Here is a 576,716-nt window from a genome sequence, read left to right on the forward strand (position 1 = left end):
ATAGCCAGATAATCCTGCCGTCAGAGTGCCAATGCCTGAGATGATGGGGCGTCCAGGGTTTCCGGGTTTATGGATCTTGGGTAGCAGATAGAATACCCCTGGTCGGGGTTCTGGGGGTGTGTCCATGTAGATTTGTTCCCGTACTGTAGCTGGGAGTTTCTTGAGCAGATGGTGTAGTTTCTTTTGGTATTCCTCAGTGGGATCAGAGGATAGTGGCCTGTAGAATGTGGTCTTGGAGAGTTGCCTGGCAGCCTCCTGTTCATAATCTGACCTGTTCATTATGACTACAGCACCTCCTTTGTCAGCCCCTTTGATGATAATGTCAGAGTTGTTTCTGAGGCTGTGGATGGCATTGCGTTCTGTACGGCTGAGGTTATGGGACAAGTGATGTTGTTTGTCCACAATTTCAGCCTGTGCACGTCTGCGGAAACACTCTATGTAGAGGTCCAGTCTGTCATTTCGACCGTCAGGAGGAGTCCACGCAGAATTCTTCTTTTTGTAGTGTTGGTAGGAGGGTTCCTGTGGGTCAGTGCACTGTTCAGTGGTGCATTGAAAATATTCCTTGAGTCGGAGACGAGGAAAGTAGGCTTCCAGATCACCGCAGAACTGTATCATGTTCGTGGGGACGGTGGGACAGAAAGAGAGTCCCCGAGATAGGACAGACTCTTCTGCTGGGCTAAGCGTGTGGTTGGAAAGATTGACAATGTTGTTAGATGAGTTGAGGGTACCATTGTTATAGCCCCTAGTGGCAGGTATTAGTTTAGATAACTTACAGTCCTTTTTCCTCTGTAGAGAAGTGAAGTGTGCATTGTAAATGGCTTGTCTCATTTTTGTAAAGTCCAGCCACGTGGAAGTTTGTGTAGAAGGCTGGTATTGTATGAGAGTCTCCAGTTCTGAGAGCTCATTCTTGATCTTCTCCTGTCTGCTGTACAGGATGCTGATCAGGTGGTTCCTCAGTTTCTTTGAGAGAGTGTGTGGCACAATCTCTCACCATACTCAGTGTAGTATGTTGATTGCAATGGATTTTTTACCTTCCGTCCTTTTGGTATGATGTCCATCTGTTTGCATTTGGAGAGGAAGATGATGTCTGTCTGTATCTGTGCAAGTTTTTTGTTGAGGTTGATGGATTTCCACTCCATACGGCTAAATTTAGTGCCTTGCATGGTGTCAAGTATCAGGGGGTAGCCATGTTAGTCTGTATCTACAAAAACAACAAGGAGTCTGGTGGCACCTTAAAGACTAACAGATTTATTTGGGCATAAGCTTTCGTGAGTAAAAACCTCACTTCTTCGGATGCATAGAGTGAAAGTTACAGATGCAGGCATTATATACTGACACATGGAGAGCAGGGAGTTACTTCACAAGTGGAGAACCAGTGTTGACAGGGCCAATTCAAAAATCAGGGTGGATGTAGTCCACTCCCAATAATAGATGAGGAGGTGTCAATTCCAGGAGAGGAAAAGCTGCTTCTGTAGTGAGCCAGCCACTCCCAGTCCCTATTCAAGCCCAGATTAATGGTGTTGAATTTGCAAATGAATTTTAGTTCTGCTGTTTCTCTTTGAAGTCTGTTTCTGAAGTTTTTTTTGTTCAATGATAGTGACTTTTAAATCTGTAATAGAATGACCAGGGAGATTGAAGTGTTCACATACTGGCTTATGTATGTTACCATTCCTGATGTCCGACATGGGGACATTAGGGTTTGTCCTTTTCCTTTTACCTTTTCCTCCATCCCTCCTTCCTTTCTCTTCATCTCTTACTTCTTTTGTCCTTTCTCCTGTTCCCGTTTCACCACCAGGAGTGGTGTGTGTGTGTGTGTGTGTGTGTGTTTGTGTGTGTGTTGCTGGGGGTGCTCTTCACCTCCCCTTGTGGGGAGTTCATCCAAAACTGTATGGTTGAAATAGTGCTTGGACTCCACTGACACTAGATGCTGCCATCCTGTGGCTTAGCATTAGTGTCTGGGATGACTTGGGGCAAGATCTCAACCTCCCCTCAACCCACTTCACTTCTGGCAGAATCCCTCCTGCCCCCCCCGCTAGAGCCGCCTCGATGCCCAACCTGGTTGGGGGTGCAGAAGAGGGTTCTGATAACTTGAGGTTTGGTTTGGAGGTGGAACAGCTGTGAAGAACACTGAGGGGGAGGTAGCAGGAGCTAATCCTACAAGGAGGGGGGTTGGCACTGGAGGATACTAGAAAGGACAAGAAGACTCCATTCTGGGGTTCAGGAGGTGAATTCATCCCTCAGCAGTGGGCAGGTGGTGGGTGGAAATACTGCTGGTTCCAGGTGCCCTTAATTCCCCCTGATTCCTCGGGACCTTTGAGTCTCTGACAGGTTCTCGTTCCCTTGCAGCAGGAGGACGTCACGGCCAAAGTGATGCACCAGCTCCGCATCATCCGGCACTTGCGCCAGGTGCCTGAGACACTGCAGGGGCTGTTCCTCTGAGGCCTTCAGCAACTCCCGCTCCCTGCTGCAGGTACTGCTCTGGCTCACTGTAAATGGGGAGCTAGTGGAAGGGGAAATGGAGCCCCCTGGCCCTCACTAAAAGGGAAAGTGGTGGATTCTCCATCTCTTGATATCATTGAATGAAGACTAGATGCCTTTCTGGAATGTGTGTGCCCAAAGAGTAACTATTGTACTATACAGGAAGCCTATGATATGCAGCGGGTTAGATTAGATGCTCTAAAGGTCTCTTCTGACCATAAAGTCTACTAATTTTGGAAACACTGAGTGTAGCATTGGGAGCAGCCTCTGATGTTTTACTGTCTAGCCCGCTTGCTTCCTAGAATGAGGATGCATTGAGTGGGGTGATCCACAGAGAGTAGCTCAAACCTTCAAAGTGTCAGGCCAGTTGCAGGACATTAGCACTTTAGGGTTTGGTTGGGTGTGGCAGTGATATCACAAAGGCCTTATCCTGGACCTCAGCCTATGGGTCAAAGGTGTTAAGGAGGTGGTTACCTGAGAGAGAGATGCTGACATCAGCCAGGCAGGACAGGAGCACAGGGCCAGGGAAACCTCAGAGACCCCTGTGGCTTTGCTTCAGCAAGTCTCCTTCTCGAGGTCTCTCTTTGAGGACTGAGAGAGTGTTAGGGTTGACGTATGTGAGTGTGAGCAGGAGCCTCTTTCGAGTTTTCTCCTTTCCTTTTGACGGATTTTACTAGAAAACAGACGTCCCTATTTAGAAGGTAAGAGCCTCCAAGAGGTTTTGGAACCTGCTCAGTCTGATCCATCTGGTGCCAGCTGAATTCTAGGCATGGAAAACAGTAGTTTAAGATGGCAGAATTTTATTCCCTCCCTGGGATTTTGTCTGGTAGAATCACTGGGGACATTAGGGTTTGTCCTTTTCGTTTTACCTTTTCCTCCATCCCTCTTTCCTTTCTCTTCATCTCTTACTTCTTTTGTCCTTTCTCCTGTTCCCCTTTCACCACCAGGAGTGGTGTGTGTGTGTGTGTGTTTGTGTGTGTGTTGCTGGGGGTGCTCTTCACCTGCCCTTGTGGGGAGTTCATCCAAAACTGTATGGTTGAAATAGTGCTTGGACTCCACTACACTAGATGCTGCCATCGTGTGGCTTAGCATTAGTGTCTGGGATGACTTGGGGCAAGATCTCAACCTCCCCTCAACCCACTTCACTTCTGGCAGAATCCCTCCTGCCCCCCCGCTAGAGCCGCCTGGATGCCCAACCTGGTTGGGGGTGCAGAAGAGGGTTCTGATAACTTGAGGTTTGGTTTGGAGGTGGAACAGCTGTGAAGAACACTGAGGGGGAGGTAGCAGGAGCTAATCCTACAAGGAGGGGGGTTGGCACTGGAGGATACTAGAAAGGACAAGAAGACTCCATTCTGGGGTTCAGGAGGTGAATTCATCCCTCAGCGGTGGGCAGGTGGTGGGTGGAAATACTGCTGGTTCCAGGTGCCCTTAATTCCCCCTGATTCCTCGGGACCTTTGAGTCTCTGACAGGTTCTCGTTCCCTTGCAGCAGGAGGACGTCACGGCCAAAGTGATGCACCAGCTCCGCATCATCCGGCACTTGCGCCAGGTGCCTGAGACACTGCAGGGGCTGTTCCTCTGAGGCCTTCAGCAACTCCCGCTCCCTGCTGCAGGTACTGCTCTGGCTCACTGTAAATGGGGAGCTAGTGGAAGGGGAAATGGAGCCCCCTGGCCCTCACTAAAAGGGAAAGTGGTGGATTCTCCATCTCTTGATATCATTGAATGAAGACTAGATGCCTTTCTGGAATGTGTGTGCCCAAAGAGTAACTATTGTACTATACAGTAAGCCTATGATATGCAGCGGGTTAGATTAGATGCTCTAAAGGTCTCTTCTGACCATAAAGTCTACTAATTTTGGAAACACTGAGTGTAGCATTGGGAGCAGCCTCTGATGTTTTACTGTCTAGCCCGCTTGCTTCCTAGAATGAGGATGCATTGAGTGGGGTGATCCACAGAGAGTAGCTCAAACCTTCAAAGTGTCAGGCCAGTAGCAGGACATTAGCACTTTAGGGTTTGGTTGGGTGTGGCAGTGATATCACAAAGGCCTTATCCTGGACCTCAGCCTATGGGTCAAAGGTGTTAAGGAGGTGGTTACCTGAGAGAGAGATGCTGACATCAGCCAGGCAGGACAGGAGCACAGGGCCAGGGAAACCTCAGAGACCCCTGTGGCTTTGCTTCAGCAAGTCTCCTTCTCGAGGTCTCTCTTTGAGGACTGAGAGAGTGTTAGGGTTGACGTATGTGAGTGTGAGCAGGAGCCTCTTTCGAGTTTTCTCCTTTCCTTTTGACGGATTTTACTAGAAAACAGACGTCCCTATTTAGAAGGTAAGAGCCTCCAAGAGGTTTTGGAACCTGCTCAGTCTGATCCATCTGGTGCCAGCTGAATTCTAGGCATGGAAAACAGTAGTTTAAGATGGCAGAATTTTATTCCCTCCCTGGGATTTTGTCCCGTAGAATCACTGGGGACATTAGGGTTTGTCCTTTTCGTTTTACCTTTTCCTCCATCCCTCCTTCCTTTCTCTTCATCTCTTACTTCTTTTGTCCTTTCTCCTGTTCCCCTTTCACCACCAGGAGTGGTGTGTGTGTGTGTGTTTGTGTGTGTGTTGCTGGGGGTGCTCTTCACCTGCCCTTGTGGGGAGTTCATCCAAAACTGTATGGTTGATATAGTGCTTGGACTCCACTGACACTAGATGCTGCCATCCTGTGGCTTAGCATTAGTGTCTGGGATGACTTGGGGCAAGATCTCAACCTCCCCTCAACCCACTTCACTTCTGGCAGAATCCCTCCTGCCCCCGCCCCGCTAGAGCCGCCTCGATGCTCAACCTGGTTGGGGGTGCAGAAGAGGGTTCTGATAACTTGAGGTTTGGTTTGGAGGTGGAACAGCTGTGAAGAACACTGAGGGGAAGGTAGCAGGAGCTAATCCTACAAGGACGGGGGTTGGCACTGGAGGATACTAGAAAGGACAAGAAGACTCCATTCTGGGGTTCAGGAGGTGAATTCATCCCTCAGTGGTGGGCAGGTGCTGGGTGTAAATACTGCTGGTTCCAGGTGTCCTTAATTGCCCCTGATTCCTCGGGGCATTTGAGTCTCTGACAGGTTCTCGTTCCCTTGCAGGAGGAGGACGTCACGGCCAAAGGGATGCACCAGCTCCGCATCATCCGGCACTTACGCCATGTGCCTGAGACACTGCAGGGGCTGTTCCTCTGAGGCCTTAGCAACTCCCTCTCCCTGCTGCAGGTACTGCTCTGTCTCACTGTAAATGGGGAGCTAGTGGAAGGGGAAATGGAGCCCCCTGGCACTCACTAAAAGGGAAAGTGGTGGATTCTCCAACTCTTGATGTCATTGATTGAAGACTAGATGCCTTTCTGGAATGTGTGTGCCCAAAAAGTAACTATTGTACTATACTGGAAGCCTATGATATGGAGGGGGTTAGATGAGATGCTGTAAAGGTCTCTTCTGGCCAGAAAGTCTCCTACTTTTGGAAACACTGAGTGTAGTATTGGGAGCAGCCTCTGATGTTTTACTGTCTAGCTAGCTTTCTTCCTAGAATGAAGACGAATTTTGTGGTGTGATCCACAGAGCGTAGCTCAAACCTTCAAAGTGTCAGGCCAGCAGCAGGACATGAGCACTTTAGGGTTTGGTTGGGTGTGGCAGTGATATCACAAAGGCTTTTTCAAGGACCTCAGCGTACTGGTCAAAGGTGTTAGGGAGGTGGTGACCTGAGAGAGAGATGCTGACATCAGCCAGGCAGGACAGGAGCACAGGGCCAGGGAAACCTCAGAGACCCCTGTGGCTTTGCTTCAGCAAGTCTCCTTCTCGAGGTCTCTCTTTGAGGACTGAGAGAGTGTTAGGGTTGACGTATGTGAGTGTGAGCAGGAGCCTCTTTCGAGTTTTCTCCTTTCCTTTTGACGGATTTTACTAGAAAACAGACGTCCCTATTTAGAAGGTAAGAGCCTCCAAGAGGTTTTGGAACCTGCTCAGTCTGATCCATCTGGTGCCAGCTGAATTCTAGGCATGGAAAACAGTAGTTTAAGATGGCAGAATTTTATTCCCTCCCTGGGATTTTGTCCCGTAGAATCACTGGGGACATTAGGGTTTGTCCTTTTCGTTTTACCTTTTCCTCCATCCCTCCTTCCTTTCTCTTCATCTCTTACTTCTTTTGTCCTTTCTCCTGTTCCCCTTTCACCACCAGGAGTGGTGTGTGTGTGTGTGTTTGTGTGTGTGTTGCTGGGGGTGCTCTTCACCTGCCCTTGTGGGGAGTTCATCCAAAACTGTATGGTTGATATAGTGCTTGGACTCCACTGACACTAGATGCTGCCATCCTGTGGCTTAGCATTAGTGTCTGGGATGACTTGGGGCAAGATCTCAACCTCCCCTCAACCCACTTCACTTCTGGCAGAATCCCTCCTGCCCCCGCCCCGCTAGAGCCGCCTCGATGCTCAACCTGGTTGGGGGTGCAGAAGAGGGTTCTGATAACTTGAGGTTTGGTTTGGAGGTGGAACAGCTGTGAAGAACACTGAGGGGGAGGTAGCAGGAGCTAATCCTACAAGGACGGGGGTTGGCACTGGAGGATACTAGAAAGGACAAGAAGACTCCATTCTGGGGTTCAGGAGGTGAATTCATCCCTCAGTGGTGGGCAGGTGCTGGGTGTAAATACTGCTGGTTCCAGGTGTCCTTAATTGCCCCTGATTCCTCGGGGCATTTGAGTCTCTGACAGGTTCTCGTTCCCTTGCAGGAGGAGGACGTCACGGCCAAAGGGATGCACCAGCTCCGCATCATCCGGCACTTACGCCATGTGCCTGAGACACTGCAGGGGCTGTTCCTCTGAGGCCTTAGCAACTCCCTCTCCCTGCTGCAGGTACTGCTCTGTCTCACTGTAAATGGGGAGCTAGTGGAAGGGGAAATGGAGCCCCCTGGCACTCACTAAAAGGGAAAGTGGTGGATTCTCCATCTCTTGATGTCATTGAATGAAGACTAGATGCCTTTCTGGAATGTGTGTGCCCAAAAAGTAACTATTGTACTATACTGGAAGCCTATGATATGGAGGGGGTTAGATGAGATGCTGTAAAGGTCTCTTCTGGCCAGAAAGTCTCCTACTTTTGGAAACACTGAGTGTAGTATTGGGAGCAGCCTCTGATGTTTTACTGTCTAGCTAGCTTGCTTCCTAGAATGAAGACGAATTTTGTGGTGTGATCCACAGAGCGTAGCTCAAACCTTCAAAGTGTCAGGCCAGCAGCAGGACATGAGCACTTTAGGGTTTGGTTGGGTGTGGCAGTGATATCACAAAGGCTTTTTCAAGGACCTCAGCGTACTGGTCAAAGGTGTTAGGGAGGTGGTGACCTCAGAGAGAGATGCTGTCTTCAGCCAGGGAGGACAGGGGCTTACGACCAGGGAAACCTCAGAGACCCCTGTGGCTTTGCTTCAGCAAGTCTCCTTCTCGAGGTTTCTTTTTGAGGACTGAGAGAGTGTTAGGGTTGACGTATGTGAGTGCGAGCAGGAGCCTCTTTCGAGTTTTCTCCTTTCCTTTTACTGATTTTACTTGAAAATTAGAAGGTAAGAGCCTCCAAGAGGTTTTGGAACCTGCTCAGTCTGATCCATCTGGTGCCAGCTGAATTCTCGGCATGGAAAACAGTAGTTTAAGGTGGCAGAATTTTCTTCCCTCCCTGGAATTTTGTCCCGTGGAATCACTGGGGACACTAGGGTTTGTCCTTTTCGTTTTACCTTTTCCTCCATCCCTCCTTCCTTTCTCTTCATCTCTTACTTCTTTTGTCCTTTCTCTTGTTCCCCTCCCACCTCCAGGAGTGGTGTGTGTGTTGCTGGGGGTGCTCTTCACCTCCCCTTGTGGGAAGTTGATCCAAAACTGTCGGGTTCAAATAGTGCTTGGACTCCACTGACACTAGATGCTGCCATCCTGTGGCTTAGCATTAGTGTCTGGGACAACTTGGGGCAAGATCTCAACTTCCCCGCAACCCACTTCACTGCTGGCAGAATCCCTCCTGCCCCCCCTGCTAGGGCCGCCTCCCTGCGCAACCTGGGTTGGGGTGGAGAAGAGGGTTCTGATAACTTGAGCTGTGGTTTGGAGGTAGAACAGCTGTCAAGGGTACTGAGGGGGAGGTAGCAGGAGCTCACCCTACAAGGTGGTGGGTTGGCACTGGAGGTTACTAGAAAGGACAAGAAGACTCCATTCTGGGGTTCAGGAGGTGAATTCATCCCTCAGTGGTGGGCAGGTAGTCAGTTTAAATACTGCTGGTTCCAGGTGCCCTTAATTCCCCCTGATTCCTCGGGGCGTTTGAGTCTCTGACAGGTTCTCGTTCCCTTGCAGGAGGAGGACGTCACGGCCAAAAGTGATGCACCAGCTCCGCATCATCCGGCACTTGCGCCAGATTCCTGAGACACTGCAGGGGCTGTGCCTCTGAGGCCATCAGCAACTGGTGGAAGCAGCTTCCAGTATAGTACAATAGTTACTTTTTGGGCACACACATTCCAGAAAGGCATCTAGTCTTCAATCAATGACATCAAGAGTTGGAGAATCCACCACTTTCCCTTTTAGTGAGTGCCAGGGGGCTCCATTTCCCCTTCCACTAGCTCCCCATTTACAGTGAGACAGAGCAGTACCTGCAGCCGGGAGAGGGAGTTGCTAAGGCCTCAGAGGAACAGCCCCTGCAGTGTCTCAGGCACATGGCGTAAGTGCCGGATGATGCGGAGCTGGTGCATCCCTTTGGCCGTGACGTCCTCCTCCTGCAAGGGAACGAGAACCTGTCAGAGACTCAAATGCCCCAAGGAATCAGGGGCAATTAAGGACACCTGGAACCAGCAGTATTTACACCCAGCACCTGCCCACCACTGAGGGATGAATTCACCTCCTGAACCCCAGAATGGAGTCGTCTTCTCCTTTCTAGTAATCTCCAGTGCCAACCCCCGTCCTTGTAGGGTGAGCTCCTGCTACCTCCCCCTCAGTGCCCTTGACAGCTGTTCCACCTCCAAACCACAGCTCAAGTTATCAGAACCCTCTTCTCCACCCCCACCCAGGTTGGGCAGGGAGGCGGCTCTAGCAGGGGGGGCAGGTGGGATTCTGGCAGCAGTGAAGTGGGTTGCGGGGAGGTTGAGATCTTGCCCCAAGTCATCCCAGACACTAATGCTAAACCACACGATGGCAGCATCTAGTGTCAGTGGAGTCCAAGCACTATTTCAACCATACAGTTTTGGATCAACTCCCAACAAGGGGAGGTGAAGAGCACCCCCAGCAACACACACACACACACACACACACACACACACACACACACACACACACACACACACACACACACGCCACTCCTGGTGGTGGGAGGGGAACAAGAGAAAGGACAAAAGAAGTAAGAGATAAAGAGAAAGGAAGGAGGGATGGAGGAAAAGGTAAAACGAAAAGGACAAACCCTAATGTCCCCAGTGATTCTACCAGACAAAATTACAGGGAGGGATTAAAATTCTGCCACCTTGAACTAGTGTTTTCCATGCCTAGAATTCAGCTGGCACCAGATGGATCAGACTGAGCAGGTTCCAAAACCTCTTGGAGGCTCTTACTTTCTAAACAGAGTCTCTGACAGGTTCTCATTCCCTTGCAGCAGGAGGACGTCACGGCCAAAGTGATGCACCAGCTCCGCATCATCCGGCACTTGCGCCAGGTGCCTGAGACACTGCAGGGGCTGTTCCTCCGAGGCCTTCAGCAACTCCCGCTCCCTGCTGCAGGTACTGCTCTGGCTCACTGTAAATGGGGAGCTAGTGGAAGGGGAAATGGAGCCCCCTGGCCCTCACTAAAAGGGAAAGTGGTGGATTCTCCATCTCTTGATGTCATTGAATGAAGACTAGATGCCTTTCTGGAATGTGTGTGCCCAAAAAGTAACTATTGTACTATACAGTAAGCCTATGATATGCAGCGGGTTAGATTAGATGCTCTAAAGGTCTCTTCTGACCATAAAGTCCACTAATTTTGGAAACACTGAGTGTAGCATTGGGAGCAGCCTCTGATGTTTTACTGTCTAGCCCGCTTGCGTCCTAGAATGAGGATGCATTGAGTGGGGTGATCCACAGAGAGTAGCTCAAACCTTCAAAGTGTCAGGCCAGTAGCAGGACATTAGCACTTTAGGGTTTGGTTGGGTGTGGCAGTGATATCACAAAGGCCTTATCCTGGACCTCAGCCTATGGGTCAAAGGTGTTAGGGAGGTGGTTACCTGAGAGAGAGATGCTGCCATCAGCCAGGCAGGACAGGAGCGCAGGGCCAGGGAAACCTCAGAGACCCCTTTGGCTTTGCTTTAGCAAGTCTCCTTCTCGAGGTCTCCCTTTTTAGGACTCAGAGAGTATTAGGGTTCAAGTATGTGAGTGCGAGGAGGAACCTCTTTCGAGTTTCTCCTTTTATTGATTTTACTAGAAAACAGACGTGCCTGTTGAGAAGGTAAGAACCTTGGAGAGGTTTTTAACCTGCTCAGTCTGCAGTCTGATCCATCTGGTGCCAGCTGAATTCTAGGCATGGAAAACACTAGTTCAAGGTGGCAGAATTTTATAGCCCACCTGGGATTTTGTGCCGTAGAATCACTGGGGACATTAGGGTTTGTCCTTTTCGTTTTACCTTTTCCTCCATCCCTCCTTGCTTTCTCTTGTTCCCCTCCCACCACCAGGAGTGGTGTGTGTGTGTGTGTGTTGCTGGGGGTGCTCTTCACCTCCCCTTGTGGGAAGTTGACACTGCAAGGGCTGTGCCTCTGTGGACATCAGCAACTCCCATTCCCTGCTGCAGGTACTGCTCTGGCTCACTGTAAATGGGGTGCTAGTGGAAGGGGAAATGGAACCCCCTGGCCCTCACTAAAAGGGAAAGTGGTGGATTCTCCATCTCTTGATGTCATTGAATGAAGACTAGATGCCTTTCTGGAATGTGTGTGCCCAAAGAGTAACTATTGTACTATACAGGAAGCCTATGATATGCAGGGGCTTAGATTAGATGCTCTAAAGGTCCCTTGTGGCCATAAAGTCTACTAATTTTGGAAACACTGAGTGTAGCATTGGGAGCAGCCTCTGATGTTTTACTGTCTAGCCCACTTGCTTCCTAGAATGAAGACGCATTGAGTGGGGTGATCCACAGAGAGTAGCTCAAACCTTCATAGTGTCAGGCCAGCAGCAGGACATTAGCACTTAAGGGTTTGATTGTTGGCAGTGATATCACAAAGGTCTTTTGCAGGACCTCAGCATATTGGTCAAAGGTGTTAGGGAGGTGGTAACCTCAGAGAGAGATGCTGCCATCAGCGAGGCAGGACAGGGGCGCATGGCCAGGGAAACCTCAGAGACCCCTGTGGCTTTGCTTCAGCAAGTCTCCTTCTCGAGGTTTCTCTTGAGGACTGAGAGAGTATTAGGATTCACGTATTTGAGTGAGAGCAGGAGCCTCTTTTGAGTTGTCTCTTTTCCTTTTACTGATTTTACTAGAAAACAGACATCCCTGTTTAGAAAGTAAGAGCCTCCAAGAGGTTTTGGAACCTGCTCAGTCTGATCCATCTGGTGCCAGCTGAATTCTAGGCATGGAAAACACTAGTTCAAGGTGGCAGAATTTTAATCCCTCCCTGTAATTTTGTCTGGTAGAATCACTGGGGACATTAGGGTTTGTCCTTTTCGTTTTACCTTTTCCTCCATCCCTCCTTCCTTTCTCTTTATCTCTTACTTCTTTTGTCCTTTCTCTTGTTCCCCTCCCACCACCAGGAGTGGTATATATGTGTGTGTGTGTGTGTGTGTGTGTGTGTGTGTGTTGCTGGGGGTGCTCTTCACCTCCCCTTGTTGGGAGTTGATCCAAAACTGTATGGTTGAAATAGTGCTTGGACTCCACTGACACTAGATGCTGCCATCGTGTGGTTTAGCATTAGTGTCTGGGATGACTTGGGGCAAGATCTCAACCTCCCCGCAACCCACTTCACTGCTGCCAGAATCCCACCTGCCCCCCCTGCTAGAGCCGCCTCCCTGCCCAACCTGGGTGGGGGTGGAGAAGAGGGTTCTGATAACTTGAGCTGTGGTTTGGAGGTGGAACAGCTGTCAAGGGCACTGAGGGGGAGGTAGCAGGAGCTCACCCTACAAGGACGGGGGTTGGCACTGGAGATTACTAGAAAGGAGAAGACGACTCCATTCTGGGGTTCAGGAGGTGAATTCATCCCTCAGTGGTGGGCAGGTGCTGGGTGTAAATACTGCTGGTTCCAGGTGTCCTTAATTGCCCCTGATTCCTCGGGGCATTTGAGTCTCTGACAGGTTCTCGTTCCCTTGCAGGAGGAGGACGTCATGGCCAAAGGGATGCACCAGCTCCGCATCATCCGGCACTTACGCCATGTGCCTGAGACACTGCAGGGGCTGTTCCTCTGAGGCCTTAGCAACTCCCTCTCCCGGCTGCAGGTACTGCTCTGTCTCACTGTAAATGGGGAGCTAGTGGAAGGGGAAATGGAGCCCCCTGGCACTCACTAAAAGGGAAAGTGGTGGATTCTCCAACTCTTGATGTCATTGATTGAAGACTAGATGCCTTTCTGGAATGTGTGTGCCCAAAAAGTAACTATTGTACTATACTGGAAGCCTATGATATGGAGGGGGTTAGATGAGATGCTGTAAAGGTCTCTTCTGGCCAGAAAGTCTCCTACTTTTGGAAACACTGAGTGTAGTATTGGGAGCAGCCTCTGATGTTTTACTGTCTAGCTAGCTTGCTTCCTAGAATGAAGACGAATTTTGTGGTGTGATCCACAGAGCGTAGCTCAAACCTTCAAAGTGTCAGGCCAGCAGCAGGACATGAGCACTTTAGGGTTTGGTTGGGTGTGGCAGTGATATCACAAAGGCTTTTTCAAGGACCTCAGCGTACTGGTCAAAGGTGTTAGGGAGGTGGTGACCTCAGAGAGAGATGCTGTCTTCAGCCAGGGAGGACAGGGGCTTACGACCAGGGAAACCTCAGAGACCCCTGTGGCTTTGCTTCAGCAAGTCTCCTTCTCGAGGTTTCTTTTTGAGGACTGAGAGAGTGTTAGGGTTGACGTATGTGAGTGCGAGCAGGAGCCTCTTTCGAGTTTTCTCCTTTCCTTTTACTGATTTTACTTGAAAATTAGAAGGTAAGAGCCTCCAAGAGGTTTTGGAACCTGCTCAGTCTGATCCATCTGGTGCCAGCTGAATTCTCGGCATGGAAAACAGTAGTTTAAGGTGGCAGAATTTTCTTCCCTCCCTGGAATTTTGTCCCGTGGAATCACTGGGGACACTAGGGTTTGTCCTTTTCGTTTTACCTTTTCCTCCATCCCTCCTTCCTTTCTCTTCATCTCTTACTTCTTTTGTCCTTTCTCTTGTTCCCCTCCCACCTCCAGGAGTGGTGTGTGTGTTGCTGGGGGTGCTCTTCACCTCCCCTTGTGGGAAGTTGATCCAAAACTGTCGGGTTCAAATAGTGCTTGGACTCCACTGACACTAGATGCTGCCATCCTGTGGCTTAGCATTAGTGTCTGGGACAACTTGGGGCAAGATCTCAACTTCCCCGCAACCCACTTCACTGCTGGCAGAATCCCTCCTGCCCCCCCTGCTAGGGCCGCCTCCCTGCGCAACCTGGGTTGGGGTGGAGAAGAGGGTTCTGATAACTTGAGCTGTGGTTTGGAGGTAGAACAGCTGTCAAGGGTACTGAGGGGGAGATAGCAGGAGCTCACCCTACAAGGTGGTGGGTTGGCACTGGAGGTTACTAGAAAGGACAAGAAGACTCCATTCTGGGGTTCAGGAGGTGAATTCATCCCTCAGTGGTGGGCAGGTAGTCAGTTTAAATACTGCTGGTTCCAGGTGCCCTTAATTCCCCCTGATTCCTCGGGGCGTTTGAGTCTCTGACAGGTTCTCGTTCCCTTGCAGGAGGAGGACGTCACGGCCAAAGTGATGCACCCGCATCATCCGCCACTTGCGCCAGGTGCCTGAGACACTGCAGGGGCTGCGCCTCTGAGGCCTTCAGCAACTCCCGCTCCCTGCTGCAGGTACTGCCCTGTCTCCCTGTAAATGGGGAGCTAGTGGAAGGGGAAATGGAGCCCCCTGGCACTCACTAAAAGGGAAAGTGGTGGATTCTCCATCTCTTGATGTCATTGAATGAGGACTAGATGCCTTTCTGGAATGTGTGTGCCCAAAAAGTAACTATTGTACTATACAGGAGGCCTATGATATGGAGGAGATTAGATGAGATGCTCTAAAGGTCTCTTGTGGCCAGAAAGTCTCCTACTTTTGGAAACACTGAGTGTAGTATTGGGAGCAGCCTGTGATGTTTTACTGTCTAGCCGGCTTGCTTCCTAGAATGAAGACGCATTGAGTGGGGTGATCCACAGAGAGTACCTGTGTCAAGGCTGTATCCCCACTTTGAAGTTTAGGGTACAAATGTAGGGGCCTGCATGAAAACCTCTAAGCTTAACCACCATCCCAAGGCTAATTTCCTCCCCTGGGTAGCCTTGAGAAACCTTTCACCAATTCCCTGGTGAATACAGATCCAAACCCTTGGATCTTAAAACAAGGAGAAATAAACCATCCCCCCTCCTTCCTCCCACCAACTTCTGGTGAATACAGATCCAACCCCCTTGGATCTAAAAGAAGGAGAAATTAACCATTCCCCTCCTTCCTCCCACCAACTCCTGGTGAATCAAGATTCAAACTCCTTGGATCTTAAAACAAGGAAAAATCAATCAGGTTCTTAAAAATAAGGCTTTTAATTAAAGAAAAAGGTAAAAATCATCTCTGTAAAATCAGTATGGAAATTAACCTTACAGGGTAATCAAACTTAAAGAGCTCAGAGGACTCCCCTCTAGTCTTAGGTTCAAAGTACAGTATCAAACGCTTTACTGAAATCCAGGTATATTAGGTCCACCGCATTTCCCTTATCTAATAAGTCCGTTACATGGTCCTGCCATGCGGGCAGGGGACTGGACTCGATGACCTCTCGAGGTCCCTTCCAGTCCTAGAATCTATGAACGTATGAAAAAAACACTGTTCTCCACCCCCACCCAGGTTGGCCAGGGAGGCGGCTCTAGCAGGGGGGGCAGGAGGGATTCTGGCAGCAGTGAAGTGGGTTGCGGGGAAGTTGAGATCTTGCCCCAAGTCATCCCAGACACTAATGCTAAGCCACAGGATGGCAGCATCTAGTGTTAGTGGAGTCCAAACACTATTTCAACCCCACAGTTTTCGAGGAACTTCCCACAAGGAGAGGTGATGAGCACCCCCAGCAACACACACACACACACACACACACACACACCACTCCTGGTGGTGGGAGGGGAACAGGAGAAAGGACAAAAGAAGTAAGAGATGAAGAGAAAGGAAGGAGGGATGGAGGAAAAGGTAAAACGAAAAGGACAAACCCTAATGTCCCCAGTGATTCTATGGCACAAAATCCAAGGGATGGAATAAAATTCTGCCATCTTAAACTACTGTTTTCCATGCCTAGAATTCAGCTGGCACCACGTGGATCAGACTGAGCAGCTGCCAAAACCTCTTGGAGGCTCTTACCTTCTAAACAGGGACGCCTGTTTTCTAGTAAAATCAGTAAAAGGAAAGGAGAAAACTCGAAAGAGGCTCCTGCACGCACTCACGTACGTGAACCCTAATACTCTCTCAGTCCTCAAAGAAAGACCCCGAGAAGGAGACTTGCTGAAGCAAAGCCACCGGGTCTCTGAGGTTTCCCTGGCCCTGTGCTCCTGTCCTGCCAGGCTGATGTCAGCATCTCTCTCTGAGGTCACCACCTCCCTAACACCTTTGACCAATAAGCTGACATCCTGCAAAAGGCCTTTGTGATGTCACTGCCACACCCAACCAAACCCTGAAGTGCTAATGTCCTGCTGCTGGCCTGACACTTTGAAGGTTTGAGGTTGTCATAACTATAAAGGGAAGGGTAACAGCTGTCCTGTGTACAGTACTATAAAATCCTCCTGGCCAGAGACTCCAAAATCCTTTTCCCTCTAAAGGGTTAAGAAGGCCCCGAGGAATTAGGGGGAATTAAGGGCACCTGGAACCAGCAGTATTTCCACCCACCACCTGCCCACCGCTGAGGGATGAATTCACCTCCTGAACCCCAGAATGGAGTCTTCTTGTCCTTCCTAGTATCCTCCAGTGCCAACCCCCCTCCTTGTAGGATTAGCTCCTGCTACCTCCCCCTCAGTGTTCTTCACAGCTGTTCCACCTCCAAACCAAACCTCAAGTTATCAGAACCCTCTTCTGCACCCCCAACCAGGTTGGGCATCGAGGCGGCTCTAGCGGGGGGGCAGGAGGGATTCTGCCAGAAGTGAAGTGGGTTGAGGGGAGGTTGAGATCTTGCCCCAAGTCATCCCAGACACTAATGCTAAGCCACAGGATGGCAGCATCTAGTGTCAGTGGAGTCCAAGCACTATTTCAACCATACAGTTTTGGATGAACTCCCGACAAGGGGAGGTGAAGAGCACCCCCAGCAACACACACACAAACACACACACACACGCACACCACTCCTGGTGGTGAAAGGGGAACAGGAGAAAGACAAAAGAAGTAAGAGATGAAGAGAAAGGAAGGGGGGATGGAGGAAAAGGTAAAACGAAAAGGACAAACCCTAATGTCCCCTGTGATTCTACGGGACAAAATCCCAGGGAGGGAATAAAATTCTGCCATCTTAAACTACTGTTTTCCATGCCTAGAATTCAGCTGGCACCAGATGGATCAGACTGAGCAGGTTCCAAAACCTCTTGGAGGCTCTTACCTTCTAAATAGGGACGTCTGTTTTCTAGTAAAATCCGTCAAAGGAAAGGAGAAAACTCGAAAGAGGCTCCTGCTCACACTCACATACGTCAACCCTAACACTCTCTCAGTCCTCAAAGAGAGACCTCGAGAAGGAGACTTGCTGAAGCAAAGCCACAGGGGTCTCTGAGGTTTCCCTGGCCCTGTGCTCCTGTCCTGCCAGGCTGATGTCAGCATCTCTCTCGGAGGTCACCACCTCCCTAACACCTTTGACCAATAGGCTGACGTCCTGAAAAAGGCCTTTGTGATATCACTGCCACACCCACCCTTCCCCGGAAGTGCTAATGTCCTGCTGCTGGCCTGACACTTTGAAGGTTTCAGCTACTCTCTGTGGATCACCCCACTCAATGCCTGTTCATTCTAGGAAGCAAGCCGGCTAGACGGTAAAACATCAGAGGCTGCTCCCAATGCTACACTCAGTGTTTCCAAAATTAGGGGACTTTATGGCCAGAAGAGACCTTTAGAGCATCTCATCTAACCCCTTGCATACCATAGGCTTGCTGTATAGTACAATAGTTACTTTTTGGGCACACACATTGCAGAAAGGCATCTAGTCTTCCTTCAATGACATCAAGAGATGGAGAATCCACCACTTTCCCTTTTAGTGAGTGCCAGGGGGCTCCATTTTCCCTTCCACTAGCTCCCCATTTACAGTGAGCCAGAGCAGTATCTGCAGCAGGGAGCGGGAGTTGCTGATGGCCTCAGAGGCACAGCCCCTGCAGTGTCTCAGGAATCTGGCGCAAGTGCCGGATGATGCGGAGCTGGTGCATCACTTTTGGCCGTGACGTCCTCCTGCTGCAAGGGAACGAGAACCTGTCAGAGACTCAAACGCCCCGAGGAATCAGCGGGAATTAAGGGCACCTGGAACCAGCACTACTTCCACCCATCACCTGCCCACCACTGAGGGATAAATTCACCTCCTGAACCCCAGAATGGAGTCTTCTTGTCCTTTCTAGTAACCTCCAGTGACAACCCCCCTCCTTGAAGGATGAGCTCCTGCTATCTCCCCCTCAGTGCCCTTGACAGCTGTTCCACCTCCAAACCACAGCTCAAGTTATTAGTACCTTTGGACACAGACTGGCTAACCTAGTGAGGAGGGCTTTAAACTAGGTTCGACGGGGACAGGTGAGCAAAGCCCACAGGTAAGTGGGGAACATGGAGACCGGGGAGATGGGTCAAAAACGAGAGGGAGTGTGGGCTATATTGTCAGAGGGAAAGGAGGGTCAGGACAAAACTGGGAGGAAAGATCAAACCAGTATCTTAGATGTCTCTATACAAATGCGAGAAGTATGGGGAATAAGCAGGAAGAACTGGAAGTGCTAATAAATAAATACAACTATGACATTGTTGGCATCACTGAAACTTGGTGGGATAATACACATGATTGGAATGTTGGTGTGGATGGGTACAGCTTGCTCAGGAAGGATAGACAGGGGAAAAAGGGAGGAGGTGTTGCCTTGTATATTAAAAATGTACACACTTGGACTGAGGTAGAGATGGACATAGGAGACGGAAGTGTTGAGAGTCTCTGGGTTAGGCTAAAAGGGGTAAAAAACAAGGGAGATGTCATGCTAGGAGTCTACTACAGGCCACCTAACCAGGTGGAAGAGGTGGATGAGGCTTTTTTTAAGCAACTAACAAAATCATCCAAAACCCAAGATTTGGTGGTGATGGGGGACTTCAACTATCCGGCTATATGTTGGGAAAATAACACAGCGGGGCACAGACTATCCAACAAATTCCTGGACTGCATTGAAGACAACTTTTTATTTCAGAAGGTTGAAAAAGCTACTGGGGGGAAGCTGTTCTAGACTTGATTTTAACAAATAGGGAGGAACTCGATGAGAATTTGAAAGTAGAAGGCAGCCTGGGTGAAAGTGATCATGAAATCATAGAGTTTGCAATTCTAAGGAAGGGTAGAAGGGAGAACAGCAAAATAGAGACAATGGATTTCAGGAAGGCAGATTTTGGTAAGCTCAGAGAGCTGATAGGTAAGGTCCCATGGGAATCAAGACTGAGGGGAAAAACAACTGAGGAGAGTTGGCAGTTTTTCAAAGGGACACTATTAAGGGCCCAAAAGCAAGCTGTTCCGCTGGTTAGGAAAGATAGAAAATGTGGCAAAAGACCACCTTGGCTTAACCATGAGATCTTGCATGATCTAAAAAATAAAAAGGAGTCATATAAAAAATGGAAACTGGGACAGATTACAAAGGATGAATATAGGCAAACAACACAGGAATGCAGGGGCAAGATTAGAAAGGCAAAGGCACAAAATGAGCTCAAACTAGCTACGGGAATAAAGGGAAACAAGAAGACTTTTTATCAATACATTAGAAGCAAGAGGAAGACCAAAGACAGGGTAGGCCCACTGCTTAGTGAAGAGGGAGAAACAGTAACAGGAAACTTGGAAATGGCGGAGATGCTTAACGACTTCTTTGTTTCGGTCTTCACCGAGAAGTCTGAAGGCATGCCTAACATAGTGAATGCTAATGGGAAGGGGGTAGGTTTAGCAGATAAAATAAAAAAAGAACAAGTTAAAAATCACTTAGAAAAGTTAGATGCCTGCAAGTCACCCGGGCCTGATGAAATGCATCCTAGAATACTCAAGGAGCTAATAGAGGAGGTATCTGAGCCTCTAGCTATTATCTTTGGAAAATCATGGGAGACGGGAGAGATTCCAGAAGACTGGAAAAGGGCAAATATAGTGCCCGTCTATAAAAAGGGAAATAAAAACAACCCAGGAAACTACAGACCCCAGTGAGTTTAACTTCTGTGCCAGGGAAGATAATGGAGCAAGTAATTAAGGAAATCATCTGCAAACACTTGGAAGGTGGTAAGGTGATAGGGAACAGCCAGCATGGATTTGTGAAGAACAAATCATGTCAAACCAATCTGATAGCTTTCTTTGATAGGATAACGAGCCTTGTGGATAAGGGTGAGGCTGTGGATGTGGTATACCTAGACTTTAGTAAGGCATGTGATACGGTCTCGCATGATATTCTTATTGATAAACTAGGCAAATACAATTTAGATGGGGCTACTATAAGGTGGGTGCATAACTGGCTGGATAACCGTACTCAGAGAGTTGTTATTAATAGTTCCCAATCCTGCTGGAAAGCCATAACGAGTGGGGTATCGCAGGGGTCTGTTTTGGGACCGGCGCTGTTCAATATCTTCATCAACGACTTAGATATTGGCATAGAAAGTACGCTTATTAAGTTTGCGGATGATACCAAACTGGGAGGGATTGCAACTGCTTTGGAGGACAGGGTCATAAATCAAAATGATCTGGACAAATTGGAGAAATGGTCTGAGTTAAACAGGATGAAGTTTAACAAAGACAAATGCAAAGTGCTCCACTTAGGAAGGAACAATCAGTTTCACACATACAGAATGGGAAGAGACTGTCTAGGAAGGAGTACGGCAGAAAGGGATCTAGGGGTTATAGTGGACCACAAGCTAAATATGAGTCAACAGTGTGATGCTGTTGCAAAAAAAGCAAACCTGATTCTGGGATGTATTAACAGGTGTGTTGTGAGCAAGACACGAGAAGTCATTCTTCCGCTCTACTCTGCTCTGGTTAGGCCTCAGCTGGAGTATTGTGTCCAGTTCTGGGCACCGCATTTTAAAAAAGATGTGGAGAAATTGGAAAGGGTCCAGAGAAGAGCAACAAGAATGATTAAAGGTCTTGAGAACATGACCTATGAAGGAAGGCTGAAAGAATTGGCTTTGTTTAGTTTGGAAAAGAGAAGACTGAGAGGAGACATGATAGCAGTTTTCAGGTATTTAAAAGGGTGTCATAAGGAGGAGGGAGAAAACTTGTTCACCTTAGCCTCTAAGGATAGAACCAGAAGCAATGGGTTTAAAGTGCAGCAAGGGAGGTCTAGGTTGGACATTAGGAAAAAGTTCCTAACTGTCAGGGTGGTTAAACACCGGAATAAATTGCCGAGGGAGGTTGTGGAATCTCCATCTCTTGAGATATTTAAGAGTAGGTTAGATAAATGTCTATCAGGGATGGTCTAGATGGTATTTGGTCCTGCCACGCGGGCAGGGGACTGGACTCGATGACCTCTCGAGGTCCCTTCCAGTCCGATAATCTATGAATGTATGAAAAAAACACTGTTCTCCACCCCCACCCAGGTTGGCCAGGGAGGCGGCTCTAGCAGGGGGGGCAGGAGGGATTCTGGCAGCAGTGAAGTGGGTTGCGGGGAAGTTGAGATCTTGCCCCAAGTCATCCCAGACACTAATGCTAAGCCACAGGATGGCAGCATCTAGTGTTAGTGGAGTCCAAACACTATTTCAACCCCACAGTTTTCGAGGAACAGGAGAAAGGACAAAAGAAGTAAGAGATGAAGAGAAAGGAAGGAGGGATGGAGGAAAAGGTAAAACAAAAAGGACAAACCCTAATGTCCCCAGTGATTCTATGGCACAAAATCCAAGGGATGGAATAAAATTCTGCCATCTTAAACTACTGTTTTCCATGCCTAGAATTCAGCTGGCACCACGTGGATCAGACTGAGCAGCTGCCAGAACCTCTTGGAGGCTCTTACCTTCTAAACAGGGACGCCTGTTTTCTAGTAAAATCAGTAAAAGGAAAGGAGAAAACTCGAAAGAGGCTCCTGCACGCACTCACGTACGTGAACCCTAATACTCTCTCAGTCCTCAAAGAAAGACCCCGAGAAGGAGACTTGCTGAAGCAAAGCCACAGGGTCTCTGAGGTTTCCCTGGCCCTGTGCTCCTGTCCTGCCAGGCTGATGTCAGCATCTCTCTCTGAGGTCACCACCTCCCTAACACATTTGACCAATAAGCTGACATCCTGCAAAAGGCCTTTGTGATGTCACTGACACACCCAAGCAAACCCTGAAGTGCTAATGTCCTGCTGCTGGCCTGACACTTTGAAGGTTTGAGGTTGTCATAACTATAAAGGGAAGGGTAACAGCTGTCCTGTGTACAGTACTATAAAATCCTCCTAGCCAGAGACTCCAAAATCCTTTTCCCTCTAAAGGGTTAAGAAGCTCAGGTAACCTGGCTGGCATCTGACCTAAAGGACCAATAAGGGGACAAGATACTTTCAAATCTTGGGGAGGGGAAGGCTTTTGTTTGTGTTCTTTGTTTGTGTGGGTGTTCGCCCTCGGGACTGAGAGGGAGCAGACATCAATCCAGGTTCTCCACATCTTTCTAAACAAGTCTCTCCTATTTCAAACAAGGCGTGTTAGTTTTCCTTTGTTTTCTCAACTTGTAAATGTACCTTTTACTAGAGTGTTTATCTTTGTTTGCTGTACTTTGAACCTAAGACTAGAGGGGAGTCCTCTGAGCTCTTTAAGTTTGATTACCCTGTAAGGTAAATTTCCATACTGATTTTACAGAGATGATTTTTACCTTTTTCTTTAATTAAAAGCCTTATTTTTAAGAACCTGATTGATTTTTCCTTGTTTTAAGATCCAAGGAGTTTGGATCTTGATTCACCAGGAGTTGGTGGGAGGAAGGAGGGGAATGGTTAATTTCTCCTTCTTTTAGATCCAAGGGGGTTGGATCTGTATTCACCAGAAGTTGGTGGGAGGAAGGAGGGGGGATGGTTTATTTCTCCTTGTTTTAAGATCCAAGGGGTTTGGATCTGTATTCACCAGGGAATTGGTGAAAGGTTTCTCAAGGCTACCCAGGGGAGGAAATTAGCCTTGGGATGGTGGTTAAGCTTACAAGTTTTCATGCAGGCCCCTACATTTGTACCCTAAACTTCAAAGTGGGGATACAGCCTTGACACAGGTACTCTCTGTGGATCACCCCACTCAATGCGTCTTCATTCTAGGAAGCAAGCCGGCTAGACAGTAAAACATCACAGGCTGCTCCCAATACTACACTCAGTGTTTCCAAAATGTGTAGACTTTATGGCCACAAGAGACCTTTAGAGCATCTCATCTAAGCCCCTGCATATCATAGGCCTCCTGTATAGTACAATAGTTACTTTTTGGGCACACACATTCCAGAAAGGCATCTAGTCTTCATTCAATGACATCAAGAGATGGAGAATCCACCACTTTCCCTTTTAGTGAGTGCCAGTGGGCTCCATTTCCCCTTCCACTAGTTCCCCATTTACAGTGAGACAGAGCAGTACCTGCAGCAGGGAGCGGGAGTTGCTGAAAGACTCAGAGGAACAGCCCATGCAGTGTCTCAGGCACCTGGCGCAAGTGGCGGATGCTGCGGGTGCATCACTTTGGCCGTGACGTCCTCCTGCTGCAAGGGAACGAGAACCTGTCAGAGACTCAAACGCCCCGAGGAATCAGGGGGAATTAAGGACACCGGGAACCAGCAGTATTTCCACTCAGCACCTGCCCACCACTGAGGGATGAATTCACCTCCTGAACCCCAGAATGGAGTCTTCTTGTCCTTTCTAGTAACCTCCAGTGCCAAATCCCCTCCTTGAAGGGTGAGCTGCTGCTACCTCCCTCTCAGTGCCCTTGACAGATGTTCCACCACCAAACCACAGCTCAAGTTATCAGAACCCTCTTCTCCACCCCCACCCAGGTTGGCCAGGGAGGCGGCTCTAGCAGGGGTGGCAGGAGGGATTCTGCCAGCAGTGAAGTGGGTTCCGGGGAGGTTGAGATCTTGCCCCAAGTCATCCCAGACACCAATGCTAATCCACACGATGGCAGCATCTAGTGTCAGTGGAGTCCAAGCACTATTTCAACCACACAGGTTTGGATGAACTCCCCACAAAGGGAGGTGAAGAGCACCCCCAGCAACACACAAACACACACACACACACAAACCACTCCCAGTGGTGGGAGGGGAACGGGAGAAAGGACAAAAGAAGTAAGAGATGAAGAGAAAGGAAGGAGGGAGGGAGGAAAAGGTAAAACGAAAAGGACAAACACTAATGTCCCCAGTGATTCTACGGGACAAAATCACAGGGAGGGAATAAAATTCTGCCAGCTTGAACTAGTGTTTTCCATGCCTAGAATTCAGCTGGCACCAGGTGGATCAGACTGAACAGGATACAAACCTCTCCGAGGCACTTACTTTCCTCAAAGAGAGACCTCAAGGAGGAGACTTGCTGAAGCAAAGCCAGAGGGGTCTCTGAGGTTTCCCTGGCCCTCATGTCAGCATCTCTCTCTGATGTCAGCATCTCTCTCTGAGGTCACCACCTCCCTAACACATTTGACCAATAAGCTGACGTCCTGCAAAAGGCCTTTGTGATGTCACTGCCACACCCAACCAAACCCTGAAGTGCTAATGTCCTCCTGCTGGCCTGACACTTTGAAGGTTTGAGCTACTCTGTGTGAATCACCCCACTCAATGGGTCTTCATTCTAGGAAGCAAGCCGGCTAGACAATAAAACATCAGAGGCTGCTCCCAATGCTACACTCCGTGTTTCCAAAATTACTACACTTTATGGCCAGAAGAGACCTTTAGAGCATCTAATCTAAGCCCCTGCATATCATGGGCTTCCTGTATAGTACAATAGTTACTTTTTGGGTACAAACATTCCAGAAAGGTATCTAGTCTAAATTAAATGACATTAAGAGATGGAGAATCCATCACTTTCCCTTTTAGTGAGTGCCAGGGGGCTCCATTTCCCCTTCCACTAGCTCGCCATTTACAGTGAGCCAGAGCAGTACCTGCAGCAGGGAGCGGGAGTTCCTGAAGGCCTCAGAGGCGCAGCCCCTGCAGTGTCTCAGGCACGTAGCGTAAGTGCAGGATGATGCGGAGCTGGTGCATCATTTTGGCCGTGACGTCCTCCTGCTGCAAGGGAACGAGAACCTGTCAGAGACTCAAACGCCCCGAGGAATCAGGGGGAATTAAGGGAACCTGGAACCAGCAGTATTTCCACCCAGCACCTGCCCATCAATGAGAGATGAATTCACCTCCTGAACCCCAAAATGGAGTCTTCTTGTCCTTTCTAGAAACCTCCAGAGCCAACCCCCCTCCTTGTAGGGTGAGCTCCTGCTACCTCCTGCTCAGTGCCCTTCACAGATATTCCACCTCCAAACCACAGCTCAAGTCATCAGAACCCTCTTCTCCACCCCGACACAGGTTGGGCAGGGAGGCGGCTCTAACAGGGTGTGCAGGAGGGATTCTGACAGCAGTGAAGTGGGTTGCAGGGAGGTTGAGATCTTGACCCAAGTCATCCCAGACACTAATGCTAAGTCACACAATGGCAGCATCTACTGTCAGTGGGGTCCAAGCACTATTTCAACCCCACAGTTTTGGATCAACTCCCCACAAGGGGAGGAGAAGAGAACCATCAGCACCACACACACACACACACACACACACACACCACTCCTGGTGGTGTGAGGGGAACAAGAGAAAGGACAAAAGAAGTAAGAGATGAAGAGAAAGGAAGGAGGGATGGAGGAAAAGGGAAAAGGAAAAGGACAAACCCTAATGTCCGCATGTCGGACATCAGGAATGGTAACATACATAAGCCAGTATGTGAACACTTCAATCTCCCTGGTCATTCTATTACAGATTTAAAAGTCACTATCATTGAACAAAAAAAACTTCAGAAACAGACTTCAAAGAGAAACAGCAGAACTAAAATTCATTTGCAAATTCAACACCATTAATCTGGGCTTGAATAGGGACTGGGAGTGGCTGGCTCACTACAGAAGCAGCTTTTCCTCTCCTGGAATTGACACCTCCTCATCTATTATTGGGAGTGGACTACATCCACCCTGATTTTTGAATTGGCCCTGTCAACACTGGTTCTCCACTTGTGAAGTAACTCCCTGCTCTCCATGTGTCAGTATATAATGCCTGCATCTGTAACTTTCACTCTATGCATCCGAAGAAGTGAGGTTTTTACTCACGAAAGCTTATGCCCAAATAAATCTGTTAGTCTTTAAGGTGCCACCAGACTCCTTGTTGTTTTTGTAGATACAGACTAACATGGCTACCCCCTGATACTTGACACCATGCAAGGCACTAAATTTAGCCGTATGGAGTGGAAATCCATCAACCTCAACAAAAAACTTGCACAGATACAGACAGACATCATCTTCCTCTCCAAATGCAAACAGATGGACATCATACCAAAAGGACGGAAGGTAAAAAATCCATTGCAATCAACATACTACACTGAGTATGGTGAGAGATTGTGCCACACACTCTCTCAAAGAAACTGAGGAACCACCTGATCAGCATCCTGTACAGCAGACAGGAGAAGATCAAGAATGAGCTCTCAGAACTGGAGACTCTCATACAATACCAGCCTTCTACACAAACTTCCACGTGGCTGGACTTTACAAAAATGAGACAAGCCATTTACAATGCACACTTCACTTCTCTACAGAGGAAAAAGGACTGTAAGTTATCTAAACTAATACCTGCCACTAGGGGCTATAACAATGGTACCCTCAACTCATCTAACAACATTGTCAATCTTTCCAACCACACGCTTAGCCCAGCAGAAGAGTCTGTCCTATCTCGGGGACTCTCTTTCTGTCCCACCGTCCCCACGAACATGATACAGTTCTGCGGTGATCTGGAAGCCTACTTTCCTCGTCTCCGACTCAAGGAATATTTTCAACGCACCACTGAACAGTGCACTGACCCACAGGAACCCTCCTACCAACACTACAAAAAGAAGAACTCTGCGTGGACTCCTCCTGACGGTTGAAATGACAGACTGGACCTCTACATAGAGTGTTTCCGCAGACGTGCACAGGCTGAAATTGTGGACAAACAACATCACTTGTCCCATAACCTCAGCCGTACAGAACGCAATGCCATCCACAGCCTCAGAAACAACTCTGACATTATCATCAAAGGGGCTGACAAAGGAGGTGCTGTAGTCATAATGAACAGGTCAGATTATGAACAGGAGGCTGCCAGGCAACTCTCCAAGACCACATTCTACAGGCCACTATCCTCTGATCCCACTGAGGAATACCAAAAGAAACTACACCATCTGCTCAAGAAACTCCCAGCTACAGTACGGGAACAAATCTACATGGACACACCCCCAGAACCCCGACCAGGGGTATTCTATCTGCTACCCAAGATCCATAAACCCGGAAACCCTGGACGCCCCATCATCTCAGGCATTGGCACTCTGACGGCAGGATTATCTGGCTATTTGGCCTCTCTCCTCAGGCCCTATGCTACCAGCACTCCCAGCTATCTTCGAGACACCACCAACTTCCTGAGGAAACTACAATGCATTGATGTTCTTCCTGGAAACACCATCCTGGCCACCATGCATGTAGAAGCACTTTATACCAATATTCTACATGAGGATGGACTACAAGCTGTCAGGAACAGTATCCCTGATGAGGCCACAGCAAGCCTGGTGGCTGAGCTTTGTGACTTTGTCCTCACCCACAACCACTTCAGATTTGGGGACAACTTATACCTTCAAGTCAGTGGCACTGCTATGGGTACTTGCATGGCCCCACAGTATGCCAACATTTTTATGGCTGACTTAGAACAACGCTTCCTCAGCTCTCGTCCCCTAGTGCCCCTCCTCTACTTGCGCTACATTGACGACATCTTCATCATATGGACCCACGGAAAGGAGGCCCTTGAAGAATTCCACCTGGACTTCAACAATTTCCACCCCACCATCAACCTCAGCCTGGACCAGTCCACACAAGAGATCCACTTCCTGGACACTACAGTACAAATAAGTGATGGTCACATAAACACCACCCTATACCGGAAACCTACTGACCGCTATATGTACCTACATGCCTCCGGCTTCCATCCAAGACACATCACACGATCCATTGTCTACAGCCAAGCCCTAAGATACAACCGAATTTGCTCCAACCCCTCAGACAGAGACAAACACCTACAAGATCTTTATCAAGCATTCGTAAAACTACAATACCCACCTGGGGAAGTGAGGAAACAGATTGACAGAGCAAGACGGGTACCCAGAAATCACCTACTACAGGACAGGACCAACAAGAACAATAACAGAACACCACTGGCCATCACATACAGCCCCCAGCTAAAACCTCTCCAGCGCATTATCCACGATCTACAACCTATCCTGGAAAATGATCCCTCACTCTCACAGACCTTGGGAGGCAGGCCAGTCCTCGCTTACAGACAACCCCCCAACCTGAAGCAAATACTCACCAGCAACTACACACCACACCACAGAAACACCAACCCAGGAACCTATCCCCGTAGCAAACCTCGTTGCCTACTCTGTCCCCATATCTACTCTGGCAACAGCATCAGAGGACCCAACCACATCAGCCACACCATCAGGGACTCATTCACCTGCACATCCACTAATGTCATATATGCCATCATGTGCCAGCAATGCCCCTCTCCCTTGTACATTGGCCAAACCGGACAGTCCCTCCGCAAAAGAATAAATGGACACAAATCGGACATCAGGAGTGGTAACATACATAAGCCAGTAAGTGAACACTTCAATCTCCCTGGTCATTCTCTTACAGATTTAAAAGTCACTATCATTGAACAAAAAAACTTCAGAAACAGACTTCAAAGAGAAACAGCAGAACTAAAATTCATTTGCAAATTCAACACCATTAATCTGGGCTTGAATAGGGACTGGGAGTGGCTGGCTCACTACAGAAGCAGCTTTTCCTCTCCTGGAATTGACACCTCCTCATCTATTATTTGGAGTGGACTACATCCACCCTGATTTTTGAATTGGCCCTGTCAACACTGGTTCTCCACTTGTGAAGTAACTCCCTGCTCTCCATGTGTCAGTATATAATGCCTGCATCTGTAACTTTCACTCTATGCATCCGAAGAAGTGAGGTTTTTACTCACGAAAGCTTATGCCCAAATAAATCTGTTAGTCTTTAAGGTGCCACCAGACTCCTTGTTGTTTTCCTAATATCCCCAGTGATTCTACGGGACAAAATCCCAAGGAGGGAATAAAATTCTGCCACCTTAAACTAGTGTTTTCCATGCCTAGAATTCAAATGGCACCAGGTGGATCAGACTGAACAGGTTACAAACCTCTCCGAGGCACTTACTTTCTCAACAGGGACTTCTGTTTTCTAGTAAAATGGGTAAAAGGAAAGGAGAAAACTCGAAAGAGGCTCCTGCTCACACTCACATATGTGAACCCTAATACTCTCTCAGTCCTCAAAGAGAGCTCGAGAAGGAGACTTGCTGAAGCAAAGCCACAGGGGTCTCTGAGGTTTCCCTGGCCCTGCGCCCCTGTTTTGCCTGGCTGATGTGAGCATCTCTCTCTGAGGTCACCACCTCCCTAACAACTTTGACCAATAGGCTGAGCTCCTGCAAAAGGCCTTTGTGATGTCACTGCCACACCCACCCATCCCCTGAAGTGCTAATATCCTGCGGCTGGCCTGACACTTTGAAGGTTTGAGCTACTCTCTGTGGATCACCCCACTCAATGCGTCTTCATTCTAGGAAGCAAGCCGGTTAGACAGTAAAACATTAGAGGCTGCTCCCAATGCTACACTCAGTGTTTCCAAAATTAATACACTTTATGGCCAGAAGAGACCTTTAGAGCATCTCATCTAACCCCCTCCATATCATAGGCTTCCTGTATAGGACAATAGTTACTTTTTGGGCACAAACATTCCAGAAAGGCATCTAGTTTCATTCAATGACTTCAAGAGATGGAGAATCCACCACTTTCCCTTTCACTGAGTGCCAGGGGGCTCCATTTCCCCTTCCACTAGCTCCCCATTTACAGTGAGCCAGAGCAGTACCTGCAACAGGGAGAGGGAGTTGCTGAAGGCCTCAGAGGCACAACCCGTGCAGTGTCTCAGGCACCTGGCGCAAGTGATGGATGATGCGGAGCTGGTGCCTCACTTTGGCCGTGACGCCCTCCTGCTGCAAGGGAATGAGAACCTGTCAGACTCAAACGCCCCGAGGAATCAGGGGCAATTAAGGGCACCTGGAACCAGCAGTATTTCCACTCAGCACCTGCCCAACACTGAGGGATGAATTCACCTCCTGAATCCCAGAATGGAGTCTTCTTGTCCTTTCTAGTAACCTCCAGTGCCAATCCCCCTCCTTCTAGGGTGAGCTCCTGCTACCTCCCCCTCAGTGTCCTTGACAGCTGTTCCACCTCCAAACCACAGCTTAAGTCATCAGAAACCTCTTCTAGACCCCCACCAAGGTTGGGCTGGGAGGCGGGTCTAGCAGTGGGGGCAGGAGGGATTCTGGCAGCAGTGAAGTGGGTTGCAGGGAGGTTGAGATCTTGCCCAAGTCATCCGAGACACTAACGCTAAGCCACAGGATGGCAGCATCTAGTGTTTGTGGAGTCCAAGCACTATTTCAACCCCACAGTTTTGGATGAACTTCCCACAAGAGGAGGTGAAGATCATCCCCAGCAACACACACACACACACCACTCCTGGTGGTGGGAGGGGAACAGGAGAAAGGACAAAAGAAGTACGAGATGAAGAGAAAGGAAGGAGGGATGGTGGAAAAGGTAAAACGAAAAGGACAAACCCTAATGTCCCCAGTGATTCCACGGGACAAAATCCCGTGTGGACTACAAAATTCTGTCACCTTGAACTAGTGTTTTCCATGCCTAGAATTCAACGGGCACCAGGTGGATCAGACTGAGCAGGTTCAAAAACCTCTTGGAGGCTCTTACCTTCTAAACAGGGACGTCTGTTTTCTAGTAAAATCAGTAAAAGGGAAGGAGAAAACTCGAAAGAGGCTCCTGCTCGCACTCACATACGTGAACCCTAATACTCTCTCAGTCCTCAAAGAGAGATCTCGAGAAGGAGACTTGCTAAAGCAAAGCCACAGGGGTCTCTGAGGTTTCCCTGGCCCTGCGCCCCTGACTGATGTCAGCATCTCTCTCTGAGGTCACCACCTCCCTAACACCTTTGACCAATACGCTGAGATACTGCATGTAGCGGGGCGGCCTGGCTCCCAGGCGCCCCAGGAAGTCAAGGCCACCGCGGCCTGTCCCCACCCCCCGGAAGTCAAGGGGCGGGACAGGAAGTATAAAGGCCAAGCCACAGCGCTCAGTAGCTGGCCGGCAGCGAGAGAGGACAGACGCTGGTACCCGAGCTCCCGCGGACCTGAGCCTGCCGAGAGCCCGGTATCCTGAGGAACGGTCTGAGCTTCCCCCCGCCAAGGGCCCAGAGGGAGTGACAGACCTACCTGCTGCTCGGGGCCCGGAGGAGCCCATGATCTGCGACCCAGCACACGGAACTCAGGAGGAACAGGTACCCATGGAGGAGGAGATGGGAAGTGGCCCGGGGATAGCAGACCCCGAACCCATGTCAGTGTGTTGCGGTCAGGATCCCCACTGACTGCGCGGCAGACGGACTGCTGCGGATAGGGCCCCGGGCTGGAACACAGTGGAGTGGGTGGGCCTGTGTTCCCCCCTGCCACCCCGTGCTGGGTGGCAGTCTCTCCTCCTCCTTGTCCAAGGGGCCTGGGCCTCTGACTGACGATTGGTTTGCTGCCCCGCCCTGACCTAGGGCCTGGGCTAACCCAAACTGACCCAGCTCCTGCTACAAGGCCTGGGCCGCTGACTGACTACTGGTTTGTTCCCCGCCCTGACCCAGGGCCGGAGCTGTTGATTGTGTGCTCAGTCCCTGCATAAGGGCCTGAGCTCTGAACTGTTGATTGTGTGCTCAGTCCCTGCACAAAGGCCTGAGCGCCGAACTGCTAATTGTGTGCTCAGCCCCTACCCAAAGGTCTGGGCCCTAGACTGTTATTCGCTTTGTAGCGGGGCGGCCTGGATCCCAGGTACCCCAGGAAGGGACGAGCCCCACCCCGGAACTACTACACTGCAAAAGGCCTTTGTGATGTCACTGCCACACCCACCCATCCCCTGAAGTGCTAATGTCCTGCTGCTGGCCTGACACTTTGAAGGTTTCAGCTACTCTCTGTGGATCACCCCACTCGATGCGTCTTCATTCTAGGAAGCAAGCCGGCTAGACAGTAAAGCATCAGAGGCTGCTCCCAATGCTACACTCAGTGTTTCCAAAATTACTACACTTTATGGCCAGAAGAGACCTTTAGAACATCTCATCTAACCCCCTGCATATCATAGGCTTCCTGTATAGTACAATAGGTACTTTTTGGGCACACACATTCCAGAAAGGCATCTAGTCTTCATGAAATGACATCAAGAGATGGAGAATCCACCACTTTCCCTTTTACTGAGTGCCAGGGGGCTCCATTTCCCCTTCCACTAGCACCCCATTTACAGTGAGCCAGAGCAGTACCTGCAGCAGGGAGCGGGAGTTGCTGATGGCCTCAGAGGCACAGCCCCTGCAGTGTCTAAGGCACCTGGCACAAGTGCCGGATGATGCGGAGCTGGTGCATCACTCTGGCCATGACGTCCTCCTGCTGCAAGGGAACGAGAACCTGTCAAAGACTCAAACGCCCCGAAGAATCAGGGGGAATTAAGGGCACCTGGAACCAGCAGTATTTAAACTGACTACCTGCCCACCACTGAGGGATGAATTCACCTCCTGAACCCCAGAATGGAGTCTTCTTGTCCTTTCTAGTAACCTCCAGTGCCAACCCACCACCTTGTAGGGTGAGCTCCTGCTACCTCCCCCTCAGTACCCTTGACAGCTGTTCTACCTCCAAACCACAGCTCAAGTTATCAGAACCCTCTTCTCCACCCCCACCCAGGTTGGGCAGGGAGGCGGCTCTAGCAGGGGGGGCAGGAGGGATTCTGCCAGCAGTGAAGTGGGTTGCGGGGAGGTTGAGATCTTGCCCCAATCATCCCAGACACTAATGCTAAGCCACAGGATGGCAGCATCTAGTGTCATTGGAGTTCAAGCACTATTTCAACCCCACAGTTTTGGATCAACTTCCCACAAGGGGAGGTGAAGAGCACCCCCAGCAACACACACACACATACACACACACACACCACTCCTGTTGGTGGCAGGTGAACAGGAGAAAGGACAAAAGAAGTAAGAGATGAAGAGAAAGGAAGGAGGGATGGAGGAAAGGGTAAAACGAAAATGACAAACACTAATGTCCCCTGTGATTCTACGGGACAAAATCCCACAGAGGGAATAAAATTCTGCCACCTTAAACTAGTGTTTTCCATGCCTAGAATTCAGCTGGCACCAGATGGATCAGACTGAGCAGGTTCCAAAACCTCTTGGAGGCTCTTACCTTCTAAATAGGGACGTCTGTTTTCTAGTAAAATCCGTCAAAGGAAAGGAGAAAACTCCAAAGAGGCTCCTGCTCGCACTCACACATGTGAACACTAATACTCTCTCAGTCCTCAAAGAGAGACCTCGAGAAGGAGACTTGCTGAAGCAATAACAGACACTTGGTGGGATAACTCACATGACTGGAGTACTGTCATGGATGGATATAAACTGTTCAGGAAGGACAGGCAGGGCAGAAAAGGTGGGGGAGTTGCATTGTATGTAAGAGAGGAGTATGAGTGCTCAGAGGTCCGGTATGAAACTGTAGAAAAACCTGAGAGTCTCTGGATAAAGTTGAGAAGTGTGAGCAACAAGGGGGATGTCACGGTTGGAGTCTGGTATAGACCACCAGACCAGGGGGATGAGGTGGACGAGGCTTTCTTCTGGCAACTAGCAGAAGTTGCTAGATCGCAGGCCCTGGTTCTCATGGGAGACTTTAATCACCCTGATATCTGCTAGGAGAGCAATACAGCGGTGCACAGACAATCCAGGAAGTTTTTGGAAAGTGTAGGGCACAATTTCCTGGTGCAAGTGCTGGAGGAACCAACTAGGGGCAGAGCTTTTCTCGACCTGCTGCTCACAAACAGGGAAGAATTAGTAGGGGAAGCAAAAGTGGATGGGAACCTGGGAGGCAGTGAGCATGAGATGGTCGAGTTCAGGATCCTGACACAAGGAAGAAAGGAGAGCAGCAGAATACGGACCCTGGACTTCAGAAAAGCAGACTTTGACTCCCTCAGGGAACAGATGGGCAGCATCCCCTGGGAGAATAACATGAAGGGCAAAGGGGTCCAGGAGAGCTGGCTGTATTTTAAAGAATCCTTATTGCGGTTGCAGGAACAAACCATCCCGATGTGTAGAAAGAATAGTAAATATGGCAGGCGACCAGCTTGGCTAAACAGTGAAATCCTTGCTGATCTTAAACGCAAAAAAGAAGCTTACAAGAAGTGGAAGATTGGACAAATGACCAGGGAGGAGTATAAAAATATTGCTCAGGCATGCAGGAGTGAAATCAGGAAGGCCAAATCACACTTGGAGTTGCAGCTAGCAAGAGATGTTAAGAGTAACAAGAAGGGTTTCTTCAGGTATGTTAGCAACAAGAAGAAAGTCAAGGAAAGTGTGGGCCCCTTACTGAATGAGGGAGGCAACCTAGTGACTGAGGATGTGGAAAAAGCTAATGTACTCAATGCTTTTTTTGCCTCTGTCTTCACGAACAAGGTCAGCTCCCAGACTGCTGCACTGGGCAGCACAATATGGGGAGAAGGTGACCAGCCTTCTGTGGAGAAAGAAGTGGTTCGGGACTATTTAGAAAAACTGGACGTGCACAACTCCATGGGGCTGGATGCGCTGCATCCGAGGGTGCTAAAGGACTTGGCGGATGAGATTGCACAGCCATTAGCCATTATTTTTGAAAACTCATGGCGATCGAGGGAGGTCCCGGATGACTGGAAAAAGGCTAATGTAGTGCCCATCTTTAAAAAAGGGAAGGAGGAGGATCCGGGGAACTACAGGCCAGTCAGCCTCACCTCAGTCCCTGGAAAAATCATGGAGCAGGTCCTCAAGGAATCAATTATGAAACACTTAGAGGAGAGGAAAGTGATCAGGAACAGTCAGCATGGATTCACGAAGGGGAAGTCGTGCCTGACTAACCTAATTGCCTTCTATGATGAGATAACTGGCTCTGTGGATGAGGGGAAAGCAGTGGATGTGTTATTCCTTGACTTTAGCAAAGCTTTTGATACGCTCTCCCACAGTATTCTTGCCACCAAGTTAAAGAAGTATGGGCTGGATGAATGGACTGTAAGGTGGATAGAAAGCTGGCTGGATCGTCGGGCTCAACGGGTAGTGATCAATGGCTCCATGTCTAGTTGGCAGCCGGTTTCAAGCGGAGTAGTGCCCCAAGGGTCGGTCCTGGGGCCGGTTTTGTTTAATATCTTTATTAATGATCTGGAGGATGGTGTGGACTGCACTCTCAGCAAGTTTGCAGATGACACTAAACTAGGAGGCGTGGTAGATACGCTAGAGGGTAGGGATCGGATACAGAGGGACCTAGACAAATTAGAGGATTGGGCCAAAAAAAACCTGATGAAGTTCAACAAGGACAAGTGCAGAGTCCTGCACTTAGGACGGAAGAATCCCATGCACTGCTACAGACTAGGGACCGAATGGCTAGGTAGCAGTTCTGCAGAAAAGGACCTAGGGGTCACAGTGGACGAGAAGCTGGATATGAGTCAACAGTGTGCTCTTGTTGCCAAGAAGGCTAACGGCATTTTGGGCTGTATAAGTAGGGGCATTGCCAGCAGATCGAGGAACGTGATCGTTCCCCTTTATTCGACATTGGTGAGGCCTCATCTGGAATACTGTGTCCAGTTTTGGGCCTGTGGAAGCAGAGAAAGAGCTCACAGGAAGGGGATGCAATGCATGACAGTTCGTTAGCAAGAGTTAGGCTAACTGTAACCCTAATAACGCGAGATTTGTAGAAGCGAGGAATGTGTGAGGCGGGTGAGAAAGAACTGTGTAAGAAGTCATTATGACCTGGTATAGATAAGGTGTAGAAGACCTTGTGTAGATAAGGTATAGAAAATATTGTATGTTGGCAAGAGTCAAAACAAGTGAAGAAATGAGATATCAAGATGACCTATGTATAAACAAAACGCAGCTGTCCCTCGTTATTTCTGTAATGAAAGGTATAAATGCTTGCTGTAATTAGTTACCTGGGAGAGACCTGCTTAGCTCTCTCCCTCTGGGCAATTGTGAGAGTTAATAAAGCATCTGACTTGCTGTACCTAAACAAATAGTGAGAACTCTGTTTTTCTCCGACAGGCCCCACACTACAAGAAGGATGTGGAAAAATTGGAAAGAGTCCAGTGGAGAGCAACAAAAATGATTAGGGGTCTGGAGCACATGACTTATGAGGAGAGGCTGAGGGAACTGGGATTGTTTAGTCTCCAGAAGAGAAGAATGAGGGGGGATTTGATAGCAGCCTTCAACTACGTGAAGGGGGGTTCCAAAGAGGATGGAGCTCGGTTGTTCTCAGTGGTGGCAGATGACAGAACAAGGAGCAATGGTCTCAAGTTGCAGTGGGGGAGGTCCAGGTTGGATATTAGGAAACACTATTTCACTAGGAGGGTGGTGAAGCACTGGAATGCGTTAACTAGGGAGGTGGTGGAGTCTCCTTCCTTGGAGGTTTTTAAGGCCCGGCTTGACAAAGCCCTGGCTGGGATGATTTAGTTGGGAATTGGTCCTGCTTTGAGGACGGGGTTGGAGTAGATGACCTCTTGAGGTCCCTTCCAACCCAGATATTCTATGATTCTATGATTCTATGAAAGTCACAGGGGTCTCTGAGGTTTCCCTGGCCCTAAGCCCCTGTCCTGCCTGGCTGATGTCAGCATCTCTCTCGGAGGTCACCACCTCCCTAACACCTTTGACCAATAGGCTGAGGTCCTGAAAAGGCCTTTGTGATGTCACTGCCACACCCACCCATCCCCGGAAGTGCTAATGTCCTGCTGCTGGCCTGACACTTTGAAGGTTTGAGCTACTCTGTGTGGATCACCCCACTCAATGCGTCTTCATTCTAGGAAGCAAGCCGGCTAGACAGTAAAACATCAGAGGCTGCTCCCAATACTACACTCAGTGTTTCCAAAATTTGTAGACTTTATGGCCACAAGAGACCTTTAGAGCATCTCATCTAACCCCTTGCATACCATAGGCTTGCTGTATAGTACAATAGTTACTTTTTGGGCACACACATTCCAGAAAGGCATCTAGTCTAAATTAAATGACATTAAGAGATGGAGAATCCACCACTTTCCCTTTTAGTGAGTACCAGGGGGCTCCATTTCCCCTTCCACTAGCTCCCCATTTACAGTGAGCCAGAGCAGTACCTGCAGCAGGGAGCGGGAGTTGCTGATGGCCTCAGAGGCACAGCCCCTGCAGTGTCTCAGGAATCTGGCGCAAGTGCCGGATGATGCGGAGCTGGTGCATCACTTTTGGCCGTGACGTCCTCCTGCTGCAAGGGAACGAGAACCTGTCAGAGACTCAAACGCCCCGAGGAATCAGGGGGAATTAAGGGAACCTGGAACCAGCAGTATTTCCACCCAGCACCTGCCCATCAATGAGAGATGAATTCACCTCCTGAACCCCAAAATGGAGTCTTCTTGTCCTTTCTAGAAACCTCCAGAGCCAACCCCCCTCCTTGTAGGGTGAGCTCCTGCTACCTCCTTCTCAGTGCCCTTCACAGATATTCCACCTCCAAACCACAGCTCAAGTCATCAGAACCCTCTTCTCCACCCCGACACAGGTTGGGCTCGGAGGCGGCTCTAACAGGGTGTGCAGGAGGGATTCTGACAGCAGTGAAGTGGGTTGCAGGGAGGTTGAGATCTTGACCCAAGTCATCCCAGACACTAATGCTAAGTCACACAATGGCAGCATCTACTGTCAGTGGGGTCCAAGCACTATTTCAACCCCACAGTTTTGGATCAACTCCCCACAAGGGGAGGAGAAGAGAACCATCAGCAGCACACACACACACACACACACACACACACACACACACACACACACACACACACACACACACACCACTCCTGGTGGTGTGAGGGGAACAAGAGAAAGGACAAAAGAAGTAAGAGATGAAGAGAAAGGAAGGAGGGATGGAGGAAAAGGTAAAAGGAAAAGGACAAACCCTAATGTCCCCATGTCGGACATCAGGAATGGTAACATACATAAGCCTGTAACTTTCACTCTATGCATCCGAAGAAGTGAGGTTTTTACTCACGAAAGCTTATGCCCAAATAAATCTGTTAGTCTTTAAGGTGCCACCAGACTCCTTGTTGTTTTCCTAATATCCCCAGTGATTCTACGGGACAAAATCCCAGGGAGGGAATAAAATTCTGCCACCTTAAACTAGTGTTTTCCATGCCTAGAATTCAGATGGCACCAGGTGGATCAGACTGAACAGGTTACAAACCTCTCCGAGGCACTTACTTTCTCAACAGGGACTTCTGTTTTCTAGTAAAATGGGTAAAAGGAAAGGAGAAAACTCAAAAGAGGCTCCTGCTCACACTCACATATGTGAACCCTAATACTCTCTCAGTCCTCAAAGAGAGCTCGAGAAGGAGACTTGCTGAAGCAAAGCCACAGGGGTCTCTGAGGTTTTCCTGGCCCTGCGCCCCTGTTTTGCCTGGCTGATGTGAGCATCTCTCTCTGAGGTCACCACCTCCCTAACAACTTTGACCAATAGGCTGAGCTCCTGCAAAAGGCCTTTGTGATGTCACTGCCACACCCACCCATCCCCTGAAGTGCTAATATCCTGCTGCTGGCCTGACACTTTGAAGGTTTGAGCTACTCTCTGTGGATCACCCCACTCAATGCGTCTTCATTCTAGGAAGCAAGCCGGTTAGACAGTAAAACATTAGAGGCTGCTCCCAATGCTACACTCAGTGTTTCCAAAATTAATACACTTTATGGCCACAAGAGACCTTTAGAGCATCTCATCTAACCCCTTGCATACCATAGGCTTGCTGTATAGTACAATAGTTACTTTTTGGGCACACACATTCCAGAAAGGCATCTAGTCTTCATTCAATGACATTAAGAGATGGAGAATCCACCACTTTCCCTTTTAGTGAGTACCAGGGGGCTCCATTTCCCCTTCCACTAGTTCCCCACTTCCTCTGGCCTAACCCAGAGACTCTCAACACTTCCGTCTCCTATGTCCATCTCTACCTCAGTCCAAGTGTGTACATTTTTAATATACAAGGCAACACCTCCTCCCTTTTTCCCCTGTCTATCCTTCCTGAGCAAGCTGTACCCATCCACACCAACATTCCAATCACGTGTATTATCCCACCAAGTTTCAGTGATGCCAACAATGTCATAGTTGTATTTATTTATTAGCACTTCCAGTTCTTCCTGCTTATTCCCCATACTTCTCGCATTTGTATATAGGCATCTAAGATACTGGTTTGATCTTTCCTCCCAGTTTTGTCCCGACCCTCCTTTCTCTCTGACAATATAGCCCACACTCCCTCTCGTTTTTGACCCATCTCCCCGGTCTCCATGTTCCCCACTTACCTGTGGGCTTTGCTCACCTGTCCCCGTCGAACCTAGTTTAAAGCCCTCCTCACTAGGTTAGCCAGTCTGTGTCCAAAGGTACTAATAACTTGAGCTGTGGTTTGGAGGTGGAACAGCTGTCAAGGGCACTGAGGGGGAGATAGCAGGAGCTCATCCTTCAAGGAGTGGGGTTGGCACTGGAGGTTACTAGAAAGGACAAGAAGACTCCATTCTGGGGTTCAGGAGGTGAATTTATCCCTCAGTGGTCGGCAGGTGCTGGGTGGAAATACTGCTGGTTCCAGGTGCCCTTAATTCCTCCAGATTCCTCGTAATGTCACTGGGGACATTAGGGTTTGTCCTTTTCGTTTTACCTTTTCCTCCATCCCTCCTTCCTTTCTCTTCATCTCTTACTTCTTTTGTCCTTTCTCCTGTTCACCTGCCACCAACAGGAGTGGTGTGTGTGTGTGTGTGTGTGTGTGTTGCTGGGGGTGCTCTTCACCTCCCCTTGTGGGAAGTTGATCCAAAACTGTGGGGTTGAAATAGTGCTTGAACTCCAATGACACTAGATGCTGCCATCCTGTGGCTTAGCATTAGTGTCTGGGATGATTGGGGCAAGATCTCAACCTCCCCGCAACCCACTTCACTGCTGGCAGAATCCCTCCTGCCCCCCTGCTAGAGCCGCCTCCCTGCCCAACCTGGGTGGGGGTGGAGAAGAGGGTTCTGATAACTTGAGCTGTGGTTTGGAGGTAGAACAGCTGTCAAGGGTACTGAGGGGGAGGTAGCAGGAGCTCACCCTACAAGGTGGTGGGTTGGCACTGGAGGTTACTAGAAAGGACAAGAAGACTCCATTCTGGGTTTCAGGAGGTGAATTTATCCCTCAGTGTTGGGCAGGTGCTGAGTGGAAATACTGCTGGTTCCAGGTGCCCTTAATTCCCCCTGATTCCTCGGGGCGTTTGAGTCTGACTGGTTCTCATTCCCTTGCAGCAGGAGGGCGTCACGGCCAAAGTGAGGCACCAGCTCCGCATCATCCATCACTTGCGCCAGCTGCCAGAGACACTGCAGGGGTTGTGCCTCTGAGGCCTTCAGCAACTCCCGCTCCCTGTTGCAGGTACTGCTCTGGCTCACTGTAAATGGGGAGCTAGTGGAAGGGGAAATGGAGCCCCCTGGCACTCAGTGAAAGGGAAAGTGGTGGATTCTCCATCTCTTGATGTCATTGAATGAAGACTAGATGCCTTTCTGGAATGTTTGTGCCCAAAAAGTAACTATTGTCCTATACAGGAAGCCTATGATATGCAGGGGGTTAGATGAGATGCTCTAAAGGTCTCTTCTGGCCATAAAGTGTATTAATTTTGGAAACACTGAGTGTAGCATTGGGAGCAGCCTCTAATGTTTTACTGTCTAACCGGCTTGCTTCCTAGAATGAAGACGCATTGAGTGGGGTGATCCACAGAGAGTAGCTCAAACCTTCAAAGTGTCAGGCCAGCAGCAGGATATTAGCACTTCAGGGGATGGGTGGGTGTGGCAGTGACATCACAAAGGCCTTTTGCAGGAGCTCAGCCTATTGGTCAAAGTTGTTAGGGAGGTGGTGACCTCAGAGAGAGATGCTCACATCAGCCAGGCAAAACAGGGGCGCAGGGCCAGGAAAACCTCAGAGACCCCTGTGGCTTTGCTTCAGCAAGTCTCCTTCTCGAGCTCTCTTTGAGGACTGAGAGAGTATTAGGGTTCACATATGTGAGTGTGAGCAGGAGCCTCTTTTGAGTTTTCTCCTTTCCTTTTACCCATTTTACTAGAAAACAGAAGTCCCTGTTGAGAAAGTAAGTGCCTCGGAGAGGTTTGTAACCTGTTCAGTCTGATCCACCTGGTGCCATCTGAATTCTAGGCATGGAAAACACTAGTTTAAGGTGGCAGAATTTTATTCCCTCCCTGGGATTTTGTCCCGTAGAATCACTGGGGATATTAGGAAAACAACAAGGAGTCTGGTGGCACCTTAAAGACTAACAGATTTATTTGGGCATAAGCTTTCGTGAGTAAAAACCTCACTTCTTCGGATGCATAGAGTGAAAGTTACAGATGCAGGCATTATATACTGACACATGGAGAGCAGGGAGTTACTTCACAAGTGGAGAACCAGTGTTGACAGGGCCAATTCAAAAATCAGGGTGGATGTAGTCCACTCCAAATAATAGATGAGGAGGTGTCAATTCCAGGAGAGGAAAAGCTGCTTCTGTAGTGAGCCAGCCACTCCCAGTCCCTATTCAAGCCCAGATTAATGGTGTTGAATTTGCAAATGAATTTTAGTTCTGCTGTTTCTCTTTGAAGTCTGTTTCTGAAGTTTTTTTGTTCAATGATAGTGACTTTTAAATCTGTAATGGAATGACCAGGGAGATTGAAGTGTTCACATACTGGCTTATGTATGTTACCATTCCTGATGTCCGACATGGGGACATTAGGGTTTGTCCTTTTCCTTTTACCTTTTCCTCCATCCCTCCTTCCTTTCTCTTCATCTCTTACTTCTTTTGTCCTTTCTCTTGTTCCCCTCACACCACCAGGAGTGGTGTGTGTGTGTGTGTGTGTGTGTGTGGTGCTGATGGTTCTCTTCTCCTCCCCTTGTGGGGAGTTGATCCAAAACTGTGGGGTTGAAATAGTGCTTGGACCCCACTGACAGTAGATGCTGCCATTGTGTGACTTAGCATTAGTGTCTGGGATGACTTGGGTCAAGATCTCAACCTCCCTGCAACCCACTTCACTGCTGTCAGAATCCCTCCTGCACACCCTGTTAGAGCCGCCTCCGAGCCCAACCTGTGTCGGGGTGGAGAAGAGGGTTCTGATGACTTGAGCTGTGGTTTGGAGGTGGAATATCTGTGAAGGGCACTGAGCAGGAGGTAGCAGGAGCTCACCCTACAAGGAGGGGGGTTGGCTCTGGAGGTTTCTAGAAAGGACAAGAAGACTCCATTTTGGGGTTCAGGAGGTGAATTCATCTCTCATTGATGGGCAGGTGCTGGGTGGAAATACTGCTGGTTCCAGGTTCCCTTAATTCCCCCTGATTCCTCGAGGCGTTTGAGTCTCTGACAGGTTCTCGTTCCCTTGCAGCAGGAGGACGTCACGGCCAAAAGTGATGCACCAGCTCCGCATCATCCGGCACTTGCGCCAGATTCCTGAGACACTGCAGGGGCTGTGCCTCTGAGGCCATCAGCAACTCCCGCTCCCTGCTGCAGGTACTGCTCTGGCTCACTGTAAATGGGGAGCTAGTGGAAGGGGAAATGGAGCCCCCTGGCACTCACTAAAAGGGAAAGTGATGGATTCTCCATCTCTTAATGTCATTTAATTTAGACTAGATACCTTTCTGGAATGTTTGTGCCCAAAAAGTAACTATTGTACTATACAGGAAGCCCATGATATGCAGGGGCTTAGATGAGATGCTCTAAAGGTCTCTTCTGGCCATAAAGTGTAATAATTTTGGAAACACGGAGTGTAGCATTGGGAGCAGCCTCTGATGTTTTATTGTCTAGCCGGCTTGCTTCCTAGAATGAAGACCCATTGAGTGGGGTGATTCACACAGAGTAGCTCAAACCTTCAAAGTGTCAGGCCAGCAGGAGGACATTAGCACTTCAGGGTTTGGTTGGGTGTGGCAGTGACACCACAAAGGCCTTTTGCAGGACGTCAGCTTATTGGTCAAATGTGTTAGGGAGGTGGTGACCTCAGAGAGAGATGCTGACATCAGAGAGAGATGCTGACATGAGGGCCAGGGAAACCTCAGAGACCCCTCTGGCTTTGCTTCAGCAAGTCTCCTCCTTGAGGTCTCTCTTTGAGGAAAGTAAGTGCCTCGGAGAGGTTTGTATCCTGTTCAGTCTGATCCACCTGGTGCCAGCTGAATTCTAAGCATGGAAAACACTAGTTCAAGGTGGGAACTAGTGGAAGGGGAAATGGAGCCCCCTGGCACTCACTAAAAGGGAAAGTGGTGGATTCTCCATCTCTTGATGTCATTGAATGAAGACTAGATGCCTTCCTGGAATGTGTGTGCCCAAAAAGTAACTATTGTACTATACAGGAGGCCTATGATATGCAGGGGCTTAGATGAGATGCTCTAAAGGTCTCTTGTGGCCATAAAGTCTACAAATTTTGGAAACACTGAGTGTAGTATTGGGAGCAGCCTGTGATGTTTTACTGTCTAGCCGGCTTGCTTCCTAGAATGAAGACGCATTGAGTGGTGTGATCCACAGAGAGTACCTGTGTCAAGGCTGTATTCCCACTTTGAAGTTTAGGGTACAAATGTAGGGGCCTGCATGAAAACTTCTAAGCTTAACCACCATCCCAAGGCTAATTTCCTCCCCTGGGTAGCCTTGAGAAACCTTTCACCAATTCCCTGGTGAATACAGATCCAACCCCCTTGGATCTTAAAACAAGGAGAAATTAACCATCCCCCCTCCTTCCTCCCACCAACTCCTGGTGAATCAAGATCCAAACTCCTTGGATCTTAAAACAAGGAAAAATCAATCAGGTTCTTATAAATAAGGCTTTTAATTAAAGAAAAAGGTAAAAATCATCTCTGTAAAATCAGTATGGAAATTAACCTTACAGGGTAATCAAACTTAAAGAGCTCAGAGGACTCCCCTCTAGTCTTAGGTTCAAAGTACAGCAAACAAAGATAAACACTCTAGTAAAAGGTACATTTACAAGTTGAGAAAACAAAGGAAAACTAACACGCCTTGTTTGAAATAGGAGAGACTTGTTTAGAAAGATGTGGAGAACCTGGATTGATGTCTGGTCCCTCTCAGTCCCGAGGGCGAACACCCACACAAACAAAGAACACAAACAAAAGCCTTCCCCTCCCCAAGATTTGAAAGTATCTTGTCCCCTTATTGGTCCTTTAGGTCAGATGCCAGCTAGGTTACCTGAGCTTCTTAACCCTTTAGAGGGAAAAGGATTTTGGAGTCTCTGGCCAGGAGGATTTTATAGTACTGTACACAGGACAGCTGTTACCCTTCCCTTTATAGTTATGACAACCTCAAACCTTCAAAGTGTCAGGCCAGCAGCAGGACATTAGCACTTGAGGGTTTGGTTGGGTGTGGCAGTGACATCACAAAGGCCTTTTGCAGGATGTCAGCTTATTGGTCAAATGTGTTAGGGAGGTGGTGACCTCAGAGAGAGATGCTGACATCAGCCTGGCAGGACAGGAGCACAGGGCCAGGGAAACCTCAGAGACCCCTGTGGCTTTGCTTCAGCAAGTCTCCTTCTCGAGGTCTCTCTTTGAGGACTGAGAGAGTATTAGGGTTCACGTACGTGAGTGCGTGCAGGAGCCTCTTTCGAGTTTTCTCCTTTCCTTTTACTGATTTTACTAGAAAACAGGCGTCCCTGTTTAGAAGGTAAGAGCCTCCAAGAGGTTTTGGCAGCTGCTCAGTCTGATCCATCTGGTGCCAGCTGAATTCTAGGCATGGAAAACAGTAGTTTAAGATGGCAGAATTTTATTCCATCCCTTGGATTTTGTGCCGTAGAATCACTGGGGACATTAGGGTTTGTCCTTTTTGTTTTACCTTTTCCTCCATCCCTCCTTCCTTTCTCTTCATCTCTTACTTCTTTTGTCCTTTCTCCTGTTCCTCGAAAACTGTGGGGTTGAAATAGTGTTTGGACTCCACTAACACTAGATGCTGCCATCCTGTGGCTTAGCATTAGTGTCTGGGTTGACTTGGGTCAAGATCTCAACTTCCCCGCAACCCACTTCACTGCTGCCAGAATCCCTCCTGCCCCCCCTGCTAGAGCCGCCTCCCTGGCCAACCTGGGTGGGGGTGGAGAACAGTGTTTTTTTCATACATTCATAGATAATCGGACTGGAAGGGACCTCGAGAGGTCATCGAGTCCAGTCCCCTGCCCGCGTGGCAGGACCAAATACCATCTAGACCATCCCTGATAGACATTTATCTAACCTACTCTTAAATATCTCAAGAGATGGAGATTCCACAACCTCCCTCGGCAATTTATTCCGGTGTTTAACCACCCTGACAGTTAGGAACTTTTTCCTAATGTCCAACCTAGACCTCCCTTGCTGCACTTTAAACCCATTGCTTCTGGTTCTATCCTTAGAGGCTAAGGTGAACAAGTTTTCTCCCTCCTCCTTATGACACCCTTTTAAATACCTGAAAACTGCTATCATGTCTCCTCTCAGTCTTCTCTTTTCCAAACTAAACAAAGCCAATTCTTTCAGCCTTCCTTCATAGGTCATGTTCTCAAGACCTTTAATCATTCTTGTTGCTCTTCTCTGGACCCTTTCCAATTTCTCCACATCTTTTTTAAAATGCGGTGCCCAGAACTGGACACAATACTCCAGCTGAGGCCTAACCGGAGCAGAGTAGAGCGGAAGAATGACTTCTCGTGTCTTGCTCACAACACACCTGTTAATACATCCCAGAATCAGGTTTGCTTTTTTTGCAACAGCATCACACTGTTGACTCATATTTAGCTTGTGGTCCACTATAACCCCTAGATCCCTTTCTGCCGTACTCCTTCCTAGACAGTCTCTTCCCATTCTGTATGTGTGAAACTGATTGTTCCTTCCTAAGTGGAGCACTTTGCATTTGTCTTTGTTAAACTTCATCCTCTTTAACTCAGACCATTTCTCCAATTTGTCCAGATCATTTTGAATTATGACCCTGTCCTCCAAAGCAGTTGCAATCCCTCCCAGTTTGGTATCATCCGCAAACTTAATAAGCGTACTTTCTATGCCAATATCTAAGTCGTTGATGAAGATATTGAACAGCGCCGGTCCCAAAACAGACCCCTGCGATACCCCACTCGTTATGGCTTTCCAGCAGGATTGGGAACTATTAATAACAACTCTCTGAGTACGGTTATCCAGCCAGTTATGCACCCACCTTATAGTAGCCCCATCTAAATTGTATTTGCCTAGTTTATCAATAAGAATATCATGCGAGACCGTATCAAATGCCTTACTAAAGTCTAGGTATACCACATCCACAGCCTCACCCTTATCCACAAGGCTCGTTACCCTATCAAAGAAAGCTATCAGATTGGTTTGACATGATTTGTTCTTCACAAATCCATGCTGGCTGTTCCCTATCACCTTACCACCTTCCAAGTGTTTGCAGATGATTTCCTTAATTACTTGCTCCATTATCTTCCCTGGCACAGAAGTTAAACTCACTGGGGTCTGTAGTTTCCTGGGTTGTTTTTATTTCCCTTTTTATAGATGGGCACTATATTTGCCCTTTTCCAGTCTTCTGGAATCTCTCCCGTCTCCCATGATTTTCCAAAGATAATAGCTAGAGGCTCAGATACCTCCTCTATTAGCTCCTTGAGTATTCTAGGATGCATTTCATCAGGCCCGGGTGACTTGCAGGCATCTAACTTTTCTAAGTGATTTTTAACTTGTTCTTTTTTTATTTTATCTGCTAAACCTACCCCCTTCCCATTAGCATTCACTATGTTAGGCATTCCTTCAGACTTCTCGGTGAAGACCGAAACAAAGAAGTCATTAAGCATCTCCGCCATTTCCAAGTTTCCTGTTACTGTTTCTCCCTCTTCACTAAGCAGTGGGCCTACCCTGTCTTTGGTCTTCCTCTTGCTTCTAATGTATTGATAAAAAGTCTTCTTGTTTCCCTTTATTCTCGTAGCTAGTTTGAGCTCATTTTGTGCCTTTGCCTTTCTAATCTTGCCCCTGCATTCCTGTGTTGTTTGCCTATATTCATCCTTTGTAATCTGTCCCAGTTTCCATTTTTTATATGACTCCTTTTTATTTTTTAGATCATGCAAGATCTCATGGTTAAGCCAAGGTGGTCTTTTGCCACATTTTCTATCTTTCCTAACCAGCGGAATAGCTTGCTTTTGGGCCCTTAATAGTGTCCCTTTGAAAAACTGCCAACTCTCCTCAGTTGTTTTTCCCCTCAGTCTTGATTTCCATGGGACCTTACCTATCAGCTCTCTGAGCTTACCAAAATCTGCCTTCCTGAAATCCATTGTCTCTATTTTGCTGTTCTCCCTTCTACCCTTCCTTAGAATTGCAAACTCTATAAGCTTTTTCAACCTTCTGAAATAAAAAGTTGTCTCCAATGCAGTCCAGGAATTTGTTGGATAGTCTGTGCCCCGCTGTGTTATTTTCCCAACATATAGCCGGATAGTTGAAGTCCCCCATCACCACCAAATCTTGGGCTTTGGATGATTTTGTTAGTTGCTTAAAAAAAGCCTCATCCACCTCTTCCACCTGGTTAGGTGGCCTGTAGTAGACTCCTAGCATGACATCTCCCTTGTTTTTTACCCCTTTTAGCCTAACCCAGAGACTCTCAACACTTCCGTCTCCTATGTCCATCTCTACCTCAGTCCAAGTGTGTACATTTTTAATATACAAGGCAACACCTCCTCCCTTTTTCCCCTGTCTATCCTTCCTGAGCAAGCTGTACCCATCCACACCAACATTCCAATCATGTGTATTATCCCACCAAGTTTCAGTAATGCCAACAATGTCATAGTTGTATTTATTTATTAGCACTTCCAGTTCTTCCTGCTTATTCCCCATACTTCTCGCATTTGTATATAGACATCTAAGATACTGGTTTGATCTTTCCTCCCAGTTTTGTCCTGACCCTCCTTTCCCTCTGACAATATAGCCCACACTCCCTCTCGTTTTTGACCCATTTCCCCGGTCTCCATGTTCCCCACTTACCTGTGGGCTTTGCTCACCTGTCCCCGTCGAACCTAGTTTAAAGCCCTCCTCACTAGGTTAGCCAGTCTGTGTCCAAAGGTACTAATAACTTGAGCTGTGGTTTGGAGGTGGAACAGCTGTCAAGGGCACTGAGGGGGAGATAGCAGGAGCTCATCCTTCAAGGAGGGGGGTTGTCACTGGAGGTTACTAGAAAGGACAAGAAGACTCCATTCTGGGGTTCAGGAGGTGAATTTATCCCTCAGTGGTGGGCAGGTGATGGGTGGAAGTAGTGCTGGTTCCAGGTGCCCTTAATTCCCACTGATTCCTCGGGGCGTTTGAGTCTCTGACAGGTTCTCATTCCCTTGCAGCAGGAGGACGTCACGGCCAAAAGTGATGCACCAGCTCCGCATCATCCGGCACTTGCGCCAGATTCCTGAGACACTGCAGGGGCTGTGCCTCTGAGGCCATCAGCAACTCCCGCTCCCTGCTGCAGGTACTGCTCTGGCTCACTGTAAATGGGGAGCTAGTGGAAGGGGAAATGGAGCCCCCTGGCACTCACTAAAAGGGAAAGTGGTGGATTCTCCATCTCTTGATGTCATTGAAGGAAGACTAGATGCCTTTCTGCAATGTGTGTGCCCAAAAAGTAACTATTGTACTATACAGCAAGCCTATGGTATGCAAGGGGTTAGATGAGATGCTCTAAAGGTCTCTTCTGGCCATAAAGTCCCCTAATTTTGGAAACACTGAGTGTAGCATTGGGAGCAGCCTCTGATGTTTTACCGTCTAGCCGGCTTGCTTCCTAGAATGAACAGGCATTGAGTGGGGTGATCCACAGAGAGTAGCTGAAACCTTCAAAGTGTCAGCCCAGCAACAGGACATTAGCACTTCCGGGGAAGGGTGGGTGTGGCAGTGATATCACAAAGGCCTTTTGCAGGACGTCAGCCTATTGGTCAAAGGTGTTAGGGAGGTGGTGACATCAGCCTGGCAGGACAGGAGCACAGGGCCAGGGAAACCTCAGAGACCCCTATGGCTTTGCTTCAGCAAGTCTCCTTCTCGAGGTCTCTCTTTGAGGACTGAGAGAGTGTTATGGTTGACGTATGTGAGTGTGAGCAGGAGCCTTTTTCGAGTTTTCTCCTTTCCTTTTGACGGATTTTACTAGAAAACAGACGTCCCTATTTAGAAGGAAAGAGCCTCCAAGAGGTTTTGGAACCTGCTCAGTCTGATCCATCTGGTGCCAGCTGAATTCTAGGCATGGAAAACAGTAGTTTAAGATGGCAGAATTTTATTCCCTCCCTGGGATTTTGTCCCGTAGAATCACTGGGGACATTAGGGTTTGTCCTTTTCGTTTTACCTTTTCCTCCATCCCTCCTTCCTTTCTCTTCATCTCTTACTTCTTTTGTCCTTTCTCCTGTTCCCCTTTCACCACCAGGAGTGGTGTGTGTGTGTGTGTGTTTGTGTGTGTGTTGCTGGGGGTGCTCTTCACCTCCCCTTGTGGGGAGTTCATCCAAAACTGTATGGTTGAAATAGTGCTTGGACTCCACTGACACTAGATGCTGCCATCCTGTGGCTTAGCATTAGTGTCTGGGATGACTTGGGGCAAGATCTCAACCTCCCCTCAACCTACTTCACTTCTGGCAGAATCCCTCCTGCCCCCCCGCTAGAGCCGCCTCGATGCCCAACCTGGTTGGGGGTGCAGAAGAGGGTTCTGATAACTTGAGGTTTGGTTTGGAGGTGGAACAGCTGTGAAGAACACTGAGGGGGAGGTAGGAGGAGCTAATCCTACAAGGAGGGGGGTTGGCACTGGAGGATACTAGAAAGGACAAGAAGACTCCATTCTGGGGTTCAGGAGGTGAATTCATCCCTCAGCGGTGGGCAGGTGGTGGGTGGAAATACTGCTGGTTCCAGGTGCCCTTAATTCCCCCTGATTCCTCGGGACCTTTGAGTCTCTGACAGGTTCTCGTTCCCTTGCAGCAGGAGGACGTCACGGCCAAAGTGATGCACCAGCTCCGCATCATCCGGCACTTGCGCCAGGTGCCTGAGACACTGCAGGGGCTGTTCCTCTGAGGCCTTCAGCAACTCCCGCTCCCTGCTGCAGGTACTGCTCTGGCTCACTGTAAATGGGGAGCTAGTGGAAGGGGAAATGGAGCCCCCTGGCCCTCACTAAAAGGGAAAGTGGTGGATTCTCCATCTCTTGATGTCATTGAATGAAGACTAGATGCCTTTCTGGAATTTGTGTGCCCAAAGAGTAACTATTGTACTATACAGGAGGCCTATGATATGCAGCGGGTTAGATTAGATGCTCTAAAGGTCTCTTCTGACCATAAAGTCTACTAATTTTGGAAACACTGAGTGTAGCATTGGGTGCAGCCTCTGATGTTTTACTGTCTAGCCCGCTTGCTTCCTAGAATGAGGATGCATTGAGTGGGGTGATCCACAGAGAGTAGCTCAAACCTTCAAAGTGTCAGGCCAGTAGCAGGACATTAGCACTTTAGGGTTTGGTTGGGTGTGGCAGTGATATCACAAAGGCCTTATCCTGGACCTCAGCCTATGGGTCAAAGGTGTTAGGGAGGTGGTTATCTGAGAGAGAGATGCTGCCATCAGCCAGGCAGGACAGGAGCGCAGGGCCAGGGAAACCTCAGAGACCCCTTTGGCTTTGCTTTAGCAAGTCTCCTTCTCGAGGTCTCCCTTTTTAGGACTCAGAGAGTATTAGGGTTCAAGTATGTGAGTGCGAGGAGGAACCTCTTTCGAGTTTCTCCTTTTATTGATTTTACTAGAAAACAGACGTGCCTGTTGAGAAGGTAAGAACCTTGGAGAGGTTTTTAACCTGCTCAGTCTGCAGTCTGATCCATCTGGTGCCAGCTGAATTCTAGGCATGGAAAACACTAGTTCAAGGTGGCAGAATTTTATAGCCCACCTGGGATTTTGTGCCGTAGAATCACTGGGGACATTAGGGTTTGTCCTTTTCGTTTTACCTTTTCCTCCATCCCTCCTTGCTTTCTCTTGTTCCCCTCCCACCACCAGGAGTGGTGTGTGTGTGTGTGTGTTGCTGGGGGTGCTCTTCATCTCCCCTTGTGGGAAGTTGACACTGCAAGGGCTGTGCCTCTGTGGACATCAGCAACTCCCACTCCCTGCTGCAGGTACTGCTCTGGCTCACTGTAAATGGGGTGCTAGTGGAAGGGGAAATGGAACCCCCTGGCACTCACTAAAAGGGAAAGTGGTGGATTCTCCATCTCTTGATGTCATTGAATGAAGACTAGATGCCTTTCTGGAATGTGTGTGCCCAAAGAGTAACTATTGTACTATACAGGAAGCCTATGATATGCAGGGGCTTAGATTAGATGCTCTAAAGGTCTCTTGTGGCCATAAAGTCTACTAATTTTGGAAACACTGAGTGTAGCATTGGGAGCAGCCTCTGATGTTTTACTGTCTAGCCCACTTGCTTCCTAGAATGAAGACGCATTGAGTGGGGTGATCCATAGAGAGTAGCTCAAACCTTCATAGTGTCAGGCCAGCAGCAGGACATTAGCACTTAAGGGTTTGATTGGTGGCAGTGATATCACAAAGGTCTTTTGCAGGACCTCAGCATATTGGTCAAAGGTGTTAGGGAGGTGGTAACCTCAGAGAGAGATGCTGCCATCAGCGAGGCAGGACAGGGGCGCATGGCCAGGGAAACCTCAGAGACCCCTGTGGCTTTGCTTCAGCAAGTCTCCTTCTCGAGGTTTCTCTTGAGGACTGAGAGAGTATTAGGATTCACGTATTTGAGTGAGAGCAGGAGCCTCTTTCGAGTTGTCTCCTTTCCTTTTACTGATTTTACTAGAAAACAGACATCCCTGTTTAGAAAGTAAGAGCCTCCAAGAGGTTTTGGAACCTGCTCAGTCTGATCCATCTGGTGCCAGCTGAATTCTAGGCATGGAAAACACTAGTTCAAGGTGGCAGAATTTTAATCCCTCCCTGGGATTTTGTCTGGTAGAATCACTGGGGACATTAGGGTTTGTCCTTTTCGTTTTACCTTTTCCTCCCTCCCTCCTTCCTTTCTCTTTATCTCTTACTTCTTTTGTCCTTTCTCTTGTTCCCCTCCCACCACCGGGAGTGGTATATGTGTGTGTGTGTGTGTGTTGCTGGGGGTGCTCTTCACCTCCCCTTGTTGGGAGTTGATCCAAAACTGTATGGTTGAAATAGTGCTTGGACTCCACTGACACTAGATGCTGCCATCGTCTGGTTTAGCATTAGTGTCTGGGATGACTTGGGGCAAGATCTCAACCTCCCCGCAACCCACTTCACTGCTGCCAGAATCCCACCTGCCCCCCCTGCTAGAGCCGCCTCCCTGCCCAACCTGGGTGGGGGTGGAGAAGAGGGTTCTGATAACTTGAGCTGTGGTTTGGAGGTGGAACAGCTGTCAAGGGCACTGAGGGGGAGGTAGCAGGAGCTCACCCTACAAGGACGGGGGTTGGCACTGGAGATTCCTAGAAAGGAGAAGACGACTCCATTCTGGGGTTCAGGAGGTGAATTCATCCCTCAGTGGTGGGCAGGCGCTGGGTGTAAATACTGCTGGTTCCAGGTGTCTTTAATTGCCCCTGATTCCTCGGGGCATTTGAGTCTCTGACAGGTTCTCGTTCTCTTGCAGGAGGAGGACCTCACGGCCAAAGGGATGCACCAGCTCCGCATCATCCGGCACTTACGCCATGTGCCTGAGACACTGCAGGGGCTGTTCCTCTGAGGCCTTAGCAACTCCCTCTCCCTGCTGCAGGTACTGCTCTGGCTCACTGTAAATGGGGAGCTAGTGGAAGGGGAAATGGAGCCCCCTGGTACTCACTAAAAGGGAAAGTGGTGGATTCTCCATCTCTTGATGTCATTGAATGAAGACTAGATGCCTTTCTGGAATGTGTGTGCCCAAAGAGTAACTATTGTACTATACAGGAAGCCTATGATATGCAGGGGCTTAGATTAGATGCTCTAAAGGTCTCTTGTGGCCATAAAGTCTACTAATTTTGGAAACACTGAGTGTAGCATTGGGAGCAGCCTCTGATGTTTTACTGTCTAGCTAGCTTGCTTCCTAGAATGAAGACGAATTTTGTGGTGTGATCCACAGAGCGTAGCTCAAACCTTCAAAGTGTCAGGCCAGCAGCAGGACATGAGCACTTTAGGGTTTGGTTGGGTGTGGCAGTGATATCACAAAGGCTTTTTCAAGGACCTCAGCGTACTGGTCAAAGGTGTAGGGAGGTGGTGACCTCAGAGAGAGATGCTGTCTTCAGCCAGGGAGGACAGGGGCTTACGACCAGGGAAACCTCAGAGACCCCTGTGGCTTTGCTTCAGCAAGTCTCCTTCTCAAGGTTTCTTTTTGAGGACTGAGGGAGTGTTAGGGTTGGCGTATGTGAGTGCGAGCAGGAGCCTCTTTCGAGTTTTCTCCTTTCCTTTTACTGATTTTACTTGAAAATTAGAAGGTAAGAGCCTCCAAGAGGTTTTGGAACCTGCTCAGTCTGATCCATCTGGTGCCAGCTGAATTCTCGGCATGGAAAACAGTAGTTTAAGGTGGCAGAATTTTCTTCCCTCCCTGGAATTTTGTCCCGTGGAATCACTGGGGACACTAGGGTTTGTCCTTTTCGTTTTACCTTTTCCTCCATCCCTCCTTCCTTTCTCTTCATCTCTTACTTCTTTTGTCCTTTCTCTTGTTCCCCTCCCACCTCCAGGAGTGGTGTGTGTGTTGCTGGGGGTGCTCTTCACCTCCCCTTGTGGGAAGTTGATCCAAAACTGTCGGGTTCAAATAGTGCTTGGACTCCACTGACACTAGATGCTGCCATCCTGTGGCTTAGCATTAGTGTCTGGGACAACTTGGGGCAAGATCTCAACTTCCCCGCAACCCACTTCACTGCTGGCAGAATCCCTCCTGCCCCCCCTGCTAGGGCCGCCTCCCTGCGCAACCTGGGTTGGTGTGGAGAAGAGGGTTCTGATAACTTGAGCTGTGGTTTGGAGGTAGAACAGCTGTCAAGGGTACTGAGGGGGAGGTAGCAGGAGCTCACCCTACAAGGTGGTGGGTTGGCACTGGAGGTTACTAGAAAGGACAAGAAGACTCCATTCTGGGGTTCAGGAGGTGAATTCATCCCTCAGTGGTGGGCAGGTAGTCAGTTTAAATACTGCTGGTTCCAGGTGCCCTTAATTCCCCCTGATTCCTCGGGGCGTTTGAGTCTCTGACAGGTTCTCGTTCCCTTGCAGCAGGAGGACGTCACGGCCAAAGTGATGCACCAGCTCCGCATCATCTGGCAGTTGCGCCAGGTGCCTGAGACACTGCAGGGGCTGCGCCTCTGAGGCCTTCAGCAACTCCCGCTCCCTGCTGCAGGTACTGCTCTGTCTCCCTGTAAATGGCGAGCTAGTGGAAGGGGAAATGGAGCCCCCTGGCACTGGGGGATGGTTAGGACTGACATAGTTTACAGTCATGCTGTGTCGACCTCAGTACCTCAATCATGGCTCAATGCCACTCAGAGCAGTGGTGTTACTGCGTTGACATAACAGGGCACTTACATTGATGGGAGACACGCACGAGGTCTACACAAGGTGGCTTACGTCGCCCTAACTTTGTAGCACAGACCAGGCCTATGTGTCTGCACAGCACCGAGCACGATGGGGCCCTGATCTCAGTTGTGCCCTTTATGTGCTACTGTACCGTAAATGAGGCTGTTAACCTGACTTCAGCAAACACAACACCTGCCTATATACTCGTATAACAAAGCTATGCTGCAAGTCTCTTTGAATAGCTGATTGTATCTAGATTGTAATGTGCTTTCAACCGGGACAAAACAATATAGTGCCACTCACTGTAAAACCATATATAATACTGCAGTACCCAAAGAAATAGGGCCTCTACCCATCGGTTCAGTTCCCAGCTCTCCCACTGGCTGGGTAATTGTGGGCAAGTTACTCCCCGTGCCTCAGTTTCCCTACCCGTAAGATGGGGCTAATGACACTGACCTCCTTTGTGAAGCCCTTGGAGTTCTACAGATGGAAAGCACTAGGTCAGGGGTTCTCACAACAAATTGTTTGGTGGCCTCAGAGTGCAGCCACCAACTCTTTCTGGTGGCCGCTCTCACACTTTTTTCTAAAATACTTAATTAACTTTAGGAAAACAATAAATATGCACATAGACACGTCCAAATCAGTGTCATTTATTGATGTAGGGTTTTTTTGCAGACTCAGTAATAAAAATAATGTACAGTTGTCTCTATTCTTTACTGGACCTAAACAGAATAGAAACAATTAAGGTACTTTGCATGTTCTTGTCTTTTTTTTGTTTGTTTGTTTTTCTCTTTTTGCTGTTGTTTCTTTTGCTTTTTGGCTGCCTCTTTTTTTCCTTCTTAGATTTACTAGCTAGTAAGTCTGTTACTGTGAAAAGTGATATTTCAGTGTTTACCACTTTCCACAGCAGCAGACTTGTTAGCTAGCTGGGAGACAGTGAAAAGTGATATTAACATACAAATGTCACTTTTCACAACAGACTTACTCAGCCCTGGCAAACTGGAAGACAAATTAAGCCCTGGGTGGGGAGGTGGGGAGGAAGGCAGAGGGGCCAGGGCGATGGGTGTGTGTGTGTGTGTGTGATCCCAAGGACTGGAGCCCTGCAGCAATGCGACAGGGGCCGGAGGACGTAGTGGGGGCCAGGAGTGATGGGGGGGGGGGGTGAGCCCAGGGCTGGCACCTGCTGTCGCATGGCTAGGGCCTGAAGCCCCATGACTGGGGGCCGGAGCCCACCGCTGCACGGCTGGAGCCTGCAGCCTGCCACCTCAGGGCTAAAGCCCAAGCCCCACTGCCCCCGGGAAGGTGGGAAACTCAAACCGGCTGCCTACTCCTCTGGCATTTGTGGTTCCAGAGGCGGGCAGGTCCCAACCCCTGCTGGTGGCCCTGGGGAGGGTCAACTGTTTTGCCCCCCCACCCCCCGTCACTGCCCAGGAGGCTCTGGCCACAAGAAAAGCCCCTGGTGGTCGCATGTGGCCACAGTGGCTGCATTTGAGAAATGCTGCATTAGATAAGAGCTAGGTGTTATCATTATTGTTAATTACCTTTCCCCATATATCTACTTCTCTTTGTATGTGTGTATTGCCCTAGGCAGCTGCTGTGCCATCAGACACAGGAAAAGGCCACTTCAGCCTAAAACAACATTTATTTATGACTAAGGAAACCCCAAGGAAGATCAGCAGCATCAACCCCCCAAAATCTTGGGACTGGCTTAAAAATCACTCTGGCTATGCCAGTCCACATGTCAGCAGCTGTGCCCATGTGCTGGCAGCCATGCCCGTGTGCAGGCCCTGCAAAGTGGGCCCTGACGCTCCTCACTGATGACCCCCACTCCACCCTTCAGAGGTGATTTTCCCTTCTGCAAAGCCAGGGCAGTGGCTGGCTTACTCCCGTGGGGTAAACTCCAGCCTGCCGAGGGGCATTACAAAGGCACCTTGCATGTCGCAGGGTGAGGATGGCTGCTCCCTTCTCTTCTAGGCCATGTGGGCTCATGGCCCGAGTTCTGCTTCGTGTCTGGGGTTTGAAAGAGCTCCAGACTGCAAAGCAAGTCTCATCCCAAATGCCCTGTTTCTAGTGTTGAAACAAGGCCAAGCCATCACTTTGCAGCAATTTCAGCATGAAGGCAAAACCAGCCCAGCCTCGCCCTGAAGGCTTCCAAACCTCAGCGGGGCTTTTGGTGAGCCAGGCACTAGTCTCCAGAAACCTGAGAGGCAGCAGGTGTCACTCTGCACTGCTGTGAATGTCCCTGCAGCCCCATAGCTGGGCCTCTGGCTTCTCATTAGTCTGCCCTCTGTGATGCAGGGAAGGAGTGGAGGTTAAGAAGGGGAGGCCAGCAGGCTCAGACCCAGGCGCAGCTCCTACAGCCATCTGTCTGGGCCAGTCTCTGACAGAGCTGAGAACTCCTGGGACAAAGGCCCAAGCGAACCTTGTGGTGCCACACAGGCAGGTTCTGCCTCCAGGGGATCTGAGGCTTCCTTCTCAGGCAAAGATCCACAGGAGCTGCTGACACCCGGAGATAACTCCATGGAGATACTTTGTCAGGGCGAGGAGTCCTGACCACCTTGTCCTCCTTCCTGGTCACCCGAGAACCTCAGTGTCAGACAGAAACCAAGACCAAGGTGACTATGAACTTAGCCCTGGACAGATATGAGTGAAGCCAGTCCCTGACTAGCCCAACACAAAACCTGACGTGGCAGGCGTGATGCTCCCCAGGGTTGTAAGGCCCCTCACTACTACCTGTCCTTAGTGTACATAAGAACATGAGAATGGCCATACTGGGTCAGACCAAAGGTCCATCTAGCCCAGTATCCTGTCTTCTGACAGTAGCCAATGCCAGGTGCTTCAGAGGGAATGAACAGCTACGAGCAGCGGCACAGGAGGCAGCAAACAGGGCTGCTAACAGGGGAGTTTGAGTGGGAGTCTCATTGGAGGAGAAGGTATCTGTACTTGTGTCTGTCTTTGTAGTCCTTGTGTGTGTGTAGAGGCCTGTAGGGGCAGGGTGCTGGGAGGGACGCCGAGCCCTGAGTAGGGGGCGGGGCTTGGCTGAGTAGGGGGCCCATAAAAGCGGCTGCCCAGCCAGGCAGCGGCACAGGAGGCAGCAAACAGGGCTGCTAACAGGGGAGTTTGAGTGGGAGTTTGCAGGGGGAGGTGGAAGGGAAGGCAGGAGGGTGCGGTGCGGTGTGTTGTGTGCTCTGTGTCCCCAGGTGCTGTGGGCAGAGACCGCAGCAGCCATGAGCCAAGCAGCAGCAAACAGAATGCAGATGGCTGCATGTGGAAGCTGTGGTATGTATATAGTTCTAGCAGGTGAGCCGGAACAGAGGTATGTTTGCATGAAGTGCCGCCTAATAGCGTTACTGGAAGAAAAGATTAAGGGGTTGGAGATGCAGGTAGATACCCTGGTGGAGTTTAGACGGGGGTTCGAGCAGCTGATGGAGGGCAGGCAAGGAGGGACTGAAGGGGAATGCTCAGGGGTGCAGGTGGAAGCAGAGATAGAGGACAGTGAGGGGGGAATGTTAGGGGGAGAACAAGGGCAGTGGAAGCATGTGACCGTGAGAAGCAGGCCAAGGAAAAGGAGGGCTAGTGAGGGGGAAATAGAACTCAGGAACAGGTTTGGGTGTTTGGATAATGAGGAGGGGGGGCAGCAGGTGGTGACTGAAGGTAGGAGGGTGAGGAAGAAGAGAAGAGCAGCTAGTCCAATAGAGAGAGGGGAGGAGTTGATGGAGACAGTACCAAATCTGGGCCCCCAGAGGATTCAGGAAGGCACAAGGGGGAGTATAAGGGAAGATAGGAACAGACACAGGTTAGGACTAGAGGGATCAGAGAATAGATTAGTAGATCGCACTGTTGCCAGGCGACGGCAGGTGTATGTGATTGGGGACTCTTTACTGAGGAGATTAGACAGGCCTGTGACCAGGGCGGACCCAGAAAACAGAAGGGTGTGCTGTCTACCGGGCGCAAAGATACGCGATGTGGACCTGCGGTTGATACTAAAAGGATACTAAAAGGAGCAGGTAAGAACCCCTTGATAATCCTTCATGTAGGAACAAATGACACGGCTAGGTTCTCGTTAGAGAGAATCAAGGGAGATTATGCCAGGCTGGGTAAGACGCTCAAGGAGATAGAGGCTCAGATTATCTTTAGTGGGATTCTGCCTGTTCCTAGAGAAGGGAAGCAAAGGGCTGATAGGATTGTGAGAATAAATAGTTGGCTAAGGGAGTGGTGCTATAAGGAGGGCTTTGGAAAGTATGGCCACTGGGAGGCTTTCGGGGACAGACAGCTGTTCTCACGGGATGGACTTCACCTGAGTAGAGAAGGAAATAGACTTCTGGGAGGGAGGCTGGCTCATCTCATCAAAAGAGCTTTAAACTAGGAAGTTGGGGGGAGACGGTTGGGAGATGTACAGTTAATCTCCACGCCAGATTCCAACATTGAAAAGGCGAGTGATGAGATAAGAGGAGATATAGCCAGGGGGATGGGATTGGACATAAGAAGGAGAGGGGGGATGAACAGTAAGGGGTCTGTAACAAATTGCGTTACTAATGGGAGACAGGCTAAACGGCATACATTAGGATGTTTATACACCAATGCGAGAAGCCTAGGTAACAAAATGGAGGAATTGGAGCTCCTGGTCCGAGAATTGAAACCGGATATCGTAGGAATAACTGAAACGTGGTGGAACGGCAGTCACGACTGGAATACAGGTATGGAAGGGTATGCGCTGTTTAGGAACGACCGGAACAAAGGTAAAGGTGGGGGGGTGGCATTGTATGTCAATAATGAGATAAGCTGTAAAGAAATAATAGTTGATGGAATAGATAAGACGGAGTCCGTCTGGGCAATACTCACACTGGGTAAAAGAACTACTAGGGCCTCTCCAGGGATAGTGCTTGGGGTGTGCTATAGACCGCCGGGATCAACCCAGGATATGGATAAAGAACTACTTAATGTGTTTAGGGAAGTAAATACTAATAGGAACTGTGTAATTATGGGGGACTTTAACTTCCCGGATATAGATTGGGGAACAAACGCTAGTAGCAATAATAGGGCTCAGATGTTCCTAGAAGTGCTTGCTGATCAATTCCTTCATCAAGTGGTAGCTGAACCGATGAGGGGGGAGGCCATTTTGGATTTGGTTTTGGTGAGTAGTGAGGACCTCGTTGAGGAAGTGGTTGTAGGGGACAACTTGGGCTCCAGTGATCATGAGCTAATTCGGTTTAAACTAAATGGAAGGAGTAACAGAATTAAATCAAAGACTAGGGTTTATAATTTTAAAAAGGCTAATTTTAACAAATTAAGAGGACTGGTAAGGGAAGTGGATTGGGCAAACATATTAATGGATCTAAAGGCAGAAGAAGCCTGGGATTATTTTAAATTAAAGCTGCATGAGCTGTCGGAGGCCTGTATCCCGAAAAAGGGAAAAAGGTTAGTAAGCAAGAGATTTAGACCGAGCTGGATGAGCGACCGTCTCAAAGGGGCGATTAGGAAAAAACAGAAAGCGTACAAAGAGTGGAAGAGGGGAGGGATCAGTAAGGAAATTTACCGTAGTGAGGTCAGAGCATGTAGAGATGGAGTGAGAAAGGCCAAAAGCCGTGTAGAGTTGGACCTTGCAAGGGGAATTAAAAGCAATAGTAAGAGGTTTTACAGCCATATAAATAGGAAGAAAGCAAAGAAAGAAGAAGTGGGACCGCTGAAGACTATAGCTGGAGAGGAGATTAAGGATAATCTAGACATGGCACAATATCTAAATGAATATTTTGCATCGGTGTTCAATGAGGCCAATGAAGGGATTAGGAATATTAGCAGCGTGACAGAGGGGGATACAGAAGGGGGGATTACCGTATCCGAGGTAGAAACCAAACTTGAACACCTTAATGGGACTAAGTCGGGCGGACCGGATGATCTTCATCCGAGAATATTGAAGGAATTGGCGCGAGAAATAGCAGGCCCCTTAGCGATAATTTTTAATGAATCTGTAAACTCGGGGGTTGTTCCGTTGGACTGGAGAATAGCTAATGTGGTTCCTATTTTCAAGAGAGGGAAAAAAAGTGACCCGGGTAACTACAGGCCTGTCAGTTTAACATCTGTAGTGTGCAAGGTCCTGGAGAAAATTCTGAAGGAGAAAGTAGTTGAGGACCTTGAGGTCAATGGCAATTGCGACAAATTACAACATGGTTTTACCAAAGGCAGATCGTGCCAAACCAATCTGATCTCCTTCTTTGAGAAAGTAACGGACTTATTAGATAAGGGAAATGCGGTAGACCTAATATACCTTGATTTCAGTAAAGCGTTTGATACTGTACCGCACGAGGAATTATTGGTTAAACTGGAAAAGATGGGGATCGATATGAAAATCCAGAGGTGGATAAGGAACTGGTTAATGGGGAGACTGCAGCGGGTCGTATTGAAGGGTGAACTATCAGGTTGGAGGGAGGTCATCAGTGGAGTTCCTCAAGGTTTGGTTTTGGGACCCATTTTATTTAATCTATTTATTACTGACCTCGGAACCAATTGTAGGAGTGGGCTGATAAAGTTTGCGGATGACACAAAGCTGGGAGGTATTGCCAATTCGGAGGAGGATCGGGATATTCTGCAGGGAGACTTGAATGACCTTGTGAATTGGAGTAACAGAAATAGGATGAAATTTAATAGTGAAAAGTGTAAGGTGATGCATTTAGGGATGACTAACAACAATTTTAGTTACAAGCTGGGGACGCATCGGTTAGAAGTAACGGAGGAGGAGAAAGACCTCGGGGTCCTTGTAGACCGCAGGATGACTATGAGTCGACAATGTGACGTGGCGGTGAAAAAAGCCAATGCGGTCTTGGGATGCATTAGGCGAGGTATATCTAGTAGGGATAAGGAGGTGCTGCTTCCGTTGTACAAGGCACTGGTGAGACCTCATTTGGAGTACTGTGTGCAGTTCTGGTCTCCCATGTTTAAAAAAGATGAACTCAAACTGGAACGGGTACAGAGAAGGGCCACTAGGATGATCAGAGGAATGGAAAACCTGTCGTATGAAAGGAGACTCGAGGAGCTCGGGTTGTTTAGCCTGACCAAACGAAGGCTGAGGGGGGATATGATTGCTCTCTTTAAATATATCAGAGGGATAAATACCAGGGAGGGAGAGGAATTATTCCAGCTCAGTACTAATGTGGACACGAGAACGAATGGATATAAACTGGCCGTGGGGAAGTTTAGGCTTGAAATTAGATGAAGGTTTCTGACCGTCAGAGGGGTGAAATATTGGAACAGCCTTCCGAGGGAAACGGTGGGGGCGAAGGACCTGTCTGGTTTTAAGATTAAGCTAGATAAGTTTATGGAGGGAATGGTTTAATGGGATAACGTGATTTTAGTCAAAGGAACAGCGTGCCATCGCTGGTAAATAGTATAATGGCTAATGAGGGTCAGGCTGGAGAATCTTGCCTATGTGCTTGGGGTTTTACTGATCGCCATATTTGGGGTCGGGAAGGAATTTTCCTCCAGGGTAGATTGGCAGAGGCCCTGAAGGTTTTTCGCCTTCCTCCGCAGCATGGGGCAGGGGTCACTAGCTGGAGGATTCTCTGCTAATTGAAGTCTCTAAACCACAGGATTTGGGGACTTCAACAGCAGAGTCAAGGGAAAGGGTTGGGATGGCTTTGTGGCCTGCATCATGCGGGAGGTCAGACCAGATGATCATAATGGTCCCTTCTGACCTTAAAGTCTATGAGTCTATGAGTCTATGAGAACAGAACAAGCAATCATTGAGTGGTCCATCTCCTGTCATCCAATCCCAGCTTCTGGCAGTCAGAGGCTTAGGAACACTCAGAGCATGGGGTTGCATCCCTGACCAACTTGGCTAATGGCCATTGATGGACTGGTCCTCCAGGAACAATCTCTGTGAAACAGCTTTGTTAACGCCGGCCGGAGTTCAGCTTCCTGAAACCAGCAGCCTCTGGCCACGCATGCCCTGCCTTCCCGGCCTCCACAGACCTGGTGCTCTCTACGCAGTCTAGTGCTTGGCACATGCCAATCCCTGAGTCCCTTTAGTTCGCTTGTGGCGTCCACAGACATGAGCAGGCTAGCTACCCATAAGGGAGCAGTATACGCACACTGCTTGACGGGTCCAACTCAGGATGAGGCCCTTTGTAACATCACAGCGCTGAGATATATCTAGAGTGAAACAATCATTTGTTTATCATGGAAGATTAAGATTTAAGAGCTGCCGAGTAAGGGAGATGGAAACCTAAATAGTTAGATATAAAACAAAAGGTTTAACACGCTTCTTAGAATCTAAACTTAACTTTAACAGGCAAAAATCTTTGTCTAAAGCAGTTTCTCACCTAAAGCAACTTCCCAGTGTCTCCACCAACATGGCTGGGATCCACCGTCCACGAATGCGAAAAGTGCTGCTCTTTTTGCTTTCTCAGTGAAGGATCAACTAGCTGTCCTTTCGCCTGCCTCTTATTCTCAAAGACCATCGCTTTTGTCCCAGCATCAGGATCACCCCCGTGGCTCCAGCCCTGGGCTGCTGACTCCAAATTGTCTTTCAATGCAGACCAAGCTTCCATCGTGTTGGCTTACAAAGCGCAACCTACACATGAACCTAGGCAGACAGGTGAATCGCCATCCCGTTGTCTGGCAAAGCCTGTTTGACAGCCCAGCCTGGGACACAGACACTAAGACATATTTTCAGTACCTACACATAGGTCCTTAAATACCTTCCAGACCTACATCTCGCAAGGATTGTGAGGATCAGAATGATGTAAGCTTTCTTTGGAGACATAGCATGAAGGTGATGTGTTAGGGACAGTGAGTTTGTCAGGCCTGAGAGGAGTTGCTGTTACAGAGAAGTGATCCCTTTGCCAGTTCTTAGGGTGACCGAGGGTCCCACATTTGCTTAGGTCATTGGAAAGAGAGTTGCTGAGGGACAGCTGGGCATGAGGGCTTTTATACCCGTGACTCTAGAACAGCGGGGCAACAGAGGGTGCACGTAGTCCCTGCTAGCTCTGTAGTGGCAGTGCATGTGATCTGCCAGTGGGGCTCTGCAGAAGTAATGGCATGGAGGAGAACAGATAGCTTGTCTGATTCTCCTGCTATCCCTGTCTCCAGCTGTGTGATTAATGCCATCAGCGGGTACTTGCGACTCATACTGGGAAAATCAGAGCTCAATTTGTGAGTTACTGGCGTCAGTCGAATGCATTGGGCATCAGGTAAAGTGTTACAAAACTGATCAGGGAGCCGCTATCTTTGATCTGTCTAGAGCCCAGGCTGCTGGAGGTCAAAGCGCTAAGGAGTTGAATTAAATCTGCAGGATGAGTTGCCCAGGGGGTCATCTGCTCAGTTCTTCTCCTGGGCTGCGAGTCTCTGGTGTTGACACTGAGGGCTGGATACTCAGCTGGTCTAAACTGATGTAGCTCCATTGACTTCAGCGTGGGCTGAGAATCAAGTTAACTCTGTGTGTGTGTGTGTACACGCCTCTGGTGTGTCCATATGTGTGTGTATATAAACATGTGTATGCATGTGCATACTCCCATAGATTTGTGTGCGCCTGCATGTGTGTGTATAAACTTAAATCCCACCAGCCCAGAATTCATTCCACCTCACACTCTAAAAACTCTCTACAGATCTTACTTTACCCACTTGTGCTGGGTCTGTTATTTCTCCAGGCTGTTTGTATTAGTAAAAAAAAAAAAAAATCCTTCTAACTATCTATAAAAGCAAACTCAGACCCAGCTTTCATGTGGCTGTCAGGCAGAATATTTGCAAGCCTGTCTGAACAGGGCTAAAATCTCCTTCTTCATAAAGTACAGGATGTCTGCTGGAAAGGGGCCTGTTTTGTTGGCTTTCCAGCTGGCTTTCCGTTGGGTCCTGTCCATTTCTGGATTCCCAGAACCCAGGCAATGGGAAATGGCATCCCTCTGTGAGGCTGCACGGAGACTTTCGAACTCAGAGGCAGAGGTGGCAGTTCAAAACACTCTGCTTTGAAAGGACTATACACAGTAGATGCCACTTAATAGCAACCCGGATATTAACTTCTGGTTAATAGCAACATTTTGCCCCAAACCATTCCCGTCCCATTGACTTTATCGTTAATGGGGTTTGGATATTGGCCATAGTATGCTGCTAACTGAGGCCTTTTTTTTTGGAAGAAAAGCCTGGCTGCAGGCAGGGAAGGAAGCCCAGGGATGAGCCTTCTCTAGCTGTAGCCCTGCAAATCTGCCTGCACCCAGGGACTGCACAGGAGCTGGGTAGGGCAGCGCAGCAGTGGGGAGAGGCTGCAGCCCAGGTGCCAGGACTTTTGTCAGGGGATGCTGGGGGCCCATGGAGCTGCACCACAGCTGCCCTGCCCACCAGGAGAGGGGCTTTGCAGCTCCACAGCCCCCCGCTCCCCTGCCCAGCACCTCCCCTCCCCTGGGCATCTGGGCTGCTGCCCCCTCCCCACTGCTGCTCTGCCAGCTTTGCAGGGCTGCAGCCAGGGGGAGGCATGTCCCAGAGCAACCGCTCCCGGAGGCAGCCCTGCCCCACAAACCTGCCTTTTGCTCACTGACAATGCCAGTCAATGGCAAATTTTGCTGGCAACTGAGGGGCTGCTAATGAGCAGAATCTAGTGTATTGCTCAGTATAATGCATGGGGAAGAGGTTCATACCAGCCCTCCTTTGTGCTTCATCTGCAGCTCTCCAGGCCTAGTAAGGGCAGGCACTGGCCACCTGGCACTGCCCCGTGAGGCAGGGAAGTATCATTACTCCATTTTAAAGCTCTGCACACCAAGGAGTTGCGATATCTTGCCAAAGACCACGCCAGAGCTGGGACTAGAACCCAGGAGTCCTGGCTCCCAGCCCCCTGCTCTAACAGGACTGACAGTTATCCCATCAAATGCAGTGCAAGATCCAGAAAAACCCCAGCAAATGTTGCGTGAGGGGCAGGGGCAGAAGAAACTGTCTGTAATCATGCAGTTAAAGACTGGCCTGTGCTTCGTGCGCCCAAGGGGGCTGTATTAAGGTAGCACAGGCAACCTTAACTCGGGCATTTCCTAACTTCGGCGTGCTTGACTTTGTAATTGTAATACTCTTTTCTTTTAACGTAGTTTTGTGTGTGTGTTTATATATGAAGGACACACACACTCTAATAAATTTGTTAGTCTCTAAGGTGCCACAAGTACTCCTGTTCTTCTTTTTGCGGATACAGACTAACACGGCTGCTACTCTGAAAAATGTTCACTGGGTTTCTATTGGTGCGGGAGCTGCATTTTATAAGGGGGAGTCACGGTCAAATTGTTTTCTGCATCCCCATTTTAATTATACAATGGGGCCAGTTTGATGGGAGTTAAACTCTTTTTTCAGGTGTTCTCAGAGACATGTTAAAAATTGATGGTTTCTCTATAGCTCAGCACGGTCCCAGCCCCTTGGCTTGCGGCTCCGCTCGATGCACTGGAGGGAATGCTGCTGGCTCGCCGTCTGTGGCCCGGCTGGCCGTGGGGAGCAGTAGAAATCTGGTGAGGGAAGTTGCCCCCTTGGGAGATCTCCAGATGGAGGATGTTTGGCTCTTTCAGCTCAGCCTCCCGTCTCCTGGATGTGTGGGATCTGGACTCCCAGCTCCTTGGGCATTTGCCAGGGGGCTCACTCTAGCATGACAAGGACAGATGTCGAGGTGAGCCATTCCTTCCTGCAACAGATCAGCTGTGAGCTCATCAGCGGGCCAGTCGACCCCTCTCCCAGGAGAGGGAAGCATGTAACAGCACTGGGGGTGGGGGTCGGCGGGGGGAATGGCAAAGATTGATTCTCTCCATCTCTCCCGAGCAGGGAAGGGGGATGGATGGATTTGGCTGGCTCCCAGAAGCAAATGGGGCAGAACCATCTTACCTCATCCGAGCTGAGTGGCTCTGCTTCGCGGCTCCGACACTTTCAATCACCCACATCCATCACTAGGCCGGGACCAGCAGCTTTTCATCACTATGACAATTAGCGGCAGGCTGACAGTGTCAGTAAATCACTGCTGGGGGGCTCACTCTTCTCTGGCTCTCCCAGCACAGCCCAAACATTACAGGGGAAGGGATCACGGGGCAGCATTAGCCCTGGCAGAGCGATAAGAGGCTCCGTTTGTGCAGAGACAGATGTTGCTTTGTGGCTGGCCTGGGCAGGAGACAGCCTCACATGATGGCTTTCTTCAGCTGCCTTGCTGGAGGCAGATGCCCATGCAGAGGGTTAGTCGGGCCAAAGGCGTGCTGAGCTGGCTGGGGAATCGGGCGAGATTTCACTGGGCTAGGTCGAGGGAGTTCACAGCGCACTGGGTTCACAATGCGAGTTGCTCGTCAGTCAAGGATGACATTTATAGCACAAGAGACCCAGCCACGTTCTCCCTCCGGCACAACAGCCTGCCTGCTCTGGAACAGGGGGAGAGGTGTAGGAATGGGGCAGTAGGGTGCCCCTGTCCTGGCTTGCCTGGGATGGTCCCTTCTCTTAGGTAGGTGTCCTGGGAAACCCGTAAGTCTTCCTGGGACATTGAAAGTCCCAGGTTTTGCCAGTCACCCCGGCTGGCTTTAGCCCACAGTGACTGTAGCGAGGGGACCCGCAGGGCAGCAACACCTGTACCAGGAGGGCTCTGGCTCCAGTGTCGGGAAGCCACAGGGAAGGGGTGGCTCTGGAGCAGCAAGTGGCACAGGGGGGCAGCAGTGCCCAGTCAGCACCTGCAGGTACCTGCTGCAGGGGTCACTGCTGGGTGGGAGCAGGGTGTCCTGCTCGGCGAGGTCAGTGCCCGGGGCAGCCCTGGGAGCAGGAGCCCACTGGGGCTGGTGCCCTCTCCTGGGGGTGGGATGGGGAGGTGGATGGCCAGTTTTTTTCTGCTTCAGAGCTGGCAACCCCAGAAGCCATCGGAAAAGCAGAAGTGGCAGCACAAGAATAACTGGGGGTGGGGGTGAATCAGGACTGAGGGGCATGGGCAGGAATAGACTAGGAAGGGATTGAGTGGGTCAGAGTTAAGGGGTGTCAGTGGGGCCATGAGGGTCAGGGCTTGGGGGGAGGTCAGTGAGGGTGCCTGGGTTAGGGCTGGGGGTCGGTGGGGACATGTGGGTCAGGGCCAGGACGGGTAGTGTCGGGGGAGGGGGGGAAAGAAGGTCGACAGAGCTGTACAGGACAGCTTCCTCAGCACTCTAACTTGTTGCCGTGTTTTATTCCTCCCTCACTTTTCAGAGCATTACAATTCACAAGGGTTTGTAATGGTGTCTAGTAGTTGGGGCCTGGCTGGGATTGGCTCCCCTGGCACCTGGACTCAGGAGAGTCCCAGCAGGGTAGAGAAGCTGCCCTCAGACCGAAGGGCACAGACGGAGCTGCAGCCAATGCAGGAGTGTACGAGGTGGAACAGGTGCCCGGTGGAGAACAGGACCCGCTCCAAGCCGGAATCTGTTCCATTTCAGTGTATGAAATACTGGCCGTTGCACAAAGCAGCTGCACCCCCAGATCAAACAGCTGCTGCAGGTCTGATGCAATGAGGTTACCCAGCCCGTTAGCCGGATTTGCCCTTTACAGAACGGGAGATAATTCTGTTAGTGGTGGAAACAGCTGCTGCTTCACGTTTTGGGAATGTACCAAATTAACCTGTGGTAACTTTTTCATCTCAGCTACTGGGATGGGGGCAAAGCTCCCAGAGTGTAAGCGGAGGCTGGCTGCTCCCCTCCCCTCTGCCTCCATTCTTGGTTTCTATTATCCGTAGGTGCCAAGCTGGCAGAAGTGCCAGCCTGACAGCCCTGGACTCCACTGGCCATGCCCAGAGGAGGCACAGCATTGGCACCAGGCATGCAGGCTTCACCCCCACACCCCAGAGGCTAGACTGGTGGGAGAGCTCTGGCTCTAGGCTCTGTTTGGGACTAGGCTCTCCGATGAGAAGGATGCTGACAAGGATGCTCCTCCACGCCTCTTGTCTAGCAGGAACCGGACACAGACGCCCCAGCTCCAGTCACACAGGGCGTCCTCGCCTCCGAGGCAGCAGACTCCCTGGTGTGGTCCAGGCTCAGAAGAATGGCCCAGCCCCTCACAGGCCACTCACATGAATAGATTTATAGGCCAGAAGGGACCGCTGTGATCATCTATTCTAGTCTGACTTCCTGCGGAACCTGGGCTGCCCCGCCCCCGGCGCTAGAGCCCGGCTGCCTGAGAGGTCCCTCCAGTGAGCAGCAGCCACGGTGCAGGGGACCAGCTGGCTGCTGTGCAGGACAGAGCGAGCGATGGCATGCAACACATGGGGCTCTTAGTGCTCCCTTGGCAAACCCTTATCCACAAGGCTCGTTATCCTATCAAAGAAAGCTATCAGATTGGTTTGACATGATTTGTTCTTCACAAATCCATGTTGGCTGTTCCCTATCAACTTACCACCTTCCAAGTGTTTGCAGATGATTTCCTTAATTACTTGCTCCATTATCTTCCCTGGCACAGAAGTTAAACTAACTGGTCTGTAGTTACCTGGGTTGTTTTTATTTCCCTTTTTATAGATGGGCACTATATTTGCCCTTTTCCAGTCTTCTGGAATCTCTCCCGTCTCCCATGACTTTCCAAAGATAATAGCTAGAGGCTCAGATACCTCCTCTATTAGCTCCTTGAGTATTCTAGGATGCATTTCATCAGGCCCGGGTGACTTGCAGGCATCTAACTTTTCTAAGTGATTTTTAACTTGTTCTTTTTTTATTTTATCCACTAAACCTACCCCCTTCCCATTAGCATTCACTATGTTAGGCATTCCTTCAGACTTCTCGGTGAAGACCGAAACAAAGAAGTCATTAAGCATCTCTGCCATTTCCAAGTTTCCTGTTACTGTTTCTCCCTCTTCACTAAGCAGTGGGCCTACCCTGTCTTTGGTCTTCCTCTTGCTTCTAATGTATTGATAAAAAGTCTTCTTGTTTCCTTTTATTCCCGTAGCTAGTTTGAGCTCATTTTGTGCCTTTGCCTTTCTAATCTTGCCCCTGCATTCCTGTGTTGTTTGCCTATATTCATCCTTTGTAATCTGTCCTAGTTTCCATTTTTTATATGACTCCTTTTTATTTTTTAGATCGTGCAAGATCTCGTGGTTAAGCCAAGGTGGTCTTTTGCCACATTTTCTATCTTTCCTAACCAGCGGAATAGCTTGCTTTTGGGCCCTTAATAGTGTCCCTTTGAAAAACTGCCAACTCTCCTCAGTTGTTTTTCCCCTCAGTCTTGATTCCCATGGGACCTTACCTATCAGCTCTCTGAGCTTCCCAAAATCTGCCTTCCTGAAATCCATTGTCTCTATTTTGCTGTTCTCCCTTCTACCCTTCGTTAGAATTGCAAACTCTATGATTTCATGATCACTTTCACCCAGGCTGCCTTCTACTTTCACATTCTCAACGAGTTCCTCCCTATTTGTTAAAATCAAGTCTAGAACAGCTTCCCCCCTAGTAGCTTTTTCAACCTTCTGAAATAAAAAGTTGTCTCCAATGCAGTCCAAGAATTTGTTGGATAGTCTGTGCCCCGCTGTGTTATTTTCCCAACATATATCCGGATAGTTGAAGTCCCCCATCACCACCAAATCTTGGGCTTTGGATGATTTTGTTAGTTGCTTGAAAAAAGCCTCATCCACCTCTTCCACCTGGTTAGGTGGCCTGTAGTAGACTCCTAGCATGACATCTCCCTTGTTTTTTGCCCCTTTAAGCCTAACCCAGAGACTCTCAACACTTCCGTCTCCTATGTCCATCTCTACCTCAGTCCAAGTGTGTACATTTTTAATACATAAGGCAACACCTCCTCCCTTTTTCCCCTGTCTATCCTTCCTGAGCAAGCTGTACCCATCCACACCAACATTCCAATCATGTGTATTATCCCACCAAGTTTCAGTGATGCCAACAATGTCATAGTTGTATTTATTTATTAGCACTTCCAGTTCTTCCTGCTTATTCCCCATACTTCTCGCATTTGTATATAGGCATCTAAGATACTGGTTTGATCTTTCCTCCCAGTTTTGTCCTGACTCTCCTTTCTCTCTGCCAATATAGCCCACACTCCCTCTTGTTTCCGACCCATCTCCCCGGTCTCCATGTTCCCCACTTACCTGTGGGCTTTGCTCACCTGTCCCCGTCGAACCTAGTTTAAAGCCCTCCTCACTAGGTTAGCCAGTCTGTGTCCGAATAGGGTCTTTCCTCTCCTCGAAAGGTGAACTCCATCTCTGCCTAGCAGTCCTTCCTCAAATAGCATCCCGTGGTCTAGGAAGCCAAAGCCCTCCTGGCGACACCATCTTCGCAGCCAGGCATTCACCTCCATGATGCATCTGTCTCTGCCCGGGCCCCTACCTTTGACAGGAAGAATTGAAGAGAATACCACCTGCGCTCCAAACTCCTTCACCCGTACTCCCAGAGCCCTGTAGTCACTCTTGATCCGCTCAGTGTCACACCGCGCAGTATCATTTGTGCCCACATGGATGAGTAGCATGGGGTAGTAGTCAGAGGGCTGGATAATCCTCGACAATGCCTCCGTAACGTCTCGGATACGGGCCCCCGGCAGGCAGCATACCTCCCGAGATGAAATGTCAGGGCGACAGATGGGCGCCTCCGTCTCCCTCAGCAGAGAGTCTCTGACCACCACTACCCTACGTTTCCTATTCGCAGTGGTGGCAGCAGACTTTCCAGCCTTAGGGGTACGAGGCTTCTCCTCCTTTACTGTAGGGAGTGATTCCTTCTTTCCTGTATCAAGAAGAGCATAACGGTTACCTATAACCACGGCAGAAGGGTTCGGAGCAAGGGTGGAGCACTGCCTGCTGCCAGAAGTAACCAGCTGCCAGTGTCCACCCTGAGCCATCTCCTCCTCCACCAGTGGTGTATCAGCAGTCCTGTGTACTGGGACAGCTACCTCAGCTGTCTCCACATGGACACTGTCGAGGAATTGCTCGTGGATACGGATGCTCCTCAACCTAGCCACCTCCTCCTGTAGCTCTCCCACCTGCTGCCTGAGAGATTCCACCAGCAGGCACCTCTCACATTGGATGGTCCCCCCAGCCTGGATATCAGTAAGTGGAAATTGCAAGTTACAGTCTTTGCAAAACCACACCAGGATCTGGGTAGAGGCATCCATGCTCAGGCACTCTGTCTGGCTACAGGCACAGGTGGAGGAGACAGTAGCAGTGCTGGCACAGGTGTCGCGGGTCTTCCTAACCATCGTAAGCCTCCCTCTGTCAAACTCCCGTCTGCAGCCCCCTGTCAGCTGAAAGGGTTGTTTAAGCAAAAAGTTATGAATGTAGTTGCTTTATAGGTATTAAGGGGAATCAAGAGAAAACAGATGGAACTGGCAAGGGACCCTCGCCCCCTTCCTGCTCCCCTTCCAAACTCCCTTGCGAAACTCCCTGTTAGCAGCCCCTGGTCGCTTGTGCGCTGCTTTATAAAGCCCTGGCCTGTATGAATGCCCCGCCCACTGATGAAGGCTCAGCCACTTACCAGAGGTTTCTAGCTTTCAAACCTTCCAACTGCCAGCCACAGCACACGGTCCCCAAAAGGGTGCTGTATTGCTCCTCCTTCACCTGGAGAACTCCCTTGCGAAACTCCCTGTTAGCAGCCCCTGTTCGCAAAGCTCCCTGGTCGCTTGTGCGCCAGAGGGACCCAGGGCTGAAGCTGTGCTCGGACTCTCTGAGCTGGTTACAGAGGCAGAGTTTTCAGCTCTGGGAAATAGGAGCAAGACACGTGCTCTGGTGGGCTGGTCTAGGAGCCGTGAAGGGGCCCCTCCCTGGCTGAGGAGCATCCCTGGGGCATGAGAGGTGGAGGAAGGAACCTTGTTAGAGAGAGAGGAAAGTGCTTAGTGTTTATAGCAATGCCAGCCCCAAGGTTCCCTCATGCAGCAGCAGGCTGCCTGGATAGCCAGTATCTGGGGAATTAAGTACCCCTGCAGAGGCCCCTGCTCACTCCTCATCAGAGCAAAACCAAAGGGTTTTCCCAAGCAGCTCACAGTTACTTTGATAGATGCACTCCAGCCCCAATGAACTGCTCCCATTGTTACTTCTGAGTATTAGAGAACAATGCCGAACAGCCCCCGGAGAGCGGAGAGCTGAAGAGCTTAGGAGGAGCTCAGCCTGGAGGGCTCATGGATGGATCAGGAACCTGACCAGAGGGACGGAAGAGGAGATGGAAACTATTCCCCACTTGCTATGCTGCTGCCTCTGGGACATCTGGGTGCAACGTAGGTACCTGGAGAGTCATTGTGCCTGACTGGGAATTCAGCAGGACACCATGGGGGTGAGCGCGGGTGGAAGGGGCACACATGCATAGAAGCTGACTTCTTCTGGTGCCTCTGCCCCTGCCCCCGCCCTGACTCCACCCCTGCCCCGCCCCCATTCCAACCCCTTCCCCAAAGTCCCCGCCCCAACTCCGCCCCCTCCCTGCCTCTCTTCCAACTCCTTCTCCCAAATCCCCACCCCTGGCCCCACCTCTTCCCCACCTCCTCCCCTGAGCATGCCACATCCCCGCTCCTCCCCCCTCCCTCCCCAAGCTTGTTACAGCTGTTTGGCGGAAGCAAGCCCTGGGAGGTAGGCAGAGGAGCGGGGACACGGCACGCTCAGGGGAGGAGGCAGAGGCGGAGGAGGAGGTGAGCTGGGGTGGGGGGGCGAGGTGGGGAGCTGCCGGTGGGTGTAGAGCACCCACTAATTTTTCTCCGTGGGTGCTCCAGCCCCGGAGCTTATGCACACATGGACTCACATTCCCCTTAGGAGAGCCTGTGGGGAAAGGAACTGGGGGGAGAATTCAAGTGAAAAATAGTCTCTACACTCAGCCCCACCTCCCTTGGCTATGAGAGTGTGTGTGGGGGGGTCTCTTCTACCTCTGACACAGAACGTAAGCCTCCACTCAACATGTACCCATACACCTGGGAACAAAGTATGCAGGCTGTACTTACAGGTGGGGGACTCTCTCCTGGGGGTCATAGTGGATAGCCAGCTGAACACGAGCTCCCAGTGCTACGCTGTGGCCAAAAGGGCTAATGCCATCCTTGGGTGCATTAACGGGTAGGGCTCACTTTAGGCTGATTCCCCCGAATCGGGCCCCGCGCCTAAGAGGGCCCCGCACCCTAAAGAAGAGCGCCTAACTTAGGCACCTTTTTAATTTTTACTCACCCAGAGGCACTGCGGGTCTTCAGTGGCACTTCGGCAGCAGGTCCTTCACTCGCTCCGGGTCTTCAGCGGCATTTCGGCGGCGGGTCCTTCAGTGCCACCAAAGTCTCGGAGCGAGTGAAAGACCCGCCGCCGAAGTGCCACTGAAGACCCGGAGCGCCACGGCGTGAGTCATCCCTGCTGGGGCCCTGTTGAAACTATTCAAATCAGGCCCCGCACTTCCTAAAGCCGGCCCTGTTAACGGGGGATCTCAAGGAGGAGCAGAGAGGTTATTTCACTTCTCTATTTGGCACTGGTGCGACCACTGCTGGAATCCCATGTCCAGTTCTGGAGCCCACAGTTCAAGAAGGATGTTGATAAATTAGAGAGGGGTCAGAGAAGAGCCATGAGAATGATTAAAGGATTAGAAAACCTGCCTCATATAAACTCCAGGAGCTCAGTCTAGTTATCTTAACAAAGAGAAGTTAAGGGGTCACTATAACAGTCTACAAGTACCTACATGGGGAACAAATATTTAATAATGGGCTCTTCAATCTATCAGAGGAAGGTCTAACCTGATCCAGTGGCTGGAAGTTGAAGCCAGACAAATTCAGACTGGAAATAAGGAGTAAGTTTTTAGCAGTGAGAGTAATTGACCATTGGAACAATTTACCGAGGGTTGTGGTTGATTCTCCATCACTGGCAATTTTGAAACCCAGATTGGATTTTTTTTTTAACAGACCTGCTCTAGGAATTATTTGGGGGCAGTTCTCTGGCCTGTGTTACACAGAAGATCAGACTATATGATCACAATGGTCCCTTCCTCCCTTGGAATCTATGAAAAAGCAAGTCAAATGTTTCTGAGAAGCCCAAATGTAGTCAGATCCCCAGCTGGTGTGTATCAGCGTCACCTCACTTGAGTCAGCAGGCCAGATTGGGCTGGTGTAATAATAGTGCTTTTCATCCATAGATCTCCAAGCACCTTACAAAGGAAGTCAGGATTGTTACCTCCAATTTACAGATGAGGAAACTGAGGCATAGATGCACATCAATGATGCGACTTTCCCAGGGTCATGCAGTAGGCCAGTGGGTGAGCCAGGAACAGGACTCCCAAATCCCACTGCAGTTCTCTGTCCACTAGGCCACACTGCCTCCCTGCCAATTCACACCAGCTGAGGATCTGACCCATCATTTGGAAAGACTTGCACATATTTAAGGCCCATGAGTTTTGTCCATCCATAGTGAAAAGCTAACAAGGCAAGGACCCTCTCCTGGCCCAGCTTCACCCAGAGTGACATACACTTCATTTAACAGTGCCAGGCCCAGAAAAGGCCTTACCGTACCATGGCCCAGCAAGAAGGCTCCGTACTTCCCGACGGGCAAGCTCGTCACAGGAGCCTTGTCTCCATCGATTCCTACGTGTTGCCACCAGTTCTCTGGCTGTGCCAGAGTTACCGTGAGCCAGCTTGAGACGCTGCTAGCAACAGGCTCCTGTCTGACCTAGTTACAGTCCTTCAAAGAGCTTCCAACACATAGCGCTGTTACTTCTGACCTGAACAAGTATAATTACCCACCTCTGAGTCATCACAGCCCTGTTTGATCAATGCTCACAGATGCTCATAATCTCCCTTTGCAGTTTCCTAGCTCCTTTCAGCTAAGGACCGCTGAGTACTGATTAGCCTCACAACCCCCTGTGACAGAGATCTGCGTTATGAGCTCCATTTTCCAGAGGAAACTGAGGCACAGAGAGGGGCCATCACTTGCTCCAGGGATCACAGTGAGTCAGTGGCAGAGCTGGGAGTAGAATCAAGGAGTCCTGATTCCCAGCCACCCAACTTCTAAGAGCAGCAACAACCTTTAGGCTGAGCAATACAGCCCAAGAGCAGAGGTGAAAGTAAGCCGGTACGGTCCAGTACGGCATACTGACAAGAGCCGGTACGCCATGCTGGACCGGACCGGCTTCCCCAGGCTGGCAATTTAAAGGGCCTGGGGCTCCCGGCAGCGTCCGGAGTCCCAGGCCCTTTAAATTGCCACCAGAGCCCCTCTGCCAGAGCCCCTAGGTGGCGGAGGCGGCTCAGGCGGCAATTGAAAGGGCCCTTTAAATCACTGCCGGAGCCCCCGGCTGCCACCGCTATGCCAGGAGCTCTGGCTGCAGGGCTCGGACGGTGATTTAAAGGGTCTGGGGCTCTAAAGGCCCTGTCTCTTCCAGTTGAGGCCACATCTCTTCCGGTTGAGGCCACACCCCCTGCTCAGGACTCTGGCGTACTGGTAGGTCCTTTAAGTTACTTTCACCCCTGCTTCCACTGTAGCATACCAAGAGTTAATTTTGAGGTTGCTGCTGCCCTGACCCCTGTCTGGGCAGGGTATAGCTGGGTTCTCCAAGTAGAGGTAGAATATTCATTCCCACATCACACCATGCCCCCAGTTGTATTGCAGGGATGCCCCAGAGGAAGCCAAATGTTGGCACCTGTACAGCTGGCAAGCTCTGTTACAATCAATAGGCCAGATCCTCTGAAGGTGTCAATGGGCTCTGGCTGTCTATCTCTCATTAGCATGCGCTTGGCAGTGCCCTGAGAGACACAATCTCCTTTTTGCGAGGGTGCCAGCCCCATGAGGGTGTTGCTTTCTCAGCCCTGCCGGTGGCTGAATGAGGACTTGAATATCCAGGGCTGGCCTATGTCAGACATAGCCCCGCATAACCTCCCTGATCACAGACTCCTCCTCTCTCCTCCTGCCCCAACCAAGACTATTAGCAGCTTTGCAAGCTACAGGCAAAAATAATCCACCCTCGTGCTTCAGGGCCAAACCTGCTGGCTAATGGCCAGCAGGAGCAGAGACAAGCCGCTGCAGCTGCACCACAGGGAGCAGGGGAAGTGGGACCCAGCCATGGTTACTCTCATGTCCCAGACCCAAGTGAGGAGGGCACTACGCAGCTTCCCCCCCAGCCAGGGGAGCTTGGGAACTGCTGGGAGAATCCACCCACAGACTTGGCCTGGGATACCCCCCTCCTTCCTTCCTTCCCAGCCCAAGCCTCTGTCTGCAGCGTGGTTAGATTGTAAGCACTCACTCTGTATGTGCGGTGTCATGCACAATGGCGCCCCAATAATGGCAATGCTGGACCTAGGGAGGGTCCCCCATTCGCCTGTATTGCCCTATGGGCCAGTTTAGTTTCCACCTGCCTTGGAAGCACCAGGCAGTGACCAGCCTGGTTCAGAAAGCCCCCTGTTCCTACTGCATGAGCCTAGCTCAGACTGTCCCTTCCCTCATGGCTGTGTTCATGCTGCTCACTCACTGGGAACAGGCTGTTCAGAGCCAGAGGCAAAGGCAGCTGCAGGAAGCTGAATGAATGGGACAGAAATGCAGCTGCCACATGCTCAGCACTCAGCAAACACTGGGCCTCAGCAGTCCCCTATCTGAGTCTCAGCCATCACAGCACAAAGCTTCTGCCCAGAGTCCAGCCTGGGTCTGGCATCGCTTCGGACATTCCCTCTGCACAACGCTGCATCTGAGAGACCTTCGGTAACGCAGTGCCCAGTGGTGGGAACACAGAATTCACCAGCTGGCACAACGGAGCTGGGGCCGGGGAACACACGCATGAGAACCTGTAAACACCTGTGAACGTGTGCATGCATCTGGAAAAGGCATGTGCCATCCCCATGTACCCCCTTGTGGACAGGTGTGGTACTGTAGGTGGGCTCCACCTTAATTCCCCCCAGTGGGGCATCCATAAGTTCACTTTAAAGAATCTGGGCAAGGGGAAGCCAAGCACAAACTAACAAAATTAGCATTGGCCCTGGAGGAAGGTCTCTGAGAATAAGCAGCGGTAACAGCAGCTCATAAAGCCCTTACCCCAGAGCTCCCTAACTTAAAGTCTGCAGAACAAAGGGTGTGAGACTGGTCAGGCTGCTCTCCTGGAGCCGGAGAAAGTAAAGCAAGGCCCAGGCTACCCATTGCAGCCTATATGGCTCCTAATTCCCCTCTTCCTTGCTCCGCTTCCTGTGCCTGTTTAAATAGCCCGGGGGGGGGGGAGAGAAGGGGGAGTTCCTTTATTACACCCAGAGTGGCTGACTTGGCCATAGATGCCAGACGTTCCTCTAGAGGATGGTATTCTCCTTTACAAACACTCCTTAACACTGTCTTTGGGTGGGGATCATTGCATTGCATATCATAAAGATTCCCACCTGGCCTCTAACCAAGGACCATCCACCGTGAGCTCCTCCCCCCGTTCCCTCATTAATCCCCATAACATCTCACCTTTGTAATGCCTTCGATGTAATATCTTGATGCTCCAGATGCCTTAGTGGATACAACTATCCCTGGAGATCCAGCAGCGATACCAGTTTGTGAACAGGTGAATGTGTTACCAAGCCCTGGTGGGGAAGACAAATGCAGTCTGAGATCCTAGGAGCTTTGGGCCAGGGAAAGACCAACTGGTAAAAATGACGATGACCTTTGAAATTACATCCTAGCCCTGCCTGCCTTCTACCCCATGTCTCTCGACCCCTGGCTTCTCCAGAAACAACTCTACGTATCTTGAGCTAAAGACTCAGGACCTGAGCCTCAGGACCAGACTCTGGCAGCCAGCACCACCTCAAGGGAGGGTGGAAGGGCTACATAGGAGGCTGAAGTCCCGTTTGCAGCTCCCTGGTCCTTGGGCCGTTGGATCCAAGGAGTAATTCAGATCAGCCTCGGAGCTGAATTGGACCTACTCATCTGCATGAGCAGGGCAGAACCACCACAGGGCACCGCCATCACAGCCGGGAAAATTGGCAGCTGAGCTGAGCACTGGTCAGGCCCGGTGCCTCGCTCTGCATTTGGGAAGAGGCTTGGGTTGTCAGTCTGCCACCTTTCCTAACCAATTGCTTCACTAAAACTGAATGAACAGGATGGGTCTGAATTAAAGGACCCAGGACCTGTGTGCATGGGCCCACGGGGCAGCCTCTTCTGTCAGTTATCGTACCTAAAGCATCAGTGGTGTGGTACAAGACACAGAGATATTTCCTACCCCAAGGAATTTATAGATGATGATCAGACCAGACCACACTCAGCATCCTATGTGCTACATGTTCAATAAACAGGGCCCTAAGGAGTTAACATAAAAGACCAAAGTATTTTTACCCCTTCCTTTCCATTGAAATAGGCTCTAAATACAAAGAGTAAAATAATCCTAAATTCTGATTAGCTCTGTTTTTCCCAGCAAGGGAGGAGGCAAAAGAGGATGGGAATTTAATATCATTCGGCATAATTTTTAATCTAAATTCCATTTCTTTTCTTTCTGTAGGAAGCAAACAATCTAGGGGGTTTTGTGCTCAATTTCTTGCTTTCATAATCTAAATGAATTGTTTGCAAGTAGAAGCCAGCTGCAAAACTGACAATCCCTGATCAAATCTGCCTCCGCCCTAGTTCTCACAATCATTAATTGGCTCCTTGGCTCTGGCTAGCTAATCCCAACTGCCTGGTGGATAAGACAGTGTAAACTGCAGCTCAGTTACAACAGAGGTCTGACAGAGGGGCAATGGAAAGGTATCTGTAGACGTTTACAACTGAACAGACTAAAATGGTGTTCCTTTTTGCTGGCTTTCCAACAGGACGTCCGTTGTGCTGGCGATAAACGGCTGGGGTTGTTATTTATGGAATCCTGGCATTTTGTAAATATCAGAGGGTGACTTCCTTCCCCTGCTCCATGCAGGGTGTGCTACTTTTCTCTGCAGTTAGAAATTAATTAGCAGAGTTCTTTTTTAATCTAAGATATTTATATGGATATGGTCCCATTCCCTTAGTATATGAGCGCCTCACAATCTTTAGTGTATTTATCCTCACCCCCCTGTGAGGTAGGGAAGTGCTGTTATCATTATTGTGCAAAGGGGAAACTTAGGCACAAAGGCCCAGCCCCAGAAAGGTATTTAGGCTCCTAACTTCCACTGAAATAATGGGCTACCTGAAATCAATGGATTTAGGGGCATAAATACCTTTGAGGATCTGATCCCAAGTGAGGCTGCGTCACCTTACACAGCTGACCGGGGCCCCTTTGATTTGTCACAGTGGAGCTGTGCCCCTGTCTGCCCCTCCCCTCCCCACCCACTGTGATTGGAGTCGAAGTCGGCTCTGCCAGTTTTATGCCACTGGAGAGTCTCACCCTACCCCACCCCTGGCTCTAGCTCTCTTTGCCACTGTTTAGCATGGAGGCGGGGGGGCCTGCAGTGTAGGGCATGCATCTGCTATGCCCATTCCCACCATGGCCCCGATCTCTGCGAGACCCATGAGCAGCATAGACACGCCAGCAGGCAGCCATGAAGCATGCTCACTGAGAACAGCAATATTAAAACAATAGGCTGGCAATGCAAACACAATGGGCCACGGCTGGGACCCAGGGCCGGTGCTCAGGAGGGAATCCCTAGTGGGATCTCTAAATAATGCTTGGGCTGTTAGCTAGGCAGAGAGACGCTGAGGGGCTCTGTGCTGACCGCTCGGGTGGACGAGCTCTGCAGTGGGAGGGCTGCCTAGAAGTCTGCCTGCTGCAGCAGATGCTTTAGCTGCTATGTCTTATTCGTAAGATTCAGTCTGTCACAAGAGAAGCACTTCTGGTTTCTTTTTATAATACCGAGTTAAATGGCAGCCCCTGCAGGGAACCAGCACAGCAGCTTGCAGCGGGACAAGCTGGAGAGTCCAGAGAGAGGGGGCCACACTGCAAAGCAAGAGCAGGAAAGAGGATAGTCCAGTGAGGGTGGGAGAGCTGGAAACACAAACAGGAGCTGCCATGGCACGTGATTCATCAAGTGTTTCCTTCCACCCAGGCACAGACATTCCAGAGTGTTCTCTGCCCCTCCACCCGGGCCCAACTGTTCCAGAGGGTTCTCTGCCCCTCCACCCAGGCACAGATGTTCTAGCGCATTCCCCACCTCCTGTCTAGGTCCTGACCTTCCAGAGCCTTCCCTGCTCTTCTGTGCAGGTGTAGTTGTTTCAGGATAGGGTTACCATTCGTCCGGATTTACCCGGACATGTCCTCCTTTTGTGTGCTAAAAATAGCGTCCGGGGGGAATTTGTAAAGCACTCACAATGTCCGGGATTTCCCCCTCCCCCGGCAGAGCGAGCGGCTGGGAGGGCTGCAGGAAAGTCCCGGGCTGGACTCCGGAGCAGCTTCCTCCTCCCACCCCCCCCTCCCTGCATTCTGAGCCGGCCGGCAGCTCCTCCTCCTGCAGCCCGCTCCGGCAGCCCTGTGCAGGGCCAGGGACCGGGTTTTGTGTTGTGCAGGGGAGCTCAGCCATGTGTCCGGCTGGCACAGAGCCCAACACCCTGTTCTGAGCAGCAGGGTAAGGGGGGGCAGGAGAAGGGACAGGGAGGTTCTGGAGGGGGCAGTCAAGAAACGGGGGGGGGGCTTTTGGAGGGGAGTGGAGAAAGTTTTGGGCAGTCAGGGTACAGGTAGGGGGTAGGGTCCTGGGGGGCAGTTGGGGGGGGGTCTTAGGAGGGGGCAGTTAGGGGACAAGGAACAGGGAGTCTTAGGTAGGGGGTGGGGTTCTGGAGGGCAGTTAGGAGCAGGGGTCCCAGGAGGGGGCAGTCAGGGGACAAGGAGCGGGGGGTAGGGGGCTGGGAGTTCTGGGGGGGAGCTGTCAGGGGGCAGGAGTGGGGAGAGGGATCGGAGCAGTCAGGGGACAGGGAGCAGAGGGGTTTAGATGGGTTGGGAGTTCTGGGGGGGCTGTCAGGGGGCAGGAGTGTGGAGAGGGATTGGAGCAGTCAGGGGACAGGGAGCAGAGGGGTTTAGATGGGTTGGGAGTTCTGGGGGGGGCTGTCAGGGGGTGGGGAGTGGTTGGATGGGGCGTGGGAGTCCCAGGGGTCTGTCTGGGGGTGGGGGTGTGGATAAGGGTTGGGGCAGTCAGGGGACAAGAGGCAAGGAGGCTTAGATAGGGAGTGGAGTCCCGGGGGGCAGTTAGGGGCAGGGGTCCCAGGAGGGGGCAGTCAGGGGACAAGGAACGGGGGGAGGGTTGGGGATTCTGGGGGGGCGGGAAGTGGGAGGGGCAGGGGTGGGGCTAGGGCGGGGCTCCTCCCGTCCTCTTTTTTGCTTGTTGAAATATGGTAACCCTATTTCAGGACATTCTCTGTCCCTCCACAGATGTCCCTGAGTGTTCTCTGCCAAATCCCAGACATTCCCAGAGAGTTCTCTGCCCTTTCTCTCTAGGCGCTGTCTGCAGCTTCCTCCATAACGGTGCCCATTGACCCTGGCGAGTCCATATTGTAGGGTTACCATATTTTGTGCCTCCAAATGGAGGACACTCCACGGGGCCCCGGCCCCGCCCCCAGCCCCGCCCACGCCCCTGCCCCAACTCCGCCCCCTCCCCAAAGTCTCCGCCCCCTCCCCTGCTTCCCGCGAACATTTGATTTGCGGGAAGCCTGAAGCAGGTAAGGGGGCGTGTGGGGGGAGGAGGCGCGGCCCAGGCTGGCCCCCCGGCGGCTCCAGCCTGGGTCGGCTCGGGCCCGGGGGTGCCGGCCCCCGGCCGAGCACCCCCGGCCCGCCCAGCACTGCCGGTTCCCGGCCCGACCCGGCGCATCCCCTGGTGGCCCGGCGCACCCCCCGGCTCCCGGCTCCGCGACCCCGGCTCCCGGCCCCGGGCCCGGCCCGGCAACCCCGGCTCCCGGCCCAGCGACCCCGGCCCCGCGACCCCGGACCGGCTCCCGGCCCCGCGACCCCGGACCAGCTCCCGGCCCGGCCCCGCGACCCCGGACTGGCTCCCCGGCCCCGCGACCCCGGACCGGCGACCCCGGCTCCCGGACCGGCTCCCGGCCCCGCGGGCCCGCCCCCCCGGCTCCCGGCCCGGACCCCGGCCCGAGACCGTGCCCCCGGCTCCCCGCCCGGCCCGGCACTGCGCCCCTGGATCCCGGCCCGGCACCATGCCCCCGGCCCCGCGACCCCGGCCCGGCCCCGACCCCAGCCAAAGAGGCCCCGGCCGAGCACCACCGAGCCCTCCCTCCCTCCCTCCCTCCCTCCCGATTTTCCCGGACATGCCCGGCTTTTGGGGATTTCCCCCCGGACGGGGATTTGAGCCCCCAAAAGCCAGACATGTCCGGGAAAATCCGGACGTATGGTAACCCTACCATATTGCAATCATTAGGGCTCAGCCTCATCAGACATGGCCCGGTGGCTGCTTCACATCTCTTACCCTTGGGGGGATCCTGGTACTGAGGGGGATATTGTTGAGTGTTTGTCTCTCTCTCACACACACACACACCCATACCCCACCCTTCAGGCCCTTGCTTTATTGTAAACTGCTTTTTAGCCCAGATCTCTCCTTTTTTCAATCACATTCCCCGAGTGCCCTGGGTGCATCCCCTTAATTGTCATTTGTTTCAAAGCTGTACTGGGCTTAGGAGCATGTCAGAGATGGGCCTGTAGCACAGGAAGCCTACTTATCGGTTGCAGGAACAGACAAGGTTTTCCAAGGGAATTGGCAGTCCAGATTCTACCTCCTTTCCATGGCATATAGCTCTAGTACACTGTACCCTCCAGTCAATACACGCTCTGCTACAGGCCTCTTGGACCTTACCTCTAAGCTACATTCCACATCAGTATAAAAATCCAAATACCATCCTGCTCAGGATAGCAGCTTTGTCTAGTGGTTAGAATAGTGGGCTAGAAAGCTATGTCCTAGTTCTGACACTGAATTGCTGGGTGACTTCCCTTTTCCATGCCTCAGTTTTCCTAGTTGGAAAATGAGAATAATAATTATGGTCAGTGCTTGAAGGTGACATGTAGGGGGTGGGAAATTGGGGCCATGTCATTTTTGTTGTTGTTGTTTCTTTATGGTTTATAAAGAAGGCCTGAGAAAGTTTGAAGTTTAAAAAATATGTAAGAAAGAGGGGGATTTTGCCAGCGTTTCTCCTTAGAAATATCAAGAATATCCAGTCATCTTCCCTTTGGTTTTGTTGGGAGACTTCCTGGATGATTCAGAGATGGGGTCTGGGAGGTCGATGTAGCTGCAACTGTGTTGAATCCTTAACAAAGAGCACTAGGGTTTGATGTCAGTGGGAGTGAACAAGACCCAAAGAGCTTTCAGCAGACAAGTACAAACTGCTTCACCTTCTCAGCAAATCAGCTTTCATTTCCTTGGTTTTATGATGTCACAAACCTACCCATTCCCCAGTCACCCACAGAGTGTCTGGGGGACAGAAGATCTGAATTTCTAATGTAAAATACAAACCAAGAGAATAATTGGACAGCCTTCTGTAAACACAGTAAAGAACCAAAGAAGGCCACAAGCCCAGTTGTTTTGCCTTCTGCAGGTCACCACAACAAATAACACACCAAGTAATGAAAAGACTATCTCGCCTCTCAGGGTTATGGGGGCACTGCTCTGAGATTCCCAGAAGAGAGTTGTTATCAACGTGCAATGTGTTATTCAAGATATTTACTGTAGACACTTGGTTCCCCAGGAGAGGACCGGAAGGAGGGCAAAGTGTACGTTAATTTCAGATGCCAGCAGGCTACTTTGGGAGAAACAGCAAAATGAACAGTGTGTGTTGATCTGTGAACTAGATGAGTGAGCCAGCTAGGGGGCAGATAATACACCCACCCCATTCTCCACAGCTGGAGACCAGGATTCACTCATTTTTCCTTTTATACAGTACCACTCTTAAGGCTCCATGATGTAGGTGCCAACCCTCTGGCCATGAAGAAGTAGAAGAGAGTCTGCCATGCCAGTTGTTAAACTGTCATAGATTTCAAGGCCAGGGAAGTCCATTATGGTCACTTTAGCCTGAACTGCAAAACAGGGTCTGTAGAATTTCTCCTAGTGGTTCCTGCATCTAGCCCGTGACTTCTGGCAGAGGTAATGCTGCTGAATGGGTATTGCATTTACCCCCGTAACTCGTGGAAACATGACTGACTATGGCACTCTGACGGCTTACTTCCTGTGACTGCTACGTGGTATCTATGTGTCATTTTTATAATGTTAGATAAATACTTTGAGGTAATAAAGAAGCAAAGATAAATAGCCAGATGTATTCCACATTCTACTGGCTATCTGAAGCCAACTGTATGGAGGGAGAGGTGAACCTAAGGACACATCTTCCAACAAAGATGCACAAGGTCTTAAGGGCAGAACAATCTGCCGTTGCACCTGATTATTAGAATAGGTCTACACCCAGACTCAAACTCAGGTTCAAGCCCAAGCCCCCATTCCATCCACATAGAAATTAGTCTGATGCAGGCCAACTTCTCTTGACTCAGGGCCATTGATGCTGCTAGTGGGTGGATCAGAGCCCAAGCACTTTGTAGTGTGGATGCAGCTCAAGTCTGGGTCTCGGGGCTGGAGAATCTGACACTATCCCACAATTCCCTGGGGCTGTGCTTCCCAGCCCTTCAATTCCAAAACTTGCCACTCAGTACCCAGGAACTGGAAGCAGCCTCCTCATACAAAAACAGCTGCTCGGTATTTAACTCTTCGTTTCCACACGGAGTACTCAACTGGAATAGCAAACACAGTCAACGCTAATGTGTATTAGCTATGACCAGCAGTAAGATGCATAAGTAAGTAAGCATCAAGCACACTGCTAGCTGGCCACAGGAACACAGCTGGATTCTGGTTAACCTCTGGGGAAGGGCGAGCAAGACGTTTGACTTCAGCAAGAGCACAAGGAATGATCGTGTGTATGGAATAATATCTGAATGGCTGGCAGTGTTGGGGATTGACCGGACAGCAGATCAATGCAGAGAGCGGATCAAGCAGCTGAAGACAGACTACTGCAAAGTCAAGGATGCTAATGGCACCTCTGTGAACTCCCGTCTTCCCACCTCTTTTGTGAGGAATTTGACTGGGTAATGGGAACTTCACCAAGCACTGAGTCCCCTGTGGTGTCTGATCCTCTGCTGAGCAAGAGGGGACCTTATAACCCCCTATCACAGACATCACCGGAGGAGAGAGCCAGCTGCCAGATGAAGGGCAAGAAGTGACCCTAGAGCTGAGGCTGGTAAGTGAAGAGGCTATGCCACCAGAGCAGCCACAGGACATCCTGGGTCTACACTCAGAGGACCTTTTGGGGGATGGCTCTGGGAAGCAGCCCACTGCAGAACCAGCATCAGGACAAATGCTGGAGCTGGAAAGTTTCTGCTGCCCTGCTTCTTTTTATTAATATATGCATGGGAGGGTTTTCTGGCTTACAGGCCTATGAAGTTATTAATACACCCTGGGATTTTTGTGTGCTGTTCAGGGTGGACCCCCTGCCAGTAGATCAACAGCGCAAGCCAACAGGCAGATCAAAGGGCATTGCCAGTCACTATGAGCCAGATCACACACCAGTGAATTCAATGGGAGTTTTACCATGGACTTCAGTGGGAGCAGGAGCAGGGCCTATGTACCTTGCTTTGCTTGTAGACCAATTGTCCACATACAGCCAGAATCTGGTGTCCTTGCTAGATAGCTGCAGGAAGTGCAGTAAAACTTTACCCTCAGAAATACAAGTTGCACTAAATCCCAGCAAATAACTGTCCTCCTTTTATGTGCCATGATGCTGTGAGTTAGCACACCGGAATTGTCCTTGCTGTGTCCACAACAGGAGATTTAACCAGGTGTGTTTGTGTGCATGTGTATAAAGCTCAGGCTGACAAAGGAACACGAGGTCTCTTGGGCTGAGAAGAGAACATCTGGCAAGATTCTTCCCAAGAGGGGCTTGGGCTTGGCCAGCTGGCCCCCAGGAGACTGAGGGCCTTTGCAGAGGATGCAGGTGATAATGCAAAGAAACACATTGAAAGGACCAAGATAGTAAATGGCGAAGGAAGAGGAAACATGCTTTAGATCACAGGCTATTGGTAAAGTTGAATGAATGGCAGGGGACTGTGTATTGGGAGCTGGAACAGAGAGAGATGTTAGTGTGAGGGCTGGAACAGAGGCAAGCAGACATTAAGCTATAGGACTTTTAAACCTGCTTAATCAATAGCTTTACCCAGGCTAGCGGGGTTTTGTAGAGCACTCAGCCTGCTCCCCTTTTATTTGGCTTCCCTTTTATTTACTGTGGTTCTCTCTCCATTCTCTAGCTCCTGTGTCAAATAAACTGACTGTGATTTATCCTCATTGCAATCGGTGAATGTTATTGAGAACAATCAATGGCAGGGCGTTCCTGAGAGAAGGGAAACAGAGTCCAGGTGAATGGGACTGGAAGTACCTGCCTGAGCTCTTGGTTAAAGACAGCTGAGGATAGCAACTGATCATACTCCTCTTGGTCTAATTCTCATTGCTTTCAATGGGAGCAGGACTGCATCGTAACCCTTACCCCAAGTGACTAAAATGACCCTATGGGAATCTTCAGACATTCAGAGTAATTATGAGAGGGCCTCAAATGATTAATTTTGCTGCAGTATAAGGCTGATTCCTCCCTATTCTTGCCACAGCCCATCTCCCCTGCCTGCAGCTGACCTTCGACCCACACAGGAAAGCAGCAGGCCCTTCCACAAGGGACAAGCTGGTGATTAGCAAAAACGGAGTCTTCTCCCAGTTTCCTTTGGGGAGAAGAAGATGGGTCCCACGTACCTGTTCAAATGGCTCCCGGGGAACAGACAGAATGACAAGCACAGAGAAAGTTTTACTCTTTGCATGTGCTCTGCCTCCAAAGTGTTCTCCAGATGGAGGAATGCTCTGTAATTTGCTTTGTGCAGCACAGACAAGTTCCCTTTCAAATCATACCCCTCGAAACCATGGCTCCAGTGTTGACTGATTATTTCTCTGATCACCCCCTACTTCAACTTAGTAATGCAAATACCACACTCTGGGCTTGACATTTTAATAACAAATGGTTACAAGGCTGTTCTACCAGTGGAGTCCCGAGGGCGTGCACCCGTGCTGATACCCGTGACCGGATTTGCAGTTGGGCTGGTCAGGAGAACAGAAAATCCTGGCTAGGAATCCTGGGTTTCGATGCGGTAGAAGCTGTCGGATGTCAAGGAGTCAAAAAGGCAACAGAGGAGCTCTTCAGCCTGGGGAGAAAAGAAAGCAGGGTGGGGTAGGCTAGCTTTTACTGTCTGTGTACCAGGTAATAAGTGTATCTGGGGCTGAATCCATCCTGATGCAGAGGCGTGGATTAGCCCAGCGGAAGGGAAACACCCTCCAGTTATTATTATGACATAGACACTTTCAGGGCTCATGTTTTCAATAAAAGAGAAACAAAAATGACATGCACAAGGTGCTGAGTGGGAAATCATCTAAATACATCCCCACGGCTCCTCCTCCTCCCACCCCTTCCTTCCAACCCCAACCTGGCTCTCCTGGTCTGGCTGGCTGCCGTGTGGGTTTGTTCCTAATGCTTCCCAAAGGAATGGAGAGGGACAGGTTGGGGGCAAACAATGCAGTCAGGTCACTGACACCAGGCAAGACCTGGGGGACAAGGCCCTGCTCACCTGTATGGGGACTGGGACAGAGGGAGCCTCTCACAACCTCAGTCTCTTTGCTTGCTAGTATTTTTTCCCTTCTATTCCATGTCTGTTATAGAGTTTTTCTGATGCAGCTGAAGGGAGGGAGAAGCTAGACAGCCATCTTGGCTGCCGGCTAGCAGCAGGAAAACTCCCAGGGGGTCGGGAGCCAGGCAGAGCTGGGGGATTAGAGCTGCCACTCAGAGGAGGGAGGTTTGCACATTCACTGTACAGTTACTGACATATGTATAGTGCCCAAGCAAAGCTTCGCACTCTGACTGGCTAACAGCGGCTAGATCAGGGGGCAATGGGGCTCTTACCTGGCATACAGCTAGTAGGAAATAACTGTCCGTGGTTATGCAAATCAGATGGCCAAAACCAATCAGAGTGCACAGAAGTGCATAACCAAGGTAGAGGTCATCCCAGCCCGACAATTCAATTTCAGTGTGATATAGACATACACGTAACTATGTGCTTTGTTAAACAGAAAAGGCAGCAGAATCCTATAGGGACATAGCAGGAAGCTGGGCATGCTCTCCCTACATATTCGAGTGAGTCTCATAAAACAAAGCAGCCACCACTCTCTTTTTGGAGCAGTGCAGTACAGCTGCCTGGCCTTGGTATACGATATTAAAGGGTAACCTAATGATTCATAGTGCCTTACATAGAAGGCCCATCCACGACACTAGAGAGAATTCTTTCCCGGGTGTCTGGCTGGTGGCTCTTGCCTGCATGCTCAGGGTCTAACTGATCGCCCTAGGTGGGGTTCGGAAGGACATCGCCAGATCAGACTGGCAGAGATCCTGGGTTTTTTTCACCTTCCTCTGCAGTGTGGGACATTAGTCACTTACTGGTTTGAACTAGAGTAAATGGTGGATTTTCTGTAACTCGAAGTCTTGAGGACTTCAGTAACTCAGCCAGAGGTTATGGGCGTATTACAGGAGTGGTGGGCAAGGTTCTGTGGCCTGCACTATGCGGGAGGACAGACTGGATGATCATGATGGTCCCTTCTGTCAGTGCCAGGTTTACAATGGCGCCAGTGGCGCCATGGACCAGGATCCATGCTCAGAAGGGGCCCGGCCTGCTCCGCTTGTACTGCACCCTGAGATCCTGGCAGCCTGCTGCCCCCTCCCCCCCAACCACCCATCACTTGCTCCTCTCTGCCCCCTGGCCGACCTCAGTGCACCTCCAGCTCCAGACAGTCTCTGCTTTCCACCACGTGTGGGGGCCTGCCTGTCTCCCTGCAGCTGAGCCACATGGGACTGGTGCAGAAGCCTGGCCAATCTCGGCCAATTGGGGCAGGGGGGCAGTGTGGGGGGTTAATCCAGGCAAGTGGGTCCCAAGGGAGCCCAGATTGTGCCACTCCCGAGGGGCCGGAGTGATTCCCCGCCCTGGGACCAGCCCTGGATGCGCTGCCAGCTCAGCCTGGCAGACACAGTCACCTCCCAGCAGGGCCGGTGAGCAGGGCCACCCAGAGGATTCAGGGGGCCTGGAGCAAAGCAATTTCGGGGGCCCCTTCCATAAAAAAAGTTGCAATACTATAGAATAGTATATGCCCCCCCTCTGGGCGGCCCTGCCGGTGAATGCGGCCGGAAGGCAGGATGTGGGGGAGTGGGTCTCTGAGAGGTCTGGGGGGGGGTGCTGGGCTGTGAGGGGGCGGGGAAGATCTGTGTGTTGGGGCACTAGGGAGTGGGGGTTCTGTGTGGGGTGCTGGGCAGTTGTGGTGGGACTGTGGGCAGGGGGGCACTGGGCAGGGGTGGTGTTGTGCAGGGCACCGTGCATTTGTGGAGGGGTGTTGGGGGGGCGCTGGGCATATTGGGTCTGGGGGAGGCTCTGGCTATAGGGATTCGGGGGTGTGTGTGTTGCAGAGGTGCTGACTTTCTGATTTCCCCGGCGGTGCTTGACCCTGCTCTGCCCCAAGCCCTGCCCCCACTCCACCCTTTCCCCCAAGGTCCCATCCTGCCCCACCTCTTCCCGCCCCCCCTCCACCCATGCGTCACCTCTTCCTGCTCCATTCCAACCTTCCCCTGAGCGCCCCCCACACCTTCGCTCCACTTCTTCCTGCCCCTGCTCCTCTCCCTCCCCCCAGCGCCTCCTGCCCACCGCTGAACAGCTCATCAGCGGCAGGCGGGAGGCGCTGGGGGGAGAGGGAGGAGCTGATTGGCGGGGCTGACTGTGGGTGCTCAGCACACACTATTTTTTTTCTGGGGGTGCTCTGTGGGGTGTCAGCGCCTATGGGGTGTTGGGCATGGGGGCTGCGTGGTATGGGCCCGCCCCCAAGGGGAAGGGGCATTGCTGGCAGCATGTAAATAGAGCCCTTGCACTGTGCTGGGCAGAGCTGGGCTGCCCCTGCCATGTCATGCCCCATTGCCCCTGGGTGGCCCCTCGCTCTAGGGACTGACCTCCCCACGCCATGCTCCATTGCCTCCATAGGGGCCCACACATATGTTTGACGCCGGGCCCACAAAAGGTTAATCCAGCCCTGCCTCCTGGCCTTTAAGTCTATGAGACATGAGCTAAACTGGCAATCCCTTTTCAGTACTGTCCATGGCTTAGTTCCACGATCGAAGGCTGCAGCTCTGCTCACGTGATCTGCTGCTGCAAATCTTAGCTCCTCTTATTTAGCCCTTTGCCTGACATCATATTGTTTCTCATTAGCTCTGGCCTGGGAGGCCTGGCTGGCACTTCGTAAATTCATTAGCAAGGGACCAGAGGGTCAAACATGGTTCCCATGGACATCCTTTGAGGCACTTTAAACTAATTTTTCTAGGAGTTTGCTCCTTGGGTTTTGCTCGGTCATTTCTAAAGCTACCTGAGTAAAAGACCCCTTGACAATGGGAGACAATATTTCCCACTGTGCACCCCTATCCATCATGAAGGGGGCACTGTTTTCTGCATTGATTGCAAAATGCCGCATTTCCTCTTCTCAGGGCAAAGCTGAAGGCCTCATCGGTAAATTCCAGCAGGTCTGCTCCTGCTCCCACTGGAATCAATGGGAGTCTTATGCTTGCCTTCAGTGGAAATGAGATTGGGCCCAATATGCTGAATGGTGGAGAGGCTGGGTTGGACACATGTATAGCAATGGAACTTGTCCCGGCACAGAAAGCATCCCAAGCTTCTTCATCATGGGCTCATTGCCCATTTATTGGCACAAGGCAGAAGAGATTTTATGTCAGACAACGACAACCAACATCGTTTCCCAAGCAAATCAGAGGGCATCCCAAAAACCAGTAGGCAGCCTAGAACTGTTGTCCTGGCACATTACATGGCAACAGTCGAGCACTATTGGCAGCAGCGGGTATTATGGTGTCATACACTCGTAGCTGGCTTCTAACGATGGTCTACCTAAGAGCTGGGGTTTGCAGACCTTCCCAGGCTTTGTATCGCACTCTCAGTGCAGCATCAGGGGACCTGCACTGCCTGTCAGGGGCAACACGGAACACCTGGTGCTGGACACTACAGCTTTACAGCGCTGATTGTGGGAGCTCCCGCCTTGGCAAGAACACAGACCCAGGAGCGCCATCCCAGCTGTATCTTCTGAGGCTTAACCCTTAGGATGCTGGTGCTGAATGTTGATTTTGGGGAAAATCTGCCATCTGTTGTCAGCTCCAATGAGAGCTATGCCATGTGCCAACCCATCTGACACTCTCCCTTGCTTTCCCAGATGGGCTGATTTGCTGGCTACCACTTCTCATGAGATCCAAAATCTTTATACCCCTAACCCTCCTTGTTCAGCCAGCACCCTGCCTCCAAAGCTCTTGTCTGGTTTGGAGCTGCTTGACACAATCTCTCCCTGTTTGCAATGCGCTGTTGAGAAAACAGCCAGCCAGCCCATCGTTTAAAGGGTTAATGAGCTCACTTCCCTTCCCCCCCCTGAATCAGAGCAAGGGCTTCTAGAATTTTAATGCTGAGTGGACAATTTTCTATCAAAATTATTTTTCGATGGAAAATTAGGCTTTCAACCAAATGAAACTTTTCACGAAAAGTATTCAATTTATGTGAAAAAATGTGCTATTTTGCCCAAAGGACAAAATATTTCTATTCCAAATGGCAGCGCGGTACCGCATGGGAATTGTAGTTTGGGAGCCTTATGCTCCCATTCTCTTCCATGGGCTGAGATCTCTGGCCAGACTACATCTCCCTTGATGCACCACTGCCAGGGACTCCTATGATGCACCTCTCCTTCCCTCATCAAGAGAAAGTTTAATTTTTGTTCAAATTTTCCACCAAAAATAAAAGCTGTTTTCTGACCAGCTCTACTTAATCTACAGCCAGCAGAACAAAATGGAAAGAAAAATGGCTATTTATGTGGACCAGGGCCTCCTCCACTTGCCTGTTTCTCCGTTTGGGGATACAGAAGATGCTGCTTGCAGTCCAGCACAGCCTTCTTCTGCCAGTGGCCACTGGAGAGAGAGAAAAAACAGCAAGGGAGAAGCAAGTGTTACTCTGCTGTCTAAGCTCTCAGCGCCTGCAAATGACCTAGCTGAGGGGAGGGGTATGTTCTTTGCCAGCAGCTCAGGCCATGTGCATCTGTTGCTGAACTTTTTTTACACAGATAAATCCGGGGTTTTACAAAGCTTTGTATAAATGGATTGGGGCTCTTAAAATATAATCCCTCAGACAAACAGTAATGACCAGTGATGTAACAGAGTCTCTGGGGCAGTGGGGGGAAAAGAGAAGCCCTCCGGCCCTGGATATTTATCTCTGGTGGAAAGCAAAGATCTCACCCGGGGAAATTCTAAACGACTTAGTTTTAGTTTTTTCCCCAAATACCCAGGCCCTCTGGAGCCACTCTCAGAACCAAGAGGCCTCCACTAGTCCTCGCTCCTCCCACTCTCACACCCATCAAAGCCCGAATCAGCCAGAGGACAAGGACTAGAGGTGCTGGGTAAGAGTTTCAAAAGCACCTTGATTTAGGAGACTATGTCCCAGTGAAAATCAGTGAGGCTCCCTAAGTCACATGGGTGATTCCCAGTTCCCACAACTAGGTACTGAGCTTGGGTGACAACCTCTGACCTCCTTCATAGTTGGCCAATGTCTCCAAATGGCCTACCAATGTATTCTGAAAGATCTGATAGTTTTCCAGCATTCTTGTGTGTCCGTTCAATAAGAGCAGTATCCTGATGGTGTTATCCAAGGGGATGCCGCACAGCAGTGAGTTGGCCTGTTGTGCTGCATGATAACCCTCATGCATGGGCTCTGCCAAGTTCTTGGCACAGCAGAGCCATCAGAAGAAGCAAGGTGCATATAACTGCACATCGCATTGCAAAATATCAGCCTGTAGTGTTGAGAAACTCTGCATCCTGGGTTCAATGGGTTAATTGGTCTGATGATAATTCTGTTCCACTAATTAGTCCCCATGGGGGGTTCTGTTTGTTTTAGCACATTTATTCCTCTACCAGGCATTTGTGGTGATTTATTGAACAGGTTGAGTTTTTATTTCACTCTCTAATGTTTGTTTGAAATCAGTTTTCCGTGGTAAATGCAGAATCTACACAGATTTTCTCCTAGGAAGTTTATTGATTCAGCAGGTTTATTCTCTAAGTGAGACTTTATTTTGGAGAACTCCCTGTGTCTTTGCAAAATAAAATCTCAAAGCCATCCTTACCGCATCCTTGAGAGACCCCATCACCTGGTTGGGGTGTTTAGGATGTGTGACTTCAGAAATTAAAAGCTCTCTAACATGCTGACGCATACGACCCCCCAATATAAATAATGACAAATGCGTGGCCTTTGCGAGGTACCTCCCTTAGGAGAGGCTAAACTGGAAATGAATTACAGAGAAGACAACCCAGCCCCATGTTCCGCTCAGGAGCTCTCTGGCATGTGGCTGATGTGGTGTTGTCCTTGCTTACCTGTCCAGCAGGGAGTCAAAGCAAATAACGGCATTGTCTCGCTGTGCTGCTACCACCAGACATGCCCCATCCAACAGGGAATGCTGCAAGGGAGGGAAGAACACCAGGCTGGTACTGAGACCCACTTAAGTAACTCTGTGATCGGCTGCTGACAGCACAAGGAACAGCTTGCGCGCTGCGTGGGGGGATGAAAGAGATGGGGCAGCACGCTCTTTGAAATGCCTGCTGCACCAGAGTTCAGTTGTTATTCATTACCTCTTTCCTAGTCATTTCCCTCTGGGCGAGAGGAAAACTGAGGTCTTGAAAAGAAAGTGTGGCCTCAGGTGTGTTACTCAGACTGCACTGGCAGGGGGAGAGTGACTGCTGTAATGACTCCCTTTGGCTCAGCACGATCAGACCTGTATGGAAATATACCAGCCCTGTCTAACTCTGTTTGAAAACATTCCTCTCTGATTGGGGAAAACAATTTCTGGGCTACACTTACTGGTGCTGCTTGGCTTCCATTATACTACCCACCCTTTTGTCCTTCCTATAATAGCTGGGGATCTTCCCTGGTGCATGAGGGACTGGTATCCTTGAGATAACCAAAGGGGAATTGCTCTTCTACACAGACGTACTTTAAAGGGATAGTGTCAGTTTAAAAATCACGCTTTGAAAATATCTTACCTGCTCTTGCTACAGTAATAACTAAGATCCCTCAAGCTTAAAGGTCAGAGGCAAAAATATTTGTCGGTATTTTCTCAGCTGGGTGACTGTGTGCATTTGACAGTCCTTTGTTTATAGCCACTTCTAGGAAAATCATTTCCCCCCACTGTTTGCTTTGTACATCTGACAGCACTTTCTTGTATAGTCGCTTCTCTGCTTCACCCTAGCTGGCTCCCTCTGTCTTTCACACAGCAGCCAGGGAGGGGGTCAGATCAGGCATAAACAGGCATAGCTCCATGGACTTCAACAGCAAGCCTCACATGCGTAAGTTAAGCACGTGCTTAAGTGCTTTGTTAGAGGAGGGCTCGAGTTCTCAACCCTTTGCAGTATCGAGCTCCAAATAGCTGTGTGTGAACACACTGGACTATCCTGGAGATTACTATTGGGTACCTCAGCACCAGAAAGCTAGTGACAATCTGGAGGGAGTTCAGAGATGAGCAACTAAAATGATTTGGGGTCTGGTTTCTGAGTAAAACCTATGAAACAGTTAAATATGCTTAGATTGGCTAAGTGAAAACTAGGCGGTGGGGGATAAAATCCCCTCCCAATAAGTCAAGAGTGTAATCACTAAGAAGAGAGAGGGATTAATTAGCATAGCAAAAGGGGGATAGGGATTAATGGGGTGAAATTAACAACAGGGAAATAGAGGCTGTATATATCAGGGAAAACGTCCACCCTGAACCTGTGGCATAGACTCCCAAGAGAAATTGGGGATGCCCCTGTATTTATAACTAGCTTGAAATCAAGACTAGCAAGTGTAATAAGGAACTATTATGCACTGACAGGGGGATGTACTCGAAGGCCTAACAGGGATTTGCCATCTCAGGAGTCACAACTAAGTGAAATTAAGAACTGTATAGACTAGCAAATGGCTCTTCTTGTTTGGGGGGCAGAGGGAAGAGTAGCTCCATTGTTCCATACCATTGTCGAAACGTTGCACCTCTCAGTGCTCAGTGTCTCAGAGATGAGGTGAGCCTGTGATTTGTCCAGCACTGTGAGCCGTACCCCTGTCACTGTGAAATCTCTGCCAATCAGCTGGTCAAGCAGTCCAAGGTAAGGCGGGCGATCTGAACCCCGAAGGATTATCCCAGGAAGTATCAGGCAAGTGGTTTGGCAGAGTGTATCAAGCAATGACAGGTCTGATGGGAAAAGATCAAAACATAACAGATGGTTGTTTAATATTTTTTGTTAAAAAAAAACCCTCTAAACACCCTCCCCTCCCCCAAACAAAATAGATAACACAAGGATCAGAGATTCATGCGATGTTATGTTGTTTAGTTGCTTGCAGATGTGATTGCTCATCCCAAGCTGCTGAACTGGTGTGTGTGTGTGTGTGTGTGTGGTGTGTAGATAGACAGTAGTAATGACCCCATTTTCAGAGACATCAGACCAGGACAGTGCTTGATTTAGTACATGAGATACTATTCCATTTAATTTCTTCCAGGCAAAGAAATCTGTTAATCCATCTGGTTTTATAATCCAAACATGTAATTCTGATCAGCAGCTGTAAAGTTTGGTGTGTTTCATATTTTCCCTATGATAAATCTGTTTGTTTGTATAGGGAAAAGCTTTGTGGATTTGCTGAATAGGAGCCAAAGGGACCGGTTTCGGTGTGTGCAATAGAGCCCTCTAGTGTCCAAGATGATCTATAAAGTACTCCTGTTCTTTTTGTGGATACAGACTAACACGGCTGCTACTCTGAAACCTATAAGTGGATGTGGCATCTGACTTACTAGAAACACTTACTGTAAGTGCCTGATGGTTTAGTGGCCACATGTCCTTGCCTTTTCAGGACAGTCCCACTCTGGAGACTGTCTCAGAAGCTGACGTATGGGTGTACTGTGTCAGTCCAGTATATTTCATTACTCTTCACTCTACTTAGACACCCTCAAAGTAAAGGTGTGACATTTACGAAACAGTACCCAGGAGCTAGCAGAACAGATTCCAGGATTTGATGTCAAGACTAGGAAACAAAGTGCTGCATGCAGCTTGCAAAGTATTCCCCCGTCTCCTCGGGAGGTGTTTTACTTGCAATAACTCTTTTAAATCAAGAAACAGATCAACACTTTGGGACCTGTGCTATAAACCTGGTCCTTTCCTACTGTGCAACTACTTGGAAAAAGGTTCTGCATGGGAAAGGGTTAGAAACTACTGTCAGGAAAGGCCTGGACTGGAGAGATAGTGATGGCCTCCTCTCACGCAGCCTTGTCTGATATGCCTTCGCATTTCCCATCTGCCTGAGGTGAAATGTTAGATGGAAAATAGTCACTGATTGAACTATCCCCAGGTGGGAAGGTCAGCAAGCAGCCAGCAGATAGCGGTGCATAGGGCCATCAGTTCACCTAGCGTGCTCCCCCTTATGCACAGAGTTACCAATACCTTATTCCTGCAGTTCCTTGAGAACAATCTGGCACAAGTAGAAGTGACCTGTGGGAGTGAGTAAGGTTAAGGGCTAGGTCTAATCCTCCACACTGAGGGATAGTTAAAACCCATGCCTCTGTGCATCCTGTCCCTTACTTATTAATGTGCAAGGCAGTAAAATGGGCATGGCTGAGAAGATGTGGCCTTAAGTGTGCTCATCATGCTAATGAGGCACATAGGCCCTGATCCAAAGCCCATTGAAGTCTATGGAAAAGGCCTGGCATTCAAGGGGTTAACAGGCCTGAACTACTTTTGAGTAGTTCTTTCCAGCTCCGAACTGTCTCTGCTTTCTGAAAGGACATCAATACCGACTTTGGCTGCTACCAGATGGTTTGTTTTGCTGGCCAACTAATCAATAGCAGTTTGAGGCCTATAATGAGCAAGCTGTACATTTCCTTACCTAGACTATGCTGCTGCTCGGAGCCACGGAAATTGAGTTGCCTTCTTGTTTCATGTTTTACAATCCTGCGCCGCTTGCTGATTTCCGGTCTGACTATCGGGTCACATTTCATGTTACAAATCTGCAGGAGGGAAGGGGGAAAGGCATGTCATGTGACTGGTTTCCCACAGTATTCTTGCCAGCAAGTTAAAAAAGTATGGATTAGATGAATGGACTATAAGGTGGATAGAAAGCTGGCTAGATCGTTGGGCTCAACGGGTAGTGATCAATGGCTCGATGTCTAGCTGGCAGCCGGTATCAAGCGGAGTGCCCCAGGGGTCTGTCCTGGGGCCGGTTTTGTTCAACATCTTCATTAATGATCTGGATGATGGGATGGACTGCAACCTCAGCAAGTTTGTGGATGACACTAAGCTGGGGGGAGAGGTAGATACGCTGGAGGGTAGGGATAGGGTCCAGAGTGACCTAAATAAATTGGAGGATTGGGCCAAAAGAAATCTGATGAGTTTCAACAAGGACAAGTGCAAAGTCCTGCACTTAGGATGGAAGAATCCCATGCACTGCTAGAGGCTGGGGACTGACTGGCTAAGCGGCAGTCCTGCAGAAAAGGCCCTGGGGATTACCGTGGACGAGAAGCTGGATATGAGTCAACAGTGTGTCCTTGCTGCCAAGAAGGCTAACGGCATATTGGGCTGCATTAGTAGGAGCATTGCCAGCAGATCGAGGGAAGTGATTATTCCCCTCTATTCAGCACTTGTGAGCCCATATCTGGAGTATTGTGTCCAGTTATGGGCCCCCCACTACAGAAAGGATGTGGACAAATTGGAGAGAGTCCAGCGGAGAGCAACAAAAATGATTAGGGGGCTGGGGCACATGACTTATGAGGTGAGGCTGAGGGAACTGGTCTTATTTAGTCTGCAGAAGAGAAGAGTGAGGGGGGATTTGATAGCAGCCTTCAACTACCTGAAGGGTGGTTCCAAAGAGGATGGAGCTAAGCTGTTCTAGGTGGTGGCAGATGACAGAATAAGGAACAATGGTCTCAAGTTGCAGTGGGGGAGGTCTAGGTTGGATATTAGGAAACACTATTTCACTAGGAGGGTGGTGAAGCACGGGAATGGGTTACCTCGGAAGATGGTGGAATCTCCATCCTTAGAGGCTTTTAAGGCCCGGCTTGACAAAGCCCTGGTTGGGATGATTAGTTGGGGTTGGTCCTGCTTTGAGCAAGGGGTTGGACTAGATGACCTCCTGAGGTCTCTTCCAACCCTAATCTTCTGCGATTCTGTAATCAGGATGGGTGAAGCTTTGTGAACAGTGATTCAGTCAAGCTGTGAAGTGTTTTGTCAGGATGTTGCATACACCTGTAATTGCCAGCCTAGGAAAGGCCCTGTCATGTAGTCAGGAGCTGAAGGAGCGCTCTGCATGCATTACCCCTTCTTTGTGGTTAATTCAGGATGGCGCCCTGTTATTTTTTTTAAGATCCTACATCTAAAGTCCCTGCCCAGGCCAGACGCTCTAATCTCTAAGAATCAACCCACATATTCATGTCAAAGGCTCCTCTTCCTCTGGCATAATTGTAGCATTTCTAGCTCCCCAACTCTTTGGATGAGAGGATCATACTGGAAAATAAAATCAGAATAGCTACCAGGAAAGTAAAGGCTTCTCATTTCATTTTAGCTACAGGCAGCCTAAGTAGTTTTTCACTGGTGGATTAAGTTTCTGACAGCTTAAACCATCTAACCCTTGCAGTGCTGGTACATATGACAGGTACAAGGCCCCACTGTTTATGATGGTGCCATTATAGGAATAGCTTGCCTGGAGATATGTTGTATGTCCTAGGGATTGGTGCCATCCTTTTGCAGCTACAAGCAAAGAAAGGGTCCATCTAACACAGTCATTAAGCACTGGATTCTCCCTTCCTCCAACTTGCCTTTTCCTGCCTCTCAACCTTATGACACTGGCTAATTCCCAGGTGTGCATCACCTACAGGACTGATCTGGGGTTTGTGTGGGGCCCCCAGGATGGGGATGAGGGAGGGTTTGTGGTCATTGAGAGGCAGGTCATGTTAGGACTTTCATGAGGAGCTAATCTGGACTTTCCTAACCAATCCACTCTCTTGGTGTGACCTACCTGCCCCCAAGGCTGTGTCTGTGTGGCTCTTTCTGTCAGGCTGGGAAAGGGCAGGGCACAGGCAGGAAGTGGGAAGAGCCAGCATGGAGGCATAATGGGGATTTGGGGACAGTGGGGAAGCAGCAGGAGCTCCTGCTAGAAGAGGGGAGGGGTTGCTGATAAGTCTCTTTGTTCCCCATCACAGATTCATAGATTCCAAGGCCAGAAGGAACCATTGTGATCATCCAATCTGGCCTCCTTGTCTAGCCTATCCCTCAGTAGGCCACTAACAATGAGTTGTCTGTAATATTTTCAGGACAGATGCGTTTGGGAGGAAGTGTTTTTTATGAAAGTGAAGGCCTAGCAGCTAGTCCCAGTCCACTGCACAAGTATACCATTACACCTCCTCCTGGCCAGCAGCCCTTTGTGATCCTCTGCTTCTCAGCCCGAGCCCCCTCACAGCTCTGCCAGCACACCTCACTCCTGACTTGCAGCCCCCTGGCTATTGCAGACCTAAGATCTCACACAGCTGTGCCCGTGCATCTCAGTTTGGGCCCCAGCCCCCAGTGCTATTCTAGTGCAGGGCTTCCCACAGAGCTATTTCAGAGGCTGAAACTCTTCTGAGCGAGACTGCAGATGATTGCAGACCGCATGGTGGATCTGGATAAATGCCCACGCCGGACAGAACCATCACATTGATTTTAATTTATTTCCTAAATCCCTTTGCTCTTGAGGTGGATGATTAGTGCAACAATTCATTGTAAAACCTAACCCTTTGCTGCCTTGTTTTCCCATCTCCAAGCACTCCCCGAATAGGAAGTGTTCAAGCTAATCTCAGGGTAGGGGAGTCTCTGTCTGTGCATAGAGCTCTTGCTCTTCTATATTCCCCAAGGTACTTCTATGTCTTTCTTGAAGGTTTAGTGTCCCTCATTTCCCACTGCTTTATGTCCTTTACCCTTGAGGCCTTACATCACAACTAACATCTTCCCAGCCAGGGAGGACTGGACAGGACTCCTTTTACAGCCCATCAGTTACACTCCTTAGTTGGTAGGCAAGGTTGCTCGAGTGGCATGGTTCACTCCTTTCCCCTGGGCCTGAATATAGTCTCTGGACAGGAGCTGGCAAGGATTTCTGAGGCACCTACAACCTTTGTATATAAGAGCAAACTAAGTGCATTGCCTCTGCAACACTCCCAGCTCCTCTCAATCTCGCCAGCAAGAGGCTGGGAGCAGAAAGATAGTTCACACAGGTGTTTTATTCTAAATACTCCATAGATGGAAAGGGAAGAAGGCTCTCCCATGTCATGTACTGCATGCAATTTGAAGAAGCAGGGTTTTACCTGACTTTCAGTTGCTCCTTCCCCAATGCAAGCCTGGTTCTCCACCCATGTATTCAACATTGAATCTACTATGAAATGTAATAGGATCGGGACGACTGGGTTGCTGTTCTAGGATGAGGCTCCTTATCCCCCAGGTGTTATATATTTTAACAGGGGTCCTCCAGCAAAGTATTTCTTACCAAGTAAATTTTTACCAAGTATTTTTCTTCCCATCTGTTTTGCAAATGGGATTCTCTTGAAATTCATGTGGCTCAGGGAAAGCCCTGGGAAAAATCCTTCTTCCACATCATTCCCTGCAGCTCTCTGTGGCTCTGTGCAATTGTATGGTGATGGGGCAGGAGGATTGGGAGAATGCCAGACCAGTTCGATTAGGTTCCTCAGTATTGTGCCTCAAGAAAAGCCCTGGGGCATGATTTTCAGAAGTGCTGCACATCTCCATGTCTAACTCATGTCGATGGGAGCTGCAGATGCTTAGTGGCTTGGCAAATCAGACTCTTGTTTTCTACCCACTGAATGTTGGGCATGCTAGATTGCTGCTGTCTGTGACTCCCGTTGCCAGTGAGCCACTTCAGAAACACCCCTGTCAACTCAGTTGGGGAATCCTGGTTCTAAAGCTTCAGGCCAAATCACACTTGGAGTTGCAGCTAGCAAGAGATATTAAGAGTAACAAGAAGGGTTTCTTCAGGTATGTTAGCAACAAGAAGAAAGTCAAGGAAAGTGTGGGCCCCTTACTGAATGAGGGAGGCAACCTAGTGACAGAGGATGTGGAAAAAGCTAATGTACTCAATGCTTTTTTTGCCTCTGTCTTCACGAACAAGGTCAGCTCCCAGACTACTGCACTGGGCAGCACAGTATGGGGAGAAGGTGACCAGCCCTCTGTGGAGAAAGAAGTGGTTCAGGCCTATTTAGAAAAGCTGGACGAGCACAAGTCGTTGGGGCCAGATGCGCTGCATCCAAGGGTGCTAAAGAAGTTGGTGGATGTGATTGCAGAGCCATTGGCCATTATCTTTGAAAACTCATGGCGATCAGGGGAGGTCCCCGATGACTGGAAAAAGGCTAATGTAGTGCCCATCTTTAAAAAAAGGGAAGAAGGAGGATCCGGGGAACTACAGGCCAGTCAACCTCACCTCAGTCCCTGGAAAAATCATGGAGCAGGTCTTCAAGGAATCAATTCTGAAGTACTTAGAGGAGAGGAAAGTGATCAGGAATAGTCAGCATGGATTCACCAAGGGAAGTCATGTCTGACTAACCTAATTGCCTTCTATGACAAAATAACTGGCTCTGTGGATGAGGGGAAAGCAGTGGACATGTTATTCCTTGACTTTAGCAAAGCTTTTGATACGGTCTCCCACAGTATTCTTGCCAGCAAGTTAAAGAAGTATGGATTGGATGAATGGACTATAAGATGGATAGAAAGCTGGCTAGATCATCAGGCTCAACGGGTAGTGATCAATGGCTCCATGTCTAGTTGGCAGCCAGTATCAAGCGGAGCGCCCCAAGGGTCAGTCCTGGGGCCGGTTTTGTTCAATATCTTCATTAATGATCTGGAGGATGGCGTGGACTGCACCCTCAGCAAGTTTGCAGATGACACTAAACTGGGAGGAGTGGTAGATACGCTGGAGGGTAGAGATAGCATACAGAGGGACCTAGACAAATTAGAGGATTGGGCCAAAAGAAAACTAATGCGGTTCAACAAGGACAAGTGCAGAGTCCTGTACTTAGGATGGAAGAATCCCATGCACATCTAAAGACAAGGGACTGAATGGCTAGGAAGCAGTTCTGCAGAAAAGGACCTAAGGGGTACAGTGGATGAGAAGCTGGATATGAGTCAACAGTGTGCCCTTATTGCCAAGAAGGCTAACGGCATTTTGGGCTGTATAAGTAGGGGCATTGCAAGCAGATCGAGGGACGTGATTGTTCCCCTTTATTCGACATTGGTGAGGCCTCATCTGGAGTACTGTGTCCAGTTTTGGGCCCCACACGACAAGAAGGATGAGGAAAATTGGAAAGAGTCCAGTGGAGGGCAACAAAAATGATTAGGGGACTGGAGCACATGACTTATGAGGCGAGGCTGAGGGAACTGGGATTGTTTAGTCTGCAGAAGAGAAGAATGAGGGGGGATGTGATAGCTGCTTTCAACTACCTGAAAGTGGGGTTCCAAAGAGGATGGATCTAGACTGTTCTCAGTGGTACCAGATGACAGAACAAGGAGTAATGGTCTCAAGTTGCAGTGGGGGAGGTTCAGGTTGGATATTAGGAAAAACTTTTTCACTAGGAGGGTGGTGAAGCACTGGAATGGGTTACCTAGGGAGGTGGTGGAATCTCGTTCCTTAGAAGTTTTTAAGGTCAGGCTTGACAAAGCCCTGGCTGGGATGATTTAGTTGGGGATTGGTTCTGCTTTGAGCAGGGGGTTGTACTAGATGTCCTCCTGAGGTCCCTTCCAACCCTGATAGTCTATGATTCTATGACCAGAGTGCTTGTGTTTGCTCAGTGTAATTGGCCTCAAATCCAGTTTAGAAAAGCCAGTTAGATACTCTGGGTCAGATTATGTTAGCACTCTACGGCAGGAATTATGGAATCGGAGGACTGGAAGGGACCTCAAGAGGTCATCTAGTCCAGTCCCCTGCACTCATGACAGGACTAAGTATTATCTAGACCATCCCCGATACGTGTTTGTCTAACCTGCTCTTAAAAATCTCCAATGATGGAGATTCCACATCCTCCCTAGGCAATTTATTCCAGTGCTTAACCACCCTGACAGTTAGGGAGTTTTTCCTAATGTCCAACCAAAACCTCCCTTGCTGCAATTTAAGCCCATTGTTTCTTGTCCTATCCTCAGAGATTAAGGAGAACATTTTTTCTCCTTCATCCTTGTAACCTTTTAAGTATTTGAAAACTGGTACCATGTCCCCCCTCAGTCTTCTCTTCTCCAGACTAAACAAACCCAGTTATTTAGATCTTTCCTCATAAGTCATATTTTCTAGACCTTTAATCATTTTTGTTGTTCTCCTCTGGGCTTTCTCCAATTTGTTCACATCTTTCCTGAAATGTGGCGCCCAGAACTGGACAAAATACTCATTGAGATCTAACCAGTGCAGAGTAGAGCGGAAGAATTACTTCTTGTGTCTTGCTTACTGTTAATACATCCCAGAATGATGTTTGCTTTTTTTGCAACAGTGTTACATTATTGACTCATATTTAGCTTATGATCCAGTATGACCCCCAGATCCCTTTCTGCAGTACTCATTTCCCAGGCAGTCATTTCCCATTTTGTATGTGTGCAACTGATTGTTCCTTCCTAAATGGAGTACTTTGCATTTGTCCTTATTGAATTTCATTGTATTTACTTCAGACCAGTTCTCCAGTTTGTCCAAATCATTTTGAATTTTAATCCTATCCTCCAAAGAACTTGCAACCCCTCCCAGTTTGGTATCGTCCACAAACTTTATAAGTGTACTCTTTATGCCATTATCTAAATCATTGATGAAGATATTGAACCGAACCGGACCCAGGACCGAACCCTGCAGGACCCCACTTGTTATGCCCTTCCAGCTTCCCTGTGAACCACTGATAACTCCTCTCTGGGAACGGTTTTGCAACCAGTTATGCATCCACCTTATAGCAACTCCATCTAGGTTGTATTTCCCTAGTTTGTTTTTGAGAAGGTCATGTGAGACAGTATCAAAAGCCTTACTAAAGTCAATGCTTAGGGTAGACGGAAAAGGAACCCATAGGCAGGGGCGCCAGAACAGGGGGAGCCAGGAGACCATGGTCCCCCCCACTTTTTACTGGCTATAAGGATGAGTGACGGGGGAAGGGGCCGAGAGGAGCAAGCGGGGGGTGGAGTCTTGGGGGGAAGGGGCAGTGCAAGGGCGGGAGCTCAAGGGTAAGGGGCAGCACAAGGGCAGGAGCGAGGGCTTGGGGGAAAGGGGCGGTGTGAGGGCGGATCCTTGGTGGGAAGGGGCAGCATGAGGGCGGGAGCTGAAGGGGAAGGGCAGCGCAAGGGTGGGAGTGAGGGCTCAGGGGGGAAGGAGCGGTGCGAGGGCAGGAGCTCGAGGGGAAAAGGCGGCACAAGGGCAGGAGCGAGGGCTCAGGGGAAAGGAGTGGTGTGAGGGCAGGGCCTCGGGGAAAAGGGCAGCATGAGGGTGGGAGCTTGGGAGGAATGGGCAGTGCAAGGGCGGGAGCTTAGGGGGAAGGGGCTGTGCAAGGGCGAGGGAGGGGCGCAGGGGGAAGGGGCAGCGCAGGGGGGCAGGGACATGGTTCAGGTGCCTATGGCCACGCCACTCTTAGTGCACTTCCACTGCTCCTGCCCATAGGGAACATAAAGAGGAAGAGGCTCAGAGTTCTGGGGTAATAGGGCCACAATTATTGCTCTGATATAGGAGGACATTCTTCAGGCCAGGGCAGAATCCTACCTCTTCTTCCTTTAGCACCCGCCAATCGGCACAGCACAGCCCTTCTGGAAAAAACAACTTCGTATCTCGGACAGCAGCGTGATAGGATCTGGAGCCTGACAGACAGACACAAGGAGAGGATTCTATCAGGCCAGGAATTAAACATTCTTTAGGCTCACACTCATCTACCTGCAAGATTGATGGCGTGCAACTTACTGAAGTAATTGCTTTAAAGGGCAGCTGTTATATACAGTCACAGCAAACATTTTAAACCATTATATTTACATTTGCTTCATGGTCTTCTTGGTATTTTGATTTTGCTCTATTATTTCTCAGCTTGTTCTTCATACAAAACAAGACTCCTTTCATTTCCTAGCACGGTAATAATGGGAATCATTGGAGGTAGTCAGTGAAACAGTTTACACTGCAGTAACAATCCACTACCATGGCTCCCATGCTGTCTAGAAGATCACATCAGTCAGGTGTTATTGGATGGGAGGGAGCTACTAATGATCTCAGTAACACTGGTGGTGATAGTTTACAGTAGCATAACTGAGAACAGAATTTGGCCCTTTCTTTCCCTTTAAATATCAGCCACTCCCAGAAGGAATGAGTGTCATAGGTGTCGCCATCACAAGCACCACTACAACAGTTAGTTACTGGGAACATAGCTGAGATAGTCACTCTGTTATTGCTTTAGTGGCTCAGAATTTTCATCAATAGGCACAGCTCATACATGAGGCAAAATGTGTTGTTTAATCATGCCCCACTATACACCTCTGGTGATATCAGGATTTTGGAGAGTGGGACAATATGGGTGGGGGGTACATAAGAGGAGGAAGATGGACTTTTGGTTAAAGCACAAGCCTGGGAGGCAGGAGGTTTGGGTCCCAATCCTAGATGTACTTGTGGCACCTTAGAGACTAACAAATTTATTTGAGCATAAGCTTCTGTGGGCTACAGCCCACTTCTTTGGATGCATAGAATGGAACATATATTGAGGAGATATATATACACATACTGAGAGCATGAAAAGGTGGGAGTTGTCTTACCAATTCTGACAGGCCAATTAAGTAAGAGAAAAAAACTTTAAAAAAACTTTTGAAGTGATAATCAAGATAGCCCAGTACAGACAGTTTGATAAGAAGTGTGAGAATACTTACAAGGGGAGATAGATTCAATGTTGAATCTATCTCCTCTTGTAAGTATTCTCACACTTCTTATCAAACTGTCTGTACTGGGCTATCTTGATTATCACTTCAAAAGCTTTTTTCTCTTACTTAATTGGCCTCTCAGAGTTGGTAAGACAACTGCCACCTTTTCATGCTCTCTGTATGTGTATATATATCTCCTCAATATATGTTCCATTCTATGCATCCGAAGAAGTGGGCTGTAGCCCACGAAAGTTTATGCTCAAATAAATTTGTTAGTCTATAAGGTGCCACAAGTACTCATGTTCTTTTTGTGGATACAGACTAACACGGCTGCTACTCTGAATCCTAGATGTGACACTAACTGACTTGTGATGTGCTGGGAAAGTCATTTAACCACCACATGCCTCAGTTTCCCCTTCTGCAAAATAGGGATAATGAGATTTTCGTACAGCACAGGAGCATTGTGAGGCTGTATTTACACTGCTTGGAAGACACTAGAGAAAGAAACATTATTCCCCTGGACTGGAATTCAAGCAGATTGTCGACGTGTCAGGGCAGATCCATGCTCCTGAGATGCAACAGTTCACTGCACCAAAGCCTGCTACCCTCTGGAGAGTGCTCACCATTACAGGCTGCACACACTCAAAATATGAATATTAATTTGTGGTACAATAGCTCCCAGAGACGTCAGTCAGTACAGACATAACGTGAGAGACAGCCCTGGCCCCAGCAGTTTATAATAGAATGATCACTGGTGCATAAATCATGCTGCCAGCTGCAGAGCCCTTAGGCCAGATTCGCCATTGCCCTACACCTTGTGAAAGTCATTTAAACCTCTGCAGAGTGGGTGTAAAATGCTCCCAAACCAGAGCAGGAGACTTTTCCAGCCCCTTTGCACAAGTGTAAATGATCACACAAGATGCAGGGCCACAGGGTATCAGACACCCAGGACCTTGGTGTGGAAAAAGAAGGTCCAGAAAAGAAGGAAGCGGTACAGGCTGGTCTACTGCTAGCATTAAAAACTGCATGGCTCAGTTTGGTGCTATCAGCAGAATTCTAGCCGTGCTTTGCTTGATTTTTCTTGACTACGCTAGGGACTGCTGCTATGGGAGGAAACCCACACAATTAGTGTCTGCTCCAGTTCAGTAAGAAGACATCTGGCAGGGAGACAGAAATTTGCCTTTGTCTGGAGCAAACATAAGGGCATTTGGTGTTTTTACACATGACAAAGAAATCATCTTGGGTAATCGCCTCTTGATCACTGATCGGTCCATGCTGAATGCTGCTCTTCCTGCTCAGTGTGTCTTCAAGTGCTTTTTCCTTGCTTGGAGTAGAGGCGTGATGAACTGATGAATGCCCCATTTCCAAAGATAGACTGCTTCTTGGCACAGCAGGCTGGACCCTGCCCTGCCTTGACAAATTACAGAGTACACTGTTAACAGCTGTATTGTCTTCCCTGGAACATGTGGAAGGAGGGTGTTGAGTGCCAGCCAAATTACTCTCAGCTCCAGTACACTGATGTGTAATCTGGTTTCTGCATGCAGGGGTACACCGATTGTGGGTGTTAACTAGCCCAGCTATGTGATGGAGGCAATGGATGGGACTAGTGACTCTAAGGGAACCCTTCTGCAGACATTGTGTGGGCTGTGTGACCTCTTGAGGAACAGGCACTCTGGGGCCAAACCATCAGCTAATGTAAGTCAGCATGAACTCCAGACTTCATAGGAGATACACTGATTCACAGTGGTCCCTTCATGTCAACTCTTATTTTCTGAAATGCTTTGACCTCTTTCAACCATGCCTGGGGAGGTCTCATTCACAGAGTGTTCAGGATATGCAAATCTATCAACTTGTTAGGAACATGAGAAGTGGGGTTTTCAGGATGGGTTTGTGCCAATTAAACAGTCCTAAGTATTTCTTCAAATCCTTCAGGCAGGTAAACCCTAATCTTCAATTACTCCCATGGATGGGATCATCTGAGTGAACGTGGAGATGGATTTCTCTTGGTTTATCCATAAACCTAAGGATTGGAATAGAGAACAACTCTTGAAGGGCGAACTGCATTCCTTGTGGCATCCACACCTTCACTGACTATTTGTTGATGTAGGGGAAGATGTGGATTCTCTCTCTTTGCAAGGGAGCTGCTGTCGGAATGAGGCAGTTGGTAAATACTGTGTATGTAACAGAAAGGCCAAACAATAGAACTCTGTACTGGCACAGATCCTGTTGGATACAGAAAAGATACTGCAGAAAAGAGAGCGGCAAGCCACCCTTATGAATTTAGAAAAGCTCTGAAGGAGACTGTCATCATCCTGAAAGGTTTCAGAGTAGCAGCCGTGTTAGTCTGTATCCGCAAAAAGAAGAACAGGAGGACTTGTGGCACCTTAGAGACTAACAAATTTATTAGAGCATAAGCTTTCGTGGACTACAGCCCACTTCTTCGGATGCATATAGAATGGAACATATATTGAGGAGATATATATACACACATACAGAGAGCATAAACAGGTGGGAGTTGTCTTACCACCTCTGAGAGGCCAATTAATTAAGAGAAAAAAAAAAACTTTTGAAGTGATAATCAAGCTAGCCCAGTACAGACAGACAGTTAGATAACAAGTGTGAGAATACTTACAAGGGGAGATAGATTCAATGTTTGTAATGGCTCAGCCATTCCCAGTCCTTATTCAAACCGGAGTTGATTGTGTCTAGTTTGCATATCAATTCTAGCTCAGCAGTTTCTCGTTGGAGTCTGTTTTTGAAGTTTTTCTGTTGTAATATAGCCACCCGCAGGTCTGTCACTGAATGACCAGACAGGTTAAAGTGTTCTCCCACTGGTTTTTGAGTATTTTGATTCCTGATGTCAGATTTGTGTCCATTAATTCTTTTGCGTAGAGACTGTCTGGTTTGGCCAATGTACATGGCAGAGGGGCATTGCTGGCACATGATATATGCCATCATGTGCCAGCAATGCCCCTCTGCCATGTACATTGGCCAAACCGGACAGTCTCTACGCAAAAGAATTAATGGACACAAATCTGACATCAGGAATCAAAATACTCAAAAACCAGTGGGAGAACACTTTAACCTGTCTGGTCATTCAGTGACAGACCTGCGGGTGGCTATATTACAACAGAAAAACTTCAAAAACAGACTCCAACGAGAAACTGCTGAGCTAGAATTGATATGCAAACTAGACACAATCAACTCCGGTTTGAATAAGGACTGGGAATGGCTGAGCCATTACAAACATTGAATCTATCTCCCCTTGTAAGTATTCTCACACTTGTTATCTGTCTGTCTGTACTGGGCTAGCTTGATTATCACTTCAAAAGTTTTTTTTTTCTCTTACTTAATTGGCCTCTCAGAGGTGGTAAGACAACTCCCACCTGTTTATGCTCTCTGTATGTGTGTATATATATCTCCTCAATATATGTTCCATTCTATATGCATCCGAAGAAGTGGGCTGTAGTCCACGAAAGCTTATGCTCTAATAAATTTGTTAGTCTCTAAGGTGCCACAAGTCCTCCTGTTCTTCTTTTTGTGATCATCCTGACCTTGAACATGCAGATCAATCTGTTGAGTGCCCTCAAGTCCAGCAAAGAGGGATGGGGAAGGAGGGTGATTTGGTGACGTGGAGTGGAACTAAATAGAAAAACCTAACTAATCTAATGGTGCTGGAGAATGGTACCTATGGAACCAAAATCCATGTGCCATCTAAAGCTTACTGATTTATTTTAAAAACTACTAATTTGTCTAATAAGCTGGTTCAGCTATTTGCATGACAACCAACTCCATACAAGGGAGAAAGATGAGAAGACCACCGAGTTGAAAGTCAAGGGCTCAAAGGGAATTATGACTTACCACTTTGGTGGCTTTGGCCAGAACCAAGGCTGCAATGGGGCCATGCCTGTTTATACATCTCTACCTAGAATTCTGCACAGCCACTACACAATAGCCAAAGCTTTCTACAGGCTTCTGGGCTTTGGTGCAGTGTGGAGGAGCCTCCCAAGGGTCACTCTAGACTGGCAACGCTTGAAGAAGTAATAGCAGTGCATATTTGTTTCCCTTGGCATATGTGAGTCCCTCAAACAATTTTTCCTTAACTTGGAGACCCACCGTAAAATCCATTTTGTATTGAGCTGACACCATACTGAGCCCTCCAAAGGCATGGGTCTAGTGTTTGAGCCAGCGTAGGGTCCTCCGGCCCCAATAAATCTACCAGCTTCTTTACAGCATTCTCTCTGTGCAGGCACAACACAAGGGAGGAACCAGAGGTGAGGTAGCTGCAGTGAGCTTCTAAAATTGCAGGCTCCTGAAAAGAAAAGTGGGGAGAGAAACAAATTACACTGATTCATGTTGAGTATTAGATACACCTGGCAAACTTCCAATGGCTAACAACATCCATACCATAAGCAAACACATTGGTCAATCTTCCCTGCTTCCTGCCCTCTGTACACTATAAATGGCCATGATCTCTCTAGACTGAGCTGCTACAATATCCCCCCAAGATCACCAAACCAGCACATGTGCACATGCAGCCCACTGGAGAGTGTATGTTACAGGGCCCACTCTGCACCCAATCCTCAGAGAATCTGAGTCTGTTACAGCACCAGCTAGGGACCCTTGTCTGTTTAGCTCAAGCTGTAGCAGCTTTTGCTTTTAGCTCTGGAAGCCCCTGGTTCAATCCAACATGGCAGCTTTCACCAACAGATACATACATAGATAGGTCTAGTGGTGTTTTAAGATAAATCCTTTGGAAGAACCAAAACAAAACTCATTTCCCCCCGAGAACATTATAATATTCCACTGTGGCATATGTGGTGCATGACCGCACACATCCCCGGTTTCAGGGAATATGGATAGGGAGAGAAGGAGTTCATTCACGGTTGGTAAGGAACACAATTTGCTACAATGCAGCTTAGACATCATCCTCAACCCTTGTAAATATCTGGAGAAAACTCCCTGTCCAACTAATAGTGAGCATTCCCCAGGGGAAATGTAGTAAACAATTGTGTTGAGGCATGCGAAAGATCAGAATCCAGCTGTGTGTTGGCTCTACAGGCCTGGCAGGACTAAAAAGCAGCAAAACCTTTCCTCCCATCCCCAAAAGTCTGAATAGAGGATTCTGAATCTACACAAGGAATAGATCTAATGAGTGAAGAGGTACAATTTGTGCATACTGTAGTCATTTGAGTGCAGAGCCACACCCATTGGGTTGGGGCTAAAATCTGAAGGAGAACTTCAGCTCTGTTGATTTGGCCTTCATGTTCATTTTTAGATTAACATTACTAATGATCCTGAATCTACAGCTAAAAAGTACTATTGTAACTAATGTGATTAGAAAACCACAGCAAACATTTATATCATGTGCCATGGGCCAACAGCTACTAAGAATGAAAGGTTACTCACCTGTCCAGTAACTGGAATTCCTCAAGATGGAGGCTGCATGAGAGAATGTGCACATCTATTTAGTCAGCAGTGCCCACGGGTCTGTGCCTGCACCCTTACAGCTCTTTGTGCTTCAGTACAAGGGCCTGCCACTGCTCCATTTCCCTCTCAACCTCAAAGCCCAGCAGGACTCCAAAGCTGAGGGGAAAGGAGAGCAGGTGGTGGAGTGGACAATACATCTCAAAGAACTCCAGTCACTGTAGAAGGTAAGTAACCTCTCTTCTTTGAGTTACAGTCATGCTGGAACTGACAGATAAATCTTCGTATGAGTATGGGATAGCTGGAGGGTATGCCGGTTTTGGTGGGCACTGGTGGGAAATCCCCCGCATACTCTTCAACAGAGGGGATTAGGGCTCTTCCATAACCCAGAGATCCTCATGAGAGAGGAACCTGTATAGTACCAGAGACGATACAGATGGTTGGTCTGTATGCTTTTGATAGCTATGGGTAGAGGGAAATGGTACCAGGTGGGGTGAAGACAACTTTTTTTGAAGAGTCCTTGCCCTTTCAGGGGTCCTTCAATTTGGAGGAATCTGATCCAATGAAGCTGCACATGGGGTTGCTTGCTGGAAGGCTTCACGGCAAGCAGCTTAGTAGTAGAAGACTTTCTTGGTGGTGCCAGCATCTTGGTACCATGACAGCCTTGGCAGTACTCGCACTGGGACATGAGGTCTCCTTGCTCCCTGGTCTTAGTGGTGACTTTTCCCTCCTCTTGGTCTCTCTTAGGGGAGTAGGGTCTCTTACACTTAGAAGACTTCTGGGTGACCAAAGCTGCGCTATGGTCTCTGCTTGCCAGAGCTGAGGAAGCCACTGGAGTACTGTGAGTGACTGAGGCTGAAGTATGGAGGATGGGGAGTCAAGATACTGCTGGTCTCAGCACATCTTACACTTGGTTGGGATGTGAGACCCTCCAATGCAGCGGAGGCAGCTGGAGTGCCCATTACTGAGGGGAAGAGACCTGTGGCAAGTCTGGCAGAACTGGAATCCCAGATTATTGGGCATAACCTACCCGTAAAGACCACAGACTGGCAGGAGCCAAGAGCAGAAAGACCCTGATCGCAAAGAAAAAGGGAAAGGGCAATTCCCCCCTCCCAAAGACTGTGCTATAAAGCATACTATAAAGATAAGATAAAATAAAATTAAAAAATAAACCAGCTGTGTCAGCTAGCTAGTGGACATTGCAAACTCCATCTCAAACCAGAGTGGTTGGAAGGAACTAGTGGGGTGGTGGGTCAACCCCTTCCTATATGTCCTCATACCAGTGCCCGAGGAGGCATGGGATGCAGGCACGGAGCTGCAGGCACTGCTGACAAAACTCTTTGATCAAGAGTACACAGGTGTGCGCACCACCTCTGGTGGAGCATTCATGGGGCTGTAACTCAAAGAAGCTGTTCTATGTTAGTATTTAAGATTACAAAGTCAGAATAGTGACCATGTTGCTGTAGATATTAGTTGGCATGTGTGTAACCAATACCTTAGAAAAAGGAAGGACACACTAGTGGCTGTCATGTTACTGGGAAAAAACGCCAAAATCTGATCTGCCTTCAAATAGTATGTATATGCCAGAATAAACCTAATGTCACCTAAGGGCTTAATCCAAAACCCATAAGAGTCCTTCAGTGACTTCTGTGCACTTTGGATCAGGTCCCAAATGAGAAGGAGATGGGAGACCATGGACAGAACTTTTAGAAGGGTTCAACACTTGCAGTCAGGACCAGGTTTTCAAGTGCTCAGCTCCCATTTAGTCACCAAAATTCATGGCCAGATTTTCAAAAGAGCTCAGCACATTGGCTGCACATGCTTCCCTAGGAGCTGCGGGGCGCTCGTCAATTGAAACATTTCGCCCTTTATTGGGGCCAGACTTACAAAGGTGCCCAGCTTCCATGCAGGCATTTACAGAGGGCCAGAGCTGCAAAATAACTCAGCAGCCAGCAGCTCCCATTGTGACACTTAGCCAGATTTTCAGAAGAGTCCAGCACCCAAAATGTGCTTTTGAAAATCTACCCCTTTAATTGGGTGCCTAACTGGGAGCTGAGCTCTTGTGAAAGTCTGGCCCCAACTGTGGGTGCTGAGCCCTTGGAGATCTGACCCTGGTATCTTGTGAAAAACTGACTTCATGGCTGAAAGACTCTCCGACATTCTCTATGAATGGGAATCAGAACCTTGAACAGTATACAGTACTTCCTGCTCCCCACTGCTACAGCCAGTCTATTATCTCCACTTTCTCACCTGCTGAAATAATAAAACCCGCTTTTCCCCATGAACAAACAAACAATACTCTGTAATTTTTAAACTCATTAGTCATCGGCTCTTTAAGGGAACTAAATCAATGCTCAGCAGCTGCTCTGGAGAGCTGGAAAAATACAAGAATAAGTCAAGAAGTTCAGATGAAACAACAGCTCTCTAAAGCTTCCCACCCCCTCCATCTCTGAGAGACACTGGATCTTTTTAAATAGCTGTCCAAATACGTGTATGTTTCTGGTGGTCAAAGAAAAATCACCCCCTCTTTATTTTTTTAATCTTATGATACACTCAAATTGTGTACAGCTCTCACCACCCACTCCCAATAACCCCACATCTCCCTTAATGGTGACCTGCAAGGAGTTTTTTTGTAAAAGATGGGTTTGTGTCTTTTTTGCCTTTGTTGCGATGCAGAAATAAAGGCTAAGAGTGTTCTTTATTTTCTTTAAAGAAAAGTCCCCTCCCCCCTCCCACTTGTTTGTTACTTTAGAACAGTGGTAGTCAATATGCAGACCACGGGCCAGACACTTTTGAACAGTCAGCGAAATCTTTTAATTTACTTATTATCATCATGATTGTTATTATTTTTGTATTATTTTCTCTGGACCTTGACTATACCTTGACAAAAAATAATTGATTTCCCCTGCTTTAGAATATAGCGACAGGGCAATCTGCTGCAATATCTCGGACAAACCTTATTGAAGTAAGTTCAATCTTCCTGAATTAAGTTTAAGTATTTTAGGAGATCATTGTATTAAAAATGAAAATGTTTCTGTGTTATTGTGGGATTGGACGCAACGCCTGTGGGGGGAGACATGGCGGATGTAAATCCTGGAGGAGGTAATGAGCCTCAAAGCAAATGATTTTCCAGACAAAAATGAACTTTTAAAGTTATGTGGGTTTCTTAAAATCTCTAGGGGGAGGTGTATGCAAATCTACCCTCTTTGGCTATGCAAGAACTCAACCATTTGAAGCTTTGCCCTGAGGGTGGGACCTTTGTCTGCTGATCATCTGTTACACAGGGACAGATCAGAGGCCCAAACTGTATAAAGGAGGGACTCATAGATGCAAGGGTGTGCTTGTTCTGAGCCACGGTGGTTATGTACACATAGCCACAGAAAAAAGCTTTGGTGGGGTTTGAAGGACTGACTCCTGCCAGAGCTGTTGGAATTGGAGTGATCTCTGGTAAGCTTATTAGCATGTGTGTAGGTTGTTTTATGGTTTTTAATATATTTTCCCTATAATGCTCTCACCTTGAGAATAAATGTGCTTGCTTAGAAAGAGCTGTGTGGTACCTTATAACTGTGGCCAAGTACATTGTTTATAGCCTCTTGAGGAGAAAGCAAAGCAGGCCTGCTTGGGCAGTCTGACTTGTTGGGGAATTCACAGGATAGGCAGGGAACTGTGCAGCATGGAAACACCCCAATCAGGAGTGAGTGAGACATGTCTCCATCCAAGAGAGGGACAGCCGGGGAGCTGGAAGCCTGAGTGTGGGTGCCCTAGGTAGACCACAGAGGGGAAATACAGGTGCAGTTGCCCTGAACAGTAACAAATCTCACCTCCAGATTTTTCTGTTTTTTTGCTGGAAGTCTCTCTTGGAAGTCTCAGAGGACAAGTATTGTGAGCTCTCTCACCTTAATGGAAGGGGCAAGAGTGTTGGATCTTTAACAAAGACTTCATCTATCCAAAATGTTATTAGACGGTGATGTTAAATAGATGTTAATGAAACCAATAAAATCCAAAGATTTTTAAAATAAAAATCCCTTCAGGTCTCATTTGCTCAACTTTTACTCTCTTGGCTCTTGTTATGTCATCATTTCACTAGCTCTCCAGTCAGCACAGAGTCTTCCAGGCTAGAGAGAATCTGAAATTCTAATGTTAAAAAAAAAAAGCAAAAAAATAAATTCTCTCTTAACTGAAAAAACAGTTCAGGCCTCTTTATTATCAAGCAAAAAAGGACACAAGCCCAATTTTGTTTTACTTGCAGGTCATTTTTAAAGACTCTAGAACCTCAACAGTTGAGCTTTGATTGGAAATGTAATAGGACTCATTATGAATTAGGAAGTTTACTTAATAACTGATTCAGTTCACAGGAGGTTTCCTCCTAAATGGCATATGCATGTCACCCAAATGCTCAGAATTTTTCTTTCAGAGAAACCTGGTCTGTTTCTTTGTGCCATGTGATATAGCTCTCTTTCTATCTGACACCCAGTGCAGATTTAATTATTTTGTGGAGTCCACCTGTGATAACCATAGAGGAATCCTGGACTGGAGTTTTTGCTTTAACAGGAATGGATTCTATCAGCACAGTCTGCAGCTAGACCGTTTTAAGTGCTAGTGCAGTAGTAGATCTGTCTGTTTTTTAACAAACCTGTTTAGCTTCAGATGAGAGGAGTCCTAAGACAATGTCTGGTTTCAGGCTTATGTGTTTCATCCCAACAAGGCTGAATTTTTCTAGGTCTAGTTTTCGGAGGATTCTAGCAAGGCTACGAGCCCAGACACCAGGTTTGATCAGCAACACAGTACAAAGAAGCTGGGCTCCTGTAACAAAAAAGCATTACAGTGAAATCAAAGATGTTAGGTACTCACTCTCAGTAATTTTAAAGGCAAACAACGTAACCGTTTGCCAGCTAGGACAGGCATCTAAAGAACAAGGACTTTTAACAGCAGCTGGCATGTAGTCCACAGGACTCTACTGACAGAACCAAACAAGTACAGAATAAGGATGTGGGTATGGTTTAATATTTTAGTTTTAAAATATATCCAGCCCAGCCCAAGGCCAGAAGGGTGATTTTATCTGATACCTGAATATCTGTGAGCACTACCTTCAGTTCCAAACATTTTATACCACAAGTTTGTAGATCCAGAATCAATTCATATAAGATCTTCCTGTGGGGTGCTATTTTTGCATATGTTAAACATGATAATCGAATCCCCTTTTCCATGTAATATAAGATCAGGCCAAAGTTATCACAGGGTATATGATGCAATCCTTATGGCAACCATTGAATCCTTATCATTCTTTATTTAGATCCCATATGTTTCTGTTTCCCTACTAGGACTATGTTATTTAGAAGGGCACTGTCAAATAGCTTAGGTCTAAAGGCTCAGATTCTTAAGGGTACTTAGGCACACAACTGCCACTGATTTTGGTGGGAGTTAGATGTCTAAATATCACTGAGGATCTAGGGTGACCAGATGTCCTGATTTTATAGGGACAGTCCTGATTTTTGGGTCTTTTTCTTATATAGGATCCTATTACCCCCCTATCCCCGTCCCGATTTTTCACACTTGCTGTCTGGTCACCCTATGAGGATCTGAGCCAAAATCACTTTGCGTGTGACCCAACTTCCCTCTGCAGAGCTGAGAACTGAGCTCAGCATCACTGTGCATATGCCTGAGAGCCACAAAATGAAACTGACTAGAAATGGAAAGTGAAACGGATCAGGCTAGCTTCACTGTCCTCACTGGGTGAAATGCATAAAGCAAACAAACTGCGCAAATGTTGACATTTAAATAACTGCCATCAGTCTCCGTAATTGAAAGCACCATATTATTAGCAGCACAGTTATGATTTTTATCCTGATAACATCTTTTTAAGACTTGTTGGCAAAATGTAATGTCAGAAACAGTGAACTGGGACCATCAGCTCCTGGTGCCTAACCATGTCAGCTAGCATAAAGCATGTAATAATAAGTATTGCAGGCTGCTAATACTGTTACCATTATTATCTGTTTATGTACATCAGATGTCACTTTATGTTTTCTATGCACCATGTTACTGATTATACAGACGTCAATGCAATGAAGCATCAGTGATACTACATATAATTTGATGCATGGAGTTATTTTCAAATGGCAAGAGACATGTTATTGATTCATGACACAGAGCAATTTGGAGCCAGATAAAAAATAACAACATGCCCCCCATTCTGTATATGTCTCAGTGAGATAAATTAACCCATTTTCTTCTGGGAGCTCTTACATTATAGGATCTTATATTTTCCATACAAAATCCTTGAACAGAAAGGTAAATGCCATAGCAACAGCTTGCTATGCAGAGGCAAACCTCCCTGCTACCCACAACTACTGGTGTATAGAATGGCAATCTAAATTACATATTGTTACATAAGTAGTCATTGTCCTCAAGATGTTTTACTCACCATCTGCTGTGTTTCGGGCAAACATTCCTATTCTTTCTGGTATGTGGTTAACTATATGTGCTGCATATTTATACATATGTATATAAATTATCCACACCTGAAGGTATGCACATGTTCTTACCTTCAGATGAGCCTGAGAAACTGACATCTTCAGATTCCCCTAAGAGCCGTACACTGTCCCAGATTCAATCAGTTAACTGCCCTCATATCAATGGGAACTCGCCATGCTGATCATGTGTTTGTAACCTGTCCTTTAAATTGGCTTCTGTACCCAATGACTGGAAGTTAGCTAATGTAACGCCAATATTTAAAAAGGGCTCTAGAGGTGATCCTGGAAATTACAGATTGGTAAGTCTAACGTCGGTAGCGGGCAAATTAGTCTAAACAATAGTTAAGAATAAAAATGTCAGACACATAGAAAACCATATACTGTTGAGCAATAGTCAACATGGTTTCTGTAAAGGGAAATCGTGCCTTACTAATCTATTACAGTTCTTTGAAGGGGTCAACAAACATGTGAACAAGGGGGATCCAGTGGACATAGTGTACTTAGATTTCCAGAAAGCCTTTGACAAGGTCCCACACCAAAGGCTCTTACGTAAATTAAGTTGTCAAGGGATAAAAGGGAAGGTCCTTTCGTGGATTGAGAACTGGTTAAAAGACCGGGAACAAAGGGTAGGAATTAATGGTAAATTCTCAGAATGGAGAGGGGTAACTAGTGGTGTTCCCCAAGGGTCAGTCCTCGGACCAATCCTATTCAACTTATTTATAAATGATCTGGAGAAAGGGGTAAACAGTGAAGTGGCAAAGTTTGCAGATGATACTAAACTGCTCAAGATAGTTAAGACCAAAGCAGACTGTGATGAACTTCAAAAAGATCTCACAAAACTAAGTGACTGGGCAACAAAATGGCAAATGAAATTTAATGTGGATAAATGTAAAGTAATGCACATTGGAAAAAATAACCCCAACTATACATACAATATGATGGGGACTAATTTAGCTACAACAAGTCAGGAAAAAGATCTTGGAGTCATCGTGGACAGTTCTCTGAAGATGTCCACGCAGTGTGCAGAGGCGGTCAAAAAAGCAAACAGGATGTTAGGGATCATTAAAAACAGGATAGAGAATAAGACTGAGAATATATTATTGCCCTTATATAAATCGATGGTATGCCCACATCTCGAATACTGCGTACAGATGTGTTCTCCTCATCTAAAAAAAAGATATACTGGCACTAGAAAAGGTTCAGAAAAGGGCAACTAAAATGATTAAGGGTTTGGAACGGGTCCCATATGAGGAGAGATTAAAGAGGCTAGGACTCTTCAGCTTGGAAAAGAGGAGACTAAGGGGGGATATGATAGAGGTATATAAAATCATGAGTGATGTGGAGAAAGTGGATAAGGAAAAGTTATTTTACTTATTCCCATAACACAAGAACTAGGGGTCACCAAATGAAATTAATAGGCAGCAGGTTTAAAACAAATACAAGGAAGTTCTTCTTCACGCAGCGCACAGTCAACTTGTGGAACTCCTTACCTGAGGAGGTTGTGAAGGCTAGGACTATAACAGCGTTTAAAAGAGAACTGGATAAATTCATGGTGGTTAAGTCCATTAATGGCTATTAGCCAGGATGGGTAAGGAATGGTGTCCCTAGCCTCTGTTTGTCAGAGGATGGAGATGGATGGCAGGAGAGAGATCACTTGATCATTGCCTGTTGGTCCACTCCCTCTGGGGCACCTGGCATTGGCCACTGTCGGTAGACAGGATACTGGGCTAGATGGACCTTTGGTCTGACCCGGAACGGCCGTTCTTATGTTCTTAAGTTCTTATGTTACTATAGCCCTTAATATGTAGGCCTCTGGTCTCCCCAAAGGTCCTGGCTGATGTCCCCCATCACTATCTGACTGTTCTCTGGCCTTCCCAGGTTTTGCCAATGCTTTTCTAGCCTTTGTTACCTTTTCTGCTGTTCTGTGATACCCTCAGCTCCCATCCTGGTGGCCAAGATTTGGCCAAGTGTCTAAGTTGGTCTTGCTTTAAAGGGGGGTGAAGCCAAACTGCTGCACTGGCTTCATGTACACTCCTAAACTGGAGAAGTGTGTTTCTTTCCTTTGGGTGTGTGGGTGGTTTTAAATCAATACAGCCTCAAGAGAAGCAAATGTCAGGTTCCTGGGATGTGTAGACAAGGGTGTGTATGTCTCTGTCTGTGTTCAAGCCCAGGGAAACATCTCGTGCAATTCCAACCGTCATCCTTTTTCTTGGCCCCTGTTGGTATCTATCCAAGCTGGCTCTACAAAGGCCTTGTCAAACCCACTTTCCCCCCGGGGATATTTGCTGAATAACAACTATGTGTAAGAGAGTGAGACAGACAGAGAGAACCCTGCTCTCCTCACCTGCTTGCATGTAGGTGAACAATGACTCTGCGTGGCCTCTCCGAGTCTCTCCCCCTATAGAAGAACAGTGAATTGACTTTAATAAATGAGCATTGCTTTGGGACAGCAGTGGGAGTATTGTCATCTCTGCTGTACTATGACATATGGCAGTTACACAGAGGCTCTTCATGATGTACGCTTTGTTTTCAAATATCACATCAGGACGTACATGGTTTGATTTCAGAAGTGATGAACACCAACAAATCCCATCAAAGTCCACATACTCTGCTTACTGAATAGGGAGTATTCTCAGGGACAATTCCCACCCACTTTAGGGCCCCTTTACACTACCAGAGCAGTTTCAAGGGCCTTAGTATAACTGAGAGGCCTCCAAATGAGATCTTATGTACGAATGGTTTTCCTGTTTGACAGGGTACCTGTGATGGCCTACACTGGGCAGCTATGGGAAGCTTAAGGCATATGTGAACCAGGAGCAGCAGAAGCTCCCTAAAAGTGTGTGGGGGCCATCAGCACCCAAACCGTGGCCCCACCCCCCTGCACAGCTCCTTCCCGCTGAGGCCCCGCCCTTGCACTGCCCCTTCTTCCCACGTCCTCACCCTCGCATTGCCCCTTTCCCTGAGGCCCTACCCCCATGCAACCCCTTCTTCCTAAGCCCCCACCCTCGCACTTCCACTTCCCCCAAGGCCCCGCTCCGCCTCTTCCCCCCAAGACCCTGCCCCCTGTTTGCTCTTCTCTGCCCCTCCACCCTCTGGCTCACCCTTACAGTCGGTAAAAAGTGATGGGGCCAGCTAATTGTCCCCCTTTACTGGCATTCTCAACAGAGGGGCCAGTGGAGTGAATGGGCCAAGGAGACTGAACTCCCTTCAGGCCCCTATAGAGCATCCCTCACCGTCATTGTTGGGATACGTTGCTGGGGAAGCTTGTGCTGCTGCTGCCTGTTTAGTAAAGTATAACTTTATACTTTTGTATAAATAAAGCCCTTCAGTCTCCCGGGCTTTCAATCTGGCCGCTTTAACAAGCATTACATTCGATTTAAAAAGCAAAAGCAGGAAATTCTGTTTGTTAGCAACAGACTAAGTCATTACACTCCTTCTGAATTATAGCATGGTTTCCATTTCCCACAGCCCTTTATCTGGGAGCTGCCTACCTGCTGGATCACTTTCCATGGCTATTTTTTGTTCTGGTAGAATAAGAAGCAGGACTAAGTGACAGATCTGACCCTGAAGCTCTCTGGTAATCTCTCAGGGTATATCCACACTGCAGCTGGGAGGTGTGATTCCCAGCACGGACAGACAGTCTGGCACTAGCTCAGCTCGAGCTAGTGTGCTATAAACAACGGTGTGGACATCAGGGTATGCGGGGCGGTTCTAGCTAGGTCTGAGCTAGGTGGCTAGCCCACGCTGCTGACTATGCTACAATGTCCACACTGCTATTTTTCATGTGCTAGCTCAAGCTCTCTACCCACGCTGACAATCACATCTCCCAGCTGCAATGCAGACATACCCTTAGTGATCACATCCCCATAGCACCTTTTTTCTTTTTGAGTATTTAGGGAGCCTGACTGTTCTTCTTGGAACTGTGAGTTTTAGCCCTACATTCCTCGACAGCCCTGGATGGGACTGCCCCTCTGTCCAGGACAGGAGGAAGGATGTAAAGAGAAAGGATTATCCAGCAATTAGGGCACTAGCCGAGGGGTACGTCTATACTTACCTCTGGGTCCGGCGGTAAGCAATCGATCTTCTGGGATCGATCCTGGAAGTGCTCACTGTCGACGCCAGTACTCCTGCTCCGCGAGAGGAGTATGCGGAGTCGACGGGGGAGCCTGCCTGCCGCGTGTGGACCCGCGGTAAGTTCGAACTAAGATAGTTCAACTTCAGCTACGTGAATAACGTAGCTGAAGTTGTGTATCTTAGTTCGAAGTGGGGGGTTAGTGTGGACCAGCCCTAGGACTCGGGAGATCTGGGTTTAAATCCCTGCTCTGACACAGATTTCCTATGTGACCCTGGGCAAGTCACTTAGTTCCCCATCTGTGCAATGGGGATAATAGCACTGCCCTGCCTCACATGGAGGATGTGAGGATAAACATATTAAAGACTGTCAGGTGCTTAGATACTATGGTCTTGGGGACCGCACAATTATCAGAGCTGGACAGACAGGAGGGCTGGATGAGCTCCCACTAGAGACTGCCAGGGACCCTTCTGAACTGACTAGAGGGGCTCCTAGAGTCCAAGGTGTCCCCACCCTGTAATCAGTGAGCAAAGGACAGAGTCTGGACCTTGTGATCACCCATGTTGGTCACTTTCAGCACCATTTCATGGGTCAGCCTGAACTTGCACACAGATTGCCTTCCATGTTCTACTCCATCTGCAGAACCGATGGCTTATGCCCACTCCTGATGCTGGTCTATCAAAATGATATTGTAACAGAAATCAAGAGCAAGGATGCAAGTCACTGCCTGCCCCCCCAGTGAAAGCTAATGTGACCCAAGCTGCAGGCCCCTCATGCTGGCACCACCCAGTGAAGGGGTTGCAGTGATCAAATCACCCACACCCACACTGGGCCAGCAGCCTGAAGCCCACTAGCCCACAAAAGGGGGAGGGAAGGGTCATGGTTAAGGAGAGGGTGTCACTAGGGCACTGATTCAGCATACTCTCTGGCTGCCTCCACAGTAGGACTCCTATGGACCCTGACCTATTAATTAAAGCTGCTCCCATCATGGTACAACACCTTGCAGAGAATGACTGCGATGCTACCTGCTCCCACTCCTTCCTAAACACAGGGGATTGCAAACTGCAGACTGGGTCTAGTAATGCAGTGGTGATGGATATGACAAAAGGCTCCAGAATTATAATTTTTTCAATATTTATTTTAAGAATAGGGAATAATTTGAAAGCAAACCGAGCCCATATTTCTGGTCTTACCTTCAGCCCTGGAACCTTTGCTATATGGTGGCAGGTACTTCATAGCAGGGCGACGTTTGCAATCTGCAAAGGGAAAGAGATGTGCTTTTTATGACTAATCCTAGTGTGACAGTCACGACTGCTTGTTGAGATCAGGATTGTAACTATATGTACCATGGCAATAGGAGTGGGCTTTAACCAGCTGCAAACCACCCAAGGGAAGAATTGTTCTTCAGAATAAAGACCCCCCGATGGAGAAAACAACAGGAGGAAAGAATTCAGAGTGACCCTGTAAAAGAGTTCCTGCTGACTGCTGGAGTCATGGTTAATAGCAGTATGTGTGCTGCCTTTTTACCACTGACAATGGCCTATCTGGGCAAACTGGCATTGTAACCACCACCTTCCTGTGCAAGCTGATCTTACAGCCTTGCCTGAACCTTTCTTGCACAAGGACTTTAAGGCAGGTCAATGCCACATCAACTCACAGTGGCTTTTATACACTGTTTTGGGGAGATCTAACTTTGAGATGCTGACTTCCATTCCTTTACTGAAGACCCCCTTTTCATGCTCCTCCACTCTGAACACAGAACACCTGAACAGTTCATTTGCAGATCACCACAACAGCATGTGCCTATACTTTCTGACACCAACACAGCTCACGTCTACTATTCTATTAGGCTGCTATTCTATTAGGCTGCACTACATAAGCACTGTGCATCTGACAGGAGCATATAAACTTGAGTTGGCAGCAATGCAGATGTGCAGAAACAGGAAGAAATAGAGGTGTTTATAAGGAATTTATAATGAGTTTATGGAACTCTGACACCTTCTCCTCATTCAATTCACACAGTTCTCATGTGCCCATCTCTGGGTACCCAGAAAGTGGCATGTGATGTTACAGCATATGTGCATTATGGATTATTTACCCTTTGGTGCTGGGAGTCAGGATTTCTTAAGTGACGTGCTGATGGATTTCGTATTAGAGGTAACAGAATGAGCTCCAGGTTTTGCTACTCCAAGGCATCAAATCTGAATAACACCACAGTTTGCAGAGTGATTTGGCTTAAGCAGGTCTGGCTGCACATTCCTTTCCATGGAAGGAAACCAGCAGGTTTACTACACAGATATGTGAGTGCCAGCATGTATCATTCATGTTTGGGGAGCACAACAGCACCATCCATTTTCCATGAGCTGCTTTTCCTTTTGTTCAGAAAGAAATCCTAAACAAAGGATTCAGTGCATCACTGAGTTAGTCCCTAAGGAGTCTGTCTGTATAGGGACACCAGGCACTGGACTGTATGTCTGTTACTTGACATGTTGTCAAACCCTATAGAGGGAGTTATGGAATTGATGGCTACCACGTGTTCTGTCATGTGTCTCAAAGTGATCAATCATGATGCAGCATTTTATGAGATCACATGAATCCTTACAACTGTAGGGTGTGGTAGCTTGTCTAAGGGGTGTGGGAGTGGTCAGAACAAATGACTGGTTGTCATGATTCCTAGATTCTATTCCTGGCTTTGTTACTGTAAGCCCTTCAGCATGCCATTTAGGCTCTCTGCATCTCCATGTCTGCATATATAAACATGCAAAATGGCTATAATACTATTTACCTAGCACAACGGGTGTTGTAAGGGCTATTTAGTGCTTTGAGAACCTCAGATGAAAGGTGCAATGGGGGTACAAAGTTGTGTTAGACTATTAGGGCCAAAACCTACCTCCACGTTCACCCATATGGATCCCAGTGACTTTAGTGGAGCCCCGCACATGCACCCATGTGCAGAATTTGACCCTGAATTAATTTCATTTAATGTGTTTCTTATCCTGCTTGACTGGAACCCACAGCAAAAAGGCTCCTTTGTCTGTGCTCAGTAAGCTGCCCACGGCCTGCCTAACTGCAAAGCCTGTTAACAGGAAGAACAACTCCTACCAGGTATGAACTCTTTCTCGGTGAAGAAGAGGACTGCCTGCCTGAAGGCCATCTCTGGGGTCAAGGCCATCACTCTCTGAAGGTCACTGGTGTTAATGCCTGGCTTGTCTCCCAGCAGCGTCAGCTTCTTCAGGGTCTCAGCAAGAACCCCAAAGGCATTGACCCTCCGCAGTGCACAGATGAGAGCTGGGCTGGACATCAGCATATTGATGCTTCTTTGCCAGGAGGTATCTCCCACCTCAAAAGGGGTTACCTCTTTGGCCTGACTCCGAGTGAGATGGGGCAACCACTTGAGGCTCAGAAGCTCAAACCCTGGGTCAAGTCCTTCTGCAAGAAAAGAGAAACCTGTTCATTACAATTGGTAGCTTGTTTTTCCTAGAGGCTGTTCTCTGCTAGTGTCTTACATTCACACTGGTCTTATGATCTTCTTAGCAGACAGGAACTTCCAAACTTGTTTGGTCTCCACTCTCCCTCCCATCCAGCAGCAAGTGTGATGCAAGGTTTGGAATCACACTGGGCTAAAATTTAGTATATTCAAACAATACAACTTCTCAGAAGTTAAATGGCTAACAATTAGAGCCAGGAATGGGCTACCTAGGAAATAAAGAACCCTGTGCCACATCAACAGAGACACATGAAGATCAAGTGCCGCAGTCTGGTTAAAGAAAGGCGTTAATGTAGAGCAGGTGAAAGGGATATGTTGGGAATACAATGATATTTAAGTGCTTTGACACAGCATAGTATATAATTATAGATACTGTAACCGCTCTGATAATGCTTCATTTTAAGGGATATTAATTATAGTAATAAACTCCATTGTAACATTGACTTGTCACTAGAATAACTTAACCATTGTTATGTTTGCAAACTAGGCTTGTTTCCTGTGTAGCAAGATGTTTGGAGGTTCAATACATAATTGTATGTCGCTGAGGTTACTATGGGCTAGATTCAGGAACCCATGCACGCAGTGAGTAGTATTATCTTCTGCGAGTACTCCCATGGTTTCAAGTCTACTTTCAGAGTAGGGTGCTACTCAGATGTACTATGTTAAGGAGTACTGTTTTCTACTTCATAACAATTTCGGTGCAATTAGTGCCAGTTAATAAAATAAAATAATCATATTATTTTGCTCTTATATAGCACTTTTCAGGCATACATTTGAAAGCACTTTACAAAGGAGGTCAGTGTCATTATCTCCATTGTACCAATGGGGAAACTGAGGCACAACGCAGTGCAGTAATATGCCCATGGTCACATAGGAGGCCAGTGGCAGAGCTAGAGTAGAACTCAGATCTCCTGATTCCCCTGTTCTGTTCCCTATCCATAGAACCATCCTGCCTCCTAAATATGAGGGCTGGGCAAACTGGTTCGAATTACATATATGAGCTAGCCTGAACCTTAGCACATCCTTGAACTGATTCAAAACCCACTGCAGTCAAATGATGCCCATCCGGGGCAAGATCACTCACTAACATTCATAGACTCTTTAGGGAGATAAATAAACACATCTATCTACCTGACAGGGCCTGGGACAGAGTGTTAGGAGCTAGTAGGTGAGGCAGCACTCTGATCACTTATGCCTCAATCAGCTCCCCTGGAAAAGGCTGACTGGGAAGGTACAAGCTAATTTAGCTGCTCAGGCTGGAAGAGCTAATTAGTCCAGCAGCGGAGGCTATAAGAAGGACACAGGAAGGACATACTGGGGGAGGGAGGGAGTAACCAGGGCTAGCTGAGCCCAGTGCGTGCAGAGCTTTCAAGGAAGGGAGACTCCTGTTCCTCCCTGGCACTGTGGGAAAGAGCTAAAGGGAGAGAAGTGCTGTATATAATATTGCTGTATTAGTGTCAGTGATGGGAATGTAAATAAATCACTCAGCAGAGAGAGTCTGAGAGGTCATTGGGGCATTTAAGGATGGGGAGGAGCGGGCCCCATTAGAGGGCCCCTTTCACCACTTTTCCTAAATGAACCTGCTGAGTTGAGAATAGCTGGATATAATTTAGCTGGCCAAGGCCTACAAACCTTCCCCAAAAGCAGGAGTCACCTGGGTTTTGAGCTTGCTTCTGGAAGCCAGGGTGAAGGATTTGGCAAAGAAGATGGCCAGCACTCTTCATGGCTTCATTTCCAACCAGTGTCAGGATGACAACTTGTTCCATTTCAGGATCCAAGGCGTAGGTTCGGTGGCATAAAAGATCCAGAGGAACATTACATGAGTCTGGCACTGCACTGAGATTGCCTCCTGCTTAGGGAGAAGATCAAAACAACAAACCTAGTTATCCAGGGTAACAAACTTCCCCTTTCTCTTAACGTGGAGGGATTGACTCATCCTCCAGAGAATAACAGAGCATGGGTTCTAAGAGTAGCTTCCTCCCAGATACAAAAGTAGGACATAGGCACGTGTCTGGTGACTGAGTCTCAACCTGGTCTAAAGTGAGGGGTTATCTGTAAAACATGAGCAGGTTTTGTTTCCAACAGTGAATCATTCTCCAGCCCTCAAATCATCAGAGCTAGAAAGTCTGGATTGTGTTTTTAACTGATGTCTAGATATTTATATTTGGTTAGGTCAGTGTCTTTTCTCTCCTAAAAATATCAGTGTCTATATATTTATTTTAACTATGAGCAGAAATTAGCTGGTTCATCAGATCACAAGGGAGACAAAACTCAATTCAGAGCAATGATGAAGGCTGCAGTAAACCGACTTCTGGTTACTCAGTAGCTCTGCAGCACGGAACATGTTTCCCATGCTTCAGCTAGGCATGACGAGGACGTGGATGACAGTCGGAAATCCCTTAAAAGGAACTTTGCCGCATTCCACTCCTATCACTATTCAATTCTTAAACCCAATTGTTAAACAATTAGGACCAGTGTTGGTTTATCAGTTGCTGCTGGCACTAAGAGGCCAATTGCAGCAATTAGGGATTTCAGCCCAGATCTCAAAGCCTTTGAGTTCAATGGGAGACAGGGGCCTAATTACCTTTGAGGATCTGGCCCTTTATGTCTGCAAATTGGACTCAGAATCTCCCTTCAGAATTCTCCTGAGTGCACAATGGGTCAGTCCTGAAGCCCTTGTACTCCGGCAAAACAATTACTAAGTTCAATTGGAAGGACCAAGCAAAGATTCCGGGATCTGGCTTAAGCTTTGGTTTTGCTCACCATACCCTTCACTTTTATACCAAATCTATTATCCTCTCTAGCCTAATGCTGTTTAGAAGTGGAATCCCCAGGAAAAATGTCCATTTCTTTCTCTCCTTTATGCTACTTATTAAGATTTTACAGCCTACAATATGGCATAAATCCTGATTGATAACACACACCTATTTTTTATTAGGAGAGCTTTTTGACTCCCTAAAGCCAATGTATATGGCCTAATTTCTGATACCCAGTACAAGTAAGGGTAACACCTTACTACACTAGTTGTCCCATTGGAGTCACTAACCAGCATTAGGAAAAGGTCTCAGAGTACAGTGCTAAATATGTTGTTATTGACAATGAACAAAATCCTGAGGTTCTTGTACGGGAAAATTCCCAGTAAAGACTCTAGGATCTGGCCCTATAATAGGCAAATCCTGGGGTCTGGCCCTATAATAGGTAGACCTCAGGATCTTTCTCTGTAATCAGCAGAATCTTAGATTTTCCATCACTCTGACATACCCAGTGTCTGCAACAAGCTGTCAGTATAGGGAGCCACATGAATACACAATGCAGGTTCCAGTTCAGCACTGGGAGGCAAGTTGCTTCGTACCTCCCCAAGGAGGCCTTGTTCTGCCAGTTCATTCATCAGCCCTAGGAACAGAACAATAGATTGTGTACGAAACATCGCGCACGGCTATTTACGGTGCATTCTGTCAGAGCAAGACTCAGCGGGAATGCGCGCCATCCTGCCATCTATCCTTGGGTCGTATTTCCAGGCTTCTATTATGGAGATATTAATATGGGTCACGGTGAGTTCACCCAAGGAATATAAAACACATAGTCTTGCAGCCTTGCCAGCATGGTAAGCCACATTCATTTACAGCAGGATTAAGTAGCTGCTGGAAAAGGCTGGCTTGGCCATTACTTTTCTTAGAAAGACTCTTAGCATTGTGGCCAACATCCTACATTTTCAATCGACACCGACCTCACATTATGAAAAGAAACCACTCCAAAAAGAAAGGATGAGTCTCTGTATTCTGTTTCACCCCTGACTGTCATTTGCTGTCTTAGGCCTTGGCTACACTTACCCGGTAGTTCGGCGGCGAGCGATCGAACTTCTGGGTTCGACTTATCGCGTCTAGTCTGGACGCGATAAGTCGAACCCGGAAGTGCTCGCCGTCGACTGCGGTACTCCAGCTTGGCGAGAGGAGTACCGCGGAGTCGACGGGGGAGCCTGCCTGCCGAGTGTGGACCAAGGTAAGTTCGAACTAAGGTACTTCGAACTTCAGCTACGTTATTCACGTAGCTGAAGTTCCATACCTTAGTTCGAATTAGGGGGTTAGTGTAGACCTGGCCTTAAACTAACTAGGATATATCATCAGGCATGGATGGGTTCTAGGAGTAGGACCCTAGTTAGCATGCCTTGGAAAGGGGAATAGTATTGGAGAAGGAAAGGATTATTCCTTAGCCACACTGGACTTCTTTGTGGGGTCCTTGTAGCCACCTTGGCATTTCCTGATGGCCAAAGGAAAGCTTATTTGATAAAACTGTCAGCTTTTCCACAGATGGCTCAGGAATAAGCCACGGGTCCAGGTCAACTTAGAAGCCGAGAAGAGTAGCAGGCGTTACGTTCTGCGGAAGATGGAAGGTAGGCCCACAAGGAGGTTGACACCTCTACACAGCTACCTGGCAGCTGTGATAGACCCTGTGGAGACAAACACCACAGGAAGGACCATCTCAGAAGGCCAGACTGACAGCTTCCCTCATGGCCCCTGATTGGTCCAGGCACCCTATTTAAGCCCAAGAGAAGTTTCAGGAAGTAACGTGCAACTAGGTGGATTCCCCAGCCAGCTGTAGTTTTGGACCTATCTCTTGTCTCACTCCCAGATTCAGACCTTGACTCGGACCCCGGGCTTCTGCCCTTGAACGCCAAGTCCAATCCCAACCCCTGGCTTCGGTACTTGGACCCCTGGCTTTGGTATTTAGACTCTGAAATAGGTTTTTGACCCCTGGCTTTGGCATCTGACCCTCAATCCAGGCTCTTGGAGTCAGACACCAGCCCTGCCATAGGTCTGATCCTCCAAGCCTCGATTGTGACAGCACGGAAGAGATGTTTGCAAAGTTGGTCTAAGGATGAAAAGGATCCATTGTGATCAAATCTGGATGTTTTTCTAAAGGATCTGCTCTAGTTCAAACAGGAATTGTTTCAGGGAAGTTCTCTGGCCTGGGTTATGCAGGAGGTCAGATGAGAAAATCAGCCTTGATAGCAGCCTTCAACTACCTGAAGGAGGATTCCAAAGAGGATGGAGCTTGGCTGTTCTCAGTGGTGGCGGATGACAGAACAAGGAGCAATAGCCTCAAGTTGCAGTGAGGGAGGTCTAGGTTGGATATTAGGAAACACTATTTCACTAGGAGGGTGGTGAAGCACGGGAATGGGTTACCTAGGGAGGTGGTAGAATCTCCTTACTTAGAGGTTTTTAAGGTCAGGCTTGGCAAAGCCCTGCCTTGGATGATTTAGTTGGGGATTGGTCCTGCTTTGAGCAGGGGGTTGGACTAGATGAATTCCTGAGGTCTCTTCCAACCCTGATATTCTATGATTCTATGATCAAAATGGTCCCTTCTGAACTTTAGAATCTATGAATTTTTGAGTGGCAATCTTTTAACTTTCCTAAGTTTTCCTTTTGCCAGTTTCTGCTTTGATATATTAAAGCACTGTAAACACTGTACATATTCTCAGTGACATTCTCAAAGAGAACTATTTGCTCAAATTCTCTTAGAAAGACCAGGAACCATATTTCTTCAATGAGTAACTTTTCTAAGGAATTTAGGCAGAAAACGATTCAATGCTGTAATTAGTCTGCCATGATTAATCAGTCATGCCTGGGCATGTTTTCAGGGAGTGTGTGTGATACTCACTGGAGAAAAGGGAAAGAACCTTCTGCATTATCAAATCATTCTGAACCTCTAAATGTCTTTCCTGTTGTAACATCTGTGATTTATGATTTTCCATTTTCAAGCATTATACCATGCACTATAGAAAAGCAAAAAGAACAGGAGTACTTGTGGCACCTTAGAAACTAACAAATTTATTAGAGCATAAGCTTTCGTGGGCTACAGCCCACTTCTTCGGATGCATATAGAATGGAACATATATTGAGGAGATATATATACACACATACAGAGAGCATGAACAGGTGGGAGTTGTCTTACCAACTCTGAGAGGCCAATTAAGTAAGAGAAAAAAAACTTTTGAAGTGATAATCAAGATAGCCCAGTACAGACAGTTTGATAAGAAGTGTGAGAATACTTACAAGGGGAGATAGATTCAATGTTTGTAATGGCTCAGCCATTCCCAGTCCTTATTCAATCCTAAGTTAATTGTATCTAGTTTGCATATCAATTCCAGCTCAGCAGTCTCTCGTTGGAGTCTGTTTTTGAAGTTTTTCTGTTGTGAAATAGCCACCCGCCGGTCTGTCATTGAATGACCAGACAGGTTAAAGTGTTCTCCCACTGGTTTTTGAGTATTATGATTCCCGATGTCAGATTTGTGTCCATTAATTCTTTTGCGTAGAGACTGTCCGGTTTGGCCAATGTATATGGCAGAGGGGCATTGCTGGCACATGATGGCATATATCACATTGGTAGATGTGCAGGTGAACGAGTCCCTGATGGTATGGCTGATGTGATTAGGTCCTATGATGATGTCACTTGAATAGATATGTGGACAGAGTTGGCATCAGGCTTTGTTACAAGGATAGGTTCCTGGGTCAGTGTTTTTGTTCAGTGATGTGTGGTTGCTGGTGAGTATTTGCTTTAGGTTGGGGGGGTTGTCTGTAAGCGAGGACAGGTCTGTCTCCCAAGATCTGTGAGAGTGAGGGATCATCTTTCAGGATAGGTTGTAGATCTTTGATGATGCACTGGAGAAGTTTTAGTTGGGGGCTGAAGGTGACAGCTAGTGGTGTTCTGTTATTTTCTTTGTTGGGCCTGTCTTGTAGGAGGTGACTTCTGGGTACTCGAATGGCTCTGTCAATCTGTTTTTTTACTTCAGCAGGTGGGTATTGTAGTTTTAAGAATGCTTGATAGAGATCTTGTAGGTGCTTGTCTCTGTCTGAGGGATTGGAGCAAATGCGGTTATATCTTAGAGCTTGGCTGTAGACAATGGATCGTGTGGTGTGTCCTGGATGGAAGCTGGAGGCATGTAGGTAAATGTAGCGGTCAGTAGGTTTCCGGTATAGGGTGGTATTTATGTGACCATTGCTTATTAGCACAGTAGTGTCCAGGAAATGGACCACTTGAGTGGATTGATCTAGGCTTAGGTTGATGGTGGGATGGAAATTATTGAAATCATGGTGGAATTCCTCAAGGGCTTCTTTTCCATGGGTCCAGATGATGAAGATGCATCAATGTAGCGCAAGTAGAGTAGGGGCATTAGGGGATGAGAGGTAAGGAAGCGTTATTCTAAGTCAGCCATAAAAATGTTGGCATATGTGGGGCCATGCGGGTACCCATAGCAGTGCCGCTGACATGAAGATATATATTGTCCCCAAATGTGAAATAGTTGTGGGTGAGGACAAAGTCACTACGCAAAAGAATTAATGGACACAAACCTGACATCAGGAAGCATAATACTCAAAACCCAGTGGGAGAACACTTTAACCTGTCTGGTCATTCAATGACAGACTTGCGGGTGGCTATTTTACAGCAGAAAAACTTCAAAAATAGACTCCAACAAGAGACTGCTGAGCTGGAATTGATATGCAAACTAGATACAATCAATTTAGGATTGAATAAGGACTGGGAATGGCGGAGCCATTACAAACATTGAATCTCCCCTTGTAAGTATTCTTACACTTCTTATCAAACTGTCTGTACTGGGCTATCTTGATTATCACTTCAAAAGTTTTTTTTCTCTTACTTAATTGGCCTCTCAGAGTTGGTAAGACAACTCCCACCTGTTCATGCTCTCTGTATGTGTGTATATATATCTCCTCAATATATGTTCCATTCTATATGCATCCAAAGAAGTGGGCTGTAGCCCATGAAAGCTTATGCTCTAATAAATTTGTTAGTCTCTAAGGTGCCACAAGTACTCCTGTTCTTTTTGCGGATACAGACTAACACGGCTGCTACTCTGAAACCTGTCATAGAAAAGCAAGGCACTAATGATAGGAAGAAGAATAATTCTCAACCTGGGATAGTTAGTGAGAGGACACTGTAAAGCACCCAAACCCCAAAGAATACAAGTACAGGGTCCAATCCTGCAGCTAAAAGGGAGTTCTGCCCAAGCGTGGGCTGGATGACTAGAGGATCACTATAGTGGACTAAAGGAGCAGTGAAGAATGGATGATTTGACTGAAACACAGGACTGAGTCGGGAGAACTGGGTTCTATTTCCAGATTTATTGTATGATTGTGCCCAAGACAGTTAGCTGCTCTCTGTCTCAGTTTCCCCATTTGTTAAATAGTAAAGCTTTCCCTGAGGTTTAATTTGTGTTTGTAAAATACTTTGAGATCCTTGGGTAGATAATGCTAGAGAAGGGCACAGAGGGAAGTTATTATTTGCCACGTGGAAACTCAATTAACTGGCTTCCAGGGTCCCTGCCTGAAAAGAAATTGAAAAGCTAATAAGGATAGAGACAAGTAAAGAACTTGCTGTGCACTGGACAAAGAGCCAGTCCTGATAGCCTGACCACTCAAAAACAAAGTGCCAGCTCCTCAGCTAGTGTAAATCAGCATAGCCGCAATGAAGGCAATGGAGCTATACTGATTGACATCAGCTGAGGATCTGGCCCAAAGCATATGCCTACCACTGCATACGTACACAAAGAAATACCTATGTGCTAAAAGACACGTTTTTTTTAAAATAGGCACCTAGAGTTAGGCTATGTCTGCACTTAAACCACAATAGTGGCACAGCTGCTCTGCTTCAGTGTAGACACTCACTACAGTGACGGGAGGGGTTCTCTGTAGTCAATCTTCCCCAACGGGCAGTAGCTAGAAGAATTTGGCCAAGGATTCTCTCCCGCTCTTTGGCCATGGGGCATACATCCCTTCTATCTTTCTAGCTACTTATATGGCCCCATCACTATTCTATTCTATTCTATGTAAGTTCTTATACCACGCTCATCACTATACTACCTGAGCACCTTCAGCCATGCATTAAGCAAGATGACTAACATCTATCATGTCTGTTCCCTCAGCCTCTCCCCAGGGGGAGAAGCCTGTGCTGAGTCAGGAGAACTGGGTTTGGATTTTTTTACAGCAGATACATATTGCTCTGTGGTTATATTGGAGAAGGCAAAGGCAAAGAAATGCACTTGGAGCAGAAGGTCTGCGATGGTCCTTAGTTCGGGGGTGAGTTCATTCCACAGTCTGGGACTGGCCCCCGAGAACGCTGTCAGCAGAGTAACTGATACCCTCCCAAGGATTTAAAACTAGAAAAACAATAACAATCTCCCTCTTTCTTCTCAGCCTATAGAAGGAGCATCGGCATTGGTTTTTGCAGGTGGCCATGTGTGTGACGAGTGGGGACATGCACCTGTGCGAAGACCTTGCTGAAGGAAAGCCAAGTCAAGTTTTGCATTTTGTTTTGAATATGCTGAGGTTCCTCAGCCTCTCCCCTTGCAGGAACAAGAGCTGTTGTCCAGGCCTAGATCAAGTGCAAGTTCTAGCTCCTATTCTCCCAATTTGTCAAAAGTTTAATTGTTCCATAGCTAAATAGATGTGGAACAACATGGTCACAGGGGGAGGGGTCTCTCTCATGGAGCTAAGGCCAATCCCTTGGAGGCCTTTAAATTTCAGGATAGAGACTCTGAACTGGACTCTGTGTGCCACTGCAGAGAACCAGACCAGTATGTTCACCTGTGCTCAATCTGTGTTGCTAAACAGAAGGGCTGCTGCATTTGCAGCAGTTGGAGCTTTTTAGGACATTTGGCTTCATGAATTCACAGCTGCTTCATATGAAGACAGAGAACCTAGAGTACCGAGCATGAAAGCAATGACTCAGATGAATTTAGGGGGCAAAGTGGACAAATAGCTGAACATGAGCTTGCAGTGTGACACAGTGGCAAAAATGGCCAATGTCATCCTTGGACGTATAGACAGTTGAGTAGGAGTACGGAAGTTATTTTCCCTCTGTGTGTGGCATTGGTGAGGCCAATAGAAGAATATAGCATACAGTATTTTAGAAAGGAGGTTGGAAAATTGGAGTGGGTGCAGAGAAAAGCCACAGAACTGAGTCAAGGGTTGCAAAAGAAACCTTGCAGTGAAAGACTTAAGAAGCTCAATCGGTTTAGCTTATCAAAAAGAAAATTGAGAGGTGACTTGGTTACACTGTATCAATACCTTCAAGGGAAGAAAATACCACCTACTAATGGGCTCTGAAACTTAGTGCAGAAGACCGTAACAAGAGCCAATGGCTGGAAGTTAAAGCCAGACAAATTCAAATTAGAAACAAAGTACACATTTTTAACAGTGAGGTAATTAACCACTAGAACAAACAGCCAAGGGAAATGGTGGATTCTCCAGCTCTTGCAGTCTTCAGCTAAAGACTGGCTGCCTTCCTGGAAGAGATGCTTTAATCAAACACCAGTTATGAGGCGTAAAAACTGGGTGAAATCTTCTGCCCTGTGTTATACAGACTAGATGATTTAATAGTCTCTCCTGTCCTTAAAATATGAATTCCTAGATATAAAATAAGTTGAAATAAACAAGCCTGGGTGTCACAAATAGATGGATCACAAGGGCAGGGTCTGAATCCGATAGGAGGAGGGACTGTCTTCTGGCACAGTCGCAGATGGATACTTTTGGCCACCATGATTACCTGGGCAATGAGGAGTGTAAAGATTGAAAGCTAAAGACCAAATTACTGCATAGCTTGATTACCTGCTATACAGAATGTGGATCTAATGGAGGTGGCTGATTCATATACGAGCCTGGTGATGCATGCTACTTAGTGAAAGCTAAGGTCAGGCCCGGATATTTTGAAAGGGTTTGACTGCAACATGGTGCTGTTAAATGAAGCTTTCTGGTCTGAGTGGTGCACGCCCAAATACCAACACTCTTCACTGAGGGACCTGGGAAAGACTGGCATTACCTTTCACGAATGCAGGAACATGATGGCCAGCATTCTCCTTTCTCAGCAGTAAAATCAGACAGTGCAAGCGTGGTTCAGCAGGAAGTTCTTCTCTTGAGGATCTCCTATCAGGGGGACTTGAAGTCTTGTTAGGGCAAAATACAGCCATCTGCAATTACATAGGCCAACACTTTCAAACCTAGGAACCTAAAGCTAGACTCCTAAGTCCATATTTAGGTACCTATTTAAAAGTGATTTGATTTGCAGGGAAGCTGAGCATCCACAGAACCCATGAAGTCAAGGGGAGCTGCTGGTGCTCATCACCTCTGCAAATCAGGCCATTTGTATTTCAGTGCCGCCATGTGGATTTAGGAGCATTACTTCACAAGCATTTTGGACATAGTGTCATTTTTTTATTTGGTAAAGTGTTATGAAGAAGGAAGATGGTTCTTCTTCAGAACTGAAGAAAATCAGGTGGTAAACAAGCTCCTTGTGCAGAGTTTTCTAGGTGAACCAGGAAGTTTCCCACTCTGCAGTCTCAGCACCCCCACCCTGTGCAACACATGATTTACAAAGGGCTGTCTCCTTATGCAAGGAAAAGTCTCACTCATTTCACTGGCTGTTGTGCTGATGTGAGGAGTGCAGACCTAGGCTCATTCTTGTCTATCTCGGTTTGATTGGAAGCCCTGTTTTAATGATTATCTCGGTTTCCTTGGACTGAGATGTGGAAGGAAACAAGTCCTCACTCTGCATTTGTTAGCAACAAGTCAGAGACCGTTTATTAAGGGCAAATGCAAGGGAAGACTGCGTTCGGACAGGGGGTCCCCTGACCTTAGGCAGATCTTTCCCCTACAAGCAATATAAGATAAGTATTTATACTTTGCCGTTACATACATCAACGGCTAACGGTTATCCTTTGTTTATACAAATTCCCTCCAGATGCTACCTTATCTCAAGGTTTCTGCTTAAGTCAGCATTCCATCCTTATCAACTAAAAGCAAGGTGAGAACAGCATCTCTTACAACTCTCGTGTTGTTAGGGTTAGGGTTTCCTTTTGCTCAATCCTTAAATGGTCTAAAGACATCTACCCCCAGATCCTCCTTTTTCTCTTACTTTTCTGCTTCCAAAGAGATTTGACAATGCCAAATGCATACTCATTCAACTGTGTTGTTCATGTCCATTTCAATCGGGTGTGTGCGCGCGTGCATGCACGGCAGTTGGAAAACTTTTCCCCTAGCAGCATCCATTGGGTTGCCCTGGGCGCCCCCTGGAATCGCGCCTTCATGACACTCAATATAGAGCCCTGCCCACCCGCCACCCTCTCAGTTCTGTCTTGCCGGCTACTCTGACAGATGGGTAGAAGGATGGATATTGGAATGGACATGAACAACACATCTCAGTTTTTGGAAAGTGTAGGGGACAATTTCCTTGTGCAAGTGCTGAAGGAACCAACTAGGGGCAGAGCTCTTCTTGACCTGCTGCTCACAAACAGGGAAGAATTAGTAGGGGAAGCAAAAGTGGATGGGAACCTGGGAGGCAGTGACCATGAGATGGTCGAGTTCAGGATCCTGACACAAGGAAGAAAGGAGAGCAGCAGAATATAGACCCTGGACTTCAGAAAAGCAGACTTTGATTCCCTCAGGGAACTGATGGACAGGATCCCCTGGGAGAATAACATGAGGGGGAAAGGACTCCAGGAGAGCTGGCTGTATTTTAAAGAATCCTTATTGAGGTTGCAGGAACAAACCATCCCGATGTGTAGAAAGAATAGTAAATATGGCAGGCGACCAACTTGGCTTAACAGTGAAATCCTTGCTGATCTTAAACACAAAAAAGGAAGCTTACAAGAAGTGGAAGAGTGGACAAATGACCAGGGAGGAGTATAAAAATATTGCTCAGGCATGCAGGAGTGAAATCAGGAAGGCCAAATCACACTTGGAGTTGCAGCTAACAAGAGATGTTCAGAGTAACAAGAAGGGTTTCTTCAGGTACATTAGCAACAAGAAGAAAGTCAAGGAAAGTGTGGGCCCCTTACTGAATGAGGGAGGCAACCTAGTGACAGAGGATGTGGAAAAAGCTCATGTACTCAATGCTTTTTTTGCCTCTGTCTTCACGAACAAGGTCAGGTCCCAGACTACTACACTGGGCAACACAGCATGGGGAGGAGGTGACCAGCCCTCTGTCGAGAAAGAAGTGGTTCAGGCCTATTTAGAAAAGCTGGACGAGCACAAGTCCATGGGGCTGGATGCGCTGCATCCGAGGGTGCTAAAGGAGTTGGCAGATGTGATTGCAGAGCCATTGGCTATTATCTTTGAAAACTCATGGCGATCGGGGGAGGTCCTGGATGACTGGAAAAAAGCTAATGTAGTGCCCATCTTTAAAAAAGGGAAGAAGGAGGATCTGGGGAACTCTAGTCCAGTCAGCCTCACCTCAGTCCCTGGAAAAATCATGGAGCAGATCCTCAAGGAATCAATTCTGAAGCACTTAGAGCAGAGGAAAGCGATCAGGAACAGTCAGCATGGATTCACCAAGGGCAAGTCATGCCTGACTAACCTAATTGCTTTCTATGACGAGATAACTGGCTCTGTGGATGAGGGGAAAGCAATGGATATGTTATTCCTTGACTTTAGCAAAGCCTTTGATACGGTCTCCTACAGTATTCTTGCCGTCAAGTTAAAGAAGTATGGGCTGGATGAATGGACTATAAGGTGGATAGAAAGCTGGCTAGATCGTCGGGCTCAACGGGTAGTGATCAATGGCTCCATGTCTAGTCATGTCTGGTATCAAGCAGAGTGCCACAAGGGTCGGTCCTGGGGCCGGTTTTGTTCAATATCTTCATTAATGATCTGGAGGATGGCGTGGACTGCACCCTCAGCAAGTTTGCAGATGACACTAAACTGGGAGGAGTGGTAGATACGCCGGAGGGTAGGGATAGGATACAGAGGGACCTAGACAAATTAGAGGATTGTCCCAAAAGAAACCTGATGAGGTTCAACAAGGACAAGTGCAGAGTCCTGCACTTAGGATGGAAGAATCCCATCCACTGCTACAAACTAGGGACCGAATGGCTAGGCAGCAGTTCTGCAGAAAAGGACCTAGGGGTTACAGTGGACGAGAAACTGGATATGAGTCAACAGTGTGCCCTCGTTGCCAAGAAGGCTAATGGCATTTTGGGCTGTATATGTAGGGGCATTGCCAGCAGATCAAGGGACGTGATCATTCCCCTCTATTCGACATTGGTGAGGCCTCATCTGGAGTACTGTGTCCAGTTTTGGGCCCCACACTACAAGAAGGATGTGGAAAAATTAGAAAGAGTCCAGCGGAGGGCAACAAAAATGATTAGGGGCCTGGAGCACATGACTTATGAGGAGAGGCTGAGGGAACTGGGATTGTTTAGTCTGCAGAAGAGAAGAATGAGGGGGGATGTGGATAGCTGCTTTCAACTACCTGAAAGGGGATTCCAAAGAGGATGGATCTAGACTCTTCTCAGTGGTAGCAGATGACAGAACAAGAAGTAATGGTCTCAAGTTGCAGTGCGGGAGGTTTAGGTTGGATATTAGGAAAAACTTTTTCACTAGGAGGGTGGTGAAGCACTGGAATAGGTTACTAGGGAGGTGGTGGAATCTCCTTACTTAGAGGTTTTTAAGGTCAGGCTTGACACAGCCCTGTCTCGGATGATTTAGTTGGGGATTGGTTCTGCTTTGAGCAGGGGGTTGTACTAGATGACCTCCTGAGGTCCCTTCCAACCCTGGTATTCTATGATCTTGAAGAACAACAGTTACGAGAAGGTGAGTAACGTTTTTTTCTTCTTCGAGTGCTTGTTCATATCCATTCCAAACAGGTGACTCACAAGCCCAAGTTCAGACGGTGGGGTCGGAGTCGTCCACTGATTGGAGCACTTCTCTACCAAAGGCTGCATCGTCTCTGGCCTGCTGGGTAATTGCATAGTGTGTGGTGAAAGTGTGTATCTATGGAGGATCACGTCGCTGCTCTGCAGATTTCCTGGGTGGGAACCTGCACCAGGAATGCTGTTGAAGAGGCCTGAGCCCTGGTGGGGTGGGTAGTGATTGGGGGAGCAGGCACACCTGCCAGCTTGTAGCACTCACGGATGCAGGACATGATCCATGATGAAATCTTTTGAGAAGAGTCAGGAAGAGCCTTCATTCTGTTCACCACTGCCTCAAATAACTGGACGGACTTTCGGAATGGCTTCGTTCTCTCGACGTAGAAGGCTAGCGCTCTGCGGACATCCAATGAGTGAAGCCTTTGCTCCCTGCCACTCAAGTGCGGCTTAGGATAGGATACTGGGAGGAATATGTCCTGGTTGATGTGAAACTATGACACAACCTTCGGGAGGAAAGCCTGGTGAGGCCTGAGCTGAATACAGTGTAAGGAGATTCTGATGTTAAGGCTTTCAGCTTAGACATCCTCCTGGATGAGGTTATCACTACCAGAAACGCCACCTTGTCTGAGAGATAGAGCAGGGAACACATTGCCAAAGGTTCAAAGGGCGGACCCATGAGTCTGGAAAGGACTGGATTGAGATCCCAAGTGGGGATAGGCTGTCGGACATGTGGGAATAGCCTGTCGAGATCTTTAAGGAAGCGGCTGACCATAGAGTTAGCAAAGACAGAGCGGCCCTCTGCGCCTGGGTGGAAGAAGATGGTGGCCAAGTGGACCCTTATTGATGACATGGACAGCCCCTGCTGCTTGAGATGGAGAAGATAGTCCAGTATAAGCGGTACAGAGGTGAGCGTCGGGGACGAACGGTGCTGCGCAGACCAGATTGAAAATCTCTTCCACTTGGCAAGGTAAGTGGCCCTCGTGGAAGGTTTCCTACGGCCAAGAAGGACTTGTCTAACCGGATCCAAGCAGGAGAGCTCCCTCGGGTTCAGCCATGGAGTTTCCATGCTATAAGGTGTAGTGACTTGAGGTTTGGGTGTTGGAGATGGCCATGATCCTGTATTAGTAGATCTGGGAAGAGCGGCAAGATGACTGGAGCTTCCACAGACATTTCCAGGAGTACTGTGTACCAGTGCTGGCGGGGCCAGGCTGGAGCTATCAATATGATTGAGGCTTGCTCCCTCCGTACCTTGAGGAGCAGCTTCTGGATGAGAGGGATAGGTGGAAACACATATAGGAGATGGCCTCCCCATGGGAGGAGGAATGCGTCCACGATGGAGCCCAGGCTGTGATTCAGGAAGGAACAAAACTGCTGGCACTTCCTGTTGTGTTGCGTGGCAAACAGATCTATCTGGGGAAAACCCCACTGATGGAAGATTGAGTTTGCAACATCCAGGTGAAGGGACCACTTGTGGCCGTGGAATGACCTGCTGAGATAGTCCACCAACTCATTCTGTACTCCAGGGAGGTACGATGCTTGCAGATGTATCCAACGCTCTACATAGAAGTCCCACAGCATGAGAGCTTCCTGGCACGGGGGAGAGGAGCGCCCACCCCCGTTTGTTGATATAAAACATTGTCATGGTGTTTTCTGTCATAACCGATACACATCTCCCTGCTAAGTGAGCTCGGAAAGTCTGGCATGCAGGGCAGACTGCTCTCAACTCTCTGACATTGATGTGGACAGTGAGTTCCGCCTGAGACCAGAGGCCCTGTGTCCTGAGGTCTCCCAAATGTGCTCCCCAGCCAGAGGCTGACACATCCGTCACTAGCGAGAGAGATGGCTGAGGGCCGGGGACGGAGACCCCTGCACACACTACCTGCGGATCGAGACACCGCAGGAAGAAGTTGAGTACCGGGCGAGGCAGGGTTTACAATCTTATCCAAGCTGTCCCGGACTGGCCGATACACTAAAGCTAGCCACGACTGTAGAGGTCGAAGTCTGAGTCTGGCATGCTGTACTATGTAGATACATGTGTCCCAGGAGTTTCAGGCAATTCCTTGCTGTAGTGGTGGGGAACTGCCTGAGACTTCGTATGATGTCACTGAGGACCGAAACCTTGCTTCCGGCAGGTATGCCCTGGCTTGTGTCGAGTCTAGTACGGCCCCTATAAACTCTATCCTCTCAACAGGGGACAGAGTTGATTTCCCCTCGTTCAAAAGAAGGCCCAGTTCGTTGAACATCATTCTTATGAAGTCATCTTGTGCCTCCACTTGAGACCTGGAGCAGCCCTTGATCAGCCAGTCATCGAGGTACGGGAACACCTGTACCTGTTGCTTGCGCAGGAACGTGGCCACGACTGCCATGCACTTGGTGAACACTCAAGGTGCCACTGACAGGCCAAATGGGAGGTCTGTGAACTGATAGTGGTTGTTTTTCATCACAAACCTGAGGTATTTTCTGTGGGGGCAGAGTTACTGCTATGTGAAATTATGCGTCCTTCAAGTTGAGGGTGGCATATCAGTCTCTTGGATCTAATGAAAGGATGATGGAGGCCAAAGAGACCATGCGGAAGAAACGGTTACTCACCTTCTTGTAACGGTTGTTCTTCGAGATGTGTTGTTCATGTCCATTCCAAGCCGGTGTGTGCGCGCAGTGTGCACGCCAGCCGGAAGATTTTACCATAGCAGCGTCCGTAGGGTCGGCTCCGGCGCCCCCTGGAGTGGCGCCTTCATGGTGCTGTATATAGGAGCCAGCTGACCCCCCACCCCCTCAGTTCCTTCTTGCTGATACTCTGACAGAGGGGTAGGAGGGTGGGTATTGGAATGGACATGAACAACACATCTCGAAGAAAAGACGGTTACTCACCGTTGTAACTGTTGTTCTTCGAGATGTGTTGCTCATATCCATTCCATTAGGTGTGTGCGCGCCGCGTGCACGATCGTCGGAAGATTTTCTACCCTAGCAACACCGGCGGGTCGGCTGTGGAGCCCCCAGAGTGGCGCCTTCATGGCGCTGAATATATACCCCAGCCGACCCGGTGCCCCCTCAGTTCCTTCTTACCGCCCCTGACGATCGTTGGAACTGTGGAGCGCGGCATAGCTGTTCTCCACTCTCCCTAGCTTAGTTAGTTATTCGCAGTTATAGTTATAGTTCTAGTGTTCACTGGTGGTGGCATCAGTGAACGCAAGGGAGCGCCACGGTCAGCAGGCCGCAGCGCCCAAATCGAAGGAGGCTAAGCGCCTCGATTTGTTCGGCCGTAAAGTTTACTCAGCCGGAGGACTGCAACTTAGAGCGGCTAACCAGCAGGCGCTCTTGAGCCGCTATAACTTTAACTCCTGGAACTCTATGGGGAAGTTCAAGGAGTTGGTTTTGCTGCAGTTCCTGAGTGCGAGAAGGTGAGTAACCGTTTCTTCTTCTTCGAGTGATTGTTCATGTCCATTCCAAGCAGGTGACTCACAAGCCCAAGTCTAGGTGGTGGGGTTGGAGGTCACTGCAGACTGGAGGACTGCGCGGCCAAATCCAGCATCCTCGCTGGCTTGGTGCGTAATGGCGTAGTGAGCCGTAAAGGTGTGGATTGAGGACCAGGTGGCCGCTCTACAAATTTCCTGTGTTGGGATGTGGGCCAGGAACACAGCTGAAGAGGCCTGCGCTCTTGTGGAGTGGGCCGTGATAGGCGGGGCTGGTACATTGGCCCGACTGTAGCACTCCTTGATGCAGGTTCTGATCCAAGCCGAGATCCTCTGTGACGTAACCGGGAGCCCCTTCCTACTGTCGGCCACAGCAACAAAAAGTTGGGTCGATTTCCTGAAGGGTCTTGTCCTTTCTATATAGAACGTGAAAACCCTGCGAACATCCAGAGAATGCAGCCTGCACTCCTTAGCCGAGGAGTGCGGTTTGGGATAAAAAACAGGGAGAAAAATGTCTTGACCCATGTGAAACGGGGAAACCAACTTAGGTAGGAACGCAGGGTGCGGCCTGAGTTGGACCTTGTCCGTGTGGAAGACAGTGTATGGAGGCTCGGATGTCAGAGCTCTGAGTTCCGATACTCTCCACGTTGATGTGATAGCCACCAAGAACACAATCTTATATGAGAGGTATAACAGCGAGCATGAAGCCAGCGGCTTGAATGGGGGCACCGTGAGGACAGACAGGACCAAATTGAGGTCCCAAGCAGGGACAGGTTGATGGATATGCAGGAACAATCTGTCGAGGCCGTTGAGGAATCGTCCAACAAGTGGGTTTGCAAACACTGAGGTCCCCCCCTCTCCAGGGTGGAATGCGGAGATTGCAGCAAGGTGTACTCGAATCGATGAGAGAGTTAGTCCCAGGTGTCTCAGATGTAGCAAATAGTCCAAGATGAGAGGGATCGGGGCGAGCAAGGGGCCCTGACCGCGTTGTGTAACCCAGAGGGAGAAGCGCTTTCACTTGGCCAAATATGTAGACCTTGTCGAGGGCTTCCTGCTGCCCAACAGGACCCATCTGACCTGATGGGAGCATCGTAACTCCAGTGGGTTTAGCCATGGAGCATCCAAGCTGTAAGGTGGAGCGACTCCAGGTTCCGGTGAAGGAGGCGACCGTGATCCTGCGTGATCAAGTCCGGTAGTAGGGGCAACCTGATTGGAACCCTCGTAGACATGTGTAGGAGAGATGCGTACCAATGCTGGCATGGCCACGCAGGAACTATGAGGATGAGTCGAGCGTGATCTCTGCGGGCCTTGAGGATCACCTTGTGAATCAAGGGAATCGGGGGGAAGGCATAAAGAAGCCCGTCTGCCCAAGAGAGGAGAAGAGCATCTGATAGGGATCCCTGACTGCGTCCCATGAGGGAGCAGAATTGACGACACTTCCTGTTCTCGTTGGAAGCAACCAAGTCCACCTGGGGATGACCCCAGAGACGGAAAATTGAGAGAACTACATCCCAGCGGATAGACCACTCGTGACCCTGGAAAGAGCGGCTGAGAGTGTCCGCGAGCGCGTTGTGCGTGCCGGGGAGGTAGGATGCTATCAGGTGAATTACGTTCTGTACGCAAAAGTCCCATAATGCCTGGGCCTCCTGACAAAGGGGAGAAGAGCGAGCACCACCCTGTCTGTTGATATAAAACATCGTTGGAGTATTGTCTGTGAGGACAGAAACGCACCTGTCCGCGAGCTGGGACTTGAATGCCATGCATGCGAGGCATACCGCTCGTAATTCCCTGACATTGATGTGCAGTGAAAGATCCTCCCTCGACCAAAGACCTTGGGTCCGGAGGTGGCCCAGATGTGCATCCCTGATCCGACGCGTCCGTTACCAGGGTCAGAGAGGGCTCTGGTTCGAGGAAAGGGACCCCCGCGCAGACCACCCGTGGGTTGAGCCACCAATGGAGGGAGTCTAACACCGGACGAGGTAACGTTACCACTAAGTCTAGGGAGTCCCTGACTGACCGATAAACCCCTGCCAACCAAGATTGGAGAGGGCGCAGTCTGAGCCTGGCGTGTCTCACGACGTAGGTACATGTTGCCATGTGCCCTAGTAATTTGAGGCAGCTTCTTACTGTGGTGGTAGGGTAACTTTGGAGGCCGAGAATGATGTTGGACAAAGTTCGGAACCTGGCCTCTGGGAGATATGCTCTGGCTTGTGTCGAGTCCAGAAGTGCTCCTATGAACTCGATTCTTTGTGTTGGAGAAAGAGTGGACTTGGCCTCGTTGATTAAGAGGCCGAGGGAGCTGAAGGTGTGCCTGATGAAGACCACCTGAACCTCCACGAGTGCCTTGGTTCTGCCCTTGATGAGCCAATCGTCCAGGTAAGGGAATACCTGGATCCCTTGCCTGCGGAGGAAGGCTGCCACGACTGCCATGCACTTTGTGAAGACCCTTGGGGCTGCTGATAGGCCGAAGGGTAGAACCGTGAACTGTAGATGAACGTTGCCGGCGAGAAACCTGAGGTAACGCCTGTGGTGAGGGATTATTGCGATATGGAAGTATGCATCCTGTAAGTCGAGGGCGACATACCAGTCTCCTGGATCCAGGGAGGGAATGATGGAGGAGAGGGAGACCATGCGGAACTTGAGCTTCTTGACAAACTTGTTGAGGCGTCGCAAGTCCAGAATAGGTCTGAGGCCCCTTTTTACTTTCGGTATTAGGAAATATCGAGAATAGAAGCCCTTGCCCCGTAGTTCTCGAGGCACCTCCTCCACTGCCCCTGCTGTAAGGAGGGACTGAACTTCTTGAAGGAGAAGTTGCTCGTGAGAGGGGTCCCTGAAGAGGGATGGGGAGGGGAGCTAGTGGGGCGGGAGGGAGGAAAACTGGTTAGAATATCCCTCCTCTACCGTGCGAAGCATCCAAGCGTCTGACATGATCCGGGCCCACGCACGATAGAAGAGGGACAGACGTGATGAAAAGGTAAGGATGGGAGGATCCAGAGATCTCACCGGTAGGCCGTCCTCGACCGAGCCCTCAAAATGGTGGTCTAGGTCCCTGCGGAGGCCTTGGTTGGGTAGAAGACTGGCCGAAGGGCTGCTGTTGTTGACTCCTCCTGCCAGTCCTCGGCCTTCTGCGCAAGGCATCACCCCGATTTTGAGGTTAGTACTGACGTGGGGCCTGCAGCGGCCTAAACTGCCTACACTGAGTAACCGGGGTGTGTAGGCCTAAAGAACGGAGGGTGGTCCGCGAGTCCTTTAGGCTACGGAGCCGTTTGTCTGTCTTTTCTGAGAAAAGCGTGGGCCCTTCAAAGGGTAAGTCCTGGATAGTCTGTTGGACTTCGTGAGGAAGGCCAGAAACTTGAAGCCAGGCTCCGCGCCTCATGACCAGACCAGTAGCCAACGTGCGCGAGGCCGAATCGACTGTGTCCAAGGCTGCCTGGAGGGAAGCTTGAGTAATCAATCTGCCCTCCTCAACAAGGGCCGAGAACTCGGTTCGTGAGTCCTGCGGGAGGAGGTCCGTAAACCTAGACAAAGCCGAGCATGTGTTGTGTCCATACCGGCTCACTATGGCCTGCTGATTGGCAATACGCAACTGTAGGCCCCCTGTTGAATAGACCTTGTGTCCGAAGAAGTCCAACTTTTTCGCCTCTCTATTTTTAGGTGTGGATCCCTGAAAACCTTGTCACTCCCTCTGGTTGGCCGCATCCACCACTAGGGAGTCCGGTGGGGGGTGCGTGTAAAGATATTCATAGCCCTTGGTTGGGACAAAATACCGCCTCTCAGTCTTTTTGGCTGTAGGGGCCAATGAGGCTGGAGTTTGCCACAAGGTGTGGGTTGTGTCCGCAATGGTTTTTATGAGGGGTAGGGCTACCCTAGATGAGCCTGATGGGGTCAGGATATCAATTACGGGATTGGTGTCCACCTCGATCTGTTCCGTCTGTATCGAGAGGCTCTGGGCCGCTCGAGTAAGGAGCTGTTGGAGGAGTCTATTATCCTCTAAAGCCGGAGCAGCAGAAGTTCCCGCTACTGCCTCATCCGGAGATGAAGAGGAAGATGTCCCATGTAGCTGCCCTTCATCTACCACGTCTCCCTCTGTAAGGGCCTGCGGCACACGGTACTCAGGCTGCGTGGCCGGTGCGGGCTCAAGATGCGGCACCGCGGCTGGTACCGGGGTTGCCACCGAACGCCGAGGAGTGCTGGGCAGTGCCTGTGCTGAAGGGAGCAAAGTCCCTGTCGGTGCCGTTGTTTGAGCTGGGGGTGCCGTAATGCCTTGTGGAACACTCCTGTCAGATGGCGGTGCCGGTGGCGGTGGCATTAGCTGCGGTGCCGCAGACGCTGAGGAGACGGAAGTGGTTCGTGAGCGGGGCCCGTACGCCTGACCCACCGACTGATGGTAGGCCCATGGTGTCCAGAACGGCCACTGTGGAGGTGGTTGCCACTCCTGCTGCTGATGCCACTGTGGCGGGTACGGTTGGGCACTCCTACGCGAGGACGATCTGCTCCTCGATCTGTTAGAACGGTAGGAGTCCGCCTCTGAGTCAGAAGTCTCTGGATATGAGGACAGTGGAGGAGCGGTACCCACTGTCGCCGGCAGGGGTGCTCGCGCCGGTGCCGCTAATGTGGCGCTGCGTGGAGAGTGCGGTGAGCGCATTGCCGGTTTACCCTTAGAGTGATACTGGGGCCCGGTGGCAGCCGGAGGTTCTCTGCACCGGTGCGGCGATGCCAGCACCGGAAGGCTCAAGAGGTCTGATGCGGCCTTGAACGCCTCCAGCATCGATGGGAGGCGGACCTCCTCCATCATGTCCGGGGATCTATGCCGTTCCGGACTCGACCTTGCCCTCTCCGGGGCAGGAGTCAACGGGATGGCTGGATGGGTCTGCGGCACGGGTTGTCCCGTAACACTCGTGGACTGCGCCCGACCTTTAGAGTCCCGGTGGGGACATTGTTCGGACCGCGGCCTGTTCTTTTTAGCCGGCACCGGCGATGGAGAGCGGTGTCTTGTCGAAGACAATTTCTTATGCGCCGACTCTCTCCGGGGCCGGGGTCTTGGCCTCATGACCTATCTCCGGTGCCGGGGCACTGCGCACCGAGGATGAAGTGCTGGGTGCCGGCTCTGAAGGTCCGGGATCCGATTGTGGCCTCAGAGCCACCTCCATTAGGAGGACTTTAAGTCTCTGCTCTCTATCCTTGAGAGTCCTGGGGCGAAAAGCCCTGCAGATAGGACACCTGTCCCTTTGATGGGCCTCTCCGAGGCACCGTAAGCACGAAGAGTGCGGGTCACTTTTCGGCATAAACTTCCCGCAGTCCCGACAGAGTTTGGACCCTAGGGGCGGCGAAAAGTTGGGGAAAACTCCCCCAACTGAAACCTAACAATCTAACACTAACAACTAACTAATGAACTATTTACAAGAACTATAGAACACTGCCACGATTGCTAAAGAGCAAGAGAAGTTCCAGCTAGCCGTCACCGGCGGTAAGAAGGAACTGAGGTGGTGGGGGGTCGGCTGGCCCCTATATACAGCGCCATGAAGGCGCCACTCCAGGGGGTGCCGGAGCCGACCCTACGGACGCTGCTATGGTAAAATCTTCCGGCTGGTGTGCACGCGGCGCGCACACACCTGCTTGGAATGGACATGAACAATCACTCGAAGAAGAACTTGAGCTTCTTCACAAACTTGTTGAGTTCTCGCAGGTCTAGGATGGGTCTGAGCCCATCTTTGGCTTTTGGTATTAGGAAATACCAGGAACAAAAACCCTTGCCCTTTTGCTCTTGAGGAATCTTTTCCACTGCCCATAGCAAAAGGAGTGAGTGCACCTCCTGTATAAGGAGTTGCTCATGAGAGGGGTCCCTGTAGAGGGGAGCTGGAGCTCTCTGCCATGTTGGTCCAGAGAGTGGTGAGGGTTCGGACTCAACTGGACCCCAGAGGGGGCAGGGGTCAATGAGACCCTGGGAGGCAGAGGGGCTGAGGTGACGTGGCCGGGTTCGGGTCTCCCTGCCGAAGGCTCCTTGGGCTTGGAAGGGGGAGAGCGACCCCTCTCTGGCCTTTTCTTTTTCTGGGGCACCAGGGACTGAGACGGGTGCCTCACAGAAGATTGTCTATGGGTGGAGCTGTGGCAGTGCCGTAACTTCTTGTGGTACTTTCTTGGTACCGGCTCACGCATCGTCGGTGCCGGAGCACTGCGCACCAATGAGGAGGTGCTGGGCGTGGGTTCTGCCAACCCCGGGTCACATTGTGGCTGGAGTGCTGCCTCCATGAGAAGGATCTTGAGTCTTTGCTCCTGGTCTTTTAAGGTCCTAGAGGAAAACCCTTTGCAAATTCTGCTCCTCTCCTTCTGGTGGCTCTCCCCGAGACACCACAGACAGGAAGAGTGCGGGTCGCTCTTAGGCATAAATTTTCCATGGTCCTCGCAGAGTTTGAACCCTGGGGACCAGGGCATATCCTGGTGCCGGGGGAGCGTTGGTTGGGGGGAGGAACCCCAAAAGGAAACTTATGACCTAACTACTAATACTAAACTAACACTAGTAACTACTGAGAACTAACTATAAACACTAAGAGTGGACACTGCCCAAACGTGCTTGCAAAGCAAGAGCAACAGGTTGTTCCAGCTAGCCATCACTGGTGGCAAGAAGGAACTGAGGGGGTGGTGGGTTGGCAAGGCTCTCTATTGAGTGCCTCCAGGGGGTGCCCAGGCCGACCCGACGGATGCTGCTAAGGGAAAAGTTTTCTGGCACGCACGCACACACCTGATTGGAATGGACATGAACAAGCACCAGAAGAAGAACTATGAAGTGATGCAGTCATATATGGCAAATGAGGAGTATCTTCCGATGACACATTAATTGATTAAAAATAATCTTACAGTGATTTTTACAGTTAGGGACCGATCCAGCTCCCATTGAAATCAATGGCAAAATTCATATTTAACTTTCACAATGGCACAATCTGGCTATTAGTATTCTCTGCTGCTAGGAAGAATGGGGCTTTAATGGGATTTTCCAGCACAAAGGAAACTCAGCTCTGAAAGCAACTGGAGGTGCCACTCATAGCAAAATATCAGAGGGGTAGCCGTGTTAGTCTGAATCTGTAAAAAGCAACAGGGGGTCCTGTGGCACCTTTGAGACTAACAGAAGTACTGGGAGCATAAGCTTTCGTGGGTAAGAACCTCACTTCTTCAGATGAAGTGAGGTTCTTACCCACGAAAGCTTATGCTCCCAGTACTTCTGTTAGTCTCAAAGGTGCCACAGGACCCTCTGTTACTCATAGCAAAAGAAGATGATGTCAGAAGATGGGGAATCCTGGGTGCAGGCTAGCTGGCAAAAGGGTAACAAGCATGAGAAAACCACAAAGCAAAGTTCACCCAAGGGTGAAGCATGCTCATCGCTATAAAAAACATGACTTCCCTTAGTGAGTGCAAGCTAATCCGAGGCCCATTTGGCTTTGTGTGGACTAATAAAATGGCACAGCACATGTCTCTGTTCCGCCAGCCTGGTCCACCTCACAGAGCTGGATTCACCAGTGGCTATTTTGACCACTCTGCTGAGAAAGTCAGCATTGCTGACCATCTCTGGGATTCAGTCATGTCAAAATCAAAACCATTGGGGTTGGAATCAGCCTAACCCATTGCAGCTACATTGTAGGATTTAGCAGGAGCACTAATGGATATGCCATTCAGGATCTGGGAAAGCATTATTCTAGTGACCCTCTGTCCCATACCTGACTTGTTGTCATGCTGAGCATGATGGCTCGCTTGGGAGAAAGTCGCAGCTGCCTGATTCCCTGCAGAGTAAAGCCTCTCTGAGTACAAGTTGAAATCACATCCCCGTATGCATGAGGAGGCACAGCAGGTGACACGACCAAAATGACATCCCCTGGATCAAAGTGAAGATGAGAAGGGCATCAAGTTATTTTCGTGGAAGCTGTTCCATCTCTGCAGGAAGCCTCATGAAATTGGCCAGCCCCAATTTCCAGACCAACCCAGATGGTGACACTACATTCTGCAGTCAACATTAACCCTTATTTGGCCCATCACACCCACATATAGCTGTGGGCAGGATTCACACCATCAAAGATCTTCTTTAAAAAAACAATTATTCTAGAAAGTTTGGCTCAGGTCTATCTAGTAATCTGTGAATTCCTTCTCCATTTGCTGTACAGCTGGGTTTACTGAGGTATGGTTAGAGTGAGTCAGTGGTTCACCTTGGATTAGAATCCCAGACCTCTGTCCTCCTAGCCCTTTGCTGTAATCATGAAACAACCTGGCCTCTGTAACAGGCCAGGAGGAGGCTCTAGACAGGTTTTCTCTATATCGACCTGCTAATGTGCCCTGACTATGGAGGAATCATGGGTGAGAATGTAGTTTTGTCTTCATATCCCAGTTACTGCCTGGCTTTTCTGCTGAGATTGCCAACAAGAAATGGCAATTGTGGTTCTAGATTTTGTGACATGAACATTTCCCCCCGAGGAGCTGGACTGAGACCCAGCATTTGTTAGCCTTTGAACAGTCATCCGCTGGTATTTTAGTTCACCACTGGAGTCCACCAGATTTGCACCTGTACCTTGGAAGCAGAAGGCTCTGTATCCCATTGCGAGTCCCTTTGGTTTTCCAATAGCCTTACCAATACTGTGAATCTAAGTGTTCCAAAACAAATCAACACCAAGAGAGAAAGAAACAATAAGCTTGAAATGACAGCTGGAAGAAATGGGGTGGTTTGCAGTGCACTTTGCAAAGTCTCAGTAAGGGTTAGTTCGTAGGATCAAAGCTAGTTTGGAGCTACTGTTGGGCCTGTTGTATCTGAACTGCCAAATTTCAGGGACGTGGGCAGTCCTGATAAGCTTCTGGCCGACGTCTAGTTAAAACAGTACCCTTTTTCATAAATAACCCCTATTTTGGAATGAATATAGGACTGAAATTAACAAGCATATCTGCTATGGTTCAATATAGCCTGGACCTGAAGAAGTGATCTGTGTAGCTCGAAAGCTTGTCTCTCTCACCAATAAAAGATATTACCTCACCCACCTTGTCTCTCTCAGTTAATGTGACTGGCAGCTGCAATTGATGGTTGCACTGTCCATTCTGTATGGGGGTGTGACGGGGTGGTCTGCCCCTTAAAGGTGGTAGTACCTAGTGGTCAGCCCACTCCACCAAATGGAATGGCCCTTTAAGGGTTTAAAAGGTCCGATATAAGGATCAAAGGGGATATGGAGAGAGAAGAAGAATGAATGGTGCGAAGACCCTACAGCTGGCTAAATTACAAGGAGGGCTAGGCTTCTGCTATGTGGAGAGGGGAAGTGATTGTTTGAAGCACAACCCTGGCTCCAGGAAGAGGGCTGGGTTGTCTTTTGAATGAGGACAAAGAACTGACCAGGACTCTGCTAGGCCTCAGAGAAGGTGACCTGGGGCAACTAACAAAGTATGTCACCCGCTGTAGAAACTGTAATAAATTAGACCCTACGAAGGGGGAGCATGTTCCTGAGCAGGGATTCTTCTACCTTCCCACCACCCCAAACTCGCTCCTCACCCGAGTGGTCAACTAGTTACAGCAATGTTGCCAATTTAGTCATGTTCCAACTAGATCTAGATGTTTTAAAAAATTTCTAATTGGAAAACAATTCCATTTAGTTGTTGGTTGGAAATCTGAATTGAAATGGAAATATTACTATACACTTTAAAAGCAGATATATGATCAAATACTTGTACCTGAAAAAACATAATAGGCTTGAAAAGTCTGAGCAAAGATGAGCTTCCTCACACAGCTGTGTTTGTTCTGACAATATCGGCACGTTCATTTCGGCGATGTTGGCGATGTTAGCCAACCTAATAGTTTCAAATGATGATTTATAAACAACAATAAATCATCAGAAATTCAAATGCTGGTGTTTATTGGTGTTTTCTGATGTTAAAATGTGGGGCCAAGAGGTAGCACCGAATCACCTTGCTGATGAAAACATATAAAAATTTAGCCTTTGCCCTCACAGTCTCACCCCTCGGCCCTCAACCCCCTGTAAATTCGAACATTCCCTCTAATTTCAGCTCCTGGGGAAAGCACTGTTCCTGAGCCAGCCTAAGGCTAGTAGTGGATTGAAAGAACCAGAGGGAAGGTGTGGAGTCCAGTGGCTGAGCCTCAAGGGATGTGCTGGAGAGGATAACCCCTTGACAGGGTGTGACTAGCTTATTCCAAGGCAGGCTTCCAGAGAGCTCAGTGAGGGAGCACAGTGGCTCCTCTCTCCAATACTCCTGCATGCTGTCCCCTCCCAGAGAATATCTTCAGCTTCTCTTCCAGAAGGCATGATGCACCACCCATCCGTTTGAAGAGCAAAGGTTGGGTGCAACTTCCTGAGCCCAACAACCACAGATGGAACCACAGCGGGGGGGCAGCTCAGCAGCCCACATTGCACGTGAATCATCAGTGGCCATAAAAAAATAGGGAAACAGGAAATCTGGCTCAGTCCATCAGCAACAATCACCACCTGCCATCATCCCCACCCCCGAACGTACAGAGTGGAAGGGTGTCTGCCAGAGGAACTTGCTCAGATGCTAGCGTTAACATACATACTTACATTGAATGCATTTAAAAGGTAGGCCTCATCTTTTCTTGACTTTTATCTTCCTTCCTCTCATTCTCTCCCTCACTTTCCCTTCCTCTCTCATCTTTCTGGCTCCTGTTTCCATTCTCCCCTCCAATCCACTTTTCTTTGGCAAATTAATTTCCAATTCCTCTTTTCTATGCCAGAGCATCCTCCTCCTCCCCTGTCCTTACTGTCTTCTCACTGCTGGTTGGAGGGCTCCTATACCCCTCAGTTCCTCCCTGCAGGGCTATCCTTATTCCCAGGGAGCAGAGGTAGGTCAGCAGTGCTCTGGTAGCACAATCTCAAAACCACTCCTCCTTTGGAGAGGGCAGAAAGATTTGCTGTCCCTGACCCCACAAGAGGAGGCCACGGGGCCAATGGCTCATCTACCTCACACACTCTCCTCCTGAGCATATATTTCCCAGGAAGATGGGCTCTCTCTGTTCGCACTTCCTATATACTGTCACTCCTCTATAGGGCTGCTGGAGCAAGTTCTCAGCCAGCTCTTTAGGGGGAATACAGAAATTGGGAGCCTACACCTGCAAAGAGGAGAGGGGAACGTGGGAAGGGAGAGGAGCAATGCCAGAGCCAGTTAATAGTAGCTGCTCCCTTTGCATCTTTCCAGATGACTGTTTGACCACCTAGTCCCTGGCCCTAGAAAGGCCAGGACCATGCATGTGGGGTTGTTTGAACCATTTAACTGCACTACCTATGTGATTATACCCCAGGCTGTGAAGAGGACAGGCAGATGGTCTGTAGCTAGGTAGACATGCAATTCAAGGACACTATTAACCCCCATAGAACTGTTCCTTCACTAAGTAAGCCCCAAGAATAAAAGGTTTCCTGTTTTAGAGTCCCTCAGGCATGGTCTAGGAGACCTGTTGTGACAATTGGACCTACAAAGTGTATCCCTATGAGCTCAAATGTAAAAAGTATGTGAAAGTTCATAAGATGTTACAATAACCATGAAAAATAGATCAAGTTGTTTACAACCCTGAATGTTGTAACAAGTGCAAGAGAACCAGACAAAGAAGCTGGATTAGACTAAACCAAAAAGTCCATGTTGATATAATCCAAGGACTGTTGAAATTATGCCTTGTAAAAATAGAAGATGTGGACCCAGAAGTTAATAGACCAAAATTGGTGTAATGGATATTAGGCTTAATGGGTGGATAAAATAATGAGGGGGATGAATTATGATGCCTACTTTCCCCCTTTGTGGGTTTTTTAAAAAGTGATTTTGAAAGAAGACATGTTCACATCAGTTCAGTTCATCTCTCCCTCTCATATCCCATCCCACTTTGCATCCCAGCTCATCCCCAAAAGTGCCAGCACTTCAATTCATCTTGGCTCATCTAAAGGATTTTCTTCCTGAGAGGAAGGCCGGCTGGCCATAGTGCTGTTCAAGGAACTTTGTTTTCAAGCATGTAAGATCCTGCATTGTTTTCCCTTCCCTTGTGCTATTTTCTGCTCCCCTCCCCCTTTCTTTCCTTCTATCCTATCTCTCACTCTCTTGGCTTTTCATCAAATCCTGAAGTCAACTATGCTGTATTCTTCCAAGCCTGCCTTGTCTAAGAATAAAAGATCCGATTAGATGACATCGCTGACTACATTGTAAACCAGGATCCAAGCATCAGGTGTTGTGGTCGACTTGCCAGCCAAAACCATCCACTCGTAACTAACCAGTAGTCCAGTGTTCGTTCCAAAAACACCAACTGGAGCTATATCTCACCCATCTTTTCTATTCTGTTTCTCCTCCACCATGGGTCTGTCTGCTAGTTAAGACCAGGAAAAGTAAATGACCTGGACACCTCAGGACTGAGAGTAAAAAAAACCCTCTTGTTTTTACCAAAGAAAGGCTGTTCTGAAAATAAGAGACACTGATATTTTGCCTCCAAAAGGAGAAAGGATTTAAAGGTTTTGACTAAGTTTGTTTTGCATAATCATTCAACCAAAGTTCCAATCTAAATGCCTGTTTCGATATCTTGTTCTTTCTAATCAATCAATAATTTTTTAATTTGAATGAACACTTTTGGGTGTTTGCCAAGTAACCAAGTAAAACCAAGGCCTATGTTTAAAATAACCTGAACCTTCCTATCATTGTTTAATGTTGGACAGTGAAAGAGTTTATAAACACTTTAACTCTTTAGGCCTTGAGATCAATATCCGTACAACAGCTACTAATAGCTACTCACATGGAGCGGACAGGGAAGGCCATGACATTCTACTGTTGCTTCACATTGGGCAAGAAGCACCACATGTTTCACAAACTAATTCCTGACTCTTGTCCCCCTGGCCAGGACCCGGCATTGAGGAGTGTAATGGGAGCAGGACCACATGAACATGTGGGGCAGGAGTAAGATAACCAATAACACCCTCTGCTATAGTGAAGGAGCCTGGAACACATCTGAAACCTCAAGGTTTGCTCCTTAGAAATGACCTTTGGTGGTAGAGACCAGTGTTGCAGGAGGTCTGGACAGTGCCATGTCCTGGAGATCAGCCCTCTCTTGGTCAGCATTTGCTCTATTAGATGAAGGACTCTGAGGTCTAAGGAAAAACAACAGAAAGAGTGAAAGCTGTTAATATTAGACCCAGACGTTGGCACTTCTTAGCTTTACCCACTAACCCCAAGGAGATGGAGGCTGCTTTTGTAGAACTGCTTTACTGCCACTTCAATCCCCTGTCTGTGACATCAGAGCATGGGCCACCTTATGGGGTCTTGGGTTTGTACACAGACTGGATGTTTTTCTACATTGCAGCTTCTCTCTCCAGCTCTCTCTGTTCAATTAAAAGTGGCTAATGCAATGCGGTCAGCTTGGCACGAAAATTTAGGAACTGAGAAATGTCGGGCCATATCTCAAATGTTCTTCCCATCCTGTGATATTTCAAACCTGCTACTCACTAGTGAATATTTAATCAGACTGTAATTGGGGAGAAACACTTTGAAAGCTATTATAAACTGGGCCTGGCAGTGATGCCCAAGGGCAGTGAAATATCCAATATTCCTTCATTCCAGAAGGGAACAAATTATAGCAGGATGAACCCAAATTGTGGTTTCAAAAGCCAAGGGACTGACAAAAATGCAAACTGTAATCTGGGAATCACGTGGCCAGGCCTGCTAAGCACAGACTGCTAATGCAAGCTTGCCTGCCTACCGCCTTCCTTTGAGACGTCTTGAATCCACAGGAGGATGACAGTAAGAGCTGTTGGTTTTCTTGAGGAACTGAGCTTGGAGATGGAGTTTATACTCTTGCCAGCTAAGCCCTCCTATTGGACCAAACTCTTAGCATTGTTTCGCTATGTTACCCTAAAATAACAGAGTTCCCTATTGGTAAGGAGGCGAAGGACCCCAATAAAAAAAACAAACTTTGTCAAAGGGAATTTTTTAAAGTCTTAAAGCCAGGCAACATTAATTCATTTCAGTGTTAAAGATCATGCAGAGATAACTCTGCCAAATAACATTACGGTAGAAATTAACCCTCAAGGAGCAAGGGAATTAACTCAGAGTGGCTGCGATTTGCCTCAATGCAGAAAGGCAGCACTAGGCCCATGTGCTGTCTAATCCCCATCCTGGTGCCACAGCAATAGCTCTACTTTCACAGCTTCAGAAGGGATCTTTCAGGGTTTACATGGGACTTCTGGAATCAGGGGAATCTCAGCACAGTGTAGTTCAGCAGGGTAACATTAAAATAGGGTTACCATTCGTCCGGATTTACCCGGACATGTCCTCCTTTTTGTACTAAAAATAGCGTCCGGGGGAATTTGTAAAGCACTCACAATGTCCGGGATTTCCCCCCTCCCCCGGCAGAGCAGACCGAGCGGCTGGGAGGGCTGCAGGAAAGTCCCGGGCTGGACTCCGGAGCAGCTTCCTCCTCCCACCCCCCCCTCCCTGTGGCACACTGTTTCTACACCATCAGGATAGGTACATTGAATCTAAGGTTGAATCCCTTTTGGAGTGGCCCTATTCTCCAGGGTAGAGTTTCCAGTGGGCCTCCTCTCACAATGTTTCCATCATCTCAAATAAGTCCTGGTCCCACTATCGTGCATCTCCTCACACTAATCACCAAGGCTAAAGGCCTTCTCAGCCCCTCCGTTTTCATACACTCTTGTCAGTTGCAGAGGACGCAGCATGGTGAGAGAAGGAACAGACCAATTTTGCAAACACTAATAGTAACACATTTTAAAATGCAGAAATAGACTAGTGCTCCCAACCAGCACTGCCTCTAGCTGGGCCTCTCTGCTGAGGACTGCGCTGAAAAGACTGACAAAACTAGCTAATCTCCTGGGGACCCTTCAGTAGTGCAAGTCCTGCACTCCCCACCCCACCCCATCCCCACTCCCACCCCCACTAGAATCACAGGATCTCAGAAATGGGCAGTATGGGATTGTCACCTTGATTTGTTATATTTGCAGGCAGGATTCTGGACACCAACATGAAGCACCTCGTCACAGCATGCTCTCCCTCCGAACAAGAGGCACAGCTCCCTGTGCACCCGGCTGTCTGTGTGGGGCAGGTAGGCGAGGGGCTCAGCTTGGCTCTTGCAGTAGATGGCATTGATGGAGCCGCAGTCTGTCATGTTGGCCAGCTGTGGATCCGAGGGCCCTATGATATCTTGCAAGGCGCTACGTGCTTTTGGCCCTCTCAAGCCTAAAACCAGCACAAGTGGTGCCTTGCTAGCCTCTGGAGCGTAAGTAGAAGGCAGCTTGTCTGTGAAAGATAAACACGTGTGACTAACGCATGGAATCACCCTTTCCAGGTTCATTCATTCCACTCAAGGTCTCTTCTCAGTTCATTACTCAGCCTAGATGACTGACAGTTTATCAGTGCTGTCTCTAGCTCCCCTTCCACATTTGCCAGGCTAACCCCTGTTTCTCATTGGGTCTCCGCCCATCTCTGGAGGCTCTTGCTTTGGCACTGCTGGTTACACTGGGAGATCAGAGCTGCGATCTCTTCCCCTTCGCAGGCAGGGTCTGGGTGCCTTGCAAATAACACACGAAAGCCCAGGTTCTCCCACTGGTTGGCAGCTCAGGGAGGGAGGAGAGAGGCGAGGAATGACCTTGAAGCAGCAGAAGGAGATGGGGTCCCTCTGTGGCCTGGTCCCCACTCCTGCTGAGCCCTCCACACAAACATGCCTAATTAGGGCTGGCTCCATGCGGTTTGTGGAGCCAGGGGGCATTGCTGCAGCAGCAGGCTCCTGTCAAATCCGGAGGGCCAGATCCTCAGCTAGTGCAAATTGGAACAGCTCCATTTAAGTCACTGATAATTTTCGCCAGTTGGGGATCTGCCCTGATAATTTTCCCAATGGAAACCATCATAGTAGTTAATGCTGCTAAGTCTGCATGATCACACGCTGGAGATTCTGCACAGATATGCAAGGCTGAGTGAGTGGCTCTCACTGAAAACCATCAAGCCCAAAAGTTCACACTTCACTCAGAGAGGGTTGGTGGGGTTGGAGGGTGGGAGAGCATTTGGGCCGGGGGACCAGGTTGTTTCCTGGTCCCTTCCTTAGCAATAGAAGAGCCAATGAGGGGACCTCAACTGGGAAACGTGAAAGCTTTGCCAAAACTCCATGCAAACTGGTCAGGATCTGTGCTGCGTGGGGAAGGAATGACAAGGAATGACATTTAAAAAAATACTTGACCATCACTTCTTTCTTTCCCTGCTCTGGGTTCCCTTATTTCTTGCCACAGAGGAGGACCCACAGGAGAGCTCTCTCCTGCACTCTGTGGCAAATCCTTCTCCAAGCTCACAGTCTCACAGATGGATGGAGATCGCTAGGCGTGGGCAGGAATGAAATCCACTTTGCTTCTCCACTGAACCCACTGCTGCCATTGGGCAAGGAAGGGCTGGATACCACCTCCTCAGCACTGGGGTTTAGATGCATCTAGAGTCAATGTATGAGGCCAGAAGGGAGCACCAGATCATGTAGTCTGACCTCCTGCATGTCACCAGCCACTAAATCTCACCCAGTTACCCTGTTTTGCAGCCAATGAACTGGATTAGATTAAAGTATTATAGCCCTCTGGAGACTAAACTATTAGAATCACAGAACCATAGGATTAGAAGGGACTACAAGGGTCATCTACTCTAACTTCCTGCCAAGATGCAGGATTTGTTGTGTGCCACATGCAGAGAATAGGAGGGATCGAGGTGCACCAGTGTCCAAGGGCCCTGTCATGGCAGGGAATTGAGTTGGTGAGATATACCCAGATGAACCTAGCAAGCAACTTGTGCCCCAGGCTGCAGCGGAAGGCAAAAAACTCCAAGGTCATTGCCAATATGACCTGGGGGAAAATTCCTTCCCAACCTGAAATTCAGGATCAATTTGACCCTCAGCATGTGAACAAGACCCACCAGCCAGGCATCTAAGAAAGAGAATTCTCAGTACCATCTCAGAGCACCGGCCACTGTCCAGTGTCCCATTTCCAGCTATGGCCATCACTGATGCTGCTGAGGAAGGAAAAAAATAAAAACAAACCCAGAACACATTTTAGGGGGGAAATTCCTTCCTGACCCTTGCAGGAGACTGGCTGAAATCCTGAAGCATGAGATTTAAGACCTGATTACATGAATTCATGTAGATGAAATGGAATTGTGACCTCAGGCACTATAAAGCACGTAAATAAAGGAGGAAGTGGCTGAAAATACTTTAAACCAGAAATATATTTGTATTTTTTTCAAGGTTCAAGCAAAGTTCAGTTTTCAGACCTGTGTTGTGGATCTCAACTCAAATACATCCTCCATCCATATACAGAGCACCTCCATAGCATGCGCAGAGAGCAAAGCATTGGGGGCAGATCTGCTGTATGGATGAGAAAGCAGAACTCTGCTCATCTTCTGTTATTGATTGATGATTTTATGGCTTTCTGATTCACTTACAAAGCTCTCCATTTGCTTGTACCAACATATTACATATCTACTGCTGAGACAACTGAAACAACAATCACAATTATGAGCCAGTCTGGACCCACTGTTTTCAAATGTGACAAGGCAGCAGGGAGACTGCAGAATTTTTCTCAGTGATTGAGCAGGTCTAGACTGAATTTCCACTGAGCTGAAAAGAACACATGTTTCTCTCCCTCTCAGTCTGCCAATATCCCAGCCTGATGTTACACACAGGACTTCTAGGAGAGCTAGCCTGTACAGAGGCAATTCCAGAACTTTGCAGTTATGTGATAGCTTCCATTCTAGGATCTTGAAGAGCTTAAAATGTAATTAAGACTCGCATGCTCCCTGGGAGGTGAGTTTTATTATGCCTGATTTACTAATGGGGAAACTGAGGCACTGAGCAGCTAAGGCTGATATTTACAAACATGGGTGCCTAATGCTATGGATTTAGGGCCAGATTCTCAAAAGTATTTATGCATCAACATCCCATTGAATTCAATCAGAATTAGGCACCTAAATACCTTTCAGGATCTGGGCCCAAGTGTCTAACTGCAGGCGTCCATGTTTGGCTTTACCGTTAGTGCCTCATTTTCTCTTCAGTGCCCTCCGAAGTTAAAAGATGTGGCAGAAGCCACTTGGCAAACCATGACATTCTGGATGGTGGGTCACCCTACAGAGCAGTTGGAGAAAGGCCAGGTAAGCAGCCCCAGATTTTGCCGTTTCCTGTCTCAGAGAGAAAAGTTGGGGCTGCCTTCTACAGAGAAATAAAGGCCAGAGAGAACAGCAGTGTGGTGACATGAAGAGTATCAGGGAGTAAAAATAGAGGAAATGGCAAAAACTTGCCAAAACTTAACACCGGGGACAGATAGAAGGGGACAGGGTATAATCTGACTCCAAAGGAGAAGAGAAAAGCTTGATTGTGGTCATGCTCATATCCCCCTTGAAGTCCTCTTCCTTTTGAGCAGGGATGTGCAGGTCTGTGAGCTGCTACAGTTAAATGGGTGCAACTTTTGTATGTAGATGAGGCCTTACCTGTGCTAGCGAGCAGCATGCTGTGCTGTGGATAGAGCAGGCGGAGCCCACAGATATCCAAACCAGAGCTGAGGATCAGCTGTAACATGTGATGGACAGCCAAAGGAGTTCGGAGTAGGGTTTCAAACAGCAACACCACAGCAACCTGAACAGTCAGGTAAAGAGTGCAATGGAGGAATGGGTCAAATAGCTTCAAACGCTCTTAGTAACAATGGTGAGATTTCTCTCTCTAGAGCAGTGATACTCAGACCTCAGTGGTTCAGGAGGCAAATTAGCAATCAACATTACCCAAAAGAGCCACAGTACTGTGAATTCATTGTTTAATTTACTATAGTACTATATATTCATATTTAAACAGTATGATGGGGAAATATTTAGGGTTTTATATATATATATATATATATATATATATATATATATATATATATATATATATATATATATATATATATATATATATATATATAATTCTTATAAACTACAATTGGTTAATGACATCATAAAAGCATCCTGATTAACCAATCTAAGTTATTATCCAATAATGAAATTACACAGTGTTTTAATATCATGTGTTGCAAAGAGCTGCAGAGACACATCAAAGAGCCACTTGCAGCTTGTGAGCTTCAGTCTGAGTATCACTGCTCTAGGGAGAACCAGCCATTCACATCAATTGTACAGTGATATCTCTTCTCCTCTTCAATAATCCCCATGCCTTAGGTTATGTCCACATACTTACAGTGGAGCATAGAGTACAGGAACCTACATGTGTAGCTACACACAGCAGTGAAAGGCTCCAGCAATGGGGAAAGGCTCTGGTAGCAAGGAGCTGCTGGAGTCCTTCCCTGCTGCCTTCCCCTACCAGATCCTCTTCTTTCTGCCAGAACTTTTCACTGCAGCATGGAAAGTCTCTGGCAAGGGGGAGGCAGTGGAGAAAGGCTTTGGCAGGGGAGAGGCAGCGCTGCCCCCACTGCCTCTCCCCTGCCAGAGCCTTTCACTGCAGTGGGGAAAGGCTCCAGCAGCCAGGAAGAGGTGGGACACTAGACAGCTAAAAATACCAGTATAGATGTTGGAGGCATGTAGAGAGCCATGTAGAGTACACACCCTGGGGGTTCAGGTGGGCAAGACCTTGCCTCTACCCTACTTGCCTAAGCCGTGCTATTTATACCCACGTTAGCAGTGTCTGTACTCTACATGCTGCCGTAAGTGTAGATGGACCTTTACTTACATGGTAAAATCTTTGGGGCAGAGACTGTCTCTTTGTTCTGTATTTGTCCAGCACCTAGCACAATAGGTCCCTTTAGCATTTACATAATCAGAAATATAACTAATTAATAACATAATATTTTCTGTGATCTGAACTACTGTACTTTGTCTTGTATTAATGTAGCAGGGTGATCACCCTGCTCCGGCCCTGGAAGGGTAAAAGCAGCCCTAGAGAGTGCTGCAGCAGGGTAAGAGGGATTAAGAATGGCTGGGGAAGCTGAGTGGGTAGCTGACCACAGCTGTGGCTGGCTTAATGAGGGCCCAGCTGGCCCTTATAAGAGGGCTGTGGGCCAAAGGCTAAAAGACACTCTTTCTCTGTAGATGTTGAGAGGGATGGGCCTCTGTTGGGAGCTGAGCAGGGTACCTAAAGTGGAGCAGGGCTGGGGAAAGGCCAAAGGAGCTGGGGAGCTCTGGCCTGGAAAACCCTCAGGCTGCAGGCCTTGTTAAAGGCCAAGAAGGTACTGGGGTTGCAATGGGGCAGCCCAAGGGTAGGCAGAGGCAGCAGATCCAAACCCTACTTGCCAATGATGAATGGTAATTATACTGAAGTCTGCCCCAGTGAGTGGAGGCTAGATGGTGACTAGCAGTAGCCCAAAACTGAGGTGAGGTGGGGATAGGGGGTTGGGAGTTCCCTGGGGAGGGGAGACCCAGTGAGACTGTGGGGTGCTGCAGGGGGCAGAACCCTGAGAGAAGAGGCACTGGGGCCAGCAGCAAGCAAGACACTGGCCTGTAGAGGGTGCTCCTGAGTGGACAGAGCTAATTCCCAGGATGACCAGCAGGAGGTGCCACTGGTGAGTCATTGCCCTGTTACAATTAAGTTGTAGATTCTTTGGGGCAATGAATTAAATTTATCTAAGGCACTCTTTACCTTTTCAGTATTAAAGAAATATTTTCAAATAATATTAGACTAGATGGCTTTCTTCCTAGATTTTTAGAAATTATAAAATCCACACTAGAAGAGCATTCAAAAACAGGTACACCAGGTATCCTGTAATATATCTATATTTTAAAATCTGTTTTCTAGATTAGTCCCATTCATCCCATTTTAGATACAGAGTACTGAAAGACATCCAGCCTTGTACTGAATATACACACCTGTGTTTCTGAACAGGAAAGAAAATCATTCTGAATCCTCTTTCTTTTGTTGTTGTTGTTTGTTTTGTTCCAGTTCTGTATTCCCCTCTCCCATAAGGGGACATTTCTTGTTTCAAGGAGCACATACCTTAAATGTAAGAATCTGGGTTTTTCCTGAAATTCAGGGACATTGAAAGGTCTGGCTTGTGGCTGCATAGCATAGCTATACCAGCCTACAGTTTGTTCACGGTTCCCCTTCTGTATGGAATTCTATCCCCAAGGAGGAGCTTTATTGCTCCAGTGAATGCCAATTTAATTGATCCTTACCAGTCACTTTAAATGAAGTGTTACCAAATGCTGTTCCCTCAAACACATGGCAAAGCTTACAACATTATGACAAATGAAGTTATAAATCTAACTCAGTAATAAAAAAAAGTTGACAACTAGACAAAAGTTCTGTTTTCCCCACTGATTTTGTTATAATTCCCCTGATATTAACCCATTGCTCAGACTGGCTAATGAGTTTTCCTATAGCCTCCTGCCCTATAAAACCTCTAGCAATGACCTTGTGAGCAAGGAAGTTACTCCTTAGACTGGGTGGAAATGTGAGTAACTGAACAACTTTATGTAAAGCAGGGGAAGCTTCAAGAGTCATTCCATTTTGTCCTTTTCCCCTCTCAAGGTGTGCATCCTATTCACAGCCTCCTACCATGAAGATCTCTTTCCAGCACAAAAGCAGCTCCCTCTAGAAGCTCAACGGGCTCACTCCTGAACCAGCCACAAGAGTTGTTCTAGAGAGAGGTAAGTCAATCCCTGATCCTAAGTGCCCATTGGTGGACATCAAGCACCTTGCAGGATCAAGCCAGATGTGTGGAATCAAAATCATTCTAAGCAGCTTGTCCATCCAGCTGGAAGAAAGTCAAAATAGCAGCATCTTTAGATAAAGTTCAGGATGAAGCTTTAAAGCCTCCCCAAATGAATCAGACTTGTACAATAAAAAGTTGAATAAGTTCTAAAAGCCAGGCAAGGTCTATGGCAGATCAGTTTGCAGTCAAGCTGGTTTGGGTTTTCAAAATGTGTCTGCCACTGCAGATATGCACCTGGCTGGCAGCGATTTCTCCAGCCCAGACATTTCAGAGTTTAATCTTTTCAGGCTCGGAGCAACAGGCACAGGAAAAATGATGACACCAAAGGCTAGGCTGACATATTTAGATTTGAGTGAAAAATGTTTAAAGTTTGATTATTTGTACCCATCACATGAATTCAAACATTTCATGCCAGTTTTGATCATCCCTCAGTTACCCACTTTATTCTGCAAGTCAGAAAGGAGCTCTTACCTCAGTGTCTATATCTGCACTGGCCCCAATGTCACTACTGTTAGGAAAGTATTTTTCATCAGCCTCTACTGTCTGCCAGTAGAACCCAGCTGGCATTGCAAATGCTTTCTCCACTGCCTGAAATGCACAAAAGACTGCTCTTATTTGTGAATTATCTTGATCCTTCAAAGTCAGGAACTGAAAAAGACAGCATGGTTAATGCTAAGGCTAGAGATCAGAAAAAGTGACAAAGGATTATACTCATTAGTCCCATATCATGGCATTTTTTGTTCTATCTGTCCCATTAGGTGCAATAAAGACTATTTTAAATGACATCCAAAAGCACAGATCTGTTACAATTGTTATCTTGGGAGAATGAACATAATTAGGGACCAACCCAGCTACCATTCCATTTGCAGACCACCCACTGACTTCAATGGGTGTTACGTGCAATGGAGGATGGCAGGATCAGGCCTATATATAAGCCTGCAAGATGCTGAGCACTTCTGTGCCTTGCCTGTCACTGAGGGTTCTGAACATCTCACTGGAAAGGGCTATATGAGGAGAGGAATTTGATTAGCTGTTGAACATTGCAACCAGGTTAGGAATTGGCCAAATGTTACAAGAATGAAACCAAAGTCAGTTCATCAAAGCAACTCAAACACCCCACATTTCTGGAGGTCCTGTTATTTCAGATACAGTCACTACTCAGGCAGATGAGAGGCTGGCCTTTAGCCCCACATCGCAGCACCCTGGAGGCATTTCATTACCCAGCATAAACTACACATCTGACTTTGTACTATTACGTACACATTTTCTGTACAGCAACCAAGCAAATGGGAAGAGTGCAGTTTGAGCCTCTATGTTTAAGGACTTGCCAGCTACTTCCCAGTCATAACAATTTGTTCTGGCTTGAAGATTAGCATGCAACGATACAGCCCAACAATTAATGTATCTACAGAACACGGGGGGAACTCTTACTGGCCAAGTTTTGGTTAATGGGACAAATTCTGCTCTCAGTTACTCCAGTGAAAATCTGGAGTCACTCCAGGAATATCAGTGGAATTACTTGGGATTTACACAGAGCAGAATTTAGCCCTCTGGAAAAAAAATCAATTCTCAGCCAGACCTTCAGCTGGTATAAATCAGTGTGGCTCCATTGACTTTTGTTGAACAACTCAAGTTTACACCAGCTGTGAATTTGACCCTAGAGATTAAGATGTCTTTTGAGCTCAGATGCCACCAGAGTGTGTTCCATGGAAAAGAAATTAAATTTCACAAAGGCCTCATTAACATTTTTATTATAGATAGAGCCTGGGCTAATTACACACAAAACTGGCCATTCTGGCCTACAAAGTACATATAACACAGTTTATTTGTGTAAGCACGAGAGATTAGACAAATTAGAGGATTGGGCCAAAAAAAAACCTGATGAGGTTCAACAAGGACAAGTGCAGAGTCCTGCACTTAGGACGGAAGAATCCCATGCACTGCTACAGACTAGGAACCGAATGGCTAGGTAGCAGTTCTGCAGAAAAGGACCTAGGTGTCACAGTGGACGAGAAGCTGGATATGAGTCAACAGTGTGCTCTTGTTGCCAAGAAGGCTAACGGCATTTTGGGCTGTATAAGTAGGGGCATTGCCAGCAGATCGAGGAACTTGATCGTTCCCCTTTATTCGACATTGGTGAGGCCTCATCTGGAATACTGTGTCCAGTTTTGGGCCCCACGTTACAAGAAGGATGTGGAAAAATTGGAAAGAGTCCAGCAGAGAGCAACAAAAATGATTAGGGGTCTCGAGCACGTGACTTATGAGGCAAGGCTGAGGGAATGGGATTGTTTAGTCTCCAGAAGAGAAGAATGAGGGGGGATTTGATAGCACCCTTCAACTACCTGAAGGGGGGTTCCAAAGAGGATGGAGCTCGACTGTTCTCAGTGGTGGCAGATGACAGAACAAGGAGCAATGGTCTCAAGTTGCAGTGGGGGAGGTCCAGGTTGGATATTAGGAAACACTATTTCACTAGGAGGGTGGTGAAGCACTGGAATGCGTTACCTAGGGAGGTGGTGGAGTCTCCTTCCTTGGAGGTTTTTAAGGCCTGGCTTGACAAAGCCCTGGCTGGGATGATTTAGTTGGGAATTGGTCCTGCTTTGAGCAGGGGGTTGGACTAGATGACCTCTTGAGGTCCCTTCCAACCCTGATATTCTATGAGATATTCTGCTCTGTCAGACAAATATGGACTTTGTCTTTCTATAAATGTTTAAAAACAACAACAACCAAACGTGACACTGACACCTCCTGGCCCTGTGTTGCTGCAGCAGTTTGTTTTAATTTTATTATTATTAATTATTATTAACACTATGAGTCGTTTGCATGGAAACAATTTTGGGGTCAGCTGGTGTCAACAGGCAGAACTCCATAGGGGCAGATCCCAGCTGCTGTAAATTGGCATGGCTCTGTTAAAGTCAACGGTGCTACCTCAATTTACACCAATGGAGGATCTGTCCTGTTGTTTCTGCAGCTCACTGTGCACTAGCTTCTGCCTGTGACATCACACTCCTTTGCTGTGGAAAATATGACAGTGATGAAAACAGAAGTGAGAAATCACCAACCTAAGGTAAAAAGACAATGACTCTGGTTCCAAAGGACCCTTGTCAGTTCCTCTGTGCTACGCAGATAGCAGTGCCATGCAGGCTGGGAAACCCCAGAGACCCCGATCCTGCAAATCCCTGGCAGCTGCTCAGTGGTCACTTCACTACTCACCAACCAAATGCAGCAGCAGCAAGGACCTCTCCAGCACATTGCTGCTCCTGTTGCTTTGGCCTTTTTCCCTTGCCCGTCTCCTGCCACACCACTCCTGCTTTTTAGCTCTGACCAGCAGATGGGAAAGTCCCCGTCAGCAGCCCTTGGGCAGGGTACCCATCTGGTGGCACAGTTACAGGAATGTGTATGTGCTGCAGCACCTGTGGTAATTGTGTCTGGGTGATCATACGGCTCCCTCAATCACTTGTGAGCACTCCATAGCACATGAGCCAAGTGTCTCTCAGAGAGAGACCTAACCAGCACCTTTGTGCAACTGGAGACCCCAGCTCTCCCCCTTTGCTGTTCACGATGTGCAAACAATCCTGTTTATTGTAGAAATCCCTTCTTCTTTCCCTCCCTATTCTCACTCTACTTCCTACCGTCCTTATGCCTAAGCCCACAAGATCTATGATGGCCCCACGAGCACTCTTGGTATTATCACATATCTGAACACAAACAGAGTGTTACTTGTACACGAGCTGTGGTGTTGCATGCATGCAGGCTGACCCTGGCACAAAATCTCACCCCCAGGAATATTCAAGAAGGTGGAAGAGAGAGGGCAAAAGTGATCAAACCAAACTTGATCCAGAATGTGGCCAAATCGCCTATTCACACAGCTCTAGTTAGGACACAACCTAACATAGTTTAGGAAAGGATGACTCTCAGTTTGCCCCATTGACACTCAAACTCCTACAATCTCCATTTCCCAGTTCTTGTGTTATTTCACTACCTTTTTGTTACTTAAATCAAATGGGCCAAGCCCTGTCTCATTGACACCTCTGCAGCCTCAAGTAAGAAAGACATTGTATGGTGGTAAATAAGGGCAGAATTCAGTTGATTACCTATTTCCCACTCACTAAAAGTGACACTAATCTCAGTAACATCAGGTTTAAGCTTATTGATTTCAGTGAAGTAACTCCTGCCACTGGAATCATAATCTGGCCCAAAGACCCTCTCATTGACATGCAGGAAGGGAATGAATTACAAATTATGGGCCATCTTATATTGCAATGACTGCGACTACAAAGATACACACCTGCACATAGGCCCTAGACTCCTTAGGTTTTGAAAATCAGGCCATTTATATATTTATCAGACACAGTAAAATCCCTATTGCTAGCTAGCAAATAAAGAAGTGATGTCTAATGGACATCATGGAATCGGAGGCCTCTATAAAGTGTACCCATGATATGTCAGATTGTATTGTCTGGCAGTTATCCCAAATATGATATTCAGAGTCATAGAAAGTGGAGGTAGGAGGTCCTATTGGTTGATCTAGTCGACTCATCTCCTCAGGGGTGAGTGCACCACTGGTGCCTACAATATATTAGCTAGTGTTTAGACCAGTCTAGTTTTAAATGTCTGAGAAGAGGGGCCCTCCAGCACTTCCCTCTTTCAGCATCCATTGTATAGAAATCTAGCCACATATTCGGGAAGAATCATGTAAACGCAGATGGATAAAATCCTTGGATGAGACTTGCTTTTGGTACATAATGTACCATCCCCTGTTGGGCAGCTGAGTGATCCCACTGTTATCAGAAACTATGAATAATATCAAAATCATTCAGGGCCCAGGGAAGCCCATTTATTTCTAATCCTTTCTGCCGCTCCCTTTCAGCACGAGTCAGTGATGGCTGGCTGGATACATGTTGGCGCACAAGAGGAGTGATGTTTTCATTTCTCTTGACCCAGGCCCTGTTTCCAGGCCTCTCTGAAATAACTTGTTTCAATAGGGGAGTTCAATCTCCTGTAGTCACCTTCCGGGCTCTAAATATAAACTCTGCCTTATCCTCTATTTTCTATCCATGTCTCTGTATATATATATACACATACACACACACACACACACTCTCTCTCTCTCTCTCTCTCTCTCTCTGCCAATGATGCCTCTTTACCAGGGCTGGTTGAAAATGTTCCATCAAAACTATTTTTGATGGAAAATTGGCTTTCTGGAAAAATGATTTTTTCACAAAAAGTGGCTGCTTTCCATGGAAATTTTTTATTTTTCTTTGAAAACCAAACACACAAAAACCAAAATATTTCTATTTGGACATAATGCTGCAGTCCCACATGGGAGATGTAGTTCAGTTGACTAATATCTCCATTCTTCTCTAAGGGCTGGACTCCCTGGCTGGACTACATCTCCCCTGATGTACCCCTTCCCATCTCCAAGAGAGGAGATCATGGTGCATCATGGGAGCTCCGCGCAGCCAAGCTAAAGGTTCAAAGGACATACAGTATGTTAGGATCAAGGGTCAAACAGAAGGATGGATAAAGGGGTATAAGTGACATACACTGAGAGAGAGGCAGGAAGGAGGTGTAAGTTACATCAGCTTAGCCTCAGGACCTGATTTTCTTCTCACTTCCTCCACTAAAATGATCAGTGTTGCACCAGTGGAACAGAGGCATGAGAGCAGAATCTCGCCCAGAGGCCCCATTAAACCAGCTTACACATCATGACTAAAAGCCCCCCTTTAGGGAAAGTGGGAAAGAATCTCTGCCTATGTTCTAGCCACTTTGCACCACTCAGGGTATAAAGTGGCGGAAGCTGGCCTTCAGTGGCTGCTGAGAATTCCCCTAGTAGAAGAGCTCTCTGCTGGCACAAGGCAGCATAGTCAGCTCCTATGCCAACTGCCCCCAACACCCTGGCACATAGGGTGTGTCAGAAGTGAAACGGGACATAGTAGAACAATTGTCACTCATTGTATGGTTCCTTGGGGACTATGAGCAACTGACAGAAGTTACAGCAGCCCCAAAGCTGCTCTGACTTATGCTGGGGCTGGAACAACCTGATAGTCTCCCTGACAGCCCCCTACAAAGCAGACCTTGGCACAGGAAAAAAGCTGGGCCCAAAGTGTTATTTCCAAGAGGACTGGGGTGCCCCGTTCCTAGCTGGTGGCATCCTGTGTTTTTCTTTATAACTGACAATTCTCTTGGTTGTTGTTCAGGAGACACACTGATTTCTGTCACCTGAAGGCACTGGAGAAGATTGCTCTGTAGCATAGCTGAGACTGAAAACAAACATTACTTTTTCTTAAAGAATCATTAAAAAGCAACCTGGAGCCATTGTTTTGTTTCAGACAAGATCGCAGAGATGAAGCCAGACACAGTTAGGAGAAGGGATTTCATAGCACAACAAAAATGGGTTGCAAAATACAGAGCAGAAACAATGAAAGTAGGAAGGGGAAGCACCAGGAGCGGCGCCAGGGTTTTTGGCGCCAGGGTTTTTGGCACCCTAGGCGGGGGTCCTTCCGTGCTCCCGGTCGTCGGTGGCAATTCTGTGGCGGGGGGGGGGGGGGGGGTGTCCTTCCACACTCCCAGTCTTCGGGGCACTTCGGCGGCAGGTCCTGGAGCGAGTGAAGGACCCGCCGCAGAATTGCCGCCGAAGACCCGGAGCGCGGAAGGACCCCCCGCCGCTGAATTGCCGCCAAGGGCGGCAAAATGCCGCCCCCCCCCCCCCCCCCAAAATCCTAGGCGGTCGCCTAGGACACCTAAATGGAAGTGCCGGCCCTGGGAAGCACATTCTACAGGAGCCTGGCTACTCCAGCCGTCTCATAAGAATACAATGAGCTCTAACATTTCCCTTCTTGGAGGCAGCATATTCTCCTCAAGAGCTAAAGAAAAGGTTTGACCATCAAACTATCTCAAGAGAATCTGAAAATAATCTTTATATAGCAAATAGAATCTAGTAGCCTGAGAAATGTTTCCCAACCAAAGCAGGAAACCATATCAGGATTTGTGGGAGGGAACACTCTAGCTACTTCCTTATCTCATCCCCGGAGCCCTTGGTGCTTCCCAGCATAAGAGACGGAAAGAAAAGCTGTTCAAATCCCCCGTGAGAAAGTCATTGGCTTCTTCTCTATCTCCATAGAAGGATTGGGTGCCTCAGAGAACTCTCCTAGCTCCTTTGCATGATCCGCATTAACAGGGTGAACTGTCTCCACCAGCTCATTTGGCATCTTCAGGTTTAAGCCAAGATGAGTGGCAGGGGCATTGACAAAGGAGCCACCAACCTCACTTGTGCCAAAGCCATTGGCAGTGAGAGCATTAACAGCATTAAAGAAAGTGCCAGGGCCACAGGCACTGAAAGCTGGTGCACAGGTGCCAGTGGTGAGACATATTCAAGACCCAAGTCCGATGTTGTACAGCAGGGACTGTGTACTGAAGGGACTTCAGATTTATATGGCAAGGACCCCAGAATTAGGGACCTTTGATTTGGGGCATTGCTGCTAAATGCTCTCCCTTCTCTGCCACCATGTGGTCTAATCCCTTGTGTTATTTATTGTGATACTAAATTCCATTTGTTTTACAGAACTCCCAGAATTTTAACGTGGGGCAGATTTTAGTATTGAAAATGCATGAATGCATTGTGCAATCAGCCTGGGGCATGTGGACGTTTGGATGGCAAGGGAGAGGGCAATTAGGGTTTCTGTCACCCAGGATGGTGGGGAGGGGAGCAGTTCTGGATACTGACATACACAAGGTAGTTGAGGATTTGGTGGGATGGGGATGTACTTTGGTTTCTCTTCTTTCCACTTTAGGGCAGGGACAGAGGTTATTTTAAGTGTAGGAGGAGGTAGGATTGAATTCCACATTCCTGTCCTTCAGCAAACGTTGACAGCAACTAGATACCCTACTGCATCCTCCTCCCCCAGTATGTACCACCACATCCAGCTATGATGGATAAGAATGTCAGCTGGATGGTTCTGTTAACCAATCATCTGTGGAATAGTTAACCCTGTTCACAGTTAATTTACAATCCTTAGGCTCCAGACTGAACAAATCACTGTGATGAACTGGAGCAATTCACACCTCTCCAAGCATGTTTCAGGCAAACATCATTGTGTTAGTTTACATTTGGGTCATATTCTGAAGGTCAGCTTTTCGACCATGAGTTTGCCAATGGCAAACTCCCATTGACTTCAACGGGGTCAGGATTTCATCATGTTTTTTCACTGTAAATTGGGATTCTAGAGTGTGGTAAGGCAGCAACTCATTGTAAGTCTGCAATTAGGCATCCATTTGTACAGCCACATTATTGCTGTATAGATGGAGTCCAGGGCATCTGAGTCACTGACAGGATGGGTGAGTCAGCCCCAAGTGGACTCAGCACTGAGTGAGTGGTCTGACCAATCAGGTGAGATGTGAGGCATATATAAGCACTGCAGCCAAAGCAATGTAATGAGTTCATCAGGCTGTACAACAGGTGCAGGAATGCCTGGTAGCTGGCCTCTCAGTACCAGCTCAAGAAGGGACGGAATAGCAGGAGGCCTTGACTAATCAAGGAGTGGTGAGGTGTAGCACTCCTTGATTAGGATTTTGATCTGTGCTTTGAGAGAGGTGGTGCCTTGGCCTTGCAGTCCAGCACCATCAAGGACAGGCATCAAGCATGCCAATCTCTCAGCATCCTCAAGTGACTCCAACTGGGACAGGCCGGTCACTCTGAAGATTCCAAAGCACTGTTGTGGAGGGTCGATCCTGTCAGACGTGCATTAAGGCAGAGTCCTAATGCCCAGCTCAGATGCTTGATAATGAAGCCCTTGAAGATTTGGCATCAGGCTTAACAGGAGCTTCAGAGGAGGCCAGCACAGCCCTGAGGCACACACTGGGACCTGAGAGCTCCCAGATCTCACAGCCAGCCAAGTCATGGTGCACCCAAGGTATCTCAGGTAACTGTCATATCCACACATGAAGGACACGGTATGTCCACACCTGTGGCGTATCTTGAAGCCAGTAGACTGTTTCTCAGACTGTGTGAAAAGAAGAGAGAAAGAGATAGCACAGGCAGCAATAAAAGAATAATAAAACATCTGAAGATCTGTGAGGCGCTGAGCCCAGACCACATTACTTAATGCAATTTTTATTTATTTGTTTGACAGACAACAGTTAGAGGTAGCAGCTCTGCAGCCAAGAACCTAAAGAGAATCAGGTGAAGATGTTAGTGAAGATGATGAAATGCTGATGTGACAGTAGCAGCAATTGTGCAAGGGAGCTCCTCCATCAGCGGTGATGGTAAAAGAGCGGCTAGTAAGAGACAGGTGCTGTTCCCCCTTACCAGGGTAAGTGCATGGTGCTTGTTGGTAAGACAATATAAGGCATTAAAACTCTACAGCTATAGGATTTGTCAGTCACATGCTAAGAGCAGAGATTCAGGAGTGGGGAGATATTATAATGCATATATTTTGGAGAAGAGAATGAACATCACCAGGGCCGGCTCCAGGGTTTTGGCCACCCCAAGCAGCCAAACAAAAAACAAAACAAAAAAAGCTGCAATCGCGATCTGCGGCGGCAATTCGGCGGAAGGTCCTTCGCTCCGAGCAGGAGTGACGGACCTTCTGCTGAATTGCCGCCGAACAGCTGGACGTGCCGCCCCTCTCCGGAGTGGCCGCCCCAAGCACTTGCTTGGTAAGCTGGTGCCTGGAGCTGGCCCTGAACATCACATCTATAAGGCATTGCAAAACTCTAATGGTTCTTGTCAACTGTGTCATACAAATGCTGTTATTCAAATATCCCATTAATATATTCTCTGGGAAAGAGCTTCTTAAATTTTAATCAGAGAACAGCCCCAGGAGGTCATTCTGCTGATGCAAGATAGTTCCCCATCATACATTTTCTTGTGCTTTCTCTAGTCTAGTTTTAAATGTCCCAAGGGATGGGGGCTTTTAACCTCTTCCCTTGGGAAACTAAAGCCTAATTGATCGAATTCAGAATGTTCAGACCGAGAAATTCCCAAGTGGCTCCCCATTCTTCATGATCTTTAGAGACTATGTTCCCATAACATGAAGCACACTCTGGTATCATCCACATTGAACTGATGTATTTTGTTACAGCTAGAAGTTTATACCTATCGTTAAACCAAAATGATCACATCTTTGAAAACTCAGACTCTACTTTGGTCATTTGTATGTATGGGAGTAGATCTCTTATGAGGCAGGTTGTTCACCACAAATTCTGGAGGCAGGTTGTTTTCTAGGGGGCTGTATCCGTATATTAACAGAGTGTGGAAATATTACAGCAGTGAATTTTGTATGCCTTCAGTCTTCATATAGCCACCAAGTGCTCTTGTTACCCCATATTGTGCTGTGTTGTTATTTTTTGGACAACACTCATCCTCTGCTTCAATGGAGTTACACCCAGGAGAATTTGGACTGGGCCCAAAACTCCAATTATGGTCAATGGGAGTCTTGCCTGAGTAAAAAGTAAGGAACTCAGGGTGGGCCCATTTATTAATCAGAACTATCATATGAAAAAGGAAAACAACCCTTCACTTGTTGGTGGAAGTCAGCTGGGAACTAGTTAATTTCCAGGGCTATGGCAGAGCCACTGGAGGGACTCCACCATGGGCAAGTGAGGCAGAGCCAGTGCTTCACAGCTGAGCAAGTCCTGATCCACCTCCCCATAGCTCCCATCCTCTCTTGGCATTTGCTCCAGATATAATCCACCTCCCTGATTCTCACTGCAGGCTGGGAACTAGCACAGACTGGGAGCCCAGGGTGGCTCTGTGCAGAGTGGCCAAGAAAAAGCAGGCAGGGAGCATGAGACTGCTTGCCCACTAGTGCTCAGAGCACTCCTGGAGGTACTAAGGAGGTAAGTCTTGTTCACTTGGAACTAAGGAACAGGAGAGGGGAAGGAGGTTATCAGGACAAATACACAGCATCCCAAGGGTTAATATAAAGATGCAGTTAGTTGTATTTTATATTAAAATGAAGCAATCCCCTTTTTGCTGACATAGAACACTAATTGCTAACCTCCACAAGGATTATGTCACTCCTAACCTAACCTGGGGTTTTAATGATCCCCTTGTGAAATTGCTCTGGATATCCAAAATGAAATACCACAGATCGATATAAAGTATGTATAGCATTAATAATGGAGAATTTCAAAGTAAGGCACCAAGGGCAAAGTGATCTATTTTGGGACTCAGAATCTGCTGAGAAACTACTGGACCAACTGACTGAAAACTAAATGTTGTCTCTCTCTCTCTCTCTCTCTCTGACAAAGAATCTGTATAAAGATTAATGCTACTGACTGGTTACCCGCTGTGCACAGAGCAAGGCTGGACTAAGACATCCTATTACATTTTTTACCCCATTTTCCTCTCTCCCCACTCCTGTCCACTTGATTATTTCATCAATCTTTTTGCGACTTGTCTTTTAGACTGTAAGGTCTATGGGGCAGAGCTCTGTATTTATTAACCATGGGTCCAATGCTCTGCACTATGGGGTGCCAATCTAGTTAGGACTCTGGGCCCCACTGTGATATCAGTGATAAACAATAATGACCACTGGTGCTACACCAGAGTTTTCAAGCTGACAGGCTTGATTAAAGCTAACACTGAATTTCACATGTAAAACCGATATGATGCGAGCTTTTAGTAACTCTGGGACAGATTGTGCCCTGGTGTCAATCAGTATGACTCCAGTATAGTCAATAGTACCAGTCCCCATCAGCTGAAAATCTGGCCGATTCTAGCTTGCTTAGAGAGATCAGAATTTTAACTGAAAGCTTCACGTTTTAAAAGTAGGTTGGCCTGGTTACAGGGCCGTGATGTGATGTGGCCTTCGCATAATTAAGGGAGTGATCCCCAGGCGGTGCTGAGCACCTGAAATTGAGGGGGAAATCTGGCCTTTTATCTGATTTAATTTCTTCTAAGCAGGCAAGGCTGAGATAGATCCCTCACATAGAAAATGGGTTTGCTGCCTGGCTGTTCAATTTCTAATAATTTATAATTCCCCTAATAAGGGACAGACATAAAAGCTCTGCCTGATTTAAATGAGGCCTTATTCTATGCCTTACAAATAAGCATCAGATTTATCTTGTACAAATATATTGGGTAACTTTTCAGTGCTTGCCAGTACTTGAAGCTATGTTGGCTGCACATCAATGAGAGAGAAGCTGCCTTTTCAGTTAAGGAGGTGAAACATCATATAGGCAAAACTGTTAATGCCTACCTCTTCATTGTATTGACTGGTGATGGGTAACTATTAACCCCTGAATCTGATTAGAATTATATAAGAGGTATTGTACTACATCAGTTTCAAAGGAATCGGCTCAGTCATGAAACAACATTGCAGTGTCCACTGATTCCTGGGATTGTGTATCTGTGCTTATATTGACCTGGGAATTATGGGAAAACAACACAACTGACAGATGCTGCTGATGCTACGAGAAGGCAATGAGTGGGACACACTCAGTAGATAGGGAGTCCTTGTGGCACCTTAGGGACACTAAAATTTATATGGAACGATGCATCTGATGAAGTGGGTTTTAGCCCACGAAAGCTTATGCCCAAATAAATGTGTTAGTCTCTAAGGTGCCACAAGGACTCCTCATTGTTTTTGCTGATACAGACTAACATGACTACCACTCTGAAATCAGTATAGGGTAAACAGCCTGGGGAGCAGTGGCTAAATGCATTATATCCGGGAAGGGAAGAAGAAGGTCCTTGCTAGACCTTCAGGAAAAAGACCATTGCCGCCAATGCAACCACCTGGCTGTTTACCAATCTGTAAGCATCATGGCTTCACCTCTCCACAGCATAGCATCCTCTGTGGGCCTGAGCAGGGCTGGGAGCCCCCTGGCACTCGGGAAATGCAGGCAGCCACATTCTGACTGACTGCTGCGGGGAAATGCTAGGAGAACAAGAGACTCAGCACATCTGTCCTGTAGCAACCATAATTTGTCCCAGAGAACTGTTTCCTTGAACGCAGCTGTGAACATTCACAATTAGATAGAAGAGGCCAGTCCTATGTAATGTCCAAGGTCCCTCAAGGAACCAGACATGTCCATTAAACCAGAAACACATGAACTCTTCTAGCATTTCATTCATTTGAGTAGATATTATGGAAGACTTGTACATCCTAGCAGCAGTGAAAGGGTTAATCTTTATGTTCCCTATGGATCATTAGACATGCCCATGTTTGGAACGAGTTTAATGCCTTCCCAGGCTTAGTTTAGTCTGATACATTTCTAAGGGCTTGATCCTAAGAAGTGCTGAGCGCTCGTAATCCTCACTGGCTGAAGGATAGGTTCATCAATGGCTATTAGCCAGGATGGACAGGGACGCAAACCCATGCTCTGAAGTGTCTCTAGCCTCTGTTTGCCAGATGCTGGGAATAGGTGTGTGACAGGGTCAGTCACAGAGACCCCCTTGGGACTGTCACCTGATGTGCTGAAATTACCACTGAGCCCATTTTCCCTGCCAGCTTGGGGCTCCAGAACCCTGCCTTGTTGAGCCAGACACACTAGCCTGCTGCAACACGGACTCAGGGTCTGAGCCATGCCCCCAAAGTTGCAGACTTTAACCAAAAACAGCTCAGCAGATTACCTCTCCAGCACCCTGACACCCAGTTCCCAATGGGCTCCAAACCCTAAATAAATCAGCTTTACTCTGTATAAAGCTTATAGAGGGTAAATTCGTAAATTGTCCGCCCTCTATAACACTGATAGAGAGATGTGCATAGCTGTTTGCTCCCCCAGGTATTAATCACTTATTCTGGGCTTATTAATAAACAAAAGTGATTGTATTAAGTATAAAAAGTAGGATTTAAGTGGTTTCAAGTAATAACAGACAGAACAAAGTAAGTCACCAAGCAAAATAAAACAAAACACGCAAGTCTAAGCCTAATACATTAAGAAACTGATTACAGGTACTATCTCACCCTCAAAAATGTTCTAATAAGCTTCTTTCGCAGACTGGACTCCTTCCTAGTGTGGGCCCAATCCTTTCCCCTGGTACAGTCCTTTGTAGTTCCAGCAGACATCTCAGGTGGTAAGCAGGGGTTTTCTCATGACTGGCCTCCTTTTGTCCTGCTCCACCCCCATTATAGCTTTGGCACAAGGCGAGAATCTTTTGTCTCTCTGGGTCCCCAACCCTCCTTCTAAATGGAAAAGTACCACATTTAAGATGGATTTCATTATCAGGTGACATGGTCACATGTCACTGTAAGAATCCTAGTCTCCATTCTTTCTGGGCTGGCCCACATGTACACAGGAAGGTTTGCAAGTAAACAGAGCCATTTACAGTTCATTGATTCTGAAGCACTCTTAATGGCTTCTACTTAATATGTTTACATCAGTAATACAAGTTTATATCTTATTCTCCTAACTCCAGACATAGAATAATACATGCAAACAAATAGGATGAACACACTCAGTAGACTATAAGCTTTGTAATGATACCTTACAAGAGACCTTTTGCATAAAGCATATTCCAGTTACATCATATTCACATTCATAAGCGTATTTTCTTAAAACATATGAAGTGCAACGTCACAAGGTGACAGGGGATGGATCACTTGATGATTACCTGTTCTGTTCATTCCCTCTGAAGCACCTGGCATTGGCCACTGTCAGAAGACAGGATACTGTGCTAGATGGACCATTGGTCTGACCCAGTATGGCTGTTCTTATGTTCTTTCTGCAATGGGAGTTATGAGTACTAAGTAGGGCTTAGGATCAGGCCCTTAACCCTTACCTAGACCATGGGAAAAGATTCCTAATGGATGAAGGCCAACACCTGTTACTGGCCCTAGTCATGGTAGAACACAGAAACACACAGTTCACAGACAGTACCTTAGGGTCAGGGTTAATAGCGGTGATGCAGTTGAGCCGTACAGCGGGAATCTCCGGAAGGAGTGGGTATAGCTGGTTCTGGAGGCGACTGGTCAGTTCTTTGCTCCACCAGATAACATTTGGAAGCCATGTATGGGAGAGGTACGTAGAGATCTGCTGGTAAAAAATGGATGTTCCTCGAAGAGCTTCCTTAGCCTACAAACAGTGACATTTGATTAAAGGCCCGGCCTTCAAGTTAACAGCGCACTGCAAGAAAGCAGCACATATTCTTTACAAGCAGGGCCGGCTCCAGGGTTTTGGCCGCCCCAAGCAGCCCCCCCCCCGCCCCCCCGCAAAAAAAAAGCCGCGATCGCGATCTGCGGCAGCAATTCGGCGGGAGGTCCTTCGCTCCGAGGTGCAGTGAGGGACCATCCGCCGAATTGCCGCCAAATGCCTGGACGTGCCGCCCCCTCCGGAGCGGCTGCCCCAAGCACCTGCTTGACAAGCTGGTGCCTGGAGCCAGCCCTGTTTACAAGAAGCTTTTTATACACATGTTGCATGACTGGAGGTAAATGGGAGATGGAGGAGAGACTTTACCACAGTTCCCAATGCGCACCAGCAGTTATACGTCCAGCTTTGCCCCTGATACTAGGCTGGCTATCTTCTCCTCACCTGTCAAACCCACCAGCAGCACAACCCCTTCCCTATTTAATGATTAAACACTTGCCCAGTGTTCTCTCCAATTCAGCTTTCTACGCCCTACCCAGCCTTGCATATAAGTACAGTACGACTAAATAGGAGGCAGGCAAGTTGGGGACTAGCATGGAGGTGAGACCCTAAATTCATCATTAAGGTAGAGAGGGGGTTGCTAGCTCCAGTTGAAGGGGGATGAAAAGGGCACAGACAGGCACAGACAAGTTCTTCATCTGCTGAAGTGATATGGATGCCCAAAAGCCTGGGAGCCCTGTGTGATGGATAGTATGCCTCAGTTATTTTATACCTGGACTTTACAGCCAATTGAAGTTGTTAACGCCAATGCTGCTCTCCATAATAAAGCTTTATAGCTAAGCCAGCTAATAATTTCAGTAGTTCTGGCCAAGGGGCAATGCTATGAATCTCATCAGTGTTCTACAACCAAGGGTGACCAGTAACTTTCTTTTGGCCAGGGGGCATTCCACTTGTTCTGCAGCCCAGGGGATGACTGCATTATATAAATCTTTGTGAAGGTGCACTGCTTTTAATTATAACCAGATTCTGCCTTTCTGAAGCTTGGGGGGGGGGGGGAACTATTTTATTAAGGAGACCATAAATCAGTCTAATGCTGTATAATATTCACTTAAGAAACCTTTCATGGGGCTATTTTGCAGGTCTGAACAGTGGTATTCATTTGATTTTTTAATAAGATTTGTTATTAAAAACACTGAAATCCAATCTTCGTTCTACACTTTTGGGAAGTTACAGATCTCTTTAGTTTCCTCTCTAAACTTGTTGAGAACCAATTTGGAGGGACAACTAGGGGTGCCAGAGAGAAGACTTTTCCCAAATGGGGTCCAGCCAATAGGGTCCAGTTTGTAAATGATCAGGATTAATGGTTATGCAAAATATCTTCTCTCTAGCATCTGTTCAGGTACCTTCAAACACAAGCATAAACTGTAAAGATCTCAGACTCAATCCTCAGCTCATTCAATGACAGAAACTCCATGGAAGTTATTTTCATACACCACAAAATTGTTTAGTGTTTGCAAGCGTATAGAAAACAACCAGGTTGCTTTGTTTACTGGTAGCCTGCCTAACTGGAATCACCATTTAAATTCTTAAGAAGCATGTGTCATAAAAATCAGACATGCCTCTAAATGCATCTTGTTTATCAGGATGCAAAGGTTACAAGAGATAAATGTATAATCATTTGTTCTGACAACTCCAGGACCCTGATCCATATAAGGAATGGGTAAACTTGTCTCGTTTCAATCACTTGTTCGGAAGGGGGACAGGAACTGGCATTCCAAAAGCTACCAAAGCTGATGACAGAGGGGGATAAATTTTGAAGATTTGCTTGATTTATAGAAATAGATTTAAAAACAAAAGATGCTGTCATAGTTGAGCAATCGAAAGGTTGACCTGCCCAAGACAGCAGTTCCTTCCTTGAGGAGCCTGTTGTTATATTTTTATTAAGAAACCATTAGACCTTGGGCTAGAGAAATAAAATCTGACAACAACAAAAGACATGCAGCTGCCAATGAAATGCCCAGTAAACAGAAAGCAGAAGACTCAGGGGATTGGAATGGAGAGTGTGTCCTTTCTAGGTTGGTAGTGCCTGAAAAAAACCATTAGCATATATGTGAAATGAATAGGACAGGTCAGTCCAGTTCACAGTGGCCAAATGTCCACCTCTGCAGTCTGAGCTAACTACTATTATTATTACAAGTGTGGCAGGGCACCATCCTCAAGCACAACCCTTTGTGGCACAGTGTGGTCTTGCAGGTCCTCTGCCTGCTTGGACTCTCTCTCTTGCAGTCTTGCAATTGCAATGATTTACTGCCAGTCCGGACAACTTAAATCAAGATTCCTCCTCGGGGGGGCTGATTTATTATTTTTCATGGTATAAACTCTTTAGCCCCTCAAGTCTACCCTTCCTTTGGGAGCTGGCTGCTAAGACCAATAAGCCTCCTCACCTAAGTTCAGGAGTCCCACAGGCCTTCTCCCAGTGCCTATGTTAATAATTCAGTCCTTCCAGCCCTGCACTGAGAAAGTTCAGCAGCAGTGATCTCCCTCATGGGCCTGTGTCTCTGGGAGCACCTCTTCTTCTGAGCCTCTTCTCTCTAGGAACAACCCTCTCAACTGAGCTATGGCAGCCCATTATCAGGCCAGATGCTCATTAGTCAATTAGCTGCCAACCAGCCATCTAGGCAGTTAATTACTACAGGTTGGCCAAGATGGGCTTGTTCTCCTTAAAGAAGGCCTCCATAGTTAGATTGGGCCCTGACTCCTCTTAAAGGAGCAGCCAACTGGTGACTCAAAGACTACTGTCACCACCATAGCTGGCCTCCTTGTTGGCAGTCAAGCCAAGGCGACAAGAAATGCAAGGCCCAATGGGACTGAATGTCCTGCTCAACCAATGAGTGGTCCCACCACGTCACGGGTGGGGAATATTAGTGGGCGAGCTGAGGGAAGTTAACACTTGCTCTGTGGACTGAAATAGGTCCTCAGCTTCCGGGACCAGGAATCCACTGCCTTTCAACACTACATTCATGAAACAATATTAAAAGAAAAAAACATCACAGTCCATTATGGCTAACTTGATGTGAATCAGATACTACTGCTATGGGCTCAACAGACCGATACATAGACAGTCAGACATTTTCTCTTTGGTAACATGGGGGCACTAAGTGTATCCAATAGTTTGCACAGCCAGTCATGTGTCTGTTCGCCATACTGTTGGAAAGGCATAACAAGTGGGGTTCTGCAGGGATCTGTTTTGGGACCGGCTCTGTTCAATATCTTCATTAATGACTTAGATATTGGCATAGAAAGTACACTTATTAAGTTTGCAGATGATACCAAACTGGGAGGGATTGCAACTGCTTTGGAGGACAGGGTCATAATTCAAAATGATCTGGACAAATTGGAGAAATGGTCTGAGGTAATCAGGATGAAGTTTAATAAAGACAAATGCAAAGTGCTCCACTTAGGAAGGAAAAATCAGTTTCACACATACAGAATGGGAAGAGACTGTCTAGGAAGGAGTACGGCAGAAAGGGATCTAGGGGTTATAGTGGAACACAAGCTAAATATGAGTCAACAGTGTGATGCTGTTGCAAAAAAAGCAAATGTGCTTCTGGCATGTATTAACAGGTGTGTTGTGAGCAAGACACGAGAAGTCATTCTTCCGCTCTACTCTGCTCTGGTTAGGCCTCAACTGGAGTATTGTGTCCTATTCTGGGCACCGCATTTCAAGAAAGATGTGGAGAAATTGGAGAGGGTCCAGAGAAGAGCAACAAGAATGATTAAAAGTCTTAAGAACATGACCTATGAAGGAAGGCTGAAAGAATTGGGTTTGTTTAGTTTGAAAAAGAGAAGACTGAAAGGGGACATTATAGCAGTTTTCAGGTATCTAAAAGAGTGTCATAAGGAGGAGGGAGAAAACTTGGTCACCTTAGTCTCTAAGGATAGAACAAGAAGCAATGGGCTTAAACTGCAGCAAGGGAGGTTTAGGTTGGACATTAGGAAAAAGTTCCTAACAGTCAGGGTGGTTAAACACTGGAATAAATTGCCTAGGGAGGTTGTGGAATCTCCATCTCTGGAGATATTTAAGAGTAGGTTAGATAAATGTCTATCAGGGATGGTCTAGACAGTATTTGGTCCTGCCATGAGGGCAGGGGACTGGACTCGATGACCTCTCGAGGTCCCTTCCAGTCCTAGAATCTATGAATCTACTAATAAAAGAACTATGGATTACTCAAGCTAAGAACATTAAAATGTCGAGCTGTCCAGGTGCTAGACTTTAATTTTGACCATGACCTTGTGCATTCTTTTGCAGATGATCTAAAAAATGTAACAGCTCATATTGTCCTTGAATCTCACAACCAACAAAGTCATTTCCCTGGACAACAGAGTGACCATAAGATTTTGCACACCAAATTAAGCTAAGCCCCTGTGACTGATTGTCATTGTTTCCATAAGAAACAACTAGAACGAGGAATGTTAACTGCTGCAAGAGAGGAATATTGTTATCTCATGTTGCCAGGTAAGATGCTACACATTAGCACTGCAGCAAGAGACTAGAGCTGACAGTTTGAACAGTGAAATCTGCCAGCTTTCTCTCCAGCAATAGCTGAGGTTGATAAGGAGAACAATAAGAGAGGCAGCAGTGAGTTGCTTTTGTTTTCATTGTCTCCACTGCGGCTGACATTTAAAAAAGATTTTAGTGGTTCCCATCAGCTTACATCGCTGACAAGGGAACCAAGAGCCGCTGTACATGTGTCTGAAGAAAACAGGAATAACAAAGGCAGTGTTGTAGGGAAGGCATATGCTGGAGCCTCTGTAACAAGAGGAAACCTCTAATAAGAGGAAACATCAGTAGCACACAGGCCCAGTTTAAGGAACACCGGCCAGCTGGCTCATGTGTTCACCGCTGTGTGTATTAGCTGAACTGGGTTCCAATGGCAGTGCATGCAAGCAGGGTGGTAGGATTGGTCAGTGATTTATTTCTGTGACTGGAAGCTCTATGCAGCACATTCAGGCAATGTGAGATAAAAATCAACCCCCTTCCCTGACCTCACCAAATGTTCGAAGCAGCCTAAGCCTGGAGTTTGCAAAATACATTCAATTATATGCAGAGGTGAAAGTAAGATGGTACGGTCTGGTATGGCATACCAGCAAGAGCCTGTATGCCGTGCCGGACTGCACTGGCTTCCGCAATGGGGATTTAAAGGGCTCTGGGCTCCCCGCCAACGGGGAGCCCAGAGCCCTTTAAATCCCACCTGCAGCTTGGCGCCCGGGCTGGGGCCGGGATTTAAAGGGCTCGGAGCTCCCTGCCACTGTGGGGAGCCCAGAGCCCTTTAAATCTTGAGAGGCCATGCCTCTTCCGGATGAGTCCACGCACCCCTCAGGACTCCAGCAGTACCGGTAAGTCCTGTAAATTACTTTCACCCCGATTATATGACACCAGATGGGACTTTTGAGTTTGCTCAGTGTTAACTAATTTCAACACTCTGATCAGCTCCGTGGCTGGGGTGAACAGATAGTATCAAGGCAAGGGAATGTGGGGGGAAGGGGGAAAGTCTCTTTACCACCCATTTGTTTGTGTTTTAAAGCATTTATCTTGGATCCACTGGACCTAAGGCGGAAATCATTGTGATACCCTTAGGCAGTTTAGCAGCTGCATCTCCTCACCCACCCGGCTGCTTTTCCCCACAATGTCCAGGCATCACCAGGAGGGTTGCTTATTGTCTCTTGTGCAGTGTTTTAATCATGACATTAGTTGTCAGTGTCAATCACATATCTGTGAAGCTTTGTAGCTACAGCTGTCACATTCCAGTCTAACTTTATGATACTTCATGGGGAATTTAGTCTTCCCTGCTCACAGGCAGCCAGTTCCTCAGCTGTGGATGAGGAGCACTCACTCCATCTGAGCAGCAGAATGGCCACATTTGCACCCCCTCTCCTTTGATCCAGAGCTTGTGATGTGCCAGGCTGGATCTCCGGTGCAAGTTAGAACAGCGTGAGGGCTGCTCATGGTCATTCTGGCAGCCAGGGATTTCCAGGATCCAGCCATGGCCCCTTTTCCCTGGCTGCATCAGCAGCCACTAAGTGGGGTTGCGCAGAAGCTGTGACTGTGGCTCTGTGTCACTCAAGCACCCCCTGTGACTGAGGAATCTGCCACTGGCTAGCTACACCATCTTTATGGCTGCTTTGTGCCACCAGAGAGCCACCAGTCCTCCCCAACCAAGGGTCAGTGCCTCAGCAGTGATATACAGAATGTTCATTCAAACATGTGGCCTTCAGGAGATAGGAGACACCATGGAAACGTGTGTTTCCCAAATGTTCTTGGTACATCATTCAGTAAGAAAATGGTTAAGAGGACTAGATTACCACCTAATATTGAACTAACCAGGAACAGAAGCCAGAATTTAACAGCAAGACAATATGCCCTCTTAAGCAACATTTTCACATAGTAAAAATACAACCACAAAACCACCCTTCAAGTCAAACAAGCTTTCCCTCTTTGATTGCTGGATAAAGATTTCTACACTGGGTATTGACAGCCACTGGAGATATATTGGCCAGCTAATGTGCAGCAAACAGACAAAAGGTCATTGATGTATGGGGATGGATTCTGAGTTGCAGATTTCAAACTCGGCACAGGTGAGAAGAGCAGAGTGAGTAGAATAGAGTGGCTGTAAGTCACCTGTCTGCTCCCACAATCCTGAGCTGGCAGCCCCTTGACTGATTTAGAGCAGCCTACGGACTGTTCTAAACTACGCTGGCTCCCAGGGGTCTCAGCTAGAGTTCGGATATTCAAATCTGGCTCTTAATAAATACCAGGGCATTTCTGGATAATGGACATGTCAAAGTGTTGCCACTCACTTTATGCTTCCGGATCTTGGTGCTGTTCTGTGCCGGAGATTCGTCTGCTGGAATTAGGCAAGCGTAGAGTGCCAGCCCATCCTCTCGCCAGACCTGCTGCAGACCCAACACCTGAAATGGGGCTTTGAGCCCACCTTTCACTTTCGAGGGAGGTACCTGTAAATTCATTTGAACAGATGCTTTCACGTTACACACAGCTGCATGATGGCCTTTTCGGAAAGGGAGTGACAATAGCCCTTCATCTCACTCGGCTGCTTTTGAGTGGAGACAGCTTGTACCTAGCTTGACAAATGGAATAGCTAAGGTTTAGCCAGCAGTAACTTTATAAAGGCCAAATTAAATAGGAATAGTAGGTGGTGGTAGATCATGGGATTTATCTTCCCAGGAAGGACCCCCGTAACCTGCAAGCTCTGCACTCAGTCAGCTATGCAAGAGCAAGAGAGACGTGCTGCTTGTATTAGCTCCCTAGCCTAGCAAGAAATGAGAACAGAGAGTCCCTTACTTAGCCCACAGCAGCACTGTACGCTGCCTTTATTAATGATAATGAGATCAATACAATCTCTGCTCAAAATCAATGCTAAGTGATTATGCCATTATAAGGAGCTAGCACAAGGTTCTTTAATAAGCCTTCATATTCCCCAGTAATGATCAGTAATAGTCACAAATGCATCAGTCACTTTCCTGTTTTACTTAGAGCAAGGCTGTTTTTTTTAAACAGATTATATTTTTTGTTGCAGAGGGAAATATTCTATTTTTTAACGTACAGATTTAATCTGAAATGAGAAGGACATAAAACCAGCCTGATAATGAACACCAGGTATCAAGAATATCAGTTTATTTCCAGAGACAGAGCTCTGGATTCATAAACTCCTTATTGGCCAAGGCAAGAGTGGTAAGGCTCATAAAATCCTGCTGAAGTATGATGAATTTCAGCACATGGATTGCAGTGAGAGACCTTGCTATTCACGGTGGGAAGGAGACAAAAAGGAGCCCTGACAGGGACATAATAACATAAGAACAGCCATACTGGGTGAGACCAATGGTCTGTCTAGCCCCGTGTCCTGTCCGCTGACAATAGCCAATGCCAGGTGCTTCAGTGAATGAATAGAACAGGGGCAATTATCAAGAGATCTATCCCCTTTCACCCAGCCCCTGTTTCTGGCAGGCAGAGGTTTAGGAACACCCAGAACATGGGGTTCCATCCCTGACCATCTTGGCTAATAGCCATTGATGGACCTGTCCTCCTTGAACTTATCTAATTATTTTTTTAACCCAGTTATGCTTTTGGTCTTCACAACATCACCTGGCAATGAGTTCCACAGGTTGACTGTGCATTGTGTGAAGAAATACTTCCTTTTGTTTTAAAACTTCTGCCTATTGATTTCATTGGGTGACCCCTAGTTCTTGTGTTATGTGAAGGGGTAAATAACACTTCCTTATTCACTTTCTCCACAGCAGTCATGATTGTATAGACCTCTATCACATCCCCCCTTATTCGTCTCTTTTCCAAGCTGAACAGTCCCAGGTTTTTAATCTCTCCTTGTATGGAAGCTGTTCCATGCCCTTAATCATTTTTGTTGCCCTTCTGTGTATCTTTTCCAATTCTCATGAATCTTTTTTGAGACAGGGTGACCAGAACTGGATGCAGTATTCAAAGTGTGGGAGTACCATGGATTTATATAGAGGCATTATGATATTTACTGTCTTATTGTCTATCCCCTTCCTAATGGTTATTAACATTCTGGAAAATGGAAAACACCAGGAAAGAGAGACAGCAGCAAGAGGAGGAAGCGGCAGCAGGAGACCTGAGAGCTTGGGCGTGGGGGAGAGGAGAGAGAAGGGAGACGCAATGGGAAAAAGACAGGGAGAGCAGCCACAGAAGAGAGTGGCAGCCTGGGTAAGGCCAGAGTCACTGACTTGGATCATGTACCATATGAGATGAAAAAAACAGTCAACTTTTGAATTATGAGGCTCTAATTCCATCTCTGGGCCCTGGTGACTGCACAAGCCGCTTACTTTATGTTCCCAGGGTTTATGCCATTGCTGGGATCTCTAGATGGATTTATAGACCCTGCTGCTTATTCCATGTGTAACATAAAGCTATTCCAAGTGACAGAAATGCCTTTAAAAATACACTCTCAATACAGAGTTTGGCCACATTTCCAACCCCCTGCGTGGAGTAGTTGCATCATTGGGAATAGCACTGCCCCTGCCTCCACCAAGAGAATTTCTGTAGCAGTCAGCTACTGGGGATTTTTTAAATGTGGAGGGCCAACATTTCATTGTTCCTCCTATTTTCATTTTTGTTCCTGTTACATGCTCTTTGCAAACTCAGGGACTGATCCAGCTCCCACTGACTTCAATGGGAGTCTCTCCAATCACTTCAAGTTGAGCTGGATTGGGGCATGATTTTACCTTGTTTGGGTCAGCCATTGTCTGTGGTGTTAGAGGAAGGAGAAGTGTTAAGAGGATGATACATTTTTGCCCCCACCTTGATATTTTTCTGGTTGACAAAATGTGGGGAGCCCGATTCTGTAGCATTTCACACTGTGTAACTCACCAGGGAGAGAAGCCAGGTAACAAGAGCCTGGTAGATGCTGGCTGCTGTCAAGACAGTGTCTGGGAAGCGTCCACTGTGCTGACCACATGTGGCTACCTGTCCACAACTGGCGAGCCAAATCGTCATGAGAAGCTTCTCACCGTTAACGCTGTCTGCACTAGGCAATGTGTTAATTGCTGGCAAATAAGACGCTTCCTGTTGAAGGAGAGTGGGAACATTAAACTAATTTGTATTATGAGGCCTGAAACAGAAAACTATATTGATTTTGATCAATACAACTGGCTGAATGCTACCATCGGAGGTGGCGGTAATAAATCTATAGGGACATGCATGTTTACAGCTTCACTTTTACATTTTATCCAAGAGACAGCACCTCTAGCAACCTAACGCCTCCTGGCTCCATGCTGGGGCATTGATTCTATACTGACTCAGAGTCCCTAGTGCCATTTCCTGTAGCATGCTGGGCTTTCCTTAGAGCTCTCTCATCCATGTCTGGAGTAGGCCTAACACTGCTTAGCCTGTGGAAGCTAATGAGATCAGCCAGAGGTAGTATGACTGGAGTCATTCAGTATTCATCATCAATGTTAAGTGTTAATTACTTATCAGGGAAATGCCCTTGAATCAAGCCTGATAAGAGTGATAGAGCTTGTATTACTGTCTGCTCTGCCTAACAAATCTCACTGATCTATCATGTACATTTAAGTGAACTCTCATCTCATCGCCTTGATTGTAACTGAGCACTGGTATTTTGTCAATTAGGGGAAGAATCCCTCCCCCACCCTTTTTTTTTTCAAATGCAATTCTCACACTTTTGCATTGCCCATTACCAGTTTTCCGGTAACATGCATTCAGTATGCTCTGAAACACTGCATCACTTAATTCCTTGCGACCTAACTAAAACACACAGGTAACTTTTAAACTGTCTACACTGCAACGTGTGGTGAACTTTACAGTGCAAGCTGAGCACACAATCGCAATGGCACTGTGCATTTTCATCCCCAGCTCTCTGGGCTTTGTGTCAGAGCTGGTTATCAATCCCATCGGGCTGAAGCTTAGTGGATACAAGTTTGTTGGCCAAGATGAACAATGCATTTCCAAGAAAATGGCTCTAACTGGTAAACGATGCTGTTTGTAGATAGCTCTTGGAAAGGAGAGTTGGCCTTTTTGTAAATTTCCTTTCAACAAGTCCATATATTGGATTGGTCAAACAGCTCTTGTTGCTCTAATATTGGCAGGTCCTGTTGAGATTTTTAGATGGTTGGATGTTATTGGGGGGGGATGGGGGCAGAATGGTTCACTGGTATACAGATCTGAGACCTTTCACCCCTCAGTAGACGGCTGGACTCCACTCTGGATTGGTAACAAATGAAAGTTGATACCAACTAATGGCTGTTAGGTAAATCCAGTGTATCCAGGGGTATAACACCATGATCACTGCTGGTACTCTCAGCACAAAGCAAACTCACCTCTCGGTCCTTCTGGGGGTCTTTCCCAGTCAGGAGTGAGGCCCATTAGAGGAGGACTTTGTATAGCTGTATCTTTTATGTGGCTAAACAGAAGCTTTTGGACTCCAGGGCTCTCAATCCAGCATTAAATTCACACTAATGTTATGTAAAGATGAAGCTAAATGTCAGATCCCGTTGTGATACAGTCTTAACAGTGTTAAACAGAGTTCATAGCAGTGAGGACTAAATTAGCGTGTACTCCACATTGAAGAGGAGGAAGAGGAGGAAGGTGGCTTCCTGATTAAAGAAATGAAGATGTATCCTTTATTTGTAGGGGTTGTGGATGGAAGAGGTCTTATTCCATACTGGCTGGAGGATTCATAAAACAGTTGTTTGCAGCCAAGTCTAAATTTATCTTTCTATGTCATCCTCCCTGCAGCCTGGATCATGGGGATTTAACAGGCAATCCCTGATGAGTGGCAAATTACCGACTGCAGAAATCGTCTGCCAAATGATGCATCAGCTGTACATTTGTAAATGTGAACTGATTTCTAGGTACTTTAGCAGCCTTGGCTAATTCCTCTAATGAAGTCTCTATTCTCTCCATGTTGAAATGGCTCCAGCCTTGCATGACCCCTTACGGTATGCAGTATTCATGCGCAGAAAAAGGCAAGTGTGCAGAAGGCATTGCCATGTGTCTGTTTTCATAAGCCTGGAAACTGGATAGAGCTGTGCTTTAACCAGATAGGAAATGCAGTTGTTCCCCTTAGCAATCATGTTCATCTCTCCAATGAAATGCAGCTAACATTCTTTCATGGCTTCCTAAATTCTAGTGGTGGATGAAGACATATCAGAAATGTCAAGTGTTCGTTCTTTCCCATTCTTTGGGGAAAGGAAAAAATGATGGCAATACCATCTGTTAGTCAATTTCAAACTCCACATTAAATTGTGGAATAAATCCTGCAATCAGCCAGAGAACTGCTTTATCACTGCAGAATGGAAGCAATGGATAAGAATGAGAAATTGTCTGAATTTCCTGTATTAAACTGGCAGAACATACTGTAATTAGGATGGCAACATTTAATAACGAAAAGAATAGTAAGATTGACATTAATGGTCTGAATGGTCTTTCTGTTAATGCACTTTAGCACTAGACTCATACTCGATAACAGGAGTGGTTTTCTGAATATTAACCATGCTGAGGTTACTGAGCTGAGAAATATGACTGTGTCAGGATGGTACGGAGATTTTCTGACCTGAACCATGCTTTAGATTGTTGAAACGGATGAGGTATAAACCTCCAAAGTAGATAATTCTAAAGCATTGCCAAAATAAGACTGCAGGAATGCAAGGATCTGAGAAACAAAAGCTTTATTTTCTGCTATCGTCCCTTTTACACAGCTCTCCAATTTGGTCCAGGCATTGCATATTGTGTTAGGTTGTTTAAATTGAAAGCAGACATTTCTTTGCTAGGAATAGCTTCATTTCTCTACGATTATTCTCAGGCTCTAGCTTGAAGGAGATCATCTCTCCTGATTGGGAAGTATGATAAGATTTGGAATCTGTGGGCTGCGGGAGCCTGAGAGGGCTAATACCTGCCTGTGTCTATGCAGGTGCAGTAGAAGGGGAAAAGTCATATTGGAGTCAGCTCATTGTCAGCAATTATTGCCCTGTGAAGGTGCAGGTGGGATCTTGCTGTTGCACACAGCCATGGTCAGCACAGGACCCAGAGCAGGGGGGAATGGTTTTATACGAGCTTCATGTTCCCCAGTTATGGGGCCACGAGGGGCTGGGTCAACCCAGGTGCAATATACAGCAGCCTCCTCAGGGCTGCTATAACCCAAAGGGCTGATACACAAGCTGGGAATAGTTGGAGCATAGCAGTGCTCCATACACGTCCTTCTCCCGCTGGCCACTTCCTTGATATCCCCCCATGCTGGGGCTATGAAGGGGTGTGGTGTAGAGCCAGCTACACCGGCTCTATCCCACTTGAGGACTCATTCACCCCAGGGGAATCCTCAACTGCCCAGGCAGAGCAGTTTAATGGCTTCTTTGTGTCACCAGAGCAATGCAAAGAGACCAAGTCAGAGCCAAGGATCTGGCACAAAGTGTGCACTGGCACATATACACTGCTTGTGCCATTGGCTGTATACCTTGGCAACAGGGGTGTGGCTACAGGGTAAACGGATGTTGTTGGCCCCGAATTCAGCACACACTTCCTCTGCTATCTGCAGTAAACAAGATAGCTCCATTGCACTAAGCAATTGTTCCTGAGGACAGCAACCACATGCAGAGCCCCACTGCGTGTTACCTGGCCTGACCAGTGGTATCCTGTGCTGTCAGAAACCCTCCTTGCTGGATGCTGTTGATATGTGCCACTGCCCTTGCTGTGCTGTCTGTCTGATGTGTTGCCAGGATCTGGCTCAGCATGGGCTCTCGACACCATTTCTGGAAGCAAGAGTCCTGTTGGCCACTCCTGAGCTACTGGTTTTGAGAGACCTCTCACTCTCTGCCAGGATATGTCTAGTTGGACTCTGAGATGTTATGAATGGGTCGGAAGGACCAGCAGGGACTATTGATCAGCGAACCTCAAACAACATCTCCCAAATGTTCTGATGCTCTTCGGAATGATTTCCAAACCACGAGGATACAAAACCAGCCTGGGAAATCTCACTGTATTTCCCGCTTTCAGCTGCTCTGAGAGTCCTCACTCTGATTGTTCTTCCATGCCCGCTGATCTGACGCAAAAGGGCCTCACTTAACACATCTTATCTTGATCATCTTTAGGTGAAAATTCCCATTTTTCAGGATCTTGCGCCCAACTAACACATAACGGGGCCTGATTCTTGTCTCCCTTACATGGGAGTAAATCAGGAGGAACTCCATCAAAGTCAATGCCGTCATGATGGTATAAACCAGTAGAAGTGGGAATAGAAGCAGGCCATTTGATTTTGGTTGATTTCTAGAATACAAGATGGAGAGCTCCTTTCCTGGGATAGTTATTTATTCTTCATATTACATTAGCACTGGAGAGGCCGAGCAGGGATCACAGCCCATTGTGCTGTGTGTTACACAAATGTGAAGCAAAAAGAGAGTCCTTGCCCAAGGAGCTTACAATCTTGGTTAGTGACAAGACACAATAAGTGGCTGAAACAAACAAACAGGTCAAATGACTTTGCCAACCATAAAGACCAGCCTCACCGCTTCCTTCCCTAAGACTGACACAACTTAATGATCTTTATCTCTTTGAAAATAAACAAACATGTATGGAAGAGATTTCTCTGCCCAACACACATTCTAGTGGGTGCATTAGAGGGCTTTACTCTGGGAGAGGTGATACAGTGATCTGAGAAGAGGACTGGGAACCAGGTACTCGGGTCCTAATCCTGGCTCTAAAACTGATTCCTTCTGTACACCACTTAACCTCTCTCCCTCCATCTCTCCACCTTTAAAATGGGGATAACACTCCTGACTTAGCTACCTGAGAGGAGGATTAAATAGCTAATGTCTATAAAGCACTCTGAAGATGGACAGCACAATATTAAGGAAAAAACACTGACATTTTGTCTCTTTCCTTCCTTTATACATTCCAGAAACAGAACTATTTCAAATCCACTATCGGCTGGGCAGCCTAAATAACACCTAGCTCCTTATAGTGCTTTGCATCTGAAGTTCTCAATGCACTATTCAAGCAAGGTCAGTAGCATCATCATTCCTATTTTACAGATGGGGAAACTGAGGCACAGACTGGGGAAATGACATGCCTAAGGTCACCCAGCAGGCCAGTGGCAGAGCTTGGGATAAAACCCCTGTCTCCTGAGACCCAGTCGAGTGCCCTATTCAGTAGGCCCCACTGAAGCATATACTGAAGCATATACTGTCTTTAAATACTTCTCTTCTTCCATTTCAAACATGGCATCAGGTCAACACTATACGCAACTTGAAATACACCCTCAACCCTGGGTATATTCCAATATTTGTAGCTTTCACAATCACATTTTCCTGTTGAGTATATATATAGATCCTTCTCTTGTTGCTCTGTGAGAGACTCACACAAACGAAGGGGGAGAGTGACTGACTATACAATCTACTCACATGGCTCCCATAACTGGATACCTGAGCAGTTCACAATCTTTAATGTCTTTATCCTCGCAACACACCTGTGAGAAAGGGGAGGGCTATCCTCCCCATTGGACAGATGAGGAATTGAGGCTTGCTCAAGGTCACTCAAGGAGTCTGTGGCGGAGCAGGGTGAACCTGGCTCTCTAGAGAGGGAAACGGGGAAACTAAAGGGCTGTCAAATGCACAAAATAAACACAGGTGAAAAAAAAGAAAAGACATTTTCCCCTTGATCTCTGTAGTCATAGGACCAGCTCCTCTCATGCAGTAAGGCCATGAAGCAGGGGCACCTGCCTTTGGGAGGATCACCCTTGTGCAAAGAGTCTGAGGCTCCCACAGCACCTCCCATCCCGCTGCAGAAAGGGGGCATGGTCAAGATCCCCTGCGCTGCACTGTTTTGACCGCTTGGGCTGTTAGCAGCAATGCTGTAACTTATGCTGAAGTCCCAGCCCTGCACTCAGCCAGCTCCAGGATTGGGGAGAGCAAAGGGGAGCTGGCCCATTACCTAGTTATACGACACTTGTAGTGATGAAAGTAAAACATTTGCACAGAGGGGTCTGATTTTTAAGCTGACGGTATCCTTGCAAGAAAGACCAAGCCTGCTGTGAAGGGCGGAGCATTAAAAATGGAATGAGACGGTGTGGCCATGGTACACACAGCCCTCCCTGTACCATTCACAGAGGGCTAGCTGGGTAAATGGGCCACCTTTAAAATTATGCTCCTCCAAGACAATACAGGCTCAATTTGGAACAGTGTGGAACACTGCTGTGTGGTGTTAAGTGCCCTCAACTCCCACTGGTTTCACTGGGAGCTGAGGGCACTCAGCACTTTGCCAGAACAAGCCTTCTCTTGTTTTCAGCTGCAAGGGCCAATCTGTTGTATTGATTTTTCCAATGTGTCTTGTCTTACTTAGGCTGTAAGCTCTTCAGGGTGGGGGAACATGACTTATCTCTGCACCTGATTTATATATGAAGATACACCTATCTCATAGAACTGGAAGGGACCCTGAAAGGTCATCAAGTCCAGCCCCCTGCCTTCACAAGCAGGACCAATTATTGATTTTTGCCTCAGATCCCTAAGTGGCCCCCTCAAGGATTGAACTCACAACCCTGGGTTTAGCAGGCCAATGCTCAAACCACAGCTATCCCTCCTCCCTCTGAGCCCCAGAGGTGCTGAGCACCTGTAATCACCAGTGACTTCTGAGGGAGTTGCTGGTGCTCACCGTGCAGCCTTACACAGCTATACTTTTTTAATAATCGTAATTGCAGGATTTTTCCACTTTGAAACCTCAATTAGACCATTTGAAATTCCTACAAACAGTGTTGCTGTTGCATATAGGGCTTCTCTAGTTGAAATGATGATTTGTATTATGGTAGCACCTAGCGGTCCCAATCAAGATCACCACTGTACAAAAACCATAGCCCATACTGCTTCCCAGTATCAAAAAAGAAGTCACTGGCGAAAGATCAGCTCCCAGTTCTGAGCAGAGAATCAGGAGATCTGAGTTCTATTCTGATCTCAGTGAAGCAAGAGGTCCTTCTCAGTGGAAGGTGATAGATTTTGGCCCACAGGTAACACATACTTCTGTAGTTTGTCAAAGAGCAACTGACTTATGCAGACATAATTTCCTCCTCATCTGCCCCCTTGTAGATGGGAGATAGGGGTTATCTAATTAACGTTTTGCTTTATTGCCTGCTCTTCAAATCTATCTTGACAGTTCTGCTAATGTGAACGGAAAAGTATTTTGGGGACCTCTACTGGCAGCAAGCTCTGTGTGTATACAATTCTGGAAACTATATTCATTTCACTTATACTAACCTTTCCCTTAAGCAAAAGCAACAAATGTTTCCATCTGTCAAGATCCGCCATAAGTATATTCAATAATGGACCAAAACTCATTTTAATCACTCCCAAGATGGGCCAAGGAATATAAAGGACTAAATATTTCATATCTTTCTAAGGCCATTTCAAATTCCAATTAGAGAAAATGGGACTGAAAACAACTACAGTCCTGGAAAGACATCAGATTTCACTCACTTCATGTCATGGCCGGAAAGTGGTATAGATAAAGCCAGGGGCTCCTGCAAAGGCATTCAGCTGGGCAAGGCTCAAGATTCAGAGGGCAACCTTCCTCTCCAAACCTACCGCCTGCTGTTCTACCAGGGCACAAGGGGGAGGGCTGATCCCCATGGTGTGGGGGCCAATGGAGGATGTGTCCGGAATGGGTGGGAAGCGTTATCGCCACATAGATCTGGGTCAGCTCAAAGCAGCTTTTACCCCAAACCAAGCAGCATGGATGTATATGCAATATACATGTCACTCTCGTTTCAACCTGTTCTTGGTGGGATGGGGACCCCAGAACATGCCCCGGAGGCCGTGCCGCTGCAGCATTGTGTGAACTGGCGCAGACAAAAAGATCAGTTACAAGGAGAATCTAGGGTAAAGTTCTCTTGTGAACTGGGGACCTCTGCATTCTTTACCGTCTGCCCTTCTCTATGCTAGTGCACCCCTATAGTATTAGCATCAAGGGGCTCTTGCACCAGCGCAGGGTGGAACTGTGTACTGGTCTGATTATGTAAGCAGGGGTACACACCTTGCAAAAGAAGATTATGGAAGCCACTTGCCAGGAATCCAAAAGACAAAACTAATTTGCATAGACATCTACAACCCAGTTCAGGAGTTGGTGTCAGCACGTATTCGCCCAACGATGCATTGAAACCTGTGCCAGTGAAGACTACATCCTCTTCCTAACCTTAACACTTGGTGTCTCATTTGACTTTCGTCTCTTTTCCCTTTCTCGCCTTCCATCTGCCACGTTCTCTTTGCCCTCCTCTCTGCCTTCTCTCCCCTTCTTACTAGGCTTCCTCTCTTCTTCTAGTCCCTTCTCATTGTTCTGCCTTCTGCCCTGCCTTCCCACCTCTGCCCTTCCATTTAAACCCCTTCCCTTCTCTCTCTATTTGCCCCCTTTCACCATTCTCCTCACACCAGGGCTACGGGATGAAACATGGCATCTCTCCACAAGGGCCAGGCCAATCAGAGCCTAAGAATGCAATGGACAGAAACATGGCTCTGCTCTGTTCTCCCAGGCCTCCAGCTGGCAACTTTTCTCTTTTCACAGGCCTCACTACCCAGCAGGGAACAGACCTCACTTCTCTCCCAGCGGATCACTGGCTGGCAGGGGCAGAAAGGACTTTCCAGTAAGCGTTCTCTCACCAGCACCTTTCCCCACTCAAAGCAGCAGCCAGCTACCCTGCAGCCTTGAATGGATACAGTGATTCTGTTTTACAGAGTATGTCTTTGAATGGGTTCAAGGCTTCAAGCCCTGAACAAAGACAATCTTCAACTCAAAGCTACAGAAGCAGGGATGGCAGTGAAAAATTTCTACTTGTGAGCCACTTGCCACACCTCTGTTCGGTCATGCGCGGCTCCCGTTCCCCCTCGCTCCTTATAGCTGCTGCCCTCTGTTTCTCCTCCCCTCCCCTAATAGCTCAGTTTGAACCCTGAGGTATAACTAAGAGATGCAGGATTAAATTAATGTAAGCAGGGTCCCCGGCATCTAGATGGGAGGGGGAGAGACTTCAGGAGCAAACTGTATTTACATGAACACACCTGCTCTGCCAAAATATCCAGCAGATAGAGCTGTGTTGCTCAAAGTGATCAACTGTGGCTGGTGTTGGGTTATAAATTACTTTAGTACTGAATGCAGGGGTAGTGGAATGTTATCAACGTTGTTGTCTTGTATGAATAAACGAGAGCAGAACTGTGCTTAACCTGTCCCAAATGAGGGGGTCACGGTCAATGGACAGGACCTCGTTAAGCCAGGGGCTCGAATGCCAGACCTCTGTGGAAGTAAGGGGGGTGGGGACAGGTGTCCCAGCCAGGAGGTGTGGACTCTCCCTAAGGGTCCCCAGTCTGGTTTAACCTCTTCCTCCCCTCTGTTCAAAGATAGAGCCAAATAGGCTTCATTAGGAGCCTTTTGTTATTTTAAGTACTCAATGAGAGCTGAAATCACTTGTGGTGGGGCAGTGTTTCTGCCCAGCCTGTTGAGAGCTAAAAATCACTAAGGGCTAGTCTACACTAGCAACGTTAAAGCGCTGCCACGGAGGAGCTTTATTGTGGCTTGTGTAGTCACTGCAGAGCGCTGGGAGAGTTCTAAAAAACCCACCTCCACGAGGGGCATAGCCGCACTCCCAGCGCTGGTGCACTGTCTATACTGCCGCTTTACAGCAGTGAAACTTGCTGCACTCGGGGGCGGGGGGAGATGTTCACACCCCTGAGCGAGAAAGTTGCAGTGCTGTAAAGTGCCAGTGTAGACAAGCCCTAAGAGACTGACCTACAGAGGTCACAGCAGAGAGGCAGGTGGCAGCAGAAGGTAACTGATGGGCGGCCAGCGAAAGTGGCAAGCAGTTGGCTGGCAGGGTGGCCAGGCAACAAGGAACCACATCTGGCCAGGTAGCTAGTGGAGAGGAACCATGGCTGATGGGGTAGCCAGCCAGAGCACATGCTCAGATGGTGGAGCAAGTAAGGTTCCTTGGGTGGGAGGTGAACTCACACAGATGCACCTCTGAACCCTGGGTCCTCACTGACCAAGGACAACCACTGTGAGTGGGGTATGGGGAGGGAGAAGAGGGGGACACAGTAAAGGAGCTTTTGGTTGTAGAACTCAGGAACATAAGGCAGAATACTCTGCCCCATGCACACTGGGGTGGGTGTCCTGCTCAGTTTTATGATTATGAATCCTGCTTGTGGCATTTTCCCTAATTAATGTTGGGTGACTTCCCTCCTTTCATTAAAAGTGTATTTTCTACACTCAGGCTCTGTGCTTGCGAATGGGAAGTATTGCCTCTCAGAGGCGCCCAGGGATGGTGTATAATTTTCCCAGGTTACTGGGTGGGAATTTGAGCCGGTTCTGTGTTGTATTGTTGAAAAGGAATCCCTAGATATTAAACCTGGTTGTTGCCAGCTCCACCTGGCAGAAGGGTTATATTAAGATAAAGAAATAAAGGGCTGACAATCAGGCACAGTTTCCTAATGGTGAGAACAAGCTGACCTTGCATAGTCTCCCAAGCAGTGGGGCTCTCGCCCTTCTTTAAGTCACCTAACATAACACTGGAGAAGGTACTGTAGGGAGTACCCAGAATTGTCAGCTGTGCACATGTAACTGGCTGTTGCTTTGAATGTGGAAAACTGGAGACAGAGAAAGAATAGTGCAGTGAGTCAGGTTGCTTGTCTGGGTCTAGGGAGAACTAGATTCAGTTCCTGCTCAACTTCAGATTTCCTATACGACCGCAGAAAAGTCATTTTGTCTCTGTGCCTCAGTTTCCCATCTATGAAATGGGAATACAGAACTTCCTCACCTCGCCTGGGTGTCATGAGGGGGAATTTGTTAAAGATTGTGTAGTGCTCAAATACCATGGCAATGGGCACCATAAATGTATAGTAGATTCTGCTTAATAGCAATGTTGATATTAGCAGCTTCTGCGTAATGGCAACATATTGCTGGGAACCAATCCTGTCCCATTCACAGCAGGATTAATGGGATTTGGATATTGGCAAAAGGCATGCCACTTATTAGCAACTTCTTTTTTTGGAACAAAGGCCCCAGCTGTAGGCAGGTTTGCAAGGCTGCAGCAAGGGAAGAAAGTGCTAGGATGTACCTTCTCTGGCTGCAGCCCTGCAAACCTGCCTGTGCAAAGGGAGCACACAGGACGTAAGGGACTGTAGGCTAGGAGGCAAGGCTGTGGACCAGGCAGTAGCAGGGAAGGTGGCTGCAGCCCAGCTGTTGGATCTGCATGGTGCCTCTCCCTCCCCTTTCCGGGCTGTGTCCTGTCAGGCGACTGCATGCAGGGAAAGTAACATTGGCATGTGCCTGAGCCCAGACCCATGGAGTGCACAGGGAGAGGTACAGTGTAGCCCCTGGGGCTTCCAGCATCCCTGCTCGCCATAGAAAGCCTCAGCATCCAGGCTGCAGTCCCCGCCCCAGTAGGTTTGCAGGCTGCAGCCAAGGAAGGCATGCCCCAGCGTTTCCTTCCCCAGCTGTAGCCTCACAACCCTGCCTTCTTATTAGCAACTGCTGGATACTAGCAACTTTTTGCTGGCAACCAAAGGATTCTAATAAGTGGAATCTACTGTATCTAACATAAGAGAATCCTTCAGGGATGGATTAGCTGGCTAAACTGATCTTTTCCACCTGCAATTTCAGTGATCTCCAGCTAGGTTCAGAGTTAAATTCCCATTGAGATAAATGGAGAAGTTCAGAGGTTTCTTAGGGACTGATCCAACCCCCAATGAAATCCATGGGACTCTTTCCCTTGGCTTCGATGCACATTAGGTCAGGCCTTAAAGCTCTAGTTTCAGGCTGTTTGTTGGCAGACTCAGGAAGACAACACTGCATCAACTCCTACTTGAAAGACTCCATAGAAGGCAGAAGGGTTAGAATCCTAATTTTTTAAATAAATCAAAGCCTATATTCTATAGAAATGGAATGGACTGCCGGCAGCCTGAAAGGAACTCTCCGTCCCATGGGTCCCGGACTGTGACCAGCTAGTGTAATTCATGTATTATATTACTACCTGCACAGCACCCTACTGACAATCAATGGAATTAAGGCTCTTAAATGCCTAAGTCCCTCTTGACAATGAGATATAGGCTCCTCAATCAGTTGGGCATTGCAATGCTGAGCACAGCAACGCCTAAATACCTGTAAAAGTCTGGGCCTTAGTGTTTTGAAATGATAATTACGCGCCCTCTGGTTGAGGCAAGTGTCACCTCAGCAGTGTTTCTGCAAAACCTGGTCAAATGCCACATTAAAGCAGGACTATTGATGACTATTTTCGGCTCAGATACCATGGTGATGGGTGCGGTATAAGAACCTTTGACAGGAGTCAGTTGGATAATGAGATGTTGAAGGTCTTCTTGACTTGTGTTAATGCGTGCACTGACAGTTTACCAGTCTTCACGCTCCCGTACTTACATTACTGTATGAACCCGAAGAGGAACAGAGCTAACTCCACAGCACTCTTTGCAGCTGGTTACCTTTACGGCCAAGATTCTCTGCTTTGCCAGTTATGGCTTGCTGAATCTCAAGGGTGCAATCCTGAGCCCTGGCATAGGTTAGAGTAGCCTGGGGACTTCTCTAGTTTACTGCCCATGGTCCCTAAGGGATTATAAATCAGATGAACACAGCTGGAGCACAGCATAATAAATAATAATAAGCTGGCAAAAGGGCCAGATAGCTGGTGCAGTACCAGTGTAACATTTCCCCCACACCAAGAGAATTCGCAGCTGGCCAGATCCAGCTTGTTTCTAGACCCTTTGAACTGGCAGCACAAGAGAGAATATAGCCTTAAAGTTCTCGCACAATAGAATTAACTACATCATCTTTAATTAACTTATCTTATTTTTAAGCCATTCTGGAGTTAGAGCAGTAGTAATTAATTTATTTTTTTCATTAAATAAGACATTTTAGTCTTGTTTCAGACAATTGGCAAATATTTTATTAGACAAAAGAGAAGTATTCAGGAGCCATCTGGTGGCTGTTTGATGTATCACTGCTACATATAATCCCAGCATAACCAGAGCAAAGAAATCTGATGGGAATCTGAAGAGTATACACAGGCTAAGTTCAGCACAGGAAGCATCTCGGGCCATTTTTACATATATGTGTTTCTGAACATAATCATGATTTAAATTTAAAAACTATGTTAAAATAACATTAAGGGCTAAATTCTGCATTCAGTTACTCCAGAATCACATTGGTGTGAGTAATACATCAACAGTATAAATGAAAACAGAATTGGGCCATGAGGATCTAATTTAAACTACAAATTCTGATTTAGAGACACAGCAACTAAAAAAAAAAATCGCACTTTGGTCGGAAAATGTTTCAGCTACTATTCCTACAAGCAGTCACATCAGATAAATATAACTGGAATACAAAAGAATTATTTTGTTCTATTTTTGTTTGTTTACTTTGTGCATTTGACAGTTTTGAATATAGTCAGTTTCACCTAGGTGAAAGGCCCTATGCACTAGTTAAGTGGGGGTGAATTTTATCTTGTTGCCCTGTTTAGTCAGGTAGGGCCTGATCTGGCAAAAAGACTGTACCCAGATGAGTAGCTTACTCACACGAGTAAAGTTACTCATCTGTGAAAATCTTTGAGGGATCAGGCTCTTAGTTCATTGGAAAATATCATTCAAGAGCACTGAAGTTGGCAGGCTACTCAGGGGTAGCTGGCATAGAAAGGGAGGATGATCCAGAGGTTAGGTTGCTAGCTTGGGACTCTGGACACCTGGGTTCAATGACCTGCACTGTGACCTTGAACAAACCACTTCATCTCTGTGTGTCCCAGTCCCCCATCCCAGATGTGTTGCAAGGACAACTGCATTAAAGAGCATGATGCAGTCAGATACTATGGCAATGGGACCATATAAGTACCTTATCTAGATTGGTGAATGATCAGAAACTTCATTTTTGAAATTATCTGATTTCAGGTTGTCTTTCACTCTGTCTTTAACTCAAGTAGTTCAGTAGTTCAAGGCTTTTTGCTTATATTTCGGGCCAAACTCTACTTTCAGTCACACTGTGTAAAGCAAGAATAACTTTCACTGAATTTGGCTCATTATAGGTAATGCAATATGTTTAGTCACAAGGGCTACATTCAGCTATGGCATTATTGGCAGGTAAGTTCCAGGTCACGTGTCTGATCATGCTCTCCCTGACATCCATGACAGCTTTGCCACAGAATCCAATGGAATCAGGAGTGCAAGGGAGTCAGAAAGAGGTGCAGTAGCATGAATGGTACTGATTTGACACTAGGGGTATGTCTACACTGCATCTGGGAGCATCCCTCCCAGTCTGGGTCCACATACTCGTACTAGTGGGGCTTTCACTAGCATGCTAAAAATAGTTGTGTTGCAATGTCTAGCACTAGTCCCACTAACACAAGTCTGTGGATCCAGGCTGGGAGGCTGGCTCCCAGATGCAGGGTCAACATACCTACTAGGTCGACATAGCTAGGAGAGTATGCAAGATAAGTAACTTTAAAAGGCAGGTGCTGCTACTTTATCTTACATCTTCTTTTTAAATTGTTTTACCTGCAACCAACATACCTTCTTCACCACTGCACATAAGTTACACTTATTTTTGTCCATCTACTGAAACCAAATCTGTGAAACTTATACTATGTTATTGCTTAAACCCCACATGTACCTTACAGAACTGTTTATGTCCCCACTCAGTTAGACTTTCATGAACATTTCATCTACTTATGACAGATCCAAATCTGGCCCAACGGAACAAGGGTAACATTTTCAAAAGTGCCTACGTGACTTAGGAGCCTAAATCCCATTTTAAAAAGTGATCTAGGTATTTAGAAGTCTAAGTCTCAGTGAAAGTCAATAGGACTCAGACTCCTAAATGACAACGTCATTTTTGAAAATTGGACTTAGGGGCAGATTTTTAAAGGTATTTAGGCACCTAACAATGCAGATAGGTGCTTAGTGATATTTTCAAACATTTAGGTGCCAAACTCTCGTTGATTTCAATGGGTGTTTTGAAAATCTCACTAGGCACCTATCTGCATCTTTAGGCACCTAATTACCTTTGAAAAACTGGTCCTTACTCTCATAAGTCACTTACGCATTTTTGAAAATGTTACCCCAGATCTAATGATTCTTGTTTATGCTATTGCCACTCTGCTGAAAGCAGAAACTGTGAACAGAGTTTGACTGAATTAGGTTAAGCTAAGGCGACAGTGATGAAATTAAGTCTGCATTTTGTTGCTTTCAAGAGCTGAAATGAAACCTTTTATGTAATCATCACACAGTTTATAAAAACTTTGTATTACTTTCTAACAACTCTGTGCAGGGATTCTGAGCTTCTGTAATTATTATTCAATTCAATTACTGATGTACATTAGGATGGTCAGGAGTCCCATGTTCCAAATCTGAATGTCTATCGCTGCCCAAAAAAGTATGTAGAAAACAAATTTGATAGTGTGCTACCCTCTCAGAGACTCCAGTTTGTTATATATATATATATATATATACATATACAATTTGGTGTTAGATATTTTCATTTCCAAATCTCTGAGCAACACAGCTGCCAAATTATAGCTTCTTCAGTTTCAGATGTCAAAACAGTCTCAGTTTTTCTGCTTCTGTCTGTGCAAATAAAAAAAGAAAAGAAAGAAGAAGAAAGAAAAAACTGTTCTAATTTGAAGCCCAGAAATGCTGCTAACTGTCAAAGTGAATTTCAAATAACTCTAAGAAGGACAGTTGTCGCTGATGGATTATATTGACATATTTTTAGTTTCTCTTTTTAATTTTAATAATGGATTTTCATGAACAAGAATTGGATAGAAGCTGCCCACAGATTGCATTCAGTGTGGGCTGTTCTCTGGTTGGCTCCACCACAGTGCATCGTGAATTTAGTTATAGTTGGGAGACTGGGTAGTTTATGAAATTAGCATTGGATTAGGGAGTCTTTTACCTTTATTACATGGGTTCAAATCTAACAAAGGTTGATAGTGATCAAAATATATCGCATCCTGACAATTGTTTGGTGCAATATAAGAAATTAGTTGGCGAGACTCAATCTATTTCCAAATGAACAAGTGCCCACATCTTAACCAACACTAACAGGAGCTCATTAACAGCTTCTGACAGGCCACAAACTCAACAGGTTTGAAGACTACAGATAAGAAACCCTTACAGAAGGTCCCTCTAGAACAAGAACTAAGCCCCTTAGTGGAATGCTATGTGAGAACTGTGCACTGCATTGCTCTTGCTGGTCTTCCTCTATAGACACAAAGGACTTCAGCTGGTAGGTTTGTCAATCCAACACCTTTCATCAGTGGTAAATCCAATGTTTTAAAAATGAATATTTAAGATGAAGAAATCCAATAAAGTCACATTTGTTTACAAATGCGCAAACTTGAATGGACCATCCCCTGTCAAGTGCATTTAGACCACAAGACTTTAGCACTAAGTGAAATGTTTTCTATTGTTGCTAAGCCAAAGCGATTGCTACCAATGGACCTGGAGCAAATATAGGGGGAAATCCTGCTCCACCACCACCCTCTGCGGGGATGGAGGGCACTGCCAGCAGCAAAATCAGTGCAGTGAGAAATCAGGACTCAATATGTAGATCTCATGGAAATGAGAAATGATCCCCTTCTCTGAGCCTTGTTTTAGGCTTCAGAGAGTTCAAATGGCTTTGTGATCCCTTAAGAACACTGTTGGCAAAGATCAAACACTGCAAGGAAAGAAACTAACTAAAATCACAATCCTCCTTTCACACCTGCTGCCTATCCAGATGTGGGTGCAGTACTGAGAGCCAAGACGCTGGGGACAGGAGGCCAAATTGAAGCTAGGAACTTATTTAAAACCATAAAAATAAACTTCTTTTTTTTTAAAAAGCTACAAGAACTCTGGGTGAAATCCTGGCCCTACTAAAGTTAATGGCAAAACTCCCACTGACTTTAATGTAGCCAGGATTCCACCCCACATCCCCAGCAGTGGGAGCCCCTTTGGGAAATGCAGGTGTTCTCCACAGGCACTGGTCTGGCAGTGGAAGCAGGTGCGTAAGTAAAGGAGAATAGCTCTCAAGATTGCTCTTATGGCCAGGCATGGCAGAACCATGAAGCTAGCCCACGAAAACAGAGCCATAACACAACCTTCAAGTATTAGAATGAAAAGGTCTTTTGGACTTTGAGGTCATGTCTAGATTCGTCCCAGAATTTTCAAAAGGGGGTCAGCAGGAAGCAAGACACTCTAAAAGGAGCATTCCTACGCTGAGATACTAACCGGGTGAAACAAAACAGGAGTTTTCTCTGCCATGGGCTGCTTTCCAGTAACCGAGTGTTGAGGCTGCAATCGCTCCAGCTGCTCCTGGAGTCTCTGCCTCCTGTGCTTCTCTTTCATCTGCTTTTCCTTTAGGGACAGCTCTCTCAGGCTTTCTTCTGCCCTGCAAAATATAACAAACATACAGATCCTCTCTAGCTAACTGAACCAGACAACCTTGCACCCCTAGGTTGCAGCCAGTAATATGCTCTCTAGGTCAGTGGTTTTCAACCTGTTTTCATTTGCAAACCCCTAAAAAATTTGGAATGGAGGTGCTGACCCCTTTGGAAATCTCAGACACAATCTGCAGCCCCTCAGGGGTCCACGGACACAGGTTGAAAACCACTGCTCTAGATGGCTGCTTACAGGAATGGCATTCAGAATCACCACTGATGGCTTTACTCCAAACTCTCTAGTACCTTGGGGATTCTGCTGCTTTATTTAGAGGGGGTTCTGGAGCACTTCCTGAATGTAGTGTGTCTTCAGTCTCTTTCTGGTTTTCCCTTGAAGGATCAGCTCCATGTTTCACATGGTTTGGCAAGGCAGGACTGACCCTCTGAGAGTCTGAGTGCACCAGACACCTGGAAGTCACCTTGTTTGCTTCCCCTCTCACTCTTAGATAGCGTTTTCTCCTGATTTTCAGGGTGCCCATCTCTTCTGGGCTCTCAAGATCCTGGCTCCCTCCTTCATCTCTTAGCACCTGCTTAGAGGCCTCATTAGCAAGAGGCTGAGATGCTTCTTTACGGAAGTTACGGAGTTGCTGCAACAGCAGGCTTTTCCCGGTGCAATCCCTGAAAATTAAAAATCAAATGGATTAAACCAACGTAGAGCATTATAATTAGCAGATCCTTACTGAGGAACCTAATTTGACTGCCAGCGCAAAGCAGAGCACAGAAGACCACCTGGATAATGGTTTTTGATGTCCTAACATTAGCTCAAAAATGATAGAATATGCCACCATGAGCCCACCTGGAATTCTTTGGGCATCCAGGTGGTTCAGTTAGACATTGCTGGATCGATCTAGGGTAGTAACACTATGAACATCGACAGCACTCATGAGGCTCTGGTGACATTGTCCTTTGTGATGGGACTAATTATTTGCCTCTGCAGAAGAAGAGAGAGAGGGGATGGCCAGTTACACTCTGACTTTTTACTGCAGTGGGCTGTGATCTAGAGTGGTTTATGGTACGGACAGCTTCTGGCTCTAGAGATGGAGGGATAACATTTTCAAAGGCCCTTACATGACTCAGGAGCCTATGTCCCACTTCCAAAAGTGCCATATGCACTTTGGATTCCAAGTCTCATTGAAAGACAATGGAATTTAGGAGCCAAGTCACTTTAGAAAATGGGACATGGGGGCCTTTGAAAAGTTTACCCTGGCCCTCCGTGCAGCTGTCCTGGGATAGATATTTGACCGGCATTTCAGTCACTCTTCCTGGTTGTCAGACAGAGGAGCACAATGCCTGTCTCAGGAGCACTCAGGAAATGGACTGCTGGACTGGAAGTCAGAGTCCACAGCTCCCCCCATGGAACCCTTTTCCCATCCAGCAGTCAGTCAGGTAGGTATAAAGAGAGAGGATAAGATTCCCCCCCAATAATTCTTATCAGAGATAGAAGGGAGATGAAGGAGGCCTTCTCCCTCCCAGCACTTGAGGAAATGAGACTGTTGAATTATCAACATCACAATTCTGTGATTTCCCTGGGTCATGATGATGCAAAGTTATGGCATCACATTGCAACACAACATCAGCACACAATTGTTTTGTGGCTGCGTGTCATTTTGATGATGAAGGAACTCCCAAGCTGTTTGGTAAAGGGTGAGGGCCACCAGTTTTTGGGCTGATTGCAGTGTCAGGAAAGGAGCATCACAGATGTCACTGTTCGGTTCTGAAAGAGGCAGCTGAGAATTATCTGGACCCAGAGAAGTGGCTATGTGCTGTCTGAGTTTGATATTACAGTGTTCTGGCTCTGCAGAGTATACGCCTGCATGCTATTGTGAATTATTCATACTAACCTTGTACTTTTCAGAACACAGAGTATTCTACAGCTAGGCTTCCCACTTCTATTTTCTTAAGGGTCTCCTCTTTTCTGTCTCTTATTAGGAATCACCACTTTAACCTGTGACCTCTTCTAGAGATGACAAGACTCTCCTGGACACCTGAAACCCCTGGTTACTGTAAGAATTGGACCATTAAGGAGAATGACTAAGCAGTGTGGGTTTGCTAACACCTCCCCTGCCAGATACCGAAAATAATGAATGTGAACTGAATGACATTCTCAGCATCCATAAGGCCAGGGCCTCAGATTCTAAATCTGTTGCCAGGTAAACTGCTAATGTAAGTGCAGAGTGATGATTGTTCATTCCTGACCTTGCCTCGACTGTGCATGGATAGCAGTGGCGCCAGCAGAATGCCTTGGTATAATAGACCTTGGACAATCATGAGTCATTTGCAAGAGCAAAGAGGGTAAGTTAGCAGTAAGGATTCTACTAACACATCACCATGTCCCTGCAGTGATTCTGATCGGATACTTATCTGTCTCCAGTAGGAATAGATGTGACAATTAAAGTACTTCTGTGCTTGCTTCTCCTCCTGGGAGGCAACTAGTGGGGTAGGGTGAAGACATTGGTGACCTAATCTGACCCTGCTCCATATGGAAATTTAGTGAATGAACCAAGTGGAGTTTGCTGGCCCTGCTAGGGAGATGAGGTGGGAAATGTCAGGGGCCAGAGTACTGGTGGTGCATGAGTACAGAGATTTCTTACACGTGGCCCCGGGGATCTGCCAGGTTTGAGGGCACTTCTGTGTCTCTCTGAGGAGATCTTCAGAGATTTCTCCCTCCTGCAGGCTTTACCCTGGGAGGGGACCATCTAGATTCTAGCCCAGTGTAACTCAGGTGTAACTCCACCCAGATCAGTAGAGTGACAATAGCACAAGGCCCAAGTAAATGAGATCAGAATTCAGCCCAAGGGTTTTCTGCCTGCTCAGATGACCAGATTTCCTAACGTGGGAACAGGGAAACAGTAATATTTGTCAGGCATTTTATTTTAATTTTTGTGAGCAATTTTAAAACTAATCAAAATTGATTTGGCCAGGTTTTGCTTTATAGGACTCCAGATTTACACTGGTGTACCGCACAGTGATTTCAGTGGAGCTTCTCTGGATTGATACCAGCACAAATGAGAGCACCTAGTGTGCCTGATCGCTCCTGCTTGGTTCTGGCTTCTGACTATTCTCAGCTGCTAAATCATTCTGAGTGGTTGGGCTCTGTTCCTTGGCGAATCATTTATTCTTTCAAAACTATTTTTAAAAATAAGAGTAATTGGCTCTACCAAAAACAGAACAAAACAGCATGTTCTGCTTGTTCCTTCTACTGCTCTAATTCAGGTATAAGTGCATCATTAAGAACCAGGAAACGGCTTCTAAAGATAAAACCGAGCATACATGGGTGAAACGTTTAGGCCCTGACTCAGCAAGGTACTTAATCATATACATAACTTTAAGCATGTGAGCAGTAACTATTCATATGCTTAAAGTTACGCACATGCTTAACTACCTCGCTGAATCAGGTCCCAAGTCTGGCAATAGGGAGGTGTTGGCATCCCTGCATACAGAAGCATCTACAGTTCAGGAGTTCCTTGACTGTTCACATTATACCCAGACAAATAAGGAGATCTGAGAGTTTTTCTTCCCACACACTGCAATAATCATGCTAGATCAATGTCAATTTCTAGCTTCTGTTTGATCATTTTCCTAAAGAGGCTGGGTAGGAGTATATGCCCATAGTCTTTTAAAATGTTTGATTTGGAGTTATTTAAAAACAATTTTCTCAAGTTACTCAAAGTGGCTCCGAAAAAAAATAAGGCATTTTTCCTACTGTCTGTGTCTATTCTGCATGTGTCTTTTGAGCCATGTCTGTTTCATCTACTGACAACAACAAAAATGTTTTTTTACTCCTGATATCCCTATAGATTCCATATAGCTGCAAAAGAGCCAGGTGAATTCTATTCTGCCTTAAGCATCAACAAGTATGTTCTAACTCCAGCATCTTGATTGTGGCTGCAGCAGAAAGAACACAAGACTGGTTTGCTAGATCCAGACTGAAACATTTTGTTTTAACTATTAAACTTAGCAGATTTGCTATGAGAATCACTGCTGGATAATATTTTAATAGTGAGATCTCACTCTCAGTCTTTTTGGGGATCATTTCAATTTCATGAAAAGGGGAAGATTCATGTAGTTTGTACCGTGGTCCTTGGGAAGAATCTTGCATTCTCGCCTTTGTTTTCGGTTGGTCCTTAACTGTTGTATCCTCCTCGTCTTCAGTGGAGCTGTCATTCAAGCTATGAAGCAAAGAGATCTGATTACTGGACACCTCTGTTCATGGTCACAATATAAACAAGCAGCCTGGGGGATTTATCCATAATGTGCTGTCTTAGTCATGCCTGAGATGCAAGTTTAAAACAATGAGATGCTAAAGAAAATATATGGAGTCAGATCTGCAGTTGATATCAACTGGCACAGCTCCACGGACTTCACTAGAGCTAGGTTTATACAAGCTGAGGATTTGGCCCATGATGCAATAATAATAAAAAATAAAATAAAATAATAATAAATCTTTTATTTCTTTAAAACTGCATGGAGACAGCTCCTCAGAGGTATCTTCCCAACAGCAAATACCCAATAACTGATACACACCGTTTGATGCCCTAACAACATAACTCATCCTGGGGTCATGAAGGACAATCTTATGCTTGTTTTTACTGGAACAACTTGCTTTTAGCTAAATTTAAGCCTGTAGTAAAATTTAACCTCCCTGTGAGTTAAATTAGAACTCCTTAATGAAATACATTTAGACCCAGGGGTGTTAGGTGAGTGCATCTAAAACATTTACTTGTCTTCATTATCTACAAGGTTTCTTCAGATTGCTGTTTTCTTCAAAGCCATTTTCTAGCCAGAACCATCGCTAAGCATCTCTGGGAAAAGAGTACAGAAGTCTCTACTTAGTTGTTGATAAATATTGTCCACTCACCCCTGTGGACATGCTATGTGTCCCTGCATCTTGGGGAGGAAGCAAATAGCTTTCTCAGTCTCATTAGCTTTAGAGGAGACCCTCTGCCGGAGCTTTTGGAGTCTTTGGAAAGAGGCCAATCTCCCAGAACTCTCCTAGGCACCTCATAGTCTCACAGGAGACTGAAAAAGCAGAGCCAACAATCCCTTGGTTGCCCATCTATCCTGGATTTATAGTTTCCCTTCCAAATGCTCACTCACTCCACCAGAGGGCTACCCTTTCCAGACCAAGGGCAAGAAGAAGTGATACAGCAAAGAAAGCCTTTCATGGTACTGCTCACCACGGGCATGGGATTTGCAACAACCTTCAGGTTCGTGCCCTCGGTCCCTCGTTTTTCACTAACATCAGACCCCAGAAGTTACCTTTGATTTTCAACGGACGGTAATGCTGATTTGTGTGGTTTAACGTCCCGTAAATCAATGTACACTGTTGGGGGCTCTGCTGTACACTGCAGTTCTGGCATGTCCATACTTCGACAGCTCTGGGGAGGTGGCGGGAAGACGATTTCTCTGAGAATATAAATCATCGTTTCAAGATATTATTCATCTTCCTAGGAGAAGAGTTCCAACAGGACATACATTTGGAATGAAAATAGATCAAGAAAGGGACTGCACTCCTGACTATTACACAGGTTCCAACTCACTGTCTCTGCACATGGTAGAAGAACACTACCATAAATGCCAAGATTTAAACTTCGGAGCTGCTGAATTCAACAGACATGACATTACCTCATGACATAGAGTTCAGATCTGCATCCACAGCACCGTAGTGACACAGGTCTGGGCTAGACAGGAGTTGAAATGCTAAAGATTTACAGTCTGTCTGTTTCCAAAAAGTCGACTGTACTGCATATCTTTGAGGAATCTCTGATTTTCAACTCAAACAATGACCTTGCTCAGTTAGAGGCACAGACAGCCATATAAAATCAACCTGACCAGACCGGGCAGAAAATAGAATTTTCTGATCCCCTCCGAGGAGATGCCTACACTTGTCTGCTTAGAGACCTGATGGTGATGCTCTGATTTTTATCCCCAGCTGGAGGGAGAAAATCTTCTGACCTCTTAGGACCTCTTGTCCCAGGGTTAACTATTATTTATTTCTCAAGCACTGATGGTGAGGTTGGCACTGTAGAATATAGAAAAAGACAGTTCCTGCCCTAAAGAGCTTACAATCTCAAAGACAGGCACAGGTTTGATTACTGTAACCTCCTCCTTAGGCTTCCCGGACAGTCCTCTCTCTCACTACCATGTGCACAAAGTGCAGTCACTAAGACCACATCGTATCATTCCTGTCTTTGAACACCTCCACTGGCTACCCCATCTTCACCGCATCATGTTCACATTTCTTGTCCTCCCCTTCAATATCCCCATAACTCTGCCCTTCCCTAATAATCTGCCTTTGTCGGTTATTGATTTGCCCCTGTCCTCCCTGCTCTGCCAATGATGCCATCCTTGATACCCAGTTTGTCTGCTTCTTTCACTACCATTTCTTCCACACCACACTCTATGCATAGAACATCCTCCCGGAGTGGGTCTGAAAGGCCACTGCCTCTGTGCATTCAGATTCCTCCTCATGATCCCGTTCTATAGTGATGCCTGAAAGAAATTACACCCAGCTAATAATGGCGAGGTCAAGAGACCATTAAGAGAAAATACAAACCCCAAGCCCTCCATGGAATAATCAAAACATGGCCACTCATCACCCTGATCACTTGGCTTGTCTGCTCAATCCCATTCTCCCACACTTCATCCATTTCTCTTTTTAGATTGCAAGCTCTTTTGTGCTCTACTGGAAGACATAAGCAAAGACAAACACTCTGAGAGAGCCAGAGAAAGGAGGTTGTGTTTGTGCCCTTCCCCCTCTCCAAGAATGCTGCATGGAAAGGCACCTTACTGAAGACAGTCAAACACTACGACATGGAGCACTGACCCTTAGTTTGCTCCTCATCTTGGCAAGCCCTGCACTGCCTTGGATGTGTCTCCATCTAGAGCTGGTCATTGTGGATTGAGTCAGCAAGGGGGTTGCTCACTTAAGGCCTGAGCCAGCACCCATGGAAGTCAATGGGAATCTTGACTTCAATGGGCACCTGATTGGGACCTTGTTACCACATGGCTGCACTGGGGTAGTTGGGGCACCTGTGAGTAGATTCAGATCATTCCGCTTTGGATTTTCAAAGGACCCTAATGGAGTTAGATGCCTAAATCCCATTGAATTCAATGAGAGTTAGGTATCTAACTCTCCTAGGGTCCTTTGCCAATCCCACCCTTTGAGTGTGACAGGCTCTATGAGCCCTTCACTGTTGCACAGATTGGCTGCATGCATCACAACCTTTTTCAATGGATTGGCCTGGGTAACTCTTGTTAGCTTTTCTTTTCAACACTACCATAAACACATGCAATTCCTCACCTTAAGAAAATAAAAATACTATGCCACATTCCTACTGTGCTATTAAATTCCTGCAAGGTACAAGGCTATGGAAAGGCACCCAAGTGAAATCATTAATTCCCATACATTCTTACTACAGTCCCAACCATAATCACCCATGTGCAAAAATTAACTCCTAGAGAGCAGGACCTACTTCTGATCTCCTTGGTGTTCTTGAAAGTGAGCAAGTGTGGCCAATGGCTTCCTGTGGCGTGGAGACAATGCCTTGGACTGGTTGGCACACAACTCTTCTAGCTTTTCCATGAGTCTACTTTGGGATCTAGCAATCAAGGCCTCTATGGATCAACAGAGATGACAGAGAACTATTTACTACAGTCTTGCTGTTGTAAGAAGAGCCTCCAACTTCCCCTTTTGTGCCTTATCACTTTCTCTACAGAGTGTCACAGACACAGGAGTGGTAAGGAGTGTATTGCTAGGTAGCTGCAGTCAAAATCTGGTTCCACTTCAAAACCAGGCCAATAGTTTAATTTTTAAATAAACTTAAAAAAAACCTATGTGTAAGGTTCTAATGGTCTATCCTTCCTTTGCTCCTGACTGCCACCACTCAGCTTGTGCCACTACATTCCCTGGAAGCTGGCCTCTGGAGTGCTGATATAGCATGACAGGACAGATAAATAGGACCAGATTCAGCAGGGAATATAAAGGAACATAAACCAGTTTAATTTACACCTTCTTCTGCCTCCTTGTCAAGCCACTTACACTGACCTACAGTCCCTTAGGTCAGTGTAAAGAAATGTAACTTACACCCATTTACCCTTCCACTTGGAATTTGGGCTATGGCACCCAGTAGGAAAGGCAGGATGGACTGTTACAATATTAATTGAAAAAGACTTAGAGAGGTAAACAGCAGGGAGACAGGACAGGGAGAAGGTAAAATTGGGGAGAGGAGAACTGATGGTATTTACTTGACTCCCTGAAAATATTCCCTGTAAGGAATAACATACCCACAGTTAGGGACCCACCCTGCTTGTTTCAGAGAGTGGAGCACAGAAACCTAACATGCCATTCTTCAAATATATAAGATTTTACACAAAATCCTACATTAAAAGAACACTAAGGTTGCAAAGTCAAGCACTCAAACGTTGAAAAATTCCAAAATTATGACTGACTATGCAATTTTAATTCAGCCCCATTGTGCATATGCCTTATGAGACAGCCTTTAGTGACATGATCACGTTACTTTTTTTACAGGACCCCTGCCTCATTCAGCAATTGCAGGGAAAGTTCTATTAAGCACATGAAGTCAGGGGTTACGGCATGCTCAGTCACACTGTGGGGATGGTGCATGCGCAGTATGCAGGAGTGGTGAGGAAATGGAGCATACCTAGCAAAGTTGGAATCTTCAGAGAATTTAGCGGCCAAACTCTAACAAGTCTCTACTGAGCATATGCAAATTGAAATTTTTCAAAGGCTTAGTCAAATTTGGCTGATGTTCTCTGGGACAGCAAAAGACATCTCTAACACCAGAGCGACCCTCCCTCCAAATTTCAAGTCCTTGCTCCAAAGCATGGAAGTTCCAGTGCTTCTCAACAAAACAACTGCAAGAAATTTTTTTTAAACACAAACAAAACATATTTTCCCTAATCTCGTTCTTGGCAGCAGCTTAACCCTTTTTGATGAAATTTAAGAAAAAAAAGAAAAAAGAAATTTAGCCTGAGGCAAACACCCAGCATGGGAAATTTCAGCCCAAATGCTTAAAGTCTGACAAAATTATAAATAACTGAAAACAGGGTCTTTTAAAAGAAAACATCAGGCAACATTAACTACAGTGGCACTACCAGCTCCATCTGTATTAGTAAGTTGCAATAATCAACCCTGAATGTCACAAATACATAGATCACCAAGATGGGTCTGAGACTGACAGTATGTGGAGCAATCTTCTGGCCCAGTGGCAGATGGAAGTGTGCTGTTTTTTGTTGCCATGATTGGGTACTAATGTAACCTACTAAAACAAACACTTAGGGTATATCTACACTACACACTAAGCCTGAGAACCGGGTCCAGCAATTGTAAACCCAGCTTTACGATGCAGTGTGGACGCTCAAGCATGGGCTTGGAAACACCTAGTCCCACAAACCTGGGTTTACAATGCAGTTTAGACATACTCAATGATTCTGCATTAGCAATCCCAGGAGGGCACCTCCACAGCTATTTCCAAGTGATGTAAATAACAACTTCACTGCAGAATCTTCAAACAGAGATTTCAGCCCTGGGTTTCAAAGTGCAGTGGCCTAGCCCTGCGACTCCTCTCTTTGGATTTAGGTTTAATGATGAAGAACAGAAAGGGAATGATCCTGAGATGCAAGTGGAACTGCAACAGAAGAAACTGAATTTGTCTGAACTGCTCTCTTCATCTGTGAAGGGCAATGACACAATGAAAACTACAACTCAAAGTCTAATCAATGCACAAACCATTAGGTTGAGAGGTCTGGAGAGGGTGGAAACAGACAAGTGGGTCCCCCAAATGCTTAACCTTGAGATTTCTGCTGATTCTATTTACAGCAAGAGAGCACTGTATGTATTAAAGCAGGTGGATGCTAGCACTTACAGAACAATCATGTTTGAGGTCATGAACAATGCAGATAAGGGTCACATCTTAAATTATAGACCTATACAGTTATCCTCTTCCCATATTTTTAGTTCAGTTATTCAGGCAAAATGCTTTTTCCTCCTCCTCACCCTGAGAAGGATATCAATTTAACGTAACCAGAGCCTCCATTTTCTTTCCTACTAAGCTTTAGCTTTGCAATGGCATAAGAAGTACCTTTTCTAAGTTCCTTTTGGAGGAACAATAGTTTATGGTTCATTTGCAGACCTTAGGCCAGATCTACAAAGGTACTTAGGCATATAAAGAAGCAGATAGGTGCTTTTCTCAATCCCACTAAGCACCTACCTGAGACGGATGCCTAATTCTTATTTGCTTTCAATAGAAGTTAGGCGCCTAACTCACACAGGTGCCTAACTCACACTTAGGCACTTGTTAGACACCTAGGGAGATTATCTGCATCTTTAAACACCTAAATACCTTTGCAAATCTGCCCCCTTGCAAATGGTGCTGGACAGTACAGAAACTTAAGGGCCCACAAGAATGATTCAATCAATCTTTCAAAAAAATAAAAATAAAAAATCAGACACCTTAAAGTTTGGAATGGGGAGGGTTTTGTTTTTTAATTGTTTCTGACACTTTAAAAATTTTTTAAAATGCCCCTAAGCAGCACTGTGTGCCAGGTCACAACGCCCAGAGCAGGGAACCATGCCCAGCCCTGCAGGACAGGAGCCGCTGCTAAGCGGGGAGCGTGGGGTGAGCTTGTTTTCCAATCCCTGCCTCCCCCCACCTGTAGGCCTGCAACCCACCATTTGGGAAACACTGCTAACAAAATATTCCAGTTAAAATTCCCAGCTAAATGTAAAAACCTCAGGTAACAGAAATATTATCAGCAGGAGTGGCACCTACCACCTCCTGGTTAGTGTGGAGGGGATATATTCGCCCTAGACTCTAAAGTTATGGTAACCTGACAGTTATGTGCCGTTGTTATAATAGGCGCCTTTAGAGAAAGTGTGTCAGAGCAATTGGTGGTGTGAGTTGTCATAGCTCCATGGAAGCTGATGGAGCTATGTTGATTTACACCAGTTAAGGACCAACTGGGCCAATAGGTTTCTCTTTTAAGATAATTAACAAGCTGGTTCTAGGCTGGCATCAAGAAAACTAACCTTTCACTTGCTACTATTTTTCATGTTGCTCCAAAAGGCCATAGCTGTTAGGAGTAAGTATAAATGAGCATACAGAGTAGGGGGACACAGAGGGAGTGTGATTGTGTTCCCCCTAGGAGATAATGGACACCCTAGTCCTAAAACAATTGCTACTGTGTTGGGTATGGACTGGGGCCCTCCCCTCCGGAGGGAAAAGGAAAGGTTCCCCAAAGAAGGGGACGGAGATCCCTAGACAGAGAAGCCCTAGTCAGGAAGAGGAGCAGGGTCCTTGGAGAAGCGAACACTGAAACCCTAGACAACAAAGCCCAGATAGGGTAGAAAGAGAGGGAGGAGGTGTGTGGGAGATGGCCAGCCCAAGCCCCTTAGTGGGAGAAAAGGGGCAACTGGAGCTCCCCACAATGCAACTCCCAGGAGAGGAGATGTGGACTCCACTTGGGGTCTTGGGAGAACCCGAGGCCCAGGGTGTCCTGGAGAAGGTCGGGATGGAGCCTGACCCCCTACCAGAAGAAAAGGAGATAAAGGTGAAGGGACGCCCACAGGGGTGCGACTGATGTGCAGACCTGTGGGTGGTGGCAGAGCTATAGGGGCATCTACCCCCCACAGTGTACTTTCTGCAGGGGGGAGGAGGAGGAAGGAACCCCACAAAAAGGATGCTGGGGATCACCCAGAAGAAGGGGCGAGACTCCCTGAGCCAAATCCTACCGATAAGGGGCAGAGAGGATGAGGAAGGACGAACCTGGCAGTTCATAAGTGGGGGAGGTGTGTGCAGGGTGCTGACTAAGAAACTTTGAGCCAGGCCTCTATCACACCAGCTCCAATCAAGAAAGGGGAAATGGAGCTGGCTGAGTAAGCCAGAGTGGCGAATGAGGAACAGCTGCCGGCCACGTTAGCCAGGGGCTACATAAAAGCTAGCAGGAAAGAAGGAAAGGGAGAAGCCAGGGAGTTGGAGCTCCTCCCTGCTGGCTGCAGGAGTTAGCAGTCCCTGGGGCTATGATACTGAAGTTGTTTGTAACTAGAAGGTGATGGGAAAGTAGACTGAAATAAAGAGCATGGGTGATTGCACCAACGCAGAGGTCTCTGGCTGGTTTGTGGGTGCAGCAGGGGCAGAAACTAGAGGGACCCAGCTACCCTTGTTACATCCGCAAAGAGTTTGGATCCCTTGAACAGTAGGTCTTCAACTGTCGACTGTACTGGTTTTGGGAATCCCGACAGATGGAGCCAGGAAGCCTTCCTCATAACCACTGGGGTCGCTATTGATCTTGCTGCTGAATCTGCAGAGTCAAGAGCAGCCTGGAGTTGTTCTTCCTCTTCAGCCCCCTGTTCTGAAGTTTCAAGTAGTCCCTGTGCTGTTGATAAGGGGGACTGGCTGTGTGCTAGCTCTGGGAAGGATGGCAGATCTATGTTGTGGTGGTGGATATGCTGTCCATTGGCTCCAAAATGGCCATTGGGGTGGGAAAGACACAGGCGGCATCCATGGATGCCCATACCAGGGTTGGTTCTGAAGGTCCGCCAGGCAGATCTTGCACGGAGGGGCAGGCGTGGTGGGAACAGCCACAGGGGAGGAATGTTGTGGAGAGTGTATGACAGTATCATCTCCATCTTCATCCTTGCTCGAGAATTGTGGAGCGGAAATAGGTGGAGAGCTGGGTTGACTAGGTACTGTGAGAACTGTTGGTGCCAAGGATGGGAGATTCCGGTATAGAGGAAACGGTGAGGTCTTTTTGGTGTAGGAATTGTTGCAAAGCGGATGCCATCGGTGTAGTAGGAATCGGTACCAGATGCTGAAACCTGCCAGTCAGTGCCGATGTGTGACTGGAGTGTGCGATGTCTGTACTTGGCAGTGCCATCAGCTGTGGGGGTGCTGAGTGTTTAGTCATCTCTGGCGGTACCACAGCCTACGGTTTCATTTTCCCCTTGGTGCCTGTGTCCAAGCTCAGCTGCTTGGCAACTTTCGTTTTCTTGGTACCAATGGTGCCAGAGGGTCCTGTTGTTTCGGCCATTGGAATGGTTGATGCAGTTGGTCCTGAGAGTTTGCCGCTAGAGGAATGCCTTTTCTTAGCCAACTCCAGAGTCGGGGTACCCCGTTTTTTTTGCCGCCTCCTTGGTGGGTTGATCGGAAGCCTGGGCCGTGGAAGAAGGGCCCTTGTCAGAGGCTGTAGTCTGATCTCTGGCCAGGGGTGTGTATCTCAGGCTCAGACGCCAGACGGAGAGACTTCTCCATGAGGAGAAGTTTAAGTTGGAGATCTCTCGCCTTCTTGGTGTGGGCTTTGAGGTTGTGACAGTGAGAGCACTTCGCTGTCTCAGCGAGACACATATATCGCAGGACACACAGAGATATAGAAAGCCTGCAGGTAAGGCAGCATTTGAACCCTGGGGAGCCAGGCATGCCCCTTAGGGAACGTACTCTCCCCATAAGGGAGGTATGAATACTGTGCTACAGTGGTAAAAACAGAAACCTACTGTCCTATGAGGAAATTTTTTTTTCTTTTGAGAAAACAAAAGGACAGGGATAAAATAATAAAGATAACTAATCTAACTAGAAGAAAACCTAAAAGCTAGGGGAAACTATGCTTCTCAGAAAGCTGAGAGGTGCTGCTAGTTGCTCCAACTCGAGCCAATCGCAGTAGAGAAGGAACTGAGGGAGGGCTGGTCGCACAGCGCCAGTTAATCACCTGAAGCAGTGCAAGACGGGGACCGTGTATTTGTGACCCAACCGGACACTGCTACAATAAATCTCTGATTGCAAGCACAGGGGTGCACAAACACCTAAAGTGGAATACCCATAGGGACATCACTCGAAGAACTACTCCAATTTCCAGTGACACTAAGTGTTTAAATGGCACTTACCAATTGATTGTATTTAGCTGTATCCCATGGGCCTACTACCCACCTTTACTCCCCAAGCATAGGGCCTGGTACCTTCTCAGAGTTTAGAAACCTGATCCAATTTGGGCCTGGGTATTAAGTAAGAGGGCCTGTTTTCCATGTCTTCCAGGATGCCATAGCCCCAAGAGGGAATTCCCATCTCCCTAGGCAGCTAATGTATGGGGAACAGAAGGTGCTAGCTGGGTGCTCATGCTACTCCTTTCCAAAGGCTAAAATCTACCCAGATCTGCTGAAGTTGCACTGCAGGGGAAGTGGGAAGCTGAAGGATGACACTGCACAGTTGCTCCTAGAGACCTCCATCCTGTAGTTCTGGAGTGGGCAAGAAGGAGCAAGTCATAATTGATACACTACTTCTCCTTTAAAAAGCAGCAGGTGCCCCAGGAAATGTGTTGCACACTGTCCAGCTGCCTGAAAGGATATAACCACAACTCCTAGGCAATATGGCCCCACGTGGGATGGGCAGAAGTTAGCAGAGACATGACCCCAGTCCATAGGCTCAGTGGGACAAATTCAGCCTTGGTGTGTTTCTGTTTCAATCAATAGGCTTAGACCAGGGCTGCATCTGGCCCAGTACCTTTGACACCGAATAAGGAAGGAATTGTTCATTCTCAGAACATGGCCGGCTAAGAAGCAATGGTCTCACAGTAAAGGAAAGTTTAGGTTACAAATAAAAATTCTTAAGTGCAAGAGAAGTTAAGCAGAGGGATAGATGTTCAAGGCACCATCAATGTAGACAGGCAAGGAGAAGTTAGAGAGAATGACATAGGCGAGAAGAGATGTCAGTTCTGGTGTGCCCTACTCTGAGTGGATTGTTTTTACACAGTTTCAGCTAGTTAACATTGGTTTTGTAATGTTACTATGATCCTTTGAAGGAAGAGCAGGCTCCTCTGAGTGAGTTCTACTGTCTTTCTGCTCCTCCAGGTCCTCAAGAATCTTGTCTAGATCCCACTTCTCGATATCCTGAAAGAATAAAACCAATGGTGAGGGAAAATTCATCCCCAAGAGGTTATTACAAAGATAAAAATCACAAAGGCCTATACTCTATGGGATAAGTTCTCCTGAGTACCTTCACCATGCAGAAGTACCTGAATGCATGAACAGCATATGGACACCTGCCTTCCTGAACTCCACCAGTGTCATGTTCCTGTCATTCCCCAGAAGAAGACCCTGTACTCCACTGGACACATGGGTTCTTCAGGATGGACCTACAAAACTGGATATGGCTATCTAGAAGAGGGAAGCTACTGCCTGGTGCCTCCCATTGTCTGCATTCCACTGTGATGACTGAACAGATCTGATGTGACCAAGTGCAGCCTAAGTGCTAAGAGAGCCTAGCTGGAGAGACTGATGCTCAACATAAGAGTGGAGGAGCTTCCTGCACTATCTGAAGAAGCTGCTGAGTCTGGGATGGATGCAGTAATATGGACTGAATCAGCACCTCCTCAGGTCAGAAATACAAGACCCATCCCTCTAATATCCACATGACATCCCCCTCTGCTTACTGTCCCCCAACCTATAACTCGGTTCCAACAGCTAATCACATGCTGGAGTCCCTTCCTAACACCTGGTCCCTCCTCCCCTCTCATGTCCATCAGCAACACCAGATCCAGCCCAAGTCTCAGTGAAATGTTAACACCATGTTTCCTATTAGATAATGCATCTATCCCACTTCCCACACCCACTTCTGCAGGGGGCTCCTCCTTTCAGGATCACTGACCCCTATAAAAATAGACTAGGAAAAAATCATGACAGCGGAGAGACAGTCAGGTGGATCAGGCCATCTTTTCTTCCAAGAGAAAGGATACAGAGCCTGATCCTAAGAGGTGCTGAGCACTTGTAACTTCCATTGATTTCAAAGGGAGCTGTGGATCCTCAGCAACTTTCAGGATGAGGCATGTAGCCCCCTCCCTTGGTTTTCTCCCTGTTTTACGTTACTTAAAGGCAGATGGGTTCCTGACCTAGAAACATTATTTCTACGTCACAGCCAGCAGCAAGCTGGGTCTCAGAATTGGCTGTCCAATAAGAAAGTGGGATGACCTCAAATTATTCATCACCAAATATAATTAGCTATGTGCACTCTTCCCACAGTTCAGGTTGGAGAGGAGCTAGCTACTTGGAGCCAGAGGAGGAAGTTAGCAAAGCAGCAGGCCAGGCAGGCCACCATCCTCTTCCTCTCCTTTTCAGTGAGAAGAGAGAGTTTTCAACTGCAACCTTAGATCAAATGTGCTGGTCAACCAATGCACCCAGAAGTTGTAAGTAGAAACCTGCAGCTTGGCAAGCAAACACTGAAGCCCAAAGGTGCTAAACACCTTTGAGGATCTGGGCCGAAATATTTACATACCCCTTCTTCAAACCAGGTTTGTGTTTTCCTGGGCTGCTAGACAGTAAGTTGTTTCCCAGCATGCAAACAGCCATCCCGGGTCTGCGCTGGAATTCATGGGATATCAGTGGTTCACTGAAGTTCAACATTCACAGCTCTTTACTTTATATACTGAGGAGAAACACCATCTGGTGGCTAAATATCAGGAAATGTCAGAATTTACCGACTCCTCTCAAAGCCTTCCCTGGGCTTAAAAATGCAAATACCAAAATACCCAACCTGCCCACAATGCTCGCTTTATTATATAACTTGTCATTTACAGAGAGCTTTTCATGCAGAAAGCGTCTGTCCTGACTGTGACTTAAGGCACAACATTAATTAAAAATATACCTGCCTAAAGTAAAGACACTAGGCCTGGATCCTTCATTACGATCTACATGGGTACACCACTGCATCCATCCTATTGATATCAATGTGTGCCACTTGAGCATAATGAATTGCAGGATCCTAGACTAAATTGTATTAAAAACGAATATATAAAAGAAGCCAACAGCTGACTACTCCCTAATTATAAAACCAGGTCAGTATTTTGGAGACCCAACTTAGGTAACTATTTTTGAAAATTTAGTCCTTATACAGTTACTCATTTATGGCATAAGAACATACTAATGCCCATTCTGTGTCAGACCAATGGTCCATCTAGCCCAGTATCCTGTCTTCCGACAGTGGCCAATGCCAGGTGCTTCAGAGGGAATGAACAGAACAGGCAATCATTGAGTGATCCATCCCCCGTTATCCAGTCCCAGCTTCTGACAATCAGAGGCTAGGGACACCCAGAGCATGGGGTTATATACCTTACCATCTTGGCTAATAGCCATTGATAGACCTATCCTTCATGAACTTATCTAATTCTGTTTTGAATTCTGTTATAGTTTTGGCCTTCACAACATCCCCTGACAACGAATTCCACAGGTTGACTGTGTGTTGTATGATGTACTGTACTTCCTTTGTTTGTTTTAAACCTGCTGCCTATTAATTTAATTAGGTGACCCCTAGGTCTTGTGTAATGTGAAGGGATAAATTACACTTCCTTATTCACTTTCTCCATATCATTCATGATTTTATAGACCACTATCCGACCCTTTTCAGCATCTCTTTTCCAAGCTAAAAAGGCCCAGTCTTTTTAATCTCTCCTCATATGGAAGCTGTTCCTTACCCCTATCATTTTTATTGCCCTTCTCTGTACCTTTTCTAATACTAATCGTCTTTTTTTAGATGGGCTGACCAGAACTGCATGCAGTATTCAAGGTGTGGGCATACCATGGATTTATATAGTTACATTAGGATATTTTCTGTCATTTTATCTACCCTTTCCTAATGGTTCCTAACATTCTGTTAGCTTTTTTGACAGCCTGCACACTGTGTAGATGTTTTCAGAGAACTATCCACAATGACGCCAAGATCTCTTTCTGGAGTGGTAACAACTAATTTAAATCTTATTTTGTATGAGTAACAGGATCAGGCACTTAACAAGAAAGAACTTGCATACTGATTTTTCTCCTCCACTGAAACATTTTCAAATTTCATTTTTTAGTAAAAACATATCTGTCCAGCCCATAAAAATAATAGCATCAGGACAATGACTATTTAAAAATATTGATGTCATTTTGAAAAGGAAGTTGGCTTTCAGTTACATTGTAACTGCATTGCAATTACAACACACATACTAATTAGCTTCATTCTAATATTGCAGGTTGCTGCTAAAAGTCTGGTTAAGGACAAAAGTCTGATGATGGCTACAAACTGAAACTTTTGTCAGTGATATGAAGCTAGTCATGGCTCAGCAGCTCCTACTGAGCATTCTTGCTCTGGAAAGAGTGAGGAGCATCTCTCAAGAGGGAGTGACAGACAGACAATGGAGGTTATTATAATGAGAACTGTGTTAGATCTCAGCACTGATACAGTTTTACCAAAGGATCTCAGTGAAAGCTCTGAATTTACATATTTGCTGTAATTATGGTGTAATTGGCTACCAGCTTCTTTTTAAATGATAATGCTAAATAAATATAAACACTGATCTATCATGTACATAATTATATTGTCAGGTCAATTCCCGCTCATCCTTACTCACATGAGCAAAGACTACTATAGGGTGTCCTATAAGGCCCGGCAGCAAAGGAGCTAAGGGTTTGCAGGATTTGACTGATAATAAAAGAGATGACTTGTGAAAAAGTCAGTCTATTAGATATGCCTCTTTAAGTGAGTTACTATGGCCCCAAACCAAAGCACAGATTTAATTTTAAGCATGAGTAGTTCCATTGACTTCAATGGGGCTTCTCATGATTAAAGTGAGGCACGAACTTAACTACCTTTTAGGAGCTGGCGATTAAATAGGGACTTGTTTTCAAAACCAGGTTGTAAACAGACAGTCACCTCCTGCACACCTCCTTGTGGCCAGGGATAGCTCTGCAACAGGATGGCCCTTCCTCAATTTTCCCCTCCAGGGCCTTCTTCAATAACTCACAAATCCTTTTGCCTTTCTCAGGTTCTCATTTATTAAATTAAATACTCAGAAGAGAAGTTCTCAAGTCCATCCGTTTACCCTCTTATCAGGTCACCCCCAGGCCTTTCATACCTGTAGTCTCACATTTCTCTGGTGGAGCCTACTTGCTCACAGTCACAGCAGCCTCTGTACTCCACTCAACTTCCCCATCTCCAAGCTTCCTGCTGCTGTTTACAGAGGAATCAGTTGATCTCTGCTTAGGTGTGCCTCCTTAGTAACTAGGGTCAGCTGATCCCAGGCTTCTACCACTTAACACGCAAACCACCCTATTACACATGTGCATAAGCAGGGCTGGCTCCAACGCTTTTGTCACCCCAAGCAGCAGGGGCGGGGGGGAAAAAAAAAAAAAAAGCCGCGATCGGCACTTCTATTGCCACCGCTTCATTCTTCGGCGACAATTCGGCGGTAGGCCCCTCGGTCCCTCTTGGAGGGAAGGACCTGCCGCCGAAGAGCGGGATGTGCCGCCCCTTTCCATTGGCTGCCCTGAGCACCTGCTTGCTGCGCTGGTGCCTGGAGCCAGCCCTATGCATTAGTTGTGTATACAAGGGCCTGATTCTGCTCTCTTACACCAAGGTAAAATCCACTGAGCCTGACTCTCCTTTCACTTACGCTGGTGCAAATCAAAAGTAACTCTACTGACATCAATGGGTTGTACTGGTGTAAAATGGATACTGAACGGAGAATTAGGTCCATTGACTTGAATGGAGCTACTCCTGAGAGCCACTGGTATGGCTAAGATCAGAATTAAGCCCAAAAATGTTTGGATAAGGTCTAAGCAGGGAATTGCTGGCTCCAGCTAGGCAGCTCAGTGCACAAAAAGGCAAGTTAGTGTATACTGTGCATATGCAGTTACGGTTATGTTTTGAGAGTGCGGTTTCGATACTGATTTTTTTAAATTTGTCCTGTAAAGTTTGTGGCGTGTTGGGGAATCTGTACTTTGACCCCACTGAAGGCTCTGAACAGAAATCCAAAGGTTCTCATGGTAGTTAGCCACCAGGCAATGTATTTTAATTTATGAAATAAAGAACTGTTAATTTTCTATTGTAGCATACAGGTGGCTGTCTCATGAGTGCAACACTGATCCTGGGGAGCTGGTAGACCAGAAGAGCAGCAGCCAAGATCACGTCTCCCAGTCTGATTTCTCTCGCAGTCACCAAACAAGAAGTTTCTGTTCCACTGACATTAAAATTCCTCTCGGACAATCATATTTCATCTGCAATTCCATGACAGCAGCAGGTCACTGACCCCACTAATTGAGCTTCAAAAACTGGTACCGCAGTAAAAAAAATGGGGAAGTTCTCAACACTCTTGATGCTACTGTCTGGCCATGACAAACATACCTCTCTTTACAATGTCAGAACTTTCTGCAACCAGACAGCTAGAAAGTTCACCACACATTGCATCCACATCAGAGATTCTGTGCTCGGTGTCCTTGGATGTGCCTGTTCTGATCAATGAGATTAACTTCCAACATGGCTTACTTGGACTGTAAACTCTTTAGGGCAGAACCTGCTTTTTTGTTCTGAGTTTGTACAACATCTAGTACAATGGGGCCCTGGCCATGACTGGAGGTCCTAGGTGCTACTGCAATATAAATTCATAATGAAATGGTGTGTGCAGAATTGGACATTCATGTCCTCTTATTGTCAATGAACATTCCGCATCTAACGTGTTGTCCACCATGCTAGACACCTAAGCAATCACTGCAGAAAACTATCCATTTGCCCCACCTACCTGCAATGAAAAGAGCATCAGCCCTCGAGGGTGTTCAGCTGAAGTGGCTCCTTGCTCATTTTCTGCTTTAGTGATTCGGTCTAAATTGTCACTGATAGTCTCCAATGGTAATTTTGTTTTTAGCTCTGAATTGCCTCCATATCCAGACGGTGCCTCTAAGGTCACCTTAGAGAGTATTTTTGTTTCTATCATCTTTCGTCTATCTTCACTGTTGTTTGCGTCTACAAAATATGGCCCTTTCATAGACACTACTTTATTAGTCCAAAAGCCTTCTGTTTCCCTGTCTTTTTCATTGCCCAGTTCTTTCCCTCTGAGAGTTTGATCTGCAGGATCTGCAAGGACTGCTCTCTGTTGGCTTGAAGTTTCTTCAGTCAGGTTAGCAAAAGCATGTGTCTGATCTCTTACCAATGGTACATTTTCTCTTCCCACAGGTTGGGTAACATCCATTTCTTTCTGAAGATTTGAACTTTCTAGGTCTCCATTGCAGGTCTCTCTGGAGTGTCCCACAGATTCTAATATTTGCTACAGATACAGAAAATGCACCTCAGAAGAGACAATCATTCCCCTCACCAAAGCAATAAAGAGACATACAATAAACCAAGTAGAACTGATTGGCTGATGGAGGTTCAAATTGAGTGGGCATCTAGTAACTGCCTGGGTCAGGTCTCACCCCTGAGATTTGTTACAAAACAGAATGAGATTCATTTTGTAAAAACAGTAACTTTAGGAAGTGCTGGATGCACCTGAACCCCATTTAGCCCTGTGCCTTGTTATCCTGGGTTATTGCTTACATACAGATCCCAGATCAATAAGAAAGGTGATACAAGAAGCTGGTGTCCCAAGGCCAAAATACCGGCGCTGGCCTGCTCCCCAGATAGCTTTCTATAATCAGCCAGTTTCATCACTCCAGGTGCAAAGTAATCCCTTTATCTGTGAACAGTTCTATGCCCAGACTTTAACATCATACAATTACTTCTTGATATACCCACCCTAACTATTTCCTCTCTAGTTTCTATGTATGGAGTATGGTGATTGGAGATATTTTACACAGTGAAAGGCTTGCAAGTTAACCTGCTGCATAGCCTTACTGTTAATGCTTGGATGATATATGGCTTCACAGATCATCCTATGGGTAGGAGCTGGTCAGTGGCTGTGGAACAATTATCTATTGTAGAAAGGTTCATAGACTCAGTGTTCTACTTAACAAATCAGTGTCTCCTGCAATGCATACATCACAATTCCTGACAAGTACTCTGCTGCCTTCATCTCCACCTGTCAGCTACTACTGCCAGCATCAGCATCGAGCAGTAACTCATTCAAAACCAGGCTCATTTGATTTTGGGGATACTAAAGGGCTCCTTGGGAGAGAGCGGGACCAGGCCAGTGAGGGGAAGAAAGAGAGCCAGGTCCTTTGGGAGGGAGAGTGATGATCCACACTACAAGCAGCTAAAGAAAGGACCCACCCTCCCAACAGACAGTGGGCAGAGAGTAAGGAGATAACCAGAGGAACTGCAAGAAGGTGGGGCAAAGAAAAGGGCCCAGATCCCAAGAATAGAGAAACAAAGTGAGACTACAAAAATAGATGAGGAATAGAGAGAGAGAGAGAGAGACGCAGACCCAAGATGAGAAAAAGGGCCCAGGCACTTATATCACACAGTGCAACCTAAATCTGTACTGTAATATTAAGCAGCTGTACTGCCAACAACCACAGAAAATATGGCAGCAGTAGTACAGTCAGTAACCTGCATGTCTGGGTCTCCTGGAGAAAGATCTGTCAGTTCTTCCGACAAGTCAGGAATCAGATTGGGTAGATCTCGCTGGAAGATGAACAGCTCCCCATCTTCATCACAATCGGACTGCCATACAAAACAAAGAAATGAAAGGAAGGGCCAGCACATTTATACAGAAGTTTCATGAGGGCATAAGTCATTTTACTTCTTTATCTCATAGTTGGCTATGGTGTTGAGGAATATCCTGCTGAGTCATGTCGTCAGTGGAGCGTCAAGTACTCTAATGGAGATATCCTATCTCCTAGAACTGGAAGGGACCTTGAAAGGTCATCGAGTCCAGCCCCCTGCCTTCACCAGCAGGACCAAGTACTGATTTTGCCCCAGATCCCTAAGTGGCCCCCTCAAGAATTGAACTCACAACCCTGGGTTTAGCAGGCCAATGCGCAAACCACTGAGCTATCCCTCCCCCTCTACAGCCAAAGGGTATGAGATAAACTCTCCCTTTGGTGATTTAGCACATTAATGGGCTTCAATAATAAGAGCTAGATAAAATATTGGCTACAAACCCATGCCCGGCGAGGTTAATGGCAAAAGTCTCATTGATATCAATGGGGACAAAACTAGGCAAGTATTGCAAAGCTTGAGAGGTACTGGGTATGTGCAAATCCTAGTGACTGCATCGCCCAGTGCAATATCTAGAATGTACAAGTAGAAACCATACTTTACAGCAAATGGAAGAATCAACACCCCCACATCAGGCAGGCAGGCACAAGCTTTCACTTTGCCTTTTATACCACAGTGCATATCATCTCCAGTAACTCTTTGTGCTGGCAAATCCTGACTGCCTGGTGAGATTATTTTTCCTCCCCCTGCACTGTACCAGTTTGCTCTAATCTTACTGAAATGCACATTAGGGGTGGCCAAAGTGCCCCCACTGATTGTATAACACAATCTGCCGCTGCCCTCTTCAATACAAGAACATACCACATCAAGATTACAGGTCTCAGGTGCAATAGTGTCTCTTGTTGTGAGCAGACACGGTTCAGATCAAGATGGAGCATTGCAAGCTGTGACATGCAATCTCGGTAGGCTGCAGTTTTGTATTAAATATAAGGGGTACTGCAATCAGCTCTACTTTATGTAAATTAAGGACCATGGTCAAACTCCAGAGAACACTTCAGTAAGATGCTTGCTCCAGATGCACAGAAACAAAGAATTTAGAGAATGTTTGTGTGTGAAAGAGACCTTGGACTGCCTTACTATGAAATTAATACATGGCACCATGGTACAAAAAGATCTTTTCAGTCATACTGTTATTAGTCATTTGTTTCAATAGCACCTAGAAGCCCTGACTGAGACAGTCCCTGCTTTAACGAGCTTACGGTCTAAATAGACATGAAAGACAAAGGGTGGGAAGGAAAACAGACACAGAGAAAGAAAGTAATTTACCCAAGATCACACAGCTTTTCGGAGACAGAACCAGGAATAGAAACCAGGTTACCCAAGTCCCAGTCCAGTGCCCTATCTCCTAGACCACGTTACCTCTTATGAGTGTGATTAATGCCCAAGTTGAAAGTTCCCTCACCTGTGCTACTCACAAGATTATCTCTGTACAGGGCCGGCTCTAGAATTTTTGCCGCCCTAAGCAAAAACAATTTTGGCCGCCCCCCCCCCCCCCGTTTTTTCTTACCCCACCCCCGGCCCCTCCTCAACTCCGCCCCTTACCCAAATCCCCAGCCCTGCCTCCTCCCCCAAGGCTCTCAAGCCTAGGAGGGAGGGGGAGAAGTGGCGTGCGCGCCGCGGCCACTTGGAGTCTCCCGCTCCCTCTCAGGTTCCCAAACCTGGGAGGGAGGGGGAGCAGCGGCGCACAAATCAGCTGTTTCTCGCGCCGTGGCCGCTTGGGATCTCCCCCTCCCTCCCAGGTTTGAGAGCCTGGGAGGGAGGGGGAGCAGCGGCGCGCGAATCAGCTGTTTCGTGCGCAGTGGCCGCTTGGGATCTCCCCCTCCCTCCCAGGTTTGAGAGCCTGGGAGGGAGGGGGAGCAGCGGCGCGCGAATCAGCTGTTTCGCGTGCCATGGCGCGCGTGCGGCAGCAGCGGAGATGAGCTAGGGCAGCCAGAGCACATTTTTAGGGGCGGCATTCTGGCGCCGGCCATGCCGCCCCTAAAAATGTGCCGCCCCAAGCACCAGCTTGTTTTACTGGTGCCTAGAGCTGGCCCTGTCTCTGTATCACTAAGCCACACCCTAAATCTGAATAAATAGTTTCCTTTGATGGTAAAATTATGCTTCCTTTACTGTTAAGTATGTTTGAAAACTATTATTACTTGTGTGTTCTCTAAAAATAGAGCTCTCACCTGGACAGAATCACCAATACTTAAGCCAAGTCCTCACGGTCAAGGGATCACATCACAAAAGCCACTATAGTTCCTCCTTGCTGGTACTGTGCTGATTCAGGCCAGCTGCAGCCTTAAAGCAGCTTCTCCTAATTGGCCCCTTTGTACTTAATCCTTTCACTTGCTAGGCTGGGAGAGGTGAACAAGCAATGTTCCTTCCCCTGTTGGAGTCTTCAGTTATGAGAGAGGAGGCAGACTATATACTACCTTTCTCCCAGTTAGCTGGGAGAGAGAGGATCTTTGCCCCATCCTGCACTACAAGTCTTCTGACCCCAGGCCTTTAAAGAAACAGTATGGTTCTTGCCAAGCATTAATTATTCCCCCAGGACCAACTTCTTCTCTCCCAACTGTACCTGCCCTTCCCTAAGCTTTCATCCACTCAGAAAGTCCCAGGAACATTAGGGGACACACCATGGAACAGGGCTAGATCCACAAAAGGCTTTAGGTTCCTAACATTCATTGATTTCAATGAATGGTAGGAGCCAAAATACCTTTGAGGATCTGGGCCCTAGTCCCTATTACCCTTAAAGTAGACAGTCACCCTGTTAGAAGTACTAAAGACATGCTTGGAAAATAATAATGCCACACAGCTCTTATGCAGCACTTTTCATCTGTCAGTCTCAATGTGCTTTACTCAAAGGAAGGTAAGTATTATTATTCCCGCTTTACAGATGGGGAAACTAAGGCGCACTGGGTAGGGTGGGATGACTCTCTGACAGTCACACACCGAGTCAGTGGCAGAGCAGCAAAGAGAACCCAGATCTTCTCTCTGCCAAGGATCATATTTCCATGATCTTCAGCCACAGAGAGGCATGTTCAGAGGCTTTCTGACAGTGCTACAGTTAATACCCCAGCAGAATGAAGTAGAAAAACAAAAAAATTCCATTTAAATGTGGTCATTTGCATATTTCATGGTGTGCTTTTTGTTAGACAGATGAACAACACAGGAGGCCTCATGCTGCAAGATGGCAGTGCCCTCCATGCCCACTGACTTCAACGAGAGTTGAGGATGCTCAGCACATTGTAGACTCAGGCCTGCGTTCAGTAGTGTTTGAGATGATGAGAACACAAGGGGGAGGATGGGCGCAGCATTCTGACAATTACAGAGCTCCTGGACTAATGCCCACTACAGCATTGCTCCCAGCAGATGAGCGGCCCATTGAGAGTAATGCTGGCTACTCAAGAGCTCCTCACTAATGAGGTGATCCTCAGATTCCATTCAGCGAGCCCTTTGTGGAACATAGTGAGGAAGGATGCTGGACAGCAATGCTTACCGCGGAGGTGTCAGAATCCAGAGATGGGATTTGGTCTTTCACTGCAGAGAGGATGGCTCCCCAGTGTAAGGTTCTGTTGCCCCGGAAAGGGGTTGTAAGATCCTCAGATGGATCCTCTCTTTCCTGACCTTGTCCTTCTGATGCCATTTGAAACAGCTCCCATATAACCAACTGACAGGCCAAAGGGCTTCAGCACGTGCCACTAAAGAAAAAGAGGTAGCATCAGCACAGGGTAGGAATGGATCCCTTGTGCATTAAGCTTTAGCTTAATTCTTGGGAATCCTGTAATTCTGATTGTTATACGGTCAGCAATACCCCAGCACTGGACATGATCTGCAGTATAATGGATTATATGGAACCTGTCTTTCCACCTCAGTCCAATGAGGCTGACATCTTTGTGCCCCTGGCATAATTTAGAACAGTCTCAGAGCTGTTCTAAATTGTGCTGGCTTCTAATAGCACCCTCACACATACCTCAGCTCACCCCTTACATTAGGAGAGGGGCAGGAAGGGGTGATGTAAAGTTAGTACTGCCAGCTCTATGCCAGTCAAAGGTTCCCCCATAACAAGGGAATGCTTTAAGTATGTTTTGGATTGCAATAATAGCACAAAGGGGATCCAAAGATCTGCCCTTTGGATTTTGACTTCTCGTTTTTATGGAGAGTGGGTTCTTTCCTGGCTTCTTCCTACAGTAGATTGAGAAGGGGTATTTCACAAGGGGCAGTGGAGGCTGCCTCCTTGCTCGCTGCATAATTCATACTATTAGGGGACCTTTTCGTTTTCAATTTGTGATACAATCATTGGATTTCCACAGGAATTGAAAATGGGAGTAAATCTGTTCTAACTGGTAATAAAGGTTGGGAGGCTGCTATTGTATGGAGTTCAGTCACTGATTTAATTACGCTTATGATTATATTATACTTCTTAAATCACTTGTATTGCAGCAGGTTGACAGAGTGCTTTACATACAGAGCAAGGCTCATTCTCTGCCCAAGGAGCTTACAATTTAAGATATACAAGGTGAATAACGTGCCTGTGAATGCTTTGCATGTCATCCATCTAATGTGTCTCCTTTATCCATATCGGACAGTGTTGAGTTTGCACGGCATCTGATGCCTGACATGGGGCTGGATTTATGTGGTGAGATTAGCACAAGAATGACGTCACCTCTAGAGAATGAATGGGAACTGCGGAATGCAAGGTTACTCCCATGAGGCTGGGATGAGTTGGTTACTGGGGTTACTCCCCCGCCGGTGCCTTTTCTGATCTACAGAGGCCTGGAGTTCCCCATATGAAACCCAAGATCTCTCTCATAGGTGGAGATAGTAACAGGAAACATAGGAATAGCCTGGCTGGATCAGACCCAATGTCCATGTTGTCCACTGGCCAGCATCAGATGCTTCAGTGGAAGGTGCAACCACCCTTGCATTAGGTAGAAGTGAGATAATCTACCCTTAATTTTAGGTTTATTCCCCTCCTAGCCCCTAATATCTAGAAATTGCATTAAAACCTGAATTATGATATTTAACATCTCTTCCAAAATTTGTTAGCATTAATTATTACAATTCTGTGATAGTCTTGCTATCCTTATAAATAGCTTTTATCTAGTGCTTTTCAACAGTCAATCTCAAAGCACTTCACAAAGGCGGAGGAGGGTCAGTATCATTATCCCCCTTCTATGGTTGAGGAAACTGAGGCACAGTGCAGTGAAGTGACCATGCTCACCCAGCAGGCAGTGCACCAGGGTTCCCTCTTTCCATTACACCACACTGCCTCTGTCCAATCCATATGGACAATCTTTTGTTAATCTTACTAAATTTTTGACCTCAGTGACAATCTGTGGCAGAGTTCCATGGATTAATTATGTGTTGTGTGAAAAAGTATTTCCTTATATCAGTTTTGAGTTTGCCACCTTGCAATTCCATTGTGTCCACTTGTTTTTATGTTAAGAGACAGGGAGAACAGAAGGTCCTGATCTACCTTCTTGATACCATTCATTATTTTATAGGCTTTCATCATGTCTCCTCTTATTAGTCTCCTTTCTAAAGTAACTATCCCAGTCTTTTCAATCTTTCTTATATGAGATTTTCCATTACCCTAACCACTTTAATCACCCTTCTGTGAACCCCTTGTAATATTGCAATATCCTGTTTGAGATGCAGTTATCAGTACTGCACACAGTATACTGCCACAACACTGATTCATAATGATGGCGTTATAATATTCTCTATTATTCTCCAGCCCATTCTTTATGCCACCTAACATCTTGCTTGCTTTTTTGAAAGCAGCTGCTGAATTGAGCTGTTCACAATAATGCTCAGGCCCCTTTCCAGAACGGACACCGTTAACATGGTACCCTGCCCCGGTGCAGGAATAGTTTAAATGTTCCCTTCTGACGTGCGCCACTTTGCAGTTATCGACCCTGAATTCCATCTGCCCTGTGGTGCCCTGCCCTGGGTGGGACCCTCTGGAGGTCCGCCTGGGTCCACATGAAGCTAAACAACTTGGCGTGAGCCGCAGTCTTTGCTCCCCGCACCTTCCCCGGCTCATTCCTGACTGGGCTGAACAGCGGATCCGGGAACACGCCCCCGTCCCAGCCCTGATCTGGGACAACACGCGGCCTCTCCCGCCAGGCTGGCAGCCGCGGCCCCTCTGCCCTGGCCCCGGGCCTCTGCACAGGCCAACCACCGTCTCGGCCCCAACAGCTTCGAGCGGCCGCCGGGCTCGGCCCCAACCCCGTCCCCAGCCGCTCCCTGGCTCCGCCCCCGCGCTTCCTCCCGTTCCCATGGTAACCAGGCCAACCATCGCCAGCGCCCCTGCCCGCAAACCGTCTCCCCGACTCTGCCCCCCCTCCCAGCCCCGGTGTCCACCCCCACGGTCTCGCCACACAGCGGAGCGCTAACCCTCCTCCACCCACCCCACTCACATCACACCTCAGAGCCCCCTCGCCGCTTCCCAACCGCTTGCTCCGCCCCACTGCCGAGGTCCTGGCAGAATAAATTCTAGCTCACAAATACAAAGCAAAAAATAAAAACTTAAAAAAACAAGGAGTCCGGTGGCACGTTAAAGCCTAACAGATTTATTTGGGCATAAGCTTTCGTGGGTAAAAAAACCACTTCTTAAGATGCGTGGAGATTCCATGCACATGAGACTCCATGCATCGTAAGAAGTGGGTTTTTTACCCACGAAAGCTTATGCCCAAAGAAATCTGTTAGGCTTTAAGTGCCACCGGACTCCTCATTGTTTTTGTGGCTACAGACTAACACGGCTACCCCTCCGATACTAAACACAAAGCCCTTTCCCAGAGCAAATAGCTAATTCTAATCCATTCCTTTCTTCCTACATCTCCCCTTCCTTATCGCAGACTGCTAATTCCTGCCTTTTCCCTGCCAGGACTTCACTCAACTTCCTCTTTCTCGTATCTCGTTGGTTAATTTGAGCCCAGCCTCATGGGAGTCTCATTCTCTATTGGTTGTTTAGCAGGATTGGGGGGGTAGGCAACAAATTGCCGCGAGGTAGTGTGGGGTTTGTAGTTTCGCCACGGTTGGTCACAGGGAAAGAGCTGTAGGAGCTGCGCTCCCAGCGTTCTGGGCGCGCGAGGGACTTCCGGGAGCGGCGCTGAGCGAGGTGCCCGGCCCTGGCAGAGTGCGGCGAGGTGACGCACGGGACGAGCGGGGGTTTCCAGGCTGCGACCTTCGCCTGGGGGTGCTGGGGCGGGGACCCCGCTGGGGCCGGCCGGCTTCTGCCGCCTGGTGTCAGGCAGCCGCGCTGAGGCAGGGACCCCGCTGGGGCCGGCCGGCTCCAGCCGCCCGGTGCCAGGCAGCCGCGCTGGGGTGGGTACACCGCTGAGGCCGACCGGTTTCTGCCGCTTTGGTGCCAGGCAGCCGCGCTGAGGCGGGTCCCCGTTGGGGCCGGCTGGCTCCAGCTGCTCGGTGCCCCGGGATGAGGCAGCTGCTGGCTTGCTGTGTCTAGTAGTCTAAGAGGCAGCTGGTGGACTGCAGGGCAAGCCACTGCCTAAAAACGGGAGTGATAGAGGCACCTCCCATCCCCACCCTAGGAGCACCTTGCACGGATGTTGCTCTGCGACCGCAGAAACTGGCCACGTGTGTTTAAGGGACAGGCTGTGCCCAGGATGCTTTTGCTCCGAAGGCTCCCAACGTGTGTAATCTCTCGGGGATGGCTATATTTCCTATGGAGTACAGCCGCAAGGCTGCACAGAAGCTCCTAGACTGGTTCATGATGGGGCAGTGGTGGTTCACAGACTCAGTGTGGAGGGAGAGCTCTATGTGGTATTATTTTTGAGAGGAGGGTTTGTTCTGTTTTAATCATCATGTAGGATCCAATGTAAAAGTTCATTTCCAGATGTAATATTTAGGCTTTGTTCTGTTGTTTATGTACAAATATAATCAATGTAGCAAAAGATGCCTAAAGCAACAGATGATTACGCTAGGCTCTTCTTTAGGGGTGAATCTATTGAATAACCAGGTGTCCCATTTAGGAACAGAGGCTTTTTATATTTTTTTAAAAAAGGAGATTAAAAATGACAAACTGAATAAAAGTATTGGTTGCATTTGGTTTTTATTGCCAACCACCTGGTGTGGTTTGGTTAAGGCAGCTGCTTGAACCCATGAGTAATTTTACACACATGAATACTCATTTACTTCCATGGGACTATAGCTACCTAAGGTATTTATTTACCACTGTCCTAGTACCTGAGCACATGCCCATCTTTAATATAGTTATCCTTACAACTCCCTCCCACCATGATATAGGGCAGTGCTATTATCTCCATTTGACTGATGGAGAACTGAATCACAGAAAGACTTAAGTGACTTGACCGAGATCACACAGGAAGTCTGTGATGGAGCAGGAAGTTGAACCTTGGTCTCCCAAGTCCCAGGCTGGTGCTCTAATCAGTGGACCATTGTTCTTCCTTGTATACTGCTGTGTGTTTACTGCATCAGAAGTGAAGAGCTCTATGCTGCAAAAACATGCTGCCAGACAGTGATTACAACCTTGAGTAGTCCCATTATCTTCAGTGAGACTACTGTGGTATTATTATTTGTTGTTTGTAATACAATAGTCATAACTTCCCCTCTGTTCTGCCCTTTTGTCCTGCTCACCTTTCCATTTAGCTAATCCTCCTCCAAAAAGAGTTTTGGTATGAATGTGCCATTTATTGCCATCACATTGCTCACTCTGCTTGTGTGTTATATCCTTTTCCCCTGAACTTTGGCTGTCTTGTCTATTTAGAGTGTAAGCTCTCCAGGACAGAGACAGTCTACTTTTCTGTGTGTATGGTTCCTAGCACAATGGGGCCCTGATCTTGTTTGATCACTAGACACTACTGTAATAAAAATGATTATTAATGATAATGACAGCACAGAACTGAGGATGAAAGAAAGGAACAGTTGGGTGGGAAGCTTGAGCAGAGGGAAGGCAGTAGGAACACAACGCACAGTCAGTCTGTGGAACTCCTTGCCAGATGGTGTTGTGAAGGCCAAGACCATAACAGGGTTAAAAAAAAGAGATTATTCATGGAGGATAAGTCCATCAATGGCTATTAGCCAGGATGGGCAGAGATGGTGTCCCTAGTCTCTGTTTGCTAGAAGCTAGGAATGAGTGACAGGGGATGGATCACTTGATGATTACCTGTTCTGTTCATTCCCTCTGGGGCATCTGGCTCTGGCCACTGTTGGAAGACAGGATACTGGGCTAGATGGATCTTTGGTCTGACCCAGTAGGGCCATTCTTATGTTCTTATGTAAATGAGATGGAGGCAGAGGCACAGTTGTGGAGGGCCTTGAATGTTCTAATCTTTATTTAAATTTTAAAGGTACACTTGGAATGTCAAACTGTGGCTGCGTCTTCACTGTGTAAAAAGGTGTGTTCGTACCTCAAGGGAAAATGCTAGCAAAGACAAGGCAGTTTGTTGTTTTCACACCAGTTAGCAAGTGAAGGTAAAGACACTAAGGGAGAACCTAGTTTTTAACCTGGATTGCTCATTTGCGTGAAAATGACAGACTGCCTTGTCTTCACCAGGATTTTACCTTGAGTTAAGGATGCCACACCTCTTTTCTCCCAGTGAAGACAGACTTTTTAAGGTGTTTGTACATGGCATAGCACAGTGAGGGCCCCTTCTTGTTGGGACCTTCTGGCACTACTGTCATAGAAATAATCATACCATCATGCAAAATAAGTATCTTGGGAGTTAGCCTAATAAAGCAACCGTCATGTACCAGTACATCCTGATTATGTAGAATAGATTGAATTCCATTTTTTTTGTATTATAAAAGTGTATAGGTGTGTGGAAGAGAAGGGCTGGGTTTTGAGATAAATGAGTCTTTAATAGGTTACAAGAAAGAGAAATAATTATTGTCCCAAAACTCCAAATGATTAAGAAAATACAAATAAGACAGAAAACACTAGAGCCAGCTGTGTCAGCTGGCTTTATTAAAGAGCTGAGCAAATGTGTGATCCCATCTATAGGTGATTAACACATTCCCATCTCCCACAGTCTAGGGAAGGAAAATGGACCTTAACCTTTTAGGCAGTCATGAAATTATGCTACCTTTTGTAATTAAGTTACTGCATCCAGTCCAGTGGGCAAACTGCAAATCAACTGGCAGGTCCATTATTTATTTAAAATGTGTTTGAGCAATTTCCAAGATGCACAGAGGCAGGATTAAGCTGCTCCTGAAGTGCTGAGGAAATAAGCACTAATTTAGCAAGGTTGCTTCTGTAGGCCCTGAAGACGCATTAAAGGAGTCAGCTGCATTCAGGTGATGTTACTACTTTATTTTGAAAGGCAACTCAGCATTTGACACAGTTGTCATTACTAACATCCACCATTCAGTTTAAGCAGGGTTTTTCCTCTCTCTCTAGGGTTTTCCTACAGTTTCCCCTGTGCGTATTTTGTCTCTTTTGACTATAAACGGTTCACATGAGGAATCACTTCTCTCTTGTACAGTGCAGAGCGTGCTGTCAGCACTTAACAAACAGAATTTAATGCCTAATCTTGACAAGGGTTTTCAAATTCCATTTTAACCATATTTTGACTGGAGAGAGAATCATAGAATCGTAGGACTGGAAGGACCTCAAGAGGTCATCTAGTCCAGTCCCCTGCACTCACGGCAGGATGAAGTATTATCTGGACCATCCATGACAGGTGTTTATCTAACCTGATCTTAAAAATCTCAAATGATGGAGATTCCACAACCTCCCTAGGCAATTTATTCCAGTGCTTAACCACCCTGACAGGAAATTTTCCTAATGTCATAAGACCATAAGAATGGCCATACCGGGTCAGACCAAAGGTCCATCCACCCTGTATCCTGTCTACCGACAGTGACCAATACCAGGTGTCCCAGAGGTAACAGGTAACGATCTCCTGCCATCCATCTCCACCCTCCGAAAACAGAGGCTAGGGACACCATTCCTTACCCATCCTGGCTAATAACTATTAATGGACTTGACCTCCATGAATTTATCTAGTTCTCTTTTAAACCCTGTTATAGTCCTAGCCTTCACAACCTCCTCAGGCAAGGAGTTCCACAGGTTGACTGAGCGCTGTGTGAAGAAAAACTTCTTTTTATTTGTTTTAAACCTCCTGCCCATTAATTTCATTTGGTGGCCCCTAGTTCTTATATTATGGGAACAAGTAAATAACTTTTTCTTATTCACTTTCTCCACACCACTCATGATTTTATATACCTCTATCATATCCCCCCTTAGTCCCCTCTTTTCCAAGCTGAAAAGTCCTAGCCTCTTTAATCTCTCCTCGTATGGGACCCGTTCCAAACCCCTAATCATTTTAGTTGCCCTTCTCTGAACCTTTTCTAATGCCAGTATATCTTTTTTGAGATGAGGAGACCACATCTGTATGCAGTATTCAAGATGTGGGCGTACCATGGATTTATATAAGGGCAATAAGATAGTCTCCATCTTACTCTATTCCTTTTTTAATGATTCTTAACATCCTACTTGCTTTTTTGACTACCGCTGCACACTGTGTGGACATCTTCAGAGAGCTATCCATGATAACTCCAAGATCTCTTTCCTGATTAGTTGTAGCTAAATTAGTCCCCATCATATTGTATATATAATTGGAGATATTTTTTTCCAATGTGCATTACTTTACATTTATCCACATTAAATTTCATTTACCATTTTGTTGCCCGATCACTTAGTTTTGTGAGATAGTTCTGAAATTCTTCAGTCTGCTTTGGTCTTAACTATCTTGAGCAGTTTAGTGTCATCTGCAAACTTTGCCACCTCACTGTTTACCCCTTTCTCCAGGTCATTTATGAATAAGTTGAATAGGATTGGTCCTAGGACTGACCCTTGTGGAACACCATTAGTTTACCCCTCTCCATTCTGAAAATTTACCATTTATTCCTACCCTTTGTTCCCTGTCTTTTAACCTGTTCTCAATCCATGAAAGGATCTTCCCTCTTATCCCATGGCAACTTAATTTACGTAAGAGCCTTTGGTGAGGGACCTTGTCAAAGACTTTCTGGAAATCTAAGTACCCTATGTCCACTGGATCCCCCTTGTCCGCATGTTTGTTGACCCCTTCAAAGAACTCTAATAGATTAGTAAGATATGATTTCCCTTTACAGAAACCATGTTGACTTTGACCAACAATTTGTTCTTCTATGTGTCTGACAATTTTATTCTTTACTATTGTTTCAACTAATTTGCCCGGTACTGACTTTAGACTTACCGGTCTGTAATTGCCGGGATCACCTCTAGAGCCATTTTAAAATATTGGCGTTACATTAGCTATCTTCCAGTCATTGGGTACAGAAGCTGATTTAAAGGACAGGTTACAAACCATAGTTAATAGTTCCGCAATTTCACATTTGAATTCTTTCAGAACTCTTGGGTGAATGCCATCTGGTCCCGGTGACTTGTTACTGTTAAATTTATCAATTAATTCCAAAACCTCCTCTAGTGACACTTCAATCTGTGACAATTCCTCAGATTTGTCACCTACAAAGGATGGCTCAGGTTTGGGAATCTCCCTAACATCCTCAGCTGTGAAGACTGAAGCAAAGAATTCGTTTAGTTTCTCTGCAATGACTTTATTGTCTTTAAGTGCTCCTTTTGTATCTCCATCATCCAGGGGCCGCACTGGTTGTTTAGCAGGCTTCCTGCTTCTGATGTACTTAAAAAACATTTTATTATCTTTTGAGTTTTTGGCTAGCTGTTCTTTAAACTCCTTTTTGGCTTTTCTTATTACATTTTTACACTTAATTTGGCAGTGTTTATGCTCCTTTCTATTTACCTCACTAGGATTTGACTTCCACTTTTTATCTCTCACTGCTTCTTTTACATGGTTGTTAAGCCATGGTGGCTCTCTTTTAGTTCTTTTACTGTGTTTTTTAATTTAGGGTATACATTTAAGTTGTGCCTCTATTATGTTGTCTTTGAAAAGTGTCCATGCAGCTTGCAGGGATTTCACTCCAGTCACTGTACCTTTTAATTTCTGTTTAACTAACCTCCTCGTTTTTGCATAGTTCCCCTTTCTGAAATTAAATGCCATAGTGTTGGACTGTTGAGGTGTTCTTCCCACCACAGGAATGTTAAATGTTATTATATTATGGTTACTATTTCCAAGTGGTCCTGTTATAGTTACCTCTTGGACCAGATCCTGCACTCCACTCAGGACTAAATAGAGAATTGCCTCTCCCCTTGTGGGTTCCTGTACCAGCTGCTCCAAGAAGCAGTCATTTAAAGTATCGAGAAATTTTGCCCACCCTAAACCGTTCCATCCTAAACCGCCCTTGCTGCAATTTAAGCCCATTGCTTCTTGTCGTATCCTCAGAGGTAAGGAGAAAAGTTGTTTTTTTCCCCCCCTCCTCCTTGTAACAACCTTTTATGTACTTGAAAACTGTTATCATGTCCCCTCTCAGTCTTCTCTTCGCCACACTAAATAAACCTAAATTTTTTCAATCTTTCCTTATGTTTTCTAGACTGTTAATGATTTTTTGTTGCACTTCTCTGGATTTTCTCCAATTTGTCCACATCTTTCTTGAAATATGGTGCCCAGAACTGGATACAATACTCCAGTTGAGGCGGAGCAGAGTGCAAGGATTACTTCTTGTGTCTTGCTTACAACACTCCTGCTAATACATCCCAGAATTATGTATGTATGTATGTTTGTTTGTTTGCTTGTTTTTCCAACAGTGTTAAACTGTTGACTCATATTTAGCTTGTGATCCACTATGACCCCCAGATCTCTTTCTGCAGTACTCCTTCCTAGGCAGTCATTTCCCATTTTGTATGAGTGCAACTGATTGTTCCTTCCTAAGTGGAGTACTTTGTATTTGTCCTTATTGAATTTCATCCTATTTTCTTCAGACCATTTCTCCAGTTTGTCCAGATCATTTTGAATTTTAATCCTATCCTCCAAAGCATTTGCAACTCCTCCCAACTTGGTATCATCCGCAAACTTTATAAGTGTACCTTCTATGCCATTATCTAAATCAGGGGTCAGCAAGCTTTCAGAAGTGGTGTGCCAAGTCTTCATTTATTCACTCTAATTTAAGGTTTCTAATTTTAACGTTTTTAGAAGGTCTCTTTCTATAAGTCTATAATATATAACTAAACTATTGTTGTATGTAAAGTAAATAAGGTTTTCAAAATGTTTAAGAAGCTTCATTTAAAATTAAATTAAAATACAGAGCCCCCCGGACGGGTGGCTAGGACCCGGGCAGTGTGAGTGCCACTGAAAATCAGCTCGCGTGCCGCCTTCGGCACGCGTGCCATAGGTTGCCTACCCCTGATCTAAATCATTGATGAAGATATTGAACAGAACTGGACCCAGAACTGATCCTTGCAGGAAGGAACAAAACCATGGCTGCTAACAATCTTAAAATCAGTTTAAAAGATGATTTCTAGCATTGTTTGCTTTGTTGTTTGTAGAGTAGACAGGACCAAATGGTCTAGAACAGTGGTTCCCAAACTGGGGTTCGCGAAATGTTACAGGGGGTTCTCAGGGAAAAAAATCCCTAATGGCGGACAGAGCTGTCCCTAGGGACCCGGACCCCAGGCACCATGGGGCCAGCAGCCCGGAGCCCCTGGACTTCCAAGAGCTAAGCAGACCAAAGCAAGCATATCTATCACACTGAGGAGATTTAAACTTCAAGACTCCTTATAAGAAATGGAAAGGGAGGTGGATATTTTTTGCTGTTTTTAAAATTAAATAGGCAGCTAGTATAGTTTTTAAAATTATGATGAAGAACAAGTTTAAGCTTTGTTGTAACGTGCATTGTTTGCCTGGACTGCTCAAGACCTGAATGCTTGTGTAGGAAGAACTCTTTGAGTTGGCTTCTTAAATACCTTCATGCTGGTTTCACATCTGATTACTCCTTGATGAAACATAGCAGCCTTGTCTTATAACAGGCTTATTCAAAGTGATACAAGCTACGAAAGTGAGCTCTTGGAAGAGTGTTGCCATTTTCATAATGTAATAAAAATACTGTAATGATTAATAATAATAAATAGTGTGTAATAAGCATGGCATCAAAACAAATTTTATATTTCCAAGATCACTGCTTTTATAATTTATACTCGTGTAAAGGAGAAAATCCCTGGAAATATTCATTTTTAGGAGCGGGGTTCACGAGATTTGACATTTTAGTGAAAGGGGTTCATAGGTTGTTAAAGTTTGGGAACCACTGGTCTACAACAACAGTAAAGGGCTGTCATGGAGGATTTGCAGCAACCACTTGTTGTTTCACAGGAGAGCTTTGTTGACCAAGGAAGGGGAGAGGAGGGGTTCAGTTTATGGGTAGGAATTCAGCATAACATATCTCTAAGAAGATCACACCTTCAAAGCTGAGGATGTCTCAGCTCCACAGCCAAGTGGTCACACCACAGTACTATAAGATCCTGAAGTCGGAACTGAAAGTTCTGTTATGCTTTGGCTCTACAGGTCATGATGTCAGAGCTGAGTGATGAAGCCAGCGAATCGGAGCTCCTGAACCGCAGCCTGTCCATGTGGCATGGGGTAGGCCAGATGATCTGTCGAGAAGAGCTGGATGTTCCACTGGACCTACACACAGCGTCCTCCATTGGCCAGTATGAGGTGGTGCAGGAGTGCATTCAGCGGTAAGGAATGAGCAGAGTGTGACTAACACAGCTTTGTTGTTACTTACGCTGATTATATTTTTAAATGACAGCAGTACAGGGTCAGGCTGCACTAGGATAATGACCCTTTGCCACTGAACTTCAGTGGTATCAGATCATTTGCTCAGTGTAAAGTGATTTGTGGGCCATGTTTGGGATGGGGAAATTCACCCCCCCCCCCCCAAATTCCCACTGATTCAGCTGAACTGGAGTTAAAGCTAATGGGGAGCCACAGTGTAGCAAGGCTCCAGTGCCTGACTTGTTTTTATTTTAACTACAAAGGTAAAAAAGATGTTGTTGACTACAAGGGTCTGTGCTGCAGCTGTGACCAGCTTTAGTATTGGTTCAGCTGATTTCTTTTTACTTACCTTTTTTTGAAGTGGGGAACTGGATTTAAATAAGAGAAACTGTGGTGGCTGGACCCCGCTGATGTACGCCTCCTACATCGGGCATGATACCATCGTGCATCTGCTGCTGGAGGCGGGAGTGAATGTGAACGTCCCGACGCCGGAAGGGCAGACCCCACTCATGCTGGCCTCCAGTTGTGGCAATGAGAGCGTTGCCTACTTCCTCCTCCAGGTGGGTGTTCAGGAATGGCTAGGAAAAGCTGCTATTGCAAAATTGAAATGCCTGAGGAGTGGAATCCTCCAGCAGTTCTGACAGAGAACCGTAAGCTCAGTGTGCTGCTGTAAATTCAGCTTCCTGACAGGGATTCAAACTTTCCCAGAACCACAGCTCAGAGGGCAATGGCTAACAGACGCAGGAGAGATGCTGCAGTAAAGAACGTTCTCTGTTCTCTTGAAGCAAGGCGCAGAGCTGGAGATGAAGGACATTCATGGCTGGACTGCCCTCTTCCACTGCACCAGTGCTGGACACCAGCAGATGGTCAAATTCTTACTGGACAATGGGGCGAACGCCAACTGCAAGTAAGAGAAAAAGATCTGGTATTTCTTTTCTGTCTCAAGGATTTCCACATGATTTCCAATGCAAAAGAAGCACATTAGCATAAGAAGTGCTCAGAGCATAAAGGAAGAAAATACATTCTGTCCCCTCCTTTTCCCTTGCAGTTTAAGGATATAAAATGTAATCCACTATCCCTGTGGGCCTTGGAGTTAATGTAGTGATCATAGTGCCATGTAAACTGAGGATTGGAGTCTGCCCACGGTGCCACATTTAAACCAACATCACGTGAAATGAGGTTCTGTTTTGGCTGATCTCTGTGAAAGTGAAAGGGCATTACAGCTTGCTCCTGACCTCAGTTGCACTCTGCTGCCGACCCAGTATAACTCAGTCGGTGCTCATGCATGGTTGCTTAACACATTGGCTGGCTTCCCATGCCTATGCTTCTAAGAACCTGCCATTGGTAGCATGCACATCAAACAACCTGCTATGGTATGTGTTGGTCGTGCTGTTTCTATTTTGTTAATGTCTAATGATATTGATTTCCAAAACTGAAAACCCCAGATACTTATTGGTGGAAGTCAGTGTAGCTCTGAAATCAGTGGAGCTAAACCAGTTTATACCTGCCAAGGATCTAGCCCTGAAACTCCATTGACAATCTTACTACTTGAAGCAGAATAGCTGACTCTCCTTCCCTAGTTACGGTGGCTTTGCAGGACCCAGAGCAGTAAAATCTTTCTGATCATAACCCTGTTTCCTTAATTTTTCCATGGGAAGAAATGCTTGTTATGTAAATGCATAAAATATTTATTGCAATAAATATGTACGTTCTTGAATTTCTGGCCTATTTGCAACATCATCAGTGACTAAACTGCGTGATACACAAAGAGCCGTGTCACAGGAAAAAGATCCTTCCAGGCCCTTATATAACATAGTACTAGCTGTCTATTGGCTTTGGACAGTATATAGGGTAGGACATTAGTGTTCAGTTGAACCTCAGCTCATCTTCCTCAGAGTTCTGAAAAACTTCTTTTGCATACCAAGGATCAAGCGTAGCTTGAAGCTTATCCCCAGCAAACAAACACAGTTCAGAATTCATGTATGTAGAAAATGCATATTAAATACAGCCAAAGCAGAGAATGTGGTGTGCAAGACAGAAACGGGGATGTGTCTGGCAGGATTTGACCCCATCCTGGAATTGCCTTTCCTGCTAACTACATTGGTGAAAGAGTGGTGGGTTTCAGCTGGAGGTGCCCTGGTGGGACATGCTATAATGTTGGCCCCGTCCTGCCTGGGATAGAGGGATTAAAATAGTGGTTCTCAAACTTTTGTACTGTACCCCTTTCACATAGCAATCCTCTGAGTGAGACCCCCCCCTTATAAACAATAAACACTTTTTTATATATTTAACACCATTATAAATGCTGGAGGCAAAGTGGGGTTTGGGGTGGAGGCTGACAGCTCGGGACCTTCTATGTAATAACCTCGTTGACCCCCTGAGGGGTCCCGACCCCCAGTTTGAGAACCCCTGGATTAAAATGACATTTTAGTGGATGTGCTTTCTTGAGTAATACATGGCTTCATGAATTCATTTGGTAATGAATTCAATTTAACTTTTTGTGCTGGTTAAAGGGGCCAGTTTTCAAGCTCTGGAAATTGAGATCTTTTGCGAAGGCTTGGCAAGCTGGGGTGTGGGTTCTGCTTCAGTATTCAGTGGGCGAGATTTGCTCTTTGGTTCTTTTTCTGTATGTGACCAGCAAACCATATTATATCTTTAATTTCACCTGTCCTGAGTCCAACCTACATGAGCTTTTTCTCTCTTACCCAGGGAGCCTGTGTATGGATATACACCTCTGATGGAAGCAGCTGCCTCTGGCCATGAGATCATTGTCCAGTATCTTCTCAATCATGTAAGTGTCTGCCCAATTCTAAATAAACCCTAGAATCTTTAGGGTCCAAACTTACTGTCAGGAGAACACAGGATTTGAGAGATCAGGCCTTCCAAAGGGTTATATTTCCAGGCTGTTGCTCTCCATTACAAGTCCCCTCTGGTGGTAGGTCACAGCCTCATTGAGTTGTTTTGGGGGGTTGAATGCCTATACATCTGTTATTTAATAAAGCCGAGAGATCCCAAATCCAAACTAACCTCTCTCCACAGCATGTATCTCCCCTAACACCCCCCTGTATGTTTACAGCATAGAATCTCTGGTCTTTCCTTAAGTGTAACTGGATTTTTCCAAAGGGGATGAAATGCTCCTTTTTCTCTCCTTTCTAATACATATTTTGTTGCTAAAGAAACCCAAAATAACTTCCAAATTCCCACAGCCTATTTCTGACTCACTATGTGCCTCACCCTTTCCCTCATGGTCTAATCTATTAAAACACTAGCCCATTTCCAGGGCAAAATTTCCATCTCTGCTTTCCAGAGGTGGTCTCTGTTGTTTTTATCTCCTTGCAATAGTTGTTGCATTGGACACATCCAACAAATGTAGCCGGGGATTTTGTGGTCAGCAGCGTTGTCCTTCTGGACACCCTGCTGCTGCGGGAGTGTTAGCTAGCTGTAGCTTTTAGAAAAAAATCTTTTTTACCTGAGATTGGCTGGGAGTCGGAGCCCCAGCCCAGGGGATTGTGACCGGGCCGTGATGACTTACACTACATAAGTTCCAGGCTAGATTGCTGCACCTTGCTATGCCTAGGAATAAGCACTTCAAATTTGATAGAAGCTTCAGTTTTTCCAAAATGCAGCAGCATCCTAGCGGTCTGCTCATACACTGGTTCCCCACAGACTATCAGGTCAAGTTCAAAATCTCTGCCCTTCCTCATGCCCCCTCCATAGAATTAGCCCAAGACACTTTGAGAGCATGTAATGATGATCTCCTATCTCAGCTGTTTTGCTCAGGAACTAGAAAGCTATCATTCCAAGGATGGGGGTGGGGCAGAACTTGGGACTTTCTCAACAATATGGCTAATTAGGCTTCAATGCTTATTAACAGAGGAGACGAGACACCCCCAATCTCACTGTCTTGAGACCAAAAATCAGCAGTGAAGAAGAGCTCTCAAAATACACAGTGAGAATGGTTCTAGTAGGAGCAGTCGCAGAACCAGAGTGTGTGTAAAATAACTGTTAAATAAAATTAGCTCCTCTTGTTAGACACCATGGTGAGGAAATTCCCCCTTCCCTCTACAGTGTCGCTTGCCTTAGAAGTGAAGCCATGCTCTGTTGCACCATGCGCCAAGGGCACTGTTTGTTTTAATTGCTGGACATGCTGTGCTGTGCTGCTCTCCAGCTCACAGACTAAAGAACACAGCCTGTGCTGCCATGTTCCCATGCAAACGTCTGTCTGAATCCTCGCTCAGATAAACAATCGTGGAATGAATTGTGCCTACTCTCCTCTTTCTGTCCATCCTAGGAGAGGAGGAGCAATTTGTTCAATGACTCTCTAACCTGAGCAGGATTGTCCCGATTGTTTTGGATTTGAAACTCTGAGCCAGGCAGGACTAAGCCTGTGGGGCTACCGTCCTGACAGGCTTCTGGAATATTGATATAAGTGTTGGTAATGATATTAATGCCCCAATAGTTTGAGGGCTGGTCTACGCTACCGCTTCAGTTGATGTAACTTCCGTCGCTCAGAGGTGTGAAAGACACTCCCCTGAGCGGTGCAAGTTACAGCGACCTAAGCTCTGTCCACACTGGCACTGTCAGTGGGAGACGCTCTCGCAGAGGTGGAGTAATTATGCTGATAGGAGAGCGCTCTCCTGTCAGCATAGCACGTCTTCACCAGATATGCTACAGTGGCGCAGCTGTGCTGATGTAGCGCCATAGTGTAGACTTGTCCCTGAAATGATCTAGATACTCGGGGCAAGTCAGACTATTGAAACAGCCCTTGTTATTAGCCTTTTTGACTCAGACAAAGCGTGATGTCAGTTATACCTGATCCACCCCAGGAGATCCTATCTAGTGCTTGTAGGCATGTGTATTCTGTCTAGCAGGCATCTTCCACCTCCATGCTAATGTTTGAATATTCAGTCCTCTTGGCTTCTAACCACAGTGAGCCCCTTTATAAAATTTAAATGTAATTTGCATAGTGACTTTGTTCAGAAAGATGAAGCAATGAAGAAATAATCGGCAGCAGATCAAGCAAGATTCTGGTGGTGATGCAGAAAAGTGAGATATTGGGCTATTGTGATGAGAGAGCAGACAGCAAATCATTAGGCGCAGTAGCACGCAGTAGCATTGAGAAGAGACTCGTGGAATTTATCCACGGATCTCAAGGAGCCTTACACTTCCATTAAAAAGGCAGACAAGAAGAAGGGGATCTTGATGGAATATGAAAGTTCTTTGGTTCTCTTGAATTGTGTGAGTGGTGTCCATTCAGAACACACACGCCAGAAGTATGCATTGCCTTCCCACAGGGCGTGAAGGTGGATGTGAGAGAGAACACGGGAGCCACGGCACGGACTCTGGCCATGAAGTATGGACACATGAAGATCGTGGGTCTGATGGATCTACGTGCAGCCCCCATGCCCAAAGTCTTCTGCAGGGGCCCAGGTAACTGAGACACCTCCCTGTATGTGCACGTTAAGGGAAGGTGCTTGGGGAAGAGGCTGTTGCTGTTTTATAGTGCAGTGATTGAGTGGGAGTGATACTTCAGGTGTCTGTTGGAAATCCCTCTCCTTTAAACAGCAGTGGAGTCCTGGATGGTAGCCCTTGCTGGTGCGAGGTGTGCCTGGCAAAGCTTCTGCTCCAGTCAACCATTGTTTGCTCACCCTTTGATTTGTTTCACTGTTTTTCCCACTGCTTTTAAAGGGCCAGTAGCAAATCAAGGATGTAAGTACACCTCTACCCGATATAGCATGAATTCGGATATAACGCGGTAAAGCAGTGCTCTGGGGGGGCGGGGCTGCGCACTCTGGTGGATCAAAGCAAGTTCGATATAACGCGGTTTCACCTATAACACAGTAAGATATTTTTTTTTTTTTTTTTTTTTGGCTCCCGAGGACAGCGTTATATCGGGGTAGAGGTGTAGCTGGAGGTACTGTGCAGCTAACTGTCTGTGCTTGGGACAACAGGAAAATACTGTGAAGATCTGAGCTCCTCGGATGAATCGTGCTCCACTCCCCAGAGACAGAGACCAGTCCGTAAGACCAAGGGCCCCAGTATCCATGAGGGGCCCCAGGCTTTGGCTAAGATAACAGCTGTTGGAATTGCAGGGAAGAAGCAGTCTCGCTGTGGTGAGTGTGGGTCCGGGAATCTAACCATGAGGCTCCTTCGTGATTTCAGGGGTGCCACAGTACTGCTTTGCTGTTACTCCGGCGCCAGCACTTCCCTGCTTCTTTAGATTGGGCCTTCCTGCATGGCTCCTACAGCTGCCAGCACTGAGCAAACACCCATCATTCCAGGGGCTGAAAGCCAGCTCTAAAAACCATCTCCCAGCTGATCCATGATAGGCATGAACTTTTTACTTACCAGCTGAGAATGTCCTTCAGCATCATCTCAATCTCTGTTTGCTGTCTGGCTCTTGAGATTGGCCCCTCTTCCCTTCCCAAGATAGACTCGGGAGTCACAGAGACATTCACAAACCAGCAGGAGTGTTGGGGGATTCAAGACAGGCCAAACAGCAGGAATGATTAAACTAATCTCCCAGCTTCAGGACCAGGTGACCTGTATCTGCCTGAGCACTGGGAAACACTTTCTGTTGCAGTGGAAATTGGTGAGGTCGGCCATGTGATGGGCAGGGAGAAACATCAGCTGGGTTTAAACATTAACCCCTTGATGAATGTGATGGGCCCGCCTAAATATAGGGCGGGCATGAGCTTTGCCCTGTGTTGGATGCATGGCGCAGAGTGGTAATGACCAGTGAGTCTAGCCAGCTACCTGGTTATCTTGGATGGCCAAGAATATTGATTTGTATTGAAGGAAAAATACCAACCCTCAGATTCCCTTGAGCTTGAACTGACCTTATTTTAATGTTGTTCGGGCTAGTTAGGAAACCTGCTACTGCCTGGTACTTCGTATTGGTGTAGTCTGATGCTACTACTGGGAGGTGACTGTATTGAAATGCTCAAACCACCAGCTGCAGAACTTCACAGGGTGCTGCCTGTGTGCTGACCCAGAAACTCGGGGAAGGGAGGAAATACTCCAAGCTCAATAAGCTGGAGGTGCGTCTGCTGCAAGGCTGGTTATGTGCGATTCTCTTAGATATAGGCATCTGGCTAGAGCATGGTCTGTGACCAGCATTGATCTGGCATGCAAAAGAAACTATTAGGCTTCCACATTCCTGGTAATTTTGTTTGTCGTTCAAAGGGGAATGGAAGATGGTTATTTTACAATGTGATTTCTTCCCCTGATTGTCTTCAGATCCCTGGATGCTTGCCGTCAGCTGCTGCTCCCCATACTGCAGCCTGTCTGGTAACTTCCATTCTCATCTCTTTGCACACAGAGCAGGTCCCTCCGCAGGGCTACGTTACGTTCAGTGACAATGGCAGCTTTGAAGGGGAGGATCTCCGGTTCCGGGATGTCACCTCTCCAATCAACGAGCAAGATGTGGAAAGTAGCAGCAGCAGGGGTAGGGCATGTCTCAGAGGAGGGTCTAGCTTCCAGTGTGAGTGACCTGGGATTGAGAACTGCTTCAGAGCTTGCACGTTTCCTTTCTCATCTCCCCACCCCTTAGGTCTGAAGAGCTCCTAGGAAGGTGTTTTTCCCGAGATTCAAGCAAGAAAGGGGGCACCCCATCAGTGCACAGGCGTCCTGTGTTGGAGTGGCATAGATTCTGTCCTGCCATCCCAGAGGAGAGTGAAGTGCCATGATGGAAGGGGGAGAGAGGGGTAGAAGGAAAATGAGTGCCATCCATCTGCACTGGCCTTATGTCAAGGACATTGGGAGACCTCTCCTGGGTGCTTAAGGACAAGAACACAGATTAGCTGGTAACCCCATGCCCTAAAACATACACCTGTTACCCATTACTGCAGTCAGTGATACTAAATGGCTATAAATCTGTCCACCAATGTATTGCACTGAAACTACCTGACACCCACTGGCAGTGGTATGGGGAAGGACGGGTGCCCCTGTTCCAGACATGATACTCTCCACTCACTCCTCAGAGTAACCTCCTAATCTGAGCAGCTGCTGCACGCAGACTCAGGCTGGATGTCTACGTGAGGTGAGAAGATCAAGGAGAAGAAGCAGGAACTCATTGTTTTCCTTTCTGCTCCCCTCCAGAAGAGAATGCTTTCTTCATCAACAACTTGGACACCATCAGGAGCAGCAGCAGCAGTAGCGAGTGTCTGCCCAAAGCCCTGGGGGTCAGCAGTGAGGGCTCCCTGGAAAGCAATGAGGTGGGGCTTTTGTTTCTTCTTGGTCACTGCTGTTGGTGGAACACAGGAACTCACAAATATGCCAGCCACTGGCCATAACTTTACATCTGCCATGAGACTGTAGGATCCAGGGACAGGAGGGGAGAACCTCCAGGGTAGAAGGAAAGCTGTAAACTCTGTTTAAATGTCTTAAGGCAGTGGTTCTCAACCAGGGGTAGGTGTACCCCGGGGTATGCAGAAGTCTTCCACGGGGTACATCAACTCATCTAGATATTTGCCTAGTTTTACAACAGGCTACATAAAAAGCACTAGCGAAGTCAGTACAAACTAAAATTTCATACAAACAATGACTTGTTTGTACTGTTCTATATACTATACACTGAAATATAAGTATAATTATATTCCAATCAGTTTATTTTATAATTATATGGTAAAAATGAGAAAGTAAGACGTTTTTCAGTAATAGCGTGCTGTGACACTTGGGTATTTTTATCTGATTTTGTAAGCAAGTAGTTTTTAAGTGAGGTGAAACTTGGGGTATGCAAGACAAATCAGACTCCTGAAAGGGGTACAGTAATCTGGAAAGGTTGAGAGCCACTGTGTTAGGGGACAGGAAGTTGTCTCATTTGACATTGATCCGAGTATCTGAGCACCCTCCCTGCAGAGCGGTTTCCCGATGGAGAGTTACTGATCTACCCAATCACAGCACTTTCCCTTGTCCCAGGCATTCACTGCCCTCCCGACCAGAGAAGGCTCAGACCATGTGACCATTTGATTCAGGAGCTTTCTTGGAGCCTCTTACAAACAGCGGGGCAGTGGATACAAACAGCAAATTCTTGTCCTGAGATGAAACCCTTTCCATGATCATTTAGCCCCAGGGCAGTATAAATAGCCACTTTGTGGTCGACAGCATCCTGACAGGTGCCAGCAGGCTGGCTTGTTTTCTGAAGCAGACTCCCCTCCCTACACTATGCTGGGCTCTAGCTGGTGATGTCTGTGCCCTTCCATGGTGAGCCCTAACGTTCACCATGGTTTTAAAGTCCATTCTTTCCCCAATCCCTGATCCCTTGCTCTGCTTGCGTGTGGCCCTGTCCCTAACCCACAATCTAGAAGGGAAGTCTCCCATACCCTAGCATTTGATAACTGTTGAAGGAATTTGGCCAGATGACTGGATCAGGTCACTTGGATTTGTTGAAGTAGGATGGCACCACTGCTTCTAAGGTGATCCTGGCTTCTACAGGTTGGAATATGGGGAGGAAGTCTGGACTTGGAATCTATGTAAGTTACTCAGTGGTTCGAGTAACCATTTGCATTCTTAGACCAGGTTCTGGATTTGGTGTAGGTGTGCTGGATGGGTATGACATTGTTGGGCATTAGGAAGGCTCCCCGGTTCCCTGAACTGTTGCTCACAGGAATAACTACACGCTATCCTTCCGCTAGTCAGCGGGGTCAATGTTTCTCTGGGCTTGAAAGAATGCAGTACATGATGGCTGCTTTGTGGTGCTGGCACTCCAAGGATTAGCTCCAAAGCAAGGCCTCTCTATCGTAGTGCAGCATTCTGGAGATCCATCGAAGAGAACACTGCCCTGGACTCCAGCCTGGTCATTTGGCTTTCTCAGATAAGGAAGCAATGCTGCTCCCTCCCCCTCCCGCATTCTCCCCCAGTAGGCTTTGATGCCAAACCTCTGCAGCTCATTCTAATACTCTTAAAATGGAGAGGCTGCTTTTACAGTGAAACTCCTGCTCAGGCATCGCTATTGCTCTGATGGAACATTCCTGATCACTCCAGACCCAGTGCTTCTAACCTTGGCTCCTTAAACTTTCCTCCCAGCCCAGTGTAATTATTAGAGCAGGTTTTATTACTGTTTGTGTGGTGGTAGCACCTAGGAGCCTGCTTATGACCCTGGACCCCATTGTGCTTGGTGCTATACAAACACAGAACAAAGACAGGCTCTGCCCCAAGGACCTTACAGTCCAGATAAGAATTATAATCCTGCCTGACACATTTCCGTCCTACCTAAAACCCTCGGCGTGGTGGATTGGGGAATCCTCTCCTTTGCTTGTCTCTCTGAGATTGGAGTCCCTGCAAGTTGCTCTTTGCTCAGGACTTCACCCTGGAAGTCCTCTTTAACAAGTGATTGCTTAGTCTTTACCACCCACACTTCCGGGCCTCTGCTCCATTTAGGAAACAGTCTCCTATTGGGGAATGTGGCTAAGACAGAGTATTCTGTTCCCACCCCAGTGCCTACAATGAGCTTGCCCAGACTCAGAGCCTGGGACTGAAGTAGCTGAGAGCTTCCACATGTTCCACACCCATGCGGTTCCCTGTGGTGATTCTGGTGACTCGGCAAGTTGACCCTGTGCCATTAAACAGGCCCCTTCTGTCTCTCCAGGACTCTGACCATGCAGAAAAGCTCTCTAGTCGGAAACAGGCTAAAAGCTATGTGAAGATCAAGACCCGGTACGGCAACTGTGACAGCCAGTGGTCTCAGAGCCCAGGCAAAGCTGGGGTGTCTAGTCAGCACTGTACGCTCCCTAACCCAGAGGCCACCACCTACACAGGACCCCAGGTAAGAGCTGCAAAGGAGAACAGAAAACTCATGTCCGTGATGGGGTGAAAACGTGTGTCAGTGCAAAGCTATTGGAGATCCCTCAAAGAGAACGCTGCCCCAGGACTCCAGCCTGGTCATTTGGCTTTCTCAGATAAGGAAGCAATGCTGCCTCTCCCACCCCAACCCCCATCCCCGAGTGGACTTTGATGCTGAACCTCTGCAGCTCATTCTAATACTCTTAAAATGGAGAGGCTGCTTTTGCAGTGAAACTCCTGCTCAGGCATTGCTATTGCTCTGATGGAGCATTCCTGATCACTGCACCCCAGTGCTTCTAACCTTGGCTCCTTAAGCTGTCCGCCCAGCCCAGTGTAATTACCAAAGCAGATGCGACTTCCATGACTTCTGCAGTGGCCAGTGTGGCTGACCCTAAGGCCATTCAAGCAGCTAGCCCTGGGGACAGCCACACTAGCCACTGCTGGAGCAGCTCTGCAGCCATCCGCTCGGGCAGCCCTGCAGCCAGTTGCAGCAGCCGCTGCTGGAGCAGCCTCAGCCCTGGGGCCAGCCACACCGGCTGCAGCTCTAGAGGCCCCTGGCAGCTGGCCCTGGGGACCGCCCAAGCAGCAGCCAATGTGGCTGCCCCAGGGATCTCCTGAGAAGCGGTCCCAGGGGCAGCCAGAGCAGTTGCTGGCTCCCCGGGGCTCCTCCCTGGCTGCTGGTGCCGCAGGCTCCCCCCAGCAGCACCCCTCCTCCCCTGCCCTTAAGATTCAATCAGGGGTATTTATGGTATAAGTCATTAACACAGTATCTTTATATTTTACATAATTCAAAACTTCATCCATACCCATTTCATTAACAGTTTCCTGGCTTTCCCTATCAATCTGGTTAGCAGGACAGGCATACAATGTACCTCTGGGATATGGTGAATTTCACACAGACACTCAAAGGTAGATAGAGGAATTTCTATGTCCTCGGTATCTTTGTAAATGGGACAAATCCTTTCCCAGTTTTTGTTGTCATGAGGGGATGGATCTCCAGACTGTGGCATCTTTTTCTGCTGTTTCAAGACTTGGAGCTGAAGTCTGGCAGATTCCTGTTGCATCTGGTGAGCCTTCTCCTCAGCAGCCAGCCATTCCATAAGCCTTAAATGGGCTTCTTTTTCCATATCCGTTATCTTTTGCTTTTCCTGCAGTCGAAGATCTATCCACTTTTGTTCATGTTCTAGTTGCTGCTGGTTTCTCACTGCAAGCATTTTCACTGGGTCTGCTTCCCTATCACTGGCCATTAACAGATTTTTCAGTTCTTGTTCTGGGGCCTTTTTCTTAAAAGACAACCCCCTCTGTAAGCACAATTCTTCAAGGGTTTTTCTGTCAGGCTCTTCAAATGATCCTGGCTCACTCATTGTAACTGATTTTTAACCCTTAAACTCTCCAATATCAAAATAAATTTTTGACAAGAGTGTGGTTCTGATCCAAAAATCCAGTTAACCTGTGGTAATGTGTATCCTGCCAACTACGCCACTGTGACCGGAATCCCAGGGGAGCCAGCTGAGGTCAACTCAATTAGGATGAACTGCAAAGAATGGGACAGACAGTCCCCAAAGCTGGTGGATATTCCAATACTTAGAGTTACCAACCAAGTACACAATAGCTTCTGTATTACCTCACTGGTTGCCTAGAAGCCAACAACACATTTCCCTTAAAGTAACCCAGCCTCAGGCCTCCACCTAGATACCCAAATCAGGTATGATGAGGATTCCTGAAAATCTTATTCATCATATATAAAAGGTTCTACCAATCCCAAAGGATCAGACACATTACGTCCCAGGTTAATGAATATTCCAGACCTTTCCCAAATACATGCTTACAGCCAATTCTTACTAATTAAACTAACATTTATTAACAAAAGGAGAGAGAATTGGTTAAAAGATCAGTATACATACAGACGCGAGTCAACTTTGAGATTCAGATTCATAGCGTAGATGGTGAGCTTTGTAGATGCAGAGAGTTCTTTCAGAAATAGTCCATAGGTTATAGTCCAATATTTGTATTCAGGGTGATCCAGTCAGCACTGGGATCTCAGTCCTTATGGCTTAGGCTTCCGCTGCATGACGCCTCAAGCAGATCTGAGATGACAGGATCAGGATCCAAGCCATTTTTTATACAGTTTCAGGTCCTCTTGTGACAGCTCAGTCCCTCAGCGAACACTAAACTCATTTTCTAAGCATCGCAGATAATTATTCATACAGATTAACATAAGGCAATTGCCTGTTTTTCCACCATTCGCAGATGATTTGCTATACATTTCAAAGAGAGATGAATACAGCGATATCCTAGGTTTACAGTTCATTTAAATGTTAAGATGTTCTCTTGATCTCTGAATTAACAGAATACAGCATAGACAGGGACTGTTTAATTACATTGTTGATTTCGACCTTTAAAAAAAAAAAACCACAAACATCATCTCCCTGTATGTTTTTAAGGATTGAATTTGAGTCAGTTATCCTGCAGGATGCTTAACTCTTTCTGGTCATGTGTCACACCCCCAACGTGAGAGTGGTGTGGAAGGGAGAAACTAGAGCTCCTGGATACACCCTAAGGACCTTCCAACAATGATATGAGCGGTGTTTACATTGAATTCTTTGTAAGGCCAATTTATTGATGCATGCTTTGGGCCAAGTTAAAAACTTAGTCCATACTTTGTGAAACACTTCAGTGATTCCAGGGTTTGGTCTATGTGTTGACTTAACATGGCCATTAATGTTCTTCAGAGAGCACTTACTCTAGCATTCAGCCATGAAAGCTGTGAGGAGTTGTACCTCAGTTTCCCTTTGTGCACAGCAATTCAAGCTTGTAATGGTCTTTTTGCTGTGGAAAGTTTTAGGATTGTGTACAGACATTAGCTGTGAAACCTTAACATTATTAGGCTTTTTAATACAAAGTGTGTTCTTATTGAACAAACAGCATAATCATAAGGGTTTCTAGTATGTACCACTCTTAACATGTTCAAGATCATGCACATTGTATATTTTTACAGTTTTTGGTATCAGCAACAAGTTAGTTACAATCATTAGCAATAACATCCGTTCTATCACAAGTGTGCATTTACAATTATCCTTGCCAGGCCAAGCCTTTTGTTTAGATAAATTTATTCTTTAGGTCAGCTTGTTCAATATCCCTTTTGAGTCTTTTTAGCTTTTTCTTTACTTTAGGGTTTTCCTTAACATAGACTTTTAGTTTAACCACTTCCTTAGGGTTTTGGTATCTTAGAGATGAGTGAGGCAAGTGTTTTTTTCCCTCCAGTCAATCAGGTAATTTGCATTAACACAGACACTAGCCTGTTTACCAGTTTTCAGATTCTTAACCTTTACCAATTCCAAGGCTGGACTGTGTCTTAGAGATACCATCCATTTTCACTAGCCTGTTAGACTCAAGGTTCTTTTGTCCTTCCATTACCAACCTTTGCTTCCGCATTGAATCAGATGTCAAGTCCACTAAGACACTACAAGACATATCCAAAATATCTAGAGATGAGAGTTTAGCTGCCATCCCCTGTATTCTCAAGAGATCAACTGCACAACTGTTCTCCTTCTCTGCAGATTCAGCTATCCAGTTTTCCCTCTGAACCTGTGATACAGACTATTTATTCAAAGAATCACTGTGGAGACGTTCCTGTCCCAACAACATTGTCTCCTCAACAAGCTGGTCAGAGCTGTTCATACTCCCTAACAGTTTTTATACCATCTGAAATCTTCTCAAAGCTGTCCACAATGGGTCTTTCTAAAGCAAATTCAGCGGATTCATTTTTACTTGAAAGACTTAGGCCTTGGCTACACTGGCGCTGTACAGCGCTGCAACTTGCTGCGCTCAGGGGTGTGAAAACGCCCCTCCCTCCCCCCCCGAGCGCAGCGAGTGCAGCGCTGTAAAGCGCCAGTGTAATCAGCACCTGCAGCGCTGCACGCTCGCTCGCAGCGCTACAAGCTACTCCCCTCGGAGAGGTGGAGTACATAGAGCACTGCGAGAAAGCTCTCGCAGCGCTGGCGGCGCAACTACACTCGTGATTCACAGCGCTGCCGCGGCAGCGCTGTGAATTCCCAAGTATAGCCAAGGCTATTAGTCACCAACACACTTTTCTCAGAAGACAAACTCTTTACTACCAACAATGGCCCATTAAGAGTCAATGTAAGTAATTCCTTTTCACCCCCACTAGGTACAGCTATTGACTTCAAAGACATCACTAAGAAATTCCTTCCCTCCTGCAATATTATGAACTGCAACAGATTCTTTCCGAGCTTTATTTATGTCCAGAACCGACTTTGGCACAACAGACAAATCACCAAATTCCTTCTGAGTTTCACTGACATTCAGAATCATCTCTGGCCCATCAGGAGGGTTTTTACACTACCCCCTTTCAGACAAGCTGCTAGACTCCATAATTAAAAGATTAGAAGCATTCCCTTCCCCTTTGCAGCTCTCCTGGCTGACAACAGGCACAAGATTAGGAATCATTTCCTCCTCCTTACAAGTTTCCATACTGTCAGTGGGTAACATAGTCAAATCACGTTTATGCTTTCCTTGTGCCCTGGCTATGATATCAACCTAATTAGACAAGATTGTCATATCTTTACCCAGCAACACACTAGCAACAGGCAAAATAGAAGCACCAGAATCACCTGGTTCCTGGGACTCCGTTATGACATTAACTGGATGCAACCTGATTACAATGTCATTATCCCTAGCAGACACAAACTTAGGAACATTTCCATCCTAGGCTTCAGTTAAATCCAGAATCAGCTCTGAGAAGACTGATACATTTTCAACCATCCTAGGCTGACAGGCTTCTTCTGTCTCCTTTACGGACAGAGAAGAGCTAGATACACACTGTTCCTTAACAGGCATGCTGCCGTTGCTCAAAACAGACAAACAATTGGAGAATTTTTTTCCTTTGTCCCAGCATGCATGGCTGTTCAGGGACAATTGCTTGGAGAGTGAGACAGCTTCCTTAACAAGAAAGATGTCACTCCCAACAGACAAATTTCTGCTTTTTACAGACAGTGGCTCATACTGAGCTACTTTAAGCAAATTACTGTTACCTTGTCTAGGCTCGCTTTTACAAACTTCACTCACCAAGAATGTACCCCCTTCTTCCTCAATTAGGGCTTCAACCTGATCATCAACTTTTTAATCTGCTCTAGAGAAACATTTTCCTGATGAATGATTTTTCTCTCTGCTTTATGTAATTCCAGATTCACTTCTGAGATAGACAGATATTCAGAAACTTTATTCACATGTAACCTGCTTTTCTGTACAGACAAACAGCCATCTTCCTCAGACAAACATTTGAAGAAACCCTCCATAGGCAAATCATTGCCCCTAATAGACAGTTTAATGGTATTAACCTGTCTGCACAAAGCTTTAAAATCATTCCCTATTAAAAGATCTGAAGGAATTGTATTCTTCGCTCCCCCAACCATGGTGCCATCAAATCCCTTCCATTTAAGGTGGATTTTAGCCAAAGGCACTCTTACAAAATAGTCAGATAAGGCTACAACAGTTACACTTTCACCTGGCGAATAATCTTCCTCCCTGACACAGTTCTTTCCTACTTAACCTGCTTGCAGGGATGGTTTGGGGATAGGGTGACCAGAGAGCAAATGTGAAAAATCGGGACAGGGTGGGGGGTAATAGGAGCCTATATAAGAGAGAGACCCAAAAATCGGGACTGTCCCTATAAAATCGGGACATCTGGTCATCCTATTTGGGGAATCCTCTCCTCAGCCTAGTGCAGTGCAGGGAATCTGAAGGAAGAGCTTTACAGTGTCTGGCTGCTACTAAGTACAAGCCAGGCCCCATTACAGCTTGTGGCTTTAGAGAGTGAACAGTGCAAAGAAAGTTAGGATAGCTCCAAAGTAGCTGTTAGCCTTTCATTCAAGGAGACAGGAGGGTCCAGTTCCTCGTGTGGGTACAAACATCTTTGCTTTGGATGGGCTGCAGGATCTGGCAACATTCCTGGAGCAGATCGGATGTCTGAAGTACCTCCAGGTGTTTGAGGAGCAGGACATTGACCTCCGGATCTTCCTGACCCTCACAGAGAGTGATCTCAAGGAAATAGGCATCACGTGAGTCTCTGTGGCATAGCCCCTTTCTCGCTGGGGCATACAAAGGGATCAGGAGAGTTCAGTCCTCTCTTCCAGCCCCCGCTCCAGGTTTGCACGATTCTGCCACTACCTTTAGTCTTGCCCTCCAGCCTGGGGATCCCTCACAGATCTCTCAATGTGCCTTAATCCTGGTCTACAGCAAGCGCTGGTCTTCCAGCCATTCCCCCCCCCCCCCCCCCCTTCAGTCACTGCCTGCAACTCTCCTGCAGCTGTTAGCAGAGCCTTGGAGGAGATGGATTGTGGTTTTCTGCTGTCCCTAATTATCCTTCCTGCTCATGCCTGGGGTTTTCATGGGCCTCAGTGGAAGAAGGGGCAGGAGTCTCTGAAGCAAGGTCCTGGTGCAGTTTTGCTGCTAACTGCTTGCTGCTGTATCACCAGCCTGTTTGGGCCTAAGCGAAAGATGACCTCTGCCATTGCTCGATGGCACAGCAATGCCAGGCCTCCCAGCGATGCCCTAGAACTGGCCTATGCAGATCGGCTGGAGGCGGAAATGCAGGAGATGGCCATTCAGCTGCACAAGGTAACGAGCCTGGCTCTAACCAATCACATATTTACTATGGAACCTCCTGGAGGTGGGGAAAGGTTCTTAAGGGAGGGAGCTGAGGTAGTTTGGAAGGGATGCAAAGGGGTAGGGTAAGTTAGGTAACCCCATGTTGCAGGTTCTGCCACACTCTAACCCTTGCTCTCACATGCAGACAAGACTTCTGTGTCTTTAGTTCAAACCCAGCTGGCCGGGATGCTGGGCTGGGGATATCTGCCATCCTGGTTAGGATCTGCTCATACTGAAATGGGGAAATCCATGCAGAAATGTCTGTCAGCTTGGCAAACCCACTCTCCTGCATAGAAAGAAGGGGAATCCCTGAGATCCGAGCTGACCCTGTGTGGGAACCTTATCTAACTTCCTTCCCACCTGTATCTGGGACTCGGATGGGTTTGGTGGGTGCATACAGAGCTCTCTGCAACCGCCCAGATCGTGATAACAGGAGGCTCCAGGGATGTTTCGTGAGCAGTCAAGTGTCTGAGATTGCAACGTGCAGCACTCCCCATTTCAGTCCCTCCTCTCTCGCTCTCCCCCACTCCAGAGGTGTGAGGAAGTGGAAGTGATGAAGGGCCAGGTGTCCCAGGAGCAGGAGCTGCGGGCGGTGGTCGAGAGCTGCTTGATGGAACGGGACGTGGCTTGGAATGATGTCCAGATCCAGCTGCAGGAGGCCCAGGCTATCACCAGGGACGCTGGGGTCCTGCTAGAGCAAATGAAGTAAGTTGCTCCAGGGGAAGTGGAAAATAGGGCCGCCCCAGCGTGTCTGTTGTCTGGCTGCAGGCGGCGCCCTTCTAGTGAGCTGTCCACACACAGTCATACCACAGCATCTGAACCCCATTCTAATCCTCCCCCAAAAGAGGACATTCCAACAGGATAAGCAGATACTGAAGCACTGTGGGTAGGGGCCTGGCTTTCCAGAGCTAGAGTTCTGAATGTTCAACCCCAGGGGGAACCAGGTGCCAAGTGACTTGCCCAGTGACTTAGGGAGTCAGTGGCAGAGTTGGGAAGAAAGCTCAGGAGCCCTCCCGCCACTAAAACCTGTAGTGTAGTGCTTCTCCACTGCAAGGGCACTCAAGCCTCACATTGATCACCAGCTGCAGTCAGGATGAAATTCACAGCCTCTAAATCATAGAGTGATTGTGCCCAGTGAGATGCTCAGTGAGATACACTTCACTCTGTATTGACCTGTCCTAGATACTCTAGCTAGCAGGACAACTCTGTTTTTTCTGTTCTTCTGAAAAATCCCATATTCAGTGGTGTTTCTGCTCTGGGGGTTAAGCTGATACTTTCAGCTCATCAGTCCTGCTGTGTTGGCCAATAGATTAAAACCAGAAAATCTCTGTCCTTCACTCCAGGGGTGGAAGCAACGCTCTTGCCCCTGGAGAAAGGAGATGCAGCATCACTGAGTTCCCAAGGGACCTGTGTCCAGCCTGCCATAGCCAGAGGGGAGAGAACCCCTGCTGTAGGCCTTTGAGGACTTAGTGAAGAGAGGGAGTCCCAGAGGGGTCCCCCTGGAAAAATGAGAAAGGAGGCTGGTTTGAGATAACAGCATAGTGTTCCCAGACGGCACTTGTGTTACTTCTGCCTGCGGCAGCTGGAGTTCAGTGACTTCTCCAACAGTTGGCCACAGTGCTCACATGTATGTAGCACATACAGTAAATAAGGGGAGGAGGGGGGAAGGGGCGTGCCTGCAGAGCTCAGCTGTGCAGAGGCAGTGGTCATAGTAGAGGGCCATCCACACACTCCAGAGCAGCATGTATTGCCTAACGAACGTGGTGGAGTGTGTGACGGGTTCAGTCACAGAGACCCCCCTTGGGACTGTCCCGTGATGTGCTGAAATTACCTCTGAGCCCATTTTCCACAGCCAGTTTGGGACTCCAGAACCCTGCCTTGTTGAGCCAGACACACTAGATGCTGCAACAGGGACCCAGGTCTGAACCACGCCCCCAGAGCTGCAGGCTTTAACTGAAAACCACTCAGCAGGTTACCTATCTCCAGCACCCAGACACCCAGTTCCTAATGGGATCCAAACCCCAAATAAAATCAGTTTTACTCTGTATAAAGCTTATACAGGGTAAACTCAAATTGTCCGCCCTCTATAACACTGATAGATATGCACAGCTGTTTGCTCCCACAGGTATTAATCACTTAATCTGAGTTTGTTAATAAACAAAAGGGATTTTATTAAGTATAAAAAGTAGGATTTAAGTGGTTCCAAGTAATAACAGACAGAACAAAGTAAGTTACCAAGTAAAATCAAACAAAACACGCATGTCTAAGCCTAATACATTAAGAAACTGAATACAGGTAAATCTCACCCTCAGAGACGTTCCAATAAGCTTCTTTCACCGACTAGACTCCTTCCTAGTCTGGGCCCAGTCCTTTTCCCTGGTACGGTGCTCATTAGTTCCAGCTCAGGTGGTAACTAGAGGATTTCTCATGACTGCAGCCCCCTTTGTCCTGTTCCACCCCCTTTTATGGCTTTGGCACAAGGCAGGAATCTTTTGTCTCTGTGGTCCCCACCCCTCCTTCTAAATGGAAAAGCACCAGGTTTAAGATGGATTCCAGTACCAGGTGACATGGTCACATGTCCTGTGGGACCCCAAGCCTCCATTCTTCCTGGCCTGACTTACACAAACTCAGGAAGGCTTACAAGTAAACAGAGCCATTTACAACCAATTGTCCTGCTTAATGGGAACCATCAAGATTCCAAGCCATTATTAATGGCCCACACTTTGCATAGTTACAATAGGACTTTAGAGTAATACTTCACATTTCTACCTTCAGATACAAGAATGATACATACATACAAATAGGATGAACACATTCAGTAGATTATAAGCTTCGTAATGATACCTTACAAGAGACCTTTTGCATGAAGCATATTCCAGTTACATTATATTCACACTCATTAGCATATTTTCATAAAACAAATGGAGTGCGACATCACAGAGGTTTTACCTATTAAGTGGCTATTTCACTTTTATCTGTAACAGTAAATCATTTTCTAAGATCCTTGTATACTACTTACTGGCTGAGAAGTCAGCCCTTTCTTAAAGCAGGCACTATTTTTATGGATTAAAAAGGACATTGTCGACTTAAAAATCATTTTCAAAACGTGGGGTTATCTGTATTACTGAATAACAGGTTAGGTTATTAATATGGGGAGAATTCTTTACTCCCTCCCCCACTTCGTGCCACTTTGTTTTACACTTTGCGTTTAGGGTGGACAGTGAAAAGAGACTAGTCGATTTCGCCTCTGTAACCAAATCAACATCTAGTGAACTTCACTCCTGATACTCACTTGCTCCCACAATGCTGCCCGTTCTGGTCAATCTTCCTAAAAATATGTGTTGCTGTCCCGGAGGCAGTTCCATTGGCCAAAGGTTTTGTAGACTTGTGGCTCTGACAGCCTGTGTTCGGGGCTATATTTGTCCTGACAGTCCATGTCTCTTTATTAAAACCATGTGTCTGTGTGACATACTTCAGCTGTTTGCATGCTGTGCCATTACTGTGCCGGCTCTGCTTCTTTGAAGGTGGGTGGAGGGATCTGGGATTTGTCCCATTAATGAAGCATGGAGCTGCTGTCTGCCTAGAGGAGGGATTTCAGACTAATTTGGTGCAGGGATCCAATTGCACTTTTCATTGTGGCATATAGGTCAGAATATAGGACTCTGTGTGCCCCTCTATCCACGGCAGAACTGGTGTTGGTGGCAATGGCAGGATTGCCCAGAGATCCAGAGTAAAATCTGGCCTGTGTATGGTGACTTACAGTTTAGTTATTGCTAACTTATTAGGAACTTCATTGTCCGTAGTGTAGTTGTAGCCATGTTGGTCCCAGGATATTAGAGACAAGGTGGAGGAGGTCATATCTTTTATTGGACCAAGTTCTGTTGGGGCGGGGGGGGGGAGAAGTTTTTGAGCCCCCACAGAAGCTGACTGCAGACTCAAGAAAGCAGCAGTTCACATGTGGAAGGTTTCCTTCACAATCTCAAGGCAAGACACTTAAATTCTCTTTTTAAATGAGAGTTGAGGTTGTTCAGAGTCCAGGCTTGTCCATACACTGAAACTGCACTGGTTTAACTAAAGGTGTGATGTTAAACTGGTGCAGCTTTGTGTCTGGACCCTCTTGCTTCAGTTTAAACCTTGAAGTGCATTGATTTAGCTTGCATTTCTAAATTACAAGTGTGTAACTTTGGGTGTGGACTAGGCTTGAATGTCAGGTGGACCAGATCCAGCCTGAGGGGCATTTGTGTGAAACCCAGGCCTGGACCTTTCTCTGCCTTCTCCTTTTTCACTGACCCCTGCAGCTGTTCTGTGCACAGGGCAGGGATTGCTGTGGAAGGCACTCTGGGCTCTTGTCTCAGGCACATCTGCCTATTCCTGGGAAGGGCAGTTTATAATCCCATGAGCTGCTAGCCCCAAGAAGCATGTGATCCCTTGGCTGCCCAGGCAGGTATTTCTGGACACAGGAGGGCACTGGCAGGTGATTTCCCAGAAGTACACGTGCCTTGCTAATGGGTGTTTGGTCTCATTTGGTAGAGCCTGTCAGGCGGAGCTATGTTCCCGACTGAAGCAAGGGCACCTGACTGGCAGGATGCTGGAGACCAAGGCACGGCTGGGAGCTGGTGAGGACAGATGGCCCGAGGGAGAAGGTAAGAGCCAGGTGCTGCTGTGACTATGAATGGCCCAGGCTGCAGGGAAAAGATAAGACAACAAACAATCAGACTGAATGAATGCAGCCAAAGGGGCATGAGAGGCACCAGAGAAAAAGCAGATGCTTTAATAGATGAAGAGGGTGAAACTAATGAGGCGTCTGAAATGGCTGAGCTACCAAACAGATCCTTTAAAAACTGTCCTTAATGAGAGAGACTTAGAGTAAAGTTTTCAAAAGCATCTAATTCCATTGACTTTCAGTGGGACTTGGGCTCCTCGGTACCTTTGAAAATGGAATGTAAGTTCCTAACTCCCTTAGGTGCTTTTGAAGATTTTTACACCTGGACAAGAAGGAGGTGCTGGGGACCTTGCAGATGTCACCATTGACAAGTACTAGGCATGGGAGGGAATTTTTGGGAAAACCTCCACATGTGCAAACCAGTCAGCCTGTCTGAGTGTGTCACAGGCAATTTGCTACTGATCCGACTGCTCCACTGACAGCTGTTTATGAAGCACACTGGGGAGGTTGCAGAAATGAGAGGTCCATCTTCATTTCTTGTCTTCAAAACAGAAAATCCTGGCAATTACCATCCAGCAAGTCGAGCTCTGTTTCCTTGAGATTCTCCTCGTATTTGACCTATTGAGCATCTCTAGGGTGATGAGGTCACAAACATTAAGCCAGGTTGCTTTATAAATAGCCAACTGTGCCACGCAAGCACAAGCCCTCTTTTGCGAAATTAGCGGACAGAGGGAACTTGCTGCTTGTCACACATTTGCATTGTAGGAACTCATTTGATACAAGATCTCAGTAAATCAAAACCAACCAATTCAAGCTGCTGTGGGCATGAAGGCTGTGAGGGGGACTGAGCCCCAAGCCCTCGCTTCTCTGCTCCTGCCATGGAGAAGCTGCAATGGTTGGTGAGAATCTCTCTGCTTTTAATCTCCCAGGTCTAGAAGGAGGGTCAGTTTCCTTGAAGTCCCTGAGCCTGCCTGAGCTGTCAGCTTTCCTGGAGGAGCGTGTGGGAGATATGGGTATGGCAGAGAGGGTCTCGGGGGGGCCAAGTCACTAGGATTATCCCCAACTCCCTCTGAAATAAACCAAAGGACACTTGGTTTCTAAGACAGGTGGTAACTGGAGAGTGGGCAAAAGATACCTGCCCCATGCAAAACATAACACGTCTTACTATGGCTCTCCCACTAGAGCCAGATCAGCCCTGGATCCTTGTGTGGGGGCTTGAACCCACAGCCATCTGGCCCAGCTGTACTAGTGAGCCACGCTGACACCTGTAGGCAGCAAGAGTAATTACTCTCTTCTCCAGCTGCTCTACAGTACAAATCCTCCCTCCTGTGCACCTCAGGGTGGCTCCTTCATTAGAATGAAGGACAGGAGCAGCCTTTCTCTGCTGCAATAGAAACCGGCTGGAGCAGAGCCTGGGGAGCCCTTGTTCTCTCCGTACTCCATCCCCTGCATATCTGCCCATTGTGAGGTGTGCTGGCCTCTTGCACTGGCCTTGCTCCAGCTCTGTGGCCAAGGAGCTGCCTTTGTGTGCCTCCAGCGTTCGTGCCCCATTCTCCTGACTAGTGGAAGCTGGACCCAGTGGTAGGAAGCCAGTGAAGCAGTGGTTCAGAGGGCGGCAGGGTGTGGGGGGGGGAGAGAGACAGGAATGCAGCAACCCTACTGGCTGAGCCTTTCCCCTGCCCCTTGTCTTGTGGTGCCCTGGGCTGATAGCTAATGGGTTTTGCTTATGCCCTTAGGGAATGCCCTGCATTCTGTGACTCAGAACCTTGTGCGGCTACAGGCCTCGGAGCGAGGCAAGCAGAGCTGGCCAGAGCCCTAATGAAGCAGGATGGTGAGTGGGGAGGGGCTGGGAAATACTGACCCATGTCAATGCCCATTAAAGCAGGGGCTGGCTAGAGGCATTGTAGCCATGCAGCTTCTTCCAGCTCCCTCCCCACATAGCTCTGCCTACACACCTCTGTCCTGCCCTGCCAAACTCCCAGGGGTTGCTATCAGTGGCGGCTTTTCCACGTAGGCCCCTTGATTAGAGAGTTGCTGATGGGAGCTACAGCGAGCTGCTGTTCACAGTGACGTTCCTGCTGCCTCCAGCAAAGGGTTGATTTTCCAGTGAGCTGTGGGGGCTCTTGAACTCTGAGTGGCTCCTTCTCCCTTGCAGGAATTCTGACGTCGGGTGATGGTTCCACCCGGAAGCTGAGTGCCTGGGAGAACGAGCGCAAGGCTGGTCCGCCAGCACGGCTCCTCTGCTGAGAGCGCCGAGGAGGCAGGCGGGCGCCTGGAGAAGGGGGTCAGCCAGCTGGGGACGGCGGAGGACAAGGAGTCAAGTGGGCAGGCGGCCTCGGCTGGGCTGATCTCCGGGTTCCTGTCACAGACGGTTTGCTTTCCCTGTCCAAGGGTTAGAGTGTTAAGAGCTGAAGCATCGGGACTAATTGGCCTCTAGCTGCCCATGGAGAGACTGCCTCAGTTTCACTTAATGCTGCCTGATACTTTTACAGAGCCAACCCTTGTCTGTAGCAGTCAGATTCCCTTATGCCCCTCCCTGCCACAACCCCTCGTAACTTGTTCTCTCCGTGTGGTCTCTGCCCGTGGGCTGACCCAGCAAACGTGTGACACACAGAGCAAAGGCCAGCACAGTGGTGGCTGGTGGGGTGAGATCCAGTGCTTTAGAAATGGGAGAGTCCTGCAGTTCAGTGGGCTGGGCCTCCCCTTTGAGACAGGATCAAACAGCCCCAAGCTGCAGCCAACGTAGGATCTGGGAGATTGAATATAGCGGGCTCTGCAGCTCTAGCCTGTGGAGAGCTCCCCCTCCTGGCAGCCTGCAGCGGTTCAGCTGTTACCGGCTTCCGAGGAGGCAGGAGTTATGGGATCACTTGAGTGTCCTAACTATGCTCCTCTGTTTGGTTATGGGTGCAGACCCCCGTCGGCGCTGACTTGGCAGCTGGCCCTGATCCTTCCCGCAGTCCATGAATGCCCACATTAACCCCCCAGGGTAGCACATTTCAAAGGCCTTGCTTCTGCCGAGTCAGTGTGCTCCCAGAAGCTTCTGCCGCAGGCAGCAGCTCCTGCTGGTGCAGCACTGGCCCCTTAGGACGAGGGAGCCAGGAGCCACGTGAGAGGAGGGTGTGTGCAGCTCTTGCCTGATGTGAGTTTATACTATCCCCAAGCACTTGTGTGTGAGCTACGTGCTCTGTGTTGCATGCAGGGCTTGGCCCTGCAATTGGTGCTATAAAACCTGCCCCCAGGGTAACACCTGACCATGAGCACCACATCCCTCCCCTCAGGTCTGCCCCTATGTGAAGGCAGGCATCTAAGACCAGGAGCCTGTTCCATGGGGGATCCTCTCCCCTGGGAACCCATTAGCTGGCTCCTCAGCCCCTAGCTCCTGTTCTTGCGTCCAAGCCTCTCTCCTTCAGACTTGAGCTTGGCACCTCTGCCCCCGTGAATGGGCTTCCTGCCAGCCATTTCTAGATTCCTGCCCTTCCTGCATGGAGGCTGCTTGTCCCCAAGGCAGCGGGCAAGGCTGCCCTCTTCTCCCTGCACTCTGGGGGAGCAGGAGGGGCCTCCTGTTTTCTCCACGGGATGGGCCTTTGAAGCTGCTGCATGGGAAGGGTCGGAAGAAAGCTCGGCCCAAGGTGGCTCAGGCTGGGCATGTTTGGAAACCCTGGCTTCCATCTCTTGAGGGTTTTGTGAGGCACCCTTTCTCGTGGCATCCGTGGGCCTGAGAGGTCAAACATGCTGCCAGGCAGCTGAGTCCTGCTCTCCTCTGGGCCACGGGCAACCAGGCACTAGGCGTTGTGTTTTCCTTGTGCTTCTCCATCCTCCTTTGCCATCTCCTCCCGCTAGGAGGTCCCCTGCCGGGCTGCTCATCCCTTCATTTAGTGGACTGAAGCTTCCTGTCCTTCCTTCCCTCGAAGAACCCATACAGTTGAGAAATGTTTCCATGCAGTCCTTAGCCCCCGCATTGGCCCCACAGCATGAGAACGCTGGGCGTTGGGGTTGGACTCTTAGACACTAGTGCCATGGGCTCTTGCAGGGTAACCAGGAGGAGGGCGTGTGTGGGGCACAAGGGGAAGCTGCAGAGGCCTTTCCCCAGGCAGGCAGGCGAGGCGCTGTGGGTTGACAGCACAAGAATGAGATGGTGAATGGGGCTCCTTCCCCACTCTGAACTTTAAGGTACAGAAGTGGGGGCCTGCATGAAAACTTCTAAGCTTAACTACCAGCTTAGATCTGGTCCGCTGCCATGACTCCCAATGTGCTAATTCCCTTCCCTGGGTAGCCTTGAGAGACTCTTCACCAATTCCCTGATGAATACAGATCCAAACCCCTTGGATCTTAAAACAAGGAGAAATTAACCATCCCCACTCCTCTCTCCCACCAACTCCTGATGGATCAAGATCCAACCCCCTTGGATCTAAAAAACAGGGGAAATCAATCAGGTTCTTAAAAAGAAGGCTTTTAATTAAAGAAAAAGGTAAAAATCATCTCTGTAAAATCAGGATGGAAAATAACTTTACAGGGTAATCAAACTTAAAGAGCCCAGAGGACCCCCATCTAGCCTTAGGTTCAAAGTTACAGCAAACAGAGGTAAACACCCTAGCAAAAGGTACATTTACAAGTTGAGAAAACAAAAATAAAACTAACATGCCTTGCCTGGCTGTACTTACAAGTTTGAAATATGAAAGACTTGTTCAGAAAGATTTGGAGAGCCTGGATTGATGTCTGTCCCTCTTAGTCCCAAGAGCGAACTCCCACCAAAACAAAGAGCACCAACAAAAGCCTTCCCCCCACCAAGATTTGAAAGTATCTTGTCCCCTTATTGGTCCTTTGGGTCAGGTGTCAGCCAGGTTACCTGAGCTTCTTAACCCTTTACAGGTAAAAGGATTTTGGAGTCTCTGGCCAGGAGGGATTTTATAGTATTGTACACAGGAGGGCTGTTGCCCTTCCCTTTATAGTTATGACAGGCTCTCCAGGGAGCTGAGTAAAAGAAACACACACGCACACCCCAGCCTGCAACCTTAAATGCTGCAGGCCTCAGACACTTCCCACTTAGCTGCCGGGTGCTTTTGATGCCATTATCTGTATGTGGAAATGGGTCATCTTCAGCCTGTGTTCCTGCTCCAGCCCCCGGGAGCTGGAAATGAGAGCTCCGGTAACAGGGGCTGCTGCAGGAGACCAACTGTGGCGTGCATTGGCTCCTCACATACACTGCTCTAGCTCGTGGAGATGTCTTGGCCACTGGCTGCTCTGACCTGGTGCTGCTGCCCCTCGGAGCTCTCACAGGTAGTGTTCGCGTGGCTCAGGGTGCACTGTCCAAGTGACACGATTTCCAATTCTGTATAGTGATTTGGGGCAGCCTTAGTTCTTAGACAAAGACCGTGCCCCTGTGCTGGGGGCTATGGTGAGCTGGGGAAACTACCTTTCTCTTTGCTGGTAAAGGGGAAAAAGCTGTATTTTATTTTTAGATCTTGACCACAAACCCCAAAGTGCAATACCTGCTGTGACTCCATCCTTGGAGCCAGGATCTCCCCTCTGCTCCACTGCCCAATGCCAAAGAGACTGGGCCATGCAAATGGCCTGCAGAGTTAATCTCTGTGCTGGTGGAGCACTGAATTCGCTGTGCTTTGGTGTCTCCAAACCTTCCTGGTTCGGTTCTCAAAACAGCAAGGAGGGGGGTGAGTTTGCCACACCATACTCGGTTGCGTGGCTTTGTTTGTACTTCTGTTTTCTCTTACATGTGAGACCAAAATTAATGCACACCGTGTTTGGTGAATAAATCTGATTGGATCTGTCGGCACTAGTTTGGTCGGGTCGCCGGTTGCATGTTGAGCCGGGTGTGAGCAGGCTGTGGGGGAGGGCTTGGCGCACTGAGGTTGTCCCTCTAGCGTCTCTAACTCCTCTGCTGGAGCAGTATCTCCATCACCTGCACGGAGAAGGGAATTGCTGGAGAGAGGTGGAAAAGCAGGAAGAGGTGGTGGGAGATGCTAACACATGGGGTGTGATTTTCTTCCGCTCATGCTCAGCTTGCACTTAGGAATGGGGCGAGGGTGCAAAAGTAGCTTTTAGGCCACCAGTTGAGCCTCCTCTAAGCCAGGCTGGTCAGGGACCTGCATGGCCCTCAGAATAAGTTAGAGCCACCTCAGGGCTGCTCTGCCCTGCACTTGGCTGCCATGGCCCCCTAAGGCTAGTAGAGCATCACTGAGTTCAGCCACATTTTACACAGAGCAGCATAGAATGGAAAGACTATGGGGCTCTCTAGACATTTGTCATTGAATCCAGACCCCCTTCTCCCCATTGGCCTGGTCTTTCACATGGCAGTAGTCTGTTCACTTCACCAGACCTCTCCATTGGAGAGTAGTTGCAGGGTCAGGTCTTAGGGTTTGTCTACACAGGGATATTGACTGACTTAGCTATAGTGAAGTAATTGATTTAGCGTTAGGCTGGTCAGCGTCCCTCTGTAGACAAGCTCTTTTGCAGGTGTCTTCATCAGCATTCAGGGGTGAGAAGACGCTGCGCAGGAGGCGGTACACACGTCCCCAGCTACCCACTAGCTCTTACTGTCTTGCAAAGAAGGGGACTTTTCATTGTGATTTGTTAAACAAAATGCCAATCACTCAGCTTGATATGCAGCCCAGTGGCTAGTACCCACCCTCTGCGCTGGCTGTAGGGGCCTCTCTGGAGTATGGAGCAGCCCAATGGTGGGCCATGGAGCTGTGTTTTATAAGAGGCTGCACTGTGCAATAATCTTAGAGAGGCGAGGTGGGGGAGGTAATATCTTTTACTGGACCAGCTTCTGTTGGTGAGACAAATTTTTGAGGCACACAGAGCTCTTCCTTCCCCACTTTGTCTCTCTACTATCCTGGGGCCAGCACAGCTACAGCATCTCTGCAACCACTGTTCTTATTGTCTGTCACTTGGACTCAAATGGAAATAGCAAATCTTTGCAATTCTTCCCATAGACACACACTTCTAAGGGGCACATCTTTGGCATTGCCTGACATGCTGCATACTCGCTCTAGGCTGGTTCTGCAGCAGATATGACAGCGGCATGTGGTGTGCATTGAGATGGGCTGGGGAGCAGGGGCTGACCCAACAAGGGAACTTCTGGGCTAAATTGTGCTGCCTCCCCCTCTCAGCCTGATCACTTGGGCCATTCCCCTCAGTCTGTTTGTGTCTTTGGCCACTTCCACTGTAAAAGCTGTGGAAAGAGAGCTGAGCATGTGGCAAAGTGCATTACAAATGGGTTTAGAAATGGTTTAAGGCAGCATGGGCTTGGCCTCAGCTCTGATTGCAGGCCAGAATTTAGGCCGTGAGTCTAGCTAGTGACCATGGCCTGATTCTCATCTCCGAACGGTCCAAATCCCGTATCAGACTGTAGCGGCTTTCACAAATCGCTCGCCTCAGCCTATAGCCCATCTGTGCAGAGACGATGCCAGGGAGAGTTGGCTTAAATCATTGTCTGGTTTTTAAAGTGGCTTGAGCTTAGTCTCTCTCCAGCCCAACTAAAGCTCCATGATCAGCATGTTCAGGCCTATATGCAGATGTCCCCCACTGTGTGCTTGATAGTCGACCCTGCCTGTTCGTCTAGAGTTGGCCAGCACTGTCCATGTGCCACAGAGCTTCCTGACTACTTTTTGCCTAGCTGAGAGCAGTGGCGGATTTAGAGTTAGTGGGGTCCTGTGCGCAGCTTCATTTTTGGGTCATCCGTCTGCCCTCCCCCCCCCCCCCCCCCCCTGGAACCCAGCCAAGAAAAAGAACATTCTCTCTTATCTCCCCTGGGCAGCGCAGCTCCCAAAGTGACCAGCAGCTCCTGGGGGAGGCCTCTCTGTGCGCTGCTGTCCACAGGTGCCACCCCCCATATCTCCCATTGGTAGCAGTTCCTGGCCAATGGGAGCTGTAGAGTCGGCTCTTGGGGTGGGGGCAACACGTGAAGACAGCCCCCCCCCAGGGGCAACAGGGACATGCTGGCCACTTCCAGGAGCGGCGCAGGCAGGCAGCTACCTTTGCGCTGCTGCTGGCACATCTCTGCATGCCCTTTGTGGGGAGGAGGGCAGTGGTTCTGTGTGCGCTGCCTGGGGCGGGGACAGCGCGTAGAGCCCCGCCAGGGGCATGCAGAGACGTGCCAGCAGCCAGCCACTTCCGGGAGCAGCGTGGGGCCACCATCCACGGAATGCAGGTAGCCTGCCTGCCTGAGCCTTGCTGCGCTGCCAGCCGGCACAGGGCGGGGCAGGTTGTCAGATGAGATTTGTCTTACATTTTGAGGGGCCCCTGTCAGTGGGGGCCCTGTGCCACCGCACTGTTCGTTTCATGGTAAATCCACCTCTGGCTGGGAGGTGCTGGCTGCCCAGCCATCAGCTGATTTCAGACACTACCCAGTAGCACCCGGGCAGAGTGCTGTGGAGGCCTTACGGCCGCTGAGCCCCATACAAATGTTTCTGTGAAACTGGGAGGGAAGAGGCCACGCAATGGAAGACGTTCATCTTGCTGGCCCCTTGGAGTTGGAGAATCGTTCCATGAACTGCAGTGCGCTTTGGCTCAGGCCCGAAAGAGACACAGACGTTGCAGCATCATGCTAGCATGGAGGAGAATCTGGCCAGCCCCATGGCTCAGTGGGGTGAGAAGCTGCCTCCTCTGAGGGTGTGGGCCCAGCTGAGTGAAATACAAAGCCAAGGAAGAGCTTGTGGTGTTTTGGATTCTGTGCAGGGGGTTATTAGTCACTCCCAGGGTCTGGGGGGTTTGGTTTTCACCTGCTGCTCTGGTTAACGAGTGAACATGGTGCTCTGTGCAGATGGAGGGGGGTGGGGTGCCTGCCTGAGCCCAGGAAGAAGCCAATCAAACACTTGCCTCCTTGATTCAGGTATTCAATGCCCAGCTCATGCCCTGGAGCTGCTGCCCCTTTCCCTCTGTGCCCAGGTGGCTTTCCCCCCACTTAGCTCCCCAAAACAGCAGAGCACATTTCCTTGCTGAAAAAATAAACATTTATTTACATGTGAAAAGACAATGTGCAAAATGCTCTGGTGCTCCTTAGCAGCTGGCTAGCTGACGAGGGCTCCTGCAGATCTCCCTCCAGCCTCAAACCCAGGTGCAACTGAGCCCAGAAACAGCAAGGATGGCTCCTTACCAGCCTGTAAAAGCCCAAGAACAATCCCTCCCGCAACTCCCTGGAGGGGCTGCATTATCCAGCCCCTCCACAGAGCACTGCATTGGCTGGGACAGACACTGCTTGCAACCAAGAGGTCACATTAGCAACTTGCCAGGAGCCTGAGGGACCACCTGGATCTAAATTGCATAAAGTGAGAGACTCGGGCAGCCTGCCTCTTCCCTGGGAGCTGTGGTCTGTTCTGCTGCTGCTAGAGCATTGCGTGGGAGGAGCCATGGTCCCTACATTCTTCTGAAGGTGAGGGCAGCTTCGGGCAGCATTCTGGCTGCTGCTGACATCTGCCCCCCTGCCAGGAGTCACGTCCCTGCCCTTAGGGGAGAGGGCTCAGAACTCGAGTCAGGCAGGTGTAGCTCCAGCAGTTGGCAGCTGATGGACAGGATGCTGTTCTTTATCCACCAGGACATGGGGACGTGAAGCCCTGTAAAGAAAGGTCTGTGCATAAACTGCATGGGCCTGAGGCACTTGGGCAGCAGCGGGCGACACCACCAGCGTGATTTACAGCAGAGCCCATGGGGTCTGGGGGGCTCAGGGCTGTGAAGATGAAATGAGGCTCCCGCCACTTCTAGAGCACCAGTTGTAATCTGCCGCAGACCAGAAGCTGTGCCCAGCGGCGGGCTCTGGAGTGATCGAGGAGAAATGGCTTGCTGGTCTCAGCCCACTTCCTAGCACCCCAAGATCCACATGACAGGAAGTGATCATTGGCTTCTCCCCAGTGCCTGCAGCAAGGACACAGAGGATTGGCTGGGCCATGGAGACTACTCGCCCATAGTCCAGGGTAAGGAGGCCCCAAACTGTGGATGAGCAGCAGACTGGACTGCAGCCCTGTCAATCTGGATTCAAGGTGTCTGGAGAAGAGCATGCTCTGCACTTCCTCTGGGCATGTAGCTGACTGTACTGCCCCTGCCAGTCCATTGCCACCTGGGCTGGAAGCAGATCAGCTTGCAAATCCAACCCCTTGCTTAGCAAGCTCTGGAATCTCCCTCCCTTCCCTGTTGCCAGCGGCAGAGTTCCCGAGCACAGAGGATGGGCGAGCCTGCCGGACCGAAGCAGGCTGCCTGTTTAGCTGTACCAGCCTAGCACTTTCAGTTGCTGCAGCCATGGAAGAAAGAGGGGGTGAGCACTAGCCAAGGCAGAGAGAGGAAGGAGTGCGCAGGGGTAGGGCACTAGCCTAGGACTCGAGCAGATCTGCTCAGGCCTAATGGTAAAGCTTGACCCAACCCAGCTAGATCACAGCCGACCCGAATCTGACCTGAGAGGGGCGAGATGGTGTCATGACTGATGCAACCCGACCTCAACACTCTCATCGGGTTACCAGGGTCTAACGTAGTCGGACCACTCAGTGTTAAGAGGCTGCGTGCTCCAAGCCTGCACGTATGCTATACAGGTTACCCGCCCCGAACCCAACACTTAGAGGTGGATGCGGCTCAGAGGACCAGCGTCTACGGGCGAGAGCCAGATTCAGTGCCCAGCACTGCCCCTGACTTCCTGCCTGACCTTGGGTCACTCACGTGCATCTCTCTAGCCTCAGTTCTTCATCTGTGAAAAGTGGGGACAGCACCAGTCCTGGGAGGCAGGGCCGTGCTCAGAGGATAAATACATTAAAGAGGCTGAGGGGCTCAGAGGCTGTTGAGGGGGATCGGCTAAGATGGTTAGTTTTGCCCAGTTCAGCTGGGCAGAAGGAGGCTCTGAAGAGGACAGCAGGCTTTGGGGCTAGCTAGGAAGGGTGACGGGAGGGAGAGGAAGGCAGACGATGGATTGTTGACGTGGATCTACTATGGGCTGGGGGAAGGGGGCTGAAAGCCCAGGCCCAGTGTGCTGAAGAAGTTGAGTGATGCAAAGAAACTGGGTTTCTAAGCTCCCACCTCCCCCTGAGGCTGCCCTCACAAGGCTAGACAAGTCAGCTGAGCCGTGTTTCACCAACCACTCTGGCTTCCCTGCCACTCAGCTATGAGACATCCATGCCAGGCAGTCACAGCCAGCCTGCTGGTCCCGTATGGGCCAGTGACAGGCAGGCAACCTGCTCAAACCCACAATGGGGTTCCCTGGGGCTAAGCATACAGGCCTGTCCCAGCCCTCCAGCTTCTGAAATGTCTCCCCGGCTAACAGCGGGGGAGAGCAGCACCAGGAGAGGGAGCAGGGTGTCCCCGATTTACAGGGTGAGAGCTGCACCCCCATGGATCAGCTGTGTGAGCCTTCCAGCTCCCCGTTTGTAGGCCTGGATCAGTTGTGGCTAAGGGCTTAGTCACAGGCCTAGCTCCACTTGCAGGTACGCCCTAACTGTTGTCCCCTACCGCACAGTGATCACAGCAGCGTCTCATTGCTGCAGTCTGACCTGTCCTCGGACAGTCGTGACCCAGTCAGACTCCATCCCCGTGTGCTGAGGTTTGCGTGTCTCACTCCAGCAGGGGGTCCGGCGACAGCAGTGCTGCTGGGGATGGAGGTTTGCTGGATGCAGTGCCATCTGATGAAGGGTGCATCCTGCAGAGGTAGATTTCAGGTGCTGCACCAGAGGGTCAGGTAGCAGAGGACATTAGCAGGAGTCGGGGGGGCTGTTTCCCCACACCCTCGGTGTCCTGTTATGCAGTGCAGCATAAACAGCAGGGTCCCATCTCATGGCCTCCTGTCTCTTCTGAGGGTATCCACAGCCATGTCCCCCTTGCCCCATCGGAGCCTCAGGAGTGGCTGTTCTGCTGCAGCGTAGGCCTGCAGGATCCCAGCTTCTGCGCCTCAGGCAGTGCTTACACCAGCACCCATGGCTCTCCGATGCAGCTGTTTTGGAAACCGGTGCTTTGCCCTGCTGCAACTCCAGCTGGGCCCATTGTTCTCCATCCCTGGCCTTGCCCTCCACGGCATCTGGTGCACAGACAATCCCCAAGGCCCTCATCTGCAGAGATGCAGTACTAGGTACATCCCCTCCAGGGCTCGGGAGCATGGCAGGCCTCTTGGCCTACTTCCCCAGCCATCAAGCTGGGGGAGGCCCTTCTGCGGCTTTCCCAGGCAGGTTGCCCCCGGAGGGGCAGTGCAGCCATCACTGTGTGCAGCAGAGCGCCGGATGGTCAAGCTTCCAGAGCTGCCATTTCTTCTTCATTTCTGACTTCACCTAGGAGGGAGGAAAGGAGCTTGTGAGCTACTCTTCTCCTTCACAGCCTCTTGGGAGGTTCACAGCTGCTGCCCCAGGCCTGTGTAGGGCTTACGTTCCATTAGCCCCAGAGGTGCCTGTCAGGATCAGGGCCCCAGAGGTGTGGGCCAAACTCAGCACAGGTACAAGGCCCTGGCTTCAGTGGAGTTGCTCCAGGGAGGGATTTGGCCCATGAATAGGAAGAGGCAGTTCCTGCCCCAAAGGACTGAAAAACAGCTCCACTGTGTTCCTATGTGAGCCCCAGGGCATGCTGGCCCACGGACTATGTGGCCACAGGGCATGGTATTGCCAGTTCTGCTATGATATGAGGCAGCCCCTACCCGAGCTAGGGTGGATGCATCCAATAAAACCGGTTTGTTTTTTAGCTCGACAGGCTCTTAGTAGAATCAAAGGCTCCTAACCACCCAGGATATCCAGTGGTGCATGGTCTCTGTATTCAGGACACAGCAAATCAGCAGTAGCTTGGCAGGAGAGTACTGAAGAGAAAGCCCAAGAGAGAGACCCAGGGTTGAGCTACAGAGCACAACTCCGGGTTAGAGCCCTGACTGCAGGTGTTTCCAGGGCCAGAGAGCAACCCCCCAGCAGGGAGCAGGACAAAGTGGCACCTACCTCTTTATTGGCAAAACAGTACAACACGGCAACCAGGAAACCCTGGGAAGAGAGCACAGGGGTGAGCCAGGCAGCACAGCAACCCTCCTGCCCATTGAGAAGATAGCTGGCAGGCCCTGGCAGCTGCTGTTCAGTGCATCCCACAGGGCCAGTTTCCGGGATGCAGCTGGCTTCAGCTAGAGGGGAAAACCCTCCCGCACCGTGATGCAGCGGCAACCCCTCCCGACATGCTCACCTAAGTCACAATCCCCCCAGCCGGTCCCGCTGCAGCGTTACAACAGGACAGGGAGGGTACGGTTCCTGAGGGGCAGCCCACAGGGGACAGGCCCTTGGCCTGTGCCTGCCATGACCACGCACTGCCCAAATGGGGTTCTCCCTCCAGTGCATGCGGATGCCATTGCCAGCCCAGCATGCAGGCATGTACACCTCTCTAACAGCAGGCAGGGATGGGCCTGCTATTTCCAGGCTGCTCCAGGTGATGGGATGAGGCGGGTAGAGCCCAGGAGCACCAGGCCAGCCACGCAGGGCTGTTACATGCTGAAAGGGGCGGGCCGAGCAGACACAGTCGGAGGTGATTGGAGTGTGGCACAGCGCGACACTTCAGCTGCCAGACGCCGATTTGCACCTCATCGCTGCCGGAACAGTTTCGCAGGGGCCATCAGTCCAGGACATGGCCCAGCCTGCCTCCAGCCCAAGGAAGGCAGGTGACTGTGTGGGTCCTGGGGGCTCCTGAGCAGCAGCCCAGCTCGATGCCCCACTGCCCCACAACACCAGCAGTGGGGCCAGGGGAGGGGCTGCAGCTTGGCTAGCGGGGCTGATGGGCTAATGTGGACAGCCTGGAGAGAAAAGGGCCATGCTTTCCCCTGGGTGATGGTGGCACAAGGGAGGGGAAGAGGAGACAGGCTTTCTGCTCCTGCCTGAGGCGGGGCTGCCCCAGCGCTCCCGGCTCACCTGGAAAGAGTTGAGGAACAGCGTGAAGAAGACTTTGATGTAACGCAGGATGCCTGTGGTCTGCTCATCCGTGGCAAAGATGAAGACCACCTCGTGGATCCCAAAGAGGGGGATGAGGGTCAGTGTGGCCTTGGCCAGCCTGAAAGAGGACAAGATCCCCCTCCCAGAGTTCATATGGAAGGGTCGGGGGGGCCCTATGTTCAGAGGGGCAGGAAAGCGGGGGTGGTATGTGAGAAGAAATATGGTAACATCTGTGCTGAGGGCCAGAGGAGATAGATGGAGTACTAGTCCCAGCCTGGCCTAAGGGCCTGGGGTCTCACATAGGGGTAATCGCTGCCTGGGATTGGGGAGGATTCACAAGCTACCAGCCGTGTGGAGCTTTGGAGCTGGGAATCGTTACTGCCCAGGCTCAGCCTGAGCCCGCATGGGACAGCGGAGAGTTGGCTGTTGGCAAGCAGATGCTGCTCGGGGAGGAGCTGGGAGGCTTTGCTGGGGGGGGCTGCCCTGTGTGAAATGGGAAGAGATGTTCTTCCAGCCCCTACAGGGGTCAGTGAACCCACCCACCCAAACACCACCATTGCCCCTGCCTGCAGCCACTCCTGCCCGAGAGGGCAACAGGTCCCAGCATGCCGTGCGGTCAGGCTGCTCAGCTGAGATGGAGCATGGCAAACTGGGATCGGTGCTTGGCATGGGCAACAGTGGCCACAATGAACTCCATTTGGTACCAATGATGGAGGAGCCACGGGCCACACCTCCACATTGATAATGAGACCCTCAAGTCAGGCAAGTGGGTGGTACAGCTTTGGCATCCTAGCCTGTAGGTGTATATGGGGGGAGGGAGTGTTCAGGGCCTGTGATACACAGGTCAGACTTGATCTGTTGTGCGCATGCACACAGACATGCACACACACAGACACACACCCTGTGCTAACAGCCACTTGCTAACACAACCTGCTGTAATGGCTGACAAAACCTCAGTCCTATTTGCATGACAGTGGGTTGCGTGGCCAGACCTCCGAGGGCACGTCTACACTGCACTGTGAACCTGGGCTCGGATTCTGATTTGAGCCAAACCCCCACTATGGTCCACACACAAATCTGTCCAACTCAGACAGCAAGCACTCAAGCCCTGAGTCCCACGAGGGGGTGGGTCTGAGCCTGCATCCCACTGGGACTGGGGTCCAAGCCCTATCATTTTGCAATGTGGACGGAGCTCAAGCCATAGACCTGGCTCAGGCGGTCTGTGTAGTGCGGGATGGAGGTGCTAGCGGGTCCAGGCTTCCAATGCAGTGTGGACACAAGCGCAGGCTTGGACACACCGAGTCCACATGCGTGGGTCCCACCGACCTGGATTTACAATGCAGGGGAGCTAGATCCAGAATGGCCGGCGCAATAGGCACCCATTGGGAAGTCATTCCCAGCAGGCGCACATACAGACAGCTCACCGGAGCTTGTAGTCTGCATAGCCTTTCTGGTTGGCACGCAGCTTGGCCAGGATCACCTTCAGAATCCTCATGAAGATCAGCAGGTTGATCTGTTGGGGGAGGACGCGGAGGGTTACTTCTACATTCATCCAGGGGGCCCTGCATATTGTCTGGGCCAGCCTTGGGCAGGTGTAGGCTGAGCACCCCCCTTTATCCTTCCTGGGCTCCCTGGGTCACTCTGACAGTGACGGCCTCTGAGGGCAGGGGCAGCTGAGCATGAAAGGAAGTGGGTCACGCTCAGCACCTCTGGAGGAATGAGGGGAAGGGACGTGCAGGGAGTAACAGTGAAGTCAGGAATATCTGTGGGGCAGGGAGCACCATGAACGTCCCCAGAGACTCAACAGCGAGCCCATCGGCACGGCCTGGGGAGCCACCCAGCCTCCACTAGATTCACACAGCCCTTTCCAAGCATGCACTGGGCTCAACAGAACATGTGGGATGGCGTCTCTGGGGTCCTGACTCTGCTTGCCCCAACATCCAGGTCAGGAATCTGGAGGGGCCGGGGCCAGGACCCCGGACCCCACATATGGGTGTTTCTCTTTTAATCAGAGGGGTTCAATTGGGTTAGTTACTTGGTGGGGACAAGTCTCCTTTCTTTGTCACCCCCTAGTGGTTAGACAAGGGGACTGCAAGCCAGGAGGTGTAGGCGCTTGCTCCTGACTGGCTGAGTGTTCCCCAGAGCCTCAGTTTCCCCAGCTGTTCAGTGGGATAATGATCCTGAGCTCCCTCCCAGGGCAGGCTCGTGGGAAAGTCGCTAAGGAAGGGTGCAGTGCTGTGGATTAGGGATGGTGATTTCTACAGCAGGAGCTGCTGCTATCCTTGGGCCATGTTCAACCTCTGAGCTGAGCCAGACTATCAGTGACTGCAAGAGACTAATTGCTGTCATCTGAGAGACACCATGCCTCGTATGTGACCCCCGATCACAGACCTCTGAGATCACCTACCAGGGACGCCAGCAGGATGGGAATCCTGATGATCCACCAGTAGGCCATGTTCTCATTCAGAGCCCAGCACCTGTGGCACAAGAGAGGCATGCTGTTAAACACCGGGGAGCCAGCGGGCAGGAGAGCCGTGCTTCATCCACAGCCAGAGCGGGGCCAGGTGCACTGCCACTGTATCACTGGGACGTCCCGGCCCATTGGACAGAGGCGCTGCCCCTCAGCACCGAAGGCCCAGGAATGACTATCACCAGCTGTGCCAGCCTGCCCATTTTCCAGGGGTTGGAATCCTTTCCCATCTCACCCACGCCCGGAGCTAAACTGTCTGCTTCCAGCAGGGGCCAGGGCAGGGACTGCAGGAGCCTGGTGAGCTGTGGGCTAGTGAAAGAATCTCTTTCCCTGCCCCACACCCTGGAGGGTGCCTCAGATTCTGCCGCAGCAGGAGCTTGGAAGGTCAGGCCTGTGTTTCCCTGATGGCTGGAGCTCGCTACCCCCAGGAGTCAGCCCACAAGTCCCACCGCCAGGCTCGGGATGGGCTTTTTTTAATGTCTCCTCCTGATGGTCTTGGCTGGGCTATTGAGGCTGAGAGCTTATCCCCAATAGTTCCGTGGCTTGGAAGATGGAGCCGTTCACTCCCGGGCCCAGTTCCAGGGGCCCAGGTCAGCAGTGACCAGCCCCGTTTGGTGGCCTGTGGGAGATCAGCTGGGTGGGTCTTTGCTCTGCTCCCACTATGCAGAGACCATCCCAGAAAGCACCTCCAAGCACAGCACTCATGACTAGGGTGACCAGATGTCACAATTTTATAGGGACAGTTACTATTTTTGAATATTTTTCTTATATAGGCTCCTATTACCACCCACCCCATCCCGATTTTTCACACTTGCTGTCTGGTCACCCTACTCATGACCAGCCCTGCCCCACCAGGGGGGCCAAGCACTGACCAAACCCTGAGGCTGAGCTCTTCCCTCACCCTTAGGAGAGTCACACCAGGCCGGGGTGGGCCATGGCAGTGGAGGAATCAGATGCCTCTCTCCCCAGCAGTCAATGCACGTTGGTTTCAGTGTAAGAGCTCTCCCTGCCTTTCCCATGGCTGCTCCGTACTAGAACCCAGGTGGTGCGAAGCATGGAGCCTGGCTTGCTGGGGGAGTGGAGCGAGGAGTGTCTGCACTTACTCTGCATTCTCCTTCAGGTACTTGGCCACCAGCCACGGCACCACGAACACCACGGGGGTTCCTGCAAGTCACACAGCAAACCCTGTGAAGTCCAAGCACCTGCCTGAGCTGAGACGGCAGCTCTCACAAACTGAGGGAATGTCCTACCCCCTCTCCCCTCCCTGATCCAGGCAGGGACCTGCTCCTGCCCTCCGGGGGATTCTCATCCCTGGGGGACTGAGGACAGGCCACAACCCCAAGCCTCCACTTTCCCCACCTAGCGAGGGTTTTCTGTGTCATGCATGCGCCACTAGGGGTCACCACTCATCCATGTCACTAAGTTCTTAACCCTCCTGGTGAGGCGCTATCAGCGTTGAGCAGTGATCCTGCTTTATGGGTATGAGCTGCTGTCTGATGGGCATGTAGAACCGAATGGAAACCACTTGGGTGTCAGTCCATTGCCAAGTCGCCCAGGTGGGGAACCTGGTGGCTATTTGCCCACTTGGCCGAGTCTCTGCCCTCTTGGAGCGCCCCACATCCCCCTGTGCTCCCCGATACGTCCTCTGTAATTCTAGTACTCACTTCGGCAAACACCATACACACGTACCCCCAGACCCCTGCCCGCCCAGGCCCCCATGCCTGCCCGCACATGCTACCTGACCACACCACAGGCACACACCCAACTCACCCATGCCATATGCATCCCCACACTGCCTACCCACACCTCATGCCCACACCCTCACCATGCTGCCTCCTCATGTGCACATACACACACGCCCAGGCCACCGTTCACACTCACTCCCATTCTCCTTCTCACCCCAGCCTAGGTACAGGTAGAGCGTGTAGTAGTTCTTCTCAGAAAACACCGCTCCAATCAGAAGCTTGTACAGGTAGACGGCTTCCACCAGAAACCAGTAGTGATTGGCTAGAATGCAGTATTGCATCACGACTTGAGCCACCCGGCAGCCAACTGCAGCCTGTGGAGAGGAGCCCCAGAGAGAGAGAGAGAGAAAGTGACTGTGCAGGAAGAGGAGACTAGGATGCTCTGAGCTGGGGACCTGGGACTAGAAGTGCAGCCAGTTGGGATATGCCTAGAGCACTGTCTATTCCCACCAGGGAGTCTCCATTAACCAGCACACCCTGTGCCCCCCATGACACAAGGCATGGCCCGCCACTGGGTAGGCTAACATGGATGTGACCAGGAGTCGCAGGGAGATCCAGGCTACATCACCCCACTGGAGGGCGCTCTCCCCTGCTGCTCTGGTGATCCTGTTCACATCCAGGGCTTCATCTCCCAGAGCAAAGTGCCCAACTCTCATCCCGTCAGAGACACGGCCAGGCAGGCTATTGGGGAGAGATGGGAGAGAAGGCACAGCGGATCTTGGCCAGCAGGGGAAACATCATCACTTGGCTCAGAGATAGGGTGTGGGAAGCATTTGCAGGGGGCAGGTCGTTTGTTAATGAAATAACAACAACCAGTTCTATGGCACTTTTCTATCATGACCCCCATTTTACAGATGGGGAAACTGAGGCACAGAAAGGGGACACGATGTGCCCGAGATCACCCATTAGCAAAGCCAGGAAGAGAACCTGAGTCTCCTGAGTGCCAGGCCAGTGCTCCAGCCACTGAGCTGCCCCACCCTGAGGAAGGGGGAAGGGATCCATCAACTCAGGTTGTGGTAGGCCAGTGAAGAATTTTCCCTGCTTTGTTGGGTGGAGGTTTTTAAGCTCACATACATATTGTGGTCCTGATTTAGGATCCTCAACAGCTTTTAAAAATTCACCTGTGGGAGACTGGCAGAACCCCCCTCCGGCTGAGACAATAGATGCACCTGTCCAGAGAGTCCTTCTGAGTGCTCCCAGGTCCACCTAGTGGTTGGGGCTGGGGGTGCAATCCCTGGGTGCTGGTGGATCTGAGCGCTGACTGGCACTCAGATCCACCAGCACCCAGAGATCGCATCCCCAGCCCCAAGTCAAGCCTCCCTGCCCAGCTGTCAGGCTATGGACCTAGGCACAGCAGGTAGCCACCATGGCTAGCCAGGGAGGGGGGCGCAGGCATTGGCAGTTAGATTCCACCCCCACCCAAGGAGAATTTGGTTTCTTGGTGGGCTTGCCTCGTTGCTCAGCAGCGCTTCCCAGTCAGACACATGCAGGATTTCCATGCCCCACCGCTTCTCCAGCAGCGCATCTTTGACAATCACTGAGATGGCCCGCAGCCCAAAGGAGGCAAAGAGGTTTGCGTGTATGTAGTTGCGGGTGCAGCGGAGTTTCCTAGGCCCAGAGAGAGAGACGGCTTTCAGCGCTGGAGAGCTGAGAAAAAAGAATGTACCTTCTCCCTGCATCACGTACTGCAGGCCAGGGGGGAGAAGAACTGGCCGGGAGGAGCGCTCGGCTACTGCCATCCGACCCTCTCCAAGCAGGATTAGGGAAAGCAGCAGGAGGGCTAACTGTGCCAAACTCACAGCTCATGCACTGCCTGCTTGCCACAGCAGGAGGCACTGTAATGCCTGCAATGCTAGAGTCAGTTGCAGCAGCACTGCACAGTGCCCAGCACAGGATCATCCCACTGGAGAGCCCTGCCGCATGCCCTGCCCGTGCAGCACACACAGCACTTGTGCCCCAGGCTCAGGCCCTACCTGAAGATGGTGAGGATGAGCAGGGCGGAGACCAGCGCCAGGAGCGACAGCGAGTATCCCACCGTGTAGAGCACCTTGAAACTCACCATCAGCTGGCGGGCCCCTTCCTGGCATGGGCAAAGGGGACCCGGTGAGGCAGACAGTCAGTTCTGCCACCCCCACCCCCACCGGCCTCCCCGCACTCCGAGCGCCCACTGGGGGACACACTAGCCCTGCTGAGTCCCGTGGGATGGTGGGCTTGGGTCCCTGGCCCCAGCTCAGCCCGACCTCACACCCTCCCCACCCCAAGGAGCTGAGTTCTGAGCTCCCCAGCTGGCGAGGGCCTCTGAATGGCCTCCACAATGACCCGGGAGTGGGGCTGAGGGGCTCAGTGGGAAGCTGTGACCACCCCAGCCCCAGCCAGACAATGGGATTCATTGGGGAGAGGAGAGCAGGGAGTGCGGGTTCAGCACCCCAAGAAGGGGTAGGCAGCATGTGACTGAGCAGAGGTGGGGAGGGAGCTGTGCACTTGTGTTTACATTGAACTTTATTTCTGAATAGTCTCTCCTTCCCACCAGGCGTTATAACACATCCATCCCCACTCCCCTCCTCCTGTGCGTTATTACATCCCGCCACCACCTATCCCTCTTGTTTCAGGCTCCTGTGTCCCCCATTCTCCAACACCAACACTCCTCCCAGCCCAACCCACCCCACGCCACTGGGATGTCAGGGGGCTGGCATGGACAGAGCTGGGGGCACCCCCCATCAGGAGCAGCAGCCTCACCTCCTCCATAGTGGACTCCATCTCCTCCTCGCACTGGGAGTAGTCTCTCCATGGCTGCGTGCCATTCACCATCGCCCACTGCCCATCCGGCCCACACTTGCGGCTCACTAGCCCGTGTTTCACTGCAGACACAGAGCGCACCAGGGTCATCTTTCAGGCTGACTGCCTTCCCCTCAGACAAAAGCCTGATCCCCCAGGCTCCCCACAACTGGCAATCCTGGGGACCGTTATAATATGTATAATAAACCAGCCTCTAAGAGGAGTATGTCTGCAGTGTTGTAGCCATGTTGAGCTCAGATATTAGAGAGACAAGGTGGGTGAGATGGTATCTTTTACTGGACCAACTTCTGTTGGTGAGAGAGACAAGCTTTGAGAGAGCTCTGCTTCAGGCCTGGCAAAGAAGTCGGGGGAATAGGCAGATAGTTAACGAAGGAAATGTATGGCTGTTCTAGAGTTGTGTTGTGTGTTGTTGGCAACTGTGGAGCTATTGCCAGGATAGATATGTGTTGGCTGACTAAAGAGACCGTTAATACTCAAAGAAGTTGGAGTACATTTGGTTTAAGCCAGTGGGGATGTGCCAGCCACCCTTCCTGCAGCCCCCACTGATCTAGAGTGGCGATCCGCAGCCAGTGGGAGCTGCGATCGGCCGAACCTGCGGACGCGGCAGGTAAACAAACCGACCCGGCCCGCCAGGGGCTTTCCCTGAACAAGCGGCGGACCAGCTTTGAGAACCACTGGTTTAAGCTACAATCTATGGTGATGAGGTGGAGCCGACCCCTCAATGAAGACAAAAGGAAAGCGTGCGTTAGTATGTACGTTAGTATCCTCACAAACACCAGGGAAATGGCTGCAACCTTTGGGACCATTTTACCATTTAATCCGCAAACTTGGGCAGAATACTGCAAAATATTATCTTATTTTGTCACTGTTAATGCTATGACAGATGAAGGTAAGCAGAAAGCTATCACATTCAGCAGTGTAGGGGTCTGTTAACCCCTGAAAAGCCTGTAGATGAAACTTTTGATGAGCTAGTAAATCTGTTAAAAAACCATTTCAACCCAACAGCCAGTGAAACAGGAGAACGATTTAAGTTTAACTCTCAGTCAAGGAAATCGGGGGAGACAGTAGGAGAATTTGTGGCAGGACTGAGGAGGCTCCCTCAAGATTGCAATTATGGTGTAACTCTGACACAAATGCCGAGACAGATTAGTTTGTGGCATTAATGATGACAGAATGCAAAGGAGATTACTGTCTGGACACAGTTAACATTTGAAACAGCTCTGAAATCAGCCCAGGCTATGGAATCTGCAAAGAAAAACGTACAGGATTTACAAACACAAGTCACAGAAGCCTTCAGAAGAGCATTCAGGAAACACAAGGTGGTACTGTGCACAAAATTGCCAGGCAACCTGGGAAAGTGATCCAATCAGTAGCAGGGAGTGTTATTGTGGAGGCAAACACACCCCAAATGTCTGCAGATTTAAACATAAAAAATGTCACATTTACAGATTGACTGGGCATGTTAGAAGACTGTGTGAAAATAAAACCAAGCGAGCAGAGGCATAAAACCATGATGAAAAGCAGCCTCATAGCCACAGTACCTTTCATGTACTGAAGAAGGAAAGCAATGAAAAAGAAGAGGAGGAAGTGACTTATCCTATCTATAGTATAACTGAAACAAATATTCCTAAAGTAGATCCCATTCATATTAGACTGACTGTAAGTGGGGGGGAAATGCACGGTTTGAACTCAAATACAGGATGTAGCATGACTATTATGAGCCAAGAAGCATGTGAGACCTTGTGGAAAGATAGCAAACCATCTCCAGTGCAGAAACGTAGGATAAAATGAAACACTGGAGAAGCAATAAAGATACTGGGAGCCACCAATGCAAAGGTTTCCCACCAGAGCCAAATAAGGCATCCACCATTGCTTGTGACTGAAGGCACTGACCCAAAGTTGCTCGGTCAAGGATGGTTGGATGACCTTTCACTGGACTGGAAGGGAAAAGTGCATCACTTGAAATCAGAAAATGATCTAGTTCTGGAAACTGTTTTAAATACATATAAGGAGTATTTAAAGATGAACGGGGCACCTTAAAAGGCATGACTGCTAAAAATCTACATAAATGTCACACCTTGTTATTTCAAACCCAGATCTGTACCCTCTGTTATGAAACAAAAAGTAGAAATTTAATTAAAAAAACTAGAGGCCACTGGTATTATTGAGCCTGTTCTTCTTTCGTATGGCATTTGAAAAGCAACAGTCTGGGATTATAACTGAATCTGGCGAATCGAAAGCCATTCTAATGCTTTGAGCCCGGTGGATCCCCCTTGTGCCACCACAATAACTGGGAATGGGACAGTTGTCCATAATGTGTTGCATGGTTTGTACCTAACCACAGTTACAATTCGGTGATTCTTTGATTTTTCCAAAAGTGAAGGAGATAGACACACCTTCCGCGTGTTGTCCGCATGAGGTTGAGCACAGTCTGCTGCCAATGGGGAAGGCATTCAATCAGGTCTTTGTTTGGGACATCACAAGCATCCCAGAATTTGAACCAGTGAGTGCTGGTGTCCTTTCCATTGGCCTTTAGCATTGTGGATCCAGAAAGTTTTCTGAATGGGCTGCACCAATAGTACCAGTGTTAAAGCCAGACGGCACCGTACGCATATTTGGGGACTGTAAATTGCCTGTAAAGAGGGTCTCACAATTAGAACAGTACTCAGTTCCAAAGCCCGTTTGCAGTTTTAGCAGGAGCTATGTTAGTCACTCCCTAGAGAGGAGGGGAGTTGGCTAGGTACAAGGAGGAGTTCTAGGGGGGAGTAAGCCCTGGGATCCTGCCTTGGACTGCAGACTCAGGCAAGAAGCCGAGAGGGGTGAAGTAATCATGGGGAGTGGAGATGGGGCAGAAAATAGAGAAAAGAGTTAGGAAAGAGTCCAAGGCATGGCAACAGGTTGGAGGTTGAGCAGACTGCAGTTGCTGGGCATAGGGTCCCTGGGCTGGAACCTGGAGTAGTGGGCAGGCCTGGGTTCCCCTGCCAGCCACTAGGAAAGTGGCACAGACTTGGCAGTGGATCAGAAGACTCTGCCTGAGACAGTTGGTCCAGTGGGACTTTGATACCCTGGAAAGGGAGGACTATAGTGACCTGGCGGGGTCGAGTCATGAAGAGGGAACACCCCAAGTCCAGAGAGAGAGATTGCAGAGCTAGCAAATGAGCAATGGAAGGGGGGCACCAGACCAGATGAGAACTAACCCCCCATATGTAGCCACAAGGAGGCACCACAGCAGTGAGTGTACCCCACGGCAGGCAGTATATTTGGATGGCATACTAATGACAGATACCACTGACATAAAATAGTTACAACATTTAGCAAAAGTGCTAAACGGGCTAATGAAAGCATGTGCGTGCCTAAAAAGGGATCAGTCTTCCTTCCTGGTACATGAAGTGATATGCTTGGGATATAACGTGGATGCCCCGGGACTACACCCAGTGAGAGATAAAGTCAAAGGAATTCAGTATGCCTCTGTACTTGGCATATATCAGAGCTGCAGTCCTCAGAAGTCCCGGTCCATTATCAAGCTGCTAAAAAACCGTTCTTGACTTGTGATGCATCTCTTTATGGAATTGGAGCCGTTTTAGTTCACCAGATGGTGGATGAATCAGAGCAATCAATTGGATTTGTATCCCGGACTCTGTCTTCTGCTGAACATAATTATTCACAGCTATATTGAGAAGGATTAGCTGTTATCTTTGGGGTGCAGAAGTCTCATAAATATATATATGAGGGCATAGGTTTATAATCTGCACCGATCACAACCCCCTCCTCTCCGGGTTTAATGAGACAAAGGCTGTGCCACAAATGGAATCTCCCAGAATCCAGAGGCGGGCGCTGACATTAAGAGCCTCTGAATATTCTGTTTTGTACAAAGCTGGTAAGAAGCTGGAAATGCAGATGCTTTAACCTGTTTGCCTTTACTGGAGAGACAAAAAAGACAGAAGTGAAGAGAGGGTGTTACTAATGCATTGTCTCCATATGCCTCCAGTGATAGTATACACTATCAGGTAAAATCAGGACTGGTGAAGATCCAGTACTCACAAGAGTTGGAGAGTTTGTGCTAGAGGATGGTCCCAGACCAAAGCTGATCAGGAGCTCACACCTCATTATAAGTGACATAGTGAACGTAGTGTGCAAAATGGGTGGGTATTACAGGTCCTCATTCCAAAGCAAGGACATGATGTAAGAATGGGTGAACTCCACCAGACACCCCCAGGTATCACCAAATGAAAGGATCATACCATGCCATCCTTACTTCTGCGCTGCTGCTGGCAGCAGTTCTGCCTTCAGAGCTGAGCTCCCAGCCAGCAGCCGCCACTCTCCAGTTGCCCAGCTCTGAAGGCAGCACAGAAGTAAAGGTGGCAATATTGTGACCCCCCTAAAATAACCTTGTGACCCCCCTGCAACTCCCTTTTGGGTCAGGACCCTCAATTTGAGAAACGCTGATCTCCCTCGTAAAATCTGTATTGTCTAGGGAAAAGCAAACAAAAGACCAGATTTCACAGGTGGAAACCAGATTTCACAGTTCATGACACAATTTTCATGGCTGTGAATTTGGTAGGGCCCTACACATGAAGGAGCTGCCCTCCTCTCAGCTGCTGATGCCTGACAGAGAGCAGTGGCTTGCTTCGGGACTGGGCTCCAAGAGGTAGGTGCTACCGCCCAGGCGGACGGGAGGACTCCTGTCTGCTCCCCTCCTTCTGCCCCCCATGCCCCGATTGCTACAGGGACGAATCCCTCCCTGCCCTGGCCCCTTGCTCTGGGGACCGACCCCCGCTGTGCCCCGACTGGGCAGGTGGGCAGGCTCCATGTCAGCTCCTCCCAGCCTGACTCTGCAGGCAGCAGGTGTGTCCTGCGAGAGGAGGGACTGAGCGAAGGGGGTTGGAGAGTAAGCGGCGGAGGGAGGGGGGAGAGGAGTGAGCAGGGGCGGGGCCTCAAGGGAAGAGGCAGGGCAGGGCAAGGCTGTTCGGTTTTCAGCAATTAGAAAGTTGGCAACCCTACACTAGCGGGCATAGGTTGGGAGTGAAACAAGGAAACATGCGGTTGTTCTAAGGTTGTGTTGTGCATTGTTAGTGACTGAGGAAACGCCTGGGACCGTGAACCTTCAGTAACTCCTCGCTTAACGTTGTAGTTATGTTCCTAAAAAATGCTACTTTAAGCGAAACGATGTTAAGCGAATCCAATTTCCCCATAGGAATTAATGTAAATGGGGGGGTTAGATTCCAGGGAAATGTTTTTTGCCAGACAAAAGACTATATTTTGTGTATATATACACACATATACACAGTATAAGTTTTAAACAAACAATGTAATACTGTACACAGCAATGATGATTGTGAAGCTTGGTTGAGGTGGTGGAGTCAGAGGGTAGAAGAGGGTGGGTTATTTCCCAGGGAATGCCTTACTGCTAAATGATGAACTAGCACCCGGCTGAACCCTCAAGGGATAACACGTTGTTGTTAATGTAGCCTCACATTCTACAAGGCAGCACGAATGGAGAGAGGGGAGACAGCATGGCAGAGACATACACTGTGTGTGTGAGAGAGACACGCATTGCCCCTTTAAGTATGCTGACTGCACTCTAAGTACATTGCCCTTTTAAGTAGATCAGCAAATTGAGACAGAAGCAGATGCCAGCAAGTGCCCTCCAGCCTGAGCCCTGTCGTATTCCCCCCCCCACTCTATGTAGCTGGGGTAAGTGGGGGGCACACTTCTTCCTCCCCCCCCCCTCCTTCACAGCAAGCAGGAGGCTCCTGAGAGCAGCTCCAAGGCAGAGGGTAGGAGCAGCACACGGCAGTTGGGGGAGGGACAGCTGAACTGCCCGACAATCGATAGCTTGCTGGGCGGCTGCTGCACAGGAAACTTAGGGGAACAGGGAGCTGATAGGGGGGCTGCTGGTCCACCCTGGTTCCAAGTCCCCACCAACTAGCTCCAATGGGCTGCTCTTTCTGCAAACAGTGGACAAAGCAGGCAGCTGCCAAACAATGTTATAAGGGAGCATTGCACAACTTTAAACGAGCATGTTCTCTAATTGATCAGCAACGTAACAACGAAATAATGTTAACCAGGACGACTTTAAGTGAGGAGTTACTGTATTGCCAGGACGTGTGTGATGCCTGAATAAAAGTCTGTCGATACTCAAAGAACTATGGGTACATTTGGTTTATGCTACCACAGGGACGCCCTCTATTGGGGCCTATGGCTGGCTTAGTTTGTTGCCAACCCTCTCCAGTGATGGAGGAGCCCCAGAGGACTGACAGCACCACCGCAACATTCAGATGCTTCTCCCAGCGTGGAGTGGATGAGCACAGCCCAGCACATGGCTCTGTAAGATCAGGCCACAAGGCCAGGCTGGCCCTTGAGACCCTTGGAGTCAGGCCAGGAGCGTCCTCATGACAGTCTCTCTCACTGTGTATTGGCTGCCGCTCTGGGCTCTCACTGGCAGACGAAGAGATGCCCAAGAGTGGCAGGGGTGTGTGGTGGGGAGATGGTTACCCTGCACTGGGGGCTCAGCACAGGGCCTGTTTGCAGGGGATTCTGGCTGCAGAGGCAGGTGGATTCTCCTGTTTCCAAGCTGTTATCCCATCCCTCACAGACTCACCCTGGGTGATGAGGCTACAGGGCCTGGTGCAGGCTGTTGGGCCATCGTTTGCAGCTGTTTGGGTTGGGTGAGTGGCCCATGAAGGCAACAGAGTCATGGGGCAAGCTGACCCAGGTGAGGGGAGTGCTATAGAGAGGGGCTCCTCCTGCCTCATGGGGGGGGGGCGGTGCAGGCGATGGGCCTCCTTCCCCCTATGCAAGCACAGCAAAAAGGCACCTGTGCATGTGAGCCTGCAGCCCTGGGGCTGAGTGCCTCTTCGGAGGTGCCAGGCACCTGATTCTAACCCCTTGTGCAGTCACTCACCCGTGCACAGCGAGCATGAGACACTTCACTGTGGGAGACCTGGTCGTGTTTCACACCCACTCTGTGCAGGGGTGAGTGATGCCCTGAGGTGTGCAAAGCCCTGAGGGTTTAGGGAAAGTGAATCCCCGGGTCCTACTCACAGCCCTGCCACTGACTTGTGACCCTGAGCAAGTCAGTTCCCTGTGGTGTGCCTCAGTTTCCCCATCTCCACAGTGGAGAGGATTGTGACTCCCTGTGGAGTCAGATGCCAGACTCCAGAGCAGGGCACCGGGGCATTACCTTTCTCGAACCATGGCAGGTAGAAAGGACAGGACACGTTGATGGTGCTGCCCGGGCTCCCATCTGGCCAGCAAGCATACATGTCGAATGTCCGGTTGCAGTAGAGCCCTTCAAAAGACAAAGGCAAAGCTCAAGAGGGAAGAGGCCTGCTGTCTGCTCAGTGCCTGGTCTGCACCATTCCCATCATCTGCTTACACAGGCCTTGCAAACAGCCTGGCCTAGGGAATTGCAGGTGGTCACACCTGTTAGCTGAGAGCATTCCTCATTCCTCTCCCCTGCCGACTCGCTCTGCACAGCGGATTGGAACTCTCCACCTGCCGCCACCCAGAAGCCACTCTGCAAACAGCTCTCCAGCCATCCCAGCCAGCAGCTGCTGCTCTCAGGGAGAGCCTGATCCAATGTCCTGGGACTCACTTAGGCCCTGACTTCCCTGAGCTTCGGGTCACCTGCCCTTGTGGGGTGCTGCCAGCCTGTTGGCCACTCTCATGGTCACAGTGACCCAGGCTACTACTGGGAGCTCCTTGAATCAAAATGCTGAGCCATAGCTTTAAAACTGCGAGCTTCAGTGATTGTGTGCACACTCCCTGGGAACCTGCCCTACTTGATCTGTATATTGCTCTGTTCCATGTCTGCACAGCGCCTAGCACCATGGGACCCTGACCTCTGACTGGGGCCCCAAGGTACTACTGCAATGCAAAGGCTAGAGCCCAGCAACGCCTAGTGATAGCCAAACTCCCAGAATCCTGCCCACCCTCGCACTGACCTGGGCCTGGGACCTTGGCAGCTGTCTCATGTGCCAGTCTGAGTGCCGGCTGTCGGCCTGGACCCTGGACAGGATTTCCCAGGGAGCAGGCAGCCCAGCTGAGTTGTCTTCTGGAGCCCTGCACCATGCTTTGCTTTTTCTCAGCACCCAGAGCTCCAAGTGCCACACTCCGGGGGCCATGCCACCTGCCACCCAAGTGCCTCAGGAACTCTCTGCAAACCTCTGCCCATATGTCTGTCTCGTCTCCTCTCGGCCTTTGATGAGACAGGCTCTGAGTTCCTCACCTTGGACATGCAGCCAGTTGCCATGGTGGCATCACAATGGGTCGATGGTGGCTAACACAGTGCAAGCCGGGCAGATGCTGCCCATGGTCGCACAGATTAGGGGCCATAAATAGCTGGTCGGGGTGGGCTTTTGAGCAGGCTGGTGAGTCAGCCACAGCAGGTGGCTCTTAGCTCAGACAGCAGGCCAGGGACTGGCTGGAGAGTGAAATGGCCATGAGGCAATCAGCACTGCAGGTCGTGGTATTAATGAACCATGGAGGGGGGGGAGCCTCTGGCAGTTGTTGGGGGGGTGGGCAGAGTTGCAGGGACTGTCGTGTCCTGAAACATCCCAGCTCCTAGCCCTCATCCCCAGGAAAGGGCTGGCCTGTGGGAGTTTCTCTCCCTGCACTTGCAAAAGCGCAGGCACGCTTCGAGTGCCTCAGCTTCAGCCTGCCCATGCGCAGTCCCCCAGTCCAAGATTTCACTGTGGCCATCGCCGGTCTAAGCCGAAAGCAAGCCATACAACCCCTGCTGGGAGGGAGCTGCCCCTGCGGGAATGTGGCCATAGGCAGTAAATCCACTGTGCTTAAACATGGTCTCCAACCCCCCCAGCACTGCCCCTGCGGGCTGCCCTACCTGTGGGGAATGGCTCATTTGCCAGCTTCTTCAAGCACTCGTCCCGGTATCTCATCCACTCCTCGAAGGTCTTCTCCAGAACTTTCGCTCTGCAGTGCTGGGAGGACAGATCTCAGGTTAGAGTCTCACGCCGGCCCAGGGCTCCGGTAGCCCTGCCTGGAGCACAGGGACCGCCAGGGAAAATGCAGCCCCTTCCCACTTGCTCAGCCAGATCAGCGTGCAGCACGAGGCTAGATCTGTGGGTGGGCCCAGGGCTGGAATGGCAGTGGGTGCAGGGCTGGATTGAAGGCCATTGGCACAGCTGTGGGTGGGGTAGGGTTGCCAACTGTCTAATCACACAAACCCAAACACCCTTGCTCCCACCTGTCCTCCTGCCCCAAGCCCCAGCCTCTGCCCTGCCCCTTCTCCAAGGCCCCACCCCCCGCTCACTCCAGCCCCCCTCCCTCCATCGCTCACTTTCTCCCACCCTCACTCACTTTCACCAGGCTGGGACAGAGGGTTGGGGTGCGGGATGGGGTGTGGGCTCTGGGCTGGAGGGTAGGGTCAAGGGGTTCAGAGTGTGGGTGAGGGTTCGGGTTCAAGGAGAATGTTTGAGTGCGGGAGGGGGCTAACAGCTGTGGCAGGGGGTTGGGGTGCAGGAGGGGTTCGGCGTGCAGGCTCCAGGAGGGAGTTCGGGTGCTGGAGGGGACTGGGGCAGGGGGTTGAGGTGCGGGAAGGAGTTCGGGGTGCAGGCTTCAGCTGGGTGGCACTTAGCTCGGGTGGGTTCTGGATGTCTGGCAGCGGCTTCTAGGCTCACGGGCAGCTAGGCGGCTCTGCGCACTGACGCTGCCTGCAAACACCACCCGCGCAGCTCCCATTGGCCACGGTTCCCTGTTCCCAATGGGAGTCGGCACTCGGGGCGGGGGCAGTGTGCTGAGACCCCCTAGCTGTGCCTCTTCCTAGGACCCATTGCCAGACATGCTGGCCATTTCCGGGAACAGCATGGAGCCAAGGCAGGCAGGGAGCCAGCCTTAGCCCTGCTGTGCCGCCGGACTTTTAGCGGCCTAAAATCTCCCAGTTTGGCTTCAGTAGCCTCCGGGAGATCGAGCCCGATTCTGGGAGACTCCTGGCCAAACCAGGAGGGTTGGCAATCCTAGGGTGGGGCCCAGGGCTGGAACGGCAGAGGGTGCAGGGCTGGATTGAGGGCCGTGGAAACAGCTGTAGGTGGGGCCTGGGACTGGAACGGCAGAGGGTGCAGGGCTGGATTGAGGGCTATGGGCACAACTGTGGGGAGGCCCAGGGCTGGAACGGTAGAGGGTGCAGGGCTGGATTGAGGGCCATGGGCACAGCTGGGGCGGGGAGGCGAGGGCTGGAATGGCAGGGGGTGCAGGGCTGGATTGAGGGTCCTAGGCACAGCTGTGGGTGGGGCCCAGGGCAGGGGGTGGAGAGCAGTAGGGAACCCAATCTTGCTATAGTGGGATGTTTGGGTCAGGATTAGGGGGCACTGGCAGCTGGGGGAAGGGTGCAGCAGGTCCTATCACCCTGAGAACATTAAGGGGTATCTGACGAAATTCCAGGAAAACCCTGTCGAGCATCCGAGTTGGGTCCTGGCCCCCGACAACCCACCGCTCTCCCTACGCACTGCCAGGGCAGAGGAGATCAGCTCGGTGTTCTCGCAAACAGGCCTCATCTGCGCTGAGACTCTTTCTGAGCTCTGGCCAACCCTGGTGCTAGCCCTGGGGACAGCTGGTGCAGCCCCCGGGGCTGGATGGTGACTGCGCTGTCACCAGCAGAGTGGCACTGGGTCTCTAGAGCAATGGCAGGAGCATTCCCGACAATTCTCTGGGCAGCTGCAGCCACTGGGCCAAGTTCACCCTGGTGTAACCATTGCTCCACAGGCTTCCATGGAGTGACACTACGGATGAATTTGGCCCACAGCACCTAGATCTAGACACTGGGGGCCGGGCATTCTCAGTGGAGGGGCCTCAGCTTTGGAACGCGCTTCCAGCTCTGTGGTCAGACAGCCCCAGTCTGCTGTGCTTCAGGCCACAACCTGAGGCCTGTCTCCTGCCCCGGGCGATACTCGTGTTACACGCAACGGCTGGGCCGGAATCTCCCCTGGATTAACTAGTTGTGAGCCGGGCTAGGGGCTGTTTCTGAGATGGGCAGGGAACATCTTCCAGAACAGAACAATGACTGAGGGCAGAGTCATAGCAGAGTTATAACTTCCCAGGCCAGCTGTGACCATCTCATCTGATCTCCTGCATCACACGGGCTGTAGAACTACCCCACAATAATTCTTTTTTGACTACAGCAAATCGGTTTAAAACAATACCAATCTTGATTTAAAAGTTGCCAATGATGGAGAATCTACCAGGATCCTTGGGAAATTATTTCCCCTCCCTATTAAACATTTCCATAGGGTGGGCTGGAAAGAGGAGGGGCCTGGAATCCCCCATATGCCTCCCCAGGGTGGGCCCTGTGGGGAGGGCAGAGGCTCATGCCCAGCTTTGGGATCACCATCGGTGCTGATGAGACCTGGCAGGTGCATGCACCCTTACCTGCATGGAGGAAAGGAGGCACATCCAGGCAAGGTGAACAAGCATCCAGCTGTACAAGGAGCAGAACATGCCCCTCATGGCTATCTGCTGGAGTCTGGGGGAGAGAAACCAGTTGCTGGCCCAGATGCGAGGGTCGCTGAGCCGAGCCGGGGTCCCTGGGCGTCTGGAAGAGAGAGGGAAGGGGAGTAGAAGCGATCACTTTGCAGTGGACTCAGGAGAGCGCTAAGATTGCTGGTTGCAGCGTGGCTGCAGCTGCGCTTTGCCCCTTGGACCTTATCTCCCTATGTCACAGCTGGAGGAAAGCAGAGCCATCCTAGTGTGCATATAGGAAGGTTGACCCACTGCCAAAGAGAACTGAGACCAGCCAGAACATGGGCAGCAGCAGTGGGGCGAGGCAAACCGGTGCCCCAGCCCATGTGGGGCATTGCTCAGAGCCAGCGTCTCCCCACAACGTCACGGCAGATCACCTGAGTCCAGCTGGCAGCAGGGGCTGAGCATTTCACAAGGTTCCACAGGTGGGATGTGGATATCACCCATCTCCCAACTATCATAGAATCATAGGACTGGCAGGGACCTCGAGAGGGCATCTAGTCAGTCCCCTGCACTCATGGCAGGACTAAGTATTATCTAGACCATCCCTGACAGGTGTTTGTCCAACCTGCTCTTAAAAATCTCCAATGATGGAGATTCCACAGCCTCCCTAGGCAATTTATTCCAGTGCTTAACCACCCTGACAGTTAGGAATTTTTTTCCTAATGTCCAACCTAAACCTTCCTTGCTGCAAATTAAACCCATTGCTTCTTGTCCTATCCTCAGAGGTTAAGAAAAACAATTTTTCTCCCTCCTCCTTGTAACAATCTTTTACGTACTCGAAAACTGTTATCATGTCCCCTCTCAGTCTTCTCTTCTCCAGACTAAACAAACCCAGTTTTATCAATCTTCCCTCATAGGTCATGTTTTCTAGACCTTTAATCATTTTTGTTGCTCTTCTCTGGACTTTCTCCAATTTGTCCACATCTTGCCTGAAATGTGACACCCAGAACTGGATACATCACTGCAATTGAGGCCTAATCAGCACAGTATGTCTACACTACGAAATTAGGTTGAATTTATAGAAGCCGGTTTTATAGAAATCGGTTGTATACAGCCGATTGTGTGTGTCCCCACATAAAATGCTCTAAGTGCTCTAATCGGCGGACCGCGTCCACAGTACCGAGGCTAGCGTCGACTTCCGGAGCATTGCACTATGGGTAGCTATCCCACAGTTCCTGCAGTCTCCGCCGCCCATTGGAATTCTGGGTTGAGATCCCAATGCCTGAATGATGCAAAACAGTGTTGCGGGGGGTTCAGGGTACATGTCATCAGGCCCCTCCCCCTCCGTCAGAGCACCGGCAGACAATAGATTCGCGCCTTTTTACCTGGGTTACCTGTGCAGACAACATACCATGGCAAGCATGGAGCCCACTCAGATCAGCTCACCGTCACCATATGTCATCTGGGTGCCAGCAGACGTGGTACTGCATTGCTACACAGCAGCAGCAGCTAACTGCCTTTTGGCGGTAGATGGTGCAGCATGACTGGTAGCTGTGGGGCTGGCAGCCATAGGGCTGCATTGCACCAGCCCCTTGCCTTTTGGTAGAAGATGGTATATTATGATTGGTATCCGTCGTCATTGTACTGCAGTGGCTGTCAATCATGGACACCTGGGCAGACATGCAATTGTCTTGATGATGATGGTTATCAGTCGTAGTATGCTATTTTCTGCCAATTGCCCAGTATTTTCTGCTAAGCACCCAGAAGAGGCTAAGGGCGATCTGGGTGCTGGCAGACGTGGGGCTGGCAGACGTGGGGCTGCATTGCTACATAGCAGCAGCCCCTTGCCTCTTGGCAGAAGATGGTATATTACGACTGGTATCCGTTGTCATCGTACTGCAGTGGCTATCAGTCATGCTGCACCATCGGCTGCCAGCTTAAGATGTAAAAAATAGATTTGTTCTGTATTCATTTGCTTTCCTTCCCTCCGTGAAATCAACGGCCTGCTAAACCCAGGGTTTTGAGTTTAATCTTTGGGGGGGGGGGGCATTCTGTGTGACAGTTGTTTGTGTTTCTCCCTGATGCACAGTCACCTTTCTTGATTTTAATTCCCTGTACCTGTACGCCATGTCGTCACTTGGCCCTCCCTCCCCTGGTCCGTCAGATACTAGTTTCGCGCCTTTTTTCAGACCAGGCGCCATAGCTAGCACTGGGATCATGGAGCCCGCTCAGATCACCACGACAATTTATGAGCACTATGAACACCACGTGCATTGTCCTGGAGTATATGCAGAGCCAGGACATGCCAAAGCGAAACCCGGACCAGCCGAGGAGGCGATTGCAGCGCGGCAACGAGAGTGATGAGGAAATTGACATGGACATAGACCTCTCACAAGGCATAGGCCCCAGCAATGTGGAAATCATGGTGTTTCTGGGGCAGGTTCATGCCGTGGAATGCAGATTCTGGGCACGGGAAACAAGCACAGACTGGTGGGACCGCATCGTGCTGCAGGTGTGGGACGATTCCCAGTGGCTGCGAAACTTTCGCATGCATAAGGGCACTTTCATGGAACTTTGTGACTTGCTTTCCCCTGCCCTGAAGCGCCAGAATACCAGGATGAGAGCAGCCCTCACAGTTGAGAAGCAAGTGGCAATAGCCCTGTGGAAGCTTGCAACGCCAGACAGCTACCGGTCAGTCGGGAATCAATTTGGAGTGGGCAAATCTACTGTGGGGGCTGCTGTGATCCAAGTTGCCAGGGCAATGAAAGACCTGGTGATATCAAGGGTAGTGACTCTGGGAAACGTGCAGGCCATAGTGGATGGCTTTGCTGCAATGGGATTCCCAAACTGTGGTGGGGCCATAGATGGAACCCATATCCCTATCTTGGCACCGGAGCACCAAGCCACCGAGTACATAAACCGCAAGGGGTACTTTTCAATGCTGCTGCAAGCCCTGGTGGATCACAAGGGACGTTTCACCAACATCAACGTGGGATGGCCGGGAAAGGTACATGATGCTCGTGTCTTCAGGCACTCTGCTCTGTTTCGAAAGCTGGAGGAAGGGACTTTCTTCCCGGACCAGAAAGTAACCGTTGGGGATGTTGAAATGTCTATCGTGATCCTTGGGGACCCAGCCTACCCCTTAATGCCATGGCTCATGAAGCCGTACACAGGCAGCCTGGACAGGAGTCAGGACCTGTTCAACTACAGGCTGAGCAAGTGCCGAATGGTGGTGGAATGTGCATTTGGACGTTTAAAAGCGCGCTGGTGCAGCTTACTGACTCGCTCAGACCTCAGCGAAAAGAATAACCCCATTGTTATTGTTGCTTGCTGTGCGCTCCACAATATCTGTGAGAGTAAGGGGGAGACATTTATGGTGGGGTGGGAGGTTGACGCAAATCGCCTGGCCGCTGATTACGCGCAGCCAGACACCAGGGCGGTTAGAGGAGCACAGCAGGGCACGGTGCGCATCAGAGAAGCTTCGAAAATGAGTTTTGTGACTGGCCAGGCTACGGTGTGAAACTTCTGTTTGTTTCTCCTTGATGAACCCTCCGCCCCCCCCACACGGTTCACTCTAGTTCCCTGTAAACCAACCACCCCACCCTCCCCTCCCCACTTCGAGCACCGCTTGCAGAGGCAATAAAGTCATTGTTACTTCACATTCATGCATTCTTTATTAATTCATCACACAACTAGGGGGATAATTGCCAAGGTAGCCCGGGATGGGTGGGGGAGGAGGAAAGGAAAAGGACACACTGCATTTTAAAACTTTAACTCTTATTGAAGGCCAGCCTTCTGATGCTCGGGCAATCATCTGGGGTGAAGTGACTGGGTGGCCGGAGGCCCCCCCACTGTGTTCTTGGGCGTCTGGGTGAGGAGGCTATGGAACTTGGGGAGGAGGGCTGTTGGTTACACAGGGGCTGTAGCGGCGGTCTCTGCTCCTGCTGCCTTTCCTGCAGCTCAACCATACGCTGGAGCATATCAGTTTGATGCTCCAGCAGCCGGAGCATCGACTCTTGCCTTCTGTCTGCAAGCTGACGCCACCTATCATCTTCAGCCCGCAACTTGCTCTGTTCATCCCGCGATTCAGCCCGCCACCTCTCCTCTCGTTCATATTGTGCTTTTCTGTAGTCTGACATTGACTGCCTCCACGCATTCTGCTGTGCTCTATCAGCGTGGGAGGACATCTGCAGCTCCGTAAACATATCGTCCCGCATCCTCCGTTTTCTCTTTCTAATGTTCAGTAGCCTCTGTGAAGGAGAAACATTTGCAGCTGGTGGAGGAGAAGGGAGAGGTGGTTAAAAAAGACACATTTTAGAGAACAATGGGTACACTCTTTCACGTTAAATTTTGCTGTTCACATTACACAGCACATGTGCTTTCGTTACAAAGTCGCATTTTTCCTCTTATAGTGAGGGCCTGCCAGTTTGGTGTGAGAGATCACTCACGCAGTGCCAGGCAACAGATTTCGGCTTGCAGGCAGCCATGGTAAGCCACAGTCTTTTGGCTTTTTTAACCTTCTTAACATGTGGGAATGGTTTCAAACAGCAGCGCCCTCATTTCCCATATCAAGCATGAATTGGGTTGGCCATTTAAAATGTGTTTGCAATGTAAAAGGAGGGGCTGCGGTTTCCGGGTTAACATGCAGCACAAACCCAACTAACTCCCCTCCCCCCCCACACCCAATTCTTTGGGATGATCACTTCATCCCTCCCCCCACCGCATGGCTAACAGTGGGGAACATTTCTGTTCAGCAGAGCAGGAACGGGCACCTCTGAATGTCCCCTTAATAAAATCGCCCCATTTCAACCAGGTGACCATGAATGATATCACTCTCCTGAGGATAACAAAGAGCGATAAGGAATGGATGTTGTCTGCATGCCAGCAAACACCGGGACCATACGCTGCCATGCTTTGTTATGCAATGATTCCAGACTACGTGCTTCTGGCCTGACGTGGTAAAGTGTCCTACCATGGCGGACGGGATAAGGCAGCCCTCCCCAGAAACCTTTTGCAAAGGCTTTGGGAGTACATGAAGGAGAGCTTTCTGGAGATGTCCCTGGAGGATTTCCGCTCCATCCCCATACACCTTCACAGACTTTTCCAGTAGCTGTACTGGCCGCGATTGCCAGGGCAAATTAATCATTAATCATTAAACACGCTTGCTTTTAAACCATGTGTAATATTTACAAAGGTATACTCACCAGAGGTCCCCTGTGTGCCCTCAGGGTCTTGGGTGAGTTCAGGGGTTACTGGTTCCAGGTCCAGGGTGACAAACATATCCTGGCTGTTGGGGAAACCGGTTTCTCCGCTTCCTTGCTGCTGTGAGCTATCTACATTACCTCCATCCTCATCTTCCTCGTACCCCAAACCCTCTTCCCTGTGTGTTTCTCCAGTGAGGGAGTCATAGCACACGGTTGGGGTAGTGGTGGCTGCACCCCCTAGAATGGCATGCAGCTCCGTGTAGAAGCGGCAAGTTTGCGGCTCTGCCCCGCACCTTCCATTTGCTTCTCTGGCTTTGTGGTACGCTTGCCGTAGCTCCTTAATTTTCACGCGGCACTGCTGTGCGTCCCTGTTATGGCCTCTGTCCTTCATGGCCTTGGAGACCTTTTCTAATATTTTGCCATTTCTTTTACTGCTACGGAGTTCAGCTAGCACTGATTCATCTCCCCATATGGCGAGCAGATCCCGTACCTCCCGTTCGGTCCATGCTGGAGCTCTTTTGCGATCCTGGGACTCCATCACGGTTACCTGTGCTGATGAGCTCTGCGTGGTCACCTGTGCTCTCCACGCTGGGCAAACAGGAAATGAAATTCAAATGTTCGCGGGGCTTTTCCTGTCTACCTGGTCAGTGCATCTGAGTTGAGAGTGCTGTCCAGAGCGGTCACAATGAAGCACTGTGGGATAGCTCCCGGAGGCCAATAACGTCGAATTCCGTCCACACTACCCCAATTCCGACCCGCTAAGGCCGATTTTATCGCTAATCCCCTCGTCGGAGGTGGAGTAAAGAAACCGGTTTAAAGGGCCCCTTAAGTCAAAAGAAAGGGCTTCGTCGTGTGAACGTGTCCAGGCTTAATTCGATTTAACGCTGCTAAAGTCGACCTAAACTCGTAGTGTAGACCAGGCCAGAGTAGAGTGGAAGAATTACTTCTCATGTCTTGCTTACAACACCGCTGCTAATACATCCCAGAATGATCGTTGTTGTTTTTTGGCAACAGCAGTTGACTCATTTAGCTTGTGGTCCACTATGATCCCCAGATCCCTTTCCGCAGTACTCCTTCCTAGACAGTCATTTCCCATTTTGTATGTGTGCAACTGATTGTTCCTTCCTAAGTGCAGTACTTTGCATTTGTCCTTATTGAATTTCATCCTATTTACTTCAGACTATTTCTCCAGTTTGTCCAGATCATTTTGAATTTTAATCCTCTCCTCAAGAGCACTTGCAACCCCTCCCAGCTTGGTACCATCCGCAAACTTTTTAAGTGTGCTCTCTATGCCATTATCTAAATCAGTGGTCACTAACCTGTTGATCCTGGAGCCTCTGCCAGTCGATTGCAATCTCCGGGCCACTTAAAGTCCGGCGGCACAGGGGGTCTCAGGCAGGCTGCCTGCCTGTTATGGCCCCACGCTGCTCCTGGAAGCGGCTGGCTGCTGGCACGTCTCTGCAGCCCCTGGGGGGAGGGAGAGGGAGAGTGAGGCGGCTCCGTGTGCTGCCCCTGTCCCCAGCACCATCCCCACAGCTCCTATTGGCCAGGAACCGGCCAATGGGAGCTGCGGAGGCGGCGCTTGCAGGTGTGGGCAGCACACAGAGGCCTGCTGCCTCTCTCCCCATAGGGGCCGTAGAGACGTGCCAGCAGCCAGCTGCTTCCGGGAGCAACGTGGGGCCAGGGCAGGCAGGCAGCCTGCCTGAACCCCGCTGCGCCACTGACTGGGAGCCTCCTGTGGTAAGTGCCTCCCAGCTGGAGCCTTCACCTCACACCCCCTCCTGCACCCCAACACTCTGCCCCAGCCCGGAGCCCCCTCCTGCACTAAACTCTCTCCCAGAGCTTGCACCCCTCACTCCTGCACCCCAACCCCCTGCCCCAGGCTCAGCCAATGCACACTCCACAGTTGAGAATGTTACACTCATTTGTGACAATCCCTGAAGGATTTTGGATCTATAAACCACAAATGACACTAATAAAAAGTAAAACTCATGAAATGTCCAGTGGATTCCATGAGATTAGGTGCAGTGTGACTATGTGACCCCTGCTCCGCCCCCCCCAGCCTCTTCCCACCCCTGCTCTGCCCCAGCCCCGCCCCCACTCCATCCCTTCCCCTGAGGACTGCAACAGGGGTCCAGCCTGCACTCACCAGGTGGTGGTCAGTAGAGTGACCCGGCCCCAGCCCGCTCCGCATCACGGGCTCCCAGCTGCGCCACCAGTGAGTGCTGGGGGGCGGTTCCCCTCTGCCCCCCAAACCCCAAGGCTGTGACCCAGGGGAGCAGAGCCAAGTGGGCTGGGACCGGGTCACTCCACTTCCCACCGCCCCATGAGTGCGGGGTCGGGCCTGCCCTGCACTCACCGGGCAGCAGTAAGTGGAGCAACCCGGCCCCAACCCGCTCCGCCAGCTCGTGCTGGGGGGCAGTTTCCCCCCTGTCCTCCAAGCCTGCTCCTGCCCCACTGCGGAGGCCTGGAGCCAGCCCTCCACCCCCGCAAAGGCCTGGGGCCACACACACCTCTGTGGGGGGACTGCGTAGGGCACCAAAATGGCTAGGGATGGCCCTGTGTGTATTTATACCCGCCTACTGTATTTTCCACTCCATGCATCTGATGAAGTGGGCTGTAGCCCATGCAAGTTTATGCCCAAATAAATTTATTAGTCTCTAAGGTGCCATGAAGACTCCTTGTTTTTTCTCTGGGAATGGTTTTCCAGCCAGTTATGTGTCCATCTTATAGCAGCTCCATCTAGGTTGTATTTCCCTAGTTTGTTTATGAGGTGGTCATGTGAGACAGTATCAAAAGCCTTACTAAAGTCAAGATACACCACATTTACCGCTTCCCCTCCCCCATCCACAAAGCTTGCTATCCTGTCAAAGAAAGCTATTAGGTTTGTCAAACACAATTTGTGCTCAACAAATCCATGCTGACTATCCTTATATCCTGCAGCACAGCCTGGGATGCCCCCTCCCCACAGCCCAGCTGGGACTGCTGCTCTCCTCCTGCAGTATTGCATGGACACAGGACTGTTCCCCACCCTTTGGCACAGCCTGGGAGGATTCACTGGGCCCACCCATCCCTTCTGCCTCTGCTCTTGCTCCTGCCAGCCATGGTGCAAAATGGGGCACCCTCTCTCTGATAACTAGAGCGAGCTGAGTCACTGCTACCAGCAGGCTCAGGGAAACATCTGCACCACAGACCAAATTCTCCCCTCCCTTTTGCCAGCCCAGCTGGGGTGGAGTGGGGGAGGCAGCGTCCCAGAGGCACCAGAGTTCCTTGGGCAGCTCCATCACTCTCCCGGAGCAGGCCTAGGCTCAGCAGTGACATTACAGCAGCTGCAGCGCCTGGGTGTCTGTCTGGTGTCAGACTAGAAGGGGTTAAACGGCTCTCAGGCCATGGTTAAAGCACAAGCAGCTCCCCACTTTGATCTGAACAACAGCTGCTCTTAACCCTTGCAGTGCTAGCTCCCACTGCAGCCCCCGAGCCGTTAGGGGCAATGTCCCCTGGGATGCTGGCCCAGTGAAGGGGACATGCGTAGCATAGGGTGCAGCCGTGCAGGTGTTCCAAGAGCGCTGGGCTGCAGCCAAACAGCCAGGGGTCTGGTGAGCTAGCCAGTGAGTCTGCACTCAGCCTCCCTGCCGGAGCAAACCCCTTTGCAATCAGCAGGGCACAAAGCTATGTAACGGGGTGTCCTGCTCAGCCCAGGGGAACATAGGGAGGAGCTGGGCAGCCACCCCTTCATTTCCCTGTCAATCAGTGCTTTCCACCCCCCAGCAGGACCAGTCGGCAAAGAGCCTTTGGCCAAACCTGGCTCCAGAGACCCTGACCATTGGGGTGCTTGGAATCCGGAGCCAAATCTCCCCACCTTGAACCCACCTCTAACAGCCACCATCCTCCTGGGCACTGGGAAAGCAGCAGTGCTTCCAGCGCCCAGCTTTAATTGGAGCCCTCTCGGCCCTTAACGAGCGCAGCTGAGGGGTGAATCAGCCGTGGGTGCAGGACCCCCCCCCCCCCCGCATTAAGTCCCAGCGAGAAGCATGTCTGCTGCACTCAGCATGCAGGGCCCTCTCTGCTAGTGCATTTCACTGAGGACTGGCTGCGATTAGCAGCCTCTCCAGAGCTAAGGAAGGAAGACTCATCAGCTCACTCCAGGAAGGGCTTCTCCCTCTGTTGTTCCTTAGCTGGACAGGAGCGGATGCTGACTGGAGCCCAGCATGTGTTGGCCCACAGTCAGGGCCGGCTCCAGCATTTCTGCCGCCCTAAGCAAAAAAAAAAGCCGCGATCGGCGGCGGCAGTTCAGCGGCAGGTCCTTCGCTCCTAGAGGGAGTGAGGGACCTGCCACCCCTGAATTGCCGCAGGTGCTGCCCCTCTCCCTTGGCCACCCCAAGCACCTGCTTGTTAAGCTGGTGTCTGGAGCCAGCCCTGCCCACAGTCAGCAGGCTGAGCCTGTATGGGGGCTTGTATCACCTGTCCTGGGATTCACACAGTCTGCCAGTTGCTATTGGTGCTGTTTGGGGCCCTCAGGCACAGAGGGGGAACTGAGAAACAAAGGGACAGAGGGCAGAGAAATGAAGGGCCCCCTGATATCCAGGAGCCTGCAGGGGCCAAAGAAAGAGCCAGCGGGAGAAAGGTGAAGTAGGATGGTCTCAGGACATCAGGGAGCAGGAACCTGGGGTGGTAACACAGTGAGAGACGGTGACCCCACGACCTCAGAGCAGGAGCTCAGGGCTGGGCCAGCCAGTGGAGCTGGGGCGACTCATGGTCTAACCTACACAGGAAGCAACCGGAAGGGAGGAAGTGGCTGGTCTTGATGTGATCTCCGAGCCTGCTCCTGCTGCCGCTGCAGGCCATGGGAGCTGTGCTGTCAGCTCCGGCTCTGTCTGTGCTGGCTGAGAGAGGAAAGTAAAGCTTAGGGGTGGGAGTTTCCGCTATGCTTCATGATGGCCTAATTTGGCTCTCCCTGAAGCCAATAGGAGCAGAGTTGGAGCAATGCTGAGTGCTTGGGGCAATGCGAAGGGCAGCTCCCACAGATGCCACTGGCACCAAGGTCCGGGCCAAGCTGAGTGTCCTGGGATGCACCCAGTTCCAGCGGCACCACCTCACATCCTGCAAGCCAGGCTCACAGGACTTTGGGAGCACTCTGAAATACCCTGGGCCTGTGAAATACCACCAGGAGACCGGACAGGGACTGGTGTGTGAGTGCCCTTCAGCCAGACAACTGGGCCACAGTCCTGCAGGCTGAGGTGTGCCCTGAAGTGTGGCTCTTGCTCCCCAGCTTCTGAATCCTGGGACAGACCACGTGATCCCAGTCTTCCCACTCCCGGTGTATCCTAGAGCCCAACTTTCAAGCCTGGGCCCATTGCACAGGAGGGCACAATGTTACTGCTAGAGCAGTAGGTGTGCCATAGCTGCCAGGGTTATTGGCAGTGGTTTATACACCTCCCTATGTCTGATAGGCTGTGATGGGGGTTGCCAACCCAGAGCAGCAGACCAGTGTTCTGCCAATCCAGTACCCTCTCTCTGACAGCTGCCAGAACCAGCTACTGCAGAGGAAGCTGCACATATCCCTGCCAGTGTGAGAAGTTTCTTCCTGACCCCACCCATTAGTGATTGGGTTATGCCCTGAAGCATGAGGATTTATATCAATTGTAAACGTTTTATCCCTCCAATGTAACTGTGACATTCAGAGCAGATTATCCCACATCCACAACTGTGGGGGGGGGGTTGCACCTTCATCGGAAGCACTCGAGAGAGGGCGAGGAGCTGTGCCCACCTCCCACACTGCCCTGTGCTTTCTGCACATCCCCTAGATGTCCCATGTCCCAGTCAGCTAGTACATATGTTGGCTGTGATATGCACAGCTGGGTGAGCATGTGACTCCTGAGAGGAGCAACAAGGTGTGCTCCCCAGTGTCCCGGTACTGCCTAGCTGGCAGGATCTGAGGGGCAGTGGATACCCCTTCCATTGTCCCTGCTCCCATAAAAGCACTGGCCATGGCAAGATGTGTGTATGTATTTGTAATGGACATCCTGAAATCTTCTCAATATGTCAACATGTCCCTCTACAACACAAAAATTGCCCCGGTGTGTATTCAGTGCAGTCAATGGTGGGCATTGTCCCCTGCATTGGGAGGGCTGGATGTGGGCCTGGCACCATTTCTCTGTGGGCTACTAAGATGTCACAAATCATTAGCCAAGAACAGCCGCATACTCGCACCCTGAGCACTGGTTGAGTCACAGCTGTTATTGCACTGCCCAGTAGGCAGCCGTCGGGAGGGAGGGCGTATGAGATTGCAGCCAGAGAAGAAGAGGGATGCAAACGCGTTTCCATAACATCGAGGGATAATCCTAGCATAGGGGGTGCTGCTCTCCAGCCACACGTGTTCTGAGGAAGCAACACAAGTGCTGGAGCCGCGTCACCGAGTGCCTGGGGACATACTCTGTCTAGCAGCAGGTTGGCTGCTGCAGTCCCACTGTGGAAGTCCATACTTCCCATGCACGTGGAGCTGTCTACACACCACAGAGAAGCTAGCAAACTGGAAATCTGATTGGCTGCTGAAGGCTCTTGTGAGCAGAAAGCCCTTCCCCACCGGGCACGGTGCAGTTAAAGAACTGTGGTCAGCATCAGCCCCAACCTGCAGCACCTGGGGGGCTCGTCAGGCCAGCCGTGGGCCCTGAAAAGGGAGGCACCCAGCCCTGTTGGGCTGGCACTCGAGTAGAGCTGGATTCCCCCCAGGGCACTGGGTTACTGGCTGGAGAACAGCTGTTTTAGCCCCAGGCCTCTGCCTACACACCTCAGACCTGCACCTGCTGCTACGCTCCGAACCCGTTGACCCTGTTCCTGAGCCCCCTCCTGTACCCCACCCCAGAGCCCACACCCCCAGCTGGAGCCATCAACCCCTCCTGCACCCCAACCCCCTGAGCCAGCCCGATGAAAATGAACGAGTGAGTGAGGGTGGGAAAAGCGAGCAACAGGGGGGCGGGATGGAGTGAGCCGGGGGCGGGACCTCGGAGAAGGGGCAGGGCAAGGGTGTTCGGTTTTGTGCGAGTAGAAAGTTGGCAACCCTAACAGCCATGCTGGGGGCCTCCCCAAGCTGTGGGGCGAGCCGAGGGATGCAGCTTGGAGGGATGCAGCTCACTCCCCTGCCATGTGGCCCACCAGCTGTGCCAGCCAGGGTGTAAAGGGGCAGAGGCACATATCCAGGGGAGCAGGACTAGAGCCACCACTGGGCTCCCCTGAACACAGGTAGGCACTGGAATTCTTCCTGGCCTGGTGCACCAACTCCCTGTGCCCTCCCTGCTCTCTGTGCCCTGCCCCAGGTAAGGGTCAGGCAGAGTACTGCCCATGTGGGGCACTTGTGAGAGAGCCACCTTGCCCTGAGGCCTGGCAGAGGGGACTGCCTTCAGAGTCTCTTCCCTCATGCTCCAGACTAGGCTTGGATCTGAGCAAATCTTGCACGCCCACCTGTAGAAGCCAGGATGGGTGGAAAACAGGATCAGTGACTAGAATCATAGCAGTGAGAGACACAAGGTCCTGGTAGGTCCCAGCCACTCCATTGCCTGCTTGCTGACGGCTTTCCCTGGCTATGGCAAGGCTAGCACAGTGAGTGCTGCCAGCCTTCCAGGGCCCAGTCGATTGCATGCACAGGAGATTTTCTCTGCTACCCAGCCTGTATTCATTGTCACATTTGTAATTCCTGCACCTCCTCCAGATATCGGCAGCCTGTGATCCTGTCCCCCTGCCCCCACAGTCATCACTCAGCCACGCTGCACAGATTCATATTCTGCAGAACACTGTCATTCATTTTGCACCATTTCACGGGTAATTGGGCACTTGTGCTCAGCCCAGCATAGGAAGGGTTAACCTCAGCACAGCCTCAGCAGTGGGCCTGGTGCTGGGCCACAATGGGCTGTCAGAACTGAGCAGCACTGGACTGCACAGGCGGGACAAGCCCGGGCCCTGTTGTCCATCACTGACAGGGTCAGAAGGAATCAAAGGCGGCTCTCTTACCAGGAGAGTGCAACCAGCCAATAATCCAGGGCCCACATTCTCCGCCAAGCCCCAGTGCCCATCCAGCTCCTGCAGTCACTGCTCCAAGGGCTGCTGTTTAAAGGGCAAAGATTCGTGGAGCAGGATGGATAGCTGCCTGCAAGGGCTGAGCACTGCTGCCCAGGGGTTCAGCAATCAGCACTGCAGCAGCAACCAGATGCAAGGCCCTGGGGCACGTGGGGGGGGGACCCCAGAACAGGCACCATGCAGCTACTCCCTGTGATGGGGCCTAGATCTGGCCATAGGTGTCATATTGACACTGGGAAACGTCCTGCTGCCCAGCAGTCTAGCTGGGGGTAGAAAGGAAATAGAAGAATTAACCCAGGAGGTCTTTGCTGCCAGGCATCTTTGCTTTTCTCCTAGGTTCCATCCCGCTGTGGAAGGTAGGCACAGCTCTGGGAGTCGCCGCTGGCAGGACTGACACACCACTGAGCTGGAAGAAGACACGGGCTCCAGTCAGATAGGGGCTACTTTACCATACACATGCTCATGCCCTGCGGCGAGTCGCTTCTTCCTGTTGTGCTCCACGGTGCGAGTTACATGAGCTCACTTGCTCTGAGACCTGGAGCAAGACTCAGGCGATGTGTAAGGCCCCAGCCATCTGGCAACTTTTTACCAGGCATCCAGCTGGTTAGGGAGATAGCTGGCTAAACACAGCTTGTGTCCACGGACTCAGTGAGTGCCCATAAATGACCAAGGTGTCCTGCCACGACTGGTCTGGCACACGCATCAGTTCCTGTAACTGGGCAGGTACACGCATGTTTGGGATGTGGATAACTGCCAACAGGGCCGGCTCCAGGCACCAGCCGACCAAGCACGTGCTTGGGGCGGCACCTTATAAGGGGCGGCCAATGTTGGGGTGGCGGGGGGCGCTCGCGGTGTTTTTGTTTTTGTTCGTGGGGCGGCGCTCGAGGGTTTTGTTTTGTTTTTGTTTCGGTGGCGCGGCGCTGGGTGGGTGAGGGGTGGGGCTTTCTTATAATGCCTATACTACTTCCCAACCCAAAGGATCCCAAAGCACATTGCAAACTCTGCAGCACTAAAATGCAGCCACCTCTGGGCAGCAGCCAACTGGTACCCTGCACTGATATATGCTATAGTTCAACTACAGGAATTAATTCAGGGCCCTCCTATGTTCTGTATTATGAAGGATTTCAAACTAGATGATCACAGTGGTCCTTAAACATCTATGAATTACCCTGCCCAACAGTGGGTGGGAGGGGACATTTAGGCCAAGGACACTGGGGCAAGCCGCTAGCCTCGCAGCAAGTGGATCTTTGGTGTCTACACAGAACCAACAGGACCCCAGCCCTGAATTGATCCCGTGCGATGCACAGGTGGAGGGGATCAGCTGACAGGGCTAGATTAGCAACAGGGCTTTTCAGTGAGGCTAGACATTCAAACCGGCAAAGCCATCCCCTTCACTTGTCCTGTGCCAAGCCTTCCCTGGACTAGAACCACCCCTGGGGCACTACAACTGGGTCCCTCACCACTGTCATGTTCCTGTACCAGCTATGGACTGGCTACAGAGCTGCCTATATGCTCCAGATGTGTTCACTTTGAGATCCTTTAATGCTCTGCCAGGTCTGGCTGAGGTTAGCTTAAATAAAGTATGTCACACCCAGTGGCACCTCATGGCTGAACAGTACAATACAGTTTAGCATGCCATTACGACCACCATCCTGCAGATGCCTGGAGCTCCATTGGAAGTCACAGAACTAGCCCTCAGCCCTTCCCCACGTGGCCCGCCCAGTCAGCGCAAAGTCCTTTTGTTTGCCTTTTCCCCTCACTCCCATTCAGCATGGCCCCTGCACCTCCAGCTGACCCTCCAACCCTGCTAGCCAGCAGCACCAACACAGACTGGCATGTCACTTTCTCCCAGGGCGCTGGTTTCTTTAACATCTTTTTTCTTTCAAATGCTCTGCTCTGACCACTTTGATGGTGTAAATTTGATGGCGTATTGTTGAGCAGCTGTTAAATCCTGTCTGAGCTCATTTGGAGAACAAGGAATCCAGAACAATTTACGGGTGTCAATAATATCACACAAAGATTTCCCGGAAGGGAGAGAGAACCACACCAAGGTTCCAGGACAGAGCGAGAGGAGAGGTTTTATTTTGCAAGTTAAGAGGTTTAACACTCACATACTTGTTCATTTCATTCCTTTAAATAATTCCTTCTTAAGGCTCTGGTTGCACCCATTCCATTGCAATGAAATATGACAGTCTAGTCAATGGGGCGTCCCTTCAGATAAGTCTTTGGCTGTATCCATACATTGCACACACTGCACTTAGAAACAAGAGGATATAAATGTACAGTGTCCTTTGCCCTGGGTTACACAGAGTATCCCAGTCTATGGAAAATACCAATAGGCTAGAATACATTGTCTGGTCATAGTGTCTGTCCCTTTAAACCCTCCTCAAATAAACCTCTCAGCAAGCAGTCAAACTGATTAAAGAGTGAATTTGCAGGCGGTAAATCAAATCCGACTATCAGGACAGAATGCAATTGCAGAGAATGCTTTGTGGGAAACAAGATTATACTTAACACCAGCTTCTGGGCTTAGACTATAACTATGGACTTTAAACACATGCCGTTCTTAGTAGCTGAAGCATGAGGGCACTGAAAGATGCATTATACACCAGATGTAGTAGATTGCAGAATGATCTCCCTGCTGTACCTCCGGTTACACAGTGATGCTTAGTCCCACTGCAAAATAACTCAGGCTTTCCCAGTTTCCTGACCTTCCACAGAGTTTAACTCACAGTCACTCTCTCAAACCTGAATAACCTGTGCACCTCCTCTGACATTTCCAGCTCCCTTCCCCATCCATTATTCTGAAATGATTTTGAATTTCACTTACCTTTCCAAACCCCAGCACTCTCCTGTCTCAGCCCAGGCTGCTGGTGGAAGGCAGTCCTGGGTCTCCACAGACGACTTGGCCGGCTGCCCAAGGAGCACTCTGCTTTGGACATAAATCCCCACAGCTAAGGAGAGAACTGCAGCCTGCCCGAGAAAGGGGTAGGAGAGTCCACTTCTCCACTCCTGCTTCCAGCCCGAGAACCTGGCACCTGGGAACCACAGGATGGAGATATTGCTGGGAGGGGAGTGAAGACAAGTTAGCTGTAGCCAGAGTCTAAAGTGTACCTGCCTCCTTGGCAAACCGTGTCTCTAATTGCTAGGGCTATGTGAGCATCTGTGTGTATGAGAGAGCGAGCATGTGTGTGTGTGTCTGAGAGCTGTTACCACACCACAGACTCTTACAAGCCTGCCTCCCACTCCCCTCCCAGCCTCTCGCTGCACAGGGAGCTCCCGCTCAGACGTACATTCATTCCCGTCCAGTTCATCCTGTCCCATGGCAATTGTTCCCAACTTGAACTGACGCACTGCAGGGCACAGAGATCTGCCCTCTTTCTTGGGTGCTCGTCCTCCACACTGCTTCCAGCACTTCCTCGCAGTTTGGTCTCTCCTGAGCGAAAGGCTGCCTGCAAAGGAAAGACACAAACCAGTTTGCACCCATATTTGAGTCTTCACATGGGGTAAAGAGAGCCTGGAATGGGTTGGGGATTTTTGCCTCCTGGAGTGTGTGGTTTTTAATGTTGGGGGATGGATGGATGGACGATTATTATTAATGATATTGTCTGTCCTGTTTTCTCTGGAAGTCTCTAGGCTCCTGCTGTCGCAAACAGCAGAGCATGAAGTGTGAACTACCAAGGAGTGGCAAAGGGGCTGTTAGGCTGTTTAAAACCCGGGGGTAGTTGGTTCTTTTTGTTAGCCTCTATTTAACTCAGATGGCTGAGAGAATGTTTCAAATCTACTAAGGGTTCCCGCTCCAGTTCTCTGGTCCTCCGAGGAGTCTTGCAATGGGAGAGGGAAGGCAAGACCTGGCTGATATTCCTGAAGGTTAAAAAGATAATGAGAAAAGAAATTGTGATTTAAAACAATAAGCAAACCCAGAAAACTTTGCATCTTAAGGAAGCAAAGAAGTGGGTGAGGTGGAGGGAGAAGTCCTCTTGGCAGGGCATCAATGGGGCCCTACAACAGCAGAGCTTCACTAATAACTGGGAGGCCTCACCCATGACAAATTACTGGCATGCAGAAGTGTCAGCTCAATGCCTGCTTGGGCTCAAATGCATGTTTGCAGAAGCAGGGCCAAAATAAAAGTTTTAAAAGCAGGACTAACATGTTCAACAAGTCCTTTGCCCATTTGTTGTTACGTTCAGCTTGCCTGGTTTATCACACTGCATTAGAGCATCTTTCTCAATGTGCCATGATCTGTTCTGTGAAAGAGGCGATCTTTGCTCGTCAGCCGTTCTGGAGCAACAGCGAGAGATTGGCTGTGCAGTGTAGGAAAGTGGTTCTGCTCTGTTTAGTTGAGCAGAATGAGAAAATGTAGACGACACCTGAGAACTTTCAAAGGAACCCAAGAGGAATGTAACAGGACAGCCTGCACCTTTAAGGGCCAGGAGGCCTGAGGTCAGTCAGCCCGTCCAGCCAGCCCTGCCCTGTTACACCTGCGTCAGGTGTGGGATTTAAAAGGAACCTGAGTGGGCGCCTAATGCTCTAGCTGGGAGGAGTGGGACTGCCAGGCAGGCAGATATAGCTAGCTAGCTAGATAGATGCCAGGGAAAACTGCAGTTGATGGAAGGAAGCAGGTGAATACTGCAGGGAATAAAGGGCCGGTCTGAATTGCACCTAGCTCTGGGAAGGAGCCGTGAGGCCTTCTGTTTCACAGGACGAAAGACATTGTACTGGGATGAGGCCTGAAGGGCCAATGTGTGGAAGAACTAAATAAATTGGACCCCAGAAGGGAGAGTGTTTTAATGACCATTGGACTGTGATGCAGAGTTCTTAAGTGGCCCTGCCCAGAAGGGGAAACTGAGGCAAGGTCCAGCAGAGCCACCCCAGGCCATGAGGGAGCACTTGGGAGGTGCCCAGCCTGGTTACAAGGAAACTCCAAAGAGAAGTTATTAATTATACTACAAACAAAGCCAGGTTGTTAGCTTCATCAGCTACAGTCCAGTTACATTTTGTTTCCCTAAATTCCTCTGCTGCTCTTGAGAGCTATGCTACTTTTCTCTACTTCTTAACCCATTGCATAGTGTTGCTGTGAGTTAATAAGTAGCTGCTGCCTCCCATCTCAGAAGCAGCTGCATTTCTGTAAAGGGATCCCTGCATCTATCTTGTGCGCACAGTATGATGTCTGCAAGAGACTTTTAAGAAGCCATTTATTTCACTCAACAGACAAAACATGGCAACTTGTACATTTGTACAGGCTTTAAACAGGTAAAGCAATTCAGATCAATTAAGAGATGCATCTGTCAGAATACTGCTGGGCTGTTTATCTCAAATAAAACCCCCAATGGAGATTTTAAAAGAATTAAGCAGACCAGACCAGCCCAAAATAATGCGCTAAGAGGTAGATTCATCTCTCTTCTGGAGCACAGGATATTCCAGGTGTGCGTCATTTGGGGGCCTTGGTTTTCTGTCTGGGAAAACATTGCCCTCTGGCTTGCCCTTTTCGGCAGGATGAAGGATGGTGCTCTTGCATCTGACCTGGGATTTGTTCCTGGGTTGGGCTCTGCCCCCTAGCCTAGCTGGTGCCTCGCATGCAAGCGGATTATACAGCTTTCCCAGGGCTTGCTCGGCGCATTCGGAAAGGACGCTAAAAATAAAGCGCTTACGCAGGATTTAAAGAGCTGAGCTTCAGACAGTATCCTGAGAGATTTCAGAGGGATGCATACCTGCTCTGAGACTCCCATATCAGCCCTGGTTCTACTGGCCCATCAGAACCTCCCCTCAACCCAAATGTTCTCCATTCAAACAGCCCCGTGCCCAAAGAACTACTGAAACATCTCTCCACTTAGGATTTCTAACAGTACAAAAGCCCCTCAAGTAGAGGCCATGTGACAGATGATCTGGGACCGATTCCTTTCTAATCAGCTGAGCTGGGCTGATCAGGGCAATGCAATGCCCTGAGAGCGGAAGGGACACCTTTGTCTGCAAGAAATACACCATGGTCATCAACTAAGTCACACCCAAACTGCACCAGGGATGGAGCCCAGAACCCGCGGGACAAAGGGCTGTGGCTGAATGCTGGCTTAGCTGCAGCCGGCTTAGGACTTAGCTGCAGGCTGCGGCCATGGATTCTGGAACTAGGGGTGCTTGGGGGGTTGCCACACCCCGTGGCTTGAAGTGGTTTCCATCACCCACAGGCTTTACAGTTTGGTTCCATGGCTCTCAGCACCCCACTACACACCTTGTTTCAGCACCCCTGGCTATGGCCGATAAGAGGGCATTGCAGCTCTGTCCCAGGGCACTCTCTCCAGCAGAGGGCAGTGGTGCACACAGATGGGCCCAACCCTGCACTCCCCGAGAGCCCATTTAAACCCATAGGGGCGAGGAGGGCTGGGAAGTGGGTACAGAACTGGGGTGTGAGAATGCTTCGTGGATTTTTGTGTCCTCCTCAGAGGGACCAGGCTCTATGTGTGAACCACGTGATCCCAACAAGGAGCAGCTGAGGGCTGCGTCCTGCTAGCTGGCAGGAGTCCCTTGCAAACTCTGCCACAGCCATGCTCTCATCCATGCAAGGCTGGGTTCCCCTGTGCTCCCTGCCCTGTCTTCGGGGGTGCCTATTAATGCAACTTTCCACAGCTACCAGGGGCAGGCTCGGGATTGAAATCTGCCTAGCTTGGCTAAGCTGTGACTAAGGGGTGAGGGGCCAGGGAATGACACAATAAGGCTGCAGATATTTGCTGTCATTTCAGTTATCTTCTATCCAGATCCCATTTTCATCTGGTACAGGTACCCACTTTACAGTGGGCACTTTGCACATACAGTTCTTCCTTAGCATGTGTATTAATTGCAGTCATCCCAGGGACGCAGGGCCACGCTCAGCACTGCTCTGGAAACATGGCCTCACCCACTCTGTCATGTACTTGCAAGAGAGGGGTGGGCTTAGGTGGCATTTGTCCCCAGATGCCTGCATGGGCGAGCTGGGGTTGTTTGTCTAGTATCACATAAGTGGGAGGTGGGAGGAAAATAACTGATGCAGCTCAGATTCCCAGTGCCAACAGCACTGTTATACATGTCCCTGCCCACCCCCGTGGCACATGTCTGCTCTGCCTCATCGTTTATTTAAAAGCCATGGCAGCTCCAGGGGCACCGATCTGATGCTCATCCCAGATGCTGCTTGGAGGCCAGTTTTCCTGTTCTGGGTGGGTTTTGTGTCTTGCTATTTTGCACTGAGCATCTCCTGATTTTATTGCTGCTTCTGGTCGGGAGACATCCCAACTCCGTCAACACTTGGCCCATGGGCGCTGCTCCTAGACTGCCCACAAGGGGTTGCTCTACAGCACTAAATACAACCCTGCCCCTCTGGGGCTGAGCAAGTGGCAGGATCCCTGGTTTCTGCTCCACCACCTGCAGGGTGTTTCTTTCCAGGAGCCCAGAGCTGCCTCCAGATTTGTCCCGCTGCCCGGCCACTGCCGAGAGCAGGCGCCACATCCCCTGAGCAGAGGCAATGCCCCCACCTGCCATGCCTCAAGGCTACGGTCCTGCCTCGTGCGGGAGGTTTCACACTCAGATCTTTATGGCAGCGCTGCCCCATAATCGGCCAGAGGGGGCACTGTTATGTAGCAGGGTGGCATTCCCCTCCCAAGCCTTTTTTCTCCTCCAGACTCTTTCCAGCTCCTCCTGGCCTTGACCTTGCAATAGCTTTCTGGCTATACAGGGAAAGCCCAGCACCTGCTAGGGAAGGGTGTTGATGCTGCAATCAGGGATGTTGCCATCTGAGTTAGCACTGACTCAAAGTCACAGGGAAGCTCTAAAGCTGAGTTTCTGACCACTTGTGGCTAACAAAAATAGCAGGGCCAGAATACAGGTGTTAGCTTCAGTGCCCTGGCTGAATTTCAGCTACATATTGTCTTCTTCGGTTCCACTATTCCTTTTATAGCTGCCCTGCTTTTTTCCATTTCTTCTCCATTTCTTTATGCAATCATAGAGTTCGTGTGAACTAATAAATAGCAGCTGCCTTCCACCCCAGGAACTGCCACATTTTGGTGAAGGGCACTGCTTGTACTTCTGAAAAGCACTCTGAGATTTGCAAAATGTGCTGGGTCACTCAGTAACAATTATGAATGATAATCTCCATGTTGCAATGCAGAGCTCATCCGTGCATCTGCCAAGCCAGACAAAGTGGGCGCAATGATTCCATGCACATTGTTCCTATCTAATCTGGATTGTTTGGCCTTTCCACTGCATGGTTCTGGCTTGGGGGACAGGACCCCTCCTGGTGCTGCCCTCCCCCCACCCCCACCCCCACCCCGCCCCAGTGACTGCTTTGCCTGTCACCCTTTACTTTCCCAGTCCGAGTGCTGGAGTCTGGGGGACTGGCAGCATCAGCCTCCTGTTCTTTGATGGAACCTGGCAGTGAGATGCTGTGCAGTGAAGGATGTCATGACCATGTGTGTCATTGCAACTGGAAATCAAATAGCTTTGGGTATTTGATATTAACTGTTCTTGCTCTTATTTTCCTCTCCTGCACCTGCTTCTTTTGGCCTAGCTATACCATGTTATTAAGAGCCACAGAGCCATAAAATTACCCTTCCCTTTGTACTGTGGAAGTGGAGTTCCTCCAGCCAGTAGCAGGGCCCCTTTCATGATAAGGGGTTAGTGACTGATGTTTATTGAGTGCATTATAGTGGCTAGCTGAGAAACTCTGACACTGGGAACCTGCCTATTAAGCATGCGTGTATGTTGCTTATTTGTTAAACTGTATGAAATGTGCTTATCAAACAGTTCTAAGCTTACTGATAGAATTAAAACATGGTCATTACTTTACACGAGCATGTAGCACACTAGCTAAGCTGCCGTGTCCCCTTCTAGTGGCTTGTCTAAACAGAGGATAAGACCCTACTGCTGCTGCAAGCTAATGAAGCTGCTCCTTTCGATCAAGAGGTGGAGACTCAGGCTTTTAGTGCTGAAGGTCCTGGGTTCAAATGCCGATTATGATCCATAAAAGGGGCTGTTCTAAACACACTAAAGTGTCAGGCCAGGGGCCTTGGGCTCAGTGAAATGCTCCCACCTAAAGGGCATGGTCTGCTGCTTCAGACCAGGCCCTGAGGCTAATGCGGAGGCAAGCCTGTTTGTCATGTAACCTTCATGTTATGACTCTACTGCTAATAAGAAAAGGGAAAATGTAGGCCTGAGTCCTGTCAAAATATAGATGCACATTGAAGTACTGTGCTCACCAAAAAAAAATCAGTAAGTTATATGTTGAATAAAAATGTCTCATCTTCATCTTCCCCTAAGACAGTCCAAATGTTGTTAAACTGCTGTTGTAAATTTGTTGTAAATTTAAATTGGGATTTAAAAAGGAAAACCCGCTTGCTGGTCATGTGCTGCTGATGTATGTAACATCAAGAGTCAGTAGGCTGTAGAGAGGAAAGGGTGTCTTTGTGAGCCTGAGGCATGCATGAAATTCACCAGCCACAGGCGCTCTCAGCCCAGCAAAGGGAATGAATTCTGGAGCTGAGCATTGTGCTTCCAGCCACCTGGCTATGTCAGCTCTGATCCCTCAGCTGAGCCTTAGTGCGTAAAGCAGGCCTCCGATGATACATCTACTCTGCAGCCAGGAGGTGTGACTGCAGCTGGGGTAGGCAGACCTGAGCTAGTTTAAATCTAGCTAGTTCATGGGTCCTGGGCGGCGCTGTACTCAGGAGGTCAGCCCGTGCGTGACCCCTGCTGCCATGGCTACCCGGCCATTGTTACTCAAGCTAACTTTGATTAGATCAAAGCTAGCTCGGCCCTGGCTGCAGGAACTGCAATCTCACCTGCCTGCAAGGTAGACACATCCTGAGTCCCAAACCGCACAAGGCTTGAATGGCAGCCAGGGCCCAGCAGGCAGCCAGTACGACTATGGGATCCCAGGGGTCATGTGTTGCACTGGGTGACCAAGCAGCTTCAGTCCCACGGAGAGCATCTGGCAGTAAGCCGGCCTGGAGGTGATGTGGCTCATGTGGCCATTGAGGCTCAGATCCGTAGAGTCTTTGCCAGCTGCATGTGGAAAACGCATTCACAGCTATAGCTGCTACTACACCCTGCAGAAACAACTGTGACACCACTAGGGCCTCCAAACTGTGCATCTTGCTGGCAGACGGTATGCAAAAGCTAACACCTGCCGTCCCTTCTGGCTTTGCTACCAGCCAGCCAGTGTCACCTCTGGTCTGATGGACAGTCGGCCTCACTCCTGGTTAGACGCTGGGAGAGCTGAGCTGATGAGATGCAGAGCCCAGTGTCACCAGCAAACTTCTGGCACTGCAGCCCGCACCGTCTGCCCTTCCGTAACACACACAGGAAGGGACAACGGGACAGAACCTAATGGCTGCCCACGGGAGAGAGCCCCAAGGCCAGAAGAACATTAGTCCAGCTGTATCTTGTCGTAGATCAGAGTGCAGTCACAAGCACCATGCCAGGGCATCTGGGCCAGTGTTAGCAGAGGCAGCTGATAGGGCTAAGAGAGCCGCGTGAGCCAGTGGTGTCTGTCCAGCACTAGCGGAACATCCTCCGGCGAGGCCAGGCTCCGAAGCACACTGAAGGGCCTGGGGAAATCTGAGTGCTCCGGATCCCCAATTCATTCCATGATTCCTTAACCAGGCCATGGCAAAGGCACCCTGGTGCACTGAGAGAGCCCCATGGGCTGTGTCCCTGGGCCAGTGAGGCTGGAGAGGGAAAGCCTGTGCATGCCAGCATCTTCAGTAATGACAAGTTCCCCTTTGTGCTCCCTGCACCTAAGTCCCAGCTCTTCCCCATCCCCAGGGGTGCTGTGCTGGAGATGAGGGGCAGAGTCCCACATACAGTGACTGCAGCAACTAACCCTGGCAGCAGGGTGTTTCCATCCAGAAAAACACACCCTGCCAGACACACCTAGACACTGGGGCTCCAATCCTCAGCTGCTGTAAATCAGGGTAGGCCACTAACGTCCATGAAGCTACACTGATTGGCCGTCCCTAGCTCCCTGCCTGACCTAGCCTGTGCTGGACAGTGTCAGCACCCTGCCACGCTCTGCCCAAATCCTGGCATGGGTGAAGCTGGCATGGATAGGGTTGCTGACTGCACTGTGCAGCAGAGTGGTGCACAAAGCTGCTTTAATGCCAGGCACTACAGAGGAGGAGGCGCTTGCACCAGCCTGGAGTGCATTAGGCAGCACAGAAAGGAAGCCAGTGGAGGGAAGAGGAGGAGAGCTGAAGGAGACCTGATTCTTGAGGGCAGCTGGGAAAGCAAGGAGGGCAGTTTGGGCTCTCTGCTGAAAGGAATGGGCCCAGGGATGGAGGCTGGATGCACTTAGCTACACTTATTAAAGCTCATGGATTTGAAAATCTTTACCGTATGTATGCTCTGCAGCCTAACAGCTGTTCCCATGGAAACAGAAGCCGGACTTGGTCTCCAATAGCTGAGATTCAATTTTAGGGGCCCAGTGTAGGGGGAGTAGAGTCACCTCCACGGTAGACCCAGGGGCCCATCCCAGTCCCAGCCAGGCGCTTGTCTGGGTTCAGCAGCAATATTTGAAGCTAGGTGGCCACATCAGTGACACTCTCTGTGCTTGAGGACTACGCATGGTGAATTCCCACTACCCTGTGGCCTGTCTTCTTTATCTTCCATTAACTAGATAAGATCTAATGTCCGGTAACCAAAGGTTTGGACACTGGAAAACAAAGAATAATGTTCAGTAGTGTATGAAAAATCACACAAGACGGGAGAAATCCAACAGAATTGTAACAATCCATATTTTATATCAGCCGAGTGAAAGAAAACCCAAATTACTCCATCCATCAAAGCTCTCCGGCTGGCCACAGGCCATATAAACAATGGCAGGTCACCAGAGGTTCTCCAGCGTCGATGCAGCCGCCGAGACTTGAGGCCAGGTTTTCCAAAAGGCTCAGCACCTGCCAGCAGCTAAATCAGTGGCCAAGTTTTTCCAGTACTCAGTGCCCGCCAAGGATACATCTAAGCTGCAAAAACGAAACCCACGGCAACCCGTCTCAGAGCCCGGGTCAAGCGCCTTGCGCTCGTGAAGCTCGCGCTGCAGGGCTAAAACTAGCAGTGGAGATGTGCCGGCTCGGGCTGAAACCCAGCAACGGGAGAGTCTCAGAGCCTCAGCTCCAGCACAAGCCTGAATGTCTGTGCTGCTATTTTTCACCCTGGAGCGCGGGGCCCATAAGCCCGAGCCAGTCGACCCAGGCTCTGAGACTCACTGCTGCAGGGTTTTTTTTGCAGTGTAGATGTGCCCTTGGACACTTAAATGACACTGATGTCTCAAAGCCAGCCAGCATAGAGAGGGCGTCAGACTGGAGGGCTCAGTGTCTCTGTATTAGGGCAAAGACTGTGCGTGTGTTTGGGGCAGGGAGTAACCAAGGTTCCTGGATGCCGCGGCAGCAGGACGGCAGGATAGAGGCTGGAATCTGGCCAGGGCACTGGGGTTAAACCATCTGCTCTTGGGGAAAGTGCCATAGAATCTTTAATGACGACAAGGGCTCAGGAGCTAAGTTTGCAAACCACCTCCAACGGCCACTGGTACAGGACAGATGCAAAGGCAGCAGCACTGTTGTGATGGTAGCTACCGCAGGCTGTGGGTGCTGGACAGTCCAGTTGTTAGGTTGGAGGGACTTGGAAGACCCAGGTGTAGTTCCCTGCTCCTCCATATGCTTCCTCAGTTCCCCTCAGTACAAGGGGGACAGTGGCCCTGCCTGCCTCCCAGGAGTGTGTAAGAATCAACACATTCAGGGCTCTGAAGTGCTGGGTAATGAGGGTACTGGATTAAGCACTGCAGCAGTCTGCCCTTCACCGTGCCTGCCCCAGCTCTGTGGCACCATGAGTGATGGAACACCAGTGGAAGGGAACAATTTGGAAAACAGTGTCCCACCCTCCAGGAAAGGCCTTCAGCCAATGAGGATGTGTCTTGCTGATGTCATGAGTCTACCTTGGTGTTCCATTGGCGGAACACGCTGAGATCAGGGATGGGAGCTCCCGAAGCTCTCAGCTTGGGCTCCCGTTCAGGCCAGTCAGATCAATGCTGAGTGCTTTGAAAACCCCACTAGCTTCAGTGGAGCTTGTATGAGAGAGGCGGTTGCTTACACCTCTTGCTTTAAGCACAGCAACAGGCTCTAAGCACAGCAATGGCCTCCTACCGCTGCAGGGCCAAGTTGTGATGGAGTGACTGCTGGCCGCCCTGCCTGTTGTTACACAACTGGTACTCAAACCTCCACCAAGCTGCTCCCAGTATGTTCACGGAAACACATTCCCAGAAAAGCTTGTCGTGCAGCTGGGACCCTTGCTCTGTCATGCCAGCGGTGGTGAGCACCCAGCATGGAGGCAGCACCGCTGCAGTCCTGCAGCTAGGGAAGATGGACATTCAGCATGAAGCAGGCAGCCCATTCTTGGGTCAGAGCAATTGGTTTCTGGAGCTCCTTGGGCAGCTTAACATGCAACATTCCCTGAACAATTGGCAGGGAAGAGCTGTGAGGGCAGGAAACATGTTGGTTACCGCTAAATTACTGGCTTGCAAGCAGGAGGTGCACAATTAAGCAGCAACAGCTAACCACTGTAATAGTGCATGGGTTTTTGTTCTACCCCGGTTGGCTGAAGGTAAGAATCAGCATATATAATGGAATAGTCCCAGGAACCGTGTTTTCGGCACCTGGATTCTCATGCATACAAATTGATTCCACTTCCTCCCTCTTTGGAGGCATCATTTCATCCTATAATCAGTCGGTATCAGCTGCAGCCTCTACTCAGAGCTGGAGTTGCCATTTACCCAGAGGGCCCAGTTTATCCCTTTGCTCACCTTTGTGCCTCCTGCCGGGAACTGCTGGAGCCTTCTTTAGCCCCCAGCCTTAGGAGCCTTGACCTATGCCTGGCTCCCCATGGCTCCTGTGGGCCATCATGGCAGGTCGGAAAACCAGCATGCCCCTGACCTGGGATCTCCTGCCTGCTGAGATCTCTCACTTAAAACATGGCCTTCCTAATTACTCATTATTAATTAGAAACCAAGTATATTGAGCTGCTGGTTTCATGTGTTTGACCTTTGCTTTGGAATCAATACCAAGCTAACGCAAGAATGTTCCCGTCTGATGGGTGCCAGGTGCAATGTGCTGGCAGGACTCAGCCTGATCTTTGCTGCACATCACAAGACACCATCACCACTGAGGCCGTGCTTGGCAGCATCAGCAGAGAGCCCAACAACAGGAGGGAAACTCCACAAATATTCCCAGGTCAGGAAGCAGCTGGAATCAGGGGCGTGGCGGAGCGGCTGGTCCTTTTCCCAACAGTAAGGGTGCTGCTTTACCGCACAGATCCCAAGGTGACAAGTGCCTTAGCAATGCCTGGGCATCCTGAAAGGGGCCACAGAGACCGGACTCCCCTTTAGCCCTAAAAGGAGTCCCTGCAGGACAGAGTAAAAGCACATTGATGGGGCAATGAGGGGGCAGCTTGCCCTGCCAGTATCTGTGCTGTGCCTATTCTGTGGATAAACTGGAGGGCTGGAGGAGGAACCCACTTTGAAGAGAGGAATTTACACATGATGGAGAGTCATAGATTTTCAAGACCAGAAGGGACCATTATGATCATCTAGTACAGTGGTTCTCAACCTGCAGCCTGCGGGCCGCTTGCAGCTCAATCAGCACAGAGCTGCGGCCCATGTGACATCCTCAGGGCCATAGAGGTAGCATTGTATGCGACCCACATAACACATTGTGGGCCACATATGTGGCCCACAATGGTAGATAGGTTGAGAACCACTGATCTAGTCTGATCTCCTGCATCACACAGGCCAGAGAACTGCATCCAGTTATCCCTATCTTGAGCGCAATAACTTTGCTTTGCAACTTATGTAAAGCATATTATTGTCCTTGACCTTAGAAGCCCAAGCCATGGAGGAAGGCCCCATTTTGCTCAGCACCATACAGAGAAAGAACAAAAAGATGGTCCCTGCCCCAGAGTTTGCAATCATCCAAAAAAGCATTCAGTCTAGCCTGGGAGACATCAAGAGATGGAGGATTCCCCTCTTCCCTTGGCAGTTTGTTCCAATTGAAAGTTTAACACTCCCTGTAGCTCAGCTGTGAGTTTCTTTCCAAAAGACACCGACAGGTTAGCGTCCACACATAACACAAACTCCTCCCATCGTATCTCATCAGTCTCAAAAATGGTGGAGGGGGAACGAGAACTTTGATATCCTCTGATGACAGGTGCTAGAGAAGTGCAAAGTAGGTCATGCCTTCTACTGAGGTTCCAGTTATAAATGGTTTATAAATGATTAGCAAATGTCCCAGGCATGTTACAGACATTAACACAACAGGTTACAGGTGGCTATAAGAGCAACAGTAGACCGTACTGTAGATGGCTATAGCCATGGTTATAAAGCAATCTATTGACCCCTTGCACACTAACAATTAATTACCCATGTAGTAACAGTTTTATTAATCATTATTAGCCTTTCATAAGCTATTTATAAAGGGAACCTTACGATGAAAAGTGACTACCCAAAGCCCACTGTTACAGTCTCTGTTAGGAGGGCATTCCTGCTGGGGTGAATACTCAGCTCCATTCACTGTAGCCAACATCTCAAAGTACCTGAGCAGGGATGTCTCCCATGATGCATGAAGGCGGTGGTCCATCACGGGATACTTTGGCCATGGTGCCTCTTGGGTGATGTAGTCTCGTGTACAGAAGAGAATGGACACATGAGGTACCCAAACTACAACTTCCATGAGACACCGCAGCAGCATTTCTGAATAAAAATCTTCTGGTTTTCAGTCAAAATCTTTCAGGCCTTTTTATGAAAAATCAAAATTTTCCTTGGAAAGCAGACACTTTGAATGAAAAAATTTGTTTTCTTGAAAACCCAGTTTACCCTCAAAAACCAATTTGGACATTTTCAATGAGCCCCGCTCTGTCTGAAAATTTGAGCTGCTTTTCTTTTGGTGCCCAAATACGGATGCAAGTACCTCAGAGTTGAACAAGTCAGCCCATATATTTTGTGTCTGAATATTATTATTATAATATTTTCTTCCACCTTCCAATCCCTGTGTCCAGAAAGCCCGGTGAGGGAGGTATCTGGAGTCCCAGGGGATGAGTTTTCAGTCTAGGCTCATCTCTAGAAATGGTGAGAAAATGGAATTTCTGTTCCATGGGAAATTCCCACATTTTGAAATTGGTTTTCTGAATGAAAGGCCAAAATGTTCAGTTGAAAATGTTTCAACCAGCTCCGTTTGTCTCCCTTGCCATTTGTGATCTAATTTCTTGTTGGCAGCATTTCCTGGCCTCTTCCAGTCCAGCAGAGTCGAATGGCTCCTGCTGGAGAGCCCACTGCCATTCAGCATGGTGCATCTCTCCTTGCAGACTTGTTACAGTTACGCCTGCCACATCCTCACTTCCCTACCAGGCTAAATGGCCTCAGAAATATTGCACTGGATTCTTTGACGTTTCCTTTCCTCGGCTTTTTTTTTTTAAAGCAGAGTGTGACTCATTGGAGCCACTTGCCTCATTGTCCACGCTGATCTCCAAATGCTTGTTCCCCTCTCTCCCTGCTGTGTGGATTCACTTTCACACTGAAATCTGCAAGCTTGCTACTCTCCTATTGATCAGGTATTTGCTCAAGGTACATAACTGATCCACCAGTCTCCTCCCTCCCCTTCTCGCTCCTACCTGCCTCACCTGGGGCAGGACAAGTCAGGCTTTATCTCCTTGACAGCACATTGGCTTGTGATGCACTGGCTTTTCCCTTCACCCAAAGGACTGAGGTTTGTACGTGAGGTGAATGTAATGCTGATGAGGGGTGGAGGTTCTACCGATCAGGTAAAGCATAGGCAGGGATGGGGCATGCTTCCCTCCCACCTGACATGTGCCTCAGCCAATGCTGGAGGGAACCTGTTTGAGGACAGCTCAGTCTCCTATCAACTCTGGGCCTCTTTGCTGAGACCCACCAACCAAAAGGCCGGAAGCGGCGATGGTGGCAGTTTTTGGAACCTGGACCTTTGCCCACTGGAAACTGGGCAGTGACCCATCAACTGCATTTCACGTAAGCCATCAACCAGCCAGCAGACGACAATGACTCTCATTCGCTATTAGCTTGGGCTGAATTTGAGACAGTGACCTAGAGGCGTAAGGCTCTGTGTCCCATGATCCATCCCGCAATGTGCTCTATTGAGATCTTCCATTCTAGGAGTCTGGAACTCACCTGTGAGGTGATGGCTGTAAATTCACCAGCTTCAGTTGTGCGCCCCACCCTGCACTAGGATGTCCATGGAGAACAAACCTCTCCTGCACCTGAGTTGGGGAAGCTGCTTACACCAGTGGCTGGAGGCTACACACTATTTGGGGTGGCCTGGGAAGTGGGGGTTGTTTAGATTTGTTCATATAGTAGGTGCCTTTGGTGCCATTTAGCAAAACAGATCTTGTTTGTAAGTAGATAAATGACAGGAAATTGGAGAAAGTCTCTGTCTGTCTCTCTGGCCTGACGGTGATGCCATGTCTTCTCCTCTTTCTTTCTTCCTTTCCCAGCTGTGTTCAGCAAAGGTTTCTAGATTTCACCAGTGCTGTCTGATCTGGGGGATCCATGTGGCTCAGCAGGTTGAGAATGAGATCAGAGCCTTTCGCCACTGATTAAAATCTCTCCTGGTCACTGGCTTTTGAGAAATGAGCTGGGGATATTGGCCTAGTTTGCATCACACAACCTGCCTTCACAACATGTATCCTTGCTAGGACCCTCAGCAGAGAGGCCAAAGATTGGCTGGCGGATGCCAGAGGTCCCTTCTGATCAAGTGGCGAGCAGCAGGTGGGAGAAGCATACACTGCTGCTACCAATGCTGTAGCTGTTCTGGGGATACGGGGATTGTTAATCCAACTTCATCCACCAGCAGTAGGCCTCACACACCCGCAAAAGTCATTCTGCAAACAGGAACTGAGTGATGGGGTTTCCTTCCCAGTCCTTTCCCTGCACGCACACTGTGGTCGACCTACAATCCTCGCTCACTCTTGGCTCTAATGTACCCTCTCACGGTTGTTCCTGGATGAGGCTTCTCACCATCATGAGGCTTAATCATCTCTCCAGGATTCTGATTTAAATTCAGTCTCTTAACATTAATGACATGGGAGGAAATTAAGTGGGTCATGAATAAACTATGGGTTTCACTGGGGATTAGTTTGCTTCTGTTCCAACTGCAAAATGGAATTTAATAAACACCTAGTTGTGCATGCATAGGAGAGTTTGTGAGGTCATAAGAAAGAAAGAGGTGGCTTTTCAAGGAGGTCTTTTTTTCAATGCCCAATCAATTACCAATCATGGCTCTTTCTGCTATTTTTCACAGCCTGTTTCCATTTCTAGCCCGTTTACACTGTCTTTCTAAGATCTGGAAGCTGGGAGACTTTGGCTATTGTACTCTGAGAAATTCTAGCTGTGAATGCAATACCTGCTGCAGGTAGAGGACAGATCATTCTGGCTTGGGGGAGGCAGCCCCCCTGCCCAGCATTGCATTGTGCTCAGACCTCACCTGCAGTACTCTCCTCCCCAGGGTGGGGTCCCAGTGCTGTGCCACGTCTCTCATTGCCCAACCACTAGACTTTCATTTGTTCCCGGCTCTAGTGTAGGGCTTGGTCCCCATGTTTAAATTCATTTCTCAAGAATGGCTCCTTGCCATGGGCCAGTCCCCATAAGATTTCTGTTTTGGCCACTAAGCTAGACCACTTTAAGCCATGCCCATTCCCTCCTGTCCCACTGGGGCTGCCCCTTCTTCTTGACCACACACAGCTCTACCAACACCTCTGCTCACCTGCAGACCCCCTGTTATTCCAGCCCTGGGCTGCCGCACAGCTCTGCCAATTCCCCTCAGTTAGAACCTGCACAGTCCTGCTATTACAGTCCTGGGCTCCCTCAAAGCTCCATGGAGGTATCTACAGCGGCAGAAAAACAAGTGTGAGTGTAATTCACCACCAGTGGTAGCAACAGAGGAAGCCATAGCATAGGCAGGGCACTGAGCTTTTTTGATATCTTGCCATCTAGTCCTGGGTGTGGAGTGCAGAGCAGAATAACAAAGCAATTCAGGCAGCAGCACTGGGAATGATCGGTGGGTCCAGAACTCAAGCCATGTTTTACAAAGGCATTCTGGCAGCCTGGCAACTGGGACAGGGTTAAAGTCTGTCCTGTGGGACGGATTCATTGTGTTGGCCCCAAATATATTTGGGGATGATTTAGGGCTTGTAGAATGTGATCTAGCCCTGTCAGAACTAGGGTGACCAGATGTCCCGATTTTATTGGGACAGTCTCGATTTTTGGAGCTTTGTCTTATGTAGGTGCCTGTTACTCTCCCTCCCAGACCTGATTTTTCATACTTGCTATCTGGTCACCCTATTCAGAACAGAATCCTCCTGTTGCAGGGTAGCTGGACCCTTAAACAGAGATGGGTCCCACTCCACCCCTGACACAGCCAACTCTCCTCCCCAGGTGAGGAAAATGAAGAAGGTCATGTGATCGGTGGGCCAGGCCTATCTAGCCCAGAGGTCAGGGGAGAAAGGGGATGTGGCAGATGGCCATGGGGAACCAAGGGGAGCACAAGGCAGGCAGGGCCTCGGTGGGTCTGCTCAAGTAGGAGCAGGGAGCAGCCCAGAGGAGCCCAGAAGAGCTGAGGGGAGAGATGGAAAAGAGCTTGGGAAGGGTGAAAGCTGAGCCCAGGGGGACAGAAGAATTCAAGGTGAGAAGATAGACCCCTTGGATAGGAGGGGCGGGGCCCAGTTTGCGAGTGGTGCAGAGACTATTTGTTTTGGACTTGGCCTGAGGAGCGCTATGTCCCTGGAAGGGGTGGACTTTTGTTAAGGACTTAGCTGGAGGGCCTGTCATTGCAGCAGCCAAGCCACACAATGGAGTTTACTGAGGAGCCCTGAGAAGGAGAAACTGAGATAGGGTTGATGTAGAGCCACCCTGTGCCCCAAGGGGGAACTGTGGAGGTGGCAGCCTGGTAACATCTCCTATGCAAACTGGGACGAGGAGCCTTGATTAGGAGGGCCAAGGACTGAGTGGGCTCTGGAGACTCAGTTACTGGAGGGGGCCCCTCCTGGCCAGGGGTGGGTCTTAACCATGCTGGGCCTGGCCTGTGAACACACAGAGTCCTGCAGGGCTCTCCCAGGAGCACTGATTTCAGCTGGAAGGGACCGGTTTTGTTTACACTGTGCTTCTTCAGCCGTGGTTCCCTTGTAATGCAGCTCAGCTGGAGGGGGAAGGTCAGTGACGGAGCCCTTGCCTGCAGACTGTTTGCTCCTGCTGACTGTGTGTCCAGGTGGTGAGGGCTGCCCACATGGGGCTGGGGATAGCGGGTCCATCTGGTCAGCAAGGAGAAGCCTCTAGCCGGCCCCTTTGGATCCAGACGTGAGGAGGAGCACACAGGTGAGGTACAAACTGTTCAAATAGAGTCTCAGGCACAGGTCTCCATAGCGACCACAGCTGCTGGTGACTCGATCAGATCCTAATCAATGGAACTCTGCAAAGCGGCACATGGGGTCTGAACACGTCAAAACCAACTAGCCGCTGTCTGGGGCTCCCATCCCCACCCCCAAATCGAGGCAGGCCAAAGCACCCATTCCTTGTGTGCCCGGGAGGAGAGATTGGCACCTGCATGTTGCATTAAAGTCGTTCCTTCAGGCAACAAAGCCCAGATCCTCAAAGCTATTTAAGCACCTAACTCCCAATGGGCTCTAGTTACAACATAGGAAGAGGGTTGCTGTGGCAATCCCCTGCAACACCCACCCAGGCACACAAAGGCTTATTAGTGCAGGGCACCCACTACCATGAGGTAGGAGCCTTCATGTTGGAGGCCCCTCCCTGCAACACTGACCCACAATGCAATGGGGATAGAGCTCTTGTAACAACTGCTTCCAATCTGGGAGGGGTGTTGGTAAAGTCCTTTGAGACTGGTGGCTGGAGAAGCTCTGAGTGTGGTTGCTGTCTGGTGAACACACTAGCAGTGTGGATGGGCCCTGATGGATATTCTCCTTGTGCTATATCTGCTCTCTGTACATTAAAGCAGATGCATGTGACCCAAGGCAGCTATCTCCAACCCCTTGTGGCGAGGCATATTGACACTCCAAAATGCCAGCCCTGAATGACAGCTCCTTATTATGGACCCAGACTCTCAGAGTTTGGAGGTGATGCGAGGGTGTTCCTCTTTTGATAATTGGACATCCAGCTGGCATTGCTTGTTACAAAACTTGCCCTCACACACGTGCCTGGCTGTCTCTCTCATTTGTTATGTTTCTGTAATTCCTGGAAGACCCTGGAATACCATGTGTACCTGCCTCATCCCTTCTCTGGTGTTAGGGGTGGGTTTTCTGAACAGAGGGTCAATTCTATGCAGCATCCAGGGAAAGACAGACCCAAAGTGGATGTTGCATCTCTGCGACAGGAAAATTGTTTTCTAATCTGGATGGTGCTGCAGAGAGTAGCTTCTTTCAGAATTAACTCAAGTAACTTATGGTCCAGCTTGACTGTAGAAAGGTCACACACAGATACGCATCCTGGAGGAAGCACTCAGAGCCAAGGCAATTGCATATGATTTTATTCCTTTTGCAATGCCCCTTTATTAGGGTGAGTGACTTTGATGTGTCAGAGTGGTTGGCTTCCGTGGCGGCAGTGATGCATGCACCTGATTTGGGACTCAGCTCTTTGTTAAGCTCAGAGCAGGCAAACACTGGACCTGGTTCCTTTGTAATAAGTGCAACAGCTAGGGGACATCCCCTCTAGATTCTGGCCCAGGACTTTGGAGCAACCAAAAAGACCAGGCCCCGGAGATTCCATCCCAGCTTTTAGACTGAACCAATTTACTGCAGGAATTGCATGTCAGGACTTAGTCAGTGCTGTGTGAATATTCACCCAGGGCTGACATGATCAATAAAGTCCATAGTTACAGTCTGGATCTCACTATTAGAGATGCGCAAAGAGTGGGGAAATTGTCTGTGAATATTCATTTGCACTTAAAATAATATTTTGATGTGACAGTGTTCATGCCCCTTTCAGGCTGAATGCCACAAGCACTCAAGCTTTATTCTTCTTCTTCAGTATTTGTATTGCCTTAGTACCAAATGTTCTCCATTAGCAGTGGATTGCACCAGGTGCTGTACTAACACATACAAGGATAAGTCCCTCTCCCCACAGAGCTTGACTACATTCACTAGGGCAAATACTCCACAAAAGCACATTCTGTGTTCTCCAACATTCCCCAGCATTCCCCAAAAGTGATTATAAAATTTGCCATTCATGCTGGATTGACTCATTTACAGAAATAAATGAATCCAGGAACAGAAACAATTCCCCATGATTTTTATAGCATTAACCAGCACTTGCAAACATTCACAACAAACTGCTCGCACATGATCTGCAGACCAATTAGTGGCCAGAAAAATTAATAAATAATATTAAATATTATGAACTAATGTAAAAGTTTTGTGAACAGGGAAAAGGTGAAATTCACTGGAGAAATTAGTTGCAAATTATTTACTTATTCATAGATTCTAGGACTGGAAGGGACCTCGAGAGGTCATCGAGTCCAGTCCCCTGCCCGCATGGCAGGACCAAATACTGTCTAGACTTGGCTCTACTTACACAAAGTAATATGCGAAATACCTGGGGTAAAATTCTGGCTCACTGAAATCAATGGGAATTTTGCCATTGACTTTGATGAGGCTGAATTTCACCCCACCATCTGGAATGTGCTTTTTTCTGGGTTGATACGTGCTCCAGAGAAGGATGTGGGAGAGGCCTCTAATATCATAGTGCCTTGACTTTAAGAGTTCCCAGGAACCTCAGACACAACAAGGTCTTTTATATTCTAGAAAGAAAAGTTTCTAATATCAGTAGATGGCACTATTACAGATAGTATTACAAGTTTTCTTTTAACTGAACATGAAGGCAGTTAGATCTTGGAAAGTGCTCTGCTGTTAGTTGTAGTGTTGGTTCTTTTTAGAAGTTTTTGCATATACAAGTAAAAAGTTTATTCATTGCATGAGTCTCTCTGACCGGAATCTATGGGGTCTGCCCCCCCAAAAAACATTACATGTTAAATATCCAACTGAATTCACTGTCTTGTTTCAGAAGCTGTTGGTGCATTGATTTTTAGGCAGGTATATGCAAACTTAACATTACCTGTCCAAGAGCAGGCCTGAGCTTTGCAACCACTACCTGGTAATGACTTGTTCTTTATTTCAGTGATTTCAGGTAGATCTGATTGATCCCACCTTCTGTAAAGCAATATGCAAAATACTTGGGATGAAATTCTGGCTCACTGGAATCAATGAAAGAGTTACCATATGTCCAGCTTTTCCTGGACATTCCCTCTTTGGCTCCGCCCTCTGTCCTGTCGGATTTGTTAAATAACAGCCAATGTCTGGGATTTCTGCAGAACAGACACTGCAGCTGAAAAAGAGCCCCAAATGGTCTGCTTCCCGATTGGTCCCTCCCCGCATCCGATTGGTGCATTCACCTGCAGCCACAGCTGCTGGATCCTGCTCACCCAGACCCCAGCTCCCAGTCCTGAGGAAGAGGTCCTGCAGGGAGGAGCTGACTGATGGCTCTCATTGTGTACTGGGCTTGTGCCAGCCATCCTGCCAGTGTGACAAAGAGCAACACTGCCCCCCCCCAATGAGTACCCCTGGTGCAGGTACCCCCTCCAACTCCCCCTCCCCACTTCCAGCAGTGTCCTCTTTTTGAGAACCTGAAAATGGTAACTGTGATGGGGTGGACTAGGCCCAGAGTCCCCCTGTTGGAGGCCTCAGGGTCCTGCCACAACCATCTCAGGAAAGGAGCAGTGGAGCTAAGTCTTCCAAGCAGCCTAGAGAGTCTGTGTAGGAAGCAGCCAATCAGGAGAGGAGGCTGCAAGGAGCTATCCAATCAAAGGTTTGCAGGCTACTATAAAAGGAGCTGCAGTGCAGCAGAATCTAGCTGTTTAGAGCTGAGCAGTGAAGGTGGTGTTTCTAATGGGCTGAAGGATGGCTTCATGGACAGCTCAGTACTGGCAGGGACCCTGGAGTGAAAAAGAGCTCCTGGCTGCTGGGCCTGAACACAGAAGAACCCTGAGGTAAGGGTGAAGCATTGGTGAAGACTAGGTTTGCAGGGTAGTGGCCCAGGGAACTGAAAGCAATGTAGTTAAATGGATACAGTTGTGAGTGGCTGCTATTCTTAGGGTCTCTGGGCTGTGACCTGTAGTAATGGGTGGACCTGGGTCCCCCCAGCTGCTACTGGGAAAGTGGCCTACAACTGGACAGTGATAAACTCCCTTGAAAGGGATTTGAACTGTTAAGAGGCCAGAACAGAGTGGGTGAAGAGTCTCCAGGGAGGAAGCCCTGGGGGCATGACCCCATACCAGGGGCGTTTAACAACTTTGTTGGACTAATACCCTAGAAGGGCTCCTTTTGAGTTGTTTCATACATATGGTGTGAGACTTGGTTGGAGGGCTGAATCACTAGAGACTGCCAGAGAAACTACCAGAATAGATCACCACTGAGCAAAAAGGTGTAGACATGCCTGAACAAGGAGGTGCCCATGAGAGGTGGGTGCCACCCCATTACAGTAACCCTTCTGTTGCCGGCACAGAATGCCCAAGGACAGCAACAGCAGGGTTCGTTGCCCGGTGTGCTTCGCGCTAATAAACACATCAGGGATGGAGAAACAAACAAAGTTTATTTGGGATTCCAAAGCAGTGCAAGGAGACTGGCAAGTCTCAAATCAAGCACACTAACAGGAACAGCTTTTCTTCTTTTATACATTTTGCAGTTAAGCCTCACCCCCCCCCTTTCCCCTCTAGCCCTCCCTTTCTCCCCCCCCCCCATTCCTCCCTCTACCCCTCCCATCCCTGGTAATAGTTACTAAGCAAATAACTATTACATTTAAGCAGTTAAGTCATTCTTGGCAGCTATAAGCCTAGCTTGTTAGTAACTTCTTTAAACCGTTATCTTGTCCTTTTTCCCTTCAGCCAGAAACATGCACACCTCATTATTACCGCTTGATACCGGTGTGAGCAGGAGGTTGCACACAGATAACTGGTTGCTTACATATTCCAATTGCACCTGGCTTTTGAGGTTGATTAGAGTTTAAACATGGAAGAAGTTTGGTTCATATAGGCCTAGTGCAGGAAGTCTTCATTGACACTTTGTGGCCTTCCCCCCCTCCCGAGTTACCTAGGGTGAGGCCTAGTGATGTCAACAAATCCCTCCTTTGAGAATACTCAACAAGCCTTTGGCTGAGTTTTCTCATATTCTGTGGACAAGATATGATTGAGTGCTATGAAGCTGGGGTTTTCAATGAGAGGGTATGCCGGGATTTTTGGGGAGCGGGGGGCACAAAGCTTATGGAGGAGCATTTTAAAACAAGCAGTTAGGAGGAGGGTGACCAGGCACAGTACCACACCTGTGAGGAGGAGACACCCAAGGCCACCCCCCAGTCCTCCTAGGTCGGGCAACCAACTTCAAAGGGAATTGAAAACCGTGGGTTCCCTTTCCTGGGCCTTCCACTGCTCAAAGGCCTGTTCGGCCGACAGGACGTGCTTGTTAATGTCCTGTGAGTTTTCTGGTACATAAGTACAATATTTATTCCCAATAAGGGCACTCAACCCGCCCTGGGAGGCTAAAACATAATCTAAGGCCTGTCTGTTTTGCAGGGACAGCAACCGGAGCTGGCATAGCTTTGAGTTAAGGCTTTTTTTTATGGCTAAGGTTTTATTGGCATACTTGGTGAGAAACACAGAGAGCCTACGATAAAATTGGGTTAGCCGTTCCACCCCATAGGATGGGAGGAGGATCATACCCAACCTGTCTCCTTCCTTAATGGGCTTTGAGTTGGCATACAAAGATTTACGCTGCCTGGGGCGGCCAGGGGTTGTCCCTTAATGTATACTGGGATTCAATGGCACAGTTTTGCGACAAGGGGGTACCCGTAGTATTTCTTCCCCTACTGAACCATCCCCAGCAGATATCTGACCAATTTTGGGGAACTACCCTCCAGGGTAACCCTGCTGCGTGGTGCGGGATTTGGGAGCATACTCAGCAGTTAGAGAGGTTAAACTCTTGGGCAAAGCAAATCTTCAGGGACTCATAGGTGTTTGTTTTCAAGTTAGTAGGGATTCCTTTCCATCCCGCATGTGCCGGGAGGGGTGGGGGGGGAACGGGAGGTAACAAGAGGAGTGTCCCTATGGCAAAGAGTACCACTGTGGCAGACCCTGGACCTGAACTCATGCTGGGCAGGTGACCCTAGGGCCTAACAATTACAATTCCCCAAATACCCACAAAATAACAATTACCAATAGTAGGCAGATTAAAAACAAAAAGGACCAGGCCACCAGGTTAGGCTGGCCCTGTGAGAGTAAACACAACCAAAGCTTAGAGTTTTCACGGGGAGTGCGCTGTGACTGTCCAAAGAGACCACAGGGCATTCCCAGCAGATCTTATTGTTTTTTTTTTAATAACAGTTTAAGTCCCAGGTCGTCGCTGGTAGTCCTTTTCCGTAGGCTGGATGGTCCACCATTCAGGAGCGGGCACTGCCTTCAGACGGGAGTGATGAATCCAATTTTTGTGTCCTTCGACCTTTGCTGCTGTGTGGGAGACCAGCAGGACGGTGTGGGGTCCCTTCCACTTTTCTTGGAGAGGCTCGTCCTTCCAGGTCCAAACGAGAACGGAATCGCCTGGCTGCAAGGAGTAGACAGGGGCATCCAGCGGGAGAGGCTGCAAATCTCTGGTATACCTGTGGAGAGAACAGAGAATAGCAGACAGAGAGCACATATACTGAGATAAAAAGCCACACCCCATTTCCCACTCCCCTGCCAGAACCGGTGTACCGTTCATAGGCCATGCCCTTTCAAACATAATCTCGAAGGGACTGAGCCCTAACCTGCCCTTTGGGAGAGCGCGAATGCTGAGCAAAACAAGGGGTAAGGCATCAGGCCACTTAAGGGAAGCCTCTTGGCAGACCTTTGAGAAGTGCCGCTTAAGTGTCTGATTTGTGCGTTCCACTACTCCACTGGCCTGCGGTCGCCATGGAGTGTGGAGCTTCCAGGGGATTTGCAGGGCATCCGATATCTTCTGAACAACTTGGGATGTGAAGTGTGTTCCGTTGTCAGATTCCATCCACTGGGGGAGTCCGAAGCGGGGAATGATCTCCTTGACAAATTTCAGAGCCACCATTTTGGCAGTGTTGTTATGGCATGGGAAGGCTTCAGGCCATCTGCTGAATCGATCCACCAAGACGAAAAGGTATTTGAATCCTTGGGTCCGGGGGAACTCAGTAAAGTCTATTTGCCAAACCAGTCCTGGGCCTGGGGTAGGTTCCGGAGTGGCTGGTGGCACTGACACTCCTGGTCGAGGGTTGTTCTTTTGGCAGACTAGACATTCAGCCTGCACCTGGGAGGCCAGGGGTTTAAGTCCAGAGGTTAGAAAATATTTATTCATAAGCTGGGTAAGAGCCTCCCTGCCAGCGTATAATTCTTTGTTTCTTCACCAGGGTCAGTTCTTAATGTCTTTTGTAGTCAGGAATTCCTGGACTTTGTGGTTTCAATGAAGCAAGTGTTCCTTTTTCTCTTTTCCTAAAACAGTGTGGTTCAGCATCATACAGGGGAGAGGTTACTAGCACATCACCCTGTCTTTAAATAGGCTTATCAGTTGGAGAGTCCTCCCAAGGTGGAGGGGTCTTTTTACAGTGAGAAGCCTGGGTTCAGGTGTGCAGTCCTTGGCACTTCACAGTGGTGTTGGTGGTTAACAGGACTTGGAAAGGGCCTTTCCAGTGTGGAGCCAAAGCAGTTTTTCGTTGATGGACTTTACGTAGACTCAGTCTCCTTGTTTCAATGAATGGCAGGGCTGCTAGGGTCTTTGGTTAGCACTTCTTTTATCTGTGAGAAAAGAAACCTAACACATTTCATTAATGCCTGGCAGTGTTTTGCAGATCTCATAGTTGCTTGGGCACATTCAGGCCCCCCTTTTCTTGGTTGTAACAATGTCCTTGGATGGGGCCAGCATCTTAGCTTTGGACTGAGCTTGCTAGCTATATTTTTTTCCCCTCAGTTAACTCGTTCTGTTCTTTTTCCTGCTCTCCTTCTTGGCTTCTTTTAACTTACAAAGGAAACTTCCACTCTTCACTCATACACCTTTTCCCAACAATGAACAGATACACATTGCCATTATACACCCTTCCAATAAAATAACTTCTCGTCCTGGTTTGTTGCTCCAAAGCTCTGTATAGCACACCCACTTTTGAGGAGTCCAACAAAGTTCAGGAGGCTCACAGTGACTTTAAGGCAAGGGGTGAGACCCACAGCGGCAATTAACAAGTCATCCACATATTGCAGGAGGAAGACCCTGTCCTCATTGTCCCACTCCTCCAAGACTCTGGCCAGGGCCTGGCCAAAAAGGGTGGGGGAATTTTTAAATCCCTGGGCCAACACTGTCCAGCAAAGCTGCTTTTTAACCCTCCTTTTGTCCTCCCACTGGCTCCACTCTGAGGCTTGCATGGCTGAGGGCTCAATTGCAAGGGTCATTATCCAGGCATTCTCTGGGGGTAAGGTGAGGGTTATTTTGGCTTGGGTGAAATGCAGGGTGGCTCCTAAGCGACAAAGCAGGTCCCGTCCTAGTAGAAGTGTTGGACAATCGGGGAGGTAAACCAGTTTGTGAAATAGAGTTCTGTTTCCCAAAGCACATTCCTCTGGGGCATATACTGGGCACTTGGTTCCTTTCCCTGTGGCACCCACCACAGTGAGGGACTCTGACACAGGCAGCTGCAGGGGTTGGTTTACGGCTGTTCATGCAGCTCCAGAGTCTATTAAAAAGTCTATGTCCGAATCTCCCACCCGCATTTTTACGCAGGGTTCCGGGGGCAGGATAGTCCGCCTCCCCTAACACCCCTATTCTTGATCCTTCGCTGCCATCATAGGGGTACCTTCCCTTTCGGGGCACTCATTTTTTCAATGTTCCTCCTTCCGGCATATGGCACACTGGTTGCGACCCAGACACTTTTCCTGTGAGCCAGGGCGCCCACGCCCACGTCCTCTCATTCCCCAGCCCCTTCCACCTTCCTGGAATTTTCCCCTGCCACCGGCCTGTACTGCTGCAACCATCATTTTCGTTTGCCTCTTTTCCTTTTCTTTAGACGCAACCTGATTACGCTCCACCTCAGACAGCAGGGTCCGCATAAGGACATTACAATCATTCCAGTCAGGCTTACAGCTAGCCAGGCACCCTTCAAAGACCGAGATAAACTTGCTTGGGTTCGTAGAGAATTCCCCTGCCTGTGCCTTAAAGGCTGCTAGGTCCACCGGGTTAAAAGGCACATGGGTATAAACCTGCATAGTAGTGGCCTGATTCCTATCTGAGTCATGTCTGGACACCACGGTCTCAGTGATCAACGGATAAAATTCCACCGAGGGGGCAATCTCTGGGACCTGAGACACCTTGTCTTTATATGGTGGGGGTGTGATAGCCAAAGGGGACACCGGACCTGCCATTACAGCTGTGGGGGGGTTCTGGGGACTAACAATAGCTACTACCGAACCTGTTGGAGTCAAATTACACTTTTGCAAAATATCTGACCTATCTCTTAGCAACATAAACAACTGTACATACATATGTTCATTCCATTTACCCGTTTGCTGACAAAACAGAAGTAATTGAAGGATCGTGTTATAATTAAGTGATCCTTCCGGTGGCCACTATTCCTGGTCCTCTAGCTGATATTGAGGCCAGTCTACTGTACAGAACCTTTTTAATCTACTTTTAGTTATTGGATTTGCACCAAACACTTTCCAATTTGCTAGAATGCATTCTAAGAGTGTACACCTTGCCCTGCCTACAGTACTCTGTCCCTAACCCATAGGGAGACACTGGGCATCCCCAGGTCAAGACAGATAAAGTCCCCACTGGACCGTTCCTACCTTATCCACGGGACCGGTTCCCCACCGTCGCCCGCAGCTGCTTCTCCGCTGCTTGACCGCATTGCACGGTTGTGCCCTCCGGGGTCGACCAAACCACGTCTCCGCCGAGGCCCCCGGTAAAGTCACCAGCGCTGGGCGTCGGTCGTCACCGCAATCTGTCGACCTCCGAGAGGGGTCCGGGCAAGGCTAAATTTCAGCCTCGAGCCCACCCAAGGACACCAAGACTGTTGCTGGCACAGAATGCCCGAGGACAGCAACAGCGGGGTTCGTTGCCCGGTGTGCTTCGCGCCAATAAACACATCAGGGGTGGAGAAACAAACAAAGTTTATTTGGGATCCCAAAGCGGCGCAAGGAGACTGGCAAGTCTCAAATCAAGCACACTAACAGGAACAGCTTTTCTTCTTTTATACATTTTGCAGTTAAGCCTCACCCCCCCCTTTCCCCTCTAGCCCTCCCTTTCTACCCCCCCATTCCTCCCTCTACCCCTCCCCTCCCTGGTAATAGTTACTAAGCAAATAACGATTACATTTAAGCAGTTAAGTCATTCTTGGCAGCGATAAGTCTAGCTTGTTAGTAACTTCTTTAAACCGTTATCTTGTCCTTTTTCCCTTCAGCCAGAAACATGCACGCCTCATTATTACCGCTTGATACCGGTGTGAGCAGGAGGTTGCACACAGATAACTGTTTGCTTACATATTCCAATTGCACCTGGCTTTTGAGGTTGATTAGAGTTTAAACATGGAAGAAGTTTGGTTCATATAGGCCTAGTGCAGGAAGGCTTCATTGACACTGTGTGGCCTTCCACCCTCCCGAGTTACCTAGGGTGAGGCCTAGTGATGTCAACACTTCAATGGGAGTTTTGCAATTGACTTTGATGGGGCTGGATTTCACCCCACCTCTGGCATGTGCTTTTCTCTGGATTGATACGTGCTGCTGAGAAGGATGTGGGAGAGGTCTGTAACATTTTTTGAATGTTGTGTTTTCTAGCTGAGCTGCTTGTTGTGGTGGTGGTTGCTATATAATTATGAAGGAGTTAATTCAGGCATGAGCTGACCTGCAAATAGACAGGAATGCAAGCACTTCTAATAGTCCCTCATTTACCAATAATTAAAGGACAGCACAGAAAACTAACTGCTTGAAGCCCATATTAGGGGTGCGGGGGTCACAAATTGGTTTGAACAGGTTCAAGATATACTGGCAGACAAAGGACTTTGCACCTGGTTAAAAGGACACATGTCCTAGAGGGGACAGACAAAGAGGAGACAGTGTGTGTCTGTGATGGAGTGTATACCCCCCGCAGTATAGCAGTCAGGAAGAGGTTGATGGACAGAACTGTTACTTCCAGAGTGAGCTATGACTTAGTGACTGACTAGCAACAGTTGGGATAAAAGCCTGTAGCCCAGGCAGAGTGGGGTGGCTGCCAGAGAAACTGGGGATGTCTTGGGGTGTTTCCTCAGCAGTGGCCTGGCAAAGAGCCACTCAATGAACAGACTAGGAGGCCCGCCACAAGGAGAGCGGGTAAGACTGCTGGGCAACAGCAGAAGGGACATTTCTTTCCCTCTTGACCTGCAAGCTGGGAAAGAGAAGGCCAGACTCCTGGAAGCCCATGTTAGTCTGGTCAAGGCCTGACATTTTATAGGGTCAAGGAGTAGCCAGCGAAGGCCCAGAGAGCCAGGAGACTGGGCTCTTAAAGACAGGGTATCATAATGCCTAGAGCCTTGTGAAAACCTTATTTTGGATAATTTTTCACTTTATTTTTTGGGAATTTCATTTTTCTCTCTCCAGGGACGTGGGGGTTGGGGGCCTGCCCCTGCTTGGGGGATTGAAATGAAATTCCCTGAAGCGGGGAAGCCTGGAGGTGTGGGCTGGAAAGTGAATTCATCCCGCAGTGGTGGCTCCAGTCCTGCAGCTGGCCTCAGCTCCCTGCTCAGGGTATTGTGAGCCGATGCATGAGGTTGCAGTGCTGCTCAGGTTTGACTGGCCTGCCTCCTCCCCAATTACAACTGGGGGGTGGGTGAGCAGGCCAGACCTGAGCAGTGTTGTGATACCCTGCGCTGGGTCACAATGCCACTCATTAACATTTGACCCAACCTGAGGGGCATTTTGTTTTATCCTTTTGGTTTTTATTTTATTTCATGTTATCTTGCATTTCGAAAGCATGGGGCTCTAATAATTACCCTTTGGATAAGGATGAAGGAATGAGCACCTTCACAGTCCCCCAGAAGTCCATTACTACTTTTCCTGCCTTCAGTGGACATGGAGAACAATTGATCATCATCCTCTTTAATAGCCCTTAACATATTAGAAGATGTTGTCAGTTGTCTTTCCTCAAGAATAAACATGCCTAGTTGTTTTAACCTCACAGGTCAGGTTTTCTAAACCTCTTATCATTTTTTGTTGCTCTCCTCTGGACTCTCTCCAATTTGTCTACATTTTTTCCTAAAAAGAAGCATCTGGAATTGGACACAGTTCTCCAGCTGAGGCCTCACCAGTGCTGTGTAGAGTGGATTACCTCTAATGTCTTACATCCAACACTCCTGTTAATACAGCCCAGAATAATATTAACCTTTTTCATATCTGCATCATTGTTGGCAGGTATCCTAGGCCAGGGGAGGCTAAGCCTCCACAAATAGGCCAACCCACCGCCTTGGGAGTGCCTCCTGCACTCTGCCCAGAGGCTCCCGCTCTTCCCCAGGCTCAGCTGCCCATCGTCAGGTGGATGGGGGAGGCTCTGGGGAGGGGACCCAGGGGAAGTAGGATGGAGTGTGGGCAGAGCCTTGGGGAGGGGAGATCAAGTGGGGGTGGAGCAGTGGGCGGGGCCATAGTCCCCACACCCAACCTCCCCATATGCTGGAAGCACTTGCCGCACATGGACTCGCATACAATTTGTGATCCACTATAACCCCCAGATCCTTTTCAGCCATACTACTACCTACCCAGTTATCTTCCATTTTGTAATTGTACATTTAACTTTTCTTAAGTGTAGTACTTTATTGAATTTCATTTTGGTGATTTCAGACCAATTTTCCAATTTGTTAATTCTAATTCTGGCCCCCAAAGTGCTTGAACTCCCTCCCAGTTTGGTGTCTTCACAAATTTTAGAAGCATCCTCTCCACCCCATTATCCAAGACATTGATGAAAATATTGAACAGGATCAGCCTCAGGACTCTGACCCTTGTGGGACTTCACTAGAAACTCCCTCCAGTTTAACAGCAAACCATTGAGTACAGTCCTTCAACCAGTTGTACAGCCACCTAATAGTAACTCCATCTAGACCACATTTCCTTAGTTTGCTTATGAGAATGTCATGTGGAACTATATCAAAAGCCTTACCAGTATCAAGATATATTGCATCTACTGCTTCCTCCCTATCCACTAGGCCAGTGACCCTGTCAAAGAATGAAATTAGGTTGATCTGGTAGGATTTCTTCTTGACAAATCCATGTTGGCTATTCCTTATAATTCTATCATCCTCTAGGTGCTTACAAATTGATTGTTTAATCATTTGTTCCAGGTATCGAAGTCAGGTTGACTGGTCTATAATTACCCATGTCCTCTTTGTTCCCCTTCTTAAAGATAGGTATTGTATCTGCCTTTCTGCAGTCTTCTGGATCTTGCCCATCCTCCATGAGTTCTCTACTTCCTTAAGTACCCTAGGATGGATTTCATCAGTCCCTGCTGACTTAAATATATCTATTCATCTACGTATTTTTTAACCTGTTCTTTCACTATTTTGGCTTGTATTCCTTCCCCTTTGTTAATATTGATTATGTTGAGTATCTGGTCACCATTAACCTTTTTTTGTGAAGACTGAAGCAAGATAGGCATTAACCACCTCAGCTCTCTTGATGTCATCCATTATTAGCATTCCTTCCCTGCTAAGTAGAGGATCTACACTTCCCTTCTTAATTGTCACACTGTGTAAAGTGGCTCATGACTGTGAGTGCTTATCTCAGGGCAGATTGTCAGAAAACAGGGTGCTATGTATGCGGTGTTGTAACCATATTGATCCCAGATTGTTAGAGAGACAAGGTGGATGAGGTAATATTGGACCAACTTCTGTTGATGAGACAAACCTGTTTGAGCTTACACACAGGTGACCTGAAGAAAGGTTCTGTTTAAACTCAAAAGCTTGTTTCTCTCCAACAGAAGTTGGTCCCATAAAAGATATTCCCACACCCACCTTGTCTCTCTAAAACAGGGCAGACACCCCAAGCTGGTGGTGTGTTCTAGAATTGGATTTCACCAAGCCAGTAACAAATGTGAACTCCTGGATCATTATAAGTCTTACCATGGAGTCTCAGAGAGTCCCCTGAGACTCTCCAGTCTATCTTGCCACCCAGATAAACTGAGCTTAGTGATAAATGATCACTTAGACCAAAAATCACACCACATTCAGGTTGCTTCCAGTCCCAAGAGATCAGTCACTTACTCTAGATCAACCAGTACCCTAGATCTTACACCAAAACATAGTCCATAGGCAATACTAAAATAAACTATCCACTGGTTTATTAACTAGGAAAAAAAGTTATTTACAGGTTAAAGCAAGCAAAAAGCAAGCAAACATCTATACACAAATGAGCTACCAACTAAATCCTAAGAGTGACAGAGTTGTAGTCATCTGTCAATTGGAAGTGCCTTTCAGGGCAGACCCAGGAGGCCCCTGGGGATCTCTGGCTTCACTTTAGAGTCTCTGGCCCTTCAGAGTTCAGACAGCTAAAAAGATGGAAAACTGTCCTATGGCTTTTTTTATTTCTTTCATTTAGCTTCCACGCCCACAGGATGAGCGTCCTTGCACACAGCATTTTCCAGGTGTGATAGGGCCATTAACCAATCCTTTGTTTTGCAATGATCCTTGATAGCCCATCTGATATATATATATATATAATTTTTTTTTTATAGTCCTTCTGGTTGGGCGGTGGGGTGTGTATGTGTGAAATCTGTGCCTGATTTCACAAGTTCAGAATAACCATTTTCAAAGTCATAAAGCAAAACTTACATATTCTTATTGCAAGGAATTACAGACATTGCTGCATGCATTAATCTCACTTGTAATTTACCAGCCTTTCATAGTCTAATCACTACATACATTCTCATAAGACTCACACAATTTTGCTCAAAATTATCATACACGTGATCTGGTCTGGTCTCCAGCTATGAGATTGTCAGATGTTAGCTAATGCCTGCAGCCTGGGCATGAGCTAGCATCTGACCTGCCAGCACCACAGTTAGCGCTCCTTCCTTGCCAAGTAGAGGACCTACACTTTCCTTCCCCTTCCTCCAAGTGTATTTAAAGAACCTTTTCTTAGTGCCTTTTATGTCCCTTGCTAGGTGTAACTTATTTTGGGCCTTTTTGCCAGGCTTTGTTCCTTCTGTTGGGACTCCCTTTTGAAAGGTCAGTTCTGGCTCACTGTTCACAGCTCCAAAAGTGAAGTCTTGCAGGAGAGCCAAATCCAATCAGACCTGCTGAGCAACAAAGTGCCACAAGGACTCCTTGTTGTTTTTGCTGATGCAGACTAACACAGCTACCACTCTGAAACCAGTTAGCACACAGCATACTGCGACCTTGTCTAGAGAGCTGGAGGATTCTACTCAGCAAGAGGTGACGGTGTCTGGCACCTGAGAAGGGTGCGCTTGAAGACTAGAGGGGGACCAAAAATGCAGATGGCCCTGAACTGTGACCACTCCTTCACATGCCCTTTTGTGGAATTAGATGGGTATAAAAAGGGTTAAGGGAGCTTGTAGTTTAAGTAACATAAAGGGGTTTTAGCCAATTGAAAGGCCTGGAAAATAATATGCTCAAAAGTTAGGAAAAAATGTAACTGACAAGATAAGCTGTAAAACTGCTGAGCTCAAAATGTGGCCAAGAAGAAAAGAGAAGCCTCTTTCTGGTTCTAACTAGTTTGATCAATAAAAGATTGTGCATGTTGAGTCAGTAATGACCCCCTGACTTACCAATGTTATCTGGGACAAAGGCCTAGCTGCCATAGCTGGTTTTAGCCAAGACTGAGAAAGGGGTCAACCCCAAACTGGCCAAAACCAGTGGTAACAGTCAATGTGAAATCATTGGTTTGTTGCACTAGAGAACCAGGCTTCCTAGGGATATTGATCCAATCCTTCCTGACCATGCTGAAGCAAGTTGAGGTGAGGGTTATCCTTGGGATTGAGCCTTTCATGGATATTCTGATCAAATACAAACTATATGGGTGTATTAACTGCTTCTAAGCTGTTAGAACTGTTTAGAGCAATTGTATTAATACCATTCAACTTCTGGACTTAAGGTTAAATCAATGGTAGTATCCTGCATAAACAATTACATTAACTAACTTCCAATACCTTGTGGTGCACAACTCAAAGCTTTTCAGCCTCTTCCTTCTTTGAATGACCAAATACCAACAATGGCTTTATTGCCATTGAGTCCTTATGTCTCATCTCTGTTGCACTGGGGTTCATTGTGTGCTGAGATGAGCCTGAAAGGGAGCAGAAGGAACTTTAATTGGATGATCTGTGTTAAAGGTGTTTAAAGTGCGGATTGCTCAGTTTAGTGGTCCAGTACCATGAAACTCTGCATTGCTTTTAAATCTGCCTTAAAATTCATCCAGAGTGAGGAGTCCCCACTCCAAAGGAGTGAAACGTGGTGGGTCTGGGCCCCTCTCCTCAATACCCCCCAGTGACCAGCCTGAGAGCCCAGGATTTGTACAATGATTAATAAATCAGGCATCATTGCTACTTCTGGAGGGCATATAATGCTTGCTGTGTGTCACATTTCCATTTCCTTGACATTCTATTATCCTTAACATTCTACATCAAAGGTCACATTCATTTCATTAGTTTTCAAGCAGCTACACCATGTGCCCTCTGATAAATGATTGTTCTTAACTTATTAGGCAATTACTGAATTAAAATATTTAGTTGGAGAAACTCACTTTGAGTGCTTTTCTTGTGTGAAAGTCTTTGAATTGACCAGCCCATTGGACTGGGATCCTTAGCCAGCCAGTGTACTGGGTCCCCTCCCCATCCATTTGTTTCTCACTCAAATGGATAGGCTGAACAATACAATCAAGAATTCAACTATTGTATTTAACTGGAAAACATTTATACTCCCTGTCTGTCCTGTAGGTGGAGTCTCTGCATCCCCCTCTAGTCAAGGCAAAGGAACATCTTCTCCCATCAGAATACTCGGCAGGCTAAATAGTGTCCACTGTGTGCCATGGCTGGAATGGGGTTGTTGTGTTCTTCCATACACTTGCATGCCATGGAATCTCTGAGAGGTAGTTACATTCCACGCTCACAAAACTGAGAAATAAATAGCCTCTGGTACGGCTGCTTTGTCTTAAGTGCATTGTGAGTCCTCTCACTTGCATTTCGGATGTCTCAAGTTGGGACCTGTGCATTGATTGCTCTTTGCCATCATATGATGTAATGAGATGGAGAAATAGGGATTTTTCTCCCAGGTTTTTAATCTGCATGAATCTTTTTGCTGCTCAGTGATACATTTGGGAGGAATTCAAACCTGGGGGCCTTTACAGTCAGGCTTTGCACTGCTCCAGCATCTTTCACCTGTGGAGCTGAACAGCCTTTACAAATAGTACTAAAGCTCACACCCCACTTGTGAAGTGGATATAATTGACAACCTGTTCTAGAAGTCAGGGCACTGAGGCACAGCTTTTGTGATTTGCCTTATGTCACAGAGCAAGTGCAGCATCCGAGCCAGCAGTAATAGAACCCAGGAATCCTGGCTTCTATTCCTGTGCTCTGTCCACTAAATACAACTGCCTCCTCTTACTCCTGTATCTGCTGGAGTGTCCCAATGACTTACAGCTTTTGGAAGCTGGTAATGGCTCAGACGATGCGACAATGCTAACTGAATTACTGTATTGTGGGAATTTTGGCTATTTGGGCGATGAGAATGCTTATCCAAAGAACAGGAGTAAATTAACTCTATTACCACTCATAGTAAGAGGCAGAATTGCCACAAGGTGGAAGAAAAAGCGATCAGAAAGTAATAATACTTAGAACTCAGAGCTTTCCTTCTGCAGATCTCAAAGCACTTGGTATGTGGGGAAACTGAAGCACCAGAAAGGTTGAGACCTGGCTGAGATCACACAGCAAGTAAGTGGTAGAGCCTAGCTAGGACACAGGACACTAGACTGAGAGTCAGAGCAGCTATCAGTTGTTTAGCGCCACCTTGTGGTGAGCTCAGATCAGGGCCAGGCTGCTACTGCAAGAGTTGACCTAGATGAAGAGGACCTAGTAAAGTAAAAGGTGCACATGTATAGCCTACACTGATGTAGCTAAACCCATGCAACTAAAGCAATTGTGTCAGTTCACACGGTAGCATTTGCTCTGATTTAAGCTACGTCGCTTTTCAAGATGTCCACGCAACTGACTGACCATTTGTGGGGTCAGGAAGGAATTTTTCCCCAGATCAGATTGACGGTGACCTTGGGGGCTGAGGGTTTGCCTTCCTCTGCAACATGTGAGTGCAGGTAACTTCCCAAGATTATCTGCATATATCTCAATCATTCCCTGCCATGGTGGGGGTCTTGGGCACTGGTGCGCCTTGCTCCCATTTATTCTCTGCCTGTGGCATATACCACCCTCAAGATTGTTAATACTTTGATCTAGTCTTGGTTGTTGGGCTTAGTGTGTGGGTGTTGGGTGGTGGTGGTGGAACCATGATGTACTGGAGGTCAGACTAGATGATCTGGTGTCTCTTCTGGCTGTAAACTCTGAAATCACCATGGTGCATTGCATTGTGGGTAGGTGTCCAAGGGTACTGAGCATCCTGGCTCAATGCATTTTTTGGGAAATTCCTGCTGCGTCCCAGAATTCCTCAGCTGTCCATACCATTTCTAAATTCCCTGCCAATGTGGATGAGGCCTGGATGAATGATTTCAAAGATGCTCTGCTGATTATTTCTACCAGCCTAGGATCTGGCCCTGAGTGACTCACGTGGAGCCACTGGTGGGTCCCCATCTTGGACACTAGTAGAGCTAGCAGTCTGATCCCCTGTGGATTAGGAATCGGATGAGGAATAGTGTATGCTGTTGTCTTTTGTTGCTATGCCCTCTCCCTTGTTCTCCATTGTAATGAGGAGGTGAATTGAGAAGTGCGTTGTATCTTACCATTGTACCAGTTACCTGCTTGCTTACTCCAGTACATCATTCTGTGCTGTTAGGCTGCCCAGCTGAGAATTACTAGACACCCACTGGTAAGATTTTTACATTAGCCTGTATTATGGTGTTAACGTGAAATGATCTGCTATTTCAGATGCGCTCTCTTGTCTAGTATCAGGAGGTAGCTGTGTTAGTCTGTATCTACAAAAACAACAAGGAGTCTGGTGGCACCTTAAAGACTAACAGATTTATTTGGGCATAAGCTTTCGTGGGTAAAAACCTCACTTCTTCAGATGTATTATTTCATGGTTTTTACCCACGAAAGCTTATGCCCAAATAAATCTGTTAGTCTTTAAGGTGCCACCAGCCTCCTTGTTGCTCTTTTGTCTGTTACTCCTGGGAGACTTGTGCTTGGTGCTTAAAAGCTGCCTCAGATGAAGAGCTATTCCTCAGGGCTACAATGCAGAGTCTGGACAGTTTAGCATTTTCTGCTATTCTTTTTGTAATGGATTTTTGTGTGTGCCCAAAATCTTAATATTTTTTTAAAGCTACAAATAGGAGGGTAAAGTCCTGGTTGAAAATATCCTTCTGATTTTTATTCCTTAGCCAGAGCTGCTATCGCATAATGCTGCCTCTCACGATAGAAAGGTCAATTAATTGGTATTAAAAATCTGAGGCATCTCCACTCAGACTGTCTATGGGTTATACAGGATTCAGTTCAGATCATATGGCTTTTGTCTCTTTCAGGAGAGACAGCAGGTGTTTTAAAATGCACATGCTGACTGGATCAGAGGGGGGCAATTTAACACAACCCTTCCCTCATATATCCCTCTGCAGTCTACATTCAAGAAACCCTTGTGTCACCAGGGTGTCTAAATACACTGAAAAACAAATGCCCAAATGGAACCTGAGTGGCCATAATATCATTAACCATGGTGACAGCTGACTGTGATGAAACCAGACTTATTTCTTCAGGGTTTTTTCTTCTATCTTCATCCCTCAACAGTTTTTTTTTTCTTTTACAAATGTTTATATGAACTGTTGAAAGGAGCCAGCCTGACATCCCTGAAGACAGAAAGGGTCTAATGATTCAGAGCTCAGTCACAGCTGTCCCTGAACCTAGCCCCAGAGGAATACCTGCAAGGGGACTGCCATATCCAGGGGTCATTCATCCTTTGGCCTCCGGCTCAGATTAAAGTTGATGATCATCAGCTTTGTTTCTCCATGCACACGCAGAGCAAGCAATTACTGCCTGGATCAAAGACGTCTAAGAAATCAACGTATCTTCTATTGCTTTAAGAAGAATCTTCACGAGTGCTGTTGGAAAGGGGGGTGTCTCGGGCCTTAGAATGGATATGATGATGATAAAACCCTGGTTCACTGTTACAACAAGAAGCAGTTAAGTGTAGCCTGGGGTTCAAGGTCAATTTATTGCTGGTGACTCCTACTGTACCAACCACCATTAAAAATCTCTTTAACCTCTTATTAAAAATAGGGAAGAAGGAAAAACAGCTAAAACTTCATATTTAAAATGCATCTAGTTAGGCTTTCGTTTTTAAAATATCCCCTTTTCCCTTTAGCTGTAGTCGCTGATGCAGGAAAAATCCCTATTTTGGGGGGAAAAGAGAAGTTGTGAATTGAGATGGCCTGATGCTGTTTTCTTTAAGCCAAAGACATGCAAAAGGGGATAGATAAAAAGCTGCAACCATAGAGAATGCAGCCTCTGTCTCAGGTGCTGACTCTTACTGTAGCATAGCTGCTGGAGAAATACCGGCAGGCACATGATCTGAGTGGCCCTACCAAGACCTGGTAAACTATTACCGGCCCGGTAACTGGCCTATACAGACCGATAACATTGCTTTTAGCTGCCTTTCTGGGCACAGGCATCTTCTACACGGTAGAGCTGACCTGGCAGGCCAAGCCAGACTTTTATGAGAGGGACAGTAGGAGAGAAAGAGAAGTTGGGGAAGGGAGGGGGTAACAGCAGGAACCCAAATTTTACATGCCAGGTGTTGGCCGGAACTTAGCTGAAGCTAGGGGAGATGGTAACGACATCTATTTCCCCCTCTCTGCCCCAGTCTGACCAGGACATCGTTCAGCACAATACCCCAGTGGTGTTATGGTGGTCCTGGAGTCCCGGGAGTGAGTGGAAGTGGCAGCCATGATGGTGAAGCTTGTCCCTTCCAGTCCACAGGTCCCCTGCTCCTATTTATTGACCAGCAGATAAACAAAGCCCAGGAAGGAGGGCAGCCTCCTCCCACCTCATTCACCAATCAAAACACATTTCAGTGATTTCAGCTCCCATTTCTAGACTTTCTGCTTGTTCTCATGCAACCCCTGATCTTACCAGGAGCCTTGTAGACCCCTTAGCTCAGTGTCTTTAACTTAAATAAGCCGGTTTGGACCAGTCTGTCTGCAACTTCTGCTGGCTTTCATAAACAATTGTATGCAATGGGCTAGGCTGCACTTTCGTTACCAAGGGCAATGTAGAGCACAGGCCTCTGCACAAGAGAGCATAGTGTGTGTGTGTGCGCCTGTTCTGTAACCGTCTGCACTGAGCTGAACACAAAATGGCAGTCACTCTCACCGGACAGATGATTTTTTTAGAGGCTTAAAGGTGCAGTACACTGGAACAGAATCCCGATGCTTCCATAGCTATGTGCACCATGAGTAGGTACTCACTTTAAAAGTGTGTTTTTGTAATACCACTATGCCTGCAGATTCGGTCCCTCTCCCCATGTCCCAAGGAGTTCCCAATCAAAGTCTTACTTATTGGTTTAGACCTCAAATAATAAAAAAGAGACCTCTCCAAGGCTCTAGGCCAGGGTGTGTCAAACTTTTTGATACCAGGGAACAGCTTGCTGCCTTTCTAAACTGTATCAGGGAGATCTCAGGGACTGGCACCGGTCCTCAGACTGGTTCTTGAGAAACACTGCTCTGGGCCACCTAACAAATTATTAATGATAAAATAAATTAAATTCCAACTCAGGAGCATCACTTCATTTCAGCAGGAACTCAGCCAGCCAGACATCTACTCCTTTGCACCCTTTCATTGTTATATCAGCCCTTTCAAAAAAACCTGGCAAACAGATGTCTCTTGCAGCCTGCCTGGAAGGTCACCAGGTTTGGACTGTTTCAGAGCCAGGGTGGCAGCAAGTCTGTGTCCTGGAACCCGTACAGAGAATGCCTTCTCAGCTGCCCCCTGTCCATTATGGAAGCAGGGGAATGGTCCCGCTATTGTAGGGAACTTTCCTGGCTTCTGCACCCCGGTGAAGTGGGCTAGAGAAAGGATCTGAGTCCTCACTCCCACTTCCTTTACCCAGAGGCCTCCCTGCCCTTGAGGACTCCCCTTCCACTCTCCTGTCTGGCAGAGTCCTCATAACCCCGACAAGGCTGGGCCCAGAATTCCTGGGGGGCTCGACACCCCCCCCCCGCCCCAACCCTGCTGTGGTCACCTAGGACAGGCTAGGGTGTCCCCACTGTGGGGTACTCTCTCTGCACTGGCCACTTCCCTGACCCACTGATCATTACATACAATTTAAAGCAAATACAAGTTGTTTAATCAACAATTAATTTTAAAAAAATAATAAGGAAAAATGGGAAAGGTTAAAGGAAAACACATCACCCCGCTCTGTGGCAGGGAACATTACAAACAGTGTCTCTGGAACGTCAGGGCAGTTCACTGTCTGTACCTTGTAGGTCCCAGGCCTTCTTCTCAGGTCCTGGCTGTGCTGCAGGGATGCTGCAGGTTGGATACTTGCTCTGGTGGTGGCCACACACCTCCGGGCTTTGGGTGGTGGGACCCTTCTTCCCAACATCAGCCCCCAATTGAGTTAAGATCTGCCTCCCAGTCTGGCCTGCAAGGACCCTTGGCTAGGGATGTCTTTCTGCACTGGGCCCTTTGCCCAGGGTCCCCCCTCGGCTGGCCCCAGTTGCTCACCACACCTGGCTCTGTGGCTGCAGCTCTGCTCCCAGCTCAGGATCTGCACTCTCTGGGCTGTCTCTAGCCCCTCTGGCTGGCACAGCTCTGCTCCCCAGCTCAGCTTGGGCCCCTGCTCTCCCCTTAGCTCAGGCCCCACTCTGTCTGACCCAGGCAATTCCAGCTCACACGGAGGACAGGACCCACCCTGGCCTCCTGACTCCTTGATTAGCCTGCCCGCCCTATCAATCCAGGCTGACCTGGAGCATTGGCCTCTCTCCATTGCCCCTGGGGACTATCAGTCCCAGGGTCCTGATTTCCCATCGACCCTTCCCCTTTCTTTTGGCACTGGGAGTTAGCCAAACAAAACACCCCCACTGAATGTTAGTAAGGGGACAGTCCCCTTACATTTATAACAAGGGGGATCCAACTCGGGCATCTTGATGAACAGAACTGTTTCCGTATGGTACAGGAGAGAGGAGACCCCTCATGTTGGCAGGTCCTGTTTTGCCAGGTTTTGTAAGCAGAGGGAAGTATGGTTAAAGATCTGGGATCATAGAGAGTTGGATTTTGTGTCCTATCTCTTGCTTGTTAACCTGTATGGCAACTGTTGAGAACAGGCTTTAGTTATTAATAGAAATACCACCAACTTTACAGAGATATGCCAAGAAACTAAAGAGGGATGAGTCCTTTACTCTGACTCATTCTGATCATAAAACATCTCTCTGTGGAACTGGAGTTTGGGAGGGCTGAAATATTCTTCTCCTGCAAATTTAATAGACTCTTCCCAGCCTGAGCACAATCTCCCCCACAAGCTGGCTGTGGGTGACTCAGATGTTCACAAATACATTTTCTGTTTGAAAAATGCAGCCATCCCCACAGGCAACTTTTGCTGGAAGACTCCAGGGATGGCTCACATGTCGAGACTCTGGGGCTCCAGCGGACTCCAGTGCTGTCATTGGCAGGTCCCTTTCCTCACTTCCTGTCCTTGTTATGTGCTAAGAGGAGACAGAATCTCTCTCCTACCCCAAATCAGAATCTCTCTCCTACCCCCAAGACTCTAGGATGTTTCCTCTCTTCCACCTGCTCTGCATTGCTGTGGGTGAGTAGAAGCCCTGTAAAAGCAGCAGTGTGGACTTGTTGCAGTGGTTTTCCTATCAAATAGGCTTTAGTTACAAGGAGGATGGAATTTTTCTAGCCACCAGCCCTGAAACCTCAGCCTGGGCTCTGCGAGTCAAACTGGGCTCTTTCCTTCTTGTGCATTATTAGTGACAAAGGTTCTGCAAAACAAATTGTGCCCTGTGATGGCTGTTGGTAGGGGAGTGCAACCTAGTGGTTAGGGCTTAGGCTGGTGATGTGCAGGGGGTTTGTTGGTAGCGGAGCTCAGGCCCTCCCACTCCACCGAGCTCCAATCCAGGGCCCCTTGAGAGCTATCAGCGCTCTGACCGCCAGGGAGGCTTAAAACAGCATTCCCTGGCCACTTCCTACTGCATACCTGCAATTCTAGGTCACCATCTGGGTATGGCTGTGTGAGGGGTGTCTGCTCCCCACAGGCACCTTCTGGCGGCATCATGGCAACTGCCTCCTTCAAGGGTATGTCCCAGCTCCTGGGCCAGTTCAGTCCAAAGCTTTCCCCTGCTGGGTAGTCACACAAAAATAAAAGGGATCAATCCAGTCCAGAGTTCATGAGGGCAATGCTTCCCTCTCAGGCTGTCCCTGCAGCAGGTCCTGCCTTCCCTCAGGGAGGGACCCTTGGGCAGTTGTTTATGGAGAGATTCCGCCTTCCCTCAGCTCATCTCCCCTGGAGCTGCTGGTAGCAGGTCTGCTGTCCTCCCTGGTCTTCCCCCAAATGAGCTGCTCCCTTCCCCTTTAACTCCTCTGAATTCCACTGCAGGGCTGACAGCCAACAGGCAATGTAAGTAACGCAGTGTCTGGACACTGCATCACCCTAACTACATAAACCTAAGCACTATGCTTCTTGCGGAGGTGGAGTTATTAGGTCGAGATAGTAGGCGACTTACCTCCACGGGAGCTGCATTTTAGTATAGATGCTTACAGAGTTACGTCAACATAAAGCAGGTTACATCGACCCAAATCTGTTGTGTAGACCAAGCCTCAGATTGCTTCCAAAATGGTTCTCGTTGATTATGGAACTGGATAAGCTTGATAACCCATATGAATATCCAATCCCTTTTTGAATCGTGTAAATTCTTGACCACGCTTCACGTTTTAAGTTCCTAAACATCTCAGTATCTTTCCAGAGTTGGCTGCTGTCATGACTTTATCATGAGTCTCATGAAAATTGGTGCTTTTCCTAAAGTCCCACTGCTGCAATCAATAGATTGCATGGGAATCCCAGTTCTTATTTCTAAAAAAAGTGATTTCTAGCCATCATGATTGCAGAAAATAATAGCTTGAGACTGTGAAGCAAGTGCAAGCTAAAGACTCAAACTGGAATGCAAATAGAAAATCTCAGGATGACTTTTGGATGCCTGACTCATGATTTTTGAATTCCTGAGGGTGGCAATACTGTGTTTTCATTAGCAACAGTGATATAGCAGGTTACAAGTGTAAAAAAAATCCCAGCACCCTGGAACCAGCAACTATTGCTGCATGGGGCATTGGCAGTTGCTTCCATTCTGGCATGCAGCTCACATGGTGGCTGGTCCACTCCTATTGCTTAGCTCTCAGTGTGCCGACACAGTGGCTCCTGCTCCTCTTGGCATCAGAAAGCAGGACAGATCCGAGGCTTGCCAGCAGGGAAGGGTAAGGTGCAGGGACTTGGTGGGGAGGCAGGGCTGCTGGTAGCTTGGGAGATGATGGTAGAGGGGCTCATGGGCCAAGAGGTTCAGGCTGGTGTGTGTGTGGTGGGGCAGTGGTCAGTTTTTATGCCTCTCGGAGATGGCAACCTTATTAGGGCCCTGACCAGGTTTGGCTTGGCCCACTCCCCTATCGTGATTCAAGATGGGGAGGGGGTGGGCGGGCCAAACTTCAGTGCATGGTGTTATGACCTGGTGCACGGTGGTCACAGCACTGCTCAGCTTGGGAGGTCCTAGGCTGGTACACAGGCAGGTTTGGTGACCTTGGTGGCTGGGCCTCTTCTTGGTGCTCTCCCAGATGGCCCTGGCAATCAGAGCCATGCAAGAGTAGGCAGCTGCTCAGACGGATCCGGTTTCTTGATCCCTTTTTGGGGTTCAGCTCATCCTCGGCTCATTTTGCCTCTGTGCTAGTGTTGGTATCATGAGCCATCATGGTTTCTTCTTCTAGGTCCTTGTAGTTGGCCATCATGGCATCCTTCTGCCAGAGGGGAAAAGAACCAGCCTTCCTGCTTGCTCAGCTGCTGAAGCCCAATCCCCCCCAGTCAGTGTCTGAGTCAGTCCATTATTTGTATCAATTCAGATCAAATGCGTGTCTGTGACTTCTGGCTGAGACTCAGTGCTCCTTTTCCTGAAAGTTTCTCTCTTAGCCCTGCCTGTTTCTCAAGGCAGCAAAGCGTCTTTGGCTCAGAGGGCTCAGATAGCCAATGTACTTGGCACTTTTCTGATCTGTATGATCTCTGGCAACTTCCGCTTTTGTCAGGAACCCTTTCCCCTAGAGCTGGGGAGCTAGGTGGGCATGATTGAGTTAATTTCTAAGTCACATTTCATAAATACATCCAAGTGATTAGATTACTTCTCTAATTCTTCACAGAGCAAAAGAAGAGAGAGAGCGAATGAATATTAGATTTTTAAAAAACCAAATAGCTCTATATATTCGAGATCTATTAATATTAATATATTTCATATTAGGTTTTTTAAGTCTTCTATGATAATAATAAATGGAGGCGTTCTCATAATTACAGATTGTGTCACACATGCTCTGTCTAGTTTAAGGAAGGTGTGGGGATGCCCAATTTCCAAAGTGCACAAGACCCAAAAATTCTGTAATCCAGCACTGGTTTTATGTGTAATTAGCCTGGAGCCCTCTTGAATTCCTGAGCCTGAATGAAGTACATCCCTCCTGAAACCTGACCCTGTTTCTTCAGTTCCACTCCTCATTCCACAGCCTTTTAGTTTTGTATAATGGTGTGTGTGTGTGTGTGTGTGTGTGTGTGATTCTATACCTTGGGGGGAGGGGAGGTGCTGTGACCCCCATATTTCTCATTTTCATATAATCGTGATCTTCCATATAAATCGTGCTTTATAAAGTATCAGGGGAAAGGTTATGATCTGCTGAAAGTCATTTCTCTATCCATATATGTATATCATTAATGTATATGAAGTTATGAGAATTGTCGTATGGTTGTCACTAAAACATACTGTAAATTGGGGGAATCAGCCAGATATTAGCTCCCCAGAGGCAATAGCAAGGAAAGTGACACCCCACCTGGGTGTTGGTTAAACACATCAACAGCCATTATCCAGCAAGGGAGCTATAATGCAAAGCCAAGAGGGAAGAAGGGATATGATAAAAGGTAGAAACATTTGCTGTGCTCTCCCTCTCTTCTACCTCCACCTACAGGCACAACCACCACCAACTGACTGAAGTGCTGATCAAAGGGGAGAGCCTAGCTGAAGAGTAGCCAACCTGTGGTGAGAAGTATCTAAGTTCTTAAGGACATTGAAAGTGTTAAGATCAGCTTAGAATGCATTTTGCTTTTATTTCATTTGACCAAATCTGACTTGTTATGCTTTGACTTATAATCACTTAAAATCTGTTTGTTTATTCTACCTGAAGCAGTGTGTTTGGTTTGAAGCATGTCAGAGGCTCCCTTTGGGAGAACAAGCCTGGTAAATATCAATTTCTTTGTTAAATTAATAAAACTCATAAAAGCATGCAGCATCCAGTGGGCATAACTGGACACTCCAAGACAGAGGTTCCTAGGGTTGTGTCTGGGTCCGGAGATATTGGCTAGTGTCATTCGCCTGCAAGTAGCTGGGAGCAGCTTATATGCCAGAGGCTGTGCGTGAACAACCCAGGAGTGGGGGTTCTCACAGCAGAGCAGGGTAAGGCTGGATCCCAGAGTCAAGGATTGGAGTCGCCTAGCAGATCACCGGTCTAGATAACACCAGAGGGGAACGTCCCAGTGTGAGCATGGCACAGAGATGAGTTGGAGCAAGGACTTGAAGCTGGCTCTCCTAAGCATTAGGCTCATCCCCTAACCACTTCCCCATCCTTCCTTTTGGATTACAGTGTGGCCTGGGCTACATGCCCCACTACTAGTCTGCGGATGCTTATTTGTGATGCTGAAAAGGTTCAGCCACTGGGATGTTATTTCAAAGCACAGCTTCTGTCCTTTTCCTTTATAGCCATTCTGTGCAGAGTTCCTATTAACACAACTTAGAAACCAATAGTCCTCAAAAACAAAGAAAATTACCCCCCCAAACCAACAACTCTTCACATCCGCAAAGCCTCAGAAAATGAGAGATTGTTTTGATAGGGTGCAGCTATATGGCTCACATACATAACAGACAGAGAGAGATACTGGGGGAGTTTCAGTGTAATCTAACAAATCTGGAACGATTTGAACAAGGCAGTTCCTTCTCCTGTCAATATGTATGGATGAACCTAAACAGAGATTACCTTGAGTTCTGTTTATTCTCTCTCTCCTCCAGGGTGATTACATCACAGGGCAGAGAAATTATTGCTTGAGGATGGGGTTTGATTGGGATTCACGTTGTAAGGTAATTGCCAGCGTTATTTCATACCTGCCACCAGCAGCACGCCCAGTGGTTACACCAGTAACCTGTTTATTTCAGTTAGCCTGTCCCTCCTAATAACAGCACTGATGTTCAGCTAGTGTAAGAACTGCTTCGAAAGTTCCTGGGACTGCATCTAGCTAATACTTAATCTTGCTTTTACTTCCAATTACTCATGTCTTTATTGATTTAATAATTTATGGCCTCAACCCTGATGTGCTAGGCACTGTATAGCTACCCAAAAAAAGGCTGCTCTTTGCCCTGGAGAGCTTATATATTCTTACAAGCCTGTCTAGAAAATGTTTATATATTTAGTTGTTAAGGTGCACCTTAATATCTAAGCATGACTTAAAAGGCCAAATTAATTAACTAATGACATAGTTACTCGAGGTCTAAATTTGGCTCAAAGACCTTTTCCTGCAATTTAAATTACACTTCTTCGTTGGAAAGGGGCTATATAAATCTGCCCCTCTTTCCCCCCCCTCCACTGCCCTGCTCCTTGTGCATATTCAGAGTTAGAGCTGCAGCTTTTAGCGATTAAAAATAAGATCCAATTTTTCCATTACTGGCATGTGATTTGGGGTCCCTTCATTTTCAGGTGTGTAACTAGAGACAACTTGGGCCCGATTTGCAGAGAGGATGAGCATTTGCAGTGCCTATTGTCTTCGTCTGGTGTAGTGGGTGTGACGGGTTCAGTCACAGAGACCCCTTTGGGACTGTCACCTGATGTGCTGAGACTACCTCTGAGCCCATTTTCTCTGCCAGTTTGGGCCTTCAGAACCCTGCCTTGTTGAGCCAGATATGCTAATCTGCTGCAACACAGACCCAGGGTCTGACCCATGCTCCCAAAGCTGCAGACTTACCTGAAAACAGCTTAACAAGTGCTCCTGTCTCTAGCACCCAGCTCCCAATGGGATCCAAAACCCAAATAAATCCATTTTACTCTGTATAAAGCTTATACAGGGTAAACTCATAAATTGTCCACCCTTTATAACACTGGTAGAGAGAGATGCACAACTATTTGCTCCCCCAGGTATTAATTACTTACTCTGGGTTACTTAATAAGCAAATGTGATTTTATTAAGTATAAAAAGTAGGATTTAAGTGGTTTCAAGTAATAACAGACAAAATAAAACAACACTCAAGTCTAAGCCCAATACAGTAGGAAACTGAATACAGGTAAATCTCACCCTCAGATATTCCAATAAGCTTCTTTCACAGACTAGACTCCTTCCTACTCTGGGTACAATCCTTTTCAGACCCATGTTATGGTTTATGGCCTGGGTCCAGTAATCACTCAGACCCCTGTAGTTACTGTCCTTTGTTCCAGTTTCTTTCAGGCATCTCTTTGGGGTGGAGAGGCCATCTCTTGAGCCAGCTGAAGACAAAATGGAGAGGCTCCCAGGGCCTTTTATATTCTCTCTCTTGTGGATGGAAACCCCTTTGTTCTTCTGTGCAAAATCACAGCAACAAGATGGAGTTTGTAGCCACTTGGGCAAGTCACATGTCCATAAATGAATCAGCTTTTTACAGGCCAACACCATTGTTTACATGGCTTTGTTTAGAGAGGGCTTTAGATTCTTCGACCATGGGATGTTGTTCCAGGAAGAAGGATTGCTAGGAAGAGATGGGATCCACCTAACGAAGAGAGGGAAGAGCATCTTCGCAGGCAGGCTTGCTAACCTAGTGAGGAGGGCTTTAAACTAGGTTTGCCAAGGGATGGTGACCTAAGCCCAGAGGTAAGTGGGGAAGTGGGATACAAGGAGGAAACCCAAGGAGGAGGGTGTAAGATGGGAAGCCTCCTGATTCATACTGAGAAAGTAGGGCAAACGGCTAGTTATCTTAGGTGCATGTACACTACATGAACACAAGAAGCCTGGGAAACAAGCAGGAAGAATTGGAAATCCTGGCACAATCAAGGATCTATGATGTGATTGGAATAACAGAAACTTGGTGGGGCAGTTCACATGACTGAAGCACTGTCATGGATGGGTATAAACTGTTCAGGAAGGACAGGTACAGGAGAAAAGGTGGAGGAGTTGCATTGTATGTAAGACAGCAGTATGATTGCTCAGAGCTCCAGTATGAAACTGGAGAAAAGCCTGTTGAGAGTCTTTGGGTTAAGTTTAGAGGCGAGAGCAACAAGGGTGATTTCATAGCGGGCGTGTGCTATAGACCACCGGATCAGAAGGATGAGGTAGACGAGGCTTTCTTCGGACAACTAACTGAAGTTTCCAGATCACAGGCCCTGGTTCTAATGGGGGATTTCAATCACGTTGACATCTGCTGGGAGAGCAATACAGCAGTGCACAGACAATCCAGGAAGTTTTTGGAGAGTGTTGGGGACAACTTCCTGGTACAAGTGCTGGAGGAACCAACTAGGGGCCATACTCCTCTTGACCTGCTGCTTACAAACAAGGAAGAATTGGTAGGGGAAGTAAAAGTGGGTGGCAACCTAGGCAGCGGTGACCATGAGATGGTTGAGTTCAGGATCCTCACAAAAGGAAGAAAGAGTAGCAAAATACAGACCCTGGACTTAGACTTAGACTCCCTTAGGGAAGTGATGGGCAGGATCCCCTGGGAAGCTAATATGAGGGGGAAATGAGTCCAGGAGAGCTGGCTGTATTTTAAAGAAGCCTTATTGAGGGCACAGGAACAAACCATTCCGATGTGCACAAAGAATAGAAAATATGGCAGGCAACCAGCTTGGCTTAACCATGAAATTTTCAATGAGCTTAAACCGAGGGAAGGAGACCAAAACCCTGAGGTAAGTGGGAAAATGGGATACCAGGAGGAAGCACGAGCAGGAGAGTGCAAGAGGGGAGGACTCCTGTCTCAGACTGAGAAAGCGGGACAATCAGCGAGTTATCTTAAGTGCCTATAAACAAATGCAAGAAGCCTGGGAAACAAGCAGGGAGAACTGGAAGTTCTGGCACAGTCAAGAAACTATGATGTCATTGGAATAACAGAGACTTGGTGGGATAACTCACATGACTGGAGTACTGTCATGGATGGATATAAACTGTTCAGGAAGGACAGGCAGGGCAGAAAAGGTGGGGGAGATGCATTGTATGTAAGAGAGGAGTATGACTGCTCAGAGCTCCGGTATGAAACTACAGAAAAACCTGAGAGTCTCTGGATTAAGTTTAGAAGTGTGAGCAACAAGGGTGATGTTGTGGGAGTCTCCTATAGACCACCAGACCAAGGGGATGAGGTGGACGAGACTTTCTTCTGGCAACTAGCAGAAGTTACTAGATCGCAGGCCCTGGTTCTCATGGGAGCCTTTAATCACCCTGATATCTGCTGGGAGAGCAATACAGCGGTGCACAGACAATCCAGGAAGTTTTTGGAAAGTGTAGGGGACAATTTCCTGGTGCAAGTGCTGGAGGAACCAACTTGGGGCAGAGCTCTTCTTGACCTGCTGCTCACAAACTGGGAAGAATTAGTAGGAGAAGCAAAAGTGGATGGGAACCTGGGAGGCAGTGACCATGAGATGGTCAAGTTCAGGATCTTGACACAAGGAAGAAAGGAGAGCAGCAGAATATGGACCCTGGACTTCAGAAAAGCAGACTTTGACTCCCTCAGGGAACTGATGGGCAGGATCCCCTGGGAGAATAACATGAGGGGGAAAGGAGTCCAGGAGAGCTGGCTGTATTTTAAAGAATCCTTATTGAGGTTGCAGGAAAAAAACATCCTGATGTGTAGAAAGAACAGTAAATATGACAGGCGACCAGCTTGGCTTAACAGTGAAATCCTTGCTGATCTTAAACACAAAAAAGAAGCTTACAAGAAGTGGAAGAGTGGACAAATGACCAGGGAGGAGTATAAAAATATTGCTCAAGCATGCAGGAGTGAAATCAGGAAGGCCAAATTACACTTGGAGTTGCAGCTAGCAAGAGATGTTAAGAGTAACAAGAAGGGTTTCTTCAGGTATGTTAGCAACAAGAAGAAAGTCAAGGAAAGTGTGGGCCCCTTACTGAATGAGGGAGGCAACCTAGTGACAGAGGATGTGGAAAAAGCTCATGTACTCAATGCTTTTTTTGCCTCTGTCTTCATGAACAAGGTCAGCTCCCAGACTGCTGCACTGGGCAGCACAGTAAGGGGAGAAGGTGACCAGCCCTCTGTGGAGAAAGAAGTGGTTCGGGACTATTTAGAAAAACTGGACGAGCACAAGTCCATGGGGCCAGATGCGCTGCATCCGAGGGTGCTAAAGGAGTTGGCGGATGTGATTGCAGAGCTGTTGGCCATTATCTTTGAAAACTCATAGCGATCGGGGGAGGTCCTGGATGACTGGAAAAAGGCTAATGTAGTGCCCATCTTTAAAAAAGGGAAGAAGGAGGATCCAGGGAACTACAGGCCAGTCAGCCTCACCTCAGTCCCTGGAAAAATCATGGAGCAGGTCCTCAAGGAATCAATTCTAAAGCACTTAAAGGAGAGGAAAGTGATCAGGAACAGTCAGCATTGATTCACCAAGGGCAAGTCATGTCTGACTAACCTAATTGCCTTATATGAGGAGATAACTGGCTCTGTGGATGAGGGGAAAGTAGTGGATGTGATATATCTTGACTTTAGCAAAGCTTTTGATACAGTCTCCCACAGTATTCTTGCCAGCAAGTTAAAGAAGTATGGGCTGGATGAATGGATTATAAGGTGGATAGAAAGCTGGCTAGATCGTCGGGCTCAATGGGTAGTGATCAATGGCTCCATGTCTAGTTGGCAGCCAGTTTCAAGTGGAGTGCCCCAAGGGTCGGTCCTGGGGCCGGTTTTGTTCAATATCTTCATTAATGATCTGGAGGATGGCGTGGACTGCACTCTCAGTAAGTTTGCAGATGACACTAAACTGGAAGGAGTGGTAGATATGCTGGAGGGTAGGGATAGGATACAGAGGGACTTAGACAAATTAGAGGATTGGGCCAAAAGAAATCTGATGAAGTTCAACAAGGACAAGTGCAGAGTCCTGCACTTAGGATGGAAGAATCCCATTCACTGTTACAGACTAGGGACCGAATGGCTAGGAAGCAGTTCTGCAGAAAAGGACCTAGGGGTTACAGTGAACGAGAAGCTGGATATGAGTCAACAGTGTGCCCTTGTTGCCAAGAAGGCTAACGGCATTTTGGACTGTATAAGTAGGGGCATTGCCAGCAGATCAAGGGACATGATCATTCCCCTCTATTCGACATTGGTGAGGCCTCATCTGGAGTACTGTGTCCAGTTTTGGGCCCCACACTACAAGAAGGATGTGGAAAAATTGGAAAGAGTCCAATGGAGGGCAACAAAAATGATTAGGAGGCTGGAGCACATGACTTACGAGGAGAGGCTGAGGGAACTGGGATTGTTTAGTCTGCAGAAGAGAAGAATGAGGGGGGATTTGATAGCTGCTTTCAACTACCTGAAAGGGGGTTCCAAAGACTCATAGACTCTAAGGTCAGAAGGGACCATTATGATCATCTAGTCTGACCTCCCGCATGATGCGGGCCACCAAAGCTGACCCACCCACTCCTGGAAGAATTCTCTCCCTTGACTTAGCTGTAGAACTCCCAAATCATTATTTAAAAACTTCTAGTCGCTCAGAATCCTCAGGATGGATCTAGACTGTTCTCAGTGGTACCTGATGACAGAACAAGGAGTAGTGGTCTCAAGTTGCAGTGGGGGAGGTCTAGGTTGGATATTAGGAAAAACTTTTTCACTAGGAGGGTGGTGAAGCACTGGAATGGGTTACCTAGGGAGGTGGTGGAATCTCCTTCCTTAAAGGTTTTTAAGGTCAGGCTTGACAAAGCCCTGGCTGGGATGATTTAGTTGGGAATTGGTCCTGCTTTGAGCAGGGGGTTGGACTAGATGACCTCCTGAGATCCCTTCCAACCCTAATATTCTATGATTCTATGAAACTCAAAAAGGAAGCTTATAAGAAGTGAAAATTTGGACAGATGACTAGAGAAGAGTATAAAAATATTGCTAGAGCATGCAGGGAGGCCAAGGCACAATTGGAGTTGCAGCTAGCAATGGATGTGAAGGGTAACAAGAAGGGTTTCTACAGGTATGTTAGCAAAAAGGTCAGGGAAAGTGTGGGACCCTTCCTGAATGGAGGAGGCAACATAGTGACACATGATGTGGAAAAAGCTGAGGTACTCAATGCTTTTTTACCTCAGTCTTCACAGACAAGGTCAGCTCCCAGATTGCTGCACTGGGCAACACAGTATGGGGAGGAGGTGAGCCGCCCTTTGTGGTGAAAGAACAGGTTAAGGACTATTTAGAAAAGCTGGACATGCATAAGTCCATGGGTCCAGATCTAATGCATCCAAGGGTGCTGAGGGAGTTGGCTGTTTTGATTGCAGAGCCATTAGCTCTACCCTGACATCTGGTGGTGAGCCATGGAAAAGGACTTCAGGGGCTGATCTCGTTTGCATGGGCACACCCACCCTGCCTAACATGAGGGACTGCCTGCCCAAGTGGTTATTTTGGCTGCTCTGGGATCCCCAGTCTCTGTTATTGGGGCAGGAGTAATGAAGGGTTGTTATCCTGGTTATGTGAATCAAGGACAGTAGAACTGTACTTGGCATTTTATGATGGAGGGACTTGCCCTCAACTAATCAGCACTTGCTAGGCATGGGACATGGGTTCCAAAACCTGGTGAATTGAGAGAAGCTGGGAACAGGCATGTATACCTGGTAGTATGGGGCCCATTTAAGGGTCCTAAACACCACTTTGACCTCTCCTCTCTCCACTGAGAAATAACAGAGCTAGTTTTGCCTCTTATTAGGAATCTTATGTGCTGCAGAGCTGAAATCTCTGATACCTAGGTCTAAGTATCAAAGGGGTAGCTGTGTTAGTCTGGATATGTAAAAGCAGCAAAGAGTCCTGTGGCACCTTATAGACTAACAGATGTATTGGAGCATGAGCTTTCGTGGGTGAATACCCACTTCGTCGGATGCACGAAGTGGGTATTCACCCACGAAAGCTCATGCTCCAATACATCTGTTAGTCTATAAGGTGCCAAAGGACTCTTTGCTGCTTTTATAGGTCTAAGTATTAGACCTACTTTGGGCTAGTGGTACACCAGCACTGAGGCTCCCCTACTACCAGCTAAACACACTTAAGAGCTGAGATCACAGAGACCTGTGTTAAGTGTGTGGGGGGGGGGGGGGGCTGATGACAAGTTGGTGAGCTGCTAGCGGAGAGGCACGGAGAGCGAAGCGGATAGCAGGCTGGCTGGTGGAGCAGCGTAGACAGCAGGATGGCGAGTGGAGAGGCACAGCTGGCAGTGAAGATTGCAGCAGAACCCCATGGAGAGGTGTGGCACTCGGCCACCAACCTGAGCAGTGGAGCATGTAAGGTGCCCCCCGCCCCATACCTTCCTCCACTTCCACCCTGGCTGGGAGGTAAACTCTGCAGATGAACTTCTGAACTCCAGGGGGCTGCACCCACCAAGGTCAGAAACTGTGGGTGGGGTGACTGTTGGGTTGCTGGACTTAAGACCCTGAAGGGAAAAGGACATGGCCAAACTTAGGGGTGGGTCATTTGCTCATAGTTTGTGTTATGACTCCTGTTCCACCACATATTGTGGTGGTTCCCCAATATAATGCCGCATTGTTTCTCTCCTTTTATTTAAAGGCTTTTGCTACAATCAGACTCCGTGCTTGTGAGAGGGGAAGTATTGCCTCTTAGAGGCGCCCAAGGGGGTGGTATGTAATTGTCCCAGGTCACTGGGTGGGGGCTCAAGCTGATTTTGCATTGTGTTATTTAAACGGAACCCCTAGATACTGAACCCGGCCCTTGTTGCTGCCAACTCTGACGGGCAGAAAGGATACATTTGAAAATTCATGGCAATTGGGAGGTCCCAGACGATTGGAAAAGGGCAAATATAGTGCCCATATTTTAAAAAGGGAAGAAAGAGAACCCAGGGAACTACAGACCAGTCAGCCTCACCTCAATCCCCATGAAAATCATGAAGCAGGTCCTCAAGGAATCCATTTTGAAGCACTTGGAGGAGAGGAATGTGATGAGGAACAGTCAGCATTGATTCACCAAGGGCAAGTCATGTAACCAACCTGATTACCTTCTATGATGAGATAACTGGCTTTGTGAATATGGGGAAAGCAGTGGATGTGATATATCTTGACTTTAGCAAAGCTTTTGATACGGTCTCCCACAGTATTCTTGCCAGCAAGTTAAAGAAGTGTGGATTGGATGAATGGACTATAAGGTGGATAGAAAGTTGGCTAGATCATCGGGCTCAACGGGTAGTAATCAACGGCTCAATGTCTAGTTGGCAGCCGGTATCAAGTGGAGTGCCCCAAGGGACAGTCCTGGGGCCGGTTTTGTTCAACATCTTTATTAATGATCCGGATGATGGGATGAATTGCACCCTCAGCAAGTTCGCACAAGACACTAAGCTGGGGGGAGAGGTAGATACCCTGGAGGGTAGGGATAGGGTCCAGAGTAACCTAAACAAATTGAAGAATTGGGCCAACAGAAATCTGAGGTTCAACAAGGACAAGTGCAGAGTCCTGCACTTAGGAAGGAAGAATCCCATGCACTGCTACAGGCTGGGGACCGACTGGCTAAGCAGCAGTTCTACAGAAAAGGACCTGGGGATTACAGTGGACGAGAAGCTGGATATAAGTCAGCAGTGTGCCCTTGTTGCCAAGAAGGCCAACCGCATATTGGGCTGTATTAGTAGGAGCTCTGCCAGCAGATCGAGGGAAATGAGTATTCCCCTCTATTTGGCACTGGTGAGACCACACCTGAAATACTGTGTCCAGTTTTGGTCCCCCCACTACGGAAGGGATGTGGACCAATTGGAGGGAGTCCAGCGGAGGGCAACAAAAATGATTGGGGGCTGGGGCACATGACTTACGAGGAGAGGCTGAGGGAACTGGGATTATTTAGTCTGCAGAAGAGAAGGGGTGAGGGGGGGATTTGATAGCAGCCTTCAACTACCTGAAGGGGGATTCCAAAAAGGATGGAGCTAGGCTGTTCTCAGTAGTGGCAGATGACAGAACAAGAAGCAATGGTCTCAAGTTGCAGTGTGGGAGGTCTAGGTTGGATATTAGGAAACACTATTTCACTAAGAGGGTGGTGAAGCACTGGAATGGGTTACCTAGGGAGGTGGTGGAATCTCCATCCTTAGAGATTTTTAAGGCCTGGCTTGACAAAGCCCTGGCTGGGATCATTTAGGCACTGTTGGTCCTGCTTTGAGCAGGGGGTTAGACTAGATGACCTCCTGAGGTCTCTTCCAATTTTAATATTCTACGTTAGTTTGAATGTTCCCAGGAAAGCTTAGATGTGGATTGATGTCTCCCAAAGTCCATTGTCAGTTAAGTGTTTCTTGACTGGGCACTTACTCAGAATAGTCCTTTCTCAAGAAGCTGACCAAATGCTTTGCTGATGCTACTTAGAATCAAACACATTGAGATACAAGTACATAACCAATATTCATAACTTCAAATACAAAAACGGTACACGCATACAGACAGCATAATCATAACCAGGAAATTACAGCCTTTCCCATAGACACCTTACTTGACCTCCTTTGTACAAAATTTGGTGCAACTATAGGACCTTGGTTGCAACAATGTTCTATACTGTCACAGTTCATGTCACTAATGTCACACCCCCCTCCTGAATTTATTGCCAGAGATTTGGACACTGTTCATGGCGGAGGCAGTACATGTAAAATCCTATTTGTCTCTGGTTACACATCCTCCCACTACCTTTAAACCCTATGATGTTGTTCACAGGTTTTCTAGCAAGGTTTGGGTTTCCTGGTCCCTGGGTGCCTGAAAACATGTTGCGGTGTAGTATTGCTAACAGAATGCAGATATATCTGTTAAAGTGTAGGTGTCTTGGCATTTAGCCACCAAGGCCATGAGGCAGTGTGCCTCAGTTTCCCCTTCCACACAGCAACGTAGGCCTGTTATGCTTTTGCTGCTGTGCCAAGCTTCCAGCCTGTTTACAGGTATAAGCTGAAAAGCAACATGCTTGTGCGACTGTTTTGTCACAATCCCTAGCATGTACAAAAGGTTTTTTCCACAAGTCGGGTATGTCACACATCCTTAAAGGAGTGGATACTAATGCTAAACACTTTATGTTGACCCATAGATGAAGTAGCAAGAGACATAAGATTAACTGCAAATCTATGGTGGACAGGCTCTGTTCACACAATTTAGCGTGTTTAGTGTCTATTGTATTTACCAATTCCTTTGTGTACCATGGTAGGGGTATAGACACAGAGTCTCCTGTCTCTTTGGAGGAGGCTCTCAATTCAGGCATGTGTTTGAGGATTTGGCAAGTAAAGGGCACACTGCAACCATGCCTGCCCTTGGGCCCTCCCTCTGTAATTTTTTTGGGTTGGACCCCCCACCTCCTTGTGAAGCTTCCCAAATGCAAAGTTTTTCTTTCCCCAGCCTTGAAGAGAGTGTTATCTCTCACAAGGGTAGCAGGAGCAGCATTCTTTAATGGAGTGCTTTGGATTGGTAACATCCCCTTGGTCACCTCACTTTGTTCCCAACAGGTCAGCTAGGTGGACTCTCCCCTCCAGGAGATCTGACCCCCAGGCTTCCCTCAAAACCTGATCCATAGGTGAAGGATCTGGCATTTTTAGATGCAGAGTCTTCACCCTCCTCCTGGGGAAAAGCCTCCCAACAAAAGATGGGCAGACCCTCCTATCCCCCTTCACTTTCCATCTGGACTTCCCTCTCTGGGCTCCCCTCTGAGGCAGACACTCCTGTGTCCCCCAAAAGGGAAGATGACCCTTGTCCAGCTGTGGGCTCACAGCTACCAGCTATGACAGACCCTTCACTGGCCAGCAAAATGGCCCCCTTTCACTCAGGTTGGGCTTGCTTCCAGCTACAGAGTCCTGGGGGGGGGGGTCTGTACCCACTGCAGCAGTCATTAGGACCCCAACTTCCATGTCCGGGATACATGTCTCTGGGCACCCCAGGGCAGGACCTGTCCCCTGCTGACCTGCAACTTTCTGGCAGTCAGCAGCTGGGAAGGCCTCCCTATTACAAGGTGGAACATTCCCCTCCTCCAGGGAGATGATCACAGGACAGGAGCTGGCTTTATCTAGCTCTTCCCACAGGAACTTGCCTTGAGCCCCAGGGCTACAGGAACTGGTTACCACTATCCCTGCCCCCAAAGCTGCATTCTTCACTGCTACAGAGGAATTAGAGACACTCTCCTATTTCCCCCAGCAGCACCTGGGACTTCAGCCTCGCCACTGGGGCTTTCAGCCCAAGATTCCTTCTTGCTGCTTACAAACCCTGGGGCAGATTCTGCCACATCAAAAAAATGAGCTCCTGGCCCGGGAGGCTAGCCCCCGACCCCTCCCCCGCTGTCCTCCCTTCCCCGAATCTTCAGCTCACTGTGCCATGGGCGCAATGCTCTGGGCAGCGGGGCTGTGAGTTCCTGGAGTAGCACAGCTGCAGAGCCCGGCCTGACCCAGTGCTCAGTGCTGCGCGGTGTGTGGCTGGTTCCAGCTTGGCAGCCTGTCTTGGTGGCAGTCGCATTGCCAGCCACCGGTGCTCCAGGCAGTGTGGTAAGGGGGCAGGGAGCAGGGGATGGGGGTTGGATAGAGGGCAGGGGAGTTCGGGGGGTGGTCAGGGGCCGGGGGTGTGGATAGGGGTGGGGGTGGTCAGAGGGCGGAGAAGAAGGGGGTTGAATGGGGGCAGGGATTCTAGGGGCGGTCAGGGAGAAGGGATGGTTGGATGGGGCAGGGGTTGGGGGGGGGTCAGTCAGGAAGGAGAGGGGGGGTTGGATGGGGTGGGGGGGGGTCAGGGGAGAGACAGCAGGGGATTCGATGGGGCAGGGGTCCCAGAGGGGGTGGATGAGGCAGGGGGCGAGAAACGGGGGGGGGGGGGGGTGTTGGATAGAGGGCAGGGGCCGGGCCATGCCTGGCTGTTTTGGGAGGCACAGCTCTCCCCCAACCAGCCCTCCATACAATTTCTGAAACCTGATGCAGCCCTCAGGCCAAAAAGTTTGCCCGTGTCTGCTCTATACAATCACAGTTCACGTTACTAACGTCACAGTGGGCACTCAGCATTTCTGTGTTTCAGACCTAGAGCATCTTAAACTGGGCCAAAAATTGGGAGAAAACTGAAGAAAAACTAGAGCTTAAGTTTTTATTCTCTTTCACGCTGACTTCAGAGGGGGTTAAGGATATTCAGTTTAGAACCAGGGCACAGGTAGTTTAGAGAGAAAGTGTTTCCTTGCCTCTCCCTCCACACCACAAATAAATGACTCTCTATCCTCTCCCTTCCTGCCCTGTCAGAGCCGGTTCCAGCTTTTTTGCCGCCCCAAGCGGTGAAGAAAAAAGAAAGAAAAACCCGATTGAGCTGCTGTCGAAGTGCCACCAAAGAGGAAGACAGAGTGAAGGACCCACCGCCGAAGACTGAAGCGGACCGATTGAGCTGCAGCCGACGTGCCGCCCCAACAACGGACGGAGTGCTGCCCCTTTCTATTGGCTGCCCCAGGCACCTGCTTCCTTCACTGGTGCCTGGAGCCAGCCCTGTGCCCTGTCATGCGATGACTGAGATAGATTTGGAAATTTACTTGCTTGGGATGTTTTCTCATCCCAAGTAATTTCTCTTGCTTGTTCACTCAGTGATCAAACATCAACTGATGATATATTGATCATTCAGCTTGATACATGGTCTGGTTGTTATCCTGGCTATCATACTCTCCTCTCAAAACTTTTTCTAATGCCTGTACAGTAACTGTGAGTGAGCTGCTGTGCATGTAATCGCTCGAGCCAGGTAATTCATGGACCTATTTCCCTCAATGAGTATAAAGAGCCAAGACTTTTATAGGTTTCTAAACATAAGCAGTACTTTTGGATTCAGTAAATGATCCACAGCAGTTATTTATCATCTTGTTGACTGAGCTCACCCAGCATGCGTATTTGCATTTAGAAGCTGCAATTATTTTCCCACTTGCAGCTTTAAATTTAGGGTGACTTTTTTAAACTGCAACAAGGTTGCAAGGAGGCTGGAATGAGAAGGGTGGCTCTGGAGGTTCTGTTTAGTTCTAACACCAAGCCATTCAAGATGGCCCATACTGAGACAGACCATCAGCTGCAAATAGGAATTTCTGATCATGTGAATCAGGGCAGTGACCTTGACAACTCAGAAGAGGCTTTATGCAGAAATGAACTTTTCCTGGTGTTTAGTTGGAGAGGTCTGATTCGGACGTGGAACTAACCCAGAGGCTATTACTTGCAAAATAAGTGTGATCATTGGGCCCAATTCAGAGGGAATGTGAATTGCACATTAGAAAGTAGGTGTAAAGGATTCTAAGATGCTGTAATTTACACACTGAACCACCAAAAGAATGTGTCATTTATACCTCCTACATCCAACTGCTTTTCTGGATACACTTCTTTCTTCTGGCACCTGGGCGGGTGAATTACTCCAGTGTAGACTCTCCCAGACTCACCTCTGAGTTAAGCCAGTCTGCCCCCTGCTAAACTTATTTGGGGGAAGTCTGGAAAAAGACAGGGTTACTTTTCATTTATATTTTGACAAGCTTTGAGAGGACCAACTCTTCTTCAGCCATGGCTGGCTTTTTACTCAGGGGATCTGAAAGGTGACTTGAAAAGAAAAAATGGTGGGTTTGAACTCACTTTTGCTTTTCTCATGGTGCATAAAAAGACCACCTGAAACTTTTGCCTGCCCCTTCCTTCACAAGAGGAAGGTAGCACTACATCTCTTTATTTTCTTTTACCCTAGGAATGTCAGGAATGCCTTATCTATTCTTAACTGTTTTGCTGGAGAACGTCCCAGATGCCTCAGAGAACTTTCTCAGCCCTGAATTGAAATGGTGGGGTAGATCTTGAATCTTCAACAAAGAGACTGTCTCTGCACATTGCTTGAGTTAAATAGAGTAGGGAAAAAATATTTTTTTCCATGATCAGAATCAAAATAACTTCCTTTCGCAATTAATCAGATTTCACTGGCCCACCAGTTCTCCAATCCTTTATAAGATCAAGGCCTGAATATGTAATTTAAGAGAAAATTTATTTACCTACTTATTTTTTACAACGAAGAGATAAAACAAATGCAATAACACTGTTAGACCCTCACTTATTATTTTATTAAGTAATAATATGCATTGTGATAGTGCCTCGGAGCCCCAGTCATGCACCAGGTCCCCCTTTGGCCAGGTGCTGCACAAACAGGAAAAAAAAAAAAAAAGCTCCTGCCCTAGAGCACTTACAAACTAAATAAAAGATGAGAGACAAAGGTGGAACCACACCAACAGATTGTTTGCTTGTGCTCCTCAATGAGACAATATGGAATCCCCATAAAAAGCAGAAAAGGCATAAGCTAATTAAGGTTTTTCCTTTGCTAGTCTCCTTTAAGGATACCAGCCAGGAAATGCTCCTAGCCAGACACTACTACAGGCTTAACTACCCATAGACCTCCCCATCTGCTGGCCAGACTTGCTCTCTGCAAGTGGGCATTGCATTCATTACTTCAGCCAGAGCCCTTGTGGTCCTTAGACAGCAGCCTGCCAGGAGCCATGCTTAGTCTGTCTCAGCTGGAGGATGCTCTTTGCAGGTCTTACAGAAATGCTGGTCTCAGAAGAGTCGTGCAAATGTAATTTTGAATGAAACCATTGGGGGTGATTATCTGTGTAGCTGAGAGTCAGTGGAGCTGAGCCGACTTTCATCAGCACGGATCTGGTCCATGGACTTACCTTAAACCTTCAAGTAAATCTTTATTCACATGGAGGGGATTGTGCATTCTGGGATGTCCTTAGATAATACTGCACTTCTAAGGGGCAAAACCAAATGTGGTGGTTTATTTGTTTGTCTTAACACGGAGCAACCACAGGATTGAATGCTTGAAGGAGCCACAATCTGTTACGTAGCAATAACAGTGTGCAGAACCACTGCTTTACGTATAATAGCGGAGGCAGAGTATCTGATATGTTTTCTATCATGTGTGATAGGTGCAGTCCTTGGTAGCACTTCTGTTAGCAAACAATTTTCTTGGCCTTGCTTTGACTCACTTCTGTTCGCTGGACCACGTTTGTTGCCTCAGCTGCAGCTTCACGTTCTTTCATCAAGCTCCCACTCACACAAAGCTTACGTGGGCACGGAGCATAGTTTTATTCTGGGTTTTCAGGGATCAAAATATCAATTTGAATTATCTCATGGGGGCAGCACAGCTGTGGCTTTGGCCCATGTGTGGTTGCTGGAAAAGGGATCCTATAAGCTAGAGCAAGCCAACTCCTCTGTTTCATGCCATAACTAGAGCTCTTTCCTCCAAAGGTACTTGCCAGCCCATGTGTGCATCAAGAGTTGTCCTCCTGAGTAGCTTGGTGGTGGAATGGGAGCATAACCCTGGTGCAGCTGGAGGCTAAGAGAATCACAAAGCAAAAGGGATTTTGCCTGCCAGAAGAAACCATGAGGCCGCAATTTTCAATAAAACATTTTTATTCAGAATAGGAAGAACATCTCCCAAACAGGGAACTTGCAGGAGACCGAGGTTATGGTTAAAATATGTCACACCAGCTTTAACATTAAAAAAAAAAAAAACCTAGAGAACCACAACTGGATGTGTTTGGAAAAACTGGGCCCCTCACCCCTAGAAAGGTATTGGAAAGAGTTCAGAGAAAAGATCAGAAAACTGGAGGGACTGAGTTAGGAGGAAAGATTTAAAAGCTAATTATTTATAGGTTGGAAAAGTGACAGCTAAGAGGAAAAAAAACATCTGCAAGTGTGTAAACACCAATGATGGGGAGCAGCTGTTCGGGGTGAAACCAGCAGTAATGAGATGAAATGAAGAAATGTAGGCTGAATGTCAGGAAAAACTGAGATGAGCTCAATTAGACTGTGTTGGGTGTATAAGGTGTTTGGCTACCATAGTGATGAAAGAGGTATAAATGTACAGACAAACTTGTGGAAAAATTTCTCCAGCCTCATCAGTTCAGATATTTAAAAGTGTACTGTACTGGGCAGAGCACTAGGGAGTATATGGTAGGGAACCATCCTGACATGGTGATCTAACAGGAATGTTTTCTTTAATTTCTATTAATTCTCAGAAAATACCCAAAGGAGGAAATGTACACAGTTTTGTTGTAGCCATATCAGTCCCAGGATATTAGACACATGTCATAAATATAAAGGGAAGGGTAACAACCTTTATGTATGCAGTAACATCAAATCCCTCCTGGCCAGAGGTACAGAATCACTTACCTATAAGGGGTTAATCGGTTCTATTCATCTAATTGGCACCTGACTAGAAGGATCAATGGGGAAAGAAGATACTTTCAAATCTGGAGGGTGGGTGGGGGAAAGGTTTTGTTTGTGCTCTCTGTGTGTTCCCTCTTGAGACAAAGAGAGAGACCAAGGAGGTAATCCAGCTCCTACTGAAATGATACATCTAATATTATAGAAATTGTAAGTAATAGCAAGGAAATGTGTTAGATTATCTTTTTTGTTTTAGCTTGTGAATTTTCCCTATGCTAAGGGGAGGTTTATTCCTATTTTGTAACTTTAAAGTTAAGCCTAAAGGGGAATCTTCTGTGTTTTAAGTCTTTTTATTACCCTGTAAAATTACCTTCCATCCTGATTTTACAGAGGTGCTTTATTCATTTATTTATTTATTTTATAGTAAAGTTATTCTTTTAAGAACCTGATTGGTTTTTAGTGTCCTAAAAATCCAAGGGTCTGGTCTCTGCTCACCTTGTTAACCTATTTGGTTGGTATATTATTCTCAAGCCTCCCCAGGAAAGGGGGTGAAGAGGCTTGGGGGGGATATTTGGGGGGATAGGGCTCCAAGTGGCCCCTCCCTGAATGTTTGTTTAAATCACTTGGTGGTGGCAGCAATACCGTCCAAGGACAAGGAAAGGAGTTTGTGCCTTGGGAAAGTTTTTAACCTAAGCTGGTGGAATATAAGCTTAGGGGGTCTTTCATGTGGGTCCCCACATCTGTACCCCAGAGTTCAGAGTGGGGAGGGAACCCTGACAACACATAAGGTGGGTGAGGTAATATCTTTTAGTGGACCAACTTCTGTTGGTGAGAGAGACAAGCTTTTGAGCTTACACAGAGCTCTTCTGGTCTGGGAAATCAAGTGAGGAAATGGCAGATCAAGAATGATCAGAGGAGAAATGCAGATTAGAGCCAAGTCTTGGCATTCACACAAGGATACTCCTTATTCTCTACCTGTGGTAAACAGAAGAGTTATGTTTCCTCAGGGGCTCTCTGTGTTCCTGAATCTCTCACCTCAGCCTAGCTGATGATGTTTTGTGATGCTCTCTGGCATAGAATGTACTGGGGCATGTCTACACTTTCAACATGTTGCAGGTTCATGTGTCCACTCGTGTGTTCCCCAAGTGTGGTGCAAGTTGTATGCATATGTTCTGCAATCGAGAGTCTGTTGCCTTGTATCTTTGCACTTACACAGCACAACATTCTTTGGGAATAAGTGCTCAGCACTTTGGTCAGACATCCCCATGGTTCATTGTTCCATGCTATGCTGTATGCTTTCTGGGATTTCTTGCACTTCACATTCTGGGATTTTGACCAGAAGGTAATGGAATTCTATGGTTTGGGGTCAAGCAGAATAATTCCCAAAATGTCTCTTGTTTCATCCGATCCTCTTCCTTGTTTGTGAGATCTAGAGCTACGTTCAAAGCTCTGTCAGGCAGCGTAGAGGAAGCGCCAATGAGCACTGCAAACCTCATGCTGGTGAATATAAACAGACTGCTAATATCTAAAGCCAAGCCATGACTTAGAACCAGGGTGACAGGGCACCTGAAGAGGATGAGGAGGCTGAAAACAATCAGTCACTTCTACATCATTTCCTGGAGCAGCATCACTTGGTGGAGTACCACTTTTGGGTTCAGCAAACTAGCACCGACTGGTGCTGCAGACCTGGGCTGACCAGCCGTGCCTGCAGACCTTCAGGATGTCAAAAGCAACTTTCTTAGAACTCTGTGCAGAGCGGAGCCTGGAGCTGCACTGGTGGAGCACCTATATGAGAACTCCCCTCTGAGATGGCCACACGCTTCTCCACGCTATTTGGAAGCTTGCTACCCTGATTGCTAACAGTCAGCTGCTAATATTGATATTGGTAGATCAGCTGTGAGGGCTGTTGTAATAGAGGTATATGCTGCTATCAAGGTGTTGTCCCCCTAGGTCATAAGACCAGACATCATGCAAGTAGTTATAAATGGCTTTGAACAGTTAGGGTTCCCTAACTGTGCAAAGCCATTGATTGGACTCATGTGCCTATTCTTTTGCCCCCACATTGGGCTTCAGAGTTCATCAGAGAAAGGGGTATTTCTCCCTGGTGCTGTAAGGCCCGGCTGATAATCATGGATTGTACACCAATATTTACGTGGGAAGGTCTGGAAAGGTCCGTGACACCAGGATCTTTAGAAGGTCTGCACTTGTACATGCAATGACAAATGGAACTTGTGGATCCAGGGTCAAGCTGGACATGAATGCCATTGCCATTCCTCCAGTCATTCTGGAAGATCCAGTGTCCTTTCTCCTTCCCTTGCTTAGGAAGCCTTTCACTGGAAAATTAGATAGGGGAAGGGAACTGTTCAGTTACATCCCGAGTCAGTGCAGACAGACCATGCAATGTGCATTTGGAAGATTGAAAGATAGATGGAGGATCCTGATGTTGAGGCTGGAACATATTCTGATTCTGCTCACTGTGTTTTGCACAGCCATTGTGAGAGCAAGGGGGAGAACCTTGCACATGGATGGAAACAGGAGGTGGGCACACTTGGTGAACGTTTTGAACTGCCAGAGAGGAGGCCACTAGAGACTGATGCAGCTGCTTGGGACACCTATCAAGGGAAGTATTATGATCCTAGGGACCACTTATGAGAAATGTATGTTTTTGATATGGCATTTATTAACATTCCTACACATTTTATATCTTTGTTCTTAATGTTCTATGTGTGTTTTTGTGTAATCAGCTGGCCTTCTCCTCAGCTCACAAAGGACCCATTGCCACACACCAGTCTCTCTTTCCAGGCAGTTTAATTTTCCCAATATAGACAAAATTAAGAACCCCAGTTCCTCAGCTCACCCTGGACTACAGCTCCCAGGAGATTTCCCCTCTCAGTCCTTCCTGCTTCAGAGTTTCCTGCGGGACTTTTCTGTGCTCTGTTCACTGAGCACCATCACACAGGGCTTTCTTCTGGAGGCCCCTTTTTCCCCCAGCAGGTTCCTAACCGCCTTCCTTCCCAGAGGCAGCCTCTCCCAGGGAACTTTCTGCTGCTCTCTGGTTCTGAGTCACCTGATCTCACTGGCTCTTGCACCCTTCTAAACCCTGGTGCTCTCTTTTAAACTTAACTGGTGGCAGCTGACTGGTCCCAGGTGCACCGGCCCTGCTCCCTGTTGAAGGGGGCAGTCACCCGGTGACACAGTGCTTTTGATGTAGTCCTTGTGGGGGGTAAGTTGTTAAAAACCCGGGAGATGGAGAAAAGTTAGACCAACCTAGTGGCGTCCTTAAGGCTCTTGGTCAGGTTTAAGCCCGCTCCAACCCTCACCTCCATTAATGCATTTTGATATATCATTTAATACTTAGTGGGGATGGCACCAATTCTTGTTTGGGTGTCTGCCTGTGATTCAGGTTCATTCTCCAGCTTTGAATGGAGGTGGTACAGGACCTCTGCAACTGTCTGGCTCAGGGCTCACTGGGTTGCCCACATCCAGGGTTTGCGGATCAGTCAGGGTGTGCCCAATAGGCTTTGGTACACTGGTGGCACATCTAGTAAAGCTATGGTCTAACTTCTCATAGTAAGAGCAGACTGTGGTACCTCTTTGTACAGTCAAATTGTGTTTCGAGGGGCTATAGTCTAGACGGATCTTCTTTGCCTTACTGGAGGGTGTCAAGGTTGTGCCTCTTACTGAGCATTTGCCATGATACTTGCTTGTATACCTCTGCTAAGTTATTGTCAGACACATGGGCACAATAAAGCTCCTCTCTCCAGAAGTCTATAAAGTCCAGAATCTCTGTACAGGACCCTTATGCATCAGCCAAGGCATGACTGGGGTAGTAATCAGGAGTATGACACTCAGGCATGTCAACTCCCATGAGCTGGAAGCACAAAAGACCAAACCTGGCTGCTCACAACTTTTTAAATGTTGAGGTGACATCCAATTAGGATGAGCTCGAATGGTAGAGGGCACACAGATACACAAAAAGGCAACCTCGATAGCTAGCAAAGCAGTGTGGGATATTGGCAGGAGCACTTGGCAGATGCTCTACACTTGCTATGGAATATGGATTCATCCACACCTACTTTGCTGTAGGTAAACTCACCCCCATCTAAGTAAACTTGCTTTCAAAGTGGGTTCAATAATATGCATTAGAAGGCAAGATAATTCACAACAAAACTGTTTGTTTGTGGATGTCTGGTGTTTAGCATGAAACATCTCAAACTGACCTGGAATAAATCTGAAGTGTAGAGAAGCCATTAAATTCTCCTAATCCAAGGAGAGTTTGAGTTTTCCACCAATGCTCTGGATATACCAGGAGATGACAAAGAAAATCCCTTCATATCTTGTACTTTGTAATAGATTTTGCTTTTAAGTGTATATTTTTAATGCAATGCTTTCTAAATGTACAATGCACTAATTTCTCTAGGTACAACCAAAGGCAAGTTTTGGGCACACAGCAGGAGTGAATACTTTTGAGTCTGCCCAGTATAAAGATTTCTAAATGAGTTTGTAAAAGCAACAAAGAGTCCTGTGGCACCTTATCGACTAACAGACGTATTGGAGCATGAGCTTTCGTGGGTGAATACCCACTTCGTCGGATGCATGAGTTTGTCATTTAATACATGCTAAGAAGTCAAACTAATGAGCCCCATTCTGTTGTATGTGTGTGGAGGCAGAGGAAAGGCTGCAGATGAACACTGATGTTCATTGGCAGAACTCTGGAGGCCCCCAGTGCTGGATCACTAGAGGGTGCAACAGATAGTTAAAGCATGTTGGCAGAGATATGTGGGGAATGTTTGCCCATCTAGCCAGCACTGTTTTAATATTTCACTTTTGTAAGCATGAAAACTAACACTATAATAGGAAAAGAAATACCTGAACAGGAAAACGTTTTGTTTATGAGATGCTAAAGTGATGGCTGTTTTTACTAATGAGCTGTTCTGTCCTGCCAAACCATGCACTCAGTGCTGTGATATTCACAGCAGGGGCTGCTAATTAATTAATTAGTGATTCCAGCTAAAATGAGGGGCTGCCACTACCTCCATGAGAAATCTCTCTCTTTGGAAAGGCTTTTCAAAATCCACCCTCTGCATCAGTTTTATTAAAACAACAACAAAAGAAGGGGAGCATCTTGGTAAATGAAGGCTCTCTGCAGCCTTCTGCATCATTTATACGTTTGTTCATGCCTGTGAGTTTTTTCCACAACTATGAAGGCTAGAAACACTCATTTTCAATAAAAGATATTAATGAAGTTCTATTGACATCCTAGGCATCATTTACCAGCCACTGGTAAATTTTGCCTCCTTCTCTACCTTGCATAGTTTCTTCCTGGGGTCTCTATCCATAGCACTCTAAGAAGGATTGTTGCCCATCTCCATTAGCTGTCACTGTCATTAAATGTGCTGTTTAGAGCAGGACAAATCACTTAAGATGTGTAGAGAACATATTATGAGCCTCTGCTATATTCAGGGACTTGGATATACCATGGCTGTGGAATTTGCTATACAATTTATCCCCTACCACAGAAATGTGCTTCAGAATCTGAGCTTTCATTCAGCATTTTTGCTGTGGAATTTGCCATTTTCTTCAGCCAAGTACCTGACATTTTGTTTTGTCTCCCTACCGGGACCTGCCTGCAGCTGCCTCTTGATTTCCAGCTTTTCCCAGCAGGGGGAGTTAATTAGATGCTCCTGGCTCTGTTCCAAGGAGGCAGGTCATAGGAATCTTCGTAGGGGAAGCTGGACTACAGCTTTCTGTCTGGGAGTGTGGGGAGCCAGAAGCATAGGTTGGTGAGTTGCTTGGAAAACAGTTAGCTGAGTCCTGGAGAGCCAGGGAGATGAACTACTCCAGCACCTACAAACTTCATCCTTACCAGCCACACATGGGTGGAAGGATCTTCTGAGCTGGGATGTCCAGACAATATTCTGGGAGCTGAGGCACAGGGCACACAGGTAGGACAGCAGGAGAGCATCATGAGAAACCCAACCCCTAAAAAAATAATCAATATCAAAAATAACCATTGATCTATTTGTTGTGTGGCGGTAGAAAGGATGGGAATTAAGGGTATCACAGAATTGTAGTATAAAGTAATTTTGCCACAGAATTTGCTGACATGGAACTTGGTCCCATTGTACCATGGGGTATATGGGGCCCTGCCTCTAATCACAGGAAAACTATGATGTGACCCAGCTTGATGCCAACTGGCAGAGGACATAAGGGTTACAGGAATCTCCTGGGTCTAACGTTTACATTCTAGTTAACTGAAGAGGGCCATGTGAGGTCTCTAAGGAAAGCCTGCATCACACTGGTCATCATGATCATTGCCAGATTTATGTACAGACAATGTGACAAGTTATGTGTGTATATATACTAAAAACTATGTTCTCTAGGTCTGTGAGTGAAGACAGGTCACCAAATGGTAATCTACATACTCCTGGCAGGCAGCAGGGAAGAGACGCTTATCTCACTCTGACTGGTTATCAGGAGCGCTGCCAGCTTTTCTGCCACCCTAGGCAGCGGAAGGTCCCGGCCCGAAATGCCACCCCCCACAGAGGCGGTGGAAGGTCCCGCCACCGAAATACTGCTGCAGCCGCCGCCGCCCCCCAAATTGTAGTGCCATAAGCGACCGCCTAGGTTGCCTAATGGGTTGTGCTGGTCCTCCTGGTCATGTCCAAATTAAGTACTGTAGGGCTCACAATGGGCATCCACTCACAAGTCTGAGCTGAATGCTAATGAGGGATTGTGAAATCTTCAAAAAAGAAATTAATAGGAAGCGGCAAACAACAGGAGTTGTCCTGTTTAGGGGTAAATACAATGACATTTTGAATCTAAGTCTACGGTACAGATGAACCCCAGTTATTCCTTCCATTTGTGAGGACAAGCTGTCACCTGGCTTGGATATTATCAGAAGGGGTCTCAACCAAACTGGGTGACAATGCTGGGGAAAAGACTTGGGTAGGCTGCCTAGTTTGTAGGAGACAAGGGAACAGGACCGTCTTTAGGCATACTCAGCATACGCGGCTGTGTAGGGCACCCAAAAATTTGGGGCACCACCGGGTCCATAGGTGCAGACTTCTCATCTTGCTTGGGCGGGGGGTGCTCGACCCCTCCCCCCACTCCACTCCAGGCCCTGCCCCCACTCCACCCCTTCCCCCTGCCCTGCCTCTTCCCCTCCTCCTCTCCCCAGTGTGCCCTATCCCTGCTCCTCCCCCTCTCTCCCGGTTGAACACCGCAAATCAGCTGTCCCTGGCACTCCAGAAGAGCTGGGAGGGAGGGGGAGGAGTTGGTAAGCATGGGGCTACTGGGACCTGAGACGAGCGGGGGAGGGGAGCAGAGGGGGGAGTTTGGCACCAGTGGGCGCCCACTAAACTTTCCCCGTGGGTGCTCCAACCCCAAAGCACCCATCTGCAGAGTCCGAGCCTGTGATCGGGACAGCACGTAAGAGCAGGTCGGCTTCTGCACCCTCCTTACTTGTGTGTGTGTGTGTGTGTGTGTGTGTGTTAGGGAGATAAGTTAAACACCTCTGTAGAACACTGTGGAATACTGTAAGCTTATGTTTGTGTTGCTAAGAGCAAGTTGGGCATAGGGGCACCAGTTTAATAATACTGCGTAGGGCCCCATAAATCCTACGGACAGCCCTGCAAGGGAATGCTTTGTTAGTGAAGCATAGTCACTAGAAAACATGTTATGATTTTGTTGTCTGTGTAACCATTTGTTCCTATTTCTCACACTGGTTATTATTTGAATCTCTGTTCTTTCTTACATAAATTTCCTTTCGTTTTATAAATGAGCTCAAGTGCTGTGCATGGCACAGGAGTGATGAACAAATGTAAAACTGGTAAATTGTGCCACACTGTTCCTTTGGGAACAGAGGAGCTGGGATTTCTGTGGGTATCCAGCGATCAGGGGCTGCTCACCACAGGGGGACACTTTGCAGGGACTCGGTATTACGGTGCATATGTTGTCAACCTGCAAGGCAAAGACAGGACTGGCGTAGCCCAGAGGAGAGTGCTTGAGTGGCTGACAGGCTGGTAGCATACGGGCTAACACCCAGCTGGCACTGGCAAGACTCCCTTGCGCGGGAGGCAGGTGGTAACAAGGTGACTCTCAGTCCTGGGTGCCCTGAGAAGCATTTAATGCAGTGATTCAGTATTGCCTTAGCAGGCCAACCAGCCTGTCTTGATTGGGGGGCACAACCAAAAATATGTGTGTGGGGGGCACGTGCCCCTATGTTCCCTTCCCCATGTGTTGCCTCGGACCCCATTGTTCTGCCCCCACAGCTTTGCGCCTTGCGTGGCTGTCCAACTGGGTGTCACCCAACTGGGTCCCCATCGGGCCCCAAGCAAGGGTTAGCTAGGTTGGTCTCCTGCATTGTTAGTGGCTGGGTTCAGCTAAGTGTTACAAACTGTGGCCATATAACTACAATCACAATAGTCATCAGTGAGAAATGAACCTGGGGGGAATCTTCAGCACCAGAAGCACAAGCATCTACTACTTTAGAAAAAATTTAGTGCCTTTAGCTGTGAGTAAGTAGTGGATGGCTACAGTCTCTGACACTAGGCAATGGAGGTAGATATGATTGCACAGAAACCATATAAATATCTGCACATTTAGGTTGTTCTCTACTTCACTGGAGTGTTACACCCATCTCAGAATAAATTGTGGGGCTTTGAAATGGTTGAAGCTATATACTCCAAGTCTTTTAGCACATGCTCCATCCTTTGCCTCACTGATCAAAGGAAACTGAAATAATACTTTCTCCCGCTCTAGCTCTTTCCTCCAAAGATTTCAGAGCACTTTACAAACATTACTTAATTAAGCCTCCCAACATCCCAGTAATAAATAAAGGGAACAATTCAACCGCAAAATTCCTAAAGGCATTTTTGCATATGGATATAAGGAATTCAGGAAAGAAGTGGTTAATGGGTCTGATCTAGGACTCAGCAAAAGGATTTAAGATGACATTGTGAAGATGCGCTGTCAAATAGCCTGCATGGAACAGAGGGCATCTGGAATTTAATGGGTTGATCTGCTAGTACAGTGTCACCATCACTCTATGTCTGACAGAAGGTCACTGTATTGCAGCATCTCAACTAACAGCATTAATGGGATTCCTTCCTTTTTTGCTCCTCCTGGCAAGCAAATAATCACTTGTGTATCATAATGTGATGACGTGGCATCCACACATCACAGTATAATGTCACATTGGCCTGACACACCGTTATAGTGTCAAGATTCACATAAGCACTTTGTAATGCTGTGCTTGTGAGGCGAAGTCCATACAACACAAGACCTGAAATGAACTGAGGGCTATTGAGGGACTGGATGGCCCAGGAGCGTGGGACTGGGATAGAGAGTATTTACTTTTTAGGTCACCAGTCCCAAACCAGACTAAGGCAGGAGTGACTGAAAATCATAACTATCCGATAGTCTATGCATGACAGGAGTTGGAGGGTCTCAGTTCAGTTCCTTGTGGAGAAGTGTCCACATCATACAAACTCCTCCACGAGTCGCCCTTTGTAGGCAGTCTTAGCCCAGAGGCCCAGAACTGATTGGGCCCCAGGGACTTGGCATGCTGGAAGAGGCAGTCAGCACTCTAGAACGGGCCGAGGGTCCAGTGGCAGTGTGGAGGGAGGACAGTTCGCATTACTGCTGTCCCTGTCCCGTGGATGAGCTGGGATTTTCACGCAGGCAGGGCCGGCTCTAGCGTTTTTGTCGCCCCAAGCAGAAAAAAAAAAAAAAAAAAAAAAGCTGTGATCGCAAGCGGCGGCAGCTCTACCGCCGCTTCAGTCTATGGCCGCAAGTCCTTCACTCCGAGAGGGAGTGACGGCCCCGCTGCCGAATGGCCGGACGTGACGCCCATCTCTTCATTGGCCGCCGCAGGCACCTGCTTGCTAGGCTGGTGCCTGGAGCCGGCCCTGCATGCAGGGCTGTCACCCTGGCGTCTTCACCTGCTGAAATTCACCCTAAGACACTGAGACAGGAAACAGAAAAAACTTGGCTCTGCAGAGTTGTCCTGGGCCAGGCTGGCCATGCAGGAGCTGGACCAGATCTGGGAGCGTGCCCTGGGCTGCTGCCTTCGGGATAGGCAGGACCTCCTGTCTCCTGCTGTTCCTGTGGGGAGTCTGGCTAGAGCCCCTTCGCACTGGGTGCGGGCACTGACTGAACAATCTCCTTCACAGCCAGCGAGTGGTACCGAGGAGCAAGTCACACCCGGGTCTTCCCCTCCTCTGCTTCTTTCTTACTCCCCTCCCCCCGCTAACTCGTACCCGTCCGTCCTTCAGCACCGACCATCGCCTGAGCCCTTCGCTTTCTCCCGTAGTTTGGGCCAGACGCCCCGCCGTAGGGCGGTTGCTATAGGGACTGGCAGCGCGGCCTGGCGCAGAGGTGGGCTGTGCCCGGCGCGGCCTGGGAGTTGCTCTGTGGCTGTTCGCAAGGGCCGGAGACGGCGGTGGCGCCGGCGCCGCGGAGTCACCATGTCGTTCCGGGATCTCAGGAGTGAGGAAATCTCGCTCGGGCCCCAGGGGGGGAGGGAGGGAGCCGCGACCGGGCGGGGGGCCATTGCTCCTGGTGCCCAGGCGCGGGGGGTGGCCCGCGCGTCGTTATTCTGCGGTGTCAGCACAGCACACGCTGCCCCACTCGTGCCATCGCCACCCACGTCATCTCCTCACCATCGCCACACACCCGTCCCATCCCCACCCACGTCATCTCCTTACCATCGCCACACACCCGTCCTATCCCCACCCAGGCCATCTCCTTGCCACCCCCACCCACGCCATCGCCATTCCTATCACCACACACCCGACCCATCGCCACCCACGCCATCTCCTCGCCCTCCCCACCCATGCCATCTCTTCACCATAGCCACACACCTGCCCTGTCAGCCCATCACATCACTACACCATCCTCATACGCCCGCCCCATCATCATGTTATCACCATCCACGCACCCCATTGCCACGCCATCACTGCACACCCACACCATTACCTCACCATTGCCATTCATGACTGCCCACCAGCCATCATTACACCAACACCACACACCCGCATTGTCCCATGCCATCATTATACAGCTGTGCCATCACCATACATCTGCACCGCTCCACACTGTTATGTCCTTACTACACACCCATGCTATCACCACGCACTTGTGCCATCACCACATCGTTGTTATGCCATTGCCACACACCCAAACTATCGCCACTGCATCATCCCGCCATTGCTGTACACCTGTGCCATCACCATGTCATTGTACTGCACCACCCCACACTGTCACCACACACCCACCCCATTGCCACACACACTCACATTATCACATAGCATTATCATTCCTCATCATAGCTTCCTGACATCACATTGCTCCATTATACTGTATCTTGCTGTCATCAGGCTAAAGCTCATCCCCACCTGATGCAGCATTCTCTTCCTGTCTATTCTTGTTATGCTGTATCTTGTGACATGACATACCATTGTGTGGCATTGTTGTGCTCTCTCATGCTGTGATTGCACAACAGGTTGCTGTCACCATATAGTAGCAACACAGTACATTTTGGCATCTGAGCACCTCGCCCACTGAATTGCAGCATTGTTTCATAGTGTCATTCCTTTGTATTGCACTGTTACGGGGCATATTCAGATGGCATTGTGCTATCGTGCTATATCATAGGTTTATCACACACAGTTTTGTTTCATATCCTAAATCTGTCACATTGTGACATCATCATGTGTCTCGCAGCATGAAAATCTCACCATGCTGCATCATAGTGACATCACGTAGCATCCTCACACTGTTTGCACTACTGCAACAAATTCTCATCTGTCAAAAAGTCACCACACCATAATTCCGCATCTGGCTGTGATGATATATTGTGGAGTCTATGTAGGCTCCAAATATGCAGGATATGTCACCCTGTGAAAATCGGATTGAACCTACAAAATATGGGACAGACAGTGAGTTCAAGCTGTTGTAGACACCCAGGTTGCAAAGGGTCTCTACTTATTTCCAGTATTTCTGGTTTTATACTGATTTTCTCGGGACAATGATCCCAGGACTTGTGAGGGCTGCTTTGAAGATACCTGTGGGTCTCACTGTCAGTTTTGGTCCCATATTTCGATGCACCATCGTGTTGCTGTAGGTTTACATTATGATACTGCTGGTACATGACCTTTTGTAGTGGCTGCTGTAATGTGCAGGAGTCTGGAGGAAACTTCTCCCTCTTTCCCTTATTGGGCATTGAACAACTGGTCAGGTGCATTGTATTTGGTTTTTTAAGCTTTTCTCTGAAACATCAGGTAATGCCCTCTATCGAAGGAAGGTATCAGCGTAGGTGGGCAAGTAGTTTCTTGTGTTACTGCAGTTCCTTCAGGTAAAGACTATTGTATGTCTTTCTTTAGAGATGCTCAATGCCATTTCTTTGGGCTACTGGGAGGGTTTGCTGCAGGATGATGAAAGGCTTCCTTCCTGTGGTTGAGTGCTCCATCCAAAGGAGCTGGGAGAGCATTGTTGTTATACATGACAATGGGGATGTTTGAAATCCTTATTTGATTTTATTTTAACATTTCAGTTATTAGAAACATTTCTCATTTGAAAAGTCATCTTTTTTTTGCCTGTTAAAGATAATTTCCTGGTAAATTGGTATTAACTTTTTTCCTTGATCACTTCATGTATTCTATGTAGATTCAGTCTAGCACAGTGTGTATATTAGTAAACATAAACAGTGCGTTGTGGGACTTGAGCATCTTTGCTGACTATAGCGAAAAGAAAGAATTGTTTTTGTTGTTTGTCTTTCAGATTTTACTGAGATGATGAGGGCTCTGGGATATCCCCGACTCATCTCTATGGAGAATTTCCGCACTCCAAACTTCATGCTGGTTTCAGAGATGCTTCTTTGGCTATGCAAAAGGTTGGTGCTTTATTTCAGTGCAAGAAAAAATGTCAAGTCAGTTACTAGACCTGAAGTTGGAGAGCCATTTGGAGCTGATGTTTTGGAGTGGAGTTGTACTGAGTGGCTTAAAGAGGAACTTGGTGAAATTGAAGTTTAGTCATTTTGAGAGCTCTATTGTTCTGAGTGCCAGATAGGAACATATGGTAATTAAGTTGGTATTTTAAATGTCAAGCTTGTGGCTTCAGTGGTCTCTATGTGTCATGGATATAATAAACTGATATTTCCAGAGGAAAATAATGTAGATAAAGGGTAAACTAAAGGAATGGTACAAAAAATAAAGAGTGTATTCTGCTGGAGTCCCCTTCCCCATTCACCAGTGTGAATTTCCATATTCCTTAGATTCTGTAGCAAACATGGAGCATGAGGCTTGCATTGCAGGAGCTAAAGTCAGGCAGTGGAGGACTAACTGAGATTACCTTCAAACATAGTCTTCTCTAGAAGTATTCTTTGTAGAGTGAAGTGGGATCTTCTCCATCTCTCCCTTGGACTGAGTTCAGCCCCACTGGTTCTTTTAAAAACTATTCCTGCAACTAAGGCTTTGCCCAAACTTTACAGAACAGGCTCATACTTTAAAAAAAAAAGTCACAAATAATGTTCTATGTGTAAGAGGAGATCAGTGTTTGAAACGTGCAGTAATGGTTTTTCCTTAATTAATTCTGTTTCCTCTGACTTATTACATTGCCCACAATGAAAGGCAATGGAGAAGGAACCCATCAGGGAGCATGGGCCTGGTCTAGTACCATTTTAGTATAGCTTTACGTTGGTGTAATGCACCAACGTTGGCTTCAAACACTTGTGAAACTGCAGTGGTGGCTCAAGCTATGCGTGTGTGTGTGTGTGTATTTATAATACATTAATTAGATCATCAATATCAAAAAGTATTAAAATGTTCCCTGTGTGTATGAAAAGAGAACATTTCTTACTTTTTCAATTAATGATACCTTACAATATCTCAATGGGCAGAAATTTAACAATGACCATTGTTGCTGCTTGCTTACTTTTTGCATTTCACTTGGTTTATGGTTAGTTTCAAGTAATTATAGCTTTCTGGCTATTGTGCACTAGCTCAATGCTGCAATTTTTGGGCTGCAAGTATTGTAGGACTGTTTAAAATTAATAAAAAAGTTTTGATTAAAACATTTATGTTCATATCTGAGCTTGTGAAGCGTTAACAATGCTTCCCCTTCCCCCTAAGTTTGGTTTTTAAATTACTTGCCTTTTTCCCTTCAAATTTAAAAACAAAAGTAATGAATTGTCTCTCCATCTCTCCAAGAGATGGAGAACAGAGCAGTGAAAAAGACATTTCATTACACAAAAAGGTATTGCTTTTCAAAAAAGGTGTAAGAGTATTCATCCAATTAAGCTGAACAGTATAAAGTGCTTTCACATGTATATTATAAGGTGATTGGAAGTACTCTGCTTTTAAGTGAAGTGCCGCATTTACATCCTAAGCAGCTAGGAAACTAACCAAATTGTACCAGTTACCCAATAAACCAGCTTTCCCTGGTTCCAGGAGTCTTATAACTGTATTGTAAGATAGAGAGGTTAATTTAGACTTCACTTGTTTTGAATTTCAAATGAGATTTTAAAGTGGAGGTTCTGTCTGGATATTAATGATCCCATGGCACTTTCCATAAAAGTTAGGAAGTAGGGGATTTCCCTAGTTTCCTCTTCCCAAGTGTACTGGTATATAGTGTACTGTGGACCAGTTAGTTGGTAACCTCCACTCCAGAGGTGGCTGTGTTCTAGTGGTGCTGTTTGTAAAGATGCTATAAAATGTAAAATATTAATATATTATTAGTGAAGCAAAAATGTTTATTTTAGGGACAATATTAACTATAAATCAGGGCCCTGTGTTTTTCTCTGTTTTGTGGCTAGAGACTTTGCTGCAGAACCCACTGATTGCTGTAAATATGCTCTAAAATCTAAACTTTCATGTAAAACATTTTCTAGTCTTGCAAAGATAACTCTTCAGTTTGGTTTATGTTTGGAAGTAATCTTCCTTAGTCTGCTTAAAATGATAGCTGTGAGACATCTCAACTGTCCTTGTTCATTTCAAAGGGGGTGTTTACTTTCATGGCGATATTTTAAATGGAAATGTTGTTTTATTAACCATTTTACTGCTAATCATTTTAGCAGATCTCTGGAAGATTAGGGATGTTCAGTTAATCAAAGGCTTTTTTTTTTAAGTCATAGATCTGATTAAGATGAGTTTGGTTTATCTGTGTGACTTGTGTGGGGAAATAGAGCAGGGGGGCCTTCTTTTTAATAGCCAGAGCTCTGAATCTGAAGGCCCCAAAATAAACCCTCCAACAGAGATCTGTTATGCTAACTATCCTTACACAAAGCAGTACAGGCCAGGGCCTGAACTAGACTAGACTGCACAATTCCCTGCCAAACTCAGTCAAGGGTCATGACCAGAGGAGCGGGGGGGGGCAAGGAGGCAAAGAATAAAAAAGCCCCAGCAGCAGCACTAATGAAATATGTTCATGACTAATGAAATATAATAACCACTTGGGTGAAGCAATAGGTAACTTTAGCTAAATGCAATTTCTTGACTCATGCAGCTTCTCCTTTGGGTGATCTGTGACCCACTCCGTGATTCCAGCTATCTGCAAAAATAGCCAATCAAAGATCCTCTTTAGGTGTCCCATGGAACCTCCCCCCCCCCACAATCTTTAACCAAAAGACCCTGGAAAATAACATGTGTCTTGAGAAATGTACCCAAACTGGTGCCAAGTACCACCCCTGGGGAAAACCACCAAGTGCCCCTCTACCCAAATAAACATCCAATTCTCGGAAAAATGAGGAAGGTACCTAGGGGGGTGGGGGGGGGGAAACTGACCCCGACCCTAGTTTCTTAACTCGCGGTTTAGAGGAGGAACTGACCCCAACCCTAATTTCTTAACTCATGACGCATTGTTTGTACTTCGTTTGCGGTTTGACGAAATAAAAGCCCGCCTGCGAGCGGCCCTCGGGGTGTCAGTCTTCGGACTGCACCCCAGTGCACTGGTATGTATGTCAATAAACTGGCCTCAGGCTTGAGTCTTTGAACTAAAATCATTGCGTGGGTGTCTTTGACCACAACACTTGCAATTTGAAAAACTGACATAGTACAGTAAATAATCTCTCATCAGAAATATTCCATTGATTTATAGCCTGAATCCAAGCTTTTAAATTGATTTGGGTGAGTCATCTAGGTTTGGCTGTTCTTACAAACTGAGCCAAAAGACAGCTTCAAAACCTGAATTTAACAACTTCTTTTGCAAAGATGGCTCAAGCTTTATGGCTTGTGCAATTTTTATGACATTCTAATTTATACATTCCAGATCCTAGACACTTAACTACTGTTTCTCCACCTGCATCAGGGGCTGAAAATTTGGTTTGCAGGATCTTTCTGATGCCTGAATTTGCCACATAATTGTATTGGCTTTTACCTGTTTAATACTTCATGCATGTTGCTTTTCTGACTCAATTAATGTTCCCATCTGTAGATATGAACCTCAGACCGATGTTCCTTCTGATGTTGAGACAGAGCAGGACCGGGTTTTCTTCATTAAGGCAGTAGCTCAGTTTATGGTGAGTCTGCTTAAGCAAACTCATTTGGGGTTTGATCCAAAGCACACTGAAGTCAAAAGGAATTTTTCTTTTGACTTCAGTGGGCTTTGGATCAGGCCTCTAATGCTTTTTCTTTTGACCCTCTCTGATTTTCCCCTGTAATATGTGGCTAAGTACGTATTATATTCCTGTACTTTCTGTTAAATTTCAAAACAGTTCCTATCATTTCTGTAATGTCTTGAAATGGCCAGATACAACCTATCATAGAGCAAGACATCCTGGGTAGAGCTAAAGTTGATATTCAGTGTAGAATCAAAAAACAATGAGAGCCAGAGAGAGAGAGATTTACTTGCAGTTGATATTTGAATAAATCTCAATTCAAGCAAAGGCCCTGATCCTGCAAAAACTTAAACACAGGTTTAACTTTTACATGATGTTAGTAGCCCCATTGCAGTTACTGGATGAAACTCAATGGAGGTGTTGCTATTAACGTGAATGAGGCCAGCCAGTGACTTGGATGAGACTGCTCACATCACGTAAAGTTAAGCATATGAGTAAGTCTTGATAGGATTGGAGTTTTAACAACTACTTAGCTTTAAGCCCATAAAGCAATATTCATGTGCAACCTCCTATCCATTTTTCACACTTCAAAAAGCTAACATGCAAAAATCAAGTTTTTTTAACAAAAATGACAAAGTGGATTTTTGGATGCGCTCAGTAACAAATATGACCATCTCTCTCCTAACATTTTATGCCTGATTCTGTAGTAGGGTAACAACCTACATATCAAGAAAATAACAGAGCTCTGTGAAAAACACAGGGCCTAACGATGTTTTAGTTCTGGTCTAAAATCAATATTTGTATCTCAGTGTGATCCTGTTTTTGTTTATTGTCTGAATGCATACTTTTTATCAGATCAAATGCTTTGTGATTACTGCTTATTGGATACATATTGAAGGATATTAGACACTAAATAAGGGTTGTCTCTTAAAATATAAGATGCGCAGCCACTCTGTATAAGGACTGTACTGGAGTAACTGGACCAAATGATTTTTTGAACACAGGGTTCTCCCCTGAAGTGTCATGGAATTCCAGAGGACCTGGCTGTCAAGCAATGTGCCGTGACCTTTTATTTGTCAGTAGATTAGGAGGTTTTTCAATGGTACTTATCACCATAGTGTCTGAGTGTCTCACAAACATTTTGGGTGGTTCTGCAGGTAACCTTTATGCTACAACACAATCTCTCTTCCCTGCTTTGCTTCAGCAGAGTTCCCCTCTTTCCTTGTTGGGATCACACATCTTGCATTCAATTATGTTGTTGAAAGTGGATTATAATGATCATAAGCAGTGAGCAGTACCACCAGCAGTACAGTATAAAGACAGTAGCAATAGTATGTTGTATTTGGACTGGAAAAAACCCAACAGAGGCAGGCCAGGTAAAAAGTTGCCATCTGAATTGCTCCCTTTTCCTCACTTTCTACACCCCCTATGGATGCATGTCATTACTTCTCATTTTATTTTCCTTCCTGCTTGACTTGTTCTCAGACATAAAATAGGGTGCTATTTTAGTTATAGTGTATTTTTTTCATAGCTGCTTAGCCTGTTTTTTTTTTTTAATTTTTATTCCTTACAAGACACTCGGGAAGGAAGGCGTCCGCTGTAAATCATAATTAGGCTTGGAAGAATTAGATTTTTATTTTATAATTTCAGTGGATAATTGATGTTTGTAAGCATTTTTTCTGATTTTTATTTATTTAAATTTTCACAGTTGTGGAAAATTATGAAGGGGTCTGGCAGTAAGGGGGAAAGACAATAGTTAGTCAATGAAAGTAGATGTTGAGATTCAAAAAGGTAAAGCTTCATAACCATTAAGCCACAAACTGTCAACATCACATGTCAAAATACAAGATAAATATCCTTAAATCAAACACTCATAAGGTTTCAAGCAGCATTTTTCTTACTTTGCCTATCTGTACACTTTTATCGGGGGATGGGGTGTGCGCGCAAGTGTGTATGTGTACACTGAAGAGAAGCTCTGTGCAAGCCTGAAAGCTTGTCTCTTTCACCAGTAGAAAATATTACCTCACCCACCTTGTCTCTACAGAGAATCGACATTTGCTGATAAATATCTAAGCCTAATCATAATAAGGAACCTAGCAAAGAGACTATGAAAGAATTCTGGGGTAGATGCTTGGTCTTGCATCCCTTTTGAACAGGAATGGACACTCATGCTTTGTTGTGGTAGGAGCATCAGGGCACCAGTAAGTAGAGTTGCTGACTGAAAAACATACATGGGGAAGTTGAGGGCATTATGAAAAGGTACCAGTGAAGGTATCAGTGAGATGTTGAGGGGCCCCTTCTGTAGTCAGTTAATATTCGTGTTTAGTTACCCTCTCCTCCCATCTGCTCTTCTCTGCCAGTATATTAAAGTTGTGCTGTGGAATCTACTATCTGTTTTAGTTTGGAGAACAGGATCGTTCACAAAGCTCTGTGCAGTGGACTCACTGAGAAGGTCAAAGTAGTTTTTTTTATTGTCTGAAGATTGTGCAGAAGTGGTGTGAAGCCTTTACCCCTCCTGCCTGCCAGGCTACACTTCCTATGCTGGGCCTTCTGTGATTCAGCCCAGAATTGGACAGTATTAGGTCAGCTAGTCCATTTCCTCACACTCAGGAGCAAAATTCCACAAAGTGCAGCTCACACCACAAACTACACCGCAGTTTCAGTCTGGAGCACTGAACCATGGTTATATCACGCAGCAATGAAGAAGTAGGAATTTCAGCAAAGTGAATCTTGACCAGCTGTTCCAGTGCAACATTGAACTAAGTAAGTGAGCTAAGCCTGAATGTTTAGAGCTTGGCCTTTCACTCAGTGGGGCTTGGTAAAAATGTGTTTCTGGGCTAAGGAGCGTGAACCACATGTTGGTCACCAATGGCTGCTAGTGTCTGTAGATATGGTGTTGGATGTCCTTAGCAGGGAATTGTACTGTGCTGGAGGTAAACATATTGAGAGAGTTGGAAGGAGTGTTATACAGGAAAATGAGTTGTACTTCACAAAGATGCTCAGATTCTTATGCCTGGATGGTGAGTTTTTGACTTGAGAAGGTCTCCAGACTGATCTTTCTTTATGGATAGCTGTCAGATGAACACTTTTCTGGGGCTCTAATTTTGAAGCTTTTTGAAATATGAAGTGACCATAAAGCCAGATTTTGCCCTTAGATTACATATGGACAAGGCTGTGTTTTAGTCATGGGTATTTTTAGTAAAAGTCATGGACAGGTCACGGGCAGTAAACAAAAATTCACGGCCCGTGACCTGTCCATGACTTGTACTATATACCCCTGACTAAATCTTGGGGGTAGAGGTGGGGGGAGCAGTAGTCCTGGGAGTGCTGCGGGTGTTTGGGGGGGGGACAGCCCGGGGGCGCCGTGGGTGCTCTGTGGGGGGCAGCCCGGGACTCCTGTTGGTGATGTGGGGGGGCTGGAGGCAGTGGCGTGTGGCCCAGGACTGATGCTGGTGCTGGGAGGGGGGTTGGCGTGGCTGGCAGGCTCCTTACCTGGCTCCTTACCTAGCTCCTTGCGGTTCCCTGGAAGCGGTGACATGTCCCTCCCCCAGCTCCTAGGCAAAGGTGCAGCCATATAACTCCGCGTGTTTCCTCCGCCCCAAGTGCCGGCTCCGTAGCTCCCATTGGCTGGGAACTGTGGAGCTAGTGCTCAGGGCAGAGGCAGTGTGCGGAGCCATTTGGAGCTAAGGGAAGGACATATCACCGCTTACAGGGAGCTCCCTGAGGTAAGCGCTGCCCAGAACCCCACCCCCTCCTGTGCCCCAATACCCAGCCCTGAGCCCCCTCCCAAACCCAAACTCCTGTTGATGCTCTGGGAGGGGAAAATGGTGGCCCAAGAGTGCCCCAGCAGCGGCTAGTGCAGCTGGCCTGGCTGCTGCAGAAGTCAGAGGGGTCCTGGAATGTCATGGAATCCGTGACTTACGTGACCTCTGTGACAAACTCACAGCCTTACATATGGATAATTAGTTCTCAGTTCTTAATTCTACTGAGTGCAGAATGTGTAACCTTTCCATATCTTACAGTTCTAAGCCCTGGAGCATCATTAGAGGTGAACAACAATCATAGATCCAGCAGTTTTAAGTTCCTTTTCTGAGCCTAGTACAATTTGGAAAGAGAAGGGTGAAATCAGAAATCATTTTAATAATATGCTTTTCAGACCATTCTTCATATCAGTGTATCCCTAAAGGCTTTACACAATAATAATACAGACTTTACAGGGGATGAAATAAGAGTGGCTAAATAACCCCATGGCTAAAAGTCTGCAATTCATTTTACAGGGTAATAAAGGAATTATTGCGGTTCTTCAATAAACAGACTCTCTGCTCAGGTGTTTCCTCTACTTCTTAGAATGGGAAAGACTTGAAGATGTTTCTTCAGTAATTCCTGTTGTGCATGGGACACACAATTATCTTCGCCAATAGCTAATAACCTCTAGCATCTATAATTAGATGGAAGATTTATATGGAGACAAATGTACCTAACCCCATTAAAGAAGAATATCAGAAATCATTAATCATCATAAAAATGTAACTAGAGCAAATCCTTTCCAGACTAAGCAGAATAACTGTATGATTTCTCTATTGTGGTGTTTGATTACGTTCTACTTTATTTAAGTTCTGTTAGTGGTTCTGTTCTATACCCCTACCCTCCTAACTTGTTAATTCAGCCTTTCCATCTGAGCTAATGATTTTTTTTTTTTTTAATTCTGCTGTGTGCAACCCTCTGCCATATGGGGGAATCTGACTTCAGCTCTTTGTGGTCCCTGTTTCTCAGCTTTTTGATCTAGTAGTGAATGACTGGGCAAACTTTTTGGGCCGAGGGCCACATCTGGGTGGGGAAATTGTATGCAGGGCTGGGGGCAGGAGGTTGGGGTGCAGGAGGGAGTGCTGGGTGTGGGAGGGGGTGCGGGGTGTAGGAAGGGGCTCAGGGCAAGGGATTGGGGCAGAGGAGGGGTGCAGGGTGTATGAGGGGGCTCAGGGAAGGGGGTTGGGGTGCAGGAGGGGTGGGGGTGTGTGGCAGAGGGCTCAGGGTTGGGGTGCACAGGGGTGCAGGATGCAGCAGGGAGCTCAAGGCAGGGGGTTGGGGTGCAGGGGGTGCGGGATGTACAAGGGGGCTCAGGACAGGGAGTTGGGGTGCAGGCAGGGGGCCTAGGGCAGGGAGTTGGGGGGCAGGGGGCAGGAGGAGTTTGAGCTCCGGCCCGGCGCCGCTTACCTAAAGCAGCTCCGGGGTGGCAGCAGCGTACACCTGGGCCAGGGCAGGCTCCCTGCCTGCCTGCCCTGTCCCCGGCCCCGTGTCGCTTCAGGAAGTGCTGCGGCCCCTGAGGGATAAGGGGAGGAGGGCTCCGTGTGCGCTGCTCTTGCCGCGGCACCAGGTACCTCCCCCGAAGCTCCCATTGGCCAGGGTTTCCCCATTCCCTGAGGGGCCGGATCTGGCCTGCGGGCCGTAGTTTGCCCACCCTGGACTAGAGTCTCTCTAGTGACTATGTCTGGAGATTGAGTTGACAATATTGACTCTGCCTGAAGAGATCCAAATCTACTAAATGGAGAGTCAATGAGATATGGGAAAATTGATACTTTTGATTTAACCAATATTCTATTCTATGTTTGTCATTTAAACAGAGCATAGTGATGCCAATGCACAAATGGGCTGAAGAGACAATCTTTTTTTAACTTACCATAAGTTGTCTTACACATTAAGGCCTGGAGAAAAATAATGTTTTGGCCTTACATAGTTTTGCTCTGTGTGTCTCCATTGCCCTGCACTTTAAGCAGGTGAATCCTTCCTTCCACTCCAATCTCCACATAGGGGTAGAAGGCTCAAATCCAATCACAAAGATGTGGACCCATTTTACAGAAGGGAGGACAAATTTGGGGAGCCCACACAATAGTTTTCACCATTTGTGTAGCACAGTTCCATCCATCTTAGTACACGTGGGGGCTTTGGAGTATGCAGATCCACTAGCTCACCTGACTCCCTGGGGTGGGAGGTTCTTAGCAACTGCATTAATGTCAAGGAAGCAGCACCACTGCTGCTTTGTGACTTGGGGGAAGAGTATTCCATGTCCCCAGCCTGTGAACCTGTTTACTAGGGATTTGTACTGAGTCCAGAATTTGGCCCAAAAAGAATATGAAAGCACATTTTAAAACCCTAACCCAACCTCTTGTCTATCGAGCCCGCTTTGTGGTGGTTTTCATTCTGCTTTTGTCTTAATTGCATGTGACTGAAATTAAACATATACAGTAAGTTCTTAGAAAAAATGGAGACGTTATGTAATGGTGCTGTGAAGCCATTTTTGTGCCTTTTTTAAACTAGTGGATCAGGAAAAGCAGTTGATCTGTTTGCAGATGATTTTGTTATTTCAGTCATATGTTTTCCTGTTCACATGGGCTGAGAACGTGTGTGTGTGTGTGAGAGAGAACAGTCGCCAAGTGTAAAATACATTTTTTCCTTTTACTAGACATTGATTTCCCCCCCTTGTGTTTTGAGTGAACTGAAATTGGAATTCCCATCCATAACAATGCTCTTTGTAATGTGGTGCTCTAACTTCCCTTGTGGAATAGGTGTTAAAGGGACACTGTCAACTTAATAATCACACTTCTGTCTGAAAATTTTATACCTGCTGTTATTATGATTAACTCCTAAGATTCCTGCAGCTGAAAGAAACTGAAGGGAAAAACATCTAGGTTTTTTTGCTTTTCTTACTAGTGCATTTGAGGATACTCTGTGACCAGTGATTTTTTGCTACTCTAATTGGGTGAACACCCAAAATTGAAGGCACTAAAAATCCTTCTGTAAACCTTGGCCTCATTTGTCAGCCATTTTCACAGTTTCCCTTGCAAAGTCAGTCTGTCAGTTTCCTCTCTTGTTTTTGTGGGCCTTTCACACAGTAACAGGGTGAGGGAAACATTTACTAAAATAAAAAAATCTGATTGCAAAGCCACAAAAATTGGCAGGGCACTCTAGCAGGTCTGAGGCCTGAAAATGCTTTTTAAAAAATTGACTAGATTTCACGTTGATGCTCTTCCTTTAAGAGCTGGGGCAGAGTGCAAACACTGGATTCAATCCAGCAATCCGTTCCCAGGAAAAATTCCCTTTTCTTTCAAAGGGCATTTTGCCTAAGTGAGGATTGTGTAGTGAGGCCTGGTACAGGTCCAACTAAAACCATAATACTTAAAAAAAATTGGAAATAAAATGTTAAGTTTAAAAAAAATAAAATAAATATTTGAACAATTTTGTACTTGTTGCCCATTGGATTTTACCTGTGGTAGGTCCAATTTGGGATATAAACATCACATAAAAGATTGGTACATGCTTCAGCACACCTAGCTTAGGGCCTAATGGTGAAAGTGAAGTTTAATACCCATGGATGTTTGTTAGGCTTGGATGGGAAACCTCTTTCTACCACCTAGTATTCTTAAAGGAGGTAAATTTTGATTGCAGTCCAGATGCAAAGAGAGAAGAATCTTAAGCCATTTAGCTATTTACAGTTTGTTGACTTTTATTTCTCAGGAGAAACAAAGTTTTAGCCAATAGTGGCTTTTTGTTGGGTTAGCAAGAGAGAATGGCAGTTTTAATTGCTGTTTTGCACCAACTCATCCTGTCTGTGAGTCTAACATCATCCCAGAGGAAATTCCAAGAATTAAGTATATCTCCTTCTCTGTGCCACTGGAGTGCTATTTCCCAAGGCACTGTATCACTTCAGTTTTGGTGTTTTGAAATAAAGATTGTGACAAAGTTCCTCCTCTATCTTGGTGGGTCCTGCACTTATTGGCGGATTTTCTTGCCTCAGAGATTCACCATGTGGGTTGGGGGAACAGCCCAGAGACCTTCCCCTCTGGAAGAACCCACAGTCCAGGTCAATTGGGAGGTTTGGGGGGAACCCAGGCTCGCCCTCTACGCCAGGTTCCAGCCCAAGGCCCTGTGGACTGCAGCTCTCTATAGTGCCTCCTGTAACAGCTGCATGACAGCTACAACTCCCTGGGCTACTTCCCCATGGCCTCCTCCAAACACCTTCCTTATTCTCACCACAGGACCTTCCTCTTGGTATCTGATAACACTTGTGCTCCTCAATCCTCCAGCAGCATACCTTCTCACTCTCAGCTCCTTGCACCTCTTGCTCCTAGCTCCTCACACTCACACCACAAACTGAAGTGAGCTCCTTTTAAAACCCAGGTGCCCTGATTAGCCTGCCTTAATTGATTCTAGCAGCTTCTTCTTAATTGGCTCCAGGTGTCCTAATTAGCCTGCCTGCCTTAACTGGTTCTAGCAGGTTCCTGATTACTCTAGTGCAGCCCCTTCTCTGGTCACTCAGGGAACAGAAAACTACTCATCCAGTGACCAGTATATTTGCCCTCTACCAGACTCCTGTAGAGCAGTGGGCGCTGTCTGGGGTTCTCTGCTCGGTGTCCCCGTTTGGTTCCCTTTGTTTGACCCTTTGACCTCACTCCTGTCCCTGTTCTTTTATTAGTTGTCCCCCGTAATTTTTTGGTCTCCAGGTCCTGTGGATCCTGCCCCCTTAGGCTGGGGGGGATCCTTTAGCAGTGGGCTTCGCCCGCCCACTTCCTGGATCCCAGTAGGACTAGGGTTACCATACGTCCGTTTTTTCCCGGACATGTCCGTCTTTTTGGTAATCAAACCCCCGTCCGGGGGGAATTGCCAAAAAGCCGAACATGTCCGTGAAAAATACCGGCTGGGCACTTCCCCTCCCGGGCTCCAGCTGCTCTGCTCCTCCCCTGACTCTTCGGCTTAAAAGCCAAGCTGCCCGAGTGCTCCGGCTTCGGGCAGCCCCCTTGCCTCCGGACCCCGAGAGGAGAAGTGCCCGGCCGGGGGCGCAGGGTCTGGAGGCATGGGGGCTGCCCGAATCCCGAGTGCTACCAGCTTCACGGTTTGCCGGGCAGCCTCCAGACCCTGCACCCCTGGCTGGGTACTTCCCCTCCCGGGCTCCAGCTGCGCTGGGGAAGCGCCGGGTCTGGAGGCTGCCTGGCAAACCGTGAAGCTGGTAGCGCTCGGGCAGCCCTTTTCGCGTGGCTGGGAGGGAGGAGGGGGAGTTAGGGCGGGGACTTTGGGGAAGGGGTGGGGAATGGGCGGAGTTGGGGTGGGGAAGGGGCAGAGTTGGGGCGGGGCCAGGGGTGGGGAAGGGGCGGGGCCAGGGCCCGTGGAGTGTCCTCTTTTTTAATTTTTTAAATATGGTAACCCTAAATAGGACCAGACTCCTGTAGAGCAGTGGGCGCTGTCTGGGGTTTTCTGCTCGGTGTCCCCGTCTGGTTCCCTTTGTTTGACCCTTTAACCTCACTCCTGTCCCTGTTCTTTTATTAGTTGTCCCCCGTAATTTTTTGGTCTCCAGGTCCTGTGGACCCCCCCTTAGGCTCGGGGGGATTCTTTAGGACCAGACTCCTGTACCCCACTGGTCTGGGTCTGTCACAAGATCAAAGATATATAAATCTATTATTTGAATCTTGTAGTTTATTTCCATACCTGTCTGTATGCATATCTGTGCATGTAGGGGGATAGAGGAGAAAGGGACACAAATTATTCCCTCTTTTGATATTAATAAATTTAAGAGAGAAACTATCAATCTGAAAAAAAACCTGTTGGAAGAGGAGATAGTTTATTAGGGTAATTGATCTAATTACAGTAATTCACTGAGGCTGAAATTCATCTCCATGCAGAGGGTCAGCACCAGGCCTATGCACTTAAGTCCCAGTTAAGTTTACAGGAGATGTAAGTGGTACATAGGATTTTTGCTGGCCCTCTGCACAGGGGTGACTTTCACCCTGAGAGAATTAGTGGATGATTTGAGCTTTTTCATTTTTATAAGTGTCCAGAAATGTTATGACTCTCACAAAGTGTATGTATGTCATTCTTGTTTGAAAAATCCTATGTTCCTGAGCTGAAAGTTTCAATTATGTATAGACAAGCATGATGATGCCAAAATAAATACTTTGAGGAAAATGTTTGACTAGGGAATTGACAATCTATTATCTATAATGGACTGAAATATTTCTTTGTGTCTTATTCTAACAGGCTACGAAAGCTCATATAAAGCTCAACACAAAGAAGCTTTACCAAGCAGACGGCTATGCAGTGAAGGAGCTGTTAAAAATAACTTCTGTGCTTTACAATGCCATGAAAACCAAAGGAATGGAGACCACCTCAGTGTCCGAGGAAGAAAGCAGCAAATTCAAGTTTGACCTTGGCTCAAAAGTAAGGAAAATAAGATATTTTTTTTTTTTGTAGTCATGGAAACCAAATCTATTTGCCTCATAAGCCTACGCACAGAATGTATGCATTAGTACATTCTTTTCAAACTCTCCCTTCCTAAATTTACCTGCTGTGACACATTTGGTCCCTATCTAATCCCAAGAAAAACGTGGCTCATAATGGTATTGAAGTTTAGTACAGAACTGGTCATCTCTGCTTTGGAGCAGGACTGGAATAGTAGGGAGCGTGGCAGGGCAGAATTGAAGTGATTTGGCATAATTGTGTTGGAGAAGCATGGGGAGTACTCACTGCAATATGGGCCTGAACCAGTGCCTGTTGAAGTCAATCGGAGTCTTTCCCTTGAATTTATTGGGCAGTGCATCAGGACCTATAGAAGCATTTAAAATAGAAATTGCTCAACAAATACCAAGGAAAAACAGAACACAGATACTCTCTGAATAGGAGAAGTCCTATCAATGTATTTGTTTATGATGAAGGAATAATACTATTCTTTTAAAATTATGCTACATTAATGTCAGGTGATATTATAGAATTTTCTTTAAGAAACTTCTCCCTATCTTGGAGTAGCCTGTTGTGTGCTTCCTGTGTTAGTATTGTAATAATAGAGCAAATTTGTAGGCCCAGACTTGAAAAGTGAGTGAAAGTTTATAAAATGTCATGATAGCCTATAACAACAAATGTTGATGGGAAAAGGTAAACAAGTGAGAGAGACTGAATTAGTCCAAAAAAGACCTATTAATATAACTCAAGGACTATTAAAATCAGGCCTGGTAAGCAAGAGAAGCATGGGATTGGAAATCAATTAACCCAGATTGGTGTGTTGCAAATTAGGCCTAATAGGTGGACAAAACGATGAGAGGATGGGCTATTCCACCTGTCACTCCCTTTTGGGGTCTCTAAAAGAAAAGACTTTGGGGCGGGGGGAATCAAGAAGAAGCTGTCTGCCAACAGTGGCTACAGTGAGCTTTCACCTCCCATCTCTTGGTGCCTTGTGAGCTTTACCATCATGGCTGTCACCTCCCATCTCCTGGCACCTCAGGATCTACCATAACACTGTTGGGCCTTTGTTGGCCTGATCCTGAAAGATGTCCTGAGCAGACTGGGTCAGAGAGAGGGACCCAGATGATGTAGCCACTTCCACCGACTTTGGCTAAATCCCAAATACCACCTGAGATGTGAGTCTTTATCTCCTTCCCACCCTTATTTCTTTTCTTTCCTCTCTCTCTCCTTTTGCCTACTGTTTAATAAGGGTCTGGCTTAGCCAGCCAAGACTGCATCTTTTGCAGCATTGTTGTGAGTCTGGTACTAAAAAGGCAGATAAAAGTAGTGCCCTCAATCACCTGAGCCAGGTCTTGGAGCGGCTGATAAAACCGTGTGCTGTGTCTGTTTTTTTTCCAGCAGTGAGATTGCAAGTGAAAGTCAACACCAGAGAAGGAAAGTGCATTTTCTGTCTTTGCTGTTCTCTTTCATTGTGTGTGTGTTTGTCTTATGCCTTTTAGAAATGGGATTGGACTTCAACTACAAGAACTCAAGCTCATCTTAACATTTTCTTTTCCCCAAAAAGGAACTATTATCGTCTTTAATAACAACAAAACACTGTCAAATGGGAGTGAGGGGTGGGCTGGGGCGGGGTGTTCCTTGTGAAAGCTCCCTCTAGCTAGAAGGAAAGGGAACAAGGGATGTTATTAAAATGAAAGCCTTACTTAATGCATTACATTTACATTTTAAATGCTTTAACCTCTTTTCTCTTCTCTGTATCTTCAATAAAAGGTTACAATATTTTTAACAGTGATACTATACAGGCTGACAAGTATCAGAGGGGTAGCCGTGTTAGTCTGAATCTGTAAAAAGCAACAGAGGGTCCTGTGGCACCTTTAAGACTAACAGAAGCAATGCTTCTGTTAGTCTTAAAGGTGCCACAGGACCCTCTGTTGCTTTATACAGGCTGAGGTCTCTATGTACCAAACCCTGAACCATGTTTAAACTGTTCAGTTAGTGAGAGCGTCATGTTTACACCTTTGACTCTATGTGCCCATATAGACCATCAAAATTAATACTACATCGGTGCTTTGAGAAAACGGGAAACCAAATAACACATTATTAGTATACATTACTTTAATTGTTCTTCCAACCTAGGACACCTCTCTGTCATCTGTGTGAAAATGATCAGTTTCCAGTGGGTTTGCAATAGTTACCCAATTGCCCAGGCCAGAGGAGAAATCCTAATTTTGTGGAGTTTTGCCATTAGCTTTGGAAATTTTGCCATTGGCTTCAATGTGGCCAGATTTCACTTCAGAAGTTTATACAGATTGGACATAATCCAGACCTTATTAAAATCAGTGGAAAGACTCCTGTTGATTCCAGTGGGCTTTAGATCAGGCTTTCTAAGGGGACGTCTGCACTGCATGCTTCTTTCGGTGGGACGTAGTGTACATTCCCTTGTATCGCCCCAGAACATGTATAAATAGGTGTAGCCGGTGAGGCATAGCTTAGGCAAGAATGGTGCAGATATGCCTGAAGGATGTGGGTATCTATGCGAGTACATATCCTACATGGCTCCCTGCTCACCCAAGCCATGCGTCCGCCTCTACACTGCTGTTTTTAGCCATGTAGTGTCCTGCTGTCTCCCTGCTGCTGGAGCCCTTCCCCACCGTAGGGAAAGACTTGTCACAGGGAAAGACAGGCAGCAGAAGGGCAGTGGAGAAAGGCTCTGCCAGCTCCCCATTGCTGGAGCCCTTTCCGCCACAGGGAAAGATTCTGGCAGGTGCGAATGGCTTCGCCAGTTCCCAGCTGCTGGAGCCTTCTCCTGCCACAAGGAGAAACTCTGGCAGCCAGGAAAGACTTCAGCAGCTCCTTGCTGCTAGAGCCTTTCCCCATGAAAGGGAAAGGCTCCAGCAGTGGGGGAGCAGTAGGGAAAGGTCCCTGCTGCTGGAGCCTTTCCCCTCAGCAAAGAAAGACTCCAGCGGGGGGAAGGCTCCCCCGGCTCCCTGCTGCTGGAGCCCTCCCTGTGACAAGAAAGGACTCCAGCAGCAGGGAGTTGCTGAAGCTTTCCCCTGTTGTCTCTCCCTTGCTGGAGCATTTCATTGATGTGTAGCTACACACTGCTGTCTGGACGCAGCTGGCTTTTCCCTGCAGTGTGTAAAATTACACATACCCTCCATGCTGCCGCCGGTGGTGTGTAGTGTAGATGTAGCCTAGGAGAGATTCAGGCACCATGTTGGTCACACATATGGTTTTAATTTGAAAAGGGACAAAACCTTTCACAACTTTTCTGTGATGGCAAAGAGACTCTTCCATTGTTTGATTTTTTTTTATGCTGTTCTTCTAGATTGCTGATTTGAAGGCAGCCAGGCAGCTTGCTTCAGAAATCACATCCAGAGGAGCATCTCTGTATGATTTACTTGGCAAAGAGGTGGAGTTGAGGGTAAGTATGCTCTGCAGAAAGGGAACTCCGATTCACCATATGCTGCAAATGTAGAGAGAGAAACCAGTGTGAATGAGCAATTCCAACAGCTGCAATCAATATATCAGATGTAGATTCCATGTGTGAGTGGAGCAAGGTCAGATGGGTTACCCAGCTTCTCGTTCATATTACTTGTAATAAGCCCAAGAGAATAACGGTTTGCCAGTTTGTGTTTAGAGGTGAACTGAAATGCTTTGTAAAGAACTGCTTGAGAACTTAAATCAGTAACAGTGTGTACATACACTTTGTCATGTTCCTGTACCAGATGTGGACTGGCTACAGACACATCAGATATGTTCATCATAAGATTCTTTAATACTCTGCCAGGTATGTCTCAGGTTCATTTAAATAAGGTATTTTACATGCAGTGCCACCTAACATAATACAGTTTAGCATTCCATTAGATCTCCCCCTTTAAGATCTACATTCCTACCATTTGCAATATTTACATTATCACGCTGTCTTTGAGGTTCAGTATTTATCAGTCTGCTAAGATTCTCTGAATTGTACTGGTTTCCTAATTACATCACCCAAAGCATGACAACTTGGTCATCAGGCTGTATATTAGTTGCAATAACTGGTTGTGGTCAGTCCAGAATCCTTGAGTCGTCATCTTGTTCTGCATCTGCCATCTGTGGGGTTTGATATGTTGATTGTTCTGTCTGAGGAATAAACTGTAGATGCTGATGGTTTCTGTTGAACTCTCCACTGTCCGTTTGATCACATATGATTTGGGCGCTAAATTCCTTTTCTTTACAACAGCTGGAGCTGTCCATCTGTTTTCTTCATCCAGTTTGAAAGGAACAGAGTCACCAGGTTCTAGACCCAGCAATTCTTTTACTGAGTGATGTCTGTTGTAAAAGTGTTGATAAGCTCTTCTAGCCTTTTTATTCAATTTGGCTACTCTCTTCATGACTAGCCACTTTGGAGATAGGTGCTTTTTTAAAGTTGGAACATTAGAACAGAGTCATCTTCCCACTGGGAGTTGTGCTGGATATATCCAGTAGCTGCTATTGGTGTTGATATGTAACTCAGAAAAGCAAGGAGTGGCTCTTCTTCCTGTAGGATTTTGTTGGCTGTACAGCATTCTTGGCCTCTCCATTCACTTGTAGGTAATGTGATTTGCTAGTAATATGGTCAAAATCATATTTTGTTCAGAATGACTTAAATTCCATTGCAATGAATTGTAGTCTGTTGTCCATCACTCGTTGTTTTGGAATACTGAAGTGAGCAAAAACAGTCCATGATGACCAGGTAATGATGTCCTGTGAATATGCTTAAATTTGCAGCTAGTCTCTTCCAAGGTCTGTCTGGTAGGGTGTTGTTATGAGAGGTTCTTTGTGTTGTGTTGGTCTGTTAGTTCCTTGCCAATGCCTGACCACCACACTGACTGGTTGGCCCATTCATGGCATTTGACTCACGTAATTGTCCATGCACTGCACAGTAGTCTCTTATGACTTCTTTAGTGTCCTTCAGATGCTTAGGCCAGCCGCCCCTAATGTAATGTAGAACTTCATGAAGTTGCATATCTGTCAAGGTTGTTTTTTGTACTGGTGTAGCCTCTTTTCTGAGACTCATCAGTATGCATCCACATACTGTCACATCCACTTTAATGTCAGCTTTGAGCTCATGGGTAGTTGAGTGCGATTCCAGGGCCTCCCCCCTGCACTGAGCCAAGACAGAAACAGGAACCCTGTTACACACACCTGAGAGCAGGACATGACCATTTTATTTAGCCCTCCCCACCCCTAAAGAATATTTTCACCAGCCATCTATGCCATGGAGCAAATAGAGAAGAACGAGTGGGGCAGCTGTGAGGAGGAGCCGGAGGCAAGTGGGAGAAGGAGGTGGGGAGAAGTGTCCTGGCTGCTTCTTCTATCTCTACGGACTCTGACAAAGTGAAATGAGCCCTGAAGACTTGCAGAGAGAAGAGGCATTGTTCTCTTTCCCCAGGGCCTTCCTCCATGGTCACCAACTTTTCTAGCTCTCTGAAAGGAAAAACTATGTTGAAACCCAAGAAGGGCTCCTCAACCTTTCATGGGGACTCCTGCCACCATATGTTGGTTGATAAGGGCTCTCATAAGCCCTCCAGTACCCAGGTAAGAGTGAGAGCCCCAGAGTGTGACTCCTCAGTACCATCTGAACTGCAGCACTCAATTCCAGCACTGTTCAATCCAGAATGGACCTTGTTGGTACTGTTGAAGTTGGTACTGTCCATATCATCTGTATCTCTGATGTCAGTGGCCCATGTGTGGTACCAATGACGACTGGCACGTGTGACATCAATAATGATGGCACTCCTCCTGACAATACTGTTGATTCCTCAGGCACCCATGGCAGCCAGGGACCTACTTTGCCTGTCAGTACTAGACTTTCCCCTCCTGCAACAGGATAGTCTCTCAGTGCTGACCTCAGTACCATCCCTGTTACCGACCTTGGTGCTGGCCTCCCCTGGAAGCTTTTGCCATCTCCTACTCCTGGCTGACACTCTTCAGTGGAATCTGTCCATCATTCCCACAGATCTGTAAAAAAAAGACCTTTCTCCTTGGTTTCCAGCATCTTATGTTTATCCCTTTTGGCCCTATGGGCATTGTGGGGTATCCCTCAAACTACCAGGTCAGTTTCAGCGTCCTCCTCTAGGCCTGGGTTTCCGACTCCGTCATCTTTCAGGAAGGCCACTGTACCACCTCCAGCTGCCAAGCATGGCACCAGCTTAGATCCTTCAGATGAGGACTATAGGAGGAAGAGCAGCAGATGCTCATTCATATATCATGTTCCTCAGTTAAAGAGACAATAATGCCTGACTCATCCTCTGATAGAGGTTGTGTGATACTAGTCGGAGTGCTTGGTAGCCCAGAAAGTCTAGGGGAAGAATTGGTGTAAGAATAACAAAATAGCATTTCACTGGAAGATAAAAATATTTTCAGGAGCTGTAGTGGAGCTAGAAAAATGTCTACCATTTTTCAAAGTGTCTTAAATTTCCATGAAAATATGATGCAAAACAGAGCTCATTTGTATTCCAGAAATGTTAATAAAATAAAACAAAATCTTTACACACCTCATTTCCCCACAGTATATTTGTCTAATCCCTTGGCTATGGAAACAGATTTCACAAGGCACCTGGCTAATGCATTGGTGACTGAGTTCAAAGGGTTAAGCTGCTTTGGTCTGCACACATCTCCATACAACTCAGACAGCTAAAATGTCAAGAGTTTGTCAATTTTTAGGGAGAATTTTAAAAGAGCACTTGGCAGTTGCTTTGAAATTGGGAATAATTTAATCGTTTTGGCCAAATCACAGTTTTTAGAAGTCCATTTAGCTTCAAGGTTCGGCCCTTAACATATCCAAGAGTAGAGTGACGAATGTGTGAAGTGAAAATCAGGGATGAGTGAGTGTTCCAGTGCAACCCCCTCTCATTGGGCCCATCAAGAGCTCTCTTCATTGGAAGCCTCTTTAAAGGTGCAGTTTCCAGAAGGGTGTGAATTATTATATCCTGTAGAGACCATACGTTTCCGATGGCATAATGATTCATTGCTCTAGCTGGGACTAGCCAATTTTATATAAATGCAAGGTTTATGCTCTGCACAGATGTCTTACAGATTAAACTTGTTGTCCTTAAGAAATCCTGTCAGGTGAGAGATGGCCTGTGCCCCATTAGGGATAAGTTTATATCCTAAAGGCATGATGCTTTACAGTGACAGCCCAAAGAAAACTTCCAAATAGAACTAGAAAAGCCCTCGCATGTTTTGTTACTAATGATTTGGGCCAGTTCTGACATTCTGAGGGATCCATCCAAACTAAGGAGTGCTGCTTCAATCCAAAGTCTGGTACATAAGCATACGGCTAGTTTTAGCCTCTTGGACATTGAATATAGCAAAATAAATATTTTTCAAATTAAAAGCTGACCTCTGTTGATACAAACTGACTTGACTAACTTTCCACTGGATTTGCTTGTTTTTGTCATTATTTTTCTTGTGGTAGTTATACGCATAGATTGTTTTATGTATTTTGTACTCCAAACTGCACGGTATTTTTTGTTTTCTTTTGTAAAGGCTGTGACAATGATTTATTTTTTAAAGGCTGCTTTGTCTGAGCATTAAAATTATATTCAAAGGGATTGAAAACAAAATGTAGCTTTCGTCACCTCCATTAGAGCTGCAGAATGTCTGGTATACGTTCAGTGAAGGCCTATAGAACTCCAGTGCATTTTGACTTCCTGACTACTGTATGTCCTGATGTCCCATTCATTTGAATGGTCAGCACCATTATAATTCCTGTAGGATAAAAGCAGCACCACAGCAGCTGATTTTTAATTGGAGTCCCTTATTCTTTAAAGACCATATATTTTGTTACTTAAAGAATATCTAGAATTACAGTAAGGCTTGAAAAATTCACTCACCACTAGTCCTTGGGGAGCTTTTCCTGTGAAACTATTATCCAGCTGAAACTATTACGTTTTGCAGTATCTAAGCTACCATTTTACAAAACAAAAATTCTAGCCCATACAACTGTATAGATGACCTTTCAAAGGTGAACCAAATGTAAGTGTTGCCTTGCCAAGTCTGCACACAGACAACTCTACTGCTGTTTATACCATGAAATTAACAAAATACTGGTCAGTTTTATTTCAGTGGCACTGTTGCTCTTTACACAGCAGGGTGTATGCACCAATGAATTCTTTAACGGTTGCAGAGTATGATGTGCAATGACAGTCCCATCCACAGGTAGGGCACACCCATGCACTAGCAGTGCTCTGAATCTGAGCAGCAGATTCTTTCGTCCTCTGACACTAGTCATCACAAAGCTTGATCCAGTCCCCCTCGCTCCATCTAGAAGCTGGTTCTGCCAACCAGAGTGGAATTCTGTACTACTTTTCCCAATCCACAGATATTTCAAAGGATACTAAATAATTTTTGCAAGCATCCTGAAATCTGGGCAGCGGTCTGCCTTTCTTTCTAGACCCTTTACAAACTTCAGAGAAAAGCATCGGGATCCTGTAATCTGGCATTTGCTTGACATGTCCAAGCCATCGGAGTCTTTTCTTACTAATCAACATCCCCATGAATGACATACCAGCATGATTTAATACTTCCACATTTGTGACCCTGTCTTGCCATCTTATTCAAAGAATTTTATGCAAGCATCTGATATGAAAGCTGTTTAGACTTTTGGTATGTTTGGCGTAAGTCGTCCATGTTTCTGAGCCATATAGAAGAGTGGATAAAACACACATCTCATAAATATGGATTTTTATATGTTTTATTTACAGCTTTTATTTCAGTTTTATTTGCAGCTACTTATAATCCTGTAGGTAGAACTAAAACTGCCAAGATTCATGTCAGTTTCACTCTTATGTTGTTGCTTGGGAAAGCTCTGAGCAGCAGCATGGATAGGTATTGGAGTTATTCTTGAGCGAGAACTTAAAAAAAACAGAGGCTGAGGAAAAATTGAGCATTCGAGATCCTCGTCCCACCTTTGCAGTAGCCACGAGACAAAAACTTAATTCTCTATTCCAGCAAATTGGGGTTGAGGATTCAAATTTAGCAGACACTTGCCTCAGTTTACCTGTCTGTAAAATAGGTATAATATACTTCCCTACCTGTTGGGGCTATTGGGAGGCTTAGACAATAACACATAAAACACTTTGTGGTTCTCTGATGAAAATTGCAATAAAATGCGAAGTGTTATACTAAGGTCTAGTCAATGGGTCACTGGACTGGGACTCAGGACAGCTGGGTTTTGTTCCTGGTTCTGTCATTAACCTGCTGGGTGACCGTAGGTAAGTCTTCTTCACCTCTCTGTGCCTCCCCCTGCCCCCCATCTACCCTTTGTCTTGTCCTTTTAGGCCATGGTCGGCAAAACTTTTGTTGCTCAGGGGTGTGAAAAAACACCGAGTGACATAGGTTTTGTCGGCATAAGCGCTCATGTGCACAGGGCTGTGTTGGCAGGAGACTCTCAGGTTTTTTATGTCGATGGGAGAGCTCACTCCCGTCGGTATAATGTGGCTACATGAGCGCTCTTACAATGGCACAGCTGTGTCAGTACAGCTGTGCCGCTGTAAGCTTGTAAGTGTAGACATGACCTGATTGTAAGCTCTTTGGGACCTGACCTATCTTTTAGTATATGTCTATACAACACCTAGCCCAATGAGGCCCTGATTTCAGTTGGAGCCTCTAGGTGCTATTGTAATACAAATAACTAATAATAATATGAATTAAAGGTGAATATGGTGTTCAAGTGATCCTTTCAGTGCAGGCAGGTGTGTTAAACGATTTGATCCTTCTAGATTTTCTTAATCAGATTTGTAGGACACCCAAATCTACAGTTCTCACTTTGTATTTATTTTTTCATTACAAATATTTGCACTGTAAAAAAAAAATTGTATTTTTAATTCACCCAATGCAAGTACTGTAGTGCAATTTCTTTGTCATGAAAGTTGAACTCACAAATGTAGATTTATGTACAAAAATAACTGCACTCAAAAACAAAACAATGTAAAACTTTAGAGCCTACAAGTCCACTCAGTCCTACCTCTTGTTCAGCCAATCGTTCAGACAAACAAGTTTGTTTACATTTATGGGAGATCATGCTGCCCGCTTCTTGTTTACAATGTCACGTGAAAGTGAGAACAGGTATTTACATGGCATTATTGTAGCTGGTGTTGCAAGATATTTACGTGCCAGATGCGCTAAAGGTTCAGATGTCTCTTCATGCTTCAACCACCCTTCCAAAGAACATGCTTCCATGCTGATGATGGGTTCTGCTCGACAACGATCCAAAGCAGTGTGGACCAATGCATGCACATTTTCATCATCTGAGTTAGATGCCACCAGCAGAAGGGTTTTCTTTTTTGGTCGTTTGGGTTCTGTAGTTTCCACATTGGAGTGTTGCTCTTTTAAAACTTCTGAAAGCCTGCTCCACACCTCATCTCTCTGATTTTGGAAGGCACTTCAGATTCTTAAACCTTGTGTCAAGTGCTGTAGCTATTTTTAGAAATCTCACGTTGGTACTTTGCATTTTGTCAAATCTGTAGTGAAAGTGTTCGAACAACATGTGCTGGGTCATCTGAGACTGCTGTAACATGAAACATATGGCAGAATGCGGATAACACAGGCAGGAGGAGACCTACAGTTCTCCCCCAAGGAGTTCATTCACAAATTTCATTAATGCATGATTTTTTTAAATGAGCATCATCAGCATGGAAGCATGTCCTCTGGAATGGTGGTTGAAGCAAGAAGGAGCATACGAATGTTTAGCATATCTAACATGTAAATACCTTGCAATGCCGGCTACAAAAGTGCCATGCAAATGCCCGTTCTCGCTTTCTGGTGACACTGTAAATAAGAAGCAAGCAGCATTAACTCCTGTAATGTAAACAAACTTGTTTGTCTTAGAGACTGTCTGAACAAGAACTGAGTGGACTTGTAGGCTCTAAAGTTTTACATTGTTTTGTTTCTGAGTGCAGCTATGTAACAAAAAAAGAATCTACCTTTGTAAGTTGCACTTTGACCATAAAGAGATCGCACTTGTATGAAATGAATTGAAAAATACTATTCTTCTTCGAGTGATTGTTCATGTCCATTCCAAGCAGGTGTGTGCGCGCTGCGCACACGGCAGCCGGAAGATTTTACCATAGCAGCGTCCGTAGGGTCAGCTCTGGCGCCCCCTGGAATGGCGCCTTCATGGCGCTGTATTTAAGGGCCAGCCGACCCCCCACCCCCTCAGTTCCTTCTTACTGCCGGTGACGGCTAGCTGGAACTTCTCTTGCTCTTCAGCAATCGTGGCAGTGTTCGATAGTTCGTGTAAATAGTTAATTAGTTAGTTAGTTGTTAGTGTTAGATAGTTAGGTATCAGTTGGGGGTTTACCCCCAACTTTTCGTCTCCCCGCTGGGGCGTGTCCGGGTCCCCAGGGTTCAAACTCTGTCGGGACTGCAGGAAATTTATACTGAAAAGTGACCTGCACTCTTCGTGCTTGCGGTGCCTCGGAGAGATCCATCAAAGGGACAGGTGCACTATCTGCAGGGCTTTTCGCCCCAGGACTCTCAAAGATAGAGAGCAGAGACTTAAAGTCCTCCTAATGGAGGCGGCACTGCGGCCGCAATCGGATCCCGGGCCTTCCGACCCGGCACCCAGCACTTCATCCTCGGTGTGCAGTGCCCCGGCACTGGAGATAAGTCGTGAGGCCAAGGCCCCAAAACCCCGGCACCGGAGAGAGTCTGTGCATAAAAAATCGTCTTCTACAAGACACCGCTCTCCATCGCCGGTGCCGGTTAAAAAGAACAGGCCGCTGAGGGAACAGTCTCCCTACCGGGACTCTAAAGGTCAGGCGCTGTCCACGAGTGTTACGGGGCAACCCGCGCCGCAGACCCATCCAGCCATCCCGTTGACTCCCGCCCCGGAGAGGGCAAGGTCGAGTCCGGAACGGCACAGATCCCCGGATATGATGGAGGAGGTCTGCCTCCCATCGACGCCGGAGGCGTTTGAGGCCGCATCAGACCTCTTGAGCCTCCCGGTGCCGGCATCGCCGCACCGGTGCAGAGAACCCCCGGCTACTGCCGGGCCCCAGTATCACTCTAAGGGCAAACCGGGGATGCGCTCACCGCACTCTCCACACGGCGCCCCGTTAGCGGCACCGGAGCGAGCACCCCCGCCGGCGACAGTGGGTACCGCTCCTCTGATGTCCTCATATTCAGAGACTTCTGACTCAGAGGCAGACTCCTATCGCTCTAACAGATCGAGGAGCAGACGATCATCCTCACGTAGGAGTGTCCAACTCTACCCACCACAGTGGCATCAACAACAGGAGTGGCAACTGCCTCCACAGTGGCCGTTCTGGACGCCGTGGGCCTATCATCAGTCAGTGGGTCAGGCGTCCGGGCCCCACTCACGGACCGCTTCCGTTTCCTCAACGTCGGCGCCACCGCCGTCTGACAGGAGTGTGCCACGATGTGATACGGCACCCCCTGGTCAAACAACGGCACCGACGGGGACTTTGCTCCCTTCAGCGCAGGCACCGTCCAGCACTCCTCGGCGTTCGGTGGCGACCCCGCATCTTGAGCCCGCACCGGCCCCGCAGCCTGAGTACTGTGTGCCGCAGGCCCTCACAGAGGGAGACGTGGTAGATGAAGGGCAGCTACATGGGACATTTTCCTCTTCATCTCCGGACGAGGCAGTAGCGGGAACTTCTGCGGCACCGGCTCTAGAGGATAACAGAATCCTCCAACAGCTCCTTACTCGAGCGGCACAGAGCCTCTCAATACAGACGGAACAGATTGAGGTGGACATTGATCCCATAATTGATATCCTGACCCCGTCAGGCCCATCTAGGGTAGCCCTACCCCTCATAAAGACCATTGCGGACACAACCCGCACCTTGTGGCAAATCCCAGCCTCATTGGCTCCTACAGCCAAAAAGACAGAGAGGCGGTATTTTGTCCCAACCAAGGGCTATGAATATCTTTATACGCACCCTCTGCCGGACTCCCTAGTGGTGGATGCGGCCAACCAGAGGGAACGACAGGGTTTTCAGGGGGCTACACCTAAAAATAGAGAGGCGAAAAAGTTGGACCTCTTTGGCCGCAAGGTCTATTCAACAGGGGGCCTACAGTTGCGTATTGCCAATCAGCAGGCCATAGTGAGCTGGTATGGACACAACACGTGCTCGGCTTTGTCTAGGTTCACGGACCTCCTCCCGCAGGACTCATGAACCGAGTTCTCGGCCCTTGTTGAGGAGGGCAGACTGATTACCCTAGCTTCCCTCCAGGCAGCCTTGGACGCAACCGATTCAGCCTCGCGCACGGTGGCTACTGGTCTGGTCATGAGGTGCGGAGCCTGGCTTCAAGTTTCCTGTCTACCTCATGAAGTCCAACAGACTATCCAGGACTTACCCTTTGAAGGGCCCACGCTTTTCTCGGAAAAGACGGATAAACGACTCCATAGTCTAAAGGATTCGCGGACCACCCTCCGTTCTTTAGGCCTAAACACCCCTGTTACTCAACGTAGGCAGTTTAGGCCGCCTCAGGCCCCACGACCGTACCAACCTCAGAATCGAGGTGGTGCCTTGTGCAGAAGGCCAAGGACAGGCAGGAGGAGGCAACAACAGCAGCCCTTCGGCCAGTCTTCTACCCAACCAAGGCCTACACAGGGGCCTAGACCACCATTTTGAGGGCTCGGTCGAGGACGACCTACCAGTCAGAACTCTGGATCCTCCCAACCTTACCTTTTCGTCACGTCTGTCCCCCTTCTATCGTGTGTGGGCCCTGATCACGTCTGACGCTTGGGTGCTCCGCACGGTAAAGGAGGGATATTCTATCCAGTTTTCCTCCCTCCTGCCCCACCAGTCCCCCTCCCCGTCCCTCTTCAGGGACCCCTCTCACGAGCAACTTCTACTTCAAGAAGTTCGGTCCCTCCTCACAGCAGGGGCAGTGGAGGAGGTGCCTCGGGAACTACGGGGCAAGGGCTTCTATTCTCGATATTTCCTAATACCGAAAGTGAAAGGGGGCCTCAGACCTATTCTGGACTTGCGGCCTCTCAACAAGTTTGTCAAGAAGCTCAAGTTCCGCATGGTCTCCCTGTCCTCCCTCATTCCTTCCATGGATCCAGGAGACTGGTATGCCGCCCTCGATTTAAAGGATGCATACTTCCATATTGCGATAATCCCTCGACACAGGCGTTACCTCAGGTTTCTCATCGGCAACGTTCATCTACAGTTTACGGTTCTACCCTTCGGTCTGTCAGCAGCCCCAAGGGTCTTCACGAAGTGCATGGCAGTTGTGGCAGCCTTCCTGCGCAGGCAAGGGATCCAGGTATTTCCCTACCTGGACGATTGGCTCATCAAGGGCAGGAACAAGGCACTGGTGGAGGCTCAGGTGGTCTTCATCAGGCACACCTTCCGCTCACTCGGCCTCTTACTCAACGAGGCCAAGTCCATTCTTTCTCCATCACAAAGAATCGAATTCATAGGAGCAGTTCTGGACTCGACACACGCCAGAGCATATCTCCCAGAGGCCAGATTCCGAACTATATCCAACATCATTCTCGGCCTCCAAAGTTACCCTACCACCACAGTAAGAAGCTGCCTCTTTTTACTAGGGCACATGGCAGCATGTACCTACGTCGTGAGACACGCCAGACTCAGACTGCGCCCTCTCCAGTCTTGGTTGGCAGGGGTTTATCGGCCAGTCAGGGACTCCCTAGAATCAGTGGTGACGTTACCTTGGCCGGTGTTGGACTCCCTTCAATGGTGGCTCGACCCACGGGTGGTCTGCGCAGGGGTCCCTTTCCTCGAATCCGAGCTCTCCCTGACCCTGGTAACGGATGCGTCGGATCAGGGATGGGGTGCACATCTGACCCACCTCAGGACCCAAGGTCTTTGGTTGAGGGAGGATCTTTCACTGCACATCAATGTCAGGGAGTTACGAGCGGTACGCCTCACATGCATAGCATTCAAGTCCCAGCTGGCAGGCAGGTGCGTTTCTGTCCTCACAGACAATACTCCAACAATGTTTTATATCAACAAACAGGGTGGTGCTCGCTCCTCTTCCCTTTGCCAGGAGGCCCAGGCATTATGGGACTTCTGCGTACAGAACGTAATTCACCTGATAGCATCCTACCTCCCTGGCACGCACAACGCGCTCGCGGACACCCTCAGCCGCTCGTTCCAGGGCCACAAGTGGTCTATCCGCTGGGATGTAGTTCTCTCAATTTTCCGACTCTGGGGTCATCCCCAGGTGGACTTGTTTGCATCCAACAAGAACAGGAAGTGTCATCAATTCTGCTCCCTCATGGGACACAGTCAGGGGTCCCTATCAGACGCTTTTCTCCTCTCTTAAGGCAGACGGGCTTCTTTACGCTTTTCCCCCGATTACCTTGATTCACAAGGTGATCCTCAAGGCCCGCAGAGATCACGCTCGACTCATCTTCATAGCTCCTGCGTGGCCACGCCAGCATTGGTACACGTCTCTCCTACACATGTCTACGAGGGTTCAACTCAGGTTGCCCCTGCTACCAGACTTGATCACGCAGGATCGCGGTAACCTCCTTCACCCGAACCTGGAGTCGCTCCACCTTACAGCTTGGATGTTCCATGGCTAAACCCACTGGAGTTACGATGCTCCCATCAGGTCAGACAGGTCCTGTTGGGCAGCAGGAAGCCCTCGACAAGGTCTACGTACTTGGCCAAGTGGAAGCACTTCTCCCTGTGGGCTACACAACTCAGTCAGGCCTCCTTGCTCGCCCCGGTCCCTCTCATCTTGGACTATTTGCTACATCTGAGACACCTGGGACTAACTTTGTCGTTGGTTCGAGTACACCTTGCTGCAATCTCCGCGTTCCACTCTGGAGAAGCGGGGACCTCAGTGTTTGCGAACCCACTTGTTGGACGATTCCTTAAGGGTCTTGACAGATTGTTCCCGCACATCCGTCAACCTGTCCCTGCTTGGGACCTCAATTTGGTCCTGTCTGTCCTCACGGGACCCCCATTCAAGCCGCTGGCTTCTTGCTTGCTGTTATACCTCTCATATAAGGTTGCGTTCTTGGTGGCTATCACATCAGCACGGAGAGTATCAGAACTCAGAGCTCTAACTTCTGAGCCTCCATACACCGCCTTCCACAAGGACAAGGTCCAACTCAGGCTGCACCCTGCGTTCCTGCCTAAGGTGGTTTCCCCATTTCATATGGGTCAAGACATTTTTCTCCCTGTGTTTTATCCCAAACCGCACTCCTCGGCTAAGGAGCGCAGGTTGCATTCTCTGGATGTTCGTAGGGCTCTCGCGTCCTATATAGAAAGGACGAGACCCTTCAGGAAGTCGACCCAAATTTTCGTCGCCGTGGCCAACAGTAGGAAGGGGCTCCTGGTCACATCACAGAGGATCTCAGCTTGGATCAGAACCTGCATCCAGGAGTGCTACAGTCGGGCCAATGTACCAGCCCCGCCTATCACGGCCCACTCCACAAGAGCGCAGGCTTCTTCAGCTGCGTTCCTGGCCCACATCCCGACACAGGAGATTTGTAGAGCGGCCACCTGGTCCTCAATCCACACCTTTACGGCTCACTACGCCATTACGCACCAAGCCAGGGAGGATGCTGCATTTGGCCGCGCAGTCCTCCAGTCTGCAGTGACCTCTGACCCCACCACCTAGACTTGGGCTTGTGAGTCACCTGCTTGGAATGGACATGAACAATCACTCGAAGAAGAAGAAACGGTTACTCACCTTCTCGTAACGGTTGTTCTTCGAGATGTGGTGTTCATGTCCATTCCAATACCCACCCTCCTACCCCTCTGTCGGAGTATCGGCAAGAAGGAACTGAGGGGGTGGGGGGTCGGCTGGCCCCTATATACAGCGCCATGAAGGCGCCACTCCAGGGGGCGCAGGAGCCGACCCTACGGACGCTGCTATAGTAAAATCTTCCAACTGCCGTGCTTGCGGCATGCACACACCTGCTTGGAATGGACACGAACAACACATCTCGAAGAACAACCGTTATGAGAAGGTGAGTAACCGTTTCTTTCTTTTGTTGATCACTTTTACAGTGCATATATTTGGAATAAAAAAATAATATAAAGTGACCACTGTACACTTTGTATTCTGTGTTGTAATTGAAAACAATATATTTGAAAATGTAGAGAAACTTCCAAAAATATTTAATAAATTTCAATTGGCATTCTATTGTTTAGCAGTGCGATTATAACTTCGATTAATCATTTATTTTTTTAGTGCAATTTTTTTGTTTTGTTAATCATTTGAGTTAACTGTGATTAATTGACAGCCCTAATGGTAATACACATACACAGTATATGTATCTGAGCATACATATATGTATACTTGTCAGGAGGAGGTTGAGGTGTGGGTTTCTGTCTCTTAGAAATGCAGTATGGTATCTGTCTGATCCCTTTCAAACAAAGAGCCTTCATCATTTGTGTGTATGATCCAGATAAGAGTAATTGCTTTCTAAAGGTATAGAATTATTTTATCTTTTTCATTCATTTTCTGTAGAAAACTGAACTGTGGGAGGAAAAAAATTATTGATTGCCCGAATTAAAATCTTAGTTAATAGTCAGAAAAATTGCTCAAATCTACACTTTTCCCATGAAGTGAAAGTTTCCAATGACATCTTACCTTAAAAAAAACAAACAAACTAAGCCTGATTTTAGGAAAGAGTGAGGCATTTCTTGACAAATCTAATGAACAATTCCAAGGGGGTACGAGGCTGTCACTTATAAACTGTTTGAAGAGTATCATACAGTTCTCAACCCTGCAGCTAGGAAACTACCTTTTAATTTACCTTTGCTCTTGAGCACCAGCAAATGCAGTACAACCATGCACGACTGGCAGTAGGGTCTGTGCCAATGGAGCACTCACTTGTGCTGTGCAATAATGGGGAAAAGCGATACTGTAGCTGCATAGGCACTTCTGCTAGGACTGTGTCATCTGCTAGATAACTGCCAAATAGATACAGTATGGGCCCTGGGCCAATGTTAACGATGGGAGGGGATTCAGCACTAACGGGGAAACAGCTGAAGAGCCTGCTTTGGAATGAGGATAACTGAAGTAAAAAACTGAATTGTCTAGATGTTGGTAGCACAGTAACTCCTCACTTAAAATGCTATTTTAAGTGAAACGATGTTAAGCGAATCCAATTTCCCCATAATAATTAATGTAAATGGGGGGGATTTTTTTTTCGCCAGACAAAAGTGTGTGTGTGTGTGTGTGTGTGTGTGTGTGTGTGTGTGTATACACACCGTATAAGTTTTAAACAAACAATGTAATACTGTACACAATAATGATATTTGTGAAGCTTGGTTGAGGTGGTGGAGTCAGAGGGTGGGATATTTCCCAGGGAATGCCTTGCTGCTGAATAATGAACTAGCACTCCTCTGAGCCCTCAAGGGTTAACACATTGTTGTTAATGGAGCCTCATACTCTACAAGGCAGCAGGAATGGAGGGAGGAGACACAGCATGACAGAGACACAGAGTGTGTGTGTGTGTGTGTGTGTGTGTGTGTGTGTGTGTGTGTGTGTGTGTGTGAGAGAGAGAGAGAGACAGACAGACAGACAGACACACTATGTGTGAGTTTGTGTGAGAGAGAGAGACACGCCCTTTTAAGTACGCTGACTGCACTCAAAGTACACTGCCTTTTTAAGTAGATCAGCAAGTTGACAGTAGCTGCTGCCAGCAAGCTCCCTCTGTCCTGAGACCTGTCATGTGTCCCCTTGCCCTGTGGAGATGGGGTAAAGGAGCGGGGAGAGGGGGAACCCTGACATTAGCATCCCTCTTCCCCCTCCTCCCCGCACAGCAAGCAGGAGGCTCCCGGGAGCAGCTCCAAGGCAGAGGGTAAGAGCAGCACCCAGCAGTGGGGGAAGGGACAGCTGAACTGCCCGGCACTTGATAGCCTGCTGGGCAGCTGCCGCACAGGGAACTTAGGAGAGCTGATAGGGGGCTGTCGGTCCACCCTGGTTCCAAGCCCCCACCAGCTAGCTCCAACGGGCTGCTCTTCCTGCAAGCAGTGGACAAAGTAGGTGGCTGCCAAACATTATAAGGGAGCATTGCGCAACTTTAATCAAACATGTTCTGTAATTGACCAGCGACGTAACAACGAAACAACGTTAACTGGGACGACATTAAGTGAAGAGTTACTGTACGTGGCTGCATGTGTTTGCAGTGATTGTAGATGAGCTCAGGGTGGGTATGATAGACAAGTAATTTTTGTTACAAAATACATTTAAGCATTACCTATTATAATTTGTTCTTCAGATTCCATTCAGGTTGATCTTAGGTCATATATATAGATTAGAACTAGGAGTGGATGTCAGAACTCATGGGTTCTGTATTGGCCTTTGCTCACTGTGTGTGCTTGGCCAAGTCACCTACATACTTTGTGCCTCAGTTTACCCACATGCAAAACAAGTATAATAATACTGATCTGTGTTATGGGGTTATAGTGAGGCTTAATGGATGAATATTGGTAAAACACTTTGCACATCTATAGTACATCATCTGGGGATCTCAAAGTATTATTATTTGTACTCATCTTCTTTATTTTCTTTTTGCTGCTTTTGGGACATTTTAGAAATTTTTAGTACAACTATAGTGCCTTGAATTTTAGAGCACAGCAGCCATATTTGTATGAGTAACTGCACAGCCTGATAGAAGATGAAACTTCCCAGTTCAGGATTAAAGCTCTCAAGATCTTGATCAAACAAAATACAGCCATGTTCCTGCTTTAAGCAGGGGGTTGGACTAGATGACCTCCTGAGGTCCCTTCCAACGCTGGTATTCTATGATTCTATACCTGGTCAAAATGAGGCACCACCTTCAGTATGTATTTGTTCTCTGTATGTGTATGGAGCTGGTGGGTCTCTTGATAGGAGTTAGCTTAGTGATCAGCACTAAAGGTGACCACATGGCTTTGGCTGTTCAGGTCACTGGGCCAGAAGATGTCGCTGCAGCAGGTACCCTTCAGTTTCACATAACAACTAGCCACAGAATAGCATTTTGGAGAGAGTGCCATTTTTCCCCTGCACAGAATGAGTATTGTGATTATAGTGACTGTGGGAAGAGAAGTGATGAGATTATACAGCAAATTAGAGGGCCTTGAATGCAGGGGTGAGTAGCTCCTTTTGGAATATAATGAAGTCCCTTGGGGGACATGCTTGCTGTGGTCAGTGGAGTGAGGAAAGCTGCACGTTCTCATGGGTTGGACCTCTGAGCTGCCAAAAGGAAAAATCAGTTGTTTGTAATAACTCAGCTGAGCTGATTGACTTCAAGAGTGCTTGCCACTTGGCATCTGTCAGAAGTCCTGTGGACATGTTAGCAGGAGCCTGTCAACAAACCACCTTGGCTAGAGATGCTGAATTATTACACACAGTAGTATAAATGAAACAAAAAAGCCAAAAATAAACTGCTTCCATGCTGATGGCAGGCATAAAAAATTCCATCCTTACAAGGTTTTCATTATGGCCACATCTTAATTAGTTATAAACTATTTATAAAGCAAGAAAAGGTAAAAATAATCTTTCTTCTAATTCACTTATGGATATGAAGAGAGGAGACACTAAAGGTTGGGATTCTGTTCCCACCTCTAACACTTACTCCCTCTGGGAGCTTGAGCAAACTGTTTAGTCTCTTTGAACCTCCCATGGTGTGAGCATAACTGTCATACATCCCAGGGGTGCTAGAAGCTTTAATCTATTAATGTTTTTAAAGTGCTTTGAAATCTTTGGATGGAAAGTGCTAAATAAGTGCAAAGTGTTGCTATAATAATAATTCTGAATTCACACAGTGTGGGCCTAATCCAAAAATGATTGGAGTAAATAGGATGAAATTCAATAAGGACAAATGCAAAGTACTACACTTAGGAAGGAACAATCAGTTGCGCACATACAAAACGGGAAATGACTACCTAGGAAGGAGTACTGTGGAAAGGGATCTGGGGGTCATAGAGGACCACAGGCTAAATATGAGTCAAAAGTGTAAAACCTTTGCAAAAAAAGTGAACATCATTCTGGGATATATTAGCAGGCGTGTTGTAAGCAAGACACGAGAAGTAATTCTTCTTCTCTACTCCGGGATGATTAGGCCTCAACTGGAGTATCATGTCCAGTTCTGGGTGCCACATTTCAGGAAAGATGTGGACAAATTGAAGAAAGTCCAGAGAAGAGCAACAAAAATTATTAAAGGTCTAGAAAACATGACCTGTAAGGGAAGATTGAAAAAATTGGGTTTGTTTACTCTGGAAAAGAGAAGACTGAGGGGGGACATGATAACATTTTCAAGTACATAAAAGGTTGTTACAAGGAGGATGGGGGGGGGAATTGTTCTTCTTAACCTCTGAGAATAGGACAAGAAGCAATGGGTTTAATTTGCAGCAAGGGAGGTTTTGGTTAGACATTAAGAAAAACTTCCTAACTGTCAGGGTGGTTAAGCACTGGAATAAATTGCCTAGGGAGGCTTTGGAATCTCCCTCATTGGAGATTTTTAAGAGCAGGTTAGACAAACACCTGTCAGGGATGGTTTAGATAATACTTAGTCCTGCCATGAGTGCAAGGGACTGGGCTAAATGCCCTCTCAAGGTCCCTTCCAGTCCTGTGATTCTATGAGTCTTCTATGATTCAAATAAAAACAACGAGGAGTCCTGTGGCACCTTAAAGACTAACAGATTTATTTGGGCATAAACTTTCAGGGGTAAAATATCCACTTCTTCAGAGGCATGGAGTGAAAATACAGGCATAAATATATATTGGCACATGAAGAGAAGGGAGTTACCTTACAAGTGGAGGACCATTGCTGAAGGCCAATTCACTCAGGGTCGATGTGGTCAACTCCCAATAATTGATGAGGATGTGTCAATACCAAGAGAGGGAAAATTGCTTTTGTAGTGAGACCAGTCTGTCGAAATGACAGACTGGACTTCTAAATAGAGTGCTTCTGTAGACGTGCACAGGCTGAAATTATGAACAAACAGAATTATTTGCCCCATAACCTCAGCTGTACAGAACACAACGCCATCCACAGCCTCAGAAACAACTCTGACATTATAATCAAAAAGGCCGACAAAGGAGGTGCTGTAGTCATCATGAACAGGTCGGATTATGAACATGAGGCTGCCAGACAACTTTCCAACACCACATTCTACAGGCCACTATCCTCTGATCCCACTGAGGAGTACCAAAAGAAACTACACCTTCTGCGCAAGAAACTCCCTGCTACAGCATGGGAACAAATTTACACAGACACACCCCTAGATCCCTGACCAGGGGTATTCTATCTGCTACCCAAGATCTATAAATCTGGAAATCCTGGACGCCCCATCATCTCAGGCATTGGCACTCTTATAGCAAGATTAGCTGGCTATTTGGACTCTCTCCTCAGACCCTAGGTACCAACACTCCTAGCTATCTTAGACACTGCCGACTTCCTGAGGAAACTACAATGCATTGGTGATCTTCTTGAAAACACTATCCTGGCAACCAGGAATGTAGAAGCTCTTTACACCAATATTCCACATGAGGATGGACTACAAGCTCTCAGGAACAGTATCCCTGATGAGGCCACGGCACACCTAGTGGCTGAGCTTTGTGACTTTGTCCTCACCCACGACCATTTAGATTTGGGGACAACTTATACCTTCAAGTCAGTGGCACTACTATGAGTACCTGCATGGCCCCACGCTATGCCAACATTTTTATAGCTGACTTAGAACAACACTTCCTCAGCTCTTGTCTCTGAATGCCCCTCCTGTACTTACACTACATTGATGACATCATCATCATCATGGACCCATGGGAAGGGGCCCTTGAAGAATTCTACCTGGACTTCAACAATTTTCACCCCACCATCAACCTCAGCCTGGAACAGTCCACACAAGAGATCCACTTCCTGGACACTACAGTGCAAATAAGTGATGGTGACATAACCACCACCCTATTCTGGAAACCTACTGACCGCTATACTTACTTACATGCCTCCAGATTCCATCCAGGACACATCACATGATCTATTGTCTACAGCCAAGCCCTAAGATACAACCACATTTGCTCCAATCCCTCAGACAGAGACAAACACCTACAAGATCCCTATCAAGCATTCTTAAAACTACAGAATCTACCTGGGGAAGTGAGGAAACAGATTGACAGAGTGAGACGGGTACCCAGAAGTCACCTACTACAGGACAGGCCCAACAAGGAAAATAACAGAACACCACTGGCCATCACGTACAGCCCCCAGCTAAAACCTCTCCAGCGCATCAACGATCTACAACCTATCCTGGAAAACGATCCCCCACTCTCACAGGCCTTGGGAAGCAGGCCAGTCCTCACTTACAGACAGCCCCCCAACCTGAAGCAAATACTCATCAGCAGCTACACACCACAGAAACACTAACCCAGGAACCAATCCCTGTAATAAACCCCGTTGCCTTCTCTGTCCCCATGTCTACTCTAGCAACACCATCATAGGACCCAACCACACCAGCCACGCCATCAGAGGCTCATTCACCTGCACATCTACTAATGTGATATATGCCATCATGTGCCAGCAATGCCCCTCTGCCATGTACATTGGCCAAACTGGTCAGTCTCTACGTAAAAGGATAAATGGATACAAATCAGACATCAGGAATGGTAACATACAAAAGCCAGTAGGAGAACACTTCAATCTCTCTGCAAAAAGAACAGGAGTACTTGTGGCACCTTGGAGACTAACAAATTTATTAGCACATAAGCTTTCGTGGACTACAACAGATTTAAAAGTAGCCATTCTTCAACAGAAAAAACTTCAAAAACAGACTTCAAAGAGAAACTGCAGAGCTACAATTCATTTGCAAACTTAACACCATTAATTTGGGCTTGAACAGGGACTGGGAGTGGCTGGCTCACTACAAAAGCAATTTTCCCTCTCTTGGTATTGACACATCCTCATCAATTATTGGGAGTGGACCACATCCACCCTGATTATATTGGCCTTCAACACTGATTCTTCACTTGTAAGGTAACTCCCTTCTCTTCATGTGCCAATATATATTTATGTATGTATCTGTACTTTTCACTCCATGCATCTGAAGAAGTGGGTTTTTTACCTATGAAAGCTTATGCCCAAATAAATCTGTTAGTCTTTAAGGTGCCACGGGACTCTTCGTTATTTTTGTGGATACAGACTAGCATGGCTACCCCGCTGATACTATGATTTTAATGGGAATCTTTCTGCTGACTTCAGTACCATAAGGACCCAAATAACCGCCTGTAAAATCAGTGGGAGTTAGATTAGGCTGTAGAATTGAAAGGGCATCACTTACAGTGAAAATATGGTTGCCACTGATGTTCCCTTAGTTGGGCCTCAAACCCAGTGACTTTCATTGAACCAAATTTGATTCAATGATATATTGTAATGTATATTAGTTATCTTTGTGAGAGTTGGGTGGCAACATGAGGCTTTTGAGATATGGGACAATGTCCCCTGCCTGTGGAGACCTCAGAGGCTGAATTGGGGAGAATTCCAACAGCATGTGTCTTAGGCTTGGTCTACACTACCCCCCTAATTCGAACTAAGGTACGCAACTTCAGCTACGTGAATAACGTAGCTGAAGTTCGAAGTACCTTAGTTCGAATTAGTTCGAACTTACCTTGGTCCACACTCGGCAGGCAGGCTCCCCCGTCGACTCCGCGGTACTCCTCTCGCCGAGCTGGAGTACCGCAGTCGACGGCGAGCACTTCCGGGTTCGACTTATCGCGTCCAGACTAGACGCGATAAGTCGAACCCAGAAGTTCGATTTCCAGCCGTCGAACTAGCGGGTAAGTGTAGCCAAGGCCTCAGGAGACTTTTTGACCCCCTTCTGTCCTGCGTTTTGTCTCAAGAGTTTTTTTGCCCCTATTGATTGGTGCTCTTGTATTTTGATGTCTGTCTCTGCAAGGGAAAGAGCTAGAGATTAAGCTTTCACTTAAAAAAAACAAAGCTTCCCCAGCAGTCCTACAATGTACTTAGCTATGTTACAAATTCAAAAATTAATTTCAATCCTCTAAGTGTCTGTTCTGGGCTCTAGATCCCACTTGTGGGAGTCTTGTGAACCAAGATTTTATTTCTCTCTTGCTTTCTGTATTGGCTACAAAGTTGGAAAAAAAAGAAAACTTTTGACCTCTGGCAAACACTTCAGCTCTGATTTTAGGATGTCATAATTCAGGCACCATTTATCTACTTCACTTCAAATTCTGCAGAAATATTTTATCTAGTCCCCAGACCTAACCTACCAATTTTGAAGCTAAAATATTTTTGGTAGATTTTTAGAGTGGGAGGCCAGAATCAAGCAGATAATAAAAACTCACTTGCAACCTGTAGGCAGACAGCTATTGTACCATAATCTTATATTTTTGTAACCATATCTAAATTACACGTTGACACTATTTTATATGTTGATGAGTTTCATAGCAACTAGGGTTGTCAATTAATCGCAGTTAAAACTCATGCGATTAACTCAACAAAATTAATCACTATTAAAAAAATTAATCACGATTAATCAGTTTTAATTGCATTGTTAAATAATACAATACCAATTGAAATTTATTAAATATTTTGGATGTTTTTCTACATTTTCATATATATTGTATTTTGTGTTGTAATTGAAATCAAAGTATATATTATTTTTGCTTACAAATATTTGCACTGTAAAAATGATAAAAGAAATAGTAGTATTTTTCAATTCACCTCATACAAGTACTGTAGAGCAATTTCTTTGTCGTGAAAGTGCAACTTACAAATGTAGATTTTTTTTTTTTTTTGCTACATGACTGCACTCAAAAACAAAACAATGTAAAACTTCAGAGCCTACAAGTCCACTCAGTCCTACTTCTTGTTCAGCCAATCACTCGGACAAACAAACTTGTTTACATTTAAGGGCAATTTTTTCAGCTAGTTGAGACGTGAATGCTTGTAGCCTAATATTATAGATTTATCAGGAAAACTCATCCAGCTTGGATGGAAAGAGAATTCTACAAAGATTCTGCAATTAAACACATGCTGTCTCACTTGTAAAGGGAGCTCCCTTTACAATCATCTGTTGTGTCTCACAATAGTTGTCTGAAGCTGTGTGACTGTACAAAAGATTCCTAACTGCACTAAATAACATACTCTGGTCTGTACCTATTGGATGAGGTTTCCTTTGCTTATTATCCAGTCTTCCCACATCAGACCACGGATATGAAAGAGGGCTGTGTCAAAATTGTGTATAAACTTTAACAAAACACATTAAAACAAACTGCCTTTGTTTGACTTTCTCATGCACAGAGCTGCACAATATTCCCACTGCTTGAATATTGAGCCACTCCAGTTGCTGCGGGTCAAGCCTCGCTGAGAATGAAAACTGTGATCAGCCTGGTGACCTGTTCTCAAGTCAGAGGCCTGAATCAACTAGTGAGAAAGAAAAGATTAAATTGTCCTTATGTGAGCTATTGTTCCATGCACAATACCTGCTTACGCTCCTAACGTAGCTCTGCAAAGTGCTTCTGAATACCTTTGAGTCTGAAAGACACTGTAGAAAAATATATTATTTTTTATCATTCACTATTCTGAGGGAATCTTAAGCTTTCATGAAACTCTCTCTGTATTATACAACAGAGAAAAGAAAACGCTATTTCTCATATTAACCAGAGGTTTTAAAATATAAGGGAATATATTTTGTTTCTTTGCCTAGCTGGGTGATTTGCCTTTGTAAGGCTCCCCATACATTTTTCTTCTTTAAAGTCACCCTCTGCTTGTGTTTTCAAGGAGGAACCTCTGTCCAATGACTTCGGCATTTGTGTGCAATAGGGAATTCAGATATTATGACAGATATTTCTTCCAACACATGGAAAGACACAAGGTTATTGCCCTCCCATCACACTGCGGAACAGACCAAGCAGATGGCATCCTGGTAAAGAAGTTTTAGTCATGAGAGTAAAGCCAAAAATCTTGTGAAATTCTGGAGCCTGAATATGGCTCACAGAGCATTAGTAATGTGAATATAATATGAATACCTCACCTCTTGTCAAGTAGTAACTGGATCTAGGGCATTTGTGAAGGTACCACTAGAGACTCTGCTGAGATTTTGGAGCTGAGGGTAATTGTACCAGGTCAGGGTATACCCCCCCCAAATCTGAACTCTGGGGTACAGATGTGGGGACCCGCATGAAAGACCCCCTAAGCTTATCTTCTACCAGCTTAGGTTAAAACTCTTCCAAGGTCACAGTCTTCTGCCTTGGACAGATATTGCTGCCACCACTAAGTGATTTTCACAAATATTCAGGTAAGGGTCACTTGGAATCCCTATCCCTGCAAAATATCCCCCTAGGCCTCTTCACCCCCTTTCCTGGGGAGGCTTGAGAATAAAATACCAACCAGTTGCCTTAGCAATGTGAGCACAGACCAACCCCTTGTCTAAGGACTTTGGAATCAAAGGATTCTTTAAAAAAAAAAAAAAAAAGGTAAATTTCATTAAAAAAGAAAGACATCTGAAAACTCAGGCTTTAGGGATTAAACACCAAAAATAACTTTCTTAGGGTTCACCTTAAAGGTTACAAGCAAAACAAAAGCACTAGGGGTTATCATAGAGGAATCCACAAACCAAAACAACCCAAAAGGTTCTGAATTGCATCTGCCTTAACTTTTCCTGTGCTACTTACATATCTGGGGTTCCAAATGAGGAGTTTCTAGGTATGATGCTGATGATTTCCCATACCTGGCGTAAAGCTTACAACTTGTTGCTGCCTTCAGCTCTCTCCAGCCCGAGAAAGAAAGAAACACCTCCCTCCCCCCCCGCCCCAACCCAGCAGTTTTTCCAATTTGAAAGGGTACAGCCTCCCTGTTGGTTCCCTGGTCAGGTGCCAACTCAGGTTAAGGTTCTCTAAACTCTTCACAGTTAAGGCAATTAGGGTACAGCTACTAAGGAGGATTCTATAGTTACTGACTGGCTGGGTGCCCATAAAAGGAAGCTACCCCCCTCATTTATCACATATCCTACAAATTAAATTGATTGGCTCTGGAAGTGTAGGCTCTGATTGCGGATGCTGCACATGGGAGGGTGCAGTAGAACTTCATACTCTGTCACACATTTGTTTAAATTCTGTTCTCCCCCTGGCCTGCCAGTTTAATAGCTTTGTTTCCCAGTTGTGCTGGTATCCATGACGGAGTCTCCCCTTTGGAAACATCAGTTTACAACAGTGGTGCCCAAATGTTTTATGGCACGCCCCTCTCCCTGTAATGGAACCTGTCTGCGCCCCATCCCCCCCGGGAGCTGGGAGCCGCGGCCGGGAGCGGGGCAGTGGTTGGGGCCGAGAGCAGCACTTTATGCAAATAAAGTAGAAGTTGAAGAATTTCACTTATGTCCTATTTCACTTGACTTCTTCTAGGTTCATAAAATCATAACAATTAGGGGAGAGGAATTTACTAAATTCTCTGGTCTGATGTCTGTCCAGTTCCATACAGTATATTTCCTAGTATTTTGTTTAGACTTGATTTAAATGTCTCAAAGGACTGGTTATTTCCACCATGGATCTTTTCTTTCTGAGATAACAGGCACATAATTTGCTTCTTTCCTTTTCTCACTCTCACCCTTTTGCCTCAGAGCCTACTGGCCTCTAGGAATGGCGTAATCAGGAAGGAGCTGCTTGGAAACTGCAGCTGCACTGTAAAACAGCAAGGTCAGTTGCACAAAGTTGTTCCAAGGATTTCACTTCAGAATCTGTGTCTTGCAATGACTCCTTGACAACTTTTCAGTTTGTCTATAAAATATCCTATTTCTGCTCAGCTTAGTCTGAGAAGAGAAGGAGGATACTGAACTTCTGTTCTCCCCACTTCGCTCTATAAACTAACGCAGGGAACTTGATTCTAGAATGTGGCCAAGCTAATCCCAGAAGATTTTTTTAGTGGAGAGATTTAAAATTGTTGCAGTGTTGTTGTTGCTGTGCTTGTTCCCAGGATATGAGAGAGACAAGGTAGGTGCGGTAATATTTTTTTTATTGGACCAACTTGTGTTGGTGGAAGTACAAACTTTCAGACTACACAGAACTCTTCTTCAGGTTTAAAATTGGACTACAGGCTAACCATATAATTTATAGACAAAATATACAGCAGTTAATCCAAAGAGCATGTGATTGGAACTGTAATCTATTCTGACAGTTTTTTTTTTTCAAGAGATCTAAACTTTGATGATCAAGTAATATACATTCATCCCAGTTTAGCCTCTTCCAAAGCTTTTAATCATCTGGTTTAAGATCGCTGCTCTTCAGGAATGCAATTGTTGTTGATAAATTTAGCTAAATAAATCAATATTCTACTCCAGCTTTGCTGGAGAATTAAATCCATTTAACATCAGGAAACTTTTATTATACATGATTAAGTAAATATGTGAAGAATGAGCACAAATGCCTATGACCTAACTTTCCCCTCCTCTGCAGGAAATGGGCAAGAACTAGCATTTCTCTTCTACTCCAGCAGTCTCTGAAGCAGTCTCAGTTCAAATCTCTATGGAGAGGATAAGGGGCATTTATTTTCCATAGGCAAAACTGGCAACAACTTTGTTTTTCTGGGACCATTCCTGTATCACTGATCTTCCCAAAGGGGAGCAGTAACTATCATTGCCATGGAAGAAATCTGAACAATAATCATTTGCCTCCCTCTCATATTTGCAGTATGACTTTAACTTCACTCTTCTTCTGTTTGGCCTGAAGAGGGAAGTGCATTTTTTCCCTAGTTTTGACCTAATTAACTTAAACCTACAAAAACCATGCAGGCAATGTAAAATTAGTCCAGTGATAGCACTGGATGCTGCCATATGGTGATCGGAGTTTGAGGTCCAGAGTTGGTATCCTGCTCCTTGGGTTAGCATGAACTGAGAGTGGCACAAGTTGATGCTCATATCAGGGTGAGATCTGAGGCCCAGAGGCCTCAAGTGTTTCTCTAGATCAGGGAGTGTCAAACTGTTATAGGGCTGTTAGGTTAGAGGATTGAGGATATTTTTATCGAAGTACCAATGCTGTGCTCTTTCAAGCATCATCCTGTCAAGCAGCAATGTTTGTTGTTAGGGTGATGGCTAGGGATATGGGTATGTAGAGAAAAATGTGGCCTCATAACCTTAACACACTGATCCCTCTAGCCAGGTTCTAGATTTGGCATCTAATCAAGTCTAGCTAGCCTCCAAAGAGCTTGTATTGGGATGAAATCGCAAAGGAAGCCAAATGCTGGCTGTATGGTATTGGAGAGGACCCAATCTGAATCTCACAAACATGCATTGTTGTGTCAAAACACAGAAAATAAGTATGTAAAGGTGTGATGAAATGGAAATGTTCTTAGTGTTTTCTCTGACTACTGTGTGGGTGCCTCAGTTTCCCCTATGCATTTCTCGAGTGTCTAGGGGTGTGTAATTGTTGCAGAGCCCTAGGGGGCCAGTGTGATCCTGTCTGCACAGAGAATGGTGAATGCCCTGTCTTCTGGCAACTAATGGCCTAAGCCCCTCCCCTTCAAAGTTGCCAACTAAAGGTGTTGAACAAAAAAATCAGGTAACCTCCTGGCCCGGGAAAGAGACAAAGGGAGAGGAGGGGCTGAAGAGTTAGGCCTCCCCTGGCCCCCCCAAGATGGACCTGACTGAGAGGGTCCTAGTGGTTTGTACCTGCAAGACCTGTCCTGAACTGTGTTCCTGTCGTCTAAATAAACCTTCTGTTTTACTGGCTGGCTGAGAGTCATGGTGAATCGCAGGAAGCTGGGGGTGCGGGGCCTTGTCTTGCCCAAACTCCATGACAAAAGGCAAAGCATATTGGTTAATATTTTCTCACTTTAAGGCCAGAAAGGACCAATATGATAATCTAGTCCAGTGGTTTTCAAACTGCGGAATGTAAGGCACTGGGTTGCGGCGGCTCTGGTCAGCACTGCTGACTGGGCTGTTAAAAGTCTCGTTGATGGTGCTGCCTGGCTCTGGCAGGCTAGTCTCTACCTGTTCTGACACTGTGCTGCGCCCCGGAAGCGGCCAGCAGCAGGTCCGGCTCCTAGGTTGGGGGCCACAGGGATCCGTGTGCTGCCCCTGCCCCGAGCACTGGCTCCGCACTCCCATTGTTCCCTAGCCAGCCAATGGGAGCTGGGGGGCGGGGAGGGGCGCGCGGCGGGGCGGTGCCTGCGGGTGAGAGCCGTGTGGAGCTGCTTTTGCACCTCAGTCTAGGAGACAGACCTGCTGCTGCCTGCTTCCAGGGCACAGTGCAGTCCGCAGTGCCAGAACAGGCAGGAAGCCTGCCTTAACACCCCTGCTGCGCCGCTGACCAGGAGCCGCCTGAGGTAAGCCCACGCCCCAACCTCATGCCCCAATCCCCTGCCCCAGCCCTGAGCCGCCCCGTCCTGCACCCCAAACCCTTCATCCCTGGCCCCACCCAAGAGCCTGCACCCTCAGCCCAGAGCCCTGACCCCCTCCCGCACCCTGACCCTCTGCCCCAGTCCTGAGCCCCTCCCAAACCCCTCATCCCCAGCTCCACTGGGTCACGGGCATCAACAATTTTCTTCAACTGGGTTGCCAGAAAAAAAGTTTGAAAACCACTGATCTAATCTGACCAGTTCACACACTGCTAAAACCTAGGTGCTACTTTGGTTGTTTTTATTGTGTTCCCTAACTGTTCTAACAGGCAGTGCTGGTTGTTTCCTATATTATTACTAATCTTGTAAATAAGCTAAAAAACAAACCTTCCAATGCCAGAGAGCTCTTTTTAGCTGCTTACTCAGGAGGATGACAATAGCACTTCTTTTCTTTTGTTCTCATCCTCCGTTTGGAGTTGCAGGAACTAACACAAGCTTTTTCGAACAGTTTGATATTGGTGCATAATTGAATAGATGGCATACTAAAAATAAAAGGCAGATGTTCTCCAACAGCCATCAGGGAACAGGCAAACCTGCTGAGTGACATTAAGCCAGAGTGTATCAATGATTAACATCCACTGGAGAACAGCATAGGCTGATTCTCAGGTGTGGCGAAGCTCTGCTTGATGTGGGACCCAAGGAGGGGAAAGGTGGATTTATACCATATTTGGGCCTCCTCTATTCTAAGACTGTCCACTTTCTCCATCTATGCATCTTATGAGGAGGAAATAGCATAAAACTGTTACCTCAGTACTATGCCTTGCAGGGACTTTCCTTAAACTGGGCGGGGGATGGATTCCCCATTGGCTGGATCTGTTGGTTTTACTGTCTCTTGTCATGAAGCGTCTGTATTGTGTCAATGAATTGGGCATTTTGAGACTAAGGGCAGGGTTGTTGCTTTTAGCACCTGCAGAGAAAACTGAGTGGTTATTAGCTGCCTTGTTTTTTTCTCAAAATAGCTGGTGAATGTTGGGGTGTCACTACTTTATGACTTTCATTTGTACTTCACCTTTCAGGCAGAAGGATCCCACAGTGCCTTTCCTGCATTATAGTTTGCATTGCTTCCACACACCACTGAAATGCAGCCAGCTCTAGAGAAAAAGGCAGCAGCTGGTTAACACTGCACCACAACACTACACAACAGTTTAGGACAGAAAGTGGAGCACATTGTATCTAGTTTAAACTTTAGGAGGGATTTTAAGTAGGCAAGACATAATTAGTAAAATTATAACTTGGCCAGGGTTAGCAACCTGACTTCTGCAAAAAGTGCATTAAGTGGTCAGGACCTCAGTTCTTTCTTGTCCAGAAAAGTTGCTGCTGATTTGATTCTTGTGGACATGGCCTCAAGGCTCCTGATGCAGAAATCAACTGTGGCTGAGTCTCCCTCACTGGTTTTCTTGACCCTTGGGAATATCTGTCAATGTGATGCAAGTTTGAGACTGGTACATTCTTTGGACAGACTGGAATTTTAATGGCTTAGGATGAGCAATGTTTCCTGAAGTGACTGAAATGCAGGAATTTTGCTCTGATAAAATGAAAACAGAATTGAGCCTAAATTTGTCTCCACTTGAGGTGTCTATACTTGGAGCATAGCAGCCAGATGTAGCTTATTCCAGATTCCAAAGCGAGATTTCAGACCTTTGGCTGAAACACATTCTCACTTGTCAGACCAGTTGTACTTAGGCAAGAATGATTCTTCTGGTTTGGCAGATTTCTGATTACTTACTTCCTGGTTATGCAGCGAGTGTGACAGATTCACCTATGCTGATGAGAAAGGTGAACACAGTCCCTCTTTGCGCCAGCAAGGGCAGTTAGGGGCTTTGTGTGCAGTTTCACTGCCAAGGAAGGCAGGCAATATTTCCATTGCCTCCCTTTCCTTGGGCTTCTGCCAAGAGAAGACAACTTTCATCTTTACCAGCGCTCTGTCAGAGTCATAGGCTGAAGCAAGGTTGCATTGAATCAGTGTACCCCTGTGGCTTGGCCATACTTTCTTAATCCAAATTACCCTCTTTTGGTGCTGCAGTGGCTGGTGCCGATGGAAGCTGAGCCTGTGCTTCTGATTGTACTAATTTCCTTTATTTAACTATTTAAGTATGAATAATAGTATTTACTGGAATGAATTGCAGTATTGCCAGCCTCAGTAGATCAAAAGTCATGTATCGGACCCACATAAATAAAGAGATTGGCCCCAAAAATAATAAATTACAAAAAAAAACATAAAAATCATGCGGGGGCGGGGGTTAGTCGGTCTTTTGAATTTTTAACTTCTCTCTATCCTCAGCCAGTGTTTGGAGAATTTCAGATTCAAAAGTCAACTGTTAATGCCCACAAAAATGCATACCTCTCTCTAGTGGCTAAGATAGATCCCCTGCTCCTAATCCCCCCATCACTATACTGCATCCCCCTGCTCTAGAACCCCTCATCACTTCCCTTCCCACCCCTGCACTGCCTCCCCATGTGCCAGACGCTGCCTCCTGCTCCCCCATTCCCCTGCAACCTCTAGTGCTCCCCCACTCTCCCCAGCCCCCTTTCACCATGTCTCTGCAGCTCCTCACAGTCCCTGTGCCATGCCTATTCCCCTGAACCATAGAGTCTTAGGCATGGCTTCAGTCTTATTGAAAATGGTGGTGGTCTCATGCAGACAAACTGTAGGGAAATGGCAGCATCTTTCTGGCTTCAGCCCCTTTTACAGTCGTAGGAGATGATGGCCATTTTGAATAAGGGAACATTCATGATGTGACGGGTTGTACCCCACTTTGGGGGTGTCACCTGATGTGCTGGGGTCTCACTGAGCCTGCCTGTTCCACCAGCCTGGACTTCTTCACCCTGTCTTTGCTGTGCCAGGCCCTCAAGCCTTCTCTAGCATGCACACACACACACACACACACACGTAAGGCCACACCCAGCTGCAGAGACAGACTGAAATCAGCTCTGTGTGAGAGGATTCAGCTTGGGGATTCACCCAGCACTCATGTACACACACCCTTTGGGGAGTAAACCCAAAATAATATTGTCTTGCGCTGTATAGAAAAATCTGCGCAGCTCAAGCTCATAAAAAAATCACCCTCTCTCTCAATGTGGAGAGAGATATGCACAGCTTCTCCCCCCCCCGATATGAATTGCACAAACTGGGTTATGTTATAAACAAGAAATAAGTTTAACAACTACAAAAGGTAAATTTTAAGTGATTATAAGGGATAGCAAACAGAACAAAGCAGATTACCGAGCAAATAAAACAAAACACACAAACTAAGCTTAATACACTAAAGAAACAGGTTACACATAGTAATTTTCACCCTAAATGTTGTTTAGGCAGGTTGTAGAGTTTCTGCAGCTCAGAGTTCCAGTTATATCTCTTTACAGGCTAGACCACTGTTCTCAGCCTGGACTCAGCCCTTCCCTTCCCCTAGCTTAGTTCCTTGGTTTCTTCAGGAGCATTCAGCAGTCTTCCTTCTCAGGTGGGGAGGCAAATGGAGAGCCCAGATTGCCTTGCTTCCCAGCCTTAAATAGAATTTACATAAGGTGGGAAGCCTTTGTTTCCAGTGGAAAAGTACCAACAGTGTCCAAGGTGGTATTTTGTACCAGGTGACAGTATCGCATGACCTTGCAGTGTCAGGGCAACCATGAGACATGGTTTATTTGCAAGGTCCCCAGGAAGGAACTCCTGAGAAGATGGTGGATCCACATCTTCGAAAACTCATTGTCTTTTCCTAATGGCCCATTAAGGCTGATTGCTTACTGTCTGGTGGGCGTTTCCCAAGCACATACCAACACAGTTGTAATTGTTACATAGACAATATTTCTAACTTTAGATACAGAAATTATACATGCATACAAATTGGATAAACACATTCAGTAAATCTTAACCTTTCCATTGATACCTCACATGACCCATTTTGCTTAAAGCATATCTTAGTTATGCCATATTCATATCATAACAATATTTCTATGAAGAATATGAGGTGTAACATCACACATGAGTTGGCGCCTTTCATCATGTTTCCATGGGATAGGTTAAAAACATCTCAAAATCACTAGAGTCGTGACCAGATGGCGAGAGTTGGCGATCCTGGAGCTGCTAGTCTGTGCACCTTATCTGCTATGCTATTGTCTATTGGTAAAGTGCCCCTAGGGACTTTATCAGCAGTGTGTTTAGAGCACATACAAAGTTCAGGTCAGGTGAGCTGTAATGCCTAAGCTTAACCAAGCTGAATCAAAAGGGCTTAAAGCATAGAGAGCCTCATTCTCAGTTCTGCTGTAGCCTTTTTACACCACCCTGGAAGATTGACAAGGTCTTAAAGTCGGCAGAAACAGTCTCCTGTGCAGGGGACCTGCCAGCCCTCCAGCTCAGAGGAATTCTCAGCCCAGCATAGAGCTAGTACAAGGGCTTTCCACTGGTGCTGCTTCTAATCTCTGGAGTGGGGTGAGTTGAGACTAGTGTGTCAGGGATATGGCTAAAGCGCACTGCACTACTGCTGTTTTCTGTGGAGCCATGGGAAGCAGAACATAAGATGAGCAGCCCTGAGGTTTCCCTAACTTATGTGGCAAATGTAATTCAAAGCAAATAGGACTAAAATCACCTGCAAATGGAGTCTCTTGGGTTTTTGTAGATTCTTTTTAATGATTGTCAACTTTAGTTAATCAACATTAATTTTACCCTTGGCTTCCCTGATTTCCAATTAGTATTTATTGAGCAGCACTACAGCCATTGAGCTTTTGGGCACTTGAACAGGAAGCAAGGGTAAGCTTTAAACAATCAATCTGCTCATGAATACCCCTCTGGTTCAGCATGTGTGTGTTTTCTTTTCATTAACAGTTATAATAATCAGATATATTTCTAAATTGTTCCCATTTCCCGCCTCCTCTCAGCTTAATAATTATTTCTATAACTCTCATCCCTGGTGAGAGCTTTTCTTTTAAAATTTAATTTAAAGGAAAACTCTTGTGTATTTTGAAGTATATGCTGATCAGCACAACTAATTGCAAAGAGTAAATCATTTTAAAAGAAAATGTGCAAGGCCTAATTTTTAGCCTGGTCTACCTTTTTGGAAGGCACAGCTGATGTCATTGTGATGTCTGATTACCTGGTATGTACGCAGAATTGGGTAATGACATTAGTTGTGCCTGCAAATAATTAAAAGTGCAGTTATATGCATCTGCAAATTATGCGCACAAGAAGGGAGCCTGTGTTTTAAAAATCTGGCCCTAAATGTCATAAATACCAAGTAATAAAGAAACAATTAACAACAAAAGAGGCAGATGCCATCATGATTTGGAGGAGGACTGAGAGAAAGTACAAGCTGTCTGTGTGCCTCGGAAAATAGGGGCTGTCAAAGGAGTTATATTTACTTAAATAGCTTTGTTTAATTTAATTATGGTTTAACAATGTTAAATTAACTTGTTTGGTTTTTTAAATAAAATTTACCTTACAACAGTTCAGGCAGTCCCAGACAAATCAGTGAGATCTGCTTTCCTTTCAGACCTAGTCTGCATCACCAAGTTAGAGCTTCCTCCTGAGAAATGTCAGTGAATTGGAGCTTCCTGTGCAAGACCATTCATAGCTCTAGTGAGCTAAATGGCGGGTATATGTGAAAATGGTTCTGAAAATCCATTTTTAAAAATACATCAATGGGTTTGTCACTTAGAAAATATAATTGCTGGACATTTCTGATAAGACTTCCCTCCCGCCCCCCCTCCACCGCCCCCAATTCTTCAAGCATTTATGCACTTGCTTAACTTTACTACTGCAAGTAGTCCCAATTGTAGACAATGGCACTAATTGTGGTAGTAAAATAAAGCGATTACACAAGTGTTTGCAGGATCAGGGTCTTAATTCATTTTTTTCCCCGATAAAGAAGCTGTGAAAATCCACTTGAATTCTTAGGTCTTCTCTCCTTCCTCCCCTAAATGACTTTTTAAACAACTGAAATAATGCTCTTGTTTTCCAGTCCTGCAATCAGATCTGCAAATGCAAATATCTGCATTTGTACAGATTCGATTTGGCATAGGAGTCTGTGCTAGTGGCTCTGATTTCAGGATTGAGCCTTGCTGTAGAAATTGGCATGGATTTCTGCAGTGAAGGGATGAGTGAAACTTCATGCAGCTAAGGACAGTGAGGGAGGCAGGAGAGGAGAACACATTATGTTTTCATAGATGTTTGAAACCTGAATTGCTGAGGTTCAACAGTTTTGTCTGAACGTTACCAATTAGTCCAAAGCTGATGTACACGTTCTGTGGGTGGCTCACTGGGTTACTAAAAGGAGTCTGACATGGTAATTTTTTGTTCTTAAAAAATAAATTCCTTGCTGTTTCTAATATCCCCCTGGACAGTGGGAATGGAAGCCTGTTTCTTTTCTCCTGGTGAATGATAAACTGTTTTACTGTTTGAAGGAGACAAGGTGGTGAGTTAATGTCTTTTATTGGACCAACTTCTTGTGGTGGAAGAAACTTAGGCCTGGTCTACACTGCAGAGTTAGGTTGATGTAAACCATCTTGCATCAACCTAGTTGTGCATGTGTCTACACTTTGTCTCTCACCAATGTAAGCGCTCCACTATGCTGACATACTAATACCACCACCCTGACCAGCGTTGAGCTATGATCGAGATACTGAGGTCTATGCAGTGCAAATGTACTCACTCTCTTACCTATGTCAACCCTAACTGTCCTCCAGCAAACATCCCACAATTCCTGATGCTGACCACCCTGGTCACAATTGTGAACTCTACTGCCCATTGGTCACTGAGACCAGAAGCGCACCCACGCTTAAAACCGTGCATGTATTTTTTAAATGCCTTTTCCTGATTGTCCATCTTGGCAAGCACACCTAGCTGCTCTCCGTTGTTGTGTGCAACTGCCCAGCTGACCATGCCAGCTACACGTTCCAGATGTGCTCCGGCCTGGAGTAGACAGGAGATATTGGATCTCCTGGGCCTGTGGGTAGAAGAGGCTGTGCAAGCACAGCTACAGATCAGCTGTAGATATGTGGACATCTATGAACAGATCGCATGCGTGATATAGGAGAAGAGGTACAACAGGAACCGGCAGCAGTGCTGCATGAAAGCAAAGGAACTGCTTCAGCCATATCAGAAGGCCATGGAGGTCAACAGTGGATCCAGTGCCAAGCTGCAAACCTGCCGCCTTTACAAAGAGCTGCGTGTCATGCTTGGCGGAGACCCCACCACCATCCTGCACACCACTGTGGATTTCTCCGAGGAGCCTGAATCACAGGCCCCTGGCATGACAGCGGGATCGATGAGGAAGTGAGGAAGGATTGGGGACTTGCGACCAGGGCTGGAGGGGATTCAGCTATGCCAGGAGCCAGGATCTTTTTGAGGCTCCACCGCACTCCAGTCAGTCCCAGCAGTCAAGCATGGGTGAGTCCATGATTTTTAGTGTGTAGCAAAGTTATGAATTTAAGCTCCCAGGCTTGTCTTTTGAAGATGTTGTGCAGGTTTCCTTTGAGGATGATGACTGAAAAATCAGATATGGAATGATTGCTTTGTGAAAAGTATTCGCCCAAGGGTGGAAGGGTGTTTTTGTCATGTATCATTTTTCTGTGTGAGTTCATTTGAGAGCATAGTGAATGGTTTCACCTACATAGCTGTCGTTGGGGCATTGGCATCCCCAGTATGCCATCCTTTTCATGGGCCGGCTCAAGGAAGAATTACTGAACAAATACACCACCGAACCAATGATATAGCTGAGATACAGTGGAACCCCGCTATAACGTGATCATTGGGGTCCAAAATATTCAATCGCGGTAAATGCGGGGTTGTGTTATAGTGGGGTTCCACTGAACTTGTGTTCAGTTTGCAGCAAAGTGTGCGCCCTGGCTAGCAGGAGGGAGGGAGCAGGGGGAGAGAGAGAAGGGGGAGGGGGAGGCCAGCAGGGCCGGCTTTAGGCCGATTCGCCCCGGCGGCAGTCATCTTCGGGGGCCCTGCTCCTCTGGCCAGAGCGCCGGCCGGAGCGCAGCAGCCCCGCTCTCCCGGCCGGACCGCGGCAGCCCCGCGACGCTGGCCGGAGTGCTGGCCAGAGCGCGGCAGCCCCGCTCTCCCAGCCGGACCACTCGCCGCAGCCGCCAGGGCGGGCTGGAGCTGGCCCTGCCGGGGACAGAGCTGAGAACCCCAGGGGCCCGCCGGGGCTGCAGGGAGAGTTGCTCCTGCTGCAGCCGCCGGGGCCAGACTCGCCCCGCATTATAACCGAATTCACGGTATCGCGGGGTGCATTATAGCGGGGTTCCCCTGTACATTGATATTTTCATCCTTTGGACAGATGACCTAAACTCCCTCAAATATTTCCATCATCACTTCAACAACCACCACTCATCCATTGAACTCTGTTGGAATGCTTCCGGAGCAGCATCAATTTCCTGGGCACCATGATCAGCCTGAGCAATGGAACCCCACGGACAACTATATACAAGAAACCCTGGATCACCCCAGTTAGCTTCACAGATCCAGTAATCACTCCCAAACACACCAAGAAATCTGTTATCTACAGCCAGGTACTCGGATACCATAGTTCTGAGGAGAAAGTCTGGGATATACACCTTAACACACTTGAAACAGCCTTACTAAACAAGGACACACACCAGAGAAGTAGATGGCATCATGGAACAGGCCACCCAAATACCCAGAGAGAAGGGGGGAAAAGCACCTACCACCCCACACTCGAATGCATGCAAGGTATCATTAAACAGTTACAACCCCTGTTTGATGGGGAGTGCATCCTGAAAAACATCTTTCCTCTCCTCTGGCATTCAGACAACTCCTCAGCCTCACCAAGCTCATCATCAGAAGCAAGCTCCTCACAGAACAGGACACACCAACTCAAAAAGGCAACAGACTCTGCCAGAACAACAGATGCAAAATCCGCAGACATCTCTCTACTACTATACTCAATACGCCCCACAACACATCTTTCATACTCCATGGGTCCTACACATGCCTGTCGCAACATGTGGTACCACATCCTGGGCACTGAATGCCCCAATAACAACTATGTAGGTAAAATGACACTCGGTACACTGTGAGGGATCATAGGCCTTGAACCCCAGCTTGCAGGTCCCTGGCAGCTCACCTGACCCACTGGACAAGGGGACTAGTGAAGCTCTAGCTTGCAAAGGGCTCTGCCCACTAAGCTCCTGATTAGGGGAGACATACAGCCACACTGGTTGGCTGGGACTCTCTACTTAAGAAAGAGGCAAAGGAACTTATCTGAGCAACTAAGTGAATTCCTTGCTGTTTGTTACCTCAGACCCTGCTTACTTGCCTGACTCATGAGCCCTGCCTGTTTGATTCCTGTTCTCCTTATCCCAAACCACTGTCTACTTCCAGTTCCTGCTTTCCTGCCTTGCTGAAGGTCTCTGCTCCTATGCCCTATTCCTGATGCTGACTCCGGATTTGACTCCTGGCTTGGCACCTAACTCTGACTCCAGCTTTGACCTTCAGCTTGGCACCTGACGCTGTCTCTGACTCTTGGCTTGACTCCTGAACCTGTTCCACTCTGACCTTTGGGTTGGCATCAGATTCAGATCTTGGCTAACTCTAACCATTAGGCATGATGGCCTCCCTGCTTGCTTGGATCACTACTAAATTCTCCGAGTGGGCCCAACTGAGGATGGACCCAGCAGAGTTCCCTGAAGAGGCATTGGCACTGCATGAGCAGGTGATCCGCCTCCAGGCAGACAGCTGAGCATTGCAGGCACAGAAAGCACAGCTGACCACTGAAAATCAGGTGTTTGTGGGAGCAAGTCCATCAACTCCATTTAGAGAACGCTGTGCTTCGGGCCTATCTGGCTGCACTGTCATCTGAGCTGGGACCTGCTATTCCTCTGCCCAATTGAAGTGTTCTCCTACTGGCTTTTGTATGTTACCATTCCTGATGTCTGATTTGTATCCATTTATTCTTTTACGTAAAAGAATTCAATAACAGATTTAAAAGTAGCCATCCTTCAACAAAAAAAACCCACTTCAAAAACAGACTGCAAAGAGAAACTGCAGAGCTACAATTCATTTGCAAATTTAACACCCCTAATTTGGGCTTGAATAGGGACTGGGAGTGGCTGGCTCACTACAAAAACAATTTTCCCTCTCTTGGTATTGACACCTCCTCATCAATTATTGGGAGTCTATCCACCCTGACTGAATTGGCCTTGTTAACACTGGTTCTCCACTTGTAAGGTAACTCCCTTCTCTTCATGTGTCAGTATTTTTATGCCTGCATCTGTAATTTTCACTCTATGAATCTGAAGAAGTGGGGTTTTTTACCCACAAAAGCTTGTGCCCAAATAAATCTGTTAGTCTTTAAGATGCCACCGGACTCCGCATAGTTCTTGGAGCGGATAGCCCCTCTCACTGCCTCACTCTGCAAAAACAACAGATTCCTCTGGTCTCCTGAGTCCCAACAGGCTGAGCAAATAAAACTTGTATTTACTACTGCTCCCATATTGGTCAACCCCGACACCCCGGAAGCCTTCATCATCAAAGCGGATGCTTCCAGCTTGGCAATCGGAGCAGTGCTATCCCAAAGGCACAGTCCTCAACAATTGCGACACATGTTCACCTTTTATTCGAGGAAAGTGGGGGAGATGTCCAGCCCCACTGATTGGCTGGGATGCTCTACTTAAACCAAAAAGTGGCACAGGAAATTGTTTGAGCAATTAGGTGAATCCCTGAGTAGCTGTTACTATGGACCCTGCCTACTTGTCTGACTCCTGAACTCCACCTTCCTGCCTGTCCCTCTCCAGGTCTCCCCACTCCTATGCCTTACCCCTGATTCTGGCTTGGCACCTGAGTCTCTCTGCTGCTCTGACCTTTGACTCAGGACCTGTCTCTGACCCTGGCTCCGATTCCAGACTCTTACCATTAGACATGACAGCCCACAACCTGGTCCCTATGTGTGCTCCCATGAATGAACTCGCAGAAAAATGATAAAAGACACAAACACCATATTACCTATGGGCGAACACTTTTCACAAAGCAGTCATTCCATATCTGACCTGTCAGTCCTCATCCTCAAAAGAAACCTGCATGACACCTTCAAAAGATGAGCCTAGGAGCTTAAATTTATAACTTTGCTAGACACTATAAATCCTTGACTCAAGTAAAGACACTGGATTTATGACTCATTACAACAGTATGTTACCCACTAACTATGACCGCAGAGATGTTAACTGCACATGTAACCTTGAATGGTCTCTTTCAACTCCTGAGGCTTAATAATTGTTCCACCTTGTATTAAGCTATGATGATCAGATTACCTTTTCCAGATCTGAAGAAGAGCTTCCTGAAGCTTGAAAACTTGTGTGTTTCACCAACAGAAATGGATCCAATAAAAGATAATACCTCACCCATCTTGTCTCTCAAATATCCTGGGACCAACATGGCTGCAACTACATTTGCCTGTATGGATGAGTGCCAAATCCTCTTCCACCCACAAACTGACCAGACTCATGAGGCTTTCAGCAACCTCTGCTGCCCACCTAAGAGCACCATTCTTGGTGAGAGAAGTTGAATCCAAGTCAGTCAGCACCTCCTCCCCTTCTGCCATGAGAGTTAGTTGAATTGGGAAGGGGGAATTGGACAGGAAATGACATCTACTGATTGCTCCTGCTAGCTAGGTTAGTGGTAGGGGTTGTGATCACTCCTTAGGCCTGGTCTACGCTTAAAACTTAGATGTAGACACAGCTAGGTCAACAGAAGAATCCTTCCATCAATCTAGCCACTGTCGCTCGGGAAGGCGGAGTTCCTCCTGCAGAAGTGGAAACCCCCTTCTGTCACTGTAATCTGCGTCTACACTACAGAGTTATTGGTGTCACAGCTCCAGCACTCTAACTATGCGGCTCTAGCCCCATAGCATAGACAAGCCCTTAGTCTGGTTAGCTGAGGCATTTGGCTCATAGGGCTGAAGTAGATCAGATGTATGTTCATCGTTTGTGGCCTTTTTAATATCTTTATTGAAGATAATAAAATTAACCTTCTGGGGTACATTTGGAACAAGGTGTGTGGGGTAACCCATGTAATTTCCTTTAATATTAATGACAAATAAGTGGCTGAAACTGTGCTCTTAAAGGTGTTCCCAGCTCAGAGCAATAAGTCTCATCTCACTTTGAAATGATGTCTGCATTGCTAATTCTTAACACTGGCCTCCATTAACTCTGACCTTTTTCATAGCCTCCCATTCTGTGATGCTCTCTGAGCAATGAGTCATAAAAATTAAATTCCACTCCATTTATTATGCACATGCCTTTGTCGGAGTTGCTCGACCACCCTCAGTTCTGTGACTATTAATTCCTTTGCATGATGCTTGAGTACATTGATGTGTTTTTATTTCATAGGAATTGAGAACGGAATCCATTGCGAGACCTCTGGAGATAAATGAGACTGAAAAGGTGATGAAAATTGCCATCAAAGATGTTCTGGTAAGCAGAAGCATCTGGTAAGCGTGAGCATCGGCAAACACATTCAAGATAGTTTGAAGATCTCTCTCAGAGTGGGCAAAGATTGCATTATCATCAGCATATTCAAGTTCCACAATAGATGTTGTGGAAATCTTACTCTTGGCTTTCAGCCTGCTAAGCCTGAACAACTTCCCATCCATTCTGTAAGTGATTTCAATGCCAGCTGTAAACTTCCCAGCAATTAGGTAAAGCGTGACGGCAATAAAAACCGCAAACATGGTTGGAGTTCCTAGGGCTAGAATGGTGCTGGGTTCTCTGGGATATGGTTACTTTGACTCGAGTCTGCGCACTGCAGTGTGGATGCCAGAGCCCTTGGTTCGAGTACTGATCAGAATATTCTTAACGTAGGGTTAAAATACGGTGTAGACGCTCAGGCCCAGGGTTCCCTAACACTGGTGAGCTGACTCAAGTCCCACTACCCCGGCACTTACATTGCAGTGTAGACATACCCTTATTTTAAATTCTCCCACACTAGTCCACTTCAAACAGAAGCATTCTGCACAAAGATCTGTTTCCAACCTCAGGTGGTGCTGAGCCTGCATTTTAACTGGGGGAACATTTATCTTTAGATAGGTAGAATTTCAAAGCGAACCTGAAGATTTTAACAAGATTGTTTTAAAATGGCCCCATCCTGTGATCCTGAATGGCAAGTGTCAGCTCTGAATGTTAATTGCTGCAGACAACTGGCCAACAAAACAAGGTGCTACACTCAACTCAGTGGCATTTCTCTGTTTGACTGTAACACGATCAGTGGCAAAAGAGTTGGTACTGGTGTGGTCAGAACAGCTAGGAACGTGCTGAGTCAGGGCAATCTATCAAGTAGTCTCCACCAGTGGGGTTCCATGAAGCCCTGGCCATGCTAAAGTGGTCATCTAGTAGGCAGACCCCTAAAAAATGGGTGTCAGTGTAAACACTGCCCATCCTGCTCTAGGATTGAAAACATCCCAGAAGCATAGCTGCCCGTGCCAGCTGGGGTGTGAGGGAATCAAGCTCAAACAAATTAAATTATTGAATAGCCAACTGTATCCAACACACACATATATATAATTAGAGGAAGCAGAGCTTCAGGTTTAAATAGCCATGCCAAATCAATAGATACACTAGGTGATCCCTCCATCTGCTTTTTCTGCTGTTCAGTCTATATGCATCCTGAATGTTGTTAATATGTATTGATATCCTAGGCCGTAGCTCCAATAAGCCAGTCTCAGCATATTAGAGTGGATAATTTCATGGGAAATATCAATAACTCAAACCTACCTCAGCTGGTTAGTTCCAGACCAATTATTGAAATTATCTACTCTAGCTGAACAGCAAATAACCTTCACTGCTGGAATTTCAACAAACGCATAGCTCTTTCTTAATTAAACAACTTTCTAAACGATCAAAGTTTCAAGGGTGCAAATGCTTTGAACATACCCAGCACATTTTAACATGCAGGAAGGGTTTTTTTCCTTTCTTGTCCTGATTGCAGTAGAGTACGTAGCACTATTCTGATTGCAATTTATTTTTGAAAAGATGGCCATGGCAGGGCTAAGAAAAAACAGAGATTAAGACCGATTAGGTTCTTTTAAAATGTGATATTTGTCAGGAAGTAGTACTAGTCCTGGAGACCTTAGCAGGGCTGCTATTGGGCTTATAACAAAGAACTCTGTTGCTGCAAGAGGAACCCCAGGAGGCAATCTGTTTAAGGGACACCAACTGTTCCCTGAGCTCTAAGGAACACAGAGACAACACCCCTCACCACACCCCTCCGTGGGATGCAGCTTCCCCAACCTCACTCCAGCTGGCTCTGTTGACCATTGGGTATGTTGGGGGGTGGGGAGACAGAGCCATCACTATACCTTCTGTCCACCCCTCCCCACCTTCTTTCAGGCATCACATGCCCCTAGAGGAGCCATGGCTGCATTACCCTAAATGCATTCCTTTTCCATAAGAATATAAGAACAGCCAGAATAGGTCAGACCAAAGGTCCATCTAGCCCAGTATTGTCTTCCAACAGTGGCCAATGCCATATGCTTCAGAGGGAATGAACAGAACAGGTAATCATCAAATGATCCATCCCCTGTTGCCCATTCCCAGCTTCTGGCAAACAGAGGCTAGAGACACCATCCCTGCCCATCCTGGCTAATAGCCATTCTAGTTCCCATGTATGGGCCATGCAAGGGAGAAAAGACTGTCTACTCCCTCCCACCCACCTCATGCACACACAGCCAGGAAGAATCTGCATGCCTGGTAGTGTTTACAGGATCAGCCCTCTAATTTTTATGCCACAATATACTTGTATGAGCATTGTCAGCCTTGGAAAACTTATGAAAATGTACCTGGCTAAGCACCAAACATACTGATGCCTTTGCCAGAATGATGATAATGGTGATAATGAAAAAACTATTTTTCTCGCCTGCCAAGAAATAGATTATTCTTCTTGGGCAAATGGGCATATAGAATTTTGCAAGTCTGCCTAAACTGGCTGAATTGTAGTTGCTTTGGGAAACATATCTTTGAAATTCCTCATTTTGAATTGTTGAAAATCTCAGCCATAGTGCTGCATCTGAGTAGAATTCTCCATTGAATTTCCTTTTTATTTAACTAAAGGCAAACAGAAATGGAAAGGTACTTGGATTGCATCTTCAAATAATTGCTTCTTTGAATTCATAATCACTGCAATAAACACAGCCTTACTGGTAGACTATATTGCAATTACAACAGCACCAGACTCAGTTTAAATCTACTGTGTATTTGAATCTAGATTCACTTTGGTTCGGGAAGACTGAACCTCAAAAAGGCTCAGTGGATACTGTATATAGGAACTTCTCCCAGTGGGTGGTAAACTAAGTCCTTGAATTTATTGGAACCAGCTGAGTGATCCTGGTTTGGCACAGGCAAACCTAATAATGGTTTGCAGTTACAATTGTAACAGTGCCTCGAGTCCAGAGGGTTCCTAAAGTCTTTATAGTCATTGCATCTAAAAATCACTTTACTCACTACTAAAATGCAGGCCACTCTGGAGTGGGATATGACAGCTGTTCAAAATTGCAATATCGATATTGCAATTTTGAACAGCTGTCATATCCCACTCCAGAGTGGACTGCATTTTAGTGGTGAGTAAAGTGATTTTTAGATGCAATGACTATAAAGACTTTAGGAACCCTCTGGACTCGAGGCACTGTCATAGCTTGAGTCATATCTTGCCCTGACTCAGGACAAGAACTGAAGAATACACTATCCAGTTGAAACTGCAGAATGCATGCACAGAGGCCATATTTGGTCCCAAAACAATGGCGTTGGTTTACTTTCATGCAGTGTCAGTGCTCAGCAGTGCAGAATAATACTGTGTAATCCATATTTAATCCCAGGATCAGAAAGAGGAAAAGGAAAAGCCAGCTGTTATGAGAGAACAGGATTTTCTCTGTAGTGTCCACAATAAATACGATTGATTTGTAAACCAAATAATGACCCTTCTAATGCTGTCAGTGAGACCCATGATGTATGAGAAGCTAAATGATGATTGTAATAAGAGTGTGACACACAAGAATGCTGGTGGAAGACTGATCTTTGCCTGAGCCTGGGTGCATAACATGGCTCATGGTTACAAAATTCTGTTGATGACACAAGGCGCAAGATAATGCAGAATCAGGCCCGGAGTCTGAAAGATGGTTGGAATTACACTTCTGCAGGCCATGACTCAGCCACTCATTCTCTCTTTCAGGAACAAGTCCAGAAGACTAAGGACATGTTGAATAACGTGGCCTCGGATGAAGCCAACTTGGAAGCCAAGATTGAAAAGAGAAAACTGGAACTGGAAAGAAACCAGAAGCGACTACAGACCCTACAGAGTGTCCGGTAAAGACCATGTACCTTTTATCCACTGCAGAATTAGTATAAATGGTGGTGAAGTGTATTCTTAATGCCCACTGTAGTGAAGATTGACTAGTCTGTAAAGAGTCCAAGAAGTATGATGGCCTCTGAGGAGTGCACTAAATGTGGTGATTTGCCAATGCAAAAATGATTTTCCAATCATCCAGTTTTGAAATTGACTAACATTTTGCTACCGTCAAGATGGCCAAAATGTTACTTTATTTTTAAATTGTCACTTGAACTTTTCAAAATAATCAGACTTTAAAAAGTAATTAAATCCAGATGGTATCTCTGGGTCGAGATGTTCCTAGGAGAAAAAATGGTGAAACATGCTGCTTGATTTCTAAGATGTTCCTAACTTTTCCAGCCACTGGTAGGTAGTAGATGAAGAAACAGGTCATGAAGTATCCTTGGACGTGGAAGGGTCATCTAGAGAGCATCCTGGACTGCCATGCAATCAAGGCACACACAGTCAGGCCTTAGATTTGGTTTCTAGCTTCAGTCATATTAGGATCTTGTATTGAGTATGAGCAATTGCTTCATCTGTGATCTAACTAATGAGAGAAAATAAGGAAATCGAGGGGATGGAAGTGCCTGCGTTATGCTTGTGTGTAAATGCTGTCAGGGTTCCCTCCCCACTCTGAACTCTAGGGTACAGATGTGGGGACCCGCATGAAAGACCCCCTAAGCTTATTTCTACCAGCTTAGGTTAAAAACTTCCCCAAGGCACAAATTCTTCCTTGTCCTTGGACGGTATGCTGCCACCACCAAGTGAGTTAGACAAAGATTCAGGAAAAGGACCACTTGGAGTTCCTGTTTCCCCAAAATATCCCCCCAAGCCCCTTTAACCCCTTTCCTAGGGAGGCTGGAGAATAATATACCAACCAAATAGGTAAACAAGGTAAGCACAGACTAGACCCTTGGGTTTTTAGGACACTAAAAACCAACCAGGTTCTTAAAAACAGAACTTTATTATAAATAAAAAAGTAAAAGAAGCACCTCTGTAAAAGCAGGATGAAAGATAATTTTACATGGTAGTAAGAGTTAAAACCTCTAGGCAAAACTTTAAAGTTACAAAAAACAGGAATAAACCTTCCTCTTAGCATAGGGAAAATTCAAAAGCTAAAACAAAAGAGAGCCTAACGCATTTCCTTGCTATTGCTTACAATTTGTAATCTTAGGGTATGTCTACACTACGTGATTAATCCGAATTTATATAATTCGAATTTTGGAAACAGATTGTATAAAGTCGAATGTATGCGGCCACACTAAGCACATTAATTCGGCGGTGTGCGTCCATGTATCGGGGCTAGCGTCGATTTCCGGAGCATTACATTGTGGGTAACTATCCCATAGCTATCCCATAGTTCCCGCAGTCTCCTCCGTCCATTGGAATTCTGGGTTGAGATCCCAATGCCTGATGGGGCCAAAAACATTGGTGGTTCTGGGTACAACGGGAAGCAACGGCAGACAACCGTTTCGCACCTTTTTCCTGGGTGAACAGTGCAGACGCCATACCACAGCAAACATGGAGCCCGCTCAGCTCAAGACAGCAGTCATGAACATTTTAAACACCTCGCGTGTTATCGTGCAGTTTATGCTGAACCAGAACCTGCAAAACCAGGCGGCGAGGAGTAAGCTACGGCAGCGCGGCGGCAAGAGTGATGAGGAAATGGACATGGAATTCTATCAGACCGCGGGCCCCGGCACTTTGGAGATCATGCTGTTAATGGGGCAGGTTATAGCCGTGGAACGCCGATTCTTGGCCCGGGAAACAAGCACAGACTGGTGGGACCACATAGTGTTGCAGGTGTAGGACGATTCCCAGTGGCTGTGAAACTTTCGCATGCGTAAGGGCACTTTCATGGAACTTTGTGGCTTGCTTTCCCCTGCCCTGAAGCGCCAGAATACCAAGATGAGAGCAGCCCTCACAGTTGAGAAGCGAGTGGCAATAGTCCTGTGGAAGCTTGCAACGCCAGACGCTACTGGTCAGTCGGGAATCAATTTGGAGTGGGCAAATCTACTGTGGGGGCTGCTGTGATGCAAGTAGCCGAAGCAATCAGTGAGATGCTGCTACGAAAGGTAGTGACTCTGGGAAATGTGCAGGTCATAGTGGATGGCTTTGCTGCAATGGGATTCCCTAACTGTGGTGGGGCAATAGATGGAACCCATATCCCTATCTTGGCACTGGAGCACCAGGGTACCCAGTACATAAACCACAAGGGGTACTTTTCAATGGTGCTGCAAGCACTTGTGGATCACAAGGGACATTTCACCAACATCAACATGGGCTGGCCGGGAAGGGTTCATGACACTCGTGTCTTCAGGAACACTAATCTGTTTAAACGGCTGCAGCAAGGGACTTACTTCCCGGACCAGAAAATAACCGTTGGGGAAGTTGAAATGCCTATAGTTATCGTTGGGGACCCAGCCTACCCCTTAATGCCATGGCTCATGATGCCATACACAGGCAGCCTAGACAGGAGTCAGGAGCTGTTCAACTACAGGCTGAGCAAGTGCAGAATGGTGGTAGAATGTGCATTTGGCTGTTTAAAAGGTCACTGGCACTCGTTACTGACTCACTCAGACCTCAGCCAAACCAATATCCCCATTGTTATTGCTGCTTGCTGTGTGCTCCACAATCTCTGTGAGAGTAAGGGGGAGACCTTTATGGCGGGGTGGGAGGCTGAGACAAATCGCCTGGCTGCCGATTATGCGAAGCCAGACACCAGGGCGATTAGAAGATCACACCAGGAAGCGCTGCGTATCAGAGAAGCTTTGAAAACCAGTTTCATGACTGGCCAGGCTATGGTGTGAAAGTTCTGTTTGTTGAAAACCCGCCCCCTTGATTGACTCATTCCCTGTAAGCAAACCACCCTCCCCCCTTAAATCACAGCTTGCTTTTAAAGGAAATAGTCACTATCATTTAAAAATCATGTATTCTTTATTAATTGATTATAAACATAGGGAGAGAACCGACAAGGTAACCTGGGTGAGGTTTGGGAGGAGGATAGGAGGGAAGTAAAAGGCCACTGAAAAAATTCAATATAATGACAGCCTGTTGGTTGGGCTGTCCACTGGGGTGGAGTGGGAGGGTGCACAGAGCCTCCCCCCCGCATTCTTACACGTCTGGGTGAGGAGGATATGGAACATGGTGAGGGGGGAGGGAGGTTATACAGCGGCTGCAGCGGTAGTCTGTTATCCTGCTGCCATTCCTGAAGCTCCACCAGACGCCGGAGCATGTCCGTTTGATCACGCAGCAGCTCCAGCATTGCAGCCTGCCACCTCTCATCTCGAGCGTCCCTCACGACCTCACGTTCACTGGCATCTTTCCTGTATTTATATACCATGTCCTTCCACTCATTCAAATGAGCTCTTTCATTGCGGGTGCATTCCATTATTTCCGAGAACATCTCGTCTCGCGTCCTCTTTCTCCACCGCCTTATCTGAGATAGCCTTTGGGACGGAGGAGGGAGGCTTGAAAAATTTGCAGCTGCTGGAGGGAGGGTTGAAAAAAAGGAGAGAAGTTTTTAAAATGATACATTTTACAGAACAATGCTTATACTCTTTCATGGTGAACAACACTATTCACATTACATAGCACATGTGATTTCAGTACAAGGTCGCATTTTCCATCTTAATATTGAGTGCCTGTGGCTTTGGTGTTAGAGATCACAGACGCAGGTCCGGGCAACAGAATTCAGGTTGCATGCGGCCATGGTAAGCCATTGTCTTTCGGCTTCTGCGCCCTCCTTTCACACATACCAAGCAAAGCCCATTGACTGCTGCGGTTTTCCTGTTAACCTTCAGCAGCAGAAAACAAACTAAACCTCCCCCCCTGCCCATCCAATTCTCTGGGATGATCACTTTATCCCTCCCCCTACCGCGTGGCTGGTATCAGGGAAGATCCCTGCAGAAACCAAACTAACCCCCCGCCCTCCCCCACGCCATGAATTATCTGGGATGATCGCTGTACCCCTCCCCCCCACCGCATGGCTAGTACCAGGGAAGGTCCCTGCTAGCCAAATGCGAAAAGCTCAGGGCCAGTCCCCCCGCGCTTGGCTAACTACAGGGAAGGATTTATTTTCAGCCACAGGCAAACAGCCCAGTAGGAACGGCCACCTCTGTCCCCTTAATTAAATTCCCGTATTTCAACCAGGTTACCATGAGCGATATCACTCTCCTGAGGATTACACAGCGAGATAAAGAACGGGTGTTGCTTGAATGCCAGCAAACACCGGGACCATACGCTGCCAGGCTTTGTCATACAATGATACCAGATTACTTGCTACTAGCATGGCGTGGTCAAGTGTCTTACCATGGAGAACGGAATAAGGCTGCACTGCCCAGAAACCTTGTGGCAAGGCTTTTGGAGTACCTCCAGGAGAGCTTCATGGAGATGTCCCTGGAGGATTTCCGCTCCATCCCCAGACACGTTAACAGACTTTTCCAGTAGCTGTACTGGCCGCGAATGCATCCCAAGTCCTCAGGGCAAAGTAATCATTAAAAAACGCTTGCTTTTAAAACAAGTTTTATATTTTAAAAGGTAAACTCACCTGAGGTCCCTTCCATGGGGTCATGGTCTTGGATACTGGCTTGGGAGGGTACTTCAATCAGGCTGAGAAAAAGATCCTGGCTGTTGGGGAGAATGGAGTGCTGTGTGCTCTCTGCAAGCTCGTCATCCTCCTCCTCCTCCTCCTCTTCCCCGTCCGCAGAATCCTCACGTGTAGCTGATGAGATTACCCCTGCCTCGGAATCCACGGTCAGAGGTGGGGTAGTGGTGGTGGACCCCCCTTAAACTGCATGCAGCTCGGTGTAGAAGCGGCATGTCCGCGGCTTTGACCCGGAGCAACCGTTTGCCTCCTTTGTTTTTGATAGGCTTGTCTGAGCTCCTTGACTTTCACACGGCACTGATCTGAGTCCCTATTGTGGCCTCTCTCGATCATGCCCTTGGAGATTTTTTCAAAAGTTTTGGCATTTCGTCTTTTCGAACAAAGTTCTGCTAGCACTGAATCCTCTCCCCATATAGCGATCAGATCCAGTACCTCCCTTACGGTCTATGCTCTTTTTCGATTATCGGCCTGCATGGTTACCTGTGCTAATGAGCTATCTGTGGTCACCTGTGCTCTCCACACTGGGCAAACAGGAAATAAAATTCAAATGTTCGCGGGGCTTTTCCTGTCTGCATGGCCAGTGCATCCGAGTTCAGATTGCTGTCCAGAGCGGTCACAATGGTGCACTGTGGGATAGCTCCCAGAGGCCAATACCATCGAATTGCGGCCACAGTAACCCTAATTCGAAATGACAATATCGATTTTGGCGCTACTCCGCTCGTCGGGGTGGAGTACAGAAATCGATTTTAAGAGCTCTTTATTTAGAAATAAATGGCTTCGTTGTGTGGACGGGTGCAGGGTTAATTCGATTTAACGCTGCTAAATCTGAATTAAAGTCATAGTGTAGACCAGGCCTTTGATGCTTATTTCAGATATTGCTTTAGGAGATGTATTTTTCCTGCCCTGGTCCCTCTCTGTTCTGGAGCGAACAACAAAGAGAGCACAAAACAAAAACCTTCCCCCACAGATTTGAAAGTATCTTCTCCCCTTATTGGTCCTTTTGGGCAGGTGCCAACCAGGTTATTTGAGCTTCTTAACCCTTTACAAGTAAAGGAGGGATTTTATGCTACCCTTAGCTGTATGTTCATGACAAATGCCATGATAAAAATCCTGTCTTTACCAGATGGAGGCACATGGGATGGGCGTGGGCAGCAGAGCAGAACTGTTCTGTGTGCTACAAGAGCCACAGGGTGGCATGATGGTTCATTGCTGGTGGGCGATGGGCACACAGCCAGACACATTATTAGGACATTTCTGTTGCAGAGAAATAACATATCCTGGCAAGCACAAATAGCAAGTAGAAGAACATGTGCTAGCCTGCTGTGGGGCTGGACCATGCCCACTTTGAGACATGGAGCACTGATCAGCAAGAAAACTAATCTCTTGCTAATGTTGTCCTTATTGCTAGGGGGAAATTCCGCCTTTCTGCTTACATGGGTGAGTGTGGTGAAAGGCTGCCTACAATTCTCCTTTGCCCCAGCACACCTGTGCAATAGAGGGTAGGATTTTGCCCAGTGATTCCAGTATCTTTAAAATAATGTGGAGCATTTAGAGTGAAGAGAGATGCTTTTTGGATAAGGCTAACAGTGTAGGAATACAGAGGGAACTGAGAAAACGAAAGTGCATGTTGCAGAGTTCTGCAGCTTCAAATAATTTTGTTTTCTGTGTTTTGTCTCTGGGCTCTCCAGACCAGCCTTTATGGATGAGTACGAGAAGATCGAGGAGGAGCTGCAGAAACAGTATAGCAATTATCTCGAAAAATTCCGTAATCTGGCCTATCTGGAACAGCAACTGGATGATCATCACAGGGTAGAGCAGGAGAGGTTTGAGGTAAGAAAGTTTTTGTATTTCCAGACAAAACATTAGTTTAGCTAAATGTACTTTTTTAACCTCTGCCCCATTATGCATGCCACTGTTTATTATCTAGCAATAGCCAAAAAGACTTTCATTGCCTCCTGCCGCTTCCCACAGCAGCATGATAATTAATACATATCCTCAGAGCTGTGTCTCCACTGATAAGATCATCATTTTTATGTTCTCTAGTTTTGAACTGGAGTGATCTTGAGCAGACAAGATAACACACTTTTAGCTCATGAGTCAGTGGAGTTAAGCTGTTGTAAAATCTGCATAAATTAGATCAGCATCAGGCAACTGCTGTCTTTTCCAATCACTGCAACTTTTCCCCTATAGTCTTTTATTTCTCCTTTTATCTCTCACATACTTCCCAGGGTTCACGAAGAACAAATTTTCAGCAGTTCTGAACTCCCTCTTTCTAGTTCTTTTAAAACCAATGGGTGCATCTTGCAGCGCATGTATTTACAGTTCTTCTTCGAGTGCTTGTTCATGTCCATTTCAGTCAGGTGTGTGCGTGCACGTTGGCTGGAAGATTTTCCCCTTAGCAGCATCCGTTGGGTCGGCCTGGGCGCCCCCTGGAGTTGCGCCCTCATGGCGTCTAATATATAGCCCCGATGACCCGCCACCCCTTCAGTTCCTTCTTACCGCCGGTGACGGTGGCTGGAACTTCCCTTGGCTCTTGTTCAGCAAATTTTTTCTCTGTTCCGTTGTATATAGTTAGTTCTTAGTGTTGTTCGAGTTAATAGTTTAGTATAGTATAGTGTTTGTTGGGGGTTCCCCCCCCGCACTCCAGTGCCGTGGTACGCTGCGGTCCCTGGGTTTCAAGAACTGCGTGGCCTGCGCCAAGTGCAGGCCGAAAAGTGACCTGCTCTCATAATTTCTACGGTGCCTGGGGGAGACCCATCAGAAAGATCGTTGTAAGATCTGCCGCGAGTTCCATCTGAGAACACCTAAAGGAAGAGAACAGCGGCTCAAGGTGATCTTCATGGAGGCAGCCCTACGCCCCCCACTCCGACCCGGGCTCGAGAGACCCGACCCCTATGGCGTCGTCCTCGACGTGGAGCGCCCTGGCACCGTCGGCGAGTTCGGCGCCAAGGAAGGACTCCTCAAGGGACGCTCGGCAACGCCATGGCTCCTCATGGGGCCCGTCTGACAGTAGGCACTGCTTCCACTCGCCAGTATCTCAAAAAAAGAAAAAGCTGGACGACCATTCTCCTCCAGCTAAGCCACGGTGTGACCCCAGGTGGGCCAACCCTCGGCATCTCTTTCTGGGGCTGTGTCGACTCCTGCCCAGGTGCGGCAGTCGAGTCCAACCCCATCTCGATCACTGGTGCCTACGCAGCAGCTACAGCTCCCATACGCACCGGAAGCGTACCAGGCTGCTCGGGACCTCCTCCACTTGACGACATCGTTCTCACCTGCCAGGGAGGAACCCTCAGCGCCGACGGAACTGTGTCCTCCGATGCACTCTATAGGGAAGCCGGCTATGATGTCAAGACACTCCCCTTTGCCTTGTCCATCGATGCCTACCCACTCCGACAGAGAGCCTGCCTGCTCCCTGAGTTCTCGACGTTCGAGGCACCGAGGATCGGCTACTCCATGGTCTTCAGTGTCTGAGACCTCGCAGTCGGAGTCCGACTCCTATCGCTCGGGTAGGAGCAGAAGTCATAGAGCGAGGTCAGGTAGAGACAGAAGAGAGCATCAGGCATGGCCTCCGCAGTGGCAGAATCCACCTTAGTGGCCCTTCTGGACCCCCTGGGCTTTTCACCAGGGCCAGGGAGGAACCCAGGGCTCACCCTCAGCAACATCTTCAGTGGCCTCCGCCACTTTCGTACCATCTTCCACTGCGCATCTGCCCTCGGTGCCTACTGTCCCGACGCCTTTGCCTCCCGTCCCGTCGTCGACTCCGGCACTGTGCTCGGCTCCGACTGCGGCACTGGCGCTCACGGCATTGACGCACCCGTCTCCCACGCCTGCACCGTTGTCGACGTCGACCTCAATGCAGGCACCTATGGCCCCGGTACCGATGTTGGCACCAGGCCTGCCGACGCCGGCAGCTCCTGTGAACGTGCCAACGCAGCTGCCTCCAGTGAGACTGATGCCAACGCCTGTTACAACGCCTATGGCCCCGGCACCGTCATCGGCACCACTTCTTCCAGCACTGCCCCGGGAGTCATGTGACCCCTCTGGGGCAGACGGTAGGGAGCTTCCACTACCGGCATACGCTTCCGCCTCCTCGTCGCCGGACGAAGCGTTGGCATGGATGACCATAGCTCCTGCGTTAGAGGACAACAGAGTCCTGCAGCAGCTGCTCCACAGGGCTGCCCAGGGTCTGGGCATCAAGGCTGAGGAAGTGGTAGAAGAGGCAGATCCTATGGTGGACATCCTAGCACCCTCAGGACCTTCATGGGTAGCCCTCATAAAGACGGTTGTGGACACCACTAAGACCCTGTGGCAGACACCGGCATCCTTGCCACCCATTGCCAAAGGCAATGAATGGCAGTATTTTGCGCCCTCCAGAGGCTTTGAGCATCTGTACTCCCACCTGCCTCCGGACTCGCTGGTGGTCGATGTGGCTAACCAGTGGGAGAGACAGGGCTTCTAAGGTCCTTCTCCAAAGAATAGGGACGCTAAACACCTAGACCTTGTGCGTAGGAAAGTCTACTCGACCGGTGGTTTGCAGCTCCGTATTGCTAACCAATAGGCCGTTGTGAGCAGATACTCCTATAACACCTGTGCAGCAATGGCGAAGTTCACGGAGCTCGTCCATTTGGATTCTCGGTCAGAGTTCACCGCCTTGGTGGAAGAAGGGAAACTAGTCTCCCACGCCTCATTGCAGGCAGCATTAGATGCTGCAGACGCTGCCACTAGAGTAATGGTGACGGGGTTGGCTATGCGGCAGGGCACCTGGCTGCAAGTCTCAGCGTTACCCTACGAGGTCCAGCAAACCATTCAGGATCTTCCGTTTGAGGGCGAGACTCTGTTTTCAGAGAAGACGGACAAATGGCTCCACAGCCTAAAAGACTTCCAAGCCACCATCAGATCCTTGGGCTTGCATACCCCCGCCACACAGCAGAGACACTTCCTCTCGCAACCTCCTCAAAGGTTCCAGCAGCAGAACCGCCAGGACAGTTCTCAGAGGAGGAACCGGAGTGGCAGGAGGAGGCAATACCCCTCCGCTAATCAAGGTTCTGGACAGCCCAAACGGCTCTCTGGCCCTGAACCAGCCTTTTGAAGGTGTGGTCGAGGACAGCATTCCAGAGCAGAGGCTGGATCTACCCCGCCTTACCTTTTCCTCCCGACTATCCCCTTTCTACCGTGCATAGTCCCATATCACATCAGACGCTGGGTGCTCCGCATGGTAGAGAGGGGATACTCCATCCAGTTCTGTGCCCTCCCACCCCCCTTCCCCATCCCTCTTCAGGGATCCTTCTCACGAGCAACTTCTCATTCAGGAGGTGCATTCGCTCCTAGCACTAGGGGCAGTGGAGGAGATTCCACTGGAAGACAGGGGCGAGGGTTTCTATTCCCGCTATTTCCTAATACCGAAGGCCAAAGGCGGCCTCAGGCCTATCCTGGACCTGCGCAACCTCAATAACTTTGTGAGGAAACTCAGGTGCTGCATGGTCTCCCTGGCCTCCATTATCCCTTCACTGGATCCAGCAGACTGGTATGCTGCCGTCGACTTGAAGGATGCGTATTTTCACATAGCAATTGCGCACAACCACAGAAAGTTTCTCAGGTTTGTGGTCAATGGTTCCCATTACCAATTTACTATCCTCCCATTCAGCCTGTCAGCAGCACCTTGAGTATTCACCAAGTGCATGGCAGTCATCGCCGCCTTTCTGCGGAGACATTGGGTGCAGGTGTTCCCATACCTCGACAACTGGGTGATCAAAGGCCACTCCAGGGCTCAGGTGGAAGCTCAGGTGGCATTTATCAGAGCCACCTTCAAGAATCTGGGCCTGTTCCTGAACAAAGCCAAATCGACTCTGTCCCCAGTCCAGAGGATAGAGGTCAGAGGGGCGGTACTGGACTCAACTCAAGCCAGAGCATTCCTCCCGCAGGCGAGATTTCAGGCTCTCAACAACATGATCCAGGGACTTATGCAGTTCCTGTTATACCAATAAAAACTAGCAGGATCTTATTAAAGGGGACAAGATAAAGATGCCACATTTATTATGATAACAATTTGATTTATGACCAATAACTCTCACACACACACACACACACACACACACACACACATATATATATATATATATATATATATATATATATATATATATATATATATATATATATATATATATCAGATGTTCTGCAGCTGCTGCATAGTTACCAGTCCTGCTTGAGTTTGCAGTTTGGGTTCGTAGCTTGTGGCGGCTAACTGGCCAGGAAAGCCGGGCACAAGGACGAGTTGGGTCTCTGTTGGGCATGCACTGATGCCCTTCCATGTTGGCAGCAGAATGTTACCCTCCTTCAAAGTTTTTCATCTCACCCATCCTTTTTGTAGGCTTTAGTTTGAATCCAGAGTCTATAGGTTTTGCTGTGTCACGCTGCCTCCAGGTTTGGTGATTGATCACTCGTCAATTGCAGACATGACTTTCAGACTCGGACCGGGCTTTGAACGTTTTTTTTAATTGTACCTTTTTTTTTTTAGGGTGGATTCTTCTTACTTTGTTAGGGCTCTTGTCTGCATCTTCAGCCGTTGGTGTTTGAACTCTATTTAATCAGGACAGACTGGGGCTGGAGGTTGATTCCATCATCCATACATACCTCATTTACACATCTAAACTAAACTAATAAGATTACAGCAGCAGCCCACCACCACCACCGCAAGAAATTGCCTGAAGCTTCTTGGGCATATGGCAGCTTGTACATACGTGTTACGACATGCCAGACTCAGGCTTCAGCCGCTCCAGTCATGGCTTGCGTCAGTGTACAGACCTGCCATGGACAGCTTGGACAGGATTGTGACCCTGCCTCAGCCTATCCTTGATTCGCTCTGGTGGTGGACGGACGTTCAGCAGGTGTGCTCAGGAGTTCCCGTCGCTGCCATCCCTAGTGACGGACGCATCAGATTTGGGATGGGGAGCTCTTCTGGAGGACCGCAGGACTCAGGGCCTCTGGTCGCAGACAGATCTCCATCTTCATATCAATGTCAGGGAGCTCAGAGCGGTGTGCCTAGCGTGTCAGTCATTCCGCCCTTATCTAGAAGGTCGATGTGTATCGGTCATGACGGACAATATGACTGCGATGTTCTATATCAACATGGTTCACGCTCCTCTCCCCTGTGCCAGGAAGCCCTCAGGCTATGGGACTTTTGTGTAGAACACTCAGTCGATCTACAGGCATTGTACCTTCCCGGGGTCCAGAACGAGCTGGCGGACCACCTCAGCAGGTCCTTCCACAGCCATGGGTGATCCTTTCGCCCGGACGTCGCATGTTCGGTCTTCCAGAGGTAGGGCTGTCCCTGATAGACCTCTTCGCCACGCAACGCAACAGGAAGTGTCAGCAGTTCTGCTCCTTCCAGAATCACAGTCTGGGTTCCACAGTGGACGCGTTCCTCCTCCATTGTGGGGAGCTCTTCTATACACCTTCCCACCAATACCGCTTGTCCACAAGGTTCTGGTCAAGATCTGCAGAGGCTAGGTTCAGGTCATTCTCATAGCACCGGCCTGGCCCTGTCAGCATTGGTATACATCTCTCCTAGACATGTCCGTGGGAGCCCCGATTACCTTGCCGCACTTTCCGGACCTTCTCACTCAGGATCGTGGGCGTCTCCAACACCCGAACCTGCAGTCGCTCCATCTCACAGCATGGAGGCTCCATGGTTGAATCCGTTCGAGCTTTCCTGTTTAGAACAAGTCAGACAGGTCCTTCTCAGCAGTAGGAAACCCTCCACTAGGGCCACATACCTGGCCAAGTGGAAGAGATTTTCAATCTGGTCAGCAGAGCGCGACTTGCCCCCGGCGCTAGCCTCAGTGCCCCACATTTTGGATTATCTTCTCCATTTGAAGCAGGAGGGTCTCTCCTTGTCTTCTATAAGAATGCACCTGGCTGCCATCTCGGCTTTCCATCCAGGGGTACAGGGCTGTTCAGTTTTCGCTAACCCTCTGGTCAGCCGCTTCCTGAAGGGCCTTGACAGGTTGTACCCGCATGTCCGCCAACTGGTTCCTGCTTGGGACTTCAACTTGGTCCTCTCCAGGCTCATGGGGCCATCCCTTTGAGCCTTTAGCAACATGCTCCCTGCTCTACCTTTCTTACAAGGTCGCGTTCCTGGTGGCGATAACTTCAGCCCGGAGAGTGTCTGAGCTCAGGGCTCTAACGTCGGAGCCGCTCTACACCGTATTTTTTAAGGACAAAGTTCAGCTCAGACCCCATTCAGCCTTCCTCCTGAAGGTTGTGTGGCAGTTCCACATCAACCACGACATTTTCCTCCCAGTTTTCTACCCTAAACCTCATTCAAATAGCAGGGAGCAGAGGCTCCACACTCTAGATGTCCGCAGGGCGCTGGCCTTTTACATCAAGAGGACGAAACCGTTCAGGAAGTCAGTACAGCTCTTTGTGGCAGTAGCAGACAGGATGAAGGGTCAGCCGATTTTGATCCATCGCATTTCATCATGGGTTGTGGCCTGCATTACTGAGTGCTACAGTCTAGTAGGGATTCCAGCATCCCCCATAACTGCACACTCTATAAGGGCGCAAGCTTCATCAAAAGCATTCCTGGCTCAAGTCCCCACCCAGGAAACCTGCAGGGTGGCAATGTAGTCATCCATAACACTTTTGCCGTGCACTATGCGATTACTAGGCAGGCCAGAGATGATGCAGCCTTTGGTAGAGCAGTACCCTAATCAGTGGACAACTCCGACCCCACCTCCTAGATTTGGCTTGGGAGTCACCTGATTGGAATTGACATGAACAAGTACTTAAAGAAGAAAAAACGGTTACTCACCTTTCATAACTTATTCTTCGAGATGTGTTGTTCTTGTCCATTCCAATACCCACCCTCCTACCCCTCTGTCGGAGTAGCCGGCAAGAAGGAACTGAAGGGCTGGCAGGTTGGCAGGGCTATATATTAGGTGCCATGAGGGTGCTACTCCAGGGGGTGCCCAGGCCGACCCAACGGATGCTGCTAAGGGAAAAATCTTCCGTCCAACGTGCATGTGCATGCACACATGCCTGATTGGAATGGACAAGAACAACAGTTATGAAAGGTGAGTAACCATTTTTTATCAGGTACTCTTTATTTCCTTTGGGCTTTTTTACATGGCAAGCCAAGGTGTGAATCTACAGCTCACCAGCTTGCTTCACAGTAACATCTTGTATGGACACTGCCACAGTGCACTAGAAGTGCCAGAGTCAGCTTGCAAAATGTAGTACGCCAAGCTGCACTTTCACCGTGCTATAGCAGTGTCCACACAGCATGTTAGGTTGCAGGAAGCTGGTGCACTGTAGATTCACACCCTGACTTGCAGAGCAGAAACTTGTCATGCAGACAAGCTCTTACTGTTTTCTCAGTGCTTTGTCAGTTAGTGTGTCTAATAGTCTCCTTGCACAAGATTCTCTAACCTCCTCATTGTCATTCTCTTAACTGAAAACTGATCAAAAATAGCTATTAAAAGTTTAGCCATTTTGGAGTTCCCTCTCATGTGGCCTTCATTCTTGTTTTGTAGGAGTCTTGTGTGTTCCTTTGACTCCCTGAGTTGCATTAGTTCAGTTTGCTTTCTCCCTTCCTTTTATATTTGGATTTCCTGATGGATTTCTTTCCTTCCTTCCTTCCTTCCTTCCTCCTTTTCCATTTCATATACAGGTTGCCGCAAATCTTTCACCAGTCATCCTTTCAGCCACTTGTTCCTTGTAGTTTGTGTTACTGCTACTGTCAATCTTTGGGTTTAGTTCTTATCATTACTAGCCCATACTTTTTTTATCCTTTATTTTAACCCATAAATGTTTACTGTTTCCACCCTTCGCATCTGCCTATACTTCAGTAATTTGTGTATGTATTGTGAAGTGTTTTTGATACACAGAGCTTCCTTTTCTCAGACCTTAGTGTCTTACATATGTATATCATATCCTTCTTTGCCAGTACGAGTTGCCCCTACTCCTGGCAGAATTATTCTGCATTGAGGGTCTGTGCATGAGGTTATTGGTCCTCAAAGTATGTATGTATGTTAATTTTGCTTTTGCAGCATGAATTTGCATCCATTTGGAGTCCGAAAATGAATAGTTACAGAATTTAGCCCCATATTTTTGTATACCTTCCCCCGTTGGCATCATCTTATCTTTGCTTGAGTTGTGATGAAATTCCTTCTAATCTCTTTATGCTGTCCTCTTGCCCAGAAATCTGTCCTGAAAGTGTGTTTTGCATACTGCAGGTTTTCGTGTGGAAATAAGAATTGTAAGCAGCAAAGCACAGTTGATGAGGGAGGTTCGTAGGAGATGTAGGCTGCTTTATAACCATGGGGAAAACAGGATCATTTAATAAAATCTATGATTTCTGTCACAGTACAGACATATTGTGAGAAAAGTATTTCTGCATGCTGATTGGACAGCACTAGTACAGCTGTCATGCTGCATTGTTCATATGAAGTATAAAAGAAACTGTCTAAAAGATAAAAAGGGTCTTGAAAAATTGGTGTATGATTGACAAATCAGTCAAGGAATTTGACAGTTTAGTAACCCATGTTATCCAGTTTCTCATTAGCTTCCCTTTTTATCAGCATCATCGGTTTAGTCATTAGTCCATGTGTTTCTAATCCACAGCCAACCTGGTATTTTCACCCCTTTGGTTTATAATGCTGTAGTCCATATGCAGATCCTTGGCAGAAAAGAAGTACATATATCCCTGACTGAAAGAAAACTTGTAATGAAGCCTAAAATCTGATTTCTCCTTTCTGTTCAAATACTATCAAATCTTTATACTGAGACTGGAAATATTTTGAACTGCTGTTTGAGACCATTTATAAATTTCCACATGGCAATTAGTAATGAATTTGCATCCAGCTCTTCAGAGGACTTATGTATATAGCACCTCATATACCCCACACACACACTCACACAAACAATATCTACACATATACATAGGACTATAGATATTTATTAAGATGATACGTAAGCACCATGCAACTTTAAGGCATATAAAAGCTTGTAACAAAAGGATATGTATTTTTTCATTCCATGAGGTGGGTACTGTGACTTTGTGTGTGGAAAATGTATTTTTAAGGCATCTGTCCTGGGGAAAAGTCTTCAAGAAAAAGGTGTGGTTTATACCTAGATCTGAATGCCATTAGGCTTGAGTTGACTCTCTTCTTCCACACTCAGGGTCCTGCCATTGAGTGCATTGTGTCCCATATCTAAGAGTCCATGCCCAGGTCTTCCAACTGCATGGTCCCTGTAAAGTATGATTGTTTGTGGGAACCCCCTATTCGTTTAAATATTTGTGTATTGAAGTCAAGAGGCATCCGGCAGGAAATCTCTTCCTGGGCTATTCCAGCAGCATTAATCCACTTCCCTTCCCTCCTACATTTCAGTTACTGTTGATGCCTAATAAGCAGACTTGCTCCAGGCACCACTTGCATCACTTGTTTTGTGGCAGAGCAGTAAAACAACAGCAAGAAGAAGTGTCTTTAACCTCAAAAAGAAGAACAGGAGTACTTGTGGCACCTTAGAGACTAACAAGTTTGTAATGCATGTTTATGGTGTACTAAACATATCTAGAGAATAGTATTGACTTCTAGATTAGGGAACCAGAGAGACCTATGATTCTTATGGGGTAAAATGAAACTCTGCATCACATCCTATTAATTACCTTCAAAATAATGTTCTTCTTAAAACCAACAAGGATAAACTGATGTCCAGGTCAGATCTTGGGTCTAAATTCAGGTTTGAGGACAACTGGTTTTTCAGCTCTATGCAGATGCTCAGCTGCCTGACAAAAATCCATCGCTTAAGCATTTCTGGAACTAGGAGAGGTTTGCAGGGCCCACTTCATTGTTTGGCACAAATGAGATCTGAAAAACTATGGAAGATCAGTCTTATCTGAGCTGTGGATTGGCTGAAAGCTGAGATCTCATTGGTTGTAGTGGGTTACCAACCCCTTTAGTTATCTCTCAGCATGTGCCCTTCAGGGGGATGGTGGGTCTGGAAAGCCTCTTCACCAGTGAGACCAATCTTGCCACAGATCATTTTATAAAATGTTATTAATAAAAATGTGTAAAAATAATAATTTTTAACAGTTGAAAATAGCCAGTTGAACTGATTGTTTTCTCCCTTCCCTAGTCGCTTGGGTTACTACTATTCCCTGATGCTTACAATGAGGGTATAACTTAAATGGAAGCTTCAGGGACTCAGCACCTCTGGAAACCACTTGCAAATAACTTGGTAATTTTCCTGATTACTGCTGCTGCTACAAAGCCACGTGTCAAATAGCACAGCCCACTCCTCATCACTTAGCACACAGTTCTCAGGCCTGGTGTTGCTAGCACCTATGAAATTGGTCCACTTGACAGAAAAGCCCAGATAAGGGGAATACCAGGAATGGGGAAGGGAGATGATGAGGATTAACAGCAGAAGGTGTAGGAGCAGTTATGCTAAAAGCAGACCCCACATTTAAAGAAAAAGCTTGGCCAATCACCTCCATCATCCCCGTGCAGGGGTCTCTAACCAGTGACTCAAGTACCACCGCCTAGGGGAAAAGGCTGTATCTACATCCATTTGATAGCTAGATTGTCAAAAGTGCTGAGCAGTCAAAACTCCAGCTGAAGTCACTGGACAATGCAGATTTTTAAAACTTCTAGAAATCAGAGTTTGTCCATTGGGAGAGGAAGCAGAATTAGGCTTTTAAAATGAACCTCAGGTTTTCACTGCTAATCTCCTATTCTCAAACTTGGTGTAAAAAATGACAGTGCAGTATTGCACCTACTTAAGTATTACCTCCCTGCCATCCTAAAATACCCACTGTTGCTTTTCTCCATTCTCCTCCATCAGTCTCAGTTTGCTTTTCAGGTGATGCTTTAGCACCTTTGGCAATTTGTCAATGAAGTGGACAATTTCTTATGCTTGGAAAAAAAATTGCTCTAAAATTAGTATGATCTAACACTGTATGCTGTGTTGTTGAAGCCATATCGATCCCAGGATATTAGAGAGACAAGATGGTTGAGGTAATAGCGGAAGAAAAACTCTGTATAAGCTCGAAAGCTTGTCTCTCACACGAACAGAAGTTGTCTCTCTATGATCTAACACTGACAGTTTGGAAATGACAGTTGTTCTGGACTTTATTATCACGGTATCCTTTCCAGAATCAACAAAAGAAAAATGACTAAAGTGCTAGATAATTGCATTTAATCCATTGCAATACCTAGTCCCTTAAACTGTCAAAACTTTTTCCTAAACACCACATTGATTTTCCAGTCTTTATTTGCTTTTTGTTCTTCCAATCAAATCTTAATGATCTTTTGTAGGAGAAATGATAGTAAATTCTTTTGTTATGTTTGTCTGTGTATTTTGTTAAATAGCTTGCTAGTAAAAAGAGCAACTGCAGTCTAATTAGATTAACTCAGCAGTAGCACCCCCAGGTTCCATTCAATATTGAGAACTGATTCCTACCCAACCTTCCTTGAACAAATGAATGTTTTATAGGGTGAAATCTCACTCCAGTCTAGAGAATGGTTGAATAATGAGACTGTAATTTCTAGTGCACTTAGACACAAAGCAGTTGTGCGTACTGTGCTGATGTTGCACAGCTAATGACATCGTCCAGAGTGCATTTCCTAATGAGAAAAGTGATTTAAAGATTGCACAGGTTTTTTTAATTAAAGTGGCACTGAGCAAATGACACACACCACCAGCCCATTCAAAGGACAACGCTGTTTTCTTCTCATTTCAAAGGGATGCTGTTGTAGAAAGAGGAGTATGTTGTAACTTTAATTATACTAGTCCCCAGCCTTCTGTTCATTTTTCGCCCCTGACAGTGTCTGTAATAACATCCAGTAACGCTGGCAGTTCAGTTGTGATTGTGCCAACAATAGTCCCCTAACAACCTCTGGTGTGAGAGCATGTTTCTCAAGTGCAAATCCTGGGGATTGAACTTCCCAAAAGATTTAAAAACTCACTGCCTGGAACCTGAAACTTCCATTCTTATTTGGGCAGATAGTTTAGTTCCTTTGGCAATAATGAAATGACACCCGCCTGTTTCGTAAGAAAGCCCTTTGAATGTGTGTTAAGTATTAAATTCTTTCCATTTTATCCCTCCTGTTCACTGGTATATCTGGGGAAGTCATCTCTCCTTTTGGTAAGACTTTTCTGATTGATTGGTACTTATGGGATTTGGAGAGAGTGAATAAAGGTATTTTGTCCTTTCGGGGTTCTTTGCTTTTTCAGTCACCGCTCCTCTTCCAGAACTATCCTCTTGTGCTGCTGGATGACTTGTGCCAATCCCTTGGGCATCAGTGCATGACCAGGTGATTTCTGGTTTGTATACTAAGCCAGTGGTCTCCAAAGTGGGGTGCACAAGAGGATCCTTCGGGATGTGCGGCAGGAGGAGCGCTGCCGGAGCAGCGCGCTTCCCCCCCCCCCCCACGGCAGTTTGGCCGGGAGTCTGAGCCTTTTTTCCCCCCCCTCCCTTGGCAGTACGGCCGGGAGTCCGAGCCTTTTTTTGTTTGTTTGTTTGCTTCGACAGTTTGACTGGGAGCAGGGGGTGCGTGCTCAAAAAAAATTTCCTGATGGGGTGCGCGATCAAAAAAGTTTGGAGACCACTGTAGTAGGCCTTCTCAGAGCGTTGTCAGTGCTTTTCTGCTTGTGTAGAAAAACATTAATTATCATTGGTCATTTTTAGGTTAAAGTCATTCCCTGATGTGTAGGCTATTAAAGTTGCTATAACTTTAAATCCACTGTAGAAGCAGTGTTTTAGGCTTTTCAGATTTAAGGCCTTAGAACAGAGGTGGGCAAACTACAGCCCGCAGGCCATATCCGGCCTGCGGGACCCTCCTGCCAGGCCCCTGAGCTCCTGGCCCGGGAGGCTAGCCCCCAGCCCCTTCCCTGCTGTTCCCCCTCCCCCGCAACCTCAGCTTGCCCCACCACCGGCGCAATTCACTGGGCGGCGGAGCTGCGAGCTCCCGGGGCAATGCTGCTGCAGAGCCCGGCCTGACCCGGTGCTCGGTGCTGTGCGGTGCGTGGCTGTAGCACCGCCAGCCACCGGTGCTCCAAGCAGTGTGTTAAAAAACAGTGGCAAATGAGTCTCAGCATCTGAGTCAACTGAATCAGCCAGCTTGGGTTCTCACTACTGGGCTAAAAATAGCAATGTAGACATTTGGCTTGGGCTAGAGCTTGAGTTCCAAAACCCTCCCCCTTGCCAGGTTTCAGAGCCTGGCTCCAGCCTGAACTCAAATGTCTAAATTGTTATTTTTAGCCCTGTAGCATGAGCCCTGCTCTGAGATTCACTGCTGCAAGTTTTTTTTTGTGAAGTGTAGATGTACCCTTAACTATTATCTGCTACAGGCAGAGAATGGGAGGGAAGGAGGGAGGAAGGGACGGGGATGCACCAATGCCTGAGGCCCCGCCAGTGGCAGGGCATTGATTAAGTGAGATATACTCAGATGATCCTGGCAAGGGAACCACACCCCATGCTGCTGATGAAGGCAAACAAACCCAAAGTTAGTGCCAATCTGATCTGGTGATAGTTCTTTCCAGAGTGTACACAGGTGATCAGTTAGACTCTGAGCATGTGAGCAAGATCCAACCAGCCAAGCACCCTAGAGTGAGAATGCTCAGAGACACCACAGAGCACAGGCCCCCCGTCTAGTGACCCATCTCCAGGTGTGGCCATTCCTGATGCTTTAGAAGAAGGAGACAAAAACAAAACAAGAATACACTGGGAAAGGGGGGGTAATCCCTTCCTGAACCCTGCAGGTGACCAGCTGAAGTCTAAAGCATAAAATTTTAGGATCATCTGACGTGAACCAGACGGGACCCTAAGGCAGGCTAACCCTGCCCCCCACTGTCACAAGCAACCCCGTCATACAACTCCATTCAAGTTGTCTATCGCTCTCTTAAAACTAATTGTTTGTCCCCACAGCTCCTAGTGGGAGCCTGTTCCAGAACCTCACTCCTCTGATGGTTAGAGATCTTGTAATATCCAGCTTGAATTTTATTTTTGGCCACTGTATACCCGTTTGTTCTTGTGCTAACATTGTCCTTTAGCTTAAATAGTAGCTCTTCATCCTCCCTGGTGTATTTATGGAGAGTGATCATATCCCCTCCCAGGCTTAGTTTTGCTAAGCTAAACAAGTCAAGCTCTTCCAGTCTCCTCCATTCACCTGATCATCCTAACTCTTCCAATTTGAAGCATTGTTCCAACCTCTTCCAATTTGTTCCAACCTCTTTCCAATTCATCTTTCCTGAACATGGGTTACCAGAATTGTACACCATAATCCAGATGAGGTCTTACCTGTGTCTTGTACAATGTCATTAATATTTCTGTAGCTTTATTGGAAATGCCTCACTTGATGCATCCTAGGGTCACATTTGTCTTTTTTGCAGCCATATCACATTGTTGGCTCCTAGTTATCCTGTGATCGACCAACACACCCAAGTCTCTACTACTTATTAATCACTTTTGCCTGCTCTCGTTCTCCCTTTTCAGCCATCAAAGCATGGACAGAGTGTGTCTTTTCAAAATAGTTCTTTGAAGAACTTCCTTCTCCTTCAACTATCTTCACCTAAGAGACTACCTCAGAAAACTTTCTTCTAGGCCATTCTCTATGTTGCTGCCATCAGTTGTCCATTCGGGAGTGCCAGTGTACTGGATGTCTGTTCTTATACTCCCTCTCCAGAAGCAGTCGAGACCATTGTGTAGGTAGTGCACCTGGCCTTCACCAGCATAAGGAATGGGAGTCCCAAAGTCATTGCTAAGCCACAGCATCACTAAAACAACAATGCTTTATCCTACAGTGTCCTGGCAATTTTTAGAGTTACATCTTCTAGATGGTTCCAAAAAGGAGCTCATTACTGCTCTAGGGGCTTAGCAGCTAGTGAGTGGATCTCTATGAATAGATGCCCTGTCTGAGGCAGTGTGGTCCAGTGGATAAGGTAGGATACTGAATAAGGAGTTAGGAGACTTAGTTTCAATTCCCTGTTCTGACATTGACTCACTGTGTGACCTGCACAACTAACAAACTCAGGCTGCGTCTACAGAGGCAAGCGGCTAGCTGGCTCAGGCGCGTTTGTACTTGTCACTGCCCATGCTACCCTGGCTACACTACTATTTTTAGTGAGCTAGTGTAAGTATGTCTGCACAAGCCGTGAATCACACCCCTAGCTCCAAGTCTAGACATACCTAGAGTGTGCTTCTTTTTGTCTTTTGTAGAAGAAGGGTTTTAATGTTTACTGACCTGGTGAAGTGTTTGAGATCAATAGGAGAAAACACTGTACATGCTAAGCTTTAATAAAAGCTTCTAATAATATAAAAGTTGAACCTGAGATCACCCTTATTAGGCAACCTCTTATTAATAGACTAACCCAAGGAAACCACAAATATATTGAGTACATTTCTACTCCACCACTGTTAGAAGGACATCTTCATTAAACCATTGATTTCTTATTAGTGCCTTGGGTGGTCACTTAAAACACATTTCACTGTTTTGAATGCAGCTGTCACTGTGGTCTCTGAGTGGCCTCTCTGGTCTTGATTCAATTCTATTCATTCTGTGCTTTTGATAAATTTTGTCCTATTTGAAATATTTAATCTGGAAATACTTATCACACAACCTCCTTGTTACAGCAGCCAGACAGAAAGTTAATATAAAAAGCATTTGGTTATAGTCTTCAGTTCTCTAGTTAAGCACATTTAAATCATGCATATTTAGTAGCATTCTTATGGGCACCAGGAGACCACTCCACTCCAGTGTAGCTAAATGTTACTGAATATCAGATTTAAAAGTAGGCAGAGAAATTTTAATTATTAATTGCTTCTATTTTGGCAGTGCTTAGTCTGGTTTGTAAGTATGATGACCTTGGAGTGCAGTTCCTCATTTTCCTGTCCTATGGGAAAGATATTTCAGGAGTTAAACTCTTCATCATATAGTTCAGCACACAATAAAACATAACTATTAGTACATGCTGTAATTGTCTGAATGAAGCAAGGTCTTGCACTCAATTCCATGGCATTTCTCTGTGTCTGTTTGTCTGTAACAGGATAACTTTTGTACACCATGTCTGATCAATTCCAGAATTTCAGGCAACGTTCTAGGCATCAGTGAGCAGAACACTTTTGGGAAAAAGCAGAAAACTGGAAGGAGGAAATAGGGGACACATGGACTTTTGTATCCAGTTAGCAGATTTCCCTCTCCTTCAACCACCCACTTACCTATAAAATCAAAGAAACAGTTGATAACAGCCAGTAACACCTTCCAGGATAAGAATATCTGGCCCATCTCAGCCATGCCCATCTTCCCAATACAGTTTACAAATGCTGATACCCTGAACCACATATCTTCCAGATAGAAAGAAAAGAGATAAGAATGGGGGGAGCAAGGAAGGGAAGGGGGAGCACACAGAATCCCTGGCCTTGGAGTGGGAAATGGAGGACCCTGCCATGTGGAGGGAGGGGGACTGGAGCACACAGTTCTCCTGGTAGGGGAAATGGGGGACCCTAGTGTGGGAAGGGGAATAAGAGAGCCCTTGGCATGCAGGACAGTGATATAGGGGACACACAGAGTGGGTAGAGAATGGGGGACAGTGGTATGGCACAGGGGGTAAGAGGGACATTGGGGGCACACAGCCCCTGACCTGGGAAGGAGAATGGGGAGCAATGGTATGGGGAAACACACAGAGCCTCTGCCTTAGGGAGAGAGAATGGGGGACAGTGGCATGGGGGGGCACAAAAAGCCCCAGGCATTGGGGGTAAGAGGGGAATGGAGGGCATGCAGAGCCCCTAGCGTGAGAGAGGCAGTGGGAGGGGCTGAAGGAAATCTCTGAAATAGAGGGGTTGGGAAGGTGGCACACAGGGAGCATGTGTATGGGTGTTGGCGGGGGTGGGGTGGAGGAATACAGTGAGCCCCCCAGTGTGTGTAATGCGTTTGACCTACAGAAGCAACAAAGTGTGCGATCCTCCAGGACAGTGGTTTTCAACCTTTGTTCATTTGTTCACTTCTACAAAATTTCGAACGGTGGTGCAGACCCCTTTGGCAGTCTTAGACATCATCTGCGGAACACAGGTTGAAAACCACTGCTCTAATGCTATTATGCCAACTAATTAGACTCATAAATGCACATCTAGCCGTCCCCATAGTCATTACATGTATATGCCTCTGTCATTTATTTCTATAGTGTCCTCCATTAAAAGCCCCACAAAGAGAGTTTACAGGAAGTGTAAAGTATAAAGTGACTAAAAAAAAGAAGGCTAAAATGAGATTTAAAGGATTTAAAGTAGGGCTGTCAGTTAATCGCAGTTAACACCTACGCTTAACTGAAAACAAAATTAATGCATTAATTCTTTTAACATGTTAATCATAATACCTGTGGGCAGGGAGGGAGGCATCCATGGCGCGGGGGGCTGAAGCCCCAACCCAGAGCTGTGGAGGTGGAGAGGGGGCTGAAACCCTAGCCGAGGGTGCCACTAGGGGGAAGAGAGAGGGAGAGAGAGAGAGAGAGAGAGAGAGTGTGTGTGTGTGTAAGCCGCAACTTGGCAGGGGACAGAAGCCCCAGCCCGCAGGTGGGGCTGGAACCCCATGCCCTGAGAGTGGCTGAAACCCTGACCCCTGCACCTCAAGAGAGGCTAGAGCCACACGCTCTAAGCCCTGAGAGGGGCTGAAGCCCAGAGCCCCCAGCCCTGAACCTACATTTGAAAATATAGGAAACTTCCAAAAGTATTTAAATAGATGGTATGCTAATATTATTTAACAGTGAAATTAAAACTGTGATTAATTACAATTAATGTTTTAATCACTTGACAGCTCTAATTTAAAGTGACTCAGTGACTCAAGGAAGGGTGGGTGGGGCAGAGAGATTTCCAGATGGGGAGCACTAGTTTGGGGGAAGGGACAGAAGAGGGAACTAAGATTGGTGGAGGTGGTAGGAGGGTTCTCATATAGACTGTAGGTCAGAGAGCCCCTGTGGGAAGGAAAAGAGTTTTGAATTACATCAAAAATGGACAGGCAACCAGTGAAGGTAACGGAAGATAAAGATGATACAGATCCCCCTTCTGGAGTGAGTGAATGCTGTCAGATTTGACTTTTTGACTTCCTTCAGCAGTAACACCCATACACTGACTAAAAAAGTATGTCCCCTTAGTGAGTTCTATATGTACTGCCTTTTAACTTCATGAAGTATCTTCTTGTTCTGATACTGTTATGGAAGAAGTAAGATGAACGGGCTGATCCGTTTTCAGTCTGCACTTACTTTCCCTGCATTTGGTTGTTTGTGCGCAATATTAATATTCCCTTAAAGTTCTATTGATGTGTGAATTATGACATAGAAATCAGACTAGCCTAAAATTAATTAAGATTAAGGATCAACCATATGTAATTTCAAGAAGCATTGATCAAGCAGATCAAAAATTCTGAGTCACAGAAGTCAATATGGAATCAGAAATCATTCAGAGAAACCATTTTAGTGTAAGTGATATAAAAACCAAGAAAACTGATTAAAAGAAAAAGTTCTAGTTAGTCTTGCATACTTCTGATTGTGTAATAATGTGGTATTTTGAGTTTAGGACTCTGAAGTTTTGCCTACACTAGCACTTTTGTGACAAAACTTGTCAGTCGGGGTGTGAAAAATTATGGTTTAATTATGCTGGTGGGAGAGCTCTCTCCCATCAGCGTAGCGTGGCTACACAGGAGACCTTACAGCAGCACAGCTTCAGCAGTACAGCTGTGCCTCTAAAAGGTCTGTAGTTTCGACATAGCCTTAGTCTCCACTGCCAAGCACTTTGTCACCATTTGCACCAATGCAAAGTGGCTGTAAAACATTAACATTTGATTTTGTTGCATTTTACACCCGCTTTTCACAGGTGTAAATGATTCCGTAAAGGGGAACAGGGACTTGGGTTTCTAGTGGCTAAATAATCCTCATATTGTTGGTTGTATAGAAATAACTGCTAGATTACAAATTCCGTTGTGAATATGAACTCCCAGTTAAAGTTATTATATACAAGCTGTTTTCTCAGAGTCCTGTTTTGCAAACATATGGTGCATTGTCTATCAGTATGAATTACCCTACTTTATGTGATGTACTTTTCTGAAGGACGCATGAACATTATCAAGGGTCCTTCATGAGGCATTCTAACATCCAGACACAAGTGGGCCAAATCCTGAGTCATTCACTTTCAGGACCACCAGAGTGAGGTCAGGCGCTGGGTTTAAGGAGGGAAAAATAAATCCGGGGGTGTGTGGGAGAATAGCCCCCCATCTCTACCCAGGAGTTGCTATGTAGAGCCTCTGTGGCTATTGAGCTCCACCCTATTGACTCAAAGGTGTAGCCAGATGAATGACTATATTCACGGTTCATTCTTAAAAATGTTCAAGAGACCGAGTAACTGAACATAGCCAAATGTATTGTCTAAAGACAGCAGTATCATACAAAAAGGAGACCTATATACATTTTTTCTGGGAAGCAAAATTCTTATCTCACAGAATGTTCACCTTATACAGAAGGTGTGCTTCAGAGATGTTCATTTCAGCTAGTAGTATTTATAATAAGGTTTTACAAGTTACAAAACTATTTACAGGTTACTAAAACCAACCCCAACAGTTTGTAACAGTTCCTTTACTTGTTGTTTTGTTCTGTACTTTTCTTACTTCTGTTTTGGATACTACATTCCATACCAGTTGGGCATAGAGGTACCTTCCAACCAGTGCTAGGACACAACATTTATGGATCCTGGCATTGACATGCTTTTTGTTTTCTAATGCAAAAGCTGACTTCACCTTTGCAAAGTATTGTGGGATACTTGATGTGAGAGGCTGACAATATCCTGCAGGATTCTGGACAACCTAATGATCGCCATATGTGGGTTTGGAAAGAATTTTTTCCCAGATCAGATTGGCAGAGACCCTGGGGAGTTTTCTCCTTCCTTTGCATCATGGGACACAGGTCACTTGCTGATTTGAACTAGACTTCAAATGATGGATTCTCTGTAACTTCAAGTCTTTAAATCAAGATCTGAGGACTTCAGTAACTCAGCCAGAGTTTCTGGGCCTTCTGCAGTAGTGGGTGGGTGAGGTTCTGTCGCCTGTGGTGTGCAGATCAGACTAGATGATCATGGTGGTCCCTTCTGGTCTTAAAGTCTATGAATTAATATAAACTTTATTGAACGAAGTTAAACCTTATTGAATGAAGTTTAATACCTTTGGGGTCCATTGTATTCAAAAGGCAATTATCTGTGTGTTGTATGTAACTCCTTTAGGAGGAGGGAAATGCTAATGTAATTCTTCCATTATCAGCCCTTTGAAGCTAGGCCCTGGAGAGATGTGCATATACTAGTTCAAACTGGATTCTCCAGAGACCAAGAGACAGACAAAGGATTGTTAGATAAATTTCCTGGGTTTAAACAGGCTATTGGCCTTCTTCCTGATCCAGTGAACAGACAGGACCCTTGGTCCATGGAGGGCTCCAATCCTTAGGGAAGGGTTGTTAGGACTGGGCCTAGTGAAGCCCGTAAGACTGTGCGCTAGTTTTGAACTGAGGCTCTTATGAACTTGTGGCCACAAAAGAGACCCCCTTTAGGTGATTGAAGGACTGCCAGAGCCCATGTTGGAGACAGCTGAGGGGACCACTGGTAATTTATTAACATGCATGCAGGTTCTTTTATTGTTTTTAATATGTGTTCTCTGTAGTGCTTTTACCTTAAGAATAAATTAGGGTTGCATCAGAAATTCTGTGTGGGTAACTTATAAAATTGTGCCAATTGAACTGTTACTGTCTGAAGAGAAAGCAAGCAGGGCTGTTTAGGCAAACTGTCTTTGCTAATAATAACACTGTGCAGGCAGAGAACTGTTCGGCCTGGAAATACCCTGGTCAGGAGGGAGAGAGATGTAGGTCTCCACCCAAGAAAAGCAAAGGCTGGGGAGCTGGAAGCCGAAGAGTGGGTGCCTTTGCTTGACCATGGAGGAGGAATACAGGTGCACTTGCCCTGAACTGTGACATTGATGTTGATTAACAGAATTGTGAGGAGAACGTAATGCATTCAGTTAATGTAACTTCCCAGTACTTACATCTATATAATGTGTTTTAATACTGAGCACATAATATCCATTAATGTGGTGTATGTACTATGCCTAACATATATGTATAGGTGAATACCCCCAAGGAGGAAGGAGCTTTTTACTCCACCTGACTGCCATATGCCATTGTGGATAATAGTGAGGGATGTTGGTGCTTCTTTTCCCTGGGGAAATAGCCTAGATAGATAGATGAGAGGAAGTTATTGCTTCTTCTGATTTTTCATTATGGGTAGGTTTTCCTCAGCTCAGTACTAGCTAGGTGATTCTTGCAGCCCAATCAGCACAGAGCTGCGGCCCATGTGAAATCGTCTGGGCCATACAGATAGTATTGGATATGGCCCACAATGGTAAATAGGTTGAGAACCACTGAATTGGCTGAGCTACCTGCAGACATGTCTGGCAGCTCTGCAAGGTACTTTCAGTAGAGGAGGACAGGTCTATTGGGGACAGAGTTAAGAATATACACTATAAGTGAGTGTAGTATTTGTGAAAGGTTCTAATTGGCACCCTTGGAAACTGTTCTCTGTGTAGCCACTGAAAAGAGATGATGTGGCAAAAGCAGGGCAAATTTCCCCCATCAAATAATTCTGCTCTACCACTGGATCTCAATCTTAAACTGGAGGGATCCCCTGTAGAGGTAGAAATAGAGCACCATGGCCATTAATTTAATAGCCTCTCTACTGAGACTGCCCTACAAGGGAACCAATTTCTGCTGATGGATTTTGTGATGTGGGCTCCTGTTCACTAGGGATTTAGCCAGAGTGCACCAATTTACTTTATATTGCCCACCAAACAACCAACAGATAGTAGAGAGTTTTGATTGCCACAAACCTGGGCTGGACTGGAACTAATGATCTCAAAACAAAAGGCAGCATATTCCATTACTAATTCTTGAGCCGTCCAGTCCACTAAGAAAGGGACTCTTTAACATAAATACTATATAGTGGAACCCCATTTATCCAATCTAATTGAGACCATGGCCAGATCGGATAATAAAAAATGCGGATAATCAGGAGAATGGGCGGGGCTCAGATTGTCAACCAGAGGGGCAATGGGGCTCAGGTTGTCAATCCTGAGTGGTGGGACTGACAGCCCGAGCCCCGTACCCAGTTTGGTTAATATGGATAAACGGGGTTTTTACTATACTTGAAAGAGTGGAATGTGGAATGTTTTTAAAGGTTTGTTTGTGCTATCTCTGGCATAGAGACAGAATAATTTTTACGTTAAATGCTAGAAAGGATGTGGTGGTGAATATTTCATGTGGGGGTGGGAAGCACAGCTGTGACTAATAATGTCCTGTCAATATTAATTTGGATGATAAATTTCTTTAAACAATGCAAACTGACCCAAGGTTTACACTGCAGAATCATAAATTCATTCATATAAATGTCACACATCCAGCCAATATAACTTGTAAACGAATACAATAATAGTGGAATATATTAAGGGATTAGCAAATGAGCTGTTATTGAGTCATTACAATTCATACCTTCTCCAGAACTGGAGAGAAAAGAAAGCAAATAAACAGGTGAGTCCTTGTAGTAAACCATTACATTTGAAGGTTCCTGCTATATCATATTATTTCAGACAGTAGTAGGCCAGTCCAGAGAGGTAGCACTGACTTGAATAGTGACTTTTAAAGTGCTGTGGTCCCATGTGTGCAGTGGCTCTTAAATGCTGGTGAAAATGTCAGTCTTGGGTTTTTTATTTTTCCTTTGCTAGCTATGGTTGGGTTCCATCTCTTGGCCCTGAATGATGGCTTCTCAGTCCCTGACAGCACTGGTTGTAATTTCTTCCCCCAGGCTCACCCTCTAAATTGGATGCCTAGTGTGAAATATCCCTTTTTTTTGTCATAGGCAATATTGGCCAGATGTTTTACCTTGCAACCTCATGAAATACCTATATTTTGACCCCTGTGTCCCAGACATAACATACCAGCAGGAGCTTTTCCTTGTCTCTCTCCACTCTGACTAACATTGACACATGGAGGTGCATCTTCAGTCCAAGGGGCAAGAGTTAATCTTCTTTAGATCAGCCTGAGCTACCACAACAGCAACACAAAGCCTCAGCCAGAGAAGTTACAGCCACTGCCTCAGTGCTGCTCTCTGCCCCAACCAGTCAGTGGAGTGAGCCCAACCTCAGCACTCTCCAGGTAGTTGAGATGCAGCAGGGCCATAGGCCAGTTCTCAAGGAAAAGCAGCGGCTATTTGACTGCATGAACTGTTCCAGGTAAATTAGGGCTGGTCCACACTAACCCCCCAGTTCGAACTAAGATACACAACTTCAGCTACGTGAATAACGTAGCTAAAGTCGAAGTACCTTAGTTTGAACTACAAGGTACTTACCGCGGGTCCACACGCGGCAGGCAGGTTCCCCCATCGACTCCGCATACTCCTCTCGCACATCAGGAGTACCGGCGTCGACGGTGAGCACTTCCGGGATCGATTTATCGCGTCTAGGCAAGACGCGATAAATCGATCCGCCGAACCCGGAGGTAAGTATAAACGTACCCTTATTTGAATTCTGCAGATTTAGTATCTGGATATTCTGAAATGAGACACATTTGCAGATCTGACTGGGCAATTAATTATGTTGTGTAAAGTGTATACAGAAAATAAAGTCAATTACTGCCATTTTTACCAGGGTTTTAAGGGATCTTTTATTGTGAAATGTCATAGACACATTATCAGTAGAGTCCAAAATCTGATCTTGGGATTTGTGTTGGGTGAGCTGGGGTGGTGATGTCTTGACTGTAATGAAACATACTGAAATGAAGAGGGATTACGCAATTTGGGATGATTCAGTTTTGAGCTGTGGTCACTCCATGCCTGAATTCCTGGAGTACTATTGTAAAAGCACAATTATATACTTCATCTCATGCTGAAAATACTCTGGGAGAGAAAGCAGACCTCCAAAGGAGACCAAGGGTGGTGGCATATTTATAGTCCAGTAGTTTTTTCGTGCGATGTGGTAAGATAACTCATATATTTCATCACTGCGTTATTCAAATTTTACATCACTCTAACTCCATTGAGATTAATGGAATCACACCCGCATAAAACTGCTGTAATTGAATAGTAAATTAGGCCCTTTGTGTTTATGTGAGTGGGGGCCTCAGTTAACGCCAAAGATTTAAATAAATCTATCTTTTAATACAGAATCCTTTGCGGCTCTGCTGTCCTAGCCCCACTCATTCAATCCTATGACAGTAGGACTGCGTATAGCTTCCTGCGCTGCTGCAGGAGCCATTCAGCTCCCCCTGGTGGGGGGGCCTCTGCTTTATTCTCCCAACCTCTTCATTTTCTGAATCCCTTCTTTGTCCCCCAGGGGAAGAAGAAAGGGATTTGGATAATGTGGACATTCAAATGATAGGGTTTCAGTAAATCAGGCATATTCTGTAGCTGTTGTGAAGAAATTAAGGCTCCAAGGTTATGAGAAGGGGGTAGCTTGCCTTAATTAATGTAGAGAATATTTAGGCTGAATAGCAAGAAAACAGTAAACTAGCCTGTCAAGTAATCTCTCAAAGGGAGGTAATAGAAATATTGTTTGGCCTGTGTAAAATTAGATTGAGTAAAGCACTGGTAAAGATAAAATAGGAAGCAGTCCTGCAGTCCAAAGAGATGTCTTGAAAGACCTAAATGGGCTTTGCCATCTCTAGATTCTGTGGGTGCTTAAAGTCCTGAGAAGCCAGCTGTGACTGCAGTATTTTAGTCTAGTGTCCTTGCAGATGACTGTTTCTTCCTAGGTTACTCCTCGTCTAAACACATCACCTTTATAACTTCCAGTGTGCTTTACTCCACAGAAAAATGTTATAAATATGGTGCAAGTAAATAGTTTCTACAAATAGAATCAGTTCTACACTATTTTCTGTGGCAGGGTGAGATGTTCTCCAGTTGGTAGACACTCATGTAACTCAATGCCCTGTGTGGGTCATTAGCAGTGGGGATCAAACCTAGGACCTCTGGATCTAAAAACATGAGCTACTTTTGCCTGAGGTGAAAGGTTCAAGTCTGCTAGTTCATTGGCTGTACAGACTCAAATCTATCTGGTCCAACCACTAGAGTAAGCAAGGGTTACACTTAACACTGAGCTGCAGGGCACAAATTTAAATTGAGCACACTTTGTTGGTTGCTTGAATTTGTTACTGAATGTCTTGCCTCATAATTCCGCATTTTAAACATGAGTTTATCTAAATACAGTCTGACAATCACACGGTCACATGCACTAGTGCTTTTCTATTTTCTGTCTCTCTGTTTTTGTTCTTCTGGTGGGGGAAAATTAGTGCCAGTTAATGCAGCCATAGAGTGATTAATTTAAATGCACAAAAGTGTGGAAATTCAAAGTTATGGGTTTGAATAACTATAACTTGGATATGGTACATGGACCATGAATATTAAGGGCCAAATCTTGAGTCCCAGCATATAGCAGAATCAGAACTTCTCAGGTCTGCAGTGTGGTTTGTAAGTGAAACAGCTGTGTAAATCCTAAATGTAGTGATATATCTTGCATAAAACACAAACAAGAAGTAATCAGCTGCCCCCAGGAAGTAACAGCAATAAATAAGAGTAAGGAAAAGTCAAATCTCAGATGCTTCAAAAAAGAGAAAGAGAAAGAAGAAGGCAGTATCAAGAAGTATAATTCTGAATGGCAAGTTCATCAAAACCCGGTAGTAATCCCTGAGTTGGTAGAGCTTGTTTATAAAATAGAGAAAGTTGTCCAGAATTGAACTGGCAGCCTTCTTTTCAGGAGCCTTCATATCACTTGTGTAAAATTCTCTTTGACATTTAATTTAAATTACTATGCATCCTAATGTAGGCCCCAGAATAAGCACATGATAGCAGCAGAGAATGAGAGGGTTTGAAGTAGATTTGTTTTGTTCTATAGAAAACTAATCTGAATAGCTAAATACCTTGAAGAGCAGCAGTTGTTGATCACAGACCAGGCAGGGGCAGGTGAAGGTGGAGCAAACCGTGCAGAAAACATCTGTATGATGTTGAAAAGTACTCTGAAGGCATGACACAAGGAAAAATATTTACTTACTTCATAAAGATGAAAGGGGAGAGAGGAGGAGAAAGCAAACAGACTTCTGATGAGACCTTAAAAATGGCAGCTTTATAGGTTCAGTCATAAAACCAATCCACAGGGAAAGAACAAAGATTTTTTTACAAAGTGTGGATTTGTCCCCTCTTAGTTACTGGCTCTTCCTACTTCAATCCCTCCCATTTGGTTACTCTGAGGGAAGCTTTTAACTTGTATATGAGAACTTTGTGCACAGACCACTCATTAAGAGGGACCAAAATAAATGTTTTAATACTCCCCATGATTCTATCTCTCAGCTCTACCAGATTATGAAGCATGTTGTTCAGTTTAGACCCAGATTTATCTATGTTCTGCAAAAGTTGGTCATTCTCACTGCTTATTAGTGGAACTTATTTAAGTAATATAAGGCTGAATCATGATATGGGCTGCTTTAGAAAAAAGTGTAGATGTTAGAGCAATTAAACCAGCATCATTTCAAGTTTCTTACTCTGCTATTTGGGTTGTATCCCTTTATTTTTAGTCTTTAATCATTGATAGCTATTGTTTGAGTATGGTCTTTAAACCATTGTGCACCCATTTTACAGTAATTTCAAGTAGACTTTTTCTTTAGTTTGCTTATCAGAAGTCATGTGGGATTGTGTCAAAAGCCTTACTAATATCAAGATATATCATGTCTACTGCTTCCTCCCATCCTCTAGGCCAGTAACCCTGTCAAAGAAAACACATAGGTTGGTTTGGCATGATTTGTTCTTCTTCGAGTGATTGTTCATGTGCATTCCAAGCAGGTGTGTGCGCGCCGCGTGCACGCCAGCCGGAAGATTTTACCATAGCAGCATCCGTAGGGTCGGCTCCGGCGCCCCCTGGAGTTGCACCTTTATGGTGCTGTATATAGGGGCCAGCCGACCCCCCACCGCCTCAGTTCCTTCTTACCGCCAGTGACGGCTAGCTGGAACTTCTCTTGCTCTTCAGCAATCGTGGCAGTGTTCTATAGTTCTTGTACATAGTTTATTAGTTAGTGGTTAGTGTTAGTGTTAGATAGTTAGGAATCAGTTGGGGGTGTTTTCCCCAACTTTTCGTCACCCCGCTGGGGCATGCCCGGATCCCCAGGGTTCAAACTCTGTCGGGACTGTGGGAAGTTTATGCCGAAAAGTGATCCGCACTCTTCGTGCTTACAGTGCCTCGGGGAGGCCCATCAAAGGGACAGGTGTCCTATCTGCAGGGCTTTTCGCCCCAGGACTCTCAAGGATAGAGAGCAGAGACTTAAAGTCCTCCTAATGGAGGCGGCACTCCGGCCGCAATCAGATCCCGGACCTTCAGAGCCGGCACCCAGCACTTCATCCTCGGTGCGCAGTGCCCCAGCACCGGAGATCGGTCGTGAGGCCAAGGCCCCAAATCCCCGGCACCGGAGAGAGTCGGCGCATAAGAAATCGTCTTCGACAAGACGCCGCTCTCCTTCGCCGGTGCCGGCTAAAAAGAACAGGCCGTGGACCGAACAATCTCCCCACCGGGACTCTTACCGGGCAACCCACGCCGCAGACCCATCCGGCCATCCCGTTGACTCTCGCCCCGGAGAGGGCAAGGTCGAGTCCGGAACGGCATAGATCCCCGGACATGATAGAGGAGGTCCGCCTCCCATCGACACCTGAAGCGTTCGAGGCCGCCTCAGACCTCTTGAACCTTCTGGTGCCGGCGTCGCCGCACCGGTGCAGAGAATCTCCGGCTGCCGCCAGGCCCCAGTGTCACTCTAAGGGTAAACTGGCGATGCACTCACTGCACTCTCCATGCGGCGCCACGGTAGCGGCACCGGCGCGAACACCCCAGCCAGCGATTGTGGGTACCGCTCCTCCGATGTCCTCCTATTCAGAGACTTCTGACGCAGAGGTGGACTCCTACCGTTCTAACAGACCGAGGAGCAGATCGTCCTCGCGTAGGAGTGCCCAACCGTACCCGCCACAATGGTATCAGCAGCAGGAGTGGCAACCACCTCCACAGTGGCCGTTCTGGACACCATGGGCCTACCATCAGTCGGTGGGTCAGGCGCTTCCGTCTCCTCAGCGTCTGTGGCACCGCCGCTAATGCCACCGCCACCGCCATCTGACAGGAGTGTGCCACAAGACATTACGGCACCCCCAGGTCAAACAATGGCACCGACAGGGGCTTTGCTTCCTTCAGCACAGGCACCGCCCAGCACTCCTCGGCGTTCAGTGGCGACCCTGGTACCAGCCGCGGTGCCGCATCTTGAGCCCGCACCGGCCACGCAGCCTGAGTACCGTGTGCTGCAGGCCCTTACAGAGGGAGACGTGGTAGATGAAGGGCAGCTACTTGGGACATCTTCCTCTTCATCTCCGGATGAGGCAGTAGCGGGAACTTCTGCTGCTCCGGCTTTAGAGGATAATAGACTCCTCCAACAGCTCCTTACTCGAGTGGCCCAGAGCCTCTCGATACAGACGGAACAGATCGAGGTGGACACCGATCCCGTAATTGATATCCTGACCCCGTCAGACCCATCTAGGGTAGCCCTACCCCTCATAAAAACCATTGCGGACACAACCTGTACCTTGTGGCAAACTCCAGCCTCATTGGCCCCTACAGCTAAAAAGACTGAGAGGCGGTATTTTGTCCCAACCAAGGGCTATGAACATCTTTACACGCACCCCCCACCGGACTCCCTAGTGGTGGATGCGGCCAACCAGAGGGAGTGACAAGGTTTTCAGGGATCCACACCGAAAGTGAAAGGGGGCCTCAGACCTATTCTGGACTTGCGGCGTCTCAACAAGTTTGTCAAGAAGCTCAAGTTCCGCATGGTCTCCCTGTCCTCCATCATTCCTTTCCTGGATCCAGGAGACTGGTATGCCGCCCTCGACTTAAAGGATGCATACTTCCATATCACGATAATCCCTCACCACAGGCGTTTCCTCAGGTTTCTCGTCGGCAACGTTCATCTACAGTTCACGGTTCTACCCTTCGGTCTATCAGCAGCCCCAAGGGTCTTCACGAAGTGCATGGCAGTCATGGCAGCCTTCGTCCACAGGCAAGGGATCCAGGTATTCCCTTACCTGGACGATTGGCTCATCAAGGGCAAGACCAAGGCACGCGTGGAGGCTCAGGTGGTCTTCATCAGGCACACCTTCAGCTCCCTCGGCCTCTTACTCAACGAGGCCGAGGCCAAGTCCACTCTTTCTCCAACACAAAGAATCGAATTCATAGGAGCACTTCTGGACTCTACACAAGCTAGAGCATATCTCCCAGAGGCCAGATTCCGAACTTTGTCCAACATCATTCTCAGCCTCCAAAGTTACCCTACCACCACAGTAAGAAGCTGCCTCAAATTACTAGGACACATGGCAGCATGTACCTATGTCGTCAGACACACCAGGCTCAGACTCCGCCCTCTCCAATCTTGGTTGGCAGGGGTTTATCGGCCAGTCAGGGACTCCCTAGACTCAGTGGTGACGTTACCTCGTCCGGTGTTGGACTCCCTCCAATGGTGGCTCGACCCACGGGTGGTCTGCGCGGGGGTCCCTTTCCTCGAACCAGAGCCCTCCCGGATTCATCGGATCAGGAATGGGGTGCACATCTGGGACGCCTCCGGACCCAAGGTCTTTGGTCGAGGGAGGATCTTTCATTGCACATCAATGTCAGGGAATTACGAGCGGTACGCCTCGCATGCAGGGCATTCAAGTCCCAGCTCGCGGGCAAGTGCGTTTCTGTCCTCACAGACAATACTCCAACGATGTTTTATATCAACAAACAGGGTTGTGCTCGCTCTTCTCCCCTTTGTCAGGAGGCCCAGGCATTATGGGACTTTTGCGTACAGAACGTAATTCACCTGATAGCATCCTACCTCCCCGGCACGCACCACGCGCTCGCGGACACTCTCAGCCGCTCGTTCCAGGGTCACGAGTGGTCTATCCGCTGGGATATAGTTCTCTCAATTTTCCGACTCTGGGGTCATCCCCTGGTGGACTTGTTTGCTTTCAACGAGAACAGGAAGTGTCGTCAATTCTGCTCCCTCATGGGACGCAGTCAGGGATCCCTATCAGACACGTTTCTCCTCTCTTGGGCAGACGGGCTTCTTTACGCCTTCCCCCCGATTCCCTTGATTCACAAGGTGATCCTCAAGGCCCGCAGAGATCACGCTCGACTCATCCTCATAGCTCCTGCGTGGCCGCGCCAGCATTGGTACGCATCTCTCCTACACATGTCTATGAGGGTTCCACTCAGGTTGCCCCTACTACCGGACTTGATCACACAGGATCGCGGTCGCCTCCTTCACCCGAACCTGGAGTCACTCCACCTTACAGCTTGGATGCTCCATGGCTAAACCCACTGGAGTTACAATGTTCCCATCAGGTAAAACAGGTCCTGTTGGGCAGCAGGAAGCCCTCGACAAGGTCTACATATTTGGCCAAGTGGAAGCGCTTCTCCCTCTGGGTTATACAACGCGGTCAGGCCCCCTTGCTCGCCCCGATCCCTCTCATCTTGGACTATTTGCTACATCTGAGACACCTGGGACTAACTCTCTCGTCGATTCGAGTACACCTTGCTGCAATCTCCGCATTCCACTCTGGAGAGGGGGGACCTCAGTGTTTGCAAACCCACTTGTTGGACGATTCCTTAAGGGTCTTGACAGATTGTTCCCGCACATCCATCAACCTGTCCCTGCTTGGGACCTCAGTTTGGTCCTGTCTGTCCTCACGGGGCCCCCATTCGAGCCGCTGGCTTCATGCTCGCTGTTATACCTCTCATATAAGGTTGCGTTCTTGGTGGCTATCACATCAGCACGGAGAGTATCGGAACTCAGAGCTCTGACGTCCGAGCCTCCATACACTGTCTTCCACAAGGACAAGGTCCAACTCAGGCCACACCCTGCGTTCCTGCCTAAGGTGGTTTCCCCATTTCACATGGGTCAAGACATTTTTCTCCCTGTGTTTTATCCCAAACCGCACTCCTCGGCTAAGGAGTGCAGGCTGCATTCTCTGGATGTTCGCAGGGCTCTCGCATTCTATATAGAAAGGACGAGACCCTTCAGGAAGTCAACCCAACTTTTCGTCGCTGTGGCTGACAGTAGGAAGGGGCTCCTGGTCACATCACAGAGGATCTCGGCTTGGATCAGAACCTGCATCCAGGAGTGCTACCGTCGGGCCAGTGTACCAGCCCCGCCTATCACAGCCCACTCCACAAGAGCACAGGCCTCTTCAGCTGCGTTCCTGGCCCACATCCCAACACAGGAAATTTGTAGAGTGGCCACCTGGTCCTCAATCCACACCTTTACGGCTCACTACGCCATTACGCACCACACTAGGGAGGATGCTGCATTTGGCCGCGCAGTCCTCCAGTCTGCAGTGACCTCCGACCCCACAACCTAGAGTTGGGCTTGTGAGTCACCTGCTTGGAATGCACATGAACAATCACTTGAAGAAGAAGAAACGGTTACTCACCTTCTTGTAACTGTTGTTCTTCGAGATGTGTTGTTCATGCCCATTCCAATACCCACCCTCCTATCCCTCTGTCAGAGTATCGGCAAGAAGGAACTGAGGTGGTGGGGGGTCGGCTGGCCCCTATATACAGCGCCATAAAGGCGCCACTCCAGGGGGCGCCGGAGCCGACCCTACGGACGCTGCTATGGTAAAATCTTCCGGCTGGCATGCACGCGGCGCACACACACCTGCTTGGAATGGACATGAACAACACATCTCAAAGAACAACAGTTACGAGAAGGTAAGTAACCGTTTCTTCTTGACAAATCCACACTGGCTATTCCTTATAACCCTATTTATCAACTACGTGCTTATAAATCAATTGTCTAATAATTTGTTCCAGTATCTTTCCAGGTATCAACATTAGGTTGACTATTCTGTAATTCTCCAGGTCCTGTTTGTTCCCCGCTACGATTGTCTTGCTCCAGTCCTTTGGGAGGACACATCCTCCATCAATTCTTGAAGGTAATTGAAAACGGTTTCAGGACTGCTTCACCTAGTTCCTTAAATGCCCTAACATAAATTTCATCAGGCCTGCTGACTTTAATAAATGTAACTTATCTAAATATTTTGTAAATTCTTCTTTTCATGTTTTGGATTGCATTCCTTCCCTCTTGTTGTTAACATTAATTGTGTTGAGTATCTGTGGTCACCGTTAACTTTTTTAATGAAAACTGAAGCAAAGTAGATATTAACAAGTCAGCCTTCTTTATGTCATAATTTATTAGCTCTCCTTCTCCACTAAGTAGAGGACTTGCACTTTTCTTTGTCTTTTACTTGCTTTTAATATATTTAAAGAACTTCTTATTGCCTTTTTGGTCCCTTGCTAGGTGTAACTCATTTTGTGCCTTAACTTTTCTGATTTTTCCTTACATTCTTGTGTACTCCTCCTTAGCAATTCATCCTTATTTTCACTTTTTGTGGGATTACTTTTTGATTTTCAGGTCACTAAAGCGCTTCTGATGGAGCCATATTGACATCATAGTATTCTTCCTATCTTTTCTTTGCACTGGAATAGTTTGCAGTTGTGCATTTAATATTGTCTCCTTGAGAAACTGCCAACTCTCCTGAACTCCTTAGATTTGCTTCGCAAGAGGCCAGTTCTCTGAGTTTGCTAAAGTCTGCTTTTTTGAAGTCCATTGTCCTTATTCTGTGGCTCTCACTGCTTCCTTTCCTTAGCATCACTTTCACCAAAATTGCCTTTCACCTTCAGATTTGCTAGCAATTTTTCCCTCTTGATCAGAATCAAGTCTAAAATGGCTGTCCTCCAGTTACTTCCTCCAGTTTCTGAAACAAAAGTTGTCCCCAATACATTCCAAGAACTTACTGGAGATTTTGTGTTTTGCTGTATTACTTTTCCAACAGATGTCTGGGTAGTTAAAGTCCCCCATTACTACCAGATCTTGTGTTTTAGATATTTCTGTTGTTTGTCCTAGAAATGTCTCTTCCTGATTTGGTTGCCTATTATAGACCTCAACCATGACGTCACCCCTGTTTTTCACCTTTTATCTTTACCCAGGGACATTCAAATGGTCTGCCTCTCACTTCTTTCTAGACTCACAAGTGTATATATTCTTGATGTATAATGCAACCCCTCCTCCCTTTCTTTCCTGGCTGGTCTTCCTGAACAAGCTGTATCCCTCTGTACCAATATTCCAGTCACGAGATTTATCCCACCAAATCTCTGTGGTGCCAATTAAGTCATAATTTAGTTTATATGCTAATACTTTCAGTTCTTTCTGTTTATTCCCCATACTCCTTGCATTTGTGATAGACATCTAAAATATTCAGTAGATTCCTCCACTAATTTCCCTCTATGGTTGCTCCTATGACCCTATCGTAATTGTCTATGTCCCCATCAACATATACCCCTCTGTTTTTTAATGCTTATTTGTGGGCTTTTATCATCTGCCTCCTTTGAATCTAGTTTAAAGCTCTCCTTACTAGCTTGGTGAATCGGTGCATGAAGATGCTCTTCCCGTTCTTGGTCAGGTGGACCCCATCTGTTCGCAGCAGAACTCCTTCCCAGAATAGCATCCCATAGTCGAGAAATCCAAAACCTTCCCCCCTCCCCCATCTACACCTTCTGCACAGCCATGCATTCATCCTCAGGATATGCATGTCCCTGCCTGGGCCATTTCCCTCAACCAAGAGGATGGATGAGAACACAACCTGCACCCCGACTCCTAAACCCTTGCTCCCAGGGCCCTGTAAACAGTGCTGATTTGCTCAAGTGTATACTTGGCAGTATCATTAGTGCTCACACAGGTGAACAGCATGAGGTAATGTTCAGAGGAAAGGATGAGCCTCCGCAACCTTTCCATAACACCTCAGATGCAGGCTTCATGTAGGCAGCACACCTCCTGGGACATCATGTCAGGTTGCCAGATGGATGCCTCCATCTCCCTCAGAAGGGAGACCCCGACTACCAGCACTCTATACCTCCTCCTCTTGGGTGTGATAGACATGAGCCTTCCCAGCCTTAGGGGCATGTGGCTCTTCCTCCTCAGCCTTTGGGATCTGCTTCTCACTCCTGTTGCCAGTACAGCATAACGGTTCTTGGCTATGACGGTCATGGGTGGGGTGTGGAGAACTGTCTACTGCCTGAGGTGGCCAGCAGCCAGTCCTCTCCCCATAGAGCAGCTGCTTCACCTTTCTCCTTTCGTACCACTGTAGTCCTCTGTCCTGGATGTTTCCATGTGCGTCCAGTTGATGAACTCCTCGGATGCCATGCAAACAGGTCACCTCCTGCAACTCTCTTACCTGCTTCCTGATGGACTCCACCAATAGACATATCTCACACCTGGTGGTTCCCCCTGCCTGACTTTCATCAGCAGGGACATGCAAGCCGCATTCCCAGCAAAGCAAGACCAGGGCCTGAGTGGAAAGCTCCAAGGGCAGGATGCCTGTCTGGCAGGGGACCCCTCAGGTGCAGGCAAAGGAAGAGTAGTGTTGGCAACACACAGTTTTCTTGACATTGCAGGTTCTTCCTTGTAGAGTACCTGCAATTTAAGAAAAGGAAAACACCCATACAACCCTATCTCCTTGCCTTCCTCAGCTGGTGAACTCCCTTAGTCTCCCAGGTACCTTCGTTTCACCAGCCATGTGTCTTACCAGCCACTGGGAGCTTCCCCTATCCGTGGCCCCACAAAGTCGCAAGACCTCCTCGTCAACCTCCTCCTGGTGCTGGCCAAGATGTCCATCTATCAAGGCTGAATCCCAACGCTGTCACTCCGAGTGCAGAAGTGGGGCCCGCAAGGATTTTAAAAATTAATATTTGCCACTCCAGGCTTGTATTAAACTCCCAAGGTTACAGCTTTTCTCTGACCTTGGCTTGGTAAATGCTGCCACAACCCAAATGCAGCAAAACCCCCTCTGAACCCAGGAAGGAGCACTAGGGAATTCCTCCCTGTGGGGTGCCCTCAAGCCCTTTCACACCCCCTCCCTCCCCCCCCCCGGGGAAGAGCTGAAAAAGGAAACAAAGGAAATTAGCTGTGGCTACCAGCTAATCAAACAACATGCACAAACCTCTTAGGACACCAAAAATCCAATCCCGTTCTTAAAAAAGGAAAATGTTATTAAAAACAAAAAGAAAGAAAATACATCTGGAAGTTAGGCTTTTGCTAGATGTTAAAAGAGCAATTGCAAAAATCAGGCACCTAAAATAGCTTTCTTGGGGGTTCAGCTTAAAGGTTACAAGCAAACAAAAGCATCTGGGGTTAGCACAGAGGAGTTCACAAGCCAATAAGAAATAAAAGAAATAACCCTAATCGCATCTAGCTAAACATTCTGATCTACTTAAACATTGGAGTTCATATAAGAAGTTCTAGGCATGATCTGATGATTTATAATCATACCTAGTTTAGCTGCTTATAGCATGGCTGCTCTGACTCTTCAGCCCAGAGACAACAGGGAAAAGGGAAAGTTTCTTTCCCAATTTTAAAATGTTCTACCTTCCCATTGGCTCTTTTGGTCAGGTGCCCACTTTTTTTCTTTATCTGGGGGACTTTTTAACCCTTTACAGCTACCAAGAGGGATATTACCGCTAATTGGCTGGCTGGGTGTCCATCAAAGGGAGCTATCCCCCCACTTTATTTATTACACTATCCTTCATACCAGGAGGAGAAAGCTGGACAAAGCGGGAAGGGGCTCTGTGACTGTGAGGCCTACTTCAAATCCTCCATTAAGACATATCTCCAGGCAGAGTTGCCCTGGGCCCCGTCCACTTGCTCCCTGGATGCCTTTGTGGAGCAGTGGGTGCTGTCCGGGATTCTCTGCTTGGTGTCACCCTCTGGATCCTTGATTTTTGAACTTGTGACCCTCATTCCCATCCCCGTTTTTTTCATTAGTTGTCCCCGTAATAGATGCCTGGGTCCAGTGGCTTCTCCTCTTAGGCTGTGCAGAGGGGCCTTTAGATGTGGGCGGACTTCCGCCCACCCATCCTCACTGCTTCAACAGGTACCTTTGTTTCACCAGCCATGTGTCTTACCAGCCACTGGGAGCCTGCATTCGTTTCAGTGCCTGGCGCCACAAACAGCTGGAAGGGATGACTCAAGCCCTCTCACTCAGCTGCCTCTAATCACTGGATTATTCAATCAAAAACTGCACTTCTCTCACTTAAAGAGCCCTGCAAAAGCCCAGGCCTCTTGACTTCCCCAGCTTCCTTCTTGGCTCTGCTCAGACTCATCTTCCCAGGAATCCTGGGATGCCCCCTGCTCCCCATCATTCCTCTTGGGTCATCATTCATAGCCCTTTAGAAATCAGGGATGTCTTCCTCAGACACTCATAGGGCATTTCTTGTTTCTCTCTGGCCCCAGTGCAGTGAGTTAGCTGTCCTCGGCCTTGGCTGCCTGGCTCTCAAGAGCAAACCCTACCGTTTCCTAGCTCTGTATTTCCAAGCTCTGTATCTCCCAGCTGCAGCTCACTCACTCCTGACTGTATCTCATATCACCGCAGAGGTCAAGCAGTATCTTCCTTCCCCATTTCAATCTCTGTGCGTCGGACTGTGACTTTCACATTTGCTCATCAGTGTTTGTGTCCATGGTGATTTATAATTATTATTGTTCACACAACACTAAAATCTCATGGCAAAGGGTATGGAAACAGTAAAAATAAAAGGAAGTACTATTCTGGCAAATGGTCATTTGTCTTGTGAAGTCTCCAATAAATCTGCACTACCTCCCGTTGAACTAAACAAATAGCGAAGTATGTGACCAAACAGCCTTCAGGAAAAAGAAAAACCCACAATAGAGGGTGGGCTATAAAACACTTTCATGTTCCCATAAATTCCAGAGCGTGTTCCATTTGACTCAGTCAGGAGAACAGATTTACCCATGTTCTCCGCTGAACTGTCTCTAACTACTTCACTCAGAGCCTCCTTCTTATTTAGTCATATTATTTACAAAAGTTTTGCATCATCATGATGAGAAAAAAAACAAAATAACAAGGAAAAAAATCCAGCCTTCCCATCTGCAAGTGATCTGAACTTGGCAGGAAAATACCCAAAAGCTGCTTTATCAGTAAACTGGTGTTTAAACTCAGAACGATTACACTGGGTTTGGGATACATTTGAATCCCCCTCTCTGGGTCTGACACGCTTTCTTCTCCAGCCCTCATGAGTCTGCTTTGTAACTCATTTGTGCAAAGTAAATCAGGGTGTTTCCCTGCAAATCAGCTTGTATTACAAATTCCAACTAGAGAAGTAATTCTGGACTGCAGCAAAATGTGTAACTCACATCCCAATCAGTTTTTCTGAACAAAACAGAAGGGAAGAAACTAGGCTTAGCTTCTGAGGTGTAGGTTTTCAGCCAAAGCTGATAGGTGATACATGAATCTCCCTGATTCTGAACGCTGTGTAAGGGCAGATTGATACATCATCTCAAGATGTAGATTGATGTACATGGCACAGTACTCACTGAAACTTACATTAAACTGGTGTGGGAAAAGTTACATGGTGATGAACTCTTTGTGAAGAAGGACAGCGAATCAAATTTATCCCTAAAGACATTTAGTTTATATCAGCTGTGAATTATTCCCATTGTTTCCATTACCGTTGACAGTGCCAGCATCGTGATAAAAGCTGGTAAACATTCTGCGTGGTAGCAGATAAATGCACAAAATACCGTTAGGTGTGCTTGATGTTGTACAGAGTAAACAATAACTCTGCTAATTAACAATGACAATGAGATGATTGCTTAAGGGCCTGAAAGTGAGGGGAAAGATGAGGATAATGATAATGGAGAGGAGGAAGATGGTTTTATAATTGATGATGATGATGACACACAATCTCATTCAGCATGTATTCCTCCTTTGTAAAGATGACCTCTTTAAGAAAGTAAGAAAGGCAAAGGCTGGTCATATTCAGATGCTCCTCAGCCTAGAACGATGTTGAATCTACAAATTTATGTAAAAATTGAATATTTATAAGGCTAATGCTTACTGATGGATCCAGAGAACCTGCTGGAACAACTTGCATACAGCTTTGGAGCGATTACTGTTCCAGAACTCTGCATGTGTGGCAGAGGTTCATTCATTTGAAATCACATTCTCCAAAGTACAAGAGTTTAACTTCATTTCAGGGATTTTTTTCTGTACATAAACTCATCAGGAAACCATGTCACTGTGATAGCAATATTTTTGACTGCTGATGCCACGTTAACATTCATGAGATGTACTCTCTGGTGTATTTTGTACTTAAAAGTCCTGGCTTATTCTACTGAGTAGTATTAAGATGATTTGGTGATTGTTCTGCAGTATCTGCACAATGCAGCAGCATTTGATATGGAAACTGAGCTTTTTTCATGTAAAGTTTCAACGACTTGCACGAGAGAGAAAAGCAAAGTAGTAATACAGAAATGCCATGTTTTAACCAAGCAGTGCCAAGCTTGCTGTTTTCTGACGCAACATGACCTGTTGAGATTATTATTTAAAACATTTTTTAAAAAGCCCTAGAAGTAATAATAAAAGAAAATGCTATCAAGTGCTCGGCCATCTCCAGAGTTGCAATTAATGGCCATTATTTAAAAAAGTGCACTGTACAATAGTGGAAGAACATGTTGTTTTAACATGCACCTGGTGTGCTACTACATTATGTCTGTTAATGCTAGCAGTCCCCCTGTAAAGACTGTTCCTGCAGCTAGCGTCTGTGTCCACAGAAGACACAGAATCACTAGACTCCTAATATTTATTTCCTCTGTGCATTTTGTTGGAAATCATCCTTTTCAAGCTATCATGAGCATGATGATTGGGGATTCTAATCTTGTAATGTGAAAGTAACTGAAGTTACTTACAGAAGTAAAATGACAGGAAGAATATGCAAATCTTCTATCAATAATCTTGTTAGCTCACCACAGTGTTTCAATTTGTTAGTAATTTGGCACTTCATTCCCTGTGGTTAACGGATTCATCTTCAAGCTCTAAATCCATCTTAGTTTCCTTGCTTTTATTTGAATTAGTAGTTGTAATTTAAATAATGTGCTGTAATGGAATAATCTCATCCACTCAGGGGTTTGTTACAGGAGAGGGTGGGTGAGATTCTGTGGCCTGTGTTGTGCAGGAGGTCAGACTAGAAAATCATAATGGTCCCTTCTGACCTTAAAGTCTATGAGTCTAAGTAGCCCCACTCAGAGCACAAGAAATGCTGTATGGTTGTGGTTTTGATTTTTTTTTTCCAGAGGTGCAGAGAATCTGCAGCTCCTGTTAATTTGTGTAAGAATTATGGCTGCTCACCACCTCTGAGAACTAACCCATTACAGTTCCTTTCAAACACTGAGGCAGAGTACATCTGTAATATTGCATTCACTTGCATTTTTGTTGTACCTAAACATAGCACAGAGGAAGAAGAATATTGTCACATTCTCGAGTCAGGTGCCACACACTTTCTCTTCCTCACATCACTGCTGTTTGTGTCACCCTTGCTGAATGAATGGCAACACTCTATTATGAAAAGAAATCTCATCAGGTGCATATATTAAGGGATGATCTTTATTGCTTTGTTCTATACAAAGCAATAAACAGCTGCTGGGATTGATTAATAGCCAAAGTGGAGCTGAGGCATTTAAATCCATCTTCAAAGCTGATTATTTTGAGTACACTACAAAGCAGTAGGAATTATTGTTATTCTACAGCAAATCACAACAAGAAGCAGAAGGAATAATTGTGTTCCTTTGTAGAGGTTAGCAAGTACATAGGTAGGGAAACAGGGAAACAGACACATCTCTGGTAAAGCAGGGGGATAATGGGGAAGTCTGAGGAAGTAACTGAAAGGGAATGAATGGCATGGTCATAGGTATATTGAAACTCTAGGCACTTGCCCAAACAACTGAGTTAAAAAAGCAGGTTCTGTTCATCCACTTTCTCTCCAACTCTTGCCAGGTGTCCCCTTCCTTGCCCCCACCCTTCTTGATCTCCCATTTCTCTTCCTCTCACTTCCACTTTGGTGGGAAACTTCTCTTCTGGCCAACTGACCTGTGCCTGCAGACCAAACCCTTGGGGATGTGGTCCAAAGCTACAAACTCTAAGTGTTCCAAGCATTCAAAAATCACATCAGCCCCCCTCCCTCCCCCACACATCTTGAGATATTTTGAAAAAAAAACCAATGTTGGATTCTTTTTATTTGCATTCTTATTCCTGAGCCTTTAGGCCTCACTTGCTTTTCATGTTCAAGCTTGTCTTTGCAAAAATAAGCGCAAGAAACCTCATTTTTAAAAAAAACTTTTTTTTTTAATGAAAGCTGAGATCCTCCTGCAATCACTCGCTTCCAGTAGATGGTGCTTTAAGAAAAATGCCATGAGATTTGTGCTAAAATCACAAGAACTGACTGGCCAGACTTCTTCTGTGGCCACCCACTCCAAGCATGGGCTTACAGAGTGCAGCTCAATCTCTTCCCTGAGTCATGGTGCTGCATGGCATGTGACAGACACTCTGTCTGGCCTGTACCAAAAGCCACTTCTGTGAGAACAGCATGATTAAAAGGAGACACCTGTTGTGTTCCTTATTGTTCATTCACTCCTTTGTGGGTTGAGATGAGAGAGAGCCATAGCTACCTGAAACTGACAAAGGATGCTAAGTAGCTAACCATTGTTGATAAGGTAGCCAAGGACTAAAGTAGCTGTTACTCATTTTCTGCCTGTGGGTAACATGACCTGCTTGATAATTGCAAAATACCAGGCTGAGCATCAGATACCAATGTTTGGAAAACTCTTACTGGAATAAATAGGACAGATAAATTTGCTTTCAAATGAAAATGAGACCCAAGTGGAGCTGATCTGCTAAGAAAGCAGAGGCATAGAGTGGAGCTCTGTTTTATAAAACTAGGAATACACCATTTGAAATTCAATATGGAGGGAGGTGCTCCCGAAAAATGTGCTCAACGGCTTGGTGATTATTTTGGAGAAGCAAACCATGCAAAAAACCCAGCAAAGTTAGAAGTTCTCGGCTGGACTTCTTTAAAGCAGGTATCAAGGGGCTGCAGACACCTGATTGACAGGCACCGCTGTGGAATCAGAGAAGCAGACTGAGTCCTTCATACTTATCAATAACAACTCCAACTCTGTACAAAGCTGCAGATGAATCTTGTATATGTAGCTTGATGATGTGCTCAGTAGGATTTTCTCACAGGAGCGGAGATTGTGGAGGGATATAAAAGCAATAAATGCTGAGACCCCAAGTGAAAGAAGGTGGATCACATAATCCTATTGCTTGCAGGCTTTACTAGAAATGATACTAAAACCATGAACTTAGAGCTAGAAAATGTGAAGGGATAGAAACAGGCAGTTGCTTCCAGTTCTAGAAAAATGGGTTAAATCTAAATGTCTCAGAGAATCTTGATTATACCAAGTTAGTTTTATATTGACTAGACCAGCACCACTGAGAAATACAGAGTCTGATATGGGGCATGATTCAGGTTACAAACCAGAAGGATAAGCAATGCAATCCAGAGCTGTGGTCCATAAAAAGGCACTCAAGTTTTTCTTGTCCTTAGCCTTAGTCCATGCACACAGGTTCGAGCGGTTAGGGCATTAGTTTAGCACTTGGGAGACCCAGCTTCAGTTCTCTGCCTTTCCTCAGACTTTCTGTTTGACCTTGGCAAGTCACTTATTCTCTGAGTCTCAGTTCCCAATCTATAAAATGGGAACAGTAGCATTGCCCTGCTTCATGGGGTGTTGTGAGGATAAATATACTAAAGAGTTTGATTTTGCCCAGAGACTTTGGTGATGTGGGGCGTAGAAATACCCTGGATAGATAGACTTGAACACTGTTAAAGAACACACCCAAAGAGAAGGGACTGGAGGTGGTTCTGTTTCCAGCCTCGTTTCTGGTCCAACATGCCAACAGTGAGAAAGTGTTTTAGGAGTAAGATGCTGCTTCAGAGCTCCTGGAGAATGTAGAAAGAAAAGGCTATTTGCAAGAGGTGGGGACATTCATGAATAGACAATTTGATGTATCTTAGTGGTGTAGGATCTAAGGCATGTTACAGTTTTGTGCCTTCCCCACCTGTAAATTTCCTTTTTAAGATTTCGTTGGAGGAGTTAAAAATATGTCAGACCACTTATTACTGAGTGTTATATACAAATGTAAATTATACCAATTTTCAGAAAGCTATTCCCTCTCAGTGATTTTTTGTTTAAATATTGCTCTGCAGGTGTTAATGTCATTGTATCAGATACATGGTTCTTAATCAAAATGAAATTCATCCCCTTGTAACTGACTCCAGCATGATTTTACCTAATGGACTGTAATCTTTGTATAAATTACCCTGTCACATTATTTTAACAATTGGTCTTCTCTACTAACTCCCAAATTGTAGACAGACTTCTGTTCAGCATAAAGAAAAATAATCTTGTTTTTTGGAATAACTGAAAGTTGACTCTGCATAGAGCAGTGATTCAAAGGCATGCCAAGAGTGGCTTTGCTCTCAGGTCCAAGATGTGCCCCACAAAGTACAGACTGAAATAATAGAATCATAGGACTGGAAGGGACCTTGAGAGGTCATCTAGTCCAGTCCCCTGCACTCATGGCAGAACTAAGTATTATCTAGACCATCCCTGACAGGTGTTTGTCTAAACTGCTCTTTAAAATCTCCAATGATGGAGATTCCACAACCTCCCTTGACAATTTATTCCAGTGCTTAACCACCCTGACATCTAGGAATTTTTTCCTAATGTCCAACCTAAACCTCCCTTGCTTCAATTTAAACCCATTGTTTCTTGTCCTATCCTCAGAAGTTAAGAAGAACAATTTTTCTCCCTCCTCCTTGTAACAACCTTTTTTGTACTTGAAAACTGTTATCATGTCCCCTCTCAGTCTTTTCTTTTCCAAACTAAACAAACCCAATTTTTTTTCAATCTTCCCTCAAAGGTCTAGACCCTTAATCATTTTTGTTGCTCTTCTCTGGACTTTCTCCAGTTTGTCCACATCTTTCCTGAAATGTGGCACCCAGAACTGGACACAATGCTCCAGTTGAGGCCTAATCAGCGCAGAGTAGAGCAGAATTACTTCTCATGTCTTGCTTATATCACTCCCACTAATACATCCAAGAATGATATTCACTTTTTTTTCAACAGTGTTACACTGTTGACTAATATTTAGCTTGTGGTCCACTATGACTCCCAGATCCCTTTCCATAGTACTCCTTCCTAGGCAGTCATTTCCCATTTTGTATGTGTGCAACTGATTGTTCTTTCCTAAGTGGAATACTTTGCATTTGTCCTTATTGAATGTCATCCTGTTTACTTCGGATCATTTCTCCAGTTTGTCCAGATCATTTTGAATTATAATCCTATTCTCTAAAGCAGTGTTTCCCAAACTCGGGACGCCGCTTGTGTAGGAAAAGCCCCTGGCGGGCTGGGCCGGTTTGTTTACCTGCCGCGTCCGCAGGTTCGGCTGATCGCAGCTCCCACTGGCCGCGGTTCGTTGCTCCAGGCCAATGGGGGTTGCTGGAAGCGGCGGCCAGTACGTCCCTCGGCCTGCGCCGCTTCCAGCAGCCCCCATTGGCCTGGAGCAGTGAACCGCAGCCAGTGGGAGCCACAATCAGCCAGACCTGCGGACAGGGCAGGTAAACAAACCTGCCCAGCCCGCCAGGGGCTTTCCCTACACAAGCCGCATCCCAAGTTTGGGAAACACTGCTCTAAAGCACTTTCAACCCCTCCCAGCTTGGTTTCATCCACAAACTTTATAAGTGTATGTCAGGGTTCCCCTACTCACACACACTCTGAACTCTGAAGTACAATGTGGGGACCCGCATGGAAGACCCTCTAAGCTTATATTTTACCAGGTTAGGTTAAAACTTTTCTAAGGCACTTATTCCTTAGACTGATATTGCTGCCGCCACCAAGTGATTTACACAAAATATTCAGAGAAGGGTCACTTGGAATCCCTATCCCCACAAAATATCCCTTCAAGCCCCGTCACCCACTTTCCTGGGGAGGCTTGAGAATAAAATGCCAACCAGTTGCCTTGGCAATGTGAGCACAGACCAGACCCTTTGTCTTCAGGACACTGAAATCAATCAGGTTCTTAAAAGAACAACTTTATTTATAAAGAAAAAAAATAAAATAATCACATCTGCAAAATCAGGATGGAAGGTAACTTTACAGGGTAATAAAAAGATTTAAAACACAGAGAATTTCCCTTTGGGCTCAGCTTCACAGTTACAAAAACAGGAATGAAACTACCTCTGCAGCATAGGAAAATTCACAAGCCAAAACAAAAGATAACCTAATGCATTTCCTTGCGCTATTCACAGTTTCTGTGGTTTTAGATGGATTATTCCAGGTATATTTTTCAGGAGATATTGTACCTGCTTGGCTTCTCCTTCCATCCGGAGAGGGAACAACACACAGAACAACAAACAAATCTCCCCCTCCCCCGATTTGAAAGTATCTTCTTTTCTCATTGGTCCTTCTGGTCAGTTGCCAAGTAGGTTATTTGAACTGCTTAACTCTTTACAGGTAAGGCAATCCAGTACAGCTGCCCAAGGATACATAAAGGTTGCTACCCTTCCCCCTATATTCATGACATGCCCCCCAAATCACAGATGGTGCTGGACAGCCTGTTCCACACTGGCTGTGATTTCTTCCTGGAGCTCTAGGAGAAAACAGAGTTAATAAGACACATGCACCTCTAGACATACTATTGATTATATAAGAATCAACATATAATCAAGGACCACATTTCAAGGACGATTTTAACCAGTTGATTCTGGGAAACTTTCATGGGAAACTTTCATCAGCCACTTTGTTAGAAGCTCCTGAAATGTGTTGTATTTCAAAATCAAAATCTTGGGAGAACTAAACTCCACCGAAGAAGTTTCTTGTTATTTTCCTTGACAGTATGAAGCCACTTTAGCACAGCATGGTCGGTCTGTAGATGGAAATGCCCTCCCCAAATGTATGGGCATAGCTTTTCCAGAGCGTACACAATGGCGTAACGTTCCTTCTCTGTGATTGGCCAGTAGCTTTCCCTCTCAGACAGTTTTTTGCTGAGAAACACAACAGGGTGGAATTCTTGATCCGGTCCTTCCTGCATTAAAACTGCTCCCACACCATGCTCGGATGCATCTGTGGTTACTAGGAAAGGTTTGTCAAAGTCTGGGGCCCTTAGCACAGGGTCATATATGAGTGTCGCTTTAAGCTGGTTAAAGGCATTTTGACATTCTTTAGTCCACTGAACTGCATTTGGCTGTTTCTTTCTGGTCAGGTCTGTCAGTGGGGTGGTGATTTGGCTGTAGTGCGGTACAAATCGCCTGTAATATCCAGCCAAGCCTAAGAAGGATTGGACCTGTTCTTTGACTTTGGGACAGGCCACTTTTTGGATAGCATTCACTTTGGCCTGTAGTGGGTTGATAGTTCCTCGACCTACCTGGTGTCCAAGGTAAGTCATTCTGTTGAGGCCTATTTGACACTTTTTAGCCTTAACAGTTAGTCCTGCCTCCCTTATGCATTCCAAGACTTTTCGTAGGTGTTCTGCCCATGAATCAGAAAAGATGGCCACATCGTCAAGGTAGGCAACTGCATATTCTCCCAATCCCGCTAGGAAACTATCTACAAGTTTCTGGAAGGTGGCAGGTGCATTTCGCAGCCCGAAAGGGAGCACATTAAATTCATACAGCCCCTTATGGGTGACGAAGGCTGACCTTTCCTTGGTGGATTCATCTATCGGTACTTGCCGGTACCCCTTGGTTAAGTCTAAGGTAGAGATGAACTGGGCACATCCCAGTTTCTCCAACAGTGCATCTGTGCATGGCATTGAATAGTTGTGTGGGCGAGTTGCAGCATTTAGCTTATGGTAGTCCACGCAAAAGCGGATTTCCGCATCTGGTTTGGGAACTAGAACCACTGGAGATGCCCATGCACTTTCAGAGGGGCGGATTACCCCCATCTGTAGCATGTCCTGGATCTCGCATTCTGCAGCAGTTTTGGCTTGAGGAGCCACCCGGTAAGGTTGGGCTCTAATTGGGTGAGCATTATCTGTGTCAGTGGAGTGGTATGCCCATTCAGTCCGTTCTGGGGTGGCTGAGAACATCGGTGCGAAGCTAGTGCACAGCTCCTTGATATACTGTCGCTGCTTACGTCCAAGGGTCATGGAGAGGTTCACCTCTTCCACACCACCATCACTTTTTCCTTCATAGTAGACACCTTCAGGCCACTCAGCATCTCTCCTCCCTGGGCTTTAAACTGAAAAACCTTTAATTCTCTGGAATAAAAGGGCTTTAGAGAATTAACATGGTACACTTTAGGCTTTAGGTTTGAGGTGGGGGACGCTATGAGATAGTTAACAGCTCCCAGGCGCTCTTGGACCGTAAATGGCCCTTCCCATGACAATTCCATCTTATGGGCCTGGAGCGCTTTCAAGACCACGACCTGGTCCCCTACTTTGAAGGAACACTCTCTGGCATGTTTATCATACCAGGCCTTTTGCTCTTTCTGAGCATCTTTTAGGTTTTCTCTAGCAAGGGCTAAAGAGTCTCGGAGGGTGTTTTGTAGGTTGTTTACAAAGTCCAGAATGTTAGTTCCTGGAGAAGCCATACACAAGTTCAAATGGTGAAAAGCCCAGAGTGGGATGTGGTACTGCCCTCTAGGCAAAGAGCAGCTGCTGCAAAATTAGGTCCGAATCATTGGAGTGCTCATTTAGGAATTTACGTATCATGGCCCCCAAACTTCCATTAAACTTCTCCCCCAGGCCATTTGTTTGATGGTAGTAAGGATTGGCAACCAAGTGGTCCCCCCCATGAACTTCCCAAAGACTTTTCATGGTCCCTGCCAGGAAATTAGTTCCCAAAACTGTGAGGATGTTGGAGGGCCAACCTACCCTGGCAAAAATGTCTGTTAATGCCCAGCACACGCTTTTAGCCCTGGTGTTGCTTAGAGCTACTGCTTCCGGCCATCGGGTGGCAAAATCCATGAAAGTCAGTATGTACTGCTTTCCTCGGGGTGTCCTCTTCGGGAAAGGACCCAGAATATCCACAGCTACTTGCTGAAATGGAACCTCAGTTATGGGGAGTGGCTGGAGAGGGGCCTTGACCTGGTCTTGGGGTTTTCCCATTCTTTGGCACACCTCACAAGACTAGACATAGGTAGAAACATCCTTGCCCATTCCCTCCCAGTGGAATGACTTCCCCAAACAGTCTTTGGTCCTGTTCACCCCAGCATGGTCACTAGAATGATCGTGGGCTAAGCTCAAGAGCTTTACCCGGTACCTAGTTGGAACTACCAACTGTCTTTGAGGATGCCAGTCCTCCTGATGCCCACCAGAAAGAGTTTCCTTGTATAAAAGTCCTCTTTCTACAACAAACCGGGACCTATTAGAAGAGCTGAGAGGTGGTGGGTCACTCCGTGCCACCGTCCAAGCTCCCTGGAGGCTCTCATCTGCTTCCTGCTCTGCCTGAAACTGTTCCCTTGATGCTGGAGACATCAGTTCGATTGTGGACTTGGGCTTGGTCCCTCTGGAAGCGATGTAGGTGATGGGGTTGTTTCCGTTGACCGTGAACTGCTTTCCGCTGGTGCACTAGGTTGTATTTCAGGCTCCGGCTGAGCCTCTTGCGCAGGTTTAGCTGCTGCTGCCAGTGCAGGCTCAGTGGTGCCCTCTGGCATTGGAATTGCAGACAGGGTTTGAAGCGCTGGATTCAGTGCTGGCAATCGTTCTGGTGTGGTTGCTCCACCAGTTACAGTTCTGAGACTGGTTTTGGTTGGGTCTCTGGGACTGGATCCACTACTGCTGTCGCAGACATTGGCATTGGATCAGGTTCCACTACCTCATTCTGGGTCTCTGGTAACACAGACGGGACCTTTGTAGAAGGCTCAGGAGCAGGCAGAGGTGTGAAGGCTTGCTTAGCCTGGCTGCGGGTGACCATTCAGACCCTCTTGGCTAGCGTCACATGGTTGGCCAAGTCTTCCACCAGTAGCATGGGAATGGGATAATCGTCATAGACTGCAAAAGTCCATATCCCTGATCAGCCCTTGTTCTGGCCAGGCAACTTGGCTGTAGGCAAGTTAAAAGAGTTTGATTTGAAGAGTTGAATCATCACTTGGGCCTCTGGATTGATGAATTTGGGGTCCACTAAGGATTGGTAGATAGCTGACACCTGTGCTCCCTCCATGTTGTAATCTCCTCCCCCCCCCCCCTCGCAGTTTCTGTGGTTTTAGATGGATTATTCCAGGTATATTTTTCAGGAGATACTGTACCCGCTTGGCTTCTCCTTCCATCTGGAGAGGGAACAACATACAAAGCAACAAACAAATGCTTCCCCCCCAGATTTGAAATTATCTTCTTTTCTCATGGTCCTTCTGGTCAGGTGCCAACTAGGTTATTTGAACTGCTTAACCCTTTATAGGTAAGACAATCTAGTACAGCTGCCAAGGATACATAAAGGTTGTTACCCTTCCCCCTATATTCATGACAGTGTACTCTCTATGCCATTATCTAAATAATTGATGAAGATATTGAACAGAACTGGACCCAGAACTGATCTTTGCGGGACACCACCCGTTATGCCCTTCCAACATGACTGCGAACCACTGATAACTCCTCTCTGGGAACGGTTTTCCAACCAGTTATGCACCCATCTTAGAGTAGCTCCATCTAGGTTGCATTTTCCTAGTTTGTTTATGAGAAGGTCATGCGAGACAGTATCAAAAGATTTACTAATGTCAAGATATACCACGTCTACCACTTCCCCCCATCCACAGGGTTTGTTACCCTGTCAAAGAAAGCTATCAGGTTGGTTTGACACAATTTGTTCTTGACAAATCCAAGCTGACTGTTACTTATCACTTTATTATCTTCTAGATGTTTGCAAATTGATTGCTTAATTATTTGCTCCATTATCTTTCTGGGTACAGAAGTTAAGCTGACTGGTCTGTAATTCCCTGGGTTGTCCTTATTTCCCTTTTTATAGATTAGCACTATATTTGCCCTTTTCCAGTCTTCTGGAATCTCTCCTGTCTTCCATGACTTTTCAAAGATAATCATTAGTGGCTCAGATATCACCTCAGTCAGCTCCTTGAGTATTCTAGGAGGGATGCATTTCATCAGGCCCTGGTGACTTGAAGACATCTAACTCGTCTACGTAATTTTTAACTTGTTCTTTTCCTATTTTAGCTTCTGATCCTACCTAATTTTCACTGGCATTCACTGTGTTAGACGTCCCATCACCACCAATCTTCTTAGTGAAAATCAAAACAAAGAAGTCATTAAGCACCTCTGCAATGTCCACATTTTCTGTTATTGTTTTTCACCCCTCATTGAGTAACGAGCCTATCCTGTCCTTGGTCTTCCTCTTGCTTCTAATATATTTGTAGAATGTACTACTATTTATTATTATTAATTATGAAAAGACCAAAAATAAAAATCTAATAAAAATGACACGATAAATCAGCAAAGTGAACAAAGGAAGTGGGCCATATGGAAAAGGAGTAATGTGATTGGATACATTTAGGGTCAAATTCCCTGCAACCTTTTTTGTTGGTGGTGGTGGTGGTTTTTAAATGTTTATGGTCACATTTTTAAAACAGGAGCGCACACAAAGATATATGGGGACCACAGCAATCGCAAGGCACAAGTGTGACAGGTCATATTTTTAAAAGTGGAGGGTCACATTCCCAGCTGGTGTAAATTGATATACCTCCATCAAAGTCAACAGAGCTACACCGATTTATACATACCTGCTGGTGATCTGGCTGAAAACATCTGCTTTAATGCTTTTTCTTTATTAGACTTGTCACATATTGAATAAATTTTAAAAAAATATTTAAATGTTGCGTAGTATTTTCAATACCAGACTTTCAGTGAAGGGAAATGTGCATTTTCAATATTAATACAAATCAGGAGATAAATCAAAGTTAGAAATGAACCTCCAAAACATTTGCAATCCGGTTCCTATACTCCTGGATATCTGAATATTTAAGTCTCTACATAATGTAAGGCTTGGTCTACACTAAACCCCCAAATCGAAGTAAGGTACGCAACTTCAGCTACGTGAATAACGTAGCTGAAGTCGACGTACCTTAGTTCAAACTTACCGCGGTCCAGACCCGGCAGGCAGGCTCCCCCGTCGACTCCGCGTACTCCTCGCGGCGAGCAGGATTACCGGAGTCGACGGGGAACACTTCTGAGTTCGATTTATCGCGTCCAGACAAGACGCGATAAATCGAACCCAGAAGTTCGATTGCCTGCCGCCGAACCAGCGCGGTAAGTATAGACAAGCCCTAAGATGCGAGTCTCATTGGACAAGACATGTTCAAAGTAGATTCAAATAACAATGTACAGGCTGTCATTTAGGAAATGTCTGAAGAGGGAAAATGATTAAAAAAATAGACAAGTTCCATACATCTTTCTTAAGTAATATCTCAGAGTCCATCTCAAATTCTTGGAGCCACTTCAGCTGTCCCAATTTGAGAGGGTATAGAGTCAGAGAATTAGAAGATAAATTAATTAAGAACTGGCTTATGTCTCCAGACCGTTTTCCAAAAACATTTTATTTAGATTTTGCTGCCTAATTCTGTAATAAGAATCATAACCCTTTGATTTGAACATGACCTTCGTGGGGGGATTGACAAATGAAGTGTGATATCTTCCTCACACCTACTTGCAAGCCCAGGATAAAGCTGCGTCTTTGTCCCAGTGAAAACAGATTAATCTAACTACTTGTCAGCACAGGAGTGAAAAGCCAGCTTGATGGACCTAGAACTTCAGATACACATAGGTGTTCCCAGAGTTGCTGTCACAACCAAGAGACACTGTCATTATAAAGGGGCTTTATCTGCTGAAGCAACTGTAAAAAAACCATAGCAAAATGTAGTTTTATGTATTTTACAGAGTTCTGTATTCTCTGCACTGCACCTACTGTGGCTGCCTGAAGCTTGTATGTTGCAGGAAACCCTGGAAGGGCCTCGCCGGCATCCCTAGGTGGGAGCCAGGTATACTGCAGCCCCTGGAGCCTCGAAGGCCTGGAGTGACTGACACCTCACAAGCAGTCCTCTGGTGCCTATGGATGGTACTGCATTTTGCAGGCCCTCAGGTGCCCTATAGATGGTACAATGTCTAGTGTATTTTACAGTTGGGACATTAGCCCCACTCACTCCTGTGACCAGATGCATCAGCAAATGTTAACGATTTAATCCTCACAACAGCCCTGTTGAGGAGGCAACTATTATTATCCCCACTTTATAAATGAATAATGATACTCATTCACAGATGGGGAAACTGAGGCACGGGGAGGGTAATGCCCTAATTTTCAGAGGTCTGAGCACTCACAAGTCTCCTCGAAGTCACTGGGAAGTGCATGTGCTCGGCATCTCTGCAAACTGAGCCATAAATTACTTGTCCAAAGTCACATAATGAGTCAGTGTCAGAGCCAGCCTGATGCATAGTCTCCTGCTCCAATTGCTAGATGATCTCCTCTATATACTCACTGGCTTTTACAAAGACTACTGCATTTTGTTGTTTAATATCCATTTTCTTCGGGAAATAGTAGTTCAAATTGAAAAAACAATTCTGCTGGTAGATGAAATGTCACTGTGGAGGTGCTACACTTCTATAGCTTTCTGTAAAATGGTTTTCAGATCTGCTTCCCATTCACTCTGTCTCAGGAGTGTGCAGCTGATATTTGGGTCTCATGTAGAGTGATAGGAGTTCTGCAGTACATTGTAACATAAACTAACCTAAAATACTGCATCTTATTCCTGGTTTCCAAAGGCTTTCTCAAACAAGTGTGAGATGTAAGGCCATCTCTTGTGCCAATTAAAGCAAGAATGAGATACAGAGAAATGTCTATTGTGACAAAGTTCCTCCTCTATCTTGGTGGGTCCTGCGCTTATTGGCGGATTTTCTTGCCGCAGATATTCACCATGTGGGTTGGGGAACAGCCCAGAGACCTTCCCCTCTTGAAGAACCCACAGTCCAGGTCAATTGGGAGGTTTGGGGGGAACCCGGGCCCGCCCTCTACTCCGGGTTCCAGCCCAGGGCCCTGTGGACTGCAGCTGTCTATAGTGCCTCCTGTAACAGCTGCATGACAGCTACAACTCCCTGGGCTACTTCCCCATGCCCTCCTCCAAACACCTTCTTTATTCTCACCATAGGACCTTCCTCCTGGTCTCTGATAATGCTTGTGCTCCTCAATCCTCCAGCAGCACACTCTCACTCTCACCAACCCTTGCGCCTCTTGCTCCCAGCTCCTCACACTCGCACCACAAACTGAAGTGAGCTCATTTTTAAAACCCAGGTGCCCTGATTAGCCTGCCTGCCTGAACTGGTTCTAGCAGGTTCCTGATTACTCTAGTACAGCCCCTGCTCTGGTCATTCAGGGAACAGAAAACTACTCATCCAGTGACCAGTATATTTGCCCTCTACCAGACTCCTGTACAACACTGGTCTGGGTCTGTCACATATCCCTCTCCCCTGCTCAATGCCAAGGGGTTGGGCAGCTTGGGATGCCAGACAGTGCACACCTGACAAGCCATCGGCGTTGCCATGACGGCTCCCTGCTCTGTGTTGCACACGGAACTGGAAAGGTTGGAGGGATAAGAACCATCTGGTCACCCTTGTGTTCTTCTCCATGTTCCGCTGCATCAATTGAAGAGGGGCATGGTCGGTCACGAGGACAAATCTGCGCCTGAGCAGCTAGTAGCGCAATGTTTCCATGGCCCATTTTACAGCGAGGCATTCTCTCTCCACCACTGCATATTTTTGTTCCCTTGGAAGAAGTTTCCGACTGAGGTATAGAATTGGGTGTTCCTCCTCCCCGACCACCTGTGATAGAACGGCCCCCAACCCTACTTCCGATGCATCCGTCTGCAGGATAAACTCCTTGGTGAAATCAGGGGCTATCGGTATGGGGTTACTGCAGAGGGCAGTCTGTAGGTCTGTGAATGCTTCCTCTGCTGCATCAGACCATCTCACCAGATCAGGTCCACCAGCTTTCACTAGGTCTGTCAGGGGGCTTGCCCTTGTGGCAAAGTGGGGATAAATCATCGGTAATACCCCACCACACCTAGGAACACCCGGACTTGTTTCTTGCGACTTGGTCGGGGCCAATTTTGGATGGCCTCTAACTTGTTCACTTGGGGTTTTACCAAACCTTTTTCCACAATGTAGCCAAGATATTTGGCCTCTGAAAACCCTACAGCACACTTGGCAGGGTTTGCTGTAAGGCCAGCTCGCCTGAAGGTATCGAGGACTGCCTCCACCTTCTCCAGGTGGGTTTCCCAGTCTGGGGTATGAATGACCACATCATCCAAGTAGGCAGCAGCATAACTGTTATGCTTGTCCATGAGGCCCTGGAAGGTAGCTGGGGCCCTCATGTAGTCCAAAAGGGAGGACAGTATATTGAAAAAGACCCTCTGGTGTAGAGAACACAGTCTTTTCCTTTGCGTCTTCTGCAAGGGGAATCTGCCAGTACCCCTTTGTCAAGTCTAGGGTAGTCAAGTACCGGGCATTACCCAGACGGTCCACTAGCTCATCTATGCGATGTATGGGGTACGCGTCGAACTGGGATACTTCGTTTAGTCGCCGGAAATCGTTGCAAAATCTTGTGGTGCCATCAGGTTTGGGCACCAGCACGATTGGACTGGACCACTGACTGTGGGATTCTTCCATGATCCCCAACTCCAGCATTTTTTTTTTTACTTCTGCTTTTATTTCCTCCCTTTTTGCCGCTGGCACCCGATAGGGCCTCATTGTTACTCTGGCCCCAGGGTTCATGACGATGTGGTGATATGTCTCGGTTGTTCGACCCGGTTTTGCCGAGAACACATCTTGGTTCCGGAAGATCATCTCAGACATCTCATTCTTCTGGTCTGGTGTTAAATCGGGAGACACTCTCACCTGTTTGGAAGGCTTGTTTTCCTAGGTTAGGTCTTTTTGGACTGTTGTGCATGCCTCTTGTGCATGCCAGGGTTTCAGAAGGTTAACATGATAAATCTGTTCTTGTTTTCTGCGTCCTGGCTGCCGCATCTTGTAGGTTACTTTCCCCACAGGTTCAACCACCTCATAGGGCCCCTGCCTTTGGGCCAGAAGCTTGCTTTCTGCCGTGGGTACCAACACCATAACCCGATCCCCTGGTTGGAACTGTCACACTTTTGCCTGGCGATTGTAATGGGTTCGCTGGGCCTCCTGTGCCTTCTCCAAATGTTTCCGTACAATAGGGGTAACCCGGGCTATCCGGTCTTGCATCTGCATTACATGCTCTATTATATTTCTCCCCTCATTGGGTTCCTCTTCCCAGATCTCTTTGGCAATATCTAGTATGCCACGGGGGTGACGCCCGTATAATAACTCGAAAGGGGAAAACCCAGTTGAGGCCTGAGGTACCTCCCGGATAGCGAACATAAGGTAGGGTAGTAGAGTGTCCCAATCCTTCCCGTCCCGACTTACCACCTTCTTTATCATAGCCTTGAGGGTTTGGTTAAACCTTTCTACCAACCCATCAGTCTGCGGATGGTAGACCAAAGTTCTCAGGGTATGTATATGGAGCAGCGTACAGAGGTCCTTCATTAGCTTCGACATAAATGGGGTTCCTTTGTCGGTTAATATCTCCTTCGGTAGCCCCATTCGGGCAAAGATCCCCACCAGCTCTTTGGCTATAGTTTTAGAGGCCGTGTTCCTCAGGGGGATGGCTTCTGGGTAGCGAGTAGCATAGTCTGAAACAACAAGTATATATTGGTGGCCCCGAGCAGTCTTCTTCAGGGGTCCCACTAGGTCCATGGCTATTCGCTGGAAGGGTACCTCTATGATGGGAAAGGGTACTAAAGGTGCCCTCAAGTGGGGACTGAGACGGTGCAGCTGACACTCCGGGCAGGAGGCACAGTACCTCCGCACTTCATGTACTCCGGGCCAGAAGAACCGTCGTAGGACTCGTGCCAGGGTCTTCTCTACCCCCAAATGCCCCCCAAAAAGATGACTATGAGCAAGACTTAATACAGCGTTCTGGTGTTTTTGAGGTACTAGGATCTGCTGTACCTTCTGCCCCTGTACTGGTGCAACCCGGTATAAGAGATCCTTCTTCATTATGAAGTAGGGTCCTGGTCCCTGGGTTTTCCCTTCCACGGGGACCCCATCTATTTCAGTCACCTTCTTCCTAATGTGGTCATACCTTGGGTCTTCTGCCTGGTCCCGTCCAAAATTTCCTCTCCCGGGGCTAATCTGCCCAAGATCTAGGGTCCCAGTCTCTGTTGCCTCTACTGGTTCAGAAGCATTAGGGTGGGGGTCAGACTCAGGTGCTTCTCCCTCTTGTGTGGCCTCCTTTTCAGCTGCGCGGGTCCGCCTACCTACAAGAGTGACCCTCTGGCTTTGGGTCAGTATTCGGGTTCCCAAAGCCTTAGCTGCTCTTCTTTCCCTTTTTGTCTTTCTACCCTGTCTGGGAGTGGAGAACAAATCTGGGGATATTTCAGAGAAGATTGGGGGTTGACAGTCTGCTGTGGATGCCTCACCAATTTTAGGGTCCCCATCTTTCTCCAATCCCCCTACTGGGAGTAAGTTTCCAAACTCTGGGAAGTCCCTCCCTATGAGCACCGGGTATGGGAGTTTAGGGACTACACCTGCTGCTACCTCAGTAGTGTTCCCTTGGATCTCGATTTTCACTGGGATGGTGGGGTAGTAACTAACTGTCCCATGTTATCCTCGTACGTTTAGCCTGTAGCAGCTGACTATGTTTCACAAGCTTCCCTGAGGTAAGCGTGATAGCAGCTGCCCGAATCAACCAGTGCCGTGGTCCCTACCCCATTTAGTTTCACTGGTCTGGTATATATATGTGGGGTTAGTGAGACCCCCACAAGGTGGATTAGGGAGCATGGATCTGCCCAGTTCCCCAGGTTACACTGCATAGGCTCCTCAGCATTGGGACACTGTGCAGCTATGTGTCCCCCTCTCCCCGCAGGCATAACATCTGTATGGAGCCCTAGGTGTTCCCCGGTCTCTTGGTTTGGGCAGTCTAACATCCCTATCCTCTTCTCCCTCAGTGCTCTGACTCTTTATGGCCTCTGATGGGCCTTCAGCCTCTCTCTTTTTCCACCTGGGCCCTCCTTGTGGCCCAGTCACCCGAACTTTAGGGCTTGGTGCTGCTAGTTTAACCCAGGGTGCCTCTTCCTTAACTGGTCGGGTCAGCTCCCTCGCTGTCCTTCGCCTCTCTACCAGGGTGACAACCTCGTCATAGGTGCAGGGTTCGTTCTGGCTTACCCAGGCACAAAGGTCTGGTGGTAGTCCCCTCATGTATCGGTCGATGACCAGAACAGCTGCAAGATGGATGAGGTCATACAATTGGGACCGTGGGGTTTTGTCTTCCTGGTACCTCCAACCGTGATACTGCTGGGCCCGCACTGCTGTCGTTACCCCAGATCTGGCCAGGATCTCTGCTTTCAGCTACCGTCTGCCACAGCCTCTTCAGGCAGATCATAGTAGGCCTTCTGGGCCTCCCCACACAGGAATGGGGCAAGGATGCCAGACCACTCATCTCGAGGCCAGGCCTCCCGTAGGTCTGTCCTCTCAAAGGCCAGAAGGTATGCCTCTACATCATCCACCCATGTCATTTTCTGCAGCCAATGGCTGGCCCGTATGAGCCGCGTTCCATCATGGCCGCGATTCAGCTCTGTAAGGGACTTTACCTGGTCGGTCTTCTTCTTCGAGTGCTTGCTCATATCAATTCCAATTAGGTGTGCGCGCGTCACGTGCATGATTGTCGGAGAATTTTCTGCCCTAGCAACACCCGGTGGGTCGGCTGTGGAGCCCCCTGGCGTGGCGCCTTCATGGCGCCGGATATATACCCCAGCCGACCCAGCGCCCCCTCAGTTCCTTCTTACCGCCCCTGACGGTCTTTGGAACTGTGGAGCGTGGCATAGTTGTTCTCCACTCTCCCTAGCTTATCCTGTTAATTCTGTAGATAGTTGTAGTTATAGTTGTTGTATAGTGTTAGATAGTTATTCATCTTCATTGTTAAATAGTTGTAAATAGTTAGCGGGGGTTAAGGGGGTTGTTCTCCCCTCTTTTCCCCCCGGCGCATAGCCGGGCTCATGCCCAAGGCTCCTGGCTTTAAGCCGTGCGCGTCCTGTGCTAAGCCTATGCCAACGGGTGATCCGCACCACTGAAGTGTCTAGGAGAGTCCCATCAGACAGATAAGTGCAAGATCTGTAAGGCCTTCAGACCGAGAACCAAAAAGGAGCGGGACTTTAGGCTCAGGCAGCTCCTCATGGAGGCGGCACTTAGCCCAGATCCTCCCTCGGGGCGGCAAGCCCCGGCACTGAGCACCTCAGGCAGAATCGGATAAGGCCTCACGGCACCGGTCTCCTTCGGCACCGTGGCTGCCACAGGGGCCTCGGCGCCGTTCCCTGTCTCCAGGGCACAAGAAATCCTGCAAGGCACAGGAGACCGCTGTCCTGCAGACGCCGGCTCCCCCGGTGCCAGTGGTAGAGCCGCGTCCGCCTTTAGAGCGCCAGAAGTCGCAGATATCTGCTACACCGTTGACTCCGGCGCCACAGCCGTTGAGTCCGGTGCGGACTGGCTCACCACCTCGATCAGTGGTGGAGCCTTGTCTCCCGTCGACTCCGGAGACCTTTGCAACGGCGAAAGACCGTATCGCTCTCATGGAGCCAGCACCATCTCAAACCGCGGCACCGCCCGCTCCTCGCACAGTGAAATCCAGGGGCAAGCCTGCCCTGGTACGCCCACCGTCTCCAGGCGGGGACTCACGGCACCGCTCCAGTCTCGGAGCAGGTCCCGACACCGCTCGCAGTCCCGACACCGACTATCACCTCGGCACCGGTCGTACTCGCGGCCTAGGTCCTCTTCACGGCACCGGTCTACGTCTCGGTGCCGTCAGGATCATCGGTACCGATTGGACTCACGGCGTAGTTCTCGGCACCGGTATGAGCGCCGCTCCAGGTCGAGGGGCCGCTCCCGGTACCACGTCTACTCGCGGTCGTCGTCGTCGTCGTCGTCTAGGTCTAGATCCGGATCTCGGCACCGACATGGCCAGCGGCACCGATCCCGGTACCGCTCACCGGCACCGCGTAGGGACCGATCTCCTACGGACCGGCACCGATCGGCACCGTAGCGTGCTGAGCCCATTCAGCCACGTTCGGCACCGCCTTGGCCCTCGAGATCAGCGTCTCGCTCCTCCAACGGGGCTTCGAGATCAGCATACCCTCCTCAGGGTCAGGCTGCTGCTGCTGGCTTGGGCAACTGGCAGGAGGTGGCAGAGGACCCTGTGCAGGACCCTACGCATTGGTCTTTCTGGACCCCGTGGGCGTATCACCAGGCGCAAGGGGCTCCACCATCAGCCTCTCACTCGGCACGCTCTGAGCCCAGAGTCCCGGAGGCCACCATCTCCCGTCTTCCCCCAGGGGGCATGGAGGCTCACGTGCCTACACCATCTCAGGCCCTGGACCCCGGGGTAGGTGATGCTCCGCTTCAGGGACCCTTAGAACAGGACCCTCCTTTAGACCCCTTGCCCCCGGAGGCATCCTTCTCATCTTCCCCGGATGAGGCGGTGGCGGGCACAACAGCCTCGGGCCAGCCCCCAATCGATCTTCGTACCCACCAGGACCTATTACGTAGGGTGGCGCGTAATATGGACCTCCAGGCGGAGGAGATAGTAGAGGTGCAGGACCCAGTGGTGAGCATCCTCTCGGCTGATGCCCCATCCCGGGTAGCATTGCCACTAATTTGGATGATTCAGGCTAATGCCACTACCATATGGCAAACTCCTGCCTCTATTCGACCCACAGCCAGAGGCATAAAGAGGAAGTACTTCGTCCCTTCCAAGGACTATGAGTACTTATATACTCATCCCCCACCGTGCTCACTGGTTGTGTCTTCTGTAAATGCAAGAGAGCGTCACGGCCAGCAGGCGGCAGCGCCCAAATCGAAGGACGCTAAGCGCTTCGATTTGTTCAGGCGTAAGGTGTACTCGGCGGGAGGTCTGCAGCTTAGAGCGGCAAACCAACAGGCGCTCTTGAGCCGCTACAGCTTCAACTCATGGAATTCCATGGGAAAATTCAAAGAGTTGGTTCCCCAGGACTCAAGGGAAGAGTTTGGGGCCTTAGTGGAGGAGGGTAAGAAGGTGGCGAGGACCTCCTTACAAGCTTCATTGGACATAGCGGACTCGGCCGCCAGGACGCTGGCATCAGGCATCGCCATGCGACGAGTCTCCTGGCTCCAGGTCTCGGGCTTGCCGCCGAACTGCAGCAGACCCTGCAGGATTTACCTTTCGAGGGCCAGGGGTTGTTCTCGGAGAAGATGGACTCTCGGCTGCAGAGCCTCAAGGACTCGAGAACGATCATGCGCTCCCTGGGCATGCATGTCCCAGGGCCCCAGCGCAGACCCTTTAGGCCCCAGCCTCAAAGGTTCTACCCTCCCCTGCCTCGTCCAAGACAGGACTTCGCCAGAAGGCGGGGATGAGGTGGTAGGTGAAGGTCGACCGGCCCTCAACCCGGTCAGAACCAGGGCCCGCCTAGACCACCTTCAGGTCCTAGACAAAACTTTTGAAGGTGCAGTCGAGGACGGCGCACCAGCCACTACCCAGGATCCATCTCCCTCTTTTCGGGATCGCCTCTCCCGTTTCCACCATGCTTGGTCCCTCATAACATCAGACTGTTGGGTCCTTCGCACGATGGAGAGGGGTTACGCTATCCAATTTTCTTTGTTCCCCCCCTCCCACCCCTCCTCCCCGCCCCTCTTCAGGGACCCTTCTCACGAGCATCTCCTTATGCAGGAGGTTTTTGGCCTCCTATCTATGGGAGCCATAGAGGAGGTGCCACCAGAGTTAAGGGGCAGGGGGTTTTATTCCCGCTACTTCCTGATCCCCAAGTCAAAAGGGGGTCTGCGACCCATTTTAGACTTACGCGGACTCAACAAATTCATAGTAAAGTTGAAGTTCCGCATGGTCTCCTTGGGGACCATTATCCCTTCCCTGGATCCTGGAGACTGGTTTGTCGCCCTCGACATGAAGGACACATATTTTCATATAGCGATCTACCCCCCTCACAGGCGCTTTCTTTGATTTGTGGTAAACACAGTGCACTACCAATTTGCAGTCCTTCCCTTCGGCTTGTCCTCGGCTCCGAGAGTGTTCACAAAATGTATGGCTGTTGTGGCAGCATACCTTCGTTGACAAAGGATACAGGTGTTCCCATATTTAGACGACTGGCTGGTGCGCGGCCGCACCAGGGAGCAAGTTCAAGCTCACGTCCACATAATATTACAAACATTCCACGAGTTGGGAATTCTACTCAACAAAGAGAAGTCCACTCTGGAGCCAACTCAGAGGATAGAATTTATTGGGGCAGTCCTAGACTCCAGACTCGCCCGAGCTATTCTACCAGACAATCGTTTTCATACCGTCACAAGCATCATTTGAGGGTTCCGGGCCTTTCCGATTACCACAATAAGGACGTGCCTTGCCCTATTGGGTCACATGGCCTCTTGCACTTATGTAACCAGGCACGCCAGATTTTGACTTCGCCAACTTCAGGCCTGGATATCGTCAGTGTACCACTCTCATCGACACAGCCTAAACATGGTGGTCACAATCCCGACCTCGGTCCTGGCCTCTTTCACCTGGTGACTAGACCGCAAGGCGGTTTGCGCAGGAGTGCCGTTCCACGCCCCTCAACCTTCCCTGCACCTGGTCACCGACGCCTCATCTCTAGGTTGGGGCGCTCACCTTGGGGAGCACCATACCCAGGGAATGTGGACCGCACCCCAACTAGCCCTGCACATCAATGTTCGAGAGCTGATGGCGGTGCGCCTAGCCTGTCAGGCATTTCTCGGTCTCCTACAGGGCCGTTGCGTGTCAGTCCTCACCGACAACACCATGGCCATGTTTTACATCAACAAGCAAGGAGGAGCCCGGTCGTCGCTTCTATGCCAAGAGGCCATTCGTCTGTGGGAATTCTGCATCGCCCACTCGATACATCTCACGGCATCGTTCCTTCCTGGAGTCCAGAACACGCTAGCGGACCGTCTCAGCAGGTCCTTCCAGACGCACGAGTGGTCGATTTGCCCGGACATCATCTATTCCGTCTTCCAGAGGTGGGGATTTCCCCAGGTCGACCTGTTCGCATCTCGAGCCAACAGGAAGTGCCACGCGTTCTGCTCCCTACAAGGGCAATCTCTGGACTCCCTGTCAGACGCGTTCCTTCTAACTTGGAAGAACCACCTGTTTTACACTTTTCCTCCGTTCCCACTGGTCCACAGGGTACTGCTCAAGCTACGCAGAGACCAGGCACGGGTGATTCTAGTCGCTCCAGCTTGGCCAAGGCAGCACTGGTACACCACGCTGTTGAAGCTATCGGTTCAAACACCGATCACGCTTCCCTTGTGCCGTGATCTGATCTCTCAGGATCACGGCCGACTGCGTCACCCCGACCTGCAGTCACTCCACCTCACAGCGTGGATGCTCCATGGCTGAATCGCACAGAGCGGCAATGCTCGCATTCCGTCCAACAGATTCTGCTGGGAAGTAGAAAGCCCTCTACACGACCACTTACTTAGCCAAGTGGAAGCGTTTTTCCTGTTGGTGCGAGCAGCGAGCCACGCCCCCCCTTGCAGGTGTCAGTTCCTCTTATACTTGAATATTTCCTATCCCTAAAACAGCAGGGCTTGGCGATATCTTCGGTCAGGGTTCACCTGGCCGCTATATCAGCGTTCCACCCAGGAGAACACACTTCCTCGGTCTTCTCTAACCCGATGGTCGTCAGATTCCTCAAGGGCTTAGACCGACTGTACCCACAGCAACGCCAGCCCGTTCTGACGTGGGATCTCAACCTGGTTCTCTCAACGCTCACAGGGCCCCCGTTCGAGCCATTGGCTACCTGTTCACTCCTCTACCTATCTTGGAAGACAGCCTTCCTTGTAGCCATCACTTCAGCAAGGCGCATTTCTGAACTCAGGGCGCTTACGTCTGAGCCTCCATACACAGTTTTCCATAAGGACAAGGTGCAGCTTCGCCCCCACCCTGCCTTTCTTCCCAAGGTAGTTTCACCTTTTCATGTGAACCAAGATATATTTCTCCTGGTCTTCCATCCTAAGCCGCACGCTACCCGTCAAGACCAGCGTATGCATTCCTTGGACGTGCGCAGGGCCCTGGCTTTCTATATTGAGCATACAAAGCCGTTTAGGAAGACGACACAACTCTTCGTTGCAGTGGCCGACCGGATGAAAGGCTCACCGGTCTCCTCACAGTGCCTGCCCTCTTGGATCACGTCCTGCATTCGTGCTTGCTACGACCTGGCCGGTGTCCCGATGCCGCGCCTCACCGCCCACTCCACGAGGGCCCAAGCCTCCTCAACCGCCTTCCTGGCTCAGGTCCCGATCCAGGACATTTGTAAGGCGGCGGTTTGGTCATCGGTCCACACATTCGCCACTCACTATGCGCTGGTACAGCAATCCAGAGACGATGCTGCATTCGGATCAGCAGTTTTGCACACAGCGATGTCTCACTCCGACCCCACCGCCTAGGTAAGGCTTGGGAGTCACCTAATTGGAATCGATATGAGCAAGCACTCGAAGAAGAAAAGACGGTTACTCACCTTTGTAACTGTTGTTCTTCGAGATGTGTTGCTCATATCCATTGCAAACCTGCCCCCCTTCCCCACTGTCGGAGTAACCGGCAAGAAGGAACTGAGGGGGTGCTGGGTCGGCTGCGGTATATATCCGGCGCCATGAAGGCGCCACGCCAGGGGGCTCCACAGCCGACCCACCGGATGTTACTAGGGTAGAAAATTCTCCGACGATCATGCACGCGGCGCGCGCACACCTAATTGGAATGGATATGAGCAACACATCTCTAAGAACAACAGTTACGAAGGTGAGTAACCGTCTTTTCAGCAGCCTTGTCCATCAGCAGGCGATTAGTCTCTTGCTGCAGCCGCACTGCCTCCTGTTGGGCAGCTGCCTGGACATGGGTAGCCTCCTGCTGGGCCGCTGTAGCTTGTATCAGTGGCCGCACTACGTCATCCATTGTGGTGAAAAAAAAATAAACCCTCTCCCTTTTTTTTTTTTTTTAAATCACCCTCCTTCTTCCACCGTGCTGTGCACCCCAAGATCCCCCCCTGACACCAGTCTGACAAAGTTCCTCCTCTAGCTTGGTGGGTCCTGCGCTTATTGGCCGATTTTCTTGCCTCAGAGATTCACCATGTGGGTTGGGGAACAGCCCAGAGACCTTCCCCTCTGGAAGAACCCACAATCCAGGTCAATTGGGAGGTTTGGGGGGAACCCGGGCCCGCCCTCTACTCCGGGTTCCAGCCCAGGGCCCTGTGGACTGCAGCTGTCTATAGTGCCTCCTGTAACAGCTGCATGACAGCTAAAACTCCCTGAGCTACTTCCCCATGGCCTCCTCCAAACATTCTTTATTCTCACCACAGGACCTTCCTCCTGGTGTCTGATAACGCTTGTGCTCCTCAGTCCTCCAGCAGCACACCCTCTCACTCTCAGCTCCTTGCGCCTCTTGCTCCCAGCTCCTCACACTCGCACCACAAACTGAAGTGAGCTCCTTTTTAAAACCCAGGTGCCCTGATTAGCCTGCCTTAATTGATTCTAGCAGCTTCTTCTTAATTGGCTCCAGGTGTCCTAATTAGCCTGCCTGCCTGAACTGGTTCTAGCAGGTTCCTGATTACTCTAGTGCAGCCCCTGCTCTGGTCACTCAGGGAACAGAAAACTACTCATCCAGTGACCAGTATATTTGCCCTCTACCAGACTCCTGTACCCCACTGGTCTGGGTCTGTCACACTATACTATGTTCATTTATACCATGTTTAGTGGGGAAGAAATACATTTGGCTTGAAATCTGCCTGCTTCGAAAGCCTTATGGAAGATGGATGTAATTCTCACTGATTTGGGCAGATCCTACGTGGTTGGCATGCACATGGCCAAGTGAAGTATGTGTGTAAGTGGGACAGTATTTATAAGGAAATGTTTTACTTCTTGCTAATAGGGCAAGAGAAACATTCCAATGACATCTATTTGTTGTTGTTATTGGATATTTATAGAGCACTCTGAATGTACCTGGCGCATTACAAAACACAAATATAAGGTACATGTTCAGAAGAGATGACAATCTAATATAGCAAATAATGAGACTAGTTCAACATATGCCAGAAGACCTGGACACATTATTAGTGAGAAGAGGCAGTTTTGTAAGTCTTAGATAACATGGATACATGTTTACTATACATTTCTATAGAATATCTACTTTGTTGCTGTAAAAATCATTAATATGGTTATAGTTTAAGGAGTAGATCATGTCAGTATATAGGAACAAACACATACCATATAGGACAGGAAACTGAGGAGTTTTCCCCAGATCTTTTCCTCTCAGTGGGGGTTGCCCTCCTCTGAAGCAGACAGGGATTTCAGTCCCCAGACTCTGCGGATCCCCTGGGGCCATTCAGAGTTGGAGTCCAGGTTCTGAAGGAACAGTCTAATGTAATAATTGGCATTAACACAACATAGTTGTTCCACAGTTTATACTGCTATTTTAATTAGTTGCAATCAGCTTGTAGAAGAAAACCATGTGCTATAGCTTGCCTGCAGTTTTTCAATGTCTTCCCTGCTCACTGGATAAACTGACTATGGAGCTTAAATACTTGAGCCTGCTTTTACTGTTAATTGAGATATTCAGTCAGTCATTCATGGCTGCTCAAGGAGGGCAAGGCCAGATCCTTTGCTAGAGAACTGTCACCACCACGACTGCATAGAAAATGTGCCTGTTGTCCTGTATGAAATTATCTCCTATTGAAGACTATAGCATTGTATTCTCTAATGTATTTTAAAGAGCATTCAGTTCTATTATGTTTTATCATGTCTTTTCATTTCTCTCCTGTCATATTTCAGAAGTACTGAGTTGTATGAAAATGGCTAGGATAATATGAAAGGCGCATTTCAGATTAGCATGGCCTCTTTTCTACTGAACTAAAAAATGTACAAATACATATACATGGTACACATTACTTTTATTAGCGTACTTGTAAGCATTTGGAACTATGGCCAAAATTAAGAGGGGGTGTAGACGTCCGGGGTGGGGCTCGTCCCTCGCAGGGGCGAGTGGGAGCCAGGCCGCCTCACTCCACGAGGCTAGGGAACAGATCAGTCTCTCAGGTCCAAGCCCTAAGCCGGGGCGGGGTCGCGAGCAATCAGTAGTCTTGGGCTCAGTCCCTCAGGCAGGGGCTGAGCAAACAAACAGTTCAGGGCTCAGGCCCTCAGGCAGGGGCTGAGCAAACAAACAGTTAGTTCAGGGCTCAGGCCCTCAGGCAGGGGCTGAGCAAATAAACGTTAGTTCAGGGCTCAGGCCCTCAGGCAGGGGCTGAGCAAATAAACGTTAGTTCAGGGCTCAGGCCCTCAGGCAGGGGAGGAGGAGAGACTGCCACCCGGCGTGGGGTGGCAGGGGGGAACACAGGCCCACCCACTCCACTGTGTTCCAACCCGGGGCCCTGTCAGCAGCAATCCGTCTGCTGCTGGGTCAGTGGGGATCCTGACCGCAACACACTGACATAGGTTCGGGGTCTGCTATCCCCGGGCCACTTCCCATCTCCTCCTCCATGGGTACCTGCACGTCCTTAACCTCGTCCGCCGTGTCCCAGATCATGGGCTCCTCAGGGCAGAGAGCGCTGGGTAGATTGGGCGGCTCCTCCGGACCCTCGGTGAGGGGAAGCTCAGTCCGCTCCTCTGGATACCGGGCTCAGGGCAGGCTCGGCCAGTCTTCCTCAGGATACCGGGCTCGGGACAGGCACGGCCAGTCCTCCTCAGGATACCGGGCTCGGGGCAGGCTCGGCCCAGCAGGAGCTCGGGCACCAGCGTCTGTCCTCTCCCGCGGTCGGGCCTCAACTGAGCGCTGGGGCCGGGCCTTTATACTTCCTGTCCCGCCCCTTGACTTCCGGGGGGGCGGAGACAGGTGGCGGTGACTCCGCCCACTCCGGCAGCTGTTCTGGCTCATCACTCACAGGGGCGAGTGGGAGCCAGGCCTCCTCACTACAGGGTGCTGGAGCTCTGTGTGCTCCCTTCTCCCTCCGTTCCTTTCTGGCCCTTTCCTGCCGCTGCTATTGCTGCTGTTGCTGCTGCTGCTGCGTGAGTGAGTGAGTGCGGAGGGGGGGGCCTCGCCGGCCTGCCCCCCCCGCCTCGCCTCCGGAGGGAAAGCACCGGCCCCCCAACACCAACATCAACACCATCTGGGGACCCACCTGCCTGCTTGCTTGCCTGCCTGGCCGGCTGCCCGGCCGGCTGACTGCCGCTCGCTGCTGCTGTTGGTCCTGTGTGGGAGCCGCTACCTCCGTCGCGGAGTGCGAAGAGACTGCGTTCCTGGTTCGAGAGATTGTGGAGGGGGTTGTTTGAGAACTGTGTTTCGAGTGACTTTGCCATCTTTGCTCCTGGGGTGGTGGTGCCTCCGGTCGCGTTCGGAGTGTGGACGGTACTGAGCCTCTCGCTCGTAATTCCTCAGACTGGAAGCCATCGCTTGCCAGGAAGATCCGAGGTCGACTTGGGATCCTGCTGTCCCGTCCCCCGTAGCGGACTGTTGAAGGGGGCGGTGCCCTCCCCCCCTTCGTCCATCTGCTCCCCCTCTGCCACCACCCCCACCGCCGACAGCCGCCGACAACTCCTCCACCGCCCCGCGTGCCATTTGGACCTGCTTTTTTGCCCCTCGGCGGGGCTGTTTGCCTCCCCGCCTCTTCCACCGTCCGGGACTGTTTATCTGCAGCAGTGAACGGCAGAGCCTACGCTTCACGTGCGCTGTGGGTGCACCGTTTCCCTCGCCCTGGACTTCTCCTGCCCCCCCAACTGCGTTTAGCTGGTGGGGTCCCCTCCCTGTAGCCCCCCCCGTATTAGTTGGCCCTACCCTACCCCCCCTCCTTTTGAGCCCCTTCGGTTTGTTTTTTTTGGTGCCCATTCCCCCCCCCCCTCGGTTCCCAGCCTGCTGGCTGCGTTCTCGGCCCTGTCCTTGGGCTGCGGGTGGCTGGAGTTTTTTTTTTTTTTTTTCCTCCTACCCCCTTGGGCTGCAGCTGGCTGGACATTCCACTCTGTTTCTGAGCCGCTGCTCTGGTGCACCCGCCCCCCCTCCCCGCGCGCGCTTGTGCCCCCGTTTTGTTGTCCCCCTTCGCACTGTTCACGTCCCCCCCCCTTTTACTGTTGTTGTGGTTCCTCCCCCCCCAGTGTAGCCGGAGGAGCCGGCTTTCTTTCTGGCACCTGTGCCCCCCCCTCCTTTTTCGCCCCTGTGTGACCGTCCGGGGGAAGCGCGGCGCCCGCAGGCTCTCTCCCTCCCCTCTGATGAGGAGGGAGATCAGGCCCCCCGAAAGATGCCGCGGGGGGCCGACGTTGTTGGTTCTGTTTCCGCGCCCCCAGACGGTGCCCAGCAGGAGGCGCCGGCCATGGAGACCGTGGATGCCGTGGCAGCGGCTGGGGAAACTCCTGTCCCCTTTGTTGAGCCCACACCTGAGGAGGCTTCCGTAGCGATTCTCCCGGCCCTTGCTCCGTCCGTGCCCCCCGCCGCCGCCGCCGATGCCGGGGCGGCCTTTGTCTCCGTGACTGGCGGGGAGATCGCCGGGACCGAGGGGACCGCTTTCGCCTCCATCTTCGATGAGATCGAGGCCCTGGGTCTGACCCCGGTTACCCAGGGGGAGGACGACCCTCCGCCAGCGGGCCCCGATCCGGGTGCTGGCTTAGTCCCGCCCCCCCCCCCCCTCCTGCTCCCAGTTCCTCGCCCCACTCTGCCGCCCCCGACTTAGTCCTGGGAGAACCCTTAGCCCTACCTGCCAGCCCGGCCGCGACTACTTTGTCATTTTGTTCCTTCTAGGCATAGTCCAGATCATGAAAGGTAATTGTGTTCTAGTTCATGTGGAACAGCTGAGAATAGGGAAACCACAGCTTCCCAAAGTAATAGATTATGGTAGTACAGTAAGAATTATCCTTATATGACAGTTTACACTTGAGAGGTATGGCAATAGCCTGATTCATTTATATGCAGTGTTGTTGTAGCCATGTTGGTCCCAGGATATACCTATCCATCTCATAGAGCTGGAAAGGACCCTGAAAAGTCATTGAGTCCAGCCCCCTGCCTTCACTAGCAGGACCAAGAACTGATTTTTGCCCCAGATCCCTAAGTGGCCCCCTTAAGGATTGAACTCACAACCCTGGGTTTAGCAGGCCAGTGCTCAAACCACTAAGCTATCACTACCCCCATATTAGAGCGAGATTGATATTACCTCACCCACCTTGTCTCTGATTCATTTATAGTTTTGGGGTTGTTTTAAAAAAGTCTCTAGTACAGACTGTGAACATTCTCTATTCATTCCAAACTTGATTAGTTAAAAGCCTCAGTGCAGGCTGGGGGCGGGGGCATACGTGCTGACTCCATAGGTGCTCCGGGGCAGGAGCACCCACGGGGAAAGATTAGTGGGTGCTTTGCACCCACTGGCAGTCAAGCAAACCTCACCCCCCGCCCCACCTCCTCCCCCTCCCCTGAGCGTGCCACGTCCCCATTCCTCTGCCTACTTCCCAGCGCTTTCCCCCCGGCCGCCGCCAAACAGCTGTTTGGCAGTGTTAGCACGCTCCGGGAGGGAGGGAGAGGAGTGGGAACGTGGCGCACTCAGGGGAGGAGGCGGGGCCGGGGAGGGGATTTGGGGAAGGGGCTGGAATAGGGGCAGGGAGGGGGTGGGGTTGGGGCGGGGACTTTGGGGAAGGGGTTGGAATGGAGGCAGGGTAGGGGTGGGAAGAGGCAGGGCAGGGACAGGGCCTCATGGAAGGGGTGGAGTGGGGCGGAGCCGGGGGCAGAAGGGGGTTGAGTACCCATGGGAAAGAGGGGAAGTCAGCGCCTATGGGCTGGGGCACACCCAAAACTGTCAGACAATCAGAAATTATTGGGAATGCCACTTCTGCACACCTTGAAGTTTACATAAAGAGCCTCCCAGCCCAGAGTGTAGATTTTGGCTGGTTCCCCGGAGTAAGGATTTCCTTAAACTCAGCCCACAGTCTCAACAGGACTGACTCCATTCTGGCTAACTCTTTCCCGTCATCCCAAAAGGGGCTGTATTCCACTGATGCTGTTTGTTTTCTAGCTGGTGCTAGAGAATTATAGAATTCTTATTCCTCAGAAAGGAAAACTGTAAGAAAAAGAAAGGAAGAAATGTATTGAAGGAAACTGAGGGGCATGAAAACAAGCATATGCAATGAGAGTGCTGACTCTGCTGGGGAACTTTGACTGCAAAATACAAAATGTGTGTGTTTCTCTGAAGTGATTAGTATTTCAGGTACTTTGGAACATACTGTAGAGTTTGCTAGAGGAGGGATTGAAGTATATTGAACTGTAGACAAATGCTGAAAGCCCAACCCCACATAGCAACTCAATGGCAAGCCCTAAAAGGCAGCTGTTATGAGCAGCTCACATTACTTTTGTTTTTACTTTCAAAACTCCTGTGCTCTAACTTTTGTTGCCTCGGTGACTCTGGGAGTACAGCTGGGAGATGGCTAACCATAGAAAGGTGGCTAGGAACAGTAGGACAAATCTGATGATTGTGTGTGTGGGTGGCCAGGGGATTCTGGGACTTGGGCTAGTCTGCTCTGACAACACTAAAGCGCTGCCATGGCAGCGCTTTAATATACTTTGTGTGGTCCCGGCGCAGCTCTAACGAGGCTCAACCACCTCAACGAGGGTTATAGCTCCCAGCGCTGGGAGCACAGCTCGCAATGCTGAGACACTGTTTACACTGGCACTTTACAGCACTGCAACTTGCTGCGCTGGGGTGGGGGGTTCCACACCCCTGAGCGAGAAAGTTGCAGTGCTGTTAATTGTCAGTGTAGACAAGCCCTTAGTGAGGGATGTGCCCTGTCTGACTATATGATGCACAATAAATTTAAGGAAATGTGTTCAGTGAAGAAGAAAACAGATGTCTCCTAATTAAATCATGTTATAATAACAAAACTTCAACCCATTCGAAAAGATGAGTATGGAGCATTTTAGTAGTATTGTTTCAGAATTTTAAGAGCTCAAGATACTTATTCCAAAAGCAGCCTCTGAAACTGCAGGTTTCCTTGCACAGAATCTCAGATTTACTCATGCCATATTGGTGCAGTAGTTAGCCTTTTTGCACATGTGTGGGTGCAGGCCAGGCAGCCAAAGGCATAACAGCTGGATTTGCAGGTGTGTAGGCAAGGATTTGCACACACCAAAACATAGGCATGAAAACTGGCACTCCACAAAGGTGGAGCCCCTGTTGATATTGCTCAAAGATTTCACTAGTTTAAATTTTTGGCAAGGTCAGTACCTGGCTGTTTTTTTCCTGTCACACAGAGTGTATTGTGCTCAGTTCAGACTTTGCGCCATGACCTTTATTCTCTTGCTATAGCCCTGGGGCGCATAATGCCCACCTAGGCTTTGCAGTGTTACATTCACGATTCCAAGTAATCATTAGCAGCTTTCTGGATGTCCATGGAGCCATTGTCCTCTCTCCATTAGCTCTCCTAGTCATAATGCTTTCTAAAAACTCTGAGAACTGAACAGTTCCATATGGCTGTTTCCATGGGCATCTGAAACATACTATGGATTAAGCGGGATTTGGTTCTTTTTGTAGGAAAGCAAAGCAGAAGGGTGCAAGGATCCCTGACTTGTGCTTCCTGGCCAAGAGAACAGTTGCAGTTTCTGTGTTCTCCTTATTTTAGGGGATTATTTCTTCTTCTTTGAATGTTTGTTTGCTCATGTTGATTCCATTCTAGGTGTACGCGTGCCCACGTACACAGTTGTCGGAGATTTCTGCCTTAGCGGTATCCATAGGGCCAGCTGTGGTGCCCCCTGGAGTGGCACTCCCATGCAGCAGTATATCAGGCACCGCTGTGTTACCTAGCAGCTCTGTGTTCTTGGGGAACCAGGGCCCAGTACCCAGTCTGTCTGACTCACGAAATACCTCCTCCCAACCCCCGCAAAAACCAAAACTGATCAGAAGAAAGACTTACAAAAAGCAGTGAAAAGGTGGTGGGAGACACACCTAAACCCGTGGGACAAGGGTGACAAGAATAAGGAAACCTACCTAGCCTCATTTGCATCAAAAATGGGACAGGGAGGCATCTCCATTAGCATACAGAATGGAGAACAGAGATTCCAAGACAAGAATCGCACAGAACTCTGGGACCAGAAAAGCAGGAAGCACTGCATGATGGGGGATCTCTGTTCCAGATGTTAATGAACCCATGCCTGCACACACCCAGTGCAGTAGTTATCAGACCAATTCTAGTAATAAATCCTTTATTGGTATCCAAAATAGTGAAGCTCCCTAATTGAACTGTGAGCTCCCTCCAAGGAACACCACCCATAGCCAGAAATGATCAGTTCCTATTGTCTAGCCCAGGGGTAGGCAACCTATGGCACGTGTGCCGAAGGCGGCACACGAGCTGATTTTCAGTGGCACTCACACTGCCCGAGTCCTGGCCACTGGTCCGGGGGGGCTCTGCATTTTAATTTATTTTTAAATGAAGCTTCTTAAACATTTAAAAAACCTTATTTACTTTACATACAACAATAGTTTAGTTATATATTATAGCCTTATAGAAAGAGACCTTCTAAAAACGTTACAATGTATTACTGGCACGCGAAACCTTAAATTAGAGTGAATAAATAAAGACTCGGCACACCACTTCTGAAAGGTTGCCAACCCCTGGTCTAGCCTGAAAAAAACAACTTTGGTATACTCCCTTGAGCCATCAGTTTACACACACGCAAATCTAGTGTTCTCCCTTTAACCATTGTTGTTTCCCTACAAAAATCCCTACCCATGCTCAAGTTAGTGCTCTGATGCCTGGATCCAGTGCATCAGTTCCACCGGGACTTCATCTTCTGACTGCTCATGCTGGGGGCTCTGCCTGTCTCCAGCACTCCAGATCCTCGGCTACTGCCACCACCTGGGACCCCAATCGATTCAAGCTTCACAGAGCGGTGAGAACCCAGCTTGCTCTCGCTCTCTCTCGGTTTCATGATTAAGCTGGTTGCTTCTCCTCTCTCTCTCCCCCCATGGGTGTTTTTTTGGCTTCCTCATTTGCTCTGCAGCAATGATCTTCGTACCTAAGCTGCAGCGCCTAAAAATCCTGTGGGGTTTGCTCATCAAGTTGGTTTCTACCAGAACAATTGTAACATGAAAGTGGGGATAGGGACGTGCTGAATCTGGGACATATGAGGGTGGCAGCTTGGAAGTGCTGCTTGACCCAGTCTGCTGAGTCCAGGGGCATATAAGGGTGGCAGATCAAAAGTGCTGCTCGACGCAGCCTGCTCAGGTGTACTCTATTCCAGTGTGGTGCCCATGGCGTATGAGGGTGACAGCTTGGAGGTGCTGTTCGACCCAGCCTTCTGAGTCCAAGGGCCTATGAGGGTGACAGCTTGGAAGTGCTGCTCGACCCTGCCTACTGAGTCCAGGGATGTATAAGGGCTCAGCTTGGGAGTGCTGATTAACCCGGTCCTCTCAGATGCGCTCTGTTAATGTGTGTGTGTGTGTTCGTCTAATTCTGGGGCTGGAAGAACCCAGCCCTGGGGAACCTAGGTCCTGCAGGATAGCTCCATTGGGAGGGAACTTGCAACAGAGAGAAGTAGAGCTCCGTATGAGAATACAAGAGACACAAGCAGTACAATGCTAAAATTAGAGACACCCCCCCCCAAAGAGTAACCCTAATAAATGAGCATACCCCAAAGTAACAGGCAAATCTGGTAACAGCCGGCCTGCACCCTCTCAGTTCCTTCTTACCGCCTGTAACGGTTGGTTGGAGCGCCTTGTCTTGCTTCACAAGAGCAGTAGCAGTTATCCATTGACTGGTTTCATTATTGTTGTACATAGTTTCATAGATAGTTAGTTGATAGTGTTAGTTAGTCAACAGAGTCCCAATTGGGATTTTGCCCCGAGCGGGGCATGCCCCGCTTCCCCGGCTTCAAGCTGTGTGCATCATGCAGCAGGTTGGTGCCAATCAGCGATCCACACAATGGCTGTCTTAAGTGTCTGGGAGAAGGCCATCACAAAGACAGGTGAGAACTTTCCCCGCGGACTCAGAAAGAGCAGGATATCTGCTTGAGGGCATTATTGATGGAGGCTGCTCTTTGCCAGCATTGGAATCCTCCAGGTACCTACGCTCAGTACTTCAGCCTCTGTTAACTGCTGTTTCACCTGCGCCAAAGAAGAGCCTGAAAAAAAGAAGCCTCTCTGCACCGAAGGAGGGGCCTCTGGCAAAGGACCTATGTCAGGTCATGCACCCGCTATGGAGTTTCATGAGGGTACCGCGGAGGTCGGACCCACCAGCCCTGCCAGGAACCCGCCCCCTACCCTGGGCAGCAGCAGGGGTTCCCAGCCGGTGATGGTGCAACTGTGGTGCAGGGAGCGGGCCTGTCGGCACCAAATGACCAAGCACGGCCAGCAAACCCTGGCAAAAATTGGGGGGGACATGACCCCTTGTGTCTCCCCCAAACATGTTGCCTCCAGCTTCTGCCCAGCGGGGAGGAGGGTCTTGGAGCTTCAGCCCTGTCGGGTGTGCCTGACGGGGCTTGGGGCTTCAGCTGGAGTGGGACTGAAGCCCCAAGCCCTGGCAGACATGCCCTGGCTCTCAAACTTCTGAAGATTGTCGTGCATGGCTCGGACTATCAGTAACTTTGGCAACCCTCATTTGATGCCATTCAGGGAACTGATTTAAACTATACTAGCAAAGCACTCTTCTTCTGGTATATGGTGTGTCTCCACAAGGGGCTTTTCCCTGTTTAGTTCTGCCAGTAGATCTATACCATCAAACCCTTTTAAGAGTAAAAAAGGCGTAGCTGGTGCAGGCCAATCACCCACATTCCATGAGAGGAGAGGCACACACAGCACTTGCCAAGGACAGCTTATGCCCTAACTGTCTGGTGACCTGTCGCTGCCCCCTTGGGACTATGGTGCATCAACTAGTCCAGTAGCCAATCCACCTTCCTAGCAGTTTTCACAAGCACTGGCTAGAAATCCTAGCTTGCTGCTCTGTGAGGCTTGGTGAGAGGAGGTTCTCTTCCTCCATTAACATAACTGGCTGTACCATGGAGGGCTGGATGTGACCGTTAAAGTTGTACCATTCTAACTGAAAGTGTGAAGATGTTTGTATTATAAACCATGCAACCAAAGAGTGTCCTTTTCAGATATTATACCTGCAGTGCATTTGGAAATAGAGTGTGCTTAATGTAACAGCAGTGTGTTGGGTTTTTATTCATTAAGGGCTTGCTTTGTAGCTCCACTTATGTTGTAGGAGGGAAGATTTCCTCTTGAGATTAATGGTCCTTTCAGCTTCCCTTCTAATCTTGCTCCCTGTGCTGAGCTCTTTTTTTTTCATGCTAAGTATGAATAGTTAATATGCAGTTTGACCTAGCATAGTCTTCTATCAAAGCACTTGTTGTATTTATTATTTTTAATCGTATACACGTTCACACTGCTGCTAAAGGAGAATGGATTCCTGTCTAGAAAATCAAAGCCCCAGAAAAAACAGAGCCCAGTCAAACAGTACATTAAAGCTGTTGTCTACCTTTCTTGCTTTTGTGGGGCTGTAGCTGAAACTGCACATCCAGTATATTTTTAGCAGGTGAATAGTGAAATCATTGGATTAATTGTTGGCAAGCTGATGAGGGTTGTATGATACTATCTTTATATTATTTACCTTATCACAGCTAATCTATCATGTTTCTAGGATACCTTTAATCACTGAGGCTGCTCTAACTTATCCCAGCTGGTCAGAGCCCCCAAAGGGCTGTTCTGTCAGCCAGGGACCTCTAGAGCACAACAGCACTCCAGGCACGGCCCCTCCTACTGGGCTTAACTCTGACATGGCTCCGGCATCCTATAGGCCAGTAGAAGATGATATAGAGTTGGTTACACAGGGTCTACCTATCCAAAGATTCCCCCATGCCAAGGTCACCTTCAGGTACCCAGTTAGGGTGATTTTATGGCCAGAGTGGCAAAAAGGAGCTGTAGCATGGAGCAGGATCTGACTCCTGGTGTTTTTACCATTGTCAGTCACCTCTCTTTTTCTTTCTATTCGGGCTGTTGATTAATCGCAGTTAACTCACATGATTAAGTCAAAAAATTAACTGTGATTTTGAAAAATTAATCACGATTAATCGCACTGTTAAACAATCCAATTGAATACCAATTGAAATTTATTAGATATTTTTGTTTTTTTTTCTACATTTTCAAATATATTAATTTCTATTACAACACAGAATACAAAGTGTACAGTGCTCACTTTATATTAGTTTTTATTACAAATATATGCACTGTAAAAATTATAAAAGAAATAGTATTGTTCAATTCACCTCATAGAAGCACTGTAGTGCAGTCTCTATTGTGAAAGCGTAACTTACAAATGTAGATTTTTTTTTGTTACATAACTACACTCAAAAACAAAACAATGTAAAACTTTAGAGCCTACAAATCCACTCAGTCCTACTTCTTGTTCAGCCGATCACTAAGACAAACAAATTTGTTTACATTTACGGGAGATACTGCTGCCTGCTTCTTACTAACAATGTCACCTGAAAGTGAGAATAGGCATTCGCATGGCACTTTTGTAGCCGACATTGCAAGGTATTTATGTGCCAGATATGCTAAACATTCATATGCCCCTTCATGCTTCAGCCACCATTCCGGAGGACATGCTTCCATACTGATGATGTTCATTAAAAAAATAGTGCGTTAATTAAATTTGTGACTGAACCTCTTCGGGAGAATTGTATGTCTCCTGTTCTGTTTTACCTGCATTCTGCCATATATTTCATGTTATAGCAGTCTTGGATGATGACCCAGCACATGTTGTTTGATTTATGAACACTGTCACTGCAGATTTGACAAAACGCAAAGAAGGTACCAATGTGAGATTTCTAAAAATAGCTACCGCACTCTACCCAAGGTTTAAGAATCTGAAGTGCCTTCCAAAATCTGAGAGGGACAAGGGTGTGGAGCATGCTTTCAGAAGTCTTAAAAGAGCAACATGTCTATGCGGAAACTACAGAATCCGAACCACAAAAAAAAAATCAACCTTCTGCTGGTGGCATCCGACTCAGATGATGAAAATGAACATGCATCGGTCTGTTCTGCTTTGGATTGTTATCGAGCAGAACCTGTCATCAGCATGGACGCATGTTCTCTGGAATGGTGGTTGAACAATGAAGGAACATATGAACAGGACGGCACGTCCATATAGGCGAACTAGGCGGTTGCCTAGGGTGCCAAGTTAAATGGGGCGCCAAATTTGAGGAAAAAAATCAAATTTAATTAAAAAAATGAAAAAGATGAAAAAAAATACAAATAAAATAACTAAGATGTCATTATTTCAATTCCCGTGCACATACGGAGGGAATATGAATTATAATGCATTTCTCTACATTTCTGAGAATTTATTAATATGTCAAATCTTTTATTTACTGCAAAAATAAATAATATTTTAGCGAAAAGAAATTCAATTTGCGACGTAGGGTCAAGATAACCCACTCCGCAATTTTGATAAGCAATAACTCAGCCACAATGAAACACATCCGCCAGTGGCAAGAGCTGCAATGCTAGTGACACCTAACTCGAATATACATCAAGGTCACATAGCCAGAAATTCATGAAGAGTGGAGATATCATGAGTTGATACATGTCAAACAGTCATTTTAACACACATCGCAGGTAGATGTAAGAATCGAGCGAATACTGTGGAAAATTGTGTTTCTTGGTGCCAAAGAATAAAGAATAACGTCTTTCAGCATTATAAATCCAAAATGTGAGTATCTTTAAGCATTATTAAACCTTAGCGTTATTATCAGGCTGTATAATTTTCTTTGTTTGAACTTTTCTTTGTTATAACTGGTTCACGTGTAATAAATAAGGTCCATAAAAGAGAAGTTACAACATTGACGCTTAATAGACTACGAAAGTGATGATGTCACACTCCAAGGAGGTAACCATGAAGAAGGGGATTACTTTTCAAACAACTGGTGTCAGGTTATAACGTTGAAAAAGATCATTTTGTTTCCGTGTAAACCCTGTAACTAACTGTTTTAATAGATGAGTGAGTGTATGTTACTAATAATTGAACCTTTAAGCAGTGAAAAAACGTGCTGGGATGGCTGCAATGTGGTTTAAATCGCCAACCATGTTGTGGGTGTGTCAGCCATCCTTAACGCTATAATGCTTGCAGTGAGGAGCACAGTACATAACAATATTCAACATGCCGTTGGGAGATTCTGACTCGCCATGTGAATTCTCTAACCGTGAAACCACTTAGACAAGATGAGAGAGTCGCACTGATGCTTTGAAGCCTCTTTGCTATGAACTTGGAAACATTTATGATGGCCTAATTGAAATTTCTGATGATACTACCTTTACTGGATCATCTGGCAATACGGCACGTTCAGATGCAGAAGCTCATGCAAATGGCCTTTCCAAGTTCAAATTTGTGACTTCACTCATTTTGTGGAATAATATCCTTTTCGAGATTAACCTCACTAGTAAGCAGCTTCAGGAAAAGAACTTGAACGTACATTCTGCTATTCAAAAACTGCAGCAAACTAAAAATATTCTGGAGGAATTCAGAAGTGATGAAGGGTTCGAAAGAACACTGGTAGATTCTCTCGAGCTTGCTGAAGAAATAGATTTTCCGACAGAATTTGAACCAGAGCCAGTTCGCATTCGGCAAAAGAAACAGCAGTTTTTGTATGAAGGATGAGACACACCCATTCAGAACCCAAAAGAAACGTTCAAAGTGAATTTCTACTTTGCAGTCCTTGATACTGCTATTCACTCGATTGACGAAAGATTTCAACAGATGCAGCAGCTAGAGTCAGTATTTGGCTTTCTATATGAGATCCACAGCTTGCAAAAGAAAACAGCAAAACAGATAGGAGAATTTTGTATAAAACTGGAGTCATCATTGACTCATGAAAATTCAGAAGACGTTGATGCTACAGATTTGTGTAGTGAGCTTCAGGCTTTTTCAAGACGACTTAAGAAACATTGCACGCCTGAAGAAGTACTGAAGTTTGTTTGTGAAAATAAACTCACAGACAGTTTTCCAAACATTTATATAGCTCTACGCATTCTTTTAGCTTTGCCAGTTTCCATAGCTAGTGGGGAACGTAGCTTCTCAAAGTTAAAATTGATAAAAACATATCTGCATTCAACAATGGTGCAAGAGAGACTTGTTGGACTTGCCACAATAGAGCATGAAATAGCTGGAAAACTGGATCTAAAAGAACTAGCGACTGAATTTTCAAAACAAAGCAAGAAAAGTCATGTTTTAAGAGCACAGAGTGTTTTTTATTCAGAGTGTTTTGTAAATACAGGTTATTAAAGAGTTTATTGAAGAGTTTTCTTATTTCTTTCTATATTGGATGTGGTGGTAATAGCAGTTAAAGCAGGATAGCGTAATGGATGATTTTGGATTTGTAATAATAAAAATTATAATTAACATTTTTAATGCATTTTTATTTGAAATCGGATTGAAATATCATCTAGCTGTCATGTACAAATCTGTTCTGAAAATTTCGTGTCTCTATTTTATCTGATCTCAGAAACATTGGTTGGACAGACGGACAGACAAACCGAATAATTAAGCCTGTTAAAAAAATTTTTTTTTAAAACATTAAAAGGAAAAAAGGGGCAAAATGTTTCCCAGTTTACCAAAAACCTCAGCCTAGATCTGCCCTTAGGGCTTGGGGGTGGGGACACTGATTGCATGTTTCGCCTAGGGCACCAGTTTCAGGCAGCTAGTCTAGGGCCACCCCTGCATATGAATCTTTAGCGCATCTGGCATGTAAATATCTTGCGACGCTGGTTACAACAGTGCCATGCAAAAGCCTGTTCTCACTTTCAGGTGACATCATAAACAAGAAGTGGGCAGCATTATCTCCTGCAAATGTAACCAAACTTGTTTGAGCAATTGGCTGAAGTAGGACCGAGTGGACTTGTAGGCTCTAAAGTTTTACATTGTTTTACTTTTGAATGCAGTTATTTTATGTACATAATCCTACATATGTAAGTTCAACTTTCACGATAAAGAGATTGCACTACAGTACTTATATTAGATGACTTGAAATATACTATTTCTTTTGTTTTTTACAGTGCAATTTATAATCAAAAATAAATATAAAGTGAGCACTGTACACTTAGTATTCTGTGTTGTAATTGAAATCAATATATTTGAAAATGTAGAAAACATCCAAAATATTTAAATAAATGGTATTCTGTTATTGTTTAACAGTGCAATTAATCATGATTAATTTTTTTTAATCGCTTGATAGCTCTACTTTCCATACATTTTTTTAAATAAAAGGGGCCAATGTTGATCCACTACCCCCACCACCATGCTTTTAGGGAACACTTAGACACCTTGACAGGTTTATCCAGTCTAGTTTAGCTCCACTCTCTCTGCCGCACTCTGAACCACCTGATCTAAATTTACACTAATTTGTAACCCTCTTATCTCCAGTTCTGCATTGTCCATCTTGCTGTCCTGCTCTGAAGCATGCAACAATTTTCTCATCAGCTAATCTATCCTTACAAAAATAAGCTCTTATTCTTTGACCCCCTGTTGCACCAATGGAACATCCTTTCTAAGAATCCAACCCCACCGGCATGCATTTTAGTGGCTTGGCTATATTTTAATCCTAAAAGGATGGAGAACTTCATTAACTCAACTGCACCTTTTACACTCTGCTGCCAGCAGTTGTTTTGTGATGAACTCAGGCTAAGGGGAGTGTTAACTGCTCTGTGAAGCAGTTGTCTGTCTGTGGTACTCATTCTGCACATCTGCCCTCATCATCTTGGTCCTTATTACAAGGGCAGGCATGTTTTCTTCCTCAGAATGCTGAGCTGGGAGGAATGTACCACTTCTCTGGCCTAACTGTTGCTACCCTCGAATACACCAGTGCTCCTGCTAGCTTTCCTCTATTCCACCATTCACCACTCTCCTAAATCCCAAATAATACTTAGCACATCTCTTCCTTTACAGTTTAATAGAAGCATTTCTAACTAGCCATTTACCCCTGCCAGACTAGGATTTTGCAGTGCCTAAAGGCCACTTTATAATTGCTTCTATATTGTTCTTGCTCATTAGACTCAGGCCTTTTAATGAATTGAGAGTCACTGTTTTTTATGGGAAATCCTGCTTTCCAGAAACTCATCACTGTTTATTAGTACATCAGCCGCTGTTCTAGCCACCTGTTCTTTGCCTTTGCTCTCAATCCCCATACTTGGTCATTGAACCATAGTTACCTTAGACCTTTTTTTCCTTTCCACGGGAAGCAACTTTCACATAGTAATGGCTGTAATTGTGCATGGGATTGAGACAGTTGGTCTCATTTTCAATGTGGTGAATGAGGGCTTAGTCACATGACTCTCATTGGGAGTTGTATGGCTGACTCCCTGTGCACTGCTTTGCCTCTATTTATTCCTTAAATCCTTCCCCTGTGGTCAAAGAGGCGATGAATGCCCCAATTTATATGAAGACCATTTCTTTCTGAAACACTTCTCATCCTGAAATTCTCTAGTCTCAATCTTCTCCTAAGTGCCCTTAATTGGAGCATCTGATTAGCTACCTGACCTGGGAATGTGGCAGCTGTTCTGATTCTGATGTATTCACTCCTTGCAGGAAGCAGAAAACACACTACGCCTGATGCAGAACAGGCTGAAGGAGGAAGAAAAACGCCTGCTCAAGAGTGGAAGTAAGCTATATTTCTTAACTGCATGGGATAGAAAAATAAACTGTAAATTGCCAGCTGCTTCATTCAGAAAGATTCCATCAAAGCTGAGGGGAATTTTATCAGATGCCTACTGGGTAGGCTGAAGAGCAGAAAATGTAAAATCCCATTAGCTTAAAAAAGACTACCAGAATCACTAACCTAACCTGTGTGTGACTGCACCCTGTAAATCCTACCTGCAGCGCTGAGGGTGAGTGCAGTCACCTAGTAAATACCTCGCTTAATGTTGTAGTTATGTTCCTGAAAAATGCTACTTTAAGCGAAACGATGTTAAGAGAATCCAATTTCCCCATAAGAATTAATGTAAATAGGGGAGGTTAGGTTCCAGGGAATTTTTTTTCACCAGACAAAAGACTATATGCATACATATATATATATATATATACACACACACACACACAGTAAAGTTTTAAACAATTTAATACTGTACATAGCAATGATGATTGTGAAGCTTGGTTGAAGTGGTGGTCAAAGGGTAGAAGAGGGTGGGCTATTTCCCAGGGAATGCCTTACTGCTAAATGATGAACTAGCACTCGGCTGAGTCCTGAAGAGTTAACATGTTGTTAATGTAGCCTCGCACTCTACAAGGCAGCAGGAATGGAGGGAGGAGAGAGGAACAGAGACACACACCGTGTGTGTGTGTGTGAGAGAGAGAGAGAGAGACGCGCATTGCCCCTTAAAGTACACTGACCCCACTCTAAGTACACTGTTTTTTAAGTAGATCAGCAAGTTGAGACAGCAGCTGCTGCCAGCAAGCTCCCTCAGCCTAAAGGGGGCATAGAAAACTTTTATAAGTTTAAATGTACTGATATATGGTGGTGGGAACAGTAGAGAGAATGAATGAATGAATTCTCAAAAAGAACAGGAGTACTTGTGGCACCTTAGAGACTAACAAATTTATTTGAACATAAGCTTTCGTGGGCTACAGTATGCATCCGAAGAAGTGGGTTGTAGCCCACGAAAGCTTATGCTCAAATAAATTTGTTAGTCTCTAAGGTGCCACAAGTACTCCTGTTCTTTTTGAGAATTCATTCATTCATTCTCTCTACTGTTCCCACCACCATATATCAGTACATTTAAACTTATAAAAGTTTTCTATGCCCCCTTTAGCCCTGGGAGTACAGGATGTACAATATATATTAGAATAATGTATCATCTTTTTGATGATTCTTCTGAGAATATATTAAGATGAAATTTGATAAAGACAAGTACAAAGGACTTCACTTAGGAAGGAAAGCAAAACTATAAAATGGGTACTAACTGGCAAGGTGGTAGTACTGCTGAAAAGGATCTGAGAGTTATACTGAATCACAAATTGAATATTATTCAAAAAAGTGATGCAATTGCAAAGAAGGCTAATATCATTCTGAGGTATATTACCAGGGAGTGTCATAGGGACAGGATGCAGAGAAAAAATTTATAGACACCATTAATGACTGCTTCTTGTAGCAGCTAGTCTTGGAACCCACAAGGGGAGAGGCAGTACTTGATGTAGTCCTAAGTGGTGCAAAGGATCTAGTCCAAGAGATTAATATAGTTGAACTGCTTGGTAATAGCAACCATAACGTAATTAAATTTAACATCCTTGTAGGGGGGAAATACCAACGAAACCGATCACAGCAGCGTTTAACTTCAAAAAGGGGAACTACACAAAATGAAGAAACTAGTTAAAGGGAAATTAAAAAGAACAGTCACAAGAGTGAAATGCCTGCAAGTTGCATGGAAACTTTTAAAAAATACCATAATAGAGGCTTAAACTAAATGTATACCCCAATTTTTTTTAAAAATGCCAAAAAAATGCCACCATAGCTGAACAACAGAGTAATAAGTGGTTACAGACAAAAAGACATCCTTTAAAAATTGGAAGTAAAATCCTACTGGGGAAAATAGAAAGGAGAATAAACTCTGACAAGTCAAGTGTAAAAGTATAATCAGGCAGGCCAAACAAGAATTTGAAGATCAACTAGGAAAAGACACAAAAACTAAGAAAAAAAAAATTTAAGAACGAGAGAAGCAGGAAGCCTGCCCAACAATCAGTGGGGCCACTGGATTGCTGAACCAACAGCATATACACATGCTGTGGATTCCTGTTTTATCATATTTTATATTTGTAGACATTTTATATTTAAGCTTTGGTGTAATAAAGTTAGGTGAAAATCAGGATTGTTGAAGTGGAATGTATATCCAATGCAGTGTTCAATCAAATCTAGTGCAGATAGTTTCTGTAACCAATCTACCCCTATAAATTACTAAATGTTTGGTTGACATAGAATCATAAAATCCTAGAAATGTAAGGCTAGAAGGGACCTCAAGAAATCAACAAGTCCAGCCTCCTGCGCTGTGGCAGGACCAAGAAAACCTCCTAACCCATCCCTGACAGGTGCTTGTCCAGCTTGTTTTTAAAAGCTTCCAAAAATGGGGACTCCACAACTTTGGAAACCTATTCCTGAGTTTAACTACACTTGTCGTTAGAAAGTGTTTCCTAATATCTAAGACAAGTCTCCCTTGCTGCATATTAAACACATTACTTCTCATCCTAACTTCAGTGGACATGGAGAACAATTGATCACCATCCTCTTTATAACAGCCCTTAGCATAGCTGAAGACTATTATGAGGTCCCTGATCATCACTGTAGGGATTGGGGAGGATTCAGTACAACACTGAACAATTGTGCAGGTGCATATCCTTGCAAAACTGTCATGAAAATTTACTAGCCCAAGGACCAAGTCTGTTTGCCAACTCTAATACATGACAATGTTAAAAATAAGGATATTTTGCTTGCCTGTCAAAAAATCAGCCTGGGAAAATAATCTTGGCATAAGGCTGATCATGTTGCTACGGTATAACAGATCTTGTGTTCCTACATGACATGGACATTCATTCATTTTACAGACTGAGTGGTTCTAATGGCAAAACTAGACAGTGTCCTCAGTTCTTCGTGTATATGTAACAAGTATCTGTCCTCAGTTCTATCAATGATTTTTATAGTGCCCATCAGTGTAGCACCTAACACAGTATTTTAAATGTCTTGTGATACAGGAGGGCCAGGGAGCAGTGGGAGAGGGGAGATATATAAGCCCTAGGCTAATTAAGGCTAGGGAGGGTTGCTACAAATTAATTGGAGCACCTGTAGTCAATTAAGGCTCTGACAGGAACCTAATAAAACCCATTGCTTCAGGCAGTCAGGGTGTGTGAGGAAGGAGAGAGGACTGGAGTTTGGAAATATATTACTGAGATTTGAAAGACCAGAGAACCGAAGGAAGGGAGACCCTGCCCCAGCAGGGCAGGGAAACTCCCTCCCCCAGTGTCAAGGACCGAGGGTAACCCTACCCAAGGAGAAAAGGGTAAGAAACCCGCAGGGGTTGAGAGGGGCTGGGGCTCAGAGTGAGGAGCAAACCCAGACCCCTCTCCCGCTTCCCTCCTCTAACACCTTCCTGAGCCACTAGCGGGGCCCTCAGTGCCCCAAGAGCATGGGCAAGGGGTGGTATCTTAGCCCCCCACCAAGAAAAGTGTGGGACCCACCATACCAACATCGGCCATTTTTCACAGTCTTTTATTCTGTTATTCTCAACTAATCCAAGCTCTGAATTTCAATAAATTGGCAGTTGCCTTCTCTCTTCAACCTCTGCTGTGCTACAAAACAAATACGCTTTGCCAGAAATAGTCCTGTTATATAATGGTCTCTCAGTGGGTATCTTTGTGTGGAAATAAAGATTGTACAAAGGTTACCAATCAATTTAAGCATCATCACTCTTCTTATAACAACAATCATCTTTGTAGTACCTGGTTTCCAATATTTCCATCTTGCAAATAGTAATAAAACCCCAATCTGTTTCTGAAGTTCAAGTATTTATTAAGTGACTTTATAACACTGTTTGGTATAACTTAGTACAGCCCTGATTTTTCACTATGATATTTTTACGGAGGTGCAGGTCACAACTTTGTGACAAATTTGAGTTGATGTGTTAAATAATGTTCTACTCAGAGATCAGGCTGGTACTGAGTTATATAGAAGAACTTTGTGAAATTCACAGGAATTTCAGGAGAAGTTAGTTCGTTCTCTCTATTCTCAGCAGAGGATCCTGAAGAAATGCTCAGTCTAACAGACCTCCAAGGGGGCTCATCACAAAATATAAATACTGAGGATTTGATTTCTCTAGAGTTAGCTAAAATATAAGCTAACTGGAACTCCTGCTACATCTCCTGCAGAAAAATGAACTGCTGATTCTCAGTCCTGTCTCATCAAAATATCGGCAGAGATGGTCGAGGGATTCAGACAATGAGAGAATCACGTCCATTAATGCACACAAAAGCACAGAGCTTACGTGGACAGGATGAGTGCTGAGCTCTATCAGTCAGTAGTGACACACTAATCACCACGGTCCAGTTTAAGTTGTCAGAATTGCCTTTGTACTTGTGTTCTGTATAGTGGATTGCAGCATTCCAGAACAGCCCAACTTACTAGGTGCCTATCCATTACACAAAATATGAACAAAATCTTCTAGGATGCTTGTTTTCATCCAGATTCAGAAATAAATTCTGTTAAAAAGACTGCACGATCAGAAGCAGATGCGAGTGGGAAATTGGATCAATGTAAAATTCAACTGATCCTTTCCATGTTAATACTTCAAAAATGTGAACAATATCTTAAAGTACAATGTAAGTATAAAAACGGTGACCTTAACAGAGGGTTAGATGTTGGGGGACATGGAAAATTACAAAAGGGTTGACGGAGCAACAAGAAGGAAATCAGCGTGGGAATCTGATGAACACTTTAGATGTCTGTACAGAAGTGCAAGGAGTATGGGGAATAAACAGGAAGAACTGGAAGTATTAGTACATAATCTAAATTATGGTTTAATTGGCATCACAGAGACTTGGTGGGGTAAGTCTTATGACTGGAATTTTGGTAAAAAAAGAGTATAGTTTGTTCAGAAAGGACAGGCAGGGAAAAAAGAGAGGAGGGGTTGCATTATACATAAAATATATAGATTTGTTCTGAGGTCCAGAAAGAGGTGGGAGGCAGACCACGTGAGAGTACCTTGGTAAAGATAAAAGGGTTAAAAAATAGGGGTGATGTCATGGTGGAGGTCTATTCTAGAACACTAAATCAGGAAGAGGCATTTCTAAAATGAATAACGGAAACTTCCAAAAACACAAGACCCGGTAGTAATGGGGGACTTTAACTACCCAGACATTTGTTGGAAAAGTAATACAGCAAAACACAAAATCTCCAATAAGTTCTTGGAATGTATCAGGGACAACTTTTTGTTTCAGACAGTGGAGGAAGTAACCAGGGGGGTAGCCATTTTAGACTTGATTCTGACCAAGAGGGAAAAATTGCTAGCAAATCTGAAGGTGAAAGGCAATTTTGGTGAAAGTGATCATGAAATGATAGATTTCAAGATTTTAAGGAAAGAAAGGTGTGAGAGCAGCAAAATAAGGACAATAGACTTCAAAAAAGCTGCCTTTAACAAATCCAGAGAGCTGGGATGTAAAGTCCCATGGGAAGAAGATCTAAGGGAAAAACAAGATCAGGAGAGCCGGCAGTTCCTCAAGGGAACAATAGTAAAGCACAACTGCAAACTATTCTGATGCAAAGGAAAGGTAGGAGGAGGCAATATGGCTCCACCAGGAGCTCTTTAATTACCTGAAAATCAGAAAGGAATCCTACAAAAAGTGGAAACATGGTCAAATTGGTAAGGAGGAGTACAAAAGAATAGCACAAGTACGTAGGGACAAAATCAGAAAGGTTAAGGCCCAAAATGAGACATAATTGACAAAGGACATAAAAGGCAATAAGAAGAGGTTCTTTAATACATGAGGAGAAAGACAAAGGAAAGTGTAGGTCCTCTACTTAGCAGGGAAGGAGCACTAATAACTGATGACATCAAGAAAGCTGAGATGCTTAATGATTATTTTGCATCAGTCTTCACTAAAAAAGTTAATGATGACCAGATATTCAACCCAATTAATACTGACAATCAGGGGGAAGGAATGCAAGCCAAAATAGGGGGAAAAAACAGGTTTAAGAATATTTAAATAAGTTAGATGTATTCAAGTCAGGCGGGCCTGATGAACTTTATCTTAGGGTACTTAAGGAACTAGCTGAAGCAATCTCGAAGCCATTAATAATTATATTTGAGAACTCCTGGAGGACAGGTAAGGCCCCAGAAGAAGGGCAAACGTAGTACCTGTCTTTAAAAGGGGGAACAAGTAAGACCCAGGGAATTATAGACCAGCCAGCCTAACTTACTAGTGGAAAGATACTGGAACAAATTACACTGCTCTATAGCCAAAATGCTTCTGAAATAAATGTTGTCAAACTTTACTAATTCTGGGTCACCGAGAACGAAAATTATGCTTAAAATTGTAGATTGGCTCTAGTTTTCAAGATATGCTATTGGGTCAGTATATATGACCCTTGACTTGGGAATGGCAGAGGATAAGTGAGTTATAAAGGGAAGGGATCTCAATTTAAACCAGAAATGACTAAAATACATCTTTGACTGGATCTATGAATAAATCTATGAATAAATAAGTTTGGACAGTACTTGCTTTTTAGGCAAAACAATGAATGATGCAATCTGAAGCTGGTATTGCATCATACATGATATGAATTGCATCATGTTATTCCTAGAAGTCATGGATGATGCAACCATAATGAAGCTTACATCACTCTGCTGAACAAATTGCCCTATATCAGCTCTAGAAATCATACAGCGTCGTGCTCTCTTATTTGTCAGTGTTTGATTTTGCAAAGGGACACATTTCTGTTTAGCCAAAGTGAGCAGAGATGCCTCGTACTTGTGTGAACAGTGCAGATAACTTCTGCTATGTTTGTGGTGAAGTGACTTTTGCAGCACAAAAGCGCAGTATAACCACTATGGTTAAGAAAGCCTATCGCCTTTATTTTGGCTGCAAAATTGGAGATCAGGACAAGAGGTGGGCCCCACACATATGCTGCAACACTTGTGCAACAAATCTTCGCCAGTGGTTGCATAGGAAAAGGAAATCTATGCCTTTTGCAGTGCCAATGATTTGGAGAGAGCCAACAGATCATACCAGCAATTGTTACTTCTGCATGGTGCCTCCAGTTGGGAAAGGTGTGTCGAAGAAAAAGTGGACTGTGCACTATCCAAACATTCCATCAGCTATACGCCCAGTACCCTACCGAGAAGGACTGCCGGTTCCTGATGCACCAGAATCATTCTCACTTGAGTCAGACGAGGAAGAGGATGAAACTTCTGGTCCTGAACCATCAATGTCACAGGACCCACATTTTCTCCCATCCTCCTCCTCTGAACCACACCTCATAACACAAAGTGAAGTGAATGACCTTGTCAGGGATTTGGAACTACCCAAGAGTAAGGCAGAGCTGTTGGGCTCCAGACTACAGCAGTGGAATCTCCTGGCCGGTGATGTTAGGGTTTCCATGTTCCGTGACCGTCAAAAGGATCTTGTCCCATTCTTCTTCATGGAAGGTGATCTTGTAGCCTGCAACAACATCGATGGTGTGATGGCAGCCTCAACATCATTCACAATCCAGATGAGTGGAGCTGTTCATTGATTCATCAAAGACGAGTCTTAAAGCTGTTTTACTTCATAATGGCAATGTTTTGCCATCAATTCCAGTTGGTCATGCAGTCCATATGAAGGAAACCTATGACATGAAACAACTTTTGAGGTGTATAAACTATGGCCAACATCAGTGGCAGCTTTGTGGCAATTGGAAGGTTGTTGCTCTCTTGCTTGGTCTGCAGACTGGATACACAAAGTACTGCTGTTTTCTCTGCGAATGGGATAGCCGTGCAAGAGATTTCCACTACATCAAGAAAGATTGGCCACTCCGACAGTCATTGGAGCCTGGGAGGAAAAGTGTTCAGCATCCACCACTTGTTGAATCAAGGAAGATTTTGTTACCACCCTTACACATCAAGCTGGGTCTGATGAAGAACTTTGTCAAGGCCATTGACAAAGCACAAGCAGTTTTCAAGTACCTCCGTGGAAAATTTCCAAGGTTAAGTGAAACTAAGATAAAGGAAGGTGTCTTTGTTGGTCCTCAGATTCGTGAACTTCTTCGAGATGATGCATTTGACCATGCACTGCGTGGCAAGGAAAAGATGGCATGGAAAGCCTTCCAGTTAGTGGCAATACATTTTCTTGGAAACAACAAGGCAGATAACTACAAGTTGTTGGTGGAAAACCTCCTCAAGGCATACAAAAGTCTTGGTTGCAACATGTCACTAAAGATACATTTTTTGCACTCTCATCTAGATTTTTTTCCACCGAACTGCAGAGCAGTGAGCGATGAGCACGGCAAGCGATTTCACCAGGACATTATAGCAATGGAGAAACGCTATCAGGGCAAATGGAGCCCATCAATGCTTGCAGACTATTGCTGGACAGTGACAAGAGATGCTCCATTTAATGAATACAAGAGACAAGCCAAGAAGCGCCGAGTAGACACTGAATAGGACTAAACTATGTACATAATAGTTTTTTGCCTTTTGTTTCATAATCAATTTTATTTATATAACCCTTTTGCTGATTTTTAAAGTGTTACATAAACAGGACAGGTGAAATATTATCATGTAAAGCAACCATAAACACATGAAAAGACCTAGGTTTACAATTTATGATTAAAACTCTACTATCTACACAATATACATAGACATAAAATGTAAAAACTTAAATATCTTAGAAACAGTAGCCAATCAGTTGTTTTAATTATCATATTTGAATTCAGCATATCAAAATACATAATAAATAGCACATTTTATCTCTGAAGCAGACGACTTCTCAAAAATTGTAGACCAGTGTTATTAAACAATTTATTTGTAAGCACTTGGAGGATATAAGGAATAGTCAGCATGAACAAATCATGCCAAACCAACTTAATTTCCTTCTTTGATAGGATTACTGATGTAGTGGATGGGGGGAAGCAGTATATGTGATATACCTTGATTTTAGAAAGGCTTTTTACACAGTTCTGCATGACATTCTCATAAGCAAACTAGGGAAATGAGGTCTAGATGAATTTACTATAAGGTGGGAGCACAACTGGTTGAAAGACCGTACTCAAAGAATAGTTATCAATGGCTTGCTGTCAAATTGGGAGAATGTATCTAGTGAGATCCTGTGCAATCAGTCCTGTGTATGGTATTATTCAATATTTTCATTAATGATTTGGATAACAGAGTGGAGAGGATGCTTATAAAATCTGCAGATGACACCAAACTAAGACAGGTTGCAAGCACTTTGGAGGCCAGGATTAGAATTCAAAAGGACCTTGACTGGTCTGAAATCAACAAAATGAAATTCATTAAAGACAAGTGCAAAGTTCTACACATAGGAAGCAAAAATCAACTGCACAACTACAAAATAGGGAATAACTGTCTAGGTGGTAGTATTGCTGAAAAAGATGTGGGGGTTATAGTGGACCACAACTGAATATCAGTTTTCAATGTGATGCAACTGCAAAAAATGCTAATATGATTCTGGGATGTTTTAACAGTAGTGTTGTATGTGAGACATAGGAGATAATTGTCTCAATATATTCGGCACTGGTGAGGCCCCAGCTGGTGTACTGCATCCAATTCTGGGCACGACAATTTAAGAAGGGCGTGGACAACTTGGAAAGAGTCCAGAGACAAGCAACAAAAGTGATAAAAGTTTGAGAAAACCTGACTTATGAGGAAAGATTGAAAAAACTTAGCATATTTAGTCTTGAGGGAAAAAAGACTGAGGATGGACCTGATAACACTTTTCAGATATGCTAGGGGCTGTTATAAAGAGGATAGTGATCAGTTCTCCATGTCCACTGAAGGTAGGACAAGAAGTACTGGTTTTAATATGCAGCAAGGGGGACTTAAGTTAAATATTAAGAAACACTTTCTGACTATAAGGACTGTTAAGCTCTGGCATAGGCTTCCAAGGGAGGTTGTGGAGTCCCCATCTTTGTAAGCTTTTAAAAACAAGCTGGACAAACACCTGTTAGGGATAGTCTAGGTTTACTTGGTCCTGCCTCAGTGCAGGGGGCTGACTTGTTAACTTCTCAAGGTCCCTTCCAGCCTTACAGTGCTATAATTGTATGAACTGATTACCCAGAAACACAATCACATAACAAATGTCATGTTTGAGATGTTCTAATTATTCACTCATGGATTCCCACTAAGGACTTGGAAACACATTGCAAATTATTTAACTTTGAAATGAGCGAGTTGCTGAGCACCCTCACACAGAGAATGTTAAGGGCATCGATGCCGACTTCGTGGGTGCTCTGGGGCTCTTGCACCCACAGGAAAAAATAGTGGATGCTCAGCACCCACCAGCCGCAGCTGTTTGGTGGCACTGCCAATCAGCTGTTCGGCAGCTCTGCAGATCAGCTGTTCGGCGGGGCTGCTTATCAGCTGTTCAGCAGCTGGGGAAGGCACTTGGGGGAAGGTGGAGAGCTGCAAGCGGTGGGTGGGCGGGAGCCCCAGGGAAGGGTTTGGTATGAGGGCAGGGCCTCAGGGAAGGGGGCAGAGTGGGATGGGAAGAGGTGGAACAAGAGTGAGGCCTTGGGAAGGGGTGAAGTGGGGGCAGGGCCTCGGGATGGAGCGGGGGTAGAGCACCCCCAGGGAAAAATAAAAGTCAGCACCTAGGGTTAAGGGCACCCAACACCTTACAGCAGATACTCAACCCATCACAAGACCAGGCAGTTTGTGAACAAACAGTACAAACGAATGAAAAAAAAATAATTATCATATATTTTGTTCATTTATTATAACAACGGCATATTAATTGGAATAATTTAGTGGTACTTTTATAGCTGCATAGATATTAAAACCAGAAGGGACTCTTATATATGACCATCTAGTCTGACCTCCTGCATAATGCAGGCCAGAGAATTTTACCCAATAATTCCTGCATCAAATCCACAAGTTCTCCTTGAGCTTGAGCAGATCTTTGAGAATGCTCTAGAAAGACTTTGTGTGATGAGAATCCCCCACTTCCCTTAGGAAGTTCTTTCAATGGTTAATTATCCTCACTGTTAAAAATTTGTGCTTTTTCCTAGTTTAAACTTGGTACTTAGAAAGTACAGTAATAGGCAGTATAGAATTACCTCGAGGAGCTAGACAGATGGATACTTTATGGTCATACTTCACAATATACCAGTCTGTGTTTTGTGATATAGTTTGTAAAAATAATGACATCTTATGGCCTGAATTTTTTCAGTGGCTGCATACCTTAATTCCCATTAAAGTCAATAGAAGCTGCAAGTGCTCATCCCCTCTGGAATATCAGCCCTCAATACTGGTGATGAAATCTTTCAGGGAAGTGGGAAGAGAGATTGAAATGTTCTGTGTGACTTATAAGATATGTGACTTATTGAGGTTCTACTGTATATATCCAAGTATTACAATGCTCCTAGGTATCAGTCGTGTAAATACTTAGGTATGTAAGTTGACACATGAGTGGCTCCATTGAGTTTAATGAGAGTACACATGTGTGAGTCTTGCAGGATTGGGGCATCACAGATGGAAGTTGGGTTGCTGACTCTCTTGAGTCCCTTTAAAAATCCCAACATACATTTTTTTAAAGAAAAATATGGTCTTGTCTTTCTTGTTTGATTTAAAGTTTCACTGAATTGAATTAGATTTTATTTTTTAGATCAAGTACTTATAAACTGCCAGTTTGATTTTCCCATAGTGTGTTTTTACCAAGTGCAGAAAACAGCATCTTAGGGAATCCAATAATTGTTATGGATCCAATCCATGTGTTCTCAAAGCTCTGATTTTATCATGGAATTAAACATGTTAATGCTAAATAACATATTTGATCCTAAAATGTATCACTAAACCCAGTGCCTTTAATTTAAATGAGTCTCAGTGTTCACGCTCCAGTACCATTTTGGTTTACAATTGGATACTTTTAGCAAAATATTTATACTAGCTAATGAATCTGTAATGAAATCACTGTCAGTCTTAAATTATGCTGTTTTTCTTCCAAGCACTATGAATTAACTGAAAAGAAATAATTTACATGTGGATATTAAATCAACCTGTCTACCAGACTTTTCTCTGAAGCCAATATGTATGTGTGAGAATCAATAATGCATCTGCTGAAAACAATATTTCAACTCAAACCAATATGTGGGTGTTCTGGCTGAGCTGGTTTAATTGAAACTAGGAAACTGGTGCCGTTTTACTGAAAGCTGTGTAGGAAAAGAGCTGAAGCTCCAGAAAGTCCATCCTATTCTCTCTCAGGGTGAACCTACAAGTATTGCATTGTAGCAAGTAACAACAAAGGCCCAGGTATGTAGTCAATGGGAGTTAGGAGCCTAAACACCTTTGATGATGTGGGCCAAAGTGTGGAACACTTTCTGTTATTAGAAGGTTGGCTGTGGGCTAGATAAATTCATGGAGGTTAAGTCCGTTAATGGCTGTTAGCCAGGATGGGTAAGGAATGGTGTCTCTAGCCTCTGTTTGTCAGAGGGTGGAGATGGATGGCAGGAGAGAGATCACTTGATCATTACCTGTTAGGGTCACTCCCTCTGGGGCACCTGGCATTGGCCACTGTCAGCAGACAGGATACTGGGCTAGATGGACCTTTGGTCTGACCCAGTATGGCCATTCTTATGTTCTTATGTCCTTTGATTTCTTTAATAGTTAAAACAAGTGCCAACATAAAATGGCCCCTCTTGGTCTGAACAGTCTTATGTTATGTCTAGGCTCTGTGGATCACATATGTATTCAAGATGAGGGGATCTGCTGACTGCCCCCTTGAGCTCCTGGCAAGCTGCCAGTGATGACCTAGGTTGAGCACCCCTGAATTACTGAATGTTCATTAAACCAGGGCTTTGGAGCGGAGCCCGGAGCTGGAGCACGGACCAGGAGGTTTTTGCCCGGAGCTGGAGCAGAGCCGGAGGGGAGCAATTCAAAAATGTGATTGCTCCAAATCCCTGCATTAAACATCCATCGTTAAAAACCAGATTATCTTTATTTCAACCATGTGCCAGCTATATTAGAACATGTACGATACTCCTTATGTCAGTCTGTGAATCTGAACTAGTATGGTGTATTGCACTCATTGCTTTCCCCCAATACCAAAAAATGAAATCTAAACTTTCCCATTAATGGATATTCCATGCTCCTTCGAACCAGTACATTGCAACTTGCACTAGTTTGTGACTCCTCCTGGATTTAAGACCTGTAATCAATTTCTTCCCGAAAATGGTATTAATTTAATCTGTTATTGAATTTTGTCCTCATTTTGGATATCGGGCATATTGCTCTGACACCCACACACTTTGGGTATACGTGACAGAAGGAGGCACCAGGGTCTGTGGAACAGGAGATAAAAAAGGTGACGACTTGCAGGGACAGCAGAAGAGTGTGCTGCTTTAATCCCATTAAGGAACGCTTACACAGCTCGCTGTCACTATGTATTTTAAAAATTAATTTGCAATAATAAGACATGTCTCTGTTTTTGATTCCTTTGTACCACAGTCTAGCACAAGTTCTAGTTTGTTGCTAATAACTCAGAGGATTGTGTACAAGACAGAGCAGAGGTGTGAGTGATAGTTTATTTCAATTTGAGTAGGATGAGCTATATGCCATAGATGATAGCAGTAGTTTTTTAATTAAAGGGAAAACGTGCTGGGCTTTCTTTCAGAGTGGTGGGCAAGAGCTTTGGAGACATAGACCCCATTCTGTGTTATTGAGTTTATGTCTGTAATCCCCATTTTCCTGTTCATCAAGCGGTTGCTCATATACAAGGAGAGAGCTCCCTTGCTGGGATCCTTTGGTTTTAGCATGAACCTTGTTTTTGTTGTTATAACGCACACATCCAAATGCCCGTCAGACAGTTTAAAGAAACAATTCACTATCTTGCTATATATTCATGACAAAAATTGTTTAAAAGTTGCTGCTCAATGGGGTAAGCGATGCGGTGGGTTAATGTACTGATAGTTCACCTGATGGATGGTTTCATCTTTAATTGCTATTGGAAATTAGGGGTGAGATTTTGAAAGGCACAAATGAAAGCAAGGTGCTCACCTCCCATTGACTTTCATTGCCCAGTGTGCTTTGAAAAATTCTCTAGAATATGGTCCAAACCACATTCTAATTAACCACATTAACTGACTCTGAATGGCAGAAAGCTGAGATTTCATCACTGAAAAACATTTTAAAGACCCCCTACACCCATTTAAGTGAGTGGGGGAGGAAAAGTCAATGGGGGACAAGGCGAAGAGAGACAGTATGTGTGAGGAGGGATTGAGGGGGGCCAAAGAAAGCAGTTGGGACTGAAGAAAGGAAGGAGCTGGAGGAGAAAAACTAAGATTTAGACTCTCTTCTCCCCACAAAGAACTTGCCATTTCAGAAGCAGTTTAGAGATATCCAGCCACTTACCATCTCTGCAGTCACTGTCTTAGCTGTTCCTACAACAGCATTCACCCTGGGATTCAAGGACCAAACGCACTTTCTAGCAGAAAAGCTCAGTGGGAATTGTTTGATAGTCTCAATTTCATTTTTACAGATGAAAATGGGTCAAAAGTGGCTGTTAGGCCACAAGCCACTGCTGGAGGAACAGGCGGGATACTGAAAGGGCAGAAAGGGTTCAGTAGTCCAGAAAAGGGGGATGGTTTGCAAATAGTGTTTCTGAATGCATTAGACCAGGGGTGGGCAAACTACAGCCCTCAAGCCACATCCGGCCTGTCAGAAGTTTTAATACAGCCCTCGAGCTCCTGCCAGGGAGCGGGGTTGGGGGTTTGCCCCACTCCAGCACTCCAGCCAGGTAGGAGGGTCGGGGCTTTCTGCGCGGCTCATGGAAGCAGCGGCATGTCTCCCCTCCAGCTCCTACATGTAGGAGCAGCCAGGGGGCTCTGCATGCTGCCCCCGTCCCAAGCGCTGCCCCCACACCTCCCATTGGCCAGGAACCACGGCCAATGGGAGCTGCAGGGGCGGCGCCTGCAGATGGAGCAACGCACAGAGCTGCCTGGCCAGCACCACACCTCCGCATAAGAGCCAGAGGGGGGACATGCCGTTACTTCCAGGAGCTACTTGAGGTAAGCACCACCCGGAGCTGCACCCTTAAGCCCCTCCTGTACCCCAATCCCCTGCCCCATCTCTGATCCTCCTCCTGCCCTCCAAACCACTCAGTCCCAGCACGGAACACCCTCCTGCACCCTGAACCCCTCATCCCCAGCCCCAACTTAGAGCCTGCATCCCCAGCCAGAGCCCTCAACCCCTCCTGCACCCCAGCCCCCTACCCCAGTCCGGAGCACCCTCCTGCACCCCAAACCCTGCATCCCTAGCCCCACCCCAGAGCCCTCAACCCCCCCTGCATCCCAGCCCTGATCCCCCTCTCACCCTCCAAACCCCTCAGTCCCACCCTGGAACACCCTCCTGCACCCCAAATCCCTCATCCCCAGCCACACCCCAGAGCCCGCCTCCTCAGCTGGAGCCCTCCCCCTTTCCCCACATCCCAGCCCCCAATTTTGTGAGCATTCATGGCCCACCATACAATTTCTATAACCAGATGTGGCCCTCAGGCCAAAAAGTTTGCCCACTCCGGCAATAGACAGTAGATGGGGAAAGGTTTGAATCATGTTTTCCCTTCCTTTTTTGCTTACTCTTCATCCAGAAATCGTTTTTTCCTAGAGGAAGGATACATTGTATACATTACGACAAAAAATGTTTAAAAGGCTTGTAAAAAAAAATGAAATGTAAAATTAAGGAGCCGCACTCCAATAGCAATGAGTCCTACCTGGCAGGGGATCAGTAGGTCATTACTTTGCTTTTTTGTTGGTTGTGCGCCAGAAGGCACTTGAAGAGTTAATACTGTAGGTCTCACTCCACCAGAAGTACAGCTGGCTAGAGTTCTCACTTTGAGTTGCTACTAGTAAAGCACTTGTGCTTACGATTATATTAGTCTGTATCACCAAACTGTCACACGGTTTGGTACAGTTGGCAGTCTGCTGAGAAGAGCACTGGATTTGAAGCATATGGTGTGTTAAGTGGAGGTCACAATGAAGGTGCTTTGGCAGAACGTATACAGTGACTATCTGCACTGTCCTTGACTCTGGCCAGTGCTACTAGACTTCAGGAGCACCAAATTAACACACAGCATTTTAAAAAATTGAAAGATAAGAGTTGCCTCTTAAAAAAACAAACTAGAAGCAAACAACTGGCATTTAATAGCAGCTGCATGAACCATTGTAGATGAGGTATTTGTACCCTGTATTGTATGTAGAGCACCAGATCCTGAGACCCTTACTTAGTTTTTACTGAGCCCTTACTAAGGTGTTTGCATAAACTAGGGCTGAATAAAATCTGACTCTAATGAATATTGAGTAAATGGAAATGGTATTTGGTTCAAACTCAGTAATAGACAGTGCAGTAAATGATGACCTCACATGGCTGTTACAGCAAATATAAATTCTAAATATTGTTAATCAATTCCATAACCTCACCAAACAATGTCTCAAGTGCCTCTCTTCTTTTATATTTTCTCAGTAACTTGGTAATATGATCATACAATTATGATAAAAACAGGCTAGCATTTATACATTTACCTGTAATTAGAAGTTGTAAGGGAATGTCAGTTTCCCACTAATCATAATTAAATGAGGACGTATCCATTTTCTAGAATGACATTTTGGTAATTAAATCTACCCTGAAAAGGTTTGCTTATCTTCTCCAAAATGATTAATTTGTTTTTGTTTCTAAATTGCACACTGCACAGGCTAAACCCTTACTCTGACTGCTCTGGGCTTTGTGCCGGTACTGTTGACTGAGAAGGTTAGCATAAGTATTCTCTTCTGCCTGCAGGTAATGTTTGTTGACAAAATGACAGTTTTAAAATGGGGCCAGATCATCAGCTGGTGTAAATGGGATAGCTCCATTTAAGTCAACAGAGCTACATCAGTTTACACAAGCTAAGGATGTGGCCCATAAATCACAATGAACAGTGAAACAAGTAGCCTCCCCAGGAACTAGAAGTCAGGCTTCAAACAAGCAGCCTGCCAGTCCTGAGTGAGGAGAGGCATTTGGTAGGTGAGAGAGGGGTGGGGTCCATTGCAGGTGCACAGGAGGATGATATGAACTGGCCAAAAGAAAGAGGAAAGAAGACGAGCTGATGTCATGGGAAGGGACTTAAAGGAAATGGAGCCTTTTTCTAACCTCCCACCCACCTCTTAACCCCTGCTGGGCCACCATAAGAATAGGCTATGCGGGAGTGAAAAGTGTCTGAGTCAGCCGTGTCAGGGATACAACAAAGTGGAGTTTCTAATTATGCAGCTTCCAACAGGTATTTGAATTATTATGCAGGTTAAACAAAGTCTCAGGTGTAAGCCAGAATGTGGCTCAACACCTGTTTGAAATTGAATTTCCGCTTAGCTCTAGCTGACCTAAGGGAATCCCTGGAGCATGAAAGATGTGATCAGAACAGCTGACCAACCTGTGACTCACTTCCTTGTGGAATATCATGAAAGGTAGCAAGCCTATTGGGGGCTGGGGTCAGGGATCTTATCAGGGATTGGACAGAAGGAGTTGGATACTGATGATCTATTTGGGATGCAAGAGAGCCTGTTCGGGTTCACATGGCAGATTGGGGAGAGGGAATCGGGGACTGAGGGAAGAACTGATTGGGCTGGGAAAAATAGAGTGGTGGAAAATGGAAATCTCTAAGTATTTAGAGAAGTATCTGAACTGTGGGGAACTGCCCTATTCCTCCAAACATATTGGGGTTCACCCAGCACTATTTTCAATAACCTGAGGATATTACAGTGTGTTGTTCTGATCCATTATTAAATGTCTTTGTTATCACTCATGTCAGACGGAGGTAGTAGGAAACTTAAGTTCATGCTTTGCAAAACCTTTTATAAGATTTTTATTCTATAATCAGCTGCTAAAATAGTACCCTCTGACTGTACACTGATAAGATTCATACCCAGAGAGTATATTTAGAATATTGCCTTAGTAATATTATCTTGTCTCAAGGCTTTTATATGGTACTTCCTGTTCATCTCAATGTCTTTGATAACCGTTCTTGGTAATAGTGCCTTCTTCTTGGGGAGCTAGGAGGTTGGCTGTTCCCCCGCAATGCAGCAGGGAGAGCTCTGGTTCCATATACCTAGAACTTCTGATGTTTGAGGATTATTCATTTCATTTGGGGGGGTTATTTTTAGAAATTTTTGAGTTTTATGTAGATGTCCAAAATGGGGGGTGGGGGAATTGGGGGCTTTCTCTTTGTGTATAGCATAATGAGTAATTACTCATTGCTTTGGTATATACTGTAATGAATAAACTTTTTGTAGTGGTTCCTAGTTCGCTTTAACATAGTACTGTGTGTTTTTTTTAGTGTAGTACTATGTTAATGAATGCAAGGAAACCTTTAGTGCGCACCAGCAGGGACCAATTAATGTGCACACAGTAGCGTGCTTTAGAGATCACATCCCCATAATCCGCATTACTACTCCATGTAGACAGACCCTTAGATTAGAGTTACCATATGTCTAGGTTTTCCTGGACGTTGCCTCTTTTTTGATCCTCCGCCCTGTGTCTGGGTGGATTTTTCAAATAAGAGGCAACGTCAGGGTTTTTGTGGAGCAGACGTTGCAGCTCAGAAAGAGTCCCAGTTGGTCCCTTCCCTGCATCCACATCTGATTGGTCCCTCACAGCTGCAGGATCCTGCCCACCCAAGCCCTGGCTCCCAGCCCCGGGGAGGGGGAGAGCCCCACAGGGAGATGCTGACGGACAGCTGTTGCTGCATCCCAGGTCTGCACCAGCTGCCCTGCCATCATGACAGGGAGCGACACTACCCCCCCCCACCTCAAGAGTGAGTCCCTAGGTACCTCCTCTAGCACCCCCCAGGTACTCCTCCCAGTATAGTCATGCCCCATTCAGCACCCCCCAAATACACCCCAGTATACACACACACCTCCAGCATCTGCCAAATTCCCCCTCCAACACCCCCCAAATATCTCCCAGTACACACAAACCCCTCCAGCACCCCTCAACTGTACTCCCCTCCGGCTCCCCCCTGCCCCTGCCAGCAGTATCATCTTTTGGGGGAACCTGAAACATGGTAACCCTACTTAGATGCAAGTAACTCTTTCTGGTGTTTGTTTATTGGATAAATACCTGTTTCTTTTCTTTTTTGTATTTCTTTTTTGTATTTTATGAATGTTCATCAGTTAAAGCAAAAAATCAGAAGCCCTCCATACACCCTACACCCTGACCCATACAGTGTCCTGCTTTTGTTTTGGGTGATTGCCAGAAACTCATGATTGCGCCATCATAGAGTCCTGGCCAGAGTAGGTTTCCTTTGGTATGTCTGCACTGCAGACAGACACCCACACCTGGCAATGCCAGCTGACTCAGCTCCTGGGACTCGGGCTAAAGGGCTGTTTAATTGTGGAGCAGATGTTTGGGCTCAGGCTGCAGCCCGAGCTCTGGGAACCTCCTACCACAAAGGGTCCTAGAGCCCAGACTCCAGCCTGATCCTGAATGTCTACACCACAGTTAAACTGCCCCTTAGCCCAAACCCTGCAAGCCTGAGTCAGCTGGCACGGGCCAGCCGCAGGTTTTTAATTGCAGTGTAGACATTGAGCCAGGAATCACTGAACAGAAGCAGAGAGCATTAGCATGCCCTTGCACCCAGCCACTGTGTTGAACTGCTGTGGCGTTGTGTCTGATTACATTAATTCGGTGCTGTTGGTGTTTTTGTTTTAAACAGGTAATGATGATTCAGACATAGAGATCCAAGAGGACGAGGGATCTGATAGTGAAGAGGAAGACAGGCAGCTAATAAAGCAGCGCACGGCCATGGAGATCCTGATGCAAGGTATCCTGTTTGGGTTCATGAGCTTGCACCCTGCTCAATTCTCTTGAACTGACAGGGGTACTGTAGTGCTTCACAGAAGAGGGGTCTTTTCAAGGGAGCCAAGGCAAGGGAAATTTTACTGGAAAGATCAGTATGTTTTTACCTTGTCTGGATTCAGAAACAGCTTTGGAAATAGCCGTAGACCTGTGGTCCCAATGCCTGACTGGGGAGCTCTTCCTTTCCTTTCGCAGTAGATGTAGAGTGAATTCACATATTCCCTACACCAGTGGTTCTCAAACTATGGGTCAGGACCCCATTTTAATGGGGTCACCAGGGCTGACTTTTAGACTTGCTAGGACCCAGGGCTAAAGCCCAAGCCCAAGGGCTTCAGCCCTGAGCAGCAGGGCTCAGGTTACAGGCCCCCTGCTTGGGGCTGAAGCCCTTGGGCTTTGACTTTGGCTTCCCGCCTCCCCTTCCAGGGTGTTGGAGCTGAAGCTCAGGCTTCAGTCCTACCCTACCCCCCACTCCTGGGGTCTTGTAGTAATTTTTGTTGGCAGAAGGTCGCGGTGCACTGAAGTTTGAGAACCCCTGCCCTACACTAACCTCCTGAGGTGCTGCTTCAAAACTTGGCCTTTTGTTGTATTCACAATGCTACCCAAACTGTTTCCCGTATGGAAGGACTGGTTGGCTCACATGATTGTAATAACGTATGAGTTGAAGATTTTAACCTCTAGGATACTAGTTCCAGCACAGCCCTGACCAGCAGTGACTCAGAGTAGTTACCATCGGAGGGCTGCTTTGGTGGCTTGTGTGAAGTGAGCTGATGCTCTCGGTTCAGTTCCTACATTAAAAATAAAAAGCACCTAATTGTCACCTTGGGGCAGTTTCAGCAGAGGCCAAGTATTTAAAAGAGCCAGAGACAATGAATTATCTCTTCACCGGCAGCAGTGGACCTCTGGGCCAGGGGCGAAGGAGCCGTGTGGGGAAGTTCATACAGCTGCTGCTCCTGCTGGAACCTGTTTTTTTGGAAAAACTGGCGAGTCTACACCTAATTCTGTTCTCATCTCCTGCAGCATCACTCTGTTAATTTTCCTAGAGTTATTTTGGATTTAGGCTGGTGTATGTGTGAGCAGAGCCAGACCCTGGATCTCAGCCAGGCACATTTCAAACATTTTTATCCCAAACTGTTTGCCATGATTTTCATTCTGAATAAAAGTACTTTCACTCTCTCGAAAATCACCAGAAACACAAATATTCACAAATAATTTTACCTCAGAATTTATCAGAAAAGACCCAGCATGCATCTTCATGGTTTTGGTGCTATGGGAATGGTTACCCCTAAACTGTATGTGAGCTCACTCTTGGTCACTGCTCCAGTATACAGCTAAATACTACACTTACTTCCATCTTTGCTGATTGCCTTTGCCAATTTCCAATTGTTAACACTGAGACAAAACAAAGCACAAGGTAGCTGGCTATAGTCAAATGATTGGCCCTTAACAGCAGCTTCGGGAGAAAGAAACAGCATCTAAAAGCAATGAATTTTGCTGTAAGTAGGGTTTTTCTAGGAAAAGCTTTGCTGCTGCAAATAACTATGGCTGTAGACTTGTTATTAATAAAAGTATTATTTGTTATGCTTCATGTAGGCAATTCCCAATCTTCTGATACATCTTCACTGCCAGAGTGCCCAGATCGCTTGCCACAGTTTCATAGTTACTGTGCCTCCATACTTAATAGACTTCTTCTGACACATAATCTTCCTCTGAACTTTCCAATAATTTATCTGATCTCTCTGTTTGCTGAATCAAGAGTGGCCATCCCTTTCAGCCTGCACCCTCTCCTTACCTTCCTGTACCTCGCATTTCTTTCTTCACTGCTCTGTCCTCTACTTGTCTACACAGCAACATTGCACCATCTGTTGCTATGTCACATCGCACCAGGAGGCAAATTATCAGCAACTAAGGACACTGCTTGTAATTGACCTAAAACATCAAGGGACATACTCATATCTCACAACGAGTAGTATCTTACTTCATGAGTATACCTATCATTTTCATTTTCTCTGTTGTTTACCCCCTGACTGGCTGAATAGCAAAGTGACAAATGTGAAGCCTATTCATATCTGATCAGATGATTAGATGGCACAGTGATTACATGTAGTGCACTGATCTGTCGCTTCATTTCTGGAGACTAAGGTTCCAACCTGAATTTTCAGTCATAAGTGAAATAACTTCAGAGTCTAGTCAAGCTTCCAGTGTAACCTTGGCTCATGTAATAAAACCATTACAGAATGTGGCACATCTTGATGGTTTGTGCTCAGGAATAGCCCAGTAATGGAAATGCTACAGATTCAGACAGAGATGGTCTATGTTTACAGAGCTGCGTGAGAAAGCCTGACTGCATTAAGTCAACCATTATTCAGTGCTGTCAGTTCTCTCAGCAACTTTATCCAGGGTGCTAATGAAGCCCAGTTATCCAGATGGCTTGGAGAGCATGCCCAAAATTCAGTAGCTCTTGCTCTTTATTCTAGGAATTGAAGAGATCCCAACTATAGAAATATCACCTCTGTGTTTATATTTGGGGATGAGGTTTGACAGCCTAGGCTATAGCAACCCAAGACTGGTTTGGTTTTTGGTGTGGGAGGATGGTCTTTATTAATGCAAAATCAAAGGATAAGAGATCTAGATTTCCTAAAGCATATTAACATTCCAGCAGCTGCGTGTGGGATTGCTGTGATAATGTTGTGTTGGCTGACAAGCTAACAAGTGTATTTGGAGAAAATCTATTCTTGTGAAAAGCTACATTGTTTAACACAGTCCTGGCAAGGATGAGTAAGGAAATGTTGCAGAAGAGAAAAGGCTTTTTATTCAGAAAGCAAAATGCATCTTACAGGAGCCTGTGAAACTAAGTATATAACAATCAAACCTAAGAGACATATTCTGGCTGGCGGTTCGTGGGGAGGAGGGATCAGAGAGCCTAGTCCACATGTCTGTGTATGTCCACTGTCTGATTTGCTGGTAACAGCTCTGCATACGTGTGGGGGTGGCTGCACTGCATGGATCATTCCTAATCTCATTACCAATAGATTTCTCAGGAGGGACTGCACGTTGAGCAGCATGTAACCAAAGTATGCTGCACTTTGACACTGCTTTTGTGGCATGTGTGAGCACCTTTTTGAAAGGTGGGAAAAGGGCATTTCTACCCTAGCCCAGATTTGTACTTAAACTTGCGCTTAAGAAGATGGTGCATGAAAGGCTCTAATCCAGAGCCCAGCAGCTAACTTGAACCGGGCACTGGGCAGAGGTGCAGGGGAGGAATCCTCTCCCCCACTAGGCAGGCTGCAGAGTGGTTACAGAGCTGCTCTGTGGAGGCTACTCTAGCCCAACTCCTGCAATAGCTTTCATGGGCACTTTTGCCACCCTTTGTGGAGGATCTGCAGAGAAGCAGCTCCTTAGTGCCCATCCTGCCCATGCCCTACCCCTACACAGAGAGACCCTGCAAAACTGAAATACCTCACTTGGGACCCCTCAGAAACCTTCCTTGCAGCACAAGACCTGCAGAGTAGGGGGGGAGTGGACTGGCAGTGAAATGGACAGACTGTTCTCTGGAAATCATTCCTCCAAAATTCCTGCTTTCATTCCCATTTTCCCCAGCTTGCAACCGTATTCAGACTTTGGCTGCTGAATTTCTAGCATGCTCCCTTCTCTCCAGTCTCACTAAGGCAGGGTTCGGCAACCTTTCAGAAGTGGTGTGCCGAGTCTTCATTTATTCACTGTGATTTAAGGTTTCGCGTGCCAGTAATACATTTTAACGTTTTTAGAAGGTCTCTTTCTATAAGTCTATAATATATAACTAAACTATTGTTGTATGTAAAGTAAATAAGGTTTTTTAAATGTTTAAGAAGCTTCATTTAAAATTAAATTAAAATGCTGAGCCCCCCGGACCGGTGGCCAGGACCCGGGTAGTGTGAGTGCCACTGAAAATCAGCTCACGTGCCACCTTCGGCACGCGTGCCATAGGTTGCCTACCCCTGCACTAAGGTGTGAAGAAACTACAGATGGGCCATTAAGCTGGTGGGGGGAATTCAATAAGGAATGCACAACAGCTGTCTGTTCCTTGTTTAGGTTCTCACAGGTTTCAATGGATTTTCTTCTGCTTTTCAAAACATGAAAAAAATCTTATTTGGGGTGTTTAATAATAATCCAGTTCTTACAGACTCTCTGGGTCTTAAAGAAAAACACAGCTGTGAAACCAAAACTAAGACTTAACAAGGGAGAATCTGGAAGTGCATGTACATTAGAAAGGCATCAGGAGATTTCTCGTAGTATAGTGAACATTTTTCCCTGTAGGGTGAAATTCACTCCTGTGCAGAAGGTCAGCATGAGGCACTATGCACCACATAAAAGCTTCCATGCTGCGTCACACCAGGGTCCATCTTGCCCAGTATCCTGTCTCTGACAGTGAGCTGTACCAGAGCTTCAGGGGGAATATATAGAACAGGGCAGTATCCCTGACCATCTTGGCAAATAGCGATTAATGGACCTATCCTCTATGAATTTATCCAATTCTCTTTTGAACCCAGTTGCAATTTTGGCCACCATAACATCCTGGGGCAATGAGTTCCAAAGGTGAGTTGTGCGCTGTGTGAGAAAGTACTTCTTGTTTGCATTAAACCTGCAGCCTATTAATTTCATTGGGTGACCCTTGTTTTTGGTATTGTGTGAAAGGGTAAGTAATACTTCTCTATTCCCTTTTTTTCCACACCAGTCATGATTTTATAGACCACTTAGGCATCTCTTTTCTAAAATGAACAGTCCCAGTCTTTTTAATCTCGCCTCATATGGAAGCCGTTCCATACCCTTTATCATCTTTGTTCCCCTTCTCTGAACCTGTTCCAGTTCTATTACATCCTTTTTTAGATGGAGCAAATAGAACTGGACACAGTATTCAAGCTGTGAGCGCACGAGGGATTTATATAGTAGCATTATGATATTTTCTGTCTTATTTTCTATCCTTTTCTTAATAATTCCTAACATACTGTTAGCCTTTTTGACCGCTGCTGCACATTGAGCAGACATTTTTAGAGAACTATCCCTAGAGACTCCAAGATCTCTTTCTTGGGTGGTAACAGCTAATTTAGAACTCATCACTGTACATGTATAGTTGGAATTTTTTTTATTTAAGTGCATTACTTTGCATTTACCAACATTGAATTTCATCTGCCATTTTGTTGCCCAGTCACCCAGTCTTGTGAGATCCCTCTGTAGCTCCTTGCAGTCTGCTTTGGACTTAAGTCCCATATAAAATGCTAGGGCCTGGTCCTGCAACCTGCTCTACGTGAGCAGACTTCTTTTACCTGCACAGAGCTTATTACAGAATGGCAACTTCCTTCTTAATGTTTCCAAGCCATCCTCACAGGATTGGTGTGCACAGAAACTCCCAAGAAATATTGGAGTAAAACTTCCTTCCTGTTGTAAGCAAATGCATTGGAGCCCACCCCACTAGAAAACCAGAGGAGAGTGTCTCCTTCATGGCCCTACCATCCTTGGGTTTCAGAGTACTACACAACTCTGAAGGATTTGTCAAGGGTTTTTTCATTAGACAGTATTGTTTAGTGGATAGAGCACTGGGCTGGGTCTCAGGAGACCTGTGTTCTATTCCTTTCTCTGCCAGATGATTTGGGCAAGTAACAGCCTCTCTGTGCCTCAGTTTTCCTATGTGTAAAATGGGTATAAAGATACTGACCTTTGAGATCTACTGATGAAAAGTGCTACATGAGAGCTACGCATTATTATTATTTTGCACCTACTTTCACAAATCTAATACTGAGAGACTATTTGTGTGCTTTTGGAATGCTAATGACTGTGGCATCTGGGACCTGATCACTTGTACTGATCACTTGTACTGAGGTACTGAAAGGTACTGAGCACTTGTACCTCCAGTTGAAGTTGACAAGATTTTCAAATGCTCAACACCTCTCAGATTCAGACCCTTGGAACTGAATGTACTTTGCCAAATGCACAAGAGGCAGACCTGCCCCTCTGTCATGCGGTGAAGTGGGCAAACAGCCTGAGTTAGAGACAAAATGGCACCTGTCACTTGGACTCTGCTGAGCCTCCATATGTTTTTTTTTTTTTTTTTTTTGCACGTCCATTCCCTGGAGGGGATGACAGTTATTGTTTTTATAACCACGGCACGTAAGTGTTGGACCCAAGACTCATAAAGAGCTCCATGGAGTCTTTCCAGTCAGTTCCCTCGGTAAATGCACCCTCAAGCTGTTGTTTTAAATGGTAGCATTTGCCCAAGAGACCAGAAGGGCTCCTTAAACATTTCATTAGGCAGTTTGTTAAAGTCCACAGTATGGAGCCAATGGACTCTGTTCCAGCTGATCTCATATTTACATATTCTTCACATTATTTACCAAAGACTAGGAAAGCTCCTTCATGCAACTGCACCTAAAAGATATTTGTACACAGTGCATAGAAAACACAGAGAAATGTGCAGTTAATCACAACAGCCCAGTTCTTTTAAAGGGGCATCTCTCGCAAGTACTAGAGACACCAGGGTTAGAGACTTAGTCTGGGACTTCAAAGGACGTCAAGGGAGTAAGGTGTCCAACTGCCCTGACAGTCAATGGGATTTGGGCACCTACTTTCAGCTCCTTTGCAGATCACAACCTAATTCCTTGCCAAGTCTTTAAAATCAGAAGTGGTTTTGAACTCTAGAAATACAACCCAACTATCTGACCCTGGTAGTGTAGAATAGGCCCTGATTCAAAGCTTATTACAGTGAGTCTTTCACTGATTGCTGTAGGCTTTAGATTATGTTCCTGTGCTAAAACTAGAGAGGAAAGGCCAAGAGCCTGCCCGAAGTATAGAAGGTATTCGGCTCTTGCATGGCAGACAGAACCCCTCTAGCTATTTCATAGTGGATGAAGCACAGGGTAGCTCTGTCCCTGTCACACCTGTTTTCAGAGCAACCCACAGCCTACAGCAGGAATTTACTGAACTGGTATTGACCTCCATGACTTTTTCACACTAAGTCGCTCCCTAATGAACATCTTCAAGTGCAGTTTTACTCTGAAAAGTGACTCTGGGAATGGGTGACAGGGGATGGATCACTTGATGATTACCTGTTCTGTTCATTCCCTCTGAAGCACCTGGCATTGGCCACTGGCGGAAGACAGAATCCTGAGCTAGATGGACCTTTGGTCTGACCCAATATGGCCATTCTTATGTTCTTCTTACGTTCTGTTCACATGGCAGCCTGGGGCTCCCTGCTATTATCTCTCACTGATTCTAGTTCAATGGGACTTAGTCTGTGAGTAAAAGGAGGTTGTTTCTAACAGCAAGCCCTGCAAATTCCCCCTGGGATCTGAGAGTTGGGTTGGGTTATTTTCTCCTTCTCACACATCATCAACAGTAATATAGGTTCTGCCGGAAAAATTCTGCCTTCACTGACACCTGTGTGATTTCATTGCCTTCAAATTCCATCCCCAAGGACATCTGTGCACTAATCTGGTGTTCAGCAGGGTTGCCCATTGTCACATTGACTGGAACTTAGTAAACACTCTTGTTCATGCTGCCCAGGAAGAGTAGACTCCAGGCTCCTTCCCTCCCAAGCTTCTTTCAATCGACTCGCTGAACAGTGAGTGCTGTGTCCTAGGAAAAGAGTTGCACATTGAAATCAGACACAAATAAACTCTCCTCAAATAGGGATTTCATTTTCTCCTTCCAACCACCAATCTGCACTCCAGTAGAATCATGTTCAGGAACTTGGCCTGGGCCTCTTGCAGCCTGTATCAGCTGAATTAAGTCTCATAGAGAATGTATGAGATTACAGATCATAGATAACCGTGATGACCTAGTCTGACCTCCTGCACATTGCAGGCCTCAGAACCTTACCCAGCCACTCCTGTAATAGTCCCATAATCTTTGGCTGAGTTACTGAAGTCATTAAAGACATCAAGATACAGAGAATCCACAATTAACTCTTGTTCAAACCATCAGGTGACCCATACCCCACTCTGCAGAGGAAGGTAAAAAACCCCAAGTGCCAATCTGACCGGGGGGGGTGTGGAATTCCTTCTCGATCCCAAATATGGTGATCAGTTAGACCAGGGGTGGCTCCAGAGCTACATGTGGCTCTTCAGAGGTTAATATGTGGCTCCTTATATAGGCGCTAACTCCGGAGATGGAGCTACAGGCACCAACTTTCCAGTGTTCTACAGAGTGCTCAATGATCAACCCTGGGCTCTGCCCCAGGCCCTGGCCCCACTCCTTCCCCTGAGTCTGCTGTGCCTTACTCCTCCCCCCCCACACCCCCCAAAGCCTGCTGCACACCACAAAACAGCTGATTGCGGCCAGGGGGAGGTGCAGGGATGGAGGGTTAGGTGCTGATCGGCAGTGCTGCTGGTGGGTGGGAGACACTGGGCGCGGGGGGGGAGCTGACGGGGGGCTGCTGACATGTTACTCTGGCTCTTTGGCAATGCACATTGGTAAATTCTGGCTCCTTCTCAGGCTCAGGTTGGCCACCCCGAGTTAGATCCTGAGCATGTGGTCAAGACCATCCAGCCAGACACCTGGGAAAGAATCCTCTATAGCAGGCCTGCACAATTCGTAAAGCGGCGAGGGCCATATTACTCCAAAGAAAACAGCTGAGGGCCGAACCCCCCCGAACCCCCTCCCCAGCGCCGCCCAGCCCCCCCCGAAACAACACCCCCCCCAGCGCCGCCTGCTCCGTGGAAAAAAGCCCTCCTTCCCCAGCGCCGCCCTGCTGAAACAGCAGTATTGAACCTTGGTAATATGTTATAGCTGGTAAAAGAAAAATATCTTTTTGCTAGAAGTAGAATAAGATCTTCCCCCCACATTGTAATCAATTGCCCTGTTGAATGAATGAGGAAGGCAAGTGCCTCCAGACACCAGACCAGATCAGTAGAACAGGTCAGCCACCAACTTGCTGCTTGCCTCCTCAGCCCCCCGGCTCACCTACTCACCCCCCACCACTGCCCTCCCGCTTGCCTCCTCAGCCCCCCTGCTGGCTCACCTGCCCCTTGCCTACTCACCCCCCACAAGCTGCACAGTGAGCCCACCTACTCACCCCCCACGGGCCACACAGTGAGCCCACGCAGGCCGCATGCGGCCCCCGGGCCACATGTTGTGCAGGCCTGCTCTATAGTAACTCAGAGCCCTCCCCATCTAGTGTCCCATCTCGTAGCAGTCACAGATGGGCCATATGCCATTGTAGGCAACTTTATCATACCTTCCCTTCCATAAACTTATCAAACCCTGTTTTGAAACAAGTTAGGTTTTTTGCCCCCACTGCTCCCGTTGGAAGGCTGTTCTAGAATGTCACTCCTCTGATGGTTAGAAACCTTCTAATTTCAAGCCTATACTTGTTAATGACCAGTTTATACCCATTTGTTCTCAGGCATGGGGGTTAATACATGTCCACTGCTGGATTGTGGCCCCAGTGTAGACAGTGCACAGTTATTACACTGCCAGCTGCAGCAAGCGTCACACACAGAGGGAAAATTGCAGACTCTTGAAGGTGAAACCGTGGATACATGTTCATTTCCAATTTTCAATAGCTCAGTGGCTACATACTTTACAGAGCAAATCAATCTGAATCCAGAGACATAGTGAATAACAGCATGTTCATTACTAGCATTATACCCAATTATCACTTTGTACAACCTGTCCCTGCTGAACTCACGTTGTCTGTAAGTAAACCCAGCAAACTTCCATTCACTTAGAAGCAATGTGAACCTCTGTGGCAGGAGTAAATCAGTGAGTACTAAACTCCAGAGCAGGCCCTGAAACCCCAGGCTAAACTGAGCTGAACTGAGTAAACTGCAAGTGACATATGCCTCCGTACGTGCCAGCTCTCCCCGTTCTGCAGACACAAGCCCTCTATTTTCAGACCCTCCTCAGGAACATGAGTAAATGTACTTATGTCCTCTATCAGCCCCTCTTACTCCCCCTACAGACCTCACACACAGAGTTGATTTTGAATATCTGAATTTTAAAATGTGCTGCCTTCACTGTAGAGACTCTTCTAGTAACCTGGAAGATCTCACTTTTGCTAATGCTCAGTGTATTGAGCACCCTTGTCCTCACCTCTTCGGGATCAGACAGTCTCCGGAGGATGTGTCACAGGGCCTGATTCTCATCCCACTCCAGTGTCACAGAAGTATAACTCCATTGACTTAATGGAGCTACTCCTGATTTACATGAATGTAAGGAGGAGCAAAAATCACACCCACAGTCTTTCTCCCTTCTTTCTTCCACTGAAGCCCCTGCGTTAGATGCCCATGACCATCTATCATTTTATAATTCAATATACAATAGAGCATGTGAGAGTATGTCTAGTAGGTTTGAGGCAGCTCTTCCAGAGCTACATAGTCTAGCCTAGGTTATGTTATACAGACTGTCCCTACAGCAGGAAAAAAGGCTCCCTTTCCAAATAGTGACTCCAGCACAGCCCACCCAGGGCTTCTCTTGTTTTGCCACCTTTTCTCTGTCTCTGTTCCAGCAGGCATGGGATGGAGAGAGAACCTTTTTTGTTTTAAAGGCACTGTATACAAGGATTGCCCTGTGATAGCTGCACCAGCAGTTTGTTCTCCTGAAAGGTCCAGTCTTTTAACAGCTATTCATTTAGTAGCTACCTCTTGCATGTCCATATTATGGTATATCTCACCACCCCAAGCCAAAACCTGCATCTAGGGCAGGGGCGGGCAAACTTTTTGGCCTAAGGGCCACATCGGGTTTCCAAAATTGTATGGAGGGCCGGTTAGGGGAGGCTGTGCCTCCCCAAACAGCCAGGTGTGGCCCGGCCCCCAATCCCCATCCGACCCCCCCCCCCTGCTTCTCACCCCCTGATGACCTCCCTGGGACTCATGCCCCATCCACCCCCCCTGCTCCTTGTCTCCTGACCACCCCTAGATCCCCCGCCCCTGACTGCCCCCCACCACCCCATCCAACCCCACCTCTCATTCCTGACTGCCCCCCCCCCCGGGACCCCTGCCCCATCCAACCACCCCTGCTCCCTGTCCCCTGACCTCCCCCGGAACCCCCATCCCTGACTGCTCCCCACCGCCCCATCCAACCCCTCTTCTCATTCCTGACAGCCCCCCGCCCCATCCAACCACCCCTGCTCCCCGTTCCCTGATCTCCCCCAGAACCCCTGCCCCTGACTGAACCCCCACTGCCCCATCCAAACCCCCTCTCCTTCCTGACTGCCCCCCCAGGACTCCTGCCCCCATTCAACCCCCCTGTTCCCCACCCTCTGACCGCCCTGCCCCTATCCACACCCCTGACCATCACCCCAAACTCCCCTGCCCTCTATCCAACCCCCCTGCTCCCTGCCCCCTTACCGCTGCCTGGAGCACCAGTGGCCGGCGGCCTGGAGCACCAGTGGCTGGCAGCGCTACAGCCACACCGCCCAGAGCACCAGGATGGACAGCAGTGCTGTCCGGCTAGAGCCAGCCATGCCACGGTGCAGCACAGAGCACCGGGTCAGGCCAGCTCTGCAGCTGTGCTGCCGCCCAGAGCATTGCGCCAGCGGCACAGTGAACTGAAGCTGCAGGGGAGGGGGAACAGCAGGGGAGAAGCTGGGGGCTAGCCAGGAGTTCAGAGGCCGGGCAGCAGGGTCCCGCGGGCCGTAGTTTGCCCACCTCTGATCTAGGGGCTATTAGGGTGACCCGCAAAGGGAGCAAGTATGCCCCCTTGTGCTTCTCACATGAAGAAGGCTGGAAGGGTTTGTTTAAAGTTGTTGGTTTTTCACATTATAAATCAAGTCTTTTCTGTCCCAGAGGGCTAGTCTCTGGCAGCTAGAGGGCTAGTGATAACAAGAGAGTGAAATCTGAGCAATGGGGTCTGGGTTTTTTGTCAGATTTCTGGTTTGGTTTGGTTTTTGTTAACAATGAGTTAACTCCAGTGTCTAATGAAGACTTGGCTGAAAGGAAGTCAGAGGTTCCACTCCTTGCTCTTTCACCTAAAGTGCCAGAGCTCACCACATACATCTCTGAGCAGGTTTGACATTCCTCATATTTCCAAGGTAAGAAGCAAGCAGTTGTAACCCTTCTGCCCGTCTGAGTTGGCAGCAACAAGGGCCGGGTTCAGTATCTAGGGGTTCTGTTTCAATAACACAATGCAAAACCAGCTCAAGCCCCCACCCAGTGACCTGGGACAATTACATACCACCCCCCTGAGTGCCTCTAAGAGGCAATACTTCCCCTCTCGCAAGCACGGAGTCTGAGTGTAGCAAAATCCTTTTAATAAAGGAAGGAAACAGTGCAACATTATGTTGGGGAAACACCACAAACAGGATTCATAACACAAACCATGAGCAAAAGACTCACCCCCAAGTAAGTTTGGCAGTGTCCTTTTCCCCTCAGGGTCTTAAGTCCAGCAACCCAAAAAATTCCCAAAAGTCCAACAACCCAAAAGTCTCTGTCCCTGGTCAGTGCAGCCCCAGAGTTCAAAAGTTTATCTGCAGAGTTTTACCTCCCAGCCTGGGTGGAAATGGCAGGGGTGTTAAGGAGCACCTTACATGGTCCAAGGCCAACTGCCGCACCTCTCCATGGGGTTCTGCTGCAGCCTTCACCACAAGCCATTCTGCCAGCCACTCCGCTCCACCAGCTGTCCTGCAAACTGCTCTGCTCCACCAGCAATATATCTTCAGGCCTCCCCACTACTTAACACAGCACTCAGTGATTTCAGCTTGTAGTAGGGGGAGCCTCAGTGCTAGTGCACCATTAGCCCAAAGTAAATTCAGCATAGCAGCCTACAACTAGACTCCTAATAGAATCAAAATTAGCTCTGATATTCCATAGTGGAGAGGCAGCAGTGCAGTTGGTGTTTCAGGCCCTCAAAGAGCAAGCACACCACCAGGCACAATTGTCTATCTCCCTTTACTGGGTTTTGGAACCCATGTCCCTTTTCTAGCGAGCGCTACTTAGTTGATGGCGAGTCCCTCTGTCATAAAACAGTTTCACTGTCCTTGATTCACATAATCAGGGTAACAACACTTTATTCTTCCTGCCCCAATAACAGAGAAACTGGGGATCCCACAGCAGCCAAAGAGACCATTTGGGCTGCTATGGACTCATGCTAGGCAGGGTGGGTGTGCCTATGCAAACAAGATCAGCCCCTGAAGTTCTTTTCCACAACTCGCCACAATTCACCACCAGATGTCAGGTCATTCTGACTCTGCTTACACAGTTATCATACCAGCGTCCCCACCCAAGTTTAGAAACCGTTTCAGGCCTTCTGTATTCAGCAAAGCAAGGCAGAGCCTCCTTTTCTTTTTAGGAATTTCTTGCAGGGCACCTCTCACGTACCTCTTTGGGTACGAAAGCTTATGCCCAAATAAATCTCTTAGTCTTTAAGGTGCCACCAGACTCCTCGTTGTTTTTGTGGATACAGACTAACACGGCTACCACTCTGATTCTCAACCTTCACACCCTCAACAAAGTCAGCCTCCCATATCACTTCCTCTCCATCCCAAACGGCTCACTCAGAAAAGCAGTCACACCCTCCACCCTGCGATCAGCTCCCCGTACCTCACAGCATTGCTGCTGCCTGGCTAAATGAAGAGGAAGAGCAGTGCTTGCAAGCTGTCCAACAAGTCCTTCTCGACAGTAGGAAGTGCTCCACTAGGACAGCCTACTTAGCAAAATGGAAGAGGTTCTCGGCAGGGCCAGATTAACTTTTTGTGGGCCTGGTGCCAAACATATTTGTGGGGGCCCCGGGGAATGATTGTAAAAGGGCTGGGGGCAAAAGCACAGTGGGGCAGGAGCTAATTTTTGTCCCTGGAGCAAGGGAGAGGCCAGGGGTAAACTGTCAGCGCAGCAGGGCTGGGGAGGAGGTAAACAGGATCCCCACCCCACCCCTGCCCACATAGGGCGGGTACCTACCTGGTTCTAGCCCATTCTCTTTGTCTCTCTCTGCACTGAGCTGCCCCTCCTCCCACAGCAGCAGGACAGGTTCTCTTCCAGCCCTCTGGGGTGAGTGTTGGGAGTGGGAGAAGCGGAGGCTAATGTGGTTACTCCTATAACCGGACTTTTAGTTTCCAGTCAGCACTGCTAACCGGACACTCAGGTCCCGTTTTCTACTGGAATTTCCAGTCTAAAACTGGATACATGGCAACAGGGCGGTCATAAAAGCCTGATGGGGGGAGGGGCAAGCAATCATTTTTAAGTGGGAGGTGAGGGGGAAGCAAGTGGTGGGTGTGCTAGGGAGTGGAGAGGAGCTAGTGGGCAGGGCCATGTCTGCTGTACTGCCCAGGCAGGTTGGAGACTGTGCGGATCAGCTGACACAGGATCCCCAGCCCAGGTGACATGACAGCCAGTGGTGGATTTAGAGTTAGTGGGGCCCCCCAGCCCTGTGCTCAGCTTCACTTTTGGGGCCCCTCCTTGGGACCCAGCCAAGAAAAAGAACATTCTCTCTTATCTCCCCCCACCCTCGTTTTTCATTCTTTTTTTCTTCATCCTCCTCCTATAAGTAATAGCAAGTAAATGAAAATAAAATTAGGTACCTTGATTGTTCTTGTAGTCCAACTTATTTTTCCACAGATTACTTGAAAATTGCGGAGGGTCTCGACGGACCACTTAATGATCTTTCCAAATATTGTAAAAAAAACGTTGGGGTGCGGGGTCTGGCCAGGAGCTAGGGTGAGGGAGGGGTCTCAGGGTTGGGGTAGGAGGTTGGGGTGTGGATCGCTTACCTGGGGCAGCTCCTGTTTGGTGTGAGGAGTGCAGGAGCTCCCATTTGGTGCTCAGGATGGGGGTGGGGATGTGGGGGGGTGCAGGAGTCAGGGCATGGGATTTGGGGGGCTGGGGATGTGGGATGTGTGCAGGAGTCAGTTTCATCTGAAGCAGATGGTGTATTTACCTGTTTCCCTAAGCTGCACTCTTCCCCAGAACAACAGCACCTTCATGCTCTGGCTGTCAGGTGATATCTAGACTTTTATCTAGACAGGACTAAACCATTTCATGTTTTGCCTCGCCTCATCTGTTCGTGTCATATGCAGACCTCATGAAGGAGCAAGAGGTCTCTGCACAGACCATCTCTAAATGGATAACATTGTATACCAAGGCTGAGTGTGAGAGAACTTCAGCTACGCCTCCTCAGCGGATATAGACTCGCTCCACGAGAGCGCAGGCAACATTGATAATGTTCCTCAATGACATTTCCATACTGGACATTCATAGGGCAGCCATGTGGTTGTCCATATATGTTTATGGACCACTGTGCTATTACCGCATCTTCCAGAGTGGACACGGGCCTTGGAAGGGTGGTCTTGCGATCCGTACTGCAGTAGACTGCGAGCTCCACCTCTGGTGTTCGTGAGTCACCTAAGTTGAATATACATCTGCATCTACTTGAAGAAGAAGAAATGGTTACTTACTGTAACTGTGGTTCTTCGAGGTATGATGCAGACGTGTGTTCTACGACCCACCCTCCATCCCCTCTGCATCGGAGTCTCTTCTCGGGGTTTCAATGCAAAGGAACTGGGGGGGATGGGGGCGGCACTACCTCATATAGTCAGGGGTGAGCCATAGCCATGAGGTGCATGCACCGCCTCTCTATGGGTACTGCTAGGCAAAAGTCTCCGGCGCACTGGGCATACACATACCTAAGGCTTGGTCTACACTAAACCCCCAAATCGAACTAAGGTACGCAACTTCAGCTACGTGAATAACGTAGCTGAAGTTCGAAGTACCTTAGTTCGAACTTACCTCGGTCCACACGCGGCAGGCAGGCTCCCCCGTCAACTCCGCGGTACTCCTTTCGCCGAGCTGGAGTACCGCAGTCGACGGCGAGCACTTCCGGGTTCGACTTATGACGCGATAAGTCGAACCCAGAAGTTCGATTGCCAGCCGCCGAACTAGCGGGTATAGACGTACCCTAAGTGGAATACACGTCTCCATCGCATCCTGAAGAACCAGTTTCAGTAAGTAACCATTTCTTCCTTTATGCCAGGGGTTCTCAAACTGGGGGTCGGGACCCCTCAGGGGGTCACAAGATTCTTACATGGCGGGTCATGAGCTGTCATCCTCCACCCCAAACCCCGCTCTGCCTCCAGCATTTATAATGGTGTTAAATATATGAAAAGTGTTTTTAATTTATAAGGGGAGTCGCACTCAGAGGCTTTCTATGTGAAAGGGGTCACCAGTACAAAAGTTTGAGAACCACTGCTTTAATCCCTTTTCCCAGAGCCAGGCAAATGCCACAAAACTGTGCAGCATTCATCTATATTTCATTGATTGCACCTGGGGAGATGAAAAGCAACAAGGAGCTTGTACTAAGCGCCTTAAAGCTGCCACATATACTGTTCCACTTAACTTTTTCCACCCCAGGTACATAGAGGGAGCCTTTCAGGATGCATTTTGGGGGATGAATCATCTACTGGATGTGCTTGCTGAATAAATGAATCTGAGTTACAAAGAACCTGGGTAAAGATGTAGATCTGCAGCCCTTAGAAGCCTCCCAGTCATTTTTTCTGAGACTTTAGTCTGGAGGTAACATTTTCCTGCTAGACATTATGAACAGATACTCCCAATACTTCTGTTAGTCTGAAAGGTGCCACAGGACCCTCTGTTGCCTATTATGAACAGAATAATCTGCATACAGTGTTACAGTGTGCTACCTAGACAGCAGGAACTGTCGCTGTTAAGACTGGACATGTGTTTGGGAGCTTTCCTCTAGTTGAGAGTTTTATGTCAAAATGTTATCAGTCTTCTCCATGAAATCCTGCTTATGGCTTTTTCATAGATTCATAGAGTTTAATGCCAGAAGGGATCATCTAGTCTGACCTTCTTATTTCACAGGACATTACATTTCCCCAGTTACCCTTGTATTGGGCCCAGTAACTTGTATTTCCCTAA

The 576,716-nt window shown here is 47.6% G+C and overlaps 4 protein-coding genes across 17 annotated transcripts in view; 2 read left to right on the forward strand and 2 right to left on the reverse strand.

Annotated features, from left to right (window-relative positions):
- Positions 1 to 87,331: 87,331 nt before the first annotated feature.
- Positions 87,332 to 236,604, reverse strand: DNAAF8 (dynein axonemal assembly factor 8). Of its 3 annotated transcripts, none has more exons than XM_065559812.1 (32): positions 236,468 to 236,604; positions 233,535 to 233,736; positions 229,883 to 229,996; positions 228,141 to 228,662; positions 222,381 to 222,483; positions 215,060 to 215,201; positions 212,844 to 212,990; positions 211,658 to 211,753; positions 207,831 to 208,202; positions 207,376 to 207,535; positions 190,004 to 190,198; positions 187,444 to 187,599; positions 180,379 to 180,573; positions 166,027 to 166,143; positions 162,353 to 162,497; positions 158,824 to 159,139; positions 156,872 to 156,978; positions 151,579 to 151,733; positions 136,637 to 136,784; positions 129,062 to 129,193; positions 127,455 to 127,649; positions 125,416 to 125,742; positions 123,507 to 123,569; positions 120,586 to 120,639; positions 116,402 to 116,571; positions 110,458 to 110,653; positions 105,209 to 105,303; positions 97,352 to 97,472; positions 95,452 to 95,669; positions 93,826 to 93,908; positions 92,304 to 92,373; positions 87,332 to 87,538 (listed from the first exon to the last, which is right to left on the reverse strand). In XM_065559812.1, the coding sequence occupies exons 2-32, from the start codon at positions 233,679 to 233,681 to the stop codon at positions 87,461 to 87,463; spliced, it is 5,139 nt and encodes a 1,712-aa protein (XP_065415884.1). In that variant the 5' UTR covers positions 233,682 to 233,736; positions 236,468 to 236,604; the 3' UTR covers positions 87,332 to 87,460. The 3 variants fall into 3 exon arrangements, with proteins under 3 accessions (XP_065415884.1, XP_042710061.2, XP_065415883.1); XM_042854127.2 differs by having other exon boundaries at positions 228,546 to 228,662; positions 236,461 to 236,602; XM_065559811.1 differs by having other exon boundaries at positions 236,461 to 236,602.
- Positions 236,605 to 237,026: 422 nt separating this feature from the next.
- On the forward strand, positions 237,027 to 273,593 carry ANKS3 (ankyrin repeat and sterile alpha motif domain containing 3). Of its 4 annotated transcripts, XM_005311887.4 has the most exons (17): positions 237,045 to 237,189; positions 245,476 to 245,651; positions 246,050 to 246,248; positions 246,474 to 246,595; positions 248,398 to 248,479; positions 250,983 to 251,118; positions 251,640 to 251,801; positions 253,010 to 253,135; positions 253,789 to 253,904; positions 256,277 to 256,453; positions 262,426 to 262,550; positions 262,968 to 263,109; positions 263,672 to 263,844; positions 267,670 to 267,782; positions 268,732 to 268,815; positions 269,539 to 269,633; positions 269,958 to 273,593. In XM_005311887.4, the coding sequence occupies exons 2-16, from the start codon at positions 245,479 to 245,481 to the stop codon at positions 269,619 to 269,621; spliced, it is 2,013 nt and encodes a 670-aa protein (XP_005311944.1). In that variant the 5' UTR covers positions 237,045 to 237,189; positions 245,476 to 245,478; the 3' UTR covers positions 269,622 to 269,633; positions 269,958 to 273,593. The 4 variants fall into 4 exon arrangements, with proteins under 4 accessions (XP_065415886.1, XP_005311944.1, XP_065415885.1 ...); XM_065559814.1 differs by lacking the exon at positions 269,539 to 269,633 and having other exon boundaries at positions 237,027 to 237,161; XM_065559813.1 differs by lacking the exon at positions 269,539 to 269,633.
- Positions 273,594 to 275,631: 2,038 nt separating this feature from the next.
- On the reverse strand, positions 275,632 to 316,653 carry LOC101950270 (glucagon receptor-like). Its single transcript, XM_005311885.5, has 14 exons — positions 316,210 to 316,653; positions 300,073 to 300,235; positions 297,533 to 297,629; positions 295,871 to 295,978; positions 288,628 to 288,749; positions 287,865 to 287,971; positions 287,343 to 287,499; positions 286,046 to 286,205; positions 285,250 to 285,310; positions 284,084 to 284,153; positions 283,101 to 283,189; positions 281,656 to 281,794; positions 280,705 to 280,746; positions 275,632 to 280,056 (listed from the first exon to the last, which is right to left on the reverse strand). Exons 2-14 carry the CDS (start codon positions 300,148 to 300,150, stop codon positions 279,985 to 279,987), a joined length of 1,302 nt encoding a protein of 433 aa, XP_005311942.1. The 5' UTR covers positions 300,151 to 300,235; positions 316,210 to 316,653; the 3' UTR covers positions 275,632 to 279,984.
- Positions 316,654 to 383,899: 67,246 nt separating this feature from the next.
- Positions 383,900 to 576,716, forward strand: part of CLUAP1 (clusterin associated protein 1) — a 202,050-nt gene continuing 9,233 nt past the window's right edge. Inside the window, exons 1-10 of one of the 9 annotated variants that reach the window (XM_065559819.1) lie at positions 383,900 to 384,145; positions 390,984 to 391,095; positions 394,632 to 394,716; positions 404,779 to 404,958; positions 408,305 to 408,400; positions 448,637 to 448,720; positions 452,466 to 452,599; positions 458,916 to 459,057; positions 539,903 to 539,975; positions 559,739 to 559,846. In XM_065559819.1, coding sequence (XP_065415891.1) covers positions 390,995 to 391,095; positions 394,632 to 394,716; positions 404,779 to 404,958; positions 408,305 to 408,400; positions 448,637 to 448,720; positions 452,466 to 452,599; positions 458,916 to 459,057; positions 539,903 to 539,975; positions 559,739 to 559,846 — 1,003 coding nt within the window. In that variant the 5' untranslated portion in view covers positions 383,900 to 384,145; positions 390,984 to 390,994. Of the gene's footprint in view, positions 384,146 to 385,444; positions 385,642 to 388,468; positions 388,692 to 390,983; positions 391,096 to 394,631; positions 394,717 to 404,778; positions 404,959 to 408,304; positions 408,401 to 448,636; positions 448,721 to 452,465; positions 452,600 to 458,915; positions 459,058 to 539,902; positions 539,976 to 559,738; positions 559,847 to 576,716 lie in introns of those variants that run through there. The other 8 variants (XM_042854122.2, XM_065559818.1, XM_065559817.1 and 5 more) reach the window with 8 other exon arrangements.

This window comes from Chrysemys picta, chromosome 10 (genome assembly GCF_011386835.1).
Source record: "Chrysemys picta bellii isolate R12L10 chromosome 10, ASM1138683v2, whole genome shotgun sequence".
Taxonomy (NCBI): Eukaryota; Metazoa; Chordata; order Testudines; family Emydidae; genus Chrysemys; species Chrysemys picta.

What these genes read in the sequence shown, in the direction of transcription:
- DNAAF8 (XM_065559812.1), bottom strand. Translation starts at nt 233,681, where the DNA reads ATGGCATCAGAAGGACAAGGTCAGGAAAGAGAGGATCCATCTGAGGAT. An exon ending in TGGATTCTGACACCTCCGCG is followed by an intron (nt 229,997 to 233,534) that starts GTAAGCATTGCT and finishes TTTGTATGGCAG; the next exon opens with TCCGATTGTGATGAAGATGG. An exon ending in CTATTAACCCTGACCCTAAG is followed by an intron (nt 166,144 to 180,378) that starts GTACTGTCTGTG and finishes TGTGCATTTCAG; the next exon opens with GCAGTGGAGAAAGCATTTGC.
- LOC101950270 (XM_005311885.5), bottom strand. Translation starts at nt 300,150, where the DNA reads ATGAGGGGCATGTTCTGCTCCTTGTACAGCTGGATGCTTGTTCACCTT. An exon ending in TGGAGTCCACTATGGAGGAG is followed by an intron (nt 287,972 to 288,627) that starts GTGAGGCTGCTG and finishes TGCCCATGCCAG; the next exon opens with GAAGGGGCCCGCCAGCTGAT. An exon ending in AAGCGCTGCTGAGCAACGAG is followed by an intron (nt 286,206 to 287,342) that starts GCAAGCCCACCA and finishes TCCTCTCCACAG; the next exon opens with GCTGCAGTTGGCTGCCGGGT.
- ANKS3 (XM_065559814.1), top strand. Translation starts at nt 245,479, where the DNA reads ATGATGTCAGAGCTGAGTGATGAAGCCAGCGAATCGGAGCTCCTGAAC. An exon ending in CTCAAGGAAATAGGCATCAC is followed by an intron (nt 262,551 to 262,967) that starts GTGAGTCTCTGT and finishes CTGTATCACCAG; the next exon opens with CCTGTTTGGGCCTAAGCGAA. An exon ending in GGAGCGTGTGGGAGATATGG is followed by an intron (nt 268,816 to 269,957) that starts GTATGGCAGAGA and finishes TCTCCCTTGCAG; the next exon opens with GAATTCTGACGTCGGGTGAT.